The sequence below is a fragment of the Sphaerodactylus townsendi genome, linkage group LG06 (genome assembly GCF_021028975.2).
Source record: "Sphaerodactylus townsendi isolate TG3544 linkage group LG06, MPM_Stown_v2.3, whole genome shotgun sequence".
Lineage (NCBI taxonomy): Eukaryota > Metazoa > Chordata > Lepidosauria > Squamata > Sphaerodactylidae > Sphaerodactylus > Sphaerodactylus townsendi.
The window spans coordinates 26,811,235-27,387,950 of record NC_059430.1 but is presented as its reverse complement, the minus strand read 5'-3'; the positions used below and the strand labels follow the sequence as shown (position 1 = coordinate 27,387,950).

At 44.3% G+C, this 576,716-nt stretch overlaps 7 protein-coding genes across 25 annotated transcripts; 3 read left to right on the top strand and 4 right to left on the bottom strand.

The window, feature by feature from the left end:
• The first annotated feature begins 44,472 nt into the window (after positions 1-44,472).
• On the top strand, positions 44,473-122,225 carry PKP2 (plakophilin 2). Its single transcript, XM_048502235.1, has 13 exons — positions 44,473-44,959; positions 53,827-53,939; positions 58,534-59,216; positions 63,199-63,334; positions 74,505-74,712; positions 83,899-84,076; positions 107,502-107,619; positions 109,155-109,316; positions 112,923-113,096; positions 114,092-114,245; positions 115,623-115,812; positions 118,930-119,005; positions 121,181-122,225. Exons 1-13 carry the CDS (start codon positions 44,755-44,757, stop codon positions 121,247-121,249), a joined length of 2,466 nt encoding a protein of 821 aa, XP_048358192.1. The 5' UTR covers positions 44,473-44,754; the 3' UTR covers positions 121,250-122,225.
• A 35,279-nt stretch (positions 122,226-157,504) lies between these two features.
• Positions 157,505-166,060, top strand: YARS2 (tyrosyl-tRNA synthetase 2). Its single transcript, XM_048499504.1, has 5 exons — positions 157,505-158,321; positions 161,889-162,056; positions 162,860-163,015; positions 163,972-164,142; positions 165,543-166,060. Exons 1-5 carry the CDS (start codon positions 157,519-157,521, stop codon positions 165,718-165,720), a joined length of 1,476 nt encoding a protein of 491 aa, XP_048355461.1. The 5' UTR covers positions 157,505-157,518; the 3' UTR covers positions 165,721-166,060.
• A 348-nt stretch (positions 166,061-166,408) lies between these two features.
• On the bottom strand, positions 166,409-213,268 carry DNM1L (dynamin 1 like). Of its 7 annotated transcripts, XM_048499497.1 has the most exons (21): positions 213,043-213,268; positions 197,853-198,000; positions 190,130-190,168; positions 188,728-188,774; positions 187,175-187,246; positions 186,174-186,260; positions 185,608-185,770; positions 183,894-184,014; positions 182,581-182,712; positions 181,109-181,315; positions 180,452-180,572; positions 180,136-180,291; positions 178,513-178,602; positions 178,129-178,221; positions 176,863-176,919; positions 176,538-176,615; positions 175,490-175,564; positions 174,072-174,239; positions 173,687-173,796; positions 171,111-171,270; positions 166,409-168,915 (listed from the first exon to the last, which is right to left on the bottom strand). In XM_048499497.1, exons 1-21 carry the CDS (start codon positions 213,142-213,144, stop codon positions 168,859-168,861), a joined length of 2,283 nt encoding a protein of 760 aa, XP_048355454.1. In that variant the 5' UTR covers positions 213,145-213,268; the 3' UTR covers positions 166,409-168,858. The 7 variants fall into 7 exon arrangements, with proteins under 7 accessions (XP_048355454.1, XP_048355456.1, XP_048355457.1 ...); XM_048499499.1 differs by lacking the exon at positions 175,490-175,564 and having other exon boundaries at positions 213,043-213,267; XM_048499500.1 differs by lacking the exon at positions 176,538-176,615 and having other exon boundaries at positions 213,043-213,267.
• Positions 213,269-217,623: 4,355 nt separating this feature from the next.
• DHX58 (DExH-box helicase 58) lies at positions 217,624-232,618 on the top strand. Of its 2 annotated transcripts, none has more exons than XM_048500299.1 (13): positions 217,624-217,748; positions 218,481-218,688; positions 218,781-218,982; positions 220,932-221,122; positions 221,286-221,402; positions 221,944-222,070; positions 222,486-222,677; positions 223,705-223,961; positions 225,070-225,219; positions 225,438-225,599; positions 227,265-227,455; positions 230,291-230,387; positions 231,621-232,618. In XM_048500299.1, exons 2-13 carry the CDS (start codon positions 218,521-218,523, stop codon positions 231,798-231,800), a joined length of 2,034 nt encoding a protein of 677 aa, XP_048356256.1. In that variant the 5' UTR covers positions 217,624-217,748; positions 218,481-218,520; the 3' UTR covers positions 231,801-232,618. The 2 variants fall into 2 exon arrangements, with proteins under 2 accessions (XP_048356256.1, XP_048356255.1); XM_048500298.1 differs by lacking the exon at positions 217,624-217,748 and adding an exon at positions 218,073-218,125.
• A 10,039-nt stretch (positions 232,619-242,657) lies between these two features.
• On the bottom strand, positions 242,658-366,395 carry FGD4 (FYVE, RhoGEF and PH domain containing 4). 4 transcript variants are annotated; one of them, XM_048501020.1, is made up of 18 exons: positions 366,153-366,395; positions 288,824-288,997; positions 278,852-279,032; positions 273,038-273,521; positions 271,217-271,231; positions 269,857-269,946; positions 266,923-267,068; positions 263,168-263,324; positions 260,021-260,159; positions 257,788-257,846; positions 256,280-256,426; positions 253,487-253,659; positions 249,748-249,778; positions 248,823-248,918; positions 247,717-247,842; positions 245,484-245,624; positions 243,768-243,908; positions 242,658-243,242 (listed from the first exon to the last, which is right to left on the bottom strand). In XM_048501020.1, the coding sequence occupies exons 1-18, from the start codon at positions 366,316-366,318 to the stop codon at positions 242,979-242,981; spliced, it is 2,730 nt and encodes a 909-aa protein (XP_048356977.1). In that variant the 5' UTR covers positions 366,319-366,395; the 3' UTR covers positions 242,658-242,978. The 4 variants fall into 4 exon arrangements, with proteins under 4 accessions (XP_048356977.1, XP_048356980.1, XP_048356979.1 ...); XM_048501023.1 differs by lacking the exon at positions 366,153-366,395 and adding an exon at positions 328,455-328,615; XM_048501022.1 differs by lacking the exon at positions 366,153-366,395 and adding an exon at positions 301,867-301,997.
• A 4,149-nt stretch (positions 366,396-370,544) lies between these two features.
• Positions 370,545-476,273, bottom strand: BICD1 (BICD cargo adaptor 1). 9 transcript variants are annotated; one of them, XM_048499378.1, is made up of 8 exons: positions 475,424-476,273; positions 410,650-411,087; positions 407,613-408,704; positions 398,819-398,970; positions 395,750-396,061; positions 394,451-394,641; positions 381,452-381,527; positions 370,545-376,104 (listed from the first exon to the last, which is right to left on the bottom strand). In XM_048499378.1, the coding sequence occupies exons 1-8, from the start codon at positions 475,634-475,636 to the stop codon at positions 376,020-376,022; spliced, it is 2,559 nt and encodes an 852-aa protein (XP_048355335.1). In that variant the 5' UTR covers positions 475,637-476,273; the 3' UTR covers positions 370,545-376,019. The 9 variants fall into 9 exon arrangements, with proteins under 9 accessions (XP_048355335.1, XP_048355336.1, XP_048355342.1 ...); XM_048499379.1 differs by having other exon boundaries at positions 394,451-394,613; positions 395,854-396,061; XM_048499385.1 differs by lacking the exon at positions 475,424-476,273 and adding an exon at positions 411,841-411,959.
• Positions 476,274-539,713: 63,440 nt separating this feature from the next.
• Positions 539,714-565,804, bottom strand: RESF1 (retroelement silencing factor 1). The gene is made up of 5 exons (XM_048500145.1): positions 565,447-565,804; positions 561,765-561,872; positions 549,407-554,777; positions 542,334-542,411; positions 539,714-540,540 (listed from the first exon to the last, which is right to left on the bottom strand). The coding sequence occupies exons 3-5, from the start codon at positions 553,689-553,691 to the stop codon at positions 540,395-540,397; spliced, it is 4,509 nt and encodes a 1,502-aa protein (XP_048356102.1). The 5' UTR covers positions 553,692-554,777; positions 561,765-561,872; positions 565,447-565,804; the 3' UTR covers positions 539,714-540,394.
• Positions 565,805-576,716: the final 10,912 nt, after the last annotated feature.

Here is a 576,716-nt window from a genome sequence, read left to right as displayed (position 1 = left end):
TAAGCTTACTCTCAGAATGTGTCCAGAAGACACAAAGCACTGAAGATTTTCTGGTATTCAGGACACTTCTGCTTATGGTTTTGGAGTTTCTGCAAACTTACACAAAGTTTGGTTTCCTAAAGAGCTACTGTGATGAACTGCAGAAAAATGTGTAGTTTTAAAAGCGAAGGTCTGTCTGAAAGAAACATTGTTTGCATTCAGACTGAGGCATAAAGGCCTAGGAACAGGAGAAGTTACCCAATCAGACTGCATTCTGATTGGCCTGATTGCCAGATGATGCAGCGGGGGAGGAAGTTAACTCCCTCATAAAACATTTTGAGAGGCTTTTGGTCTTTAGAGTTCCTGGTGTTAAGAGCTATCGTGCCTTAACTGAGTTTTGAAGCAGAACATCTCGGAGAAGAGTAGTGACAGTCAGTGTGTTAAAATCTGGCTTGCTATACTAGTGGCAGCCCTGCAAGCTATGGTGAAAGCAATAACATACACAGACTGAGAGAACTGGTGGAGGGTTTATAAAGGGGCCAAGCTGAAGGGCCAGATAGATATAAACCAGTGAAAAATATCTTCTAGCGAGGGAAGAATTCCTGAGTACCAGTTAGTCTGGGATATTGGGTTTTGCTTTGTGTTTCCTCAGTAAAGTGTTTTATGTTTCAGTTGTGGGTGGAGTGAGGGTACTGACTATATGTACCAAGCCTGTTAGAATGCTGTGTGAATCTCTGTGCCAAGCTCTAGTGTGTATATATGTATTCCTTGCTTATTTGCCTCATCTATTCCATCTCTCCAGGTTAATTATCTCCCTTTTCCACCTCCTGTCTGTTAATAAACCTTTTCTTCTGTTTAAGTTTAAAATCTGCCTCAGTAATTTTGTGTGCGTTACTAAGGGATTTTCCTAGAAAGATTTTAGCGCACATCCTTCACCTGTTGGGTAAGTTACTGGGCTGAGGGAAAATGCTTTTATTATACCAAATGCTATCATTTCTGAAGTACCTTAGTCCCTGAAGGGAAGAGGTGGGAAAATCTGACAAGCAAAGTCAGAGAGTGGTTTCCCTGCCTTTAGAAGTTAAAAAAGGTAGGCAGTGCTGGGATACAAATTAAAACTTTAAATTCAGTATCCTTGACAATAATATAAAGAGTTTAATATTTTTTTGTGAAAAAACACACACAAATCCTTACAGAAATAGCACTCCCATGTAAAGTGCCCAAGGCACAAGGAAATGGGCAGACTCGGGAGTTTGAGACAGTAGTGACATCTCCTAGGGTAAATCCTAGTCAGGAAACATGAGATATCCAAGTTAGAAAAAGAAAGAGACATTCAATTAGCCGAACAAGAAGCTTAGTGGGCAAAGAAAGAAAGAGTAGCAAATTAAGATGGCACAATTAGAGAGTATGAAGCTAAGATGTTACAGTTAGAAGCTGAGAGAGTCCAACAAAAAAGGAAACATGAAACCAGGATGGAACATGAGAAAGAGATGGATAGTTTGAAGATGCATACATTTCAATTACAGGCAAAGTTACCACAAAGGGGTGGAGGATGTACCTCAGTGGAACGAAAGAGCTTTCCACAGTATCAAAAAAGAGATAACGTGGAGACTTTTCTTTTTAGTTGTGAGAGGGCCTGTAATGACTTGCCGGTATCTGGGAGAACAGAACGATTAATCTGCTCCAACATATGTGGTGGCCTCAATGAGGTTTAGGCTGAAATGTGAGATGAAGAACCTCTGACTATGAACTCTTCAAAGGAAGAGTGAAAGTACGTTTTCAGCTTATAGCTGAGCAGAGCAGAAAGACCTTTGGAAAAATCAGAAGAAAATATGAGGAAACTCAGCTGGTTGAAGGCTAGGCAGAGCCTTGAATAGATGCATAGAGGGAAGCAAAGAAGAGACATTTGAGGAACTGATGTAGCTGATAAGATTAGACTGTGACTGTAAATGAGTAGGAATTATTAGGTCTGAGGGAGATAAAAGCTGAGGTCACTCTGATCAAGCCACAACTAGTTCAAAGGGACCAATATTTGACAGGCCAGACGTTTAAGATCAAGGGCATCAGTGGCCCACCCTTTGAGGTAAAACTGGCAGAAGTTTCTAAAAAATACAAGGATTTCCAAGGAAATTGGATAGTGGGAGTCTCAGAGAACATTGATGTACCCATATTGTTGGGGAATTATTTATCTTCGCAAGCTAAAGCTGTCAGTGTGGTTACTAAAAGCTGAAATACTAGGTTGGAATCTCCAGAGGTTGCAATGGAGATAGACTGAGGCCATCTAGATAACAGTGTAGGAACTGAACTCAGTCTGATTGCTACACCTGCTAACATTGAGAAGTTTGTAGAGGAACAAAAACTCAATGTGTCTCTAAAAGATTTATGGAGTAAAGCTGAAACTTCCCAGCAAGATGTATTCAGCAACATGTACAATGCAGAATAATAGAACAAAGGCTACATAGAGTGTCTATGAGGCATAAACGTGCTGCCATCTGAGAGAACCAAAAACAGCAAATGATTCCCAGGAAGTACAGAATGCAACTGTTACAGTTAGCACACAAATCAACTATGTCAGCCCACTGGGGAATAAATAAGACTAGAGAGAGGCTGCAAGCTAGATTTTATTGGCCTAACATGGGGAAGGACATCCATGAGTTTTGTAAGTCCTGGCCTGCATATCAACTGGTGGGCAACGTAAATGACAAAGCAAACCATTTGCCAGAATTGGTGTGGACATTGTAGGTCCAATATCAAGAGCAACCAGAAGGGGGAACAATGATATAAATGACCATTGTGGACTATGCCATAAAGTCTCCAGAAGCTGTACCTTTGTGAGACATTGAAGCAAATACTGGTCGATTCCCACGGGGAAATTCTATCTAGAGCAAACCAAGATTGGAAATAAACTGCAGCTTTTAATCGAGGTTTCAGCCTCCCCACCGCAGCTGTTTCCAATTGAAGACATCTAGGCCTATATCGCATTCTGGAAATGTGTCACTCCCCATTAGCGCGCGATCGCAATGGCTGTCTTTCCTGATTGGCTGGAGTGCCGTTTTGGGGCAGGACTGGTTTTCCTATCAGAGACGTGATAACGTCATGACATGAACATGTGCCGCTTTCTGGTTGGTTAGCGTTTTCTCGTGTTCTCGTGTTCTCATGATCTCGTGATCGCATGTTCTCTTGAGATCTGCACCACATGTTTCCGTTAGCTGCAAGATTTTAAAAACTTTTCTGTAGAGCTAGGGGCAGACTCCTTATCTCTGCCTAGGTCCTGTGAAGGTTGATCAGAGGGCAACTCTGGTTCAGTGCACAGGTACCACAGGGTTCTACTCTCTGCCTCATAGACTTTGCCTCATTTTCTTCATTGACTTGGCTTTAGGTATGTTTGGCATGGAGGGAAAACCTCATTTAATAGTTTAATCATATAATCGTGTCACTGTCCTCCCATTCGAATGGTTCACCGGCTCACGTTCTCTCGCACACATGCACACAGACCCAAAAAGTTAAATGGAAACCTAGAGGAGGCTGCGCGCGCATCAAGCCAGCCCACCGCACGCCTATTGGCTGGAAGACAATTGTGTCATGCTCAACAGTGGGAATTTGGAAATCTGATTAGTCCCCTGATCCTCCCCACCAAACAGGTTCATTTTTGAAAAATTCCACTTGCAACCAGGTTCCGAAAAGACACGGAACAAGGGGGATTATGAGTGACAGAACCTGGAAGAAGACTTGTTAGTCGCTCAGGCAGTGGGGAGTTCATCCATAATCTGTGATATTTTGTGTATCACGTGATTAATCAACCATGGGGAATCGACCACTGTGGTAGATGCCTTGCTGAACAATGATAGTGGGTTAGATATTTTCCTGCCCTACCACTTGGTAGTGGAAATGCTGAATGGAAATGGAAATGCTGAATGCTGCTCCTGAGACTTTGAGATGAATGTCATTCTACCTCTGAATGGTAGAGTTTGGCTTTTGGGGAGGGGTAGCTGCTGAAGTGAGTGTCATCCCCTATACTTCAAGTTATATTTTACTCTGCAGTTTAGTTACATCTTCGTTCAGTTTGTTTATACCATCTTGACCACCCCTCGCAATACAAGGCCGGCAGACGCCAGGCGGCTCCACATGGAGCCGCCTCTTCCCCCCTTCCCTTTCCCATGTACCTCTCGTGTCGCGTCCTGCTGGCCTCCTCAGCCCCGCCCACGCTGCCCTCTGACCTCCAGGGGTCGGAGGACAGCGAGGGAGGGACTTAGGAGGCCAGCAGGACGGCGACACGAGAGGTACATGGGAAAGGGAAGGGGAAACAGTGTTCGCACTGCGCCGCCGGGAAGACGCTTTCCCCTCAACAACAACCCTTTAAAGGGTTGTTGTTTAGGGCAGCCTGACGCCGCCATGGGGGAGGGGGAGCGCAGTCAGCCTGTGCAAACGGCGGCCTGGGGGCGGCGTTTTTACCGCCCCCCAGGCCGTCGTTTTTGGCCCGTGCGGAAAGGGCCAGAGTGTTTCTAGCTATTCCTAGAGCGATGTGACATCACTTCAGGGTTTACCTAGAAATTACTTCATGTTTCATATGATACTGGTTCTCACCCATGTTCCTGCCCCCCTCCCCAGTTCCCAGCAATTTGGCAAACTACTTTTGAAAAGATGGTATTTTCAGAAGCAAAAGGCTCTCATGTGTGAAAGGGAGGTGGGCAAATATCTAAGTGTTTGCAGATGCGTAAAGGATCTCTTTGAATCACTGCTAGAGTCTGTGTCCATTGAGACACAATCATGCATCTCTTTTTGTAAAAAGCCTACAGCAAAATATTTATTTGTAAATGGCAACTGTTGTTTACACCAACAGATCCAAATGCTTATGAATGAAATGAAAAATGTATTTTACCCTATCCTGACATGTATTTTACAGTATCTTAAACGCTGTCTTTCAAAACTGCCATTCACGGTAAATCTTAAAAGATTGCATTTTATGTATTTATAATATCTTGGTCTTTGGAAAATATCCCCAGGCTGTCAAAAGTACTACAGAGCACCCAGAGAAGAGTTGATTATAAAAAGTATCTTAAACAGCATGAGAACAACCACTCTAGATGAATGCTAACTGGTCATAGACTCTATGTCAGATTACGATGGCTCAGGTTCCATCTTGGGTCTTTAAAGATTCTGAACAGTTTCAGAGGTTCTGGACAGTTTCAGACATGCCTAAAGCATGTCAATCATAGTGTATGGAAGAGCAAATGCTCTGTCTTTGTCCAATCCCTTGAGAACTCGAAAATTGTAATACCATTCCTCAGCACACAAGAGTTCATGTGTAATTATTCTATGGGCAGTTCTTGGTTTCTAGGAAAGAACACTGCAATACTAAGAAAACCATAACTACCTCGCTACTAAGTGGGCAATCCTTGATTCTGCTTTAAAACTTAATGGTTATGTGTGACCTATGTAGATAGAAACAAATATGAGAATTATGTATACACATTAGGAAGTTTATTTGTGCACTCCACTGCACTGCCGAAGAGGCAAGACACTTTTCAAGTAGAATTGTTAAGCTGAAAAGTGGGTTGCTTTTTCAGCCTCTGATGAAAGTTCAGTGAAACTGGCTAACATTTCTGCATTTTCTTTAGGGAAAATGCCTTGGAGACGACCTGTTACAGAAACAAAGAACACAAACAACAGCATGAGAACAACCAGTGAAATGAATGCCACTTTAGTCATGCCCAATCACTATGCCCTTCTGCCTTAGCAGATATATTATATGGGATATGTGCTCCCACTTTAAAGAAATCTAAGGAAATATGTCTGTTGACAACACTCAAATTGCAAATCTTGTTTCTTTATGAATACAGCTTCAATAGAGAGCTGCAAACGCCTTGTGCCTTAGCAACAGTTCCACTGCAAGCTGATTGCTAGTGGCAAGAATGAGATGGCTGGGGTTGCTAAAAAAAAATCTGAACAAGCTACAATTGATGAAAAGGCCACTTGACATGATGTGCTGAACACAGCTAGGAGGACACGCAGGGATCCTTTTTGCAGTAGGGTTACTAACCTCCAGGTAGGGCCTGCAGTTCTCCCAGAATTATAATTGTGTGGTGTAGTGGTTAGAGTGTCCGACTAGAATCTGGGAAATTCAGGGTAGAATTTCTGTTCTGTCATGGAAGTTTACTGGGTGGTATTGGGCCAGACATGCTTTCTGCCTCACACATGAAGGTCGGTATTATCTACTAAGACTGGCAGTGACTCTCCAGAGGTGTTTCCACATCTCCTACCTCCTGGTCCTTTTAACTGGAGATGGTGGAGATTGAACTTGAGACCTTTCACATGCCTCACAGAGGCTCTTCCACGGAGTCACAGCACCTCCCCTACCTCAAAGGGATATTGCGAGGACAGAATGGATAGCAGGTCTAAGTTGTTTTGAGACCCCGTCAAGGGGAAATGCATGGATAGATAAACTGATCTCCAGACTACAGAGATAAGTTTCCCTGGAGGTTCTTCAGTGGGCAGTCTGTCTGCCTTCACTTTCTCATTCAGCTCCCTCCTTTCCCCAAATTCTGCTCCTATATCTCCAGTAATGGGGTTGACAACCCTATTCCGCAGGACATGAAATGGCATCAAAACAATAAGCAAGCGATAGCCACTCAGGATTGTGGAGTGCAAATGAAGTTTTACATTTTAAATTGAGGTTTTAAACTGTAATGTAAATTTTATTATGCATCTTGTGGTAAGCTGCCCTGATCCTGGCCTGTCTGGGGGAGGGGAGGGCATTAATAAAAGAAGTTGTTGTTGTTGTTGTTGTTGTTGTTGTTGTTGTTGTTGTTGTTGTTGTTGTTGTTGTTGTTTGCTGTGTAATAAAATATCAATAGCCATGTATTCTTGGTCCACCTCTCTTTTTCTCATTTGGAGGTTTCTAAAAATCTGCCTGAACTGAATGAGTCCATAAAGCAAAACCACAGGAGTTTTTTTAGAGGTGAACTGTTATGTCTTCACAATAAGCCTCCAGACTTTGTAATCCAACTTTATTAAAGTTTGACCAAGCACACTATAAAGCACTCTAACAGCTGCATGCACTCCCCTTCCTTACATGCCCTTAAGTACTTATCTCTTAAAGGAACATACACACTATACAACATGAACCTTTCACAGAGCAAGAGTGGAGATTACCTATTCCATCTGACAAAGGGAGAACTGACTTTCAAAAACCTATACCCCAAAAATCTTATTGATCTCTAAGGTACCACTGGACTTGAGCGTAGCTATTCTATTACCAAAGTCTGTACCAGCAACTAATAGACAGGTGGTAAGAGGTTCTTAGACAATTGAAGTCACATATAAAATAACAGTTGGTTACTTTTTCTGCACTCCTTCACATGAGGCAGACAAACACTGAATTGGCCCCTTCGTCCATAACAACCTGTATTGCCTACTCAAACTGGCAACAGCTCTCTATGGTCTAAGGAAGAGGCCTTTAATATCCTCCATGATCTGGTTCTTGTAACTGGAGAAGTCTGGGATTGAACCTGGAACCTTCTGCAGATGTTCTGCCACTGAGCCACAACCACTCCTCATTAATTCCTGGTGTTAGGACCTGGATTTTTTTCCCCTCACATTCGTTGGCTGGCACCCTCACTAGTGTTCTTTCATACATGTCCTGCAGGGCTTGAAGAGCTTGGGAGTGGGATAGATCTTGTTAGCTCAGCCCTGCACATAAGATCTATATAATCTCTCCCCACCCCCCACAACTCTTCAATCCCTGGGGTCTTCTGACATTCGGGTTTACCAGATCACCAAGCCTATTGCAGACATCTTCAAACAGACTTTTAAACAGGAGAAGAACGAAAGAAGAGCCCTGGCAGATCAGACCTGCTTTCCATGTAATCCAGTATTCTTTTTTCTCACAGGGGCCAATCAGATGCCCAGAAGGACCAGCAAATAAGGTATACAGGCCAAGGCCTTCCCATGATGTCTTCTAGAACTGGTATGCAGAAACTTACAGCCTCTGTATACGGAGGGTGCCCTTAGCCTCCATGACTAGTAATCAAATTTGAACCTATCATCCATGAATCTTTCTAATCATCTTTTTAAAACATTTGAGGTCTGGCCACCACTACATCCACTCCAGTGAATTATACAACTGTACCTTCTTGCTGAGTGAAGAAGCATTTCTTTCTGTCAATCTCAAATCTGTTGCCCATGAACCCCCCCCCCCCCCCCCCCCCGATTTCTAGTATTACAATAGAGGGGAAAATAGTTCTCTGTTCCTGTCTTTATTTTAATTTTTTGTTTTTAAAAAAAGTTTCTGAAAAGCTGTTCTGAAAAGCTGGCCCTCATATATTGGGATGAATGCCAAAGAAAAATTACAGAGATTCATTCACATTTATAGAAACCTTACCTAGTGTTCTCAAAAGTGACAATTCATAGCTATTTTAAAAGTTCACTTTATTGTTTCACAAGAAAAGTTAACAGTTTGCATAAATAGCTTAGCTATGAATTAAGCCTATGTGATTGTTCTAAATATTACCTCTTTGACATTTGACCTTTGTTTTTGGTACAACCTGTTTGATTGTCAAAATCATTTTTGATTGGTTGGATGCCCCACCATTCTCTCAGCGGATTGTGAGTTTGCATCCATCTAACTGGTGCCACCTCCAGGATTAACCTGCAGGTTTGTGATTACACATTAGGTGACTGTGAAAGCCGGACCAGATCCTCACACCTGTAAAAGTCTGTTCCAGTGCCAGAATTAGTGGAAAGTATCTCAAGGCTGCATTCCCTGACTTTAGAAGTGATCGTTTGTCCACTGGTTTCTGAAGGGCTTGCTTAGCTGAATTCACTTTGTAATTTGTGTGAGGAACATTTGCATGGCCAGACTTAAGTGAGAACTTGTCAGACATTGAGGAGAGATGGTATTTGCCAGTTTATATCAAACACCTTTTTTTTTTTTGGCGGCAAGCATTGACAATAGCCCTGAGTGAGACAAGACACAATCCACAACACAGTTGCCTGAACTGAACTGGCTGATTCATGGTCATGAGGAGGGAGTCTCAGGCAGGACATAGGGACAAATCAAGATAGGCCATGCAGAAGTCAATTGGTAAACAGTGGCTGTGTATTTCAAGTATCTGCTATGGCCCAAAGACTCAGATGTGTGCATGTCAAGTGTCAAGTTGGTGACCCCAACAAAGGGCTTTCAAGGCAAGTGAGAAGCAGGGGTGATTTGCCATTGCCTTCCTCAGCAGAGACTTGCTTGTGATCTCCCTTCCTGCTTAGCTTCCAAGATCTGACAAAATCGGGTTATACCATGCTGCCTTCCCTCAGTGATAAGAGTCTTAGATAGCAATTGTTTTAACTGGCAATCAAAAGTACCATGGGAAGGAGAGAGAGAAGAAACTCAAGATGAGTTGGGGTTTTTTATATCCTTCTTTTCTCTATGCCGCTTACAATCTCCTTCCCTTCCCCTCCCCACAACAGGCACTTTGTGGGGTAGGTGGGGCTGAGAGAGTTCTGAGAGAACGATGACTAGCCCTAGGTCACCTAGCAGGCTTCATGTGGAGGAGTGAGGAATCTAATCTGCTTCTCCAGATCAGAGTCTACCACTCATGTGGAGGAGCAAGAAATCAAACCCAGTTCTCCAGATTAGAATCTACCACTGTTAACCACTCCACCGTGCTGGCTTCCTAGCCCCCTGCCACACTTCTTCCTCCCATCCAATGTCGAGGTGAGTCAAAGCAGGAGACCACTGCATGGACAGCACTGCTATCTATTGCTCTGGGAGCTGATCAAGAAAATCTTGTCAATTTTTTGTTAATGTAGTACGAGAGAAATACCTAAATTCTCTATAAAGTTTTTCAAGTATGATTTACCTGTGGCTCTTCCTCTGGTTTTTGCCAGATTCGTATTCCCTTAGACGTAAAATGTACAGCTTTTACATCTTCCTTCTGTAAAGCACAATTGAAGCCAAGCCCACTGGGAAGCCAGGAAATGATTTACCGAGGAACGCTCTACAATACACGTTGGAGCAAAAACAAGCTTCCCCACTAGGAGCACCATTCATTTCCAAATGGGATTCTCTTCAAAGCGGAGGGTGACTTCAGAGCCTGGCCTTGGGGGGGCGGGGGGGAGGCTGGGAGCCACCACAATTCAATGTCCTGTTAATTTGCCACTTAAACTGCTTGCAAGAGTCCCATTCATGGCCAGAGTAAGATTCAAAGAAATGTTCTAAGTGGGCAGTTCCTGAAGCACTTAACCTGTGGGAAATCAGATGCTGCATTTATTTTATTTTAATGCATTGCATTGCATTTATTTGGAAGTGCCACCAATGCGCTTATATTCAACGAACAGACAGCTCTTTGTTCAAAAAGCATTTAGACTCACCAGAGGAAGTAGACAGACCTACATTATTCGCTCAGGCGATGTTGTAGGGTGAGAGACTGTAGGGTAAGATTCAGAAGAGTGGTGGAAAAGTGGTGGGGAAGGAGACAGCAATCAATCAATGCCCTATTAAGCTGCTAATTATTAATTACTAAAATATAGACATATGGGCAGTCTTGACATTCAAACATCTGGTTATTCCTGGCTCAATTTATTTAGATCCTCTTTGAAGATATTCTTCTGTAGGGAGAATGGATGGGTCTTAAGACTGCCTGAATATTACGCCCCTTCTGCCCTTTGGCCTTCCATATTAAGATACTAGTTTTTTTCTAGTGAAATTTTCTGAAGTTTGAACCTTCCTGAACAATGGGCCTCTTTAGTTCTTTGGCCCCAATTTAATTTTGCTTATTTTGTGCAGGGAAGTGAGGTCAGGAACTTGATAATGATATTCATTGGTGAGCAAAGGCATTCTCCATATGTTCAAAAGGAATAAAGTCCATTACACAAGCAAGTTTGCAGGTAGGTCTCTTTCAACTGATGATTGAAACCAGTTACCAGGCTGATGGATTCAGGTGGGTGACTGTGTTGGTCTAAAGCAGCAGAAAAAAGTTGGAGACCAGTGGCACCTGTCAGACCAGCGAGGTTTCATTCTTAGTATAAGCTTTCGTGTGCATGCCTTTACCATGCAGAGGCCCCTTCCACACATGCAGAATAATGAACTTTCAGTCCACTTTCAATTCACTTTGCAGCTGTGCAAAATAGCAAAATCCACTTGCAAGCAATTGTGAAAGTGGATTGAAAGTGCATTATTCTGCATGTGCGGAAGGAGCCTAGGCATTCATTTTTCTGGTCATGCTCCGCTTCTCATGATCCCTGCTTACTACTGAGATATATTTCCCACTGCATATAGAAGTGCTCCAGTGTTCTGCACAAGCATCACAGTGGGTGTTAGACATCCCCCCTCCCATCTCTAGACTCTTTAGCCTTTCCTCATAGAAAAGTTGCTCCAACCCCTTAATCATCCTGATTGCCCTCTTCTGCTCTTCTTCTAGCTCTGCAGTATCGTCTCTTTGGGAGCTGTATGGTAGCATAAATAAATGCCAAGATACAGCTTGTGTGGCAAGGACATCGAATGATTAGTCTCTTTACCCCAAATAAACTTTCAGTTTGGTGTTTCTGAGCACGTACCGAGGGAGACAGGACATATTTGAATTCAGTAGAGCCCTCTGCTGGCAAGAAAATAAATTAAGTTTTGTTAACATGAAAGTTAGTAGCTACAAAAATTGCAACTGAATGTATGTAAATAAAGTATAGTTATCATTACGGAAATGCTACATGAAACAACTTGCATTCTTTGGAAACACACAATCAGGGATCCAAATTGATTTGCTAACCAGATAGTCCCTATCACCAACGTGTGATTGGTGTTTGGAATATGCTGCCACAGGAGGTGGTGATGGCCACTAACCTGGATAGCTTTAAAAAGGGCTTGGACAGATTTATGAAGGAGAAGTCGATCTATGGCTACCAATCTTGATCCTCCTTGATCTCAGATTGCAAATGCCTTAGCAGACCAGGTGCTCAGGAGCAGCAGCAGCAGAAGGCCATTGCTTTCACATCCTGCATGTGAGCTCCCAAAGGCACCTGGTGGGCCACTGCGAGTAGCAGAGTGCTGGACTAGATGGACTCTGGTCTGATCCAGCAGGCTAGTTCTTATGTTCTTATGTCCCTGAGACAAAGGCCCCTCCAACACGTGCAGAATAATGCACTTTCAATCAATTTTCAGAATTGTTTGCAAGTGGATTTTGCTATTCCACACAGTAAAATCCAGCTCCAAAGTGGATTGAAAGGGAATTGAAAGCGCATTATTCTGCATGTGCAGAAGAGGCCAAAGACTTAAAAGGATGTTCTCCCTATTTACGAAGGACAAATCTCTGGTAAATCTTGATCCTCAACCTTTGCGCTCTCTCTCTCTCTCTCTCTCTCTCTCTCTCTCTCTCTTGCAGATGCTGTATTAAAATGTTGTCAGTGTGTGTACTGCTGCTGTCATTCTGCAGAATGCAACTTCCTCCCTGCCGTCTCCAAGGAGTTAAATCTCTAAGTGGGTACTCCTTATCACTAATGGAGTTGATGGCCTGCATGAAAACCATGGGCCTGTCCCAGGTAATAACTGGTCCCCCACATAGCGTGGGGGTCATATTCATGATCTAGTATTTTGTTTTGGCAAGAAGAATGCGATCTGAGAACCAAGGAATTGTCGATTATCCATTTGTCATGTACTTCTCAGATTTAGGGATACCATAGTTCTGCAGGCATGTTGGATCTATTGATCTGCTCCAGGAGCCAAATGGAGACAAACAGCTTTCTGACTGCTCAAGGAGATTTTCCTGTTTATTTTGTTTATTTTATTAAATATATACCCCACCCAAGTCGGGCTCAGGGCATCTTACAGATGCAAATTAAAATCCAATACAATGTCAATTTACAGTTAAATTGTATAAATACAAATCAAACAGTTATATATTAGTTCACTTAATTAAAATGGCTGCCATTACTAAGTCTCAAGCCTAATATTGGTTCTTCTCCATTTCCTAGCATTTTATACTGAGGGGAGAAAAGGAAGTGGTGACAAAGGGGGTAGAGGCACCAGATGGAATTGTAAGTGGTGTTAATGGTAGATATGGCATCAGATGTAAGAGGAATGGGTATGGGAGACTGACTACTTCAGATGTAATATTCAACTCACAGAGGCCCTTCCGCACATGCAGAATAATGCACTTTCAGTTCACTTTCACTGTACTTTGTAGCTGGATTTTACTGTGTGAAATAGCCAAATCCACTTGCAAACAATTGTGAAAGTGGATTGGAAGTGTATTATTCTGTGTATGTGTAACCTCCTTCTGTGGGTTCTGTGGGGCAGAACCTGGAATGAGTTGCAAAGAACCAAATTTAAACAACAAAATGGTTTACTTTTCTTTACAATTAACACTTTTAGAACATCAACATTTAACGTTACAATTCAAGGTCCTGTTCAGGTTGCATTTCAAGTCCTTCTATTTACAGTCTACTGATATTGCCAAGTCCAAATCTTCTTTGCAAGTTGGCTGGCTCCTGAAGACTCCAAGGGCTTGATGAACAGGTTGCAACATGATGAAGGTCTCCAGGAGAACTCTCACCCATTACAACCACAAAAGAAACCCTGAAACAATAAACTCCAACATTTACAACACAGCAAAACAACAACTACCTTCCCAGTAGTTCCCAACAATATTGAAATTACCTTAACAAGGTGTTAAGGGCTTATAGAAATCAAGGTCCGAGTCTGGTAGCCTTGTTCTTCTGCAAAAGAGCTCTTTCAGCCTCTCTGCTGCTCCGAGTCTCCACCCCTTACTGGGTCAACCCATTCTGGGCCAACCCATTCTGGGCATGGGGGTTACATATGCAGAAGGGGTCAGAATAGCCTCAACCCAAAACCCAGTGGACCATATCCATCTTGCAAGCCCTGCAGAACTGATTAAGGTCCTCAGAACCATGATGTTAGCAGACAGAGAGTTCCACCAAGCTGGGGCCACGACTGAGAAGGTCCTGGCTCTTGTCAAGGCCAACAAGATATCCTTCCGCCTGAGGACCACCAGTAAATAACTTTCAGATGATTGAAGTGTCTTCTGTGGCTGATATGGTTTGAAGATATGAGGGTCTCAGACTGCTCGAGGCCTTAAAGGTTAAAAAAACAACTACCGTACTTTGAACACGATCTGGAATTTGACTTGTAACCAGTTCGTCTGCTTATTGGTGACAGCCCAGCCCAAAGCTCTGAACCAGCTGTGCCAGGCCTGCATGAAGATGTTGAATAACATTTTCTTTTTTAGCTTTAAACAAGACATCTTCAAAGCTATGACATCACGATATGAGAATCGACTGCCATTCTAAAATCGTGACGTCATGGCTTCAAAGTTAGCTCATTTGAAACAAAAAAGGAAATTCATGGGATTGCCAGGAAAAAACTAACTTTATTAATGAACTTTATATACTGAAATGATGCACAGATGAGCTGCAAGCAAAGGAAACTCCATGGGAACAGTCTGCAAACAGCAGCTGCACAGAGTCTCCTGAAGAGGGCAGAAAATGGCAAGCACAAGCTGCTCAATGGAAGCTGAAAGTAAGAGCTGGAAGAGGAGGCACTAAAAAGGACCGCTTTACCTGCCAATGCTTTATTTGTCCATGCTATGTAGACCAAAAAAAAAATTAAAATAAGAACATAAGAACTAGCCTGCTGGATCAGACCAGAGTCCATCTGGTGGCCATCACCACCTCCTGTGGCAGCATATTCCAAACACCAATCACACATTGTGTGAAGAAGTGTTTCCTTTTATTAGTCCTAATTCCCCCCCCCAGCATTTTCAATGAATGCCCCCTGGTTCTTTTTAAAACGTCTGCAAGATGTTTTGTTTGTGTCGTGCAGAAAGGACACCTGGCATCTCAAGCTAAAAGGATTCAGGTAGGAAGGAATGAGAAAGATCTCTACCTGATACCCAGAGAGCCACTGCCAGTCTGACTACATAATACTTCAGGTGATTTTGGGGGGATGTAATATTATTTTTTCTCCAGAAAACACCAATTCCACCTGGTTAATCCATACAGACACCCTTTAAAAATTGTCTATCCCTGTGTTTATAACAGAGGAAATGATGTTGAGAGGGAAAATATCTCACCCTCAGTAGTCTCCTTTCATAAAACACTAATTTTCTCTCTTCTTCTCATTCTCTTTAAAAAGCTTGAACTTTTTCAAGGAAACTAGATTCACATTTCCAGATCCAGATGTTCAGAGAAAGGGAGGGGTCCTATTCTGTTGAATTCCCTGAACACTTCCTTGAATTAGCTTAGGTCTTTAAGGATCTATTAAAACAAATAATTCTGAATGTTTGGTTTTTTAAAAAAAAATATTCTGTTCGAGTTGAAACTTCTCAACAAAGGAGCATCAACCCTTAATTTATCCATCTGGCATCAATCATGAAAAATAATGCTATTCCTTTTGAATGAGTACAAATCTGAGATGTTAGTTTAATACACTTGTTTACAATTGATTCTGAGATCACAATTAAAGGCAAGCTAATTGCCAAGTACTTCAAAGAACCATGCTGTGAAACTGTCAAAAACAGCTGGTGATATTTTTGCCTAGGCAAATAAAATGCCTTAAAACCAAGATTTTTTTGTTTAGCGCCTAACATGTCGTCTTTGTTATGGTATTGCGGTATTGCAATGAGCTTTGGGGTTCAAATGTTCCAAGCAATCACTTGTGTCATATTAGTTATTACAAGCGTAGATGGCTTTAAAAGAAGATTAGGTGGAAAGCTGAATCAGATGTAGGAAAGGGTTAGGGTCAGTGGTGGGATCCAAAAATTTTAGTAGCAGGTTCCCATGGTGGTGGGATTCAAACTGTGGTGTAGCACCAATGGGGCTGGGCGGGGCATAACAGGGGCATGGCCGGGCATTCTGGGGCGGGGCATTCCTGGGCGGGGCTCTGGCAAAGACGCAGCCGCTGCGCCAGTCCTTGGGCGGGAAACAAATGCACGCAGGCGCAGGCTGCCATGCACACCAGTGCACCTCCTGCTAGACTGCTTCAAGCTCTGCGCGCTACTGCTGAGAGGAGGGGCGTGACTAAGGCAAAAATCACGTGGCAAAATCACCAATTAGTAACTCCCTCATGGCACACACAAATAATTAGTAACCTACTCTCGGGAACCTGTGAGAACCTGCTGGATCCCACCACTGGTTAGGATTAGCGATGCACTGCAGAAAGAAGTCAAATGGCATTCTCTCTAATAGAAGTCAAATTGAATAGTATTTCCAACTGGCGTAAAGAAGAGTTCTTCAGCTGTTCACTGTTTTGTGACAATTGGGTTCTAATAAAATAAACCCCAGGTGTCAGATTGTGACGAGGCCCTTGGCAGGTGAATGCAACAGTTTCCTGCAATTCTGCCTATGAATGGAAGAAATGTTCTGCACCTCCAGAAATTCTATAGACATGATTAATAACTGTCTACACTTCCAAGGGACAATCAGCCTGTCAGCCATTTTCTTGAGGCACTCTATTAAACTTGTGATTTTCTATTGTGCAAAGTAAACATCATTGCTGTCCGCTAATGGTAGCAAAGATTTTACCACCACAACCCAACCCCACCCCCGTTCTCTCCCTTCAATTTGCCATGTTTCCCTTTTGCCTCCTCTTCTGTTGAAGGGTGGGAGGGGGAAGAGTGCTTTTTCCTTCTTTTTTTCCTCCCAATATAAACACACTGGTAACAATGGGAGGAAGAGCAAAGAGAGTGATTACTGCCCGTAGCAGTCAAATTTGCGGGAGCCCAATTATCTGGGGTGGTAATTCTCCTTCAAGGGAGCGTGAACACAATATGCATTATTACAGCAAACGGCACTGTCTCTTTCTCCCACTCCACATTGGCAAGCTGAAAGCAGATCTGGGGAGTCTGTAGTCAGTGGTGTGCAGGTGTTTGCTAGCAAGCTTTATAACTGTGTGCCCAACATAAAATACTGGTGGCAGGAAAAGAAGTTCAAGGGACAAAGAAAACAGATGTGCAACTATCTGGTAGGTGGTATCTGATGACAGAAATCTGCTATCTCTTTCCCGTTTGGGGGGTTGCAGAGGATGGATTCCTTCCCCAGGTTTGGGATGTCCTCTGAGAAGTGGTGGATAAGGGTCAGATCATCCTTCAGTTCTGCTCAAGAAGCAGCACATGGGAACCTCTAGTAGCTCCAAGAACAGGTCTCTTTTTTAACTTCCATACTTACAAATGAAGAACCCTAAGGGACACACTGGAAGACTAAAGTACAACACCCAAGTGAGGCCCCTCCCATACAAGGCTTGAGGGGAGAAACAGAAACTAGCTCGTGAGAGCTCACAAATCCATTCACTAAGGTTGCCAACTCCAAGGTGGCACCTGGAGATCTCATGCTATTACAATTTATCTCCAGGCAATAAAGATCAGTTCCAAGCTACACAGACTATACTCAAAACTCAAACGTACTGCTAAAAGCAAAGCTATCATTATTTATATATATATAATCTGCTATCTCTTTATTATTATTATTATTTATTCCTTCAGAGAGAGAGAGAGAGAGAGAGAGAGAGAGAGAGAGAGAGTGTATATATGTATATATGTATATATGTATATATACACACACACACACACATACATACATACATACACACACACACACACACACACACATACATACATACATACATACATACATACATACATATATATATACACACACACACACACACACACACATACATACATACATACATACATACATACATACATACATACATACATACATACATACATACATATATATACATACATATATATATATACATACATACATACATACATACATACATATATATATATGTATATATGTATATATATATATATATATATCCTTCAGATATCAGGAATGATAGCTCTGCTTTTAGCAGTACATTTGAGTTTTCTGTATAATCTGTGTAGCTTGATCTGACTGGGACCAGAAAATGGTCCTGTTGGGAAGAAGTTGGATTAGAAGGAATTGGGGTATCTTCTAGCAATAGGAGCTGGTTCACACATGTAGGAATATAATGTTATTACTGTACAGAAGTGACTGCAGCAAAATGTGAGAAACAGATGTTAATTTCATTGGTTTTTTATGCTTTGGGTATATGTGGGTCTACCTCCAGGGTGGAGCTGAGAGGGCTCCTGGAATTACAACAGATCTCCAAACTGCAGAGATCAATTCCTGTGGAGAAAATGTCTGCTTTGGTGTGTGAATTGTATGGCTTGTAGCCTGCTAAGCTCCCTTCTGCCCTCTCTACATATTTCATTCTTCCTAGTACATCAGACAGTGAAACCGATTAGAGGTTATCAAAGAAAAGTGTATACAGAACATTATTTCAGCCCATATTTTCATATCAGAGAACAGAAACTTAGCTACTTGTACAATGAATCTTTCATCAGCCCAGCTAATAAATTTTTAAGGGCCTTCTGCTCAGAAAACAGTCTCTTATCCACCAAAACAAGTTCCAGTAAATCCAGGAATGCTTGAGTAGACAATGTACAATGAAACAATACATGAGCCAGTGATCCGATCAAGTTATCAGATCTCATCTACAATTAGCTGGAATATTTTTACATCTTCCTGTCATCAGTGCGGACGGTGAACCATTACATCTGACCAGTGTAGTATTATTATTATTATTATTATTATTATTATTATTATTATTATTATTATTATTATTATTATTATTTATTCAATTTCTATACCGCCCGATCCCCAAAGGGCTCCTGATGATATCTTGCAACTGTTAATGTTGAGAAATAATGGACACATTGATATAAACTATTAAAAAGTGTCAGGAATGAGTCTCTACGTTTTGTCAATTCACATCTTCATCTCTTGATAAGCTTGCATGGGTGAATATGCATGTTTCATTTTATATTGTAGTCATGCACATAACCTGCATATGTGTTCAAATATGCCGTGCAGCCAATCTGCAGGGGGGCAAGGGAATTTGGCTTCCAGATGTGGCACAGGCCCATGTCAGTGGATTTGCCCTTCCCAGGGCACTTACTCCAGTGGAGGGTCAAAAACACTGGTGGGTGGACACCAGAATGCAATGCTGGGTGCCACATCAGATCTTCCGTGCTGCAGCCAGCCTGATCAGCACAGCAGGGACATGCTGGAGGCATTCCCAGGGGTGCAACCATCTGTAGTCAGCTTCCACCAGGCCTTTAGAACTGGGAATGCCACAGCCTTGGAGTTACCCCATCCAAAAGGGTGGCATAACTCCATTCAGCCCGATGGAAAGCTTTCAGGCAGCTGAGGGGTTTTTTGGTTCTTTTTGGCTGCACCTTAAAGCCCTCTGAGGGTGGCCCAGTGGCAGAGCAGCAGAGCCAACCCCTGCCACAATGCCATCTGGATTGGACTGCCCACGGCTTTTTTTTCTCCCTCTCTATCTTTCACGATGCTGATTTCTCTCTCCTTTTTCTTTCTCTCTATTTCTCTTCTCTTCCTTTTTATTTTTCTCTAGTTAAGATACATGAATGATAAACAATGTAATGTTATATCTATTATATGTTTATGGAACTCAAATAAAGCATTATAAATAAATAAAAATTTAAAAAAAGAATCCCAACGGGAAGGGAATGTACACTGAACACGAAGGCGTTCAAATGTGCATAATGGCCCTGTGTTTAAAAAGTGGTTTGGAATGTAGTTACTTAAGTTTATGTTGGGTGTTTAATTAAGATTTTTTGCCTTAGTGGAAATTTAGTTGCAATTGGTACTTAGAAGGATTTTACTACATTTTAATGTACTAAAGGCCTATGTGTCAGCAGGCAATTAAACGTGCTGTTTCTCTGCATTTCCCCCCACCCCCAGTCCCTTGAATTAGCACATGCTTAAACAGTTCTGAATGAAACCTTGACCAAGCTGGGCTGGGTAGTTTTATAGGCCTAGACTTTTTGCCATCTTGAGTTACAAATGAAATACTTATTTTAAATGAGATGTGTATTTATGTAATCTACATGTTTTTATGTATTAGAGCTGTTGTCTTAATTGTCTTTGTGTGCCGCCCTGTGCACAACTTCAGTCAGGGAGGGTAGGATACGTACTACTACTACTACTACTACTACTACTACTACTACTACTACTACTACTACTACTACTACTACTATCACAGCTGCCAGTTCTTTGGTTGTTGGCTGTTAATAATAATAAAAGGGAAATCAACAGAATTAAGACATATACAGCCAGTGATGGGATCCAAAATTTTTAGTAAAAGGTTCCCTTGCCAGCCCCCCCCCCCTCAGCAAAGGGGGCAGAGGTGTACCTAGGCAAACCTGAGCCCTGGGCAAAACCTGAGTTGGATCCCCCCCCATGGGCAGCCACCCCAACACCATCCCCAAAAAAAATTTTTTTGCACCAGGTCATTTCTAAATCATCATCACATTATAGAAAATGCCCCAACTCACAAATCTGAACACAGCAATGGTGAAACACACAGGTTCTTTGATAGAGACTGGTGAGATAAAAGGTATGAAAGGCTGAGAATCAATGAATTGCAGTACCTGAAAGGGATTAACCCAGTTCAGGGAAAGTTACATTATTAGTACTTGAATTGCTATATGGGTTAACTCTTCATCGTTCAAAGGCAGAATCGGGCCTCTCGGGAGGCTTGAGGGTGTGGAGATGGAAGCGGACCCAATTAGTAACCACCTCTCGGCACACACAAGAGTGAATTAGGTGAAAACTCCAAATTCTCTCGGGAACTGGTGAGGAACCTTGCTGGATCCCACCTCTGTATAACAGCTAAACACACACCTTTGCATGGATCCAAAATTTGGTGTGGAGGAGGAACCAGGAACTCTTCCCAAGATTGAAGCCAGTGTCACCTTTCAACTTTCTATCCAAAACTCATTATATGTTCAGGCTTGGATGCAAAAAGTTTTTAGCCAAGAACCATTTTGCTCTTTGTTTTTTTAATTTGTTGTTGCAAACTCATTCCAAGTTCTGCCTCACAGAACCCACAGATAGAGGTTACACTACCTCCCTGGAACTTTTTAGAATGTGAATGGATGTGGGGAGCATCAGATCCACCCCATCCCCTTTCTTCTATTTAGATAGATTTAATTTAAAGCAGACAAAACAGAGTTAGAACATAAGAACATAAGAACTAGCCTGCTGGATCAGACCAGAGTCCATCTAGTCCAGCATTCTGCTACTCGCAGTGGCCCACCAGGTGCCTTTGGGAGCTCACATGCAGGATGTGAAAGCAATGGCCTTCTGCTGCTGCTGCTCCTGAGCACCTGGTCTGCTAAGGCATTAGCAATCTGAGATCAAGGAGGATCAAGATTGGTAGCCATAGATTGACTTCTCCTCCATAAATCTGTCCAAGCCCTTTTTAAAGCTATCCAGGTTAGTGGCCATCACCACCTCCTGTGGCAGCATATTCCAAACACCAATCACACGTTGCGTGAAGAAGTGTTTCCTTTTATTAGTCCTAATTCTTCCCCCCAGCATTTTCAATGAATGCCCCCTGGTTCTAGTATTGTGAGAAAGAGAGAAAAATTTCTCTCTGTCAACATTTTCTACCCCATGCATAATTTTATAGACTTCAATCATATCCCCCCTCAGACGTCTCCTCTCCAAACTAAAGAGTCCCAAACGCTGCAGCCTCTCCTCATAAGGAAGGTGCTCCAATCCTTCAATCATCCTCGTTGCCCTTCTCTGCACTTTTTCTATCTCTTCGATATCCTTTTTGAGATGTGGCGACCAGAACTGAACACAGTACTCCAAGTGCGGTCGCACCACGGCTTTATATAAGGGCATGACAATCTTTGCAGTTTTATTCTCAATTCCTTTCCTAATTATCCCCAGCATAGAGTTTGCCTTTTCACAGCTGCCATGCATTGAGTTGACATTCCCATGGAACTATCAACTAAGACGCCCAAATCCCTTTCCTGGTCTGTGACTGATAGCACTGACCCCTGTAGCGTGTATGTGAAGTTTGGATTTTTGCCCCTACGTGCATCACTTTACATTTTGCTACATTGAACTGCATTTGCCATTTCTTAGCCCACTCACCTAATTTATCAAGGTCCGCTTGGAGCTCTTCGCAATCCTTTGTGGTTCTTACCACCCTACATAATTTGGTATCATCTGCAAACTTGGCCACCACACTACCCACCCCTACTTCCAGGTCATTTATGAATAAGTTAAAGAGCACTGGTCCCAAAACGGATCCTTGGGGGACACCACTCCCTACATCTCTCCATTGTGAGAACTTCCCATTTATACCCACCCTTTGTTTCCTGTTCCTCAACCAGTTTTTAATCCATAGGAGGACTTCCCCTCTTATTCCTTCATTGCTGAGTTTTCTCAACAGTCTCTGGTGAGGAACTTTGTCAAAAGCCTTTTGGAAATCCAAGTAGACAATGTCCACTGGTTCCCCCTTATCCACATGTCTGTTTACACCCTCAAAGAACTCTAGTAAGTTTGTAAGACAGGACTTGCCTCTACAAAAGCCATGCTGACTCTTCCTCAGCAGGTCTTGCTTTTCTACATGTTTAATAATTTTATCTTTAATGATAGATTCTACTAATTTACCAGGAACAGATGTCAAACTTACTACTACTACTACTACTACTACTACTACTACTACTACTACTACTACTACTATCACAGCTGCCAGTTCTTTGGTTGTTGGCTGTTAATAATAATAAAAGGGAAATTAACAGAATTAAGACATATACAGCCAGTGATGGGATCCAAAATTTTTAGTAAAAGGTTCCCTTGCCAGCCCCCCCCCCCTCAGCAAAGGGGGCAGAGGTGTACCTAGGCAAACCTGAGCCCTGGGCAAAACCTGAGTTGGATCCCCCCCATGGGCAGCCACCCCAACACCATCCCCAAAAAATTTTTTGCACCAGGTCATTTCTAAATCATCATCACATTATAGAAAATGCCCCAACTCACAAATCTGAACACAGCAATGGTGAAACACACAGGTTCTTTGATAGAGACTGGTGAGATAAAAGGTATGAAAGGCTGAGAATCAATGAATTGCAGTACCTGAAAGGGATTAACCCAGTTCAGGGAGTTACATTATTAGTCGCAATTGCTATATGGAACCTTCACGTTCAAAGGCAGAATGCCTCTCGGGGAGGCGAGGGTGTGGAGATGGAAAAGCGGACCCAATTAGTAACCACCTCTCGGCACACACAAATAATTAGTAACCCACTCTCGGGAACTGGTGAGAACCTGCTGGATCCCACCTCTGTATACAGCTAAACACACACCTTTGCATGATCCAAAATTTGTGGAGGAGGAACCAGGAACTCTTCCCAGATTGGCCAGTGTCACTTTTCAACTTTCTATCCAAACTCATTGTTCAGGCTTGGATGCAAAAAGTTTTTAGCCAAGAACCATTTTGTTTTGTTTTTTAATTTGTTGTTGCAAACTCATTCCAAGTTCTGCCTCACAGAACCCACAGATAGAGGTTACACTACCTCCCTGGAACTTTTTAGAATGTGAATGGATGTGGGGAGCATCAGATCCACCCCATCCCCTTTCTTCTATTTAGATAGATTTAATTTAAAGCAGACAAAACAGAGTTAGGATGTGCTAGCTGAGCTCTGCAAGGAGTGAGCTACAAGAGTATAGAAAACCCTTTGCAAGATTTCAGCTTCTCTGCAAGTTCACGATGTAAGTTAAAGCAAACAAGAAGAGCAATGGTAATGAAGTGGGAACCCCTTACCATCCACCCACACCCCAAAACTCTCTGGTTTACTTTTGTACCCTGAATCTAATGCCATGCGAGTCACTTCAGTTTTTACTAACAGAAGAATAGAGGATAGATGATTCCAAATATAAGCTGTACCACTTTCAGAAGAGTTTGGGAGCAAGTTGGCAGGAGCCTGGTGCCAAATCATTGACATTTTCAAATGTTTGCAGGTATGAACTCGAAGCAATATCTGGTGTCAGAATCAAATCTGCAAGAAATGTAGTCCAAGGAGAGTAATCCCAAATTTTAGCAGCCCTAAAAATGAAATAATGGGCAGTTTTGCAAAACAAACTTGGGGAGATGATGGTGGATACATATGGCAAAAGGTCAGTCTCATTAAGACACAGTTTCTTACATCAGTTTTGCTCCTTTGTCGTCATTGCTTGCTGTAAAGTGCAGATTTTCCCATTTTTCTACAAGGTACACAAATCCGTTTTTTATTGTCTGTCTCATTAGGGAATATTAATAGCTGATGTATATGAACTTCAGGGAGCAAGTAAAATAAATCTAGGCCCTTCCAATGCTAATTCAATTATTTCCTGATAATGAAAGAAGGATGAAGGATTAATCTCATGTGCAACATGGGACCCTGGCTGATGCCTTTCTTAATTAGCTGAGCAGAGAGCCATTTGCATGAGGCAGCTCTCTAACTGCTGAGAGAAAAGATTTAGCTGACAAAACAATGCATCAGTATAGCAGATGGAATCTGGCAACAGTCTTTTTCAGGAAACTGTCATGGATTTTGTTCAAATGGGCCCTGTTTGATTCACCAGACACAAAACCTGAACTGAAGAGTGAGGGGGGGGGGGTTAGAAAGTGGGTTTCAAAGCAAAAGACCCTCAGAGGTGTTTGTCCGTGGCCTGTTGCTGCATGTGTTGCCAGACCAATGTTTGGTGGGCTGAGGGAACCCAGTGTGAAGGACACTGGTGACTCTACCCATCTCTGCCAACCGTTGGGGTGCCTAGCAGTGTCAGAATGGGGAGCCCATTTTTTGCATTGGCTCAGTGTACCCACAAGGCCATACAGCAAGTAAAAACTTTGTCTGGACTTGTCCCTTCCAAATCACCCTTGCATAATATCTCTCTGACACCCTTTCTGACAGGATTAAGTGAACACAATGTCCTTGCCCTGGAAAGTGTTCTCATTTCCAACCCTGGACCATATACCCCTGTGAAGACAATGGATATGTTAATGTGCTAGCCTGCCCAGTGTTATCCTACCCCAATGCTTCTTTCTCTAATACCTTCAACAACTGCTTCATGTGCATTCCCATTGTTCTATAACTGTAATTTCATCAGCTAACGTCCCCTTTGGAGGCACTCCCAAGCTTGGAACATCAGCCCATTAGATCACAGGTGTCAAACTTGCGGCCCTCCAGATGTTATGGACTATAGTTCCCATCATCCCCTGCCAGCTGGTACAGGATGATGGGAACTGTAGTCCATAACATCTGGAGGGCCACGAGTTTGACTCCTATGCATTAGATCAACAACCGGCTGATGTCTGCCTCTTGTCTTTCCCCAGAGAGGCAGGACTTGATATTCAAGTCTTGATATTCAATAATTATAGAATATATAGTAATTACATCCTTTTCACAAAAATGTGCAAGTCACGTCCACAGTGCGCCTCACTTTAGAGTCCTTCAACCAATGAAACTATGACAACTTGGCCCATTAGGATCCATTTCATTGGCAGCACTCACATTGAGATACACCTGCCCTGGGAAGCCCAGCTTGTCTTCCCAAGGAACAATTGGAAAATGTTTTACAAAACTTTGGGGGAGGTCCTTTGGAGGCTGGGTTTACTATTGATGAATCATTGCAAGAACGAAGGGAGGCGCCTGCAAACTTGACAAACAACCTGTGCCTACTCTGGTCACCAAGGGAGGTTTGTGACCTCTGAGGGTGGTGAATGTGGACTTGGGGTTGTAAAAGAAGGAAAGAAACCAAAGAGAATGGCAGGCTTAGCTGACCAGCTGTTTTGAAAAGGGGAATAAAGAAGCACCGTGTGGCAGGAATCAGACTAAGTGAAAATATATTGCCAGAAGAAGAAACTCCAGAATCTACTGCTGGTACATGAGGAATATTTTAATAAGAATACCAGACTGTTTAAACATTATGTTAATCCAAAGCAACAAAAAAAAATCATGTTTATGTATGACAAATACCACTGATAGTGTGAATAAAACCTACTTATTTGGCAACACACATAAACATGTTCATCCAAACAAATAATTCTTCTAAGCCTCTAATTTTGTAGCATTATGTTGTCAGTGCCTACAAAAGTAGTTTAAATGCTTTCAATGTATCAGCTGTGTTTGGTTAATGACAATGAGCAAATAATGTTTTAAAAGGACAAATTGGCACTTGTTAAATTGGGGAAACAAATGAAGGACGCAATTAATTGGTTTTGACCTTTTATAATAATATTGTTCCTTGTGCATGGACATGTATTCAGGCCCTGTCCCCATGACTGGACCTGTTGAAGACCAGCTTGTGATGGCACTGCAAATGACATAATCTTGGGGCTCTTTTGTTATGTCAAAATGCAGGCACCAGCCCACATTTTTTTAAAATTCAACAAGAAATTGTTATGCTAACGTTCACATTCTAAAAAGTTCCAGGGAGGTAGTGTAACCTCTATCTGTGGGTTCTGTGAGGCAGAACTTGGAATGAGTTTGCAACAACAAATTAAAAGACAAAACAAAATGGTTTACTTTCTTAACATATAACATATAACATCAACATTTAACATCACACTTCAAGGTCCTGTTCAGGTTGCATTTTCAAGTCTACTGATATTGCCAAGTCCAATTCTTCTTTGCAAGTGGGTTGGCTCCTGAAGACTCCAAGGGCTTGACGAACAGGATTCAACATGATGAAGGTTTCCAGGAGAACTCTCACCCATTACAAACATAAAAAACCCTTAACAAGGTGTTAAGGGCTTATACAAACCAAAGTCCGAGTCTGGTAGCCTTGTCTCCTCCAAACTACATGAGCTCTGCAGCCTTCTGCTGCTTTGAGTCTCCATCCCTTTCTGGGTCAACCCATTCTGAGCATGGTGGTTACAGTAGTAGTGTTAGTCTACTACAAAAAAAAACATCATCTTTTGACAGTTAAAAACTAATAGGTTTACTGTGGTCTAAGCTTTTGTGAGGACTTATTTATGATGATCCAAAGCCGTTTACATAATTTTGCTCTCATTTTATCCGCACTTCAACCCTGTGAGGTAGGCTAGGATAAAAATGTGTGACTGGCCTGAGGCCCTGAGGATGCTTCCATGATAGAGTGGGGATTTGAATCTGGGTCTCCCAGATCCCAGTATGACATTCCAACTACTTCAAGCAATCTAACTAATTCAAGCAATTTAATCTGAGTTAGCAGGTATATGCGTACAGCCAAATATATAAATAGTAAGGTCAATTGTTATCCAAATGCAAAAGACACAGGCCTGAGTGCTATGAGAAAGAAGCCCTCCCATTTTTTGAAAGAGTTTTTGGCGTTTTCCCCACGGCCAAAATATCCTGGGGGGAAACCGGGATCATACATACCAGGATATTTCTATCTCGGTTTCTCCCTCCGCACGGCAGCTTGTTAGCACGTTCAGGTCAGGAGGAAGAACTTGCATAGCCCCGGTTTAGTTTCATTTTCCTCACCGACATTGCCACGAATGCACAAACTGTCCCGTTTTTATGCCTTTCTGATTGGCTGCAGCCGGCGAGGCAGGAAAAATAAACCGGTCAGTCTCCCGTGGTATTTGCACAAGAGCGGAAGCAGCACAGGTTTTTTTAAAAAGAACCCCCAATTTTATTGTTTTTTGAAAGGCGCAGGGTAAGGGAAATCTTGCGAGGCAGGCCCGAGTTAGACCCAGAACCCATGCGGAAATCTTGGCTGAACTGGGAAGATTCACCTCCTTATCCCAGGATATATTGGTCGTGGGGAAAACACCATAGTTCACTTTTTCCTCCAGAAAATGGGAACAGAGAAGATTACAGCTGCTATTGCTGTGATTAGGGTAAAATGCATCATGTGAATCCAGTTATGAATCTTCTGTCTCTCCATCAATGAACATTAAGCTGCAAGTATGCACAGATCACTTATGGACCAGTTAGATCTGGAGGGCTCTGAAATCTGAGCTCAGGCACAGGCTGTGTAGATGTTATTCCCCATAATTATCTTTTGCAACACAACGAGTTTCTATAGAAATGCTCTGGTGAGTGAAACTATTTCCAAAGACAAAAATGTACAGCCATAAAATTAAGGAAATAAGGCAGCAGAAAATGCTTACTGACCTCCGAAAAAGCCATAATTTATCCAATTAAGGATACTTCATCATTATGACATTGCCTGAAGGACCACCTTTAACATATTTTGATCCCATGCAATCAAAAAAAGTTCTCAACTTCCAGCTTAAAATAATAACTATACATATGAAGCTGCATCATACCGAGTCATACCTTTGGTTTCTCTAGAGCAGTATTGTCTACTGTGATCAGAAGTAGTTGGGTCTCAGGCAAAAAAAGTGTCTGAACCTAACACCTGAGATCCTTTAACTGGAGTTGCCCAGAAATAATCCAGTTGCCTGGATCTTCCACATGCAAAGTTTATGTTCCAATTTATCACTTTTCCTAGCCAAACAAAAAATAGAAGGAAAATCAAAACCCAACCTATATAATAAGCCTGGGACCAAAAAAAATTGAGAAAAGCAGAAGGAACAATTCAATAGAAATTTGGCAATCAATTTGATGTTCAGATGGTGTTGAAGGTGCAATCTTTTGATCCAAATTTCTATTGAATTATTATCATTTTAAGTGTGTAACATTTTTAGCATTATTTCTTTAAGCACTGTGCCATGAAGCCATATTGTATATATTACTAATTATTTCTTCCACTTTTCTCAGCCTTTTTTGGTTCCCTTTGGTTTTTCTGCCAAGTACAAAATGGTCAGATAGTAGAAGACTGACCAACAACAAGATATCTTAACCCTGGTTTTGAGGGATTGCTGGTATCACTGTGACAAACACCTTTTCTTAAATCCACTATTCAATTCTAATTCTAATAAATATGGAGAAAAGTTTGTCTAGCTTGGTCTGGAACTCGCTTGCCTGTCGTATTAACTTCTTTTCAAAGATGGGAGTATTTCGAGAGTTCCTGGCATTTCAAGAAAATAATGAAAAATAGTCAGTGTAAACGACATGACATTTCAATAATCAGCATCCAGTTTTTCACCTCTATGGCTTTGTGCTTCAGCCAGACATTTTAAGAATTTCCTTTAAGGATTATGTAGGCTACTAGATTTCAATTGGAGGTGAAATATGACCTTATAAAATATTATAGATGTCTGAAAGGATAGGAAATGTTCTCTAAATACCATACTCCATATACACACTCATGCATGCTTACACATAAAGAGCTTCGGGAAAGGTTAAAGATTAGGAAGTATGGAATGAACAAGAGTCCTATCAGTTTTTTTAATTAAGTCACACATTCAGAATTTCAAATCTAGAAACTGAGAATTAAAGCAAATATGGTTGTTTTGGAATATTTAAATTCTCGTTCTTGGAATAAAAACTGAAAGCAGAAAGGTAGCCATGGTATCTAAAATAAATCTTTGAAATACATGATAATATTTCTCTGAATATTCTGGAAGAAAGAGACCGTGGAAGGCTACCCTCTACATGTGAATGTCTTGCGTGTGAATGTCCAGAGGTATTCCACCTAGCAGCTGTCTGCCAGCCCAGCCTTGCCTTGCCCAAACTTCACAGAGCTTGAAAGATAAGCACAGTTGGCCACAGTTAGTACTGAGATGGAAAACTATCAAGGGAGACGGGGCAAACCAGCTCTGTTCATTTCTTGCTTTCTGCCAAATCTGGAGACTGGAGACATCAAGCAGACTTGTGATGGCTAATCAGAAGTCTTTATTGATCCCAGCAAGTACCTGGCTTTGGCAAAGACAGTTCTGCTGGGTTACCAGAATACAGAACATTTACCTGCTCAGGATTACCTCCATAAATTCCCCCCTCCCAAACTCACAGAGAATGCAAAAGGAATGAAACAGGAAGATAGTAGTTTGGGAGTATGAACATCTCAAGGACAGCACAGCGAGAGTTCTAGCCACCTGCCACCCTCTCCCACTGAGGAGACGCCAGGATTGGCCTACTTCACTAAAGTTGCTAGCATCAAAGGACAGAGAAAGCAAAGAGAATGTGAAAGGAATGAAACAGGAAGATAGTTTGGGAGTGAGAACCATTAACAGATCTGAGAGCAGAGCCACCACTCCCCCCTACCCAAGTGTGAATTCTCGCCCCTGCCTTAGCCCCTTTAATGCTGCTAGAACAGCAACCCTGGTGGCTTGGCTAGGTTTGTTTTTATTTATTTTGTTTTATTGTTGTAGTTGTAATGAACTGCCTCAAGCAGTTTCTGGAGAGGTGGCATACAGATTTTCTGCTCCAATGTATTTAATTCTCGATGTGACCATATCTGTGGATACAAAAATCCAAAGACTGGAACTGTGAATAGGCCCAACTGGTCTGTCTACGAACCTGAAAAGTGCCCCAGTTTTACAAGGGAAAAAATGACATTTTAAGAAAAAATATGTTGGAGGTTAACCCCTACCCAGAACAGGAGCAGTGCCTGTAACTTTAAGAGACTAATGTTCTCTGTGACCCCTACTAAGAAACCACAGAGCCTTCAAGCCTTGGTTTATATCAATAAAAGGCAGGGGCGTGTTATTTTGATATTCCCAATTAAAAATATTTGCTGGATATTTCCACAACAAATGTGATGAAATAATAAAAATACTCAAGCTGGGTTTTTTTCCATGATTCTCCATAAAAAATATAAAAAACCTTTCCTCACTTTTTAAAGAGACCGAGAATTATAGACGGATGTGGAAATGCAGCCTGACATTTTATCTTTGTGTTTGTCTCATTAGGGGAAAAAGAATTGGAGATTTTCACATACCCAGGCGTCTTTAATTTCTAATGAGACATTTTATGGCATTTGGAAATCAAACTCATTTATGTGGTGCTTTGGACAACTTCATTACCCTCTCCCTTCTTTGTATCAACAGTTTTCCTTTACCCGCTTGGTTTTTTACATTAACATTCACATGTAAATTACTGTACACAATGAACATGGCTCATGTTTTCCATGCGCTTCTGCTGGAGACGCACAAACAAAACCCCAGATCTAATAAACATCATTTTGTCTCCATGGCTTAATCTATACAGATCTTGAAACCATTTCCATTCTCATTTAAAAATAAATTCTTGCTCCAAATACTTAAGGCTGGTGCCCACTATACGCTATTCCACTGAAAGATTAAAGTACAGTTGTATAGTCACATGCTGGACCTTCTTTATTGTAGAATGCTATGCTTGGGTCCTAGTGCCTACCTAGTTCTACTCCCCCTACCTTCTGCCATCCCTCCTTCCCCTTTAAGAGGCTGGGCATGGGGCATTGCCTGGCTCTGCCATGGCAAGGGGCTATCTGTGGATGAATTCAGCCTTCTGTGGCAGCCTGTGCCCTCCTGCTTGTCCTCCTGCTCCCTGCACCTGCTGAGTCTCGCTGCCACCACCACCTCCCCCCTCGCCCACTCCTCTTGCCCACCAAGCCATGTTTAAATATGCACGGAATAATGGTTTTAACAAAGACAGTGCTTAAAAATAAATGGTAATTCTCATATTCATCCAGCACTATTTTCTAATGCGGAAGCCTACTATTTTCTCTTTTTCCACAGCACAACTGACTACACTTTAATCTTTCAGTGGAACAGAGTATAGAAGTCCTTTAGATGGCTTATATGGTGTGATGACCAAGCTTGACTTGACAAAGAACAGCTTTCCTGTACCATGAAACTTGTCACTAGGACCAGCCTTACCATGAAGCAATATTTAAGACCCAACATGAGATGGATTGGCTGTACAAAGAAAGCCATGGCCCTCAGTTTGCAAGACCTGGACAAGGCTGTTAACGATAGGACATTTTAGAGGACATTGATTCATAGGTTCGCCATGAGTCAGAAGCAACTTGATGGAATTTAACACACACACACACACAGCCTTTTCCTACATGACTTAAATTTCAATCTTGTATAGTGCTACTTCAGCCTAAGGGTTGAAGTAATGTTGTTTAACAAGTGATCATCACAGGCAGAAGCACTCAGGCAGCAGCTGTATCCCCTGGGGGAACTCAGTTCCCAAGCACTGCAGGGGCCCAATTCCCTTACACATACCATTTTTCCTGACACATAAAGGCCCTGAATATTCTCGGGGGAGTTACACATGTACATAAACATGCAATTAGCTTTCCCCTCCCCCGAGATGAGGCAAGAACGCACGAAGGTGCCTTAGACTGAGCCGGACACTCGGTCCATCAAGATCAGTATTACATACTGTTATTGTCAGTGGCTCTCCAGGATCTCAAATTGAGGTCTTTCGTATCATCGATTAGTAGATTTTCAAAAAAACTAGATACACCAGAGGTTGAGCCTGGGATCTTCTATCACCGAGCCACAGTCATTGCAGGCACTTTTTGGTGTCATCAAGTCACAACTGACTTATGGAGACCTTTTAGGGCAGTGGTGGCGAACCTATGGCACACGCGCCAGAGGTGGCACTCAGAGCCCTCTCTGTGGGCACGCACAAACAGAGTCCCTCCCCCCACACATACATCTAGGCTGGCCTGGGCTGCTGGGCTCGATTATTAGCATTAAACCTAAGAACTAATTTTGGGGAAGCAGTGTAAATAACCTGTTAAGCCCCACTGATTTTCATGCAAAGAACTAAAGTGCGATCCTTTACCTGGGAGTAAGCTCAATTGCTGGCAATGGGCCTTATTTCTGAGTAAACCCTTCTAGGGTCATGATTCACCTGTTGGAAGAGTTGCATGGTTGCTTCAAAGCAAAGTCACCGACCATCAACAAGCTTACTGCTGAGTAATGAACACCTTGGAGCCAACCGTTTTTTCTAAACGAAAACCTCAGTATTCAGGTTAAATTGCCATGTTGGCACTTTGCGATAAATAAGTGGGGTTTTGGGTTGCAATTTGGGCACTCGGTCTTGAAAAGGTTCGCCATCACTGCCTTAGGGTTTTCAAGGCAAGAGACATTCAGAGGTGGTTTGCCATTGCCTGCCTCCATGTCATGCCTCTGGTGTCTCTCAGATGTTGCCCATCCAAATATTAACCAGGCCCAACCCTACTTAGCTTCTGAGATCTGACAAGATCATGTTAGCAAGTAGACCAATCGCCCAGCAGAGTGCTGGTTACCGAGAGTAGGAGAAGCAGCCTTAGGACTTAGCTGCAACACCAGGAGAAACACCACAAGAAGCAGTTACTCTTCAGTGAAGTGTAGTTTATATACAGTGCAGCTAATCACAAGAAGATATATACAAGGTCATGGAACAGACTGACAGCATGCTTTGCCAACACAGCATGCTCAGAAGAGAGAGAACAGTTGCAGCTGCTCACACATATATACAGAAGCTGACCAATCAGCTCAAAGGTCACACACAAATTAGTAGCAGCTGGCCAGAACCAGTTTGAACTAGCTCATTGCATCAAGTAGCTGTCAGTGTACTGTCAGTTAGACCAGACTGATCTAGCAAGACACACAATATGCTCACAGAGGCACTTTGATACTCTGACAGATCAAGCTAGCCGGGCACAATCCAAACCAGTACACTTGCTCAATGTTTCAGGTACTGAGCAAAATCTGTATATGTAGGAATAACAATTTGCCTCTGGAAAAAGTGCCTTAGGTATCAGAAGTTTGGGAAGCGTTACTGTAATCATGTTTGACAAATGATTTCTGGACACCCATGACCTGTTATATCTAGGACAGTGGTGGTGAACCTATGGCACTCCAGATGTTCATGGACTATAATTCCCACAGCCCCTGCCAGCATGGCCAATTGAGGGGGCAGGGGCTGATGGGAATTGTATTCCATGTACATGAAAATACATAAGCATTCCACAGGCCTAAAAGCGGATTTCCTGATCAGGTGGCCACTGACTGTAAAATAGGAGACTTTTGAAAGCAGTTAGAAAAGTTTTAAAATATCCCTCTTAGGTACACCTAAAGCAGCTGTCTGTATCCTGGTCTATATTTGGAAATCACATTCAGTATCCAGAAATATTTTCTGTTATATTTAAATGTGAAACCAACAATTTAAATGTGAAAACAACAGCAATAAAAAACAACAACAATGAAGTGGCCAAATCAATGTCCAGTAAAATTATCTAAAAATAAAATGGTAACATTAGAATATTTTAAGCCCTTATTATTGTGTTAGTCATTGTGTGTGTGTGTGCATGAGCATGCCTGTGAGTGTGTGTCCCATTTCCTCTTTTTAACGAACCTCATTTTGGTCAGAGTATGCATGTTTATCTGAAAATATATTTAACTAAGATGCAAGAACAGTGACGAACATTCTGCAGTCCATACTGAGCAATGAACATTGGCAGGTATGAATCTGTGTAGAGCCAGCTCCAGTAACTCATTAAAAGATTTTGCAAGGACACGTCATGCCAAAGCAAATGAGGAAAATTCAGTAGGCACCATAGCCTACTTTGGGACCAGTGAATCACCATCATTATCCACGTTCCTGGAACTGCTTTATAGAATTTCATCAATTGTCAAGTGACAGTTATGAGAAAGAAGAAAGAAGAACTTTACCATTGTGAAGTCCAGATGGTCTCCTCATGACATGGTTTTTAAAATGAACCACAGGATGACTACTGATGAAGGAAAACTGGTTTGAAATCGGTCAACAGGGCAAATGTACCAAACAACTTCAGCTAGATGGCCTTAAACATTTGAGTTGACAGATGGTAAATTTAACATGCTTGATAAATAAGTGATGAAGCCACAGCCAGCAAAAGTTATTTGCGATTGGTTCTAGCCTATTCCTTCTTTTTCTGCTTCTCTAAAATTCCCCAGTGTGATCAGAAATGGCAAAACATCTGTGCCACTCAAGCACATTTACTTGGAAGTCAGATTCATTATATGTGGGAGAATGTTGAATAGCTAGAGTGGAGTACATTGCTACGTGTAAAGGATGCAATTTTCCATTATCTCCACATTTGTAACAAAACAAATCTGCAAGTTGAAAAAATGTAACTTGTCATGAAGAAAAGTTCTACCCAGGCCATTCCCTGCTGGGCTAGCTTTTCATAAGAAAGGGGGCATTCAAAAGTGAGATCCTGTTCAGAGGTAGTTTGCCATTGTCTGCCTGTGCATAACACCCCTGGACTTCCTTGTTGATCTTTCATCTAAGTATGAACCAGGGCTGACCTTGCTTAGCTTCAGAGATCTGTTGAAATCAGGCTTGCCGTGTAATCTAGGTATTGGAGCCATAACCACGTAGAATTGGATATTGATGCTATCATTACACTAGATAAATCATTCACTGCAAGCCAAGGCCTCACTGGAAAGTCCAGTTGTGAATTGTTATAAGGCAACATCCAATGAGGTATGAAGGCCACTATAACTAGTACCATGTTATAGTTGGAAGCATGTGATATAGAGCCCATGTGGTATAGTGGCTGGACTAAGATCTGAGAGACCCCAGTTTGAACCCCACTCTGGAACAGAAGCTTGCTGTGTAACCTTGGGTCAGTCACACAGTCTTAGCCTCAACCCACCTCACAGGGTTGTTTTATGGATAAAATAGATAAAAGGAGAATGGCATAGGTGGCTTCGAGTCCCCATTGGATAAACGCCATGAAGTCGAACAATTTATGGTGATCCTAGCAAGTGAAAAGCAGAGGTGGTTTGTCATTGCCTTCCTTTGCAGAGTCTTCCTTGGTGCTCTTCCATCCATATATCCACCCTAACTACTGAGATCTGAAAAGACTGGGCTGTACCTCACCACCTTCTCTCCCACCGTATAAATCTATAAAAACAAAATCTTGCCAAAGCTAAGCAGGTTTGAGAATAGTCAGGCCTGGAATGGATTCCACTTCTCAATCCCACATAAGCTTCCTCCATGAAACAAAGTGCGTGGAATAACAAAGCAATTATGATGTTTGAAGACTCAGTACTTTTCCTTGTTATTATTTTGACTAGGAACGATTATGTCAGGAATAAAAGAATTACTCTATTCTTTTATTCCCCCAGAATTGCATTTCAGTGGGGAGAAAATTGAGAGATCTGAACCATTTTTAACTGACCCTGGAACATATTTATTAGGAATCCCTATACATCAAATGCCCAGATAAATGACATTTCTAAGTACTGTTTTATCACGCTATAATGCTATATACCACTTATTTGCCTCTGAGCCTAATTATTTGGGACTTACTTCCAAGTAAACATGCACAGGACTGCTGGAAGTGTCCAAAATACTTTGTATCTATGGTATTATCTCATTATCTTACCACAGCCTGACACAGTAAGTCAGTTCCCACAGTAGGACTGTTCCCACAGTCCAGTTTGTGCTCAGAAGTCGAGTGGCCATCCATAGGTCATATCTGATTTAGAGGTGCGGGCAATGGATGTTAAAGAAATTATGAGGATGGTGGTCGTGGTGATGGTTAATATTATTATTGTCCTTAACTATAGCCTGAGGGTAGCACTTGCTCAGAAACACAAGTCCAGAATTAATTTAATAGGTGTTGTTCCTCAGATTAGCCACAGTGTGTCACTATGGCTTTACAGTAACTAACAATTTAGCCATTCTGGGCTGCTTCTCTGTAGCATGCGGATACTTTTTAACAGACTTTCTTTTTTGTTGACTGAAGGGCACAGTTGGGATTATAAGTACAAAGCAAGAAAGCAGCACTGTCACAAAAACAGTCAAATATAATCAATTAAGAAGCCATCTTCCCTCAAAAAAAACCCCCTATATTTCTTTGCTTAGCATTAATAGGGTTACAGATTCATGCATGCAAATTTGTGGCAGTTGGTGATCTACCATGTGTGCAAACTGTGCACCCAAATCATGATACAAAATGTTTCAAAAGAACAAGTAAAGATGAGGCTTCAAAGATGTTCCTTGACAAAAAGGCATTTGACCTAAGTCCGGTCTTTTCTGTACCTGAGACCCTGGATAACCACTGCCGGAGTGCACAGTATCTGACTTGGTATAAGTAAATGCATATGCTTATTCGGTGCCAGTGGCCGATGCCAGAAAGAGTGCCTATTGCCTGAAAAGTGAATTGTTTCTTTTCTTCCAAGTATAGGTGCCCAGTGCAGATCACTGACTCATCCACCCCATGCGCTTCAATGGATACAGAACACCCCATCCAGATCCTCTTCAATGTGTGGGGCTGCCCCTTCATTAAACCCGAGCCTCTCCCTAGTACCTGCAGGAATTCAGTGAGTATAATTAGAAAGTACAAAGAAATCAGGTGGGGTTATCAAAATTATTTTCCACCCCCACTCCCAAAATAGTAGCATGCTTTATCTGAATCAAAATTATATTTCCTTGGTTTGCTGTAAGTTGTTTTCAGTGGAGAGAGTAAAATGGGACCTTTATTTTAGCTGGAGGTTATTGTACTATTACTGTTTTGAAGTCAATGTCAGGGCTACACAATATTAAAAACTAGGAAAAAGTCATTATTAACAGATAAAAATATAGTAAATTTAATTATAATAATGAGGGAGAGGCATATTTTGATACTGTGCTAATTTTGACAGTATGCTACCCGGGTCTGTGACGGACAGCTAACTGCTGATGTGTTATTCCACTTTAGGGACCTTGATTGACAGGGGTTGAAAAAGACTTCTACTGTTGACCTGGGATAGTGGCACTTGAGTGTGACACTTAGAGATTGGCAACGAGAGTAAAAGAGAGAGAGGACGGTAGGGTGGAGGAGGATCCTGAGATAGTGAAGTGAAAACAGTAGTCCTTCCCTGCAGGAAATAGTGCCAAAGAAAAGGAGATGATCCCTATCAATTATTAAAGAAGGAAAATTGGAACCTGTGTGTATGTTCTGCCTCCACGGACTTTCGAAATGTTGTGTCCAATAAGATTAAATCACTTAATCTAAGGAGTGACAGCCAAGTGAACTCTCTCAACACAGACACCTGTGGGTAGAACAACACAGCTACATTCTTGTGATAAACTATCCATTGTGCATTGTTATTCAAAGTTTTTCTCATTCTTGTTGCCTTTTCACCTGCCAAGTTTAAACCTGAAATCTCCCTGACAGTCTGACTTGACCATTTTTAATTTAAATATTTATTTATTAATTCAGTTCATATGCCACCTTTCCCCGTTGTACAGGGGTGGCTCACACCAAGAAGTTTACCATTAAAATCAGCAGTTCAATATGCAACATTGCCCCTCAGTTTGATAGATTTCCCCATAAGAGTAAAATAAATCAGTTTAATGTTTTGTCGAAGGCTATCCTGGTCGGAATCACTGGGGTGTTGTGGGGTTTCTGGGCTGTATGGCCATATTCCGGTAGCATTTTATCCTGACGTTTTATCTGTGGCTGGAATCTTCAGAGGATCTGAAAATCAGTTTATGTGTTGGAAATTCATATCAGTCTCTTGTGTGCCATTTTCAGACATATACTTACAAAGGGTTTTTCAATTCCTCAGCTTCCTAGGCTGGATCAGAATACATCTTTATACATTCATACACCTGGGAAATTTGGGGAACCATCATAGGGTCTTGATAAAAAAACAGGCTACCAATTCAGTCTTTGGACTGCTTGAACAATAAGCATGCAAAGTGCTTTCCTGTGTGTCATCAGATGTGTTCTTGCTTGGGTAAGAAAATGCTGCTGCTGCATGTTTTCTTTCAACTATGCAGAGATCATATTGCTTTCCTCTGCCAACAGATCCTAACAAGAACAAAATTCTGTAAAATCCATTCAAAGTTCCACGGGCAGAAGTAGATTTCCCTTCTCCCTCACCTTATTCCTAGCGAAACATGAAAAGTAGTTTTCTGAGAAGACTGTACTGTTGCTGCAGTTCGAGATTACATTCCAGGGAAAGCTTATCCACAAAAGGTTTCTATGGTGACATCTAGCCAGGAATGCCAATCTGCTGACTTAGGTAGGGACTTTCCAATATTTATGGCAAAATACTTTCCCTGGACATTTCTTGTAGTTTTCCTTTCCCTGACAAATGCAAAGAAGCATCTTGCAGAAACAGCTGAGGCCTGTTGGCATCAAGCTGCATGTTAATGGAAGGCTACATCTCCAAACACACTTTTTAAACTTAAAAAGCAGCCAGGGAGAGGGAGCTGTTTCAATCCAGACCACAGCACCAAGAGATAAGGACTTTTAAACCTTGCTCTCGCACTATTTTCTCAGTATCTGTTGGGTCCTGGGGTTGCTATTAGTATGGCTGCCAGCTTCCAGGTGGCACCTGGAGATTGATCACTTACAATTAATTTGCAGACAATTTCCCTGGCAAAATTGTCTGCTTTGGAGGGTGGGTTCTATGGCAGTGGTGGCGAACCTATGGCACGGGTGCCAGAGGTGGCACTCAGAGCCCTCTCTGTGGGCACGCATGCACAGAGTTTGTCATGTGGGGGGAAATTGCGCCCCCACACACACACATCTAGGCTGGCCTGGGCCACTGGACTTGATGTGCGTGCACCACAGCGAGAGGGAGGCTGGCGGGCCTGGTGCCTGTGCTCCAGGTGGCTGCTGCCAGGGGGAGGGGCAGAGGTGGCAAAGATGCTAGAGAGGCGCAGAGCGGCGCATGTGGGACTTGCTAGAGGCTACAGCAGGCTGGCCCCTGCTCAAGGGGGTTATTCAGGTTAAATTGCCGCTTTGGCACATTGCGATAAATAAGTGGGTTTTGGGTTGCAATTTGGGCACTCAGTCTCGAAAAGGTTCGCCATCACTGTTCTATGGCATTACACCATGCTGACGCCCCTCCCCTCCCCAAACCAACCCTCGCCTAGGCTCCAACGCCCCTTTCCCACCAAATCTCCAGGTATTTCCCACCCCAGAGCTGGCATCCCTACCTTTTAGCTCTGGTGAGGGGGAAAAAGGGCAGCTACAATACCGAGTCCCATCTGTATCTATTCCGTAATAACAGCTTGGGAAGTAAAGTTGGGGATAGGAGTTGAAAAATCTTCCCAGGACAGTGAACCCTAATGGAAATTACTTGAAATTGAAATTACCATAATCCTGCCCACTCCCCTCCACTACCATGTGAGAGTTGATATCAATGGCTAAATGTATGTGAGCTGTGAATCATGAAGTCCTTTTGGAGGGAGTGTCCTTTGGAGGGAGTGTCCAGTGTAATTTCTGAATGCAGCACTAACTCACTCTGGCTAGTTGGAAGGTTACGGACCAGGTTTCATAGCCCAAGTTCATTCTGGCTTGTGAATTTTGGATTGCACTAACTCTGGTTAGTCATTACATCTGTAGCAGAAACCCTGATGCAATCCTAACTTGTTTGGTAGCATCATACTACACAGACATCAGCAAAGCCCCAAGGGAACTTTCTAGGCTGGTAATTGCTATATCATTGTAATGTTATAATGATGTATTGCCTTCTAAATTCCCAGCGTTCATTTTTTTTAAAGAGGGTGAATCTCTTGTCCTTTTTTGTTACATAGATATAAGGGGAAATAAAAATGAATTAAAGTCTCTGGCAGCAATGACATCTGAGGATTCAGAAATACTGCAATTAGTCACAGCAATAAATTATATTGTTAGCACAGCCTAGCTAACTGGGTTTTTTTAAAAATTTAAATAAAGACTGGAAAAGTGTCTTCAAGTATTCAACTCAAAGTGTCCTCTGTGTCTCAACTGCCTTCCAGGTGGTGGTTGTAAAGATTTCCCAGATATCTATATGAAGGGCATTGAACGTTCTGTATACAGGCAAAGCGTTACTAACCTTGTTTATCAACTTCTCTCTCATCTTAGCCCTGAGCTTCCCACTAGCCTCTGGAAACCTGATTGGCATCCCAAGGGACAGAATGATGAAAGGGAGGGATTTCCCTGGATCCAGCACTGCTATAAAACTGTCTGAATGTAAGTCAATGGGGCTGAAAGCAAGGGACACAAAGAAAACCTGGCTAAATGTTTTTTTTTTGGCCCTCAAGTCACAGCTGACTTATGGTGACGCTGTTGGGTTTTCAAGGCAAGAACCTTGGGAGGGGCTTTGGCATTGCTTGCCTCTGCATCCTTCCCCACCCACAGCCCCTCATCCTGTCTTGAGGTGTTTTGGAACTAAGATACTGCAAGGTCTTTCTTTACTCACATAAACTCAGTGAAAGGCCACCGCAGACTTTAAAAAGGGGTCTGTCAGCAAAGAATGTAGATTTGTGAACTTTGCTTATGGAAATTACTTTTCCACCTCTTTCTTTCTTTGCGCTGAATTATCCCAGCACAACTTCCTTACTGCTGTTTGCTAAAATGAAAATAGGCAAACGTAACAGCAAAACTTTCTGGAATTATTATGAGGCGGGTCCGCACCTGCCCTGGCAATGAGAAATCCCAGGAGCAATGGCAAGTTGGATTTCCTTTAAAGGAGACCTTATTGGAAACCTGGGTGTGTTTTTGTTTGTTTAGTAGAAAAGAAAGGAACGTTGCAAAACCTAGTAAAAGCCAACAGATGCTCCTAGATGGATTCTACGCAGGGCAAATATAACGGGTGTAGGACACAATACAAATTGTTGGGGGGGGGGCTTTGCACAGGTCCCATCTCTAAAATGAGTCTGCCCCATTTTATTTCCCTCAACCCAGGATTTTCAAACGTCACTAAACCAGCAATCCTTTTGCAAAATCATGGGTTGGAGCTGCTCCTGCCTGAAGAGTTTTATTTCCCTCCCTTCTCGTGTGCCATCCACAGTGAGAGAGAACCCACCTAGCCACTGCAATATGTCCATTATTGCCCTGCTGTTGCAGGGAGGCCCCTTTTTCTTCTTTTTAAAAAATGTTGTGGGTTGCACATGCGCAGCTACACAGGCGCAGCTGATCACATTGAGGGACAATCAGCATGACTGTGGTCATTCATTTTGGTATGCCTGCACAGCTACGCCTGTGTTCGGGAAATTTTTAAAAAGAGAAGTATCTCTGTGCAAAGATGCATAAGCACCCCGGATTGTTTCCATGGGCTCTAGTCGCGGCTTGCACGGCATGCACGTGAACAGGAAAAAGGAAAACAGGTTCCTTTATAATGACTGCAACCCATTATACATTTGCTGTACAGAACTGACCCTACAGCAGGCAGGAAATCTGCTGGCCCTGCACCCAAAGAGCTTTACCGTCAGCCTAACTCAGCTCACTTGCTTGCTCTCGCACAGAGCCAAAACAGTAAATCCAGCTTCAACCTGTCCCTCCTTCTAGCACTGAGGGGTGCCAACTTCTGGTGCACTGTTTCCAGGCCACTAGTGGGAAAATGCACAAACACTGGGTTAAAGTACACATTTGGTTGGAAGTCCAAGATCTCCCAACATGTTTTCTAACTAAAATGCAAGTATAGGGTGGGCTGATATATAAATCAAGTCTGTAGCATTGAGCGGGGGGAACTCTTTTCCTACACATATCTTTTCCCCTACTCAAACCAGCTGCTGAGAGCCACCTCAGTCCCTCAGAAAAACATGCATTCTGGGGCTCTACCAGTGGCGGGATCCAAAAATTTTAATAACAGGCTCCGATGGTGATGGGATTCAAACAGTGGCACCGCCGCACAAGCGCACCTCCAGTCCCTATTGGGCAGGGAGGTTGCTTTCGTAACCCCTTCTCGGCACTCAGAAAAAATTAGTAACCACTTCTAGAGAAGTGGTGAGAACTGGTTGGATCCCACCTCTGGGCTCTACTCACTTTCCTTTGACTCTCCCAAAACAGTCATATGATTTTGGAACTGCAGGGAGGCTACCATTTGGAAACAGCTGCCCTCATCATTGAAGGCTTGAAATGTCCTAATAGCTGGGGCTCTCCCAGTGTTTTGTGATTGGTTCCACTACCCTTCCATGTCCATCATTTTATTGTGATGCCCGCTACCTGTTCTTTGAAAGCCAATGTGCTGTAGTGGTTAAGAGCAGGTGGATTCTAATCTGGAGAACCGGGTTTAATTCCCCACTCCTCCACCTGAGTGGCGGAGGCTTATCTGGTGGACCAGATGTGTTTCTGCACTCTACATTCCTGCTGGGTGACCAAGGGGCTAGTCACAATTTTTCGGAACTCTCTCAGCCCCACCTACCTCACAAGGTGTCTGGTGTGGGGAGACAAGGGAAAAGGAGCTTGTAAGCCACCTTGAGTCTCCTTACAGGAGAGAAAGGTGGGGTATAAACCTAAACTCTTCTTCTTCAAAATTCCAGAAGAGCCCACAGGTTTCACAAGGCTGGAAACTTCTGACCAAAATGGTCTGGAACCAGAAAAACTGATGGATCATTTTTCTCCAGCTTCATATTCTCTTTTGTCTGCGATCATCATTGCAGCCCCTCCTTCTGGGTCCTCTATCTCTATAAATCAGTCCTGTGTTACAGGAGTTGGGGTCTTCTTGTGACTGAACCCCAACGATTGGAGCACTGCCTGAAAGACATTTGTCTGGCGCTGGTCTTTGTCATCTTTAAAACATCAGACAAGATCTGCCCTGTTTACTACCCTGAGCCTTCCGCGAAGACTACTTTGTTTTTCCTGCTCCAGGCAGTGTTGTGATATGGAGTTTTCAATGCTGCTGTTTTCATTGTTTTAAAAACTTTTTTTTCTCATTTTAAGCTACCTTAACAGCTCCTCAGGGCAAAAAGGCAGTACAAACATTGTTGAAAATATGGGGTGGGAGTACTGATGTTTTGTAATCTAGGAGTTTAAATCCGTTGGCATTTGGTGTGTTGATATAATAGCGCATTAGCATTTTGTTCCTTTTGGAGCATTGTTATATTGTGATTTTACAGTTCTTGGTGTGCTGATTTACCTGTATAAGCATTTCATTTGCTTGGGAAGTGCACTGAAGTAGCTTCTTATAGATTCATACATATTGTCATATTACTGTATTTCTTGTTCATTAGTGAAATAAAAATCATGTTATAGAGAAATGTTTTTTTAAGGGAGAGAGAGAAAGTTAAGAGGAAACTAACCTAACAGGTGTGTTCTCCAACGGCTGACTTGACATTCTAATCGACTTCCTAACTCTGCACCTTCACTTAGAAAGGGAGTGGAGGTGTGTGATATTATTTGGCTACTAGACCCATGCCTAGCCTGTTCTAGGACTGTATGCAGAAGACCACTCCGATCAGAATTGCTCCCATTTAACAGTGCAAACCTCTACAGACACAGTTACTCCAAAAGAAACCCACTAATGCAGGTAGACTGGATTACTGGTCACATGATTGCACCCTTTGATTGCTGGACCAGGCTAAAAAGATATATGGGAAGGGGTAAAATCAAGAACTGCCTGTCTGCCTTTTCCCAGCACTTTTATACGGACAGGTAAATTATATTCTCCCTTCTTGACTGAGCCTAGAAATCTGGTATTTGTTTTGGATTTGGAACAGGGACTATTCTGCTCATACTGGTGAAGGAAGAAGATGGGGGAGGGGGGGAGAGACGCCTTCCACGGAGTTAAGCAGTATTCAGCTAGAACCTGCCAAGTTCAGAACAGGTGAAAAACCACTTTAGCTGCAGGCAGGGATGAGAAGAAGGTGTTTCAGGTCAGCACAGGTTTCGTTCCAGGCTTGCTTCAGCCTTGTGGCCTCGATCTCCTTTTAAACTTCCTGGAGGAGGGAGGCGAGAGGGCAGAAGGTGCTCAATAGCAGGGCCGAGGGAGACGCATAGAAGGCTGCTCAGGTAGTCGCCGGGAGTTCCGCAGGACTCCTTCCCGCCCCCCTCCCCGAGCAGCCAGAAGCAGCCGTGCGAAAGTCGCTCGATTCCCTTTCGATCCCCTGTGCGAAGTAGTACTGACTCCAAAGTTTCCGAGCAGCCGCAGGGCGAGGGCCTCCAGGTAAGAAGCCGCGCCCCAACCTGGGGCGGAGCTGCAGAGCCGTTTGGCCCCGGGCGTGGCGGGCAGATCCGGGCGCCCGGGGCGAGGGCGTGGAGCCCGCAGGAGCTCGGCCAGCAGGCGCGGCTTGGCGACACTGTTGCAAGCCCCGGCCAGAGAATCGCCGCGCGTCCGGCCCCTCTCCGTGCCAGTCGGGCGCTAGTTCGGGCCCCTGGGCGACCATGGCGACCACCACGCTGGGCGGCTCGGAAGCCGGCTACATCCGCACCGTGTTGGGCCAGCAGATCCTGGGCGAGCTGGACAGCTCCAGCCTGGCGTTGCCCGCCACGCTGACCGGCGGCCGGGCCGAGGCTCAGAAGTCGATGCGAATCCAGCGGCAGGTTCAGCAGACCCTGGCCCGAAAGAGCAGGAGCGTCGCGGGCAACGGTGAGTGCCTGGAAGGGGCCCCTTCGCCGGCTTGGCCCCCCCCCCCCCCCCCCCGCATCCCCGCTCCCGCCGGGACCCACTTTGGGATCCACTTTGGGATCCACTTTGGTCATTCGAGGCTTTTCTGCCTGCTCTTCCGAACTGGAGCAGATCCGTTTGAGGTCCGCCTCGACTGCGCAGCCAGGAGGCTTCTGAATACGCGCGCACCGTCCCCCCGGGCCGTATTGGGGAGACGGCTCGTTTTAGCGGGGAATTGATCGCACCTTTGCAAGGGCCATGGAACTCACCCAGGCTCTTCTGCGGAGCGCTCCGGGTTCGAATCCCGCTTCCTGCCTACTCCTCTGCAATCAGCGGCACTTAAAAGTGTGAAAACTTGTTTGACTCCTTGTACCCGCACTTGCAAAGATATTCCTTGGCAGGTGTTTGCTTGCTTGCTTGCTTATTTTCGTTTTTAGGTAAGAGCGTTTCCCTGTTTTTAGGCAGCTGCCCCTTTATTCTTTTCCCTCCATTTCCAGGTGCTTTTCTGCTCTCGGCTTCATTCACTGACTGTGGCTTCCTCTAGCAAATTGTTGTTTGTTTTCCCGAGAGAGGGGGGAGGGGAGTCTACCTGTCTTTGCAGAGAAAGCCTGATTAAAGTTCTGAACTAGACTCTGAGAGTCCTGGGTTCAAATTCAAGACAAGTTTCGTCATGCCATTCCAAGTCCACATTCCTGATCTGTTGTGGAGCGGAAACTACCAAAGGCCTGCACTGATTCGTGTTTTTTGCTGATTATTTATTCTACGCTGCCTTCAAATAAGAAAGCTGGGTGGAACAGAGCGACATGATAGCAAAGTGTCTGAGATCCCAGGCGGCTGGTTCTGCTTCCCCTCCCCACTCCACACAGATTTAATAACAAGAGAACTGAGGCCATTCGGAAACCTGTTTGCTTCTCGCACCTTTGGCCAGCCCCAAGAAGAGGTGGGATCCAACCAGTTCTCTCCACTTCTCTAGAAGTGGTTACTGATTTTTTTCTGAGTGCCGAGAAGGGGTTACTAAAGCAACCTCCCTGCCCAATAGGGACTGGAGGTGTGTGTATGCGGTGGCACCACTGTTTGAATCCCACCACCATCGGAACCTGTTATTAAAATTTTTGGATCCCACCACTGGTCACACTGTTGTGAGAATGAAGTAGTGCATGAGATCCATGCATGCAGTCTGGTGTGGCCGTGCAGTCACATGGGAAGGGCATACCCTCCACATCTACTACTGGTGGACAGTGAGAACGGCCTTTGGCTGCTGCAGCAACCTGATTCCCAAATGGTTGTGTCCAAGTTATGGTTTGTGTCCTGCTATGTCGAAAATAGCGATTAGCTTCAATCCAGAGCTTAGTCCTCAGTGGTAAAACTGGTCCCTGTTTTGTTTGTTTGCTGCTCGAAGAAGCTTTGGTTGCGTATGAGAAAAGCACTTCATCCCATGCTGTGGATGTTTGTGATGTCAACAGCTGACTCAGACCGACTCGGTGGGTTTTCAAGGCAAGAGACGTTGCCATTGTCTGCCTCCTTGTCATGTCCTTGGTGTTTGCCGGAGGTCTTCCATCCAAATTCTAAACAGGACTGATCCCGCTTGGCTTCTGGGATCTGATAAGATCAGGCTGAACTGGGGTTATCCAGGTCAGGGCACCGTCCCTATTCACCAGCAGTTCCTTGATGTTTTGGATTCCGTAGCCCACATGATGCTGGCAGGGGAAGATGGGAACTGTAGTCCATAACATCTGGAGGGCCACGGGTTTGACACCTATGTGTTGCCTATTGAGGAGTTTGAATTCAGCTTCTTAAATTTGGCCATCTTGTTGAAGGATTTGCTGGGGGCTGTTGGAACTTGTTTGTTCCTAGATACAACACTGCTCTTCCCCACCCCACCCCCACCCCTGCTGAATCTTCTTACCAGGTATTCTGTGAATGACATTTGCGGCCCTTCACTTATCAGTAGAGATCTTAATGTATTTACGCTCTCTCTCCCAAGGCACATTCCCTAAATGGTTCTGCTCCTTCTATCCTATTGCCTGTTTGTCTAGGTCACAGGTAGCAAACAAAGGCCAGAGGCTGGAACCGGTCCATTGAGAGGGCTTATCAGACCCGCTAGCCAGCTGAGGCAACCCCACCCCCCACCCTTGCTTGGATTTGGTGCATGATTTTGAGTCTTTTATAGTCTGTGAGGAAGGGTGATCTGTCACGTGGCACTAACAGAAGATTGAATGTTGGCTCTTTTTGTGGTGAATATATTCTAGCCATGCATGCATTTGACAAAGATTGGGATCATGTGATTTGGGGGCATTTTCCAGGACGGCCACTTTGTCATCATACAATGGCTATAATTTTTGTGTGAACTCTTTTAACTACCAAAGGTTCCATTGGCTGGGGGGGGGGGGAGGTAAGAGGTCCTGAGATAAATAATCATTAATGCTTTTCAGAAATGCTCTACTGGATTTGCATGTATGACACATACATCCTGCCTCTGATGGAATAGGCGTGTGCTTTGCAAAAATCGTCCAGAGGCTGTTCAAGTTACAGTGAGTGATTTTCAGTTAGAAAAAGTGAGAGAATTTCTGGAGGTGGTTAGACAATCACTGAAAACGGAGCCCAGAGCCAGAGGTTTGTTTGCTGACAGTGTGGCAAAGATCCCTGAGAAATGCTTCTTTATCTGAAGCTGACCAATGAGACGGCAGGACAGGCTGGAACAATGCCTGTACATACACCTCTGCCAACATACACCAAGGAAAGAGAATCCTCCAGCATTTTTCTAACTTACCATATTTGCTCTAAAGAAAGGTAACCCTGCATATTAAAAGGACCTTCACCCTAAGAAAATGCCTGTTTTTGCCATCGAGTCACAGAGGACTTATGGTGATCCCATAGGGTTTTCAAGGCAAGAGATGTTCAGAGGTGGTTTGCCATTGCCTGCCTCTGAGTCATGATCCTGGTATTCCTTGGTGGTCCAAATACTCATCAGAATTGAGCTTGCTTAGCTTCTGAGGTCTACTAGGATCAGGCTGGCCTGGTCCAGAAAAAAATGTTGTGCACCAAAAAACAAACCAAAAATATAGACCTAACTGGAATTTGTATGCAAATGCAAAACAATACCTGCTTTTTCAATTGCATATTGGGAAAATAACCTACTCCTGAATTGGAATAAATACTGTAAAAGTATTGGCAGTTTACTGGTGGGTCAGTGGTTGGATTATGCTGTGGAAAGGTTTTGTGTTTGTGGGAGGGGGGTTTCTTCTAGCTGATTGAATTGTTCAGGTATTTGGGGCATTTTGCATTTTTGAAATACCAGCAGTTTTGAGAAAATAACGTCCTTAAGCAAGAATGCAAAGGAGTGATTCAGGAGCTGCATTCTCACTGGGGGCTTATTCAGAGGAGACTGACATTCTTTCTGAAATGCTTCCTTGGAGGAAATTCTATGGGTGTTTCTTTATACTAACTTCAGTCAAGAAGCCACACAGAGTGGTAGATGATAAATATACCTTAGGGAAGCAGATCCATCACCAGGTGGGACTGTTTAAAAAGAGGACTGTGATGAACACTTTCCTACATGGAATTGAATTTATGTGTGCAATGGGTCCCTCAGACAAATATGGACTTTGCTCCTGACAGTTCTTCCTGTGCTTGGCTTCCTGAATGTATAAAGGGCCTGCTGTAAAATTACAATTCTGTTTCATTTCCTTAGTGAGGTACAAGAAGGCCCTTTTGAACATTTCTGCTCAATACCAGGGTGGGCAAGAGGGGGTATTTAGGGAGACAACATTTCGAAGGTGCTAGTCATCCAAAGGGTCCTTAAAACTGACATGTTATGTGCTTTGTTTTCAATAAGATGTATAGGTTTATTTGCCTGTTTATTTTTGCACTCCACCTTTCTTCTCAGTTGGGATTAAAAGCATTTTACAATGTTCTCCACTCCTTCGTTTTACTCTCACAACAACCCTGTGACGTAGATTAGGCTGAGAATATATGACTTGGCCCAAGGTTATCCTAGCAAGCTTACATGGCAGAGTGGAGATTTGAACCTGGGTCTTCCATACCCTAGTAGTCAATCATCCACCACACTGAATCTCATGAGTTGCATGTTGTATAGCAAACTACAAGAGGTAGGTAAACCATGGCTGAACTTTTCTTGCCTTAAAAACCCTAACAGATTGCCATAAGTCATCTGTGACTATGGCAAATAAATAAATCTCATCCTATCAGTGATTCTGATAGGCTACTTGTATAGTCCTACTAGGAAAAAAATGTTTCAATCTTCTGTGAGTCCCTCATAACTTGCCTTAATCTATTTCTAGGTATTTCTCAGCATAAGCATAAGCATTTTATTGTCATTGTGCACGCACAATGAAATTTACAGCAGCATTCCTCGATGCACACAATTTCAGACTCATACATCATACTCATACAATTTCATACAATACATCATACTCATACAATTTCAGACTCATACCCCATCCTCACTTTCCCCAAGAATTACATCTATTTTCCTGTGGTGGTGACATCTCTAATGATCATAGTATTGCTCAAGGGTGATCAATGGGTGGCCAAAAGACCAGATTCGCCACTCAGTGACCCTATCAAATGTTCCTAGATTAGAACAACAGAATGTGAAGCATGTATTCTATAGCATAGCATAGCCTTGTGCTATATGTGTATAATGGGAAAGGCTTAATCCTTTCTGTGAATGTTACCAAGTTCCAAAACCAGTTCATAAATGAAGTTATCAGCTAACCAGGTCAGAGAAAAATCCTATGCAAGATAAACTTTTTTTTATAAAAATAAAGTCTAGAAATGATCTTTTGCAGACTGTTTATGGGTAGGGAATTTCCAACCTGCAGCAACAGTTTATAGACCCAGAACAGGGGAAACTGTGGATCTTGCAGGCTGATTCAGAACTGCAGAACTGTTAGAGACAGCTGGTTTAGAACTCCAGACGATTGATGTCCAGTATATTGTTGTATCTGTGAAAGCGAGCTGTGGTTTGCTGAAAACTCACACTGGAGTAAATATAGTTAGCCTTCAAAGTGTCCCTGGACTTTTCTTTGGTTACTATAAACTAACAAAGTTCTGGAGCTGTAGGCAATCCCTTTACATACAATCGCAATTGATTTAGGATGCTGCTTTCATGGGGGACATTTGCTTCTCAACAGACAGCGCTGAGTTCTTGCCATAAGAAAGTATAGTGGAACCTCGGTTTTTGTTGGTTTTGGTTTTCGTCAATTCTTTCCCCAAAAGTTTTGTCTTGTTTGCTTCGGTTTTTGTCAGATTTTGTCGGCACATGCACACTAATTTTGCAACAACAAACGGCGACCCATGCAGTTCCATGGATTATCAACAAAAACTGAGGTTCCACTGTAGTGGGTTTACCATTGTGGGGGCATTCCTTGAAAATGCTGGGGGGAAGAATTAGGACTAATAAAAGGAAACACTTCTTCACGCAACGTGTGATTGGTGTTTGGAATATGCTGCCACAGGAGGTGGTGATGGCCACTAACCTGGATAGCTTTAAAAGGGGCTTGGACAGATTTATGGAGGAGAAGTCGATTTATGGCGGTTTACCAATCTTAGATCCTAGCCCAGTCCTGAGATTGCAAATGCCTGCTGAATTCGAAACAGGTAAAGTTCAGGAGCAACAGCCGCAGAAGGCCATTGCTTTCCCATCCTGCATGTGAGCTCCCAATGGCACCTGGTGGGCCACTGCGAGTAGCAGAGAGCTGGACTAGATGGACTCTGGTCTGATCCAGCTGGCTTGTTCTTATGTTCTTATTGTGGTGAAGGTCATGAACACCTATGCTGGTAATGCTAGGAAAAGTTGAAGATAGCAGGAAAAGAGGAAGACCCCACATGAGATGGACTGACTCCATAAAGGAAGCCACAGCCCCTCAGTTTGCAAGCCCTGAGCAAGGCGGCAGTGTGTTGTTTCATGAGCTGGAATTGACTCAACACACACACACACTCCTATGCTGTGCAACTTTAAACTGAGATCCCAATTAGCAACGGGTCCTCCACAAAGCATTGAAAGGGTTATCCATTTTTTAATCAGACCCTGGCAGAGGCCCAAAAGTCTTTGCAACAAAAGCCCTGTTCTCAGCGAACAGTTGACCAGCAGGCTCAATTTGCTAATCATTTGCTAGTCAGGAATACCACGGGCAAGGTGTCAGGTGGATTCATTTGCAAAATGGTTCCCATCTGATAACAAACCGGTCTTCCTGTTTGTCATCCTCTAACTCGGGTGTTATTTTAATTTTTGCAACAAAGATCTTGGGAAAATTGAGCTTACTTTGCTTGTCCCGATGGCTCGCTGTTCTTCAGAAGTCCCGTGTGATCACATTCATTATCAGTATGCAGTTTCAAGTGAACAATATTTGAATTGTTTTGCATTTGGGCAGCCTGGCAACTGGTTGGTAGCTGCAGTCAGCACCTGCTTGCAATTTACTGTTTTCAATGTTGTCCCCAAGTTGCTACTAGCAGGTTGAGCCTCATTTTAAAAAAAAAAAACAGCTGTATTGTGAGTGTATGCAACTCTTTTACACCTGCGCAGGCATGGCTGTTCTTACGGCAAAAGAAAGAAGGATTCACTTTGTACAAACATACGTATTGCTGTTTGTTGCCTTTTCAGAGGATTGGAACAGCCTGCACTAGCATTGCATCGGTACCGTCAGAGGTGGGATCCAGCAGGTTCTCACCAGTTCCCAAGAGTGGGTTACTAATTGGGTCCGCTTTTCTGTTAGAAATTCTCTTAGGTTCAAAAATTATATGGTCCTGTTGTTTCCTATGTGGCTGATTAGCGAAGGTAGAAAACGGGATAATTATCCCTGTTGGGCTGTTTTAAAAACATGTTTTAGTAATATGGTAAAGTTCCTTGTTTAAGGAAAGTATCCTACTTTTGATTTCTAGAAACAAAATTAAGTATTTGAAAGTATTAAGTATTTGACAGGCAGTCAATTAGAGGAGAAGTAGTTGTTTCTGTTGGCAGTAGACGATAGTACTTGCTATAATGAGTTTAAATTATGGACAGAAAGATACCAGCTGGAAATTAGGAACTTTTTTTTAACAGTAAGAGTTTTTTACAGTAACAGAGAAATGATTAATGCCCCGCCCCCCGGAATGCCCGGTCACGCCCCCATTGTGCCCCGCCCAGCCCCATTGGCGCTACGCCACTGTTTGACTCCCACCACCATGGAACCTGTTACTAAAATTGTTGGATCCCACCACTGGGTACCGTCAATGTCTAAGCGTAGTGATGTGAATGGCAGTTTATTTTATTTGCTTAAAACATTTTAGTACCACCTTTCCACCCCATTAGTTGGTGATTTTAGGGGATGGTGGGCAGCAATTGCAGTGCGTGATGCAGCCCTGTTTCTCCTCCTTAGTTTGGTGGACAATGTCAATCAGCCCATGCTGCGAATTTCTTCCTTGCAGCTGCAGCTAGATGATAATAACTGTGTATTATAACAGGCTTGATTTAAAAAGCAATTGCTGGCTGTAGAACTATGCTGCTGGTTACCCCAGAAATAAGTAATAAGGGGAAAATTACTGCCACATTGCTAAGTCACCTCTTAACCAAGTCACCTCTTGAACCCTTTTGCTTCTACCGGTATCTAGGGCAGATGCTCCCAGCTTGGTGGTTTCACACACTTTCCGGATCCATTATTATATAGACAAATAATCCATTTTAATCAACAGGGGGCCTGATTTGCAGGGGACCGTATGTTGAAAGCCACAGGCAGCCTGGGAGAATTTTTAAATTGGAATGAAAAGCAGATTGTAACTAAGGAGATAAAACAACAGCTCTAACAACTTGACCTCCTGAGAACATCTGTGATAAAAAAAAATGTGCTCCATGCCTCTCCCATTTGATAGAGTTACTTAACTTCCCATGTATGGAGGAGGAGTTTCATTAACCACCAGCTTCCTCCACATGCTGTGTGCCTTAATCTACAGAATTAGATGCTGACTTTTAAAGTGGGCATCTTCTTAGTGGGGCTGGAGCGGGTGGATTAATGAAGTATTGTTTGCTCTGATTTCTTCCTGAAAGATTAAAGCCTGGGAAAAGAGCGGGGAGAATCAGCTGCCGAGATGCAGACAGATAAGTGGCGGTTTATCAAGGCAAGCATATCCCAGCTGTGCCAACTGCAGGAACGGGGCAATAATATTCCTACCTGAACAACGTCTGCAGTTCACCCTGTGGCTGGCACATTCGTGTATTCCAGTACATAAGTGAACATCCTGCCAACCATCTCTAGGATTTTTGTTCAGTGAACTGTTCTCGGGATTGCAGCTTTAAAAAAAAGTATTCTCCGTATTAATAACGTGACTCAATATTTTTTGCCCATCATTATCTCTGTTCTTACCACTGGGTAAACAGCAGCAGGGGTGTTTCATATTGGAAGCCTAGCCTGGGGAAAGTAAAATCCCATTCCTTGACTGCCAGGAGCCTGGAATCACAAAGGTCCATGCCCCTCAAGGAAAAGGCTGCTTTGGAGGGTGGGCTATCTGACATTATACCCCTCTGAGGACCCTGTCCTCATCAGACTCCACTCCTCCAATTCTCCAGGAATTTTCCGAGCCACAGTTGGCAACCTACTCTGCTTGGGTTCTAATTCAGTTCCTCCTCTGCAGGTGCTTCAGTCACTCCTCTGTGGGTCTAGTCAGTGTCCCTCAAGTCTAGCTGCTTGAGTTCTGAAGAAACTCTTCATATTTTCTCAATCGGTTAGTGTTGTGATGATTTCCAGAACCAGTACCTTGAGTGTGTTCTCTCTCCATTGTGGAAATCAATGGTTTGAACATTTCTGATCTAATTAAAACTTTGCTATAATTATGTTTCTTGTACCTTTGTACAGGGAGCCTGCATCGAACTGCTAGCGTTCCAGAATACGTGCACAATCTGGATACGATTGAAACGGATTTTGCCTCACGACCTGCTGTTAGGACTTTGTATTATCAGTCTCATCAGGTGAGGAATGATAAAGGAATATGCAGATGCCAGCAGAGGGGAGGGGAGTTCAAATAAGGGGCTTATTGCGTCTGAGGTTTAACAGAGGTTTTGTTTTGCGTTTTCAAAAAGGTTGCTTGTTTTTGCGTCTGTGCAATTCTACTTTTCTTTGTTTTTAATGGAAACCTCTCCATCTCCTCCTTGATCCTCACCCACTGTCCTCCTGCACTGCTTCCTGGGCTGTGCTGCTGCTCCATGCCATGGCTGGAAAAACAGGAGAGTTGCCAACAGTGGCGTAGTGCCTAGGGGATGGGGGGGGCGTCTTGCACCGGACTTGTGTGGGGGCGGGGCACAGGGCACACACGTTCCTGGGCACAGTTCCCCCTCACTAAGGCTCTGGTTGCCAGTCAATCAGTTAATGAGCAGCTGGTAGAATCTCTGTATTCTGCCTCTCTCTGGGGTACAATTTCTGATTCATCTCAGGCACCACACCTCGGTGTACCTTGGGACCAGTTTAACACTAGGCAGGCCTTCTGAGAATTTCATTCTCCAGTCTTCACCTAGGTGAGTTGCCTCAAACATATTGTGTCTGGGAGCTAGGATAAAGATGACAGGAGATTGGTGAATTCATCCACCATTTCCTGGACCGTTTTTTTTTTTTCTAGAATGCTCCGCTTGAGTTCTAGTGCCTTGGGGAAGGAACTAGGTAAGGAACTAGGAACTAGGTAGGCACCAGGGGAAGGAACTAGGAACTAGGTAGGCACCAGGACCCAAGCAGAGCATTCTAGAACAAAAATGGTCCAGTAAATAATGGATGAATTCACAAATCTGTCATTTTTATCCTGAACAGGGTGTGGTAGCCCCAGCCTACAATACAGTAAGGGAAGGTGTGAAGAGGACAGATGAAGGGGAAAGGATGGAAATTTCATGACAAGGAAACACACAAATGAATGGCATTCATTTGTACCTTGCTTCCCCTTTGTTCATTCCTAAGGCTAAAGAAATTGGTTTTCATTTTGTTTTTCTTAAGAAAAAAAATTAGGAAACAAACACACACTCTTGATGGTTAGTTAGGTTCCTTTCTGAGAAATTCCACTGAGTTTTATCATGTTTGGGATTTGATGACCAAACACAATGCAGTGTTATGACTCCAGGAACACAAGTAATCGCTGTTTTGTTTAACAACACAATTCCAACCAGAAACCAAATTTGTTCAAAAGAGCTAGCAATTGTTGCATACAACATCTGTACCAGAGAAAAACCCGATGCTTATTTCAGACACTAGATCTTTTGATTTTGTTTGAGCCAAGAGGAATTCTGCCTTTGTTTATATTCGTCAGACTCATTATGGGCTCTGTAGACTGAAGCCATCTTGTTTGGTTGAAGTTAAGTGCATGCTAGATTTTAATTACAGTGTCTGCACTTATCTAATTACTTGCTTGGCTTTGGCCCTTTTCTCCACTATCAATGGGATACCTTGCACCTGCCTAATGGTGCCCCTCTGTGTTTTCTTGCCACAGAATTAAAAAAACTGATTCAGGTAATTTTAATGCTAGGTTACAACGATGTGCAGGTACTCTGGGACAGTGTTAGAATGGAAAACTAATACAAGTTACTGATGAAAAATTAAGGCAAGATTTAAGAGAACTGAAATACTTTGCATGCTGCATGGCTGCTTGTAAAAAATGCAATCTTGTGAGAACTATTGACATTTTGGCAGCAGTGGCGTAGGAGGTTAAGAGCAGGTGCATTCTAATCTGGAGGAACCGGGTTTGATTCCCCTCTCTGCCTCCTGAGCTGTGGAGGTTTATCTGGGGAATTCAGATTAGCCTGTACACTCCCACACATTTATGCCAGGCTTGGCTGTTGAGCTCCTTGCAGGAAGTATGGCATGAAAATCTAATAAATAAATAGGGGCTATAAAATCATTGATATCTAGTGGAGCACATAAAACAGAAGGATGGTCAGTCTGTCAGAAGTGCTGGATTTCAAATCTCTTCTCATTCCTGACATTGATCTGGGTCCAGCCATGTAGCCCTCTTCAAGCTTTTGTGAAATCAGGCAGGATTTTGCCCATTTGTCCCAATCCTATCCTCTCTTCATTTCAAGTGGCAAAATGCAAACCCAGAAAAGGGAAAGAAAGGCACAGATCTCAGAAAGGCAGGAGGAAAATGTGAGGGTGCTAGAGGAGGAGAGCAGAATAAAGGCTCCAGTCCTAATTCTGGACTTTCAAATGCTCAGGGAGAGCCCTGCAGCCAACTCTCACAGATACACAAACCGGCTCAACCTGTGCTTGCCATAAGGCTGTGCTGGAGGTGCTGCCTGCTCTGAGGAGGTAGGAACATGTCCAGCAACTGTTGCATCTACTGTGCCCCTTTTAGCTCGTTCAGTTCAAATGACTGACCCAGCCCTTCAAAGCTTTCCACTGCATATGTTGGTCGAAACCCGTCTAGTTTTCTGCAGGCACAAAGAAGGATGACTTTTACTGATTGCTCCCTTCTGTGGCAGCGCAAGACAGACCCCAAAATGCTGCTCTAGGAGGACAGAGTACCACCACCACCCCCCGGAAATCTTGTGGGGGAAGGGTGGTAGGAGTTCTCCTGCAGGAAGGAAGAAGTCAGTGAAAATCACTCCCCGCTTTGCACATGTGGTCATCTAAGTAGGATCCAAGACAGATAAGGAGCATCTGTCATCCTGTATGATTGCTTTCACCTCTTAACAATGTCTGGCACTTTTTAGTTTACTCTTGTTAAAATGGGTGGAATTCAGTGGAAGAAAGCAGCACTTCTTTTGTTGTGGCCCAAACAGGGTTAAATTATGCTTCCCGCCAAAAATCTTAAATCATCATCGTTTGTCACTTGGGGTGGGTTGGGGATAAATGGTAACATTTGTGGGAAGCCTTCTAAAAGATTTAGGTTTGCATTTCTGTTTCTGTATAGATCATTAGTGTACAAATGTTGTAATTTATATAGTGTTGTGGGTTTTTTTGTAGTTGGCTGTTTTAATTATGCTTCCCGCCAAAAATCTTAAATCATCATCATTTGTCGCTTGTTGCAATGGAGAAGAATTTTACGAAACAACTAAGTGAAGAAACCAACCTAGTCAACTCAAAACTAGACATGCTAGATATCACATTCTTTTCTCTTTTTTGCAAATTCTGGTTGCCTTCTGATTTTGAATCTCCAAGAGAAGGGAATTCCATCCTTCTTGGCAGTCATTAGCACCCCTGTTTACTTGCTTTGAATGCTATTGCTTCTGCAGTTGGTCTAACTATGAGTTGGCTTTTGTCTTAAATGTGGATCATTGAATGCTTCAAGGTTAGGAGAATCTCACCTTGTAGTGAGTTTTCTGATTGTGACATGGGACATTGACTGATGTATCCTGACAAAGAAGAAAATAGCTGCGGTAACATTGAATAGAACCACTCCTCTCTGATTTCTGTGCACAGGACTGTCAAGAGAGTAGCCATTTTGGAGGAATTTCCCAGCCTGAACTGGTTTTTTGCCTCTTGCAGGTGCAGAGCGCACTCTCCAGTATCAGCCTTCCTTAAGGACAGATTCCCTCAAACTGAGACCCTCTCTTTAGAAGGGGCAGTTCACTCATTCCTTGGAAACTTCCATGGAGACAGCCCTATGATTGGTTGTGGTTGTCAGGAGATTAGAGTCAGCTTTCTCCATAAATGTAGCTTATGGAGACACTTGTACTAAGCACTGGAAAGACCCTTGTATTAAGCTCTGGAAACTTAATACCTTAAGAACCGACTCTGCTGAGCTAGCACCTCAGTAAGTAGATAGCAAGTTGGCTTTGTAGTTTTTCTATGCATCCTGCCAACACTAAACTGTAAGCCTTGTTTTAGTATCTTTTCCCACATTTTTTTTCTAGTAAACCTCCTTTTAGTTTTTAATTGTACGAGTTTTCTGGTACCAAACCCAGGTAAGTTTAGTTCAGCGATGGCGAACCTTTTTGAGACCGAGTGCCCAAACTGCAACCCAAAACCCACTTATTAATCACAAAGTGCCAACACGGCAATTTAACCTGAATACTGAGGTTTTAGTTAAGAAAAAATGGTTGGCTCTGAGGCATGCGTTACTTGGGAGTAAGCTTGGCGGTAGTTGTTGGCTTTGCTTTGAAGCAACCATGCAACTCTTCGGATGGGTGAATCATGACCCTGGGAGGGTTTACTCAGAAGCAAGTCCCATTGCCAGCAACCGAGCTTACTCCCAGGTAAAGGATAGCGCTTTAGTTCTTTGCATGAAAATCAGTGGGGTTTAACAGCACTTGACAGGGTTACCTATACTGCTTCCCCAAAACTAGGTCTTACGTTTAATGCTAATAATCGAGCCCAGCAGCCCAGGCCAGCCTAGATGTGGGGGGGGGGAGCGATTCCCCCCCCACATGATGAACTGTGCGTGCCCACAGAGAGGGCTCTGAGTGCCACCTCTGGCACCCGTGCCATAGGTTCGCCATCACTGGTTTAGTTGCATTACTACACAGTGGCTGACTTGCTGCTACAAGGACTAGACCAAATTGCAGGGTGTTGGGTTTTTTCATAGTTTACTTTCATACTATGACCATTCTGTTGACTTGTGTTCTTTCTGGATTTTTTTTTAAACAGAAAAGCTCCCCAATTACTTATGAAAATGGCTGGGGTCCTCGAAGTATGCAGTATAGTGCATATAAGTCTATAGAAGAGAGGTCTCAAAGGCAGCCACTGAAGAGGCTGGAGGTTTCTCCCGATGGTCCTGACAAGTTGGCTTATCTGCAGAACGGCCTGCAGTACAACAGAGGTCTAAGCCTAAGGCCTGGAGAAAGCTGGAGATCCAACATTATGCCACCAAGATATGCTCGCTCTGAGGCTGGTGGTTATGGTAGCTCTAGCCTCTTACATAGGGGGAGCAACATCCAGAGGCATTTCTATGTGGGGTCTGTCCAAGACACAATGGACAGTGTCCCTACCAGTCCAAGCATGCCGGTCTATCAGCAAATCAGGAATAGTCGGAGCATGACCAACCTTCTGGATAAAGAGAGTTTCCAGAATTCTGATGCGGCTATGGGACAAGTCAGGTTGCCTCTGACTTCCCAAATGGGATCTCAACACAGGCAGTCAATGAGGTCCAGCTGGCATCAGAGTAACTTCCGGACACAGAACACGAGGGAGTCCTCTCAACCAGCTTCAGTCACCAGTGCCACCGCTGAGACAGGTGGGAGGAAGATGGTAATGACAGCAGCTATGGCAGCTGCAGCAGGAAGTGGTCTCTTGGAGCAAGAAAGAGTAGCCACCACCAGGTCTCAACTTGGGTAAGTTTTAGCCATGTTCTTTGCTCATTTGTCTCTTTTTGTGTGCTTCTGTTATCACCATATAAGAGCATGCTGATAGTCATTATGGACACCTTGTACTGTAAGCACCATGTGCTGGTAAACACAAACATAACAAGAGTTCTGCTGGATCAGACCTTAGGCTGTATATCCTAATTCATACAATGTCCATACAATTGCCTTTGGTAGGCTAACCAATAGGGCATAGTAGCCAAAACCTTTCCATGATGCTTGCTGCCTCTTGAAGCTGGTATTCAGAGTTTAAGGCCTTTGGGTGTGAAAGTTCTTTTGTCATCTTGGATAGTAACCACGGATGGACTGCCCAAAGGTGTAGCTGGGCCAAACTGCCCGGTGCGTAGTGTGTTTTTTCTGCCCCCCCTCCCCCCGCAGCCCCTCCTTCCCACACTTACCTTAGTTCCTTTTCTTTTTCTAGTACTTTTTCAGGCTGAAAAAAGTGGCCTCTTCATAATTTAGGCTAAAAACTGCCTGAGGAACTATACTTCCCAGGAGACCTTGTGAGCCCCAAGGTCTCCTGGGAAGTATAGTTCCTCAGGCCGTTTTTGAGCATGAACTGTAAGTAGGCCACTTTTTTCAGCCTGAAAAAGTACTAGAAAAAGAAAAGGAACTAAGGTAAATGTGGGAAGGAAGCGGGGGGCTGCATAGGGGGCACGGGGGTTGCAAAGAAAAGGGGGAGGGAGCAGGGGCCAATTTTCCACCCCCTAGGTGTGTGCCCAGTGCACAACGCACCCCCCTTCCCCTTGCCGCTCCGCCACTGGGACCGCCCCTCCATGAATCTGTTGACCCCCCTTTTAAGGCTGTCTGTGCTGGTTGCCATCACTACATGCACTGGCAGTGAATCCCACAATCTATTTACTTCAGGATATGGAGTCCTTTTTTTACTCAACTAATTTTTTATTTACATTTACTTCCCACTTTTCCACCAGGGAGCTCCATGAGTTACTGATTCTTTTTTTTAAAAAAAATCAGAGCTGCACCTTGTAGCAAAACATTCCATTAATTAATTATGGGTCATATGAAGAAGTAATGTGAGAAACGCTAGCTTTGAGTCTATCTGAATTTGCTTTTCCTTTTGCCTCCGTGAATGTGGGAAGTCTAGAGATGAGGAGAGGAGGAAATGAGAACATAGCGTACCGTGGCACTGCAGCAAAAATTCACTCAAAGAAATAATTACTGGGTTGCAGCTCAGATCCTGCCTTTGGCTTCTGTTTGATAAATGTATTTGTTCCCTGCTTTTCTTCCCAAAGGAGACCCAAAGTGGCTTACATTATGCTCTTCTCCTCCATTTTAACCTCACAACAACCCTATGAGGCTAGATGAGACTGTTGTCCAAATGCAGGTCCTGAGCAAATTGGAATTGGTTTGACCTCCTTCACCCCATGATGCTGGTTTGAAATCCTGATTTGTAGCACACAAACTCCAATACATCCAGGAGGCTGTATTGAGACATCACAGGCAGTTGAGCTTGTTTTTGTACTCTGTGCAAGATGGAAGGAAAGGGAAGAGGACATGAAGGGCACATGAGTGTGAGGAACACCTGGTATCCTTGGGGCTGAATTGTTGCTTACCACGATATCTGAATGCAGCCTCAGAAATTTACACTGTAATACTAAGCAGAGTTATATCTTTGTAAGTCCACTGAATTTCATGGACCTAGAAGAGTATTGTCTGCTTAAGATGGCCCTGTTAGTGAATCACCTGATTGGATCACACTGTACAGCTAAGCAAGGCTAAGGAGCAGCAGTGGCGTAGGAGGAGCTCGTGTATCTAATCTGGAGGAACTAGGTTTGATTCCCAGCTCTGCCGCCTGAGCTGTGGAGGCTTATCTGGGGAATTCAGATTAGCCTGTGCACTCCCACACACGCCAGCTGGGTGACCTTGGGCTAGTCACAGCTTCTCAGAGCTCTCTCAGCCCCACCTACCTCACAGTGTGTTTGTTGTGAGGGGGGAAGGGCAAGGAGATTGTAAGCCCCTTTGAGTCTCCTACAGGAGAGAAAGGGGGGGGATATAAATCCAAACTCTTCTTCTTCTTCTTCTTCTACTCATACTCAAAGATTATTCTCTTTTAACATTTCTAGGTGGACAAGGAACTTTCAGTGCCTCTGGCTTACGTAACGTACTATCCCCAAGGGATGGAAATGACTTATTCTCTCAGCAGCGTTTTGTAAAGCTTCTTTCCCTGGAATTCCTGTTCTATTCCACTAAGTCCAAGGGCATGAATGTTTAAAAAATAATAACAATAATCTTTATTGGCATGTAGGCATGGTTTTTCATACAACAGGAATCTTGAAACTGTTAAGATACACCAATGGCAGGGGCTTATTCTTAACATGTCAGAACAAATCTGCATATTCTATTTAGAATAGAAGCTGCATTGGACATAGCTGCTGAATTCTTCAGGTGATGTTTGCTGAAGCAGAGTGAATTCTGGGATACTTACTGAAACAGGCAGCTGCCCTATTCTAATCTGGAGAACCGGGTTTGACTCCCCACTCCTCCACCTGTGGCAGAGGCTTATCTGGTGAACCAGATGTGTTTCCACGTTTCTGCATTCCTGCTGAGTGATCTTGGGCTAGTCACAGTTCTTCGGAACTCTGTCAGCCCCACCTACCTCACAAGGTCTCTGTTGTGGGGAGAGGAAGGGAAAGGAGTTTGTAAGCCACCTTGAGCCTCCTCACAGGAGAGAAAAATGGGGTATAATTCCAAACTACTACTACTACTCTTCTTCTTCTACATGTGAAATAGGGGAGGAAAAGCATGAGTTTTCCCCCCGTGTATTTTTACTCACAAAACTAGAGATCAGTTTTTCTCATCTACCGTGAAAAGGGCAACAGAACAAGCCTTGGAGTAAACGTTCAAAATCATTTTCCGATTGTACTAGAAGAGTTGCTGCAATACTATATTGCAACTTACCCTAATCCTTGCTGATAACCTCACTACAAATGAGGCCTTTCCATGGTCTTCATTGGATCAAAGTGATTAAATGTGTATTGTGAGATCTGTGCTGGAAATTTAATCTCAAGTAGGCCTGATTTAGATTGGGACCGCAGCACACAGGGAGTGGGGGCCCCATGCTGTTTTCATGACCTAAAGCATCCCAAAGGGAAGTGCTGTTTGCACTGTTGGGGAAACCTTGATGTACCACATTGGTGAACATGGAGCCCCCAATGGAGTAAATAGCACCCTCCGGGACTTTTCAGATAGGAAAAACAACACAAGGGGAAGGCTGAAGATCCCACCCCTCACCCCACCTGTACTCCTTGGTCCCAGTCCAAATTGGGTCCACAATTGCAGACATGCAGTATCACAGGAAAGACAGAACAAATTCCAAATGGAAAGACCAGTGACCCAGGGGGACATTAGTGATAACACGGTCTTCCAAGCTATGTTATGCTAATTTAACACCCATAATTAAGAATAAATCCACAGTCCTAGACCAACAATATCTCTTTTCATGCCCTTTTGAGCCCACTAGTGCACTCTCTCTCTCTCTCTCTCTCTCTCTCTCTCTGTGTGTGTGTGTGTGAAATCTGTCAACCCAGCTTTGACACATTATGCATCTGATAAATTGGGTTCTAGGGCACAAAATCTTATGGCATGATTAGGGTTGCCAGCTATGGGTTGGGAAATACCTGGCAATTTTGGGCATGGAACCTGGAGAGGGCAGAGTTTGGGGAAGGGACGGACTGCAATGGGGTATAATACTATGCGGTCTACCCTCCAAAGCAGCTATTTTCTCCAGTGGAACTGCTCTTTATCATCTGGAGATCAACTGTAATAGTGGGAGATTTCAGGTTGGCAATCCTGGTCACGATAAACCATTTTGTCTCTAAGGTGCCACAAGATGTTCTTCAAGGCAACAGAGTTATTTACAAACTGACAACCGCTGACTTTGTTGCTCACCTTTGCTGCCAGGACTTTCTAAGTTTTTATGTTAATCACTCAGGAGTCCAGAAGAGGAGATGACTCTGGAGCGTGCCGTACAAATACTGCAGACTGAGAAGGCCCCATCCCCTCGAGTCCTTGCAGCTATCATTTTTATTCAGCATGAGAGCTTCCAGAGAGCAGATGCCAGGCGGAAAGTGAGTGACATTTAACCTCTTGATAGACTTTCAGGGGATACACTTGCATGAGAATTATTGATATTGGAAAATACAAATATGGGAGCTAAAATAAACTTTAGCATCATGTCTTCTGTTACCAAAAAGTCCTCCACCTTTTCTGTGAAATGTCGGATATGGGCCAGGGAAAGCAGGGTTTAAATTCCTGTCTAGAAAAAAAACTCCTTGATTAATTTTGGACTAATAACAATCTCACTTTGGACTAGTAACACCACCTCACGTGGCTGTTGTGATGAGAGCATCATGGGGAGGGAGAAGCCAATGTGCACTGCCACAGGTTCCTTGGAAGAAAGGCATAAAAAATGAAGTGAGTTTCGTGAAGTTTCATCATTGAAGTTTGTCCTCTAGTAGGTTTTCACAAAGGATTTTACCTGCTATGGATGTGTGAAAGTGTTGCTGATGACCTGGAAATGGGGAATATCTGTTTTCTTGTTTGTTTGTTTCTCTCTGTGTGCATGTAGAACTCTGATTAGATTTGAGCTATTAATCTGGAAACTGAATGTGCTGAAGAACTGCCTGACAGGGTATCATAGTTTCTTTTCCCCTCCCAAAAAGAACCAATTCTAGACTATGCAAAAGAGTTGCTTTCTGGGCCCAAAGCATGCCATTTGTCCAGGCCTGAGTTCTAGGTTCTCTTATGCCTGGTCTGGCATAAGATCCCTTTCTGAGACAATGTACCATCTCTCATCATAAATCAGTGATACCATCTATTTCATGTTTGATCAAAATCACATGTGATACATAAAAGCATTTTTTTAAAAATAAGAGAAAGTATCCCAGTCCTAACATTAAAAGACAGCAAAACAAAGAAGCTGTAGAACTAGATTATTACTTTCCCATTTGCCAAAGCTTACAAATTGCCCAACATTTTTCTGCTGGGAGATTTAAAGAGTCCAGGATGTGGCAGGTTTAGTTTGGGTTTCCCACGCCTCCTGCAAATCCATGTGACTCCTAAATAGAATTCAGATGCAGGCAAAGAAACTCTCTAGCAGTTGTCCTTCCTCTTAAAGAAGAAGAAATGCTGAGATTCTGGGAAATCAATGATTGGATCTTCCTAGCATCTAAATTTTGGTTGTGCAGGCTCTGGTTCTGACTCGGGGTCATATGACAGGGTTGAACTCTTACATTCTGAAAAGGTTTTGCATAACAAAACTGCCCCCCAAGGGAAAAAAGACCGGAAGGCATCTTTTGCAGTAAGAGCTATATAGTACAATGTGCAAAACCTTACAGTAGTAGAAAGAATAATCCCCTCTCTCTTTATCTCACAGTTCTGATTTTTTTCATCCTACAATTACTGACCTTGGCAATCAGATTACTAAGGTAACCAGATGCAAAGGATGAAGAATTCCTCCATAGCAGAGTGCATCTTAGAGGGTACATTTTTATCACTCTGTGACCAAGTTGAACCAGTTGTCTTGGAGTTAGCTGTTAATACTGGACCCTGCTGTCCTTTACATGTGGTCATAGAAGCACATTTGTGCCCCGGTGCATAAGCCCATGGTGACGAACCTTTGGCGCTCCAGATGTTATGGACTACAATTCCCATCACCCCCTGCCAGCATGGCCAATTGGCAGGGGCTGATGGGAATTGTAGTCCATAACATCTGGAGTGCCAAAGGTTCGCCACCACTGGCATAAGCCATTAGACTTTTGTTAGAAGTGGGTTCAAATCTTGGTTGTGCCCTTGTTTATAACCATTCATAACTTCAGAGAGCTTTATAACCATTCCAATTCTTCAGAGTAGCTCAGCAGCAGTTTCTGCCGAAATCTGAGTCTCAAGGAAAGAAAAATTGAGGTACCGGTACTTTTGCCAAGTTTTTTGCTTATAAAGTATCAAGAATATGCTTTGATGTGGAAATTAGTTATAATGTAGGCACACGTGAAGAAAGGTCTAATTTTCCACCTGGCCTATTCATGGACCATTTTGACCCAGTTTCCATGATGGCTGTTGACAAGATCCTGGGATGGGTCTCTAAGCTGCCCTTTCTGGGCAAAGTATTTGAGAAAGCAGTAGTGGATAAACTCCAGGCCTTTTTGGATAATTTATCTCCTCTAGACTCTTTTCAGTCTGGTTTCAGACCAGGCTATGAGACAGAGATGGTTCTGCTAACTTCGTTGATGACCTCTGTTTGAGTATAGACAAAGGCTATTCCTTTCTGTTGCTGCTATTGGACTTACCTGTAGCCTTTGAGTCATATCAACTTGTTGAGATGCTTGGAGGCAGACGTAGATACCAGGGGATGCATGGTGAACTAGTTCAAATAATTCCTCATGGATTGGACTCAAAGGGTTGCTATTGTGAGTGTGGGGGACCAGTTCTGCCCTCAGAAGCCAGCTGTGATGATTTTGCAAAATATTTTCAGGTTTGCATGAAGTTGAACTCCATGATTTTGAATGATCCTGAGGTGATCTCCAGAGAACTGTCTGGTCAAGTTGTATGGGATCCATTTCATTTGTTGCGACCTGAGGCTTTGGGCAAGTTGCTTACAAGGTTGCGACCAGGTACCTGTTGATTAGATCCTTGTCCATCATGCCTAACTAAATCCAGCCAGGAAGGATTGACTGGGTGGGTCTTGGAGGTGGTGAATTCCTCCTTAGAGCATGGGAAGGTGCCTTGTGCCTTGAAGGGGGCAGTGGTATGCCCTCTTCTGAAGAAGTCATCCTTGCACCCAGAAGATCTTAACTATAGCTAATATCCCCATTTTGGGGAAGGTCTGGGTGTGGTGGTGGCGGCACAGTTGTAGGCACACTTGGAGGAAACTGATGGTCGTGTTTAAAGTGGTGTTTGTGTGTGTGTGCACCCATGCTGTCAAGCCATAGCTGACTTGTGGCAGACCACATGCATTACAACAACAAAGTCCTTAGCCTCATTCAAGTCTGATGGTTCTGTTGTTCTGTGAGGTTTTCTAACCAAGAACTCATCTCAAAGGACCTGGAGGAGAGGATGTAGCTTAATGTTTTATATACAGGAAGTTTCAAGTTCAGTCCTTAGTTCCTCTAGTTAAATATTGTGGGTAGCAGGTCCTGGGAAAGATGCCGCTGTTCCTGAGATCCAGGAGAGTCCCTACCAGGTGGACTAAAAAACTAGACTGAGTGGTCAATATAAAGCAGATACTTATCTTAGGACCCTACGCCCGTGAAGAAGATATCTAATGAAGTATGTTCTTGGCTCTACAACCTTCAGATATTAAGAAGTTTAATTGTGCCAGCAGTGTTCTTCTCTTCTTTCTTGCACTTTAATAGTAGTAGAGAGGTAATCAGATCTGAGGTGCAAAGATGGAAGCTCTTCTCCAAACATAGCATTTCATGAACTTCCTAGATAAAATAATATGTTCTTGTTGGAGCCATTAAGACTAGATAATCTTTGAGGCACTTTCCAATCCCATAGTTCAATCTATCCAAATTCTATATTTAGATTACCAGTGGTTGTGAAAAAGTGTTATGAGGCTGTTTATATAAGGGCTTAAAACTATTTAGACAACAGTTTCAAATATCTTTAGAATACAAAGGAGCATAATCTACCTCCATATCTGAGCTGGTTTTGATGCTGCTCAGTGTGGAGGATTGCTGACCAGAATGACCTGTTGAGCACAGGATCATAGAGTTAGGAACCATAGAGGCCATCTAATCCAACCTTATGCTCAATTGAGGAAAAGCTTAAAGCAAGGGTCTGCAACCTGCCGCTCTCCAGATGTTCATGAACATGCTGGCAAGGGCTGATGGGAATTGTATTTCATGAACATCTGGAGAGCCGCAGGTTGCAAACCCCTGGCTTAAAGCATTCCTTACAAATGTTTGTCCAGCTGCTGCTTGAAGACTGCCCGTGAGGGGCAGTGTCATGGGTCGGCCTGCTGAGATGTTGTCAGTGGGAGGGGAAATACATGTAGGTGTCACTGTAGAAGCAGAAGATCAGCAGTAGGCAAAAGGCAGTGTGAGAAGGCAGGAGCAGCCACAGTCAGGTGAGGCCTCACCATGTCTGCAGCCTTCCAGATTCCGCTATGCCTGAGGCCCAGCCACAGACAGCATCACTGAAGAACTTACCAAAGCTAATGGAACAGAGGAGAAGACAGCTCCGACTGGAAATACAAGACAGGCAATGGAGTGCTAGACTACAAGCCCATCATAGATCACTAACTGACATGAGTAATGAGGCTGATCCACTCCACCCGACCTGGACTGCTGAAATGGCCTAGTGATCCACAGCTGGTTCTGCTATTCCAACAAAGATAAGGACCTATTGAATGAGTGAAATGTTACCGTTGTGGGAACAAACTCATTCCAACCTTTCTGTGTATCCACTGTGTTCATGTTGTATTTTGGACTCCTGTTACCTTGACTTCTGGACCAAACCTGACTGTGGACTCGGATTGTCCCCTCTTATGACGATGCCTTGAACTTTGGCAAAATAGTACATGACCTTGGGCTGGTTTATTAACTACGCTTCCTTCCTCCAACTTTTCTGTCTGCCTGCTTCACTAGGCAGCTGATTCCACTGCTGAACTATTCTTACTGTAAAAAACACCCCCTAATATCCAGCCAGTACCTTTCAGCCTGTAATTTAAACCCATTATTGCAAGTCCTATCCTCTGCTGCCAACAGGAACAACTCCCTGCCCGCCTCTAAGTAACAGCCTTTCAAATATCTCTCAAAATAAGCTCTTCCAAAATAAGCTCTCTCAAACAAATCCTTTATCAGCACCTTTGCTGGGAACACTTTGTCCTAATCTGAAAAAGTTCTGCTGTGTTCTACCACCTGGTCTGTGCTACTTCTAAGCCAAGGTCTGGTTTGCCAAACATATTTTTCAACCCACACACATACAGGGTTCACTTAAGCCATCTACTGTTGTAAAAGGCTTCTGTGTAGCACTGCTAGAACTTGAAGAAGAAGAAGAAGAAGAGTTTGGATTTATATCCCCCCTTTCTCTCCTGCAGGAGACTCAAAGGGGCTTACAATCTCCTTGCCCTTTTCCCCTCACAACAAACACCCTGTGAGGTAGGTGGGGCTGAGAGAGCTCCGAAAAGCTGTGCCTAGGCCAAGGTCACCCAGCTGGCATGTGTGGGAGTGCACAGGCTAATCTGAATTCCCCAGATAAGCCTCCACAGCTCAGACGGCAGAGCTGGGAATCAAACCCGGTTCCTCCAGATTAAATACATGAGCTCTTAACCTCCTACGCCACTGCAGTAGCCTTCACCTCTTCTGTACTTAACCAATCTTCAATGTGAGCCAGGGTTGCCAACTTCCAGATGGGGATGGGAATTCTCCTGGACTCCAGACTACAGAGATCAGTTCTTCTGGGGAAAATGGCAGCTTTGAAGGGTGGACTGTGTGGCATCAGACCCTTCTGAGTCCCCCCCCCCTCCCCAGTCTGACTCCCCAATATCTCCAAAAAATTCCTAACCCAGAGTTGTTGATCCTAATGTCAGGCTAAAATATATGGGACCTATTTGTTTGTTTTACCTTTGTGTTTGTTCATGTTTTTCACATCTATTTGCTTCTGCCAGTTGGTTTCGACAAAAAGCAAAGCTGAGGCTTACTGAATCGATAGGAAGCTTGCAAAACCAGGATTTGGTCTGTTCAGATGTTGATACACCCTGACAGATTCTGATTTTTATCACAATTGCTCTTTCCCTCCTATAGACTGAGCTGACATCGGAGCTTGTTGTGGTGAGAACAGGACTGGGGGAGTGGGCGCTAGGATTAAGCCAGGATGCCTGTGTTTCTACATAGAATCATAGAGTTGGAAGAGATCACAAGGTCCACCAAGTCCAACCCACTTGCCATAGACAATCAAAGCCCTTGACAGATGGCCCCCCAGTCACTGTTTTAAAACCTCCAAAGAAGGAGACTCCCCCACCCTCCAAAGCAGTGTATTCCACTGTCAAACAGCCCTTACTGTCAGGAAGTTCTTCCTAATGTTTAGATAGAATCTCTTTTCCTTTATGTTAAATCCATTATTCCTAGTCCTAGTCTCTGGAGCAGCAGAAAATAAGCTTGCTTCATCTTCAACATGACGTCCCTTCTAATATTTAAACATGGCTATCATGACATCCCCTTAATTTTCTCTTCTCCCACTTAAACATACCTAGCTCTCTAAGCCGCTCCACATAGGCCATGGAATCCAGACCTTTTAACATTTTGGTCATCCTCCTCTGGACCCATTCCAGATTGTCAATATCCTTTTTGAATTTTGGCTCCCAGTACAGGACACAATATTCCAGATGATCAATGCAGAATAGAGTGGTACTATTACATCCCTGAGTCTAGACACTATACTTCTATTGATGCAGCCCAGAATTGCATTGGCTTTCTTGGCTGCTGCATTACACTGCAGACTCATCTTCAGTTTGTGGTGTAAGAAGACTCCCAGATCTCTTTCACATGTACTGTTGTCATGCCAGGTGTCAACCATCTTATATCTGTGTTATATCCTTTTTTCTGCCTGAATGTAGTATCTTAGGCCGTTTCCGCACGGGCATTAAATGGCGACCTGGAGACGGCAAAAACGCCGTCTCCAGGCCGCCATTTGCAAGGGGGGCGCAGCTGCAATGCAGCCGCGCCACCCTCGTGCCGCCCGCCCGGCCTGAAGTCGGCGTTTCCCCAGAGTGCTTGGAAGCGCTCTTTTTGGGGAAACGCCGCCGTGAAGCCGCTGCCGAGTGAACGGCAGCGGCTCCGTCGCCAAGGCCTGGGGACCATGCCCTGCGCTGGAGCAGGCGCTGCAGGGCCAGTGTCCCCAGGCCTCGGCGCCCGTTTCCAGGCTCGACCAGGCGCCGGCGCTCCGTGGCGCCGGCTGCCCAGCTGTTCCCAGGACTGTCCATGCAGACGGTCCCAGCGATGTCGGGTCGGTGTCGGAAACGCCGACCCGGCCGTTTCCGCCTTCGTGCGGAAACGGCCTTACATTTTTTTCTGATGAAATTAATTTTGTTAGTTTTGGTCCTGCTCTCTAATCTGTTCAGATCATTTTGAATTCTGGCCCTGTCCTCTGGGATATTAGCTACCTCTCCTAATTTGGTGTCATCTGAAAATTTGATTAGCATGCCCTCCATTCCATTACCCAAGTCATTGATAAAAATATTAAATAGCACTAACCCTAACCCTGTGGCACTCTACCAAACTTGTCACTCTAACAAAACAAAAGATAAGATTAGTCTGGCATGACTTGTTTTTGAGAAACCCATGTTGTCTTTTAGTGATCCCGGCATTTCCTTCTAAATGTTTACAGACTATCTGTTTAATTATCCCCTCTAGAATCTTTCCTGGTATTGATGTCAGACTGACAGGGCGGTAATTGTTCAGGTCCTCTTTCCCCCCCTTTTTGAAGATGGGAACAACATTAGCCCTCCTCCAGTTCTGCTGGGACTTCTCCTGTTCTCCAGGAGTTCTCAAAGATTATAGCAAGTGGTTCAGAGATTACTTCTGCCAGTTGTTTTAATACCCTGGGATGTAGTTCAACAGCCCCTGAAGATTTGAATTCATTTAAAGTAGCCAAGTATTCCTGTACTACCTCTTTATTCTGTGCTGAATTTCCTTGACTTCATCTTCTGTTCCATTTCCTCTTGGCTGAGCACTGTTTTCATTTTGGGAGAAGACGGAGGCAAAGAAGTTGAGTAGTTCTGCCTTTTCTCCTTAGAAAATGATTCTATTATTTTACTTTATAAGGGAAGGAACAGCCTCATCTCCACATCCACTGCCATGTCTTCTGGTTTAGCTGTTCTGGGACTGCAGACTACCAGCTATCTTTTCACCCTCTGGTTAGAAGATCAGAAAATTAGAGAGCAATCGTATGATGGTCCACTCAGAATCCTACTCAATTGGACTTACTCCCAGGAAGTTATCCTTGTGCTTGCACTGTTTTTGGACCAGTCTGAGGAATACCAACTATCTTGGACACACCAAAGATAGCACATAGACAGAATGTACAAAAACATCCTTCATTTCTCAGAGCAGGTGAGGCAAATTCATAAATGGCCTGGAAGTAGGGGTGGGTAGCGTGGTGGCCAAGTTTGCAGATGATACCAAATTATGTAGGGTGGTGAGAACCACAAAGGATTGCGAAGAGCTCCAAGCGGACCTTGATAAATTAGGTGAGTGGGCTCAAAAATGGCAAATGCAGTTCAATGTAGCAAAATGTAAAGTGATGCACATAGGGGCAAAAAATCCAAACTTCACATACACGCTACAGGGGTCAGTGCTATCAGTCACAGACCAGGAAAGGGATTTAGGCGTCTTAGTTGATAGTTCCATGGGAATGTCAAGTCAATGCATGGCAGCTGTAAAAAAGGCAAACTCTATGCTGGGGATAATTAGGAAAGGAATTGAGAATAAAACTGCAAAGATTGTCATACCCTTATATAAAGCAGTGGTGCGACCGCACTTGGAGTACTGTGTCCAGTTCTGGTCGCCGCATCTCAAAAAGGATATTGAGGAGATAGAAAAAGTGCAGAGTGCAGGCAACAGGATGATCGAGGTGCAGGCAACAAGGATGATCGAGGGACTGGAGCACCTTCCCTATGAGGAGAGGCTGCAGCATTTGGGACTCTTTAGTTTGGAGAGGAGGCGGCTGAGGGGGGATATGATTGAAGTCTACAAAATTATGCATGGGGTAGAAAATGTTGACAGAGAGAAATTTTTCTCTCTTTCTCACAATACTAGAACCAGGGGGCATTCATTGAAAATGCTGGGGGGAAGAATTAGGACTAATAAAAGGAAACACTTCTTCACGCAACGTGTGATTGGTGTTTGGAATATGCTGCCACAGGAGGTGGTGATGGCCACTAACCTGGATAGCTTTAAAAAGGGCTTGGACAGATTTATGGAGGAGAAGTCGATTTATGGCTACCAATCTTGATCCTCCTTGATCTGAGATTGCAAATGCCTTAACAGACCAGGTGGGATTAGGGAGCAACAGGCCGCCCAGAGAAAGGCCATTGCGTTCACATCCTACATGTGAGCTCCCAAAGGCACGTGGTGGGCCACTGCGAGTAGCAGAGAGCTGGACTAGATGGACTTTGGTCTGATCCAGCTGGCTTGTTCTTATGTTCTTATGTTCTTAAATCTGGAACTCATTCTGCCAGAACCTATGGATTTGAGAGGTGAGGGAAATGAGTAGAAAGTATATTTGAGTAAAAAAATAAAGGCTGGTGTTCTCAGAGTGCCTCTGGAACACTTAGAGGGTAAGAGGAGTCTTTGTCACATTTCACCTTTCCCCATTCTCAGCACCTGTCACTTAAATTCTTCATTCTTTAGCAAAGCTCCTCACCATTGCTAGGGGAGAGATCACATTTCCAGGTTTTTATGTTTGGCTTCTGGTTATACAAGAATCGGTTTGTCCACCAGAGAATCAGTACTGCATTACGTAAGTCTGCTTTGCAGCATCTCTCACTGTGTCTTTGTTTACTGTGAACCATTCTGCTTCTTTTGAAGAGAGTACTTGTAAAGTGACATTTCTGGGAATAGCTGTGTTGATCTGCAGTAGAACAGCTAGATCTGAGTCCAGTAGCACTTAGAGAGCAATGCAATTTAGGACAGTAGAAGCTTTTGAGATTCAAAGCTTTAACTTTCAAAAGCTCATCTCCCCCCCGCCCCCCTCCAATCTTATTATTAAGTGCTACTGAGCTCAAATCTAGCTGCAAAGCACAATATGCTATTTTTCAAAACTGGTTGGCTAATGGGGTAAATCTTCCTGGACTTAACAATAATTATATATTTTTTTAAAAAAAATAGAAGCAGTTTCACTACCCTATCTTTGTTCATATGTTTGTAAATTTATGTGAGCTAGATTTGCAGCCTCAACTTAGTCATGACATGGAGGGGCAGAAATCAGTTGAAATGATAATAGGCACATGCTCCATTTTTTAAAAAAATATCATTTTTGCAGTGATCTCAGCACTGCAGGTGTCCATGTTTGTGCAGATGTTTAGGATGATCACACTGGGGAAGGATTGGTGTCAGCTATTCACATGCATTGTGTTCTAGGTGCTCAGGTTTGACCACAACTGTGTAGTCCAAAGAGATTTGTCCAATCTTGTAAGGCTGGTTTTTTTAAAAAAAATATGGATAGTACAAGAAGTTCTTAGTTACAGATATTCATGCTTTAGTAACTTGATCCAAATTAGATAATAGGAATGAACTCTTCATTGGACTGCTTTTGTAGACCTCTTGGGAACTTCATTTCATCGAAAATGATGCTGAAGAATGGAGCATAGAGCTCTAGTACTATATCAATTTCACTGAGTACCAATCAAGGCCAATCCAATGCATTAGTATTCACACTTAAAGTCCTGAACAATTTGGGACCAACATATCTTGAAGACCATTTCCTCTCACATGTACTGGCCCAACAGATTTCATTGTGGTTTCGAATCCCAGTTCATTAGTTAGGAAGACCCACACACTTAGGCTGATTCTGCATGGGCCAAAAACAGCAGTGTGAAAACGGTGTGAAAACAGTATAAACCCTTTTACACCGTTTTAAGCCCTTTTACACCATTTTCACACCGTTTTCACACTGCTGTTTTTGGCCCATTCGGAATCAGCCATAATTAAAATGTCCCCAGTTCAGGTACTGCAACAAATGTAATTAGAGCAAAGGATTCCTAACATTCCATCTGTGCTTCATGTTCTAAAAAAGAGGGAAAGGAATACATGAGTCTCGGAAAAGGGCAGGTTTCATCTTGTCACAAACAAACAAGAATGAGTGTGTGACTTCTAAATACAATCTGAATACAATTCTGAATACAATCAGTTGATTCATGAATTGAATATGGTTCAGTGAAGAATGACCTAACTTAGAGGAAGTCTCCTTTGGCTGGAGAAGTTCAAACATTGCTCAGGGGCAAGGTCGGTTACATGCCAAGAACTTATACAATCACTAGTTGCCCCCTATTTCTAGCTCTGATATTTTCTAAACTTCATGTTTTGCCTGTGTCAGGTGACTGACTTTCACAAATATACTGATAACCCCCTGAAGTTTAAGCATTTGTGTATCAAAATTAATGGGCCTGGCTTAACAACTGTTGTTCCTACTGACTTCCAAACAGGAGACTTTTCAGCAGGTTTATCTGTTGTCTTCGTATCTGCTGTTTTTGCAAAATGCTTTGCTTAGCTTAACCACCTGCCTGGGTTTCCCCAACAGGTCTATTTGCTGCAAGGTATTCCCAAGCTCCTTGAAGTTCTGAATGTGCAAAATGAGGAGATTCAGAGGGCGGCCAGTGGTGCTTTGAGGAACCTGGTGTATGAAGACAATGACAACAAGCTGGAAGTATCAGAGCAGAAGGGAATCCCAATCCTGTTGAGGTTATTGCGGCAAACAGGAGATGTGGAGACAAAAAAGCAGATTACAGGTATTTTTTTTTAAAAAAATTGCTGCTTTGGAATTCTTCCTTCAGTGAACTTTTGCTGATGGTTGGCCTGGTTTATTGCAACTACTCAGTAAACCAGGACAATATGCTCTATTAGGGTCATTCTCCAATATTTTTGCATTTTAAAGAGAGCATTATTCCATAGTATGTACAGCATGTTTTGTCTTTCTTACTGGACAGTTCCCAACCGACTCAGTGTGGACTTGTACTCAACAGGTGCCGTTTGAAAGGCCATGGAGTTTCAGTGATAGTTACCTAGCTTTTGCTGCAACCACACCTGCTAGAAAAGAACTTTCCTTTAAACCAATCTTTTCCAAGATGTGTTTAGAATAAGGCCTGTTTAGAATAAGTCCTGTGAGGGAGGTTGAGCAAAATTTGCTCACAGAAATGTTAATTTTTGCTATTCTCATTAGCATTCACCCACTTAGCCCAAGACAACCCTTCACTTTATGACATCAGAGCAGTTAAGCCAATGGAAGGCAGACATCTGCTCGCCACAATCAGAGTGGGTCAGCCATTCTGTGGTCTATGAATATACAAGTCCTTCTATTTCATACTTTGACTTATATTATTTTTCTGGCTCCAATCTGATTCAGTTTTTTCTGCAGTAACTGCAAAAACACCAGTGATGACTGGACAACGGTGTTTAATTGTGTGATTTAATGGATTATTTGCATAGCTGGAAGTGCTGTTTGAGGTTCAGGGAGAAGGTCTGAGTTTGGAAATGTCTGCAGATTTTGCAGGGAATGAGGGACTTGATTCAGAGGATGGCATTACCATTAGATAGCTGTTGCTTAGTATGGTGTTAGAATGTTGTCTCACTGATTCTTCTACACTATTTTGCAGATTTTCTGTCTGCATTTTTTTAGCGCAAGACAGTAAGATAGCTTGGCATTGAATAGGTCAGAATGATTTGAAGAATGGTTTATATTCCTGAAGAACATTAAAGGGTGGATGCTGCCTGAAAAATGCGTTATAAATCCATGGTTGTAAAATTACCTGAGAGGAATATTTCTCATTAACCTTTCACAAAATAGATCACTGGGTTGATTGAAATGTAGAGGGTAAAGCAGAGGCTAATTGACAGAGGTCATAATTCAAAAAGGATATTGAAGAGATAGAAAAAGTGCAGAGAAAAGCAATAAGGATGATTGAGGGACTGGAGCACCTTCCTTATGAGGAGAGGCTGCAGCGTTTGGGACTCTTTAGTTTGGAGAGGAGACATCTGAGGGGGGATATGATTGAAGTCTATAAAATGGGGTAGAAAATGTTGACAGAGAGAAATTTTTCTCTCTTTCTCACAATACTAGAACCAGGGGGCATCCATTGAAAATGCTGGGGGGAAGAATTAGGACTAATCAAAGGAAACACTTCTTCACGCAACGTGTGATTGGTGTTTGGAATATGCTGCCACAGGAGGTGGTGATGGCCACTAACCTGGATAGCTTTAAAAGGGGCTTGGACAGATTTATGGAGGAGAAGTCGATTTATGGCTACCAATCTTGAACTTTTTCATCTGAGATTGCAAATGCCTTAACAGACCAGGTGATCGGGAGCAACAGCCGCAGAAGGCCATTGCTTTCACATCCTGCATGTGAGTTCCCAAAGGCACCTGGTGGGCCACTGCGAGTAGCAGAGAGCTGGACTAGATGGACTCTGGTCTGATCCAGCTGGCTTGTTCTTATGTTCTTATCATTCAAGCTGGTTTCAAGATGGTATATAATCAGCAAAATAAAGTATCAAAGCTTCTCCTGGGCTGTACCACCTTAGTCTTTCAATGGCATATCTAGGAGGGCAAGAAGGGCCATACAACCCAGGCACCATTCACCTGGGTCACATGGGGAGCACATTTTGGCAACTTGTCCCTCCCTCTCCCCACGCCACAGGCCAGGCCAGTGTACCCTCCCTGGCCTTTTCTTCACCTCCAGTGTGTTGTTGGCCACCACACCACTCACATGGAGGCAAATAAAGTGAATTTTAAAGGAACGGTGCCTTTAAAATTCACCTTACTTTCCTCTGTCTAAGTGATGCTGAGTCCAGGAACACCCTCAGGATAAAGACAATGCCAGGAAAGGAGCGTGCCCTCCTTATCCTTGTCCCCACGCTCACTGTGTTGCCGGCATCAACGCACTCAGCTTGAAGAAAGCTTTGTAGGTTTTTTGCAGGTTTGACTGGGGAAGCACAGCACCCGGGGCCAGCCCTGAGCACTGTTTTGTAAAGGTACACCATTGCAGTCTTCGGGCATGTGGGGAGTGGCGACGTGAAGGAGGAGAAAAATTAGGAAATTCTTATTGTGTGGGGAATGATAATAGTCTGCTACCCAACATGATGATTTTTAAAATGTTCAACAAGTGTTTCATGAACAAGCATCCAATACACAGCCAGCACCTTCAACCTGAAATGGTTCAGTCCAGAAAGAGATCTGCCATTCAGTCCTCCTCATTGTGTGGAAAAAAAGGAACACTATTAGTGCAAAGGGGTGACTCCAGGCAGTTTTGCTCTCTAATGGAAAGGGATCCCCTCGATGACCTAGTCTGGCTGTGCAGACAACCATGGGACCTGCATGGTCAGAAGACGCTTGGGGGCAGAGGCTGTAGTACAGGGGGACACTGGGTGGCACTGAGTGAAAAAGTTGGTTGGACCCAACCCAAATATATTAAGTGGCTCTTTATAGTGTTAGGATAGGATTGCTAAATGCTGCATGAGGTACAAACTTAACTTTCCCTGCACAACCTTCCATCAGGGCATCCATGAATAAGCAACAGACTGTGGTTTTGAAACCATATATTGTAGAAAATTCAATTGGCTGTCTATGGTCGATTCCGCACTTGCGTTATCGACCTAAGTTCGAGCTGCGTTCGACCTAAGTGCTCCGCACAACCACTGGGATCGATGTGGTTTTGTACCAGCTTCGCCCCGTGTAACGGTCAAATTTCCAACTCCAGTTGGGAACTACTACTTTTTCAGGGAAACACACTCGAACTCAGCTCGATTCCAGTAAAGTGCAGAATCTCTGGTGCCAGAAGTCCCCCATTCATCCAATCACAGCTGAGTGTTTCGGGCATGCGTACAGCTGGCCAATCAAAAAACGCCACCTTCGTCCCTCCATTCCTGTGGCAGGTTTTTTTATAACGTGTGTGGGGTTGACGGAACATGGCTGTAGAACAGTAGCCAATCGGAACGGAGCGGCAAAGAGGCACAGGGTGATTCTGCCCTCTGAGCTGGGATCAAGCTGGTTGCAGTGGGGAACAACAATGGCTTCAACTTAGGTTAGTACCCTTCTCAGGGAACTGGGTTGAACCTATTCTACTCGTGTGCAGAATCGCCCTATGACTGTTTTATGTGATAGCACTGCAATACAATGAGGCCAAAGAGAGAGAAGGAGCTGGCCTTTGAATAATCTCAAGCTGTATCTCCCACTGCCTGGAATGATGACAGCCCCACTCCCGTCTTATCACTGTAAATTAGGCAACTGGGTGGGGGGGGGGGGGATTCTATCAGAGGTTGATGACATTACTGTCTGGTAACACCTCCACAGATTGTGTAGCAAATATGTCATCATTCAGGAATGCTGGGGTCTGGCAGCGCCAGATACAGAACTCCTCTGAGAAGCTCCTATCTTGATACTTGGGATTTTCACTAATGATGTCAAAACCTCTGAGTAAAGTGAGTGGGAGGCAGGGATTCTGTTTTTAGTGCTTTTGTAGTCAACCATGCTCTCTAGAAGTTACTTAAAGAAACTTATAGGTGTTTTCAAAGAAATAAGTTTGCTGATGCTGACAAAGCAGACATAAATAAGTCTGGCATACTAGTTAGATTTTTGTTCTCCTGGTCAGATTTTTAGTCTAGTTCTGGCCACCCACGGTTTTGGAGTGCTGAGGTTTGCTTCCCTTATCAAGATGACAAGGAGGGTTTATCCCAGAGTTATCCTCTGGGATCACTAAACTGGGAACCCACTCAGTGGAGACAAACAATCCCTCTCTTGTTTACTAGTCTGATTACTTCTCCTGAGATCAAAGTGATGCAAGCTGAGGACCTGGGATCTTGTCAAGAACTCTTTACAGTCTTAACAACTTGCTTCCTCTGATTTGCTTTCCTGAGCGGGAGAAATGAAAATCCTGGCCATCTGTTGTGTGAAGAAGCACTCCTTCTATTTGCAGGCTCCTCCAATGTTTAAACAGGGACAATTGTACAAGGGTAACCATGGGGTCACGGCATTGTCAGACATAGACCTTCAAATGTCTTGCTAAATCAGGAGCAAGGCACACGCAAACCGTTTGCCGTGCCAGGTGAAGTAGGAAGCAGAGTACATGCCAGAAGACCTGGTTTGGCTCCAGGTCTGGAGAAAACTGTCCAGCCCCTTTAGTGTGTGGAAATAGACATGGAAGCAAGTAACATCTCCTGGTAAATAAGAGCCCCTGAATCTTCTATTAAAGGAGCCGGACATTTTTACTCCGGGTAGTTGGCATCCCTACAGAAGAGCTGTGGGTGCCTTGCCACCTGTTTCAAATGAGCAACACAAAGGCCCATGTGCAATATCTGAGTTACAAGATGTCTACTGTAGTGTCTAATTGTATGCAAGATAATAACTCTAAATAGTCTTGCTGCAAGGAAAAGATAGTCATTGTCTCTTCTCTTGACTCTTCTGGGCACTGATATTTTGGATTTGGCTGCTAGGATTTCAGGTCCACCTTGGCCACCAGCAGGAGATTGGGGTAGGATTGCCAGAACCAAGTTGGGAAACTACTGGAGATTTGGGAATGAATCCTGGGGAGGACATGGACTTTAGTGGGGTACCATGTCAAAGAGTCCATCCTCCAAAGTTTCTATTTTCTCCAGGGGAACTGTTCTCTGTAGTCTAGAGATCAGCTGCTGTTCCAGGGATCCCCAGGTTCCACCTGGAGGTTGGCATCCCTGGGAGCTGCTGTCAAGGATGCAAAAGTTACATGTTTTGGCTCTGCTTAGATAGCTGGGAGGGGTCAGCAGTGCAGGATATTTGATGGCTGAGAGCTGGCATTTCAGTGCTCTCTGTAGTTCTTTCCCCATAACTGGTGGAGGAATATATTCTATGAAATAAGCAAATACATGCAAATTTGCTGTGTATCACTGATTCTGGTAGCCTTTCTTGGTCACAGAATTCTGTTTTAAAAGAAAAAGGGAAAAAGAACAATTGTATAGCCCAAAGGCTGTTGTTTTCAAATACGGAAAAAGTGGAAGTAGCTTTCTCTTGGATATCTGATGGAACCTAGGTGTTTTTTTTCCTTAGAGTTGTACATTGTAGCTTCCTTTCCCAGAACTGGTTGAGTTTCCCATTCCATTAGCAGCAAATGGTTTCTAGGGGGGCATGAAAGGCACTTGGAGAGAAGCTGGATGAGTGAGAATGCCAAAGCTGAGAGCAATTGAAGCTTTCCTTTATTGCATAGTAAATTCTTTAGCAACAGAACACAGCAAGGCTGGGGCAGCCAAAACAAGATTTTATAGGCAAGTCAGCCAAGCCTTCAGTGAGTGTCTAACCTCTTGTCTGCAATAACCTCTGCAATATATATTTGAGCGATGGAAGAACATTCTTTCTGCAGGAAGAGAATTGTAGAGCAGACAAGCAGGCTTATTGTGAAAGGAAACATTCAAAAGGGTGCCACACCTCTCATGTACTGAGGCTGCCGTGCAAATATTCCAAAAAGAATGCAAGTGAAAACAGAACTGCATCTAAGCACCCAGTTCTCCCAGTATCTCTCAATGGGAAGGGTCCGTAAGTCATAAACCTGTGGGAATAAACAGGGGATGGGCCGACAAAATAAAGGTAGTGGTCCAATCCAGTTTACTCAGTTTCAGTATAATATTTAGCACTGATATTGTTCTTCAGGGTATCCAAAACATCTCCAACACCTTCGGCTTTTCAGCCAGTTACTATTGTTGGGTGTCTTATCAGCACTTTAAAGGGGACTTATCAGCACTTTAAAGGGGACTTATCAGCACTTTAATTTTCTGAAATGCAGAAAATTAGTTGTGGTAGTGGTTGCCAACTGCCTGGAGAGAAGAATCATGTCCCTTTAGCAGAGATATAAAGGGATATTCTTTACCAGACAATGTTATTCATCTCCATGCTGAGAAGAACATTTCAGTTGTCTCGTTAAACTTCTGTTCAAGGGCCAGGACATTTTTCTCCAGGTCTCTTGGCAACCATAGCTGATAATAGGATCTCTCTCTCTCTCTCCCTCTGTGTATGTGTGTGTCCCCTTTAAAGTGCTTCACCTGTACCTTTTAGCATAACAAAGCACCTGTACCTTTTAGCATAACAAAGCACCTGTACCTTTTAGCATAACAAGACACAGGTTGCAAAACAGGTTGAAAAGTTATCAAAGGCACCTCGGAGCATTTATGGCAGAATTGGGTTTTGAAACATGTTGCCACTATCCTTCCTGTCCAAATTTTGCCTGGTAGAATATTTGAACTCGTATTAACTAGCTTAGGTCTTCGTTATTCTCAAGTTTATCCATAGTAGTTTTTTACATGTACATGGTTAACTATCCTTGTCTCATTTAGGGTTGCCAAATTATTTCTTGGCATGACTTTCATGCCTTTAAATAGCTACCTAATGTGTGCAGGATTTTTTTTGGCTGACATTTTCTCCAGTATAGAAATAAAAAAATAAACAAAACAATCACCTGCTAAATTTCTGCACATCAGGTGACTTTTCAAAAGACACAGAAGACCTGCTAGAAAAATTGTTGATTTCCTCATTCATATTTATTCTTTAAGCTAACACTGACCTTCTTGATTTATGATTCGGTAGCAATTTTTCCATGCCATCCCCCAAATTCTGTAGCTTGCATTAGATTGGCACATTGCTTTTCCTCTTTTTTTTGCAAAGATAGTCCTTTTAAATTTCTTCTATCATATCCTAGTGAGGGAACGATGCCAAAATTAAAAAAAATGTTCTTTCCAACCAACACCCCTGTAACATGACAATGCAGCTACTACCAGTATATCTATTATGTTATGAAAAGATGGTTATCTATGAGCCAAGGGCCATCAGAAGTTTTGTTCCAAGATTTAAATGCCTTCTGTATTGAACTAAGAATGTGTTTTGGAATTCACATCAGTTAGGTGTGGAAACAATAATTCTCTTTGTAAGGCAGGCCACTGTGTATATAATATAATGCCAAATGATACAAAATCTCCTTCCAAAAAAACTAAATAAAGCACTGCCTTTAATTTCTTGAGCACAGGTCTTCTAAATTAAAACTTCTTTCTCTCAAACAAATCACCCAAGGTAAAGTGTCATTTTATTTTTGGAAAAGTTCTGAGAATCAAAATAGATCCATGACTAGATTTTCACATCAACACTTGAAAAAAATGGCATAGTGCCAGCATAGTGTCTGTCACCAAGAGCAACTTACATCTCACTCGCTGACTGCCTTTCTCAGTGTGAAGTTCACATTCTGCATTCAAGTAGAACTTCCTGAGGAGAAAATGCCCATGTAATTACCTGAGGGCACACTTTTAGCTGTGTTAGCTTGCAATGGATTTCACTGTGACTGACGTTTGGGACTCTTTAGTTTGGAGAGGAGACGTCTGAGGGGGGATATGATTGAAGTCTATAAAATTATGCATGGGGTAGAAAATGTTGACAGAGAGAAATTTTTCTCTCTTTCTCACAATACTAGAACCAGGGGGCATTCATTGAAAATGCTGGGGGGAAGAATTAGAACTAATAAAAGGAAACACTTCTTCACGCAACGTGTGATTGGTGTTTGGAATATGCTGCCACAGGAGGTGGTGATGGCCACTAACCTGGATAGCTTTAAAAGGGGCTTGGACAGATTTATGGAGGAGAAGTCAATTTATGGCTACCAATCTTGATCCTCTTTGATCTGAGATTGCAAATGCCTTAACAGTCCAGGTGCTCGGGAGCAACAGCCGCAGAAGGCCATTGCTTTCACATCCTACATGTGAGCTCCCAAAGGCACGTGGTGGGCCACTGCGAGTAGCAGAGAGCTGGACTAGATGGACTCTGGTCTGATCCAGCTGGCTTGTTCTTATGTTCTTATGTTCTTATGTCCTCTGTGCAGTGGTAAAAATTAAAATTTAGAGACATTTCCTTATGTTTGACAGTGTTAGAAAACAGATGGCTTGAGAATAAGCTGTGTTATCCTATGACCTTAGTTTGCTCTATAGAGGGATGTCAAGCATTCCATCTTGTTCTGGTGGGTTTTCTGGGCTGTGTGGGCGTAGTCTGATGGATCTTGTTCCTAACGTTTCACCTGCATCTGTGGCTGGCATCTTCAGAGGTGTATCACAGAGAGAAGTCTGTTACACACTGTGTCATACACTTCTCTCTGTGGTATACCTCTGAAGATGCCAGCCACAAATGCAGGCGAAACATTGGGAACACGATCCACCAGACCACGGCCACGCAGCCTGGAAAACCCACCAGAACCAGTTGAATCCAGTCGTGAAAGCCTTTGACAATACATTCCATCTTGTGCCCATCAGTGCTTGGATGCCAGAGGAAGGGAGGGAGGGGGGAAATGCGCATTGTTGTCATGCTCGCGTGCTCATTCCGTTTCTGGTAAAAACTAGCTGTGACACAGGGGATTCTTGCATTTCATAAAAATGTCATGCTAAAACCACATAAAAACTGAAGTGATTTAAGCATGCCGGCATGCCAAGCACTCTGCCCAATTTATCTCATGCCTGGCTCTGGAGCCTAGCAACTGTAACCCTTCACCATACCTTAGAGATTGCTGCGCAAGATGCCGCTCCAAACATCACTTAGGAACAGGGGATCCAGAGGCTGGCAGCACTATGATGCCGTCATGAGGGAAACTACAGTTATTATTTTTCTTGGTACGTTCAGTCACAGAAATCCTTGCAGAGAAAAACTGGAGTTCTAAGTGCAAAACATTCCTTGCCCCAAGTCTTGATCAGGGGGAAAAGAAATGGCATATGGAATATTCATAGAATTTCAGTGGTATCATAAGTACAGTTGAGCTGTCTAAACCATTGACTTCAGTGGATCTGAAAGAAATGACTCTCTTTAGGATTTCACTGTTGGGTTCATGGCTAAAAGTGCAATAGATCTGATTGACCATTTCACAGATGGTTGAATAAAACCCTGCAAACCCAGAGGCAGTTCTACCATTCGGATTTCTTTATTCCTTGAAGGCTTGTTATGGAACCTGTCCTCCAATGACCAGCTGAAGAACGTGTTGATCCGAGAGGCCCTGCAGCCTTTGACTGAGACTGTTCTCATCCCTCACTCGGGCTGGCCAGAAAGAGACTATCCCAAATCAAGTGTTGTGCCTGACCCTGATATTTTCTACAACGCTACAGGATGCCTGAGGTAAGAAGAGCATATCATCTGGTTTTGAACTTCTCACGGCCCAAACAAGTGCTTTCTTTCAGGTTGTATGAAAGTCATGTGTGTGGAGGATAACCGTGTCTGGCATTCGTTGCCCAGCAACATCGTTGAAATACAAAGGTCAAAGGAGTGGAGTTCAATGGTTTCTTTATGTGTATTATGAAACATATTTTAAAAGCCTTGATCCTGTGCCCTTATAGCAATCTGACACACACAGATCTTGTGGATAAAATGTTTCCCACTACTTATCTCCGAGGCAAGGAAAAGTTTATCTATGATATCTGGCTGCTGTTCAGTCACAAGCCTTTATTGGCATAAAATAAACATACAAAATCAGCATACAAAATTTGCCCATTATTGCTCACAATTATAGACACTGGTACTAAAATACTAAATACTAAAATATATACATGGTCCTTCTGTAACTATAGGACATTCCTTCAGCTAAGTTAACTCACTTAAACGTCATCGGATACTGACAGAAGCTAGAAAAATTACTGCTGGCTATATGTGGTCATAATACATAGACATTGGTTGGTATTCATCTAGACTTACGTCTATTATTGTTAGCAGAAATTTTGCTACATTCTCACACACTGTGGGATCCATGTTGTTCAAAAGCATAGGTATCTTAAGAGCATCAGTTAGATTGTTATACAGAAATGGGATAAGTGCAGATTGTGACATTCTGATTTTTGCAAACCTTACACAATGAAAGAGGGGTATGATCGAGTGTCTCCACCTGACCCATATTGCATGGACATAGCCCTCCTCTGTTTATCAATTTGTGATGATAATCTGCCATAGAGCAAGCATAGACAAGGCATTAGGATTGAATCCTGGCCAGTGTTAGAAGCTCCTTCTTAATTTAGGGTTGGTGGATCCACTGTAGAAGATAATTGGCCATGTGTCCTTTGTTCGAATTGGAAATAAAAGCTTTTGCGGTCAGGGGAGCAAACACGCTTCCTCGCAGCTGACTATCATATCCCTCGGATACTCTTGTTCTAATAGCTTAGTTTTCAAAGCAGCTATATACTTCTGATAGGGAAAAGAGGGACTAAATCGACTCTAATGAAAAGCCAAGAGTGTTGATTTTTTTCCCTCAACTAGTTTCAGCCACCTAGAATTTGCATTAGTCGGAAAGCATGAGGTGTAAAACAAACTGGAGTGGATCCTGCAAATATGGTGGATACGTGAGCCAGTATCTGGACGGTTCTCAGCCAGGCCATCGTGGCATATGATATTTGCCCGAAGTTCTAAACATAGGGCTGCATATGTAGCCACAATTTGGTAAGCCCATAATTTTGTGGAAGAAACGGGACTGGGCTGTGTTTAGATTTTTGTTTATAGCTCCGGATCCAAATAGGTGCTCCATAGAGGAGTTGAGAGCACGCATTTAAGCATTGAACACCTTCAATGCGGATGGGTATATACTGGTGGCCCACAGTGAAAAAGAAAGCGGCTTCGAATTGCTAGGGCACTGTTGCTAGCTGCAGCGAAAGTGCTAATTTCCTATGTACTGCCCACCATTAAGGTTGCTTTAAGTACAAGAGTTATGCCCAAATATTTGAACTGGTTAACTTGTTCTATGGGTCTGTTATTGATGGTCCATGTATGACTCAGGGGGTCTTCTAGCCAAGACCAATATTTTGGTTTTTTTCATAAGCAATTACCAGTTCGTTCCTCTTACAATATTCAGCACAGCAATTTATTTAAGAGACTGAGTGAGACCAACTTTAGTGTGGGAAAAGAAGAACAGCAAGTCGTCAGCATACAATGCAACGCGGGCACGTGTTTGGCAGTGCTTAGTTTGGGAACAAACATGCCCATTGGCCTTCTGGAGGGTTGGGCACTAGATCACTAAGGAATATATTGAACAAAAGTGGGGGCCAGTATGCTACAGCCTTGTTTGACCCCTCTGGTTGTGATGATAATCCTTTCTGTGAGCTGGTCAGCTTTTGTTGCGGCTCTTATTCTGCAGCTAGTGCAAGTGTGTAGCTGTTTTATAAGAAACAGTAGTCTGGGGTCCATGTGTAACGCCGTCAATTTTCTCCACAGTAGGGCTCTAGATATGGAGTCAAATGCCCCTTTTAAATCCAGGAAGGCTGCAAACAGTTTACGGTTATTATGAGTTATACTTTTGTTAGCTAAGTGTGCTAAAACTGTTACATGATCCAGTGTTGATTTATTTTTAGTGAATCCAATTTGCTCCGGTCCTATTACTTCTGCTTGCTTGACCCAATCTTCCACTCTCCTAAGGAGTAGTTTTGCATATAGTTTGCCAATTACAGATAATAGGCTTATAGGGCGATAGTTTGAAGGATTAGTAAAATCACCCTTTTTGTAGATTGGGACAACTATAGACGCCAGCCACATCTTTGGGATGCGGCCCGTGTTATTTACATGGGTAAATAAGGAAGATCTGGCTGCTGTTAAAGAGGCAGGCAGAAGCCCAGTTTACAGGCATTTGTGTGAAAAACTTAGGCTCTGGCTATCTGTCCTTGGTCAGGTTTCAGAATGATGTGTTATTAAAAATTTATCTGACTAATTAACAAGAAACAACCATAACAAAAGTAGACATAATTCTGTCAACTATGACCTACCAGTAGTTAAAAAAAATATTGTCCATCCATGCATAACAGGCAGAAGGTAGAGAGATTTGTTGCAGAGAGAGATAGCTTTTATGGATGAATGTTTACTTTAAAAAAAATCTTGCAGGAGGTGTGATTTTTAGTGCTGAGGGGGTATATGCATTCATTTACATAGATAAAATTAAAGAAATGTGCACCATTAGGTTTGCCAGTTCCAGGTTGGGAAATACCTGGATATTTTGAAGGTGGAACCTGAGGGGGAGGGTTGGGAAGAGGAGTGACTTCAGTAATAATGCCATAGAGTGGCCTTTTTCACCATGTCAACTGATCTCCACCGCCTGGAGATCAGTTGTAATCGTGGGAAATCTAGTGGGATATCTGCACCCACCACCTGGATTTGGCAACCCTGTGCATCGTATGGTTGGCGATGTCAGTGCAGGGGAGAAACGGTGGGTGTTTCCTGTCTTAAGTTAGCAAAGCTAATCTTTGCTATATATTGTCTTCTTTTAAATAGCCAATTGGACATTAAATTGTAGAGTGACAGGATTCTCATCCTTAAACAACAAAAATAACAGTCACAATAAAACCTCTTCAAAAAGTCCAAAAATCACAGAGGATTCGTTGCCTTACTTTTTGACTGTGTTGTTGCATGCAAGGTCCAAAGGTTTCCTGTGGTACTGACTCACTGTGCTATCTGACATTCCAAGCCTCGGCAAGCCTGCTAGCTCAAAAATGTGTCACATTTTGTTATCGACGCTATATTGAATCTTGAGAGCCAAGGGAATGTAGCACTCACTGTAGTACATGGAGCTGTGGATATTTTGTGATGGGAAAGGTCATCATATAAGCACAGAATTTTGACTCCCAGTATTCCCAAATATTAGGTCTTGTTGTAAGTGGAAAGTTGAGATTAGGGACAGGAGGGTGATATTTAGAAAGGGTTTGAGGCAGTTATGGAGTTTGGGCATCATTTCCAGTGCTAGTGGGGTAAAGGCTTCTACCCCACTAGCACTGGAGCAGTAGTGGCGTAGTGGCTAAGAGCAGTGGCTAAGAGCAGGTGCACTCTGATCTGGAAGAACCGGGTTTGATTCCCAGCTCTGCCGCTTGAGTTGTGGAGGCTTATCTGGGGAATTCAGATTAGCCTGTACACTCCCACACATGCCAGCTGGGTGACCTTGGGCTAGTCACAGCTTTTCCAAGCTCTCTCAGCCCCACCTACCTCACAGGGTGTTTGTTGTGAGGGGGGAAGGGCATGGAGATTGTAAGCCCCTTTGAGTCTCCTACAGGAGAGAAAGGGGGGATATAAATCCAAACTCTTCTTTTTCTTCTTCTACCCAAAGGGTGTGGGGGTGGGGGTGGGTGGCTGGGTGTGTGGGTGTGTGTGGGGGTGGGGGTGGGTGTCCACCTCTCTCCCTTCCTCCATGAGTGCACTTGAGCATAGGCAGGTTGAATGTGCAGGTTAGGTTAAGTTTGAATATCTGTGGGAGTGTTCCAATGCCACTGAAGTCAGTTCTGTAACGAATAATTAACCAGCACAAAGTGAGAACCTTGAGACTTGGCACTGATGAACCCAGATAGGACTAGAGGAAGGGTGTTTGTTGATGGGTGACTTTTGGCATTATGCCGGTTGTGAAGTTCTGTTTACTATGTCTTTCATTATAGTGAATTAATTGTAACTCCTAGTGTTGCCAACCTTCAGTGGCACCTGGAGATCTCCTGCCAGTACAGTGGATCTCCACATGACTAAGATCAGTTCCTTTGGAGAAAATGGCTGCTTTGGAGGGTAGTTTCTATGGTATTAAACCCTGCTGAGATCCAGACGTGTAGCGGCAATGGGGACATCGGGACTGCTTGTCCCAGGCGCTGCCATTGCCTTCATGTGTCAGGGACAGGAGATGGCAGGGGTGGGGGCGGTGGCATTTCGGGGGTATTTGGGGGCAGGAGGAGGCAGGGCAGGAGGAGGCGTGCAGGCAGCTCATTCCTCGGGCGCAGTTCCCCCTCCCTTCATCATTGCTGAGATCCCTTCCCAAATCACGCCCCACTTCAGGCTCCACCCACAAAATCTCCAGGTATTTCCCAACCCAGAGCTGGCAACTCCAGTGACACCTGTGAAGTTTGTCTCACTCAAGAAATGGCCATGTACCTGTTAGTTACATTTTAAAACAGTGGGAATCCTTATCTTTGAACACTCAAAGCATATCTTCTTGACTAAAGCCAGGCTCAGGCACGTGATCTGCCAAAAGAAGGATTTTCCATTACCTAGGAGCTTCTACTTAAATTGCCTTCTCATTTTCATTTGATGTTTTGATACTGCACAGATGGAGACATCCCCCAAGGATTTCAAGGCCCATGGCTAGACATAGAGGAGAGGACAGCCCTTCAGATATCTAGGATCTACAGGGTCAAAGCAGACACATTGTTAGAAGTCCCATGTGTGGAACACTCAAGGATTTTTAAAATGTTTTTTTAAATTGCTTTAAAGCATAAAACACACACAACTGTAATTCAGACCAGGACTACAGGATGGATAGTTTAAGTCCTTTACCATCGTGTTGTTTTTCCAGACTGAAACCGCCTGACAGATTTGCTGCTTGTTCCATGTGGGTAAATGTATATTTCTTCACTCAAGGGCAGATCTCAGCTCTGTGGAGCTGTTTTAAGGTTGAGAAAATGGCATGGGGGAAGGATTAACACCATCCTTCCTACAACTACATTCTCCCTATCCAAATCTAGGCCCTGCATACTAGCTGTTTTAAAACAGAAAACCACTCGGGAGTTTATACTTGTTTCTCCCAGCATCATTTCTCTTTTGATCCTAATTTGTCATTTGTCAAACACAGCGAAAAGGGATTTTTGATACCCGTGCTGGGTTGATCCATGGTCTCGCATGGATTATGATTGTACTGTGGCCTCAAAGACATACAATAGGTAATAAAAGAGACATTTGAAAATCAAAGGACGGTTGCTTCCCTTTCATGGGACATGCCCTAAAATATCTATGATGCCTCTGCTGTTTTCGGAATCTATTTTGATACTTTTAATATTGCTGTTTAAAAACAGAACTTAATAGAATGTAGTATAATCCTACATGCAGTTTTCCCTTCTAAGTTTAATAACTTCAGGAAATCTAGAAGGGTGCAACTAGGGTCGCCAACCTTCACATGAGGCCTGTCCTAGAATTATAATTGACCCTGGAGAACATGGCGGCTTCATAGGGCAGACTGTATGGTACACCAAAGAGTCCAGGTGAAATCCCTCTCCAAAGTCCCCCCCTTCCATAAGCTTCATCCCCAAATCTTCAGGAATCTCTCAGGCCAGAGTTGGCTACTCTGAATAGGATTGCACTGTTTGTAAACCACCTAATTAGGCATGGCCAGAGGCTGTCTAGCAGGGTGAGAAACAGTGGGAAGAACATCTTGGTCAGCTGTAATAGTACTGAGATCTTACTTCCCTTTCCTGTTTCAGGTATTATAAGACTTGGGTGTGGCCAGAAATGCATGATGAAAGAGCTATTGGCCTGTTGGCTTTTAGCCAGTGGCTTGCATTTGGAGTCTTTATATAAGCCTGCTCTTAAACCCCAGACAAGCCCAATGTAGATTGTGTTGTCTTGTTTGTTTGATTAGTTTATATTGTGTTTCTTTGTTTGTGGAGTTGTTGTTTAGCAAAAACAGGACATAGATATTTACATAACATTCTTTTCTAGTTGTGCACTGATTGCTGGAGCAATAAACAGCACCCTATTTTCAATGCCAAGTCTACAAAGTCCTGCTTATTTCTGTGCAGTTAGATTATTTTGTCATTGAGGCCCATGGTGAAAAGCTCAGCATGGAAGAGGAAATGTACTGACAAATAATTTGCCTAACTGCTTGCATATTTGCCAGATTACAAATCTCCAATTAGTCCTTCCTTTTTAATAGCTGACATGCTCATTGCTTGGGTTGTTAAAAGTCTGTAGCCTGCAGCATGGGTTGCAGAAAGAAACCTTCTGTTTGCATGCATGACTACCTGAGTGGTTCTTGATCCAGTTATTACATGTTGGGGAGGTAATGAATAAATTGCAGCAAAAGATAAATTATACCAAAAGCTGGGGGCTAAGCAAACATTTAAGCAAAAATGGATTTTGAGGCTCTCGGAAGGAAGCTGAAGGAACTGGATGCACAGGTTGTCATTTCATCTCTACTTCCAGTTGAAGGACATGGGCCCAGGCGGGAAAGAATAGTGGAGGTGAATAGCTGGCTTCACAGGTGGTGCCACCAGGAACGTTTTGGCTATTTGGACTATGGTCTGTGGTTTCATGAAGAGGAACTACTGACAAGGGATGGGTTTCACCTCACAGCTGTAGGGAAGAGCATTTTTGCTAGGAGACTGACAGACCTTATCAGGAGGGCTTCAAACTGAGTGAGGTGGGGGAGGGAGACAATATTCAAGTGGGAAGTTCACCTGGTACTAGAGAGAGTAGGCTGAAGGTTATAGAGAGAACTGAGCGATTAGTTCAAAAAACCAGCAGTGAGAAGGATGAAACCTTAAATAAACACCCACAGGGCAGAGCAAGATGAATCAAAGCCTTAGATGTCTCTACACCAGTGATTCTCAACCAGGGTTCCATGGTACCCTGGGGTACCATGAGCACGTCCCATGGGTACCCTGACAATGCTACCGCCTGCCCCCCCCCCACCGGAATCAAATGGATTTTGAAGGGGCGGGGGGTTTTGAAACCTCATGGGCTTCCTTTAAACAACATTTAAAACAGAATTGTTTTATTTGCCTAAATGCGGTGTGGATTGGGGGGGGGGTAGATTTAAAGGGAGCTTTCCCTTTAAATCCCCCCAAATCCATGTCGAATTTAGGCGAACAAACACCGTGGCTGTCAATGCTGCTTTCCCTCCCCTCCCCTCCCCTCCCCCTGTATGCCACTCCCCCCACCTACAGGCCAAAAAAGGGGGAAAAAACCCTTAAAAATGCAAAAAAACAATTCAAATGAACCTCAAGGGTACCTTGAGATATGAAGAGCAAGGTCAAGGGTACCGCGACGTCGAAAAGGTTGGGAAACACTGCTCTACACTAATGCACAAAGCATGGGTAATAAACATGATGAACTGGAACTCTTAACATGGCATAATAAATATGATATAATAGGCATCACTGAAACCTGGTGGGGTGAATCTCATGACTGGAATGTAATAATAGAGTGGTACAACCTATTCCAGAGAAATAGATCAACTGGGAAGGGCGGAGAAGTAGCACTATATGTCAGGGATGATTACATCTGTGAGCAGGTCCATGACTTAAATCCTGGGAACCAGGTTGAGATGGCAACCTAAGAAGCTGTTTCCAGATGGGTTCTCTTTGACACAAAGGTGGTGGAGTTTTCTGAAACACCTCCTATGAAATGAAGGCAAGCCAAGGTTGGCTCTTTGTTTTCGGGAGGAAATTCTTTGACTAACAAGCAAGTGGAAAACACATTGGTGGACCCTGTGGCAGCAATGGACATCACTGTCTTATATAACTGTTTCTGTCCAAGATCCAGCTATTTATACTTTGCCCTAGAATGCTAGATGATGTTCTGTAGTATCATCATGATTTGTGAGTCCTCGAGCAGCTGAACAACTCCTTTGATTATGAGTAATAGTTTCAGCAATAAAACAAGTGACACACTCCTAAAATGAACCAAAGGAACCAAAGGAATTGTGATCTTCAGCTTGCATCACTTCCTAACTGAATGGGATTTGATATTTCACAGTGATCTCATTCCCTGAAATGTTCTGGTACCAGGTACTTGGTTGTTATTTGGTCTTTGAATAGACTTGGTGGGTATTACAACATTGCTGGCATGACTTCCAACAAAAGCCTTTGTGTTACATTCTGAACAGTGATCTCCTCTTTGGCACAAAAAAATATTTTCTCCAGTGTTTTCCTCTTCTAAATATTCTGCCGTAGCTGTCAAACCAACAGATTTACACAAAGTACATCGTGGTTTTTCTCTCATGCTCAAATGTCAGATATTTATCTTTATGTTCTGTGACCAAAGAACCTTTAGGCCAGGAGAGGGTAGGAGCTACGTGTCATCTTCTAGCTGCTGAGATAAGATAGCAGATGTAACATTTTAAGGACACTCATAACGAGTTCTTTGCCACAAAAGAAGTTTAGCTTTATAACTTGTATGACATACAGATATATCAGCAGTTTCAACTAGTGGTCTTCCCCTCATACATCAGGAGAGTTATGTATCTTTAGTTTTATTATAAGTAACGTATATTTGCACATCTCACATATACACTTTTTTTTAAAAATTGCAGTCCTGTCACAGCTGATTTATAGCAAAGATGTTCGCAGGTGGTTTGCCATCGCTTGCCTCCATGGCACACTCCTTGGAGGTTGCCCATCCAAATACTTGCTAGAGTCAAGGCTGAGAGTGTGACTGACCCAAGATCACCCTGCAAGTTTCCACAGCAGAGTAGGGTTTCAAAGCTGGGTTTCCCAGATCTTAGTCAACACTTTTACCCCTACCCCACACTCGGTCTGATTTTTGATCTTATGCACCAGTTTATTTTCTAAAAGGAGAATTGAAGAAACTAGCTATTGTGGGGTTTCTGTGCTGTGTGGCCATGGTCTAGTATTGAGAAAATGTAAGATATCACAAATGCTAGCCAATAGGTGCTCTTCAGAAATGTGTTTCTCTCAATCAGTAAATCTGCATAAAACCTTTTTTTTTTATTAGAAGCTGTCCCCTGAGGGAAAAACACGTACTTTGCCAATTGGTGGCTCCACTGTCAGATGGCCTCTGTCCTTTTTAGAATATTGTAGCTTTCCCCAATCCTGGGCCACATCCATGGTGAAATAACTTGTAAATGAAATTGAACCAATAACTTTAATGATTAATCCAAATGGAGGATTTAAAGCCAGCCCACAAGGGAGCAGGTGTTGGGGAAGAGTGGAGTTCAGTTCAGTTCAGTAACCTTTATTAGGCATTTTCAAAAGAAGAAAAGACAAAGTGTCAAAACGTAATACAAGGCAAAACCTGAGGTATTTTTCTAACCCCACAAGACTTTCAAAAGAAATTTAGCTACAACTTCAGATAGCTCGGCTTCTGTACTGTTAAAGCAAATTAATCGTTTTAACATTGTCTGATAATGATATTTAAAATTTGATTCTGTGCCAAATAATAATAAACCAATATGGTTTAGTGTACTGGTATAATATATATAAATATGTATTTTTAAAATACAGTTAAAAGTAATAAAATGGGAATAAATTAGCACTTTAAAATGGTTGTCAGGTATAGAGCTACCATACGTGTTGTATGAGCATTGTAATCTCCAAGAAGAAAACGTATGGCAACAGTAGGGTTAGAAATTTTCCTCGCCACTAATAAAGGGTGGATTAGTCTGAGACGCACATCAGCATTTATTTGGCACTCTAGGAGGGGAAGAGTGGATTTGTTAAACCAGGCACTATGAATTTTGTACATCACAAAAACACAGATGTAGATTTCTGTTGCAAAAATGCTCCGTTTCTAAGGATCGTGTCTCCAGAGTCAATGACTGCTGAAAGCAGTCTTAGCAAGTGTTCCAGATGAGTTGCACAGTTCCTTACAGTTGTTCTGAAATATACTCCCAGCCCTACCTTTTCTCAAAAGAGTTGCCAGACCACAGGCTCGCCTTAGCTTTATTGTGAGAGGCGGTAGTGCTGTTATTATACACTAGCAAATTATAAGCCTGCTAAATAAATAACTACCCTGCCACACTGTGTTAATTGCACAGCATTAGCCTTAAACTGTTATTATTTTTTATTCTGCAATTATGTAATTTAATGACTCAGCATAACCCTCAGCACAGGTGCTTTTTGTATGTATTTACTTAAAACATTTCAGTGCCACCTTTCCACCAAATGGGTTCCCTGAGGCACTGAGATATTAAAACAGCATTTAAAATAAAGTACGTAGGTGTATAAATGTGTGTATGTGTGTATATATATATAAAACTGAACAATTCAATAAAACTCACAAACATGATGTTCTATGCATTCAGCATGCATGTCTATTAGATACAGACTGAGTAGATTTCTCAGCCTGAGGGCCATAATGAGGCTTCAGGTTTTGAAGGTGCTGAATTTGACCCTTCCTATTTCCAGAGGTGGTAGTGCTGGAAACAGGAAGCACCAATATTATGGATGCCGGCTGGTCTCTTGCTGTTGCAGGAGACTTCCTGGTGTCCTGATTCTTTGCCCACTTGCACCTGAGGCACCAGCAGGGGAAATGGGGAGAGGATGTGGAGCATCCCCTTCAGGGATGGGGCCAGTGGTGGGATCCAAAAATTTTAGTAACAGGTTCCCATGGTGGTGGGATTCAAACTGTGGAGTGGCGCCAGTGGGGCTGGGCGGGGCACGACAGGGGCGTGGCCGGGCATTCCGGGGGTGGGGCATTCCTGGGCGGGTCTGTGACAAGGACACAGTCGCTGTGCCGGTCCTTGGGCGGGAAACTAATGCACACAGGCGCAGGCTGCCACGCACGCCGGTGCACCTCCTGCTAGACTGCTTCAAGTTCTGCGCGCTACTGCTAAGAGGAGGGGCAACTAAGGCAAAAATCACGTGGCAAAATCAATTAGTAACCCCCTCTCGGCACACACAAATAATTAGTAACCTACTCTCAGGAACCTGTGAGAACCTGCTGGATCCCACCTCTGGATGGGGCGGTATACCAAATTGAATAAAATAAAAATAAAATAAAAATGTGTCAGCATCATCCTGGTGTGCTGATATTGACATCCAGACCTATAACAGGACCATAATTTGCAGGCTGACAATCTGGTGAAAAATCAAAGGAAGGAGGCAAAGTTGTTTATGGAGGAGGATCAAGCCAGAATATTGCAGCGGAAACTGTCATTCTTTTATCATTTCTCAAGTGCTGTAAGGAAAAAGGCCAAACATGTCACGAAGTTTGGGGATGGAGAGCAGATGAAAAGGGCAATAGCATGTGATGGAAGTGAGCATTCTAGGTTTGTGGAGGAGGCTGATGTAAGAAAAATGAAAACTGTAAAAGCAAGCTGGATAAAGACAGTCAGGAGACAGAGAATACAAACATTTCATATAGTAAGGGTGAGATTCCCCATGCTGTGAAGAAACCGTAAAAAATCCCTTCCGCCGGTAGTTTTAAATAATTTTTTATTCTAGCTTCCAAACTGAGATGAGGCAGGAAAGGCCAAGAGTCTTGGTGGACGTTTTGGGGGCATCTCTGTGAAGATATGGGGTAAATCCCCTATAGCAGAGTAGCGCAATATACTGGAACGCAGTAGGAAGTTAGACGCACACAGCAGCTCAGCTTCACAGAAGCGGTCCTACTTTATTAGTTCCCAAGTATAGCTCACTCAAGCAAAGTGCTTCGCAAGGCAAAGCGAAGACAAGTGTCTCATAGTCCTCAGTATATTGCAGCCTTATATCTGGTTTACTGGCCTATCACAGTCCATTGCCAATCAATCCCAGAATGAGGCTGTGTCAGGTGTTACCTGTCAGTTAGCTGTCAGATTTTGATGATCAGACACATGTTACATCAGTGCTCTGACAATCTCTCCTGCAGTTGCCCCCCACATTCATAGTTTGTGTGTGTGTAATGTGCCGTCAAGTCACAGCCAACTTGTGGTGACCCCATATGGTTTGCAAGCCCACAGATGTTCAGAGGTGGCTTGCAGTTGCTTTGCCTCCGTGTCATAATTCTGAAATTCTCTGGTGACCTCCCAGACAAATTATTAAACATGTAGAAAAGCAAGACCTGCTGAGGAAGAGTCAGCATGGCTTTTACAGAGGCAAGTCCTGTCTTACAAACTTACTAGAGTTCTTTGAAGGTGTAAACAGACATGTGGATAAGGGGGAACCAGTGGACATTGTCTACTTGGATTTCCAAAAGGCTTTTGACAAAGTTCCTTACCAGAGACTGTTGAGAAAACTCAGCAATCAAGGAATAAGAGGGGAAGTCCTCCTATGGATTAAAAACTGGTTGAGGAACAGGAAACAAAGGGTGGGTATAAATGGGAAGTTCTCACAATGGAGAGATGTCGGGAGTGGTGTCCCCCAAGGATCCGTATTGGAACCAGTGCTCTTTAACTTATTCATAAATGACCTGGAAGTAGGGGTGGGTAGCGTGGTGGCCAAGTTTGCAGATGATACCAAATTATGTAGAGTGGTGAGAACCACAAAGGATTGCGAAGAGCTCCAAGTGGACCTAGATAAATTAGGTGAGTGGGCTAAGAAATGGCAAATGCAGTTCAATGTAGCAAAATGTAAAGTGATGCACATAGGGGCAAAAAATCCAAACTTCACATACACGCTACAGGGGTCAGTGCTATCAGTCACAGACCAGGAAAGGGATTTGGGCATCTTAGTTGATAGTTCCATGGGAATGTCAACTCAATGCATGGCAGCTGTGAAAAAGGCAAACTCTATGCTGGGGATAATTAGGAAAGGAGTTGATAATAAAAAAACTGCAAGGATTTGTCATGCCCCTTATATAAAGCCGTGGTGCAACCGCACTTGGAGTACTGTGTTCTGGTCGCCACATCTCAAAAAGGATATTGAAGATATAGAAAAAGTGCAGAGAAGGGCAATGAGGATGATTGAAGGATTGGAGCATCTTCCTTATGAGGGAGAGACTGCAGCTGCTTTGGGACTCCTTTTTTTTAGTTTGGAGAGGAGAGGCTGTCTGAGGGGGGATATGATTGAAGTCTATAAAATTATGCATGGGGTAGAAAATGTTGACAGAGAGAAATTTTTCTCTTTCTCACAATACTAGAACCAGGGGGCATTCATTGAAAATGCTGGGGGGAAGAATTAAGACTAATAAAAGGAAACACTTCTTCACGCAACGTGTGATTGGTGTTTGGAATATGCTGCCACAGGAGGTGGTGATGGCCACTAACCTGGATAGCTTTAAAAAGGGCTTGGACAGATTTATGGAGGAGAAGTCAATCTATGGCTACCAATCTTGATCCTCCTTGATCTCAGATTGCAAATGCCTTAGGAAACCAGGTGCTCGGGAGCAGCAGCAGCAGAAGGCCATTGCTTTCACATCCTGCATGTGAGCTCCCAAAGGCACCTGGTGGGCCACTGCGAGTAGCAGAGTGCTGGACTAGATGGACTCTGGTCTGATCCAGCAGGCTAGTTCTTATGTTCTTATGTTCTTAAATATTAACCAGGGCTGAACTTGCTTGGCTTCGGAGAAGTGATGAGATTGGGCTAGCCTGGGCTATTCAGGTCAGAGCACAAAAATATATCAAAAGTTAAACATCCACCCAAAAACTCCCAGCACAGCACATTCACCTTCAACTTGTCAAACTTGGATTTGGGAAACAGGTTTGCCAAAATAATCCAGTTCCACCCAAAGAAACACTCCGTACTGGATGAAAAATGAAAAAGGAAGCCAGTGTAAAGAACAGAGAAAGGAAGTAGCATGTACAGGCAGGTGCACATACTTAAGATATGAGTTTTCCCTCCAAAAATAAAAAGCAAATTTATCTCTAAAAGCATCGAAGGGGAAATTATAGCTATGCTTCTCAGTCCATGCAGGTCCGCAGAAGGCTCAGGGTTCTCTACTCACAGCTCAAAGAGGAAGGCAACAGCCCAGTGTCAGTCACACAACGCTGGTTTTACTACAGCCACAGTTAAGTCTTATTTACTCCAGTCCAGTGAAGGCAGAGGTGGGATCCAACCAGTTCTCACCACTTCTCTAGAAGTGGTTACTCATTTTTTCTGAGTGCTGAGAAGGGGTTACTAAAGCAGCCTTCCTGCCCAATAGGGACTGGAGGTGCGTGTGTGCAGTGGCGCCACTGTTTGAATCCCACCACCATCGGAACCTGTTATTAAAATTTTTGGATTCCACCACTGAGTGAAGGGTGTCAAAAATGCCGTCCTTATCATCTTGTTTTATTTAGTTCCCACTGTCCTCACATCTACTTCTGTATGCACAAGAAAAAACATCGCAGACACTCTCTTGTCAACAATGCTTGCAATCTGCCAGGAGAGAGATTGTGTCCTCATGAGTGCATTCGTATCATGGAAAACCAAGCACAATAGTTTCCATGCTTTTAAAAGCCTACGGTACTAATGATATGGCAGTTTGTGCAGGGCAAGGACAAAAAAGTCTTTATGTTGTCTGAATCTAAACGTATTCTGTAAAAATATCAGAAAGCAGAGAGAAACAAAATGGAAGGTGATTTTTTGATCACTTCAATAAGACAGAACAATCAAGGTTAAGGAAGGATCAAATTCTTGCATTTCTGTAGAAGAGGAAAAGTTTGGATTTATACCCCACCTTTCTTTCCTGTAAACAGACTCAAAGGGGCTTGCAAACTCCTTTTCCTTCCTCTCCCTACAACAGACACCTTGTAAGGTAGGTGAGGCTGAGAAAGTTCCAAAGAACTGTGACTAGCCCAAGGTCACCCAGGAATGTAGGAGTAGAGAAACAAATCTGATTCACCAGATAAGACTCCACCACTCAGGTGGAGGAGTGGGAAATCAAACCCAGTTCTCCAGACTAGAGTTCACCTGCTCTTAACCACCACACCACTCTGGCTTTCAGAGTCTCTGTAGAGTCATATAATTAGGATGGTCAGGTAAAAGTCCTTTTTTGAGACTAGGGAGGGGAAAGAGGAGGTCTAGTACAAACACATGTGCTAGTGTGGGCTCTCTCTCTCTCTCTCTCTCTCTCACACACACACACACACACACACACACATACACACGGCTGTCCATACAGACATATGAACACCAAGGCACCCAAGTTTCTAGGTAGGGGCTAGAGATCTTCTAGAATTACAGCTGATTTCTAGACTACATCGATTGCTTATCTATTATTTATTATTTAAAACCTTTATTCAGCTCCTTCTGGAGAAAATGGCTGCTTTGGAAGGTGAGCTGCCTGACCCTATACCCTACTGAGATCCCTCCCCTCCCTCAACACTACTCTCCCAGGCTCCGCTGTTACCCAAAATGCTGGGGTCCTTTTAGAGTAGGGAATTAGGGTCAGACTTTGCTTAGCAAGGGTGGACAACTGAGACCTTTTCTGTCTGTTTACACTAGGTTTTTCTCTGTGGAAATCCACAGGTGGCAGGAATAAAGTTTAACAAACTTATTGAGAAAGCAAAATAATTAAATTAAACGCACAGAGATGATAAAATACAGACACACAGAGTAATGGCACAGTCCTAGGATTTAGAAAGTGTTGAGGGGAAAGACTGAGAGAAGCTTAAGTCATAGCCGCGAATAGGTTATAATAGCCATTTTAGAAAAGGAAAGATCCGGAGGCAGATTCCAAATGGCCAGCGTTCGGAGTCCAAGAGGTCAGGGTAAAAGGCAGCACTGATCACAATATATCTGAACAGAGTCTCAGCCCAGAAAATATTGTGCAAAGAGCTGGCATTTGAGCAGCCTGGATATAGGAAATTTCAGCCTTCTAGTGATGTCAAGAGAGCTTAATCTCCTAAAACAAAAGGGATTCCTGTACTGTACTCCCTCCTTTGTTTCTTAGATTCAAAAAGGGATATGCTCCTGACATCCCAGTTTTCATACCAGTGCCCATAACCTCGTCTGTTACTTTGACAGTTCTACTCTACCTGCTATATTCATTAAATTTGAAACATAGCTGATCCTCCACTGATTCAAAAGCCAAGGAGATGTTTGTAGAAATATGAGGAAAACTGTGATTGCCCTACAATAAATAATCAGCAGATCCAAATATACCTCAGCAAGCACCGTATTTGAAATGGTAGGCTGTTAGGGTTGCCAACTCCAAGTTCATAAATACCTGGAGATTTGAGGGTGGTGTTACAGATCCATGGTAAGATTTGGGGGGGGGGGGTTGTTGTTTCTCGGAAGCAGAGTTCTACCCGTCCCTCATAACAGTGCCCTGGCAATGCAACCTAAGATGGAAGCCAGCTACAGCCATTTTCTGTGTTACTTATAGGAGAGAAACCTGTCGAAGGCCGTTTCTGCACGGCCCCCCAGGCGCTTCCACGCCGGCAAGAATTCTGCGGTGGGCCGGGCTGTCGCATGCACAAGCATCGCGGGGCCGGCCTCTGAAAGAGCAGGCGGCAGGTGAGCTCCGCATAGACGCCCTCGTCCCCACCTCCCGTTCGACTCACCTTGTCCCTGTCGATGCGGCCTGCTGGCGTCGAAGCCCGCCACCTTTGCCCTCCGACCTCCAGGGGTGAGGAGGACAGAGAATGGCGGGCTTCCCGGCACGGTAGATATAATCAACGAAGGAAGAAGCTATGTTCCCGGCTGTGCTGTTAGCACGCGTCGCTGGAAGCTTTCACGCTGTTGAAGAGCTTAAAGGTTGTTTTCAGAAGCGACAGCGCCGCCCTACAGGAGGGCGCCGCTGGCGAATGGCTCCCCTGAGAGCGGCATTTTACGTTCCCAGGAAATACGCATAAAAAAACGCGAGGCTTGCCTAAGCAAGCCTCCATGGATATGTAGAGCAGATTACTGTGCCCTTCCTCTAGCCATTTGTCTTAGTCTGAGAACAGAATTGAGCTCAAGACAACACCTTCCTCCTGTTCACAAAGAATATGCATCTATCTGTCATCCTTGTGGACTGTGTTGTCAGTACAAGCAGAGCATGAAATTTACTTTTCCTCTGAAGGCAACTAAAAATGTTGATTCCCTCCTGTATTAAAATGATGCAATTTGTCCTGTGCTTTGGGTAAGTGCAAGATGCACCAGTCTTTTCAGAATGCATTTCAGTGGAAGATTTTTTTTTCTTCAACTCGAAAGCAAAGATTTAATTTGCAAAAACAGAAATGAAAAATACTTCTGCACAACTAACTTTAATGTGCAGAGTTTCGTGCACTTTGGTGGATGCTTCTGAAAGATGTGCCATCTTGTGGGCTTTGGGCTTCGGATGCTCACCTGGGCTTCTGGAAAATCACAGCCACAAGGTGGACATTTTATGATAAATATTTTATTAGCCAAAGAGAATTTGCAAGGGTTACAGCAAAATCTTTGTCAAGCAGAAACATAATGACTCTCACAACTATTTCAAGGACACTTGGTTTGTTTAGTCTTGTCTCTTTGTTTAGTCTGTGTGAGATCCAATGTAGTGTGAGAGTTAGAACAAGGACGGAGTCCCTGATTCGGATCCAAAGTTCACTCTCTCTCAACCTAAACCACCTCACAATTGCTGTTAGGAGAAAATGGTTGAAGGGAGAATAACGAAAGCCATCCTAAGCTCCTTGAAGGAAGAAAGGAATAAACAGGAAACACCTTGCTTTTATTTTGAGGCCCTCAATGCAAATAAAATTTCAGGAGATTTTGAAAAATCCCATTTAAAAAACACATTTGAACATAGGAACACATATTTTAAAATTTGGGTGTCTTTTAACATTTGATTAAAAAGGACTCACATTTGAAAGTGTTTTTAATTAAATCAACCAACATAAAATATTTGAATAAAACAAGCCACGCAATAAACTGGATTGCAGCCCAGAAAATGTGAACATTGCTGACCAGGAATCAAAATTGGCGAAAAGCTTATGAGAATACATAAATATTTTTTGAAAGGAGGAATGCCAGCCTTTGAGGATCCTAAGCAGACTTGTAAAGGATCAGGAACAAAAAATTGTAAGGGTCTGTCTGAATCTCGCTGCTTCTAGCATTATTTTCAAAGATGCATCAACACTCATGAGTTACAACTCTGTTGGAAGAGTAAAGAAAATCTGATGTCAGAAAAATGTTCCATGTGTAGAGTTCAAACTGAAATACAGAATTCCTTCTGGAATCTTGTCTCACTCATTTCTTTTCTTTGCAAGAGAAACTGGCAGCTCTGTCGTTACGTATTTCATGCATCTTCAAGCGCCTGTCTCTAAAATTCTAAACATAGCTTGAGTGAAATCAGAACAGATACTCTATTTTGAAATGGGCAAGGGTGATTTTTTTTAAAAAAAATCTTGCATTCTCTCTAACTTGGGCCATTATTTAACCCAGGGGTTCTGAACCTTTTTGAGCTTGTGGGCACATTAGGAATTGAGAGACGGAATATAGTGAGAACCACCCTAAAAATAGCTTCCATAGGAGGCTGAGCAAAACAGAATACTTCCCTCCCACCAGGAGGAAGGAAAGTCTGAAGGATGGTATCGAACACGTGAAGCTGCCTTAAAATGAATCAGACCCTTGATCTGTCCGTCAGTATTGTCTACTCAGATTGGCAGTTAGTCCCCAGGGTCTCAGGTAGAGGACTTTCACATCACCTACTACCCTATCCTTTTAGCTGGAGATGCCAAGGATTGAACCTGGGACCTTCTTTGTGCCATGTAGATGCTCTACCGCTGAGCCACGGCCTCTGCCCTGATTGCAGAGAGCAGGTACTTACCAGTTTTCCTAATCCTCCAGAGGAAAATCCTTTCAGCCAGTAACAAGCTGTAACGAACTTGCCCCACCCTGAAGGGCTGGCGTACAGCAGGCCAAAGGGAGAAGGCCTTAGCAACAGCCAGAAAAAGAAAAAAAGGCTCCACAAGGAGAGAACCGACCTGATTGGCTGAAAAAGGTCCAGTAACGTTTGGCAAGAGCTAGGGGGAGCCAGTGGGCCTAGAGCACTGAGAGGAGAGTTGAGTTCTGTCCGGGTCCGGTCAGGAGAGTGAAGCAGAGTCTGGCAGAGAGGAGTGTGTCAGCGCTGGAAGAAAAGGATTCGGTCTCATCAGATTTTGCAGTGAGAAGTCCAGTCCCTGTCTAAGCGGTGTATGGAAAAGCAGATGGAAAAGTTGTGCTTTATGATTCTGAAAATGGATGTGTTAGTGCAGATTTTAGCAAACTGCATGAATTGGCCCTTTATTGCTGTAGTTTTATAAGACTGTAATAAAGTTTATTAAGATCAGGCTCATTACAATGGAAGATGGAAAAACCACAGTGAATATATATGTGATTGATAAAATAGAAGCTGTTTTTTTGTGTGTCTTTGTGTGCACATAAACAACTAAATATTCCTCTTTTAAGCACACAAGTCAGTCAATTCTGGTAACTAAAATTTAAAAGTACAACTAAGGAGGAATATTTTTTTCCAGATGCTCAGAAAAAATATGGTCCATGGGGTGCTGTGTGGTTTCTGGGCTATATGGCCATGTTCTAGCAGCAACACGGCCATACAGCCTGGAAACCACACAGCACCCCAGTGATTCCAGCTATGAAAGACTTCGACAATATGGTCCATCTTTAGGTTACACCCATGAATCTTGTAAATCAGCACTGACATAGTTATTCACTGGATGCTGTCTTGCAAGTGAAAAATTTTCCCAAGCTACTATAATATTTATTATGAATCCACTTTCTGATTCTAGTCAAAGTTCCAAGGGTGGCTTACGTTACATTGGGCTGACAGCCCCGGCCCGGGATACGTGTAACATCTGAATCCAGTTCCAAACACGCAAAAGAAGACCCACTTTATTCTTTTTTCTGATTTTTGTGAGGAAAAACAGTGATATTTACCTCACACCATGGCACCACCTAAGACACAGGAAGCAGCTGGTGAGGGGAAAGTCACAGCAGATGATATTGAAGCATTTGAAGGAATTGGTCAGGAATTAGATATTTTGAAACCTAAACTGGCCAGTATAGATGCTGGGATTGAGAAAGCTAAGATGGCTTCTGGAGATGAAAAAGCAAAATTAGAGGCTAGAGTGATGGCCGAAATGAAATACTTAAAGGTAGAAGTTGAAATAGTTAAATTACGTGCTGAAAGGGCCAGAAAAGAAAGAGAGTTTAAAATGGCGGGAAATCGTGAGGCAAACATGAGCCATGAGAAGGACATGTTTGATTTGAGAGTGAGGGAAATGAAGCTCAGAGCAGAGCTGCCCATCCCCCACACTGTTGTGGAATTTCCCTCAGCAGATGAGAAAATGGAAACAGTTTCCAGGGTTGCCAGAGTACCAGATGAATTGGAGGGAAATCTTTTCCCAAATGCTTATGGGAAACCCTCAGAATGGCACCCAGAGCCCCCAGGGGATGGGGCGGTTTATAAATCGAAACAATAAATAAATAAATAAATAAATAAATAAATAAATAAATAAATAAATAAGATGCAGTTGGAAGTGACAACGCCAACCCTGCAAGGTGTGCCTTGCCAACGTTAAGAAGTCCAGGAGGCGCAGAAAACTCCTTAACGCCTGACTTTGTGAACCAGGCTGAGTCTGCAGCAGATCCAGAGTTGCAGATGGACGGTGTTCATGCTGACTGGTGCCAAGAAGACCAGAGGCAGGATGAGTTCCTGAAAGAACTAACAGAGACAGCTGAGCTTGCTGACCCCAAAGCTACCAAGGTGGTTCCAGTTCAGTGCCAGGCAGTTCCAGAGGTGGAGGCGAAGTCAGTTGCCAACGCCCTCCCAACGTCCCCAGCGGTGCAGCTGAACGACGTTCCTGTGGAGCAGTACCCAGGAGATCGCGAGACGGTTCCTGTGAGGGAAAAGGAGGCGGTTGCCAACGCCCTCCCAACGTGCCCAGGGGTGCAGCTGAACAACGTTCCTGCGGAGCGGTACCGGGAAGTTCGCAAGACGATTCCTGTGAGGGAAAAGGAGGCGAAGAAGACTGCCAATGTCTGCCTAACCAACTTTGCTCGGCAGGAGGTTCCAGTTCCTGAGACGGATCCAGTATGCAACAAGAGCCGGGACATTGTTGTGCAGGACTTGTGCGGGACAGTGCAGGTCTGGCGGAGACACCAAAATGAACTGAAAGCAGCAGCAGCCGCAGACCTCAACAGAGTGCTTCAGCAGCCAATGGAGAGGACTGTTGTGAAAGCCCAACATTGCTGCTGCCCAGCAGAAGACCGAGCTGAAGTTTGGCATACCAGACTCAAGAGGAAACTTGAGGGGACCGTGGGAGGTCAATCTGGTATAAAAATGAAACGGTCTGATAGGCATTATTTGATAAGTGTGTGTTCTGGTGGAGGGCACTGTAAGAACGTGCTTTATGATAAAATGACAAAGCCTTACCACAAAAGAGGCAAAGTGGTAAAGAAAGCCAGAGGTGTAAAACCTCAAGCTTTTGATTTGGCAGAAAGGGGTAAGTTTAGAAGGAAATTTACCTTGCCTAATGTGGTGACACCATCCAAATTCACCACTGCACTCAAAAGGCAACTTAACCTTGCCATGAGTGAGCATGAATGTCCAGCTAGGATTTGGATAACCACCAAGAGGAAGCCTTACTGGAGGGATAAAGGGAAAATTTACCCTGTGCTTAGAGCACCCACCAGTAAAGACATCTGAAGGAAAAGGTAACAGAGAATGTATCCTTATGTAAATAAAGTGCTGAGTTTAAAATATGCTTGTTGAAATGTAATGTGGATTACTGAAATGTTATTGATACTTATTAGGAATTCATGGTAAGTTTAACATGGTAAGAATGTTTATGGTAAGTGAACCTTAAGGTAAAAACTAAATGCATTTGAAAATGTGAAATTTTTTTTGAAAACTGTTTAGTTTTGGTTAACGTGTGTAATTTTTATTTACACACATTGCTGCAGCGAAGGCTTGTAGCCTGCCGTAGTCCCATAATGTTTTTTAGGGAAAGGGACATATGTAGCGAACTTGCCCCACCCTGAAGGGCTGGCGTGCAGCAGGCCAAAGGGAGAAGGCCTTAGCAACAGCCAGAAAAGAAAAAAGAGGCTCCACAAGGAGAGAGAACCGACCTGATTGGCTGAAAAGGTCCAGTAGCGTTTGGCAAAGAGCTAGGGAGCCAGTGGGCTTAGGAGCACTGAGAGGAGAGTTGAGTGGGGATGGACAGGAGTCTGGCAGAGAGGAGTCTGTCAGCTCTGGAAGAGAAGGATTCTGTCTCAGCAGAGTTGGCTGACAGAAGTCCAGTCCCTGTCTAACTGGTACTTATGCTTGACAGAGAGGAGGCCCTGACTGGAGTGCAGATTGAAGTGCCTTCAGGAGCTTGGCGGTTTTAAAAACTGCCCAGACCTATCTAGTCTGCCTTGCCCTGTGTGTATCACCAGAATCACCAGTCTGGGAGAAGCCAGTCCAGAGGCAGTGAAGCCATATTAGGACTAGTGGGGAGGCCAAGTGTGCCAGAATCTCCTGGGCTTGGACTGTGTGTTTGGGTGTGATCAGTGGGTATTGGAGCAGTGAGGAATAGTGTCTGTGTGCGTAAGGGAATTTATTAGTTCAAAGCTAAATCTTCCCTTAAGAGACACCTGCGTGTGTCGGGGTGCATATGAATCTGAAGTAACATCTTAAGACAAACTTATTCTGAAACCAACAAGCGTTAAACCTCTCCAGTTTACCTGAGAAGCCTTTGTGAAAGCCAGCAAATAAACGTTTCAGTTTTGTTCACCTTTTAAAACCTTTCCAGTCAGTATTTTTGTCTGTGTGTCTGTGTTCCCCAGTCAGGGTGGTGACCTTGTGGAAAATCAGTATTGAGTGGGCTATATAGAGGAAAATATATTATTGGTGGCAGCGCAGAAAGTAGAACTTATATATAAGTGGTTTTACGCTACACAAGCCATGCCTTACAATGACTCCACCCACTTTCTGAAAATCTCAGCAGGTGCCAAGGGAAGGACTGGTAGGCACCGTGGGGTTCAAAGGCACCATGTTGGGGAACCATGATTTAACCTTTGTCATTAGTCCTACAACAGCCCCAGGGTAGAGATCATAGCCCTGCATAAGAGCAAATATTTTGTGTGTACAAAATAGATTCTTTAATAATAGGGCTGGGAAAGACCTATGTCCTGATATTACTTTTGCAGGAATCAGTATCCTCTGCTTTAGAAGCAAGACTCCATGATGGAATTGGATATATAAAAGCAATACCTAATAGCCCTGTAATCAATTTTCTTTGTTTTAACAGAAACATGAGCTCTGCTGGACCTGAAGGAAGGAAAAAAATGAGAGAATGTAATGGGCTGATTGATTCGTTGGTGTATTACATACAAGGAACAACTGCAGACCATCAGCCTGATGACAAGGTACATCTTCCACATCTGTACCTAGGATGGGATACACTGATGATTTAGCCTAACTGAGCTATCCATAAGCAAGTTGTTGATTATCTGGCTTCATTATCCACACAGCAACCCTTTGATGTATCTCCTAAGGAGGACTCATGGGTTATAGGACCATGTATTTTGTGTTGGGAGTATTAGGTTAGCAGAGTGCTGAGGTTAGCTGAAGTCTGGGGTTAAGAGATGGCATAAAGTCAGTGGTGGGATCCAAAAAATTTAATAACAGGTTCCGATGGTGATGGGATTCAAACAGTGGGGCCACCGCACACACGCACCTCCAGTCCCTATTGGGCAGGGAGGTTGCTTTAGTAACCCCTTCTCGACACTCAGAAAAAGTTAGTAACCAGAACTGGTTGGATCCCACCTCTGCATAAAGTCCTTCACTTCCAACATTTTGAACACAGTCTCTGGCATCTTGACTTAATAGATCTCAAATAGCAATGCTAAGGCGGGGCCCTAACTGGTATCCTAGAGAGCAGTTGCTAGGACTAAATTAAAAGGATCTGATTTCATATGTGGCTTCATCTGTTCAAATGTTCAGCTGACATCAACTAGCCCAAACATGGTTCATAACTGGTTGGGATTTGGATGCAGGTTTCCTACAGACAACCTTAGTATTCTAGCCAGGATCCCAAAAGGCCTCATATGAACATATCCCCATGCATATCAAGTCTTGACTTCTTCTTTCTAGTACAGTATGTCAGTCTGAATTTCCGCAGTCCTCTGATTTTGAGAATCGGCATAACAGGCTATGTTTCCACATTATTTTCTACATATAAGCAGTTTCAGTGTGGAAAAAAGCAAGGTGCCTTGACCTGGATGGCTCAGGCTGGCTAGCCCAATCTTGTAAGATATATCAGAAGATAAGCACGTCCTAGTTTGTATTTGAATGGGAGACTTCCAAGGAAGTCCAGAGCTGTGACACAGAGGCAAGCAATGGCAAACCACCTCTTAAAAACCCCATGGGATTGCTATAAGCAAATGCCACTTGATGGTACTTTCTATCACCACCAAAGCAAGCTGAGGAAAAACATAGAAGAGATTTAAAAAATGTAATAATGCTGTGACAAGGTTTGTAGACTTCTGTGGTTTTGTGTGGCTGTTTTGGTGTTGTGGTTTGTGTTGGAGTACAAAATACATTGGCCTGAGCTTCCTGTGGTGAAGGGTACAACAAAAACATCATAAAAATTCTGTCAGTTTCAAAAATTTAAATTCAAATCCAAGGTGTCAATTGTGGTGAGTCTGAAAAAAAAATGTTTGTGATCACAGAGGAGAAACTTCCTGAAGACCTTTTGTTTCAGTATCGTCAAAGTTGATCATGAGGAGAGGCACAGTGATTCCCATAAAAGGAAATTAAGATAATAGACAATAATTCATGATCAACCAATAGCTCTAAACTGGGCCAAACAGCAGTGACTGAAACTGAAGTGTCATGTCAGGTTTTTTTCTTGTCTCCTATGATTATTTGCATAACCTTTTATGTTTGTTCATTCTTTCAGGCCACAGAGAATTGTGTATGCATTCTTCATAATCTCTCCTACCAATTAGAATCTGAGCTGCCAAGTAGTTATACCCAGAATATCTATACACAAAGAAGAGATGTTTCCCCCAACAACAATAGCATTGGATGTTTTGGATCAAGGAGCAGAAAAGCAAAGCAGGTAACAGTGCCTAGAAAAACAATGATTTATCAGCTCAGCTTTCAGGAATGAGTGGGACTACAGGTGGTGGTGGACAGTTCTCTGTTCTGTCAGTGAGATTAATCTAGGTGACATTTTTGTTCCCTTCTGAGATAGTGATTCTGTGCTAGTCACATAGACAAAATAGCAGCAGAAGCCTCCATAATATTAATGTTAAAATACTAGTTATTATGACTTTGGTGTGATTGGAAGAATGTGGTACAGAGAGATTACAAGATGAAGGTTTGGTGGAGAGGCCTCATGGGTGTAAAATTCCATTGACTCTGGTTCTTCTAATGCTAGATGTGATTGAATCTGAAGAACAGAGGCGGTGCTACCAGGGGACAGGGGGGTGAGCCACGCACTGGGCGCACAGTTTTGGGTCACATGGGGGCACAAAATTTCCCCCTTCCCCAGGCCCCTCCCCCTTCCCCCCCCCCGTGGTGCTCCTCTGCAGTGCCCCCTTGCGGCGCCCCACCCCCCACCCCCCTTCCCACACTTACCTTAGTTCCTATCCTTTTCCTGGAACTTTTTCAGGCTGAAAAAAAGCCCTGTTCACAGTAATCACAGTACAGGCTAAAAACAGCCTGAGGAACTACAGGTCTCTTGGGAAGTATAGTTCCCATCAGACTGTTTTTATGCCTGAACTGTGAATAGGCCTTTTTTTCAGCCTGAAAAAATTAATAGGAAAAGGAAAGGAACTAAGGTAAGTGTGGGAAGGGGGGCACTGTGGAGGGGGGGGAATATAGACTGCTCACCGGGCGCAGTTTGGCCCAGCTACGCTTCTGCTGAAGAATGATTGGTTATATTCAGTGATAGTGACAGATAGGCACTGGAATGGGTAATGAGGAAGAACATGGGCATGGGCCCAAAGAGATCATAGGAAAACTCTGTGGTGTGGTGTGGTGTGGTGTGGTGACTTCTCTCAGCCTCAAAGTTGTATGTGAAAGATGCCATTTGGGAGCTCAAATTATTGGCCAGAATGAAAATGATCTTAAAGACGTGAGGAAGTCCCAAATGTGAGGGAAATTGTAATCCCTTGCTCAAGAACTTGCCTCATAATGCCTCACTTCATGGCCACTCAGCAAGGGGTGCTGCCCCTCCCCAAAGCAAGCTGTGGCTGCCCGTTACTTCTCACTGCCTCTGGTACCGGGGAAGTAGATAGGGTTGCCAGGCAGTTTTGGCAGTTGGCAAGAAGTCTGAGGATGGTAATATGGGGCTGCAGTACTGGCTGTGGCATGATATCACTTCCAGTTAAAAAAAACAGTGATAAGGTGGTTCTAGGAATTGATGGAAGCTCTATTGGAAAACCATAGAATTGGAATAGCTGGAAACACTGCAGGAAAATCATGGAATTTTTAGCAATTCCTAGAGCTGATTTCTCTCTAATTCCTACAGCTGATAAATCTATAGTTTTATCATAGTATTTCCAGTGAGTCCTAATGCTACCCTGCATAACTTCCTTGTTTTTACCAGAAGTGCCATGATCACTACTGACACCATACCAGGTCCTACCTGTCTCCAACAGTTTATGTTCCTAGTGAAGAAGAGGGAAAGAGATAAAATGCTTGAATTCTGTTAGTTGTTTCTTGTCATATACTTGACCCACCAAACCCAAAACAACTTAGAACCAGAAATGTAAAAATGGCTACAAAATACAAAGGGCTTAAAAACAAAGGGAAATAAATAGTTCAAACATGAATATATTAGTTTAGCTGGTGGAGAAATAGATGACTCTGATGACTGCAGTACTGGACTCTGCTCACAACCTGAGTTCATACCCAACAGTACTGGACTCTGCTCACAACCTGAGTTCATACCCAACAGAAGTTGTGTTTAGGTAGCCAGCACAAGGTTAACTCAGCATTCCAACTTCTGAGATTGGTAAAATGAGTACCCAGCTTGTTGAGAGTAAAGTGGAGACAACTAAGGAAGGCAGTGGCAAACTACTCCATAAACTTAGTCTGACTAGTAAATGTCTTCATATGTGATCAGTAGTTACCTGGTTCTTGCACTGGGGGCTTACATTTACATTTTACCATCCGTCTGCTATGGTGGGGGTCATGAAGAGGTCAGTCTCTGCAGGGATTTACACCCAGAAATTTAATCTGATATCAGCTCTTTGTTTTAAGCTGGGCTGGCTATCCTTGGAGACAGTTAGGGTTAGGTTTATCTGCACAGTTCAGATCCATCTTACTTTGCCGATTCATCAGCAGTTGAGAGCTGTCCTCATCCACTCCCAGTGGAATGTTTGCTCTTCAGAGTGGATTTTGTTCTTATCTGCACGCTGCAATGTGCTGTCCTGGAACATGTCCTGGGAAACTAGTCCTACTGACCTTAGTAACAAATTCCTCTCCCCTTCTGCTGTTTATAGTTTTAGGTATAAATCTGTCTGCCAATTGATGAAATGGTCTCTGTCTTGGGATACCTTATGCCGCAATAAATTTGTTAATTTCTAAGACAGTACAAGACTTTTTGTTACATTGCAGACAATGATGGACTAGGCCTGCTTCTAAATGGGGACTTTTCTTTACATGCAACGCAGGAAGTACCTGTGTTGAAGGGGAATGTCAACATAGCACCAAGCTCAATTTGAGCATGATTTGTTGAATTCCTGAGGGTTTCTCATTTAAACTGGGAGATAAAATAAGTGGGAATCTGCAGTATCTGCAGGAGAGTGTTCGCTTGACTTTAAGTATAAAGCTATGTTTTCAAAATGGCGTGGGACAGTTTGCTATCTCTTGACCTTCTGTCTCACACTTATAGTCCTTTAAAGGGATTTTTCCCTTCACCATGCTGTAGCTGCCATATACTCTCTGGAGATCTACTACCCCCAGCAGCCATTGCCCACCAGCACTGTATCAGCCAATAGGAGTTGCTTAATGGTGTGACATCACTGCTAAGGAAAGCCCTGAAGTGATATCAGTCCTGACTAGGATTTGCTGGAAATTCTATAGTAGAACCATAGCATTTCTGGCAACTCATAGGCTCATTCCGCACATGCAGAATAATGCACTTTCAAACTGCTTTCAGTGCTCTTTGAAGCTGTGCAGAATGGCAAAATCCACTTGCAAACAGTTGTGAAAGTGGTTTGAAAACACATTATTTTGCATGTGCGGAAGGGGCCATAGAGAGGTGGGATGTCACTTCCAGGAGGAACTGGAAATGATATCAGGCCTCTCTGGGAATCACTAGAAACTATGTGCAGAATGAGCCTATGATTGTACCATATTTTTTCTGTCAGTTCCTAGAGAAGACTGACATCATTGATGGATTTCTGCTGGTTGCCATTCACAGCCTGGTAATCTTAACATTACAGCCAGCATGGCTTTGTAGGGAAAGGGACTTTCAGGGAAACAGGGTGTCCCAGCACAATTGCCATTTTGTCCGTGTTTTTGCATAGATGTGGCAGAGGAAGAAGAGGGGAGCAGAGGGTGGGGCAGTAGCATCAGCAAGTGGTGTGGGAATGGACAGCTGCTGCCATCCCTAATGTGTATGTTTAGCCCCCTGTGCAGCCCTTTGGTTTGATGTAAAAAAGACACCCTGTGATGCTTCTTTTCTGATAGTTTAATCTGCTTGCCTGTTCAGAAACAGCAGGACCTGCCATTGCCAGAGGAAAAGAGCAACCCCAGTGGCATTGAAAAACTCTGGCACTCCACACTGATAAGGATATATCTGTCCTTAATAGCAAAAAGCTCAAGGAACTTTACCTGGGAAGCATCATTGGGAGCACTTCAAAACCTCACAGCAGGCAACGGACCAGTAAGTAGCATCAGTTTTGTAGGACATCAGAAACCACATTGAAAGATTCTAAAGTGTTTCTGCTTCGGGCTTCACTGCTTAGTGAAAAAGAATCTAGAAATCCAGACTTATTCACTGTTGATCCAAGCAATTTGCAATCTTGGGTACATCCTTGAGGTTATATATTTATGGTTTTTTGTTGGGGGCGGTAATATTGCAAGCTGCTTTGAGTCCACTTGTAAATGGAGATAAGTGAGTTAAAAGTAGCCTAAATAAATGAACGAATAATAAAAGTATGCTACAGGGGAGATGGGAGGATTATGTGCTCTCCTGTTGTACATCTGGCACACTAGTTAAGAGAATAAACTACAATCTGGGAAATCCCCAGTTCAAATCTTTTTTCTGCCACACAACTTCTAGGTAGACTTAAGCAAACAACTCTTAGCCCTTTGTCCACAATAAGGGGATAATAAAACAAGTCTAACTAAAACAGTTGTTGTGAAAAAAATGCTAAATAATGTATGTGAAGTGCTATAGTATTAATAATCGTAAGTATTATTAGCAGTTTTACTGTCTCAGTGGGATCACTTCTCTAGTTATGATTTGGGCATTTTGTGTCTATACAGAGATGGTAAAAGTGATCTCCAGGCCTTTTCTGCACACCAGACTTGTCACCTGATTCTCTAATGTGGTTCAGGATCTAGGCTAAATCTCCCCAGGAAACGTGTTACAAAATTTATTTCAGATTTATGTCAGTGTTGTTGATGTGGCTTTCCTCAATGGATGCTCGGTGTTGTAATTCGGTGAGGTGCTGAAAATTCTGTATTAGAAATCCCTGGAGTCTCCCTCTTGCTGTACAGAAGTAGAGTACTCCTGTTTATGAATTAGCTTCAATAGTCTTAACAATAGCAATTGAAGGAGAATAATATTATTACTAATGCATCTGAGAGAAAAAGGATGAATCACTGTGCTGTTACGCTTCTCAGAGCCTGACAGTTATATGTGTTGTGTGACAGATGCCATTTGCGGTCGCCCAAATCATTGTCCAGAAAGCAAACGGCCTCCCGAGTATCCGAAACATGCTTCATGTGAGCAATCCAAACGTCAAGAAAACGGCAGTCTCCTTGATCAGGAATTTGTCTCGTAACACCTCGCTACGGAATGAGATAGGTAAATACGCAACAGCTGGCAAAAGTTCTGCCAGGGAATGTTAAGAGCATGCTGGTTACCAAGTGTCAAATACAAGAATTTTTTAGTTGGAATAAATGCCCTTGAACTTCTAACTATAAAATACTTTTCGTAAGTACACAGCCTTCCACTGTGGATTACAACCGCTTAAACATTTCACATTTGAGACTGCGTGAAGTGACATGAAAGCTCTTTGAGTTGCGTTTGATCTGAAATTGCTGTTTTCACTTATTCTGTGTTGGGGTTAAAATCCTTCCGTTAGAGAGCGTAAAGAATGCACTGACATGACACACTCTTCCCTCAGTCTCCCTTTCATGCTAGGGGTGCTGATTTGGTAAAGCAAGATCATCTTTAAAAAAAAACACACCCAAAGCCATTTTGGTTTTTGTGGGGGGTGGTAATTTACTGATTAAAAAACCCCAAGGCTATTCAGTAGAACTGAACAAGATTCAGCTTTTTCAGCGGGGGTGGGGGGGCAAGAGCTTCAACTGAACGCTGGAGTCCAGCATTTAGTTGAAGCTCTCTCTGCCACCATTTCCCAAGTCCATGGCAGGGAGACTGCGGTTGGGAGCACAGAACTTCAACTGAATGCTTGACTCCAATCTCCCCATCATGATTTTCCAGGTCTACATTGGGGAGTGCACCATTGGGAACTCGATCCCTCCTCCCTACCATTTCCCAGGTGCATGTGGACTTGGGAAACAGTGACCCGGGGGGGGGGGGGCATAATATTTTGTTGTTTGATAACATTTGATTTTAGAAACCTGAAAATTTTTGGTGAAAAACTGAATAAAGTTTATTCGGCTTTGCCAAAGATTTGCAGGTTTTTACAACCCGAATCTAACATTTACCGAAAAGATTATATGCTCACCCCTATTTCATGCCTGTCATCCCTTGGCCTTTGATTGTCATTTTGTCATTTACTCAGAGGACTATGTGAATTTCATGATAAATTTGCTCTAAAAGCATAGAGGGGCACTATTTCCCCTCAGTTTCTTCAGACCTTACTAGCCTTTCTACTACAGACCTATCCCCCAGTAGCACCATTTTGGGGGTCATTTCAGACTGCAGAGGGATAGGGGAGCAAAGAGGTCCCATTCCACTGATGGAAATGCCTTCTGTTAGTACAGCTTTGTCATGCCAAGGAGAACCCAATGTGTTTAGAAATCGTCTATGAGATCTATATGCCACAAAAGAAAGGAGAGCACACACATTCATAGACCTTTGTGCAAATGTTTCTAGGATGCACAGCTAAAAAATGTCAAGAATTTTGCAAATTGGAAGTTTTGTATAAATGCTGATTAGTATAGTGGTGGGGAATTGCAAATATAATAAGGATATTTCCCATTCGTCTTCTAGCAAGGGAAGTCTTGCCTGATTTGGTTGCCATACTTCCAGAATTTGTCTCACATTCTGACATTGCCAATGAAACCACTGCTTCAGCCTGCTATGCTTTACACAACTTAACTCAGAGCAGCTCCCAGAATGCTCGGCTTCTCCTCAACTCTGATGGCATCTCAAAGGTTATGAATATCAGCACAAGTGAGAGGTGAGCCACTATGACATTTCCTACCTAAAAAAAAAAAAAACCAGGCAGGCAGACATCCTATACATTTGTACTAGAATATAATCCTTGCAATGCTGAGGAAATATCTTGTTCCTTTACTTTACCGTGGAACAGTAGTTGACATTCCATATTCTAAGTGTTTAGGTCAGCAGTCACAAGTAATCAGCTTAGTGAGAGGTTTCAAGAGTGGAAGGATACTTTTCAGTACCTAAAAAGTACATATGAATCTAATCTGTGCTGATATACTCCTGTTGCTATTTATAATCGTGTGATGGAATGTCTCCTAGTTCACTGGTAGAATTGCTTATAATTCCCACTGTGCTGGTAAGCCTATATCTAGTTGTGGGAGTCCACAAGACAAGCTGCTCCTCAATTCTAAAAACAAAAATCCTTCCACAAGGTTAAACGACACGGAGGATACTTCAAGACATTCCGCTTTTCTATTATAGAAATGTCAGGAAGGCAGTGACAGGGACACCATTCTACCATGTGAACGCACAGCAATAAATTCTGCTACTACTTTGCTTTCTGCTACTTTATTAGCAGCACTCAAATATTTTGCTCCATTTCTTCTGCATCCTTATTGACCATTCCCTCCTCAGTCCTGTTTAATTCTTCTCCTATTCCTATTTACTATTTTTGCCCCTGTTCTCATGCTCCTGAGCAGAGGTGGGATCCAGCAGGTTCTCACAGGTTCCCGAGAGTAGGTTACTAATTACTAATTATCTTGTGTGTGCCAAGAGGGGGTTACTAATTGGTGATTTTGCCACGTGATTTTTGCCTTAGTTACGCCCCTCCTCTCAGCAGTAGTGCGCAGAACTTGAAGCAGACTAGCAGGAGGTCACCGGCGTGCGTGGCAGCCTGCGCCTGCGTGCATTCGTTTCCCGCCCAAGGACCAGCGCAGCGGCTGCTTCCTTGCCACAGCCCCGCCCAAGAATGCCCTGCCCTGGAATGCCCGGCCATGCCCCCGTTGTGCCCCACCCAGCCCCATTGGCGCTACGCCACAGTTTGAATCCCACCACTATGGGAACCTGTTACTAAAATTTTTGGATCCCACCTCTGCTCCTGAGCTTTAATTGTATATATTCTGCACTTTTTTTGATCTTATGCATTTTAGATTTTTTTCATTAGATTTTGTTTCTTCTTCTGTTAAACAAGGCTATTGCTTTTTGCTTCCCATTCTTCCTACTGCACCATTCCTTTACTTTTAATTCACATTTCTACTCTTTCTTGATCAGGCCTTCCCTCTCCTTTCAGACTGCTGGTCAGTCCTTTATGGATAAAATTCCTCTCATTCATACTTCTCTGCCACCTCCTTCCATTCAGTCGCCTACCTGCTGTTCATCCGTTTTGTCAGTTCAATGACCTTGTTCCCCATTTCTGTTTTTCAAAACAAATTGTATGCTGGTTCTACTTCCAGTCACTTTATTAAAATGTCTTGTCGTTGATAAGTTTCCTTTTCTGGTCCATGTTTTAACAATTTTCTTATTTAAAATATATATATTGTTGTGCTTAAAATTCTACAAGACTGCAGTGCTAAAAGAAGTTATACCCTTCTAAGCACATTGACTGCAATGGACTTCAGAAAGTGCAACGCTGTTTAGAATTGCGCTGCATCCACTAATTCCTAGTTAGATTCGTTTCAATCTTGTTTTCATTCTTGAAATTCCACTGAATGTGCTTTCTTGCATTTTCAGTAACCTCATACTTGTTAAATAATATGTTCTGCTCTTTTACTTATCTCCAGCTTTTGGTACCATCCCTCATTCTATTATCACTTTGCCATAAGTTTTATTGGTTTGGGGGGGGGGGGGGGTTGTCTTGTTTTGTTTTATTCTTATCTTTTTTCAGTTCTTATCTTTATTCAGTCTTTTTCCATACTTGTTAACAGTCATTCATCTTTGTTCCTGCATTGGACCTGGAGTTCCCCATTCTCAATCTTCTCTCTCTCTTTTTTTTGTATATCCTTCTCTTGGTCCTATTATTTGTTCTTTTAATAGTCAATATCACTTTGGTGCCAACAACCTCTAGTTCCTCTCTTTTTTCTTCTGACCTTTATTTGTCTGGTTTCTTTCTTACATCCCCCTTTGTCTTATTTTGACTTGGTGTCCTCAATATCTTAAGCTTTACTCATCTGAAATTGAGCAATTGTTATGTCCTCTTTCTTCTATAGTGATAACTTTTTTCCTTTTGTCTCATTCTTAGTAAATGCTTTTATTTCTTCTCAACATTGATGTCTTCTTTGACTCTTCTCTCTTTTTCAACTTTTATTCAAGCTACAGCAAAAAAACCTCCTTCCATTTCTAACTTAAATACACCTAAAATCGAAGGGGACAAGTCTGCTTAGGATGACACCACTAATTTATCAACCTGTTAGGGTCTTTCCGATCAGCCTTATGTTCTCTTTCTCTTTTGGTCTCCATCATCCCTACTCTGCTGATATTCTCCTCCTGTTTCAACCTCCTGTCATTTCTTGCGTTTCTTACTTCCAGCCTTTCTCTTTTGCTGTCTCTTTTCTTTGAAACTCATTCCCTCTCTGCCCAACTTAATATGTATCTCATTTATCTGTACTATCCGCCACTTCCTTCCCTTACCCTTCCTTTTGTGCCTTTATTTCCTAACAGTGATGGCCATTTAAATTACAAACCTGTGAGTGGAATTTGTTCTTTTTAACTTGGGCCCCTTCCACACACGCAAAATAATGCGTTTTCAAACCACTTTCACAACTGTTTGCAAGTGGATTGTGCCATTCCGCACAGCTTCAAAGAGCACTGAAAGCAGTTTGAAAGTGCATTATTCTGCATGTGCGGAATGAGCTCTAGTGTCATATAGTGACTACTGTTTGGACCCCCTGGGTGCCAGGTTCCAGGTGGAAGCTAGAGTTCTATTGGAATTATGACTGATCTATAAACCAGAGCAATCAGTTCCTCTGGAGGAAATGTTCGTTTTGGAGGGAGGCATCATATGCCCCATGGCATAATTTGCCCAATGAGCTCCCTCCCTTCCCCAGGCACCACACCCCCAATAGTTGACACCCCCATTTGAATGAGATGATGTTGTTGATAATGATGATGATGATGATGATATTACTTTCCTCAGCAAACCCGGTAGAGCTGCTTCCATCCTATTGTATTCTTTATGGTCTCATGTTGATCTCCACAATGCCTACAAAAAGGTAAGCTAGCAGCTTCTTGTTGGATTTCAATGTATTTTAGCTAGTTTTTTCCCCAAACAGTGTAGACAAAGTTCAGTAAACTGCACTATAAAAACAAACAAAACAGAAAGCAAACAAACAAACAGCATGAAAACAAACAAATCATCCTGGGCTGATTAGTCTATCAAGAGTTCTTTGGCTTCCCCCCCCCCCCCGCCCCCCCCCCCTTGGCTCACAGCTCTGGCGCCAACATGGCTTTGAATACCTGCAACAGGAGAGAAAGAAAAATTCTCACCCTGGATGTTACAAGGGGGCAACCATCTTTTCACAATCCCGTCCCTTCCACTGAAGTTCTGAAGTGATAACTTTCCTGTCAGTATATATCTTCTAGCTGTGCAGTTTTAAAATTGATTTTAAAGCCTAAAATCTGTATCTTCTCCGCTCAGCAAGAAGATATATATTGACAGGAAAGTTATCACTTCAGAGCTTCACATTGAGTTGATGGTACACAACAAATATATTTCAGTTAAAGCTGATAGCCATTACATCAAAGTTCTATGCATGTTGTAAGAAACTGAGACAGTTTATTCCTAGATCATTCTATACTTGTGGAAATTTATCTCTTTTCCCTTACTAAATTAAATCCAGCAAAAAAAAAATCCCAATATACACACACTTGATCTTAGCCAAAAGGCGGGAAGCGATAAATCCCAATATATTTGCATGTTACTTACATTTCTGGAGTGGCAAAAGTAAAAGGAGAATGATTCTTTCCAAATGAAGGTATTAAAATGCTGTCATTTTCAATAATAACACTGGAGGTTGTTGCTGGAGGACATGCTTAAATTAATGAGCATTTTCCAGTTGCAAATGAGCATGAAATGTAAATGAGCAACTGACAAAGAAAAGATGGTTTTTAAATTATTCTCTTCAACATTTCAGCTTCTACCTTTGTCAGTCAGCCTCTGTTTTGACAGTTATTTATTTACATGTCCATTTTTTGTAATTGACTGTATCCTCATAAGATCCAAACTTGACTTTAGTGCAGCTTAGCCAGTGTACAGAGTAACCTCCTATGAAGTTTTCCACTGGTTCCTTGTAGTTAAGATTATTGGCCAAACTGCATGATTGGGATTCCCAGCATGTTTTCTTCACACAGACAAACACCTGTAGATGGTGGGTCATATAGATTCGGGCTGCAGCATTGGAGAAGGCAGACAGTTAACTCTCCTTCTCTCTTATAATTACCTTGGAAAATACCCCATGAGGTAAAATGCACAATACTTCTTATTTAATCAGAGCTTAAAGCATTCTTTGTCATAAAAAAAGGTTCGGGGGAAGAGTTAAAATGCCTTCCCTAGAACCACATACGATACAGGCTGCCCCCTCCCAAGCGACACCCAAATACAAATGCTTCTTTGGCTGCTTCTTAGGGGCAAATGATATAGTCATAGTCATGGAACTCTAGCATAGACTGTCCCAGTGTGGCCTACACTATATATTACAAAATCCTGATGTTCGTTGGTGGACAACACAGAAATTTTGTATCAACATGCAGTGAGAATTCTGTGCCTGCCAGGTGCACAGTGTCCCTTTTTTTAGTCACAGCCGTGGCATTTGTAGAGGTGCAACTCCCGTCTTCCTCCTCATGCTGCTTTTCAGTCCTCAAGCGGTCTAGTGTTGTCAAGTCTCCCACTACGACACTGCACCCAAAAGTAACATCACCTCACTCTAGGAATTGCTGGAAACCCTGTGGTGTTACCATAGAATTTCTGGGCAATTCCTAGAGTGATGTCACTTCTGGTTTTCACCAGAAGTTATATCATGTTGCACTGAACATCACCACCACAAATGTTCCTCCCTCCCCTCCCCAACGCCTGGCAGTGGCCAGCCATTGGATTGGCTACTGGCTCTGCAGCAAAAATTACACGTAGCCATATAAATAATATAATTTTTGCAGCGAAGCCAGAACTATCTGAGGACATGAAAATTACATAAGGGGGGAGGCTGGAGCTTCATCTCCCAGTGTTCCACAGACACAAGGGAAAAAAGATGGGGATTGCAGCCTTAATACATACCTAAAAGACCACAGTGCTTTCGAACTCAGTTCACGTTTCTTTTTCTCTATAAATTAATCTGTTATTTTATTGCAGCATTCTTTACTATAAACTAATTTTTTTTGTTTTTGTTTAAAAGGCTGGCTTTAAAAAGACTGATTTTGTCAATAACCGGACACTGAGAGCCTACAATTCACTCAAAGACTGAAAGAGAGGAAAACCAATCCACAGGAGACCGACGAGACCATTTGGAAATTTGGGCAGCCATCTCTAGTGCACCAGCTCACCAGCAAGAATTTCGGAGCACCTTCCAGAGGAAGCGGATTTTATACTTCTAGTGGATGAAAAGGAGAAAATGTGCCTCCTCCAATGTTATCTGCCTTACGCCATGGCTTTGTAGCCAGTTTCAACTCAGGACTCTACAAATCCCAATTGCAACATAGTCAATATTTCTACTACAAAATCAGACATTGATACCAGTTGTCCAAGTTCAGAGAGTGACACTCAGCCATAGATTAGTTTTGATATTCTGTTTTACAACAAGTAGGGTTGCCAGCTCTGGGTTGAGAAACACCTGGAGATTTTGGAGGTAGAGCCTGTCCAGGATGAGGCTTGGGGCAGGGAGGGGCTTAAATGGAGTATAATGCCATAGAACCCCATCTTCCAAAGCTTCCATTTTCTCCAGGTGTACTGATCTCTGTCACCTGGAGATCACTTGTAATCCCAGAAGATCTCCAGCCTCCAGCTGGAGTTCAGTAATCCTGAGAACGAGCCAATCACCAAAAACAATTGGGATTGGGAGTTTCTGTTGCATCATTTTTGTTTGTTTGCGGGGATAGGTTGCTGCTCTTTTTACTAATCAGTGCTTTGTACAAAACTGCTTCAGGACTGGCAGGCATCTTTGCAGCTTGTTGAAAGGGCGAGCAGATAGACTGCTTTTGAAGCATGAAACTATCCTGGGTGTAATTTTCTGCTGTACTGCTCTGTTGGCTGCTGCCTCATGCACGTGTGTTTGCCAGAATTTCAGAGTTTTTAAAGAAATGTGGAATTGAAATAAGGAGCTGTTTTTTAAAAAAAATGCATATACATTTGGGACTGCCTTTCTGTATTCCTTGTAAACATCTGTACTCTTAACTTCTCACAGTTCTTTCTAGTTTGAAGACAAGATTAAAAATTTTATCTTATTATTTCTTACAAGGTTTGCCAGCTGACCAGGAAAAAAGTGTGCTTAACAGCTGCCTGATCATCAGCAATATATCTGTAAAGTTTCTTTAGAGATAGAGATTATAGTAGACATTATCATGGGCAGATTCCGCATGGACTAAAAACAGCAGTGTGAAAACGGTGTGAAAACAGTGTAAAAGGATTTAAAATTATTATTATTATTATTATTATTTATTCAATTTCTATACCGCCCGATCCCCAAAGGGCTCCGGGCGGTGAACAACATAATATATAAACAATAAAAAGGAGCAAATCCAGTAAAATACAAACATAGGCTCCATCAATAAAACATCTTAAAATACATAAAAACAGCGGCTAACAATTAGCAAATTAAACAAGAGGCGTCCAGGCTCAATTTAAAAACTCACCCCAAGAATGGGGGGACGGCAGGCCCCTCAATATGAGGAGCTCTGTTGTACCAGTGCCAAAGCAGTTTACACCGTTTTCACACCATTTTCATACCGCTGTTTTTGGCCCATGTGGAATCAGCCATGGATAATAGCTATACATAGCTGTTAAATGCACAGGAGCAGGGACCAATAAAAAAGCTGGCAACCTTTCTTTTTCACCCGTACCATTTATAACACTCATGTTGCCAACCTTTCAGCTAGGTTTTGCTGCTGTGCCTTTAATAGCAGCTTGATCGACTACTAATGTTGAGGGTATTTGTCTCAATGAAAAGCTTCAATTGCCAGTCATTGCCTGTGAAGCAAGAATAAAAAGATATCTGCAGAGAGCAGTTGACAACTTGGCAGCTCTACCAAAGCTCAACAAACACTTTGGAAAGAACAGCCCAATACAGAGCTGGCGGGTGGGCAGGGACAGCGCCACTTTACCTTCTCCACCTGCTCCAAAGGGCTTTCCTGCACCACAAAAAGCCCAAAAAAGTTTTGAAAAACCACTCACCTAAAACTCCCTCATAGGGGAGAATAGAGATATGCCATGACAATCTTGGCATATCTCTGCTGACGACTCTGCAGGTACATGGGGGGCCCACAGGGCTCTGGGGGCCAACTAAGATTGACCCCGCCCCCAGAGTGCTCCCCATGCAGACACAGCTGGAGGTGACACGCAAGCACTGATGCAAGGCCAGACACCACGGTCCGCCATTGCAGAGCATCACTGCAGCCAGGAACTTACTGATTTGCCACTGCTCCAAGATAAGTGCCCCAGGAAGGACATTCCCACCTGTGTAAACCCACGCTGCCTCCACAGGGGGATTCAGCCCTCCCCCTCCCCATTGGGCTGTAAGTCTTGCATTCAGTGAAAATAAAAAATAGGGTTTATTTGGGAGAATAATTCAAATATCTGGGCAGAGGAATAAGTGAATCTTGATGGTGGAAAGGGCCATCAAATCACAGCTGACTTACAAGGCCCTATTGTTTCTTCAAAGCAAGATATAAACAGAGGTGGTTTTATATTGCTTGCCTCTGTGTATCATGATCCCCTATCACCAGGGACAGCATGTCATGGCTGCAGGGAGGTGGCAGGAAAATTCAGTTCTGCCACTGGAAATTTTATCTGGATCCAACCCATTAAGTCCAAGGTTGTAGTTTTCCACCAGATACTTTCTTCCTCTCTTGGTAGCTGAGTTAGGATTTGCTTCTAGTGGAACAGAGCTGATCCAAGTATGGGTGGTTTGTTTTCTTTCTTTTCCCCTCCTTTATAAAATAACATACTTTGAGTTTTTTTACAGCTGTTTAAAGGATGATCTGTCTCTCCCCTGCAGTTTGATTGATTTCTAGCCACTCCAAGTATCAAAAATAGCTGTTTTCAGAATTATGTGCATGGGAGGTATTTATTTAACCTTCCTCGCGCGCGCCCTTCCTAAAAATGCATTCTTTCTGGAAGGAAAGTCACTAAAGGGTGTGACCTTCTGTATCACACTGTGAAATTCTGTGTGTTGTTGCCATCTTGCGCAATGCACATTTAAGAGCCAAATATCAAACGCATTCAAAGCCCACATTTATAGCTTCTAATACTTGGTTTAAGACGGAGCCCCTATTTGGTTAAACAGCTCTCTAAAACCCCTCGAGAAGATTCAGTCAAGCTTTTTACGCAAACTCCTAGGTGTCCCTAACTGTGTGTCTTACTATTCTTTATGCTCTGAAACAGGCTCGAATTTCCTTGAAACCCAGATTCACTTTCAGTTTCTATAGCCAAAACTTAGCTGTTGGGAGCAGGTATTAGCAGGAACCCTTCGACTCACGAATCATGTTTCTCACATGACTTGGAATCCTTCTAACCTGGCGCAGGTGGTTCAAAGACCCTTTCTAGGAAAGAAGAACTGAAGCACTGCTTAACAGACCTAGATCAAAACAGTTAAGTTTGGCTCAGATACTAAAGAAATCCTGCTCCATATTTGATCTAACAGGAAACTGGGCTGTGCGAGCTTTGATTTTGTGTGTGTGTACCATTGTTACAGCTGTCTTCTGGGGACCTCATAGGGTTTTCAAAGCAAGAGACGTTCAGTGGTGATTTGCCATTCCCTGCCTCTTCATGGGCTGAGAGAGTTCTGAGAGAACTGTGACTGGCTCAAGGTCACCCAGCAGGCTTCATCTGGAGGAGTGGGGAATCAAACCTGGTTCCCTGATTAGAGTCCACCGCTCCCGACCACTACACCAAGCTGGCTTGCTCTCATGTGTGTTTTGCTGTCAAGTCACAACTAACTTATGACACCCCCTAGGAGGGTTTTCAAGATCAAAGATGTTCAGAAGTGGTTTGCCATTGTCTGCTTCCATGTCATGACCTGGGCCTTCTCCCATTCAAATTCTTGTCAGGTTCAAGGCTGAGAGTGACTGGCCCAAGATTGCCCAGCAGGTATCCATGGTAGAGTGGGAATTCAAACTGGGGTTTCCCAGATCCTAATCCAATACTTTCACCACCACACCAAAAACATTTGGTTTTTTTATGTTGACCTTGTCCTCTGAACAATCAAGTAAACATTTAAAATTCAGCTGCAAATCCTTTTGTTTGAGACTCGGAAGTATCTGCTGTATTCACAGCTATTCAGTAATCTTCTCCCAGCATTGTTTTTTGCCAGTGTCAATTCTGTTCTTAAATACTGTTTATGTAACAAAAGTCATAAACAGACAGCCATCGTACACTAAAGGGGAAGCTTAACGAGTTGCTACCTGAGTTACGACATGATTCTACTACAACAGCCAAAAATTTAGTCACACAGGAAGTTGATTGTTTATCTTTATCTCTTAGTAACCAAAGAAATCCAGCCTCTAAGAGTCATGCTTACAGAAAGGAAAAATCAATTCAACTCTCAAATGTGACCATCCAGGGGAATCCCAAAGAATACTATCTATAGAGTCCAGTCAGTTAGTAGCATATCTACAGTCTATGACAGTGTGGAATATCGTTAAACCTTCCTAACAGCACCACCAATAGCAAGGTGTTCCAACGTGCAAGCATAAATTCCCTTCTATACTTTGGAAGAGATAATTCAAACAGGTATTTTAGCATTTTTGTGGGGGGAGGAATATCAACGGAAAAGAATGACTATCCTGGCAGCCTCGGGGGTTCCAAAAATGGCATTAATGTCATAATCTTACACAGTATTTTGTTATTAAGAAAATGTGTTTTGCTTTAGCTATACCAAATATTGTGTAGTATGCATTTGTACAAGAGCCACAGGTAGCTGTTGATTGGCACATGTGACATCACAGGTGAGCAATTTTTTCATGCCCATTATACCCTAGCAGTACATGGGCTAGCTTAAGGCAGTGCAGAACAGTCAACACCCAAATCCAAACATTTATTTTAAATTTTATTTTTTTAAATCTTATCCTTCCTTTCCTTACACAGTAGGTAACGTGAAGAAATTTTCAAACTACATCATAAAGAACCCTGGGGTTTCTTGGAATGCTGTTGCAAAGATTAGGCATGTCTTACAGGTTGTAAAATGGTATCATAAAGGAGTGCTCGGAACAATTTACTGTGAGAACAATTAGTCACAAGCTGTGCCCTGAATGACATATCCTGGAATGTCCCAGAAAAAACTCCATCGAGTTTCTGTTGCAAACAAGTGTGGACCATGTTCCTCAAACAAATGAAAAACCTCTGGTGTGATATGATTAACTGCCTTAAAACTATTAAGTGGGTTAAAATATAATTGAAATGAAACAGTATTTGATTGAAATCTAAGGCTCATTCTGCACATGCAGAATAATGCACTTTCAAACTGCTTTCAGTGCTCTTTGAAGCTGTGCAGAATAGCAAAATCCACTTGCAAACAGTTGTGAAAGTGGTTTGAAAATGCATTATTTTGCATGTGCGGAAGGGGCCTAAGTGTCAGGATCTTTGCTCGTTCAGGCATTCACTAGCCAGGACACTTGAGCAGTTTTACATCTTATTGAACAACTGGGAGACATATGGAACCAAGGTTAGTGCCTCAGAGGCACCCACATTTGTTGATATGGTTGCCAACTCTAGTTTGGGAAAATCCTGGAGATTTGGGGGTAGTGCCTGAGAATGGTAGAGCTTCTTGAGATGAGGGAACTCAGCAGAGATATCTTGTCACTCTAGGACTTCTGTTTCTGCTGATGCTGTGGTATTTCATAGAAGTTGCCCTCCAAAACGGTTTCCTCCTGGGAAACGAGTGTGGAGATCAATTGTAACTCTGGGAAAACTCTAGACCCCATTTGGTGATCGGCAACTCTCTCTATGGTTCACAGGCTGTCCGATTCACAAATAATGTTGGGGAAGGGATCTCATTTTTTGCCAGAAATGTGCATGTGGGCAAGAGGTGCCAATTCCTTCCTTCCCTTTGTACTTCCTTGTCTTCTCTCAGTGCAGACCTTTTTTCTCTCAGCCTGACTTCAATACAGGGAACATCCTAAACTGAGGAATATGCATGAGTTATGGCTGCCAAATTTAAGTTGGGAAATTCCTGGAGATTTGGGGGGGTGGAGCCTGGGGATGGTGAGATTTGGGAAGGGGAGGGACCATGAAGGCCACCAGTGGGGGAATGGGAGGATAGGGTTGCCAGATACAGGATTGGAGCACCTTCCTCATGAGGAGAGGCTGCAGCGTTTGGGACTCTTTAGTTTGGAGAGGAGTTGTCTGAGGGGGGGATATGATTGAAGTCTACAAAATTATGCATGGGGTAGAAAATGTTGACAGAGAGAAATGTTTCTTTCTCACAATACTAGAACCAGGGGGCATCCATTGAAAATGCTGGGGGGAAGAATTAGGACTAATAAAAGGAAACACTTCTTCACGCAACGTGTGATTGGTGTTTGGAATATCCTGCCATAGGAGGTGGTGATGGCCACTAACCTGGATGGCTTTAAAAGGGGCTTGGACAGATTTATGGAGGAGAAGTCGATTTATGGCTACCAATCTTGATCCTCTTTGATCTGAGATTGCAAATGCCTTAACAGTCCAGGTGCTCGGGAGCAACAGCCGCAGAAGGCCATTGCTTTCACATCCTACATGTGAGCTCCCAAAGGCACCTGGTGGGCCACTGCGAGTAGCAGAGTGCTGGACTAGATGGACTCTGGTCTGATCCAGCAGGTTTGTTCTTATGTTCTTAAAACTCTTGGAGATTTGGGGGTAGAGCCTAGAGGTGGCAAGGTTTTGGAACACAGGACCTCAGCAAGGTATAATGCTATAAAGTCATCCGCCAAACCACCCCTTTTTCCAAGGGAACTAATCTGTGCAGTCTGGACAATAGTGGTAATTCTGAGAGATCTTCAGGCTCCACCTAGAGAATGGCGACCCTCAGTCTTCACTACAAGGGGGGGGGACAGCCTCAAGGAGACGTGATGTCAAGTGAAAGGGTGAAGGGTAGCGTTCCTACTTGGGCATGCTGAACTTTTAATCGCACCACCTCCCTATTCTCCCAACTTTATAGTTAATTGGTTTTGTCAGGATGACATTGTGAACTCCTGGCTAGATATGCCCTAAAGAAAGAATAAGTTATTTTATTGGAGGAAGTCCTGACTCTGAGTTTGCTATACCCATGCCTAATAATACTGTTGTGTTTCAGTTTGATCCTGAGGCATACACCAACAGGTTGTTCCTGTCTTCAAACAATGCCTTTAATCTTCCCACGCCCGACAATAATCATTTTCAAACAGCTCTGCTTTCAAATTATCAGGAGCTTTTTGGCCTAAGTCAGATATAAATTTAGCCTAAGATAGTGAAACCATCATCACAGAGGAGGCAGAGGAGGAGGAGGAGGAGGAGGAGGAGGAGGAAGAAGAAGAAGAAGAAGAAGAAGAAGAAGAAGAAGAAGAAGAAGAAGAAGAAGAAGAAGAAGAAGAATTTGGATTTATATCCCCCCTTTCTCTCCTGTAGGAGACTCAAAGGAGCTTACAATCTCCTTCCCCCCTCACAACAAACACCCTGTGAGGTAGGTGGGGCTGAGAGAACTCAGAAAAGCTGTGACCCAGCTGGCATGTGTGGGAATGTACAGGCTAATCTGAATTCCCCAGATAAGCCTCCACAACTCAAGCAGCAGAGCTGCTATTATAGTGGCTATTATAGTGTAAAACAGTGGCTATTATAGTGGCTATTATAGTGTAAAACAGAAGCTATTATAGTGTAAAACATGCTAATTTGTTCAAATGTAATAAAATATGGCACACAAAAATTAACTCTGTGGTAGCTCTGTAATTAAGGCAATTCTATAATTTTTTTACCATCAAGACAGAGCTGTCGTGGCAACTCTGTGGAGCTTTCAAGAGAAGAAACATTCAGAGACAGTTTGCCATGGCCTGCCTCTGCAGGCCAACCCTGGACTTAGTCCCTTAGACCCTGCTTAGTTACCAAGAAGAAGAAGAAGAAGAAGAAGAGTTTGGATTTATATCCCACCTTTCCTGTAAGGAGACTCAAGGTGGCTTGCAAGCTCTTTCCCTTCCTCTCTCCACAACCTTGTGAGGTAGCTGGGGGTGAGAGAGTTCTGAAGAACTATGACTAGCCCAAGGTCACCCAGCAGGAATGTAGCAGTGTGAAAACACATCTGGTTCACCAGAAAAGCTGACCAGATCAGGGTAGCCTGGGCCATCCAGGTCAGGGCCAATAATAATTAATGTATATTAAACACGTAGCCACAAATGCTGGCCCCAATGTATATGCCTGGCCCTGGGCCAAAGGTTTTTCCATTCCTATGTAATGATAAATATGTTGTGTCAGGGACTGACTATCAATGCACTGACATGCTTTTCTGGTCTTAACAAAATGAAAGGTAACTCAGAAAGGTAACCTATCTATTTGGTTATAATTGGCTAACAAGATGAAAATCAAATTAAACTCAAATTCACAAGTAACTATATGCACCAGTGAGATCAAGGCAAGCAAGGAGTGGCTCATTGCTTTGGACACCATTTGTGGGCACCATGAGACAATGTGCTCTGGGGAGCACCATATCCCATCCTTTTATTGGACTATGGCTAGCTGCCCCTAGATCACTGTCTACACATGTTTGTATAGAGAATGGGGGAGCAAAAATCTCTTTTAATATATAGATTTATTTTGTGTTCATTTATATTTTCATCAGTGGGTTTCGATCTCCACTTCTCTCAGTTTTGTGAATCTGTTTGTACTGTGTATAGGTTTAATATGCAATTCATGTAGTGTTTATACAGTGTATACCACAAACATATAATATAAGTATAATTCTGATTTACTTATAAAATAGTTTTAAAATATACATACATTTTACTGGGAAATTTTGGTGCAAGGAAAACAGCTGATGCAAAAAATAAAAATGTATGGATTTTGAAGTTACAATAAGGAAACAAAACTGAAACAGGATTCCGGGGGGGAGGGGGCTCAGAACAGCAAATCTGAGAGATCTGGAAGGGCCCTAAATGGGATACAGTTTAAATATATGTGGGCAGATTGCTTTGCTAATACATGTAATGTAATCTTCACATGAAATTTTATAATAAGGCATACTTCTCTTCTGTAAGAATAATACAGACATCTCTCTCCTCATCATTTGCCACCATGACTGCTAGAGATCAGGAACACAGAAGTTTTCTTCAGGAAAAAGAGGAAGTCCTATAATTTATTTTGACAACCATTTATCATCTGTTCTTCTGTAGGGGGGGGGGGGAGGGAACCCTAGGGGCTATTTCCCAAGATATGAAATAGAAAGTTTCACAACATTTTCCCTCAGCCAAATATTTTAACATTCAAAATATGACGATCTTTCCACCCTCTGGGTCAGGAAACGGCTGTGTTTGAAATTCATTTTTTTCATCCAGTATCTGTAGAGACCACATATATTGCATACAGTAACACCCATCTTCATTTGATCGCATGGTTCTTATTCATCACTTGATTACAATACTGAAACATCCACAGCCCTTAAAAGGGTAGATTATGACTGAGTGAATTATTTAAAAAGTGGGTTAAATACGTAACGGAATTCATTCACTTGGTTGTTGCTTGTTGAGTTCAAATACTTCATAAGTGATTTCAACCTAGTGATTGTTAACATTTATCAACCTTGCTACATCTAATTGTAAAAGAAGTGGCTGAAGCTATAAAGGCTTTCTTTTTAGCGGAATCTTTGAGTATGCAGGGAAATGTAAATTACTATAAACATTGTAGGTAAGTACTGCCAAGTCACTACCAGTTTTATGCAACCCAGACAAGGGCTTTCAGGGAAAGTGAGAAACAGAAGTGGGTTACGTATGCATATGTAATGAATGTATTTATGAAAGAAAGTTATTATAAATGTCAACCGAGGTGGCATTTAAAGCCTTTGAGGCTGATATTTATTGAGAGTTTGGATTCAGCAGGCTGTTGTTAAGATTCTTTAAGAACTGCATTGGAGCTGATGATTGTGAACATGGAAATCAAAGAACCTGCCATTGATAAGCGACTGAATTAGAAGAATATATTAATCAAGGTGAAGGAAAGGATCTTCAATCAAATAAATTTGTGTGGGACTGGATATTTTTTTTACTGAGCAATGGAAAATTCTGAGACCACCATACAACCTTATATATAGTTTTCTGTACATAAATATTTTAATGCATCACAGTATGCAAGTCTATCTTCTAGTCAGGGTTCTTGATCAGTGCCATTCAGCCAGCCAACCAGGGTCATACCTGGTCCAAATCAAGACCTATGCTTTGATGCTGTTGGTGTGTTGATGTCACTTCTGAAAGTGGTGTCAACACATTGGCGGACATGGGGGACAAAACCCTATGATAAAAACAGCTTCTACTTTAGAGATTTTGTTCATATACCAAAGCATCTCCTATGTTGTTGGCGACATGATGAGGTCACTTCCAGAAGTGATGTCAACATTCCAACAGCATCAAGGCTTAAGCCTCAATTTGCAATTAGTAAGACCCCCACCCATCTGGCACCCCTAGGAGGAGAGTAGGACAATGTTGTAAACTACTTTGGGAGCCTATTGGGGAGAAAAGTCACACTTGCTGCCTGACCTACCTCACAGGGTTATTGTGAGGATAAAAGGGAGCAGAGAAGATAGTCATTCACGTATCTTGGATCTGAAACATTTAGGGATTTAAAGGTCAGAACAGCAACTTGGACTGAGCTAACCCTGTGTACAAGGCAAGTACATTCCCGAGCCCCTCGGGGATGGATGGGGTAAAAATAAAATAATAATAATATAAATAAATACGTTGGATTAGCTCCCAGTCTTGCTCCCCATCTCAAGCATCAGCCCAGATGTCTTCCTTTTTGAAAATAGTTTTCAAAAAAGTATATTTGGGTTTAAATATTTATAAACATTTCTAAAGTTAATGTTGGTAATTCTCTCTGGTAAGAGACACTTTTGAATTACAGACAGAGTGCAAAGAGGCAAAACACAGTGAAATTTACCCATATATGTGTGTGCTGGCAACAAAAGAATCTCAGAGCCAATTGATAGTTTCTAACTAATAAGAGTTGTTATTAGTGAACTCTATTCTAATCTATCTAGCTGGATAGTGAGAGATGCTATCGGTATCTCTCTGCACATATGAGTGTGTACAAGAATGATGGAGAGTGGAGGACAACCAGGAAGGAAGAAAATTCCCTAAAAGTAGCAATCTACACATCAAAGGGATAGTGTCAGGGCAGTAGAGAAAAGTTGCCCTGTGTCTTGACCCCCTCTAGCTATCTGACTCACTGATAAGTCCTCCTCTGTCATTGAGGCAGGAGACAGCACAAATTCCTTCACTTCTAACAATTAAAACGTATTAAGCTTTTCAATCAGCTGCAAAACTGCTTTGTAACTGGTGCGGGATAGAAGTTGGTGACCTCACTGTCACTTGCCAATAGGATATCATCACACCTGGCTTTTCCTGACCAACGGTACAATCAGTTCTTTCTCTCTGTTCAAAATTCACTCCAAGACAAGGGGGGAATTGTCCTTTTTTGCAACAACAAACGAGCATTCAAACAACATTAACATTTAAAATATTACATCAGACTTCTTTCTAGCTAGGGATGTTGCAGAAACTATGATTGGTTTATTCATTTTCAGAGCTGAAAGCATTTTCCATGTTAAATGCTGGCTTTTCTATTCTATACCTTCATGGACACTTGATCAGCAACTTTGCAGTGGGAAGTGCAATTGTAAAGAACAATCCATGTGTGTTTAATGAATAATAGCTGACTCCGGTTGTGCGTGAACCCTTGCCTAAGGGATTTCATTGTGACTGCTGGATTTCACACAAGAAAAGCCGCACCCATGGTCAGACTGAGTTTACACTGGAGCTGGCTGTTTTGCATCGAAATGGTGGCACAGAATTGGCTGTTGCCTTTTATTTACTCATTAGAACAAAGGAAAGACAGATTGAGATGAAAAGGAATATATTTCTTCAATGTGAAAGAGGGTGGGGAAAAGAGAGAAAGAGAACATACCTCCCACACTAAAACCCCAAAGTCCTGAATCTTCATGCTGAGGTTTTAAGTGACCCATGGGAGCAATCTGTTTATTTGAAGGAAATAAATTGGTGTTGTGCAGAACACAGAGAAGGGAAGGGCAAACGTTTCCCCCTTAGGATCACATCCCAGTTTCCTCCTGTTGGAGGAGAAGTTCTAAATAGGATGCCAGATTCACCTCACCTGTTCCTGGTATTGACAGCCCCTCACCACTTCCTGCACACCTGTATTTCCATTTGGGAGAGCAGATGGTGCCAAGAAACCATTGAATAGGCACTGGCTGCTGTGGGTGGAGTCATGGCCTTCTTTTTCCAGTCAGTGACTCCGATAAGGCTCAGCTCTCAAGCCACTAAACAACTTTTCAGGAGCAGCCACCTACTGGCTGATACTGCAATCAGAAGAAAGTAGACATATGCAGTTTGGTACCAAAATTCCCTGTTCTTCAGAGGTTTAGAATCAGGAGGCCCAGTTTCAGCTCAGCTAAAATACTCCAGGGTGATACTGGGAAAGAATGATCTTTTTGTCCTTGCCACAATTCTGTGAGATTGGTTAGACGAAGATTAAGAGTCATAAAAACAGAACCATTTTTAATAAAAAAAAATAAATCTTATGTCTTAAAGAATATCTTGAATACCCAAAAGCTTGTACTCAGTGGTGGGATTCAAATAATTTAACAACTGGTTCTGGTGGTGAGATTCAAATAATTTAACAACTGTTTGTTTACAAGCACCATTTTAACAACCGGTTCTGCCAAAGTGGTGTTACCGCCAGGAAAATATAAAAAATATTTTTCTAAGCCTATCACCAGACTGCACTGGCTAAGGACCAGAGTACAGAGACCAGTGTTACCCAGAAGTCTCCATAGGGTCTGGAAAGGACGTGTATATGTGGTTGTGACAATGTTTCACATGGTTTTCTTCCTGCTTTTATTTTTTTTAAGACTTGGGCCCTTTCCGCACGGGCCAAATACAGCATCCCAGGGACGTTAAAAACAGCGTCTGTGGGAGACCGTTCACATGGCTGGCACTCCTGCATTGCAGCAGCGCCAGCCTCGCAATTCCCGAGCTGCGCAAAGCCGCTGTTTCCGATATAACTCAAGGAAGCGACCCATCTCATAATCAGATGGCTGGGTGCGTTAACAGCCTCACCCAGTTTTATGAATGGACACTCTCCGCTCCCTGTTCCTGCGCTCTTGTAAAGTCTCGCGGGAAGATGCTTGACAGCGAGATCTCATGGTTCCATTCACAAAGTTGTAACTGTACCTTTCTTTTATGTGTTGATGTTTCTTTATTGTTGCAAGGTAAGGGGCCTGCCCCCTTACCTGCCCCCTTGCCCTCTTTTGATCTTTGTGTATAAAAGTTCCTGCGCTTGGCTATGGTAACGCGTTCCCCTGCCTGAGCTGTATCAATCACTTTCAAATAAAGATATTCTGTTTTCGAAGAACACCGGCTTCCTGTGCCTCACTACCCTGTTTCCCCGAAAATAAGACAGTGCCTTATATTAATTTTTGCTCCCAAAGATGCACTATGTCTTATTTTCAGAGAATGTCTTATTTTTCTGCTCCATAGCTGCATGCTCTGGTCGACGGGCATGCTTCCAAACAAAAACTTTGCTACGTCTTACTTTCGGGGGATGCTTTATATTTAGCACTTCAGCAAAACCTCTACTATGACTTATTTTCAGGGGATGTCTTATTTTCGGAGAAACAGGGTACGTTGCCTGAACTAAAATTGCTTAATGTTACCCGAGCAGTAGCGTTAACAGTGGTGCAAACATGCTGAATCCCACCACTGCTTGTACTCTTATGTTTCAATAAAAATGAGTCTAAATACATTTCATACAAAACACGCTTTTGTGCACTGTTGCTAACAATCACAGTAGAGTTTGAGATAGGGATGCCAGCTTCTGAACAGGACCTCAGGGTCCCCTGGAATTACAGCTCATCTCCAGACTACAGATATCAGTTCCCCTGGATAAAATGGATGCTTTGAAAGATGGAATTCATGGACCCCATCTTCCCCAGGCACCATCCTCCAGGAAGACCTGGCAACTTTAGCTTGAGACTTCACTTCAGATCTAAGGTACTACCAGAACCATAACACAGTAACAAAGAATCTCAGCACCACTCTAGCCAAAATTATGTGGATAACTATGTAAAGTTGGCTTAAATTTAGGCGTAATTTATTAGCTCTACCTGATGCTGTCAAATATTTCACAATATTCCTGTCCTACCAGAACAAGTAGAACTTTCATTAGGATGTTCTCAGTAGATCATTACGGAACGTATTCCTGAGCTACACAGCATCCTGGATTTCTGAACATTTCATCCAACTGGTCATCTTTGTGAACAGTCAGATTCATGAGAATACATTCAGGCATTGATTTAACATAGAATCATATAGTTGGAAGAGACACCAGGGGCCATCAAGTCCAACCCCCTGCAATGCAGGAACACATACTCAAAGCACTTCTGACAGATGGCAATCCAGCCAGGAGACTCCACCACACTCCAAGGTGGTGGTGGTGCATTCCACTGTCGAACAGCCCTTACTGTCAGGAAATTTTTTCTGATGTTTAGGTAAAATCGCTTTTTCTTCACCTTCAACCCATTACTCCTGGTCCTAGTCTCTGGAGCAGCAGAAAACAAGCTTGCTCCCTCGCCAACATGACATCCCTTCAAATATCTAAACATGGCTATCATGTCACCTCTTAACCTTCTCTTCACCAAACTAAACATACCCAGCTCCCTAAGTCTCTCCTCATAGGGCATGGATTCCAGACCTTTAACTATTTTGGTTTCCCTCCTCTGGACCCATTCCAGCATGTCAACATCCTTCTTGAATTGCAGTACCCAGAACTGTACATTATATTCCAGGTGAGGTCTAACCAATGCTGAATAGAGAGATACTATATTCCTATTGATACAGCCCAGATTGTAAATAAATCTGCATTTCTTACATAGATGCAATAAAAAAAGTTGCACAAGTAAATAATTCCAGAATTTCTAAACAATGTCAGGTCTCTAGCGACATATTCTATTCTACTGTTAGTGTTTTGGTCATCTTGATTAATAGAAATGGCACCAACAGAGTAATTCAAACAGCCATGAATTATGTCTGCCTTTGCTTCCATTTGTAACAGCAGGGTGTTACAAATACCTGGTAAAGTTACTTCATCAAGTTGTGAGCAACATAATTATACATTCAGAAATGGATCTTCATAGGATTCAGGGAAATAGAACAACAATTCAAGTGCATCTAAGAGTGCAGGACTGAAATCATAAATGTGTTGCCCACTAAAGGAAAGCAGATATGCAATTGTAAATCAGCACAGGGCCATCAAAAGATTTAGAATCCCTTATAAAACTGGGCTGAAAAGCACTGCTTGTCATGTGTGAGTTTGGTCTTGGACTCAAGTCTGAGTTTGGTCTTGGACTCAAGTCTTGGACTCAAGTCTGGAGCTATAAAATGGCTTACCTACGTTATAACCACTTTGATAAATAACTGTCCTGGGCTCAAATCATAGATTGAAGAAGGCTATGTCCTTCCTGTCCTTTTTACCATTTAGTTTGCAATTTATTTTTTATATATACTCTGTTCCACATAAAGATATTAGTTTGGTCAGTTGAGGTTCAGCAGTTGAGAAAATTGTATGCTTTCACATTACTATATAGTCTCGAATGAATATGAGAATTATAATTCATTTTTATGCACTGTCTTTGTCAAAAACATTATTTTGTACATTATTGAACATAGTACTTGTAACAAGTGCATTTATGCCAAAACATATTTTTACTTTCAAATGGATGGGGGCACCAGAGCTAGGTAGACACTATGACCCAGGCAGAGCATTCTATAACAATCTCCATGCCCTTCCCCCCTCACAACAAACACCCTGTGAGGTAGGTGAGGCTGAGAGAGCTCCGAGAAGCTGTGACTAGCCCAAGGTCACCCAGCTGGCGTGTGTGGGAGTGCACAGGCTAATCTGAATTCCCCAGATAAGCCTCCACAGCTCAAGGGGCAGAGCGGGGAATCAAACCCGGTTCCTCCAGATTAGATACACGAGCTCTTAACCTCCTACGCCACTGCTTTGTTCTGTGGCATGCTTTGTTCTGTGGCAGAGGAATATACAATCTACTAATATCTTTATGTGAAACAGAGCATAACTGTGGATGCTTATGCTTCTGTTGAAGTGAGATCTGATCTATGGGCATTTTCGCACATGCAAAATAATGCACTTTCAATCCACTTTCACAATTGGATTTTGCTATTTTGCACAGTAAAATCTAGCTGCAAAGTGCACTGAAATTGGATTGAAAGTGCATTATTCTGCTAGTGCGAAAGTGACCTGAGAGTCTAATCCATGAGAGATTATTAAAAAAAATTGTCATTATTTAAGGTGCCTCAAGATTCCTGTTTATTTTCACTCAGTTGTCCAACTGCTGCCAAGTCCTGTGACCCATGACAGTATTCCTCAGAACTAGGATACTTGCTGTGGTTTCAAACTCATCACGATTCTCAAATCTTTCTTCCAACATTACTCAATATTTCCTAGTTATTTTGAAACTCTGTGTCTGTAGAAATCCGGGACTGTCAAAAGAAGTTAGCTCAGTTCCTTTCAGCAAGTTCAAAATGGCTTCAAGTGACTAAGCAGGCAAGAAAAGTTAATTTTTAAATCAGTCTGAAGCTGTCTTTCAATGCCCATTATGTACGTCCAAAACCATTAACATGGGAATGTACCAGAAGAAGGCTTAATAAAAAATATTTGAATTGTAATTTCATTTGCCAAATTGTGTTAATCCTAATGTCAAGAATCTTTAACTTCCTCACTGAAATTTCCTGTCAGAGATGGCATCGTAACAAGTGGCATGCCAAAATAAATCCAACATCTGTTTTCATATGCCTCAGGTTCTCTAAAAGTTACACCTTTCGATTCCAGCACATCCTAAGCCTTGATTTGCACCAGTAACATGTATAAGTAAGTGCAGCCAGTCTTACTTTATCAAATGCTCTTGTGGGATCAGTCACACAATTTCTATTTACAAGGCCCCCATGAAAGGGGGTTGAGGTTGGTACAACATCCTATATGGCCAGGTTGCTCCGGTGAACTGAGCAACTACCAGTGGTGGCAAACCTTTTAACAAGTTCAAAATGGCTTCAAGTGACCAAGCAGGCAAGAAAAGTTAATTTTCTTGGCCATGCTGGCCATGGCCATGCTGGCAGGGGCTGATGGGAATTGTAGTCCATAACATCTGGAGTGCCAAAGGTTCGCCACCACGGAACTAGGCAGTCTACTTGCTTCATTTTGTTTTCATGTAAAAGCAAGTAAGAAGCCATACGCTGATTGTTGATCATCTTAAATCTCGTGGCTTCAGCAACAGCTCAAACCCTCTTTAGTATGATTGCCTACTGCCCAAAGTCCCTGGACCAAAAAATGCCCTGTCCCTTTAACAGACGCTTAGAGGGAGTATATTTACTAATGTTACTTTCCTCCATTCCATGAAAAGGATCCACTGCTTGTTTGGACAAAGGCTTTATTAAAGGCACAGGATTTCTCCAGGTAGCTGGAAACTTTACTCTCTAGAAATCTGAAATTGTTGATTCTGACCTTTCCTTGGCTTGAAATCATAGCAAAAGCTTATCTGCAGAAAAAGAACACTGGCTAGATTTTCTAATTAAGCACAAGGTTAAAAAGAGTGTGAACCAGACGTGGGATCCAGCAGGTTCTCACAGGTTCCCGAGAGTAGGTTATTAATTATTTGTGTGTGCCGAGAGGGGGTTACTAATTGGTGATTTTGCCTTAGTTACGCCCCTCCTCACAGCAGTAGCGCACAGAACTTGAAGCAGTCTAGCAGGAGGTGCACCGGCGTGCGTGGCAGCCTGCACCTGCGTGCATTCGTTTCCTGCCCAAGGACCCGCCCAGGAATGCCCCGCCCCAGAATGCCCGGCCACGCCCCTATTGTGCCCCACCCAGCCCCATTGGTGCTACGCCACAGTTTGAATCCCACCACCATGGGAACCTGTTACTACAATTTTTGGATCCCACCACTGGTGTAAACGGTTTCCTTCCAGGGGCATTTCCAGCTCCCTTCCTTAAAGATTGATGAGATAACTTGAAGAGGGGAAAGGGTTCTCATTATATGGATGTGATGATGTCAGTGTGGTTACTTTCACCTTATTTTTCTCTCCCTTTCCTTCTTAATTTTGTATTTCTTTATCTGAGAGGGGAGGGTGAATCTTGTCAGCCCTGTCCATTTATATAGTGACATTTGCATGGCAAGTACACAGCTTTTCCGGTGTCCAATGTAACTGTGCCATTAACCAAAAGTTGATGGCTACATCTTGGTATTTCTCTGTGGGGAAAAAAAACACATTTATTTTTCTGATTCCTGCTGATTACATTGTTGTTAAACGCCCACTAAGCTAGAGTGTTTATGTTTTGGTCACTTGTCAGCTCCATAGTAAGTAAGGCTAACTATGAAGGCTGGGAAATAAAATTAGCATGAATAAACTTTTAATTGCATTTTGTATCAGAAACCCTGCAAGCATTTGTGTGTAGGAGTTTTGTTATTCGGGAGATATCACATTAAGCTGTTTTGCTCCCTGTAGGAATGTCAACATAAACACAACAAAAGCAATGCACACTGAAGCCAAAAGGCTTTATGTCAGTCTATTTATGCTGAGAGAGATAAATAGAAGATAAATTTAATTCTATGTGCTTTTCATAGGTCCCATTAAGAAATGTGGATATAGATGACAGAATAGAGCCCAATTCTAAAACTGAGGGTGGAGAATCTGTGCCATTGCCAGGATGGGGGTCAGTGGGTGCAGCAGAGTCCCACCTAGAGCAAAAATTCACCCTACCCACGAATGTTCAAAAATAGCCATGTGTGACTGTCTCCAATTTCAAGCAGGAGATCTTGTTTTTAGAATGGGAAAACTTCTGATTCTAAAAAAAGAAAGAGTAATAGTTGATACTCCACACCCCAAAAATGTGGATTTTTAAAGAACTTTGCAATACGTAGGTGTGTCAGCTACTCAGCACAGCTATCCTTCACCACCAGTTGTCATGACAGGAGAAAAGGGAGCCAAGAAGGGTATTCTAGAAAGGTGACCTCTAGCAATCCTTCCAAATCTCTTAGGTTTTTACCATAGAGATGGGAGGGGGGAGTGTTTCCTTGATCATCGAACAGTAGAAGTCATTTCCAGAGGTCACTTCCCTGACCGGACTTCTCCTAGGTGCAGCAGTCACAGACCTGGCAACCCTAGTAATATGCTTAAATTGTACAGCTTTCACATACAGGTTCTGTTGCAGTTTTACATCTAACCTGTAGCAAGGTTTGTGTTGAGTATTTGTATGGGGTGAGGGGCTGTGAGTGGGTATATTATGGTTTCAAGATTGTCTCATGTAGATATTTACTGGTTTTTAATGGTGTTTTATTGTTATTTCTGGTTTTGTAAGCCGCCCTGGGACCCTCCATGTAGGGTGGGGTATAAATCTCAATCAATAAATAAGTATTGTCCACTTTCTGGCTATTTCCCTGCATTGATGAGATCCTTCCCAATCCTAGGCCCCTTCCGCACACGCAAAATAATGCGTTTTCAAACCACTTTCACAACTGTTTGCAAGTGGATTTTGCTATTCCGCACAGCTTCAAAGAGCACTGAAAGCAGTTTGAAAGTGCATTATTCTGCATGTGCGGAATGAGCCTCTAGTTTGGTGCAGCCCCACAGAGGAAGCCAATTGGCAGGTATTGCGAGAGGGCTCATGACCCCCCCCCCCAAGAGCTGGGCTTTGCAGGAGCAGCTCCTCCAGCCAGTGAGACCCCGCTTCTCGCTAGACCCACACACTGCCCCTCTTCCATGGCAAGGAAGCCCCATTCATCACTGAACTGCATGGCCAGAATGTGGAGCATGGAAACTGCAGGGAAGTTGAGCACCACCGAGGATGGAGAACCACAGCCAGGCGGGCTCCCCTGTCAAGCTGGCCGTGGAGGGATCTCCTTGGGAGCAAGTCCAGCTTCAATTTGGACACTCTTTCTAAGAAGGTGGAGGGAAGGGTTAGCCTGGGGTGGCTGGAGAAGACAGTGGCAGATCCATGTTCAGGAGCTAGCTTAGCAGCAACAGTGGGGCCCTACCTGGGAGTTGGAGGAGGCAGGCAGGGAGTCCACTGCTGCTAGGCTTGGCCAGGCTGGAGCTGCAAGGTGGAAGAAGAACCTGGCCTCAGGGGTGGGGCTTGAGCTGGAAGCGGGGGGGGCACCACTTCAAAAATGTGCTCAAGGGGTGTGGTTGCTCCCCTTGTGCCCCCATTAGCTACACTGTGGGTTATTGGACTGAAACACCTTTGGCCATACCGATAGATGATGTGTACCAGGAGATAGTCAGAGGGCGGGTACCACTGTTGATTATCTTGAACCTCTCAGTATTTTTCAGCCCACTGATCATTGTATCCTTCTGAACTATGTTTCTGATGTGGGATTGGAAGGCACTGTTTTGCAGTGGTTCCAGTCCCACCTGAAGCAGGGTCAGTTCCAGGTTTTCAGGGCCCCTGGACAGAATTTCCAGAGTTCCCTTCCTCACTCTTACCCACCACCTGGGTGAACTCGAGCTAGATAGGTAGATGCAAGAGCCTTCAATTCTATATGATTGGTCACATACAGTTTCCCAAACATTTGCTATTTTCGGAGCAATTGAGAACTGGGAACATGCTTTCCTTAGTTCAGAGTGACACCTAATGGAAATTTGCTTGCTTCTGTCATATGATGAGATAAGCAGTTGCCACTGGCTGTGTGGCGGCTGAAAAAGAACTGTTTGCTGAACCATATGCTGAAAAACAGGCTGCAGAGAGCCACATGGCAGCCAGATATATGCTAATATGGTCATGTGGCCTCGGCTCCAAATTCAAACCTCCTTCACTGTACCATTGCAAAGCTTCTGGAATAGGCTTGACTTGACAGCAACGAATTTTAGTTGAGTTCCCAATTGGGGCACACCAGCACATTCTGGGAAGCTTTTAAGGGATGGGATTTGTATAAGGGCTGGGATCTGAGCCCTGTTGGGAAGGGCGGGATATAAATGTAAAAATGTATAAATAAAAATAATTTCTCCTGCTATTTATTTACTCCAAATTTCTGGGAAACAAATCTGTATATACATAATTACTGCTTTCTAAATAGAACTGTCACCTAATTTAAAACTATGATTAGACATATAAGTGTTAGTTGATTAATCAATTGATTGATTTAATTGATTAAATGTGCATACATTTGCATATAAGAACAAATAGATGTCAAGAGAGAGATTTACTTGAAGATGAGCTACAAGTGTGTTGCAGTAGGAATCATCTTAGAGGAATCCCTCTTTTTCACCTTTTCTAAAATGATACTTTCCATTTGCAGTATTTTTTAAAAAAATACTTCTATTAAGAATAATTAATAATTTGCTGCTGGCGTGCACTTGGATTAATTGAGGTTACGTTTTAAGTTGATCAAAATGTTTTAATGTTGATCAACTTAATTTTTTGATAATTTTGATCAACAAAATGTTTTAATAACTGAATGTTGCAATTCTGATTCCAAAATGTTACCAGAGTATTATATGCAGAGGTGGGATCCAGCAGGTTCTCACCAGTTCCTGAGAGTGGGTCACTAATTATTTGTGTGTGCCGAGAGGGGGTTACTAATCGGGTCTGCTTTTCTGTTAGAAATTCCATTAGGTCCAAAAATCATAAAATCCTGTTGTTTCCTATGTGGCTGGTTAGTGAAGGTAGAAAACGGGATAATTCTCCGTTTTAAAAACATGTTTTAGAAATATGGTAAAGTTCCTTGTTTAAGGAAAGTATCCTTCTTTTGATTTCTAGAAACAAAATTAAGTATTTGACAGGCAGTCATTTAGAGGAGAAGTAGTTGTTTCTGTTGGCAGTAGATGGTAGGACTTTCTATAATGAGTTTAAATTATGGACAGAAAGATACCAGCTGGAAATTAGGAACTTTTTTTTACAGTAAGAATTTTTTACACTAACAGAGAAATTATGAATGCCCCGCCCCCGGAATGCCCGGCCACGCCCCCATTGTGCCCCACCCAGCCCCATTGGCGCTACTCCACTGTTTGAATCCCACCACCATGGGATCCTGTAACTAAAATTTTTGGATCCCACCACTGATTATATGCATAGCATGTGTTCTGCATGCTGAAACTTCCATGGCATCTCCTGATGAAAGAGCTCAAATACCAGGTATTGGTATTTTCTCCTGAAAGAGATTTTCTCCTGAAAGAGATTTCAGGTAGACAATGTTGAGTGACCTGGGCCAAAGACTTAAAACAGATTCATACATTCATATGTCAGTAATGTAGAACTCACTTGGTATTTCAAATACTTTGTGCAATGATCTGATATAAAATATAGAAATCTGGGGAACTTCCAGTTCCCAAGAACATGTAAAAAACGCAAGACAAACTGGGAAGGCATGCAACTGCGGACCAGGACAGAAAGTGGGCCTGATGAGGAGGAGCCAAGGACTGAAACAGTCCTCCTGTTTCCTCTCCAGCAGTTAATATCCACTTGAGTTGCTTATCAGGAAGCATATACACATATCCACCCACACTGGTTGCCTCCACTGGTGATGGTTAATCTCAGTCTAGACTGTAAAATGTCTTGATCATGTCCAAACACAGATACCGTTTGAAATATGCTTGGAAAGCAGCACGTCATCTCACTTCCTATTCTTAAGCACTGTGAGTTTGCTTACTTTGCAATGAACAAATATATTGTGATGAACAGATGGAAATACCAAGTAACTCAATGTTTCATGTTTGCTCAATGGCAAATATCCGGGAATGGGGAGGCAAATCACATTGTGGAAGTGGTGCATGCCCATGCTGGCAGATTCACTCCCCACAGGTTACTTACCCAAGTAAAGGGGCAGAAATGCCAGCAGGTGGCTATCATCATACCCCATGGTGCCTGTATGATATGCCCAGGGCTGTGACAGCACTCCCATGTCACTGCTAACAATGTTGGTGCAACAGGGGCATGGCGGGGCCTTGGAAGGGGCAGTCCCGGGGGCGGAGCCAAAATTAGTCCGTTCGTACTAGTTATGAACATGGCCCCGGTTCTCGGATTGATTCTCTAGTTCTTAGTATAACACGCTTGACTGATGCTAACGACAAGAGATAAGGAAACTTGCACATATTTCACAGTACTTCTATAATCCATTCAAAGTCTAGTCATCAAAGTAAACAGAAAGGAAAGGATAGGCTTGCCTTCTACACCTTGTGTTGTCTCAGTACGATACCTGTTCTCCATACATACTGTGAGAGCATCCAGGGATTTTTGGGTCTGGTGGAAATGTCCATTGGAAAATAACATCGCAAAGACCTATTTCCTTGGTTAAATATGGTATGTCAGCATCTTGCTGTGGTACAATTTTTTTTAAAAAAAAATCCTGCTGAAACCACTATGACGCCAAGGGAATAACTACTTTTTATGTCCCAAGGCCTGCAATAGAATTGTCACCGATTTAAAAAGAAAAATAGCTTTGGGAGGTGTGATTTTGAGTGAAGCGGTGGCTGTGTATTTAACCCTGCTCACTGAGGAAGGGCTGTGGATGACTGGAAGAGCCTCAGCTTTGCACCCAGAAGCTCCCAGGTTCTACTCCTGACATCTCCCATTAAAAAGACCAAATAATAGATGATGCGAAAGACCTCAGCCAGAAACCCTGGAGAGCCACTGCCCGTCGGAATAGACCGTTCTGATCTTGATGGGGCAAAGGTCTGGTTCAGGAAAAGGCAGCTTCATGTGTTCATGTGAGTTCACTAGGGTTGGTCAAAGGTTACCCTTTGAGGACTACACTACCCATGCCAAAGGTTGCCAGAATTAACCAAGAGAATGACTGTATTGGTAACAAATGTGTGCATTCAGCAAAGCTGAACTTAAAAACTATTGAAAAGTACCTTATGGGGTGGGGGGGGGATCCCAGAAAAAAATGGTGACAATTTAAAGGATTTCAGATGCCTAAAGAGCAAGATTCAGGGCTAGAAAGTACAGGGGAGAAATGAACCACAGCACCAGTAATCAGAGTGGACGAAGACCTTGCAACCATATTCTTCCAGTGTTCACACTCGTTTCTCTCTCCATATCCTATTTCCATCAGCTTTTCCACAAACGCTTTGTGGGGCTAAACGTGTACACCCTTACCCATTTTTGAAATTCTCAGGAAGGAGGTGAATCCCTTTGAGGCTTAAAGAAGATGTCTGGCAGGAAGAGTAAATTAACCCCCGCCATCACATCAGTCCTCACTCCCTGTGAACCCTTTTTGTCAGGACTGTTTCATGCTTTTGTGTGTGTAGGCATCATCAGTCCCTCAATATGTTTCAAACTTCTGATTTCATTCATATGTATTTCTAAACACAATAGCACAGCATACATTTTATTTTTCCAAATCCAGCTTTACAGTTTATCTTTAAAAAAACGCTATTTCTTTTCATCCCAGGGTCAAGATGATAAGTACTACCCTCATTAAGTATTAGATGTGTCTCTCGTGTCTCGCTCCCACCCCCCTTTCTTTTAAGAAGCCTGAATTGTTTTGTCTTCTTTCTGAAGTTACCTCGTGATTTCTTGTGTGTTTGGCCCTCAGATATTTTAAAGACCTTCTGAACATCAGCACAAAAAGATCTGGACATATTTTTTTTAAAAAAAGTTAACATCCACATGTGAATATCAAGTTGGGTTGCCTCACCCCATCAAAAACAAGCCTCCAAAGGTCAGGCATTTTTTTTCAGGAAACCACCTTTTCTCCCAAAGAAAGATCCATAGCATGTGAAGGGGGAAACTGGGGTATAAAATTCCTAGGGTCCACGTCGGCCTGACTGCCCATGCTTCTTTTGCACATAAATGTTTATATAGAAATATAAGCTGTATAAATATACAGGCTCATAAACTACTGAATGATGTGAAGGAAAATCTTATATTCTTCAATAATCCTAATCCTTTAATGTTTCCTACCTAATGCACAACAGAAAGCCGTGTTATTTGTTTCGTTGACATTTGTTTTGGATCAGGGTTATGATAAGGTGACTAGATGGTCACCTTTGTGAACCGGGACGGGCGGGTAGGCGGCCGCACGTGCGCACGCATGCGCAAGCAGCCGCAGGAGCGCACTGCCTTCTGGGGCGCTCCCGTTTCCCGCCCTGTCACAGGGCGGGAAACGGCAGTGCCCCAGAAGGCTGTGCTCCTGCGGCCGTGCGCCCGGGAGACTGCCGCACTGCTTTGCCCCCCAGAAGGCAGTGTGGCAGCCTTCCAAAAACCGGAACAATTGAAATAACCCATGGGACGCGGGACAAATTGTTTGAAGGTGGGGCTGTCCCGCCAAAAGCGGGACGTCTGGTCAGCCTAGGTTATGAGGGGGCTAAATTGAATTTTTATCCTGCCCCATAGCAGCTTTCAGCAGCCCTGTCTTCAGCCCTGTCTTTTCATTTAATTTTCACATCATTCCCACCATATTTTAAATGTCTGCTTCAGCACTTCCTCGGATGTGAACAGTACATTTTGAATCAATAATGAATGGTATCTTGGACTAATATTTTGGCAGCCTTGAAGTCACACCCAGAAGTAAATACTCACAAATGTGACTGGTCCTAATCTGCCAGTGTAAACTCTAGATAAGGGCAAGCCTGGCCCAGAAAGAGCGTGAGACAAATAGGAGCATACTTGGCACTCTCTTGTTCAGCTATCTCTGCTACACGGCCTTGGATTACTCAGCACTTTTGTAATTTTATCATAAACACTTCTTTATCTTTTCTTTTCCAGGTAGAGGCTGCATTCTAGCTATTATCCCATGTGTCTGTGTATGCCCCAGATCTGGACCACTCCTTTATGCTGTTTCCGGAAGACTTTCTTCATTCAAGGGTTAAATTTCAATATCAGTGCAAAGACAGACCAGTGGCTTTGTGAGCAAAGTAAAACGTTGTCTTATGAAAGTTCAGAAAGGGAAGGCCAAAGAGTACAGGGAGAGAGGAAGAAGTGTATGTGACAAGCAGAGGTGCATTTGTGGACGAGAAAGAGGAAGAGATGTACCTAGACTGTAGAGCAAGCACAGAAGGGACAGGGAACTACTCCCTAAAAATGCATTCCCAAAAGCAAATGCAAGGATCTTCTTTTCCCTTTTCAATTATTTGTGAGAGCTGCTTACAAAACATCCTGCAAGCTACTGATTGATCACAGTTTGTTATCTTTCTGGCATGCATCTGCAGAAAGCTCACCCTAAAACACTAACCAGGCTTCTCAATGCTTATCTTGCAAAATCTGCCAGGATCACAGGCTGAAGTCTGCATGGTTGCCTACAGCTGAAATAACGAATACGTGAGAAGGATAGTGAAGTCAGTAGAAGAGCCAGAACAGAGTTTGATAAAAGGTGTGCGTGGGGTGGGGTTGGGGTTTCACACAAGGAAACTTTTGTTGGTTTTGACACATTTTAAAACAAGGTATCTCAGTTGCCTAAACAAGCATCTAATAATGCATTTAACTGGGTTAAAACAAACAAACATCATGACATTATGATTCCCAAACAGGCGGCGGCAAAAGATCAGTTTGTTCCATAAAGTGGTCAGACATAAATAATGTACCTACCTCGCCTTAATTTTCAGTATGGTTTATTTCTAACTAGATGGTTATGGTTAATTTATTTTTTTATTTTTTTTACTTGGTATCCCATCCTTTCCTGGCCCAAGGTCAGGCTCAGGGTGGCTAAGCTATAGCACTGGACAAAGAATTTATTATATTTGTGTGTTTTTTTGAAGTTCAATAGTCTTTATTGTTTAAAAATATACATACAGTTGTTCATACATTATTTCTCTATTACAGCTAACAAAAAAAGGTCTAATCCAACCCTTTTACCAAACCATTTTCTTCATTGCTGTCCTTTATTCTGGTAAACAAGTAGTTTGGTTTGTTTCTTATCTTTACTACTTTTAGACTTCCTCATCGGTTTGGCTGAGTCTGAGAATTAAGTAAAAAAGCAAAATTCAATTTCATCAAATAAGAGTTGATATACAGTTAAATTTACAGATTCTTCTATTAATGTATATCATAATTTATATCATCATATCTTCTATACATATTATAGCTTAATATACCATTAAATTCAGTCTTCCTTTAGGATATTTATGTTATCTGTATTTTTCTTATCTTTTTCTAGGTACTGAAGATAATCATTCCACATCTTCTCAAATTTATTCCAGGGTAATTCTTTCACCTTAACTGATAATCTATCTAATTTCATGTAATCAGTTACTTTAAGTAGCCAGTCTTCCTTCGTTAAATGACCTTCTCCTCTCCAGTTTTTTGCTATCATCACTTTTGCTGCCGTGGTCATATATAAAAATAATTCTATATTTATTTTAGAAATCTTCCATATTCCTATATTCAATATATATATTTCCGGGGCAAAATCTATCTGTATTTTCAATATCTTTTTTATATTCTTGTGTATGACCATCCAAAAAATTTTAATTTTCTGGCAAAACCACCACATATGTATCATGGTACCCTCTTCTTTATGGCAATGCCAACATTTAGAGTTGTTATTTTTAGTTATTTTTGCAAGTTGTGTTGGCGTCAAGTACCATCGGTGGTATACTTTAAGGTAATTTTCTCTCAGCTCTAAGCTTGCTGAGAACTTAGTGTTAATTTGCCAGCTAAATTCCCAGTCTTCATATGCTATTGGTTTTTTAATATCCTGTGCCCACCTCACCATTACATCTGTAACATTTTCTTTTTCCGTCTGTAGAGTCAATAACAACTTATATAATTTGGAAAGCCTCTTATTTGGTTCTATTAGTAGGACTTTATCCAAGTCCGACAATTTTTTGTTAATTGTCCATTCTTCCATGTCTTTCCTAAATTGTGTTTGAATTTGTTGGTAGGTAAACCAGTGGCAAGTTTCTTGCCCAATTATTATGTCGTGTCTTTCTTTGAGTCGTGTTATTTCTTGTGTCCAAATTAATATATCAGAATACTTTAACCAAGGTTTATTACTATTGTTTTGGATATTTAAACAACTTTCTGTTCGTGACAGCCAGGACGGTATTTTACTATAATAAGAGTATTTATACTTTTCCCAAACCGTCAGTAATGCTCTTCTGATTATATGATTTATTATATTTGTTTATTTAGATCATTATAAGCGCAACTTTTTCCCAGGTAACTGAGACTGGACAATTAAAACGTGCCAAAAAATTACTTTCCTAAAAACATACAGAGAGAATTAAAACAGACTGAAGTAACTACAAATTGAATTTCACAGTAGGACATGGAGCACCTTGAGATACACATTTCCATTTCTATCTGCATTGCAAGATGGGTGATGGCATTATCCATATCCAGCAGCATAAATATAGAGCACAACAGAAACGTCCTGCTCTGATGACCATGTTAGATTTCGTTTAGAGTCATGGATATGCCCAGTAGTGTGTGTGACTGTAGTTTATAGAAACTTCTCCAGAGACATAAATGTAAAAGGTAAAACTTACATTTATTCAATCATCTTCAGTTCACAACTTTGTTCCAAGAAAAGGTAGATAGAAAGAACCCTAGTCTAAAGAGATTACTTTCCCTACAACAAGTGGGCACAACTAACGTGCCATCACGTGTGTGGAAGTGAGTGGATGCTGCAGTGGCAAAGGCCCCACTGAGCAGGCTGCCATTGACCATGCGCTCGGTTCAAAGGCTAGAGCAGAAGTGAGGCTAGCATGGGGAAGAAAGGAAGTTAGTGGGCGGTCTCCTGGCCCAGACAAGGAGGGCAAACAAGAGAGGCAACATTACAGTTAGAGTGAGATACACAGCACCCCCAGTGTCCAGGCATGCAGAAGTCGCTTATTCCAACACTCCCTCTTGACACTGCATGCTTTCCAGGTATACAACGTTCAGTTTGTCACGCAGGCTTCGGAACTTGTCTCTTGGCAGTGGTTTGGTCAAGATGTCTGCTGTCATCATATCAGTAGGACAGTAGCGAAGTTTCACAGTTCCTTCTGCCTGTAAGAGTCTTACATATTGATCCTTAATTCCAATGTGTTTAGTACGTACACTGTTATTTTCTGAAAGAGAAAGAGCTATACAACTCTGGTTATCTTCTAGCATTTGTACAGGTAAAGGTTAATCAATACCAAAATCTTCTAACAACATTAAAAGCCATTGTAATTCTCTACATGCCTCAGAAACTGATACTAATTCTGATTCAGTAGATGAGTGAGCAACAACACTTTGTTTACGGCTTGACCACCTTACAGCAACTTCCCCATAGAAAACACATTAGCCACTGGTAGATCTTAGATCTGTTCCTTCTCCAGCCCAATCTGCATCAGCATATCCCAATAGTGTGGGATCTTTAGTTGCTGGCAGTTTCAGTTTAAAGTCTAAAGTACCTCTTAAGTACCTCACCACTCGTTTAACAGCAGTCCAGTCTCTTGTGGTGGGTGTGCTAACCCTTCTGGACAATATACTCACAGCTGTAGCAATGTCAGGTCTGGTTGTCATTGCTAAGTACAAAAGCTTGCCTATCGCAGTCCTGTAATCATTGTTGTCAGGTAGCAAGTCATCAGGTAGTACTTGTCTGTAGAAATCAGAACTCATTGGGGTAGGCATTGGATTGACACCTTCCAGGTTCAGACTCTGTAGCAGTTCCAATATTTTCTGCTTCTGGCTAAGAAGATAGCTTTCCATCTGGTTCACGCTCGATTTGGATCCCCAAGTAGAAGCTGGCATCTCCCAGGTGCTTGACTTCTACTTCCTTGTTGAGTTGGGATATAATCTCAGCACAGTCAGTTTCATTTTCATGGCAAATAATCAAGTCATCAACATATGTCAGGATAAATGTCCATCTCCCATTTCTGTGCCTGCTATAAAGACAGGGGTCTGCATTGCCTTGTTTGAAGTCCTGACTTAGTAGCATCTTGGCTAGCTTATCTGACCAAGCTTTAGCTGCTTGTTTCAATCCATAAAGTCCTTTCTGAAGTTTACAGACTAAATGTTTATTCTTTTCATCTATGAACCCTGGTGGTTGCTTCATATATAGCTCCTGTTCAATTTCGCCATGCAAAAATGCGGTTTTAACGTCCAAATGCTCAGTTTTCATGTTTCTAGATGCAGCAATGCTTAAGAGCATTCTAATTGTAGAATATTTTACAACAGGTGCAAAAGTCTGATCATAATCTGTTCCATAGATCTGAGAGAATCCTTAGCAACAAGTCTGGCCTTATATCTCTCAATCTGACCTTCTGCATCTTGTTTAGCTTTAAAACCCATTTACAACCGATAACGTTCTTACCCTTAGGTAGTTCTGTGAGAGTCCATGTTTGGTTTTTATGTAGTGCAGCGATTTCTTCTTGTGCTGCCTCTTTCCACTTCTTTGCTTCTGGTTCAGGTATTCGCTGTAACTCAGACCATGAAGCTGGTTCATGCAGTGATGGCGCCCTTGCAAGGTAGGTAAGTTTCTCAGCTGGAACTCCCTTGTTAGGTCGCGATGAGCGCCTGAGGGTCAAAGGTCTGTCTGCCTCCATGGTAGTCTGTGACTCCTCTGCCTCACCTGTCAGGTCTGGGATTTCCACCGCTGCTCCCTCTTCAGGTTGAGTATTTGCTGGCATCTGCACGGTGATGTCATCCTGGGACTCTGGGCGATGTAGGATCAGCTGGTTGCTATCGCCATCTCCCTCTGAATGGTCATCCATCACAGCAGGCTTGCCATCTCTGGGTCGCTCGTCAAACTGCACAACTCTGCATATAGTAATTTGGTTAGTTTCTGGATCAAAAATCCTGTATCCTTTACTTTCTGGAGAATAGCCCCAAAATATACCTGCTTAGCATTAAGTAGGATCTAGCTTGGATCTCTTTTCTTTTGGTATATGAGCATAAGCTTTACATCCAAAAGCTCTGATGTGTTCTACATTTGGTTCCTGTTATGCCACAACTCATATGGAGTGACTTCTGTGGCTTTGGTTGGCAATCTATTTTGTAGGTAAACTGCAGTCATTGCTGCCTCTCCCCAGTGCTTATGGGGAATGCCTGAATCAATGAGCATGCACCTAATCATGTCCATTATATAACGATTTCTTCTTTCAGCAATTCCATTTTGTTCTGGCGAATGCGCCACAGTAAGTCTGTGTTGGATCCCATGTTCCCCAAGAAATTGTTTATAGATATGGAATTGTATTCACCTCCTCTGTCCGCTTGAAAACACTTGGGTTTCCTATTAAAACTTATTAGATACCATAGCAACATAGTCTCTTAATTTCTGTTCAGTCTGAGACTTTTCTTTTAGCAAATAACACACAGTGTATCTCGAGTAGTCATCAATAAAAGACAACAGATAGGTGTTATTACCAGTTGATGCTGGTTTGATTGGTCCACATAGATCAGAGTGAATTAAGTCAAGAGGCTGCTTAGAGCATCTTTGGCTTTGCTTTGGGAATGAAGGCCTAGTTCCCTTTCCTCTTAAACAACAATCACACAATTGGTTATCATTGGGACAGTCTTTTATGGAAATACCTGTTACCAAGTCCTTGCTTTCAGCTTCAGGATGGCCTCTTTATCACGGTGAGCAAACCTCCTATGCCAGAGCTCCAAAGACTGCTGGGTAGAAGTTACCTTGGCTGTGCAGGCTTGTGGTTCCTCACAGTCCAGTTCAAAGACTCCATTTCATAGGGTACCTGTGGAATATAGCTCACCATCGTGCGAGATAGTGCACACATTATTCTCAAAGTGAACAGCAAATCCTTTTTCTGATAGTGTGGGGACGCTGATCAGATTAGCCACAAGGTCTGCAATGTACAGGACATTTCTGCCACAATCTCAGTTCCATTACCATCCAGTTGGCAATGTAAAGTAACTTTGCCCTTTCCATTCACTGGAATCTGTTTTCCATTGGCTAAATACACATTGCATCCAGCATCTCTGTCTAATTCATTGAACAAAGCAACATCTGAAGCCATGTGCCTATGTAACCTCCTTCTGTGGGTTCTGTGGGGCAGAACCTGGAATGAGTTGCAAAGAACCAAATTTAAACAACAAAATGGTTTACTTTTCTTTACAATTAACACTTTTAAAACATCAACATTTAACGTTACAATTCAAGGTCCTGTTCAGGTTGCATTTCAAGTCCTTCTATTTACAGTCTACTGATATTGCCAAGTCCAAATCTTCTTTGCAAGTTGGCTGGCTCCTGAAGACTCCAAGGGCTTGATGAACAGGTTGCAACATGATGAAGGTCTCCAGGAGAACTCTCACCCATTACAACCACAACAGAAAACCCTGAAACAATAAATTCCAACATTTACAACATAGCAAAACAACAACTACCTTCCCAGTAGTTCCCAACAATATTGAAATTACCTTAACAAGGTGTTAAGGGCTTATAGAAATCAAGGTCCGAGTCTGGTAGCCTTGTTCTTCTGCAAAAGAGCTCTTTCAGCCTCTCTGCTGCTCCGAGTCTCCACCCCTTACTGGGTCAACCCATTCTGGGCCAACCCATTCTGGGCATGGGGGTTACACCTAGAAGCACCGCTATCAATAATCCAAGGCTTATATTTTTCATTAGTTTGTATCATGTGGGTTGTGCAAAAGTTGAACGAATTTTTAGGAGTAAAATCCCTTTGTCTGTGTGAATAAGCAGTGTGAGATGGCTTGCTGCCAGTCTCCAGCATTCTTATTGCGCCTCGTCGACACTCCTCTGGAGGTGACCAGGTTTATTACACTTGAAACAGATGGGTGGGCTCCTCCTTTCCCCTGTGGGATTGGATTTTCTGTATTCAAATGATTTAGTTCCCGCCCCCTTGCCTCTGGCTTCTTGGGCAATGTAACTTGAGCCATTCTTCCCTCTGCTCTCAGAGATACTCTTGCTGCTTACTTAAATCTCAGACCTAGTTAGTCCTAGAATTTCCTCAAATGTGCAGTCTTTGCCATTTACAGTAGAGACAAAAGCTGAATATTTCTCAGGCAATGAGCTTAAAAGCAGTCCAATTTTCAGTTCTTCCTCCAGAACTGTGCCAGTGGTTGCTAACTTATCAATCAGATTCAGCAGTTTCTCTATATGGCAATCAGCATCTCCATTTTCTTGTAATTTGATTGAAAATAGTTGTTTGAATAAACTCACTTTTGTATTTGTTTCTTTCTCTTCAAAGACCCTTTTAATGCTTCTAGCATGTCTTTGGCAGAATCTTTGTCCTTTAACATACACCAGTTGTGAGTTTGTGAGGGTACTCAACAATTACATTCATGGCCTTTTCATCCGCTCTTTGCGATCTAGTCTCTTCATTTCGACTGTTTGGTTTTGGTGTAGGGAAAACAAAACCTATGCCTTCTTCCTTTACTTCGGATTGAATCTTGTAGAGCCATGAGTTAAAATTCAGGCTTGTAAGCTTCAAGAATTGCCTTACGCTGAGCCATTTTAATGCAAAAGGCTTTCTCTGCAATCTCAATGAGTCACACACACAAGAAAGAGGAAGCAAGCCTTCAGGCTATGCAACCTTTTGTTACTCGCTGGCCTGTTAGAGCCAGGTGAGCAAGAAAACACAAGAACCAAGGCAATGGCTGCTAAGCCATGCAAGGAAAAAAAAATCTGCTCCAACTTTAAAACAACTTTAAAGCATCTGGGCTCCAAAAATAACCATCAATCTCTGCTACCATGTTAGATTTCGTTTAGAGTCATGAATATGCCCAGTAGTGTGTGTGATTGCAGTTTATAGAAACTTCTCCAGAGACATAAATGTAAAAGGTAAAACTTACATTTATTCAATCATCTTCAGTTCACAACTTTGTTCCAAGAAAAGGTAGATAGAAAGAACCCTAGTCTAAAGAGATTACTTTCCCTACAACAAGTGGGCACAACTAACGCGCCATCACGTGTGTGGAGGTGAGAGAATGCTGCAGTGGCAAAGGCCCCACTGAGCAGGCTGCCATTGACCATGCGCTCGGTTCAAAGGCTAGAGCAGAAGTGAGGCTAGCATGGGGAAGAAAGGAAGTTAGTGGGCGGTCTCCTGGCCCAGACAAGGAGGGCAAACAAGAGAGGCAACATCACAGTTAGAGTGAGATACACAGCACCCCCAGTGTCCAGGCATGCAGAAGTCGCTTATTCCAACAGACCACTGCTATGCAGATGTGATTCAGATTAATATCAACAAAAAGAACATGTAGATCCAGGATGACAAACATGCAGCTCACAGACCTGATAAGCCCTCTCAAGCAGCCACCCCACCCCCCTGCATGCTCATCAGCCCACGCACTTCCGCAAGTGTCATTCTGGGGCCAGCCAAGCAGCCTCCCTGCCCCTGGCCTAACCAAATCACATTTGTGTCACAACCAGCCCTGATTCCATGCAGAGCTTTCCCTTACAGAACAAGGGGTCTTTGGGTACAGTGGGACATTATAGGCTAAAAATGGGATAGCTAAGTTCCTACATTATGTGTGTATCCTTTGTATCTAATCCTTCTCATGTCAAAGGACATCAGCATTTATAGCTAACAAAATATCCTGAAAAAATGACTCATACCCATTTCCGCGACGGCGAACGGCTGGCCTGTGTTTATGACACCGACCGAGCGACACTGGGACCGTCCCGCGACGGGCGGTCCTTGAATGCAGCCGGGCAGCCAGCGAGGCGCCGCTAGCCGGCGCCCGGCGACTGGCTGCTGAATTTCGGGCCTCCGGCGTTGCCGCGCGAAGGTTCTGGACCGCTTCGCCCTGCTCCCTGCGCAGGGTAAGCGTATCCCCAGGCCTCGCGACGCAGCCGAGGCCCAGGGACAAGGTGAGTGCAGGGTAGGCGTGAAGCCTGCCGCCGTCAAGCCCGGCAGCGGTTCACTCGGCGCTTCCCCAAAAAGAGCGCTGGGAAGCTCTCTGGGGAAACGCTGGCTTCAGGCCGGGTGGGCGGCGCGAGGGCGGCGTGGCTGTGTTGCAGCTGCGTCCCCCGTGCAAATGGCGGCCTGGAGACGGCGTTTTTACCGTCTCCAGGTCGCCATTCATTGCCCGTGCGGAAACGGCCTAAGTTACCAAGTAAAACCCTGGTCCTAACAAGTTACTCTTGACAACTCTTTAGCTTCTGATTTAATTAGCCTTTAACTGAAAATTCAGCCTCAGGTGGACTCCGCATGGGCCAAAAACAGTGGTGTGAAAACGGTGTAAACCCTTTTACATCGTTTTAAACCATTTTACACCATTTTCACACAGCTGTTTTCGGCCCATGCAGAATTTGCCTTAGTTTCGTTCTTTAAAATCACACATTTCGTTTCTGAGCACTAGTCTCAGATATTTTCTCAGATTCTATGATGCCTTAAATATCATCATTTATCTTTGCATCAAGTCCAAAGCAAAAATTAGTCCATTCTCTCCTAATTGTGAAAGCGACTGCTAATATCTTCAAGAAATGAATCACCAGATGGTCATATTTTCACCAAAGTAAGACCCCCTCCCCATTGAGAAGCTGGAAGTGCTTTTAAACTGGCAACCTAGTAGAACATGATGAGTATGGTTTATGACCATCATCTCCCACTGGACCCATGCAAATGCCAACCAGGTTCAAGGCAAGACCTGAAGTGCTGGCAGTACCCAGGGCTTGCCATTCTCCCACTGTGTTGAACCAATTACAACCGTAATCTTCTCCACCCAGCTCTTTGTTTACTGGCACACCAACAGAAGTTGCCTTCCTCTGCAGAGCCTTCCTTGGTGGTCTCCCATCCAAGTACGAACCCTGCTTAGTTTTCAAGATCTGATATTGGCCTGTACCCATATCATTTCACATCCCAGCTCTTAGAGAATGCAGGCATTATTTTTGTAAAAGTTCCCTACTGCCACCTTCTGGGAAATACAAATGGTGCAGTGCAATGGGTGATTTAAAACAAGAATATTTCTGTTGTGCAATGAGTTTATGGCTTTGACCTTATATAATTAACAGGAACTTCTGATCAAGGGTCTTTGACTGTGAAATGGGGCTCGGTATGTGAATTGTGAACTTTACTGCACATTTACACAGCGGGCAACATGTAAAGGATGTGGTGAATAAAATGTTCTTGTGCACAGTGATGTTTATGATCTCCAGTGTGTGTAACAGGAAAAGGCAGACAGAGTTCAGGTAGTAGATGCTTGACTTTAAATCTATCTTTTTAAACTTTCTTCTACTGAATTTTTCTGCACTGCATATTATTTTGCACTGCATATTATTCTGCACTGCATATTATAGCGGACACTCTTATTGGACTCATGCCAAACTACAGCCCAGAGGCCAGATCAGATGTTAGTGCTGAGAGTTCTTCCACCACTAAACGGGTAGAACTCCCCAATTGGCTACCGCAGGCCGACCCCGCCTCAATCCCAGCATGCTCGGCGCGCCCACGGCTTTCCGTAGACAAGATGGCGGCGCCCGCCCTGCGAGCCGGGCATGGCCGGGCGGTCGCCTTGTGCGCCGGCTGGTCCCGGTTTGCGGCTTTTGAGCGGCGCCGGCGGAAGATCCATGACGAGCCGCCGGAGGCTCCGGCCCCCCGTGCAGGCTTGCTGGCCGCTCAGCACGAGCGGGGCCTTTTCCAGGAGATCTTCCCGCCGCAGGCCGCCGAGGACCAGCTGGTGGAGCTCCTCCAGCCGGGCCGCCCGCCGGTGACGGTCTACTGCGGCTTCGACCCGACGGCCGACTCCCTGCATGTGGGCCACCTGCTGACGGTGATGGGCCTGCTGCATTTCCAACGCGGGGGCCACAACGTCATCGCCCTGGTCGGGGGCGCCACCGCGCGCCTGGGAGACCCCAGTGGCCGGACCCAAGAGCGCGCGCCCCTGCCGGAGGAGATGGTCCGCGACCACGCGCGGGGGTTGCGCGAAGGGCTCGGGCGGCTCTTCGACCACCACCGCGATCTCTTCTGGGCCGGCGGGGCGCGCCTGGGCGAGATCACCTTGCTGGACAACGCCAGCTGGCTGGAGCGCGAGCCCCTGCTTGACTTCCTGGGGGCGGTGGGGGGCCACCTGCGCATGGGCACCTTGCTGAGCAGGCAGAGCTGCAAGGCGCGCTTGGTCAGCCCCGAAGGCATGGGCCTGGCCGAGTTCCTCTACCCGGCTCTGCAGGCCTACGACTTTCTGCATCTGCACCGCCACTACAGCTGCCAGGTCCAGCTGGGAGGAGCTGACCAGATGGGCAACATCATGTCTGGCTACGATCTCGTCTCCAAGTATGAGATCGTGGGGAACTGCTGGTTTTGTTTTGTTTTTTATGGCGAGACAGTCAAACAAGCAAGGGTGTATTAAAGTTATCCAGTCTATCCTGACCCTTCTAGGGTGATCTAAGGTCGATTCCATACTCAGAGGAATAACGGGTTGCAGTCATGATAAAGGAGGCTGTTTTCCTTTTTCCCATTCACATGCATGCCATGTGCATGTTGATGACATAGGTTGGCACCCAAACAGTTTCATCATTCTATTTAAGGGATTTGGGGGCATTTTTACCTTGAAGAGAACACACACACCCTTCTCATCATAAATGGCGGCCTGGAGACGGCGTTTTTACCGTCTCCAGGTCGCCATTCATTGCCCGTGCGGAAACGGCCTAAGTTACCAAGTAAAACCCTGGTCCTAACAAGTTACTCTTGACAACTCTTTAGCTTCTGATTTAATTAGCCTTTAACTTTGAAAAATTCAGCCTCGGGTGGACCTCCGCATGGGCCAAAACGATGGTGTGAAAGCGGTGTAAACCCTTTTACATGCGTTTTAAACCGACCCCCCACACCATTTTCACTTTGCTGTTTTCGGCCCATACGGAATTTTTTTGCCTTAGTTTCGCTCTTCTTTAAAATCACACATTTCGTTTCCTTGAGCACTGAGTCTCAGATATTTTCTCAGATTCTATAGATGCCTTAAATATCATCATTTATCTTTGCATCAAGTCCAAAGCAAAAATTGAGCCCATTCTCTCCTAATTGTGAAAGCGACTCGCTAATATCTTCAAGAAAATGAATCAACAGATGGGTCATATTTTTCTACCCAAAGTAAGACCCTCTCCCCATTGAGAAGCTGGAAGTGCTTTTAAACTGGCAACCTAGTAGAACATGATGAGTATGGTTTATGACCATCATCTCCCCACTGGACCCATGCAAATGCCAACCAGGTTCAAGGCAGAGACCTGAAGTGCTGGTGCGAATTTGCACCCAGGGCTTACCATTTCTCCCCACTGTGTTGAACCAATTACAACCGTAATCTTACTCCACCCAGCTCTTTGTTTACTGGCACACCAACAGACGTTGCCTTCCTCTGCAGAGCCTTCCTTGGTGGTCTCCCATCCAAGTACGAACCCTGCTTAGTTTTCAAGATCTGATATTGGCCTGTACCCATATCATTTCACATCCCAGCTCTTAGAGAATGCAGGCATTATTTTTGTAAAAGTTCCCTACTGCCACCTTCTAAAATACAAATGGTGCAGTGCAATGCGGTGATTTAAAACAAAGAATATTTTCTGTTGTGCAAATGAGTTTATGGCTTTTGACCTATATATAATTAACAGGAACTTCTGATCAAGGGTCTTTGACTGTGAAATGGGGCTCGGTATGTGAATTGTGAACTTTACTGCAACATTTACACAGCGGGCAAACATGTAAAGGGATGTGGTGAATAAAATGTTCTTGTGCACGAGTGATGTTTACATGATCTCCAGTGTGTGTAACAGGAAAAGGCACGATGAAGAGTTCCAGGTAGTAGATGCTTGACTTTAAATCTATCTTTTTAAACTTCTTCTTCTACTGGAATTTTTCTGCACTGTATATTATTTTGCACTGCATATTATTCTGCACTGCATATTATAGCTGGACACTCTTACGCTTGGAGAGCTCATGCCAAACTACAGCCCAGAGGCCAGATCAGATGTTAGTGCTGAGAGTTCTTCCACCACTAAACGGGTAGAACCCCCCAATTGGCTACCGGCAGGCCGACCTCCCGCCCTCAATCCCAGCATGCTCGGCGCGCCTCCACGGCTTTCCGTGCAGACAAGATTGGCGGCGCCCCGCCCTGCGAAGCCGGGCATGGCCGGGCGGTCGCCTTGTGCGCCGGCTGGTCCCCGGTTTGCGGCTTTGAGCGGCGCCGGCGGAAGAAGATCCCATGACGAGCCGCCGGAGGCTCCGGCCCCCCCGTGCAGGCTTGCTGGCCGCTCAGCACGAGCGGGGCCTTTTCCAGGAGATCTTCCCGCCGCAGGCCGCCGAGGACCAGCTGGTGGAGCTCCTCCAGCCGGGCCGCCCGCCGGTGACGGTCTACCTGCGGCTTCGACCCGGGACGGCCCGACTCCCCTGCGTATGTGGGCCACCTGGCTGACGGTGCATGGGCCTGCTGCATTTCCCAACGCAGGGGCCACAAACGTCATCGCGCTCCTGGTCGGGGAGCGCCACCGCGCGCCTGGGAGACCCCAGTGGCCGGACCTAAGCCCAGCGCGCCCCTGCCGGAGGAGATGGTCCGCGACCACGCGCGGGGGGTTGCGCGAAGGGCTTCGGGCGGCCTTCGACCACCACCACCTGCCAGATACTCTTTCCTGGAGCCGGCGGGGCGCGCTCTGGAGCGAGATCCACCTTGCTGGACAACGCCAGCTGGCTGGAGCGCGAGCCCCTGCTTGACTTCCTGGGGGCGGTGGGGGGCCACCTGCGCATGGGCACCTTGCTGAGCAGGCAGAGCTGCAAGGCGCGCTTGGTCAGCCCCGAAGGCATGGGCCTGGCCGAGTTCCTCTACCCGGCTCTGCAGGCCTACGACTTTCTGCATCTGCACCGCCACTACAGCTGCCAGGTCCAGCTGGGAGGAGCTGACCAGATGGGCAACATCATGTCTGGCTACGATCTCGTCTCCAAGTATGAGATCGTGGGGAACTGCTGGTTTTGTTTTGTTTTTTATGGCGAGACAGTCAAACAAGCAAGGGTGTATTAAAGTTATCCAGTCTATCCTGACCCTTCTAGGGTGATCTAAGGTCGATTCCATACTCAGAGGAATAACGGGTTGCAGTCATGATAAAGGAGGCTGTTTTCCTTTTTCCCATTCACATGCATGCCATGCCGGTAGCAATTGGATCGCATGGAAACCATCAGGGTTGCTTTGTGCCTTCATACAGAGATGTGTCATTTTTTTAAATTTCCTGCAACGTGTAGTCAGGCAGGCATCCAGAAATGAACCCCCAAAGTCATGCCAGTCATTGGTGGCACTGCGTAGCTGTGCGTGTGGAGCACTCAAAAGGGGGAAAAAAGAAAGAGGAGCCTATCTGCAATGACAGGCAGATTCTCCCTGGCTGTGGACGGCGCAGTGGAAGGGAGGGAAATAAAGCGCCTTCTGCCTGGCCGTTCTCGCAGGAGTAGCTCCAACCTGGGATTTTGCAAAAGTATCGCTGGTTTAGTGATTTTTGAAAATCCTGGGTTCAGGGAAAGAAAACAGAGCAGACTTGTTTTGCAGATGTGACCTGTGCAAAGTCCCTCCTCAAAACAGTTTATATAGCGTCCTACACCCATTGTATTTTCCCTGTGCGGAATCCACATATGCCAGAATCCTGAGGGAGGGGGAAGGTCTAGGAGGGAAATAAGAATGTGGGTAAGGCTAAAGCTAGTGCATGTTGATGACATAGGTTGGCACCCAAACAGTTTCATCATTCTATTTAAGGGATTTGGGGGCATTTTTACCTTGAAGAGAACACACACACCCTTCTCATCATAGTGATTTGAAAAGCGAATCTGTTGTCCATGAGGGTAACTTTTCGCATATCCCTATTTCTTCTTTGGCAGGGTGACAGGCGAAGATGTGTTTGGAATAACTGTGCCCCTTATTACAAGTACTACAGGAAACAAACTTGGAAAGTCTGCTGGAAATGCAGTTTGGCTTAATAGAAATAGGACTTCTCCCTTTGAACTGTATCAGTTTTTTGTCCGACAGCCAGATTCCATTGTGAAAAGGTAAGTATTTCTCTTAAGGGCCTTGCGTGTGATTCATTGCTCCAAAAACCTGTACATTAAGACTGAAATAATTTTTATTGAACTGGACACAAATCTGTCCAGTCCAGTATTCTGTCTCCAATGCAACATATCCCCAGTAAAATTCCTGAAATTTACTTACATACATACATACATACATACATACATACATACATACATACATAAATGAGTCTTATTTAGTTGTGGAAAAATAGCTTTTTTAATTCACTGGTGGGATTCCTTTAAAAAGTTGCACAAAATATGTTTTTGGGATTTCAGTAGTTCAGTAATCGCTCTGATGCTCAGAAGTCCATTTATATGCCTAGCTCCTGCTGAGTTTCCTACACAGTAGATATATGACATTACTAATTTTTGTTCATTTATATACCACTTTTCTTCCCAATAGAAACCCAAAGAGGCTTAAAACATATCTCCTCTATTTTATCCTGTGAAGTAGGTTTCATTGAGTGTGACTGACCCAAGGTCACCCGTCTATCTTCCATAGCAGAGTGGTGATTTGAACCTGGGTATTCCACATCATTGGTCATAACTGTTACACCACTCCGACTCTCACACACGGTATTGGCCCAGTGTCACATTCGACTTATTGCTAATGTAGCAAAACTTAAGTTGAGCATCTGCAGCAAGATGAAAAGGATCCATTTGCATGCTTTATTTTTATTATTAGTCACTCCTGACAAATTTATATTATTTAAAATGATTAATGTCTAAATGTGTATAGTCTAGGCCATTCACAAAATAAGTGTTCCACTGTTCCACTTAAGATACCTGCAGATTTTCACTTTCCTCCCACTTCCGGAAATCAATCACATCATGGAAATGCATGCCAAAGAACCTGAGAAGTGGGGACCTCAGAAGCGTCTTGCAGCTGAAGTAACTAAACTTGTTCATGGGAAGGAAGGTCTGGAGTCTGCTAAAAGGTAAAAAGATATTTATTTTATAATCTGATTTCTAGATTGGCCTTGGCCTTATAGGCTCAGGGCTGCTTACAGTGAAAATTAAACAGCTGAAATGTACAATCCATCTACTATAAAAGGTGCCACAAAGATCACTCCCTATTGTTGGTTAAGACATTGTCCTGATTAAGGTAGCGGGCAGCCCCATCCAAACCCCAAGGCGGCTGGGAATGGTGGTACCTCCACCTCCAGAGGTAGCGCAGCTATGCAACAAAAAACTCCGATCTGTCTGAAAGCCCTCCATGGGGCTAAATGGAGTTACCCCACCCTTTTGGTATAACAGCCCCAGCCACCTTGTTCCTGGCCCTGAAGCCCAGGTGGAAGCTGCATAACATCAGCTCAACTTTGGGAACACCCGGCTTGTTCCCCTCCCTGTGCTGGCATCCAGTTGGACTCCGGCGTAAATCTGTGGCGACCATTTCTGGGTTTCACTGCTGCAGAGCTGAAGGGCGGCTGGACGCCAGTGTCCTTTCCCTCTTTGATGGCAGGGTGCCTCTTACATTGGCTGTGGGGGGAAGATGCCAGCATGAGGCCGTGCTGCATCTGAGTGGCATTCCCCCTGCCCCGGATGGGGTTGATAACCTGCATGTGGAAACAAGTGTCTGCATGTGAATGAGCTGCACAAAAACCTGCTTGTCAGGGAGAGGATTGCAGACAGTCGCCCACTTATGTATGTATAGCTGAGCTCTGTCGTTCAGGAGAGTGGCCCACACAGTAGTCCTGCCATAGCCAGTCTGCAAGAGACACAGTAACACTGTGAGGAAAGTCCAACTTTTTGACCGTGACAATAGTGCATTGGTGTCATATTACAAAATGATTAATGTTGAGTAATCAGATACAAACTATCCCATTCCTCAGTAGTAGTTGATCAATTAGTTATGTTAGCAATGGTTGTAATGCAAATCATTTTTCCCCACTAGATGTACAAGAGCTCTTTATTACAGCAATGTAGATGCTCTGGAGTCTATGTCCGACTCAGAGTTACAGGAACTCTTCAGAGAAGCACCATATATTGAAAAGCTTTACGAACCTGGAACGACAGTACTAGATCTGTGTCGGAAAGCCAATGCTGTGGCAGATGGGCCAAGGGGGTAGGTTGCCATTTACTTTTCCGAACCAGTGGACTTGAATTGTCTCCCCATAGTTACCAGAACTTCTGCATATTCTTTGTAGGAGTTTCACAGAAAAAATATGGACCTGTGTGTTCACACCCGCCGTCTGAAATCCATACTATAAATCACTGTCAATTTGCAGAAAAGAGATGGAGAGCCAGGAAGTTAGGATAAAAAGGGTGAGACTACACAGATCGAGAGGAATTTAAGGAAAACATACAGAATTTGGCTCCCAGACAGTAGTTGGGATGCCAGGCTGTGGGGTTAATTAAGTAATTAAGGGACCAGGTATACGGTCCCTTGTTTTTGTAACATTTTAGCAGCTTTTCCAAATATTAGCTGAGATGTAGCATGCATTTGCGCTGAACGTGTAGACAGATACCCAGTGACCAGTTATTTTTAACTGGGGCAACGACCCCACAAATTTAGACCTTAATAAGATGGCCATCTGGATTTACAGCTATGGAGGACCTGCCAAACAGGGCATGCAGACTAGATAGTAAAGAATGAGATTTATGGCTAACTTGTTATTGTATAGATGGCTGTTACATGTTTGTAAACTTTTGTGCATTTTCATTTAAGTTGTAATGAAATATATACTGCATAAACTCGTGCATAAGCCGAGGCACCTAATTTTACTACCAAAACCTGGGGAAATGTATTGACTTGTGTATAAGCCGAAGGTGGGAAGCCGGGAGGCAGAGGGAGCTCCTTATTTGGGCAGTGACTCCCCCTGATGTCATTGCCCAAATAAGGAGCTCCCTCTGCCTGCTCCCTGGCTGGGCTTCCTCAAACCCAGGGGGAGGTGGAGGGAGCTCCTTATTTGGGCAATGACATCAGGGGGAGTCACTGCCCAAATAAGGAGTTCCCTCTGCCTCCCGGGTTTGAGGAAGCCCAGCCAGCCAGGGTTCCCCTTCACCCTGGGAGGAGTAGGGCAGCAACAAGCAGCTTGCGCAGCCGCAGGGAGGTGGTCCCGGCCACGCCTTCAACCTCGGTAGAGGCCCGAAGAGCTGGCTGGTAAGCAGTGACTCGTGTGTAAGCCGAGGGGGCATTTTTCAGCCTTAAAACAGGGCTGAAAAACTCAGCTTATACGCGAGTATATACAGTAAGTAAAAAGTCTGTTGTAATTGCATTTTAGTTGGAGTCTTATTTTGTCAGCATTAAGCTGGAGCCCTGTGGTACAACCTTGTTCTTTACTACCTTGTGGTTGTGCACCACCCCCTTTTGCTCATTATGCGGACTAGATGGCAGGAAAGTATTTCTGGTTGGAACTATGCTTGGCTGGTGCCTGTTCAGTGCTCCATTAGAAGCCGTACAGTTTGTGCCGGCATCTTTCTGCCTTCTCGCTTCAGTCTAATTTGTACACTTTCTCTTTCAAGGCATCGTGACATAACAAGCGGTGGAGTCCATATCAACCACATTCAGGTAACCAATCCTGACGCTGTTCTGATTCCCGGCCAACATATTCTCAATAATGGTTTATCGCTGCTCAGGGTTGGAAAGAGAAACTACTATATTATAAAATGGCTTCAGTTGTTACAAGAGGAGACGGGCTAGCACCTCGACAAAATCTGCCGCTTCGTCATATCCTGAAAATTGAAGTTGACTTTTCTGAATTGAAACTCATCGCATAACTGGCTCAGGAACAGCAGAGCGCTTGTGATGGAAATTGCCTTTTTCTCACTGTGTGAGACTGCCTTTGGGTCTGTCATTAAAAATGAGTGATCAGCTGTGTTTTATATTCAGTCATGTTAACTACTCATGTGTTAAGATAGATTTTTTTTTTACATTTAAATGTTACCAGTTACAGGATTTATTGTAAATGCTGGTAAAGAAAAGAATAAGTCCATAGACTTATGGAAAGTTCCTGTATATTAAATGCCGTTTCTGGTACTAATGCACGTAGTCACTTCATTTTCCAAGTTTTAGTTTTTAAGTTCGGATTCTCTTAACTTTCTGCATTAAATGTTATGGTGAGTGGGATCTCTCTTGGTTTAAGGAAAAAGTGTAAGATGGTTTTTGTAAAAACAAGGCTGAAGCATCAAAGCACAGACTAATGGCATAGAATGCTAGACTTTCCTAAACTTGATACAGCTCTAAATAGCCCCCGCCACATTTGTCACATGTGAACGCCTCTGCATACCTCGTAATAGCAGATGAAGTACATAGTTCAAACTGTTGGGGCACAGCTGTTGTGCATCTCCTTCAATAGCTACCTACTCCAGTGAGAGTTAAAACTAACCAGTCATTTCAAAGGTGGTTTATTAATGTAAAACGGTGCCGCTTTCACACATTGTTTTATTTACAATTGTAACTGCATACATACTCTGTTGTCAAATGTCTAAACTTCAGAATTTAGAGTCTTCAATATCCTTACCAGTATTTGCTTATTATAAATTGCACTGTATACAGGATGACCGGGGGTGGGGTGGGGAGTACAGCTACAAGGGAGAGTAGACATTTGTTCTCTTAGAATTGTAAATCCAACCGTAGTCAGACCCTGATGATCCAAAAGTGCATAACCAGACACAGCATGCCAGCTTCATAGAAACGGAGTGTCTTGTTCCCTCCGTACAAGCAATAGTAGAAGCAGCAGAGGCAGCCCATTATTTGGTACCATTTCAGAGATGTATGTATTTGTCCAGGACTACTTATAACTACTAACAGTAGTTGGAGGAAGACTAGGAGAGCTACCAGCGAATTCCAAAGCAGAAGTTTGGATTTTCGACCACAGCCCTCGAGAACTGGGTACTGCAGTAAAAATTGGCTCGCCTTTAAAACCCGAAGGATCAAGTAGATTAATTTTCCTTTAATGAAGTCCAATTTAGCCCTGTGACTATGGTTACTAAATGTTTGCCCTCTGAAGCACGTGCTTCAAATTCATGTTTAACAGACAGATGACATGAGACATGGGTAAGCTGCCTCCCACAGAGCTCCAATGCCTAGTTGCATCACCTAGTACATGGGAATGATGAAAACTTTTGGAACTGATCAGACAAGTCAAGTTGTTTCTATATTCAAAAGATTTCTACATTTTCTCTTTATGGCAGTCCTAACAGTGCCCTGTAGCAATTTGACATCCACATAGATCCTGCCGCATTCCCATTTGCCCCGCCACGTTTACCACTGTTGCTCTTTTAAGGACAAGCAGCTGCTAAAAAAGTGAATTTCCATCCGACTGATTAAAAAGTGGAAAGGTTTTCAACACTTCCATAAAAAGTCTTCCTTAAAAGCTTATTAACCTTTTATGCAAGGAATAAAGAAAACCAACTTTTTCAACAGCTCATAAGCACTAGTACCTCAAGAATGTGATTGCTGGTGAGAGACGACTGGTGGGTGCATACAACTGCTTTGGTCACATACAGTGTTAAATATTTCATTGGGGGAAGTAGGTAAGATAAGAGACCAAGAACAGCATAACAGCTTAAAGACGAGTTCAAAGCAGAAACCCACAAGTGGTGTTTGCAAGTCTCTGTGAACACCAAAAAGTGTCATTGAGGCGACATCAGAGGGACAAACTTTGCCACTCAGAACGCACTGCATTTGTTTCTACTAAGTTCAGAAAATGCAACCCACCTTGTCCCACATGTTTGCCAGACCCCCAAAAGTCAAGTCTACGTCAGCCCATCTCCCCTAATTTGCACAGCTCAGGACAAGCTAAGCAAAGGACATTACGTGTATTTCTGAAAAGAACCGCCCTTATTGTGTTCTACAAGGCTGTCCTGTCACAACTGCTTATGGTACATAATAATCCAGCACTGTAAATGCAACAGTCACAATGAAGTTAGCTAAGCAGGACCCCCTCCCCCAAAAATCTGACAGCATATGAAAGTGTTGTGAATTAAAGTGGTCTCTGATAGACAGCTGCCTTTAACTTCATTCTGGGCTAACATTCTTTACGTCTTCCTACAATTATGTGACAGCAATGATCAATCCCAGTCCTGCAGCTGTCCTTTTCGTATTCTGGAACTCTGGTTGATCCAGTGGTCTTGGTCCCAGTGGAAAGGGGGCGGGGGGGAGGGCAGCAGAAAAAAGGGACTTTTACACTTCACCTTTCTCCCTACCAGTAGCATGCCAGCTCCTTAACTGGCAGTATCTCTTGGTAAAATCTCTACTTGTGAAATGTTCCAGGCACATCTAACCTGTGGGGAGACATTAATGCGTCTGAACATTAGCCATATATTTTTGTTCTGAAACACAGGGGTATACAACACGTAGTTATAAGGCAGTGATTCTACTGTGCCACTTATCTGGATGAGACATGCAGTTCCACTTATAGGAAAGAAAATGGCTGTCGTGTCCTTTCTTCATGGTTTTAAAGCCTATATTGCAGAAGCAGCTGAAAGACACTATTATCACAATGCTACGCTGTTCATTCTACTCATGGCAACTCGTTTGACAAGCCAGGCACTGGAATTTTTCACATGGTTCTTTGCCCAAGTTTAGTTCAGTCCCCTTACAGGATAACAGACTTGTCTGCACCAGGAAACTGGTAAGAAAATGTGTTTCTGTGTATTACATGGGCCGTGTTTTGCACCGTCAAGCACACTTTTCCGTCCATAGGAAGCCAAACCAAACTGTGTCCTTACATGAGCAAACTGATATATATACTGCAGTACGTATAGGAGTTCATAAGAATGTAATGCCTAGCAATGTTCAAGTCATCAGCTTCTTCACTCAGACAGAGGGAACCTTTCACCAGAGGTGTGTCTCCCGAATCTCAGCTATAATTTGACTGGCTCGTTGCAAGGCCTGTGGGAAGGACAATAAGAAACAAATCAGTTCATAGTTATCTTTTCTGTTTTAAAAGGCAGACCCTATCAGACATGGTAGATTACATTACTTGGATAAAACGTTTTGTATTTTATTTGCAGTTTCTCCCAAAAGAACTCAAACCTTCACTAAATTCCAGCTTACTGACTCAGTCTTGGATTTTAGAAGTTCTGGATTATAGTAGAACATGCTGCTTGTCTGCAAGAAGCCTTTCCCTGACCCAAAACATCTTCCACTAGAAGAAAATGCGCTTGCACTGAAGCGACAGGGCCCAGAGCCACTCATTAAACCAAATGACCTGCCGTTTTTATTTTATGTTTTGCTCATCATGTACATGAGAACCAGTGTGGTGTAGCGGTTCAGAATAGTGAACTCTAATCTGGAGAACTGGGTTTCATTCCTCACTCCTCCACATGAGCAGCAGACTCTTATCTGGTGAACCAGATTTGTTTCCCTGCTCCTCCACATGAAACCTGCTGGGTGACCTTGGGCTAGTCACAGTTCTCTGAGAACTCTTTCAGCCCCACCTACCTCTCAAGGTGTCTGTTGTGGGGAGAGGAAGGGAAAGGAATTTGTAAGCCGCCTTGAGTCTCCTTACAGGAGAAAAAGGCAGGGTATAAATCCAAACTCTTCTTCTTCATTGCAACCAACAAAATTTAGGCTTTTTCCTTAATACATTGAACTTAAGATATTATAATATACCAGTGGTTCTCAACCTTCCTAATGCCGCGACCCTTTAATACAGCTCCTCATGTTGTGGTGACCCCCAACCATAAAATTGGTACATATAAAATATAAAAAGACCGTTTTCTGATGGTCTTAGGCGACCCCTATGAAAGGGTCGTTTGACCCCCAGGTTCAGAACCACTGTAATACACCATAATGAAGCTACAGAACCATAATCAACATATGGGACTATGTTTCTGCTGTGGATCAGATGCACAACAGCCTCCTTAATAGGAAAGGGATTGCAGACAAGTTCCCCACTAATGCATGGATGACCTAGCCCTGTGACTGGATTGCCTTTCTTTTAGGTACCAGGCCAAACTGTTTCTGTTCATCCAGACTTTTAATTAAGAACCTGACTTATAGCACTACTGCAGCCAGGAAACTGTGTTTTTTTAACTGTCACTGAATTTTAAGGTGGAATTGATTGATTGATTGATTGATTGATTGATTGATTGATTGATTGATTGATTGATTGTATTTATAAACCGCCCTCCCCCAGAGGGCTCAGGGCAGTGAACAAACAAATAGATAGAGCACAATAAAAACAAGTTATAGATAATCATTAAATATGGCTCTATATGTTAAGATCAACCCCCAATTTATTATCTTCTAATTTTTTTAGCTGTTTGGGTTTTCTGGGCTGTGGGGCCATGGTCTGGTAGTTTCACCCACATCAGTGGCTGGCATCGTCAGAAGGCAGAGGCATGTCACAGTAAGATGTGTATTCTCTCCATGGCACAGTCACTGCCAAAAGCTTCACGGTTACGGAGCACATATGACACAGTATGGCTGGGGCCTTCTAAGTAAAGTAAGTAAAACCCAAATGGGAAGTGAAATTTTAAATTACAGCTTATCTATCTCGGGTCCAGGAAAAGTTCATCTCTCACTTGTGTTTCCACAACTTAAGCAAGACAGCTATTTCAGAAACTGCTTGTGAGGAGGCCTTTCCATCAAGGACCAAGTTCTTCCTGCTGCTCAACCCCACCTCCTGCTTTTGTTTTATTATTGTATTGTGGCTTTTAGATTGTTGCTAATTTTTTGGTCTTTGTAAACCACTTTGAGTCCCGTTTTGCAGAGGAAAAGTGGGACAAAATATTCAAATAAATAAGGCCCTTAACTGAGGATAGATTCTGTTAGTGGAGGAAAGTGTCGGTTGGTCAGTAGTGTCTCCTGGATTTTAAGGTGTGCTCTATGTTGCATTTTAAATCTTTAATTGCAGTCTGCTGCCAGCCATTGAAAAGAGAAAGGCAGATTTACAAAATAACCTAAGGAGCCTCATATTCAGGTCACACTAGGTAATTTTTGCTTCATAAAGGGGCAGACATTTGAACGTCTCATGTGTTAGACCAATGCATGTTCCAGCAGCAGTACGTGACACTTTTACCATGTAAAACCTTCTCATTTTTCTGAACTTCTTTTCAGACAAGAGATCTGGACTACAATACCTGCAACATGTCAGCGGCCTCCTTTCGACGCTGAGCCATGTCCTCCGATTCGGTCAAGAGGTCATCCAGCAATAAGGCTTTGTACAGCTGTCCGACCAGCTCACTCTGGAGAGTGTCTTTCACATGATTAACCAGGAAATGCATCACTGCCTTTGGCACGCTGCAAAACAAGCAGGGATTTAGCTGTGCGAGCACCCAATGTTTGGGTGTGGCAAGGGTTTCACTTTCCTTTCAGAAGAGGGAAACAAATATTCCAGTGGTCCAGTAGATGCCAAGTAAGAACAACAGTGAGCTAATTTTCACAGACATGCAAACATTCCAGGAGATCTCTATTCTCCCCACTTGGTCGAAGCCTAGAATGCAAACAGGGTACAGTAGCCCGATATAGTGCAACCAGCTGGGAACGCAGGACTGGTAGCCTCAACCGCACGTGTTCAGGTTAATAACAGCCCAGAGCTGGTGAACGTACAAACACTGTAAATGAGGCTCCACAAAGCATCAAGAAATAGTGTGATTCCAGGTCATCTACTTTCATATATACAGTCTGCATGCATGTCAATCTTGCACTGATACGATGGGTAAGTGTAGAAGGGAGTTAGAACGTGTTGCCTCTAAACACATATGCAAATTAATAAATCCCCTTCAGTCTTGGGGCAGACCACAGTTTCGGGTAGATTCTGCATTTAATTACATAGCTCATGCATTGCTTTCCCTATTCAGCAAAGGAGAAGAAGAGAAGTACACTACCCAAGAATCTTACTGCCCACAAAGTACCACCAGGTTTCTGCCCACAAAGTACCACCAGGATAAGGGCTGCCAGTTAAAACTGGCATTATTGATATTGCCAAAAGAGGGATCATTTAAAGAGACTCTTTGCCCCAGAGATTCTCTGAGACAAACAAGATAACAAACCTCGGAAAGAACCTTCCCCGGTGTTTGGATTAGTTTCAAAAAAGTTGCACCACTACCAGATCTTGCCCACCTGCCAACTGGCTTTATTACTGGGGGCTGTTTCGAAAAGCCTTGTGGTTGAAAGATGGTGTACTAATGTTTAAAGACATAAAGCAACACAGCACCCTTGTGAACGTTTTCCAGCAACAGAACACTGCACTAACGCAGCAAAAACCATCCCCATTGTTTCAAGAAGACAAAGGGGAGGAAGAAAGGAGCCAATGTAATATTAAGATTAGCTTGGCAAGACTCAGGTTCAATCACCTCCGGGTTGCTTTGGGCTAACAATTCCCTCCCAGCCTCATGTAACCCCAAAAAGGGCCTCTATAATTTGTATTTAGATCAGGGAGGAGAGCCATGTTCACAATTACCAGCAACCAAAAGAACCACACAGCTGCTGTGTACCACCCTGCATCTCCCCTCTAGGGAAAAGAGGAAGAAGGCCGAAAGGATCTTCAGGCTCCCCCACTGGAGTGCCCTGCTTAGGTTACACCATGAGCACTTCAAAGGCGACTCCTGCAGTGCCCTTTGGCTCCATCTCTGCCTGCGCCACAGGTAAGAGTGAGGTTGCCAAGGCACCTGGGGGAGAGCAGAGAATTAAACCACCCCTACCACCCCAGTGCAGCCAACCTGTTCCTTTCATGGGTGGCTGTCATGGTGGTTTCACTCTCTTCTCTGTGGCCAGCTTGCTTGCCTCCCAGCAGCTGCCTGGGTGCTAGAATAAGAGCGCACGAGCTGCAGAGAAGGGTAGGGGTTGTTGGAGAGGATGGGCCCTTGAAGTCCATCCCTGGCAAGAGATGCGACCTTCAGGAATGCATGCAGCTTCCCCAACCTCCAGCTCCTCAGCAGCAGCTGTTTCAAGCTGGGAGCCACTTCTTAATGGCCTTGCCTATTTTCCTGGAACACGATGGGGTGGCTGCTACACTGGGGGACAGCCACAGGTACCTCCCAAGCCACTGAGTTTCACTGATTCAAATTTTGTATTGTAAAATACAGATGTGAGAATAAAAAAAGCAAGCGGGACATCGGCAGAAGATAGGACTCGCAATAATGGGTTTAAAGTACGGATGGAAAAATACTGGCTGAGTATTAGGGTTATTTAGTAAGAGTGGTTCAGAGGTGGAATTGGCAGCCTAGGGTGGTGGTGAGCTCCCCCTCACTGGTCTTCAAGCAGCAGCTGGACAAGCACTTGTCAGGGATGCTCTAGGCCAGGGGTAGGGAACCTGCGGCTCTCCAGATGTTCAGGAACTACAATTCCCATCAGCCTCTGTCAGCATGGCCAATTGGCCATGCTGGTAGGGGCTGATGGGAATTGTAGTTCCTGAACATCTGGAGAGCCGCAGGTTCCCTACCCCTGCTCTAGGCCAAGGGTCTCCAACCTATGGCCCTCCAGATGTTTATGGACTACAATTCCCATCAGCCCCTGCCAGCAATGGGCAATTGGCAGAGCTGATGGGAATCCATAACATCTGGAGACCCCCTGCTCTAGGCTGATCCTGCATTGAGCAGGGAGCTGGACTAGATGGCCTGTATGGCCTCTTCCAGAGTTATGATTCTATCACAATCGGTGAGAAAACATTAGACTGGGATGATATTTTTCTTTTAAAAGGTTTAACGCGGCTCACCTGTCTTGGATATTTTTCCTTACAATCAGGAAGTAGGATTTGATCAGGCGCTCGATCACCTCACAGTCTCGTTGCTCACGGGCCGAAAGTTTCCGTGCGACTGGGACGGGCTAGGTAAGGGAAGAGTTTTAAAAGTATATACATTCATGAGTCAACAGTTTGTCTGATTTTAAATAAATGTATGTTTACTGTGGAAAAGGCACCTACATGTGAGACACAGTTGGAGTCTGGTCAGCTAACTCAGTTGGAGTCTGGTCAGCTAACATATCAACAAGTGTTTACAGGTTATTGTAACATGAGGTTTTACAACCAAAACACTGGAGACAAATCAGAACTCCTACAGCTGACTTCAGCATAATTTGCACTGCTCCTTCGGATAACTCACCACGTCCAGCAAATTCACCGCATGCCCTTTCAGAGGGCTAGCTGGTAGGATGGGCAGCGGTTTGGATTTCTCCTCCGCTAATATCTCCTCTGCTTTGGAAGTTTTCAGCATTCCTCTCCAGTTCCCTGTTCCAGATTCTGGATTTCCGTCTCCCACAGAAGGGAGCATCTAATAAAAAACAGATAATACAAAATTTAAACTCAAATCAGAGAAGCTTGCGGTCCATCAGGGCTTGATGAGGTTGGTCATGGTTTGTTCCAAAACCCTGCATGACAAAACACACACACTCCTAGATATTGCGTGACAATCATCACAGATGAATTAGGTCTTCATTCAATTTTTAAAAAGGAAGAGTTGTTGATCACTATTTGTTGTGCACAAAGAATCCTGAGAGTCTAAGTTTTGTTCCAATGTTTATGACGGTGAACATCATATAAGAAGAGAATGCAAGCAAGTGCTGTCAAAGGCTCTAGGTTTTCAGGGAAATGGTACTTTTTTGCCCTGTAACAGCCTTCCCCTTCCTCACAGGCTCCATCCTGATCTTCCCGCTACTACACTTGCGAGGGGGGGAGGTGTTAGAATCATAGATTTGGAAGAGACCCCAAGGGCCATCAAGTCCAACCCCCTGCAATGCAGGAACACACAATCAAAGCACTCCTGACAGATGGCCGTGCAGTCTCTCTTTAGAAACCTCCAAAGGAGACACTGAGGTAGTGCATTCCCTTAGTGTCAGCCCTTGACAGTCAGGAAGTTTTTCCTGATGTTTAGGTGGAATGTCTTTTCCTTCACCTTGAACCCATTACTCCTGGTCCTAGTTTCCAGAGTAGCAGAAAACAAGCTTGCTCCCTCACCAACATGGCATCCCTTCAAACACCCTACATGGCTATCATGTCACTTTTAAACCTTCTCTTCACCAAACTAAACATACCCAGCTCCCTAAGTCTCTCCTCGTAGGGTATGGATTCCAGATCTTTTATCATTTTGTTGTGTTGTTTCCACTGTTCACAAATGCTATAGAAAAAAATTCAGTGCAGGAAGTTTGAGATAAAATATATACATTTAGAATATCCGTGCACAAAAAAGTCAAAATGCAGACGAGCACATTGTGTGTTAATTCACATAATCCACTTATCAAAAAATTCTGTGATGCATGTAACCCCGAGTCCTGCAGTGCTTGATTTTACTTGGGCCCAAGAGCCGAGAAAACATGGTACAGCAACCTTGCTAAAGCAGATCCAAGTCAGGTGAAATGCTTTAACGTATACCTCCAGGAAATCCTATGAGCTTTGGGGCTCAAAGTAAAGAAGCTGGTTTTCAAGTCTGACAAATCCTTTATAATATTTATCTGTTTAAAATATATCTAACCTTTCAAGGTAGCTAAAAATGTCTTAATATATAAATTTTTTATAAATACTCATCTTTAATTCATCATTAATATAGTACATTGTAATTTGGGGCACCAGCGTGCAGAATATCGGCTCACGGGGATCACCCTAAAAGAAAGAATTGAGACAACCAATGTCTGTGGGCAAGCAAAGCCAATTTCTTAAACATTTTTGCTTGCCAACACACAGAATCCTCAAGCAGCTGAAATAGTTTTAATGTAATTTCTTCTCAAAGGACTAGCAGCTCATATTTTTAGGAGAAAAACAACAACTAAGCTAGACTGTCAGGATTCTGAAACAGTGCAACAAGAAGAGACCTCTATGCCCCATGGAACTTCCAAGATGCCCATCCCTGCAAACATGCAAGGTGACATTTTAACAAGTTTATGTAGAGAACTGAACCAATAGAGAGAAAGGCTTTGAGTAAGCTTTTTGGATGGTTAGTATAATGTAAGCAAATATTTGGATACTCAGAAAAGTACATTTTAGGTGCCTTCATTCTCCTCTTTTTCCCTAGGACAATGGTTTTCAAACTTCCTTTCTTTCAGGCAATCCTTTCCACATGGACTCTCTTGCCTGTAGAATTCTGGAACGACTGACACAGAACTCCTGCACATAGCAGAGGATTTGGGGATATGTTGCGGGTGCCCAAGCAGTTCACACAGAACAAAAAATGCCGGCTGCAGGTCTACTGAACCATGCCAAGGTTCCATGCAACCTGAGTACACCACAGAATTCACCCACTCTGGGAGCTAGCTGTGTATAGGAGAAGGTGGAGAGCAGTTTCCAGCTTTTCATGCCCCCCAAGATCACTTGATTTGCTTCAAAGCACCCTCCACCCTCCTGGCGTTTTCCCAGAATACAACTTGAAAACCATTGTGGTAGGATGATTAACTGAATCGTTGTTTGATTGAGACAGAATACAACTTGAAAACCACTGTGGTAGAATGATTAGCTGAATTTTCGTTTGATTGAGACAGACTGAAAAAAAAAACACTTAGGAGAACATCTTCAGGCGTGGCGAGGGTATGCTACAAGAACGAGTGAGCATGCCGTGCATATAGAAGAATTAGCGACAGACCTTGCCATCAACCTCGGCAGGATCAGCAGCAGAGGTCTCCTGGGAGGATGGTGCCAAAACACCAGGAGGCTTAGTAGACTAAAGAAGGCAAGAAGGGCAAGAAAAGGTCATCAGGTTTGGTTTGCTGTTTTGCTTTTAGCCAGATCCGCTTTGATCCCCACTGACGTGCTTTTAGAAGACTGTTCTTTAAACTCCTCTGTTTACAAAAGTGTTCCTTTTAGGGACAATTACTGCAGCTCATACTAAGCCCTTCTTGGTTTTAAGTGATTAATTCCAGGTGCAATTTTAGTTTCGCTTAAAAGACTGCATTCAGCGCATCGCTCACCTTGTCTCGAGATGCGGCAGACGGCACCTCTCTGGCCAGCCTGTTCCGCCTTTGCTCCTTCAAACAAAAAAGAAGGCAACAATGGTCTTGATTATGAATCACTCCCTGACAAGATTTACTGCAGTGGAGACAATGATCTAAATTGCAAGGAATGACAGGCCTGAAGAATCTAAAATAACTGCAATACACTCATCCAGTTCTACTCCGACTCAACCACACCTCTGTTATGCACTATGTTTCATGCTCTACAAAAGGTTAACAAAAGGAGTCAGGTTTAAATACTATGCCTAAGTATCCTAAGGCAATCCTGGTGTGGTACAATATAGAACTGTTCAGGCTCAGCCTCGGCTAGGCCAAGATAATTTCATTGAATATCCAAGGAGACAACGTTAGTTTTCCCCAGCCCTGACTGAGAAGCCAAAGAACCTGTGATCCCCCCACCCCCTCTCCCACACACATAACAGTATGGAGGCTTGTAGTCAAAATCCAATTCTTAAGCATTTTAGAGCAACTCAGCTACCTTTCTGAGTCAATTAACAAAAGATAGGACCGTTTCTGGTCTCTGATTAGCACTGACCCCTGTGTGACTGCTCATGAAGTAGTTCCTACCCCTCTTCTCAAGACACATGATTAAAAAAAAATCAAGGAGGAGCGTTTAGGATATCAAGCAAAGTCCATTTCTCCCTGATGGGAGAATTCAGCAGGGAAGATCCAAAGGTGTCTCAACTGCCCAAGAAGTAGGCAATTCTTTCAAAAGAAAGCTCTGTTCTATAAAATGCACTGATTGATGAAGACAAGTACCTGAAAACTGGTTGAGATCTTCAGCACTGGAGGCATTCCAGATGCTAAGCATTGCAATTATAGGGTCTTTGTCATCATCAGTACAACAGATGTCCATTTACATACAACTATTGACCTTCTTCGCAACATCAGGGCTTAGATCTGGCTATGTAGATTATTTAAATGTTCTTCAGAAGCAGCCACCACCATAGCGCTAATATCTTCTCTATGTGACTGAAAGTAAGCTAGGGCAGCCATTTTGTGGCTAGCTGCATTTTCCTGCGGCAGCCATTTTGCAGCAGCCATTTTGCACCTGCGCCCACAGCATTGTTTTAAGATTCCAGTGGTGCCCATGGGCTCAAAAAGGCTGAGGGTCCATGAAATACAATGTGTCTGTGCACAAGATGACAGATCCTTTCGTAACTGACATTCAGAGTCCATTTTATGTAATTTAAAAAGGCACTTAGGATAGATTCCATTGCTTACCTCTATGTTGTTGTTCATTAGCCCGCAGGCATCAGCAAAGTCGGGGTGCTTAGTGTTGATGTAGGCCAGCTCAATCGCTACCAGATTGTGAACCTACAAGACAGACCAATCATTCCGGTGTTGGGGCAGTAATTTTAATGCTGTCTAATATACCTCAGAGACCTGGTGTGAGGATACCACAGAAGAGAGAAGAATTGAATGGGCCACCCTGAGCTCCTTGAGGAAAGGCAGGCTCAGGAGAAAAGGACGGGTATCAAGCAAAGACTTACAAATGCTTACAAACAGACTACAAGGTAGTCTGACTGCCTTTGGGCTGTAAATAATTTTACGCTGCGTTACAAGGAATGTACAACTGCAGGCAGCGTCTGCTCCCAATAAAATTACCATTTCATTTGTTATTGGTAGCCTCCGGCGCAGGAGACTGGTCACAACTTCAACAATGGCGTCGTGGAGTTTTGGGAACCTCAGCAACTCCTAAACACAAGCAAGACAAAGACAGACAGGGTTTTTTTCACTTAAAACTGAAAGACGAAACTAAGTAAGTTGATCAAACTAAATGAATAGACTTGCATCGCACCAAGAGGCAAGCAAGGCAGATGGCAAGGAAAGCTATCCTGCCTGGGTGTTCCATGATTTAGATTTTAAGAGCATAGAGTTCTTAAGAGCACAGAGAGCCACCATGGTGTAGTGGTTAAGAACAAGTGGATTCTAGTCAGGAGAACCGGGTTTGATTCCCCACTCCTCCAACTGAATGGCAGAGACTTATCTGGTATACCAGATGTGTTTCCACTCTCCTACATTCCTTGGGCTAGTCACAGTTCTTCGGGACTCTCTCAGCCCCACCTACCTTGTGGGGAGAGGAAAGAAAAGAAGCTTGTAAGAGACCTTGAGTCTCCTTACAGGACAGAAAGGTTGGGTATAAATCGAAACTCTTCTTCCTCTTCTAAACAGAGCACTGGTTGAGTGACGCTGCCATTCCCAGAGAGCTCAGAATTAGAAGAACTTTGGGTGGAAAAGCATCTATCACAGATGCTTTTATCTATCACAGATTTTAAATGTCTGTCTCAAAGTCAAGATCGCTTAGAGAAGCATTTGGTACTTGAGTGCCTTTCCCAACACTGGACAAATGTGGTGCAAGAACATATCCTGCCTGTATGGAACTACAATCAAAATGCAAGGGGGGGCTTCATTGGTCATGGAACCTCCGAAGGATCCTGTCCACTGCTCCCCTTTAAACTGCAAGCTGGAGTACCACAGGTACTCACACTTACAGGGTTCAGAATAGCTCAGCCATACAGTTTGGGGGTAGTGCCTTGGTGGGAACTCCACCCAGTGGGAACAGGAGGATCTTCTCTTCACAGGTCCCGGAAGGCTCCTTCCTATCACAAGTAACAGTATCACCATCAAGCAAGTCTTCACTCACAGGTCCAGGCTGTGTACTACACTATCAAGCGAGTTAGAAATAGCAACAATCTGGAGTCCTCATCACCTAGACTGGCGCCCCCATCCCTACGACTATATGATGGGAAATCAGGAGTACTCTCCCTACTTCCACATGTACTGCTGGGGGTCTGGTTCCAGAGATAAATGTGTGATTCTGAGAAGATTAAAAACTACAGCAAATGATGCCCTTTCTTTTCTTTTCAAACATCAATTTCTTTCATTGCTTTGCAAAGCTGTAAAAGAGAAGAAAAGAAGCTTGTGCGTGCACACACACGTCAGCCTGACAAAACAAATGTTTGCAATCCTATATATGTGAATGTTTATATGTGAGAAGACACCCACACCCCCAGCAACAATACACAAGGGTGTGGCTGGCCAATAAGATGGCTGCCAACTCTGAAGTTGTCACATTTGGCCTAAAAGAAGAAGAGGTTCTTATTGTGAGGATTAGGGGACGCAGTTAAGTATGAGAATGTTCTTTACGAACAATCCCAACTTGGGCTTCCTGTCTTCTGGCAGATTTTTGCAGCCTGCTGCAATTCTTTCAGTCGCTAGTTCTCTCACCTGTGTGCTGTAATTGCTACAATGCTGAATGATCCTCTGCATTTCTTCATGAACAAGCTCCACGCACCGCAAGCTGGGCTCTTCCAGGCGTTTGATTTGCCGTTTCACTAGCAGTTCGAACGAAACTTCAGGCACGAACAAGGCAGGACGCGGACCCTGGCCGAGCCAAGAGGAAACAGAGGAGTTTGTAAATTTCACTGCAGCAGGACCCACAGATAGAATATCCTCGTGCGGGCTGCAAGTAATGCAAGCCCACTACAGAGAACGGGCCGAAGAAGGGGTGTAGCATCGTAAGCCAAGGGGGGATAATACCTACAGTAGCATTTCTAATGGCTGTCAAGATGTCGATGGTATTAAGGCCCCCGAGCGGATCAACAGATTCTAAGGTGCGCCCAAAGGTCTCGTGAAAAATATAACAAATTCTAGCTCCGCCACACCTGGAGAAAGAAAAGGGGGAGAGGTATGATCAGGAGCACAGAGAGAAAGACATATTTATTTACTTCATATGTACCACTCTGCAATGAGGACAAAAGAGGCTTATGACATTGTTGTCCCCCTCCCTCATTTTGTCTTCATAGGAGCCCCATGAAGTAGGTTAGGCTGACAAAGAGTGACGAGCCCAAAGTCACCCAGCAAACTTCCATAGTAGAGCAGGGATTAAGCTCTGGGTTTTCCCAGATGTTAGCGCAACCCTCTAACCACTACACAACACTGTTTCTTGTCCTTATACGTATTACAGAAGATAGCAGATTTCAGTCTAATACTTTTTTATGACTGGGTTTTTAAATATCTACTTTTAGTGACTTTCACACAATTTCCATGATTTTATTATGGGGCGCGTTCTGTTCTGTTTCTTGGCAACTGCCTTGGGTTGATCTCTGAAGAGGCAGCAAATACACGTTCAGAATCCATGTGTACAATTAAACTTTCACCTCCTCCCAAAAGCGGACCCCGAAACACAACTCATACTTACAGTTCTGAAGTCTCAATGTATTTTGCCGTCCCTTCAATGGTGTTGCAATATTCGGTGGCAAATTTGGTAATAAGCTGCAGTAACGTGGCACTTTTGTCATCAACAGGCTCCCCATAGCTGTTGAGAAGAGATTGGTACTGAGCTGCTAAAACGTTGATTCTGGTCTTCAGTTCTGGCAAGCAATCCCGGATGTGATGCATGAGTAGCCTAGAAGCAGAATTTCAGGACAGATTGTTCATTCAGACAGCCAATGTAACCAGGGTGAACAAGCTACTTATTGTCACTTAAGCAAATGAAAATCAGAAGTACTGCACTATGGATTTAAAGGCTGTATGACATCATACTTGACAATATGAACAATTTACATATCCTATTTTAGAATGTCAGAGAGCTTGTTGGAGCTTGATGTTCAATTATGTTTGGAGACATTGGTTCTTTTCCTCTTGTTACTAATAATTTCCACTGTTGAGTTAGTCTGTATTTTTGCTCACTGAAAACACTGTAATTTGTGACATTTGGAATTTCGTGACACGTTGCAACAACATTCAACAACTAGTGGAGGGGGCATTTTAATCTCACTAGACATGCTATTAAAGACCCAAAAGTCACAGATCTACAAAAGAAAAAGGACACAGAACATGAAAGCAATGCATTAAGAACTCATCAAAACATTAAACATTACATGTCACCCTGACTTAGAGACTTAGATTTCCTCACTTATTGCCTTCTCCAGACATCCACGTGATTCTTTTTTTAAACATTTATTTGCTGTCCTCAAGCAATTATAATCTTGTGCTAATATTGGTCAATTTCTGCTTAAACTGACTGATCATCTGTTCGAACCTCTGAGTTCCCTCATCATTCAATATGTGTAACTGCTAATTCTGCTGATTTATGACAGGATTCACACTACCCTATCTGCTTCAACTCCTCCTTTTCCCCCCTTACACTGAGATCTACAGTTGAATGCCTCAAAGTGTAATTCACATCAAGTCTTGACTTCCTGCCCCCAGCCAGCCTCATAAAAATTCCCCAGCATGGTTCTCCATCTCTGTGACACAAAGGGCTGTGATCCATGAAAAGCTTACAGTGAAATAAAGATTAGCATCTTTAAGGAGCCACTAGATTTTGCTTTTATTTTACTATGATAGATGAACAGACGACTTCATTGCAGGCTCCAACTTAGACTCAACATTCAGTCAGGAGGTGGCCACACTCATCCGCCCCTTAAAACCCTTTGGAATCTCAGTAAAAATGGAAATGTAATAGTGTCGGGATTATCTCCCAGTGTTTTGCCAAAAAGAAAGGTATAACTGGGATGGCCATTTCCCCTGATTTTTTTCTAAAAATGAATCCATCACTAACAGGTACAAAGAATGGCATATAATTGGGGCAGGCGAGAAAATGACAGACGCAGCTGGAGAAAAGCCTGAACTTAAAGTTCAGGATCAAAGCAGTGCAACTATTCGTACCTATTAAGAGTCCTCGCAAGGTACTTTGTTCCATTCCGGTTGGCTAAGGAGGGATATTTCTTCTGGAGAAAAGCATATTCATCACGAATTGAATCAGCCACACTCTTCTTATTGTTAATATCTAATTGACTCCTGAAATTAGACAGAAACTTATCTAAATATTATGCAATTACAATTAAGCACTTTCTATTTTACTTTGCTTTCATTCTGTCTTCAGGCCTTGGCCATTATTAACCCCTTGAACTGTTGGAAATAAAGGTCTATGTGCTGTTTCCCGCCTCAATGAGAAAGAGGGACTGATCACTGAGTCAGATAGATAGAGGGGGTCAAGACACCGGGCACCTTTTCTCTATCACTCTGACACTATCCCTTTGATGTGTAGATTGCTAGTCTTGGGGAACTTCCTTCCTTCCTGCTTCTCTTTCATGCCTCCATTCTTGCAAACTCCTGCATCTTGCACCGTGTGTGCAGAGATGCAGACAGCATCCCTCGCCATTCAGCTAGTTAGGATTGAAGTAGAGAACCTCTCTCTTCACTTTTCTATCCAGAATGGAGTTCACTAATAAGTATTAGTTAGAGACTATGAGTTGACTCCCAGCTTCTTTTGTTTTCGGCACTCGTGAATGCCTGGGTAAGCTCCGCTGTGTTTTGCATGTGTGCACTCTGCTGTAATGAAAAGGCATCTCCTACCAGAAAGAAATACCAACATTAACTCCCCCTGCCTGTTCTAGCCCCACCACCCTCATGGGTAGCCGCAATCTGACCACGCCGTTCTGTTGAACGCACGGTGCCAGCAGCCTTCTACTGGATCAGATCACTGGTCTAAACAGGTCAAGATTAACCACTCCAGGGGTCTGCAACCTGCAACTCTCCAGATGTTCATGAACTACAATTCCCATCAGCCCTTGTCAGCATGGCCAATTGGCCATGCTGGCAGGGGCTGTTGGGAATTGTAGTTCATGAACATCTGGAGAGCCGCAGGTTGCAGACCCCTGCACTATACCGAGTGCCCCATCTGTCAGATCCTTTTTAAGTGGATACACTGGGAACTGAACCTGGGACCTTCTGCATTCAAAGCAGATGCTCCACCACTGAGATGTGGTCCACCACCTAACTCTATCAGCCCCAGACGAATACCAGTTAAGAGTCATCTAGGAATAGGCCCAAGTGTTTGGAAGCCAAAAGTTCCTATTAGGTAGCAACTGCAGTGCTTCCACTCACCTCTGCCAGACAACAGGAATGAATGATGAGCTGTCTTGCAGTGAAAGGAATGTTCTAAAACACATCCATCTCTGGCTGTCCCCCTTACTCACCTGTTCACCACGCCAATGATGCCAAGTTTCACAGGTATCACTCTCCCCATAAGCACATCCATAGCATCGGTACCAGCGTCCATGAGATCCAGCTTGGTGATAACAGCGAGGGTGCGCCGCCCTATCAGAGCGGCAGGAAAACTGTCATTTTAGGTTAAGCTGGTCATGCATTTACTTGTCAAGCCTATGGCGTAGCTACCCAAAAAGTAAAAAAAAAAAAAGAGGAAGGAAAACGGTGAAAAGTTGCCCACTGAATTAGGCCTTGCAAAAAAAGGAGGACTGGCCATTCTCTATTCTTAGGTGTGCAGTAGGTTATATACAGTGTTTGTCCAGTTTCTTCCCTCAGAGGGTGTTGTGATATTTTTCTGCAGATTATCATGTTCAAACACAAAGGAGTTTAATCCAATAAATCCATCTCATGGTCACAGAGTCACCTTCTGAAGCAAGGAAGATTGTGTCGGCCAACAAATATATGCTCTCCAAGAAAAAAGTTCCCTGCGCTAGAGGAAGGGGTTCAAAGGATCCAGTCTAAAGAGTTTTAGGGACCATCACTATCAGAAATCATTACTGTCCCAGAGGTCTCCTAACAAGGGCACAAAAATGCAAGACTCGCGGTCAGGGGAACCAGCAACTTGAGTTTCAAAGTATTTCCCTTCTGAACTAAGCTAGACAGCAAGGCCAGAAATTAGCAGCTGCAAGAACCCACCACTAGAGCGACAAGGAAAAACAAAGGAACACACACAACTAATTTAATTCTATTCTGCAGTTCTCTCCAATGGGAACCCAAAGCAGCTTACATCATTCTCCTCTCATCCATTTTATCCTCACAACAACCAAGGGAGGTAGGCAGAGGCGAATCTAGGGAAAATGCAGTCTGGTGCAAAATATGAGTTTTCCGTCCCCCTCCCCCCCAGTATGGGTGGTCGCCCTCCCCCACCACGACCAAACAACATTTTTTTGCACCAGATCTTGAAGTCAGTGTATGGACCCTCTGGGGGTAAGGAGGAGGGGTGGGGGGGACAATTTTCTGTCCCCCACGTGACTAAATGGCCACAGCCCAGGGACATTTGACTCCATATCTCCCCCTGAGCGGCACGCCGCTGGAGGAAGGCTAGGCTGAGAATATGTGACTGGCTCAAGGTAGTCCAGCATGAGGATATAAACATGGAGCAGCAGTGGTGTAGTGGTTAAGAGCAGGTGTATTCTAATCTGGAGGAACTGGGTTTGATTCCCCGCTCTGCCGCTTGAGTTGTGGAGGCTTATCTGGGGAACTCAGATTAGCCTGTACACTCCCACATACACCAGCTGGGTGACCTTGGGCTAGTCACAGCTTCTCGGAGCTCTCTCAGCCCCACCTACCCCACAGGGTGTTTGTTGTGAGGGGGGAAGGGCAAGGAGATTGTAAACCCCTTTGAGTCTCCTACAGAAGAGAAAGGGGGGATTAAATCCAAACTCCTCCTCCTCCCACTACATCACGCTGGCTCACAACAGCACATGGCTGGAGATCAGAATCGGGACACAACTCTGGCTTGAAAGCCTTCACTTAGATACCCACTACAATACCTTCTGATTTTAACAACAAAATATACTTCTTCAAATACAAAAGCTGCATTTCCTTAGAATGCATGTTTCTGCAATATTTACACAACAACTTTTGCTGCAACAGACAGACAAGACAGACATGCTGGAATCAGTTGTTCTTTTCCATACTTACCATCTGGATCCACCTCCCGTGCTATTTTAAGTGCCTCAGAAGTGGCCATGTCTGTATTGGCAGCAGTGACTGCTAAAATAATTGAATTGGGGTTACTAATGAATCTGAGGATCAATTCCCGGATTTGAAGTTCGATATCCTTTGGCTGGTCACCCACTGGTACCTAAGAGAAAATGGTCATAAACTGAGTGGGAGGCACTCAAAGACTTTCTGCTTTAAGCACTCCTTTTTAAGAACAGTCTACATCCAGCCACTGTTCCTTAGGAGCATAATTTGACAGGTTTTTCTCAGGAGGACAGGAAGCCAAGAAAGAAACCAGAGGGACAGACATCACATGAAGCTGCTTGGCTCTCCAGCCAGGTTTATGATGCTACAACTTAAGATGGAACAGTTAAATAAGGCGAAGAGCACTGGGATAGACCAAATAAATGTGATATGAAATCTTGGCAAAGGAACATCTGGGAGCTTAGCACAACTTAGCACAAATGGCTGTCTTGGTGCACGATTTGATCCACATCAAAACACATATTTTTTGTAAGTGCGTGACAATGTCCATTCTTTCTTACCTTTGTCATTCCTGGCAAATCTACCAGTGTCAAGTTGACGACGTTTGGCGAAAAAATCTTTAGGTGGATGGGCTCAGGGCTGATCCCCTGGAAATTCATGGAGGAAAAGAAGTTACCCTTCAGTTACCCTTCAGAAGAAAAGAAGTTAACCTTCAGAAGACAAACAGCTACTTCACTATTATATAAGGAATGGTCTGTGTGCCATTCCCTATATAAAGGTAGGATGGGGCCACCCCCGGGGGAAGTTTAGCTAGAGCAGTGGTGGCGAACCTATGGCACTCCAGATGTTCTTGGACTACAATTCCCATCAGCCCCAGCCAGCATGGCCAATTGGACTGATGGAAATTGTAGTCCATGAACTGATAGGAATTGTAGTCTGTGAACATCTGGAGTGCCATAGGTTCGCCACCACGGCGCTAGAGCTTGCCATCTGAGTTGTCTTAACTGTTTTTAACTTATTATGTTTTGATGTTTTATGATGTTTTATTGTGGTTTTTACACCACCCAGAGCCCTTATAACTGTGCTGTTAAATCTGAAAGCCTTGCCAGTGGTTTGCAGCGCTGCCCTTTTTCAACAACCTCATCCAATAAAGCTGTTCGTGAAAGTGGAACATTCAAATGTTCATGCCTCGTTCAGGATTCCACAGCGGATGCTGAGCGTGCGCCTGCATCTCAGCTACTTTATCTAAACACTGCAGGCAATCCTGGTCAATTTTTCCATCAAAACCAAACTGTACGGAACAAAGCAACACTCATGCACAGATGACACAAAGCCATTGTGGAAGATTCTCTCCAGCCTCAGGACACAATCTTGGACATCAAAAGCAGAATCATTCCTATCTGATATCACATGCCTATCTGACTGGGAGGAGTCTGGAACAGCTGGTTGTGCTTTAACTCAAACCTGGCAACAAAAGAACTACTTCTTAGGTTCTTAGTTCCAGTAATTATTCCTGTCTGAAGCAGGCAGCATTGCAGATACTTGTCTTATGAACACTCACCTTATTATTTCCTGAAATCCTTTCAGTTTCACTCTCTATTTCTTGCCTAATTTCATCAAAGTCAGTGTACAGCTGAAATTTAAAGAGAAAAGGCTTACTACCTGTGAAGAAAGTGCATATATTCCTTTAAATTTACTTACAGATCTTTTGTCTTGTAAATTGGGTCTTCGATGAGGTGACAATTTGGTTCCGCTAGGTCGTTTACAACGAGACCCTTTGGCCCTCATCAAAGTTGTAAACTCTGTTTGTGTTTAATTTAAGTAGTGTTATTCTTTAATTAACGGAATTGGCTTTTACAAAGCCACATCCTAAACCAGACAGATAGGTCTTAATTGCCAAGAATGCTCAGGTGGGGGTCATCTCCCTCTTCGACTCTCTTCCACACCTGATTGGTTAGATACTGATCAAAGGGACTGGATGAGCAAATTCTATAAGATCCCTGACATGATCCTAAAGAGGGGCATTCATTCATTCATCTGCCTTGGAATTGTCATACTTGGAATTGTCTAGACCTGAGAGGGAGCTGATTAGATTATTTCTTTTTTCTTTCTTTTCAATAAAATTTTAAAATCTCAGCTGTTTTGAGAGTTATTTGGAAAAAGAACCCTGGTTTCGGTATGTTACAGGAAAAATACTGGCAAGAAGATGGCCGTCGGGCTATTGCAGAAAGTGACAACAAACTCTTTCCTGCCTCCCTGTGAAGGACAGAGAAAAATCCCATACAAGATGTCCTCCACCTCCAGGAGAACAGCTGTTACCTGTGAAAATGCACATGCAGGGGAACAGAGGAGAATTATGGGAATTGTGGGCAAGTTGTTTGTAGGATGGTTGAGTGTGTGTGTCCCTTTCCTGTTGCAGGTACTTAAACCCTGGGCAAGACCAGAGGCACAAACCAAAGCGATCTTAACTTGTGGTTCGAAGCTTGTGCCACTGTTTGACCAATCCAATGGACATCAGGATTTTCTGGGTACTTTTTTGTTTTCTGCTTCTTTTTCTGCCCTGTATTTTATTTACATTAATCGATATGGTAATTTTTAAAGCTGCTCTGTTGGTCAGAAAAGCAGAGTAAGACATATTTTAAATAAGCAATGTCCAGAAGCACGAGTTTTGTGCACTCATTTCAGCAGTAGGACACAGATTTCAACATGCTGCAGAGATTCCCTAGATGTCTTGATGTTCTGCAAGCCGCTTCGGTTCAGAGGACGGCTGCTTAGCAGGCAGATTGGCTTTTGGTATCCATGGTACCTCTTGCTTCTGTACTCTTATAATGGGATCTTGTAATGGAGGCTGACTGAATTATGGGAGATACAGCCCAATCTAGATGGGGGGGGGGGGTTATGCTCATAGGGAGGGGGCAAAAGCGCCAGTGGCCGGCCCCTCCTCAGCTCCACGGCTACTCCTCAGCTCCACGGCAGTGGAAAAATGGGAACTGACATTAATTGGCTTCCACCAGCATTCCAGCCCAGGAATGCCAGTCCCCAGACCTTTGGAATTATGCCTCCCAAGCAACATTTGGAATCTCATACCCCTTCAGTTTTATGATGAAAACTTACCTTGTTTTTGGTGTGAAGAAATTTTCCCCATTCTTCAGCATCAACCCCTGGAAAGAGAGATGAAAGGTAAGGAAAATAAAGTCTCACCTTCAAATACAATTTTCTGACCGAGCTTTCATTCCACCCCGCCTCACCCCTTGCTCAATCTGCACGTTGAAAAACTAAAAACAAGGGTTTGTGTAACTTTAGTCGGATGAGCCTGGCAGTCACTTTCAGAACTTAAATAGTGCTTTGCTGTTCACATCTGCTTATAGCATTAATCCCTGACTTCTGAAACTGTGGCTCACATTGTTTTATTATGCTTATGAATTTTAATCCTGATTTTTGATCACTGGCTACATTTTGTCTGCAATGTACATAGGCTGACACCAATCCAGCCCAATTTAGTCACGATGAAGCCTCACTAAAACCAATGCTAACACTTTTACCATAATTAACTCTGGCTTTCAAAAGCGATTAAGCCATGGCTAATTTTAGCTAGATCAGGAGCATTGTAGCACACTGGCTTTATAATACATAAGCAAACGCACCATGTGCTTGTTTCCCAGAATGCTCTGTTCCTCCGTCACAAGTCACAGACACCTGGAGTACCACAACAGCTAGGAGACTGAACCACAAACCAGAAAGCTGCCATGAACTTACTAGCCAATCTCAGGCAAGCCTTTCCTCACCTGAAATATGGGGAGAATAACACACCTTTCATACACAAAACACTCTGAAGATAGTTTCAGGAGGTAGCTGTGTTGGTCTGCAGTAGAACAGCCCCTTAGAGACCAACCAGATCTTTGAGGGTATAAATTGTTGAGAGTTAAAAGCTCCCGTTGTCAGATAGGTGAACTGAATATGTAACTGTATTTTACAAGTGTTAAGATTTGGAGCCACCAAATCCTACACTTCTAACTGCAGGGCTCCTAATATTCCTTGCTTCAACTACATACATTCTTCAACCCCAGTGAGGACAGGGTCCATCATACTGCAATGTCATTTCAGTCCTACAGTTCAAATTACAATTTAAACAAGATAGCTCCCTTTGAAATCCACTGTTCTCTTCATTCTGTTATTTCCAAATGACTTGCACCGTCATTGATTCAGACGTAGAATTGAGTAACGAAAGAACAAAGAAAGCCATGATAAAGAGCTACAGCACAATAATGCAGAATTAAACAAAAGAAGGCCTAAATCTCCCCACTGCGTTCTAATCTGACACAAAAGCTAGGAGGTGGAGGAAGCTGCAAAGTAAGACGGCAGGGCCACCCAAACGACAGCTACTCAGCCTAGCAGCCAGTGTGTCAATTGTGCGCAGAAGCCAGCAGGCAGGAATAAAAGTGGCATGAAATGTTAATGGTGTGAATACCATGAACATGCAGATTCTGTGCAGGGAGAAAGGAAATGAATGGGAAACCTTTAGAAAGGTGCCTTGAATGTTTCCAGGTTGCAGGGTCTGCAGTTAAAAAGAAACAGCATCAAAGGTCATTAAAGCTCCATTATTAATCTACACACGATTTGCTTTTGTCCCATCTCATTTTCAGTATTTCTTTTGTTGTTACCACATCTACAAACATGCATCAAGATACACATGCTAGCCAATTGAGGAAAAGCAGATTATCAATAAAGCACCAATATTAGATTTCCCCCTTAGAACTCCATCTTTCGAAGTGCAGTGCAGACAACATACTCAGCCATGTAAGTCACTCCACACAGTCACTATTATAAATTTAGCTTCTTCTAATGATCTTAAGTGCTTGTGCTCTAATGCAAAAGGAAAGGTGTTAGGCAACAGATGACAAAACATTTCCTCTCAACCTGGAGAAAGGAACTGAGCAAATCAGAAGTTGTCCCAAGAATGGAGAGTTTAAAAAGGAATCAGATGCAGAGTGTAGAAAAATCAGAAAAGCCTTTGTAGACCCAGAAGCTATGGACAGTGGGAAAACAGACCTTAGGTGTGTATATGCAGACCCTAAGCTTGAACACCCATGTGGTGGGTGCTGCTGTCACATTCACCCTACACACACAAAATGCAGCATGAAAAGTCTCCATCATATGGTTGTTGATTGAAATGCAGTCTCAAAACCACATTAATTACCCTTTTATGTACGCAGTGAGCCCTGTGGGACGATCTCTCCTAGGACAACCCCTCCCCTCCTTACATCATCCTCTCAGAGTCTTCTGTAGGTGCCTGGACCACAAACTGCCCACTCGTCAACCAAGGGCATTTCAGTGGCTTCCCCCCTCTCTCTGGAAGTCCGTGCCCTGCTGTATATTTCAACGTTCCATGGGGCATGTAAGGCTGCTTTATTTCAGGCCGTGCCTTTGGCTAACGTTACAAACCAGGGAGCCAGCCAGGTTTTAATTCTCCAAGCAATCTGTTATGAAGCTGAAGTTTTAATTGGTTTTATTTATTGCTTTTGTATTGTTATATTTGCTGCATGTTGTAAGCTGCCCCAAGTCCTCTCTGTGGGGAGAGTGTGTGAGGTATAAATTAAATAAATGAGTAAATATTAATCCATGCTGTTCTCTCTTCGTACACTGCCCTGACACGGAGAAGCTCGTCCAAAGCAAGTGTTTGAGTCAAAAGAATTTGGGAGGCGGACAACCGATACAAATGAACTACCTTGTCTGTACGTGGTTCTCCTTTTCATCTTGTCGTTTCTTTGAAAAACAAAGATTTCTGTCTCACAGAAATTGGCTTTGCTTCCATATACACACACCAGAATGATTCAACCTAAAGGTGGCATGAAAATAATGACCAGGGCCCTCCCATGCTGTACTGCTTGTCAGCTTAAGTACAGCGAACAGCAGTGCCGTAAAAATGCATATTATGCTTTAGCTCACATTCAATTCTCAATTAAAGAGCCGCACTAAAAAAAACTTCTCCAGTTACTACTTTAAATAACCTCGTGTTCTGAACTAGCTGGGCCTCTCTCTGGCTTTGACATTATTCTTTTCCATTAAGAAAAGCCCATTTGCTCCAACTCCAAAAGCAAGAGGCAGGAAGAACATTACACTCTATTCCTCACAAAGATGTTAGCTCAGTCAGTTGAAGTGCAGCGGTTGAGAAAATTTATGCATCCACATTATCATATAGTCCCAAATGAATACAAGAACTATCATTCGTTTTTACGTACTGCCTTTGTCAAAACCGTTATTTTGTTCATCATTGAACACGGGACTATGATACAAGAGCATTTATGTATTTTTAATGCATTATGCATTTATGCATTTTCTCTTTCAAATGGATGAGGGAGGAGCAGGGTTAGGTAAGCACTAGGACCCAGAGCATTCTACAACAAAGAAGGTCCGGCATGCTTTGTTCTGGGGTGGAGGAATATACAATCTACTACCAACTTTATGTGAAACAGAGCATACAGCCTTCTGACAAGAGGCAAAACTTCAAAAAGAGATTCTTAAATGGCAGGCTTATTTCAAAATTAACGAAGTCAATAATTTGCCGTAAAATATTTGCTCTTAGACAGTAAAAGCAGATGAGTAACACAGAGCTCTTATCACAGAGGTGGAAAATGGCTCCTTGTGGGTAATCAAACCAACAGGGACATCTGTAAAGCTTTCCCTGTGACCTGCACAAGTCTCTTTGATAACAAAAGGCCTCCAAGTACTATGAACTGCACAGGTTAGTTGTAGCAACACACATTTTTTTAAAAAAGCAGCCTGCTACAACAACACACAAGGGGTTGCATAAGGGGTTGCAGTAAGTCAGTTCAGACTTGACAGCATTTAATTATTTGAGCCTTATGGGCTGTTTCAGAAGTCACTTCTTATCATCTCTCAAGATGCTCCCAGAAAGCAGGCCTGGGGGGCTCCTATGCTCCTTCCCCACCCAAATCTCCCCCCCACTTGTGAACAAACAAACCGGTCTTGTTCACTTCCTTTCACAAAAAGGACAGAGGATAAAGAGTGAACGTGATGAAGGGGAAACAGTGGCTTGTTCCAGATCTTTCTCCAGGACAAAAGGAAGAGACCACCCAAACATATGATTCAGAAGTCAGAAACTGGGAACACAGTTCACAAGTATCTCGGCATACACTTCATGCTTGAATTTTGTTCTTCTTTGCTCCCTCATCCCACCCGCCGAAGACACTGGTGGCTGAGCATAGAGGCCTGCTCCTTGCTGCCATTCCCAGGTCGACCTGAGAGCCCACGGCTGCAGAAGACACGGGCACAGTGCCAACAGCTTTATTCGGCTTTCAAGGGCCAGCAGCCCATAGCAGGCAGGGCAAGTCCTTGCTCGCTTGAACGGCCGCAGCTGTGTACTGTCAGGAGACAAAACGGGCCCTCAGAAAACCCCCAGGATAGCAAAAAAACCTGACCGAGCAGCAGGCAGTCGAAGAAAATGAGAGAAAAAGGGGATGTGCAGCCGCACCCTTAGGCGGTGTTTCCATCAACAGCCAGATACTGTCTTATCTTTACCAGGCCTCTTTGTTCGTCTTACAAGGGTAGTCATAGAGAGCTTGCCCAATCCATCCACAGCCCGCAGGGCAAAGAAACTTTGCGTACTTAAAAACAACCAGTACAGTCCGCTCAGTCAGCAGAACGAAATTCTTCAGAGTTTATACACATGCTAAACTCAAGAGAGCGAAATGCCCCCAAACACAACTGCATTTAAAATAAACAAATAAATACTACCCGTGTCCTTGAAAGCCACTGCCAAAGGACAAACTCTTTAACCCGAGACTTAGAAGAGCTGCGGTCTATCTAAGAACACAATGCTGCCCTTTGAGGGACCAAAGGTCTGAATTAGTTTAAGGCAGCTCTGTGTGTTCAAACTTTGGATCAGAAGAAGCAGTTTGTTCAGTGAGCGGCTCCAAATCGTGCCTTTTCTCAGGCAAGGTCCAGGCAATGGGTTGGACCCAGTGCAAAAATCCACAGAAGGAACTGGTGCAGTGGATCTGTTCCCACCTTCACCATCTTGAAGCAGCCAAAACTCCTCCTTGGGAAATCAGGAAAGGCAAGCAAAGTGCATCCCCGGATGCAGCGACAAGGGAAGAAACTAGGTAAAATTGCCTCTCCCCTGCACTTCTGCTCACAGTCTGCATCAGTGGAGGAGGGGAAGATAGGCAAGTTTACCCGATTCATGGCTAGAGCACCTGGATCTTCAGAAAACTTAGCTTGGAAGACTCTCTGCTCACCAGAGGGGAGTTTGGGGAGGCACAGCCATAGCGAGCTGCTTAAAATTGGGGAATGATCCACTCCACCAACTTGTTCTGTGAACTCTTCCACTTGAATCCAACCCACTATGAGCAAGCTCCTGCCATGTCATGACGGGACTCGATTGGGTTCACGCTCCCCACCTTCCTACTTTCAGAGGCAAGAGCGCAGCTGAGGACTTGCCAGTGCAGGCTGTCACCACAAACTGAACATGAGTCAACAGTGTGACATGGCAGCCAAGAAAGCCAATGCAATTCTGGGATGGATCATTCTATTATGCATTGGTCAGATCTCACCTAGAGTACTGTGTTCAGTTCTGGGCACCACAATTTAAGAAGGATATTGACAAGCTGGAACGTGTCCAGAGGAGGGCAACCAAAATCATAAAATCTATGCCCTATGAAGAGAGAGTTAGGGAGCTGAGGATGTTTAGTCTGGAGAAGCGAACATTAAGGGGGGACACAATAGCTATATTTAAATATTTGAAGGGATGCCATGTCGAAGAGGGAGCAAACTTGTTTTCTGCTGCCTCAGAGACTAGGACACGGAGTAATGGATTCAAGGTGCAGGAAAAGATATTCCACCTAAACATTAGGAAGAACTTTCTGACTGTCAGGGCTGTTCGACAGTGGAAATCACTGCCTTGAGTGTGGTGGAGTCTCCTTCTTTGGAGGTTTTTAAACAGAGGCTGGATGTCAGGAGTGCTTTGATTGTGTGTTCCTGCATGGCAGGCGGTTGGCTTGACGGCCCTTGTGGTCTCTTCCAACTCCATGATTCTATGATTCAACTAGCTTTTAGAAACTTTAATGAACTGGGTGTTTGTAGTCAGCCTGCAAATGGAGGTTATGAGCAACCAGAGTTTTAGCAACGTCTGAATCTAGTCCAAGAGTCATGACAGCAGCCTGGCATGGTGTACAGATGCCTCATTGCTGGTTAGATAAGGGCATCAGTTGGGCCAATGCACAAGCACAAAGACTTTTAAAAAATCTGTAGGATCAATGGCCAGTAGTTTCCCCAGAAAGCAGGAAAGCTTTCAAGTGGTACACATTTCCTCATCCTTCCTCATGGCCGTGTTCAAAACTAGATCTAAGCAAAATATTAAATATGCATAAAATGCATGAGAGCAGAATTCTTAGGGCAGATTCTAAGTGATCTTGGCATAGAACTTTTTTCAAGTACAAGATACACTCAGCTGGGGATTACTACCAATTGACAGTGGGGAAAACTATTCTTTTATTACTGCAGAAATGGAATCAATACCCTTTTCCTTTCATCTGCCATCAGTAACTGATCAATTAAAGCCATTATCCTCCACAGGCAGACTCAGCCCTTATTTATTCAGATTAGATCATGGCTGTCTCTGATGAGTAGACAGGTCCTTCCCTGCTTTTCCTCCTCTCAATCTGTGGCCTTTGCCCTTCTGAAAAAGCAACTGAAAAATCAAGAAGTAGAACTCTGATAAGGTTCCTTCAGGTTCTATGAAAGAGTTTGGAGAAACAATTTTTGTAGTGCTTGATTTAACTGCTACCTTCCCTTATTTCAGTATATAGCAGAAAGGGCAAGCCTACCAGCCGTGCTTGCAATTTTCCTGCCACTGCCATCCTGCCACCATGGGGTATTTTGTAACTGGCCACACTCATCTCCTGGGTGTGGCTGAATTCACAATCAGAGCGTGTACTCAGAACCTCTTCTCCGTTAAAGGTGCTTTCAAGTGCACTCATAGCCACTGAGAGCAAGTGTGTGATCTGAAGAGAAGGTGAAGAGGTAAAGAGAAGGTGAAGAGGTGACATGATAACCATGTTTTGATATTTGAAGGGATATCATATTGGTGACGGAGTAAACTTGTTTTTTGCTGCTCCAGAGACTAGGACCAGGAGTAATGGGTTGAAGGTGAAAAAAAAAGAGGTTCCACCTAAACATCAGGAAAAACTTCCTGACTGTTAGGGCCGTTTGACAGTGAAATGAACTACCTAGGAGTGTGGTGGAGTCTCCTTCTTTGGAGGTTTTGAAAGAGAGGATGGATGACCATCTGTCTGGAGTGCTTTGATTGTGTGTTCCTGCATTGCAGGGGGTTGGTCTTGATGACCCTTAGGGTCTCTTCCAACTCTATGATTCTATGAACACAAAGCAAATATTTACAATGGCACCAACCGTATCCGAGGATGTTTGGCAGACCTAGAAATATGTTCATAACATCTACACAGAGAGGTTTACATATGGAATTACATGAGTTCCAGTACAAGATGCCACACTGGAAAAGCCGCCTGACGTTTTATGTCACTTGAACAGGTAACCCCAACAGAGTTTAATGAATGTTTTCACTTTCACTGTGAACGATATTTATTTATTTATATACACACATATGCACACACACAGTGACTCTGAACAGGCTTAAATTAATATCAAAGCCATTTGCAAAGAGTAAAAAAATACGTTAATAAGATTCTAATTCTCCCTCAGTTGCAGAAAAGGAAACTTACTTTCAATCTTGCATCCTACTTCTTGTCCTGCTAATCACCAGAGGTGTTGCACCAAGATATTAAACAGAGTAGCCCAGACCACAGGTGCTTTCCTGATATTCAGGTAGCCAGAGAAAGAATTTCATTCAACTATATTTTCCTCTGTAATTGTTCCTGAAAAGTGGGAGGGGGAAGGGGAAACCTCGCACATCCAAGGAAAGCTCTACTGTCAAAAACAGACAAGTCCCCAAATCCCAGTTGTTATTGAAGGAGGTTCCAGCAGAGCATATTTAATAACTTTCCCTGTTAAAATAGCAGGGCCTATTGAATTATCTGTGAAAAATCTCTATTCAAATAATCCAAGGTAAATGCAACAAGCAGACTGAAACAGCCTCGGGTTTTAAAAAGGGATCCCACACTTTACATTTCAGATACTTCATTGTTCAGTGGTTCCTCTTGCAAGTCGACACAAATACAGCAATAAATCCAAATGGCGAAGATCTAAACCCTTCCATTCATTGTTATCGGATTTCAGCACTCAACTGCAGCATTAACATAGACAAACATAGACATACATATATTTAAATCAAAAGCAGTAACAGGGTTTAAGAGCAGGCACTTCAACTCTGTAGTCAAAAAGATGGGTTCTAGATAGCAAAAGAGAATGTTCTCCAGATCTCAAAGGACAAGGGTGGCTACCATCAGTATACTTCAGCAAGTGCCAATAAGTCTCCTTATTCCTTTGGAACTCATTACATTAATCTTCGTTTCAGCTGATCCACTGTAAAAGCTAGGAAAGCAAGATCTGGTACAGAAGATTTGCCACTGTTCTCTCCACTTTATCCTCTCATTTGCTGCAGTGATCAGTGACCTTTGAAAGAACTGAGATACTCCACGTAAAGCTCGCTGTATACTCAGACTGTTAAGATTTACTGGATCAAGTCTCACCACTGGATGATTAAAAAAAAAGAAGCCTCCAACAATCTAGTACATACAACATATTTTAGTGCTTAAGGCTACCAAATACAGTAAAAACACAGAATTAAATGCTACCCATGAAGGTCAGGGGCAAATGCTCTTCAGAAGATCTGCTTTACAGGTATGTCTTGTCACCAGGATGTACAGGGAGGAAAATGCCAGAAAGACATCACGTGTTAAATTAACACAAGCCATTTCTTCACGAGGCTTGACTTTACAAGAATGATACCTGACCAGTTACTCCCTCAAGGATTAAATCCCACAGAAAACAGAAAAACAGCTAACAAGCCAGATGAATTACATTATGCAAAAACACAGCAGCACATCCATTACCTAAATAAATTTAATGAAAATGTTTTTAAAAAATCTTCTCACCTTAGATACATTAAGTCAATTATGTTTCAACTTCAAAAGAATTAATTTTCAAAATCCAGGGTTCCAAAATTTGATATATTTTCATTCTGATATTCAGTGAGCCTGTTAAATTCAAAGAGACTTCACTTTATTCACCCAGTCCTCCCTTACCATTTTCATCTCCAGCTGTTTTCCGACGGTCCTCGGCTGACACATGCACCAGCTGCAGGATGAGAGGTCGCCGGGTGACAATTCCCGTTCCTCTTGGGAGTAGATCTCTTCCCACCAGGCTTTCCAGCACAGAACTTTTCCCACTGCTCTGAAAATTGAAACAAAGGTGATTGCCTTATACGCTTATTCAAAGGCAAGATGCTTACTCTTGCACTGTTTCAACAGCCACAAATGAGTCACCAACAAATCATAAAGTTCACTCATCACAGGCAGACGGATCTCCACTGGCCTCTCAAGTCCAGAATTCAGAAGCCTCTTGGAAGCCCAGATGCAGGGCATGAGGAAAGCCTCTGCTGGCCACCAGCAACTGAAGTTCAGGGGAGAACTGCCTCCCAACATCACTGCTGGTTGGTTTGTTTGTTTTGCCATCAAGTTGCAGGTGACTTATGATGACCCCGTAGGGATTTCAGGACAAGAGACATTCAGAGGTTGTTTGCCATTGCCTGCCTCTGCTTTGGTGATCTCCATCCAAATACTGACCAGGGGTGACCCTATTTAGCTTCTGAGATTGGACTAGCTGGGCTATCACTGTCAGGACATACCCGCACGGGCCAAAAACAGCGGCCCTGGAACAGTAAAAACACCATTTCAGGGACGCTGTTCGCACAGCTGCCACTCTGCAACGAAGCAGCGCAGTGCTTTTTCCCCGCAACCAGTGAGGAAATACAGTTTTCCAGCCTCGATCAATGAGCAAGGCTTTTGGGAAACAGCATTTCCCCGCCAGCACCATACAAATGGCACCAAGTTGGAGCCGCTGCTTCTAGGTGCCTGTTTTTCCCAAACTTGTTTTTTCTCCCTACGGAGCTCTGCACGGATGAGGAGACATACCCATGCTGCCCTCCACCGCCTGGTAAGTTTGGAAAAACAAAACCACCTCCATCACGGGACACGGCTGCTCTGGAGCCGCCTGCACGGGAGCGTGCGAATGGTCTCAGGGTCACACTGGAATTATATATGCTGGTGTGCAGCCACTGCAGTAGCCCGTGCACAGTGGGCCTTAAAGACATAAGACAGACACTTTAAAAAAATCTGTTGTGCTGTTTTGGCTCAGTTCAGCATTTAAAGCAAGAAAAAAATGGCAAGTCAAGCAACATTTGTACATCACAGATCTGCTGCCCACATGAACTCCTTACTACTTAAGAATTGAAAAAAATGTTTGTATTCTTATCAGTGAGATGAGTGCATGCGTTTATTTCCCCACTGGGCTGCAACAACAGTTTTACAAAGTGTACACACGATGAGAACAATAATGTTTAACGTGCACAATGTCATTCGCACGGCAATTGTACAAAAACTCAAAGGTACTTTCATGCCTACAGCCCACTGTAACCACAATACATAGCCCACTTTGTTCTGCCTTGTATATAACATGAGAGCGGGCATGTAAATGGCAGGGATTAGGAATACCGAAATAGGAAATTTAATCCTCTGAAATAAGGGCCATCCAGTCGGGCCTCCATTTTGCCCACTGCCATGGACTGAAAACGTGAAAAATAATCTACCCCTTTATCACTTGAAACCTTTCTACAGATTTTTCTCCATGCATTGGATCTTGACTCACAAAACTTGATGCCAGAATAAATTTTGTCTGTGAAGGGCCCCTGGACCCATGTTCAGTTTTTCAGCAACAGATGACCGCATCTCCCCCTAAGAACGTAAGAAGAGCCCTACTAGTTCAAACCAGTGATCCAAGTGTAGCATCCTGTGGCCAAGCAGTTCCTCTGAAGGTCCAAAAACAGGGCACAGAGGCTGAGGCCTTCCCCGATGTTGTTTCCTGGCCCTGGTAGTCAGTTTCACTGTCTCCGAAAGTGGCAGTCGCCATAGTGATTAGCCACTGATAGACCAGTCCTCCATGAATTTGTCCAATCCCCAGCATGGTGTAGTGGTAAAGAGCAAATGGACTCTAATTGGGAGAACCAAGTTTTATTCTCCACTCCTCCACACAAAGCCTGCTGAGTTGATTCCCCACTCCTTCACACAAAGGAGTGCTGAGTTGATTCCCCACGCCTCCACACAAAGCCTGCTGAAGAGCAGCAGTGGCGTAGTGGTTAAGAGCAGGGGCATTCTAATCTGGAGGAACTGGGTTTCATTTCCCGCTCTGCCGCTTGAGTTGTGGAGGCTTATCTGGGGAATTCAGATTAGCCTGTGCATTCCCACACATACCAGTTGGGTGACTTTGGGCTAGTCACAGCTTTTTGGAGCTCTCTCAGCCCCACCCACCTCACAGGGTGTTTGTTGTGAGGGGGGAAGGGCAAGGAGATTGTAAGCCCCTTTGAGTCTCCTACAGGAGAGAAAGGGGGGATATAAATCCAAACTACTCCTACTCCTCCTCTCCTCCTCCTCCTCCTCCTCCTCTCAGAACTCTCTTAGCCCCACCCATCCCATAAGGTTTCGGTTGTTAGGAGAGGAAGGGAAAGGAATTTGTAAGCCCCTTTGAGTCTTCTTACAGGAGAGAAAGGGGGTTGGTATAGATCCAAAACTCTTCTGCTTCTGCTTTAGAAGCCCTCAAATATTATCATCATGAAGCTTTTTGAGGGGTAAATAATCTTTAGTAAACACCCACAGATACCTAAGAAAAGACCAGACAGTGTTGCCAATTACAGTTCTTTGCAAAGCTTCTCGTGAGAAACCAACACCATCCTTCCTAAGATGTCAGATGAACTACTGCAGTAAAAAATTCTTCAGTTGGGATTCCAGGAGCCTGTCTTCTGCTGAATGAAGGCAAGAGGAAAAGGCCAAATAGACTCCGCCTTCTCAATGCCACATACTCCAAATGAAGAAACACCTGTGCCCAGTAACCTAACGGAGACTGATGGAAGGAGAAGGACATGACCTCTCTGGCATCTCGAGAAGTGCTCTACTGGATCCTTAGCAGACTCCTTTGTGCTGCCAAGAATTTACAGTATGAGCAGCTGATTAGCGTCAGCTTCCTTTGGCTGATCTTCCTCCATACACAGACCAGAACAGGAAAAACATTACCCTGCACGGAGGAATAGGAAAAAGAAGCTCAGATTCTCCCAAGACAACTCCAGGGAGATCCAGGATGACTGAATCAACAAACTATGATGACCTTTCAACTAGGGGGAAATGTAAAGTTATAAAGATTACTTGTTTCCATAAAGGTTGAACTGCTGTTAACATACCGGTACTTCAACTGTCTTGCTGTGTATTTTGTTATGGTTTTATTCTAGAGCGAATGCAGTGCTAGTTTGATGGGGATACAGTGGGTGTCATCAGAATCACACGAAGAGCCCTTGGGGCATCTTAAAGGACAATCCTAAGCGGAGTTACTGAAACCAACAGCCTTGGACTGTTGTAATTCTGCATAAGACTGCACTGTGAAGATTGATCCCCTCAACTCCTGTCTACTGACTTGGATATGACAACTTCCTTCACAACTTCCACTGACGAGGAAAAAATCCTTAATGAAAGGGAGTTGTAGAAGCCAGAGAGTCTTGGTATCGAGCACTGACAGATTTGTTGTAGCATACACTTCTCACATTTCATCAGATATGTGAGGTGTGTCCTCCATTGGCAGTCCTTCACAGTTATACAGACAACAACAATAGTGGAGTCATATGGAACTGTCTTTTATATCCTACCAGGCTATTGGTTAACACAGCTTAGCACAGTCTACGTTGACTGGCAGCACTTCTCAGAAGACCTGGACAGAGAAGAGTTTCCCCAGTGCCTACAAGACATCACTTAGGTCAGGGGCCTGCAACCTGCGGCTCTCCAGATGTTCATGAACTACAATTCCCATGCTGGCAGGGGGTGATGGGAATTGTAGTTCATGAACATCTGGAGAGCCGCAGGTTGCAGACCCCTGACTTAGGTGATGAGGACTGAATGTGAGACCTTAGCACTCAACACATATGCTCTTCCACTGAACCTCTTCAAAAAAAACCTCAGCAATGAAATATATGCCAACAGGTGAGTTTGTAGTTCCCCCACCATTAGGCTTAATTTTACTTTATTGCATCCAGAACAGGTAGTCTGCAACTAATTTGTGTCTGGCCACGGAGAGCTGCCAAGAAGATATGTGTCACACTGGGAAGACGAATCTTTTGATTACATAATCAGTATTAAATATAGATTTCTTTAAAGCATGCTCCAGGAAAAAATGGCTCAATATACAGTATGCACCCACACACATATGAGGCTTGACATTGCCTGTGTTTCTGCTTTGGGGAGTACAAAATTTAAAGACATTTTAACACCACGAGTGGTTCTAATATGGTTGCTAACCTGACGCCATCTTTTCCCCGCCCACCAATATGATAAAAGCCAAACACAAGGCAAGCCTGAAGCCATTTCCATAATATATTTGGAACCCACACAAAAGGATTGCCGATGCCTCACCCAAGGAAAAGTCAAACCACACTGGGCCTCCAAATCTTCCCTCTAATTAGCCTTTAGAAGATTAAAATCAACAATTAGATCTGATCTATCTATCTGCATGGAGACAGACACAGACATTACTTTCCTAGCAACAGAACAACATTCAGGAAGACCAACAGATCTTAAGATGAGGTCACCTATTAAGCATCAATCAGGATTGTCCTGAACAAACCAGCCACCTACAAAAATACAGCACATGCTTTCTAGTGCAGTTTTCAGACTGTCTTTGTTTTCCTGGCAATAATGCAATCTCATTTTGACTCACAATTAGTTGGCTTCCACACTTCAAAGAGTCCCCCTGGTTTCTGTATTGCTGCTACAGCTGCCAATTCAGAAACACAGCCAAAGGGCTTCAAAATGGCAGCCCCCCCCCCCCCAATCCAATTTTTCCTACCACAGCCTGGTATTATGAGGGAACAGTCATCACAGGGGACTGGGGAGGGGGAAATGGCACCAGTGTGGGCTGGACTAGGAAAAATCTGGACTTGCCTGTTGCCATTGCAGCCTCCGTGTCTTTTCTGTGATTGTTCCAAAAAGCTCACAATAAAACAGGTTTAGAAAAGATCACAGGGAAGATGGAGGAAAGCCAGAAGATGTACAGGTCAAACACAGCGCTGCGTGGAAGAAACCCCAATCCTGCTTTCTATCAGCAGCAAAACCAGATGAAACCACCTGGTGGGGAAACAATTTTAGCATGCCACTGATGTGTTAGATAGTGAACAACACAGTGACTCCCATATAGGACTAGAATAAACTTGCTTGTACTTAATTCCTGACTGATCACTCCGTGCACCTTTGCAACAATATTTGAGAATGACACTCTAACTACATTACATCATCCACATTATTAGGTCTCGTTAGGTACCATTTTTCTTTGAAGGACTTCAAAGATTTAAAATTTTAAAAATGTAATAAGTCTCAACAGAAATGTCTTTCACTGAAAGGAAGTTTTATTTCAAGATTCGTTCACTCCAGTGGTTATGCAAACCACAGATGATTGGAGAGCCTATGAATTTTATTTATTTATTTATCCTTACAGGCATAAAAACATAATAAAAACATAAAGTATAAAAGTTAGTACAGTAGTAAAAGAGATACATAAAAACAGAAATACAGTTTAAAATATTGAGCATGTAGCAGCCTACAAATTAAGCCAGCAGCAGTATTAATATTATTTTAGAACTAGCGGGGCCCGGCCACATGTTGCTGTGGCTTAGGTGGTGAAATGGAAAAGGAACAGTAGCAGCAAATCAATTGCAGAGGCCAGCAGTACGTGCTCATGCAAACACGCAGCCTGATACTGTGCAATGTCATTGATGTGTGTGCCCGCATTCCTTGGGGAGGCGGGATAGAAAGGCACACCTCCCACACATCTAGGCTGGCTGGTCATGATCCTTTACCTGGAGTAAGTTTGGTTGATGGCAATGGGTGTCGCTTCTGAGGAAACCCTCTGAGGGGCGCGACGCAGCCATTCAAAGTATGTCACGGTTGCTGTACCGAGCTTACTCCTGAGTAATGCGTGCCTGGTTTTCTTAACTGTAACCGCAGTATTCAGGGAATCTAGGGTGCCTGGCCCCTCCCTCCCCGGCCCTCCTTGCATGCTGCCCCTCACTCTCTTCCCTCCCTCACTTCTCTTCCCTTGCATGCCACCCCTCCCCCTCCTTCCCTTCCCTTTTTCTCCGCTAGGGTGGGTGGGTCACATCAACATGCTGGGCCCCTGCCTCCCTCCCTTTGCATGCCACCGGGCCACTCTCTCTCCCCCCCTCTCTCTCACTCTCTCTTCCCTTGCATGCCTCCCCCCCTCTGTCCCTTTCTCTCTCCTCCTCCCTCCCTCTCTCCCTTGCATGCCACCCCTCCCTCTCCTCCCTCCCTCTCCCCTCCTCCCTGCAAGTGTATGTGTGTGCATGTATGTGTTCTTCACTTCCACTCCCTGAAAGTGACTGCCTCCATGTACTGTATTCACACTGCTCCTATCTGGCCATCTGAGTGAACATTCTAAGCAGCACGAACATTCTAAGGGTGACAGTTACACACAGGCAGCTGCACGTCCTTCACCAGGGAGCGCCAGGAAAAAGGCAGGTGGTTTACCTTGGCCAGGTGTGAAATTTCAGGAATGTGAACATCTAAAAACACTCTCGTCTGGCTGACTATAGTGGCTGGGAATTTTCAGAGGAATTGGCCCAGCAGTTACTGAAGTATACTGTCATCAACAAAAACATTGTTAGCTTTTCATATATATAGATTGTCCATAAAATTGCAGATACATTATATTCTCCTGTTTCCCTCCAAAGCAGTTACATCTCATTTTTAAAACGGAGAAAGCCACATCAGCAACAGACTTCAGCAGCTACAGTATATACTGGAAAAGTACTAGATCATTCTACCACAAAACAGAATTTCCTCAACTTAAAAAAACAACAACATTAATTCTCATCTGCATGGAAAACAGATTAAAAAGTAAAGCATAAGGACATCTTGAGTGCTTCAACACTAGCCAGAAACATACTCTAAACAGGACTACGCCACATCCCCAGATAATCAAAAACTAGGTCACTCAAGTTTAACAGACCGTATTTCCAAAGGAAAGTCAGATAGGCAAAGCAAGGACAACAGTGGGACAGGAAAGGCACCCAAGGAAAAATTGAAACATTAATTTTTAAGGTTACCTAATGTACAAAGACGATGTACCAATTTACGCTAGAAATGCATGAGAATAAGAGCCCCATGCTCCAGAGCTGCAGCTCCACAAAGGCCCACAGAGCTTGGGAGTAACGTCCAGCTAACAAAGCCGTTGGAATGGCTTGAAACCGGACTGAGGTGAAAGCTATTCTGATATTGTGGGAGGGGATACTGACCAGATATGAAGCTTTGACACAATCCCTTTTAAACAATTTAAATAAGGGGGAAATTTTGGACTGGGAAATTGATTACCTGGCTGATGCAGTGTCACACCCAATCACGAATCTTGGTACCTGCCATGGGGATGCAGTGGGTGTCATCAGACATACTGAACAAATCAGTTACGGAGAAAACCACATCAGCAACAGACTTCAGCCTCCACAGTATATACTGGAAAGGTACTGTAACTAGATCATTCTACCACAAACAGAATTTCCTCAATTTTTAACAAGCCAACATTAATTCTCATCTGCATGGAAAACAGATTAAAAAGTAAAGCATAAGGACATCTTGAGTGCTTCAGTACTAGCCAGAAACATACTCTAAGCAGGACTACAGAAGGCTTACATTTATGATTTGACTTCATATGACAGATTGCAATGGCCAGTGGCCGCAAACAATAAGCTTTATTGAAAGCCAGCGTGGTATAGTGGTTAAGAACAGGTGGATTCTAATCTGGAGAAATCGGGTTGATTCCCCACTCCTCCACCTGAGGCAGAGGCAGAGGCTTATCTGGTGAACTAGATGTGTTTCCACACTCCTACATTTCTGCTGGGTGACCGTGGGCTAGTCACAGTTCTCTCAGAGCTCACTCAGCCCCACCTACCTCACAAGGTGTCTGTTGTGGGGAGAGGAAGGGAAAAGAACGTGTAAGCAACCTTGAGTCTCCTTATAGGAGAGAAAGGGGGGTATAAATCCAACCTCTTCTTCTTCTGTCGTAACACCCTGCTACCACAAAGCAGTAAAAGACAAGTCCTCATCAAAATGCCAGAGAAGCTGAGGCCACTGTGCTATTGCTCATCTTGGCTTTAAAACAAGAGTGCACCTTTAGGAGCCCTGCAGTTCAAACAAATTAAAGAAGGTCATAGAAACAAAGGAGATCAAGCTAAAAGTCCAATCTAGTTCCTTCAGCAGCTAACCTGTTCCTCTTGATAAGCCCGAAGGTAAGATATGGAGGCCAAAGGCTCCCTTTACTGCTACCCTCCAGCAAGCAACAGATGTATCACTGGATGGAGAGCATGACAGGTGTTTACAAAATCACACATGGAGTGGAGAAAGAGTGGATAAGAGACAACTTTTTTCCTCTCATAATACTTAAACTCAGGGGCAACCGATGATGTTGACAAGCAATAGATTCAGGGTAGACAAAAGGCGCTCCTTTACTCAACCAATAATTAAACTGTGGAATTAATTACCAGTGGAGGCAGTGATGGCCACAAGCAATGAATTCCACACAATTAATTGTGCATCATATATAGGTATGCTTGTTTCCTTTTGTTTCTGTCCTGTATCTACTGCTCCATTTTCACTAGGTGCCTTCAACTTCTGAAAAGAGAGGAAAAGTTCTAGATAAAACGCATAATTATATAAACTGTCATTATGAACTGAAAAGTTCAGACATATTCTGATGTCTGTTTTGGCTTTCCTGTATTATCTTCAGTTCCATATTATCATTTTTCAGACAGAGAGGCCAAACCTGGCTTCACTATCAATGTGTTTTCCTGATGAGCCACAGACACTGAAGCCAATCTAATAAGAACAATACTAATATGTTATTGACTATTAGTGTATTTTGCAAGGGTTTTTTTTCAAAAAGGGGAGACCTAGTTTCATGCACATGAAAGCATGCTGTGACTTCTCAACATATTAATGGAGCACTACAGACTTCACTTGATCTGAAGAACTAATGTTTAAGATACATTTTCACAACCTTTATCTCATAACAGTTATAATTCTAACAATAGCACAGAGAGGGTGTAGAACTGCAAGCAGCCCCCTTTCCCTCTGACTGCCCTACAAAACTGCATATTACAGCTGCATTTCTCAAAGAGAGAGAATTTATCAGATTAGTCTGTGATGGACTAATTCTCTAATTAGTTCTCTAATTCTAAACCAAACTACATTCTCATAGGTACACCAAACAAAAATTATTCATGTCCTGATAATCCTCCCTGGAACCCAGGAGACCCCATTACATCAAGTGTCCAACGTGCTCTGTTTTCTTGCTCAAATTCCAAATCAGTGCCCTCTGGCAAGTTCACTTTTCAATCTTAGTTTACTAAATTTAAACACAATTTATAAAGATTTTACTTTCTTCTTTCTCTCTGTTTTTAAAAGGTGCATCCAGGTATTAACCATAGTGCTCTTCATGAAACATTATCCACTTACAAAGCCTATTACTTGCTAGGACTGCAGTTCAGATCCCTCAGCTGACATTTCGAGCTCAAGAGGTTTGCAGCATTTGAGAAGTACACAAATCACCAGGTAAGGTCATTAAAGACAAAGGACAAAGAGTCATTTTGTAGAAGGATAACATGGACGAGACGATAAATCTGCTTATTACTCTCTTGCCTCTCATCCCTTATTACACTCTTACCTGTTATCCCTTTATAGGAGCCCTGTGGCTCAGGATGTTAAGTTGCAGGACTGCAGTCAAGAGCTCTGCTCATGACCTGAGTTTGATCCCGACAGAAGTCAGGTTCAGGTGGTCACTCAAGGTTCTCAGCCTTCCATCCTTCTTAGGTCAGTAAAATGAGTACCCAACTTGCTGGAGATACACTTTAGATGACTGGAGAAGGCAATGGCCCCAAAAACATAGCGTGCCTAGTAAAATTTGTGATATGGTGTCACCCCATAGGTCCGTAATGAGTCGGTGCTTGTACATGGGACAATCCACACCTTTTATTTTTTCCTTCCCAAAGAGTTCGTAGGGAAAGGAGGAACGGTGTAAAAGGTCAGCATCCCAATATGACAGAAGCCAAGACTAAGAGAGGCTGAAGTTGTGTTACACCCCCCTATCCTGATGTTGAGTAACTGGAGTGAATGAACTGCAGGGAAACGTGGTGGGTCTCCCATCCCTTGAACAGCAAATACAAGCAGCTCAAGGAAGGCTTGAATTTTCCAGCAGATGACTATTCAGAAACAAGTCCCTCTGAACTCAACAGGACCTGCATCTTAGCTGCATCTTAGTATTGCATTTACCCTCTGTGCAGCAAATCAGACATGAATGCTACTTCTTCATTCATACTGCTTCTCCATTCACAGAGTTACATGTTTTTGCTATGTAATCAATAGGGCATATTCACCTTAGTATCCTATGAATTTCATACTTTTTTAAAAAAAATCTTAGATGCAATATTAGAGAGGAATGCAATACCTGGCTGAACCCAAGTCTTTCCTCTTATTACGTTTTATGACCTTGTTAGCGCGGATAGGTAAGGTTTGAGTAGCCTTGATAACTAACTTCCAGCTTTGGGAGTAAGCAAATTAACTGGAATCGTTAGTTTACTGCACAGGTGTCAAACTCGCGGCCCTCCAGATGTTATGGACTACAGTTCCCATCATCCCCTGCCAGCATGATGCTGGCAGGGGATGATGGGAACTGTAGTCCATAACATCTGGAGGGCCGCGAGTTTGACACCTATGGTTTACCGGATCTATCATCACAATTTAGATAAGAGTAAAGAGAGGCCAGAAGAATCCCAAGATTATAAGCCTCCTTCTTTCTACAAATTTATTTAAAAATAAAGTTAATCTGGGTTTTTTAAAATCAGAATCATGTAGACTGTTTGTCAAAAGGGGGTTGTTGTTTTTACTAAGACTCTTGTGCACTGGACACTGAGTAATACAAAAGAGACTGAGTCTTTTGCAATGCTTATCTGCTAAAGGGATTTTTAGCATGTTTCAGAGGGAGATATAAAGCGTTAGTTCCTATTTTCTTCATATGATTTGTAGTCACTGTTTTTGTGGACCTAATTTTCTTGTTAATACGTTTACAAGTTTCTTGCATCATAAAGAGCATGAAAAACTTTCAATAAAGTTAGTTTAACTCAAAAACTTGTTCAGAGTTTTAAAAGCCAGCTTCCCAAGATGCAAAAAAACCCACTATAAACAGCAGATTCTTCTTAGAGTTTCGTTCACCACTGTTGATAAAGAGTTGACTGTCACATCTTAAAGAAGTTAAAGTTTCCATGCACCTGAGCACTAAAATAAGTATGAAATAAGGATTTCATTACAATAATACATATAAGCAAGGCCATGAACTTTTCCTTCCCTCTCCAATCATTAAAAAGTATACACGGTAAGCATATTTGTAAGAGGCATCAGAAATGCAAGCATTTTGTACTCTGATATCTGTTTTTCTTTAATATGTATATGAACTCTTTCAAAATACCCATGAATTGGGCCAACTGGTCTTCCTCTTGCGCTATTTGCTGCAAAAATGAATGGTACTGCATTAATCAAAGTCAGTTGCTGAAGTTGCCATCCAACAGCCAACACAATGATCCCTTCCACACATGCAGAATCATTCACTTTCAATCCACTTTGCAGCTGTGCAGGATAGCAAAATCCACTTGCGAAAGTGGATTGAAAGTGCATTATTCTGCAGATGAGGAAGGGGCCAATGAGTAGGAAACTAACTGAATTGGACTGTTCATCTCCAAAGACAAACTGAAACATTTTCTGACCCTGAAAATTCTGTGTGTCCGCCCCCTCACTACACTGCAGACCGAACCATTTCACTCGTTCAGTCATATATTTTCAGGTGGCCTTAGAAACTGCTATCTGTCATACATGCTATCTTTTCTTGTTTAGGCTGGTATAAGAGGGGTATAAATATTTTTAAATAAAAATATATTAAATAATAAAACACACAAAAGTCAGGGTTATGTAGAAGCAGAAAAATAGGCAGAATGGTGCACTGGACTGAGGCTTTAGCTTCCTGACTATCTCAACTTTTATTCCATTGCTTTTTTAAATTGTAGTTTCTAGCTCCAGCTACAACTGCTGCAATCTAAGAAGCCAGAAAATGGTGAAACCAGATGAACAGCAGCAGCAGGTTTCACTGTTCTTGCCATGAAGAGCAAAATCTCAACAAATTATGCAGAACAACTAAAACAGGAAAACAGGTCAATTTGTTCAGTCATTTACATAGCAGAATTCATGGGAATTCAGCACAGAATTTAACCTTAGCATGGTTGTCCACTCAGGTTTGACAAGTCTATCAATGAAGCATCTCTCCTTCGACTGTTAACACTCATACCTCCATTGACGGTAACCTCCTCTTGTGGATTCCCAACTTTCTCATCCTTCACAGTAGCTCTACTCCAGCTCTTATCCAATAGGCTTGGCCCAACTGCCCACCCATCCCAATTCTCAGCGTTTTCATACTTACATCCCTAATGCCAAATGACACTTACCATTTATGTGGCTCTGAAAAGAAGACATGAAGCCCCCTGAAATGCACCAGAGCGACAGTACCCGGGGAAGGGTAATTTCACAGACACCTGTGCCATTCCCCTACAGATACTCTTCCCCGTGACTGCATGAAGTCCAATTAAGGGTAAAAGACAGGTACCCATAACGGTATTCACTGATCTTTCCATCCCCTTCAGAGATCAGGGAGGCTTTTGTATGGCCCTCAGAGTACCTCCCACCTAGCCAGTTTACAGAACAACGATGGTTTAGATTTAGCAGTGAAACTTTCAACAGGCCCTTTCCCATGCCCCTGCTCTCTGCACACCTCATTCAGAGAGGTGCTATCCATCAGAGAAAACATTTCATGGCAGACGGACCAATGCTCTGACACAGTATCAGGCAGCTTCAGATGTTCTCATTCTTGCCCATGAATCCTCCATTTACTCCACGTAGGCTCTGACCCAGGAAGCCGACTCGGCAAAATTCCACTCGCTCAGCTTTCTTTCTCCAACTTGTAAAAACGGTGGCTCAGTAACCTACTTCTACAGGGGTGTTGTAAGGACACGGTTCACCCACATTATTTAGGCTAATCGCACTCAGAGCAAAACTGACTCTGAAATTGCAGGATTTATGCCACCTTCTTTTCTTTGTCTTTACATCTGTGCACCAGAGAATATCCTGCTGCCTACCAAGGTCCATTATGTTAAGCCTTCTATCCACCAGCCCGCCCAGTGCCCTGGTGAAGCTCATAACTGAGGCTTGACAGTGACAGCCATCCTCCTGTGTTTTTAGTCTCCATTATCAAATTCTATGGGCAGCCAGGACAGCTTATTCCAATAAAAATAAAAAGAATCATGTGGCACCCAGAGACCAACAACCCTAACTAGAGCCTCCTTCCCCATTCACAATACATCTTCTTTAAAGAGTTGCCTGTTTTTTTGCCATTCCCCAGCTTGATTTGTTTTTGCAAAACAAAAAACAAAACCTGCTTGTCATGCCCTCGTCCATAATAAAATTAGGCTGGGATCTGGACATTGTATTATTTTAGCCTCAGCTGTGCAGTTTGTTGGTTGCTCAATTCATCATTGCGGTGTACCAAAGAAAAGCTATACAAAGTGCTCCAAAAATTGTGATTATGTTTATCAATAACCCTTATTAACTACTAGCCTCCCAGAGACTGCATATGAATCCATCTCCTCACCCCCAAAGTCAGTTCCTATTGCCCCTGTTATCCTTCCATTTCCCATATATCACTACCCGTTTCCCGAAAAACAAGACATACCCTGAAAATAAGACGTAGTAGCGGTTTTGCTGAAGTGCTAAATATAAAGCATCCCCCGAAAGTAAGATGTAGCAAAGTTTTTCTTTGGAAGCATGCCCGTCGACCAGATTTATGGACAGATTTATGGAGGAGAAGTCAATCTATGGCTACCAATCTTGATCCTCCTTGATCTCAGATTGCAAATGCCTTAGCAGACCAGGTGCTCGGGAGCAGCAGCAGCAGCAGGCGGCCATTGCTTTCACATCCTGCATGTGAGCTCCCAAAGGCACCTGGTGGGCCACTGAGAGTAGCAGAATGCTGGACTAGATGGACTCTGGTCTGATCCAGCAGGTTAGTTCTTATGTTCTTATGTTCTTATGACCAGAGCATGCAACTGTGGAGCGGAAAAATAAGACATCCCCTGAAAATAAGACATAGTGCATCTTTGGGAGCAAAAATTAATATAAGACACTGTCTTATTTTTGGGGAAACAGGGTATATATATTACTATTCCCCACTAAGGCCACAATGCACCTTCTTCCACATATATTCCTACTGTCTTTGCCTACCACGGCCTCTATTTACATGAATGCCAAGAGGAAGAGAAGGGGGACAGGATTGGACAAGGCACACAATTTGTTTTAAAGCAAGTTCTTCTGTGGCAGAAGAGACCAGGGAGGATCTTTTTGAAGATGGGATGGTGGCTGTCAGCAGCCCCACCTATTTTCTCACACATGTCCCCACTATGTCACTTTTTTCCTCTTTATGCTCTTGGGGCTCTTTCCATTAACATTTTTAGCACTACCTGCTAGACTTGCTATTCATCACCTCCTCCCAAGAACTGAAGTCTTGGAAATGGGTCAGAGATGCACGTCAACGCATGAGCATAGGCGCCAAAGCACCACACAGGGCACAGCCCGCCAATCTCACCAGATGTGGCTGCAGAGGTGTACAGCGAGCTGCGGATAACCCCTTTCACGATAATTCTGTGGCATGCACCTTTTAAAGTTACCTTTAAAAAAAAAAAACCTTTTCCACTCTTCAAACAGGAGAGAGCAGAGAAGAATTAAAACAGAAGGCACAGCCATAATTTGAAGGAGGGGGCGAAATAATGTGTAACTGGTGTCATGCACTCATCTTGGGGTAGCAAAACTGGCATCTTGCAAACAGAAATGTGTAATAATTGATGGAAGGTGTCAAGCAATCATCCTTGGGTAGCAAAACTGGGATTCAGGAAACATGGTTCTGCTGGGTTGGGGAGAGTCCCCTTTCCTTTCACCCCCTTCCCCCTGAGAGGGGGTCACCAACGGCACCGCCTCTCCCCGGCTACCTGGGGGTCACCCTGGCTAAAGCCACGCCCTTCGGTCTCACCTGCGTCCCGACCACCACGATCTGCGGCAACTGGATGATGTCGGCGCCCACCGTGTTGAAGACGTCCTGCAGCTTGTTGATGACCGGGATCAGCGCCTCCATGGCGGCGGCCGCAATGAATGGACGAGGACGAGGCGGCAGGGAAGGGCGCTCACTCGGCCGCCCTCCCCGCCCTGCCGCGGACGACCATTGGCACCGGCCCGCTCCCAGCAGGCCACGCGCAGCCACCTCCTCACGCGCCGCGGCGGGGAAACCGGCGCCGCAAGGCACGGCGGGAATTGTAGTGCAGGGAGTTGAAGGACGGATATGCGCGGCCACTCCCCCTAGAGGATGCTTGGGGAACATCCATACCCCTGAACGGCATGACCAGAATCCACCTGATTCTTTTTATAAGGACCAGTCAATGCAAGCTTTCCAGTTCACCATATCTCTTCATCAGTTACAAACTCTGAAAACCATAGAGGAGCGCCATAGGAAGCAGACATCCTCTGGGGGAAAGTAGGCAGGCGAGTTTAGAGAATAATCCTAAACAGGCCTAATCAGACTCCTACTCAGGTCTATTCAAGGGTTATGCCTAGAAATGTGTTTTTAGGATTACCCTGCTTCTAACCCACTAGGGGATCACTCCTGTCATTCTTTTTTTTTCTCTTTTCTTTTTTTTTGCCAGCTTATGTAACCTCTATATGTGGGTTCTGTGGGGCAGAACTTGAAAGGAATTGCAAAGAACTAAATTTAAAACAAAATGGTTTACTTCCTTAACAAATAACACTTTTAACATTAACATTTAACATTAACAATTTACAGTCCTTTTAGGTTGCATTTCAAGTCCTTTTATTTACAATCTACTGATAATGCCAAGTCCAGTTCTTCCTGCTGGTGGTTGGCTTATGAAGACTTCAGAGGCTTGGTGAATGGGTTCCAAGATGATGAAGGTCCTCCAAAGAACTCCCATCAACTACATACATAGCAAGCCCTTAAACAAGGTGTAAAGCGCGTATAAAGAATTAAATCAAGGTCCCAGCCTGGTAGCCTTGCTTCCTCCAACTTCAGTTTTTGCAACCTTCTGCTGCTTTGAGTCTCCACCCCTTTCTGGGTCAACCCATTATGGACATAGGGGTTACACTTACTCATGGTGTAGGGTTTTCAAGGCAAGAGACACTCAGAGGTGGTTTGCCATTGCCTGTCTCTGCTAAGGAATCATGGACTTCCTTGGAAATCAAGCTGACCTTGCCTAGCTTCTAAGATCTGGTGAAATTTCACTGCCATAATTAAAACTCAAGAATGGAAACTTTTCCGTTGCTCTTTGGGCTATTCTGCAGTAGTTAATTCAGGATAATAATTTCCACCTCATGTTTCCCTTTCCTTTGGTTACCACTTCCTCTATATTGATTTTAATTTGAATATATTTGTTGTTCTTCACAAGTAATGAAGGCAGTTAACACAGTAGGGCAGGAGCAGAGCAAGACAACATCAAAATGGTCGTCAGGGTTGCCAATTCTGACTTGGGAAATTCCTGGAAACTTGGAGGCAATGCTGGAGAAGGTGAAAGGGAAAGAGGGAAGGAGGCAGATCACCTGTAGGGTGGTAATCTTCAGGACCATATAAGGCCAAAATTAAATGGAAGCTTGTACACTCAAATTCTCATGTGCACTGGGAATATATGTGGTTCAAGAAGAGGGGTACTTGTCTAAATTTATCCCAGGGCAGCTCCCTAGAGCAATTTCAAGCTGGAAAAATGGTATAGAGGAAGGGTCAAACTAGGGTTACAACTTCAGATTGGGAAACTCCTAGAAATTTGGGTAAAGCCTGGGAAGAGTGGGGACCTCAGTAGGGAATAAAGCCATAAAGTCCACCCTCCCAAGCAGCCCTTTTCTCCAGGGCAACTAACCTCTCTAATCTGAAGATCAGATGAGATCTCCAGGCCCCACTTGGAGGTTGGCAATCTGAATAAGTACCCTTTGAACACCAAACTTTAAAACTAATCTAGTCCACACACACCTGAGAACTGAATGTACCAAAACACGTGGAGTTTCTGACAGAGGACTCCCCACACATAACATCAACTGTGATAGAGATGGTTTCCATCCAGGCTAGGCAAGTGACTGCTTGGGCTGCTCAGTTAAAACACCACTGTACTATAGAAGTTTAGCTCATTCCCAGCCATTGGCAGTATGGATGGCGGAAGGCACGGCCACTTGGATCCATGCTGCCACCGGTCACGACTAAATTGAGTGGTTTGGCTCAGACTGGGCCAGCAGCAGTGTGGGAGGAAGCAATACATTAGCCTTACCAGGTTACCTAGCTACCTCCCACACATTGTCTGCTACCCTGGAACAGCAAGAGAGAAGAACTCGGGGATTGGCATGATGTAATTTCCAGTTCAGCAAGTGGAAGTGATATCATAACATCAGCAACACTCTAGGAATGTCCTAAATTGCTATAGTTTTTACCATAGATATTGGGGGGAGTCCAAGATTGTCACTGAAGTTGTGACATCACTTTCATTCACTCCACCAGAAGTGATGTCAAGCATCTACACCAAGGTCATCTGCTAGGCTCTGTCTCATAGTTTTTAAAGGTTCCAAGCCCAGGGATGGTAACCTTACAATGTATGTACCTTGGTGCAGGGGGGAAGTGACAAAATAACTTCAACAGCCCCTGACTTGGGAAAAGGCAGCACTGCTTTACAGTGGTTCCTTCATATCCATTGTGTAGGAATTGTGAGTGATGGCACTCCTTGTCTGGTAGTTTTTTCTGGGGTGTCAAAAGGTTCCGGTCCCTGTGCTTTGCAAGCTCTACATGAAGCTGCTGGGAGAGGGCAGCAGAGGATATATCCTGATAACGACCTTGCCTTTCCTCAAATCCTGTTGCTGCCTTTTAGCTTTAAAAGGGCCCAGCTATTGGCCACAGTGTTGTGGATGCCCAATTTAAAACCAGAATTGCCCTTAAACAAACGTCTTTAATTTAATAGCAGGTAAAACAAAGTCTCCAGAGCTGGAAGTTTTAAACAAAACAGCATCAATAATGAATTACATTTAATAATAATGAAGTCAGGGTGAAAGGAGAAGCAAATATCCTCAATCTCTGGGATCTCTCTGCTCATTCACTCAGGAAGGGCTGGGTACTTGACAAGGCCTCTCTTTTTTATAGATTCTGAAAAACATTTTTCCCTCATGACAGCAGAAGCCTTATAAACAGTGCAAAGCAAAAGACCTGTGATAGAAAATGGCCTTCTCACAGCCTCACAGGGTATCTTCTTGGGAACTCCCTCTGCCACAGAAATTCTCCACCCCCTCAGAAAAATAAAAACCTTAGCTTCTTCCTTTTTTCTTGGATGAATCACCTTCCTTTTGTCCTGTTATCAGGCAACTACCCACCCAGCTGCTGCTGCTGCTGCTGTTTCTTCTTCTTGCCATCAAAACACATCTAATTTATGAAACTTCATAGGGTTTGGAGGTGTTTTGCCATTGCCTGCCTCCATGTCACAATCACTTGCCAGGGTTGACCCTGCTTAGCTTCTGAGCTCTGATAAGATCAGGTTAGTCTTGGACTATCCCTCACTTGGGACAGGAGGACTCTTCTGAAATGCCTTCTATTTCAGTGAGGTGGGGGAAAGCTGGGAGAGGATTCTTTGCTGTTGGGCAGAAGCAAGTGGGTGCCCAGAAAACATACTACCGGTAGCAGGTACCATGGCACCCATAGGCATCGCCGCCTTAGTGGACTAGAACCCACTTCATCAGGTGCATTTAGTGTTATCTGCCTGCAGATACACATACAGTGGCAAAGTGCAAAAATGTCAACAGTGGAATCAAAAGAGAAAAGACTACTGACAGCAGAAGCCCCAGGTGATTAACTGAATCTTCCTAAACTTGCTATTCTAATTTAACCCCTCTAGTGTGAGAGGAAATAATTGTCTTGACTGGGGTTCCATGCAATGGTGTCCACGTCTTCGGTGACTTCTGATGCAGCAGTTTTTGTCTGGTGGCAGTACTGATGGCTAGAGTCACTGCTGGGCTTGCCAACATTTGGGGTCTAGGGGTCGCTTGGAATTAGAACTAATGTCCAGACTCCAGAGATCAGCCCCCTGGAGAGAATGGCAGTTTTGGAGGCTGAGAGGCTCTATTATATTATATTCCGCTGAGTTTCTTTCCTCGCCCCAAGCCCCACCGGCCCCAGGTTCCACCCCTGCCCCCCCCCACCGCCCCCAGGAATATCACAGATCCGAGAAGCCACCATCAACCTTAGAATAAACTACCAGCTGAGAGGGGGCTTTATATTGCAATAGAAATAATGATCTGTACCCAGCGTGAAACCATACAGAGGTCCAGAATTAGGCGGTTGGGATCTGATGAGTCTGAGAAAGCTGAGGGAGGGGGACAGAGTTTTGGACATTTTACCTACATCAGCACTTTCTCATTCGGGACTCCAGGAAACACTGGCAACATTCAGCGGGCTGCTAAACCCGGGCTGGCTCTCCTGCAGGCAGTCTGCAAACCTTTCGTTGGTGGCCGTCGAAATCCCCCTTGGTTGGGGCTCCTATATGCATAGCGGAGACACTTTTAGGTTTCATTTTCATTTACGTTTCATTTTCCGGGAGGAGGGAATGGAAACTCTCCGGAGCCTGGGGTCTTCCCCCGGCTGGGTTAGAGAGGACAGAAGCAGCTGCGCTTTTGCTTGGAAGAGCTGCTGGGTGTATAGAGAAACAGGTACGGGGGTGGGAGGGCAGGATTTGTAGGGTCCTAAGCAGTGGTGGGATTCAAATAATTTAATAACCCGTTCCAGTGGTGGGATTCAAATAATTTAACAGCTGGTTGTTTACAAGCACCATTTTAACAACCGGTTTCTGCCGAAGTGGTGCGAACCTGCTGAATCTCACCACTGGTCCTAAGCCTATCCAGGCAGACACTGAATGCTTTGTGGGTGTGCCCAGGATTTACCCAGCCTGCAAAGCACCAGGTTATAAAGAGGAACAAGGGTGATCTACTTAACTTCGTTCCTTATCTCTCATTCTAAGAATCTGAGATTACCGGGCATGAATGGAAGGAACCATTCGAAGAAACCAGGTTAGCCTATGGCTGTCCAGGTCAGGACTTAATGGGCTTAGAAGGGTGTACTTCTGTTTTGGACTGCAAAACTAGATTTTGGATCCCAGCTGCTGTTGACAACAGCTTATCACCAATGCAACCACAATGGCCCCATATTTCCTTGTTCTTTCTCCACCATTTTCTTTCATTTTGTCCTGGCTACCCTGCTTTGTTCTTCAGGGTTTCTCAATGTGATGCCTTCTCTTTAACTCCACCCTTGCCCCAAAGTTGGTTTGCTTTCTGTGCTGTACACCATGTGACTCCCAAAGAACTCCCAAAGAGTTTGCAAAGCTTGTAATTGGAATGTGGCCAATTGCAGATGTGGTGCTGACTTGTCTCTTGCTTGCCTTTCAGGCTTTCCTGTTGATCAGTGGGCCCTCCAAACACTGCCCAGATGGAGCTGAGAGATTATCAGTGGGAAGTCATTGAGCCTGCCCTAGAGGGCAAGAATATAATTATTTGGCTGCCAACAGGGGCTGGGAAGACCAGGGCAGCTGCATACATCTGTAAGAGGCACTTGGAGAACCAAGAAAAGAGCAAAGTCATTGTGTTAGTCAACACGGTAAGGACAAAGAAATGTGGGTTGACAAGAATCCCATTCCAAGAGACAAGCCTTTGGTGTTACTACTTCTGCATTATTCCTTGCCCTGCTAGGTTCCTCTTGTGGATCAACACCTGAAGAATGAGTTCAGCTCCCTAAAGAACCTTTTCCAGGTTACTGCTATCAGTGGAGAGAGCAGCCAAAGACTGTGCTTCTCAGAAGTAGTGGAGATGAATGATTTGATCATCTGCACAGCCCAAATCCTACAAAATGCCTTCCAGAGCCAAGAGGAGGAAATGCATGTGGAGCTGACAGGTGAGTGTGTAGTTGGTGTGTGTGTGTGTGTGTGTGTGTATGTGCTTGTGTGAAGATGTTTAACTCACCCCATTGGGAGAGATTTGTGATGGCAGAACATTTGCCTCAATAGTCCTTTGTGAATTCAGGAGAATGTTGCCTGGGTCATCCTAGCTCTTGCATTATCATCCACAACGTATTCAGCCACTAATATATCACAGGCCTTTTGCACACTTTTGACCTCCTCAATAAAGTGTACATTATCTTTGGCTCAGATTCTCTGTTGCACGTGTTTCCCCCTCTTCAGAAATCACCATGCCACAGGTCAGAGAAGCTCCACAAGAGTGGGCAAAGCATGATTTCCCCCCCCCCCCCCGCCTCTGCATGGAAAGTGGAGCAGAGAGGTATGCGTTTTGTTTCCTTCAGCCTTTCTGCTCCTCCTTGCCTTCTCTGCCCACCCAGGAGCAGTTTCACTGACATATCTGGAGTATCAATAGGGCCCCCTTTTTAATGCTTTTATAATTTTTTGTATAATACCCTTACCTTTTTAGGTTCAGGGCACTTTCAGGACCCAGGAGCGATCAATCAAAGGGATGGCTATTTTTTTAAATAAGTAACAGGCAGCAAATAGCCACCCAAACCCAGAAGCATTCTCCTCAAGAAGCAGGGAAAATAGCAGCTGGGCATGGGGGAAGCATCGGGGCAGCTCCTCACCTGTAAACGATGAAGCACAGGGAGATCCTATTGCAATGCACACAGCTGTGCCAAAAAAGTAAGTGCACAAAGGGCCACAGTTGTACAAAAGGAAGACAACTCTGCATGTAAAACAACTCCCCTAAAAATATTATGCATTAAAAAAAAGATTTTTGGTATTGGACATAACTGCAATACTTTTGTAAATTTAAGACAACGTCCTACTCTTTTTTTCCTGATATCACTCCTGTGTTTAGTGTTTGAGTAAATATTGTCTTGTGATTGAGTAAATATTATATACTTGGGCTTTTCACAGCCACCAACTTTGTTATTACTATGTAAGCAGAATCCTGTGTCATAGTGACTTGCACAATACATGCTTCTTCCACAAAGACTCATCTTCCTTAGAAGGTATTTGAAAAACTTTGAAAAACCTGGCCCTCAGCCTTTGAAAAGTGTCTGCTGCTGACCAAAATTCACCTGGCCATCCCTTGCCCTACAAAACGTATCACAAAGAATGCAAAGAATGTAGCATTCTACAACAGAACTTGCCCACCTTCATTCTAAAAAAAACTCAGGTCTAGTCTTTGGAGCAACAGAAAACAAGCTTGCTCCCTCTTTAATATGACATCTGTGATGGATTACACGTCTCTAAGGTAAGTGTGTAACCAACAAGAGCCAACATGACTGGAAAGAGTTAAGTAGCAAGAGCTAACTTCTAATTGGCTGGAGGAGAAAGTGGGGTGCTGAAAAAAATGGTGGGAATGATTAGCTTTGGAGGCAGAGGCTGAGAGGGCCTCTCTGAACTCTGAGGGTGCTAATCTTACTGAGGAAACGCGTCAGACAGACAAATGGCTGCTCTGGTATAGACTGCTGTTCCCTAGATGTAGTCAAAACCCAGACACACACAGGGATTGTGATTTTCTTTGATGGGAAGGGAACTTTGAAGTGAAGAGGCAGTGAGGCTTCTCAGGCAGAGCCCAAAGAGGGAAGGATTATTCTTCCGAGAGTCAGAAATGTCAGTGCAGTGTTTTGCACTCATTCCCTAGTTCAGTGCTTATCACACACCTTCCAGGCCTCTGCCCCTCCTCATCAGACCCTTGCTCTGTCCAGAGAAGAAATTAAAAATCAGTTGGGGCTGCTATTATATGGATTCCACAGAGGGAGGTCTGTTACATACTGTGCAGTGAGAAGGGAATGTTTAGTGGGGCATATGGAGCATGGACAAGTTCCCCAGTTGTGTGTCTGGGTTTCTACCTTTCGTCATCACCTTGCAGATTTCTCCTTGCTGGTGATTGACGAGTGCCATCATACCCACAAGGACAGCACCTACAACAAGATCATGCAGAACTACCTGGAGCGCAAGCTGAAAGGCCAGCGGAACCTGCCGCAAATCGTTGGGCTCACAGCCTCGTTGGGCACTGGAGGTGCCAACTCGTTGAAGGAAGCCCAAGAGCATATCCTACAGGTGAGGCCAGTAGAAGATATTTGGTGCAGATGTTGCAGACACCTCCTCTTTTCACCACTTCCCCTTCTTAGGGAATTCCTTTTAGTGATATGAGGATGCCAAGTCTTATTTTAGCCACGGTCTGTGTCTCAAATGCTCATGTATTTGGCACTACCCTTTCCAGATTTGTGCCAACCTGGACACTGAAAAAATCATGTCCTCTGATAAATATAAGTTCTACCTTAACGATCGTGTCCAGCAACCCAAGAAGCAGTATGATCTGACTGAAGAACGGCCCCTGGTAAGTGCTTCCTAAAACTGCATGGTGAGTGCGCTATAAGAGAGGACTCTGTCCTTGTTGAGTCTGTAGCCATATTTGGAATCTGGAAGAGGTGTAGTAGGAGCCACAACAAAATGGCAGATGCGGGTTGGGACCTGTCACAAAATGGTTGCCCTGAAGACTGTCTAATCACAACGTCCTGGGAGGTTCAGCACACTATTAGGTGGTTCCAAGCCAAGCATCCTCTCACAATGGAGGCAGCTGATTCCAAGCAGGTGTTCCCTTCAGACACAAAGTAGATGCTTCCTCGGCTCTTCTGAAGCCTTGCGTATTCTGGAAAAGTGAAAGAACGCCTCGTTGCTTAGGGGGTGAAGCAATGGGCACTAGGAACTACACTAGGGGGTGACCTGGTACTACAGACACCATTTTAAGTATCATTAGGTTAGGAGATTAAAGGAATAGAGACATCATGATGGGAAGGTGACATGGGAACTCTTAAGCAACATACCATGTGCCCATGTGATGTTGTAGAAAAGGACTTGCCCTGATTTCTCCTCCCCAGGATCCCTTTGGTGCAAAGATCAAGGAGATCATGTCAGAGATCCATACTTACCTGAATGTGCCTGACTTAACTACATATTTTGGCTCTCAGATATATGAGCAACGCATTGTGGAGCTTCAGAAAGAAGGTAATATTAAAATGAAAGCTTTGCAGAACATTGATGCCAGGGGGTTATCTTTAGTTTTGCATGTGCTAGAAGTGGGTTATGTGTTTTAAAAATAAATGAACAGCTTTCCCCCTAATTGGGTAGATATAAGGTCCCCTCCTCATTGTGCTCTTTGAGGAAACCAGTTGCTGACCTTTAGTAAACATGTGAAAATCAGTCCAAGAGGTGTTTGTTTTTACCTGAAAACCATTTTTTCTGCACAAGGTCATATCTCCAAGTGATCTTCAGAACCATGCATAAGGAACTTTTGCTTATGTATGCATACTTTACCTCAGGAAAATAACTGTCCATTTATAAGAGAGGATCATTAAGGATCAATGGAAAAGCTAATCTGATTGATAGCAGGGATGACCTCTTGTTTCTGCTCTGTTGGCAGGAGCGGAAGGATTCTGCCGAAAGACCCGAGTATGTGCCTTGCACCTGCGTAAATACAATGATGCCTTGCTGATCAATGACACTGTGCGTGTGATTGATGCCTTCCGAACTCTGGAGGAGTTTTACCAGCTGGAGAGAGCTATGAAGGAGCTACAGGATCCAACTGAGCGCTACCTGGTTGATATCTTTGACCGTAAGCTGGACTATATTAAGAATGGCAACAGGACTTTTTGATCTTTTGGTTGCGATCAAAGGTGGGAATGTTGGCAAGGGAGAAGAGGTCTCCAACAATGGTTGGCACATGAATGGAATACTTTGAGGAAATGCTCTCATGCTACCTGGTGTACTCCACTTAGTGGCTTAAATATTGATTTATTTATGCCTGCTCTCCAGATTCCTATGCGTGCTCTCCAGATTCCTGCTTAAGGCAGCTTGCTGTTAAAATAAGAATAAATTATCAGGATAAAAATAAAGAAGCTAAGGCCAGGGATATAAAACTATCCATAAAATGAACCTCAGACCCATAAAACAGCTGGAAAAATAAAATGCCTTATTAAAAGCCTGGGTAAAAGAGAAATGTTTTGATGGCATTGAAAAGACCACATTCGAAAGGAAAGGTGCCATCACAAAAATGTCCTGTCTCTAGACACCACCTGTCTCACCTATGAAAGTGGGAGGCACAGAAGGCAGGTCTTGCGGGGCAGATCATTGGTGGGCTAGGCAGTACAGGAGAAGATGGTCCTTCAAACATTTTGATGTAAAGTCTCTTACGGCCTTGGTGATAAGAACCAGCATGTTGAATTGTGCCTAGAAACAAATGAGTTGCCACTCCGTATGACTTGATTTCTGTGTACTTGATTAAGAGCAATGAAATAACGAAGTTAACTAGGCTGATCTGTCAGAGCTGATGCGAAGTCTTGTCGGTGGTGTTGTGTCGATGATGGCCTGTTTACACATGCCTATGACCGCTTGATGTGATAGTTGTCAAGTGATGAAAACACACGCACAAAACAGCTCAGAAAGCATTTCAATTTGTGATGAGCAAATTCACTGCTCTTGTTATTTTTACAGTTGTGTGTGAATACATGGAAAGTCAGCTGCTCTCAACATAATTGCACTTGCTCCAAAGACCCCCCAGGCACTGGGGATGGGAACTGACATGAGAAAGGGGCAGTGGCATCTCCTCCCACCACAGTTCCCCACTGTATCTTGTCTTTCAGGGAACAAGGAACACCTCTTGGCCGTAGCTGAAGATGCACGCTATGAGAATCCTAAACTTGGTAAATTGCAACAAGTCCTCCAGGACCGGTTCCAAGCGGACAGCGACTCACGGGGCATTGTGTTTGTCCGGACACGCCAGGGTGCTCATGCCCTATACCAGTGGGTAAAGGATAATGTTGATCTGCAACAAAAGGCGATCAAGGCTGGTGTCCTGACTGGGGCTGGGTACAGCAACCAGACCAAACACATGACCCAGGTAAGGGTTAGTACCTCGAATCGTACCTGGAAACTACTTGGTAAACAGTGCAGTGACTGCAGAATAGATTCAGTATACATACTCCACCTAGCTTTCTCCCTAGTGCTCTAGAAATGTTTGGCTGTTTTTGCACAGCTCAATAACAGTTAAACTGTTAAAACACCATCCCTAGGGTGCTGTTCGCACAGCAGGTACTACTGCATCACAGCAGCATTGTGCTTGTGCTGCCCAAGCAGCACGAAAACGCCGCTTTTGAACCTCACTTGGGGAGCGAGGTTTTTCAAAAACGGCATCTTCCACCCGCTGCTGTGCGAACAGCGGGTGGAAGGCGGTGTTTTCCCAGCGGTGGCAGTCCCAAACGCCTCCATACCTCCTTCTGACTTCCATCGCTCTGTGGAGGCCAGGGGACACGCCTCCTGGCCTCCATCCCCGCAGTCATTGCTCTGGCCATGGGGGCTTGTCCCCTGGCACCCACAGAGCAATGGAAGCCAGGAGGAGGTAAGGAGCCATTTGGGATGATGTGCGGCCATGCGGAGCCTGCTCTGGCATGAACCATGCTGATGCAGCCCCGCTGCTCTGGCTGTGCAGAAACAGCCTAAGTCTTTACCTGTTTTCCATGTCTTTGCCTAAACCCTACATGAATTTCAAGATACTCTCAGTTGATCTTGGACATCACAGGAGATTATAGGGTAAAGGTCTGTTCACTATTCATTTATTTTAATGTTTCTACCCTTCCTTTTCTTCCACTGGGGTCGGGGGGAATCCTCAAGATGGATCTCCATATAAAATTTTAAAAACTTGGAACAGTAAACCTTAAAGTAATACAATCACATAAAAAGAACCCAGTTCCCCCCAAAAAATTGGTAATGCAAATCCATACGGAAGTCAACCTGAAGACTCTCAATGCTTGGTAAAACTGATTTTGTCTTCTGAAAGTCCCAATAGAATTGTAGACCTTTCTGGGGAGAGAATTCCATGAGGAATGGCCCACCCTAAAGACCTTTCAATCACAAGCCTTGTGTTTGGGGATAAGAGAGGGAGAAATGCTTTCACCCCAAGATCTCAACAAGCTTTTATACCTAGACCTCACCACGGGTGTTTCTTCCAGCATGAGCAGCAAGATGTCCTCCATAAGTTCCGCAAGGGGCAGCTCAATCTGCTGTTCTCCACCAGTGTAGCCGAAGAGGGACTGGACATTCCTGAATGTAACATCGTTGTCCGTTACGGACTGATGACCAACGAGATTGCCATGATGCAGGTCAGTCAGCTCTGTTCTCTGAAGGACCTGACTTTGTTGGATTTCACTTTACCTGCTGTCATAAAAAGACAGGTAGTGATTAATAGATCTTTGGAGGAAATGCCATTGGACTTTTGAGTTCCCAAGGGCAAGGTGGAAGGTTACTAGGACTGGTGAGGGTGAAGATGGGCTGGAATGTCTAGGGATAGACTCAGATGATCCTGTTTGCACCTGTTTAGGCTAGAGGCCGTGCCCGTGCCTCCAACAGCATCTGCTCCGTCTTGGCCAAGGCCAACAGCAAGGAAGTAGCCCGTGAACAGCTCAATGAGAACCTGGAAGTCTTGATGGAGAGAGCTATTGAGAGGGTGCAGAAGATGCCCTTGTGGGAATACAGTCAGACGGTAAGAGGATCTCCTGGAAAAAGAACACTTCAGGAGGTGATAGAAGATACACAGAAGAGTGGCAGAGGTCCTTAGGGAGCTAATATTGCTTACCGCTGGAAAGGTCACAAACAACATAGGGAAAAACACAACTGCTATGAACTCCACATGGTTGGGTTGTGTCATTTTACAGAACGTAGGAAGAGTCACAGTTTTGAACTTTCTCTGCATTCAGGAATGGAGCAAATTAGGGGGGTAAGCTAGGAAATCTGTCCATGAAATATTAACTTTCTGCATACAGGATTTTTAAAAAAACCAAATGAGACAACATGTAAGCGACCTTCCTACTTTTATCCTGAAGTTGCACCTTTAAGTCTATAATGCTTTATTTATTCAGTTATTAGACTACTCTGCCCTGTTTGCACAGGCTCAGAGCAGTTTACAACAGAATTCCTCATAGAGATACAACAAAATGAAATATTCATATAAAATAACATATAGTATTCCATCATGGCACCTTTAAAAAAATAAAATCCATTGAAGGATGGGATGGTCCACTTTAATTTATGCATGTTTCATTGATTTTAAACATCAGAAAGCATGAAAGGAAGGGGGAGGGGAGGGCAGCTAAAAATAAATAGATACCAATCACTGTCCCCAACTGTAGGCCTGGTGTAGCTCTGTCTTGCAGACTCTGAGACTAGGACCAGGGGTAATGGGTTCAAGGTGAAGGAAAAGAGATTCCACCTAAACATCAGGAAAAAAAACTTCCTGACAATAAGGGCTGTTCGAGAATGGAATGCACTATTGTGGAGTATGGTAGAGTCTCCTTTGGAAGTTTTCAAACAGAGGCTGGATGACCATCTGTCAGGAGTGCTTTGACTGTGTGTTCCTACGTTGCAGAGGGTTGGACTTGATGGCCCTGGGGGTCTCTTCCAACTCTATCATTCTATGATTCTGTGACTGTGAAGGATCCTGCAGGTGAGCTGCTATTATTCCTACTTCATAGTTGGAGAACGGTGGCTGAGAGTGACTTGCTCCAGAGGCTGATAGCAATTGAAGTAAGAGTTAAAACGTATTTCCTGGGTAGTGCTGCTTATCAACACTGAAAACAGTTGTCAGAGAATGGAAGCTGCAATTTAATAGATGACTTCACATGAAACTGCTTTTTCCTGTGGGTGGGATAGAAGAAGGAGAAGTGGGAGGTGTTGATCTAGTAATGTTGAGCAGAGAAAAGCATGGATGCTTTAAAAACAATCCATGTTTCCTGGAAATGCAAAATACACTCGTCCCACCCCCACCCCATACTTGCCCTGTCTTAGGCCCCTTCCGCACACGCAAAATAATGCGTTTTCAAACCACTTTCACTACTGTTTGCAAGTGGATTTTGCTATTCCGCACAGCTTCAAAGAGGACTGAAAGCAGTTTGAAAGTGCATTATTCTGCATGTGCGGAAGGAGATTTCGATTGCTCAGGCTAGCCTAATCTTGTCAGATCCCAGAAGCAAACTACAGTCAGCTCTGGTTAGGGTGTGAATGGGAGACCACCAGAAGAAACCAAGGTTGCTACATGGAGACAGGCAATGACAAACTACCTCTTGTCGTGTGCCTTGAAAACGGTACAAGGTGACCATAAGTCAGTTGTAACTTGACAGCACTTTCCACCACAACTTCTTCCTTCCAACAGATTGCAAAGCTTCAGCATGAGGCTGTGGTGATGCGCAAGATGCGAGAACTTCAATGTGAGGAGCGACGCCAGCAACACGATCCAGACCTCATGCGTCTCTACTGCATCAACTGCAACGAGGCAGTCTGCCATGGCTCTGACCTGCGCACAATAGAGAAAACTCACCGTGTAAATATCAACCCCAACTTCAGGTGAGGAAAGATGAAACGTCCGGAAATGTCATGCTATTGGGCTCTCCAGTTTGCTTCCCAATGGCTTGCAAGGAGGCAGAGAGGGAGATCCTATTGGAAAAGAGGAGTTTGGATTTATACCCTGCTTTTCTCAGCTGGAAGAAGTCTCAAAGCAGCTTACAAACTCCTTTCCCTTCCTCTTGCCACAACAGACACCTTGTGAGGCAGGTGGGGCTGAGAGAGTTCTGAGAAAAACTGTGTCCAGCCCAAGGTCACCCAGCAGCCTTCATGTGAACGAGAGGGGAAACAAATCCAGTTCACCAGATGAGAGTCTGCCGCTCATGTGGAGGAGTGGGAATCAAACCTGGTTCTCCACATTAGAATTCACCACTCTAAACCACCACACTACGCTGGTGCATGATGTGTGCGCCTGTGGCCATGTGGAGCTTCACAACATACAACACAAAGCGGCAGGAAAGGCACTTTGCTTTAGCACCTCCTCTCTATCACTTTTGAATAAAGGGAATATTTCAATAGATCACTAATCTCAGTGCATTTTGAGTCCTTAGATGCTTTAGCAATACCCAATACAGTTCAAAGTTGCCTTATGGATCAATGGAAAGTTCATGGAGTCCAGCAGTGCACAGATAGCCTGATGTCTTTGGGAAGCTTAGAAGATGAATAGGGAAGTGGCTTTTCTACTTTCCCCTCATCATCTGATTTCAAGGGCACAAAACAGCAATTTTATGCAAAGGTTTGATCTACCGTATATACTCGAGTATAAGCCGACCCGAATATAAGCCGAGGCACCTAATTTTACCACAAAAAATGGGAAAGCTTATTGACTCAAGTATAAGCCTAGGGTGGGAAATGCAGCAGCTACTGGTAAATTTCAAAAATAAAAATAGATACCAATAAAATTACATTAATTGAGGCATCAGTAGGTTAAATATTTTTGAATATTTATTTCAAAGAAAAACAGTAAACTAGCTCTGTAAGCCCACCTGGAATAATGGCCAAAGTAACTTGAGAAGACTTTGCCAATATATACTCGAGTATAAACCAACACGAGTATAAGCTGAGGGGGGATTTTTCAGCATAAAAAATGTGCTGAAAAAGTCGGCGTATATATGGTAATTGTAATCGCTAACAGCCATTTTGTGGAAGTGTCCACCATGAACTTGCCTGTCCCATTGTAAGATTATTTATTTTATTCCATTTATATGCCACAAATACCCTTGTGGGATGCCATTAAGCCAGTGGTGGCAAACCTATGGCACGGGTGCCAAGGGTGGCACTCAGAGCCCTCTCTGTGGGCATGCACAGAGTGCCCCCCCCCCCCCACATCTAGGCTGACTTGGGCCGCTGGGCTTGATTATTAGCATTAAACCTAAGACCCAGTTTTGGGGAAGCAGTGTAGGTAACCCTGTTAAGCTCTGTTAAACCCAACTGATTTTCATGCAAAGAACCTGGGAGTAAGCTCGGTTGCTGGCAATGGGGCTTGCTCCTGAGTAAACCCTCCTAGGGTTGTGATTCACCCGTTGGAAGAGTTGCACGGTTGCTTCAAAGCAAAGCCACCGACTACCACCAAGCTTACTCCCAAGCACACACGCCTCGGAGCCAACTGTTTTTTCTGAACTAAAACCTCAGTATTCAAGTTAAATTGCCATGTTGGCACTTTGCGATAACTGGGTTTTGGGTTGTAGTTTGGGCACTCGGCCTTGAAAAGGTTCGCCATCACTGCATTAAGCTGATGCCCATCGGACTATTCTGACAATGAATTTCCTATATGAAATGTACATGGCCTAAAGGATGCCTGCCTTAGACCTGAACTTAAAAGTATTTATACGTACAACAGGGGAGCCACGAGGACAAACCTCCTCTCTTCTTGCTTATCCTACCCACTGCTCTGTCCTCCTTCCCCAAATCTCCCCTCCAAACCTCCTATCACTTTTGCTTTATCCACAACCCCTCCCTCCATTGCTTCTTTTTAAAAAATGCCTGTGTATGGAGTTACTAGATAACCTCATAATGCCAAACATGATCATAAAGATCCCAGTCATCATTTCTGGTGACATTCTTCTCTAGTCCTTTGGGAGTTCTTCTGCAGAAACCAAAAAGCTTCCAAGTTTGGGTTCTTAAAATAAACTCTTTTTTAAAAGTTTGCCAAACTTAAAACCCCAGGTTTATAGAAATATGCCCCCTTTTCTGTATCTGCCCTCATTGTGTGGATTCTTTAAAAAATGCACTCTGGGGGCCCATTTAGAATGTAATATATGGTGTATGTATGAGTGTCCTGGGCAGTAGGAGTCTGGGATGTAATGTGTACAGCAAGCGTGTCCAACTCTGGCCTTCCAGATGTTCATGGACTATGATTCTCATCAGCCCCTGCCAGCATTCTGATGGGCTGATGAGAATTGCAGTCCATGAACATCTGGGGGGCCAGAGTTGGACACCCCTGATCTAGAGTGTAGGATTCTCAGAAGAAAAAGATCCCATGCAGGGCTGGCTATGTAGCTAAGCTATCCAAGCAACTGCTTACAATAGTGCATGGGGGCAGAAATCAATTCCCTCCCACCTGTTAGCAGCCTAGGAAGCAACTGGCATTGCCTCTACTTCCAGTTTAGTCCAAGTCAGGCATTTGCACCAAAATACCTTAGAACCATGTGACATCACACTTTTCTCCACCTACACTTATGAACCCACCCCCAACCTGGATGTCCACTGAGCAAGTGGTGACCTAGCTGGATTGAGCATTTGGGCCATATTCATCTTGGGAGTTACAGGGATGTCAGGAATAAGACTATGGTTTCTGGTCCTGTGCCAAATAAGGTGTTGCTATTCATCTTCAAACAGACTCTACTACAGAAAGTCACTTGACCGTGTGGAGATTCCTCGTAACTTCAGGGACTGGGAACCAGGCTGCTCCATCAGCTGCAATAAATGTGGGCAGGTAAGCACCCCCAGATTTAAGGCCAGATTTAAGGTTCACCAGCTTTATTTGAGAGAGAAATGTTGGGCGGAGAGGAAGAACAGATTGGGAATGCTGGGGGTAGTGGGATTAGGATCAAGGATGGGGGAGTCAGCCTCACATCCAATTGACCTCTTCTCATTTCACTTGTTCCTTTGGAACAAACTTCCCCCATTTTTTTGACACTAAAGTCTAGAATTTTGGGCCACTCAGCATTTTCCAAGAATCACCAGATCCCAAGATCCCCACAGGCATAGTTTCTAAAGTGGGCCCTGATGGAAGACCTTTCCCATGCTCTTCTCCATTGATAGAACTGTTTTAGGCCAATGGATTTGGAGGACAGGACATGGAGCATATTGCATTATCACCAGAATACGTGAAGGAGGACACAGTAGCAGATATGCCACACCGTGAATCATGAGTTCCAGCCCCAAATAAATGGTCTGAACTCTTAAAGGGAAGTATTCTACTACTGGTCACATTGTGACTGGGGTAAGTTCATTCATGTAGCCAGGGGAGCCCAGGATGCATGAACGGAACCGTTTGCTGCTGCTACTTGCTCTGGATTCTTGGAGTCATGATATAAGACAGAACTTGTACAAAAGGGGAAGTGAGGGAAGAGAACACAGATTCAGACTGCACAGCTGAAAATGTTTTGATAACACTGAAAGGAAGGTGCCAGATGTTAGATCATACACAACTGTGTATCCAAGCACACCTTTTTGTGTCAGGTTTGGACACAATTTGTTCCATAATTGTAGCCTGCGATCCAGTAGTTAAGCATTCTCAAGTCCCTTAATTTCGGCAGACTTAAACACATTTAATGTTATGAGAATGATCAGATAAGTCAATTGTTGCTCCTTCCTCCTTACCTTGTTCCAAGTCCCTGCAGGAGAATCATTAGTAATTTGGGGAAAATACGGGGTTATCCCCGAGGAAATAACCTTTAAAAATCCTGGGTTGTTCTTCTGAAGAACCTTTGGTGGTCACCTCTACCATCTGAGAAGGCTTTATGGATGTCCCATTAGATGTAACTCTCAGTCAGGGACACAGTTGCATCATGTGAGGGTTGTCTTTGTGCCATTTACATAAATACATTTAAAAAAACCCCTTAAAAACTGTTGACTTATCCATTGTTGACATGACTAAATGTGATTCTGTATTCAGATCAAGGTGAGTTCCGATAATCTAAACTCACTGGCTCTGTCCACACAGGCTTGGGGAATGGAAATGATCTACCGAGCAGTCACCCTGCCAATGCTCTCAGTTAAAAATTTCGTGGTGGAAAGCCCAGATGGCAGAAGAACCTACAAGCAATGGAGCAAAGTCACTTTTGCCATTGAGGAGTTTGACTATGTCCAATATTGTGAAACAGTCTTCGAGCTGGACATTTAATGCTCAGAGAAGAAAAGGAAAAACAAGTGTGGAAGAGGCCTAAGATAGCACTGCTGGAGCCGGCCACTTTAAAGGCAGAAAAACTAGACACAAGCTGTGTCAAGGCGTGGCAAGATTAACCAGACAAGGGCCACCATCCTCGGCTTGCCTTCCTTATTTTAGGGTCACTCGCACTGGAATCTGTCTCTGGCTTTGTGACGTAAGTAGGATGAAATCTCAGAAGGAATTTTTCTTCTCTTTAAATTTTTGATAGTTAAACTTTTTAAGGTAGTTGCCATTTCTTTGCTTAAATGTCTGAAGAATGTATTTGTAAATAAGTCTGAGGACTTGTTAAATTGGTTAATTCAAGCAAAGAGAAATTGGTTCCTAGCTGACTGATGTTTCCCAGTTGATGTAACAGTAAAGTCAACTGTGAGAGCGAGGGTTAGAAGTCCATGTCGTATTAACTCGTTAGAAAATGTAAGAAATGACCCGTTTGTTTATTGAGATTGATGAAATTATGTCTTCACGATTTTGCTTTGTAATGTAATAATTTCATATAGCTTAATGAAGCTTAAAACCTGTTACAAAGAACAGAAGTGGACAACAGAACTAAGGCCACAGAGGACAGTCACTGATTTAATGCTGCTTTTATTTTACAGGGTACAAATTTTTAAAGTTTTCAACAATAATTAAAGTGCGTAATTTTACAGTATTCCAGCTCTGACTTGTATGGATCAAATATACATATGTTACAGAAAATATATACAAATATTTTCAAATATTTTACATTCATGTACATATTAAATGAGGGAAAAAAAACCTAACTCCTTTCACAATCTTTAATGTTGCTTTTGTTTCTTTTTTACATTTTTCAATTTGTTGCGAAGCAAAAAATTACAGATTTGAAAAAAAGGACGACAAATGGAACTGAAAAATCAAATTCAATTGTCAAATGAAACACACATTTAAAGTAATATACTAAAGCACTGTATAAGGCTCTGACACTATTAGTTAGGCTTTACCCTGGTTCCACACAAGTATCAATTAAGCATCCAATCCCATAACTTTCAAGTGTGTCAATGAAATTCGTAATATGTTCGGAATGTATTTGTCCATGCAGTTCGATTCTCTTTTCCATATCCTACCTGCTCATAACAGCTCTCACTACCGCAGCTTGTTAGGACTGAGAGAAGGAACATTTATTTGTGGGCAACACCACTGGGGACATTGCATGTGCTTTAAGCAGGGGAAGGGGAGCTTCCAGCTACAACACGTTATAGTAATAATCGGAAGAGACTTGACAAAATTCACACCTTTCCCTCACTTATTTCACCATAAATATTTTATGCATTTTGCAAGGCTTCTCTGTACTCAAGTAAGGTTAGTATTAGCAATTTGATTCTTACCCTCCCCAATAACCTCATTTTAAACAAAACTCCCCTAATTCCTCTGATTCAACAAGAAAAATAAAATTATTTTCATTTGAGAAAGGAAAACTGTCACAATACGAAAGAACAAAGAACTGCAAATCAAGGAACACAAGGTTTGAATTCCCCTTTAGTGAAATTAAGTTATTTCAAAAGTGTTGCAATTACCTTAAAAATTCTGTTCAAACCAAACAATTTCTGAACTAAAGGACAGAAATTCAAAATTGGAGTACATTTTTATTTCAAATGGAAGGGATGACGGAAGCAGTGAGCACACAGACTTCCAATCGGGCGCATCCTGGGAAATTTTAAAGAATCTGCCCACCTTGTTAGTTGTTCTGCCAAGAAGGAAAAAGAAAAGATGAAATCTAAAAATTGTCTTCTTTTGAATACATTGCTCAGATTTTTTCGGGGGGGGGGGGGGGTTAGTTCAGTTTGAAAAAATATGTCATTCTCATAATTTGTGCTTAAGAAACTGGATTGTCTCTGTTCCTATTTAATTTTGCCAAGGTTGCTTATAGGAATGTTGGCCGCTTATGTGCAAGTATATCATTAGTCACTAAGTCTATGTCTGCAGTTTACACTTACTGAAGACCAAGATATCGTCCCTCTGCCACACCCACACAAAAGTTGTCTTGGAAACATAAGTTAGGCTGGTCACAGCACATTGTGCTATTTCAGGTATAACCAGAAGATAGTACGCTACTTATTTCCTACTGAGTTCATCATAAATTGAAGCAGCCTTTTACATTGAAAGTCTACAAAGGGCTTCTTCACACATTCATAGGAGGAGTGAGTATCAAGGGATATGTCTCTATGGGGCAGAGGCTGTGAGTTTCTTGCCTTTGCTTTTCATGTCTATGCATCAATTAAAAAATGATGGTCTTCCACCAAGGGTGTCACTTAGATACCTTCAAAACTGGAATGAGAAGTCTAAGGCTGGATATATATTATAATATTTGGCATATTAGTTCTCAACTAATTGGCTGAAACTTATAGCCCACAGAAAGATGCTCCAAGGAGCTGGCCGTGACTCACTGGCATGCATTTCCCCCTTATATACATGTTGCAGAGGTCAGGAAGAGAATGACAGCATAGTGCTGTTCTCCAAGTTACGGCATCAAAATGAGTAAATTCTGAATCTGCACGCACACCGCCTCTAGTACACGTGAAGTGATCACCAGCAATTGAATAATGAATGGATGACATCCTAATGATGTTTGGGATCCAAGGCCCTCTGGGTGTAGGCAGCTCCTAAAGCTGGGTGCTGTAGGGAGAATTGTGCAAGCACAGGGGATGTTTTCTTTGCCACTCACATAAAGCTGCATCCAAAGCTCTCTATGTGTCACAATATATAAATGAAACTCCTGTTCAGGCAGGCTTTATTGGACATTCCCGTGTGCACTGCACTTGGCAAAGCAACTGCTGGAGAGGTTTTACTTTGATTCCGGTTATAGGTTGCGGCAGGTATAGATGGATGTAAGCAGGAGTCCTCACACATTTTCCTCCTGCCTTGGACAGATTCCCATAGGATCCGTCCACCACCACACACTCCACCCCCTTCCCTTGGGTGGGATATCTTAAGAAAGTAGTTCATTCATTACCTTACCAAGAAAGAAAAATGCCAAAATCTAATGAATGGAATCTGTTTGGAGAGATGATGGCGGAGTCAGAAGTGTCAAGAACACTCTGGTACCGCGCCCACTTGATTTTGGAGAAACAATTTGATTAGCCTCAGTCCTGCAGAAGACTGTGATCAAAGGCCTGCTAGAGAACAGAGACTGCTTTCGGGCTTCAGTGCTGTATGACAAACCTGGATTTCTCTACTCATGAAAGCAAAGTTTTGCAAAATCAAACAACTGCTTTTGTAAAGGCATCAGACTTGCACAAAAGCTTTGATCACCGGGACAACTAATGCAGTTAAAATATATATACTTGAAGGGTAAGTGTTAAGTCAAAAGAACTAAAGCGATTAACTTGGCAGTGCTCTTTCTTTCATCATTCAAGTATACTTAATTCTGCAACAATGAAATAATCAGCAAACAGCATTTTAACAGTTTGGTTAAAATGCAAACAATAATTTCATTGGGTAATCCTGTGTGCTTTGTTGAACTGCATAAAATCTCCAAAGTAATTTTCCAACGGGTATGATCCAATTAAAGTTACCTTTCACTGAAAATAATGAGACTTAAAATGTGTTGAATGTTGACTAGATTTTTCTTTACCAGGATGTTAAAATTAATCTGATCGCCAGGGGTAACACAGGAAGAAGGTTAAATATTAATTTCTCCAATTCTTTTGCACTTGAGCAATAGAAGTTATACTATTGCATTAAAAAAATGAATGCACAGACACTATTCTATACTGCATGTAAGTTTCCCTGTTATTTCACTTACTTGCATTTAGTAGCAATTAATTAAAATGAAAAAAAAAATTCTAATCAAATTATTTCTTTCTTTGATAACAAAAGTCATGTTGTTTTTCAGATTGAAAGTTATTTTTCATTTTTGGCTGTTCAGTTGTTCGAAGGCTTCAGTACTTTGGCATTGTTCACAGTGCATCTATTCACTGAAGTCATACCATATGATGTGGCAGGCTTTTCATTTATCCAGGAGAAGTACTTACTCTCAATACCAGAATAATCTCTGGGTCTGCAGTGTTGATTGGCTTAGAAGGTTGAATGCCACACTGGGATCTGTTGGCATGATACATCTTGCCTGACTGTAGAAGGAGAGGTGGATTCTTATTAACCATGCTTTGAAAACCTAAAGCCAGCCTCAAGGATAAAACCCCTGATTGCTTACCTGTAACAGATGTTCTTTGAGTGAAGTGTTGTGTTGGCAGTTAGGCTGTGTGGCTGTGGTTTGTTAGTTTTGTTAGTTTTTGCACCTAACATTTTGCCCGCATCTATGACTAGCATCTGTAGAGGCACGAAGAGAAATACATATGACAATGCCTCTGAAAATGCCAGCCATACATGCAGGCAAAATATTAAGAGCAAAAACTACCAGATCACAGCCCAAAAAACGCACAACAGCCAGTTGATTCGGGCCATGAAAGCCTTTGACAATAAATTGAACAACTGTGTGTTTACTCTCCAAGGCTTCACACCTGCACGGAACCTTGATTCAGAAACATGTAAAAGACAGCTCTAGAAATTTCCAAACCAATGCTCTGTACAGACAAAACCATCAGGGTGATGCCCAGAAACCATAAAGTAGTAATCAAGCGTTCCTCTCCATAGCTCCTATCCTTTCTGAAGCAAATTCTTACTACTGCTAATTCTACTCCTAAACTCTTTCCGCACATATAGAATAATGCACTTTCAATCCACTTTCACAATTGTTTACAAGCAGATTTTGCTATTTCGCACAGTAAAATTCCACTGCAAAGTGGATTGAAAGTGGATTGAAAGTGCATTATTCTGCATGTGCGGAAAGGGCCCTAGTTTCCCCTTAATTTACAATGTTACCACCTGTATTGCTGGGTTTCACATCATGAATTAAAAGGTCATTGACCATTTCAGATTCTGGGTTAAGGGATAATCTTGTTAATTTTTTGCGGTTAATGCCCCAAATAATGAAATACAAGGACAGTGAGAAGGAGTGCCCGTTTCTTGAATCCTAGTTTGCTTTGCATGATTCACAGCTAATGTTCCATTTGTACCTGCCCAGTATGATTTAATATTGATTGTTTGGTTTAAATACCACACACAAAACTGCACAGAATTCATTTACGAGAACTGCACAAAAGAAGAACACACTGAGATCTGAACATCCAAACCTGGTTCACAGAAACTGAATAGCTATTTTTAGTATTTAATAGCAGCTTCAGGCAAGCTTCTTAAAAAAGTTTTTAATAAGGTCTCCAAACTCCAAAGCTGGAGAGAGCAGGGTGAGGAAAAAGGAAGTCATTCACATGTTTTTTAAGTCAAGACAGTCTAACAGCAATATCTACTGAATGTAATCACCTTTTCTAAAGCCTTTTCTCTATTCACAGGGAACTTCTTTTTTACAACAGGGAATTTTTGACTTTGCTATTTAAAGCCAACATACCAACTTGCCAGGACACAGGTATTATTTCATTTCGAAAAGATGCCATTTTAAATGGTATGGAAAATGTATACCCATTACATAGCCTTTTTGCATTATTGGGTATTTTTCCATAATAAAATGGAATCCCAATCAACTAAAAGGAAGCTGAATAATTTATTAGAGAAAGGCCAATATGTCATAAAAAGAAACAGGACAATTGTCCTGTTACTCCCAGTGAGCCGAAAAAACTTTGCATGGAATGAGCAAGAACTGGGAATGTTAAAACCTCAGATCTAGGCTATAAATATTTCATTTGTGAAATAGTCTGGGGAAAAGTTATTTAAAGACTTCCTTCCTCCTTTGCATCCTCTGGGAATAAAAACAGAGTATAACAGATGACCTCTGGCTGGGAGTTCAAATTATAAACTTCATATCTGTCTAATGGCATGCGAGATGCAACGCCCCAGCCGCTCAACAAGGCTTCTGCATTTCCCTGTTATTGCTACCATGAAAGCAGAGGCATTCATACAGGCACCAGAGCATCCAATGTGGGAAGTCTGGTAGACATTTTCCCTTTGTCCGTTGCTAATTTCTCTGCATTCTTTCTTTACTGTGCCCCCAGCGGGTGCTTTGAAGACTTTAAAAAATTGTTGTAGTGCTAAAGCACAATAGATACACTAGATTCCTTTGAATTCCCGGCTGGCTTTCTTAAAAAGAGTCTCCAGCACTTTTTGATGAGGATCGTTTCAGTAATGATTTTCTTTAAAGCTCTCAAGTCCCTCTGGGGGCACGGTGTGGAAAATGGCAACCTTGTGGGCTAACATGGGCAGGGCAGTCAAAAATACTCACTTCCCATCCAGATGGTTTGCTAACTCTCTTGAACAGTATTCCTTCTGGAAAGACTATACCAAATGGAAGTTTCAGAAAGACCGGGGAAATGGCTGATTAGAGGATGATATTGTGTGGCTCCTCCAAATACACATACGCTTGTGCAGTTTAGAAGAAGAGGAAGAGGAAGAACAGGTTTTTATACCCTGCTTTTCTCAACCTTTCAGGAGTCTCAAATTGCTTTGAAGCAGGGGTCTTCAAACTATGGCCCTCCAGATGTTCATGGACTACAATTCCCATCAGCCCCTGCCAGCATGGCCAAGTGGTAGGGCTCGTGGGAATTGTAGTCTATGAACATCTGGAGGGCCATAGTTTGAAGACCCCTGCTTTGAAGGAATCTAACGATTGCCTTCCCTTCCCCTTCCCACAACAGGCACCTTGTGAGGTAGGTGGGCCTGAGAGAGTCCTGAGAGAACTGTGAGTGGCTCTCCAGCATGGTGTGGTGGCCAAGAAGCTAAGATGGAGAGAAAAAAAATATCCTTGCAAACGCAGTTTCAGTCTCATTAACGCCTGTGGATTTTGCCTCTACACAGAAATGTGCTGTCACTTATTATGAGTTGTCTCTCACACATAGACACAAGGGAAGGGATAACAAGAAAAAAATTGAGTTACTGTTGTGCTTGACCTCCCTGGTGAAATACAGTCCATTCTACAACAGCCAACCTAAAATAAGTGAGATCGATATGGTGGGGGAGGTGTGCTTTCAAACAAAGTTCCGAGAACTGACAATCCCTAAATTCCATTCCCGTTCAACAGAAAAGGAAAACAGAGCTGTGCATCCTTCGACCAACACTGCCGAAGAGTCAGCCTTCAGTTTTCCTTCTGGGAAAAGGGTAAATTTATGTACAGCCAAAATATAATGAACAGGTTTTCGCACAGTGTTGCCTGCCACCTGGTCTTCGGTTTACAAGTGAGTGGTCAGCGATTAGCTCTGAAGGGCCACATCAAAAATATAAAACAAATACAAATACTTGAGCCTAGCTTGCTTGTAGTGAGCTGTGTGCTTACTGGGGGCTGTTTTCCATATTATTCTTTTCCTCCAAGGAAAGCACAACACACAAGGGGGACGTACATATTTTTCCTTGTACAGATTTCATTGAGAAAAGAATGTAACACATAAAGATGCCCTTGGCTGTGTTGTTTTAAAGGGCATAAACCAAACCATACCTACTGGCACCTATTTTACAGTAGTCATTTCTACATTTAAGAATAATTACAACCCAAACCAAAGGGGGGGGGGATGTGAAGCAGCAGGGGATGGTGCTACCCTGTTGCCTCCAAAGAGGCTTTCAGCAGTGCAGCCAGAAGAAAAACAAAGGAAAATCCTTGCCAGCTGCAAAAAGCCACATTGGCTTACACTATCCTTTTGGGTGGCATACGTCTGCACCAGGAAATGGGAGTTTTTAGGAAACCGATTTACATCTGCCTCATCCTGGAAATGCCCCTGGAACATCCTATTCATGCTGGCGCAGCTTCCTGCAGTGGAGGACAGCCATGGAGGACAGCCATGCTCGGTACCCCACCAGCCTCTGTGTCTGCGTCCATGCCCGTTTGGCCAGTGCAAGGGCTAATGACACCGTTACAAGGGTCACAGTGCTTCCAATGTGGCTTCGGACCCCCTTTTGGGATTGCATTGTTAGTCTTGATAATGGGCCACCCGCTATCAACTTCAAACACTACCAGTACAATTGAGAGCCTGATGCACAAGTCAAATGTGCACAAGGGGACTCACTCAAACACATTAAGGGGAACAGCAAAGGGACACTTCAATTGTTGAAAAGAGAAAGGAAGCTCATACATACAGGAGCTCCACAAGGACATCACAGGGCTCTGCTTGTGTACAGTTACCAGAGGAACTCTTGGCCCATTTTTAACTCATTTGCTAGCCACCCTGAGGATTCAGCGGGTGGAAGGAAAAGCTATAAAGTTTCTCTAATCAAATTTGTGTGTACAGGGAGCAATTTTTGGGTGAAAGATGACTGGGAAGCTCCTGCTCATGGAAGGTTTGGGATGGCACCCAGAGGGTCAGGAATCACAAATACTGATTCCACCCCCACCCAAAACATTGGGCTTTAACATGCTTTGAAAATCACCTGTAAGCTGTTTTTTAAATGCCCATTTTCTCATGATCCTAATGTCCCTCAAGGGCTACAGAGAAATTCCAACTTCAGTGTATGGCATATGATGGGACCAAGAGTCATTCTTGCTCCAGTAAAGATTGGTCCAAACCAAAACAGTCATTTATATGTACCCCGTACTTCCAATTTTTCCCTCCTTAAAAAAATAGTTTTAATCCGGGACGAGTCTGTTTTTGCGCTGCTTACATGAAAGTTTTTGCATGAAAAGCAAAAACTTGGTATCTTGCTTGGTGTTATCAGAGAGAAACAGATGAGTGCGGTGTTTTATAGGTTGTGGTGTTTTGTAGGTAAAAGCCAGTCTCTGTAAGCAAAATTCTTGATTTAATTTGCTGCAACATCATAAATCTGGAATAGAATGAGAATCTGGTTGGTTGGCTTAAACATAATTTCTGTGCAGCACCTGTTCTTGTTGGTCTACTGGTTTATTCAGAAGCAAGCCTGCTTAGAAAGCAATGGGTGAATACTAGAACCTAGATACCATGAGTAATTTGGAAAGAGAATTTTGCCTGCTGAATGTTTTGCCAAAATGAGAACTGGCTTAAATCTAAAGCTTGTGGAAATAGATTTACTCTTTAAAATGGGGGAAGGGGCTACATATTTTGAACATATCGCCAAATGAACTTGTGACAATAGCTCTCATTTGGTTCCTCTGACTGGTAGCAGAAACGCTCTACCCCCACCCCCATCCTGTTTGTGGAAGCCAGATTCCATGTACTCAGTTTGGATTTGTTTTTGCCAAAAGCTATGGTATTATAAGTTATTGCACACATTCCAGCCCAAAGATGCTAGATAAATGCTTTGAATACGTAGTAATTTACAATAAGGCTGTTACTATTATTGGCTCAATACCGCAAAACTTGTATATACTTCCAAGACTCCTTGTAAAACCATTAAGAGCTAATTTTTCAGGTTTTGCAAGGAATGATACTTGCATACACAGACACCAAGAGTTTATGTAAATTACACTATGATGTATACAATCCATGCAGATACTGAGTGCTATATACCACAGAAATTAATGCAAAATTGCCACCCGTTCAAAGGATGTGGATCACATAATACAGTAGTGTTAACTGTTGAATGTGTTGATGGTTTTGTGAAGGTCAGAAAGGGCCTTTTTTGTGGGGGTGGTGATACTCACCAGTACTGAGTATTGGCACCTTGTGGGGGGCCCTCCCAAGTCCTGAGGGGGAGAATCGGTAGAAATCGGTACAACATTATATATGAGTACCAGCACTTTAAAAAACACATACAAAAAGAACTGACAAAAACACAAATCAGTCATTAATCCAAACTCTGGTTTGGGCTAACCACAGCTTAGAATTCAAACCAAGACGTCAAAATCTAAACCATACAGGTAAGCCATGGTTTACATAGAACAACTTGCCTGGTTTATGTTGTCGCCTGCTCAGCTGACGTAGCTTCTAGATGCAGTGGCCCTGTTGCCAGAACACTAGCTGTAATTATGATGTGTCAGTTTTCAGCCACTGCAACCATACTATAGTTTGCGCAAACCAAGGGTTCTGATTTCAGCTTGGCAGTCGTTCACAAACCACGGTTTATCAACTAAGGTATCACACTGAACCATAGCCAATCTGCCTTAACCATGATTTGGCATGTTTGCATTGAGCCATAACGTTAAGGTCTGGGTGTTACAGTGACTGACCATAAAGGCAAAGTACAGGATCACAAGCGATCATTTAAGACCAGGCTATTAATTACTGAAGCACTTGCTGTAATTTTAAAAGGTAGCACCACCATACCTTACAAAAGGTAAAACAGGCACAGGACTGAGAAGAATTATTATGCTTTTGAAAACACAGCCAGAATTCACATATCTATTACATGCCACTTAACGTTACTTCTATTTTTAAGCTCTATATTAAATGTATAAAAATATCATCACCATTAGATATAATTAAAACAAATCACTAGATTTTTTTTTAAATTTAGAATCCCCCGCTTAAGTTTTTAAGAGGATACATGCTTCATTTTAAATAAATCATAGGTTAGCATGAATGTATCATGAAGTCAAATCAAAATTAAGTATAGTACATTTTTTTTCTAATAGCATACACAGCTATTATATATTGTATTTATACTGTTCAATAAAATTTAGGAGAATGTGTTTTTAAATAAGATTATTTGTAATTTTAGACACCAATACTCTCTCTGTGTATTTTTCATTTCCCAAACACCAAACAGAACTTATGTACAAGTCAGTGTAACAAGAGCCTCAATTTCAATACAAGAGACCAAACTGCCTTTAAATTCTACTACACACGTATTTTGGCAATGTAGGGGGTATATATCCTTTGAACAAGCAGCAAGAAGTCCTAGAGAGTAACCGAACTGTACCAATACTGGCATCATTACAAAGGGAGTCACTTCCTACTCAATAGTTTTCAGTTTATATGACGTACTTTCCTTGGAAAGAGTAAAATTGGTACATTTTTGATGCAGACATTCATTTGATTAAGAAAAGAACTATGGAATGGCACTATTTATTAATTTTATTGACAACATAAATATAAGAAAAAGGATCGCTAAAATAATTAGCATTTTTTTTCTTTCTTCTCCAACATAAAGTGCTAAGAAACATGGCAGAGTTATGAAGGCCTGCGGCTTCTTTCTGCTTTTTCCAAAAGTAGTGTCAACCCAAGTCTGATTGGAAAAAATATATATATATCTTACAGACCTTCTGCTGTTTCAAGCATCAGAATCTAATTTCACAGAGTTTTCATGCTGATCTCCCAAGGACAGCCGTAAATCATTTGGACAGTCTGGGGTTTCACCTTTGACAGCCAAAAGTATGACTTTCAACCACTTCTGCTTCAGTTCCTCATTGTCTGCAGCGAAACTGTGGACAGACTTTGACTGGGTGAGTTTGAAACTGTGGGGGAGGTCAGCGCTTCTTGGAGTATCATCTACCACGTAACCCAACAATGGAATAGTAGCCAGTGCTTTGACATCCTAAACAAATAGAGAGAAAAATCTTGAAACAAAATTCCAGCTTTAAATAAAGTTCCTTTATTAATTTAAATCTCAACAAGGACATTTTGAAGTACATCATACTGCAAGATTTCAATGATATGCCCATCCAGCAACCAGGAACTACAGAGGGAAAAGGCTCTATTGAACTGGGTTTGTGGCAAGAGGGCAGACTCATGCATGCATACAGGACGAGGAATGAGGAAGAAGTAGAAAAGGCCTTCTCCTACCAGTTCACCTGAACAATCAAGGTCAGTAAAATGAGGAACCAGGTTGCAAACCACTCTGTAAACATAGTCTGCCTAATAAATGTCATAATGTGCACTTCAATGGGTCAGCAAGGACCTGGTGCTTGCACCTTTATCTTTTAATGAAGGAGGAAGAAGAGATGGAACTTGAAGCACATGGACATGCATGGTAGTTCACTTATGCTTATCTTTTGCATTAACCATTACCCTGATAAAACTAGAGGATTCTGTATATTCTGATTTTGTCCTCTCTACATACCTGTGGTGCACCATACATGTATAACACAAGGGCTTCCTGTTTAGGTATCACACACCAAGCCTTTTGCCACGTCTTTGATTTTTCCATGTATTGGAGAAAACTGCATATCACGCTGTTCCCAGATACCTCTGCTGATTCAATCTGCCAAGGTGCAGAAAAAATGCTAGATTATTACCAGCATTGCGAGAATGAAGTACATAAATATGTGATCCATACCCAGTGGTGAGATTTAGCAGGTTTGCACCACTTCAGCAGAACCGGTTGTTAAAATGGTGCTTGTGAACAACCTGTTGTTAAATCATTTGAATCCCACCACCGGAACTGGTTGTTAAATTATTTTAATCCCAACACTGGTCATACCACAGCAAATGGTTAAGCCAAATCAGAGAAAATTCCTCCATGATGCTATTATTGATAAAACTGAAAAAGCACTGAGCAGAACGATGCTTGTCCTGTCCTTTGATTCATTTAATAAAGACACTAACTTCATCCGCTCTCAAGTTACAAATACCCAAAAACTCCAATAGAGCCATACAATCAAAAGAACCATATAAAACACAACAAAAAGCAGAATAACCTTCTGAATAACCAGATGCCAGCCACAGATGCAGGTGAAACATCAGGAGAAAATGCTACTAGAACACGGCCATACACCCCAGAAACCACACAACACCCCAGAATAACCTTGCCTGGTCAGCATGTACATTGGGTGTGGTTTTTGTAGTCTCCAGGGAAAAAGTACCAATTTGTACAATATTTTAAATGTTGTTCTAGAATTTTATGAACTTTGTCCTCCTCAGATAAAGAAAAATCACTTCTTTAGACCTTTTTCATTTATTTCCTTAAGCGGAAGAGACAATTGTACTTGAATCAGCATAGTCTTTGCGCATGGTCTTTATGCGCGCACACACAGCACCCAAACCAGTGGCACATTTTGCTTGGAAAGCTCTCCCAAGCCTCAGCGAGAATTCTTAAGACAAACAACAAGCTGCTTGAGGAAGGGGAAGTTGGGGAAAGATACTCCCCCACGACCTCTGTAATCTCTTCCTGTGGGTCAGTGACACTGAAACACTGTACATGGGATGTTCTTCAGTTTTCTGCAGATGACTATTAATGTCAGAGGCTAGGCTAGCTGAAAACTGAAGCAAGATGGTATATTGAACAACTAATTGAAAAAAACAAAACAAAACGAAGCAACATTGGGAGCTTCTGATGAATATAAGGACAAGAGGTAAACTTCTAAACCAATAAAGTAATACTTAGGAGTAAACACCCAGTCTCTGTCACCAATCTTTTTCCATTTTTTGCAAGTTTTCAGTAACCCAGTAATCAGGAGCTATGGGTGAGGGACCATGAACTAATCATGCCTTCTCACTTATGGCTACCAGATAAAGGCTGCTGAAAACTGCATTTGTGTTGTGACAACTTCCTCTTATTCAGTTCTCTCCTTACCACCTCACACCATCCACAGAAATGCTGCATGGAGCCACATGACATGGTGCCAACCACTATTCATGAGTGATTCATTGCCGGCACATAGATGCCATTTCAACCAGCCACGAGAAATCGATTTTAAGCTGTGTCCCAAGACGCAGCTCCAAATCCAAATGCAACCAGACAGAAATACAGTTCCGAGAAATACACAGCAATGCCACACAATAAGCACAACACACAACACAATAAGCACAACACACAACACACATTGAATGCCATTACCTCCAAGATTCCTCTTTTTTTCTTTTCTTCGCTGTCTGTGCATCCTGTTATTATGTGGTAGCAGTCTTTACAAACCTTGTTTTGTTTACCTCCATCATACTCAAGATGAGCTTTATAGTCCGAGCATTTCCAACAAACCACCTAAAGAAGAAAAAAATAAAAAGAATATTATTCTGGAATCATTAAGGCTTTTATTCACTTGTTTGATACGTTGATCTTTCAAAATGGGTATGTCTATTTCAGTGATGGTGAACCTTTTCAAGACCAAGTGCCCAAATTGCAACCCAAAACCCACTTATTTATCGCAAAGTGCCAACGTGGCAATTTAACCTAAATACTGAGGTTTTAGTTTAGAAAAAGCGGTTGGCTCCGAGGTGGACGTTACTCGGGAGTAAGCTTGGCGGTAGTCGGTGGCTTTGCTTTGAAGCAACCATGCAACTCTTCCAACTGGTGAATCATGACTCTAGGAGGGTTTACTCAGAAGCAAGCCCCATTGCCAGCAACTGAGCTTACTCCCAGGTAAAGGATCGCGCTTAAGTTCTTCGCATGAAAATCACTGGGGTTTAACAGCGCTTAACGGGGTTACCTACACTGCTTCCCCAAAACTAGGTCTTTAGTTTAATGCTAATAATTGAGCCCAGTGGCCCAGGCCAGCCTAGATGTGTGTGGGGTGGGGTGGGGGGCACTCTGTTTGCGTGTGCCCACAGAAAGTGCTCTGAGAGCCACCTCTGGCACCCGTGCCATAGGTTCGCTACCACTGGTCTATTTCATACCCTGACCCGGATGGCCCAGGGTAGCCTGACCTCATCTGATCTCAGAAGCTAAGCAGGGTTTTAACCCACTAACCAGGGTTAAAAATTATAGGTAGAATAATGACAGCCCTTCTTTTCATGCAAATCAATCTGCCCCTCCCTAAGCAGCTGTACATGTGCATATGAAAAGAGAGACTGCACATGGTCCCATTGGCCAATTCACTTTAATAATTAAGGCACAACATAACATTGACTTAAGTCCAGATAATGAGACTAGGAATAAACAAATTGTACTATACATCAAGGTACTTACACACGGCTCAAGTAAGCCAGCCAAAAAAATATGACTTAGAGGAGCGATCTCCAGCCTTTTCATACACACACTTAAAACCCAGGTGATAGCGTAGGGACCGCTGAACTGAAATCATGTGACTAAAAGTCAAGTGACATTGGGAGGGTGAGCCAGGGAGAGGGGACTGTGCATCAAGTGTAATGCCTCTGCAGGCTGTTGTGACTGCTGGCCCCTTTCGCCTTGCCACAGGCCCTCCAGCGCAGAGAGGCCAGCTAGAAATTGTCCTGCTGAGATTAATGGCCAGTGTCATCTCTGCGTACAAGTCTTGTAATCCAGCACTTTAAGATCTGGAAAGCTGTGTTAACTGGCATCTGTTTTGGTACTCTTGGCTTGAAAAGTTAGTGGGTCGGGAGAAGAGATATGAATTATAGCCATAAGGGAGGGCACTGAAGATCTGAAAGGGAGGTGGGGGGAACGTGACTAGAGGAATTCTCAAAACAAAATGTACACGGTGTGAAGCTCAGGAAACAGGTATGTCTGATTGGCTGAATGCCAGGCAACAAACTTTGCACTGTATTACAATCAGTTGTTAAAGGGAAGAATGTTATGCACAATTTCCCTTATTCACAAGGCAACCCTGGGTTCACACCATGGAGCTTCTGACCATGTTCTGACCTCTTGTGCTATGCAAGCTGCAATATGCAGACACAGCCGCTAGATGGAGTTTCTGTTTCAGCATCTGCTAACCTACTATACTCCATTCAACACAAAGATCTAAGTTTGGTCGTGCTTGCTGCGGCTGAAGTTGCTATTAGCAAAATTCACCTTCTTGTAAAGTTGTGCCTGCCATTTTCTTTCCTGTTCCTGCCGCAGGAAAGAAAATGGACAGGCACAGCTTTTCAAAAAGGTAAGTTATGCTAATAGCCACCTGGAGCAATATTAATGCTATATTTCCAAAGTTCTATGTTTCCCAGTGCAGGGCATACTGGTTTATTTTTACAAAAGCAGTGCTTAAATAAGGATCTCTGACAGAAAAAAAATTTTGGAGGGTGGGGTGGAGCTGGTAGGCACTAGGACCTGACGGAGCATTCCACATAAAGAAAATCCAAGAAGATGTGGAGAGCTAATTCCCACATCCCCTTGGTTCTTTATGTTGAAAGGAATATAGCGGAGGGGGCTTTGTGCTTACATGCCCACATGCTCGGCAGTGGTGTCTCCTCCTGGTCAGTGCATTGAAGGGCTCCTTGCATTTCATACACATGGTCACTTCATTGTCTCGAATCCACCTTGGGGCTCTCTTCCCAAGCTCGGCATTCTTAAAGGGGAGGGAAAGAGAGAGGGAATTAATTGCAAGTACAGAGAGCAAACCACCCTTACTTCAGCAGAGAAAGAGCAACACACAAGCTGTTTCGAAACCTCAATGACACAGTGCCAAAGCAGCTTTTACACCAAAATATAGATGCTACCCAAAGTGACATATTTCTGAATGTCATTCGGAACAGATGTGTCAAAAATAGCTGTTGGGGGATGGCAGACCACCCCAACACTCAGATGCTCTGCAGGGAACTCCTGCAGGGGACAGGTTGGCCCAGATGCTGCTGAGTCAGGTTGCTGACCAAGAGCTGTGGAGAAAGAAGCAAGGGTTAAGCCAAACCTGGAAATGTGCCAGCCATGCCCTCAGAGCCCAGCTACAAAGATAGCTCCTTAATTAATTTTTTTAAAAGGCAAACTATATGCTGCCGGAATCAGCAGGACCAGCTGAGTATAGCTATGGACTTTTTGGGCTGAAAAGGTGTCCAGGGTCAGAGCCTGCAGAGCAAACATCCTGGGGCAACCTTCAGTAAATGGTGGCAGGGAGAATCCCTTCAGCTGCACACAAAAGGTCTGGCGCAAGCTGAGGGTGGAACTGACCAGAGCCAAAATGGTTGGGAGGGAAAAATAAGACACCTCCCGAGCTCTGCATTCCACACAGCCAGGCAGGAGATGTCTTGCAGACAGCTTAGAAGGAAAAGGTGGACTGTGAAGCATTTTTGTAAAAAGTACATCTTGGGAAAAAGGCTGGACTCCTTTTAGTGTCCTCAGGATGTTTTATTTCAGCTGTGTGGAACGGACCTCTTATTCTACATTTGATTTAATGGATGTTGTGCTCATGTTTATGACAACACATGGAGTGAATTGGCACTAAGACTACTGGGACAAAATGTGGTGTAAGATGTGGATCACATATACTACTGGGACAAATTCCAAGAGCCTGAACTGATGCAGACACATTCTTATCAACCACCTCACACTTACAGACACTTCAATAGGCATGTCGTCATACTCTTTTGCAATAGCGTTCCTGAATGTTTCATTTCTCTGCTGGAAAGCATCTATGGTACTCTGAAGAGCCTGCAATGCATTAAACAGAAAATAAATCTCAAACCTAGGATTCAACAGAACCAAATAAATTAAAAAAAAACAAATGTCACCTATTTTCGGTAGAAGCACACCTAATTCTACTATATTGTTATTTTAAAAACACACCACCAGTAATAGAAGAGTATGAGCACCCCCTGACTTCTCTAGGAACACGTACAAATTTTACTGTTTAAAAGGCAAGCTCTGCTTGTTCCTGTTTCTCTCGGCTACTAACACATGGGTCTGGCTTTGACACTAACAGAGACTGTCCCCCACCCCACAATGCTTCAGACTAGCTTAGCTTTTTTTTTAAAAAAAAAAACAAAACTATTTTCCTAGGCACTTGGCAATTTTGGCTACTTAAAGCTACAACACCTTGAAACACTGCTGTAGTGGTAGGGGAAGAAGTGGCATTTTTATGATTGCCGCAACTGCCAGCCAATCAGCCCTCTGCACAGGAGAGTTGTACTTCAAACTGCAAGTTGAGAAATAATGATCTTTTTATTGTATTTGAAATTCTTGGCACTGGTTTTATGCCTAATAAAGGTTTTTGGATTTGGATTTGGTACTTCAAACTGGAAGAACTGCTCCTATGCTCTGCTCAGCTAAGATGCTTATTTATCAGTCTAATGAAAAGCAACTGAGGATCTGCTGCAAATTCACAACTCAAGCAACATACGTCACTCTTCACCTGAAGCTAACTTTGTAACAATCACATATAAGGCAAATTCCAAAAGGATATTTAATCCCAAGCCTTATGACACCTCAAGAACTACCAAGTATATTGTGGCATACGCCTGAATAGGTCAGGAAGATTTACCTTTATCCATTCTTCTTTGTCTTGTTCAGAACTAAAAAGAAGGACACAGTTGGAGATAATCATTAAAAACAGGTTAATTAACTACAGTTATTACATTTTAACTGACTTGAGTCACCTGGATTCCAACACAAAATCCAAAGTCTAATGACGATAATGAAACACAGGAGTCCAATTAAAAGAAACGGGGAGCCTGTGTTCAAAAGCTGGTGAACTTTAAGTGCGCATAATTGAGGTTATATTACAGATGATCTGAATTGAACTCAAAGAAGAACATGGCCTTTCCATTACTAGGCTGGTTGAGTATATATAAATATGGAAACATAAATGATTATAACTGCAATAGGAACAATATCCTAACAGGCTCAATGGCACTTCAAATAGCAGCTACTCTACAGGCTACACTGTTTAAGTATTACAATAAATCTACATGGGAAAATCACCGCTGTCAATAACAGTTCCAAAGTGAAGACAGAGTTGGCATTCCTAAGGGCATTCTATCCTCAACCCACCCAGTCTCTCCAGCCAAGGATAATTTAGCTTGGCAACAGCCCTTCCTCCTTAGGTGCCTTCAAGTGATTGTCAATCCTTCCCAAATTCCCAATTTAGTCACCAATTGGCACCAAACTAATCAGCCAGTGTGATGTGGTGGTTAAGAGGAGCAGACTCTTAATCAGGAGAACCAGGATGGGGAGAGAAGGTGATTGTAAGCGGCTTTGGGACCCCTTTAAGATAAAGAAAAGCAGGGTATAAAAAACAACAACTCCTCTTCTTCTATACCCGTGGTGGCGAACCTTTGGCACTCCAGATGTTCAGGAACTACAATTCCCATCAGCCTCTGTCAGCATGGCCAATTGGCCATGCTGGTAGGGGCTGATGGGAATTGTAGTTCCTGAACATCTGGAGAGCCGCAGGTTCCCTACCCCTGTTCTATACTGTCCAGCCTGCTAGTTAAGATCCTCTGCAAAAACTGTCACCTGTACATGTGTTATGCACCTTGCAATCAGAGGAGGGGCCATTTCAGGGAGGGACCTCACTGCCAAAATGTTCACCTGACAGGTTTGCCCATCTTACTGTCTGTTATATGCCGGCCTGAACAATGTCTTTTTACACCCTTTAACTCTTTTTTTTAAAGTCTGCTTCAAGTTTGAGGACTGATTTATACATATAATTCTAAGGGGCTAGAAGTTTTTTTATGCTGTTTCTATATCTTGGGTTTATTTTTATGTAGCTATTATATTCTTTATTGTACTGCTTTATTTTATTAACTGTCTTGTTAAAGGCACTCTCGGTTAATAAATACTGTAGGTTAATGCCTTTTACTGGACCTTTTGAGGGCTGTTTTCCAGATAGAAGCTGAATGATTAGTCTGATCGAGGTAATCGAACAGAAACCCGGTCCCTCAACAGAGCTGAAGGGAACCCCACATGACAGGAACAGGAAGAAGGCTTCTATATAACGAAAGGCACCATGAAAACCACAATCATTAATGTGCACTCTAGTGGTCTGTGGAAAGTAAACAAATGCACACTCTTCTGGTAAAGGAAATCCTTCGGGCAAACTAAACTTTAACATCAGATCTAATGCAATTTTTATAGGCTGCAGAAGATATATCTTTCAAATATAAAGACTATACACCTCATGGCTACATGTTTTTGGGAGCAGTAGGTTAGGCTCGCAAAAGTGGTCACAATGATGTTGAACTTTAATGCACACTCACTAAAAATTGGAATGATCTACTGATGCCACTCAGAAAAATATAGGTAAACTTCCAGCAGCCTATCATGCTAAGAAGAACTTAGAAAGCATTATAGAACCGTTATTGTCACAAAATGACAACTGATCACGAACGGTACAAAATCTCTCATTACCTGAACTCAGTTCATTATTCAATCTACACGTTAAAAAATTTACTACATTACTATACCTTCATGAACTCGTTACTCAAAGCTGGTTACAAAGAAAGTAAACAGGTAAAAAACCGAGAAACGCAACATAAAGACACTGGCAGCCCCATCCAAGAGGCTAGGCAGCTGGTAGCTGTGCCCCCCCTCCCGCCACTCCCATAGAGATTTCCTGATGGCAAGGAGAGGCATGCAAAGCAAAAAAGCCTCCCCACCACTGAGAAGCCCTCATTGGGCTTAATAGACTTACAGCACTTTTTAAGGTACTGTAAGTCCAAAGTTCTGGCCACTGGCATAAGGTGGCAAATTCCCAGGAGCAGTGACAGAGGTGCCACAATGCTTGTACCATGTCGGGAGCTGCATCCTAGTGCCAAGGAGGGCCGTGCAGAGGCGTAGCTGGACCAAACTGCACCCGGTGTGCAGTCTATATTTTCCGCCCCCCATGCCCCCCCTGCAGCGCCCCCACACCCCCTTCCCAAATTTACCTTAGTTCCTTTCCTTTTCCAAGAACTTTTTCAGGTTGCTAAAAGGCCTGTTCACAGTAAAAACAGCCTGAGGAACTACAGTTCCCAGAAGACCTTGGGGCTCACAAGATCTCCTGGGAAGTAAGTTCCCATCAGGATGTTTTTACAGTGAACAGGCCTTTTTGCAGCCTGAAAAAGTTTTCAGAAAAGGAAAGGAACTAAGGTAAGTTTGAGAAGGGTGTGTGGGGGAACTGCGGGGGGCGGGGGAAAGAGGGAGGGGCCTGGGGCGATTTTCCACACCTCCAGGCATGCACCCGGTGCACCCCCCCATCCCTTTGTAGCTCCGCCACTGGGGCCGTGGTACCTGCATGCCGACAGAATCACCTTTCTGCTGGGACAAGTGCCTTTGATTCTCTAAATCAAAGAGTTTTATTTGAATGCTTGCTCTGATAGTTATTCCGAGGCATCACATTATTCTAGGATTTCTCTCTGCCTTTAATCTTGTCTCAGCATTGCAAACTTAAAAGAATTCCTACCTTTGTCAGCACTCACTCCAATGCACACTCCACCACAAGTTAGACTTGAGAGTCACATGAAATACTGAATTCTGACATCTATGTAGCTAACATACAAAGTATCGCCAAGAGCTTATACGTGGCAGTTCATTTAATACAAGTGCATTTTCCTGTCTGCCCAAGGTTCACCAGAGCTCGAGTGATAATAATTAGATCAAACAGTTTTTTGACCTTTTACCCAACAACAAGGTTCAATCCAATGAAACAGCTACGTGTACATCTATAATCAGCACCGAGAAGGCACAGTATCCATGCATTTCATATGCAAAATTGATATATCCCTATTGTTCCTTTATGTCAGTGTAACCCCATGCTCAGAAGGAGTTGACCCAGAAAGGGGTGGAGACTCAAAGCAGCAGGAGGCTGCAGAGCTCATGTAGTTTGGAGGAGACAAGGCTACCAGACTCGGACCTTGATTTGTATAAGCCCTTAACACCTTGTTAACGGGGTTTTTTTGTGGTTGTAATGGGTGAGAGTTCTCCTGGAAACCTTCATCATGTTGAATCCTGTTCACCAAGCCCTTGGAGTCTTCAGGAGCCAACCCACTTGCAGGGAGAAATGGACTTGGCATTACAAGACTGTAACTAGAAGGACTTGAAATGAAACCTGAACAGGACCTTGAAGTGTGATGTTAAATGTTGATGTTTGATGTTATATGTTAAGAAAGTAAACCATTTTGTTTTTAAAATTTGTTGCGGCAAACTCATTCCACGTTCTGCCCCACAGAACCCACAGATAGAGGTTACATCAGCGCCATGTTAGTACTATACTCTAAATCTCACACTCTGATGTCCCTTACCTGGCCTGTAATTCCAAAGTCCGTTCTTTTCCAGACACCTGAAATGTGTGTGGGTATTCTTCATTATGAGTTTCCACAATCTTCATGCCATCAATGCCAACTCTTGTTCGAACTGTGAACTTAGATCCTACCAAACTGAATTTGGGGACACAGTATAGCAAAATGTTGTTGAACTGCAAAAAAACACAAGATATGCTCTCTGACATTAGTTATCACAAAAACAACGCATGGTTACCAGTGAGTTGTCTGTTGATGAATTACTGATGACCATCTTATAAAACATCACTGGGATATGTATACTGTGAGAAAAAACATCCCACAGTATTTACCGAACCATGAGTAAGTATGCCTCACTTTCCTTTCAACTACCCTTCTCAAAATTGCTTATTATATTAAAAAAGAGAGATTGAGAGATTATATTAAAAAAGAGAGATTCATTTATGTGCAACATATTAGGTAGAACTTCTGAGTGCAGGGAACATGCCAATAACCATAGGGGAGCAGCCTTGAGGAAAGGCATGAGTACATGTTTCAAGTTACCCTCTACCTGCTTTGTCTAAATCAGGGGTCTAATTGCAGATGTCTGGGATTGAACCTGGGACATTTTGAATGCAAGCAGATGTTCTACCATATAATCACACCCTCTATGCATCTCAGTGCACAGGTACCATTATTCAGGACTGTGATTCAAAAAACTTTTAAGGCACATGAATTGTATCAAGTATTGGCAGAAATGTTTAGGCTCCTTGGTAACTCTAGGCATCTCCCCATAGCTACAGGAAGATACATGGTACTACCTGTCGTATAGCTGTAAGGGGGGGGGTGCTGCACACACCATTGGGGTCATGTGGGAAAATCGCCCCCCACATCCCCACCCCAGGGAGGCCTCTGCAGAATCGAGGCTCGCAAGGTCTCCTGGGAAATGTAGTTCCCACCCGCACACCAACACGCAGCCCCCACCAGCCAGGCTCTGCTTTTTCAGCTCGCTGCTCTTTGCAGCCGGCTGAAATGAGGTTAAGTGAGGGGAGCGGGAGGGGGGGGGTTGCTGCAGGGGCGGGGTGCCACGGGGATGGGGTATGGACACCATTTCCCCCCCACACACACACCTCTGGGAACTACTATCACTATGGCTTTGCCAACAGTCCCTGTTCTACACAATGGTCCAACTCCGCTTCATTTTAAAAATGGCAGCAAACATCAATCCATGGTAAAAGAACACAGCCAGAGCAGCACGCCTGGCAGAGTGAACTTTTTATACACAGCAGTTGCAGTAAATCCTTGTGAAAAAATACTGACTACAAAACCAGATTCAATCTATTTAAATTTCACAATGTTTTCCCTGTGGAACTGAAATACCTGATAACAAAATCTACCGATTTCTAAGAATGCAAAAGACAAATCAGAGCTAAATCATCTATAGCTAGTTACTGTGTACAGTTAGACTTTATGCTGCTATGCTGCATAGTAGAAACTGAACGTGTCAATGGACTACAGCAGCCGGCAGTTAGTGTAAGGGAATTATTTGTCCTTTTCAATGAAAGTACCCATAAAGCAGTGGCTCTCAACTTTCCTAAAGCCGCAACCCTTTAATACAGTTCCTCGTGTTGTGGTGACCCCCAACCCTAACATTTATCCATTTTCCAGATGGAGAACACTGATGCAGAGAGTCTTAGGCGACCCCTGTGAAAGGGTCGTTTGACCCCCAAAGGGGTCCCGACCCACAAGTTGAGAACCACTGCCTTAAAGGTATATTTACAATATATATATCCACACACACAGCGCTATAAAATAATGTACTGGGGAAGTTATTTGAGAACATTTATTTTGTATGGATTAACTTAAAAAGCAGGTTTTCATCAATTCTTGCCAGAACTGAAACTGTTAACAGCTTCAGTTATTCTTAACACCAAATGCAATTCATTTAAATGCTGTTTCATAGATACATATATTAACCCAGTAAGGTTATTTAAGAGTCTTGTGATTTAGCTGTCATATTGACTGTGGTTCTGCTTTTTATCTCTTGGGCATACTATAAAACGGCTTCCAAAGAAGGAATCATGGATTACGCTGAGAGTGCAGATTAAGTACATACAAGGATTTCAAAGGATCAGTTTGATGGTTTAAGCTACATCTGTGTCCTCTAAAGCTTATAGGGGCACAAATGACTTTTTTTTTGCTGTGGTTTTAAATATGCACAATTCTGCTGCTTGTAATGGGAGAAGGAAGAGAAAGAACAGGAGCAAAACGTAGATATATACTCCCTTGTTCACTCAGGCAAAAACAAAACCCTACCATTAAGAAGTCATTTCTGTGCCTTCTTAATGAAGTCTGCATCCATTCAGCAACCCAGACAGTACTTAATCAATCCTTTTGAGTCTCATGTCATTTAGAGGAAAGGAAGATCAACTGAGGAAAACGTGAAAACAAGATCAGTGGCACAGGAAGTCGAGCAGAGTCTGTCTTGAATCCCTGGTCTTTTGCAAAGAAGCCATTTTTTAACCTACTAAGTCACAACGGCCAAATTGGAAGCCAGCCTAGAAAATTGGAACCTTGGTTAGCATTGACCAGTGTCAGTACAAGTGCAGTACTAAATCATGATATCACCCAATGCTGATTCCATGATTCAGTGCTGCACTTGTACTGACACTGGTCAATGCTAACCAAGGTTCCAAGGTTCAGAGTTTAAAGTAGATTTGCAAACCCTGGTTAAAGGGGAGATTGGTGTTCCACTGATGCAAATGTATTGCTGTTTAAGACACAGCTAGGATAAATGACGGCAGAGACAATGCTTACTAAGAAGAGGTATCTTTCTTGGGCAGATGTATTACGGGCAGCGAGTTTAAGGATCTGTCCTTCTTTTATGAGTTCATTTGAAGGATTGACAATATCTTCCTCTTCTCCTAGCATTTCATAAACTTCCAACATCTTCTTTAAATTTTCCTGTTTTACCAAAACAAAACAAAAAAAAAATCAACAAGGCTACTTGCAATTATTTTTACGAAGTGATGGGCAGCCCCATCCAGAGCCTGAAGTGCTGGGATGCAGCGCTGCTACTGCATCACCCTGCCACGTGCAGAGGGCTTTTGGGCAGCTCAGGGAGGCAGGAAACCTCCCTGGCCAGCCAGACGCCCTCTGTGGAGCTGAATGGACTCACGCCACCAAAAGGGCTCCAGCCAGCCTTGGAATCACCCTCCGCCCCCCATTGTTGCCCAATCAAAAGCCAACCCAGCCCAGAATGGCCAGCCTTTCTTCTGGGTCAGGTGCCGGGCAGGAGAGCCAGCCATCCTTCCGGGTCAGTAGCATCCACCCACCTCCCAATTTGCCTGCACTGCCAGCACATTGGCCAAATGCGCTGGTGGGGAGGACAAGCACTCCAGCATGAGCTTGCGCCATGTCCACTTCAGTGTTTTCTCCATCCTTGAATGAGGCTACACACCAGGAAGAATAAAACTGTGTCTGGAGATGGTGTCTTCCACCACCCCAGACTACTCCAATCTTCCCCCAAAGCTGCCCCAGGAAAGCCCAGCTGCTCACTGAGCTGCTGACCCCACCCCACACACAGGCATCAGAGTGGCTGGAGAGAGCAATGCCAGGCTGGGGCATGCTGCCGCGGCTGGCCAACATCCGCTGAAAGCTGGACGGTGTGGGAGAAGCCAGCAAGAGCCAGAAATGGGTGGTCACCAGAGAGAAGGAGGAGGAGAGACATAGGGAAAGAGGAATACAGCTATATTAAGTTAGGTAGCCAGAAAGAGAAGTCAGGAGAGGAGAGGAAGAGAGCAATGCAGGGTGAGCCAGGCCCTCCTCACACCAGCATCCGCAGGGCCCTGCCCAAGCAGGCCCCCAACAGTAAGGCCGATTGCCAATGAGAGACCAGTGCACCCAACCAGTCCACAGGGTCCAACCATGTGGTTCTGTAGGCTTACCAGCCGTGCCAGCTGTACCCAAACAACAAGGGCAAGGACAGGCCAAAGACCACCCAGGAAGGGGAGGGAGAGATGGCCTATTTGGCTATCCCTGGCCAGGAGGAGGAGGAGGAGCTCTACAAACAGCAACTTAAAAAAAAATACTCAGACACTATGAAAAATCATTGACAGCACTACCACAACCCACTGTGCACTTGGTTCAGTCAGTGCTAGACAACTTACTAATAACTGGGTGTTCATGTTGGGAAAAAGACATGAAAAAATATTTGCAAACCATCATCTTCATTGAGGTACTGGCATATTTTATTCAGTCAGTGATAACAAGCCTTCTTTAGCAGAGATTATGCAAAGGAGAAAATCTCCCCCAAAGCTATTTACCATTTTTCGGATGGCACTGTTGGAGTGACTTGCTGCTGTGGATATTATTTCCAAGGATTCTGTAGGAGAAAAACCCCCAACAAAGATGAGTAGCAAGCCTTACAATATGTAAATTGCATTACATATTACATTGGCTGTTGTGTGTTTTTTGGCCTGTGCAGCCATCGTCTGGTAGTTTTTGCTCCTAATGTATCATGCCTCCTAATGTAACATGCCAGCCATAGATGTGGGTGAAACATTAGGAGCAAAAACTACCAGGCAATGGCCACAAAGCCCAAAAACACACAACAGCCAAATGATACCATGTAAAAGTTTTTTTTAATGACATTAAAGGAAGAATGTGTGAGTGAAACCAATGAGTTCTATTTAATTCTTTAAATCTGACAGAAAAGTCAAAGCAAAATCATCTTGGCATAGTTGATCTGGGCATGTTAGTTCCTCAGTACAAAGCAGAAGCAGGTCAGATAATATCTTCTATTGAGTCAAAGTTAAAAAAAAAACACCCTATCAACAGAACTCTTTGCTAGGACTGAAAATAGGATTTGTCCACTACAGCCTTTTCAAATGAAATCCATATAAAAACTGCAGTTCAGCCAACAGAGAAATAAAGACGAATACAAAAGGTATTGTACAAGCAAAAATGATTTTATCAGGTTAAGAGGTATGAAGCTTTTAGGAAAATAAGAAGGCTTTAACTGAATTCAGGGAACAATTCCACAGTAAAATAGCTATATACCATTGAGAGTTCCATTTTAACAGGTCACCTCAACATCTAAGTATAAATTATGGTTAATTATAGTGACCACCAATTTAAATAGCTTTAAATGGAAATTTGACCAGTCCATGGAACACAAGTCTAATAATAGCTGTTAGCCAGAGGCGTAGCTAGGGAAAATGGAGCCTGGTGCAAAATCTGAGTTTTGCGCGTTCCCCCCGCCCCCCAATGGGCAGTTGCTGTGATGCTGGAATCCACCCCCAAACACCATCACTTTCAATGGTGTTTAAACTAGGGAGCCCTGATTCTCCTTTTAAATCCACCTTAAAGGGAGAATCTAAGGTCCCCAGTATAAACATTGAAAGTGATGCTGTTTTGGGGTGGATTATCCCCCACCCTGAAAAAGCCTCACTTGCAATATTTAAACTGAAGACCTCAGATTCTCCCTTTATATCCATGCCGAAGGGGGTGGATTTAAAAGGAGAATCTGGGGAAATTTGGGGGGTGCCTGCTGTCAGGGGTGAAATTGTTAAGCTAGCAGCACCAAAATTTCAGGGTATATTTAGGAGACTCTCTTGATGATACCACCCAGGTTTGGTGAAGTTTGGTTCAGGGGGTCCAAAGTTATGGACCCTCAAACATGTAGCCCCCATCTCATATTAGCTCCCATTGGAAACAATGGGGGATGGGGGCACCCCCTTTGGGAGTCCATAACTTTGGACCACCTGAACCAAACCTCACCTAACTTGGGTGGTATCATCAGGAGAGTCTCCCAAAAAAACCCCTGAAATTTTGGTGCTGCTAGCCTAAAAACTGCACCCCCTGCAGGCCATAAACTGAAAAAACACTAAAAAAATACAAAATAACCACAAATGAGCCTGAATTTTTTGTGCCCCCTCAGGCGTGCGCCCAGTGCAATGCGCACCCCCTGGCCCCCGGTAGCTACGCCTCTGCTGTTAGCCATGATGGCTAATGGAACCTCCATGGCACGAGGCTGTATATCTTTGAATGCCAGTTACTACAGAGCCATATTGGGGATCAGGCTGTTGCCACTCTGTTCTGCAAGGGGCTATCTGGATTGCAGCTGGCTGGCTACTAGATGCATCTTTGATCTGTTCTTAAGTGTTAAGAAATGAGAAATAATTCCTCCGTCCTAAACCATGCTCAAGGATTTTTTAAGATAATGTTTCTAAAGAGATATTTTCCAATGCCAAGCAGGAACAAAGCAAAGAGGATACAAGATATTTCTAATTATGTGATTTGTGTTCAGAATCTGCAACTCCGCAAAAAACCAAGACTGAAAATACCACTTATTTCTGTTTGCCCAGAAAACTCTCAAAAAAGGAACATTTTTCTGAGATATTTAACTACTGCACGGAATGGAATATTAAACAGGTAACTTCAGTGAAATATAGGTCTCCCCACTCCTCCCTACCCTTAGATCTGAAAAGGTAATGGCTCCTCTGTTACAGTTCACTTGCAGTACTGAACGTATAAACCACACAAACATGTATTTACTTTCAGCATCCTTCCAGTCTGGAGAATCTGAAGGCAATTTTCTTAGATAGTCCTTCAAGAGCATCTCATATCGGGGAATGCGTTGCACTGGTTCCAGCATATGATGCTGCAAGGTCAGGTTTCCACAGACTTTTTGTTTCTAATGGAGGCAAAAAAAAGCTTAATGATACTAAAAATATTTTATGCAATCTCTTGGCTAACGCTGTATGCTGATTCTATTTCATTTTTAAAAACCTAAGCTTAAATACATCTAAATTTAAGCTCTGCAGTAATACTAACAAATGAAACTTTTTAATTAAATAAAATCCCCAATTGAAACATGATGCTTTATTAAATCATTAAAAACCTTTTATATTAGCAATAAATATAGATTAATGTACTGTTTATAGTTCCCATTCATAAACAATGGTAATCCCAGAGGAATGCAAAAAGGAACAATGTGCAGTAATTTAATTAAAGCTGAACTCTCAAGTATCATTTTGATTATACATGCTATGGTGAGGATCTCTTAATAAGCTACTGTGTCATCTTCCCCACAGAAATCATAGAATCATATAGTTGGAAGAGACCCCAAGGGTCATCAAGTCCAACCCCCCGCAAGGCAGGAACACACAATCAAAGCACTCCTGACAGATGGCCATCCAGCCTCTCTTTAAAAACCTCCAAAGTAGGTTGCATTCTACCATTACTCTTAAGTGTGAGTGTAGAAGGGTGTGTGTGTGATAGGCTCAATATGTGTGTTTGTCTTTTTTCCCTTACTGAGACTAATAGAGGCTTGAATGAAGGGCAGTTCCTATTGAAAAACTTTATTTTTATTTAAGACTCAATGTAGCTTAGAAAATATAGAAAACAATTCAACTAGACAGCATAAAACATACAATAAACAAGGCAATAGGATTACAACACAAGCAAAAAGCTACCTAAAGCATGACATGCCATAAATCAGAAAGTGAATTTTTTGGATTAATGCAGTAAAAGCAAGATGACACACACAGGAAACACTGCAATAGACGACAGTCCTGTCCCCATATAAAAGTAACCTCCTGAGCTGTTCTATTGCTTTCATAAAAGCAGTTCTAATGAGGGCTCCCATCCTCCAGGTGGGAATCAACCATCAAACAACAGGGTAGGTGCACGTAAAAGTTAAACCAATGCCTCTCTGCACCAAACATTAAAGATATAACACCTGTAAATCTTAATCTCACACAATCTCTCAAATAACTATTTCTCTTTCTATTTTTTCTACATAATAACCCAAGAAAACACAGCTGAGAAGACTGTACAAATGTTTTTCAATAAACAAAATGAACAGGATATTCTTTGTTTTTGTCTTATTAACAAAATATATGCAGTAGAACGCCTCTTCCAAAGTCTGGGCTTCTCCTGTAACAGCATCAACTACATACATATATTCTCAATGTACATTCAGTATAATGTAGGGCAATATAACCTTCAGATAGCCTTATTATTTCAGACCTCCTTCTTCAAGCCCAATTTCTGAAAATAATTAGAACATGTTTGAAAAATAGACCCCTTCTTTTCACTGCAATACTATGTAAACTAAACTCTCAAAAACCCTTAATCTATTTAGCTATTCCTAAGTTCATATATGTATGCTAACCTGCAAAGGTTTCCCCAGGAATAAACTGAATGATTTATCTGAAATAACAATAAATAAAATTAACTACATGTACAGGCAAACTATTAATGAAACACATTATGCTGAAAATTATTACTTGGAGAGACTTACAATATAGCTCAATGTAGAAAAGTAAATCTGCCCATATGCCTCTCCAACATTCTCACAAGCTGTATTGCTCCCCTAAGAAATCAATAATAATACAATTATTATCAAACATACAATGCAATCATAACTTAATACAAATGGTATACAGCCATACCGAGACCCCAACACAGCCGCTCTTCCCTTTCTTCTGGTCTTCAATGAGGAGTGCTTGAAGAAGAAGACCCCAAATAATAATCATAGCACCCTACATTATACTGAACATACATTGAGAATATATGTATGTAGTTGATGCTGTTCCAGTAGAACCCCAGGCTTTGTAAGAGGTTTCTACTGCATATATTTTGTTAATACAACAAAAACAGAGAATATACTGTTCATTTTGTTTACCGAAAAACATTTGTACAGTCTTCTCCGCTGTGTTTTCTTGGGTTATTTATCTAGAAAAAGAGAAAGAGAAAGATATTTGAGAGATTGTGTGAGATTAAGATTTATAGGTGTTATACCTTTACGCGTTTGGTGCCCAGAGGCATTGGTTTAACCTCCAGGTGGGGCCAGGAAATTACAACTGATCTCCAGACTACAGACAAAGTAAAGAAAATGCAGAAATGGTTGCCATGGGTGGAAAGGGGCGTGGAGTCTACAGCATTATATCCTGCTAAGGTGCCTCCCTATGCACCGTCTTTCCAAATTTCCAGTGGTGCCTTTCAAACTAAATTTATTCAAGCATAACCATTCATGGATCAGATCTCACTTCACCAGAATCATAGATCTGTCCGGATTTTCCTTCTGTATTGTCCACTCTGAGTTTTTTTGTTTGTTTAGGCAAGTATGTACTATGAATCTTCCAAGTCCAATTGGCGCACACTTCCATTTTATTCTGACCACCTTTATATCCACTTTGTAACCAACAAATGTAAAAAAAAAAGTTTGCTGACAAGGACCATTTCGAAAACATTACTGAATTTACCAGTTGTGTTTCACTCAACCAATGCTTTTAGCTACTTCTGAACGATGATGTGGTTGGATCCATCATGATCAGTCTGCTAATTGTGGTTGGATCAGATGTGGTTGGATCCACCATGATCAGTCTGTTAATTGTGAAAATTTCCCCAGAAAAAGCCTACCTTGTCAGGGGAAATGCAGCTTGTGGCATGAGAAAATGCTGCTGTCATTGAAATGAATCTGTGAAATTCACCATTTCACAGATGGACAGACCCTCAATCCACATAAGCAACCCTCCCCTATGGAGAATTTAAATGTACTGCCAAAACTTAGATTTGCTAGCTGAAATCACTGTACCAAGACAAAGAACTAAAACTTTAAAAAATAAAGTACCTACAATTTCTTAGATTCTTGATGGTTAAAAAACCTAGTAAATGACACACACATATTCAACCTACCTGGATATCTTGAATAATAGATTTGAAGAGAGGTGATCGCTCTGTCCATGTTTTTACCAGTTCCATTGCATTGTCAAAATTCTTCACATATTCCCCATACATCTTGAGAAAAGGGGCTAATTTCTGTAAGATATCACCAATCCTAGGGCTAGTGACCCTACAAAGGCAAAGCAAGCAGTGCTATAAATACACGCTAATTTAGAGAACAGTGCTACAAGTGGGGAGCCTGCGTGGACTCGTGGGGGGAGGGGGGTAACTCATTTCTTTCCCCTCACTATTTCTTCTTTTCTTTCCTTGAAAGCCTTGTATGGTATTTGAAATTATAAGATAATGGGTTAGCCAAGAATGTGTGCCCTTATTAAGTGGGAGAACTGTTGTTAGAAGATGATGCTAAAACCCTATAAATATGGGAAATTGAATTGACTGAGAGCTCTCCTCTTAGAAGGGGTTTCTTGACTGTGAACGGCTTAGTTTTGGGGAAAGTAATTTTATGGGCTCATGTAATTTCTCTCCTTAAATTCTCTATGTAACAGTGATGAATAGTTTAATGTTTCTCTGTTTAACTATTGCATTCTTGATGTTGACTAAGTTACACTTTAATAAAAGGTTAAATGGAAGCAGATCCTCCAACAGCAGTTGCTTGTGCACTATACCCTCAACAAGCCTGAGAATTATTGAGGCGTATCTCAGGCCAGGAATTAAATGATCTGATATGGGAAAGCTAACTTGATGTCTAAGGCCCCTTCCGCACACATAAAATAATGCGTTTTCAAACCACTTTTGCAACTGTTTGCAAGTGGATTTTGCCATTCTGCACAGCTTCAAAGAGCACTGAAAGCAGTTTGAAAGTGCATTATTCTGCATGTGCGGAATGAGCCTAACTTGATGTTACGAGCATGACTATATCTGAATCAGGCCTCTCCTAAATCATCCAGAACAGTCACTGCAAGTTATCCAGTGGCTGCTGTTGGCCCTGGCCCTGATGAGTCCTCCCTTAAAGGCGCAGTCCCTCCCCCTGCACAGAAACCTAGATTTGAATGCTGGCAGTACTGTTGTGGTGCCTAGAAATGGGCACTCAGGGCACTTGTTTCTTAAAGCTACAGGTGCTGCTTCTATTATTTAAAGTTTTTTTAAAAAAACAATCCCCCAAGAACACATATTCATTTTTATATTTCTGATTTTGGTGAATTTTTCAGGTTTGTAGAATTTTTTTAAAAAATTTCATGGCTGCATTCTGTGGTTGTGAGTATTTACACATTTGGACATGCTCAGAATTAGATCTATTGATTGTTCTCTCAATGCTGGCTGCTATTTATATTTTCGTTTACTCTGCTTCCCTCTTATACACACACTACAATCAATTATGAGCCTTATTACCACACATGGCCAATTGAAGGTTTATTATAGAAAGACCTTTCCACCAGGGTAATGATACATGAAGTGTCTAGCAGAAAGTGATCAAAATTAAAAGACTACAAGAAAATACTTCAAGTCCAAAAGACATACAAAGGAAATAAATGCTTTGGATGAAATGTTAAGCTTTACCACAGATCATGGCCTGATTCTAACAGTGTAATCCTGGGGGCAGGGGGGAGGGGCGTGAAAGGGCTCAGTATGTGGTGTCACCCCTGTGTCAGCAATAGATGCCACACAACATGATGAAGCATGTCGGTGCTGGGGAGCCACACTGTCAAGCAACACCCAGACACCAACACTGCCACTATGTCACCACTCCTCTGGTGTAGGAGCTGGTGGAAGCACCAGTTGGGGCATTCCTGGGGGCAGAGTCCACTTCAGTCAGATTCCTGAAGCCTTTCAGCCAGAGGTGGGATCCAGCAGGTTCTCACCAGTTCCCGAGAGTGGGTTACTAATTATTTGTGTGTGCCGAGAGGGGGTTACTAATTGGGTCCGCTTTTCCATCTCCATGCCCTCGCCTCCCCGAGAGGCATACTGCCTTTGAACGTGAAGGTTCCATATAGCAACTGCGACTAATAATGTAACTCCCTGAACTGGGTTAATCCCTTTCAGGTACTGCAATTCATTGATTCTCAGCCTTTTGTACCTTTTATCTCACCAGTCTCCATCAAAGAACCTGTGTGTTTCACCATTGCTGTGTTCAGATTTGTGAGTTGGGGCATTTTCTATAATGTGATGATGATTTAGAAATGACCTGGTGGGAAAAAAATTGGGAGGTGGTCGTGGTGGGGTGTAGCTGCCCATGAGGGGGGGGGAACCAGGTTTTGCCCAGGGGGGTCAAGGGTTAGGCCTAGGGTATGCAGCCTCTGCCCCCTTTGCTGAGGGGGGGCTGGTGAGGGAACCTGTTACTAAAATTTTTGGATCCCACCACTGTTTCAGCCCAGAAACACCCACTTTTGCTGGATCAGACTTATGCTAGCAGAACAGGTGGAGCAGCACATTGGGCTGCATAGGGTGTAGTGGAGGAATTTAGCTGCTGTTTTGCTCCTCACAGTCTTCTTGGGAGGCAGCAGGGCTTAAGCCATGGTCGGCCACCACCCACCTACCCCCCTTCAGAAAGGGGCTATCCACATCCTACATTTGCTAATCTGCTTTAGAAAAAAATATATATAGTGGTTAGGGATGTGTATTTTTTTTTTTGCAGGTAAATCTTCAAACCTGTACTGAACATTACAATAATTTTACACTGTGAACAGGATAAGAACACAATGATGTGCAGAAAGATAACATTGCCGCTGTTCCGTTAATACATTCAGGGAACAGATGCTGCTGTTCCTTGGTGGCCATGTCAAGTCCATCTACCCCAGCTATCCTTTCAAAGCAACATTTTTTTCCCTCTATGAAATCTTGCCTTTGAATTTTGCTCAGCATTGTAACCATTTCAAAGGCAGCTCAACAACCTCAAAGCCATTTGACATGTACTGGTAACAGATGACTGCTTCAAGATAATGCATTTTAAAAACAGCAGGCTTCCTGCAATTATAAGGCTTTTTTTCCCCCTTTTGACAAATCATTTTTGGAGAGTATGCTTTACAAATGAGCTATGAGTCAGGAAAGTCTGAAATAAAACGAACATTTCATTCAGATACCACTGCCACCCTACATTCTAGTCTGTATAACAGATGCTGGACTTGAACGCAGATAAAATGTCCCTTTGGGAAGAATCAATGGGTGGGTTTTCACTATGCTTAGTATCTATCTAATTTGGGAAGAAACCCAAAGAGAAAAGATCATTAAGCAAGGCAGTCAACTGACCAACTCATTTTTAATTAATCATCTGCCTCTTGAACAAATCAACTGTAGTAATCAGACTGTAGCAGCTGGATTTCTTTGTCTAAGTCATCTGTGGCTATCTATTCTACAATCACCCAGATTATATGGCTGCTAAATTAAATCCTATGTCATCCTGGTGCTTTTCAGACAACCAGTACTGTGCTCTAAGAGGAAACAAGAGGACCGCAGGCATGTTCTCACTTACCAGTACTGAAACAATCTAGAAAGATTTTGGAGTTGCACATGTCTTGGAATTGGAGACTTCTACGTTCCTGCCTATGGTTTGTTTGCTTCCTGAGAAACCAGAGCCCCACATCATACACAAAGGCAGATAAAATAACAAACTGTGATCTGCTGCAAACTAGGATGCATTGTTCCCATACTGACCAACTCATTCAATGTGATTGTAGCCACCACATCACAAGACTTTCCCAAAAGCATGTCAGATGATATTCAAACTGCCTCGCATGAACTGCTACCCTCCAATAATCCACAACAATACTTACCATTCTTGCATTCTTTTCTCCAGCTCTGGCAACAAAAATTGGCCATGGAATTGATTTATGGATGAAATGTTGGAAAACATTTTATTAACAACTTCAGCAGGGAATGAACCCCTGTTAGCTTCATCCATCAATCTGCTGTAGAACACCTGCAATGGACAAAAAGGAGAGTCAGATCAAAAACGTGCAATCCTGCTGTCCTTAAACATATGACAACTTAGGATTTGGGGGAGTTGTATGATATGTACACAATGTTCTAGGGCTGAAACTATTGGAGGGATGTTTGCAAACAGTCTAACTTCTCAAAGGAGATAAGTGAAAGGGGGGGGGGGTTGGGGGACATCCCGGAACTTGAGGATGGAAAAACAAAGGAAACAATAAATTAATGGCAGGAGGGTAATGGGAGTGTATTTCTACCTGTCAGCTGTTCTCTATGTAAACCTTGTGGCTGTTGTGAAGGCAGTGAAAAGTATGCCCTCCCAGCGCCAGTGAAATTCTGCCCTCTAGCATCCTGCCTCCTGCCCACCCTGCTCCACGCTCCACAGCGCCCCCTCACTTCTCTCCAGCAGCTTGTGCGTGTGAGCCACGCAGAGCTTCTCTTGGAAGAGCACCCATCATTCTGCTTGCTCTGGCTTTCAGCCAGCCAGATCCAGCACCACCACAATGTGTGCAGGGGTCCTCAGTTCTCCCCAACTTGGCGCAGGCTGGACAGCGCGTAGCTGTTCCTTCTGACTTGGGGCATGTCTAATTAAGAGCCCTCCAGTGTTGCGAGGCCCTGGGGAGTTTTCCAAGCAGCAGCGGTGAGCAGGCAGTGAACTGGGGAAGGGCAGGTGGGTGTGCTGCACAGGAAAAAGGATGGCAGTGGGTTGGGGAAAGGTGCACACATGCAGGAAAAAGTAGCAGTGGCAAGCAAGCAGCAAGTTGGGGGAGGGCACGTGAGCACTGGAAAAGTGGTGGCAGCGAGCGGAGAAGGTGTGTGAGGCCAAAAAGCGCCCCCAATGGTGCCCAGGTCAAATGACCCCCTCGCCCCACTAGATACGCTGCCGCTTAGTGGCAAGCTTGTTCAATCAGAGAGAGATTACTTCCTTTGAACTATGCTGAATGTATAACCTGATTACCTAGACAGCAGGCAAATTAATCATGCTGAGAGGGAGTAAAGGGGGGAGGGGACAATCTCAGTGAACAGGAAAATGCAGGAAGAAAAATGAACAGGCTCTGGGGACGGAGATGTTTTATCAAAAAGAATTCTTTTAAAACCAGGATTCTGAGTCAGGGAGAAAATGCAGAGCCTGTGGGTTGTGTGCATTTAAATGGCAAAACCCATAAGGGCCCCATCACTCTGGCAGAGGATGTGAGTAACTCCTATTCATGTTAACGAGTTAGTCACCATCTGGAGGTTAAAATGAAAGATTCTTCATCTCTAAATTGCCCGTTCAAGGCTGCGTGAACAATCAGCGATGACCAAGCACCTTTATGCTTTTATTGATTGAACTGCAGGGAGTCAGAGCAGGGGAACAGTCCCTGATTCAGGCATGGGAAGCAATATTTGCATGTAGCAGTAGTTTATAAAACAGCAACAGGCCAAGGTTTTCTATAAATGTTGGTCACAGCCCTACTGGGATTGCTGATTTGTTTTTATTTGGTTTATATACTGCCCCTCCCTATAAAGGCTTGGGGCAGTTTCCAACATTTAAACAATCCATATAACAATTAAAATATAATTTAATGTACATAGTTGAAACCTATTATAATTTAAAACTTAATCCAGCCCTTCACCTCGAGATGGTATTTGAGATGGCGTTCAGATGGCATGTGGCTCCTTACCCCTAACTGGAGAAAGGAGGAAAAGGGAGGGGAGGGGAGGGAAAAGAAGAAAGGGGGAGGAAAAGAGGAAGACAAGGTAAAGAGAAAAGGAAAAAAGAAGGAAAGGAGAAGTTGAGGGGAAAGCCTAGATGTACAACCATAGCTGCCTCAACCATATGCCTGGTGGAACAGCTCTGTCTTACAGTTCCTGTGAAACTGTACTACATCCCACAGGGCCCGGGTCTCATTAGACAAAGAATTCCACCAGGTTGGAGCCAGAGCAGAAAAGGCCCTGGCACTGGTTGAGGCTAGCCGGATCTCTTTAGGGCCAGGGATCTCCAGTAGATTTCCATTTGCTAACCACAGCGACCAATGGGAGACATATCAGGAAAGATGGTCTCATAGACACGCTGGTCCCAGACCATTGTGGGCCTTAAAGGTTAGCAACAGAACCTTAAACCTGATCTGGTACTCTACCCGGAGTCAATGCAGCTGGTGGAGAACTGGTCGAATATGCTCATGCCACAAGGGCTCTGTAAGGACTCCAGCTGCTGCATTTTGGGCCAATTGGAGCCTCCTGAGCAGGCCTAAGGGTAGGCCTGAATAGAGCGAATGGCAGAACTCTAATATAGAGGTGGTTTCTGCATGGATCACTGTGACTAGATCAGGTTGGGACAGGGAGGGGGCCAGCTGTCTCACTTGGTGAAGATGAAAGAACGGCCAACATATACATAGGTTCCTTGTGTTGTAACCTTGGGCTGACACTGAGGGAAGGGTTACATAGGAAATAAAGATGTAGACAGTGTGAAAGGAAGTGACCTTCACACAACTTATTTTAATGTAAGGTGGGACTATGTATTAATATTAGCATTAATAATTGCAAATACTGAACTATGAACAGGTAATTGTAAATGTGTAAGCATAGTTCTCTCATGCTGTCTGCCTCAACTAATTAAAAATTTCACATCACTTGTCTCTTAAGAAACCTTCTTTTAAATACCAGGGTCACTATGCAAAGAAGGCAGTGTGGCAAACCACCTCTGTAAGTCTCTTGCCTTGAAAACCCCACAGGATTGCCATATGTCGACTGGCACTTAACACATACATGAGCACACTATAAAAAAGAAAACTCACCTGGTCCAAGAGTTCAAGTCGGCAGACATAGGCTTTTTCTGTGTGCAAAAGCTCACTAGCGATTTTGTAACATTTCTGCTCATCTGTCTCCTAAAAACACATAACATTTTAATGAAAAAAAATCATAAAGTATCAAGCCTGAACTGTCCCTAGAAGGTAAAATGACTAAACTGAGGATATCATGCTTTGGTCACATTATGAGAAAACAAGGCTCACTGGAAAAGACAATAATGCTAAGAAAAGTTGAAGGAGACAGGAAACAAAAGAGAAAGACCCAATGTAAGATGAATTGACTCTATAAAGGAAGCCACAGTCCTCATTTTGCAAGACTGAGAGCATTTTGGAGGACACTGATGCAAAGGGTTGCTATGAGTTTGAAGCAACTTGACTACACTTCTCACACTCACACACACACACACACACACTTTATGAACAGCTCTCATCTTCCTATGTAAGCAAAAATCACTGGAAAAAGCAAGAGCAGAAGACCCTCCCCTCCTCCATTGACAGGCTGTTCCAAAAGAGCAAACTGAAAATGTTGTAAAAATCTTAAGGTATACCAGATATCCCAGGTCCCCGGGCACACACCATTTTGTCATGTGGGTGGGGGGGTTGCCACGTTCCAGGGCACCGCTTCCTGGCTGAGTTATTTGCCACGGCCACAGGACAGCTCCTGCCTCCCCCCTGGGTGGCCAGTGAGGGCAGGAGCTGGTCTACCGCTACATCCTCTGCCCGAGCCGCCAAGCCCCATCCCCCGGCCTCCCTGCAGGCCAGCTCGTGCGCAGGAAGCTGGTCATGCCCCCAGGCGCCATTTAGGTCTGGTACACCACTGAGGTATACCTTTGTTAATATAGCAGGCAAACTGCAAACCTCATTCTAGATCAAACAATGTGGAGAGCAGGGCTGGGAAGAGAGCAATGTGCTGCAAAAGTTCCTTGACTCCCAAGTGACTAAGGAATTTGGGGAAATTTTAAAAGACCACTAAAGGCCCCAAAACCCAAAATGAATGCCAGCTATATCGCCCCCCAACATCGTGAAGCACTTTGTCCCTACAGCCACACTCGTAAGCTCAGCTGTGCACTCCCCTCCAAATCAGGATAGCGAACAAACCAGTTTCAAACTGTGGATTGCAATCTTATTTTGGAAGGGAAACAACTCACCGTGGTTTGCCAGTTAGGATGCAAGCAAAGTATAGTCATTAACTGAATCGAGAGCATGAGGGAAGAAGCATGTGGGCACAGGGATTTATTTACAGGATGCCGGTGTTTTAGATGAACCAATCCACAGCTTAAAAAAAAGCTTTGGTGCTTGCAGCAACATACCACACACCAAGCATGCAAGGTTATCATGCCACACCTACCCTTCGTAGGTTTTCCTTTTTTTAGTGGAAGTTGTGTAATGCAAGATGAAGCATAAGAAAAAAAATGTTTTTAGTATCAGTGACGAGATCAGCATGGACTACTGCAGGGACGTATTTTGATGATAAGCCCAGTAATGGACAAATGTTTTAAAACAAGCTATTCCTGCCAAGACAAACACTATGCCAATTACCACACGTCTGCAGGCTCAGAGGACTGAGTGTTAAATAGCTTCTTTTTACTCCATCAGAGCCCTTTAAAATGAGTTCCAAGGAAGGGATATATGCAGAAAATGCTGCTTTGGGTTGAAAAAGCTATTTGTCAGGAAATACTGGCAAGGAGTTTCTGAATCTCTCCTTAAAGATGCATACAAAGTTTGCACTGCAGCATAACCACCACAGCTATTCTGAAATGATACCCAAGTGCCCCCACAGGAAAAAAAGACTTTGCATGAAAAGCATCTCCAAATCCAAACACAAGTTTTCCCTCTCCTGCTCTTGATATATACTTTCCTCAGTTTAATTAAGTCCAAATGTCCTTGCCCAGCTCCACCTTGCAGTCAAGTCACGTTGCTGTTCTTTCCCAAGTACGCACTCCCATCCATTATAAAACCTGGGACTAATTAGGTTGAAGTGACACAATTTCCCGAATTCTTGCTAGAATTAGGGAATTGATCTGTCTTGGACACAGCACCTAATGAAAGAAGCTGCCCTTAGCATTACTGTTTACAAAAACGCATATTCTTCTTTTTTTTTTTTGCCTTACAAGGGCTGCCAAAGTGGCTAATGATTTAAAACATGAAAGATTATTTATCTTCTGTCAATTCTAGTAAGGTTATCATGGTGAGGGGAAAAACATCTCCATGTTTCTTTGCAGAATGTACCACTCGCCCTAATTCTAGGCCCTGTTAGGTGCCTTTTGTTAGTTACAGGTCCGCTGCAAAAGGTACTTTATCACACAGAGGGGATGTAAAGTTCAAGCAACCTGGATTTTATGGGACCGGCATCTTCCCAAGATTAGGAAGCTGATCTTGGAGGAAGTGCTGAGGAAGTCGGCCCGGCCCAGATAGTTTCAGGCTATTAAAAATTACAGCTACACCCTGGGATGAACCTGTGTGAAAGAGGGTTTTCAAGGTGTCGAGAGCACCTTGACTCTTTCTTTGTGACAGGCCACGTATGAGAACATTAGTTCACCAACCAGAAGGTGCAGGGCTCAGTTAGATCAGCTGCCTTCTGTCATCGTCTCCAGGTGTTTGCCAATTTCCTTCCTACATATTACTGTACTAACACCCTGCTGTCTCTGCCTTTTCCTGTACGTTACTGCCAACATGTTGCATCATCTGGACATCTTTTCCTGTGTAGGTTGGCATTCAGTACAACACACTGATGTGGGTGGTCCCTGCCATTCAGCTGGATAAGGAAACCCTTCAGTATAGAGTAGTGGTGAAGATATAGTGGAAACGTGCATAAGAAGCCACTGGGTTAGATTCCCTTTCTAGGAAATCTAAGATCTCCTTGACTGCTGCTATGATTGGGTCAAGAGTGGCAGGGCTCTCACGCCTCTGCCTACCCAGATATAATCACTCCATCACAGCTCTTCATCCTGTAAAAACAGAATGTGAACTTTAAAAGTCAATACAAAGTGTACGTAGCTACAATGAGAAATGAGGCCACGCCTCAAATACTTTGATAATTAAACTGCTACAATGCCCTATAAATAAGGTCTAATGAATGTCTTGGTTCAGCCTGTAGAATAATCTGAGAGAAGCTCAGGGATCAGCTTCACAGGCTTATTTGAAAATAGTAGAAAATATATTGCCTTACCTTCAATTCCAGTTGTTGGTCTTGCTTAATGTGCTCTTCAACCTGTTTATCCTTTGCATTAGCAATCATTTCTGCAGTATTTGTTCCAGATGGGAACAATGTGTTCACATCTGAACTAGTCCGGCTACAGCTATTGATCGCTTGCCCTTTGCAGGCAGCTGTAGTTTGTAATGAGTCTGTACTTGTGCTCTCTCTCTCTCCATTTACCCAGCTACTTCCAGATGAAGCATCTTCATGTTGAACAGCCGTACTGTCATCACGAACTGGCAACCTGCTGTCCCTGCATTCCAACCGGTTCTGTGCTACTACTCCATTGGTCGTGCAATTCTGTACGTCCTGAGATTGATCTGTATTATTTCCCTGCTTTTGTGGTGGTTGCTGGGTGAGGAATTTTGGCTGAGGTGATGTCGACCCATGCTTTCCTTGAGATCTAACAACACTGATGACACAGGGCTCTGGTTTCAGCTCACTAAGATTGGATGAGCTAAGGAGAATAAAAAAAGAATGAAAATGAAGGTGGGTTACATACCCTGTTTCTCCAAAAATAAGACATCCCCTGAGAATAAGACATAGTAGAGGTTTTGCTGAAGTGCTAAATATAAAGCATCCCCCGAAAGTAAGACGTAGCAAAGTTTTTGTTTGGAAGCATGCCCGTCAAACAGAACACCAGAGCATGCAGCTGTGGAGCGGAAAAATAAGGCATCCCCTGAAAATAAGACATAGTGCATCTTTGGGAGCAAAAATTAATATAAGACACTGTCTTATTTTTGGAGAACACAGTAAATGGACATTTGCATAGCATGTAAAGCATACTCTTCTTATCCCTCTTGGCTAAAACCAGCCATGACAACAGAGTTTAATGGAACAAAAATGTTAGCCACAGAAGCACACGGTGAGGGGTTAAGTTCTACTAACAATAGCTACAATCATTCAAATGGACCATCAGTTGGCAGTAAGCCCACTGAAGTCAAAGTACTGCAACGGCATCTCTTGCAGCTCACTGTGGCTTAAAATGGATGAGACAGCAGCCATCTAGGACTGCCACAATCATGGATAACAAAAGAGGAGGAGCTAAGCTGAGCCCTTCTTGAATTCACTGTTCACCCTCTATCCACTTCCTTCAGGCACTGTTCAAGCTCCACGAGCTTGGCTGGGGGAATAGGTGTTGGTGAGGTGGCTGCAGGATGCTAGATGACCAGCAGGGGGCAGTATTTAGTATTGCCCACTTGAATACTCTTTTTGCTACCATAATTGGATCCCCCAACCCATTTTATACATTTTGTAGATCATGGGATTTAAAAAATACATCTGCAAGGAGTGATCCTCTTTGATCTGAGATTGCAAATGCCTTAACAGTCCAGGTGCTCGGGAGCAAAAGCCGCAGAAGGCCATTGCTCTCACATCCTGCATGTGCGCTCCCAAAGGCACCTGGTGGGCCACTGCGAGTAGAAGAGCTGGACTAGATGGACTCTGGTCTGATCCAGCTGGCTTGTTCTTATGTTAGTGATAAGAAAAACTGAACTCACTCTCTTTTCCTCACTGTCTCATAAGAGGTTAACAAACCTAGAGACTTGTGAAAATTTCACAGTTTTTTGCTCCTGTTTTGTTACATGTTAAATCGCTGTTGAACTTTGAACGTATGTTCTATCTTCCCTTCTTTTTCGTGCATTTTAAGTTCCTTCTTGTTTTCTATGTTTATTTAAAACCACTTCTCCTTCAAGGTTACTCTTTTTCCTTGGAATACCCTTATGAGCTATTGCTACTAATTTTGCATTGCTGTGCTACACTTTCATTCTTGAGTGTCAGGAACTGGTCTCTGATTCAAACAGGCAGCCGAATCTCCACAGCAAAGGATAGTCATGCTTGACCAGTTGAAGTTTTTCAGATTTATATCCGTATCAAACCATCAGTGGTCCCACCAAACAATATTTTCTTACAGATTTGTCCAAACCTCCTACCATCATTTTTCTTTCTAGAGCTGTCCCCTCGGTTTTTTTTGTTTTCTATTCCCCACAACATTTTCTTTGTGTATACCCCTATGCTGGTTTGGAAATGCAAGCATGTGCTTACGAGTTCTGCTAGTCACCCTCTTCATATGTGAGCTATTTAAGTAATATTATGAAAATACAATATGGCTTGCACAAAATATGGTTTAAAGGATTGAATGAGTATAATGATCACCTCCGTTGCATTCTGCTCAGCTGTTTTCCCTCCCACCTCTGCTCCTTCTCTCTTTGCACTTGAACACAATCCTTAACTGCTCTCCATTGTCCTCAGAATCTTCCAGTTGCACTTGTGCGAGCTGAGATTCCCATCAGACCTCATTTACCCGCATCTTTGCTCTGCACCTCAGGCATTGTGTCTGTTCCCAATCACATGGGGCCCACACCTGCTTTCTCTAAAGTAGCCCAACATCTGAGACACCCTGTCAGAAAAATCCTGGGGGAGTGATTCATCGTTTCCTCTTCTACACCATCCTTAATATTCTCCAAACACAGCTCCATCTGATCTCCCTGGTTAATCAATAAGACAATAGTCACCTTTGCAGAAAGCCATCTTGTCCCCTTGCTTATACTATTCTTAATCCTTGTCACTGAAAGCCTTCTAAGTTAAGGCCAAGAACATAGGTAAGAGGGGGGGGGGTTTCTCGGGTTCAGACCCCCACATTCATGTCCGAAGCTCCGCCCCCCCGTTTGTGGATTTAAAAAACATTTTTAGTGTTTTTCGGTTTTTGGCCTGCAGAGGGCACATTGTTTGAGCTAGCTGCACCAAACTTTCAGGGACTGTTTGGGGGACTCTCTTGATGATACTACCCGGGTTTGGTGAGGCTTGGTTCAGGGGTCCAAAGCTATAGACTCCCAAAGGGGGTGCCCCCATCCTCCATTGTTTCCAATGGGAGCTAATAGAAGATGGGGACTACACATTTGAGGGTCCATAACTTTGGACACCCTGAACCAAACTTCACCAAACCTGGGATGTATTATCACGAGAGTCTCTTATTGATACCACCCAGGTTTTGTGACGTTTGGCCCAGGGGGACCAAAGCTATAGACTCCCAAAGGGGGTGCCCCCATCCCCCATTGTTTCCAATGGGAGCTAATAGGAGATGGGGCTACACCTTTGAGGGTCCATAACTTTGGACCCCCTGAACCAAACTTCACCAAACTCGGGTGGAATCATTAGGAGAGTCTCCTAAAGATATCCTGAAAGTTTGGTGCTTCTAGCTTAACAATTGCACCCCAATTTTCCCCAGATTCTCCTTTTAAATCCACCCCCTTCGGCATGGATGTAAAGAGAGAATCTGAGGTCCTCAGTTTAGAAGAAGAAGAAGAGTTTGGATTTATATCCCTCCTTTCTCTCCTGTAGGAGACTCAAAGGAGTTTACAATCTCCTTGCCCTCCCTCCCTCCCTCCCTCACAACAAACACTCTGTGAGGTGGGTGGGGCTGAGAGAGCTCCGAAAAACTGTGACTAGCCCAAGGTCACCCAGCTGGAGTGAGTAGGAGTGCACAGGCTAATCTGAATTCCCCAGATAAGCCTCCACAGCTCAGGCAGCAGAGCAGGGAATCAAACCCGGTTCCTCCAGATTAGAATGCACCTGCTCTTAACCACTATGCCACATTGAAAGTGATGCTGTTTCAGAGTGGGGGATAATCCACCCCAAAACAGCATCGCTTTCAATGTTGCTTAACTAGGGACCCCAGATTCTCCCTTTAAGGTGGATTTAAAAGGAGAATTTGGGCTCTCTAGTTCAGGGGTAGGGAACCTGCGGCTCTCCAGATGTTCAGGAACTACAATTCCCATCAGCCCCATGGCCAATTCCCATTGGCCATGCTGACAGAGGCTGATGGGAATTGTAGTTCCTGAACATCTGGAGAGCCGCAGGTTCCCTAGCCCTGCTCTAGTTTAAACACCATTGAAAGTGATGCTGTTTGGGAGTGGATTCCAGCATCACAGCAGCTGCCCCGGGGGAGGGGGGGCGCAAAACTCAGATTTTGCACTGGGCTCCATTTTCCCTCTATGCCTCTGCCCAGAGGGGGGGCAGAAGGAACTACCGGCTACCGGCATTTTGGGAGCCCAGCTGGCCGAGAGAGGCTTGAGGGGAGAGAGCAGGGGCAGGGGAGTCTGCCCGTTTCGAACTGCTTTTTATAGCTAGGCCAGAAGGCGGGGAGCTTGGGGAGAGGCATCATGGCCATGCCCTAGGGGCGGATGGCGGTGTGGTCCCCCCGAACCCTCCCCCATAAAAATCTATACCTACATCCCTGGTTTAGGCTACCATCTTGTGCTTTTTTTTTCTTTCACTGGAAAAGGAGCAATCACGGTATTCTGCATGCCAGTCCAGGGAGGAAGACTGCAAGAGCAGCTATGGGAGAACACATGCTTTCCATGCAAAATGTGCCAGGGTTTAATTCCTGATATCCTGGAGAAAAGACCGCAGGTCGTAGATGCTGGGAAAGTCTTCTCTCTGCCTGAGACCCTGAAGAACCAGTACCAATCACAATAGACAATTCTGAGCTAGATTAACCAATCCTCTGACTCGATACAAAGCAGCTCCGTGCACAGCAGACAACTAAGGAGGAAATCAATTGCAAGCCACCTTCCACTCATCCCACTACTAGTAACACCAGAAAGTGCTGAGAAATGCTGCTACATGCTTGCATAGTGTTTCCAGATGACTGCTTATTGGGGGAATGGATACTGTACTGCTGCTAGGAAGTGTTTAAAATCAATAAGTGGAACTGGATGACAACCAGGAACTAGTTTTGAGTGAACAGAACCTGCAACGTCAGGAAAGCAGTATGACACATTCAAAATTTCAGGTAATTGGTTTTTTTAAAAAACATAAGAGGGTAGTGCAAAGGGACATAATAAACTAATCTGAGCCATACAACCAGGAGAGATGAATGACAAACACTTTAAAATTAAAGTCTTGGTTACAAACCAGTTAATGTCCCATTTTGAATCGAATAAGGTCTGTACTGAGCTTTGGATTTCTTTTACAATAGGATGACAACTACAAAATGCGTTCGCCACTGTAGCACTTGAACGGAGCATTCCAGCAAGACTTTAAGATTGTAATACACTACATGATAAGCGCTGAGGCAAACAAGCTGGAGGATTTTTTCCAGCAAGTAAGCCAGGCCTGCATGTATTTATCCTCCCTGATGAAGCTATTTCTGTGAAACTGTGTAAACATTTGAAGCGACTGTTTTACTTATACACTATTTGATAGCATTTAAGTCTATTGTACTGGTGTTTGTTCTTTTATATTTTCCCAATTGTAAAGGCACTATGAATTGCAAGAGGCTCCGTCTCCAATTCTAACAAGTGCATTGCAAGAAACCTGTTCCCCAAGTAAGTTTTATACATGCCTATAATTAAGGCTTTGTTTTCCTCCCAACTCTGTGTGGAGTCCTCATTAGTTGCAAGTTATTTATAGTATGGTGTACTATATATGCAGGTTGCTTTTCTGCTTGCCGTCTTATGGTTTATAGCTGAAGCCCAGTGAGGGTTTATAGTTTATAATTGAAGCCCAGTGAGGCATTTGCTATGTTACATTAAATTTGTTATTTACTACGTCTTTCTGATAATTTAATTTTGACCAAGGTCACCATGGTTATATTTGTATTTATATACTTTTACCAGCACATTCTTACAGCTTCCCCTTCTTGTATCTCCAACACACGAGAACCAACACACAGCTACTGCCTATGCTAAGGCTATAGAAAAGGAATGCATAGCATTTCCTTGTTCATTATGAGTTATGCTGCATTGGTACTGTACCATTTGAAGAAAAACAGAAAAACATGTTTACCTGCCTCCTTCAAAATGACTGATGAGATCAGACACTTTACTAGTTTTCTCTTTTGATATACAAGAAGAGGTAGATGTAACTTCCTCCATTCTTTCCTTCGCAGTATATAAAACTTTCTGTCTAGGGGTTTGGCGGGGAATAGATGGCCGTGAATTCTGCAGATGTAATGGCTTTGGAGGCACTGTAAGAAAACAAAAAAAAAGGAACACACACTAAACTATAAACATTGGTAAGCATTTCACAAGTTGTTCGAACACATGACTCCCAAAAACTCCATGGGATCATTCAAGCCCTCTTCAAGACAGTTATATTCCTTTTTTGACCTTCAGCTTCACTAGCTATCATCTTCTTCGTCATTTAGGACAGATGAAAAAACCACACTGTCCCACCTACAAAACTGCAACATCACAAGCAATAGTAATGAACAAAAGAGTACTAAGCACCCATGTAAGATGCTTTCCTGGGCCTTTCTACTGCTCAAAGAGTGGGATGCATGAGGAAAGACTTGGCAAGCCAACAAAAGGAAGGCCTGTCAGCCCTACACAGTAAACTCTAAGCAGACAACTGTGAATCCAGACAACTTGGTAATTTTTGCTCAAAAATTATACTATATTAGCATACACAAACTACTGGGAATCAACACTCAACCAACTTAATAAGTCCAGAAAGCAGCAGTGTGAACAAAGCAGGATCTATTTTAGCTGTATTCTAGTCGGATCAGAACTGATATTTCTCCAGTAATTTAAAATACAAGTGAGACCATCAACTTTTATTTAGTCTGTGCATTAACAAAGACCATCAACTTGTATTTAGTCTGTGCATTAACAAAGCTCTTCTAAAATGTGACAGATAATGAAAGCTGCACAAAGGAATTATTGGAAAGACCTCTACCATTTTACTCTGTTTTTAAAGAGACTGTCACAATTGCTCATTATAGATCTATTATCTCCTCTGAGGTTTTTGAGATGGGTTTTATTCTCTACCTGCCAGCAGCTGCTAGAAACTGAGAGGTTTCCAATTCTGATTTCTCCCTGGAACTGACAGGCAGATCTAGGCCAGTGAACATGAGATAACTGACACAAAATTGAACGGCCAGCTAACTAAAAGAGATGATAAAACTACTAGGGGGGAGGGGAGAAAGGGAGAGAGGAAGAGGCCATAGAATTGCCCTAGGAAAGAAGACTGGATGGAAGAAGGATTCATGTCTACAATTAAAGCTGTATTCCATGATGACAGCAGTAAGTTTGCTAAGTTATGGAATGTACCTTCACTAGAATAAGGAACACCAAAATCAATGACATGCAAGACATGCTAGACAAGCAGAATTTGACACACATCATGCTAAATAAGTAAAATGTGCACGTGTTTAGAGATGTGCATGCTCTCTGGTCCTAAGAAATGTGCAGAGTTGCAGCCAGAGTTTCTGCCACACAGAAAGCTGCCAAACAATTCAGGCAAAGGTGAAAAGAAAGGAAGTACAAGAAATTTTTTGGAGAAGAGGAACACTATTTCCTGAATCAAAATTAGAGAACTTGCATCTCAAAAAAGTTGCACTTTTAGAACAGCTCCAAACAAGAACCATCTGCCTCCAATGATGCCCATCTGTCATCAATTTGGAATGTCAATTATTCAGAGTATACTTCTTGACTGCTTGCCCAGAACCTGACTCATACAGAGATGCAATAGACAGCTTCCTGTGTGGAGGGCCGATTCTACAGCATAACTGTAGTAAGTAGAGCTGTACAGACCCATAAAAATTCCTTCCCCCATTTTTTCCTTTATTTTCCTAATGGAAAAATTTGGATGCAGTAAAAAAGGTACAGTTTCCCCTTCAGTTGTGTCTGACCCTGGGGTACCACTGCAAGCAGTGATTTCATAGGCAAGCCTCTTTTGTGGGGTAGTTTGCCATTGCTTTCCCCGGCTATTCTTTACCCCCTAGCTATGAGTTAGGTACTCATTTACCGACCAAGAAATGGATGGATGACTGAGTTGACCATGAGCCAGTTGCCAGGATATCTGACCCACAGGGGGCTCAAACTCCTGACCATGTGAGTGGCAGGGCAAGCACTTAACCACTACGCCACGCAGCTCCTATTGGAAAAACTTGGAGACAGTAGGGAACACCAAAAAAAAATCTACAAAATATTTTTCTTTTGTAATGAGTGAAAGACAGAACTTTACTCACTCCAAATATATAGCATGATATGTACAAAATATAGTATTAATTACAGTTCTTGTACTGTACACATATACAAACCTATATTTGTTTAAATGTGACTAATTTTTCCATAATTAATATGCTATGCATATGATAATGCACTATTGAATATTTCAGTGTTCTCATGTTCTAAAGTGTAACTAGATATCCAAATATTTAGATATTTAGATATATTAGATTAGATATTTAGATTATGACTGTAAGACTGTATCTGCCTACATCAGGGTGCAAACATTACCCGGATCTCATGGAATGGATTAGTAAACTCATAAAATATTAAATAATGACAAAACTAACATATTTAGTACACAGCAGACCCACTATAGAGTATGAGAAAAGACTGAAAGTTTTCTTGGACTGTACAAGAACAAGAAATTATCTTATAAACCATGATCTGGGCAACTAAAGACATTAAGGGAAACATAGACAAGAAAGTATTTAACTTTATATTAATTATCAGATATTTTAAAAATTGAGCTAGAATGTAATGATGTTGGAAAACTTAGACTACTAGAAGATACGAGTTTTACAAAATTGTTATTTTTGACTTTGCTACAATACAATAAGAAGGTTTTAAAAAGAGATTGTTATCTGTCCTTATTCATTACGACAAAATTTATGCTTTTTGTTTTCAATATAATTTTTTGCAATCTGAGGGATAAGCAAAAAGATACAGGCACCAAAGTGGTGTAGGCTACAGCAACATGCTGCAATCCCACCCTCAGTAATGTTTGAATTTGCAATTTTTCTTGTAGAAATTCATCTATTCCATCAGAGGTTGACTGGGAAGTGACAAGGCAATTTCAGGCAGAAATACTGCAACCACCACTGTAGAGGGAGGTTCTGGGCTTTCCAGAACCTTTAATTCACATCTCATGGAAGAACAGCAGATCTCTCTCAAGACACATCTTGGAAATTGGACTAAACTGTATAAGTTGATGGGCTACTGGTTTGACGTCTGTATGTCTCCATTATTTTGATCCCTTGTATTCCAAAAGACCTAATGAGTGACTTTACTTACTAAGGAGTCACAGTATGAAGGTCTACCCTATGGTTTCTGTACTTGTTTATATGTATTCTGAATAATACATACCACATTTTGTAAACCAAATATTTGGGTTTAGAACTGAATCATAAGGCATCATTATTTCTTTTAAGACACAGTGAGGTATATACACTTCTGGTTCTGGTGGGTTTTCCTGGCTGTGTGGCCCGGAAAACCCACCAGAACCAGTTGAATCCGGCCGTGAAAGCCTTTGACAGTACATATATACACTTCGTTCAGCTCTGTAAACCCAGCAAATACCGATTTTATGTTTGATTTTAACATAAGACGTTAAGGTCATTCTCTCCAATCACATGACTGAAACACCAGGAAATTTTGCCTCAGAATTCTTATGCCTCTTGCTCCTCTATTAACATCAACAATAATTGAATTGTTTCACCCGAAACTTATATAATTTGTTGTCATAAATTGTAGCAAGGTAACATTTTAAAGGTCAATACACACCCAACTGTTACACTTGATTGTTCTCCGTAGAATATATTTACTATGCCTGTAATGCTGTACTACAATGATGCAATTGGTTTCCTAAGATGTAAGCAGCTTTTCAGAAAGAAACTACCAAACACCCCTCTACAAAACCAGGTCAGAGACCATTATTAGTTTCCAGTACAAATCCTGAATACCAAAGACAGACTTTGAATATTTTCCACTCCATTAAAGACATGTCTTTGAATGAATAGCCACACAAAAATATCCCAGAGAAAACATTTCAAGCTTTCCTTACTTTGCAGGTCAGAGGGATGTTTTTGCTAGGAAGCAGCTATCTAGTACATAAACAAGATCTGTGATCCTGTTTCTTATCCTGTCAAGTAACACAACTGGCAAACTGAGAACCAAATTCACAAACCCTTTGAAAAACATTTGTTGCATCATTCACTGAAAGGTGTGCGTGGCAATTGTGACAAATCAACACGAATAATCTAAACTCTACAGTATTCTGGCTTTGACATTGCTTCAGTAACTGAGGGGCACCTGCTTCCTTTTTCCTGCATTCCACCAGCACAAGAAAACCATCCTTTTTCATCCTTCAATTAAGGATCATTCAGTATTTTAAAATTTGGTTGCTGCTCGATCAAACGGCTAATTTTAGATGAACTTTTAATATTTGCTAATTTGGGTACTGAGATTTGCTCACTTAATCCTTGTTTTTGCACTGGTATTATTTATATTAAAGGAAACCTTATCAACTTCATTGTGGCTTGGTGAATAAGATAAAATGTTTGTTAAAAATGAACTTTGGTTTAAGAGCATTTAAAGGGCACTTAATTCACTGACGTAATAAAATGCATGCATTATAAGGTAGAAGCGCTCTGCTTAATGTCCATACCATGGCAACAGTGACCACGCTACGTGCGCACTTAACATGCCATTGGGCTTTCAAACCCAATCTCTTGACACTGAAGAATGGAAAGATATGGAAACACTGGTCAGCTAGCTGGACACAGACCCTTATTTCCCTATTTCATTTCAGCTAGAGGCAACGACAGGGTACATAAGAAGAAACAAGAGGAATCCGAACAGCAAACCCAGACTGTGTACATAAGGCCACTGTAGCAAAAGTCTGTATCAAGAAGTTACACACAAGTCAGCAGGGGGAAAAAAAGGAAAGGAATTACAGGTCACAATTGTGAACATACACACACCTTGGCAAGATGGATTCCATTTTTAAATGAGCAGAACTCCAACTAAGAAGATAAATTTATTGACTGATTGACTGGTTGACTGATTGATTGGATTTTATAGGCCGCCTCACCCCTGAAGGACTCGAGGTGGCTCACAGTCATAACTATACTTAACAACAGTTACATAAAAACATAAATATAAGTTAACCTGATAAGATCACACAATTACAGCAGCAATAAATCTTTCAGCAGCAACAGATATATCAGAATTAAAGAAAACAAGAAAATAAAATCAGGCGCCCGATCTAAAAGCCGGGAGGCGAAGGGCCAAACCCAAGATGGAAGTCATGGCCCTGCCAAGATGGAATATGGCAGCCTCATTGGGGGGCAGTGGATCCGTGGCCAGTCCTGCCAAAAGCTTGGTGGAACAATTCCGTCTTACAGGCCCTGCAGAACTCACCAAGGTCCTGCAGGGCCCGAATAGCTGGAGGAAGGACATTCCACCAGGCAGGGGCCAGAGCCGTAAAGGCCCTGGCCCGGGTCAAGGCCAGCCGCATCTTTGAGGGACCGGGGGTCTCCAGCAGTTCTGCCGCCGCCAATGAAGCCGCCTATTTGGGACAAAAGGGGTGATGCAGTCCCACAGGTATGAGGGCCTCATACTACACATGGCCTTAAAGGTCAATACCAACACCTTGAACATGATCTGGAACTCCACTAAAAGCCAGTGCAGGCGGCGCAGTACGGTGGTGATATGACTGAAATAATCACCACCCGTCAAAAACCAAGCCACCGCGTTCTGGACCAGTTACAGCTTCCGGATCAAGCGCAAGGGAAGGCCTGCATAGAGCGAGTTACAGTAGTCCAACCTCGAGGTGACCGTCGCATGGATCACAGTGGCCAGGTCGGACTGGGAGAGAAGGGAGCCAGCAGTTGAGCCCGGCAAAGATGGAAAAACGCAACCTGGGTAACATGGGCCACTTGACCCTCCATAGATAGCAAAGAGTCCAGGTGGACCCCCAGGCTGCGGACCAGGGACGTCGGGGCCAATGCGACCCCTTCCAAAACAGGCACCCTCGGTCTCTCCCCCCTGGCCTAGCCAAAGGACATCCATCTTCATTGGATTAAGTTTTAACCTGCTCTGACTCAAGCAACCAGCAACCGACTCCAAACAATGCTGTAGAGCTGAAGGGACAGAGGCCGCTCCCCCCTCCATCAAAAGAATGAGTTGGGTGTCATCCGCATATTGGTGACAGACCAGCCCAAAACTCCGCACCAGCTGAGCAAGGGGTCGCATGTAGATGTTAAATAAGAGCAGGGAGAGCAAGGCCCCCTGCGGGATTCCGAAGTTAAACGAGGCCCTATGAGAGGCCTGATCCCCGCACCATACCTGCTGACCCCGAACCTGGAGAAATGAGGCAATCCACTGAAGGACAATGCCCTGCACTCCAGAGGCAGCGAGGTGGTGGATCAAAAGGTCGTGATCGACCATATCAAACGCTGCAGTGAGATCAAGTAACACTAGCAGCGCCGATCCGCCTCGGTCAAGCTGCATGCGGAGTGTGTCTGTGACGGCGATGAGGACAGTCTCCGTCCCATGCCCAGCATGGAAGCTGGACTGGAAAGGATCGAGCACCGATGTGTCCTCCAGGAAGCCCTGAAGCTGCTCCAATACCACTCTCTCAATTACCTTCCCCAGAAACGAAAGATTCGAAATGGGGCAGTAATTGGCCAGATCACCAGGATCTAAGGATGGTCTTTTCAAGAGTGGGCAGACCACCGCCTCCTTCAACCCACCCGGAAACACTCCTTGCTCAAGGGAGCCATTAATTATATTCAACAGGTGGGGTCATAACTCCTCCCTGCAAGCTTTTATCAGCCAGGAAGGGCATGGATCCAGAAGACAGGTAGTAGGTCTAACAGCAGCCAGGACCCTGTCAACATCGGACTTGCAGAGCAGGGAGAACCGGTCCAAAGTTGGACCCGAAGGCGGCGAAGGAGCTTCAAGTTCCCTAACTGTACCAAGTGTGGCTGGAAGGTCCCAGCGGAGTAGCGTGACTTTAACTGCAAAAAAGCTCTGGAATGCCTCACAGTCAATAGCCAATTGAGAATTTGTGGAACCCTCAACTAACAAAGAGAGGGACCGAACAATCCGAAATAGTTGTGCCGGGCGAGAGCTGGCAGATGCAAGAGAGGACGAGAAATAGGCTCTCTTTGCCCTCTTCATCGCCAACTCATAGGCCTTCATAAATGCCCTATAAGTTGTTCACACTATTTCGTCGCGAGACTTCCTCCACGCTCGCTCTAGCTGTCTGAGTTCCTGCTTCATTTGGTGCAGCTCCATGGTGTACCAGGGAGCTTGCCATGAGCGGGGGCGCAGAGGACGCTTGGGAGCAATCACCTCGATGGTGTCGGAAAGCCTAGAGTTCCAGTCTGTCACCTGCTCATCGAGGGTGCCAGGGGGCTCAGGGTCCCGCAGAGCATTCAGGAAACCATTCGGTTCCATAAGTCTCCGTGGGCGGACATAAATTGGTCCACTGCCTAGACAGGGTTGGCGCAGCAGATCCACCCGGATCTTCAAGGCAAAATGGTCAGACCATGGCACTCTGCTAACAGAGGATACAACCATATCCACACCTGCCCCAAAGATCAAATCCAGCGTGTGACTGGCCTCATGAGTGGCACCAGAATTTAACAAGGAGAGTCCTAGTGTCGCCATGGATGAAACTAGGTTCACCGCTGCTGAACATGAGGCGGCGTCGACATAGACGTTGAAGACTCCCAAGACAATAAGCCGAGGGAAATGCAACGCCCACTCGGCCACCGCCTCCAGTAGCCGTGGCAGTCCATCCCCGGGTGCGCTAGGTGACCGGTACACCAGAAAGACGGCCAACTTCTCCTGGGCCAGCCACTCCAGGCCGGCACACTCCAAGTCAGAGATCTGGGAGACAGGGATTGCCCTGAAGGCGATCGAATCCCGGATGAACATCACCACACCTCCCCCAGGCCCTGTGTTCGAGGCTAGTGGACACACGCGAAACCTTGCCTAAGTGATTATGTTTGTGGCTCCCACATATTAAAAAATGTATTTATATATGAAATATCCCAGAGGGAACTAATCCAGCTATGGCATTTTCAATCTGTGATGATAATTTTTGTTACCTACAACAAGTGGAATTACTTAGCAATAGTGCAGATCAGAACTCACAGAACTCTAAATGAACAAGGACTCCAGAAGTGGGGAGATCTAGTTACCAGTGGAGACTGTTCGTTTCTCAAAGAGAACTGTCTGCATCTCAAAGAGATACTAGTAGTATTTGAACCCTCTCTTTCTAGTAGACTCTACCTACTGACTGCTTAAATTGCCAGGATCTGGATAAAATTTTGAGCACAGTCTTAATATTCACACCTATTCACTGAATATTCACTGGGAATGAAGCTGCTGGTCACCTGTAGTGCAGCGAAGCAACAGCCCAAGGCTTATATGGGAGCTGCCTTTGCATCCATACAGCAGAGAGCGGGTGCAGAAAAACACTCTCAGACACTCCAGGTTTGCAGTATCAAGCTTGTGCAGGGGGGACAGTTTGCATGGGTCTGACCACTCCCCCTTTCCCTATTTGTTTAGGCTGCACAGGGACCTCACACTCAGCCACTGCAAGTTATTCCCTCTACCCTTCCTTGCATTCTGGTTGTTATGGATTGCATCCGGATTACTGGGTGTTACACTATCTGTATTTGACACAGATGGCTGGCAAGTTGAGCGCTGGGACAGATCCATTTAGGGGGAGAGAGTGGCTGAATGCCCATCTGTTTGGGGACTCCCTTAAGGAGTCTTGGGGGTAAAGTCGCATGTCTCAGGGGTGTTGGATGGCTCTCTCCAGCAGGTGGCAAGGGAACCATGCAGTGATGTGTACCCCTGAGGGATCCTGGGTTTGCCATTCCACGGGCTTCCCTTTCTCAAAAAGTGGGATGGGGTAGGTGGGTATACCAGTTGCCAGGCAGGTCACCATATGCTGGATTCAGCCCCACACCATGCCATCACTCCTTTGGCAGTATTCAGTTAAAGCTGTGGGCTAATTTTTCCCCAAACCTGGTGCGGTTGTTTTCAAATGGAGCGAAGTAACACATAACTTTACGAGTTACCTTGACCTATGGATAAAGCCATAAATCTGACTTTCTGTCTGCATTTCAATATTCTCAAAGACCTTCACTCTCTTCTAATTCTCTACTGCTACAGGATGCGATATCACAGTCTAGGATCATTATCTTATAGCTTAGAAAAGCAAGATGACTTTGAGAGCTAAATTTTAGAGTTTTTTTAAACAAAATAAATTATCTGAAAGACTTCAGTTTATTAATCCCAGGGGCGTATCTGCCACGGGAACATAGGGAGTCAAATATCCCTGGAAGCCCCCATTTGGTCACGTGGGGGCACAAAAATTCAGGTTTGTTTGTGTGTGTTTTTAATGTTTAGTGTTTTTTGGTTTTTGGCCTGCAGGTGGCGCAGTTTTTAGGCTAGCAGCACCAAAATTTCAGGGATTTTTCAGGAGACTCATCTGATGGTACCACCCAGGTTTGGTGAGATCTGGTTCTGGGGGTCCAAAGTTATGGACTCCCAAAGGGGGTAGCCCATCCCCCATTGTTTCCAATGGGAGCTAGTAGGAGATGGGGCTACACCTTTGAGGGGGCAAGCGTAGGGGTGGGGCTACAAGACCCATGGGGGCATGCGCCCAGAGGACATTTTGTCCCCGGGTGCCACTTCCTCCCCACACACCTCTGATTAATCCCTACCCCTGATCACTTCAGAATCCAATGACGCAACGTTCTTTATAATTTTCAGACTTTACTGATTTATGAAGTTACATGCAGTTTCACAAAATACACATTTTGGTTTTGTCAGTACAAGCAAGCGATATGTTAAGGTGGTATTCAACAAAACTTCAATAAAAATTTGCTCCTGCAAACCACTTGAACAAATTTATTTGGGCCACAAATGATGAATATTTGGCTAAAGCAATTTGTTCCCTCTAAGGGTCTGGACTTGGCAAGTATTTGGAATCACTACTGACCTTGTGGCTTTGGATTTGAAGGTGGGCGGAGGGCGTGCTTAACTGGCACGTTTCCATTTATTCCCTGAGCCACTTCATTGCAGATGTTCGGCTCAAATAGCTCAGTCGTGCTGCTTCCCACACTGTTTGCAGAGCAAGGCACAGCTATGAAGATCTTTGGGCATGCACTGCCACCTGAAAGAGAAACAAAACAAACATTCAACGATGTTCACATCTGGGATTTCATTCTCAACCTTTTAAAACAGCAATGGACTAAAAGGGAATTTTCCCCCTGATCAGATGAGCTGCTGAAGCTGGATGGTTTACTTTTCCATCACAGCCTCCTGAAGCAGGAAGCACCGGCTTGAAACATCTGGATAAGCCTTATCCTATAGGGCAGGCAGTTTTCATTGGGAGCACTTTAACACAAACTGAACTTAGCATAAGAGACAGAAAAAAATCCAAGTCTGAAATATAACCTCCAAGATAGAATTTTGGAATGATACCGAGTCACTTCACTGGAGAGAAAGCAAGGGTTTAACTCTAATTCTCTTCTCTAATCCAGCCCCATAAAATTTTATTTTATTATTATATTATATTTGTATAACCAGAAATCGGTATGAATTCTTTTTTTCACAGCGCAAACCCCCATTGTACTGATCATAAATAGGGCAACCCCCAAAGAGCCTCGAGTTACAGTTATTATAAGTTTCACTCACAAACCTCTAACCAATGTTAATTTCAGCTGAAATGTATAATGAGCAAACCTCAATGAAAATTTTTAATAGCAACAGTGGGATTCAGCCTATTTGCACCTATTCGGTAGAACTGGTAGCTAATGTTTTGTCTAGTTCAGGGAATGGTTGTAATACCACCACTGAGTCCTTTTGGAACTGGTTGTTAAATTATTTGAATCCTACCCCTGTTTAATAGGATGTTTATATGAGTGTACAGCTCACAGGACTGTCTTTGGAAATTACTCTCTCACACACACATACTGCAACTGTAAAACAATACCCTAGAAAAAGTTTATTTTGTCATTTTAGAATCAGGAACTTTGAACTACTTATCTTTCATCACCACCATTACCCTCAAAATCATGTTATTTGCTCCTGTTGTAAATTAAAATTGCTTTTTATTTCACTTTGCTTTGGGTAATTTACTGTGAAAAATGAAATAAGTGAAATGCACATTTTGGGAGTTAGGAGCACAAGAAAATTCATTCAAAAATGAAAAACATTATGTACTACATTTCAGTTGAATATTTAGTCTTTTTTTGCCTGTATTCTGCAGGAAGGAAAGATATCCCATCTGTTCAAAATTAGAAAGAACTCTTTCAGAAAGAAAATTTCTGAATTTAAAAGTGACAACAAGTGACAACTGCAAGTTGCTTTGGCATAGAGAACAGAACATTCATTTGTAGTTTCATTTCCCCATAGTTCCAATCTTAAAAATATCAGCGCTCCTGTCAATCTTCTCAGTTTTAACACACTTTCAGGGGCTTAATACATTCCACCAATTTAATTCTGTACTATCCAATGACTGTGAAATAAAGAAAAAGTGTATGTGATACATAATACAAATAGCAGCAAAAATGCATGGGGCAGCACTTTAAAAATAGTAGAATGCATGATATTACAGCTATCAGTAATTACAACAGGCCTTCTAGGTCACAATTAGTATTTCTATGTCTCTACCCGTGTGGGGATGCATTTCACATCAAGGCAAACTAGATAATAATTCTGGAAATTTAGCATAATTCCTTTGAAAACATTTATCCATATTTATGTTCCTATCCATTCGAATGAGACATTGGTTCAGTGATCAACTAATTAAGCCAAAAACTAACCATTCTTCCTCCTTTCTCCACCCCAAAGCTCCACATGCCAATTCCACAAAGTTTGAAACTACAGAACAGAAAACAATTACATCAGTTCAACCAAGGGAATGTCTTTGGCAGTGTGAACAGTATTAAGTTGGAGAACTTTTTTTTTGAAAAAAATGATATCCAAATGGCTATCTAGTTTTAGGAAAAATGACAAGAATGCAGCTGTAAACACAAAGATGGGCATGTGTCATGTCATAAATGAGAGGACAGCTGCAGCATTTGGCTACCTGTACTCACAAGAGGCCAGCACAACGTGTACACCAAGTTTCGTAACAGTAACACCAGGAAATGTGGCAGATGATTGTAGAGGACATGGTCCAGGAACTTTAATTCAGGTTAGAAGGAAGCTCCTACTAAACTTAAAGGTTTGGTCTGGTTTTCTAGTTTATGAAGACATACTCATCAAACAATAATGAAGGGCAATCAAATCACAACTGATTGTGGCACAACTTAGAACGATCCCATGAAGTTCCCACGTTACATGATTTTCAATGCAAGAGATGAGCAGAGGTGGTTTTGCCATTTCCTCCCTCTGTATAGCAACTCTTGGCCTTCCTTAGTGGTCTCCATAACTGACTGCTCAGCTTCCAAGCTCTAATGACCTTGGGCTAGTCTGGACTAACTAGGCTGTTACATGAAGACATACTAGACACTATTAAAACCATAAGGGTTTATCTCTTTAAGGGTAGATTGCACTAACAAAACCATTAGCAGTCATCAACTTAAACAGATGTTAGAGAAGAGAAAGGAATGAGGTGGCAACATGCTCATGAAAAAGAGACCCTCAGATTCAATGCTATCCTTATAATTAATGCCTTCACTTACTATGTGAGTTTTGTAGTTCCGTTTTGAGTTAAATCCATAAACACAAGAAGTTCAAAAAGTGTTACACTGTCCAACTGATAAAATGCACTCAGCAACCACCTGGTGAAGCAAACATTAATTCAAGAACTCTTTATTCCATGCATAAATCTTCCTAGCACAAGTTTCTGGTCATTCCATTTTCTAGCAGTAACTAAACAGCTGCTTCACATACTGTGTTTTTAAGAACACACCTAAAAATATTAATCTGTATCATACAGGAACGCTCAGAGAGCTAAGATTCCTTTTAGTTCCCCATTGAGTAACAAAATGTGGTCTTGCATAATATGCGACAGGACTGAAAGGTATTTGGTTTCAGTTTTTTTAATGAACAAGCTACATGAGAACAAATAAAATGTCTTAGATATTAAAGTTTTACTTGTTCTATGTCTTATTCTTAAAAATAGAAAATAAATTAAGGGAAACCACCACCACCATCACACCACCTATGGATGCCTACTGGCTTTCACAACAACTTTTAACATGATTTGAGAAACCTGGGAAAAACTGGTTTGTTTTCTGCTGTTTCAGAGTCTAGGACAGGGGTAGGGAACCTGCGGCTCTCCAGATGTTCAGGAACTACAATTCCCATCAGCCCCTTTCAGCATGGCCGATTGGCCATGCTGAAAGGGGCTGATGGGAATTGTAGTTCCTGAACATCTGGAAAGCCGCAGGTTCCCTACCCCTGGTCTAGGACATGGAGTAATGCACAGGTGTCAAACTCGTGGCCCTCCAGATGTTATGGACTACAGTTCCCATCATCCCTGCCAGCTTGATGCTGGCAGGGGGTGATGGGAACTGTAGTCCATAACATCTGGAGGGCTGCAAGTTTGACACCTATGGAGTAATGGATTCAAACTATGGGAAAAGAGATTCCACCTAAACACTAGGATGAACTTCCTGATGGTAATGGCTGTTCAACAGTGGAATACACTACCTCAGAGGGTGGTGGGGTCTCCTTCTCTAGAGATTTTTAAACAGAGGCTGTATGACCATCTGTCAGACGTGCTTTGATTATGTGCATGGCAGGGGCTTGAACTGAATGGCCCTTGTGGTCTCTTCCAACTCTATGATTTTATAGTATCCCCTTAAGGCTGAGAAAAGGACAGTATACCCAAACTGTTCTTCATTTGTGCTCCTCTTGGATTTTCCCTGGATTTTCCTTGTTGTGAAGATTTGGGAAAGATGACAGCAAATTTGGTAGTGATTTTCCTTGCCCTTGTCCCTCTGGTGGCCATTTCCGTTCCCCAGCACTGTGGGGGTGCTTTTTGGTTTTTCTAATCTGAAATTGAGTACCATTACAACATTACAACAATATGTGTGAATCAGGTTCCCAGCCTTCATTTACAGTTTATTACAACGATATAATAATAGTCCATTATGCATTTCAAGGAGAAGAAGAGTTTGGATTTATATCCCACCCGGTTCTCCAGATTAGACTCTTAATCACTATACCACGCTGGCTCTCAAAAATAAAAGAGCTCTGGCATTGGGGGGGGGGGGGGGGGGGCAATGCCAGGAGACTAGACCAGGAATATCTGCCATGTGGACGACGAACTGCTGCTGTGCTGTATTGGCAGCTGAAGCAACAACAGAAAAGCAGACAGGCCTAATCCCATGCAGAAAACATCAATAAAAGACTGGATTAATAAACTAGAACACCGGGGAAAAACTCAGAGGCTACAATCAGGGGAGACATGCCTAAGGAAGGATATAAACATGGATGCTCCTCACACTGCCAGTTTTGATCCTGGCCTAAAACACGATCGTTACACACATTTTCCATCTGAAATTCTTGTTTTTCTTGCTCAATTAGGGCAACAAAATACAAAAACATTACCTGCAACATAGTCTACATTTGTCTGTTTCTGTGTAGTAACTTTCCATCAACTAAGACTCAAGTTAAAGTTGACTTCTTCACAGCACAGATGTGCACAATACTGTTCACAGAATGTCCAGTGCTCAGTGACTGATGTGCTGCAGTTTACAGTGGGAGTTTGATAGGCAGAAGAATCACAGACTCTGTATATTATTGACTTAGTCACTCTGATGACATCAACTGTTTGGTAGGCTGATGAGCACAAAAAGGGACTTGGGAGATTTTAAAATTGAAATTCCCCAGACCACGACAAACTTTTGCTAAATTACCCCATCCAAGTATGGCCTATGCCCCATAGACTTTTTAGTGATCCCTCGTTTCAGCTACGCAGATAAGATCTGAGCAAGTAAGATTTGCTCATTACAGTTCACACTGTTCAATTTCTGTCTCCCGCTGGAGAAATGGCAATCTTATAGTCCATACTGTAAACAGTTCAGGCTTGTAAAGTGTTTCTAATTTTCAACACAAAATTACAACCCATTCAACATCTTACTTAACTTTCCCAGAAACCCATGTGTATAATCAAATAATTTTTGAAGAAAAATGCCTGTTTAAAAAGACATCCAAAAATAGCCAATGTTCTTTACGGTTCGGAAACTCAAGGGTAGTATTAAACTGGTGTTTTTTTAGAAACAGGATGTTGAAATATGTTTCAGCTCACACTACACAGGAAGTTTAAGAACGGACCATCTTACCCATAAGGATGACATGTATGAATCAAAATGATTTCTGAACTGTACAGGTAATAGTGTCATAAGTGACATCATGGGAGGGGAGTGTTTCCCAATACACCATCTCAAAATTTCCCTACCATCCCCCCAAAAGGTTTACACTTCTTAAGAACAAGAACATAAGAACAAGCCAGCTGGATCAGACCAGAGTCCATCTAGTCCAGCTCTCTGCTACTCGCAGTGGCCCACCAGGTGCCTTTGGGAGCTCACATGTAGGATGTGAAAGCAATGGCCTTCTGCGGCTGTTGCTCCCGAGCACCTGGACTGTTAAGGCATTTGCAATCTCAGATCAAAGAGGATCAAGATTGGTAGCCATAAATCGACTTCTCCTCCATAAATCTGTCCAAGCCCCTTTTAAAGCTATCCAGGTTAGTGGCCATCACCACCTCCTGTGGCAGCATATTCCAAACACCAATCACACGTTGCGTGAAGAAGTGTTTCCTTTTATTAGTTCTAATTCTTCCCCCCAGCATTTTCAATGAATGCCCCCTGGTTCTAGTATTGTGAGAAAGAGAGAAAAATTTCTCTCTGTCAACATTTTCTACCCCATGCATAATTTTATAGACTTCAATCATATCCCCCCTCAGACGTCTCCTCTCCAAACTAAAGAGTCCCAAACGCTGCAGCCTTTCCTCATAAGGAAGGTGCTCCAGTCCCTCAATCATCCTCGTTGCCCTTCTCTGCACTTTTTCAATCTCTTCGATATCCTTTTTGAGATGTGGTGACCAGAACTGAACTCAGTACTCCAAGTGCGGTCGCACCACGGTTTTATATAAGGGCATGACAATCTTTGCAGTTTTATTATCAATTCCTTTCCTAATTATACCCAGCATAGAGTTTGCCTTTTTCACAGCTGTCATACATTGAGTTGACATTCCCATGGAACTATCAACTAAGACGCCCAAATCCCTTTCCTGGTCTGTGACTGATAGCACTGACCCCTGTAGCGTGTATGTGAAATTTGGATTTTTTGCCCCTATGTGCATCACTTTACATTTTGCTACATTGAACTGCATTTGCCATTTCTTAGCCCACTCACCTAATTTATCAAGGTCCGCTTGGAGCTCCTCGCAATCCTTTGTGGTTCTCACCACCCTACATAATTTGGTATCATCTGCAAACTTGGCCACCACGCTACCCACCCCTACTTCCAGGTCATTTATGAATAGGTTAAAGAGCACTGGTCCCAATACGGATCCTTGGGGGACACCACTCCCCACATCTCTCCATTGTGAGAATTTCCCATTTACACCCACTCTTTGCTTCCTGTTTCTCAACCAGTTTTTAATCCATAGGAGGACTTCCCCTCTTATTCCTTCATTGATGAGTTTTATCTCTTCTTCCTGAAGACAGCAAGCAGGCACAGTGGATTGCAAAACGTTTCTTGTCCTGCATTTAAACAGCACAGTTATGAAAATCCACTGGTTTTAAGAATTCTCCCTAGAAGCTAAAATTACTAAACTGAAGCGTTCATACTTTGGTCACATTACCAGGAGACAAGAGTAATTGGAAAAGACAATAATGGTAGGAAAAGTTGAAGGCAGCAGGAAAAGCAGAAAACCCCACATGAGATGGACTGACTCTATAAAAGAAGTCAAGGCCCTCAGCTGAGCAAGGCTGCTAACAATAAGATGTTTTGGAGGATACTGTTTCATAGGGCCACCATGAGCTGGAAGCAACTTGGTGGCAACGCACACACACCAGCTTTCTCAAGGCTTGTAGGTTAAGTATTTCCATTCCATTTTTTTTATTCTTTGTGCAAACTGAACTTAAGTTTTTTTTTAATTTGCTACTTTGTATTTTGTTTCCTAGAGCCTATTTTTGCCTTAAAGGATTTTTTTCAGTGTTTCTTGTCCATCAGTAAATCAGCAGTTTACATCATGAGCTAAGGGAATGGAGGGACCTTTGAGAAGGAAACATTCCACACCATCCGAAGCCTCCTCCCTCCTGAGGTCTATAAACAGACGGCTCAGCAGTCTATTCCCCACCCTTTCTGTTCGATCTGACTCTCAGCTGCTCTCAATATTCTGGCTTTCTAGAACACATGCAGTCCTGAAATTGCCTTTCTTTTTTCTTTAGGCTGTTATTAAGTGCCTATAACCCCACCTTGCCACTTGATTCCAAACCCTGAAATTGCAGTTCCTGCTAAGTGGGTAGAGCAGACAGACCCAAGCTGCAAACTAGGAAATACTGCTAGGAAATTTAGGTCACTACTAGAATTGGAACTTTTCTTTACAATGTTGGCAGCGAAATTTAATTTTGGTTTTAGTACTAAAGAAGCATAGCTGAAAAGCAAGGTTCAGACGTGCTCCAGTAAAATTGAGATAGTGCTTCATTCTCGTTCTGTGACAACCCAGTAAGGGTGCATCATTTCTTTCACAGCGAACTTTCACTGCTTCAAGTTTACAAAGCAGAAAAAACAAAAAGGCACAGCTGATCCCCTGCTGAACTCTTTAATACAAAGAGTGCAGCCTGGATGCTTCATGAGCACTCCAGCACTTCCTGTTTCTGACCTGATTAGAAATTCTTAAGGTCTGGCCTCAGGGGACAAGTTCTGGCCAGAATAGAGCTCTCTGTGTAAAGTCATCCATCTGCAACTTTCTCATTCTCTGCTAAACCTACCAGGCCAGGTCTTGGAATTATTGTTCCTCAAAACACTCTGAGAGGAAACTGATGGGAAAAGAGATTAACCAAATGCAACCTGTGAATAGCCATTAACAAAGTGAGATCAACCAGGCAAGATTACTTATAGTCTAGAACTCCAAACAACTGAAATTCACAGAAGGCAAATGTAAAACACTACTCAAGCGGAAAATGTGACATTCCATATTGTGATTATTGTATACATTGTAAGATTGGGATTCCTTTCATGTTTAGTTTGTTTTAACCGCTTTCCTGAAGAAAACATATTAAGCTCAGAACTTTGCAAACCACTGGACATTGGGCAGAAATAATATTGATTAGTGCCTAACCACAGAAATTTGGAACAGTTTGACAATTGCCCCTTTGGCTTCTGATCATTAGCAGGACGAAGTTGGTCGAATAATTTCAGTGTTGACTTAGAGGATGCCCTGGTTGAGACCCTTTCTGAAATAGATGCTGGTATCCAACATCTGTTCTGTCCTACAACTGCAGCACTACCTTCCCATACAAACAAAAAAGATAATTTCCAAGATAGACAATTCTGCAGTCTCCTAGTGCACTTAAGAAAAGATTTCCCCAGATTGAAGTCCTGGTAGGTTTGGGGGATTTTTAAAAATTTCAATATCTGCCTCTTTAAAAAATCTTTAGCGTTGCTTATAAGATGTGCTTTTATTGAGCTTGCCAATATTTATATCTGTGAAATCCCATGAACAGCATTTGATGAGGGGGACTACATGAGCTTAATTGTATATCACTGTTACCCAGGAAACAAGGGGTAGTATATATCTGCAGCTTTAACATGCACACACACCTGACTCAGTTTTCTAGATCTGGCATATATTAAAGGGCAATATTAGAAGAACATGTGGGGGAAGAGAGCGTTCTTAATCAAGTAAATCAACTTTTGTTGGATACAACAGTAGGCAAAAGCAAGAAGGAGAGGTAATTTTCATTAATACATGTATCTGCTAGATCAGGCAGAGCCCATTCATGATTAGTATCCTGGGGCAAGTAAAGGCGTAGGAAAGAGTTGTTAATTGCCAGGGCAAACATCAAATTGGCCAGACTGGGATCGGGAAGAGGAACAACCACTCCTGGAGCAAAAGAGAGAGAACATTTGGGAGAGTGGAAGGAGTTGGCTGGGGGCTAAATAAGATGAGAAGATCACAGAGTCCCACAAGCAGCACCTAATAGAAGGGTGTGTGAACTTGAGTGTTTCACCACAAGATGTCAATTTATTACACTTAATGCCTATCACAGGTTCTTGGTTTGACCAAAGACAGAATCTGCCCACAACTTTAACTTCACTGGCAACAGGAGTTTAAGGGTTCTAGGTCAACATTTCCCTTCTTGACCAACAGAGCAACAATCAGTTCTTCCTTCTCCCCTTGAAATCCTCTAAGGAAATTTGGAAACTGACGAAATATCCCCTTTCCTCACTTTCAAGCTACTGTTTCTGCAGGCCAAAAGTCTTATTATAATCCCTCCCAGCTTATCAACCATCTTTTTTCAAATACAATATCCAGAATTATCATTACTGCAGCCCTATGCTTAGAACTCGGGCAAATATCCCATGTCACAATGGCCTGGCTGAGAACTGTCAAATATTGGCTCCGCATCCAATTTTCACAAGATCATTCTAGTTTAATTCACTTGATGCTCTCTAATTCGGTAATACCCAGATTGATGACGTTGGTGGAAGAAAAAATTAGCACCATCGGCCTCCCATTAGAGTCACTACACTCTTTCACTCTATTGGAGGCCTATAATTGCCTGAAAATCAAGCTGCTAGAACATGAGTACCGCAACATGATAGTTGAAGCGAGGAAAACGTGTTCTCCTCTAAACCTGTTTATTCCTCTTGAACGAGGAGTTTCAATTTAATGCCCTCTATGCTCCTTAAAGGTAGATACCAACGTATAGATAAACAAAAGAGGCTATGTCCATGCAACTCGGGCTTAGTTGAGACACTGCAGCACACTTTGTTTCATTGTGCAAGATTCGCCAAGATCAGAATGACCCAACCCACCATTACTCCACTTCTATACAATCATTTAACCGATGCCCTTAGCATTCCCTTAATCTTAGATAATCTTGACCCTCATCTTTGCGAAAGTGTAGCAAAATACCTCTTAAAGATTATAGATGTACCCCTAGATGGGTAGTAAGCATTAGATTGCTAGCATCATAACAACAATAATGTTGGTTACACTAACCATTTGCTACTGATATACAGTGCCTACCTCTGCCAGTAAACTATAGGTTCACAGTCATCCAAAGCCAAACAACCTGTGGGTGACTTATAGAAAGATGTCCTAGTTCTACTACTGGTTGCCAGATGGTATAACAATTGAATTCAGTGGCAACCTACTAGAGTCAGACCAATTATCCATCCATCTCCCTGTCCCCTTTCCTTTACCTTTTACCTGATGTCACCCCAACAAACCCTGTGTCTTACAGTAAAACTTTTAATATTGTATGTTATTATGATATTTAGGCTCTGCCGATAAATCTTCAGTCTGGTCTGCAAAGAAGTATGTAGGAATGGCAGTTTTGATGAGTCCGTTTGGACTACACTATTGATAAGAGTCTGAACTACAAATATTATACACGGGACTATCACTATGTGTACATGTTTGACGTATTTATCTGTTTTATATGGACAATTGTTTTATTGTAATACGGAATGCCAATAAAGGCCTGAATTAATTAATTAAAAAAAGAATTATCATTACTGTCTACTGCAGAACCCCAAGGCTTGCATTAACCATGTATCTTGTCTACTGGTAATGAATCTTGGAATCCCTTCACTTCTACAAAACCAAAATACTTATCACTGTATTACACAGGTACTAAAATTTAAGCACTTAATCAAGAACCCTTGAAATGTCCTATTTTATTTATTTTATTAAAATGTTTAAACCTAACCTTTCCTCTTGGTTCAAAGTGACTTTCTCATCTGTGGTTTTAGCTTAGCTCAGCACTTAGTACTAAAATCTTTGTTTATGAAATGACATAGATCGGGACAAGTCAAGGTGTTATATTAGGGCACACAAAATAAGGGAAGAAAGAATTTACAGAACAGACCTAGGGTCACAAGTGGACCCCAATCTAGGCTTTCGGGTAGGACTGGAAGAATCCCAGTAGAAACGGACACTGATGCCTAAGAACTCCAAACATACTTGCCATAGCATTGTTATATTACTAAAGCTAGAGAAACTGTTCACTTCCAACTGCTGGGTGACATATATTCTCTTCCTTCCATTATCTCCTTCCTCGGCAAGTCATTTGTCTCTTTTCAGCCGGTCTTAGTGGCACAGTTGATTTAGTAGCTGCAACCATCCAAGGCTGGTTTCAATACAATTCATTCTACTGTTCAGTGATAGAATGGCATGATCCTAGATGGCCCTGTGAACCTCTTCCAGATAAAGTTTGTTCTGTAAAAAAAAAAGGCACTTATCTGTCAGAGTTAGTGCAAAATAGGATACCTGTCAAGTCTGACAAGCTATGGTTGAGTGCACCAAATCTTCAATCTATAGTGTGACTCATGGTAAAAAACATTTTCTTTCTTCAGCTTTACATTAGTGGGACCTCTTTATGCTGACTTCAGCAGCAACCGGAAGCACTGAACATTCACTTATTTTTGAAAGGGTTTTCAGTATCTTGTTTTGTGACTAATAGCCTGCCCCAGGGTTTTCAATATCTTGTTTTGTGACTAATAACCTGCCCCATTTGATGTATAGTTTTAGGAAAGGTTATAAATAATAATCTAGAATAACATTGTGCCCACTCCCCAGACACCAGAATTGCAAGAAGCAGTTCAAAACCATTTCAGATAACTGGGGATTATATTTTAAGTATCTTCTCCTGCTGCCACAAAACAGTGTTTTCTTTGAACCGTGTTCTACAACCTGACATATTTTCCCTCTCAGTCTCTACTGGTTCAGATCCCATCAGCATATATTTAGAGTTAGGATTCTTTTGTTCCGACGCGCATTATCTTACATTGACTGACACTGAACTTGACTGGCCACATGGTTGCTCACTGATCCATGTGTACATGCATGTATAGGCAAAGAAAAATAAAGACATGTGATCTTTTTAAAATTTCACAATATGCAAATCTGTATTCAAAGTTATATGTATCTACTTACTTTTCAATCCACTTAATGTATGACTAGATGTGGATCTAGAATACAGCTAATATAAAAGCTGGATAAAAGCATTTGTTAAAATACCTTTAAAGGCTGAGAAACTCCTTTTCATTAGCATGGGCTTCCTCTTCCAAAAACATTGATCTGAAAACTTGCTTTAAACACTATTCCAAAAAGTATACTAACAGAGAAACGGACCTTCATTACACCCTTTTCAACAAGAAGAAGTAAGTAGAGTTGTAACTTCATCTGCCACATGCTGGACTGTCTTTGTTTTAGAATGCTCTGCTTGGGTCCTAGTGCCTACCTAACTAGGTAGTCGCTAGGATCCAAGCGAATCGTTCTAAAACAAAGACAGTATAACAAATGGCAAATGAAATTACTATTTTGCATAGTTCTTTTTGTTGAAAAGGATATAACAGAGGAAATAAGAGTTCTTAGAACTACCACTAATGGTTTATCAAAACAGGGATTAGGAAAGATTCAACTACAAACAGAGAAAACCCACGCTGTCAGCTGAACAGCTAACTCGGAAACAGAAATCACTTAGCATACCAATCAACTCAACTGCTGAGAAAAACTTCTGAAAGCAATAGAAGAACCGCAATTGGAGAGCCACAGTATTTTTGTATAGCACATTAAATAGACATCCTGCTTTTCAAATTAACACCACCAGTTTCAAAACAAAGAGAAAACAAAAGCCCATAGCATTCCAGCACTATTATGCAGGCAACAGAAAACTGGTAATATTGAAGAAATTTAAAGTTAGACATACAACTATGCCTTTCATTTATTTTGAGAAATTCAAAAACACTGAAAAGACACAGAGAGTGGGAGTCTGAACAAAGTCAACTTCGGCAACTCAGGCTAAAACACCAAACAAAAGGAAGACTAAATTCTTGCCTTACCTAGATTTGACGACATGGTAGTCAGGCACATAGATCAATCTGATGCTGTTGTGTGTACAAGGAATCAAGTGCACAGTTATAAAGATCACAAATCACAGGCTCGCATACTTCTCAGCTGCAAGCTCTCTTCGACAAGCAAGAGGAATTCTAATCAGTACACACAGAAAGTTAACAGTCCAAGAACTCATAAGCAGACCGCCCAGTCTCCCTGGAGACATGCCTGTTTTTGTACACCAGAATGTGGAACAGTGCGTAAGCAAGAAGGCTGAGGAAAAACACAGAAATTAATTCTGGTTAAAAAGTTACAGGAAGTGTGGGAAATCAACATGTAATTTTCAAACTGCGGGATAAAGAATCACAGAAAACTTCCAAGTTCTTCCAACTGTTTTCAAATCTTTCAATTCCTCAGCAGCAGAAACCTAAATAGCTCTAAAAAGATCCACAATTGGTTGTTGTTGGTTTTCTGGGTTGTGTGGCTGTGGTCTGGTAGTTTTAGACCCTAACAGTCTGCCTGTTAATTGGAAGGTATAACCATCAGACTTTGGCCACATAGCCTAGAAAATCCACAACACCCAACTGATTCCAGTTGTGAAAGCCTTCGACAATACAATGATCCACAATTACTTTCCAGTTACTCCTAAATTTGTCATACTATCAGTTTCATACAGTGTCCCTCGATTTTCAATTTACAGAAAAGATGGCGATGAGGAGGCATGATAAAAGATTTATAAAACAACATAGGATGTGGAGGAAATGGATAGAGGGACTTTTTCTTGCTGTCCCACGATACTAGAACTTGGGGGCACCCAATAAAGTTAGTGGGCAATAGCTACAGGATGGACAGAAGTTGAAGTACTTCAATGAATGAGCCATTAAATGCCAATTGGTATAGTGCAGGGGTAGGGAACCTGCGGCTCTCCAGATGTTCAGGAACTACAATTCCCATCAGCCCCTACCAGCATGGCCAATTGGCCATGCGGTATAAACTGATGGGAGTATGGTCCTAATTTATCTGGAAAACATAGTTCTAAGTGATATCAACTTGCACGCATGGATTTAAAGGGGGATTACAGAATGTTAATCAAAGGCTACCACCCATAAAGACTGAAGTGGAATACCAGTGTACAAATAAGTACCACAAACAAATCCCATACATCATAACATGCAAACTGCCAGAAAAAGATCTCCATCAAGCACTGTTTCCTTCCGTTTAAGAATACATGCCAACATACAGCACATACATAATGCTCTTAGTTCTTTGTATGCAGTGTCTAAAATGAAAAGCCAACACTACAGCATTGGGGTGGCATTACAGTTCCAGCAGGAGACTGGGAAGTGGCGACATGGAGGGGCCTCCATGAGTTTCTATTTATTTCTAGAGACGACTAACAACATTTCCAGGTTTTCCCAGGGGGGAAAAGATCCCCCACCAGTTGCTAAAGCACCAGCAGGCAAAACTGGATGGGCGTGAGACATCTCCTGTACCCTTTGGCTACATGGGAACCAAAAACAATTAAGAGGCATAGCGATATCAATAACCATATTTTCAAATGGCTGTGTTTCTTTAAAATTCCATTACATTTCAACTATTATTCCACATTATCTCATGCTATGCATTTGCACCTTTTTAAGCTTCAGTAAATCTTGTAGGAAGCAGAAGATATTCCCAAATTCTGAAATCAAAGGACAACTCTTTCAAATAAAAGACACCCTGTGTGTTGTTTTTCTCAGAAAAGGAACTGACAAAATCAAAGGTAAACTCTTGCATCTATTCAATGCCACATGAAAAAGATCATTAGCGTATGTCTTTATAATACTGTGAAACAGCTACAGAGAGATGAAGTCCTCAGTATAAGAGATGATAACTGCTTAACCAGTGATGAAAACTACTCAACTTTCAACTAAAAGCTTGCCATTCCTCGAAAGTTCGGCTTCCTGAAAAGTGAGCAAGAGATCAGCTGCTTTATCTGTGGTAGACTAAAAAGATAAGTGGATAGGAAAGCGATTAAGAGAGCGTGCTGGCCATCTCATTAATCCAATACAAACTAGCCTACGATTTTTTATTCAGCCATGCTGACTAAGGGAGAGCTATTTATTGTACAGCTAATCATGAATCTACAACTAAACAAGAAACTACAGTGATCCCGCTTCATAGCAACAAAATTAAGATTATGAACATACCAAGTCCCAAGCATGGGATTTGCAGTTAGATTCTTGTATTGAGCTAGAGCAGTGGGTTCTCAACCTGTGGGTCGCGACCCCTTTGGGGGTCGAATGACCCTTTCACAGGGGTCGCCTAAGGCTCTCTGCATCAGTGTTCTCCATTTGTAAAATGGATAAATGTTAGGGTTGGTGGGTCACCACAACCTGAGGAACTGTATTAAAGGGTCGCGGCATTAGGAAGGTTGAGAACCACTGAGCTAGAGGAAAGCCAGCACGGTGTAGTGGTTAAAAGCAGCAAACTCTAATCCACCTGAAGTCTACTGGGTGGCCTTGGGCCAGTCACAATTCTCTCACAACTCTCAGCTTACACAGAGGCAGGCAATGGCAAATCACCTCAAAACATCTCTTGCATTGAAAACCCTATGGGATTGCCATAAGTTGGATGTGACTTAACAGCACTTCTCAACACCATCCATGAATTAGAGACTAACCCAAGTTCTCCCTGCAAGGGATGTCATGCTATCATCTGATGTTGCTTTTCTTTCTACCAGCTGCAAGACAGGCAGTGGGAAATGGGAGCAAGGGATCCCCTGTCCCAGGAAGGAACATGGTAAGCCAAGTTGAACAGTCATTTTTTGCTGATTCCACACCACACCCTCAGCATTGTATCCTATGCTGTTCCCAAAGACTCTCTCTCTTCCGCACACGCAAAATAATGCGTTTTCAAACCACTTTCACAACTGTTTGCAAGTGGATTTTGCTATTCCGCACAGCTTCAAAGAGCACTGAAAGCAGTTTGAAAATGCATTATTCTGCATGTGCAGAAGGAGCCTCTGTGATAAAGACGTCTTGCATTAACTCTGTTCTGACCATTATTCAAAAGATATGAGCCAAAAACTCAAAAATAGCTCATGGACCAAAGATGCCAGCTGTGCTCCTTGATCCCCACCAATACTCAGTAGAGCTGTGGTGAAAACATCCCCACACTGAATGATACTCCAGGAATTTCCCAGTCTTTATGACCTTCACACAAACATGACTGTGCTGCTTAATGTATTTTCCCACATGCACCAGGCCCCCAAAAACTCAGGGGTTCCAATCATGAACAGATAAATCATCTTCCACTTTTGATCTTTTACTTCACTTATAGATATCCTTTCTTGCCGACATACAAGGCAGATTAACATAACGTAAAAAACTATTCAGGCAACATATGACATTCAACAAAGAATGCTATAGAGCAGGGATTACAAAAATCTGCCTACGGCATAACATATAGTAATGTAAAAGGAATATTATAAAGGTAGAAAACAATGTGGTAAAAGCAAGGTGATAACATACAAACACTGAAACAGGCTACAGTCCTAGTCTCTTACAAATGAATCTGCCTGAGACGTTATACTACAGTTCCAATCCCTTTATAAAAATGCCCGCCTGGCATATCTGCTTTTCCCATTCAGCAAAATGATTTATATGTGGAAGATTTCAGGTATCCTCAAGGACCCCATTCCACACGATAGGAATGAGATGGTGTGGAACATTGTGGTAGGAATGTTGTGGTAGGTGTCACAACAAAGAATGCCCACTTGCCAGGTGACACCTTCAGAAGGTTTTTCTCAGAACAGCACGGCACAGCACACGCAGCGGAACAACTGACGCTGTTATTATTGTTTTGACTGCTGTTTAAATGGTTTTTAATGGATTTTAGTAAATATGATCACTATTGTGACCCTTGTTACATATTGTATACAGATAGTGTTGTGCACCGCCCAGAGCCCCTCGGGGATGGGGCGGTCTATAAATTTAAATAATAAATAAAATAAATAAATAAATTTTACTATATTTCTTAATTTCAAATCAGCAAGACCAATGCATTGGATTCCAGAAAGGGAACCAAGTTAGATTATATGGCTCAAACAGAAAGTAAAATTCAGCACCTACATCTAAGAATTTCCTTATAATTGCCAGGAGCCACATGTAGATTTTAAACACTGGGGAGTGGATAGCCCCTATGACAGACCACAGATAAGTGGGTACCTCGGGGATGTCCCTACCTATTTGTTACCTGCTGTACTTGGTCCTGGAGAAACGAGGCTAACCATTTTAAAGATCTACCTCGAATCCCAGCATGAGTGAGGAGATGGGCCAAAAGATCATAATCAATCACATCAAATGCTACGGTGAGATCTAATAACACTTCCTCTTTTAACCTCCCCAGGAAGACTCCCTGCAATAGGGAGCAGTTGACAATTTCCAGCATGGGGGTCTCACAGCTGACCTTCACCATGCCATGAAGGGCATGGGTCCAGAAAGCAAGTGATAGATCTTACTGCTGAAAGCACTCTGCCAAAGTGGTCCAGCATAAGACCAGAAGTTTTGTTATTTTTGGTCCAGCTCTCTAACCTGTCCAGATTATTTTGAATTTTGACCCTGTCCTCTGGGATATTAGCTACCCCCCCTTGTTTGATGTCATCTGCAAATTTGATTAGCATGCCCTCTATTCCATCATCCAAGTCATTGATAAAAATATTGAATAGCTCTGGGCCCAGGACAGAACTCTGTGGCACCCCATTTAGGCACTTCTCTCCAGGATGAAGATGAGCCATTGGTGAGCACCCTTTGGGTTTGGTCAGTCAACCAATTACAAAGTCACTTATCAGTACCAATGTCTAGCTCACATTTGACTAGCTTTTTTGTAAGAATATCATAGGGAATTTGTCAGAGGCCTTACTGAAATCAAGGTATGCTACATCCACATCATTCCCTTCATCTATCAAACTTGTCAGTCTATCAAAAAAAATAATAAGATTTGTCTAGCATGACTTGTTTTTGAGAAACCCATGTTGACTTTAGTGATTATGGCATTCCTTTCTAAGTGCATACAGACTGTCTATTTAATGATCTGCTCTAGAATTTTTCCTGGTATTGATGTCAAGCTAACTGGGCAGTAATTGTTTGAATCTTCTTTTCCCCCCTTTTTTGAAGATGGGGGACCACATTAGCCCTCCTCCAGACTGCCGGGACTTCTCCTGTTCTCCAGGATTTCTCAAAGATTATTGCAAGTGGTTCGGAGATTACTTTTGCCAGGAAGTAATTTCAGTGGAATGCAGCTTGAGTTGTTTTCTCCTCTTTCCCCAAAGACCAGTGACGTTCACATAGGGCTGAAAAATATGCCTGGCTACTGACAGAGCCGCTCTGTCCCTCCATATTACTTCAGCATCCGCGTTTTCCTATAGGCCAGTGGTGGCGAACCTTTGGAACTCCAGATGGTATGGACTACAATTCCCCTCAGCCCCTGCCAGCATGGCCAATTGTAGCCCCTCAGCCCCTGCCAGCATGGCCAATTGTAGGGGAATTGTAGTCCATAACATCTGGAGTTCCAAAGGTTCGCCACCACGGCTATAGGCCCTTGATGCACTTAAATGTGCCAGGGCTCTGAAGAAATGAAAGGAAGGGCAAAGATTTGAAGATAAGAGGAGTCAAAATATTCAAGGGGATGTATGGGAAGGAACCAGTCTTGGCAAACAGAAATAGAAAATTAAAACCTAGGGCAGCTGTCATTTTGAGATCTGTTGTATTAACTGTTGTTGCTGTTGTTGTTTGCTGCCAAGTCATAGTCAGCCTAGGGTCATGGTGGAGAACCTTTGGCACTCCAGATGTTATGGACTACAATTCCCATCAGCCCCTGTCAGCATGGCCACCACTGGGCTAGGGCAACTCCATGGAGTTTTCAAGAAAAGATAATTTCAGAGGTGGTTTGCCATTATCTGCCTCTGTGTAGTGACACTGGTTTTCCTTTGTGGTTTCCCATCAATATGCTGATCACGGCCAATTCTGCTTAGCTTCTAGGATCTGACACCTGAGCTATCAAAGTATTAAAATGACATTTGTTCCACACTTCAGCCTCATGTGGCATCATTTTGTGAAGTCTGCGGCAGCAAATGTTACAGGAGCTGCTTAATGTAGGCACTGGATTTGTGGAAAGCCTTCCTGAAAAAAAGAAGTGCCAGGGACTGGCTACGGTGTGCTTGACACTAATCAATTTGTCACTAAACAGTGACAAATGGGGAAGAAAGCACTCTCTTATGCCCTCCTATATGCAGAGAATGAGCTGTGTGTGTTACAGGGAACATACAATGTTCTTTTATGCTACATTTTCTTGTTGTTTTCTTAAACCTTCATTTGAAAAGCACATCGAAATGCAGTCTACTTGTACTTCATGCAAGAATTACTTAATACTTAATCTCTGGGTTAAACAGCAATGATTTTTTTTCCAGTTTATGCCTGCAGTAATTAAGAGCCTCGTCTTCCTACACACCTGGCACCCCTGTGCCATTTTCCGATGCTGCCTCATTTTGAGTTGCAACACTAAGTATCCGGGCATGAAGATAGCATACGGATGGGGCAAATTCCAATGTGTGCAGGCTTCACATACGCCAGCTGATTCCTGGACTTTATCAAGCAAAACTGAATTGAACGTAGAGCACTTTGATTTGAAACTGTTTACACATTACTCCAAACAGCTGGTGTTGTCAAAGGGGAGGTGGGAAGGATGCTGGAAGGGATAAAGTGTTTTTTAAAAACATGCTGGCCACCAGAACTGAGTAATCACAGTTGTATTTGTGAGCCCCAGTAGATACAGAATCGAGCCCTTCGGGGGTGAGGAGGCTTATAAATCTCATAATAAATAAATAATAAATAAATAAATGCTGAGAAGTCCACAAATGTGCTTGCGACACTTTCACTGGCGATCGTACGGATTGATCTGGTGAGAGAGCACAAGTACAGGAGAAGATTGAGGACTCACGATGAACAGTGAGAATCTTTCCTGTATGACTGAAAATGATGAGCATGGCATCTTCTAATGGTTCTCAACCTGGGGGTCGCAACCCTTTTGGGGGGTCGAACAACTCTTTCACAAGGGTCGCCTAAGACCCTCTGCATCAGTGTTCTCCATCTGTAAAATGGATAAATGTTGGAGTTGGGGGTCACCACAACATGAGGAACTGTATTAAAGGGTTGCCGCATTAGGAAGGTTGAGAACCACTAACAGAATAAAGGTGTTAACGTTTGTACATGCAAAATATGGATTGGTGTGACCCAAGCCACAAAAAATGGTTTCAGAAATAAACTTCTGCGTTAAAAGCTGTCCCGACGAAGCTGACAGCTAACGCACCAAAGGTACGCTTCTGCTAACTGTTTTACCTGCATTTCAAGATCTGTTCTCAGTTAAAGCAGCGACTATCATCACCTTCGTTAGGTGTTATTTATGAACTACACTTCAGTTTGTAGCAGTCAGACATCACCACTTGATTGGAGATTACTGACATCTGCATTTCTACCTTAAAAACTATTGTAGCTATAAACCAATTGGTACAGGATGCCACAGTGATTAAAATTTTATTTCAGCACTATAATGAATGAGCCCAGAAGATTGCTGTAAAAAAGCCTCTCTAGAGGCAGACATGACTGTCATTACCACAGGAATGAATGTGAAGCAATAATCAATAAACATTAAACTTCAGAATGTATGTAATCCCCATGGGCTAGTTGGTTCAGCCCAACAGAGTCAGTGAATGGAACGGTAGGACAGGGAGAGTCCAGTATACAATTCTGGGCTGTTATTACTTAGCATTTATGTAAAATGTTAGCTGGAAAGGGGATAATTGAGTATGATTAACATTATTATTGGAATCATATTGTTACTGTAGCGCAGTATTTTTCAAGCTGAAGCCTGAATCCCGGTTTCTATGATGTCCAGTTTGTTCCTCTCAGCAAAGGGACTGCATTTGAAGATTCCAGCACTTGGCAGACAAGAAAAGTTGGACTTTGGTCACCGAGGTGACGCGAGCATCTTACAGGACGTTTATGAAAGCCTATGAGATGGCGATGAAGGAGGCGAAGAGGGCTTTCTTCTCCTCCTCTCTCGCATCTGCTAGCCCTCGCCCGGCACAATTGTTCCGTGTGATTCAGTCCTTGACCTCCTTGTCGGAGGGTTCTGCAAATTCTCAATTGACTATCAGCTGTGAGGCATTTATGAGCTTTTTTGAAGATAAAATCGCATCACTCCGCCAGGACCTTCCCCACTCTTTATCTACAATTAGTGAACTGGAGGCTCCCTTGCCGTCTTCAGGCCCATGTTTTGCCCAGTTTTCCCTGCTCTCCGAAGCCGCTGTTGACAGGGCCTTGGCTGCTGTTAGACCTACTACCTGTCCTCTAGCTTGTTAAGCTTTGCTGGGAGGAGCTACTGAAGATCATCAATGGCTCCCTTGAGCAAGGAGTCTTTCCGGGTGGGTTGAAGGAGGCAGTGGTCCACCCACTCTTAAAAAGACCATCTTTAGATCCTGGCGATCTGGCCAATTACCGCCCCGTCTCGAATCTTTCGTTTCTGGGGAAGGTAATTGAGAGAGTGGTGTTGGAGCAGCTTCAGGGCTTCCTGGATGACGCATCGGCGTTCGATCCCTTCCAGTCCGGTTTCCGTGCTGGGCACGGGACGGAGACCGTTCTCATCGCCGTCACAGATACGCTCCGTATGCAGCTTGACCGAGGCGGATCGGCGCTGTTGGTATTGTTAGATCTTACCGCAGCGTTTGACATGGTCTATCATCCACGCATCTCTTTGACCCGCACCGCTTGGCCCACTTCGCGGAGTGCGGGGCACTGTCCTTCAATGGATTGCCCTCATTCCTCCGGGATGCGGAGTCAGCAAGTGTGGTAGTGGGGACCGAAGCCTACCGGCGACAGTGCCCACTTCATTTGTGGAATTACCTCGGGAAGCTGTTGACCCCGCTGTTATTTAATATCTACATGCGACCCCTTGCTCAGCTGGTACGGAGCTTTGGGCTGATTTGTCATCAGTATGTTGATGATACTCAGCTCATTCTGTTGATGGAGGGGGGGAGTGGTCATCGCCCCTGCAGCTCTCCAGCACTGTTTGGAGGCATTCGCTGGTTGGTTGCAACAGAGCAGGTTAAAACTTAATCCATCGAAGACGGAGATCCTCTGGCTTGGTCGTGGGGGGGAGGGTGGGAATTTTCAGCCGCCGGTGTGGGAGGGGGCCTTATTGGTGCCGGCCCCCTCGGTCCGCAGCCTGTGGGTCCACCTGGATTCGTCTCTTTCAATGGAGACCCAGGTGGCCCATATAACCTGGGCTGCGTTTTTCCATCTTTGACAGGCCCGGCAGCTGATTCCCTTCCTCTCCCGCGCAGACCTGGCCACGGTGATCCATGTAACGGTCACCTCCAGGCTGGACTATTGTAACTCGCTCTACACGGGCCTACCCTTGCGGTTGCTCTGGAGGTTACAACTGGTCCAAAATGCGGCGGCCCGACTGCTCACGGGGAATGCCTTCCGTGACCACATCCAACCAATACTGCGTCGTCTGCATTGGCTCCCAGTTGAATTCCGGATCATCTTCAAGGTTTGGGTACTTGCAGCGCTGGGCCTTACAGCGGCCTGGGACCTCTAAGGCACCTTCTTCGGGACCAACTGCATTATACTCCATAGGGTCCCCTACTAAGCCTCTGCGCTCAGCGGAGGCCAATTTGCTGGTAGTCCCTGGCCCCTCAATGATGCGGCTGGTCTCCACGCGGGCCAGGACTTTTACAGCCCTGGCCCCTGCCTGGTGGAACACTCTTCCTCCAGCTGTCCGGGCTCCTCGCGTGGATCTTGGGCGAAGTCTCCAGAGGGGCCTGTGTAAAGACGGAGTTGTTCCGCCGGGCTTTTGGAGTGTCCAGCCACTGATATGAGTGCCCCCCGTCCCCTCCTATATTCCGGGCCCATTACCATCTATGGGTCCATTCTCTTTCTCCCTTTTTGGGAGAGTCTAATAGGATGTTGTGGGCATTGTGTTTATTAATTTGCTGCAATTTAACCTAAATTGTTTATAGCTTATTATGTTATTGTTATTTTATGTTGTTCACCGCCCAGAGCCCTTCGGGGGTTGGGCGGTCTATAAGTTTAAAAATAAATAAAAAATAAATAAAATGAGTTGTATTAAGCAAAACAGTCACTTAACTGAATTCAAAGACATTATCCTCAGCAAGTTTCTATGCTCTGTTACACCTACATGTTTAGCTATACAGATCATTTTGTACTATTTTGAATAATGGAAGATTCTAACTTGCATTCTCTTGCAAGCTGTATTCTTAATTCAGCCCTATAGAACTGACCAGGCAGAAGTTATACATGGATCAAACAAATTTCACAACATGAAACCACCTATGAAAAGAAGAGACCCTGGTTAGTAAACTCAAGAGGTTGTTCTAGTTTGCAACAAAAGCCTCCACAAGTAAATGTCCAGCACAAGAGATTGTGGACAGTTTTGACACTGAACAATTTTTAAAAGGAAAACAAAGCAACTTCAGACAATCAACGAGTAAAATACTATTAAAAAATTAAAAAGTTGGTTCACTGGCCTCCAGCACTCTCAGTGTCATACAAGATTTACGGAGGGGTGTGTGTGTGTTTGAGTCCAGTGGCACCTTTAAGATCAACCAAGTTTTATTCTTGGTATAAGCTTACGTGTGCATATTTCTTCAGATACACTTGAGTTGGGAATGAATCAGGATGGTACCTCACTTGTCAGCCCAATTAATGGAAATGGCTTAGCAGTCTGAGATGGTAGATAGCACAAAATAGACCAGTAAATAGGAAGGTTTAAAAACAACAACAACAGCCTTTCAAACCATAATATAAGATATCAGGTAAGAAAAACAGGAAGCCTGATCTGTAAAATGTTGTAGCACAATGCTTAAAGTATATCCAGTTTGCAAAACTAAACATCTCTAGGCAGATAAACGAGATCTTCTGGAAAGATTCCAGCCTTTCACACCAAATGAGGCCAACACATTGCTCACTCCACAAAAGCAGGCAGTCTGAAAGGGAAATAGGCTCACAAGACAGGCAACTGCTCTATTCCAGACCAAAACAAAAGAGCATTTAATAAGAAGCAACAAACCATGGCTTTAAAAGGACAGACAGAAAGTCTGAATAAAACCACTGACCACCACGATAGGCAGGAAAGTCTCATTCTGACCACAATTTTCAAACTTTTAGATTTATGTGCTGTAGTAACTTCTGGGATAATGAAGCCTCTGTCCAAACTAGCTTCCAGTTTTCCACCACAAATGTCTCTTGAAGAGGCTGATCAGCCTTGTATTTTACAATATTGCTACAGTTTGCCAAGTGAAGCCTCCAGGAAGTACACAGAACGTCTGTCATAAAACAGAGGAGGTGGCTAAACACCTTATTTCAAACATATCTCCCGAACATTCCTACAACCCCTAACCTTTTAAAGCCTGAAAATGACTTCAGAATTCTGAAGAGAAATGGTAAGAGCCACCCAAAATGGCTGCCAGAAGAGGTGGAGCCAAATCTAAAATGGCTGCCACAGGAGGATGAACCAAGCACAATACCTCCCTCCTTGCTTTGCAAAACAATTTCATGGCAGTCATGCTGAACATATGAAACTGCCTTATGCAGAGTACAGTAACTGATCTCTCAAGGCTAATATTATTTCAACTTTGTTTGGAAGCATGATCCAGAACAGCAAGTCTGGAGAAGGAAGAAGAGTTTGAATTTATACACCACCTTTCTCTCCTGTAAACTGACTCAAGATGGCTTACAAGCTCCTTTCCCTTCCTCTCCCCACAACAGACACCTTGTGAGGTAGGTGGGAAAGAGATAATTCTAAAGAACTGTGACCCACCCAGCAGGAATGTAGGAGTGCGGAAACACATCTGATTCACCAGATTAGCCTCTGCCACTCAGGAATTAAACCCGGTTCTCCAGATTAGAATCCACCTGCTCTTAACCACTACACCACATTGGAGTGGGTATGCTGCTACTCCTGAACGCTTATGTCCCCTCATATAGCAGCCTACCTCTTTGAGCTCTAAAATAGAACAAAACGCCCTCTTTGCTTTGCAAAAGAAGCTCAGGGGAACACAGGCCTGCAATTGGAAAGGGGCTTCACATTAGAGAAAATCCAGGTGTTTACCAGTCCTCTTGATCTTCAAATGGCTGCAGCTGTTATTGCAGCTGTGGAACGCCCTTTCATTTGAATAAGCCAATAACAAACCCTGATTTACAATGGCCCTGCCCATTTTCTGAAAAGCTCTGCTAGTGTCAGGCAAGTAGTGGTGGATGGCACACTGGCGAATTTGGACTTAAATGAACAAAAGCTATGCCTAGAATAAAGTGAGCTAACATTTTTAGCAGGGCTACTCAGCCATTTTTAGCAGGGCTACTCAGCGGGACTTACTCTTAGTAAAGTGTTCTTAGGATTGTACCTTGGCCAGAGGACTTATTTTCACACTTTATCTTGGAAGGTAAAGTATTCAGTGATCACACAACACAAAGAGCACTCTCTGAGATGCAAACATGATTAAGCGTACTTCATGTATATATTCAACATGTTCTCTACCACTGCAGAAAGGCCCAAAGCTGTACTTTGCTGTGCTTTCTGATGTGTTCTGATGATATCATTTCAGAAGGGATAACCAGAATTGTACACAGGTGGCTGCATCATAGATTTACATAACAGCAAATATCCTAATATTATTATAGTCAATCACAATCCCGTTCCAGTAATTACTAATAACAAATTAAAATGAATTACCCTGTCACTTCTTTAGTACACTGAATGAGCAGTTCTGTTAAGCTTCCCACTTCGATGCCAAGATCTCGTTCACCGCATAATTAGTGCCACTTTAGACTCTCTAGCCAATCACTGCCTAAGTGGTTAGATATTTTTGTCCTTTGTCAGTCATTCACTTTGTGATTACTTAGCCCCTGATTGCACAATATATTTACCAAGTCGGCGGCAACAGGACTCAGATCTCTGCAGGCTTCCTCCAGTAGTCAAGGAAAGCTTGGAGGGGCTTGAATCCAGAGTTGGTTTTTACATTCCACTCTTCTCAACCATAAGGGGTCTCAAAACTGCTTTCAATTGCCTTCCCTTCCTCACACACATACAACAGGCACCTAGCAAGGTAGGTGGGGCTCAGAGAGTCCTGAGAGTACTGTGATCACCCAGCCCAAGGTCACCCAGCAGGCTTCATGTGGAGGAGTGGGGAATCACACCTGGTTCTCCAGCTGAAGAGTCTCACTGCTCTTAACTACTACACCACGATGGAAAGCAAATGGGCTTCCTCCCAGGTGCTAAGGGGGATTATCTGATCCAAATAACTAGACAGATGATGTCACTAGACTCCTGTTTATTAGTGGGGGGAGGGGTGGTTCAAGGCAAACTATGTCCACCTTTCCTAAACTGCCAGAAAAAGGAATGCAAAACTCTAACCAGTTGGAACTAGTCTGCTTTTTCCACAGCAAATCTAACATTCAAGCCAGGCTCCACTTTCCTATTGGCAAAGTTGAAATGAGACTTTTGAAAACATTTCACAATCAGCCTGGGCTCTTCTGCAGCCTGGATCCACTTTGCCAAATCATTACCCCTTGGGAATGGTCTATATCACTCTATCTTGACATTTTATTCTAATTTTTACTCTTAAATGTAACATTCTTATCCCTTGCTGCCTGGGCTTTGTTACCTTACTTTGCAATAATAGATCTGTGTGCATACTGGAGTATGCATTAATCCCAATACAAATACCTTGAGACTCCACTGTTAATTTCCATCCATTGTGAAAACTGTTGATTCTTGCTCTTGTGCTTCCTGTTTTTTAACCAACTGTGGTGGAAGACAGGTTAATATCACAAAAAGAAGTGACAGAAACACTTGTCACCTAGTTAAATTTAATTTCTGAAGTCCACATTAAGGAATGGTTTCTTCACCCAAGCTTAAAAGGTTTCAAGAAAATATCTGGCAAATTTATGGAGGACAGGTCAGTGAAACATCCTTATCTGAAATAATAATTTTTGTGTTGTCAGGTCATTGTTGACTTATAGCAGTGGTGGCGAACCTATGGAACGGGTGCCAGAGGTGGCACTCAGCCCTCTCTGTGGGCACATGTGCACAGAGTTCGTCATGTGGGGGGAAACTGCCCCCCCATCTAGGCTGGCCTGGGCCGCTGGACTTGATGTGCATGCACCTCAGCGAGCAGGGAGGACTCGGCTGGTGGGCCTGGTGCCTGTGCTCCTGGTGGCTGCCGCCCGGGGCGGGGGGGAGGACAGCGAGGCGGCAGAAATGCTAGAGTGATGCATGTGAGACTTGCTGGAGGCTACAGCAGGCTGGCCCCTGCTCGAGGGGGTTATTCAGATTAAATTGCTGCGTTGGCACTTTGCAATAAATAAGTGGGTTTTGAGTTGCAATTTGGGCACTCGGTCTCGAAAAGGTTCGCCATCACAGATTTATAGCAACCCCACAGGGTTTTCAAGGTAATAAGATATGTTTGGAGGTGGCTTGCCATTGCCTGCCTCTGTGGCATGACCACAGTGTTCCTTGGAGATTGTTCATCCAAATACTAACCCGGGTCAACTTTACTTACCTTCTGAGATATGAAAAGATCAGGCTAGCCCAGGGCTATCCAGGTCAGGGCAGAGGCAACATACCAGCTGACAAATGTGGGGACAATAACAAAAGATGGTTGTAAAACAGAGAGACATCAACAGGATGGGGAAAGCTTGAGAAAGACTTCTTATACCAGGTAGAGAAAGACTGCTAACCAATTTGTCCTCAATTTGACTATACACTGTGCATCATCTCAAATTTATCTCAAATATTGTTCAGACTACCAACTGGTTCCTTCTACGCTCAACCTTCAAAGGGAACAGTGTCTCTCACATGGGTTTTGAGTGAGGTACATGATCTTCTTTTTTGTTAGGATTTTGCAGGGGCCAATACAACTTTCATCTCTGTCATGCCCTGCCTATGAACTTTCCAGGCATATTTGCCAGGCCACTGATGGAGAAAAGACAGATCAATATCATATTCTACTTGGCAACAACAGAAACAGTCATGCTCAAAATCAGCATGCAAAACCTAATAAAGCTCCAAACCACAAGTCTTTGGGGGGTTTTCCCCTTAAGCATATCACCTGAGATTATAAACATTGGCTGAGAAATTACTGCACGTTTGAGATAGCAAAGAGAATACACAGAAGAAACAAAAGTCATGAAAATAGTGTCTTTTTAAAAAGGTTTCTCTTGAAAATGAGATATAGGAATTTACAGACATGTTACATTTATTTCTAAAGTGTAAAAAGATATTGGCTGTTTGGCTGTTGTGGTTGTTTTGGGCTTTGTGGCCAAGGTCTGGTAATTTTTGCTCCTAATGTCATGTCTGAATTTATGGCTGGCATCTTTAGAAGTGTGTAGCAGTAACATGTGGAAACACATCCACGGAAATGCATCTTACCGTGACATGCCTCTCAGGATGCTAGCCATACATGCAGGTGAAATGTTAGGAGCAAAAACCACAGCCACACAGCTCAGAAAACCCACAACAGCCATTTGATTCCAGTCATGAAAGCCTTCAACTATACATTGTAAAATGATATATTTTTAAAAGAACCTGTAGGATAAGGAAGCTATTCAAGGGTTTAGTAGAATGCATACTTGCTGTATTTCAAGGTTGGAAATGTTTTTATTAACTGCAAAACATAAAAGCTTGGGAATGGCAACCCACCAAAAGAAGAGGCAGGTGAATAGATAGGAAAGCCACATGCAAAGGAAGACTGAAATAGGAAGGTCAGGAAGATGTATTCAGTGGTGTTCTAGAGCTGGCAGAACAAAGTATTCTTGTACTCATTCAATCACAACTTAGAATCTACATCAATGAATGAATGTTATATTTCTATTAGCCGAACACACAAAGCCAAGAGACTGAGGAGATTTTTTTTTTTAATTTCAGGGGGTGATTATGTTGTTCTTCTGTATAACTGCTAGATTGGAGTCTGCTGCTCCTGGACTGAAATTGAGATTTTTAATAACACACTAAGTTTCAAATTTATCTCACCAAGATGGAAAGGAGACCCAGTAATCACAATGTGGAATTCAACCCTGATAAATATAAAGGAGTGTCCACTGGAAATGAACTAGCAAGGGTGGTGGGGGCAGGAGAGGAAACCGCTGATGCAGCAACACTTCTGGTGCCTGGAATACGAGTCAATAATCTAACAGCACAGAAGCACAACGCTATTTTAGGTGATGTTATTTTTTTAATAATATTATTCCCAGGAGTTAGAAGAAACAATCTTGGAACTTTAACCAAGAATTGGAATACCTCTTTGTGAGTAAAGTATTCTGCATAGTACAGTCAAAGATGTGGACTGACAACAACCTGGAATAGATTCAGATCAATATGCAGACAATAGAGGACACGAGACTTTTTAAGGACAGCTGAAGGGCCTTTGGAAAAAAAAAGAATAAAACTCTATATTTATCCAGATGCAGCATCATGTTTGGAAGAATATCTTTACTTCCAAGTTATGGGAGAGGAAAGAGCAATCATTTCCCCAAGTTCTCGCATCAACGTGAATGAGTTACCTAAATTTATCTAATACAATATCATCATGTAAAGCATCTACCCTCCCAAAGTGAAAGATGACTCTTTTAAAAAAGGTTTCAAAACAGTATAAGTATCCAGGGTGAAAATTAATTGTTCATCCCATAACATAAGAACATAATTGTTCATCCCATAAGAACATAAGAACCTACTTCCAGGTCTTTTATGAATAGGTTAAAGAGCACTGGTCCCAAAACGGATCCTTGGGGGACCCCACTCCTTACATCTCTCCATTGTGAGAATTTCCCATTTACACCCACTCTTTGCTTCCTGTTTCTCAACCAGTTTTTAATCCATAGGAGGACTTCCCCTCTTATTCCTTCATTGATGAGTTTTCTCAATAGTCTCTGGTGAGGAACATTGTCAAAAGCCTTTTGGAAATCCAAGTAGACAATGTCCACTGGTTCCCCCTTATCCACATACCTGTTTACACTCTCAAAGAACTCTAGTAAGTTTGTAAGACAGGATTTGCCTCTGCAAAAGCCATGCTGACTCTTTCTCAGCAGGTCTGGCTTTTCTATATGTTTTATAATTTTATCTTTAATGATAGATTCTACTAATTTACCAGGAACAGATGTCAACTGACTGGCCTGTAATTTCCCGGGTCCCCCCTAGATCCTTTCTTAAAGATTGGTGTGACATTGGCCATCTTCCAGTATTCAGGGACGGAGCCTGATTTCAGGTATAAGTTGCATATTAAAGTGAGAAGATCAGCAATTTCATGCTTGAGCTCTTTAAGAACTCTTGGGTGAATGCAATCTGGGCCTGGGGATTTGGTAGCATTTAGTTTATCAATGGCTGCCAGAACTTCTTCCTTGTCTACCACTATCTTCGCTAGTTCCTCGGATTCGCCTTCCATGTGATGACAGAATTAGAACTGGTAGCTATAAAGCACAGGTGTCAAACTCGTGGCCCTCCAGATGTTATGGACTATAGTTCCCATCATGCTGGCAGGGGATTTTGGTTTTTGGGTAAGAAAATACATGCATGTTCCTTGTGGCGTATTTCAGGCACGAGAAATTTTATGAGGCAAACTGAGCCCTTTCCAATCATGACTAATTTAACATTATATACAATTGATGCCTGTTTGTGTAATAAGCAAAAAAAGCACAAAAACTGTAATGCAACACAGGTAGACAACAGAAAAAGAGGTGGCCTGATGCAAGGGACACAACGCGAATTTGTGTTATTACAAGCCAACAAGCTGCATTTACCTGCCAAAACAGGCAGATAAATGATCAATTTTAATAAAGCCTATAATACAGATATTTAGTGGACAACGATCTGAGTTATGCACAATTTATTTAAGCCATCCAACTTCAGCTTAATGATTTATATTCCATACCTCCCCATCTGAGTTAGATTTACAGTAATTTCTACAGAATACACATCAAACTTGAAAATTACCACCGGTAAATTGAGAGCAGAACAACTATCTGTAGCGTTTACTCCAAGCTTTAATCAATAGATGTTTTGAATTCACAAGGCTGTATGATCAAGAAAGGGATGTGAGAATGGTTAATGTTGAAACTAACAAAATGGTTCAACAGAGATAAATGTAAGAGACTGCACTTAGGCAGAAAAAATGAAATGCACAGATATAAGACGGGTGACACCTGGCTTGACTGGGATCAATAGGAGTACAGTGCCTAGATCGAGGGACGTAATAGTGCCACTCTATTCTGCATTGGTCAGACCTCTCCTGTGTCCAGTTCTGGGTGCCACAATTCAAGCATATTAAAAAGCTAGAACGGGTCCAGAGGAGGGTAACCAAAATGGTAAACGGTCTGGATTCCATGTTCTATGAGGAGCAGCTTAGGGAGCTAGTTATGTTTAGTCTGGAGAAGAGAAGGTTAAGGGCTGACATGGTAGCCATGTTTAAATATTTGATGAGATGTCATGTTGAAGAGGGAGCAATCTTGCTTTCTGCTGCTCCAGAGACGAGGACAGGAGTAATGGGTTCAAGATACAGTAAAAGAGATTTCACCTAAACCTTCGGAAGAACTTTCTAAAGGTAAAGGCTGTGGAATACACTGCTTTGAAGGGTGGTGGAGATTTTTAAACAGAGGCTGGATGGCCATCTGTCAGGAGTGCTTTGATTGTGCATTCCTGCGTGGCAGAGGGTTGGACTTGATGGCCCTTGGGGTTTCTTCCAACTTTATGACTAAAAAAGATCAGTGCGCTGTGTATTTAGTCAGGGCCAGATTCTGTGGACTCTATTCAGGGCATACTTTGTTAAATCGCTAAATTTGATAGACAAAGATGATAAATTACAGAGAAAATTCTACTTTTGATTCATAGTACATTTTGACCATGTCCAATTTCAATTTAAACGGACACTTGCACACCAAACAAAGCAAGCAGCTGCTGTTACCGCTCCCATCTGCTCACATGTAAATGTGTTTTAAAAACAAACACAAATCTTTGTTATCAACTGAAAAGTTGACTTTAATCTGTGTAACCTTATGACACAATAAAGCACTGCAAACATTTAAGGAGCAACAAGATTTCTCTTTTGTTTGTTTCTATTATGTTTGTTGCTATTATGCTTCAGCAACATAATAAGAAGAAAGTATTCTGCTAGCTGACATTAAAAACGATAATATGTATGGATATACTATCCATGATTCAGTCCCCTTTTCGTGTCTTGGTCCTCCTGTTAGTAGTAGTAAATCAACAGACACGTTTTAATGCGTCCAGAATAAAATCTGTAACAGAAGATTCAATATACATACACTCATACTATCACACAGTGGTTTTAAAGAGCACAACACAGAGAAGAATGACAAAAGTAATATTAAATTGTTAAAAATCTGAAAGCCACTGCTTAATATAAAGTAAACTGGCAACTTGAATTGTGATGGATAAACCCCTCTGAAAACATCACACACTTCCCCTCACTAATTTACAGGCAATATTATTCCTTTTGTCTACCCTCCTCTGACACGCTACATCCACATGGGTCAAGTCCCCATTTTGCTCTCATTGCCACAGTGAATACAATCAATTTGTGATGGAAATGTAGCCTGAACACAGGGATTTTCTCCATGCTTTCATGTGTTTATGAACACCTACAGTGGCGTAACTAGGCAAATGGGAGCCCTGGGCAAAACCTGAGTTTGATGCCCCCCAGGCGCGTGCCCAATGCAACGCGCACCCCCCTTGTAGCTACGCCCAGTGGCGTATCCAGGCAAACTGGAGTTTGGCACCCCCAGGGGCAGCCACCCTCCCCCACTGTGACCAAGCAATGATTTTTTACACCAGGTTGTTTCAAAGTCACCATCACATTATAGAACATGCCCCAACTCACAAATCTGAACACAGCAATAAGCTATGCCACACAGCAGAAATAATTTTTGAAAACATTTTCAAAATGCTTTCAAAATGTTTTATTACTGCTATGAAAACATTTTATGGTGTTGTATCCAGTCCCCCCAATTGGGGGAAACAGCATCACTTTCAATGTTTCAAAGGAGAATCTGGGCTCCCAGTTTAAACAAGTGATGCTGGAATCCACCCCCAAACAGCATCATTTTCAATGGTGTTTAAACTAGGGAACCCAGATTCTCCTTTTAAATCCACCTTAAAGGGAGAATCTGGGGTTCCCAGTTTAAACAACATTGAAAGTGATGCTATTTTGGGGTTGATTCTCCCCCACCCTGAAACAGCATCACTTTCAATGTTTAAACTGGGGGCCTCAGATTCTCTCTTTAAATCCATGTCAAAGGCGGGGGGATTTAAAAGGAAAATCTGGGGAAATTTGGGAGGTGCCTGCGGTCAGGGGTGCAATTGTTAAGCTAGCAGCACCAAACTTTCAGGGTATCTTTAGGAGACTCTCCTAATGATACCACCCAGGTTTGGTGAAGTTTGGTTCAGGGGGTCCAAAGTTATGGACCCTCAAAGGTGTAGCCCCCATCTTCTGTTAGCTCCCATTGGAAACAATGGATGATGCAGCACCCCCTTTGGGAGTCCGTAGCTTTGGACCCCCGGACCAAACTTCACAAAACCTGGGTGGTATCAGAAAGAGACTTTCCTGATGATGCCTCCCAGGTTTGGTGAGGTTTGGTTCTGGGAGTCCAAAGTTATGGACTCCCAAAGGGAGTGCCCCCATCCCCCATTGTTTCCAATGGGAGCTAATAGGAAATGGGGGCTACACCTTTGAGGGTCCATAACTTTGGACTCCCAGAACCAAACCTCACCAAACCTGGGTGATAGCATCAGGAGAGTCTCCTGAGATATCCCTGAAATTTTGGTGCTGCTAGCCTAAAAACTGCGCCCTCTGCAGGCCAAAAATGGAAAAACACTGAAATACAAAAAATCCCAAACGAACCTGCAGTTTTTGCGCCCCACACAGGGCTGCGCCCAGGGCAACTGCCCACTTTGCCCAACGGGAGGAACACCTCTGAACACCTATACTCACCTCTGGCAGGCTTTTTGCCAGGTGTTATCATCACTGGTTGTTAACACTATAATGGTATTCCTACAACCAATAATTTAAAATCTTGACAAAAAGCCCACCAGTAGTGGGGGGTAGGGATGTAGGTGAGAGGAGAAATGGCTGCAGAAACAGATTGGGAGGTGGAGAAATGCACACTTTGCTGTTCACTATTTCCCCATGCTCCCTTTCGGTACGATCTTCCAGTGAGGCTGAGGAAAATCCAGAAGGTGAGCACACCCACAATGATGCCATGCAAAAGCCAAATAAAAAAATGGCTGCCACTGGAGGGGGAGCAAAAGCTCCATGCAGAAGAAGATGTAACAGTGTACTCAGCAATGTATGGATGTAGCCTATTGCTACTGTAGCAATCATTTACAACTTGATTGTCATATTCAACCACAGTGGATGCAGCCATAGTCCCAAATGTATACAATGGTCTAATTTTAGGGATGTTTTGCACTTATTTTATTTCAGTTGGTATGTAGAAGGGTTTGCTATGTTACATGTTCTAAATGTTACATGCTAAAATTCTCTCCCTCCTTACTTTATCCCCCCACCCTTCCGCTGGAAATTAGCCATTGTTATCTGACATTTTAGAAAGCAACTGCTTTCTAAAACTTGTAAGAGTACAATCAGTTTTAGATCCCAGAGATTTACAGATTTTCCAGTAACAGCAAACACCACCTCAATAGCTTTGCCCTCCGATATCCTTCACACACCGTTATCACTCGGTTTGACTTAACAGCTCCTGAACGAAGGGCACCACTCCTTTTCAAAACAGTGGTTTAGCTGACTTCCAACTCTAACCTTGAGGCACAGAAGATCCCATGACCAAGATCTCACAGGCTTTTAATGATGAGTACTGCATTAAGACCTTGAAAATGCAACAAAAAAAATCTGCAAGCAACCGTCTGGGAGCAATGGACAAATCTGAGTCAAAGCTGACAGCATTCCAGAATAATGTGTCAAAGGAAAAAGTAGAAAGCCTTGTCTGTTTGTGGGAAACAATTGTGTCCGTTTACTTGCCATTCATGTTGGCTTCTATACATTGAGTCAAACTCAGTTACTCACTGTCAGACTTCATTTCAGCCATTAACTCTTCCATACACGACACAGCATCTGTACACATTTATTGTTTACATTTACCAAAAAAAGACAGCATTCCCTTATGTTCAGAAAATAAACTAAGATTAGTGTCAATATTAATCTTAGTTTATTTTCTGAACATAGGCCTAGATTCACAGCATTAATAGATTCACAGAATTAATGAAATCTACTTGGATCAAAACTGGATTTGTTCAGTCAAAATTCACAGGGTCAGAAAGACATACACATCAACAACCGTTCATTGTTCAGTGTGCCTAGAACAATGCAACATGTAACTCCATGAATATTTTTTAAAAAAAACTTTTTCAGCAAGAGCGTAGTGCTATGCTGTGTTCATCCCTGGTTCACATTAGTGGGTCGGCCCCACCCCCAGTAAAAATCTTGGAAACACTGAGATCAGGCACCAGGTTTGTTGCTGGGATCACATGGGGGCAATATTTGTTATAAATGGACACCTGTACCTGGGAGCTGAACATAGAACCATTGTGATTTACTCAGACACAGTGGCTTAAAAGGGGGTTTCATAATCATAGAAATCAACGCAGATGTTGTGTACAGCTATCTGGGAAGGTGGTAGTTCAGAAGAAGAAGAAGAGTTTGGATTTATATCCCCCCTTTCTCTCCTGTAGGAGACTCAAAGGGACTTACAATCTCCTTGCCCTTCCCCCCTCACAACAAATGCCCTGTGAGGTAGGTGGGGCTGAGAGAGCTCCAAAAAGCTGTAACTAGCACACAGTCACCCAGCTGGCATGTGTGGGAGTGCACAGGCTAATCTGAATTCCCTAGATAAGCTTCGACAGATCAGGCGGCAGAGTGGGGAATCAAACCCGGTTCCTCCAGATTAGAATGCACCTGCTCTTAACCACTACGCCAATGCTGCTCCCTGGAGAGAATTGTCTCTCCATGTGAACGTCTTCCCTCTGAAGGCTCAAAAGCAGCCCTGCAGACTTGGAACTATCAACTATCGTAAAACAGCCCCTGTTGGCATACTGCTTCAACAGTGATGAAATAACACGCAGGTTTTATGAGGCAGGAACTTTGTTATGTGCTGGTGTCTTAAACTAAAAAGGCCCACTACAACAAAAACTACAGGACTTCCATGTAAAGGAAACTTGATTCTTGAAAGCTTATACCCTGAAAATCTTGCTGGTCTCCAAGGTGCTACTGGACCCAAATCTAGCTGTTCTAGCATAGGCCAACATGGCTATCCACTGAAAATATCTGACCTTGACGCTCACCATTCAGTTCCTGAGCCCACTGTAATGCAGTAAAAAGAATATTTGAATTTACAGAGAGCAAAAAAAAACAGTTATGTGAAAATGCACCCCAAATTTATCTATTCACTTTTATTGGAAAGCCCCTGAAGGCAAGACTAACATCCATACATTAACACATCCTTCTATATTCTTCATGCTCTCTGGGATTCCAAATAAAGAGGAAGTGGAATGGATTAATATATAAACACAGCTAGCTTGTCCTCATTAATTAAGCGCTGACTGGCCTTAAACCCTTTCATGTGCAGATCAAGGCCAACTTAATGATCTCTAAAGAATATAAGAACTGCACATTCCACAGTATTTTATTTCTTTTCCTATTTAGTGAAATATACTATTGATCTTAAATTGCATGTTTAAATACTTTTGCAAGGATCACCTGATGCAGTGATTAAACACCAAGTTGGTTTTCTCTTAACCAAGAAACAATAAGATTTGGAGCTCTTCAATGCAGAAGAGGAACTCCTAAACTTCAACCACACATACAAACTGCTATTTACGAAAGCAGAACAGAAAAGGGAAGGCATAGCTTTAAAAAAAATAAACCTGACCTCTCTATTCAGTTACCTCAAAAACTTCCCATGTTCTCATTTTTTATTTCATCCCTGTGTTTGATTCTAGCTTTAGTAATGTAGGAGATTCAGTCAAATGAAACATCACAAGCACTTCTTAAATCCCCATCTTCTCCATATTTCTGTACCTCATTTCCACAGGTGAAGGTGTGGATTAGAGTTCTCCCAGAGTTACAACTAATTTCTGGTCTACAGAGATCAGTTCTCCTTGGAGAAAATGGCAGCTTTGGAGACTGGACTTCATGGCATATATACCCTTGCTGAACTCCTTCCCCTACCAAAACTCCACCTTTCCCAAGCTCCAGCCTCATATTTCTAGGAAGTTCACGACTTGGAGTGGGCAGCCCTAGGCTCCATGCCGCCCACCTGTTCTCTGAGCATGTCAAAATAGCCCTCGTTTAACAGCAACTAAACAAACTTCAGCCTTGACCTAGACCAGTGGTTCTCAACCTTCCTAATGCCGCAACCCTTTAATACAGTTCCTCATGTTGTGGTGACCCCCAGCCCTAACATTTATTTATTTTACAGATGAAGAACACTGATGCAGAGAGTCTTATGAATGGGTCGTTCGACCCCCAAAGGGGTCGCGACCCCCAGGTTGAGAACCACTGACCTAGATAGCCCAGACTAGGATGAGCTCTTCAAATCTCAGAAGCTAAGCAGGGTCATGTCTGGCAAGTATTTGGATGGAAGACCTCCAAGGAAGACCAGGGTTGTGAAATGGAGGCAGGTTGCAGCAAACCACCTCTGAACGTCTCTTGCCCTGAAAACCCCAGCAAGGGTCACCATTAAGTCAGATGGGACTTGACGCCCCCTGCCCCACAAATACCTCCATCTTATCAGATCCCTGAAGCCAAGCATGTTCAGCCCTGGTTAATACTTGGATGGGAGACCACCAAGGAAGTATATGGCTGCTACACATACGCAGGGAATGCCAAACCATTTTTCAATGTCTTCTGCCTCGAAAACCTTATAGAGTCATCATAAATTGGCTACAACTTGAAGGCAAAATAAAAAAGCTTTTTTAAAAAAAGTCTGCCACAATGGTGAAGCAAATAACAACATTTAAGAACCGAGATTAAGGTATTAAATATATGAAATGATACACTTTGAAAAATACAACTCTCTAAAGCAGGACATCTCCTCCCTCCTTGGCCATTGTACATGTATTTCCTTCTCAACATGCAATCAGAGAACAAAACCAAAAGTTTCTGCAGAGTCCCTGGAGGATCTGGCTTTGTTGGATCCCTCAGGGAAGAAGAGTTCCACAGCTAAGGAATAGCCAGCAGATGCCCTTGCCATTCATGCTTGCTGCACAGAGGACTCCTTGAGAAAAAGCCACCCTCAGCTAACCACAGAGAGATTGTAGAAGGGCCTATGTGAAGGGTATTCTCTAGCATTAGAGCTCTCATCAAATCACTTTCATATTGCAACAGATTTAAAGGCATACACGGCTGCGATCAATTAACTTGGATGGGGGAAAAAATCTGTTGGTTTGTATCTGATACTTCCAAATATTGTTTCCCAGACTCGTGATCCATTTTCCCAGTTTCCTCCCATTCTCTGACCAGCTTAATACCTGAAGCACTGTAGCAGACTCGGTAGGATTGCTGGAATTAAGAGCCTGGCGGAGCTTAATTAAACGGTGCCTGAGGCATGCTTTCTCCCCTCAACAAAATAATAACGGTAGCCTTAACAAAATGAATGCTGCATAAAAGTCTGCACAGGGGGTGGGGGGAGAGATGCATATGGAAAGGAACCCTTGAAGTGACGCTGTTCCATAATGAATTGTTTTGGTACAATAATGCTTTAAGGAAAAAAGCAAGCCTCCTGATCCAGCTTATAGTATATTATCTGTTCATAAAAACACTCATCATGCATCATCCACTAACCACCATATACAAACACACACACACCATTTATAAAGGCAGTGTCAGCAAAGCACCATGAAAATCAGTTACCTTTGTGGCTCTATTTTTTAAAAACAATTTTACCATGAAAAGCATGTCACAGTGTTCCCACGTTCCCCAAAACTTGAGCAGAGCCACTGCCCTATAGCAGAGCAATTCAGAGATGTTTCAGAGAGAAACAAGCCTCATACCCAGTCACCACCGTTCTCTGCAACATCCACACCTCCCACACAAAGTACCCAATGGAAACCACCTATCTATTGTGCTCCTGGTACCTATGAATAAGCTACCCCAAATAAATATTTTTAACACAACAGTCTCATTGCTATCACTACCCCATAAAATGCAGGTACACCAAATCCTTCAGGGTGGAAATTCAAGTACACAAGGGGTATTTTAAAACCAGCTAGAGCCGGCTTTTTGTGACTTTCTCCTTACAAAGGTAGAGAATTAAGCTGCTGAAGACAAAAGAAGCCGTTCCTCACCCCTACCCTAGCAAACACTGTCACTCTTATCTAGAAGTGCACCCACCCTCTGGCTGATAGCATCTACAGAAAGAATGGCCGACTATAAAGCTCATTGACAAATATCGATATCCCCATCCTTGTTGTCATTAATGAAGCAAACTACAGAATATTTTGTGCATTTAATGCTTACCTTATACCAGCCGCACTCTCTCCTCTCGCACAGGAACTGCTAATGGTTTTGGCTGGGGGGGAAAAGCACCTTTCTTGCTTCCTCAGCAAGCTAATCCAAGCCTTCCATTAACACACTCCATTGCAGATAATTGCAGGCAGCACACACTCCCCCCTGCTTTTCCCAGTTCCCAACACAGCACGGATAATCACATTCCAGTGGGGAGTGAACAGATGGCGGATTCCATGGTAACCAACCCTTCTAAGGCTATTGGTAGAAGAGTGTGACTACTGCTTATTTGGTAACAATCACTCTTTGTGCTTCAGTTTTGCAAATCCTTAACGACGGGGACATACAGTGTTTAGCACTTAACAGGCAGGGCTAGCAGGTGCTCTGCCATGTCAAACAACGCTGCAGAATAAACAAAAATCAGGTTTAACCTTGGCGGTGTGCTCCTGCCCAGAAAGGCACTGTTTTCCAATATAACGATCGTTGATCTGATTTCAGTCTCTTTCCTGTCCCACCGTAAAGGCTCCAGGCAGTTAGCAGAAACGTACAAGCACATCTAAACATCATACCCTCATAATGAGATTCGACTTCAAATAACTACAGTGCAAAGCTTTATCTAAAAGTGAGCTGTCGACAGCTCCTACGGAGTCCCAATCCTGCAGCAGAATTTATTATTTAGGTTAGAGACTTCCAGATGGGCAAGAACTATGTTCACTCAACCATACTTTCTGATTAATTAATTTCACTGCCGTGCATGCAATTGTACAGTGCTAGAAGCAAACCAAACAAGATTATGATAAATCACATTAAAATATGGGAACAATAGTCAGATACTCAAGGTACTTTTAAAGTATATAGGAATATGCTGGATGAAAGGGAGGGAAACCCAAGTCAATTAGCTAGGAAAAATGGTTTGGGCTACTCAGTGAACTTGGTTCTTTGCATATCTTCTGTGTGCATATGGTACTCTGAAATTGCATTTTAAAATACTCATCTTCTGATTTTAGGATTTATTCAGCACCATAATTGCTTGCTTTCAGTCTGACACCCCCTACTGGATTAATCTGCCTCTGCACCTGCCAAATCTAAAATGGGCTCAGCAGCCAAAAGTCACCTCCTTTCTCAATTACAAATATTAAGATCTGGTCAAATAGGAAGTCTGGAAAAGCCTCTATGGATCAGTGTTGAAGCTCATCACACCTTCTCCTTTTCTTCTTTCTGCTGTCAAGTCACAGCTGATTTATGGTGACGCCCCGATGGAATTTTCAAGCCAAGAGACATTCCAAGGTGGTTTGCCATTGCCTGCCTCCATATCCCAACCCCGGTCTTCCTTGGAGGTCTCCCATCCAAATGCTTGCCTGGGTCAAGCCTGCTTAGCTTCTGAGTTCTGGTGAGATTGGGCGATCCTGGGCTATCCATGCCAGACCACATCTCACCTAACCACATCTGATACAGCAAGGAAGCTTACAATAAAACAACAGAATAGCCTACTGAAAAAGGCTCAACAAAACCTCCACTGACTGTGATTAGTTCAAAAGAATGGAAGTCACAGAAGCTATTTTTCTGCCCGTCTGAAAGGGGAGGGGGAACTTTTAGATGACAACATACCGGTGTTGGTAAACTTTTTAAAAACAAATAAAGCTATGCAACAAAAGAGCAGGCTTTGTCCTTTTAAGCACATTTGGAGGAAGGAGTATATAGATTAGATAATCTTGATCCATCCAATCACGCCGCACAGCAGTGAATGGCAATTAGAAGCTCAAGCTAAAACAAGCCTGCAGCTAAATGCAGCCCCATATTGCAGGCATCTAGGGAAATTCCAAATTCTTGCAATTCTCTCTTAGCTCATTACAGAAGCACTTTCCTTTCTGATGCAGGCAATATGGGAACCTTCATAATGAAGCTCCTTCTTATACCTATCACAGGTATAATGAGACAAAAAATCATGTTGCACACTAGCATTATCCTTAGCTTCCAAAGAGGGAAACAGCAGCATTGTTAGAAGCCACAGAAACAGCATGGAATTCTCCTCCTTCACAGATCACAGCTTCTATCATTAGCCAAGGGATACAGTAAAGATCTGTACCCTTCCATGCTACTGGTGTAACATAAGTGTCAGAGAGCAGCCATTCCGGTCTGCAAAAGAAAAGTTAGATTTGAGTCCAGTCACACTTGGCTAGCCCAGGCTAGCCCAATCTTGTTGAATCACTGATAAGCAGGATCAGCCCTGGTCAGTATTTTTGGGAGGGAGACCAGGCAATGGCAAATCACCTCTGAATGTCTCTTGCCTTAAAACCCCCATGGAGTCACCATGTCAGCTATAATTTCGAACAAAGGGGGGTTGGGGACCTGATGCCATTGTACTGTACTTGGTTTATAGGTTATGCTGCTGCTGTTTTAAAGGGATTTATCTGTGATTTATTGAATTTTAATCTGTATTTTGGATTTGATGTATTTTACTTGTTGGTGGTTGTTTATTGTACACTGCCCAGAGCGAGCCTTCGGGGATTGGGCAGTATACCAAATCCCATCATCATCATCATCATCATCATCATCATCAGCATCATCATCATCATCAGCATCAGCATCATCAATAATAATAATAATAATAATAATAATAATAATAATAATACACCAATACATTACAACTTCCTAGGGCTCTGGGTGAGGCTTGAATTGTAATGAAGGCCAACAACCAGCTAGAGATCTGGCAGCTGTGAAATCTACCATAACAACAACAACAACAACAACAACAACAACAACAACAACAACAACAACAACAACAACAACAACAAGATAATGATGATGATGATGATGCAAAATGTAGATTGTGCAAAGAAGCTGACGAAACTGTATATCATGTCCTCAGCTGCTGCAAAAAGATTGCCCAGACTGAGTACAAACAGAGACACAACTAAGTGGCCAAGATGATCCACTGGAATTTATGCAAGAATTACAACATAAGAACAGCTAAGAACTGGTGGGAACATTGTTCAGAGAAAGTAAGGGAAAATGAGAAGGTCAAGATCCTGTGGGACTTTCGAATCCAAATGGACAAAGTGTTGAAACACAATACACCAGACATCATCGTGATCGAGGACAAGAAAGTGACCATCATCGACATAGCAGTCCCCGGTGACAGCAGGGTCATTGAAAAAGAACACAAGAAGGTCACTAGATACCGCGATTTGAAAATCAAGCTTCAGCATCTATGACAAACCAGCTGAGGTGGTCCCAGTGGTAATCGGTACGCAGGGAGCCATCCCAAAAACACTAGGGCAGCACTTGAAACATCTTCGAATTGACAAAATTAACATCTGTTAAATTCAGAAGGCAGCCCTGCTAGGATCCATACGAATACTACGCCAATACATTACAACTTCCTAGGCTTCAGGGTGAGGCTCTAATTGTAATGAAGGCCAACAACCAGCTAAAGATCTGGCAGCTGTGAAATCTATAATAATGATAATAATAACAGGGTGGCAAAAAAGAAAGAATGAAATGAAGAGAAGTAAAAACCACCTTACACACCAACAAGAGTTTCAGAGTATACGCTGTCAAGAGTCAAAACTCCCTTCATCAGACATACATAGAAACTGAGATATGAGTCCTTTTATCCTGGTCAGAGAGAGAGATGGGTGTTGTAAAGAATGCTTGTAAAGGACTCAAAGGTACAACATTCATTGTAATCAGCTTGGTTATATTAGAGGGAAAATGCTTGGAGACAGAAAATTAATATCTGCAATGAAATAAGAATCCTGTGCTCCCATTCAGCCCCAGGGGATCTACTGTTCTGAACCTGTGAATCATGGGTAACATAAGAGTGCCAGTTGAGGGTGAATGATTGCCTGTGTCTTTGTTGCATAGCTTATACACTGGTTTGATTCAGAGGCACCCAGTGGTCCTGCCACCAGTTTTCAAACATACTGCAGCCAGCAAGTCATGATGCATGATCCTCCTACATCAGATCCTGTCTCACAGAATTGCCACTGAATGAATAAGGAATAGAAATTGCATGGGGAAGAGGAACAAGCAGAGCAAAAGACTAAAGAAAATGCAGAAAGGGGACAGCATGACACAGAACAATGAATTCATGCTAAACAGGATGGGAAGATTAAAAGGGTAAGATGTGGAGATATGATGGGTAAAAAGAGAAGAAAGGCAACAGGGGTTGGGGGGAGGGGTAGAGATATGCTGACCAGAAAATAAAAAGGTGGCTAAACCTGCAGTAGTACAACTAGAGAGGAAGGAAATGTATACAAACTGGTGCTGTAAAGTTCAGAGGCAAGAGCATGCCCTATGAAACAGAAAGAAAAGAGAAGTAGGGATGGGGATAAGAAGAAGAAATAGGAGCCAAAGTGAGTGGGCTGTGAATTGCAGTGACAGTGCTCACAAAATGTAAGACACTGCCCTTCTGAATAGAATGCAAAGAAAGAACCTCATAATTATTTGGAGTTCTAAACTCCAGCTTAGAATAGAGTTTGGGGTTGAGAGGATGTCAAAGAGCTCAGCCACCCCCCACGTGAAGACTTATGGCAAACTTTGGCAGGGTTTTCAAGGAAAGAGATGTCCAGAGGCACTTGGCCATTGCCTGTCTCCACATCATGACTCCTGTATTCCCTGGAGGTCTCCCATCCAAATACTTGTCAGAACCAACCCTGCTTAGCTTCTGAGATCTGACAAGATCAAGCTAACCTAGACTATCCAGGTCAGGACAATAACCCTTGCACCAGCCTTGACACAGTAGAACACTGTGATCACATATTAGGAGAAGAGGGACCCGAGCTGGGAGATGCTCAAGGCATTGTAAGGGACTTCCAGCTCATAACTTTTTTATCTGTATTGTACTAACCTAGGTAGAGGTCCACTCCACACGGGCCTCAAGAGCACTGGTGTACCAGCATACTTGATGCCGCTGCACCCCCGGGGCCGTTCGCACGCTTCTGTGCATGCGGTCCCAGAGCCACTCCGCTTTTTTCTTTACTTACCTCCTCTTCCCCGTGTAGCTCTGCAGAGACGAGGGGACACGCCCCCGTGGCCATGGCCTCAGGAGTCAGGGGTCAGGAGGTGTGTCCCCTCATCTCCATGGAACTACGCAGGGAAGAGGAGGTAAGTAAAAAAAGTGGTGCATCAAAAAATGGTACCTTCCACCTGGTGCCATTCACTCGGCACCAGGGGGCTGCCACTGTTTTTGAAAAGATTTGCTCGCTGAGCGAGTCTCAAAAACAGCAGCTCGTGGGGAGGGGAAGCACGGCACTGCCTTGCTCAGGAGGTGGCAGCCGTGCGAACAGTGCCCCCCAGATGGTATTTTTGCCATTCCGGGGGCGCTGTTTATGGCCTGTGTGGAATCCACCAGTCTCAAAGGCTAAGGGTATATCTCCTTTTCTTCAGTAAGTCATTATACTCGACCACATGTATGAGAAGGTGGTCAATGCAATCTCTCTAAAATACACCATCATATTGCATGAAAGAGACAGTATGCATGTATTACAACTTCCATACACACATACCAGAACCCTGATTTTCCAAAGCGGACCTCCTAGCTATCTGAGGATGTGGGGGAGGCAGGAAAATTGCCCTATATACACAGAAACCCTTGCACCTGCCAAACCATCTAGTAAGAATTCAAGCCAGAGAGATCAAATTATATGCTCATATAAAAGCCCACTCCTTGGCTGACTGGGTGAACTTTGTCAAGTTATTCTCTCTTGGCCTAACTTATGCGTCATAGAAAAAAACCCTCCCACAGTTCTAATAGCTTTTAGTGCTCAGTCTTCTATACTGAACAGGTTCCTAGTTCTGGATATTTCAAGTTCTGCCCAGTTCTTCATTCACTGAGCAAATGTTTATTAGTCTTTGAAGAAAGTAAGTGATCTGTGTAGATTAGTTCACAAGTAAATGTCTTTACTTGGAGCCCTGCCTTTCCTAGCACAAGCAATTATAATTTACATAACTCACAGAGCCCCCAGGGGATGGGGCGGTTTATAAATCGAAACAATAAATAAATAAATAAATAAATAAATAAATAAATAAATAAATAAATAAATAAATAAATGTTTACATGCCTTCTACTACAATAAGGGGTCTGCAACCTGCAGCTCTCCAGATGTTCATTGACTACAATTCCCATCAGCCACTGCCAGCATGGCCAATTGGCTGTGCTGGCAGGGGCTGATGGGATTTGTAGTCCATGAACATCTGGAGAGCCGCAGGTTGCAGACATCAAACTGATCCAACCAAATGGGATGGATTTTCCAAGTACATTGCCAACACTGCCAATAAGCACTCCTTGACTGAACTCCAAATTCTTAGAGACTTTAATGCATAGATGCGTAGGGGAGCATAATATGATGCTTAGCAAGATTATGGACTTTGATACAGATTCTCCACATTTTCCCCTATCTTTATCTTGATTTTCAAAAGACAAAATAATGAACAAGGCTGGACTATTTCTAATGGAACTCTGCACAACTTTTAACCCCCTATGAGTGCTATGAAACTAGCATGAAAAGCACTAATCAATTAATGCTCAGGCCCAGCAGGATACATCCCAATCACTTTTTTTGGTGCTTCTCCTTCTAGAACAGTGATTCTCAACCTGTGGGTTGTGACCCCTTTGAGGGTCGAATGACCCTTTCACAGGGGTTGCCTAAGACTCTCTGCATCAGTGTTCTCCATCTGTAAAATGGATAAATGTTAGGATTGGGGGTCACCACAACATGAGGAACTGTATTAAAGGGTCACGGCATTAGGAAGGTTGAGAACCACTGTTCTAGAAAATATATTTACCACAGAAAGCAAAAGATCTGTGGTCCCAAGCAATCACCACACAGATATGTTTACCTTAAACAAACATTCCTGTTTACAACTGTTACAGATGTAAATTAATTACTATCAATCCTCATGCAAGCAGCTCTAATGTTTCCCTACCAGGAATGGCGGGAAGTAGAAATGTTTATTGTTTGAATTGACAAGGGAATAGATCTCAATCTGACATCCAGATATTACACCAAAGCAAATTTTTGGCAGCTCAGTTGTCTTCAACTTTAATTAGAGGTGTCATTTTAAAAAACAAAGTAGTTTAATATCTGCTGAATTACTTCTCGTATGCATGTTAATTACCTGCTGAGAAATAAATGCTCATTCTTCATGAATGTACTGCTCGAAAAAAGAACATTAGAAAGACATGCACCACTTGTCCTATGGCAGTTAATAATGAGAGAGCCTTTGGGGGATACGTCATTCTATTTTGTCTCAATGAGTCCTGGGGTTACTGGCCAAGCACAGGGGCTCTATTGGACATCCTGGGCAAATTACAGGAAGTAGAACATGGTGGTTATAGGTAGTCAACAGCAGTGGAAGAAAGTTATGGAAAGAGAGATGGCATTAGAGAGGGAGAGGAGAGTCAGTCAGTGGTCAGTTACCAAACCTGCCAAGATCAATGACATCCTCTCAAAGAGCAGCAGATAATTTGACTCCGTGAGGTAGAGCTAAACTCTATCAAACATCAGGCCCAGTTAACTTTTCTTCAAACCCTTCTTCTCAGAGCATGGGGAAAGGACTTAAAGGACTGTTCTTTGTATTTTCTCTTAAGGACTCAGAGCTAGCAAATGGATTTCCCAAAGGGCACAGGTTGATCACTCAGCGATATGCATTACATAAATGTAAGGTCTATGTGCAGGCAGACTGCTTCCTCATGAATGCGCATTATCTGCTCTTCAGATGATCTTTTTACTTTCAGATTCTGCTACCAAACTTCCTGAAACTGTGGTTCAGTGAAATGAGACGTATTTCCCAATCTCGGAACCAAAGAAATCAGGAGAACCCCCTCACATGAGCACGTTTCTTCCTACTCAGACTTCCCTTCCCTCCAACCTAGCTTGTAAAAGATCTGCCTAGCTGCTGGGCAGATCTTCAGGGGTGTCAAACTCACGCCCTCCAGATGATCATGAACTATTAGCTCTTCAATTTTGTAAAATTACACTGTCTTATGGTATCACAAGTTTTCAATCTATACTTATATTTGTTTATTTACTTTACTGAATGACACTGAAGGCAGATTATCCATTGTAAACTGGTTCAAACCTTAGAAGGAGACAGCTAATGAACAACTGGATTGGAATTATAGAAATCTGAAGCAAAACATAAAGTATCAGACATGAAGTTCAGAACAGCCTACACAGCTTTCCCCTTTTACCCAGTAAAGGAGATTAAACTGAGAAAACATGATTGGTCCAAATTAGCTCAGTGATTTCTATGGCAGCATGGGGATTTGAATCTGTCTGTCCCTTATTCTAGTCTGTCATTGTGACCACTATAACACACTGGCTCTATTCCAGAGGTTTCACTTGTCTTCTTTCCATAAACTACATCTCAAGATATATACCAAGCATACCATCATTAAGTGTTTATGGAATAACAGCATCCTCAGTTCAGCAATTAGGCGTTTATAGTTACTGAGCATTCATGGAATATGATAGAACCAGTTCCAAGAATATCACAATCCTAGAAGAAACAGCTGGTAAACATATGAGATTTGATATCCCATTACAGGGATATGCAACATGCCTAGCAATTATCTGTAATAAACGACACTTTAAAGTGCATCCAACTTTTTAAGTGATTTATCACTCCTAGTCTCTTTTCTGCAACTGGAATTTAACACAACAAATGTTTGCTATCTGCTGTGAAGAATTAAAAATTCATCTGTTAGGTTACCACACCATTTTTCTTCTAATATTTAGGAAGGCCTCACATGTTGATTTTCTCAAAAGATGGCAGAAGATTCTTTCATCTCACATGCAACCACATGAACGTCCTCCAATGGATGCTAGTTTGAAGCAGCAGTTCAGCTGACGAATGTGTCAGATTTTGCTATCTGACTGCACAGTTGCAGAATCTGACCCATCTGGGGCCACAGGTATCGGCATACCCTTCTCCCAGGATAGCAGAATTGGGGGCGGGGTAACAATTTAAGTTATGACCCATTCAACATATTTGATTTACTATAATGTTTACCATCTATTAAAGCATGAGTTAGTAAAACAACAATCAACATGCTTTGGGAATTTTTTAAATATGAAATTTGGTGGTTTAAAGTTCCTTCCTCTATATCAACTTCTATCAACTATACTATGAAAGAGGAAGAACAAAACAGTTCCCAATCTGGAGGGGGGCAGAATCAACGGCCTCAAAGCCATGCACCAGACTTCACCAAGAAATGTGAATATAGTAATACTGAATTGAGTATGAATCCTAAAGAAAACTGAAAACAGCATTTATGCAACTCTTGACCAATGCACAACTTGGACTAAAACACAATTCTTGGTTTTGATCACAGTGACTGGAGAATCTTGCTGCCACACCCAGCCTGCCAAACTGCCAATGCAGCAAAATCAAGGAAACAGAAAGAGGATAGCAGCATGCCTTTGCAGATAGACCTTGCTGTCTGACCTTAATGCAGAAGGCACAAAATAAAAATCTCTCCCTCTCTTGCAGCTGTCTTGTCAAATATAGAAGGCACAGTCAAAATCTCAAGACTTCAACACAAGGCTCCAAGAAAGTGGTATCAAAAGAAGTTTAAAACTCCAGATGTAATCACTTAACATTCTAGACCATTTGCATTACATAAACAGAGGAGAAAATGAACTCTGAGAAAGCTAAAACTACTAAATACTATTCTGCATAAGGCAAATATGGCCCCCTTCCTAATGTACAAATAAATGGATTTTTAAAAAACTTACATTGTTCTCTTCAGCCTGTGGTTTCAAATTCTCTTCTAATGCACTCAACCTCGAACTTCAGTTTAGCAATAATGCAAAAAGGAAAGGGTATGCAACATTCACTGTAGTATCAGTAGGAAGTTTTGACAACAGTGTACACCAGTAAGATATAAAATATTTACTTACAGGCCCCCATTGAACATACTTCAGGTCCATCCAAAAAGATGCTGATTTCACTTTTGAGCAGTTAATACGTTTTCTTCAAACAGCTCAATTTAGTTTTCGTTCCCATTAGGCAATGGAGCCCTCACCACATTTTGAAAGAAGGAAGTACTGAATTTCATAATTAATTACCATTTCTGATGTGTGTAAGGAAGAAGAACTTCAATCTAAACTAACAAACGATCCTTTGTGACTGTTTAATGGCTCGGTTCAACATTGTATTTCTACAGTCCAGATACAATGCCATTGCAGTTAAAACTATGAATTATGTATACAGAGGCAGCATAACTCAAAACAAGAGTTGCTGGAATCAAAAGCAGGGGACTTCCTGCCTGCTTGTCACTGACTAATGTGAGAAACGTAATGTTAGATCAAACAGACCCACGGTCTAACCCAAAAAGACTCTTTGTGCATGAGGTAGTTATTGTCTAGGGCAGGGGTCTGCAACCTGCGGCTCTCCAGATGTTCATGGACTACAACTCCCATCAGCCCCTGCCACCATGGCCGATTGGCCATGGTGGTGGTGGCTGATGGGAATTGTAGTCCATGAACATCTGGAGAGCCACAGGTTGCAGACCGCTGGTCTAGGGAGCCCCAGGGTGCAGAGTGGTAAGCTGCAGCACTGCAGTCAAAAGTACTGCTCAGGACCTGAGTTTAATCCTGACAGAAATCAGTTCAGGGTTGACTCAGCCTTCCATCCTTCTGAGGTTGGTAAAATTTGTTGGGGGTAAAGTATAGACGGCTGGAAAAGACAATGGCAAACCACATAGTCTGCTTAGTAAACATTGTGAGGTGACATCAGTCCATGGGTCAGTAATGAAGCAGTGCTTACACAAGTGACCACCTTTACTTGTTATTTTCTTATAAACTAAAGGTTAACCTTGAATCTACATGTAATATGTTGCCATATAACTCCAGAGCCACTTTCAAACACAGGGGACTTTGCGTATGACTGGATACTTCCATTATTTTTAGTGGAGCAAGAAAAAAATGCAGTAAAAGACAAGAGCAGCGCAGCAGATGGGTGGTCATTCTCTTTGGACTATTTTGATACATGCACTACTAGTCTGGATTGCGCGTTATGTACAGAAAGCAGAAGGAGGGAGGCAATGAAGAGTGAGTGAATAAAATCCAGAGACATTTACTTCCAAGGTCAATATTATCATTTAGAAATGGATAATTTTCCATGAAAAAAATGCAGTTTTGTGGGACAATCATGTCAGCATATTCTAACTACATTAAATGAAACATACATTCTATGAAATAATGGAATCGCATAGCCCAAATAAATTATTTTTTTTTACTACTGACTAGGAACCATCTACTGAAAAACCTCAAAGAACTGTTTCAAGGACAAAAATTCTAAGTAATGGAGAAACAATAAAAGATAAGAGCAGTCCCTCTTTTTATTCATGTTCCTGCCCTGTTTATGTATAAAGCTGAGGGTGGAGGTCTTTTCTTTTAGAACAAAGAGGAGCATGGAAGTATAAGGAGCTGACCCCAGTTGCTCTTCAGCTAACCCCAACCTTTCCCATACTTTTCTCCTTAGCCCAGTTTATAGAAATTAGCCCCCACTTCACACTCCCACAGTGTGAACATGACCCAGTAAGTGTGACCACCTCCATCATGCCTAGCTTGGCTTTTTGCTAGAAGCACTAATACAAAAGGCACAAGTAGAGCTAGTCCAGGGTTTGTAAAACAAAGTTCTGTCAATGCAAAATCGGAACTGCAAAAATTATATTTCAAGAGAATGGCCACGCATCAGCTACACCTGCAAAACATTCCTGATTCAAACTGATAGGCACTGAAGGAACTGGTATCACTAAGAATATCAAACAGTAGGATTTTATCAAAACACAGCATTTCTTTGTTATTTTTCTACATTATCCGTGAGTGATTTAACTGTCTTATGTGGTGCAGTTATGTAGCAAGAGCAGGGGGTGATAGAATTCAATCTAGCTATGTGAGAATACGCATGCATAAACAGTTAATTGTGTTGTACTGTATGGCTAGGAAAGTTATACAGTGAAGCAAACTGCCAAACATTCATAAACCAGTCGAACCACTCATAGAAAAATCAGCTCTCTGTTTGCCACTAGCGAACGGGATGTGAGCCAGACTGGTGGGTGTTCAAAGCATTAGGATTGCCAACCTCCATGTAAGGCCTGGAGATCTTCCAAAACTCAACAGCTCTCCAGACTACAGAATTCACTTCCTCTGAAGAAAATGGCAGCTTTGGAAGATGGATTCTATGGCATTAGACCCCACTGAGGGTCTATGGCACAGGTGTCAAACTCACGGCCCTCCAGATGTTATGGGCTACAGTTCCCATCACCCCCTGCCAGCATGATGATGGCAGGGGATGATGGGAACTGTAGTCCATAACATCTGGAGGGCCGCGAGTTTGACACCTATGGCTATGGCATTAGACCCCTCTCCAAGCCCCACCCTTTTCTGGTTCCACCACCAGATCTCCAGGAATTTCCCAACTCAGATTTGGCAATCCCTATCAAGAATCCCTGCACAGCAACTCGATAAGTGTCTAGTAACATTATTTCCCAACTCGAAAAAAGAGGGGACAGGACAAAGACATGTTATGACACTACAGTCAACAACCAATTCAACGACTTCCATTTTTGTTTCTTCCAAGTATACCAAGGGTGCAATCAGATACCTGCTAGCTGCAATCTTTGGGTAATAAAGTCAGCTAACCATTCAACAAAGGGGACTTAAAAACATGGCCCTGCTCCACCGTTTTATTTTTTTCTAACATGCAGGTTGAGGAATAGTTCTGGAGATGTTGAACACTTGCACAAAGCGCCATATTATGTTGTCAGGTTGTACTAAAAGCTATTCAATGGTTTGGGGATTTTGCTGGGGACCAACGCATTTACGTGCTTGTTTTTGTCCGTATGAACTACCAGCTTGGGGAAGTTATAACATTCCACTGAGAGTCTAGAGAACAGTTACAAAAACAGGATTTCATTCTAAAAATACAGAAGTCAGAAATGTTGATGTGAAAAGAAAAAGTTTCTGAAATCCACATCAGAAACTCGCCAACTTTTCATATATTATTTCCAGTTCTGTTACAAAGATTAACTGCTGCAATGAGTGTGCCAGTTATTCTGTGTATGAGCTATGCAAGAGGACAGCTGGTGCCATAGCACATTGAAAGGGTACTACAGTAAAAAAAAGTTTTTCTTTCAAGAAGAGGATCACAAACATTTGCCTACTTTATCCCTTGTGAGTTTCAGTTTTGCCACTGCATCTCAGAGTATTAGTCAACTTGCCCTGGAGCGAGGATTTGCTCTTTTTAAACTTCAGAGCTGGCACACCCACAGCTGCGCAGCGACCACATGAAATACAGCCATATGGGAGCTGTTCCTCACTGCAAGATCTTTGTGTGCAATGACTAGCCACCAAGAAATCTGATACACAGTCTCTCGTATTTTGTGATGGCATAAAAAAAGCCTCACTTCAGGCCTTCCAGCAGCTGAAGTTCACATGAATCAAGCCATTGCCCCACTGAGTCTTCGTCTTCAATCACGATCGCACTTTCAAGGCTAAAATAAAAAAAAACAGCTTTCACTCCTACACTTGACACGATTGTAAGCAAACAATTAATTACTGTAAATAAATGCTCAGGTTTGTTTACTTTGCTGCAATGTAAGTTCTCACATGGCTGAAAGCTTGTGTTTAATGGTACTCCTCTATAAAAGCTATGGTGCAGCACTTAGCTCAGGCACACATTTAATTAGCAGAGAAAAATCAATGGGCACTGAAAAGCAAATCAGTCAGCCTGTTTTATGTGCTATGTTTTAACATACATTTTTACCATACATGCTAAAAATGGCACACTGAAGGTGTCTTTAATATGCAAACATGCATTCCACTTGGATCTCTCAGTTGGTCAAACCATACTGAAGAACCTATACCTGTAAGGGAAAAGAAATCACCTTGAACATTGTAAAACAGTTTTTTAGGAAGGAAACCTTTGTTGTTGTTTTAATGTTGCTTATTGCTGGCCTTTATATTTTGTATTGATGGGCTTAATAGTTTTTTATCTCTGTACACTGCTTCCAGACTGGCAGGTGTTGTGTACTAGTAACAAGAAAATAGGTCTACCATTACTTCTTAACTATGCCACAAATTGATTTTGCCACAAGCACACAGGTAAAAAAGAAGAGCTGCATTCGTAAAAACCCACACAGACTCAAAATGAAGGAACATTTTGTACAGTACTTCTTTTTCCTACACGAAGATCATTTCCATGCAGCAAACTTAGGGTATAATCTTTTTATCCACACTCTAAACACATTACCTGTAATCAGTTGGACTTGTTTTCAAAAGGAACTTGCTTCCAATTAATGTGTTTTACACTGGAGAATTAATACTGAATTTAAACCTGGATTTTATGCTCAGAGGTAGTTTCAGTAGTCAGATCACCTTAAAGTGCTTCTTGCAGAGTTATGAACCATGCAATTTACCCGCTTTCCTTCTTTAGTTTTCAAAGCTGCAAAGACAACATTTGCAAGTAAAATGGCTAGTCCAAGTAAAATGGCTAGCTTTAAGAGTCAATAGTTGAAAGTTAGGGATTTAAAGATCTTTGCCTAATAAAGGTAATAAATTAAACTCACCAGTGAAGCCAACATGAGAATTTGCTTAGAAAGAGATATATTCATTTTATGGTGTTCAGCCTCAACTGGTTTCCCCTTTGCTGACTACATTTCCTGCTTGCATCCTGAACTCTGACACATCTCGGTCAGAGCACGCAACGCCGATACACTGAAGACCCAGCAGAACCTCACTTCCTTTGTGGCTTTTAAGGCTCAAGACAAATTAGCAGCCCCGCTACCAATAATCTTTTGTAACCAAAATGGTGTTAGACTATATGGGCATAACTCTGCACGTTACGGTAGCAAACAGGTATAGATTCAACATTTATTCGCCTAAAAGGATTTTATTCAGATAAAAGGATTTAAAGTACAACATACAGTCACAACCTCACAACCACTTCCCAGCAACTTTTCCCTGCCAAAAGAATGAATAAGCAATTCAAGCATATCACTTACTATCAGATCTTTTCACTGGAGATACTAGGGGTTGAACCCAGGAACTCCTCTGTGCTAAGTAGTTTCTCCCTAGTCCCATCATTATCATGTTTAACACATCCCTCACACACACAAAACCTCCCCAGGATGTTCCACAATACATTTTAATGTGAAGGTACTCTATTGCATTTAAAATATAAAACAGTAATTCATTAAGGTAATATGACTGTTCTATCTTCAGTCTTCAATCATTCTTTATATATTTATCACTTTAATTTGCCAGTAGCCAAGCTCAGACATTTATGTGCACAGGTGTCAAACTCGCAGCCCTCCAGATTTGATGGACTACAGTTCCCATCATCCCCTGCCAGCATCATGCTGGCAGGGGATGATGGGAACTGTAGTCCATGACATCTGGAGAGCTGCGAGTCTGACACGTCTGTTTATGTGTATCTAAACTGCATTCCAGTCAATGTCGCTCTTCCTTAGCACCACAAATGGTGTTAAGGGCCACTTCTAACATTACATTATGCTTTTTGTATATTGCATGTTACAAATATGTAGGGAAGTGGTCAGAGAACAGATGCAGAAGTATGCCTTTGAAACAGAAGAAGTCAGCTGTGGGCAGAACTTGGACAGTTACTGTCCATACGTGATCATTTCAAATGCAGGCAGAAAGGACCGATCAACATAAACAAAATCATAGTTCCCATTGCTCACCTAACAATCAAACATTTGTATGGTGATAGTGGAGTCACATGTGGCCCTTAAGGCAAAACAGGCTTCTTGTTTGTATCCGTATCCATCAGAGGACACCCATTTCTCCGGGCGCACACCTCTGGGTCATGTGGGAGGGGGCGCCAGGTGGCTTCCCCCATGCCTGGGCACGTAGCCGGGATGCCTCTCCCCCGCTGGGGGAGCCGGGCCCTGGGGATAGCAGAAGCTGGCCTGCAGGAAGGCCAGGGGTGGGGCTTGGCGCCCTGAGCCTTGCCCCAAGTCACATCCCAAGCACAGGGGGCGCCCAGAGAAGGTGTTGTTTCCAGGTGCCATCCCCCTCCCCCCGATATGACTCTGATATCCATCAATGGCTTTCCCTCAACAAATGGGAAATACAGCAGAGATCTGGATGCTTCCTTATCTGTGGAGGCCAAGATCATGAATGTGGTGCATCAGGCGTTTTACCATCTTCACCAAGCTGCTGTCTGGTGCCCAGCCCCAACACCTGGTCCCAACTCAACCCGATCCATGCAAATAGCCACCTCCTAGGACTGGATGATTGCAACTTCATTTCTAACGCCAGTCCCTGTGGAGGACTGCTGCAGAAACTTCAGCTGGTACAAAATGCAGCTGCCCAAGTCTTTATGAGGACTCCATGGCATGCTCACATCCAGCCAGCTGTACTGGCTCCAGGAGGAGTACCAGATCAGGTTTTGATATTAACCGACAAAGCCCTAAATAGTCAGGAACCATCATACTTGTGTGATGGCCTCTCCCCATATGATCCCCAGAGAGTGTTGAGCTCATCAAATAACATTTTGCTGGTGGTCCCTGGCCCTAAAACAGTTTGTTTGTCCTCAACCAGGACCAGGTTTTTTCAGTCCTGGTCTTAGCCTGGTGGAACGCTCTATCAAGTAAGACAAGATTCAGCACAGTTTTGCAGGGCCTGTAAGATAGACCTGTTCTGCCAGGCTCATGGCTGAGGACAGCAATGGTTTTCCATCTTGCTGGCCTCCCTTCTCCTCTTCCCTCTCCTCCCCCTTGCAACATGACTGATAAGAGATGTTGGGTGGGAGATATCAGGTTGTTTGTTTTAGCCTTGTTTTAAATGGTGCACAAGTTGTCATTTCATCAACATTGATAAACAAGTGCAATTTCACATCATGGTAAAGAATGGACCACCATCAAATTGAACCAGCTTGTCCCAGATCCGAAACTGGATGCCCCAGATTAAGAGTCTGAAAAATTATATATTACCATTCTGTTGGATTTGCAAATTTCATTTAACACTGAGCAGGTCAGCCATGTTACTTGAACATCCTGGCCCAACACACCTGAAACTGCTGCAGCTGCAATTCTGAGTGAAGCCTCTCATAATTCCAGTCTGTTACAGGAATGAAGCAGGGACATTGGAAAGAAGGTGCCTTAGCTAATTTTATGATAGGCAAAGCCATCTTATTTTCAAGACAGACAGACGGATGGACGGAAGCAAGCAAGCAAGCAAGCAAGCAAAGAAAGAAGCAAAGAAAGAAGCAAAGAAGCAAAGAAAGAAGCAAAGGAAGGAAGGAAGGAAGGAAGGAAGGAAGGAAGGAAGGAAGGAAGGAAGGAAGGAAGGAAGGAAGGAAGGAAGGAAGGAAGGAAGGAAGGAAGGAAGGAAGGAAGGAAGGAAGGAAGGAAGGAAGGAAGGAAGGAAGGAAGGAAGGAAGGAAGGAAGGAAGGAAGGAAGGAAGGAAGGAAGGAAGGAAGGAAGGAAGGAAGGAAGGAAGGGAAAGCTGGGCAACTGTTTTTATTGTTCTGTGAGATATGGCTACTGCCTCAGCTATATTTTGGAGAGGAGTACGCAAAAACCCTAAAGTAAAAGCACATACTAACTACACTGAAGTGCATGTATGTTTACTGCCTTGTTAAAACAGCAGGCTCCTAATTTTTCTTTGGGCCACATAGGCATAATGAGAGCTTTTAAAACTCTGTACTACCTCACTTACTAAATCTTACTTGCCTATCACAATCACTACTACATGGCACCAGATATTGTAGTATCTATACAGGAGAAAATACAGAAGGGCTTTTGACTCTTAATAATTTCACACTGGAGAAGCAGACCAGCCACCAATGACCTTCCAATATACTTCCTCCATTGACCTCTACTGGTTGAAATGAAGCACTACAAGAAAGGATGACTCACAGTATAATACTGAACAGCAAAAGGTAAAGTACAAAGCAATACTAAAAAAAATATGAAAGGATGTTGCCAGCATCTTTACTGCTGCTTTCTCTAGCAGTGGCTGCAGTATCTGTTAGAATTCTCATCGTGGTTGCTGCCGACCCAATGGCTCCACACTGCCTCTATCAGATAACATTCAACAATCGCCACATCCCATTAAACAGGAATAGCAGATTTTGGAATGACATTATTGCACAGCCACATGCTACACGATTTGTGATTCAAAATGACCATCGGCTAGTAACATTTTAGCCCTACCCGCAATGTATTCTAGAAACAAAGGAGGAATTGATATGCAGTGGGCCTTAACAGGATTAATTTCAGAATTATTGCAGAAGAGAAGCATATTATCACACAAATTAAAGCACTGCTGCATAACAGCATCTGACAAATCCAATGTCGTGTAAGTGCAGTTTCAAGGCAGGCATCTGCAAGGACAAGAGACTTACGTGTCACGACCCCAGTCAATGTAGCCTGGGCCCTGTTATGCTGTTTGTAAGAGTTTCTTCGCACGCTTTCAGCCTGAGAAAGAACGTTATCAAGTCACAAATGTTATCGGCCTTGTATGTGTATGTCTCTTGCTGATCTCCTTCCTTTCCTTTCCTCTCCCCTCCCCCCCCCCTTATATTTCAGTTCCTGGCAGCTTCCTTGAGGTAGGAGGGGGAGGGAAAAAGTGAAACTGCTGGGAGCATATCATTGATGTCTAGGGAAAAGCTGAGCAGCTTGGACAATTTTTCTAAGTTACATACCTATGCTTGCTATCAATAAAACAAGGATTCCCTTACCAAAGTATTGGTTCCTGTTATTCGAGCAAGACTAGGAACATGACATTAGGAACACATTGAGCTTTAGACACTTCTTTGGAAATAAATTGTTTGACTGATAGTCGATCCTTACATTATAGGAATGGTAGATTTGATGGTCCCCCGTGATTCCATCCCATGCTGCATTGTGAATGCAAATGTAGAAACCATCTGAGATGCTCAACACTGTATGGGAAGATGCAATCATCCCCAAAATATCCCTATGATTTCCAATATACTTCTTCCCTTCCCTTTTGGTTTCTGCATTTTTACGTCACTGAATCAACATAGGGTGAAGCCACAAAACACTGGACCCAGCCTCCACGATCCAAGAGTAATCTTTTACTTTCCCATGGAATGTTCATCATCACAACTCAAACGTCTTAAGATTATGTTGATCACTACCCTTGTCATTTAGACCTTCAGACCTGAAGGAGAAGTAGAATTCCTCTTTTGTGTATTCTTAAAATGCATTCACAGGGGCCAAGGACATGCCACCTGATTACTCTGAATGAGTTTGTTACTATGGGCTTGGTTGGCCTATTATTTGGTGGGAGCCAAGAAGAGAAGAAGTGTTTGGATTTATATCCCCCTTTTCTCTCCTGTAGGAGACTCAAAGGGGCTTTACAATCTCCTTGCCCTTCCCCCCTCACAACAAACACCCTGTGAGGTAGGTGGGGCTGAGAGAGCTCCGAAAAACTGTGACTAGCCCAAGGTCACCCAGCTGGCGTGTGTGGGAGTGCACAGGCTAACCTGAATTCCCCAGATAAGCCTCCACAACTCAGGCGGCAGAGCAGGGAATCAAACCCGGTTCCTCCAGATTAGAATGCATCTGCTCTCAACCACTATGCCACTGCTGCTACAAGGTCTCCAACAAACAAATGCTGCTGTCCCTCAGTGGGTGTGTAACCCCTGTGTCAGAATGGGATGACCCAGAAAGGGGTGGAGTCTGAAATGAAGTTGAATGCTGCAGAACTCATGAGGTTGGAGGAAGCGAGACTACCAGGCTGGGACCTTGATTGATTTTATTAAGCCCTTAACACCTTGTTTAAGGTAACTGCAAATAAAGGTGGGGAAATCCAGGAAGGGAGTTGATTTTTCTAAGCATTTGTAAATATGGAATTGTTTGTGGGTTTTGTGTATGTAAATGGTGTGATAAGCCGTGAACCTTCTACTATCTTGAAGCTTCCATCATTCACTCAAGCTCTAAAGTCTTCTAAAACCAAATTAAAAGAAGAACAGAATTTGGGTAAATAATTAATAGTAGGACTGTAATAAGGACTTGAAAAAAATGCAAACCACAGGGACTGCAAAGTGCAATAAGTAGTCAAGGTTTTAATAGTAAGTATTAAGTAACTGGTTTGTTTGGCTCTTTGCAAATTCCTCTTCCGGCACTGCCCTGTACAGAAACTCCAAGAAGCAAGCTGGATACCAAACCAGCTGGGCTGATTGTAAAATATAAAATTATTGCAGCCGGAAGTGTGTGCAAAAAGTTGGGGCTTGGATCCCCTATAAACTATTCTCGGTTATGTATTATATAAGTCTAAGGGATGGAGGGATATTCAAATATAATTGTGGAAAACCAGTGGGTGCAATTCAAGCAAAATGCAACAGGATAAAGGGTAGAGGGAAAAGAGATACATAGTGAAATTAAAGTTCATACGAATTTGTCGTTGATAACAACCAAACAAACCAGGGAAAGGACAATCCCTATTGATGCAGAGTTCAACAGTTATTGAAGAAGCAAAACCTGTGCAATAGGAGAGAAAAAAAGGAACACTGTTTGGCAGTAAAGTTACATGAATGAAGGGGATTCCAGAAGAAACTCTACCCCTTTTGGTAAATCCCATCCTTGACGGCAAAGAAGCTGCTGGAAAAGAGTTTGCAAAAGGTCAGTACATCTAAGTTTCCAGCAGTAGACCTATTGCTGTAATTAAAAGACTTGCATTACCCAAACCAGTAGGGAAGAGAAGTCCATATTAACGCATGAAAGAATGGTAGATGTGACAGGTTCTGAAAATATTGGGTAAAAGAAGGAAAATTAGAGCTTATGCCTCCTGCATCGCATAGCTTTAGATCATGACCTGTCAAATGTTTTGCTATTTTGTGGAAATTCGTATGGCAATATTTGGTTCTGGGTGCCTCTGGAACTGGAAAGCAGCTTTTATGGAGAGACATATCAGTAATTAATGGAACCCCACGACAACTCGGGTTGCATGCCTCCAAGGGCTGGGTAAAACATTTATGGGATCATTGATGAAGAGCTGAAAAGCTCCTGTTGTTCAGAACACCAGGTATTTAAAAGGAATATTGGTTAGCCCTCTAAGGGAAACAGGAGGTAGTAGTGGAACTAAAATATACACAGGTTGCTCCTTCAAGTGTGCAGTGAGACTCTTAGAGAGAAATCTAGTAAACAGGAAAAGAACTGTAGGCCAAAGAGACGAGGGAAAAGGGAAAGCCCTCAAATAAAAACTTCAGGGACTATCGATAAAAAGCCACAGAAAAGACTAAAAAGAGGGAAACAACAAAGCAGATAATTGGAAATCTAAATAATTTGCTAATTCCAGATAAAATAAAATTCAGTGACTCAACTTCCATCAAGCAAGGGATTTTGTGTAATTCAAATTTTTCCCAGTTCTCCCAGGGCCCAGAACGGTAGCCTCTAAAGCATCCCAGATATACATGAACTGTGGATTTTTACCGTCGAAACGGAATGTGTCAACTTCAAATAAATCCAGAATTGGTCTAATCAAATGCAATGGGCAGAAGTGAAACGGAAACCTCGGTCGACGAATCACCCAAAAACAGTATAGCAAGTCAATGCATCTGGTGCTAGACTATAGGTATAAGGGAAAAGAAACCATTAAATTTGATATTAGGACCCAGGCGTTTGTGACCAAGTGGAGTATTTTACGGAGTGAAATAGTTAAGTTGTTTATTAGATGGAAGCCTGCCATTCAGACCATGCCCGTGTTCATTCCAACGGAATCGCTCCATTAGGATTGTATTGGATATAGAAGGAGCAGGAGGTCAGATGAGGCCCCATTGGATTTAGAGATTTAGAATTGTACATTCCACCCACACTAAAGGTATAAGAGGAAGGCGAATGAATGAAGCTTCTGCCCAGACCAACGGACATGAATCAAAATAAAGCCATCATTGTTAGCCAGATGTGTGACTGGCAGCCACATTGATCTAGATGGACTAAGCTTCGAGTAAACTACCAAAGACTTGGCGCATTGCTGGTAGCTGCAGCTATTATCGCCTTCAGAGCATCATCAAAGCGAAACAGGCTGCGAAGTGGAAGAGGGAAGTAAAGCGACAGCAGGGTGGAAGGCCCGTTATTCCAGCAGGAAGTGCAGAATTGCGACAGGTGTGTTGCAAACTTTCACCATTGTTCAACAGTCCCTAGGGCGACCTAGAAGCGGCAGCTGGACCAGGAGGCTTATCCATCTTTCCACAACAAAGTAAGTAAAAACCCATGGTATCAAATATGAGAATAGGGGTCTGTGTCAAGAATCTCCATACAAAAGGATATTGTATTGAAGCTTCCATACAGTTAAGCAAAGTTTCCTAGTTAGAAATGGACAGTGAGCTCTAGCCCCACAGGGTTTGGACCTCAAGCAAATATAAATGGAAACAATTCCTAGTTTCTTGTTCATTTGCATTTTAAGTCAAATAGAAATAAGGGAAAAGAATTTCTACAAATCGATAGTGAAACAGAAACAAGGGTCTTTGGTAAAAGGATTGGGACCTGAGAGTCGTAAGGTCAGCAAAATTTATTTAAAAAGGAGGCCCTTAGAGAGAGAACCAGGGCTAGTTTCACTCTGATTTGGGAAGACCTCCAATGCAACATTTGAGTGGGAGTTGGCTACACTAGGTGCAATTGGGTATGAACCAGTTCAGTCCATATGCATCCTTCACCAAGCAGCCCATAAAGAGTTGGGGCTCTCTTTAGGATAGAAAATTATAGGAAGCCCAGTTAATGAATAGAAAAGGATGCTGCAATCTCTGCCAAGAATAGAAGAAATTTTTTGCTTTTAATTTATGTAATCTAAAGAAATTTCGTCTAGATTTAAAAAAGTGGATATTAATAGGTGCCAATGGACCCAGTAGATTTCCGTTAGGTGCTATTGCATTTACCACCCCATTTGGTAATTGGGTAGTTCAAGATAATGTCTGCCCCTTCAACCTTTCTGTGGTGGTAGAACGAATGATGGAAAATGCAGACAAGGCTTAAAACCTTAATTAAAACCATTGCCTTTTTTGGACGATTTGGACGGTTCTGCACCAGCATAGATACCAGCAACGCTCTGTAAAGACTTCTATATATGGGATTAAAGTTACCCCTTCTAAATGTAAAACTATTTCTACTAGTGAAATATTTAGGTCAGCATTACATTTCAGCCTCTGGAAGTAGAGCCAGACAAGGAAAAGATAGATGCTACTACTCACTTAAGCCGCTTCCACAAACCTCAGTGAACTTCGAGGATTTTGGGTTTGCTGGATAATATAGGAGCGGTTTGTGTCAGGATATTCAGATATTGCCAAGTCCAATTCTTTCCTATTGGTTGGCTTTTTTTTTCCTTTTGGAATATCCTCTGAGGCTTGGTGAATGGGCTTCCAAGACGATTTAGAAGGTTCCTGCAAAGTCCGCCACCATTTCACACAAGCAATAACAAAAAACCTCGAAACACAAATTTTAACATTTGACAATATTATAGTAGAAAAATAAACCACCAGCTCCCAACATTGCAGTTCAGCAGGGCTGGCTAACCAATCAAGGTCCCAGCTCTCTGGTAGTCTCTGCCTCTCCAACTCTGTTGAGTTCTGGGTGTTCAACTTCTATTTCAGAGACTCCACCCCTTTCTAATAATCCCATTCTATTATTAGGTTAAGTAGGTGCTCTTACTCACTAAGAGGGTCCAGGTAACCCATCAAAGTTCCAGTAAAGTTAACATGAGAACTAAAGTGGATGCAAACATTCAGCTCTGTACAGCAATGGAAATCATAGCTGAGCAAAACTCATAAATAAGAGTATAGGGGATCTACAAGCTCTCTAAAACAGTTGTTTCTATGAAAAAATCAAATGAACCTGATTTGTGATGCCCATTCATCCTTGACTTTAAAGCATTTGTACGCATCATTGCCTTAATTTTCTGGTTTCTGCAATTCAAAAAACAATCCGGGGTGAGTGGCTATTCAGCACTGGCTGAATAGCCACTGTTGACACATTCTCAGAGTCTGATGGTATAACGTGCGCACGTGTGTCGTCATGGACAAGTCAGGCTTCATTAACAACCATTGCTGTTAGTATATATGTATTGCTTTTGCAACTATGCGGCAAATAGCATTAATCAGTCAGAGGCATTCATCATACTTGTGTATCACTGGTACTTGGGCAGAGAGTTGAACCACACAGTCGGTAAAGGTACAGTAAGCAAGAGCAGCTATAAAACATTTCAGTAACCAATTATACCTAACACTTGATAAATACGTTCTTGCAAAATAAGCAAGTCTGGAATTTAGAAGCAAGCAGCTTCCCAAGTCATGTGCCACCATTGAGACAGCCAGTTAATTTCTTCTCTATCAGGTACCTTTTATGCATGCAGTGTAGCATAGCCAACTACATGATAAAGCAGTACAAAATGTGTGCAAGTGGAGTGGTCTGAAATCAAATCGCGTAAATATTTCTATGGACAAATAACAAGCAAACGAAGTGTGGCATGGTTGGAGAGATAAACAAAACAGCTCCTCCAGATACAGACCCCAGGAGATCAAAGTCTCTTTATTATTTGTCAACATGCTGCAACCACAGCATAACAAAGCAACAGATGTGGGCAATTGACTGGATATGTCGCCCGCCATTCTCAGTAGGTAGTGTGTAGTTACGAAGGTGTGTGATCTTCACTACTCCGCCAAACTCCCTCCCCCAAGCTATTCTTGGGCATCCCCTATACCCCTGGAGCAGGATTTCAGGAGGCAGCAGAAGAGGAAGTCACAGATGGAAATTCTTCACAGGTGGAAATTTTTCTTCCACAGAAACTTTAGGCAGGATCAAGCCACTACACCTATGCAAATTATTTACAGTCCAATTCCAACCAATGGGTTGGATCCAGACTAAAATTTTCCATTAGTAGAACCAAACTTTCTTGTTTCCCCCAACCACTGATTTCCAAAAAAATGCCATTCATGTGCCGTAGGGAACCCTGAGGATCATCATGAAGTGGCTCTCCAGAAGGGAGAATCAGTAGAAACTGCCAATGTAGTCTGGATACAAGACAATTTCGGATCTGAAATAAATGAGCCAAATTCTCTCAAAACTTTTTCTCTCAAAACTTTTTAAAAGTTTTTTTAAAGACATGGAATAATGGATTCAAGGTGCAGGAAAAGCGATTCCACCTAAACATTAGGAAGAACTACTGACAGTAAGGGCTGTTAGACAGTGGAATTTACTGCCTCAGAGAGTGGTGGAGTCTCCTTCTTTAGCAGCTTTTAAAGAGAGGCTGGAAGATCATATGTCGGGAGTGCTTTAATTGTGCGTTCATGCATGGCAGGGGGTTAATGGCGTGGCAGGAGCAGCAGTGGCGTAGGAGGTTGGGTGTTTCGCACCGTGTATCAAACCGGGAGGGAACTGGCTCTGATTCCCAGCTCTTGCTGCCCTGAGCTTCGTGGAGGCTTGACATCTGGGGAATTCAGATTAGCCTGTACACTCCCCCACACACCAGCTGGGCAACCTTGGGCTAGTCACAGCTTTTGGAGCCTTCAGTCTGCAATTCCTACCTACACAGGGTGTTGTTTGTTGCCAGAGGGGGGGAAGGGCGGAGGATTAATGGGGCCCTTTGAGTCTCCTGCAGGAGAGAAAGGGAGATGGCAATCCAAACTCCCTCTTCTTCTTCTAATCTTGATAGGACTTTTGGGGGTCCCTTCCAACTCTCCTCTTATGGGAAACCATCGATATTGGCTATATTATAAACAAATGTAAAAAACTTGAAGTATTTAAACAAATCTTGGAAGTGGGAAGGGATGAGGGTATGCGTGGGAGTGGGAGGCAGCGGGAAGATGTCCTGGCAAAACCCTTTATGCTCACTGGTAAATCTCCCCATACTCACTAGTAATGCCGGCCAAAAAAATTAAAGTCTCTACTTAAAGTGGTGTCACTTTAGGCGCTTGGGGCTATGAGGAAATACATCCATATAAGAAATCTTGCTGCATCTGAGTGTTTCATCCCTGCCCGCGGTATAGACCTTGCCCTTGCAGCATAATCTTGTCGATGCCATTTATCCCTTCTATTAACATTTTAACCTTCCTCTTCCTACAAAGAGTTCCACCAAGGCTATTCCGCTTATTCATTTATTTTCCTCTTGCTTATCACTGAATAAGGATTGTTTGTTCTCATTTTTGTCTTCATTTTAATATAACAAAAATCTTAAACATCCTCTACAGCTACTCACTTATTGGCTATTTAGAACATCCAATTGCAGCTCACCATAGTCCCTAGTGATAAGTAAGATCAACTTTTAGTTATCTGCCAGAATTGAATATTGTTCCCTTCCTGCCATTCAGATAGATAAGCATTTGTGCTGACATTGTGGGAGGAGGCTGCATTTCTCTACTTCTGTGTTAAGGCTTTCATTCCATCCTCCTGCTCTTTCTGGTTCTTCTCTCCAGTCTAAGCAACCCCTGAAATCTTGAAACCTCCGCTACAAAGTCCCTAAGAGCAAAGAAGGCAGTGGTGTGCAGGTGATCTGGATAGGGCTATTTTGAGGGGGGACATGAAGCAGATCGTTCAAGTTTCATCGTAGCAATCGCAAAAAACCCCGCGATGGCTTTTTACTACTTCAGTAACTGTACACAGCTAAGCTATGAAACTGAGAATGCAGTTCAATAAAACTGGTAAGAGACGGAAAAATAACTAGTCTGGCAGTATATTCAAGATGGGTTACAAGATGAGGGACTTCTAAGCTACCCTACCAGTCTAACAAACTTCCTCAAAGCCGTTTTAGATCAAACCCTGGATTTGTGGTTTTGAAGCGATTATCAGTCTTGACAAAACAGCATCCACAGCCAGACTCTTCTAAGACGGTGGAACAATGTAGTCAAGATGTTCGAAATAATCTGGAGAATCCCATATAGGGAAGGGCCAGTCATAGGCCCTTTCCCAAGACAGCCAAAAGCTTGACCGCCTGGGGGTGGTAAAACAGCCCCAGGTCAGTTGCTTCGCAGACAGGCGCTTGCTGCCAGTTTTGAATGCAGCATGCCGAATTCGATCGTTCTCCTCTTCCCCAGCAGGCGGCGCCAGGTTTCAAACAACAACCCTTAAAGGGTTGCTGCTGTGGAAGCGCTTTCTCCCGCGTAGTGGGTGCGCATCGTTAGTCGCTTGCCTGCCCACGTCCACTCACCTTGTGTCCCATTAAATTAGCCGCCGCTGGGCCAAGTGGGCGGAGCTTCGACGGCGATAGCAGGCTGACTCTTATCGGGACAAGGTGAGCGGGACGTAGAAGAGGGCGGCCTCGTGCGGCGATTTCTGCCGCTTTGTCGGGTTACCGACCTCTGTTGAGCCGGCCCCGCATGCGATGCATGCGTATCTGCCTTTCGCTCTCCACGCCGGCGAATTCTCACCGCATGGAGGGTGACAGGGAGGCCGCGTCGAAAGCGGCCGCGGAGTGTTTGCCTTCAACTGGGAATAGAAAATTGCATTGAAGAAGATTAAGATTCCCAGCTGTTTAGATTCCTGTGCAGCTGCTCTGTCTTTGAAAGCAATATTATCCATGTATTATGTCTTGGTATAGGCAAGGAAATGCAGAGAACATTGTGCTGGATACTCTGCACCAAACCCAAAATCACTTCTTCTCAAGAACTAACACACACAGCTAGGGAATTAAGCTGGGCTTAGGTATTCTCATTCTCTCTCATTCTCATTCACCGCCTCCTCCACACACCCAGTTATTTCCAGCGGCTTAAGTGACAATGGGGATAACATGTTCTGAAGATTATGACAATAATGTGTGATAACATTAAATCCCCGGAACTTTACTCAATAAACATCTGAAGTGCCTAGAATTCTATGTACTATGCCTGGCACCAAAGATCAGCCCTTAGCTTTATACACCATTACAACCACCCACTGGTCCAAGTCCACCCGACAAGATAACAATACCAATTATTTCCCCTGGGTCATTTCACGCTTCAGGTGAGGTCACTTCTTTTAACAAGAGAGTAGCAAGTTTGGCAAAATTTAGGTCGGTTGAAAGAATGCATAGATGGCAGTGATACATATGTCAAGCTGGTTACATATATCAAGCAGGTTACAGATATCAAAGGTTTTTCAGGTTACATTTGGCTCAGATCCTGACAGATAAGTCCCCACTGAAAATGCATAAATGTATAAGTGTAACATGAAATATTTTAACCCAGCAACTCTGTGAGTTTTAAATATATATTTAACTTAAGCTGACCTTGATTTTTACATTGTAGGAACCTATTTACAATTTATTGTTTCCTGTTCTCTCGTTAAGCTGTCTGCTTCTTTATTTATGCTCACAGGCCAATTGGTCATAAGCAATTATAATAGAAAATGAAATATATAATTATAAATTATGTAGTTACTAGAAAAATAGGTATACTAGAAAAATTAATGAACTGCCTTTGAAAACTCTGAACTGTTTTTGTCCCTTACACAAAAAAAGAGAGAGCTGGAAGTAGCATGCATTCCATTTTACATACATATGGACAGCTGTTAATCTGCACTGGAATGTGTTTTGGCATGCCAGGTAGCCCAGTAGCAGCTTTGCCAGGCTCTCTAATGGAATAATCTCTACCCACTTTCAATCGTATCACAACTGATTTACTAGGGTATATTTAAACGAAAGTCGAACTCGCCAAATCAGACATTCAAGGGAAAGTTCTTTCCTTTTTTTTAAAAGCACTGGAAATATAGCACAGTTCTATCTAAAACTGGGTTTGGCCTTCATAACAAGGAACTGGCAGAAAAGGGAAATGAGAACTGGCTGAAAAAATTAAATTGGAAAACTAAGTATAGCAAGATCAGGAACAATTTGTTACAATACTTGTATGTAGGCTGCTTTAAACTGCTTCAGTAAATTAAAATAACTGTCCCAATCCAGCTCTACTCACCAGCAATAAGTTCTGTATAAGTTCATGGCTGGAGTTACATTTAAAGATGCACTTTGTCAATGCATAGAATGTATATCCCTTGCAGTAATAGGGCATAGTCCTCGAAATCATATATTACCAGGTGCCTCAATTAAAAATTGAGAGCACAATTCAAACCAATTAAGCACTTCTAGATGTCAGTGGTTTCAGTGGGTCAGACAAGTGTTCAATGTTGTCTGAATCACACCCTATTAATACATCCAATCAACAGCAATCAGACTTAAGAGCTTATTCAAAATTCTCACTGAACATCCACTTTTAGCTTCACAGAGTATTTTGCAAATTCATGGATTACTAAGAAAATTCTGTTATATCACCCTGGATTCTATAACTGTCTGAGGAAGCAATCATTATAAGCAAAACTTATATGTCACAGATTTGAGTTTTCTTTTTCTGGCAAGAGCATGCTTAAAAATGTTAATTTGGTACTAGATACAACTAGCTACCTGTAAAACTGTGAAGAAATTTAGATAGCACTTCAAGAAATCCTCATAAATCAGCTTCTTAGGAACTAACATTATAGAAACAGAAAGCCTCTATGCTACAAAAAAATCAGAAAATAAAATAGAGAGCTTATACTACATGTATGCTAATTATTATATGAAATTTTACTCATTCTTAATGTTCTTATGCTATAGACTCATTGTATAATTGCCCTTCAGTCACAGCCACATAAACAACTGATTTGATTTGACTGCACTACTGCAGCTAACCACTATGCACCACGGGCCTTCTTGTAAACATGACAGGGTAATTTTTTAGTTTTATATTTTTTCTTCCTTATCTTTTATGTGTGCTATTGTAGAATATCTATGCATTGTACAATGCTTTGTGTAACAAAATATTTCCTTACGAAGATTCCCTGGAATTGCACATCTGCATGCCACATATCTAAAGGGTGACAGTCCTTAGTTAATACAATACTTTGTAATTATCTGAAATATTATTGCCTGCATTAATGAATCTTCATAAATTTCTCCACAACATATTCAGCATAAAATTATTCATTAGCGTGTTTCAGTCAAGTACAATGCAGTTGGGTGGCAATTAATTCCAGAAGGACAGTTTGTGCCTAAAGGTATTATTTTATTGACATCATCTTATTGCAAAAGCAAAAATCAAATGAAGGTAGGAACAATTCATTAAGTTCCAAAGCATCTTAGCCTCTTTAAATCCTGCAAAACATTGCTCACAGTGTTTTAAAACAAGTATTACTGAAGTAAATCTATTTGATCTTCACAAACTCCCTAGGAAGTGTACACAGCAACAATACAAAGGTCGAAGCTTTTCCCAGAAGCTAGAAGTAGGAAAAGACTCTAGTCTATTTCCTTTTAAAAGTAGAAGATATTCCCATACCCTTGCAGGAAACATCTGAACAGAATAACAGATTATTCTTTGTATCTCTCCTGGACTGAGGGAAACTTTAATAGAAGGCACTTTTAGCAGATGTTGCAGAAAAATTATAATGGTGAGGAATTGCACAAACATATACCTCAAAATGTGATTAATGTGTGCAGTAATGACTCACCTGAGGAAAAGGTGTTGTTGTTTAACATAAAATCTTGTTCCTTTACAAACAACAGAAAAAAAAAAAAGACTATATGCTTTTTGTTATACCCTCTACTTTTCTCCCAATTGGAATCTCAAAGCAGCATACATTTCTTCTCTCCACTTATTGTAGAGTAAATTAGGGTGGCATTGTGAGGGTAGAACAGGGGCTGAGAATGACTGGCCCAAGGTCACCTAGTAAGCTTCTATAACAGAATGAGGATTCAAACCTAGATGGTGTCCTAGATCCTAATCCAATACTCTAACTATTATGCAACACTACCACTGTCACCAGTGGAAAGGGAGGCAGTTTTCACATATTCTTTCCACTCAGTGCAGCCTCCCTTGTGCTGACCTCCCTCCCGCACAGGACACAGCAAGCTATAGTGAGAGGATGGAGAGTGAAAAGTTTCCTTCCCTGATCTCTTCTCCACTTATACTAGATAGAACCTAAGTCAGAGTAGTTACTAAGTCACTTGAAATGTGCACTTTGAAGCTGATTTTTGAACACTCTTCATTAGCACTAGTAATTATCCAAAATACTTAGAAGTCTACACCACTGCATTTGCAGTAGGCTTCCCCATCTCCTTCAAATCAGATCAGGTATCAAACTAGGGCCCATGAATCGATAACCATGGTTTAGGAGGCAGCAGCAAACAAGGGGATTACGAAGTCTATCCCTCCATTCCCAGGCCCTCTATAAATAAATACTTCATATCCTCCCCCACCCTAATTCAGCATCATGTGAGAGAAAGCTATCCCAGCTAACACTGATATCAAATCCCACAACTGCTTCTGCCCTAGGTTGCATGCACTCCAGTCTTCTTCTGTTCCCTGTTTTACAGGAAGGGGAAAGAAGTGGTGAGGACTTTCTTTTCTACTACTCAGCTGCTTGAGAAAGTAACTACCATGAGGGATGTAGAGGGCAAGCAGTTGCAGGTGCTTGAAAAACTAGTTAAATAAGTCTTTGGAATCTGTAATGGGAAGCAAGGACATACAGGACGTGAAAAAGCCTTAGAACAGTAATGGCAAACCTATGGCACGGGTGCCAGAGGTGGCACTCAGAGCCCTCTCTGTGGGCATGTGTGCACAGAGTTCATCATGTGATAATAGGTGTAATTATTTCTGTGGAGATTTATTAGAATTAAACCTGAGACCTAGTTTTGGGGAAACAGTGTAGGTAACTCCTGTTAAGCTGTTAAACCCTTGCTACTGATTTTCAAGTGGGAAGAAAGCATGATCCTTTACTCTGCGAGTAAAGCTTGATTGCTGGCAATGGGGTTTGCTTCTGAGTAAAACCCTCCCTAGAAATCGCGGATTCACTCGCTTGAAGTGTTGCACAGTTGTTTCGCTGCATTAAATCACCGACTACTTTCAAGCTTACTCCTGAGTAACGCACTCCTCGGAGCCAACCGTTTTCTCTATACTAAAACCTCACTATTCAGGTTAAATTGCCATGTTGGCACTTTACGATAAATAAGTGGGTTTTGGGTTGCAGTTTGGGCACTCGGTTTCAAAAAGGTTCGCCATCGCTGCCTTAGAACCTGACAGTATGTGGATATCTTGCTAGATAGGCAAATAGTACTCATTTGTGAGGTTATGCTGAATCCCAGGTAACCTGTATAGACATGCCAAATGTACCATCATATCTTGTGGGACATATGAAGGAACAAATCTGCAAGACCTTCCTGCTCGGATACCAGGGGGTTGGGGAAAAAACATGGTTTCTCCATTGTGATGTCATCCCTTTCTGTCATTCCCTAGAGTCCCAAAAATAAACTGTTGTGATCAATGACTGAGAATATCTGTCAGGGGGATGTTATCTAGGTAATTGAGATACATTCCAGGAATCCTGTAACTGCTTGAAACAACAAATTACTGCTGCTAGAAATATGTAAGTAACCAGCCTTCTATATGTATCCACTGCCATCTGTGCATTCTTTTCTTTGATCTCTACTTTGTGGCTTCACATGCTTTGTAGACAACTAGGCTTCACCTGGTACCTCTGTTTCATGAGAACTGTATTACAATCTGAAAATTTTAAAATACACTGAGGGATTTAAATCCATCCCCCACCCCAAAAAATAAGAGTGCTGTCTGTGCTTGAACAGATAATGCCTTCATCTTGATTCTAGAGAGGTGGCTGCGGTGGATATCAGGAGATGCTTTGAACCTAACCATGGTGGGGCCTGTAGATGTTGTACTCAGCTATGGGAAGGAGATGGGATTCCCACCCACAAATCTCATGAGCCCCCATTTCTCACCTCCTAAACAGAGTCTAGCACTCTGTTGGCAAGTACAACCAACTTCTGCATAATTCTTACTCCACCTTCTAACCTCCTAAGAGTAAGAGCAAGGACAATCATCCGCAACTTGGAGCTACTATGTTTGAGGTATGATTACTTAAGTGCCACCATGCACCTCACTTTGAAAGCAAGATGCCATAGGCATGGTGTTTTTCCAGAGAATGGGTATGTTCTGATCTAGCACTCAGGCTGAGCAAGGGAACAAAGGAAGGTGAAAACCCACAGTCACGTTTCCCTACGCTCAGAACTTAGTAGAAGCAATGTTTAATAAGGACAGGCGAGCTTTATTAGAAGATGCAGTCGTTTACAGTTCAACATTATCTTCATTCTAATTGTTTGGACATATCCCCATGGTTCCTTGCCATGTGGACAAGATGGGAGTCCTTACATAGCAGCTTCATTCTACACCAGGGGTAGGGAACCTGCGGCTCTCCAGATGTTCAGGAACTACAATTCCCATCAGCCTCTGTCAGCATGGCCAATTGGCCATGCTGGTAGGGGCTGATGGGAATTGTAGTTCCTGAACATCTGGAGAGCCGCAGGTTCCCTACCCTGTTCTACACTGACTGTGATTCCCAGAAGCTGTAGAACTGAGCTTCTTCCTCATATCTTGAGTTTAAAAAATCTTTCTCCCTCCACTTTGGGATGACCTTACTGTCTCTTCCTGTCCCAAAGGAAAACCTTACATTTTATCAATTTGGCTGTTTCCTTCTCTGTCCCTGTTGGTTGTGACATACTAGCAGGATGCAGGGTGATACACCAGTGTCCTGTTACAGCCAGAATTATCTGAATAACCAAGAGCTTGAGTGCTCTGTGCTTGAAACCTGATGGCAATTCCTTCAATCTCTCCTTTATGACATCTACTGGTTTGCAGGTGGGCTCCTGAGAACATACTTGAAATAAATAAGTAAATTCTTGGGTGGAATGCATTTCTCCACAGTACACACTAGGTCTTAATATAATCAGCTACCCAGAAGTACCAGCTGCTTTTTGTCTTCCTGGCCAGTATGAAGTGATGCATGAATGATTTGCTTTTGTGACAAAGCTTCTTAATTCCTCATGCTGGCCTGAGCAGAATTCCATCATTACAAATGCTAAGCAAATTTTTACAGTGGCCCAAAGTAAGGGGGGTTCCTTGGAGACTGCTACATGGTATGGCTATTTTTACATAAGTAACTGGACCTGGTATAGGCCTCCTATGTCAGTATGAAACCAGTTCTGATTTTTTTTCCATAGCAATTTATATCCTTCCCCACATTTATGGGGTAATCCTTTCTGTGATGCAGTACTTTAAAATTCTCTCCCAATGACAGTCATAGCTATTCCCTACTTTTGCACAAACAGAACAGCAGCTGGGAAAGACATTCCTATAGATAGATACTGTAACTAAAATCCAAAAATCAGCACTAATATCTGTTTCGACAGATTACAGAACACCCATGAGAATAATATTTAGAGCCCATCAAGCTGTTTAGCACTCTAGATTCAGTATTGCTGCAGTTGAGAAAATTCTCCAGCCTCTGACAATAACCTAAATAACTGACATATTTTCAAACGCCTTACACAAGACAAATATTTGCAATTACTCATGTTATGCTTATACTCAACCAAACTGGGTGACTTCTCAAGGTCTGATTGGCCTATCCCAAACAGAAAAAAAAAGAACTGTATAGAATAGACCTTGGCAACCATTCTATCTCACTCAAACCAAACCTTAACTGGGTTAGCATAACTGCTCTAAGCTATATAAAAAAAAATTGTTTGCAGAACAAAGTTCAGTAACTTCCTTTGCTCCAACCTGAACATTTTATTTACTCAGTGGATTCATATCATATTTTACTTTTCTTGGGGCATAACTGAGAGCTTTATCCTATAGCTAACTCCAAAGCTTCTGCCAATATTGTACTGATCTTTAGCCATCTGGAGTGAAATCACCTTTCCCAGGAAAACAAAAAGACAATGGCTGTCTTGCTGGAGCATACATGATATTTTATAGGCATGTTGGAAATTGGTAATCCAATGATTAAAAGAGCAAGCACACAGTTTCAGAAGAAAGAGAAGGAGAGAAGCCAGGAAAACTGCTTTTCCTGTTGGATTTCCAAAACAGCACAAGAACAAAAGGAAGGGGTTTGAGATGCATTTCCTGTTGACATCACAGCCACAACCTAACATGAGGGCTGTTACACTAACAGCTAGTTCAACCAAAGCATCACAATAGCCACAGTAGAAATTACTATCTGATCAGAGTTCCTGATTAATAGGTTGCTGTGGCACACAGTTTTGCACTATTTAATGTGTTATATTAACTCCTATGCTTCAGTTTGGTTTTTTAGACTTCTAGTAGGTTCTACAACCCAAATCTTTGTTTATTGACTGCCCTTCCTGTTGATTTTATTGAATCATGCTGTATAATCTGCCTTTAGTCCCAGTGAGAAAGGAGGACTATAAAATAATGTAAATAAGTGAATAAACTGTTCCTTACAGGGGCAATAGGCTTTGGTGCACTATTTACTATTGGAAGATATCCATGGTTTTGAACAGCACATTTTAATATCCAGAAGATGCTTATACCAAATTGGCTTCCAAATTTTTACTGGTTAAATATACCTTGTGGTCATACAGAACCCTAAGTTCACTTGCCTCTGTGTTTTAATAAGCAGGTCCAACACTCTAAAACAGTTTTACCGGTAGATAAAAATTAGGAACTCAAAACACAGTCTATGGCTATTTTCCAACTCCAGAAATAGAAGCTTCCTTTATTAAACAAAACCTAGAGGGACACCTGTGCAGCCCTGTTGAGTTTGCAACACAAGCAAAGCATTTGGAAGTTTGGTAAACAATCCTGTTAATGAAGCATGAGATCGAAAGACAATCTGTTCGTTTCATAAGGAGCCCCATGGCGCAGAGTGGTAAGCTGCAGTACTGCAGTCAAAGCTCTAACGACCTGAGTTTGATCCCAACAGAAATCAGTTTCAGGTAGCCAGCTCAAGATTGACTCAGCCTTCTGACATTCCAAGGTCAGTAAAATTAGTGCCTAGCAGTGGGAGAGACTATGGAAAAGTCATCTGAAGTTTACAGCATGTTATAATCATTATAAAATCATTATACAATTATGTATAAATGGTATCTGACGCCCCCAAAAATAGCAAAAATGTATAAAGTTATATTTAATAGAAGTTTGGAAATGCCAAAAACAAGAGGGATTTTTTTTTCATATGTGGTTGTTATATACAGAGGCTAAATCCTTTTGGGACATGATACTCAAAGAAATACAGAAAATTCTGAAAATAACAATGAAGCCTGAAGTTTTTCTACCAAGACTAATGGGAGATTATATCCCAAATCAATCTAGGTTGCTTTTCATGTGTATGTGTATTGCTGCAAGGACATTGTACATGCAGAAATGGGGAAAGGAAAAAATACCAACCAAGGAAGATTGGATACAGAAGATCACAGAATATTCAGAAATAGCAAAATTAACAACCTTATTAAAGGACAGTAATGCAGATAAGCTTATAGAAAACTGGAAACCTTTTACGGACTACCTATTGAAAAAATATGGTAGAAGTCTGCCTAGTAAATGTTGTGATGTGGCATCATCCCAGGGGTCAGTAATGACATGATGCTTGCACAAGGGACCACCTTTACTACCAGGCTAGCAAGGGAAAAAGCACCATTTTAAGTAATGAGAGAGACCACACTGCATCCATGTTGCTCATTTGCCTGGCATGAAGGAAGTTTTACCTCCTCAGTCCTCCTTGATTCTAAAAAGGTTGCTCACTGGAGCAAAGAGGGAGATCACATTTGACTTGAAGGTTATAATCTTAAACAGCTTTGTTTAGCAGAAGGCAAACTTTGTGGAACAGAGCAAAAGTTACTCCAAACAAACACTGAACTCCTCTTTCCTGTGAGGAAAAACAGTCAGGCACAGTCTTAAGTGAAGCACTTGAGTTCAGTTTCATGTGACAGAGAATTAGACATCCACTTCAGTAGCTCCCATTGACACTTACGGGACTTGGCATCTGATGAATCGCACCAGTGTTCTGAAATATGCCTCTGCAGGACTTTTCCAGCACAAGACATTTCAGCTGTTTACAAGATCCAAAGAAAAGAAATCAAAGCAACAGCAAATCTGCCCTCCTTTCCCTGTTCCCAAAGCGAATAGAAGAGAAATCATAAATGTGAGTCTGCAACCCACAACAGATTGATTCCAGTAAGTTCTCAACCCTAAATTTCCACAGGCACCCTTAGTTCTTGCTTTCAAGTGGCTAGGGTTTTTGTTGTCAAAGCAAAAGCAAATCCTCCCTCCTTTCCCTGCTTCCAAAGCTAAAAGAAGAGAAAGAGTAAACAAAATACAAAGGCGAGTCCACAACCCACAACAGACAGATTCCAGTGAGTTCTCAACCCTAAACATCCACGGGCATCCTTAATGTGTTGCTTTAAGGGGTGTGTGTGTGTGTGGGGGGGGGGGTTGTTATTGCTGCTGCTGTTTGCAGTATCGCCCTCAGAGATGTATAACAATATGCACTCATCGCTTTGCAAGAAGCTGCCAAAGTCCAAGCAGCATCTTAGGTGGGGCTGATATCAGACACTTAATAGAAAGTGGGGATCTTGAAGCAGTACTTTCTCTCCCTCCCCTTCACTTTTAGCAACCTTTTTAGAATCAAGGAGGAGTGAGGGCTGAGAAGGTAAAACCCCCTTCATGCTAGGCAAATGAGCAACATGGATGCAGTGGCCTCCCTAATTACTTTAAATGTAAACATCTGGTGCTTTCCCCCCCAGCTAGACTGGCAATAAAAGTGCAACTACCGGATTATTACTGACCTCACCCTGCAAGAGGTGCGCATCTGTTCCCCCTTGCTGCATTTCGCTTTTCCCTCCAAGCGACCTTGGAGAAGGAGTTGATCGGGACAAGAAGGACAAGGAAAGCCAGATTTGTACCTGCCGCCTCCCTCGCAGCGTCTCTCCTCCATTGCGGGAGACCCCCAGGGGAAGAGGCTGCGCCTCCCTTGGCGGTGGCGAAGACCAAAGCAGAGCTGTGCAGGCTGGAATTGCACTTCCTCCGGACGGCCATCCGCCTGAAGTTGACGCTCTCCGGCCCGCTCATTGTCTTTCCCCAAACTGGGACTTCTCAGGACTTCTCGCTCAGTCGTCCGGCTGCCCTGAGCGACGGCGCCGCATCCTGTGGTGACTCTACCGGCCCGCTTGAGGCGCCATCTGAGGCGAGGCCCCGCCCTCCTCCAGAGGCGACCAATGGCTGACTGGAAGCTCCTGCTCGCGCTGAAAGGGCGACTTACCTGGCCCTTCAGCGCGGCTTTGCGCATGCGCTGAGTCGGCCTCACCTGGCAGGTGTGAGGCCAGTTTTTTTTTCTGGGTTGCTGCTCCTGTGTGGGTGGGTGTGTGGCTGTTCTCAGCTTCTGCTTGACAAAGGCGCTTCAGTTGTCTTATACTGAGTCAGAGAGGCCATAGCTCCAGGTAGAACCGAGTCCAGTAGCGTCTTATCTTCTGTCTGCACTGCAGAGGAGATGCTCTGAAGTGGAAGGTGACGTCCTCCCCCTCAGTTTGGTGAGAGGGAACTTACTGTGGTGGTAGATGGGATTAGTTCAGACTACAGATAGATGACCAGGTTTTGGAATATGTGTCTTCTTTCGAACTCCTTAGGAAAAGCCAGTAAAAAAAATCGAGGTAGAGCCTTTATTCCTTTCTCGCTTATACTGATTTTGTTTTTCTTAAAAATAGCAAGGCTGGACTACATGATGCACCACCAGTCAGTCAAAAAATGTGGAGTGGCCGTCTATTTAAAAAAAAACAATTGTACAACAGTTTTAGAAGAAAGTAAAGATACTGCAGCAAGATATGTTGAAAATTAAACTTCCAGATAATAAGAACTGCCTTTCCAGGCTTTGAATGGAAGACCATTTTGCAGCACTTCCGGACCTACCTGGAGGGTAGGTTTCAGAAAATGGAGGTGGGGGGTTGCTGCTCAGCCTCTTGGACCTGCAAGGCATCATCTTGTTCCCTGTGCTTTCCCACATTTAAGTGAAACCACTAGGTTGGCAGCAATATGTTGGTTGCACAGCTCTGCCTTGCACTTTCAGCTGATCCCAGGAATGCTGTAGAAATCATGAATTAGTGCATGGATACAGCTTTGGAATCGATGCAGGCTATTAAAGTCTGACCCAGTCACCCAGGACTTAAAGTGTCACCAATTCTGGAATGGGGCTGCACTCCCCATTGAAGGAACAGGTTTGTAGGGTGACCTTAGGCTCAAGCCTATGGTTGGAAAAGCAGGTACCAGCTGTGGTTAGGTGTGCTTTTTACTAGTTTCAACTGCTTAGCCAGCTGTGGCCTTTTCTGCACTGAAAAGGTCTGGCCACTGTGGTGCATGACTTGATTACATCTAGATTACTGCAGTACATTCTACAAAGTGTTCTGAACTGTCAGTTGGTGCTGAATACTGCAACCAGGGACTATATCGCTCTGGTCTTGGCCCATCTACACCAGCTCCTAGTCTGTTTCTGGGCACAATTCATGGTGCTGCTGTTGATCTTTACATCCCTACATGAATAAGTACCAGCAGCATGCCTGAAGAATTGCCGTCTCTTTTGCAAACCTACGATACCGATGAGGTCACCTTCCAAAGGCTTGTTTCAGGTGTCTCTGCCTTGGTCACCACACTGGAACTTTGGAACTTTCTCTGCAAATAGTCCCCTGACCCCTTCTGTTGCTTCCTTCCACCCACAGATGAAGACTTTTTTTTTGTAGTGTGCATGTAGTTCCTTCACTGATCCCTTCTTCCTGCCCTGTTGTTGTTGTTTTTATGTTTCTGTAGTTATTGTGTTGTATGTGTATTTTAACTTGGTCTTAACTGTTTAAGTGATGTATTTTTGTTTGGTAGTAAACGTTTTTTTAAGATGTGGTTTTACTGCGTATGTTTTCAAATGGTCCTGATGAGGGCAGAAAGGCAGAGTGTAAATCTTGTAATCTTGTAAATAATAAAGTAAAACCGAGTATCTGTGGCTCAGAATCTACACAGAGCTTTTTTTTACAGGTATTTTTAAAATCTAAGTTTGCCCAAAGGTATGAGCATTTGCCAAAAGTCAAAGGGTTATTAGCCTGTGACTCATAGCCTGCAGTGCAGCTGGAGAAGAGTTGGAATGATATCAGATTGTCATCAGTTTGAGCCTTGCCAAACTTTAGTGAGGAAAAAAGAGAGCCTTTGATCATATTGTTCCCCAGTTCTTTTCTCTTTGCCTGAGGGTCCTAGTTTTGGGCAGCTGTGCTACAACCGACCTTCTCAGATTGCCCAGGAAAGGGCTCCAGAGACCCTCAACCTTGACCAATATGGCTACTTTTCTGATTTTTTTCCTTAAAGGAAAAAGTTGCCTTCTGTTGGGGTGTGGTTTGCCTGTTTGAATTGCATTTTGCTTATTTAGACTGTTTTTTGTAATTTGCTTCAGGGGCACTAGGGATGAAAGCTGATTTAAAATGCTATGAAACAAAGCCCAAAATTCTGCATGTGACTATCACTGATAGTCATCCTTTACTATTCTCACCTCTCTCTTACCTTCCACTAACACATATACATTTTGCTTAGTCTTTGATTATGTGTCTCTGTGAGTGTCACAACCATCGACCTCCTCCCAATAACTAGACTCGAGTTCAAACGAAATTAGTTTATTGAATCAGATTAACGAACAGGCTGCATTCAAGCGTTGCTGTAGCTGAAATTCAAATGTCCTTGCCAGTAGCTAAAAAAACACTTTTTGCCCCCTTCCATAGCACCCCATCCAGCAGAAGCAGTATCCTTTCCCAGGTCATGTCTCTTCTCCAAGGTCACAGTCCAATAAGGAGCCAGGTGCTGGTTGGCTCAGTGAAATCAACCATTACTGTAAACAGCAAGCAAAGCCTAAAGCAAAGCAATCAGAAGGAATGCATATACATCAGATGTCACATTCTCCTGGCCTCTCCTGGACATGAATATATGGCAAGGCCCCATGTGGAATCTGACACTGAGGCACCAAAAAAAGGGAAGGGAATTGTCTAGGAACATCTTGTCAGCTGAGCAGCAACTCTGCTGTATTTTGGGGCTTTTCACGTTCTCCTTTTCCTTGCTTCTTAATTCCTGCTTTGGGGGGGGGGGGAGTGGGGTCCATTCTACCTATGTTTTGCTCCTTCCACTGGTCAATATGGCATCAAGCAGCTTTCATTCCAGCATAACTCCCTGCAGATTAAACTGCAGGGTTTTATGATGGATTTTAAACTGTTTGATGTCAAATGGACCACTAGACAGAGGGAGCAAAACACATGCAAAATTGACTTCCCCTTTAAAAAAAAAACAACCTTAGAAGCAAGAAAAATGAGAATGCAGAAAATGTGTCCTTCCTAGCTGTAGAAGGGCAGGCTGTGATTGGCTCTTGGTCCTTCCTTACTGCTGGGGGACTGTGACAGCCAGTTTGTTTTATTCAAATCACATTGTTCAATTTAGCTTATATATTTCTGTGAGCTACTTCTGGATCCCTAAGGAGAAAAACAGCATGCAAATACCTTAATAGATAAATTTAGTACAAGTTACTGCAGTCAATTTGATGGTAGTAAATACTCTGGGTTTGAGTTTTCATGTCATGATTTATATCTAGTACTAATGTCATCCTTGGAAACTTTTTCTGGCAACGTTCCTAGAACTTTGACAGCTGTGTGACACAATGAAAGATTTACAGATATTCTCTGTATAGAGATGTTATTTCACCAAGAGTATAGAATCATAGAGTTGAAAGGGCCTGTACAGGCCATTTAGTCCACTACTGTGTTCAGTGTAGGATCAGCCTAGCATCCCTGACAAATATTTGTCCAATCGCTGCCTAATTATTGCCAGTGAGAGGGGATTTCAGCACCTTCCTAGGCAGCTGACTCTACTGCTGAACAACTCTTACTGGATTTTTTTTTCAAATATCCAGGCAGTTCCTTTCTGACTATAATTTAAATACACTATTGCAAGTTCTATCCTCTGCTGCCAAAAGGAACATCTTCCTCCCCTCCTCTCAGTGACAGCCCTTCAAGTACTTAAATAAAGCAATCATATCTCCCCTCAACCACCTCTCCTCCAGCCTGTCTTCTTGGGCTTGGTCTCCAGACCGCTAATCAACTTCGCTGCTCTTCTCTGCAGCCACTCCATTCTGTTCACATCCTTATTAAAGTGAGACCACCACCACCACCCCCCAGAACTGCACACGGTACTCTGTGTGATACATTCTTTTTCTTCTTCAGTAGAGGGAGACGTGTGTGCCACAGTAGTATGCAGTGAGACATCAAAACATAACAGCCAGCACCAAGTTCATTGAACAAAAGATGGCCAGTTTATTTATTGGGACAGTTATGCATTACACCGTAATTTTAATTAGAACATAATGATGTAAAAATCAGTACATTTGCCTTTTCTTCAAATCTGGAGTGTCTTAATAATGGAAGTGACTATGCAGAGTGACTTCAGTCCAAGGCCTTTGAAATCAAAGGGCTGAGGCAGAGAAACTCTGCATAAGACTGCACTGATTAACTTTCCAGCCATTTGATCTGCATTATCATACCACACATGCACAAGAACATGATTCCCTCACAAAGCAACTCACCTAAGATTGTCTAAAGAATAGGATGGTAGTGGGCTTAATATCGCAATTATTAGAGAATTTTCAGAGCAAATGCTTTTGAGTCCAGAATTAGCCAATATTCTTGTCTTAAAATCAGAGATGCAACACAAGAATAATTTTTTTTCTAACATTCAACCTTAAGTCAATGAGCACATCTATCCCTATTCTCCGCCATCTAGAAATATTCCATTCAACCTCAAAAAAAAGGCATTACCACAGAACTTCAATTCAGTCTAAGAATAGCCGTATGGAAAGAATACATTTTTTAAAAAAATTGCAAACCGCACCAGTATTCAAAACCATTGGAATATAACACAATACGTCTTTCTGTGTGGTTGATTAGATAAGGATACTCATGCAAGGGGTAACATTCATAGATTACAAAAGTCACAAAACGCCATGATTTTGAGTGTCTTCTCTTTTTTTGTATTTTACAAAGGAGCAATATTATCAACCCCATTGACAGTCAAGCCATAGGGTTTGAAGTACTAGGGCTAAACTAGTAAAGTTTACTTCAGTTCATTCAGAGATATGGTGCACAAAGCCATACCTATGAATCGTTTTAAAAACTAGATTATTCTTTTTTTTCCCCGTACCCTGACTGGCTGGCTAACATTTGTACCAAATACTTTTGACAAATCTTTAAAACATTTTTTTCCTAATAAAGTTGAGTTTGTTTAAATAAAAGCAAGTTTTGATGCTGAAAAAAAACCAAAATTAAATCACTATTTTATTAGTACATAATAATGAGCAAAGCACATACATCTTGCAATCAATATACTAACTGAAACATAAGACCTTCATCCCCTCCTGTCCCAGCAACATATGGTTTCTCCTTTGTGTCCCATCAGTGCATTTGTTTCCTTAAGATTTAATAGAAGGAATTTTCAAAGAGTTCTGCAGGAGAGAGATTAAAATGCAATGAGGATTTAAGCCGTGCATCTCTTGATGAAAGTTATATCAGACATGCGTTTCTAATAGGCAGTGAAGGAGACAGAATAATCTCATGAAATAAGAATTCTCTAGCTTCATTATCGGGATTTTGGGAAAAGGTACATGAAATAACATCATGCATTTTTTTGTATATTGCATATTTAGATGCATTTCTGCTGTAAGGCAAAAATGCAGTTAATTGCTTTTCTTCTTTAATTTGTGCAGAACATTAACAAAAAGATTTCAATGGAGGAAAATTTTTGATACTAAATACCCCTTTGGGATGTGGGAGATGTTTAGTGGGAGAGACCCCGAATGGCTGTTTGTAAAGCAACATATGAACAAGGAAATGACTGTGCTTTTAATGTGAGACATCAGCGTCTGGAAGTTTGATATAAAGAATTCCTTTCTCTATCAAAGGAAACAACATTATTTAAAATGAAATAGCTGTACAGCAGTAACTAGATAACTGTAACCAACCCATAAAAGGACAATTTGTAACTTCATTAAGAATTTATCAGGCCCTCAACTCTCCTCTGTTGTATAATATTGCTGAATAGTTAGTGAAATTATGGCCCATGCCTGTTTTACATTGGAATCAATAGTAGGTACGAGTCCTTTGTCACTCATTACAGTTAAGTTAGCAAAATGATGCCTTATCTCAAAACAATTCTGACCCTCAAGATTAGTTTTCTGGTAATTAATACAAGTGCCTCTTTTGGTTATGAAATTAGTTGGAGGGCTACACTGGGGTCTTCTGAATAACATTAGTTTCTTTGTAGCATTCAGAAACTTTTCCCACTTTTGGGGGGGTCTTCTTGAGTTCCCAACAATTAGCCACGCCACAGTAACCCCAGTCCAGCCACTGGTTTAGGTATGTGGTAAGGGCATTGCATGTGCAGAACTTCTGGAGTGCACACTTTCACTGGATTTTGCTTCACAGGGGAAAGGAGAAACACATCCAGAGGTTTACTTTCCACGCACAAAGCTTGGTCCTGAGTGATTCTCAGCTACCCTAAGCTCCCTAAATGGATGTGTGTGTAAATCTGCAGCACAGTTCCCCACTTCCCTTCAGCGTGGATGAAGATGCACACAACATCTGTCCCTCAATGTAAATGGGAATGTGTAACCTCATTTCTTTGCTTAACATTCTTGACTATCCCTGGATCATGGCAATATTATGTTGCTGAGCAAATTTTATTAAGAACTCTTCCGTAAAATGTACAAAATAAAAGTTCAGCGTGTACTACTGTGTGACTTATTTATCATTTCCAGTACTCTGGAAGTAGCAATTTCAAAAGAATAATCCTCTACCTACTGCAAATTACAATCCAGTTTTTAAAAGAAATTGACATTTTTTGACACATTTCTTGGAAGTAAGCCCCCCTGAGCTCAACAGAACTTACCTCAAAGAGAGGATGCATAGATCTGAAGCTTAAAAATGTGCATTGTTGGTATTACTTCTACCAGAGAAATATTTTTATGATTCCAGAAGACGTTTGGTAATAAATGGAAGCAGCTGTAGATCTTGGGCGGGACTACTCATGTTTTCTTATCGGAATGATCCAAAGTTAAGCCATTTTAAGGCTCATTATTTCAATAGCCAGGATTTAAGCAGAGACATTGCCTCTGAAATCAGTGTTCATAACGTAGGCTGGATCTTACTCATTTATAACCACAGGGGTTAATCTCAGTGTATGTCAACATTATGCTGAGAAGATGCTATCTCTGTCCCTGCGAATTTAATCAGAATATCAGGGGTTTGCCAGGTGGTGGTGGGGATGCCTCTAGAGTTCACATTTTAATCCTTAGCAGCCCGGTAGGAATCAAAAATTCAACCAGACACACCTGCTTAACTACAGATTTCAAGACAGAAGGGGCCTCATCTGAAGGTGGCAACCCTGGGTGGTGTTGAACTTTTTTAAAAAGGACATTCTCTTGTTACATAAGAATATGAGCATAAGACGGTGCTCAGTTGTTAACTGTACCATAAGACAAGCAGCATGGAGATACATAAAAGAGTGCAAAGGGCTGTTATGTATGTAACAGCAGTGTTCCATGTGGTTTTGACTGTCACAAATCATTTAAAGTCAATGAATTTCTACTTAATTAGGTTCTAGTGCTGCTTATTTGCCCTGAAGAGCAAATGAGGTTGTTTTAAGGTGTTTTGATGCTTCCACTGGTTTGCCTCTCTGAATCTTTAAAAGCTCAACTGCTCTATGAATTGCTGATTAGGATTATCCCATTTTTAGCACCTTAGTTACTGGTATTGTGTTAATGGTTGTTTAGGCACAAGGACTGGCCATCTACATTTCCTTGGCTGATGTGGTCTATTTCTTTCTCTATCCCTTTCCTTTCAGTAAGTAACTGTGATGTTTTCTTCCCCTCAGATTCAGATGAATTCAGTCAATCCTAGCTGCCCTTTTTTTAGCAGTTCCTTTCCATACTGTTGCACAATTCCAGCAATGTTACATCTTCATCCTTTGGATCGTAACATTACATGAGTGGAAAAGACAAAAAGAGATCCGGCTCTGCCCTTGGCTTCCTGGTTTAAATATATTAAGGCCACCTGACCGAGAACAAGAAGTCTTCTACATTAGCTGTAATAGACAGCATTCCACCTGGGAACACATAGTTATTATGACTCCAGACCCAGTCAGCCATCTGACTTGCTGCCAGCTGTTGTGCAAAATAAATGTGGCTATCCTTCGTTTTTCTGTATATCCCATCATTCTTCAACAAAGCTGTTACTAGAGAGATTCTTACAGCAGGAATGCTGTGTAGCAGGAGAACAAAATCTACACTGTATTCACCTGAGTAGCTGTCATTTAACTGACAATGAGCTAGATCTCTATAGTTGATGGGAATTTTTGGCAAGAAATAATGCAACAGAGCAAAAACCCCATTCTGTGACCTTCAGTCTTAAAACATCCATCTTAGCTGTACAGTGAAATTCACAACCAGATCCTACTGAAAATATTATATTTTATCATACCTGTTAGTTTTTTTTTCTTTTGCCAAGGTAAGGCCTTAACCTGGTAACACTGAATTTGGGAGCAGCAATTGAAAACATTTCAATTATAATAAAACACAACATGTTATATCAAGTTCAGGGTTTTTTTGTCCAAATCCAAACAGAAAAAAAAACCCAGCACCAAGTCATCCACTTGTCTGAAATGCAATAAAAATGAAAAAGTCCATCCCGCCACAAAAGAAAAACTCCATACAAAACACCAAAACACAAAAAGTTAACCAGAATAAAACAATTAACAACATATTGATCTATCAAACCCCTCTTAGGCTTAATCAGATTCCAGTGAAGTTGTAAAACAAAACTCAGCAGCTAATATCACATTAGTTATAAAACAAGTGTGTAAACAATACCAGTGCATAAAAAAAGTACAAGTTAGTGGGCACAATCCATAGAAAGTTAGGCACACCTGAATTCCATTGAAACCAGTGGGATTTAAGTGTTTAATTGTATGCTTTTCAATGGGACTCAAGCACAGCCAACTTTCACTGTAAACCCCCCTAAATGAACATTCCAATTCAACTTACTTTTAACATTTTTGTGCAATTGAAAAACAAAAGAAGAAACCAGGCCATATCCTTTGGCCAAGTAAACATTCCTCAATTACAAACAAAAACCCTGAAAAAAATCATTCTCAACGTACCTTATTTCCGCGCCACTTTAAAAAAAATAAAATTAATAGAATAAAAACTCTCACACAAAAATGGACTGGATTTTTAATAAACATAAATTAATGGTGCAAATACTTTTTTTTTAAAGGACATAATACCTTTTAACCACAGAAAGGAAAACTCAAACTGGTTGTTGTGGCTGAACTGTCAAAACAAGGTTTCGCGATATACTTCTTTTGTTTCAGGAGTAGTTTTAAGTTCACAGCACATTAGCAGTACAAGCCATCTGGCTAGAGGAATATGTTCAGACTTCCAAACTGTAATCATGATTGCGGGATCTGAATAAAACCAGAGGAACCATAAATGCTCTTCGTCAACAGTTTGGGCTCTGTGCTTTTTTGCTCTTCATTCAACACACAGTCAGTTGCTAAGACTGTACATGGGCGTCCGAACTCATCAATGCAGCAGAAACAAGGCAGTATTGCCTACTGGTTCCTTTGGAGCAAACTGCACTTTTGCTGTGAGACCTCCATTCAGTTTGTTGTTTGGGGTTGCCCCCTGCCTCTTAGGTTGCATATGAAGATAAAGGTTAAGGAGGAGGTTTAGGTAGACAGCTGAGAGGGGCACACTGAGAGCTGGAATGTGGCTGTTCTTCTGGAAGAGCTACATCAGGACTGAAAATCAGAAAAAGCAAGAAAATGTTTAAAATATGCAACCAAATCCATCAACAAACAAATGTGCACAGAGAACATTTATATTTTAAAGAGTGGTATACTTCTTTTCACTGAAAGATAAAAGTAGTATTGTATATTAACCCACCCCATGCTGGACCATCTTTGTTCCAGAATGTTCCACTTGGATCCTAGGGGTCAGAACTAGGTAGGCACCAGGACCCAAACACAGTCAGCCCAGCATGTGGTGGATTAATATACAATTCTACTTTTATCTTTTGGTGGAAAAGAGTATAGCCTTTTCTCTGGTTGCACCCTTGCTATGGTAATTGCACACACATGGGCAGTTCCAAAAAGAGTCCTTGTAGCCCAGCGGTTCTCAACCTGTGGGTCGCGACCCCTTTGGGGGTTGAACGACCCTTTCACAGGGGTCGCCTAAGACCATTGGAAAACACATATTTCTGATGGTCTAAGGCAGGGGTAGGGAACCTGCGGCTCTCCAGATGTTCAGGAACTACAATTCCCATCAGCCCCTACCAGCATGGCCAATTGGCCATGCTGGTAGGGGCTGATGGGAATTGTAGTTCCTGAACATCTGGGAGAGCCGCAGGTTCCCTACCCCTGGTCTAAGGAAATATTTTATGGTTGGGGGTCACCACAACATGAGGAACTGTATTAAAGGGTCGTGGCATTAGGAAGGTTGAGAACCACTGTTGTAGCCAGAATGGTTCATGGGTTCACAGCAGTTTTTTTGAAGCCATGGCACAGTATCATCAAGAATGAGAATAAGGTCAATATAAAGCGATCCCACAGGACCAAAGAACTATAATTCTAGAACAGACTGATCTGGGACATTTTCAAAGTCAGATTTCTAAAACTCAAGTTGATTTTAAAAATAGAAAGCTAGAGATCATTAAAGTGAAATGCACAAGAATATGGTTACATTAATACTTAGAAGCAAATTTATACAACTTTGATTATTAGACTTAGGCTGATTCCGCACGGGCCAAAAACAGTGAAAATGGTGTGAAAACAGTACAAACCCTTTTACACCGTTTTAAACCCTTTTACACCATCTTCACACTGTTTTCACACTGCTGCTTTTGGCCCATGCGGAATCAGCCTTACTCATCCAGATGCCCTTGTGGGTATGGCAAATTAAAGCCAAAGATACAAAAATAAATTCGAAAAAGACTTCCTATAAAAACAGCACAACCCAATATCAACATTACAATAAAAATGGCAGCATAGAATGCTGCAATCCCATTTTCTATTGTGTATGTAAGTTGACTGCAAACTGATGGTGCTTGTTTATATATATATATATATATATATATAAAATTTGCCATATATTCAGCATGTGCACCTTTTCCCACATCAAGGAGAATTAACCTCATGCATCTACACAGAGTCCTTTACGGTAAAAATGTGGATGGTAAAAATGTTTAGAACAGCAAAACAACTCCCCTTATAGGAATTTCAGGAGTGCACATGTTGAGAACCTGATAGCAATGTGCATCAGATAGTAAAGTCCGCCCCCCTAAAAATGCAAATCTTAACATCACCACAGCATCATCAATACTTATAAAACACTCACAGCCCAATCCTTGTGGAGGGGGGAGCTCCATGGCGGCCAGGAATGATGATCTGAAGCAGTGCCACACTGCCTCCAAAAGGATTGTGAGAGGCACAAGGAAGGAGGGAAATTCAAAAGCCCTCCTCTGCCCAAATAGTACCATAAGCCAAACAGGTTTACACCATGCAGTTTGGTGGAGTAAGTCAGGTGGTGTAAGTCTACAGCATTCCCAGGCTGGAAGCAAACTAAAGTCGGCTCCACCCCTGGGAACCCCTGGCCCACCTCCCACTGTACCAGTGTGATCTCCCACACCAGCAGGGCTGCATGGCTGCATGGCTGCAGGCTCTTGTGGGTCTGGGTGCCACAAAGCTGTGTAGCGCCACCCACCAGCATCTTTGCCCTCTCCATCAGTGTAACTGCCATTTATGCCTGCAGGGTAGGCAAACACACCACTCCCAGAACACCTTACGCCACCACTGCCCCTCCCCGGATTGGGCAAACACATACATGTTTGATTTATTTGTAAACAGAATTAAAGAGGAAAACCTCCTCTGCAGAACTGCAGTGTCCTTGTAGGGATGGTAGTGTTGAAACTGCTTCCATGTCCTGCTGCAGGCATTGGAAGAGCTTATGTAGTTCATGTACCTATACTTTCAGGAATGTAAGCAATGATAGAAACTTTTGAACTCTCTCAGCCCCACCTGCCTCACAAGGTGTCTGTTGTGGAGAGAGGAAGGGAAAGGAGTTTGTGAGCCCCTTGGAGTTTCCTGACAGAAGTGAAAGGCGGGATATAACTCCAAACTCTTCTTTTTCTTCTTCAATCTAATCTTGGAAATATCAGTCTTTTCTGCCCTTAGCAAAGTGGATTTTGAGACACGATTGATGCCGTTGAACTTAGTGTTGAAATACAATGGCCACTGTAAAGTAGCAATTAAGGTGAGCCATGGGATATTACTGGAGCTTATGAGATAAGGCCTGGTATCCCTGGGAAAGAGCCACAACTGAGTGGCACAACTCATGCTTTGAATACAAAAGGTCCCTGGTTTAATCCCTGGTGTCCATCTGCAATAGAAAGTAATACAAAAGATCCACTGGAGGAAGGCTTCTAACTTTGGCTTTTCTAGGCTGCGTAGCTGTGGTCTAGTAGTTTTTGCTCCTAGCATCTCACCCCCATCTATGGCTAGTGCCATGGCTAGTGAGGCATGCCACAATAAGATTTGTTTCTCTCTGTGGCACAGTGCAGAGTGCAGAGTGATTGTGTGCTAGGGTATCTAGTTTGCCCACCTCACAGGTGGAAGGGGGAGTGAGGCCCATTTGTTTACTTCCTCAGCTGTTTCCAGAGCTTCTGGCATTCATTTATTTCACTTCTGTGTCCTTCTCCATGGGCATAGTCTGCTTAAAAGCAGGGTCGGAGCGAGGGGGCACTGCACCTGGGGCATGCGTGCGTCCTGCACCCCTGCCACCCCCCTCCACCCCCTGGCCAAGCCCCTGCACTGGCCCGCACCTGGGGAAAGACCCTGCCCCGCCCCCTGGGCGCTACATGTCTGCTTAGATGGCTGACTCATGACAGCTATGTTTTCCCATTTAATTGGTGATTCCCTTGTTGTACGGTAGAAACATCTCCTCTGTGGCGGTTTGTTTTCCTCAAGTCCTGTGTGTTTTTCGCTTAGTTTTATAGCTCTTCTGATTTCCATTGTGAAAACATTTCTCCAGGCCTGCTGACAACCTTGTTTATGACACATGCATACATAATCTAAAATCAACTGATTTTTGAAAATTTCCAGGCTATTTTACATGGAAATGTATGCAGATTTAATAAATTAAAGCCCATAAAATGTAATTAACTATGGTTTCTTTAATAGAGAAACTGCTCTTGAGTTTGGGCAAAAATACATCCCCTCCCTTGCATAATTTCCAGTCACTTCATTTCTCAACGAATCCCAATCTGTTATTTTAGTTTATCGAGTTGAAGGCTGACCCCAGTGCTAAGACAGTTTTGCTTTTTAGCAGGCAGATGAGATGAATTTCCCGGTTTTTCTCTCTTTCCTTCAAGTACCTTTTTGGGAAAATCTACACAGATGCATTGTGGGGCAATGCAGCTGGGTAGTTGGACTAACCAGATGGTTGTCCTGTAATAAACCATAACATGTTTATGCATGTTTACAGAACTTGCCACAGTTAGCTTATTTCTTTATATGTATATTGACCCTTGACAATTTAAGATGTCTGCTTCATTACCCAAAGGAAAACACCACGTTTTTCTCCCACTTCGTAACACTTGGGAGTACTAGCCCGCTAATATATGCTGGATGATTTATGCATGCTAGCATTAACTTATCCCATAGTTTTATTGCTAATGTTATCGCTAAAAAAAATATAGCCCAGTAAATGGCAGGAAGGGTGGGAGGGCTACAATAACAATAACAGCAACATTAATCTGGGCTGGGAGAAAGGCTGGCTCCTCTTCCATCTCCTCCTCAGTGCTGAAAGCACATAGAGGGGGGAGAGAGTGAGAGAGCTGCTGAAGCAAGTCCCTCAAGTCTTCTTCAACTTCTTTCTGCCGTGCCACAGCCGCCATCTTAATTTGTTCCACCATCCCACCAAAGAGGGGAGGGAGAAAAGGAAGCCAAAGAAGCAAATGAAGGGGGAAGGAGGAAGACAAGCAGAGGAGCTGTGGAAGAGAAGGGGGCACTCAACTACCATGGTTTGTTCCTTCTCTGCTGTCACCTCCTCCTCTTGGGCTAGGAGGTGATACTATACTGGGATAGAGAAGGTATAAAAGGGAGAGGGAAGAAAGGAGGGGGGAGAGCAGAAAGGAAAGAGGGGGAAAGCCTATGTGATTGTTGTGTGTCAGTCTCACTCCCCCAAAGACCAAAACCAAAAACGGGGGTGTTGACAAGGGTCAGCCATTTGGTTAAAGTGCTCAAAGAAAAGACAGAGGAAAAAATTCGTGGTTAAAGTGCTCAAAGAAAAGACAGAGGAAAAAAACTCGTGGTTAAAGTGCTCAAAGAAAAGACAGAGGAAAAAAACTCATGGTTAAAGGAAGAGAAAATGTTTTGAAAAACCAAGCAGAGGAAAATGTGTGGAAATAAAAAAAATAACACACAGCATTTAATAGCATGAAATAATGTAAACTGCTCTTGTGGAAAAGGCCAAAGGCTTTGTGTGACATTCAGTGGAAACAGGTAAGATACATTATGTTTAAGATATAGAACATAAAAATCAATTCCAGTTCTTTTTTTAAAAATCTTTTATTGCTCCTAGAGAAATCTAGATAGACATTTCAACTACTTTCAAGTGGAACTCTTTAAATTAGTTGTCAGTGGCTGCTTGAGAAATCACATTTTTATATTTAGAAAACTGCATAAATATACTTGGATTTGCTTATAGTGGCATACTACAGACCGGAACTTGGAGTTCTTGCCTCCCATTCATTTCCCTCCACCTCAGGATAATCACACTCATCCCCATGACACTAGCACATCCTTACCATTTCCACCATTCAAATCCATAACCATATCATATATAATGTGGACACATGGCTTTGCAGTCCATTACTAAGCAACATCTGGCTGCAATATTCATACTAGCTGCAAGCTTATATTCAATATTCCCTTCTTGCACAAACTAGAATAGTGGGAAGCAGAGAGATGTGGGGGAAGGAGTGAGATTTGCATAGAAAAGCAAAAGCAACAGCTGTTGCTCTGTGGCAGATTGACTACAGCGTGCATTAAAGTGAAAGAGGAAAAGAAGCAAGAGTTAGTAGAGCTTTACCTGACAGTTGGGTAGTCTCGCCTCCTGGCTAGTTGTGAGCCGTGTGGCGGTATGGAGGCAGCAGGCTGCTGACAATCTACAAGAAACTGATAAATTAGACATATATACAAAGAGATGACACTGGGGGGAGGGGTTAGTAAGTAAACAACACACAAGGCAGGGGATGGGCAGATTTAGTGAGGAATGTGTGCTCTGTTCGCACATGGTTAGGAATAAACCATGAAAATATTGCAAATACTAATGGAACATATTTGATCTTTTCAGGTAAGAGAACCAGCGAGGTCCAGACAAGGGCAGAAATCTCATCTCCGTTCACAGAATCACTGCTTGGAGGCCTGTGTCTCCTAGATTCAAATTTCCATCTGTGAAACAACTTACTTCACAGGGTGGTTGTGAGGAAAAACAAGAATGATGGGGGCAAATTTAAACAAATTAAACATGCCTGTCTTACTGAAAACAATGGTCCTTGTATGTACAAATTATGTGCTCTAGTCCCATTGGTTTCAATTGGATTTAAGCACAACTGACATTCGTTGGGTGGCACCCAGGAAGCATTTAGCACATTAAAAGCTCAGTTTAAATAATAATGACAGCTACAGTAAACATTAAGGTATTTGAGGACAAACAGAAATAAAAGTGTGGGTTTTTTTCTTCCATTTCAATAACAGGTTGACTAAATTTTTTAAAAAGCTATTTATGAACAGAATAAATACTCCTGGCTTTTCCTTTACACCCTATGTTCTAAAAGCTTCTTTGAAATTACACTCACACATGCACAAAATTCCAACTTCCATTTAAGGAATGCCACAGTTGCAACGTATTTGGCAAAAGCTTTAAAAGTAAAGTCCCTCAAGCCTACCGAAATCTGTAAACTGTTATAACTAACAATTATAATTTTAATCTCTTTTAATACTAATTTAATTATTTATTCATTTTATATATTTAAATATAATATGAGTTCATGATGCTATAATACACATGCCAATAAAGGTTATTGCTATTATATAAAGGGCACAAAACACTGAAGGGGGTTGCTATTAAAGAATCCAAAATGCATCAGGGTCACTTGTTTAGAGCAGGGATCCCTAACTTTTTGAGAAGGGGTCCTCAACTTTGTGGGTACGTTTGAAATTCTGACACAGCCCAGTGGGTGCAGCAACAAAATGGCTGTCACAAAATGGAGAATTTAACTTCTTTCCTGTTTTCCCAGAATTCCAAGCAGTTTCTAAAGTGTAAAGATTTTCTCTATCACTGAGCCAGGTGATACAGAAAACAGATTCATTGAGATTAAACAGGCACACTTGGGGTAAGTCACCACTTGGTAAATGGTTGCCTGCATCTACCTAACGTGTGCAGGGAATGCCAGTGTTCATTCCCAGCATGCCTTTGAATATCAACATTAATTTTTAAAAAGCTCTTTACATCACCAACTATCATGTTAAATTGTGTATGAACATTTCATGCCTATCAAAACTTGTATACAATAGGAATTGTCATGCATGTGTGTGTGTGTGTGTGTGTGTGTGTGTGTGTGTACTTTCACTTACAAATCAGGTAGATAGACTATAGTTCAATAGCTTACTGGGGTATGTTACAGAAACAAATCTATATGCACATTGTCATAGATGTATTACTTTAAATATGTGTTTTGGTTGCAGATCTCCATGTACAAAAATAACCCAGTTCATAGTGTCTGATAATTCACAGATGAACTTTTTAAATCCTTGAGAAAGAATTCATATTCCTCCCCTCCCTCTCAAAAAAGTAGTGTTTCAGTGTGGTCCTTGGAGGACTCTTGGAAATAATTTTTTTTCTTTTCCTTACAGAAAATGGTCCTTTAGAATCTATTAAAATATCATTCAGGCTCAGAAGACACTCAAAGTTTTCCCCCCCAGGCAGAGTCACCAACAAGGGCCAATTCATGCCACCCTTAAAAGTGCATTGATGATCATTTTCCTTTCTTGTCTCAGAAAAAAGTAAGAATGCCAAACTGCCGCCTGGGAAATTCCTGGAGATTTGGGAGGCTGGAGTTTGGCTGTTAGGTTTTTTTTCACCTGTCAAGTCATAGAGAGATCACAAGCACACTTTCTCATTCTTCTATGAAGATCTGCACTGCCCTCTCATGGTTGCTTTGAGTGCATGCATGCAAGAAAGATTTGCAAGCCAGCTTTTTAAGATCACGAATATATGTCTTTGAGAGTGAACTTTGGCAAGAAGGGACATCACAAGCCATAATGTAGGATGTGATCTTGCTGAAAAACGTTAAATGGAAAACTGTTTGTAAAAGCTGTTTGATATTTTGAACACTGTCGCTTCTCCTACAGGAACATTCATTTAGGAATATCTTGTGCTTAGAGCACAATTGGAGTTCATAGAGGGAAGATTTTTTTTTCCAAAATAAGTTTTGTTTGATTACTGAAAAAAATTTGTTTGTGCACTGTGTGAATTGGGGTTTCTCCTATGGGTAGAACTGTGACGACAATGTGAGATACAAAGGAAATCTGGCCTGCAGACCTTGTTACTAGACGATGCTGTACAACTGAGACTGTAATCTTTCATCAAGAAACCTTTCAGCACTGTACAGATTAGATTGCATACAGAGTTGCCTGAAAGTGATATTTGGCAGCTCTAAACCACCCTGCGAAAACATACTTTGCCTAGTAAATGTTGTGATGGGACATCACCCCATGGATCAGTAATGACTGGGTGCTTGCACCTTTTAAAACTCATTAGCGATAGAGTGAAGTCAGGAATTATGTAGATGAACTGTACAGCCTAAACAGAATTATATCCTTCTAAGAGGAGATTGATGAATATAAGCCTACTTAGAGTTGCACTGTAAAAGTACTAGAAACGTCACAAATAACTTTATTCATTTAAAATGAAATGTAAAATGAAATGCAAAATGCACAGTGATTAAAATGTAGATGGCTTGGCATTATTAAAGAATACTGAAGGTGAAGAGTAATAGAAATCCTACATGCATGAAATTAGCAGGATTATGAATAGTATCCCAAATATTATTCATTCCTACATGCTAGATTCCTCCATTTAGATATTTTCAATATGGAATCAAAGAGCTCATTTCATAACTCTGGTGAACGTTGTTTATTTGCATTATTTATATTTCGCCTTTCTCACTTGGATTCAAGGCGGATTGCACAGTTAGTTAATACAATTGACGAATGTGACATTCAGTAAACAATCCAATTAGGGTTGTAGAACAAATCAGAAGTCTAAAAACAGAACTGAAGCAAAGCTTATGTATTAACATGACACATTTAAATGATGCAAAAATTACATATTACCGGTAGGATCCTAGTTTCAGAAAGCTATACACAGTACCATAGATAACAATCCATGATAATTTATCCAAGTAACTTTGTGAATCGTTTACTACAGTGCAACTCTATTGCCTGGGTAGACGAGCCCTCTTGCATCAGTGTTGTGTAGTTTGCAGAAAGCCGGGATAGTGGGAACACTGAGCTCTCCTCTGAATTTTATTGTCCTGCACTACATAGCTTTGGGTCTAGTATAGTAACAGAAAGCAACTGAGCAAAAATGTACCAATTAAATGTACCAAAGCTGCTTTGAATTGTATGTACCAATTAAATGCAAAAATGTACCAATTAAAAGCAAAACTGCCTTGAAGTGGGTAGGCAGGGGATGAAGAAACAACAGGAAAGCCCTATTGCCACTGTGCTGTATTGACAGTCACAGTAGCAGTGAGGAAACTACATACGCCACTCTCTGCATGGAAACACCAGGTAGAGGGCACACAGGAGGCACCTGAGAGCAGACTGAATTAGTGGGGCACCGCCGCCTTCATCCTAATGCTGTTTCCTAACCAGTAGGTCATGAAACTTGCTCAAGTTAGTCCAAAGCTTCTGTGGTTTTATTGATTTGTGCATACTCCTTTTTAAGTTGGTCACCAGACCAAGTAAATTTAGGCAGTGGGAACCACTGCTGTAATGAATTGGCCTACAATGACTTGTGCTGTAAACTCCACATAAGGACCCATTCGTATTCCCAGGGAGTTTTATCTAGTAGTCCATCATTTACTAGGCATATAAAGGAAAAGGTATTTACATCTGTGGTGTCCCCGCCATCTGGAAATCTTTAGGTCACTGGCCTCTGATAATTAGGCAAATATCAATATTTTCTTTCATGTTTGCTTTTGGGTAAAGATTTGAACCCTTCAGCTTTGGGAGTGGGGGCTGATGTTAGGAAGGAAGCAATCAGCCGGTGTTTATTAGCTATCTTCTCCAAGGACTGGCATCAGCACCACACCCCTGCTGGATTCATTAGCCAAATGCGAGAAGGACCTGACTTTTTGACCTTGGGATTTGGCTTTAATTTGCGCTTATGTTTATCTTACACATTGTTAAGGCAGAGATTATTGTTGTCAGGTTGCAAGGCAACTGCATGTCTTCTTTTCCATTTGAGACAATTTTTGGAAGATTTGGGATCACTTACGTATTTAAAAGAAAGAACGAAGAATGGTTGACATGAACTGAATACAGGTTTCCAACTAAAGTGCTGTAAAGTGACACTGCACCAGCAACAAAGGTGAAGCTAACTGCCTCCTCCCACCCGACAGAGGATGCAAGCAAGATTAGACCTTGATACCACAGCCAGGCGCCACCATGCCCCCCCCCGGCACTCGGGGGTGTGGCTCTAAGGGGAGCCGAGCCCCGCCCACTGCCCTGCCCCTGGGCTCTGTGGAGGCTGACAGGGTCTGCGGAGGCCGCCTACTGCCAAGCCCCCTCCCCCCACCTTCTTGCAGGCCAGTTCCTCAGCTGGCCTACAGGGAGGCGGGGAGGGCTTGGTGGTGGGCAGATGGGGCGCACACTTTTTGGTCACGTGGAGGAACCCAGCACCCCCCCCAGGTGACCAAAAGGTGACCCCATGTCCCTATAGGCCATACCCAGCCTACAGGATCTGCTTTCTATCTTAAAAAAAAATTAACATCCAGTCTGATGAAAAGTTTTGGTGAGCTCAAAAGCTTGCATAATGTTTTGTCCCAATTTGGCCATTCCTAATAAAAGATATCACCCTGACTGGATAGCCCCAGGTCTGCTTCATCTCACCATATCTCGAAAGGAAAGCTGGGTCAATTACAGCAACTATTTGGGTGGGATACTTCCAAGGAAGACCAGGGTTGTGAAATTGAGGCAGGCAATGACAAACCACCTCTGAACATCTCTTGCCTTGAAAAACCCACCAGGGGTCACTGTGATTTGAAAGCAACCTGGATATTTTTCCAACCTGGAAAAGACAAAATGGGGGTCTGTGTGTTTTTTCTAAGACTAGAAAGGAACAACACAAGCTGGCATGTGTGGGAATGCACAGGCTAATCTGAATTCCCCAGATAAGCCTCCACACAGTGGCGTTCCTGCCTAGGGACAGGGGGTACCCTATGTCCCCGGGCGCCCCCATTTGGTCACGTGGGGGGGCGCCAACATTTCAGGGTCGTTTGTATGTTTTAAAAAGTTTTAAGTGTTTTTTCACATTTTTGGTGTCACTAGCTTTAAAAGTACACCCCTTCCAGGCACCCCAAGAAATTTGCCCAAGATTCTTTGTTTTGCAGTGACTTTGCTCCATTGTAGCCAATGGGGAATTTCTGAGTGTGTAGGCAGGCTGCACATTTTTGAAGATAGAGGCACCAGACTTTCAGGGTGGCTCCAGGAGGGCCTCCTGGTAATAGCATCCAGGTTTGGAGACCTTTGCTTCTGGGGGTTCAATTTTATGGGCCCCCAAAAGGCTTATTTTGTTTCCCCGCTCCTGCACATGAAAGCCTGTGGGCTGAGTTCTCTCAGAACTCTCTCAACTCCCCCCCCCAAAACAAAGATCACCAGGATTGGATGCTATTACTCAAGGCCTCTTGGAGCCACCTTGAAAGTCTGGCGCCTCTATCTTCAAAAATGTGCAGCCTGCCTCAGAAATTCCTCATTAGCTACAATGGAGCAAAGTCACTGCAAAACAAAGAATCTTGGGCAAATTTCTTGGGGTGCCTGGAAGGGATGTATTTTTAAAGCTAGTGACACCAAAATTTCAGGGTATCATCTGTTAACTATTCTTATAATGCCACCCAAGTTTGGTGAAGTTATGTTCAGGGGGACCAAAGTTATGGTCCCTCAAATGGGTAGCCCCCATCTCAGGTTAGCTCCCATTGAAAACAGTGGGGATGGGGGCATTCCATTTGGGCATCCATAACTTTGCTGCCCCTGAACCAAACATCGCCAAACTCGGGTGGTATCATCAGGGCAGTCTCTGGATGATGCCCTGAAATCATGGTGCCGCTAGCTTTAAAAATGCACTCCCTGCAGGCCGAAAAAACACCAAAAATACCCCCCCCAAAACCCAAATACCTTGCATTCGCATTTGTTCATTTTTGGGCAGGACATAATCGGACAATTTTTGTCTGAATGTGCCCAAATTTGCCCAGATTCCAACCGAATCTACTATTTGTTTCATCTGAATCACCAACCCTCAAAAGTGATGGTGCTGAATTTTGTTTTAACTGGGGACCCCAGATTCTCCCTTTAAGGTAGATTTAAAAGAAGAATCTGAGCTCCCTAGTTTAAACACCATTGAAAGTGATGCTGTTTGGGGGTGGATTCCACTGGAGGTGTTTTGTGAGAGATGGTGCTGACATTTGTTTGGTAAATGTTTTGCTGGGGGTGATTTGTGAGAGATTTACATGCTTAATACCCACTTGCACTGGCTTGGAGTTGTTTCTCAGGCTAACAACCTACCTCATAGGGTTGTTGTGATTAGGAAATTAGGAAGAGTTGGTGAGTAGAGAGCCATGTATGTTTTGATGGGAGTGGGAGGTGTTTTGTGAGCTGGTACAAAAAATAATTGTTTGGTCATGGTGGGGGAGGGTGGCCGCCCATACGCCGGGGGGGGGGGGGCGCGCCAAACTCAGGTTTTGTCCCCGGGCGCCAGTTTGCCTAGGTACGCCCCTGCCTCTACAACTCAAGCGGCAGAGCTGGGAATCAAGCCCGGTTCCTCCAGATCAGAGTGCACATGCTGTTAGCCACTACGCCACTGCTGCTCAGAGACTGGAAGGAACAGAGACTGGAACAGCCACAAATGGGGCTTGGGTGAGGATCACCCCAGAGCAAAGCTGTCCATTGGAGATGGATGGATTAATAATTGATATGTAAGTAACCCATTTTGGACACCACTCTGCATCGAAAAGCATGTATCCAGACATGGCCTTGCATCCAGACTGAACCCTCCTCCCTACTGAGGCCCCAGAGCAGGGATACTTCGTGGTCTGTGGCCATTGGAGGGAAAGGAAAGGTGCCAGGGAACTGGCTGGTGGTCTAAGGCAGATGAGGGAAGCTACAGTAGTCAGCCATCAAAGGACTAAAGAGGAACTCCTGGATTGGGAAAACAGGTGAGGCCTGGCCAGACTCAGGTGTGGGGTGTATTGGTGAATGAGGAGGGGTGGATGATTGGCTCCTCAAGGAGACTGGAGGCGGGAGTAAGAGCAGGAAGGGAAATAAAAGGCAAGGTTCACAAACAGGCCATGGAGGAAGGAAGCTGAACGATATCAGAAAGGGAGACAGAACAAAGCTACAGGGGAGAAAAGGAGGTCCCTGTGGTGCTCAGCTGGTATCTCACCTTCTCCGATTCTTAATCCTAAGGAGCCCTAACACAGAAGGCATAATAACTGGGAGGGAGAAGGAGAGCAAACTCGCTGATGGGGACACTCACATACAGCAGCAGTTCTGCTAAACAAACAAAACATCTTACAGCACCTCAAAGTGAAATAAATGTATTATGACAGAAACTTTTCAAGGCCAGAACCCCCTTTCTACATCAGAGTATGTGGGACCTGGTTCATGAAAGCACATGCTACCATGAATTTGTTATTCTCAAGTGCCACAAGTAGTCCTGCTGATTTGGCCACCTCTCTGGGATTTAAGAAGAAGTTCTAAGTTTCCTCTCAGAATAATTAGTAGTGCAAACAATCCACAAAAGATAAGAACTACTTTCCAATCCAATAGAAGACCTGACCATCAACTTATATCTTCATCTACAGCATATTCCTGCCTTCCTATCAGAGATGCACACTGATAATAATCAAATTAAAAATATGTTGACATATTCTCTTACCAAGGTCATGTTATTCAGCACTTCAAATAATTTTTTTCAGGATACTGAATGATTTTTTGAAGCTTATAATTTTTAACCATTCCTCAGTAAATCAATTGAAAATTTAGACAACAGGTTAATGAAACGGTAAATACAGCAAACAGATACAGGGAACATTTAAAGTTTTGTTTCATTTCCTTATATAGCCCACAGAAGTAACATTTAACACACAGCATGCAAGCTGATATACTCAGTTCACACAGGGGTATGGTTGTTCCCAATAGACAATACCAATTCCCCAAGAGGAATGAGGGTCAAATTACATATGACCCAGAAGACATCTTGTGGTTATTCAAAGGGTAGGCAGAGGCTGGTTTTAGATCAGTCATTAGAGGCAAGGCGGCAAACTACTTGAACTGTTTGCCCTGTGTGAATCCTCCACTCCAAGGGAGAAATCACAGAGGCACACAGGGGCCACTTTGTATTGGGCAAATGGTACATGAAAACAGATTTCTACAAGCCTACCCACAGTGCCTGGGACCATTTGGGCCTTTTTAAGCCCACATGAGATACTAAGCATTGCTCTTTCCAGTCTGATGTAGTTTGGTCATAAAAAGTACACCCAGGAAAACAGGTCAGAATATTCTACAACACCAAGCATTTCTAAACAAACAGATCTATGCAGAAAGTGTTCCTTGGGTGTAGGAAGTTTAAATCCTACTGATTCACACCACAAGATTGTTACATGTACTACACAATCAAGAATGTTTTTAAAAGGATCTTGTGAAGCAGAAGCCAGATGGAAGATGTGATTTGGTCAACAGGTCAACATTCCTAACAGATACGTGTATTCTTACAACAAAGATGAAACAAAACAGGCAATGGACATTATTAATCTCTCATTAAACTATTCCAGCAAAATAAATCCTCAGGTTTGTAGTGAACCACAATCTCCTAAAAGGTTTTCAGTGTGTTTTTAGATACGATTGTTCACACAACACATTAAAAATCATGCAAAATGATCTATAAAGACATGCCAACTGATACAATTGACACTGCCACAAACATGTAGAGAGCTGCTTCACATAGCTTGCCATATGCGCTAAACCCACAGTGTTGTTTTCAAGTGGCAACCACACCTTAAAAACCTATAAAGGGCCACGTAAAAAAATGCATTCTAACTGTGAACCCTATTTGTTAGTGAGATAATGTTTGGCACTAACTGGTAAAAACAATGACACTGTATCCATTTATCCTACTTCAATATTTCCAAGTTATTTTATTTAACATGGTTTGGTAGAAAGTATATATATAGTTTGCTCACAAACAAAATAAATGGGTTCTTAATAAGGAGATGTAGTTGTATAAAATCCAAGTGAAAGTATGGATCTAAATTAGTATGTAAGGCTTAGCAGTGAATAGATGTTATTGCAATTATTAAAAACTTATTGCTTGGCATGAAATGCATGCTCTCAGTCTTGTACACAATGTTTGGAAACCTAACCTTACCTGAGGGTGGGGAAAGCACAAAGCAGTGGCACCAAGAGGTAAAAGTAAGTTCAGTGAGCTGATTTCTTAACCAGTTAAAACCAAGTAAAGCCCTTAGCGAAGGTTTCTTTTGTAGTTTAGAAATAGCTTTCACAAGGACTTGTACCACAGCTAGAATGGTCATATGTGCATGGAGTACTCACTGATTTTATTCAAAGAGCATATCAAAATGGTAGATCAAAATGATGGATCTAATACAAAGAGACAAATATAGGCCTATACATGGCATGTGAAGACAAAAATAAGCAATTTGCGGGAGGGGGAAGAGAATAAAATGGACATTAGCCCCTATAAGAAGCACCAGTTTTCATTTTTTTAGCAGGGTAAAATAATTGGTTAGACACTGAATACTAGAGTCTTGCAGTTTGCCCATTTATTATTCCATCCTTTTTGATGCAGTCATGTATCAAACTCCTAGAAAGCAGGGGCTACTCTATGTCTCTGAATATTTCTGTGCATGTACTGGGAAGTTCAATTCAAAATATTCCACCATCACCCCTCTAGATGAATGGGTCAGCTACAACTCACACAGACCTTTGTGGATGCATCAGAGCCAAAGATAAACACTGACTGGACAATGTGCAGAAGATCAGCAATCTAGTTGGAATGCTGGAATTCAGACTACAAAGATCAAATTAAGTTTTGTGCAGTAGAATATACTGTGCAGAAAACTATGGCCTGGCCATGTTTTGGCCATTGTTGCTTTCATAAATGCGAAAGATTTGAAAAATCCATATAAAAGAATTGGGATTTACTCTTTGTCAGAATGAAAGACGCACAGACTTCATTGATGCCACACACTCTCTTCTTAGGTTCCAAGAGAAACGAACAGTGCAGAAGATATTCATCTTGTAACAGAAAGCTCCTAAGGAAGAGCTCCATCTACGTTGTCGGGACCTTGGGACCGAGGCAGGAAGGGGAGGTGTGGCGTTTACATCAGAATGACTGATCCATTTCTATTTCATATTGGACCATCTTGACATCTCAGCAAATTGGAGTCTTTTTGCTCCTCACAAACTGAGATCTTAACCGTGCATCCTATGTAGAATCACTCCAGTCTTCTCAACCCAAATCAGCATTAAGTCCTTCTCCCCCAAATTTGGGTTACTGGATGGGAACAAGAGTTCCATAAAATCAAGCAGAAGAAATAATGATTGCAACAGAGGACACAAAAGTACCAAAGGTTTAAAATTCATAAGCAAAGGCTGTTGAAACACATCCTGCTCGCCAACACAATAGTACCAACCATTGTTCCACAGCAGATGGGTATATGATTATTTCATCCCCGTGGGCTTGAGATTTGTCAGGGAAGGAGAGGAGACCATTAACACAATAACCCTGCAGTGTTGTGTGGCTCTTGCAACTCCAGTTTCCAGATGAATGAACAAGGACTCAGATCCACCAGGAATTTCTCTAATGTGAGAGCCACTGGACAACACACTGTGACTCCTGTGCAGATCCAGTTCATTCCCAAAGGGCACAGGCAGGAGAATTCATTAGAGGACTGTAGCCTAAACTCTATGAGAAGGGTCAGATTTAATCTGTATTCAGAACAGCTCTATATGATCCCACAGGGCTTGGTCTTACAATTCTTCACTAAAATTGTCATATTTTGCAATCTACCAAGAATTTGTAGATAGAATGTAAAATCACATTACTTCTACATTTTGCTCAGATGTACCACCACTCCCCCCACAGACATGCATTTAACAAAGAATGTATAGCTGTATACCCAGGGTGGGGTGGGGGTGGGGGTGGGGGTGTTGTGTTAATATGCTTCTTTTGGGAGGGTCTTGAATCTAATTCAATGACAAGAATTACAGTCTATAAGGAAAGACTGGGAGTTGTACCTATGAAAGCCACTCCTAAAAATGCTTTGGTTTCCTAAATTTTTAGCAGAAGTGATCTGTATTTCAATGTATTTCCTGCAATTTCCTTTTTCTAAAACTGAGGCTTTCTGGACATGTTTTTCAGATAGTGGTAACACATGGGTATCACAGATACTTCTGCCAATTTCTCTCCAGGAACAATTTTTTCAACTCCTACCAAAAAAAAAAAAAGAAGGCTTCTAGTTCACATTCTTGGCTATGAGCCAGGTCACACAGTATTTCAAGACCCCCTTTCTGAATGAGACACCATAGGTTTTAAAAGTTTCAGAAGTTCTGCAGCAGCTATAGATTCCAACTGTTGCTGTGGTTGGAGAGACTCTTCCAGATCTTTCCTTGCCCTGAGTGTTATGCACAGAGTACTAGTGCCAGTAAAACTTGAAGAAGCAGGGTTTGGGATGGGAAAGGATCCCGAGTGAGCCACATTCCCATAAAGTTCATCCTGCAAAGTTGCCATTTTCTCCAGGGGAATGGATCTTTTGTTGCCTGGGCAACTTTAGTTTCCAACATCTTCCAAAAGTCGCTGTGCATCCAATAGGGTTTTGTTTCCTTAGCCCTATCTGACATATTGCACTTTTCCTTATAACTGAGTTTTTAAAAAATCACAATTGGGATATAGGAAAAAAAAGGTGTAAAAATACCGACTAAGAGGAAAAACTTCTTCAAATGTTTTATGTAACTAAATTACGTGGATGTTCACACACTGCATTTCTCCTGTCACCAATCTATTAGTTTGTCAAATGGGCTCAAATGAGAAGCAGAACTGAAGTCAGCCTTAAGGGAAGCAGACATAACTTCTTTTGAAATTGGCAATGGTGGCTACGTTTACAGAAAGACAATACACTATGAAAAATTTGCATTTTGTGGGCAGTTAGTATACAAGAAAAATGGTTTTTATTATGCATAAATTGTTTATATAATAACAATAATGTCATACACACAATAAATAACAAGGGAAGGGCAGGATATAAATATAATAAATAAATACAATAAAATTGTTACAATAAACAGCGATTTATGCATATTAAAAACCTATTGTTTTATGTATTCTAACTGACCACAAATTGTGATTTTTTTTCATAGTGTATTGTCTTTCTGTGATTGTTTTGTATACTATGATCCCTTGTTTTTTCCAATAGTGGCTACTGTGACATGGGACTCACTTAATATGAAATAGGATTCAATTTTTAAAAAAATGTATATATATTAGAGAATACTTTGGCTGAAATCCTCAAACTGCACCCTCCAGATTAGCCTCACTGACTTCAGTTGAATTAGTCTGAGACAGTCTAAGAACGCTGATCTATTACATTGAAAGTGAGGAAGTCAGAACGCTGATCTATTACATTAAAAGGTGAATGTGCCCAAATTAAAAACTGGATGTGCAGTGTTTGGAAAGGATTTAATACTCAGCTAATCACTTTGCACTACATGCACCCAAGGAAAAAATGTTTACCTGGGATGGCCACGGTTAACCTTTTTTCCTTGCTGAGACGGTGCCCATGGAAGAATTCTCTCATGGAAGGGGGGTCCCTCAGAAGAAATGATTCTTTGGAGGTGTGATCAGGGGGGGTTCTTAATAAAGGCAGTAGATAGGTCCCTGAAGTCCTGGGATGGCTCTGATCACAAGGGGAAGGTGAGAATAGTCTTGCAGGAGATCCAAGAAAAAAATACATACGGAAACAAAAGAGTTTTTACTTTAATTACTGCGCAATGGCCCCATGAATGACAATATCATATATTATTTCTCCTCTTTTAAAAAAAACATAGTTAACATTTGCGAATGAGATAAGGCAAGTCTGCACAAGTTGTGACCTCTGACGTCAAGCACAGATCACCTGCCACATGGGACAGCCCACCATAACTTTGATAAAATCTTCACTGCCTGTGAAGGACTACCATAAGAAGAATGTTATTGGACACCTGCCAAATCTCAATACGTGGCAGGTAAGCTTCACATGGCCAAGGTGAGCCACAAATTGTGTCAGCCTGAGATAAACCCTCAGTTTCCTTCTCCCCCTGTCCTGATCTCACAATTTAGATCTTTAATAATTATTTCGTATTTACGCTCAATGAACATTTTCTTTAATCATTTACAGTACTTTCATTTAACATTTACACCAAAACAAACAGTACAGTGGCAGCACATGGCCCCAAGCCCTCCAAATGGGGGGAAATCTTGTTCTGATTCTGTTGCTGGTGGTTATTCTCCAAAATAGTGAGCATTCTCCTCACAGGTTTCTCTTCCCCTCCTTCCCCAATTGACAGGGTGAAACCATATGAGTTTCTGCAAAACACTATCATTTGCTTCTGAACATTTGCTCCTTTTAACACAGGAATCGAGAAAACACAATGGAGCATACACACTCCTATCCTCATTTCCATATTGAAGAGAAAGAGGCCAGTTAATCAGAACCATAGTTTATCAGAGGGAGATCAACTGGTTATGCTTCTTGGACAGCCCTTTCCACGCAGAGGGACATTTTGCAGAATGTAAAATAGACACATTCGAGACATACAAGATATGCTGAAATGCCAACAGGAGATGATCGACAGCCATAGTTAAAAGGAGAATAAAATATATGGGGCAGGTGAGGTTAGAAGCACCCTTTGCCATGGTTTTAATTTTGAGAAGCCTCTCCCATCCCCAGACTCTTGCCCCCAACCCAAATATATTATGTATTTGCAATTCAGTGGATGGCCTTAATTCAAGCCAGGCCACTGCACTGTACTATAAAGATGACTGCATGCATACCTTTTCCTCTGAGTGCCACTGCTGACCAGTATGTTTGGTGGGCCCTGCCTATGCAGGAGGAAAGTGTCTATGGTTGGCACGGTGGCTGATGCCTCCTCACTTACTTTAGGGCTGCCGATCTTGCTCTTTCCAAGTTTGCCTTTGCTCCGCCGGGACTGCTCGTGATCAAACTCTAAATCTTCCAGACGTTGCGTGAGGGCGAGTTTTTGCTGGATAGCCATCCGCAGCAAAGAGTTCAGGGTCTTCTTCTCATCCTCTGCAGCAGCCAATTGCCTCTGCATCTCATCCAGTTGTGTGACATATTCATCACACCTGGGGAAAATAGGAGAAGAGGAACATTATCAGGATGGGGGGAGCAACTGTGAAAATATCAGCCTACTCCATCCCTTCAAACTACCAAGCGGATCTCATTAAGAGATCATATCCCTAAACAAGATACTTTCTTTTCTCATACCACTTTGCTTTTGAACATGCCATACATGGAAATATCAGCACAAACTATTTCAACCTGCTTTGATCACAGGAATTTCCACTGGAAGGGTTTGCCTGTCCCCACCGCCAATTTCTGACATCACAGTGCTAAGCCAATAGCAGATGTTGCTTTTACTAGTCATTTGCCCTAACTTGGTGCACTTGTACTATTCTGATGCTTTTCCATGCCACCCAATGGAAGGAGAAAGTTCTCCATTTACTACTGTGACCAATTGATCATTACTTCTATCAAACCAATAGGTTCTTTCCTCAAAAGCATTAAAGAAAAATTCACCTTGGAGAGGTGAATCCACAACATTTTTAAAAAGTTACCCCCTAAGAAACCACAGAAGACCCACTTAGCTATGGATGTCACCAACAGCTGTCACTTGTGTAAAAGATATTATCAAGTTAAAGATATTATCAAGTTAAGATATTATCTTAACATTTCTACTTATGGAAGACATACTATACTGAGATGAGAGCAACAGGCAGGTAAATGTTAAGAGTTTGTTTGTTTGTTTATACTTTCGATTTATTGGCCGCCCTCCCCCAAAGGGCTCAGGGCGGCTTACAACACGATAAAACTCAACAATATAAATATTATTTAAAATCAACCACAATACAGTCTAAAAACCAGAGTTCCTGAATGCAAGCAAGCTTTCAATATTGTTTACATCTTGATGTTATGAACCACCTTGGTTTTTATTTCTCCTGTAGTCAGAATGTTTTCAATTTGAAAAAAGGCTACTTCTGATGAAAATGTATGCCCCACCCCCCAGTTAGCCAGAAAGGCAATGCCACAGTGTCCCCTCATGGGATGTAACTCTATGCAGTTCATCTGATTGATCCTACAGCTTCCTTGATGTAAGGCCGTGGTGGCGAACCTTTGGCACTCCAGATGTTATGGATTGTAGTCCATAACATCTGGAGTGCCAAAGGTTCGCCACCACTGATGTAAGGCATACAAGAAAATTGCTTCTTCAGTTATGCATTTGGAAACTTTGACCTGTCCTACCATGATTTACACTTCACATTTGAAAAGACGGGATGTGTGGCTTATTTCCTTAAGCCAATTAACTTAATGTAATAATGCAAATAAATTTTACACATTAAAAGCAGACATGGCCAGTTTTAAACTAAAACGTTTTAAGGGAGCCAAGACATGATGTCATTGTATTAGTCATCCGCTGGAGAGAAACATATTTAATTATACTAAAAGCATTATTTTGGTGATGAGTTTTTAATTTTTGTAATTTTTTGTAATCGTTGTATGAGTAGCAAATAATGTAACAAAGTTGTAATAACAACTGATACCATGCTATGCTACATATTTATGATGTAGGTCCTTTCAAATGACACCTAACAAGCTGAGAAAAGAAACATCCAGTACCACTGATGAAGCAATGAAAACCGCGCATTACCATGGATAGGGTTTGGGACTGGAATATTGTCATATACTGATATCTTTTCATGTAGTTTGAAGCTGGTCTGGAACACTGTTATATACTTAGTCATTCTCTTAGACTGTGATGCATATAGGACTTAAATTCCTAAGAAAGGGTGTGTGCATTACAATAATAGGATGCACATTAACAGCAATCAGCGTTTGTAGTCTCTGCAGTTTGTCTTAAAGATGATGATGATGATTTTGGATTTATATACCACCTTTCTCTCTTGTAAGGAGCCTCAAATTGGCCTACAAGCTCCTTTCCCTTCCTCTCCCCACAACAGACACCTTGTGAGGTAGGTGAGGCTGAGAGAGCTCCGAAGAACTGTGACTAGCTCACCCAGCAGAAATGTAGGAGTGCGGAAACACATCTGGTTCACCAGATAAGCTTCTGTCACTCAGGTGGAGGAGTGGGGGAATCAAACCTGGTTCTCCAGATTAGGATTAGAAGTGGACATGGCCAGTTTTAAACTAACACATTTTAAGGGAGCCAAGACGTTATGTCATTGTATTAGTCATCTACTGGAGAGAAACATATTTAATTATACTGAAAGCAGAGACTGCTGGCTCACAGGAACTCTCATAACAATTCCAAGCCAATACTCAGAAAGTCAAAGTGTTCTGCTCTTAAGTGGGCTTTGATGATATTGCTTATCAAGAACTGTGCAAATACCTTATTAATGGCTAACTTTCTTAAGGCATCGTACAATAATTCAAGTACGGGTAATACCAGGTCCTATTAGAAACTACACATGAAATGAGAGAGCGAGATTGTGACCACTGACTCGATCAGCTGATCTCTACATGCCGGTCTGAGGAGCTGAACACAACCTATAAACAGTAGAGGGAATTCAACCATCCCCCAAGGAGACTGCCCCCAATTTACATGACTTTTCCTCCAACAGCACAGGTGCCCAACAGGGAGAAAGGTTCCTTAGGCTGAAGAAAAGCTTCAAAGCTTTTCAGTAGAGTGGTCTGGTGGGGTAGAATCTACCACCTCCATAAGTGCAGATCAATGCATGGAGGTCAGGAGGCAGTATCAATGGAAACAATCATATGATTGGCCCAACCCACAGATTTCCAGCATTACAAGGCATCACAGCAACCCAAGAGAAATCAAAATAGTGAGCTACGATAGCTTTAATTACCTGGTTGCAAACATAGCTCTCAAGGATGAGAAGGTTGCTGCATCTTCTTTCAAGGCTTTTAACTCATTGCGCAATTTTGTCATAGTCTCTGTCACCATGGCCTTCTCGTTCTCATACTTATTCTTCAGATTAGCCAGGGCCACTTCAGCTGTCTGAAATCAAGGCACAGGCAGTATTTATTTGTAAGGAAAAGACAGAAAAACAACAATAATAGTCTAAGACGCCAGCAAAGCAATGCTAAGAGTCACACCCTTTTAAATCCCATTGACTAATGGATTTAGAAGGGTGTAACTCTGTTTAAGATTGCTTTGTAGGTTTAGCTCTGCTATGATGGTGTCTATAAATGTCTCATTGTCTAATGCTATGAGCTACTGGGAGAAACAATAAATGGGAAGGATGTGTCACAAGTCAGCTGCTGTTGTAACTTGTAATATTGTGCTAGCAGTGGAAACTGATCCAGATTGTTGTGATATCTCAGGCCAGAACTAATAATTAATTATTACTGCATGTATTTAACCATTTAAAAATATTCATCAAAAGGAAAACTTCAGAGGATGATTTTTCAGTTTTCAGTCCTTTCTCTACCTGATGTTTTCCATTGCAAACCCCCGCCCCCCATCTAATTTTCACCACCTGTGGGGTTCCAGATATGTAATTTCCTTGAGAAGATATCTGGAATCTCACACAAGGAATAAAACAGCTTAGCAGGAGGTAGGAAAATAGTGTGGGAAAATTGCTACTTCACTGCCCCATTCTAAAATTACTTCTCATTGGAAAAAAAACAGCCATTGGGGTTCAACTAATGTATTTCTGTAAAATATTTATTGGTCCTCAGAAGTACGGATCATAGTTGCAAAACCCCACAGCATAGCAGTAATGTGAAAAGTTGTAACTCTGAAAGAAACATGGATAAACGTGTACCAGAAAAGGAACTGAGCAGGACAGGTGTGTACTTACTTTGCCTTTTGGCTACCGTTGGCTACCATGACACAACCCTATTTGCCTGATACATGGTATTAATTTGCTACAATAATTGGAGAGCAGCTGAAAAGCTATATTTCCACGAACTTTGCACGGGATGCTTTCGTAGCTATACAGCATGTGCCACTCTGTGAAGCTATGACCATGTATAGAATCAAAGCATTAGTTTGGCCATTCTGGCAGGGGCTGATGGGAATTGTAGTCCATAACATCTGGAGTGCCAAAGGTTCGCCACCACTGCACTAGGCCATTTCCGATATAGATTAAAGCTGTTCAGCTGTTCAGCTCAAACGATGAGATTATTTGAAGAATTCTTCTCAAAATGTGCCTTGAATTAACAGAAATGCAACACAGCATACAGAATATATTTTACTTCCCTATTATCTGTTTTTCTCTTATTTATTTAAAATATCTGGGTATCACTTTTCCTGTCAGTTTGCAGCAAAAGCTTAGAATCAGCATCATAAGTGCCTTTCCTTCAACTCTTCTTTAATCCTTCAGATCCCAACTTTGATCCTATAGAATTATGTTCTCAACTGTTCTAAGCTTTCCTTGCCAAACTTATAGTTATTTGGATATGTGTGAAGGAAAAGGGGGGTTGCCCTGAACTGGGCGCCCTCTTCCCTGTAACGTACCCAAGAAACAGGGTCCTCTATTCAGTAACACTCAAACAGCTGAGGTTTTTTTAGGGTTTATTAAAAAGTTAGAAAATAAAAAAGATACACAAAGGTTTCTCTCAGCTCTAGACAGTTCCAAGCATATAAAAGCAAATAGAAAATCTTAGAATGAATCTTGGAATGTCTCCGAAGTCTCTTGTCAGGGTTTTTTATGGCATCTTTCCCCCTATTCCAGGAAGAGGGAGAGTTAATTAAGCCCTATCTGTCAGGTCCTAGGATACCGCCTTGTGACATTCAATTTCCATTCATGTAAACACAAACACAGTTTACAGCTTTAATGAGGGCCAAAAGATTGTGTTGTTTATGACTTAGCCATGGCAAGAAGAACCAAATGTTTGCCCTGCTGGATGTATAATTTCTAAGTAAATTTAAAGGAAAGAATACACTTTCTTCACAATATGCTCTACAGTTCAACATTGCACATACAGTGAATACACCAACCAGTATCAAGTAGACGAAAGAACTATATGCATGCTAAGGGTTAGTACTGAGAAGGAGATGGGTTAAGAAGCTCTACCCAAAGCTCAGGATGTCTTTCCTTGAGAACTAAATAGGTCTTATCTTGTCTTTTCACCACACAGAATATTCTGTTCATGCTGAGATTATAATACCTGAGCATGAAACTGAGCCAATTTTGCAAGGTATTATAAATGAAGTTCTGTTGACCCTGGAAAAGCAGAGACTTATGGTCTCTATGATCATTTACTAAGCACACATTTACAAAGAACCAAGCCCCTGAGCATTGCTGTAAAAGGGCATTTTGAAATGTAAAAATTGTGGCAAATTAGAGAAATATTAATTTTATGGCTCTAAGAAGTTGCGAAATATGACCAAATATATACAGTCCACAAAGGAAAAAAACTACAGAAAAATAGTTGAAAGGTGGTCTTGAAAGGTGGATGTATGGGTGGGGAAAGGGGCTTTGAAAAGAAAATATTGTATCATAGAGGCAGAATTGATCAGGGAGCCTTCAAAGCATGATCAAATATTTGGGCATCAGGCACTGGAAAATCAGTTCCCTCAGAAAAAAACATTACTTGTTTCTCCCTTACTCTCAAAGCCATCTGTGCCTTCAGTATGTAAGTGAACAAAATGGTTCCAAAATAAAAAGGATGCAGCAAAAATACAATTTGCAACTCAGCAAAAGAACAGAAAAAAACCCCTCCTTTCTCAGTAAAATGCGAAGTGAGTCACCGCAGTGCTGATGCCAGTTTCCCTCTTGCAAAAAACTTAACAATGGGCAGTCTACATTTTTTCTTATTTGCAGTTCAGCATCCCCAAATTTGTAGCATTTTAATTCTGAAGACATGGCTTAAATAATACATTACTATAATCATGCATTAATGGGGAATTAATGTACATTACCGGTACTTAAAAAAAACAACCATGAAGTGAATTGAAGGAAGTAAGGCATGCAGTGGGAACTGTCCCTCCATGCTCAGAGGAGATTGTACATTGGAGGAACTGAAGAGAAATCACACCGTCAGGCAATGAACGACTGTCAAGAGGGAGAAGTCAAGGAGGTGAATAAAGATGCCATTCCAACCTTTCCTTTTCCCTTCTCTCATTAGTCACTCCTCGCTCACCAGTCTCTAGCCCTTCATGCTAAGAGCCACTATGTCAAGCCCTCTATTTACTGATAGACTGGATCCTGATCATTTTGTTTAACTGTTGTTCAAATCAGGGGTGTATCTACAAGAAGAAAAGAAAAGACACCCAGGGCAAGAACTCAAATTGCACCCCCTTCCCCAATCAGGTATTCACCATCTTGGAAGACCAGATCTCCAGTGGCCAGGTCTACCCATTCTTGCAACCACAGGTAACCAGCTTCCCAAAGAACTGGTCTACCTGCTTTTAAGAAGAACTGGTATACCTAGCCTCCATGGAGGCTAGTCTTCCCATTACTTTCAACTGTGGGTAGACCAGGTCTGGCCTTTTCAGAAAAAGATGAATGTGGTGGAGAAAGTGTGTGGAGGGAGTTTTGTCTCCTCTCCCACAATACTAGAACTTGGGGCATCCAATTAAATTGTTAGGAAATAGGTTTAGGATAGAAAAAAGGAAATACTTCTTTACTTAACAAATAATGAAACTGGAATTCACTGGCAGTGTAAGCAGTGATGACCACAAGCACAGAGATAGCTTTAAAAGGGTGCCAGACATATTCATGCAGTAGAGATTCATCAATGGCTACTAGTCATGGTAACTGAAAGGTCTCCATCTACAGAGGCAATACAGGTGATGAAAGGCAGTAGCATGGAATGGCCACAGTCTTTTGCCGTATTCGTTTGGCTCTCTAGGGCAACTAGTTGGCTGCTGCATGAAACAGTATGCAGGATGGACCACTGGTCTGATCCAGTGGACTCTTCTCATGTTCTGAAATAGCCTTCTGAGCTTTTTCTATTGGGCCGGGGGGCGGGAGGGATTCAAACACACAGATCTTCACCTAAAATGATACAGTTCAGACAAAGCTTTATTACCCGATTCTTATGACTGTATAAATTGGTCCTAAAGCAGCAGTGGCGTAGGAGCAGCAGTGGGGTAGGAGGTTAAGAGCTCATGTAGCTAATCTGGAGGAACCGGGTTTGATTCCCAGCTCTGCCGCCTGAGCTGTGGAGGCTTATCTGAGGAATTCAGATTAGCCTGTACACTCCCCCACACACGCCAGCTGGGTGACCTTGGGCTAGTCACAGCTTCTCGGAGCTCTCTCAGCCCCACCTACCTCACAGGGTGTTTGTTGTGAGGGGGGAAGGGCAAGGAGATTATAAGCCCCTTTGAGTCTCCTGCAGGAGAGAAAGGGGGGAATACAAATCCAAACTCTTCTTCTTCTTCTAAAATATACTGTGCTGCTACATAAATGATACTTAAAAAATAATACAAAAAGATTGCAATGTTGCAGATTATAGCCGTAATGTTATACATTTGTTTAGAATATTTCTATCCTGCCTCTCCAAAAATCTAATACAAGGAAGCATATGGGAGTGGGAGAAAACACATACTTATGTTTTTACTGCAGGCAGTTACCCAGCTGAAGTTACAAACCGGTTTAAATGGAAAATTAGTTTTCTCCTCCATGCGTATAGCTGTGAGAGCAGAGCCAAATACGATAAATTTGACTTTAAGTGGATAAATGCAGAGTAAAGGTTTCAATCCACTTAAATCCCACTGCTTTACCTTAACGAGCTTATGGATAGGATTAGTACTTTGGATAAACAATGGCTCTGTACACACTAGTACTCCTAAGATTCTGTGACCTACAATATCCACGATCAAAGTCACTATCTATATAATGATTTCATTACACACCATGCAATTGTGAACATTCAGCAAAACTATAAATTTGCCATGCGTATTTGCTATACAATAGCATGAATTCTTAAGAGTCCGTGTAAATAATTAATAATATGTTTGTTGAATAATATAGGCTACTGTTGCCAACCACCAGGTGGCAGTTGGAGATTTCCTGGGATTACAATGGATCTCTAGGCAACAGAGATCAGTCCACCTGGACAAAATGGCAGCTTTGGGAGGTGGACTGTATGGGAGCTGAAGGCCCACTGAGGCGATTTTGGGAGGTGGACTGTATGGGAGATGAAGGCCCACTGAAGCCTCTTCTCTCCCCAAACGTACCCTCCTCAAGTTCCACCCCCCAAATCGCCAGTCATTTTCCAACCCAGAGCTGGCAACCCTGAAGCAAGTTGATATTGAACTTTAAACAAAGAGAATTAAGCACAAAAAATAGATGAGAGGAAATGATATTGTTTTAATATCTGCATCGCAGAACCAGTTATTTTCACAAGAGGGTAACAACAAACAAGGTGCAAAGAATTTTGCAGTCCTGTTTCTTTTAGACATGGAAGTTCCTTTAGCTAGCCACTAGGTAGCATCCATACATTCTATATTCATTATGAGGTCTTCTTATGTCCCCTTCAACAGTGCATGTGAAAACTGACTTTTTTCATCCGAATCACAAAACTGTAGACCGGGACATACGTCCAGTTCTTCGTACTAAAAGACTGACTTTTCAGTTTTAAAAAAAAAATGTGAATCAGACTTTTCAGATTGGACATGAACCCCCAAGAATGGTGGTGGAAATACTTCAATGGGTGTCCAGAGCGTAGTTTCAAAATCATGAACACAGAATCAAAATAGACAAATACTGAGAGTTCCATGTTTAAAGTTCTGAAGTCTTTGTTAATGGCTACCATGTTGGAGCCCAATTTAGACTGCTTCCACGCAGGGACGTAACAAGGATGGGGCAAGCTGGGGCTCTTACCTTGGAGGCCAGTTGGTGCCCTGCTTTGCTCCCCCACCACCGCCGAAACCAAGGCCTGAAAACTACTTTAATTGCCTTTAACCTAGTGCCAGGTGAGTGCCAGGAAGACAGTGGTGGGATTCAGCAGGTTCTCACCACTTTGGCAGAACCAGTTATTAAAATGGTGCTTGTAAACAACCAGTTGTTAAATTAATTGAATCCCACCACTGCAGGAAGAGCCTCTCCCACAGTCTCCTTCCAGCCACTTGGCTTGCTGTGCTAGCTCCACCCCCATCTTATCTAGCACTATGTTAAAGATAGTTAAAGCAATCTTCAGGCTTTGCTTTCAGTGGAGGGGAGGGGGAACGTGCGCCATGTCCCCCACACCACTACCTGAAGATTGCCTTAATTATCTTTAACTTAGTGCCAGGTGAGTGGCACTCCTCCCTCAGGCACCTCCTGGGGTGGGGAGGATCGAGGCCACCGCTGAGAAAGCCGATCCGTGGCAGAGAAGAAAAGTTGCAGCTCAGCCCCTAAGAGCCACCTGCCTTTGGGGCTTTTTGCTTCATAGGCTGAAATTGCTCCCCTCTGCCGATCCCTTTTTTCTTGGGGCAGCAGCAATCAAGGGGAGGAAGCAGCTGTGTGCCAACCTGGGCAAAGGTGACCAGGAATAAATACTTTTGATCTGCTAGTGCCATCACGGAGTGCTTAAAAGCCTACGCAACTAATGAAAGAGGCAAGAATGAACAGTTGCAAGTGTCAGAGGGATAAGGCACTGCTTAGAGAGAACAATCCCTGTTATAATAATTGCTGAGACAAAATGGAAATCGGCAGCCAAGAAATTTTGCTGGGAGTTCATCTGAATACAAGTGTAAAGAGTGACGGCAGATTAATGTTGCGTGGTGTGAGACCATCTGGTAACAGCAGCAAATGAGTGGGAGGGGGGGGGATTCCAGTTGAGATCTGGATTTTGTTTCACTGCTTAAAGCAGGAAACATGCAAGTCTGTGCCTCTATCACCCCATCCTCCTCAGTCTACATCACCTCCTGTAGTTCCAGGAGCTGCAAACAAAATGGGGTGCTGGTGAAAAAGGAAGAGAAGGTTCCCTTTGATCACCAAAAAAGGTGTGCAAGGTATGCAATGGCAGATCGCATCTTCCAACAGCTTTCTCCCCCAAACCTTTTTCTGGTGTTTCAACACTCTGATTTTCATGATGTCAGTTTCATCCTCCATTTCAGGCAATTCTGTTTTCAAACCATAAATAGCATTCTAATTATAAGCGACACTCCAAGTCTGCAGTTTCAAGTCTGTATTCATTGAGATGCGACCCCTTCTTTCATGATGTTCTCCAAAACATTTGTGCTCCATTGACCAAACACTGAGCAATTTTGGACATGGTTTACAGGCTGGGTGGCAAGAGGCTTCCTTTTGCCACACTTTTCTGTCATGTCCAACATGTAGTATTCATATCTCTCCCAATGGCAAGAACTGTAAACTCCTGATATAAAAACACACAGGTGTCCATCTCGGATATGGCACAGGAGGGAAAGTAAGCTGCTACTGCAAGTATGGAGTACCAGTAAGAAAGTGACTGTGGTGGCATTTTTTGGTAAAAGGAGAAGCCATTCTTAATATTAAATTTTCCTATCCTATTACAATGGTGCCCAAAACCAAAATACCTTAAAATAACCAGGAGAGTCCTTAATTTGCAGTCCCACCTATTCAAAATTGGCCCAAATGAATCAATCAATGCATTCATAGCTAAAGTTTAGCTTGTCACCTTCCCGTTTAAACCAAAAGCAGAGTATGGAAAGCTGTGTTTGTTTCTCAGAAGACAAACGTTTTGTTGACTCTCAACTGGCATGTGGCAACATTAATCATGAGATGTTCCAGGCAGGAGGTGAGCAGAGGTGGTTTGCCATTGCTTTCCTCTGCACGGCAACCCCAGTCTTTCTTGATGGTCTCCCATCCAAATAATACCCATGGCTAACCCTGTTCAGCTCCCGAGCCCTGATAAGCTTGGGCTTGATGAACTCAGAGTTTCTTGGGTGGGTTGTCTACAGCAGAAGAATCTTACACTCTTTTCCAGCAAATGCTCAACAGATGAAGCCTCCCATTTGCTGAGTCTCTTTGTTGTGCTTGTTGAATTCCTGCCTGCCATGTAGAAGTGTGCGTGCATGTGTGGGGAAGGCAAGTTATCCTTCTGTAGGAAGCACAAGATTGCTTGGAAATGAACCTTCTTTCTTTCTAGTAAACATTTCTTTTCCAAAAAACACTGGCCCACCTAATCTAGTACAGGCTGCCCTGCAGATGGAAGCATTGCTGAGAGGGTGCACAGAGGTGTCAGATGTCTGCGAGAGGGAGTATGATTTCCGTGCTTGTCCTGGGCATCATTCTCCATAGATACATCTCAGCTTCCACAGGGGACTTTTTCCCTGAATGGAAAGCCTTGCTGGGGCTGTTATAAGGTTTGCAACTTAATGGCACATGTGTACATACATACTATGGTTCTCATTGTGTCATTTTGAGGATGAGAAAGGATACAGCATGTATGGTTCTTTGTATATTTCTTCAAAAGGGGCCATGGAATGGGTGGCAGGAGCCATCAAGGGAGGAGAGGGCTTGGCGATTTGTAAATCACACTTTGTCACACTATGGGAACCTCCACGTGATGTTGTATTCACATGGAATGTAACTCATGGGGTTCTCAAGGCTTCCATTTTTAAACTGGATCAAACAAAAGAAAAACATACAACATTTTCACAGGAAGCATAGATTTCTGGTACTATAAACATGCTTCAGAATAACAGAACCTTTAAAGCGGTTTATTAAAACATACCAGTCAGTGATTTAACTGCAGAGACGCAATTAATAGCCAGTTTACCTGTTTGTTAGCTTTCAGCACTGCCCTGAGAGTTGCTATCTGCTCTCGTTTTGTACTCAACAGGGATTTCAGTTTCAGGATTTCTTCCATTAAGGCCTCCTTGTCCTTATCAATCATGGGTGCCAGTTCACGGGCTGCAGCACGCTGCCGGGATAACTGCACCGACCGGTCCACAGCCTTCTGCAAGTGCTTGATTTGGTCCCTTATAATGGCATTCAGGTTGTAAATATTCATTGGCTCTTTGCGAATGTCACTAGTGTCAGAAACTGGGGAGGAAGGCGGGGCTGTGATGACGGGAGAAATGGTGGGTGTCTTTGTTGGACTTTGCTCTTTGTTGGCTTCTAAGCTCTCTTTCGATATATGTTCAGTCGGTGTCCTGGCTTCCATGGGGGACGCCATTCCTCTCCTGGCCAGCCGTGGAGACAGCAGCCCTCTCGGATCATCAGGTCCCTTCAGGCTTCCACTCCTAGTGACTCTACTTTGCCTGTAATAATCCAGCATTACCCTATTAGGAGTTTCATTGTTACATAGACATACATGGTGATAGAGCTGAGCCAGCTCCTCACTAAAAGTCACCAGCTCATCCTGGGCTGTGTTGAGAGTATTATGGTTCTCGTTTGCCACCCCTGTAATCCTCTGCAACTCCTTTTCCATCAGCATCATTTTCTCGTGGCTTTCCTTTGTTGACTTCTCCAGGTTTGTCACCTGTTCGTCATATATCTGGATCCTGCCCTCATATTTTGCCTTTTCTTCAGTGTAGTTTTCAACGTATTTGTTGTATTTCTCTTTTAAGGACTTTATTTCAGCTTTCAGGTCAATCACCTCTGTAACAGCTACTTTGTATTTGCACTCTAGAATTTCTAAACCATTGATATCCACTTCGTAATCATGTGTTTCTTCTCCAGAGTCTCGGCCTTTCTCAAAGTCCATCTCCTTCAGCTCTTTATTGTTCTGCAGACCCCGCATAGCATTGACGTGTTCAGTGAGCCTGTGGACCCGTTCATGCTGTTCAGTGAGTGCCCCCTTTGTGTGTTCCAGCTGGGTTTGGGATTCCTGAAGATTAGCCAGGAGAATAGCTTTCTCACGTTCCACCTGCAGTAATCCAAGAAAGAGATATACATTTCATTATCAGGGTTTCTAAAATCGAAGCATCTTTAAAAATTGAGAATGATAGATGGCACCAGATTTTGCTACAAACGTAAAAAACCATTTTTCCTCCTTTCTGGCACCACAGAAACTATTCTGTCTCCAACATTTTTCAAAATGTTCTACACTTCTAGTTAACATTATTTCAAATCAGTTAATGTTTCACTAGGGCCCCTTCTGCACATGCAGAATAATGCACTTTCAATCCACTTTCAATGCACTTTTCAGCTGGATTTTACTGTGCGGATTGGCCAAATCCACTTGCAAACAATTGTGAAAGTGGATTGAAAGTGAATTATTCTGCATGTGCGGAAGGGGCCTAGGAGCTACAAAATTTAAAGAATCAAGAAATAAAACAAAAACCCTATTTTAAACTATAAAATCACAAAGATTTTGCTACAAAATATTATCAGCAATTTATTTAATATTTTCTAAAATCTTGTCCTAGATATGCTTCAGTGCAAGATCTTTAAAAATTGCCATTAGTTCAGCTGTGTAAAAAAATTAAAATGAATGAAATATATAATGCGTTAATAATACAACTTGTTTCATGGAAGGAAACAGAATCAAGCTGAATTGGTTTGCTAGGTGCTGGATTTTATTTTAAAAAACCCAATACATAAAGGATGTTAATTTATGCAAAATTAGACAGAGATATAATTAGGAGCGATGTCTCTTGCCCGAGGCATTAATTTTTTTCCCCTTCAACATTTGCATTACTTTAGTCATATTCAAGCTACTTAGAGAGTCTTGGTACTGACAAACCACCAGCAATAAACAGTAATCTGTACAGTGAGAAAGTTTAGACTTATGTAATTTCATGCAATCATTCAAATTGTGTGCAAAAAGCAAGCTTTATTTCAATGGTATAGATATATGGAGTGACAAACATTGCACACAGAGTACTTGAAATGGCTGTAGCTATCAGAAGGGTCACATTCACAGGAAAGTGGAGAGACTGGAGGGGTAAAATGGTTGTTTAATATCCAGGGTAGTTGCTTGAGAGTCAGGACAACTGGGTGGTAGAGTACAGAATTAAAGAATGGGCAGTCTAGTCATTTCAAACCATTGAGCCCTCAGGGGGAGGGCGGTATATAAAACTAATAAATAAATAAAATAAATAAAATTGGTTGCCTGGTTAATGTATTTTAGCTTATTCTTAAATTAGAAAAAATACAGGTTTTCTTAATGACGTGTAATATATTTAAGCAGCTGTTTATGAGACTTCTCCAGCAAGTCAGTATGGTGTAGTAGTTAAGAGTGTCTGTCTAGTATCTGGAAGACGCATCTTCAAATTCCCACTTGTGCCAAGGAAGTTTGGTGGATGACTGAGGTGCAATTGTACCCTTATTCCACCTAGGGATTAACCTGAAATTAGAAGGCTCAGTCAGGCTGAGCCAGGCACCTATCTTGGGAATCATAGGTTCTTATCTCTCCAAAGGTTGGGCAGTGGAATGTATTAATTAGGAGTCATTTCTTCAAAATAGACCCAGCTGTGGGGGTAAGGTAGGAAGGAGGGAGGGAGAAAGAAGGATTTGTTGCAAGGGATTTTGGGAAGAAAGCAGGTGGGTATTCCCTGCATGACCACCAGACCCAAATCCCTCCTCCAAAATTGATTTTCCTTCGGGACAGTATTTACCACTGGGCTTTCACTATAAGAATTTGTGCAGAGGCGTAGCAAGGGGGGAAAGCGGCTGGTGCACTGGTGCGTCCTCCGCCCCCGTCCCACCCCAGAATGCCCCCACCACACCCCACAACACCCACACAGGGGTGCGCACCTGATGCATTGCGCCCCCCCCCCGCCCCCTTGGAGCTATGTAACATCATTAAACTCCAAGTTCCATATACTGTACAGAACTTCCTTTTATAACAATCAGAATCAGTCCCTTACTTGCATAAGCTGCTGCTTCAGTTTCTGCATTTCGGAGATATTGAGTTCACTGAAGAGATCAGAGACTGGATGCAAAGATTCCCCTTTCCTAACTGTGGGAGTCCGATAATCACCGTTCAGTTTCACGTGGGGTCCATGAATGTGCCCATTCATTTTGTCATCGTTGTTGGGTTCATTTCCATCTTCTCCAAACTTTAATCCATCTACTGAGATATTAATGTGGTTATTATACATACTATCATTGAGATTGATAAACTGGGAAAGTTCCTTCCTTAGATTGTTCTTTTGCTCCCTTTCATTCTTTAATGTTTCCAAGGCTTCCTCTAACTGATGATCAGCAATCTCCTTTAACCGAATGGCATCTTCTAGCTGGCTATTAAGCAACACGGTCTCCTCTTCAAATCGTTTTATCTCGTGCTTCAGCCCTTCATATTCAACCTGAATTAGATAAGACAAAGAACATTCAACATACTAAAATTTGGATTAACTAACAACCTGCCATTTGCTGCATCTGCTGCACTAAAACACCAAAGGAAGGGTTTACGCATGCACAGAATTACCAGGTGAGAAAATTGTCTGTATTAGACTGTACTGTCTAATTACACAAATTGATCCTTAAGAGAAACTACACCCACATCTTTTCTGTTCTTTATCTTCGGTCTTTACTAATAAATAATATGTAGTGATCACTAAGCAGGTTAACATATTTTTCTGGAATAAAGCAGTCATATGTCACAAAGCTAATCAGTTAACAAAAATGTATTCATCCTGAAGTGATTATGGGGGATATAGTATAATAAAAGATAGAATGTAAACTACAGACATTTTCACCTGCTTATACATGTCTGTTAGACCAAAAGTAAAAGATGCAATCTTTATGATTTTAAATGAAAGAAATGCCCCTTCATAACACAGTAGATGCACACATTCATAGGGTTTTGTTAGATCCCCAGATCTAACCAGTAACCAAACTCTGGTATACTGCTCAGAAGTCTTCATTACGGGTAACAGACCAGGTATACAGTTAGAAAGCCAGTTAGAAAGAACATGGCTTCTTGACATACATTTATCCTCAATCACAAAACGCGCTGCATCCACCACTTTTTATGTGCTTAAAAGGTGCATAAACAATAAAGTGCATATATACAAATCAAACCAAGTGCAACATGAATGGAATGCGCTTATTCTAACCGTTTTCGAGTAGTCTTCATCAGATTAGACTTTCATTTTAGCAGCCATAATTTGGGGTATACATTTTAGGTGAAACCTTCACATCCATGCACATCCCCATCAAGCTTTCCATTCCGTTGCACAGACGGATCTGGTTGATTCTCTGGCGCTCCGTTGAATGAGCTGCTACAAGATAACGATGTTTCGTCAAGTTTAAAGAACAGCACGTCAACGCAGATAACGAACTGGTAGTGCTGCGTATGAACGCAGATACTTTTACAGCTGAGACTTGTTGCAGCTGGGAACTGTGCCTCGGAAGCTGTTGAGTGTGTAGAGCCTTGCTGTATAACATTGTTGCACTTGGTTTGATTTGTATATATGCACTTTATTGTTTATGCACCTTTTAAGCACATAAAAAGCGGTGGATGCAACGCGTTTTGTGATTGTGTATTAGCATTAGCTTTAACGTTGCATCAGTTGACTTTCTTATACATTTATCCTCACCAAATCCCCCCTCCCATTTTCTTAGGCATCTGGTCGCCATTACTTTTAGTTTTACTCAACACCAAGGTCAGTCGCAGATAACACGTAGGAGCCACTTGGCTACCCACTTGAGACAAGTTAACAACTATAATTCTTTCTCATGAGACCAGCATGGCAGGGGAGGCCTAGTTGTCTACAAAGAAAAACAGAAGATATAACCTCAGGTCAAGATAGAATGCATAAAATACATTTCAGACAGCATTGATTGCATATATCAAAGTACAGAAAGCACAACCCTGACAGGTTTAGAGGAAAAAAATCCCAGAAAAATGCATTTATTTTATGATTGTAAAAAAACCAGTGCAGCAGAAGGATTGAAATGTCTGACCAGAGTTGGGTTCAAATCCTTGCTTACCATGAAGCTTACAGGATTACCTTGGGCTAGTTACTGTCACTTAGGTTAACCTATTTCACAGGGTTGTTGTGAGAACCACATAAGACATCCTGAGCTGGGAGAAATAGCAGGATAAAAATATATTAACACATCCATGAACAACGAAAAAAATGTCATGAACAAACCTATGTGTGTGAATTTTATTTTGTCAATATCCTTTATGTGTATTTTATGTACAGTGTCTTATATTAATTTTTGCTCCCAAAGATGTGCCATGTCTTATTTTCAGGGGATGTCTTATTTTTCCTGTGTTCTGTTCGTCGGGCATGCTTCCAAACAAAAACTTTGCTATGTCTTACTTTCGGGGGATGCCTTATATTTCGCACTTCAGCAAAACCTCTACTATGTCTTATTTTTCGGGGATGTCTTATATTAGGGGAAACAGGGTAGCTGCTCCTTTACACATTCTGTTCCAACAAGATTATAGGGAAATCAGTAAAACTATAAAATTAAATTAAAATTTAAAAAACAAGCAAGAGGTCAAAGCAGCAGATTAAAAGCAGCAAACTATATATAAAATAGCATTTAAAATGTTCTGTAAAAGATGTTCTGCAAGAAAGCTCTTATCACTAAGGAATGTGGAACATCACGGTTCAGGGCCAAAGACGTGACAGAGAGTATATCTTATAGGCCTTTAAGGCATACCCAGCTAGATAAGATGGGTTACGTGAAGAAACACAGAAATGAAGAGGTCAAAGGTTAGAGGAGAGATGAATCTGATGAGATAATGGAAAATGTGTTTTTCTATATTTTAATGAACTCTGAAATGTATGTGAAATCTTTTTACTCTGGAGATGTCTCTCCCTGGGCATAACCATCCCTCAGGAATTTTGGGAACTGTTTATCTTGATAGAAGCCAGAAATACTGAGTTCAGTTTATTGCCCCTTTGCCGACGGGAGGGGACATGCAGCTTTTGTGTAAGGAGGGTCAGACTAGCCCAGGGGTAGGGAACCTTTAACACTCAAAGAGCCATTTGGACCCATTTTCCATGGGAAAAGAAACACTTGGAGCCGCAAATAATTTTTGACATTTAAAATAAAGATAACACTGTATATATTGGGGGGGGGGGGGTTACCTTTTACTCCGCTCATTCTGAGCAGCGCATGGATGCATCCGCCCTGCTGCCTGCAGGGCGGGCAAGGATGGGGCCAGCGGCTCGGCCTCACCAGCCGCCGGAAAACCACCCGCCCCGCTACAACGGGGCAGGCAAGAGGGGAAGCCTGTGGCGCGGCCCAGCCGGCTGCAAGCAGTTGGTGCACCCGCCCTGCTGCCTGCAGGGTGGGCAAGGATGGGGCCCAGCAGCTGGCTCGGCTCACATGGAGCAACATGGATGCACAAGAGCAGAAAGAACGCATATCTGGCTCTCAAGCCGCAGGTTCCCTACCCCTGGACTAGCCAATTTGATTTTAAGGTAAAGGAATGAAGTCATATCTGGGAGAAATATGATCATAGAGGGTATGTATGCATGCAACTTGGGGATAGGTTTGAATAGTGACATATGTATTCTTTGTATCTATAAAAAGAGAGGTCTTTGTGATAACCCTGCCCCTTGGGAATCAGTCACAAGTCCACACGAGATGCAGTCAGCAACGAGGCAAGTGGTTGGAAAAGTCAGTGAAAGTTTATTACTAGAGCTCTTACAGATAGATCTATCTGGGTCCAAGACAAAGACTTCAAAGCATCACATCTGATTATATAATAGGATGTCAACAAGAAGCATTGTGTTCATGATTGGTCCATTAACATTATACCTCCTTCTTTTTCCTGCCTATGTCTTGGTGGCGTTTCCGTAATACGTGCTGACAACCAGCTTTTGGCTTAGGTTATACTGAGATGGTTATATGTCAGAGATAGCCATGAAGCTAGACCACCTAAGGTGGGAGGCAGGAAATGAGAGGTGCAGGTGGTTTTTCTTAGAACAGCAAGGACAGAACAACAGTCTTGTTTCTCAGAGATAACTGGGTAGTTAATGGCTAGTTCTCTTTGTACAGGATATGGCTTATCTTGCTCCCTACGGGGCCATCAGTCTGCGGCTTTAGATACATGTATCTTTTGCAAGAAGATACTTCACAGAAAAAATGCTTCAAACTTCTAAACTCTGTAGGTTTTAGCTAAGCAGGAGATGCCTTTAAAATCAGTTTTTTGGGGTTCACCTTACATTTGTCTGGTTGGGTGTGACTCTCTCTTAGAGAGACCACCCCATGAGAGATACAATTCTACACAGCAAAATAACTTTCTTCTTAAAGCCTGAGTCTTTGGTATTATTTTCTTGATCAGTCTTTCAAAACGTAACTGAGCTGGACTATGAAGGGGTTATAGTCCAACAGCTGCAATATTTTGCATTCGCTGAAGTTTCTGAAAAGTCTCCAAGATGTAAATGGAGATATAGACATAAAATGGGCAGGGAGGAAACACAGGGGGAAAAGTTAGTTTTATAGATGGGAAAGGATCAATGATAGACATAAATAGAGAGGACATAGTGAGATTTTGCATTATACCAGGGTTTACAAAAGTTTAAATAGGTTGAGAAAGTTAGAAGTTAACTAAATTAAAATGAGATTATTGGTGTTTAGATTTTATGGACAGGTAGTGATATAAATGTGGTTAGTATTAAAAGGAAGGGGAAAATAATAATAAGAGCTGGTATAAGAATAGATATGATTAGGATTTAGAAATGCCATGTATAGGGGGGAGGCAAGACGGGGAGCCACTTAGTTTTTCTTTTCTCGTCATGATTCTGATCTGTTGGAAGCGTAGCTGGTTCACCATCTTTGCAGTAATATAATATTTTTTAAATTTAAAAAATATTTTTAAAAAGAAAAGTCTTAAAGACAGTGTGGAGATGGAGATGATACATGAAAATTATATTATATTTGATATTAAGGAATTATTTAGAAATATTTGATATTAAGGAATTATTATTAAGGTATTCAATATAAGATGGTTCCTTTTGTATGCCAGCAGTGGAAAGATGAACTCAGCTAGAAAGTACGGGGGGACACAGCCTGGTGCGAGGTCAAAAGTTAAAAGCTTGGTGAAGGTATGCAAAAGGAGGATTTTAGAGAAATTGATATTTTATCTCTTCAAATGCATAGTTTTAGCTCTCACCTATTATAAATCATTACATTTGTATATGTCTCATGTCTGTCTCATCTAGAAAAATGAGCTATGAAGTAATTCATGTGTACGAAGAAAGGTTAGAGGGGAATATCAGGTTATGATACATTTTATAATCACTAAGAATGCTTCTATATTTTAATTAACACTGGAACAATTACCTAAGAATATATAGACCACTCACATTAAATGTATCTTTGTATAATCACAAAAGAAGTATAATTACTTTGTAAATTAGATATTTTTATTGAATAAGCTTCTATGTAACTTTTACTATCCTTGATAAGGGGGGTGTCTCTCTGTGATTGAGGAATGCGATAACTGTCAGCTTTAGAGGCAACACAGATGTCTGCGCAAGTGGTGCTTTGATGAGAGGACTCTTTAGTTTGGGACTCCTTAGTTTGGAGAGAAGACGTCTGAGGGGGGATATGATTGAAGTCTATAAAATTATGCATGGGGTAGAAAATGTTGACAGAGAGAAATGTTTCTCTCTTTCTCACAATACTAGAACCAGGGGGCATACTTTGAAAATGCTGGGGGGAAGAATAAGGACTAATAAAAGGAAACATTTTTTCACACAACATGTGATTGGTGTTTGGAATATGCTGCCACAGGAGGTGGTGATGGCCACTAACCTGGATAGCTTTAAAAAGGGCTTGGACAGATTTATGGAGGAGAAGACGATCTATGGCTACCAATCTTGATTCTCCTTAGTCTGAGATTGCAAATGCCTTAGCAGACCAGGTGCTCGGGAGCAGCAGCAGCAGCAGCAGCAGCAGAAGCCATTGGTTTCACAAGTCTGCATGTGAGCTCCGAAAAGGCACCTGGTGGGCCACTGCAAGTAGCAGAGTGCTGGACTAGATGGACTCTGGTCTGATCCAGCAGGCTCTTTCTTATGTTCTTATGAGAGGGAGAGAACAGTTAGGTTTTAAAAGCACTGTGAGGATTATACTGTCTCTTGAGAAAGACTGTTATTTCAAAATGAATAATGAAGGAATATTAAAACATTTGGCAGGGGTAAGTTTTAAAATGTAATATATTAATTTTTTTTCTAATTTTTGCCTATGAAAGGGATGGATGTAATACATAATGTTTCATGATGCTATGATGTAACTGGGCATCACCCTGTGTAGAAAATCATTTATTGTTCTGCACAGTAAAAGATCGCATTCCTGAAAAACCTGATTCTGTGTTTGTTTCAGCAGTCTATTTCAAGTTAACTGGAAGAGCTTGTATGTTCTTGCTCCACAACAGTCCTACAGAAAACACACTCCAGTAATTTAACGAGGCTGGGATCTGAACAGGAGTAATAACTGCCAAAACTTGCTTCTCAAGAAAAAGCTGCAACTCCAACTGACACAGGAAAAAAACCTCTGCATTACACAAAGGAGATCCACGCCTCCATATGTAGATGTATTCACAAGCTGCTGAGATTTCTCTGTAAAAGTTTTTTTAAATAAAGAAACAAATACACCACAAGGGAACTATAAAAAGGGAAAGGTTTTAAATATTGTATTCAAACATTGCTGGAAACATCTCAGCTACAACCTCAACAAATGTCTCCAGTAAAATTTAGCAATATCCATGTATAAATGAGAGTTGGCCCTTTACTCCTAGTCGAAGCTCAAATTATTTCTTGAGTGGCAGTGGTATAAAATATGCTGTAACTATTTAAGGAATAGAATTACAGTGCAATGAGTAATCACTCTCTTTTGTGTGTGGTCATTAGTGATAAAAATTTCATAGTGAAAATTAGAACGATTTGCTGAGTATCAAGAAAATTAAAATGTCACAAAAATATCTCTTTTATTAAAAAAAATAGAAAGCCAAACACATCCTAGGCTTACAATCAGTTGCTTATGTTGCTTAGGCTCATTCCACACATGCAGAATAATGCACTCAGTGCTCTTTGAAGAAGTGCGGAATAGCAAAATCCACTTTCAAACAGTTGTGAAAGCATTTGGGTACTGTGTGGTTTCCGGGCTGTATGGCCGTGTTCTAGCAGCATTCTCTCCCCCCCCCCCCTCCCCCCCCCCCCCCCCCCCCCCCCCCCCACACCCCCCCCCCCCCCCCCCCCCCCCCCCCCACCCCCCCCCCCCCCCACCCCCCCCCCCCCCCCCCCCCACCCCCCCCCACCCCCCCCCCCCCCCACCCCCCCCCCCCCCCCCCCCCCCCCCCCCACCCCCCCCCCCCCCCACCCGCCCCCCCCCCCACCCCCCCCCCCCCCCCCCCCCCCCCCCCCCCCCCCCCCCCCCCCCCCCCCCCCCCCCCCCCCCACCCCCCCCCCCCCCCACCCCCCCCCCCCCCCACCCCCCCCCCCCCCCACCCCCCCCCCCCCCCACCCCCCCCCCCCCCCACCCCCCCCCCCCCCCACCCCCCCCCCCCCCCACCCCCCCCCCCCCCCACCCCCCCCCCCCCCCACCCCCCCCCCCCCCCACCCCCCCCCCCCCCCACCCCCCCCCCCCCCCACCCCCCCCCCCCCCCACCCCCCCCCCCCCCCACCCCCCCCCCCCCCCACCCCCCCCCCCCCCCACCCCCCCCCCCCCCCACCCCCCCCCCCCCCCACCCCCCCCCCCCCCCACCCCCCCCCCCCCCCACCCCCCCCCCCCCCCACCCCCCCCCCCCCCCACCCCCCCCCCCCCCCACCCCCCCCCCCCCCCACCCCCCCCCCCCCCCACCCCCCCCCCCCCCCACCCCCCCCCCCCCCCACCCCCCCCCCCCCCCACCCCCCCCCCCCCCCACCCCCCCCCCCCCCCACCCCCCCCCCCCCCCACCCCCCCCCCCCCCCACCCCCCCCCCCCCCCACCCCCCCCCCCCCCCACCCCCCCCCCCCCCCACCCCCCCCCCCCCCCACCCCCCCCCCCCCCCACCCCCCCCCCCCCCCACCCCCCCCCCCCCCCACCCCCCCCCCCCCCCACCCCCCCCCCCCCCCACCCCCCCCCCCCCCCACCCCCCCCCCCCCCCACCCCCCCCCCCCCCCACCCCCCCCCCCCCCCACCCCCCCCCCCCCCCACCCCCCCCCCCCCCCACCCCCCCCCCCCCCCACCCCCCCCCCCCCCCACCCCCCCCCCCCCCCACCCCCCCCCCCCCCCACCCCCCCCCCCCCCCACCCCCCCCCCCCCCCACCCCCCCCCCCCCCCACCCCCCCCCCCCCCCACCCCCCCCCCCCCCCACCCCCCCCCCCCCCCACCCCCCCCCCCCCCCACCCCCCCCCCCCCCCACCCCCCCCCCCCCCCACCCCCCCCCCCCCCCACCCCCCCCCCCCCCCACCCCCCCCCCCCCCCACCCCCCCCCCCCCCCACCCCCCCCCCCCCCCACCCCCCCCCCCCCCCACCCCCCCCCCCCCCCACCCCCCCCCCCCCCCACCCCCCCCCCCCCCCACCCCCCCCCCCCCCCACCCCCCCCCCCCCCCACCCCCCCCCCCCCCCACCCCCCCCCCCCCCCACCCCCCCCCCCCCCCACCCCCCCCCCCCCCCACCCCCCCCCCCCCCCACCCCCCCCCCCCCCCACCCCCCCCCCCCCCCACCCCCCCCCCCCCCCACCCCCCCCCCCCCCCACCCCCCCCCCCCCCCACCCCCCCCCCCCCCCACCCCCCCCCCCCCCCACCCCCCCCCCCCCCCACCCCCCCCCCCCCCCACCCCCCCCCCCCCCCACCCCCCCCCCCCCCCACCCCCCCCCCCCCCCACCCCCCCCCCCCCCCACCCCCCCCCCCCCCCACCCCCCCCCCCCCCCACCCCCCCCCCCCCCCACCCCCCCCCCCCCCCACCCCCCCCCCCCCCCACCCCCCCCCCCCCCCACCCCCCCCCCCCCCCACCCCCCCCCCCCCCCACCCCCCCCCCCCCCCACCCCCCCCCCCCCCCACCCCCCCCCCCCCCCACCCCCCCCCCCCCCCACCCCCCCCCCCCCCCACCCCCCCCCCCCCCCACCCCCCCCCCCCCCCACCCCCCCCCCCCCCCACCCCCCCCCCCCCCCACCCCCCCCCCCCCCCACCCCCCCCCCCCCCCACCCCCCCCCCCCCCCACCCCCCCCCCCCCCCACCCCCCCCCCCCCCCACCCCCCCCCCCCCCCACCCCCCCCCCCCCCCACCCCCCCCCCCCCCCACCCCCCCCCCCCCCCACCCCCCCCCCCCCCCACCCCCCCCCCCCCCCACCCCCCCCCCCCCCCACCCCCCCCCCCCCCCACCCCCCCCCCCCCCCACCCCCCCCCCCCCCCACCCCCCCCCCCCCCCACCCCCCCCCCCCCCCACCCCCCCCCCCCCCCACCCCCCCCCCCCCCCACCCCCCCCCCCCCCCACCCCCCCCCCCCCCCACCCCCCCCCCCCCCCACCCCCCCCCCCCCCCACCCCCCCCCCCCCCCACCCCCCCCCCCCCCCACCCCCCCCCCCCCCCACCCCCCCCCCCCCCCACCCCCCCCCCCCCCCACCCCCCCCCCCCCCCACCCCCCCCCCCCCCCACCCCCCCCCCCCCCCACCCCCCCCCCCCCCCACCCCCCCCCCCCCCCACCCCCCCCCCCCCCCACCCCCCCCCCCCCCCACCCCCCCCCCCCCCCACCCCCCCCCCCCCCCACCCCCCCCCCCCCCCACCCCCCCCCCCCCCCACCCCCCCCCCCCCCCACCCCCCCCCCCCCCCACCCCCCCCCCCCCCCACCCCCCCCCCCCCCCACCCCCCCCCCCCCCCACCCCCCCCCCCCCCCACCCCCCCCCCCCCCCACCCCCCCCCCCCCCCACCCCCCCCCCCCCCCACCCCCCCCCCCCCCCACCCCCCCCCCCCCCCACCCCCCCCCCCCCCCACCCCCCCCCCCCCCCACCCCCCCCCCCCCCCACCCCCCCCCCCCCCCACCCCCCCCCCCCCCCACCCCCCCCCCCCCCCACCCCCCCCCCCCCCCACCCCCCCCCCCCCCCACCCCCCCCCCCCCCCACCCCCCCCCCCCCCCACCCCCCCCCCCCCCCACCCCCCCCCCCCCCCACCCCCCCCCCCCCCCACCCCCCCCCCCCCCCACCCCCCCCCCCCCCCACCCCCCCCCCCCCCCACCCCCCCCCCCCCCCACCCCCCCCCCCCCCCACCCCCCCCCCCCCCCACCCCCCCCCCCCCCCACCCCCCCCCCCCCCCACCCCCCCCCCCCCCCACCCCCCCCCCCCCCCACCCCCCCCCCCCCCCACCCCCCCCCCCCCCCACCCCCCCCCCCCCCCACCCCCCCCCCCCCCCACCCCCCCCCCCCCCCACCCCCCCCCCCCCCCACCCCCCCCCCCCCCCACCCCCCCCCCCCCCCACCCCCCCCCCCCCCCACCCCCCCCCCCCCCCACCCCCCCCCCCCCCCACCCCCCCCCCCCCCCACCCCCCCCCCCCCCCACCCCCCCCCCCCCCCACCCCCCCCCCCCCCCACCCCCCCCCCCCCCCACCCCCCCCCCCCCCCACCCCCCCCCCCCCCCACCCCCCCCCCCCCCCACCCCCCCCCCCCCCCACCCCCCCCCCCCCCCACCCCCCCCCCCCCCCACCCCCCCCCCCCCCCACCCCCCCCCCCCCCCACCCCCCCCCCCCCCCACCCCCCCCCCCCCCCACCCCCCCCCCCCCCCACCCCCCCCCCCCCCCACCCCCCCCCCCCCCCACCCCCCCCCCCCCCCACCCCCCCCCCCCCCCACCCCCCCCCCCCCCCACCCCCCCCCCCCCCCACCCCCCCCCCCCCCCACCCCCCCCCCCCCCCACCCCCCCCCCCCCCCACCCCCCCCCCCCCCCACCCCCCCCCCCCCCCACCCCCCCCCCCCCCCACCCCCCCCCCCCCCCACCCCCCCCCCCCCCCACCCCCCCCCCCCCCCACCCCCCCCCCCCCCCACCCCCCCCCCCCCCCACCCCCCCCCCCCCCCACCCCCCCCCCCCCCCACCCCCCCCCCCCCCCACCCCCCCCCCCCCCCACCCCCCCCCCCCCCCACCCCCCCCCCCCCCCACCCCCCCCCCCCCCCACCCCCCCCCCCCCCCACCCCCCCCCCCCCCCACCCCCCCCCCCCCCCACCCCCCCCCCCCCCCACCCCCCCCCCCCCCCACCCCCCCCCCCCCCCACCCCCCCCCCCCCCCACCCCCCCCCCCCCCCACCCCCCCCCCCCCCCACCCCCCCCCCCCCCCACCCCCCCCCCCCCCCACCCCCCCCCCCCCCCACCCCCCCCCCCCCCCACCCCCCCCCCCCCCCACCCCCCCCCCCCCCCACCCCCCCCCCCCCCCACCCCCCCCCCCCCCCACCCCCCCCCCCCCCCACCCCCCCCCCCCCCCACCCCCCCCCCCCCCCACCCCCCCCCCCCCCCACCCCCCCCCCCCCCCACCCCCCCCCCCCCCCACCCCCCCCCCCCCCCACCCCCCCCCCCCCCCACCCCCCCCCCCCCCCACCCCCCCCCCCCCCCACCCCCCCCCCCCCCCACCCCCCCCCCCCCCCACCCCCCCCCCCCCCCACCCCCCCCCCCCCCCACCCCCCCCCCCCCCCACCCCCCCCCCCCCCCACCCCCCCCCCCCCCCACCCCCCCCCCCCCCCACCCCCCCCCCCCCCCACCCCCCCCCCCCCCCACCCCCCCCCCCCCCCACCCCCCCCCCCCCCCACCCCCCCCCCCCCCCACCCCCCCCCCCCCCCACCCCCCCCCCCCCCCACCCCCCCCCCCCCCCACCCCCCCCCCCCCCCACCCCCCCCCCCCCCCACCCCCCCCCCCCCCCACCCCCCCCCCCCCCCACCCCCCCCCCCCCCCACCCCCCCCCCCCCCCACCCCCCCCCCCCCCCACCCCCCCCCCCCCCCACCCCCCCCCCCCCCCACCCCCCCCCCCCCCCACCCCCCCCCCCCCCCACCCCCCCCCCCCCCCACCCCCCCCCCCCCCCACCCCCCCCCCCCCCCACCCCCCCCCCCCCCCACCCCCCCCCCCCCCCACCCCCCCCCCCCCCCACCCCCCCCCCCCCCCACCCCCCCCCCCCCCCACCCCCCCCCCCCCCCACCCCCCCCCCCCCCCACCCCCCCCCCCCCCCACCCCCCCCCCCCCCCACCCCCCCCCCCCCCCACCCCCCCCCCCCCCCACCCCCCCCCCCCCCCACCCCCCCCCCCCCCCACCCCCCCCCCCCCCCACCCCCCCCCCCCCCCACCCCCCCCCCCCCCCACCCCCCCCCCCCCCCACCCCCCCCCCCCCCCACCCCCCCCCCCCCCCACCCCCCCCCCCCCCCACCCCCCCCCCCCCCCACCCCCCCCCCCCCCCACCCCCCCCCCCCCCCACCCCCCCCCCCCCCCACCCCCCCCCCCCCCCACCCCCCCCCCCCCCCACCCCCCCCCCCCCCCACCCCCCCCCCCCCCCACCCCCCCCCCCCCCCACCCCCCCCCCCCCCCACCCCCCCCCCCCCCCACCCCCCCCCCCCCCCACCCCCCCCCCCCCCCACCCCCCCCCCCCCCCACCCCCCCCCCCCCCCACCCCCCCCCCCCCCCACCCCCCCCCCCCCCCACCCCCCCCCCCCCCCACCCCCCCCCCCCCCCACCCCCCCCCCCCCCCACCCCCCCCCCCCCCCACCCCCCCCCCCCCCCACCCCCCCCCCCCCCCACCCCCCCCCCCCCCCACCCCCCCCCCCCCCCACCCCCCCCCCCCCCCACCCCCCCCCCCCCCCACCCCCCCCCCCCCCCACCCCCCCCCCCCCCCACCCCCCCCCCCCCCCACCCCCCCCCCCCCCCACCCCCCCCCCCCCCCACCCCCCCCCCCCCCCACCCCCCCCCCCCCCCACCCCCCCCCCCCCCCACCCCCCCCCCCCCCCACCCCCCCCCCCCCCCACCCCCCCCCCCCCCCACCCCCCCCCCCCCCCACCCCCCCCCCCCCCCACCCCCCCCCCCCCCCACCCCCCCCCCCCCCCACCCCCCCCCCCCCCCACCCCCCCCCCCCCCCACCCCCCCCCCCCCCCACCCCCCCCCCCCCCCACCCCCCCCCCCCCCCACCCCCCCCCCCCCCCACCCCCCCCCCCCCCCACCCCCCCCCCCCCCCACCCCCCCCCCCCCCCACCCCCCCCCCCCCCCACCCCCCCCCCCCCCCACCCCCCCCCCCCCCCACCCCCCCCCCCCCCCACCCCCCCCCCCCCCCACCCCCCCCCCCCCCCACCCCCCCCCCCCCCCACCCCCCCCCCCCCCCACCCCCCCCCCCCCCCACCCCCCCCCCCCCCCACCCCCCCCCCCCCCCACCCCCCCCCCCCCCCACCCCCCCCCCCCCCCACCCCCCCCCCCCCCCACCCCCCCCCCCCCCCACCCCCCCCCCCCCCCACCCCCCCCCCCCCCCACCCCCCCCCCCCCCCACCCCCCCCCCCCCCCACCCCCCCCCCCCCCCACCCCCCCCCCCCCCCACCCCCCCCCCCCCCCACCCCCCCCCCCCCCCACCCCCCCCCCCCCCCACCCCCCCCCCCCCCCACCCCCCCCCCCCCCCACCCCCCCCCCCCCCCACCCCCCCCCCCCCCCACCCCCCCCCCCCCCCACCCCCCCCCCCCCCCACCCCCCCCCCCCCCCACCCCCCCCCCCCCCCACCCCCCCCCCCCCCCACCCCCCCCCCCCCCCACCCCCCCCCCCCCCCACCCCCCCCCCCCCCCACCCCCCCCCCCCCCCACCCCCCCCCCCCCCCACCCCCCCCCCCCCCCACCCCCCCCCCCCCCCACCCCCCCCCCCCCCCACCCCCCCCCCCCCCCACCCCCCCCCCCCCCCACCCCCCCCCCCCCCCACCCCCCCCCCCCCCCACCCCCCCCCCCCCCCACCCCCCCCCCCCCCCACCCCCCCCCCCCCCCACCCCCCCCCCCCCCCACCCCCCCCCCCCCCCACCCCCCCCCCCCCCCACCCCCCCCCCCCCCCACCCCCCCCCCCCCCCACCCCCCCCCCCCCCCACCCCCCCCCCCCCCCACCCCCCCCCCCCCCCACCCCCCCCCCCCCCCACCCCCCCCCCCCCCCACCCCCCCCCCCCCCCACCCCCCCCCCCCCCCACCCCCCCCCCCCCCCACCCCCCCCCCCCCCCACCCCCCCCCCCCCCCACCCCCCCCCCCCCCCACCCCCCCCCCCCCCCACCCCCCCCCCCCCCCACCCCCCCCCCCCCCCACCCCCCCCCCCCCCCACCCCCCCCCCCCCCCACCCCCCCCCCCCCCCACCCCCCCCCCCCCCCACCCCCCCCCCCCCCCACCCCCCCCCCCCCCCACCCCCCCCCCCCCCCACCCCCCCCCCCCCCCACCCCCCCCCCCCCCCACCCCCCCCCCCCCCCACCCCCCCCCCCCCCCACCCCCCCCCCCCCCCACCCCCCCCCCCCCCCACCCCCCCCCCCCCCCACCCCCCCCCCCCCCCACCCCCCCCCCCCCCCACCCCCCCCCCCCCCCACCCCCCCCCCCCCCCACCCCCCCCCCCCCCCACCCCCCCCCCCCCCCACCCCCCCCCCCCCCCACCCCCCCCCCCCCCCACCCCCCCCCCCCCCCACCCCCCCCCCCCCCCACCCCCCCCCCCCCCCACCCCCCCCCCCCCCCACCCCCCCCCCCCCCCACCCCCCCCCCCCCCCACCCCCCCCCCCCCCCACCCCCCCCCCCCCCCACCCCCCCCCCCCCCCACCCCCCCCCCCCCCCACCCCCCCCCCCCCCCACCCCCCCCCCCCCCCACCCCCCCCCCCCCCCACCCCCCCCCCCCCCCACCCCCCCCCCCCCCCACCCCCCCCCCCCCCCACCCCCCCCCCCCCCCACCCCCCCCCCCCCCCACCCCCCCCCCCCCCCACCCCCCCCCCCCCCCACCCCCCCCCCCCCCCACCCCCCCCCCCCCCCACCCCCCCCCCCCCCCACCCCCCCCCCCCCCCACCCCCCCCCCCCCCCACCCCCCCCCCCCCCCACCCCCCCCCCCCCCCACCCCCCCCCCCCCCCACCCCCCCCCCCCCCCACCCCCCCCCCCCCCCACCCCCCCCCCCCCCCACCCCCCCCCCCCCCCACCCCCCCCCCCCCCCACCCCCCCCCCCCCCCACCCCCCCCCCCCCCCACCCCCCCCCCCCCCCACCCCCCCCCCCCCCCACCCCCCCCCCCCCCCACCCCCCCCCCCCCCCACCCCCCCCCCCCCCCACCCCCCCCCCCCCCCACCCCCCCCCCCCCCCACCCCCCCCCCCCCCCACCCCCCCCCCCCCCCACCCCCCCCCCCCCCCACCCCCCCCCCCCCCCACCCCCCCCCCCCCCCACCCCCCCCCCCCCCCACCCCCCCCCCCCCCCACCCCCCCCCCCCCCCACCCCCCCCCCCCCCCACCCCCCCCCCCCCCCACCCCCCCCCCCCCCCACCCCCCCCCCCCCCCACCCCCCCCCCCCCCCACCCCCCCCCCCCCCCACCCCCCCCCCCCCCCACCCCCCCCCCCCCCCACCCCCCCCCCCCCCCACCCCCCCCCCCCCCCACCCCCCCCCCCCCCCACCCCCCCCCCCCCCCACCCCCCCCCCCCCCCACCCCCCCCCCCCCCCACCCCCCCCCCCCCCCACCCCCCCCCCCCCCCACCCCCCCCCCCCCCCACCCCCCCCCCCCCCCACCCCCCCCCCCCCCCACCCCCCCCCCCCCCCACCCCCCCCCCCCCCCACCCCCCCCCCCCCCCACCCCCCCCCCCCCCCACCCCCCCCCCCCCCCACCCCCCCCCCCCCCCACCCCCCCCCCCCCCCACCCCCCCCCCCCCCCACCCCCCCCCCCCCCCACCCCCCCCCCCCCCCACCCCCCCCCCCCCCCACCCCCCCCCCCCCCCACCCCCCCCCCCCCCCACCCCCCCCCCCCCCCACCCCCCCCCCCCCCCACCCCCCCCCCCCCCCACCCCCCCCCCCCCCCACCCCCCCCCCCCCCCACCCCCCCCCCCCCCCACCCCCCCCCCCCCCCACCCCCCCCCCCCCCCACCCCCCCCCCCCCCCACCCCCCCCCCCCCCCACCCCCCCCCCCCCCCACCCCCCCCCCCCCCCACCCCCCCCCCCCCCCACCCCCCCCCCCCCCCACCCCCCCCCCCCCCCACCCCCCCCCCCCCCCACCCCCCCCCCCCCCCACCCCCCCCCCCCCCCACCCCCCCCCCCCCCCACCCCCCCCCCCCCCCACCCCCCCCCCCCCCCACCCCCCCCCCCCCCCACCCCCCCCCCCCCCCACCCCCCCCCCCCCCCACCCCCCCCCCCCCCCACCCCCCCCCCCCCCCACCCCCCCCCCCCCCCACCCCCCCCCCCCCCCACCCCCCCCCCCCCCCACCCCCCCCCCCCCCCACCCCCCCCCCCCCCCACCCCCCCCCCCCCCCACCCCCCCCCCCCCCCACCCCCCCCCCCCCCCACCCCCCCCCCCCCCCACCCCCCCCCCCCCCCACCCCCCCCCCCCCCCACCCCCCCCCCCCCCCACCCCCCCCCCCCCCCACCCCCCCCCCCCCCCACCCCCCCCCCCCCCCACCCCCCCCCCCCCCCACCCCCCCCCCCCCCCACCCCCCCCCCCCCCCACCCCCCCCCCCCCCCACCCCCCCCCCCCCCCACCCCCCCCCCCCCCCACCCCCCCCCCCCCCCACCCCCCCCCCCCCCCACCCCCCCCCCCCCCCACCCCCCCCCCCCCCCACCCCCCCCCCCCCCCACCCCCCCCCCCCCCCACCCCCCCCCCCCCCCACCCCCCCCCCCCCCCACCCCCCCCCCCCCCCACCCCCCCCCCCCCCCACCCCCCCCCCCCCCCACCCCCCCCCCCCCCCACCCCCCCCCCCCCCCACCCCCCCCCCCCCCCACCCCCCCCCCCCCCCACCCCCCCCCCCCCCCACCCCCCCCCCCCCCCACCCCCCCCCCCCCCCACCCCCCCCCCCCCCCACCCCCCCCCCCCCCCACCCCCCCCCCCCCCCACCCCCCCCCCCCCCCACCCCCCCCCCCCCCCACCCCCCCCCCCCCCCACCCCCCCCCCCCCCCACCCCCCCCCCCCCCCACCCCCCCCCCCCCCCACCCCCCCCCCCCCCCACCCCCCCCCCCCCCCACCCCCCCCCCCCCCCACCCCCCCCCCCCCCCACCCCCCCCCCCCCCCACCCCCCCCCCCCCCCACCCCCCCCCCCCCCCACCCCCCCCCCCCCCCACCCCCCCCCCCCCCCACCCCCCCCCCCCCCCACCCCCCCCCCCCCCCACCCCCCCCCCCCCCCACCCCCCCCCCCCCCCACCCCCCCCCCCCCCCACCCCCCCCCCCCCCCACCCCCCCCCCCCCCCACCCCCCCCCCCCCCCACCCCCCCCCCCCCCCACCCCCCCCCCCCCCCACCCCCCCCCCCCCCCACCCCCCCCCCCCCCCACCCCCCCCCCCCCCCACCCCCCCCCCCCCCCACCCCCCCCCCCCCCCACCCCCCCCCCCCCCCACCCCCCCCCCCCCCCACCCCCCCCCCCCCCCACCCCCCCCCCCCCCCACCCCCCCCCCCCCCCACCCCCCCCCCCCCCCACCCCCCCCCCCCCCCACCCCCCCCCCCCCCCACCCCCCCCCCCCCCCACCCCCCCCCCCCCCCACCCCCCCCCCCCCCCACCCCCCCCCCCCCCCACCCCCCCCCCCCCCCACCCCCCCCCCCCCCCACCCCCCCCCCCCCCCACCCCCCCCCCCCCCCACCCCCCCCCCCCCCCACCCCCCCCCCCCCCCACCCCCCCCCCCCCCCACCCCCCCCCCCCCCCACCCCCCCCCCCCCCCACCCCCCCCCCCCCCCACCCCCCCCCCCCCCCACCCCCCCCCCCCCCCACCCCCCCCCCCCCCCACCCCCCCCCCCCCCCACCCCCCCCCCCCCCCACCCCCCCCCCCCCCCACCCCCCCCCCCCCCCACCCCCCCCCCCCCCCACCCCCCCCCCCCCCCACCCCCCCCCCCCCCCACCCCCCCCCCCCCCCACCCCCCCCCCCCCCCACCCCCCCCCCCCCCCACCCCCCCCCCCCCCCACCCCCCCCCCCCCCCACCCCCCCCCCCCCCCACCCCCCCCCCCCCCCACCCCCCCCCCCCCCCACCCCCCCCCCCCCCCACCCCCCCCCCCCCCCACCCCCCCCCCCCCCCACCCCCCCCCCCCCCCACCCCCCCCCCCCCCCACCCCCCCCCCCCCCCACCCCCCCCCCCCCCCACCCCCCCCCCCCCCCACCCCCCCCCCCCCCCACCCCCCCCCCCCCCCACCCCCCCCCCCCCCCACCCCCCCCCCCCCCCACCCCCCCCCCCCCCCACCCCCCCCCCCCCCCACCCCCCCCCCCCCCCACCCCCCCCCCCCCCCACCCCCCCCCCCCCCCACCCCCCCCCCCCCCCACCCCCCCCCCCCCCCACCCCCCCCCCCCCCCACCCCCCCCCCCCCCCACCCCCCCCCCCCCCCACCCCCCCCCCCCCCCACCCCCCCCCCCCCCCACCCCCCCCCCCCCCCACCCCCCCCCCCCCCCACCCCCCCCCCCCCCCACCCCCCCCCCCCCCCACCCCCCCCCCCCCCCACCCCCCCCCCCCCCCACCCCCCCCCCCCCCCACCCCCCCCCCCCCCCACCCCCCCCCCCCCCCACCCCCCCCCCCCCCCACCCCCCCCCCCCCCCACCCCCCCCCCCCCCCACCCCCCCCCCCCCCCACCCCCCCCCCCCCCCACCCCCCCCCCCCCCCACCCCCCCCCCCCCCCACCCCCCCCCCCCCCCACCCCCCCCCCCCCCCACCCCCCCCCCCCCCCACCCCCCCCCCCCCCCACCCCCCCCCCCCCCCACCCCCCCCCCCCCCCACCCCCCCCCCCCCCCACCCCCCCCCCCCCCCACCCCCCCCCCCCCCCACCCCCCCCCCCCCCCACCCCCCCCCCCCCCCACCCCCCCCCCCCCCCACCCCCCCCCCCCCCCACCCCCCCCCCCCCCCACCCCCCCCCCCCCCCACCCCCCCCCCCCCCCACCCCCCCCCCCCCCCACCCCCCCCCCCCCCCACCCCCCCCCCCCCCCACCCCCCCCCCCCCCCACCCCCCCCCCCCCCCACCCCCCCCCCCCCCCACCCCCCCCCCCCCCCACCCCCCCCCCCCCCCACCCCCCCCCCCCCCCACCCCCCCCCCCCCCCACCCCCCCCCCCCCCCACCCCCCCCCCCCCCCACCCCCCCCCCCCCCCACCCCCCCCCCCCCCCACCCCCCCCCCCCCCCACCCCCCCCCCCCCCCACCCCCCCCCCCCCCCACCCCCCCCCCCCCCCACCCCCCCCCCCCCCCACCCCCCCCCCCCCCCACCCCCCCCCCCCCCCACCCCCCCCCCCCCCCACCCCCCCCCCCCCCCACCCCCCCCCCCCCCCACCCCCCCCCCCCCCCACCCCCCCCCCCCCCCACCCCCCCCCCCCCCCACCCCCCCCCCCCCCCACCCCCCCCCCCCCCCACCCCCCCCCCCCCCCACCCCCCCCCCCCCCCACCCCCCCCCCCCCCCACCCCCCCCCCCCCCCACCCCCCCCCCCCCCCACCCCCCCCCCCCCCCACCCCCCCCCCCCCCCACCCCCCCCCCCCCCCACCCCCCCCCCCCCCCACCCCCCCCCCCCCCCACCCCCCCCCCCCCCCACCCCCCCCCCCCCCCACCCCCCCCCCCCCCCACCCCCCCCCCCCCCCACCCCCCCCCCCCCCCACCCCCCCCCCCCCCCACCCCCCCCCCCCCCCACCCCCCCCCCCCCCCACCCCCCCCCCCCCCCACCCCCCCCCCCCCCCACCCCCCCCCCCCCCCACCCCCCCCCCCCCCCACCCCCCCCCCCCCCCACCCCCCCCCCCCCCCACCCCCCCCCCCCCCCACCCCCCCCCCCCCCCACCCCCCCCCCCCCCCACCCCCCCCCCCCCCCACCCCCCCCCCCCCCCACCCCCCCCCCCCCCCACCCCCCCCCCCCCCCACCCCCCCCCCCCCCCACCCCCCCCCCCCCCCACCCCCCCCCCCCCCCACCCCCCCCCCCCCCCACCCCCCCCCCCCCCCACCCCCCCCCCCCCCCACCCCCCCCCCCCCCCACCCCCCCCCCCCCCCACCCCCCCCCCCCCCCACCCCCCCCCCCCCCCACCCCCCCCCCCCCCCACCCCCCCCCCCCCCCACCCCCCCCCCCCCCCACCCCCCCCCCCCCCCACCCCCCCCCCCCCCCACCCCCCCCCCCCCCCACCCCCCCCCCCCCCCACCCCCCCCCCCCCCCACCCCCCCCCCCCCCCACCCCCCCCCCCCCCCACCCCCCCCCCCCCCCACCCCCCCCCCCCCCCACCCCCCCCCCCCCCCACCCCCCCCCCCCCCCACCCCCCCCCCCCCCCACCCCCCCCCCCCCCCACCCCCCCCCCCCCCCACCCCCCCCCCCCCCCACCCCCCCCCCCCCCCACCCCCCCCCCCCCCCACCCCCCCCCCCCCCCACCCCCCCCCCCCCCCACCCCCCCCCCCCCCCACCCCCCCCCCCCCCCACCCCCCCCCCCCCCCACCCCCCCCCCCCCCCACCCCCCCCCCCCCCCACCCCCCCCCCCCCCCACCCCCCCCCCCCCCCACCCCCCCCCCCCCCCACCCCCCCCCCCCCCCACCCCCCCCCCCCCCCACCCCCCCCCCCCCCCACCCCCCCCCCCCCCCACCCCCCCCCCCCCCCACCCCCCCCCCCCCCCACCCCCCCCCCCCCCCACCCCCCCCCCCCCCCACCCCCCCCCCCCCCCACCCCCCCCCCCCCCCACCCCCCCCCCCCCCCACCCCCCCCCCCCCCCACCCCCCCCCCCCCCCACCCCCCCCCCCCCCCACCCCCCCCCCCCCCCACCCCCCCCCCCCCCCACCCCCCCCCCCCCCCACCCCCCCCCCCCCCCACCCCCCCCCCCCCCCACCCCCCCCCCCCCCCACCCCCCCCCCCCCCCACCCCCCCCCCCCCCCACCCCCCCCCCCCCCCACCCCCCCCCCCCCCCACCCCCCCCCCCCCCCACCCCCCCCCCCCCCCACCCCCCCCCCCCCCCACCCCCCCCCCCCCCCACCCCCCCCCCCCCCCACCCCCCCCCCCCCCCACCCCCCCCCCCCCCCACCCCCCCCCCCCCCCACCCCCCCCCCCCCCCACCCCCCCCCCCCCCCACCCCCCCCCCCCCCCACCCCCCCCCCCCCCCACCCCCCCCCCCCCCCACCCCCCCCCCCCCCCACCCCCCCCCCCCCCCACCCCCCCCCCCCCCCACCCCCCCCCCCCCCCACCCCCCCCCCCCCCCACCCCCCCCCCCCCCCACCCCCCCCCCCCCCCACCCCCCCCCCCCCCCACCCCCCCCCCCCCCCACCCCCCCCCCCCCCCACCCCCCCCCCCCCCCACCCCCCCCCCCCCCCACCCCCCCCCCCCCCCACCCCCCCCCCCCCCCACCCCCCCCCCCCCCCACCCCCCCCCCCCCCCACCCCCCCCCCCCCCCACCCCCCCCCCCCCCCACCCCCCCCCCCCCCCACCCCCCCCCCCCCCCACCCCCCCCCCCCCCCACCCCCCCCCCCCCCCACCCCCCCCCCCCCCCACCCCCCCCCCCCCCCACCCCCCCCCCCCCCCACCCCCCCCCCCCCCCACCCCCCCCCCCCCCCACCCCCCCCCCCCCCCACCCCCCCCCCCCCCCACCCCCCCCCCCCCCCACCCCCCCCCCCCCCCACCCCCCCCCCCCCCCACCCCCCCCCCCCCCCACCCCCCCCCCCCCCCACCCCCCCCCCCCCCCACCCCCCCCCCCCCCCACCCCCCCCCCCCCCCACCCCCCCCCCCCCCCACCCCCCCCCCCCCCCACCCCCCCCCCCCCCCACCCCCCCCCCCCCCCACCCCCCCCCCCCCCCACCCCCCCCCCCCCCCACCCCCCCCCCCCCCCACCCCCCCCCCGCCCCACCCCCCACCCCCCCCACACCCCCCCCCCCCCACCCCCCCCCCCCCCCACCCCCCCGGCCCAAGACCCCCACCACCCCCAACCCCCACCACCCCCCCCACCCACCCCCCCCCACCCCCCCCCCCCCCCCCCCACCCCACCCCCACCCCCCCCTCCCCCCCACCCCCCCCCCCCCCCACCCCCCCCCCCCCCTCCCCCCCCCCCCCCCCTTCAACCCCCCCTCCCCCCCACCCCCCCCCCCCCCCACCCCCCCCCCCACCAGCGTGGCCAATTGGCCACGCTGGAAGGGGCTGATGGGAATTGTAGTCCATAACATCTGGAGTGCCAAAGGTTCGCCACCACTGATCTAGCACATAGTCCCCTTCTTCAGCAGCATGTGGTCCATGGAACGACTTTGCCTCATTCTTTTGGGGGAGGTTATGTTGGGAAAGGAACTACGATATCAATATCCTTGCTATCTCAGGTATATCGATATAAATGCAATTTAAAGGGCTTTAACAAAGCCCCTTAACTTGCAGCTATGGGTGTGATTAGATTTGTGCCTATGAGAGAAATTGATGGGTGGAATTAAGAGAACCAAGAAAAGGTACAGAGGCCCACTGAGACCAGCAAGCTAGCTTCGGGTCAGGCAGAGAATGGCTCCTCACATATAAACAGAAAAACACAAGGAGGCCCCTCTGCAAGCCCTCTGCACACTGAAGATCCCCTGAACAGCCCCAAGGTAAATGTTCTATGTGTAATGAGCCCATGACAGGCTCCTTTGTCTCCACACAATATAGATAGATAGTTTGACATCATCAGTACATTAACAAAGGAGGACCAGTTACTTCCCATCAGTGTATCACAGTCCAATTGTTGTACCTATTCTCCCAACAGTACTGTCTCCCAGTTGTCAGCAACCAACGGCTAGCTTATCTATAAGACTTATTCCTAACTATGTTTTAGGACTACTATGATGCTTAACTTTAAGTAAGGGATCTTCAACATATAGGCACTGAAGGCTAGAACAAAGAGACACAGGAAATGGGAGGAAGAGTATACATGCCATAAAGGTCAGAAGGCAGACTAGCTGTCTCTTATAAGTAGATAAAGGGAGAGTTGAAATCAACTAGGGCAGCTTGTCTTTTATACCAGGCAAAGGGGAAAGAGAGAAATCTATAATGCTGAATGTTGAATCCATTTATATTCCCCTTCAGAGCTGTTACAAAAATAGTTACAGAAAATGAACTTATGTTTTGTAAACAACTTTCAGTCATGTTTTAAAAAGAAAATGAAATTGCCACATGCTAGAGAGTTTCTGTCTGTAAATAAATCATCATGCTTCTTTATACACATGACCATCAAAAGTCACAAAGCATTTTAGAGCCGAAGGCTTTCACGGCCGGAATCACTGGGGTGCTGTCTGGTTTCCGGGCTGTATGGCCGTGTTCTAGCAGCATTCTCTCCTGATGTTTCGCCTGGATCTGTGGCTGGCAGATTCTCTGAAGATGCCAGCCACAGATGCAGGCGAAACGTCAGGAGAGAATGCTGCTAGAACACAGCCAGACAGCCCGGAAACCAGACAGCACCCCATTTTAGACCCTCTTCCTTCATTTTCAAATTAGGATGAAAATGTTTTGTATTAATTTAACGTGCAAACACCAGGTCAATACTAACCAATGTGGTGACATCAAATCACAATGTTTGCTAGGCAGACTTCGTTTAGCCATTGCCTTCCCCAGTCATCTACATTTTACACGCAGCAAGCCTGATACTCATTTTACCAATCTTGGAAGGATGGAAAACTGAGTCAACCTAACCCTAACCCTACCTGAAACTGACTTCCATCAGGATCTAACTCAGGTCATGAGCAGAGCTTTGACTGCAGGACTGCAGCTTACTGTTCCACACTACAGGGGTCTTACTGTCAGGAATGACCCACCCAAACGCTAAAATTTTACTACATACATTATTCAACATTATTATTATTATTATTATTATTATTATTATTATTATTATTATTATTATTATTATTATTATTATTATTATTATTATTAATTTATAACCCGCCCTTCCCCTAAGGGCTCAGAATTCAGAAGAAGATACACTCTACATTGCTGAGTACCACTTATACATCTCTTCATGGACTTCACTCCTGCTGTGAAACAAATGTGAAACTAAGCTAAAAGCCATCAGTTGTACTGAGATGACCGGTTGGGCCAGAACCCCTTTTTGGCCCAGATCACTCACATTTAAAATACAAAAAGAAAATTTCCAAAAACTTCAGTTTTAAAGAGTATTTTTACTGTTCAGATTTAATCTCTGTACAGGATGCTCTATGCTAGAGTCACAATTTACCAGACACAGATCTTGGTTCTTATACCTTCAAAAATGCACATGTCATAATTTTCTTACATATATACCCTACACCTTAAAATCAAATTTTGCTAGTCTAACAGTTTAACACAAACACAAATTTCGCTATGCTAGTTTGTTTGCCCCTTCCATAGGTCAGGCAATAAAACTATTTTCAACCTTTTAATCAAGTGAACCAGTTTCCAACATTCCTGAAGAGGGCTACGGTCCAAAGTAACCTCTTCCAGGATTAAATGATTTCACATACTTCTTATCCACTAAAAACAGTTAAAATGATTATAGCCATTCTTATACTATGTGATTCAAATATAATACATGTTATATATACTTTTCATATATTTCATTATCATTTCAGAGTTCATTAAAATATAGAAAAACAGATTTTAATTATCTCATTAGATTTTACCTGTCTTCTAACCTTTAAACATTTGTATTTGACACCTGTATTTATTAACTACGTTTCTCTATCTCACTGAAGATGTATTTTGGACTCTGAGAGATGCTGTTTTTAGTCCTTAGTCCTGTTTCAGGATGTTATAAATTCCTTAGTGATATGATAAGATCTTCCTACTTTGTACCTTGCTACCCTAGCTTTGACAGAAAGAAAGAATTCTCTTGAATCTTCAGTTAAATAGATTCTTTTTATATCAAATATAATATTCAGGCTATTTTCTGTTCCCATAGACCAGGGGTAGGGAACCTGCGGCTCGAGAGCCGCATGCGGCTCTTCTGCCCTTGCACTGTGGCTCCACAAGCTGAGCCGCCGGCCCCATCCTTGCCCGCCCTGCAGGCAGCAGGGCGGGCACACCAACTGCCCACGGTCACCTGGGCTGCGCCGTGGGCTTCCCCTCTCGCCCGCCCCGCTGGAGCGGGGCGGGCGCTTTCCCAGTGGCTGGTGAGGCCGAGCCGCCGGCTTCATCATTGCCCGCCCTGCAGGCAGCAGGGCGGGCGCATCAATGCACTTCTCAGAATGAGCGGAGTAAAAGGTTTTTAAAAAACCCTATATATATAGTGTTATCTTTATTTTAAATGTCAAAAATTATTTGTGGCTCCAAGTGTTTTCTTTTCCTGTGGAAAACGGGCCCAAATGGCTCTTTGAGTGTTAAAGGTTCCCTACCCCTGCCATAGACCAATTTTGTTTTGTCCAAGAATTAGATTTATAAGTCCTTTCATTGTTGTACATTTCCCCCCTTCCCTCTAGTCCTCTCATGCCAGACTGAGATTGTTACAATACAATTTGTTTAAATGCCTGCTTCATATATCACAACCACTTATGTGGCAAATTAGAAAGTCTTCAATGTTGGAGTGCAAGAGGAACAGGCTGCAGGCAAAGAATGTTGGAGCCTGAAATTTGTTTCCTTCACAAATACCCCTTGTTTGGGTTCAGTTTGTTTCTGAGATCTGAATTCAGTCATGTACAATCATGAAAAGTAAACTGTGAGCTATCTAAACTGAAAGCTCTTCAGGTAAAACAGGGGGCACTACTTAACACATGCATACAAACATTAGCTGGTTAACCAGAAGGGGGAATTATGGACTTTAACAGAAATCAAGCAAGTTTATAGGTTTTTGTTCTATTCTTGATTAACCAGTGGCAGGTCAGTTAAAAGCTTTTTTTCATTCAAAGTTATTTCAGACCTACAGGATCATTTGTGAATTAGTTTGTTTTGCTCATAAAGATGAAACATTTAACCCAGGCCGATATGTTTATTAGCATACCAAAAAAAACGAGGAAAAACAAAGAAAACAGCGCACATCATGTGAACACTTTCCCAGCAGATCCTGTCCCATCCTCTGATGTGTATCAGGACTCAGTATCTGTCACATGTTCCATATGGCTGTACAATATGACCAATACGCCTCTGCAGCTTTTTCATACTTCAAGGATGACTACATTCAGCAAAGAAATAGAGGGGATTGATGGTAGAATGAAAACAGATCTGGGTTAAAAACTGTGTTTTCAAAGCAAGGCAATACCACCTTGTTTTCTTTGACTCTATTATTTTAGACGACACTACAAATTTATCTCACACCTTCCCAATATAGATATTGTAAATTACTATTTATTGATCTCAGCCTGCAAGGGAATTGTGTTTCCCTTTTGGCATTTGAGAAGATCTGGATGGATTTGGGATGAGTGCCGTATTTCAATGAAAGTGCAAAGAATGAACAACATGGTGTGAATGCAGCTTCCCATAAAACAGGCTGTAACTCAAGACCCCAGCAGTAAAGTTAGCTAATTGTCAATTTGTGTCTCACAGAAGACACAGCTTGAAAAAGCCCTTCTGTCTTTTAAAATGGTATAACATAACTGTATAACATCTAGCCTGGTGAAGAGTTCTTGTAACCCTGCAAGCATGCCCAATGTTTTCTGTCAATCTGGTTGCTCCTAATAAAAGATATTGTACATGGATTTCATCCTTTTTTTTTTTTAAACTCCATACTCAGGCATCCAGCTTACTTCTCTCTATTCTATCTGCCTGTTTCTATTCTATTTTCTGTCTCGCCATGGAACAAACACGTAGAACTGATGCTAAACAAAACGAGGATATACATAACCAAGAAAACAGACAAATATTATTTTAAAAGCTAGAAAAAACAGCCCAAGTGATCAAACCCCTCAAAACAAACACGCCAGGAAATATAATCAGGGTGGTCGTGTACCAGAAGCGTGAGAAAGTAGAATCATCTCCACCTGACACCAAATTAATAGAATAGTTTACATTTCTTCATGTTTGAGAGTCATCCCTGTTTTCTATTGATAGTTACAGTGTGGACCTTTCAACAGGGCACTGTTTTGTAAAGTACTAGATACTAGGTAAGAATATTTAGCATAATTTCCTTTTCTTTAAAAAAACAAAGAAGCCAAAAGCCCTACAGGGAAACAATAATAGATGATGACTTGCTCAACGTTGCCTAGCATTTTCGAACAGCTTAATTAGATATGGCAATTTACTGCTAGTGCTACTTTTAAGAAATATATGCAATTTTTTTATATTCACCCTTTGTCCCTAGCAATTGTTATTTGCATAAATTTTGCTTGGTCTATCTTGGCTTGAATGAGATATGCAAGGACACTCTCACCTTCTGCCATGTCTGCTGTTCACCTAGACACAGTTAAGATACCTTTCCCCAGCCTTCTGTGTGGATTCAGTCTATTAATTCACCCAATTTCTGTGGATGTGCTTTGTTAATAAAACAAGTGATAGGTCATTTCAGACCCCTGTGCTCTACCATGGCTATCATCAAATTCCTCCCTCAGGACTGCTCAGTCTATAGCCCAGATCCCACATTTCCCCGGAGAGCAATTGCCTTTTCCTTTACATCACACAGCAGTAGCCTGGCACCAGTTTCAGCAAATCAGCAAAATAGTCTTAACCCTTTCCTAACTGAATTAGCTTTGCTTTTCAATAGCTTATGATTCATGACAAGTTATGAAAATAGCACTTCAGATCTTTGGCCTGCTTTAGAGTCTTATGTTGTTCTCATGACAATAATTAAGATGTTTTTAAAAATCTTTGTATGTGACCTTTATTATGTTTATAAGAAGTTATTCCTTCTAGCTCCTTGTGAGACTCTTAGATTTTATACTTTCTTCTTGTTGAATTCCCACATCAAATATCAACAATCTATTTTTTTTGTTATTTATATTATCTCCTCCAAGCTTTCTTTGATCTCTTTATGAAAATACCAGGTTATAACCTTGCAGATTGTTTCAGTGTTCTGGAGCAATGAATGAGAATGTAGCTGTTGTACCTCCCAACCCAACATTTTCCATACCATTTCTCTACTTCAAATGCTGAAGTACTCACATTTTACTCCAAAGCAGGCCAGGGAAGGGGTAAGGAAGAATGGTTCTGGAAAAGCAAGATATGAAGGTTTGTCTGCATAATTTCATATTGCCTAGGAACATTAAAAGGTATAGGCATAATCTCTGTATTAAAAACTGTCAACAGTACCTAGAGAATACATGTATTTGCTTATTTACAACAGTAACTTGAAAATGGACAAGATCAGGGTTGACGTTTAATCCAGGGAAATCTAGTTAATGCAGCCCAATATTACATTAATTGTGGGGAGGAATATCTTCCCCTAGAAAACATACCCCATCAAAAGTGAGAAACTATATTGCAGTTGATTTTTTGTTCTACGCACCGTGCTTTGTTTTTCTAAAGACTTCTACATCTTTGATTAATTTGATAAGACATCTCACCCTACGGATTACAGCAATGCTTCTGTAATATTTTTAACTACCGAGAGCTCAACTGTGTCTATAAGTCGTAATATGCAGTGAGAAATGATGTAGAAATAATCCGGGATCGAGGACCAGAGCAAGTCAAGTTTACACACATGAATACCTCACTCTAAGACACCACCATGACAAAGATCAAAGTGAGTAGAACAGCTATCTCATGGAGATCCAGGAAAACATACACACAAGTGTGATGTCAGCACTGATGGAAAACAATCTGTCACATTGATGTATAGTTAATGGAGTCTGTATCTCTAATGGAATATTGATTTCACTAATGTCCTTTCACACTGTCATCTGAGAGTATAATATCCTTGTTTGTTATACAGTACTACAGTTCACACAAGGTAACATCCAACTCTTCATTGTAATCCAGTAAGAAAATTTGTTCTGAATTCTGTATGCAAAAATACTTACTAATACATACTAATAGTGTGAAAGGTATATATCCCAGAAGGGGAAATAAATCCATATCCAGTGTAAGCAACTACAGTCCCTAGCACAATCACACCCTTCTAAACCCATTGTATGTCTATTTAGGTTGTATTTCTATTTACGAATGCACTGTTAAGCAAGAAATGATACTACCACTGTTTCCATCACTACTGGCTTTAGTATTGCACTCATGTATATGACATTTACAGGAAGTGGGGAGAATGACAGAGGCAAAAATGATAAAGAATATGAACAGTTAAGAACATAAGAACTAGCCTGCTGGATCAGACCAGAGTCCATCTAGTCCAGCACTCTGCTACTCGCAGTGGCCCACCAGGTGCCTTTGGGAGCTCACGTGCAGGATATGAAAGCAATGGCCTTCTGCTGCTGCTGCTGCTCCTGAGCACCTGGTCTGCTAAGGCATTCACAATCAGAGATCAAGGAGGATCAAGATTGGTAGCCATAGATCGACTTCTCCTCCATAAATCTGTCCAAGCCCTTTTTAAAGCTATCCAGGTTAGTGGCCATCACCACCTCCTGTGGCAGCATATTCCAAACACCAATCACACATTGTGTGAAGAAGTCCTAATTTATTAGTCCTAATTCTCCCCAGTATTTTCAATGAATGCCCCCTGGTTCTAGTTCAGTTTCACATGTCCAGAGTGAATTTCAGTACAACATGATGACCACGACCCAGAGGCTCTATGGAAAACGTGAGGTGGAAGTAAAAGAAACAAATGATGTCCCAAAAGTGTTGGGGAGGGGGCATTGCAGGCATATGGGCCAGTAAATGAGAATTATCATCATTTAAGCTATCAGGAGGCCTTCAGGCAGGAGAATGAAAAGAGGGAAGCCAAGAAGTTTAGTCTGACCCAGTAGGATTAAGTATCTTGATTCAAGATGCACTGATGCTGGGACTAAAAGAGTCTTCCAGTGAGAACCCCCAAACTACAAATCTTATCCTTCAACCCAATTTGCCTCTTAAGATCTTTGACTCTACGTATGAATAAATGTTACTAAAGGTGATCCCAAGAAAGTCTTCCTTGTCAAACAGCAAGACATGCAAAGGTAGAACCAACAGGAGGAGAGAGAAGAGGGCGTTCCCAAGACAGGTGGCTGATGAGATTACCAGAGCCATGCTTAGGCAAGGCAATGCTGGGAAAAATTAATGTCTGCCAAGGATAAGAAGAAGTGGTTAGAAGGGGGAGTATAGGCAGCCCCAATAGAAGGTGGCAGTGAATTGTAAGAGGAAGAGATGAGTGGGTTTTTAAAAAACAGGGGGAAGAGGAAGGAGAAATAACAGAAAATAATTTGCTCGGTGGGTGGGTGGGTTGGTTTTAGGGTGTAGGGCCCTGGTCAGGTGCAAATGTGTAGAGTTAGTGTTTTGGGTGGGGCTGTCAGGCTTACCAGGTGCCCTCAATGACAGGCAAACTCCTGATAACTCTTTCCAATGCTTGAGGATGCTCATCTGGTTGGCAGACAGAAACACCCCAGCAAAATGGGGATAGGGCAGCAGTGAGAAAGGTGGACTACAAATGACATAAACAAAATCACTACAATCAGGATATAAGTCTTGATCCAAATCTCCAGAAGGTAACTTCTGCTTGCAAACGGGGGCATTTCTTCCTTTCTCCTTCCCCAAGGGTCCCTGTACCTCAAAAACAGAACAGGAGGCTACAGAAAGAAGGAAATAGCAAAGATCCATTCTGTGAAGTTAGCTCTCTGGGTCAAAACAAGCATCCCACTAAATAAATGGCAAGCCATATTGGCAACAACTCACTACTTTTAGGAGTTTGCGAGATATAGTTCAGAGAATGCCAGTTCTCCCACACAGAGGGCCAGTGGTACTACAACCATTGCAGGGGAGGGCTCCAGAGGTCAGGATACAAGGTGGAGGCAGCACTGCTCCCTGGCCAAGCAGGGAAGTGCAAGGGGTGGGAGCTCGGATGGGGTAGCAATGGATTTGGATGGGGTAGCCACAGTCCCTATGAGGAGGCGGCAACAGCTCGGCAGCCATGGCCTTGCTGAGCAGATGGGTGTTGAGGGAGCAGGTGGGAGCCCCACGTGGAAGGGAGGCAGCAACTGTGGCTGTAAGGGGAGAAGGCTATGGCAGGAACAGGGGGAGCAATGACAGGGCAGCCTAGAGGAAGTGGGGTGGCCCTGGCAAAGGAACAGGAAACAGCGGTAGCAACCAGGAGGGGGGGGGGATGGCTGCTTAACTCCCCAGAAAATATGGAATGAATAAGGGCAGAAAAGGCAGATGTGTGAGGGAACATTGGGGCAGTTGCCAGATGCCCTGTGGAAAGTCCATAAGCAGCCCATAAAAGGAAGCAATCACTCACATGTAGTTTCTCCTCTCCCACCATTGAGTTCCACTGCCTTGGGGGACCTGATTAGGTAGAAAGATGGACCCTAGCTTTGTGGAGGAAAAAGCTTGTGTCGAGGGCTGACTGTCAACAGATTGTAGTGAGGGAGCTGCTCTGCTTGATGAGATCGTTCCTGAAGTGACCAATTTGAGCATGTGAAAATATTTCACTGGAATAATTTGCCCCGGTACTGTGCATCTAGAAAATGCTGCATCCTAAAGTTATCCAAAAATTAGTTTTCAGCACACAGTATCACCTGTGAGTAAATTGTGTGGTTGTGTCTTTTCACAAGCATACACACACGGGAGTCATTCAATCATTTCCAGTTACTTACTTGGAAACAAACCTCATCGAAATCAGTGGGAAATGAGAAAATATGTTTCATATTGTGCGGCGTATTGTGCAAGTTCCTTTGCAGGCTTTATTTCAATCATCCTCACAACATTTGCCCTTCATTATGGCAACAACAAGTCCATGGGTTTTTCCCATGGTGAATCCAGTCCTTTGGAATGGCCTACCAGAGTGGGTGTGGAGAGGGCACTTTTGGCAGCTACCTGTAAGAAGGCATGTAAAACTATTGTATTCCAGAGAGCATTTGATAGAAAGTTAACTTTCAGTAGATCTGTCTACTTTAAAAAAACAACAAAACTCTGTTGATTTCTGAGCTTTTGTGGTATGCATTGCTAACCACCATGAGTTTCAGCAGATACGGAAGAATATAAATGTTTGAGTAAACGAGAGACTTGCATAGATAAAACAGAAGCTACTGCAACTAGCAAGTTTCTCAGATTTTGTTCCAGCTCTTTGTATTCCGAACTACAAGGACTCTCCTCAAATTCTACAGGAGCCAGTATATGTGCCAGTGTGTTGTCCAAAAATAAACCATGAAATCCCTCATATAAGGAACTGTCACTATTGAGAACAAACATTAAACGCACACGGTGCAAGAATCAGGATGACAAAGGGTGGCCTCCAGAGAGAAGAATTATCTCATGCAGCACAACCATTCCACCAGTTAATTAAGAAGTGCTGGTAAACTAAGGTTTTCTGGAAGGATGGAGATAAAGCTTTATCAGCTTTTCTGCAATACTACAAACCAGGCTGAAAATGCATGATGTAGTAGCAACAGAGGAAGCACAGAATCCCTCCAAATCTGCTCTCCCAGATAAAAGATAGGGTTTCACTCCCTCCCTCTACTAAATCCTCTGCAATGCACTGTGAAGGGGGCAGGGCCTGATCTTGCATCATTCCTTTCTTTGGCCATTTCTGCACAGTGGTAGGAAATGGCTCTCCACCTGTGAAGCTTCGGGACCACTCACATGGTAACGTGTGGGCAGCCCTGAAGCTGCTGCAACCCACAGAGGCGGCTCCACACGGAGGCGGCTCCACCTCTCCTCCCTACACAGCTCTAGATGGCTGTGGCGACACGCCCACGCTGCCCTCCGACCCTCCAGCCATCTAGAGTTGTTCAGGGAGGAGAGATAAGTAAATGGGAAGCCGGAGGGGCCAAAAGCGGCGCCCTCACACCGGCGCGCTTCGCACCGCGCTGGCAGGAAGACACCGCTTTTGAAAAAGCTCACTCAGGGAGCAAGGTTCAAAAGCGGCGTCTTCGTGCCAGTTGGGGGGGGGCGAGCATGGCACTGCTGCAATACAGCCGCACCAGCTGTGTGAACAGCACCCCAGAGACGGTGTTTTTACCGTCCCTAGGGCGCTGTTTTTAGGCTGTGCAGAAACAGCCTTTATTGTAAGTTCAGCAACATTAGAAAAGGCATGTGTTTACTTTCACTCATTAGTCCGGCCCTGTTGCTATCACAGCTGCCAGTTCTTTAGTTGTTGGCCTTTCATTACAATTCGAGCTTTACCAGAGGCCTAGGGCATTGTAAAGTGTCGATGTAACGTTTGTGTGGATCCCAGGAGGGCTGCCTACTGAATATGACTGATGTTGATTTTGTCAATTTGAGGATGTTTCAAGTGTTGTCCTAGAGTTTTTGGAATGGCGCCCAGGGTGCTGATTACCGCTGGGACAATCTCAGCTTGTTTGTGCCATAGTCACTAAATCTTGATGCTCAAATTGTGGTATTTAGTGACCTTCTTGTGTTCTTTTTCAATGAGATCTTGCTTCTGAGCCCAGACTTGCTCCACACACAAGCAGCCACTTTCAATCCTGCCCAGGATCCCTTGCAGTTAACAGAGGAAAGGAGGGAGCACAGTTACTCACTAGCAAGGACTGTGGTCTCTAAGCCAGCAAGCAAAGGCAAAAGCAAACATGGGCAGGCCACGGAAGCAACTGCAGCCTCACCATGGCCAGAAGGACCAGGAGATGTCTTCAACTGACCAGGAAGCAATGTTGGAAGGGGAAGGACCCCGGAGCGGGGGCTGGCTACAAAGATGCAGCCAGGACAGGCGGCAGCACCCTCATTCACCACCAGCATTCAACAGAGACCTCTGGGAGCCAGCGTAGTGTAGTGGTTAAGAGCAGGTGGATTCTAATCTGGAGAACCAGGTGTGATTCCCCACTCCTCCACCTGAGTGGCAGAGGCTTATCTGGTGAACCAGATGTGTTTTCGCACTCCTACATTCCTGCTGAGTGACCTTGGGATAGTCACAGTTCTTCGGAACTCTCTCAGCCCCACCTACCTGACAAGGTGTCTGTTGTGGGGAGAGGAACGGAAAGGAGCTTGTAAGCCACTTTGAGTCTCTTTACAGGAGAGAAAAGTGAGGTATAAATCCAAACTACTACTACTAGTTCTTCTTCTGGTGGTAGGAGGTAGGGCAAGAAGGATGTTGGGGTGTATCAGGAGGCAAGTATTGATGCGTTCAGGGCTGGCAAAACCAATAGGGAAAGGGAAAGGCTGGAAGGCAGCTCAGGCATCTTACTGGAATTGGCAGGGATAGATGGGAGGAGGGAATGAATGAATGAATGAATGAATGAATGAATGAATGAATGAATGAATGAATGAATGAATGAATGAATGAATGAATGAATGAATGAATAGGAGACTTCAGAAATAGGCTTGAGAGGAAGCAGTTGTCTATATTTCAAGTTGCTGTGGGGTATATCCATCATGGAGGTGGAGGAACCAAATGAAGCAACCCCTGAAGGCTTCCCTCCAAGGGTGGTTGCAAGACAGTGGAGCAAAGGCCAGCTCCCACAGAGCAGGAGGAGCCTTGCATCAATATTTATTCTCAAGCCACAATGCAACACACTGCAAAGAAAAAGATCTATTTTCTGCACTGAGTCTCCCTAGCCTAGAACAACAGCACCAGTAAGAACTTTTCACCCCGACAAGATTATACTGTTAAGAAAATTGGTATACTCAAAAAGAGCCACTTCTCTCAGAAACAAAGTTGCTTGTTAACGTGCTTAACGACTGTTAAAGTGCGAGATGCTTATTTAGATAATTATCTGTGCATGCAACTATCTCAGTAACTGGTAAATTGCTCCCCAAGGAAAACAAATACCTGCCATATTCCAGCAGGAGAAGTAAAAGTCATATGGAGCAAGCTATTTGAACTTAAAATCATACTATGGCACCTCCACTTCACTCATATAAAATTATACCATGGAAATATATGGGGGTGAGTAGTTAAGAGCAGGTGGATTCTAAACTGGAGAACCGGGTTTTATTCGTCACTCCTCCACCTGAGTGGCAGAGGCATATCTGGTGAACCAGATGTGGTTCTGCACTCATACATTCCTGCTGGGTGATCTTGGGCTAGTCATAGTTCTTTTGAACTCTCTCAGCCCCACCTACCTCACACATTATCTGTTGTGGGGAGAGGAAGGGAAAAGAGCTTGTAAGCCACCTTGAGTCTCCTTACAGGAGAGAAGGGTATAAATCCAAACACTTCTTCTTCTTCTCTACTTCCTGCTTCACTTGAATTTTGCACATTATCCTTGCAGCCTGGAGTCTGACCTGTCTGCTTTTCTCTTCTTAGGTGGACTTGGAATCATCAATATATCGGTATCAGGCTGGCAAACTAGCTGTGTCAGCAAGAGAGATTGCCATCTACATTCCTAATACAGATGAGACTAGGAAAAACCTTTTTGTGTCAAGAAGGGCCAACATATAAGGAAATGAATTGGTGATGGAGACAGTCAAGCTTGGAAAACCTCATAACTCCTGGGCCCCTTCCGCACACGCAGAATAATGCATTTTCAAACCACTTTCACAACTGTTTGCAAGTGGATTTTGCTATTCCGCACAGCTTCAAAGAGCCTTGAAAGCAGTTTGAAAGTGCATTATTCTGCATGTGCGGAATGAGCCCTGGATACGTTTTCGTATCTTAATAGAGAAGGTGAAATCCCTCTTGACTGCTACTGCATTCTGGTGGGCTCCTGCAGTCCGGAATTCCAGAACAGAGATTGGCCTGGAGCAAAAACTACCAGACCACAGCCACACAGCCTGGAACACAACTGCATGTAGTTTTTAAAGTTAGAAATCTCTCCTTTTACATTTTCTTTCACCTGCACCCTAATTTCTGAAGCTGGCATACTTTCTAGAGATGTTTATAGTGGAATGAACCTCTGTGCTTGTTTAAGAGATAAAGAGACTGACTTGATTTCTATTTGCAAGTCATCCCACAATGAGTTCCATTTGATAGTTTTCCTGATATCAAACTGGTGAGATGGATGAATTCCATGAGGTCATGGTGGCTAGTTAAGGAAAAAAACCCAAAAAACCTATTGAGAGGGTTGGGGAGGAAAAGGTTAAATTTTCCCCATGGCTTCTTGTCAGGGTTCTACCTTTCTCACTGGTTGCTCGCTCCTTGTACAAGTCAGGCAAAAGAGTAACCTGTCAAGATACCAGAGTGGAAAGTGTTATAGACACTATGCTAACACAACTGCAAGACTTACAATGCCATCAAATGTATACAGGACAGAGAAAATGGTTCATATGAAAGTGTCGCTATTTTTGTATCATACCACGTTCAAAAATAACATGCTCTCCCCACATCCGAATAAAACGTTCATGGAATGTGCACATCATAAGGGGTGCTTTAAGTCAGAATTTTATTGCTATGCTCTTGTGACTAGTCCTACTACCAAGTCAGGGCTCTGCCGTTTGGACTCTCTGACCTTGCGGGCCTTCTCCAAGCTGTTAGTAAACCTGATGGTGAAACTCAGGGGAGGGAGAACATTCCTATCTAGATGATCTTGTGAGATGACGGTCCTTCCAGCAATTCCAGAAGGACCTATAGACAGTCTTGCCTTGTCTTCAACAGCATTGATTTCTGATAAACATTAAAAAGTCCTTTCAAACCAATCCAAAGGCTGGAACACCTAGGAATGGTTATCGACACCAAGAAAAACAAGTTCTTTGATAACAGGCAAAGGCAAGAAAATCAAGGACCAAGTGCTGGCGGTCATAAATCAAAATCCTCCCCACTCATGACTCTCATCTCTCCTGGGTCACCTGTTATACAACACAGATGCATCCAGCAAGGGGAGATTTCTTTGCTACTCCAACTACTACTGTGGCCTGCAAAGAGATCTCTCAGAGACCCGGTCTTTCCCTACCAGTTCCAATTTAGATGAAACTTGGCTTGCCCTGGTGGACCAAATCCTACTGGATGATGACCACCTATGAGATATTTAGAGATACCAGGCTATCAGGCTATGAAGCGATGCTAGAGGAAGTACTAGCCAAAGGCAAAGGTCCATCAAGGAGCCCTTTCTCCCCTTCATCAGGTTGGAAATGAGAGTAGCTCATCATGCCTGTTGGCGTTCAGTTCACAGGGCAACCTTCCCATGGACTACTGAGGACCAACAATATTGTCACCAAGTCCACCTGAATCATCAAGGGGGATCTCAGCTCTCAATGCTACACATGACAGGTATCACAAGTGCTCATCTGGGCAGAGAGTGTCAATGCTACACCTGGCAGGCATCACAAGTGCTTACCTGGGCAGAGAGGAACCTCCTCTCCATATGTGCGGAACACATACAGGGCACCAACAACACTCAAGCAGATTGGCTCAGTTGCCAAGACATACAAGAAGTGGAATGGAGCCTGAAGAAATACCTCCACATGTGGATAACTCAACTGGGCCACCCCAGTGTGGATCCCTTTTCATCCCCTGTCAATTCCCAAACTCTCTGGTTTATCATGCTATACTATCATGGCCATTGCCACTGATGCCATGGCATCACCTTGGCCATGGAGATTCTACTTGCCTCTCCTCCCATGCCAGTTTTTCCCAGGCTGTTATGCAAATCTGTGTGAGAGAAAGCCAAGTGATAGTAATTGTGATATACCTTTGAAGCAGAGTTGGGTCTCCTGCAGCTGTGATCCTTAGCATGCATCTATTTTAGGAGTAGAATGCAGACTGAAAGAGCTGCCAACCCAGTGAAAGACAAATGGCTCTTCCTGCTTCAAAAGCTTTTTTCCCCTTTAAGAATAAACAATGTAACCTTTCTTTCCTATATACAGGAGCAATAAAGAAAGCTTGAAGGATACTGGAAACTCAAATTAGTTTTCTTCTGTCATTTAGGTGCTCTGGAAAATGTTAACTTTTGCTTTTGAATTGCTTTAATGTACCTTGAATGGCATTCACTGTTTAGCACAATAATGTTACAGAGAGAGATGCAGGTTCCCAGGAAGGGAGAAGTGTGAAATTTAACAACTTCAAAGATGCCTAGAGACTCCCTGTCTACCCACCCCTCCCTCCCTTCCAATAATGCTGCCAAAGGTCTTCTGATTCTCATTAAAGGATGCACATAGTTTATTTTAAGGTTTGACAGCTTCCTTGCCAGATGCCAACAATAAATTCTTGGTGCAAGGGTGACCCTAGGTTGACCAAAGTCCTCATTTTGATCCTAATTGACCCGCCTACAGGTGCTAGAAGCCCACCTTCTTTAGGTTACGCAGTGCATGAAAGAGGTTTCACATGTTTGATATGTTCTGGGATGATCCTTTTCTGAAGTCACCAATGATGTTACCTTTATAACCTGTAAACTGCTATACATTCTGCAACCTTGTGCAAGCTGACTGCTTCTGCCTCCTGCATTACTGAGGTTCAGAGCTTCTGGCTGCAGCTAAAATAAACCCTATTTATTTCACCATACCTCTCACTTCCACTGTTGTATTAGCTTGAAAACTTAGGGGTTCAATACTATCTATGGTATCAGGAAGATGGAAAGCCTTAAAGTGGAATGGAACCACATACTGACCACGGAAATATCAAGGGCTCACCAGTCCTCCTGATCCTCCCGTGGAAAGCCCTTTCATTTGAATGGGGGCAGCCAATAAGAACCCTTGCCTTAGAATGGCCCCGGTGACTTATAAGGCTGGCAGGCATCACAAGAAGTACAGGCCAGAGCCATGGTACACACAGACAGGGACGTAGGTATAGATTTTTTATGGGGGTTCGGGGGTGGGGCCATACCCCCATCCACCCCTAGGGCATGGCCATGCCTCCCCAAGCCCCACCCCCGGCCTAGCGCTTATAAAAGCAGCTCTCCAAGGCCGGGGACGGCAGACTCCCCCGCCCTGCCCCCCACCAGCTGGGCTCCCAGCCGGCAACTGGCAGTTCCTTCTGCCCTCCCCTCTGGGCAGAGGCATAGAAGGAAAATAGAGCCCGGTGCAAAATCTGAGGGCAAGGAGATTGTAAGCCTCTTTGAGTTTCCTACAGGAGAGAAAGGGGGGATATAAATCCAAACTCTTCTTCTTCTTCTTAAGTTATTTTTAACATCTCAGTTCCAGAATGTAGAAGGTAGCACTGATATCGAAGCACTCCACAAAGGAAATATTGAACATCAAATAGGCTCAAGTGAAAGAAATATAAACATGGAACAAGCCTGGAGAAACATGAGTATTTGAAAGATACCAGATGAGAGGTGATTTCAATTAGAAATCATCACATGAAAATGGACCTCAGCTAGTACTCCTCCATACAAATGCATTTATCTCCTGCTTTTTTAGCCAGCTAGGCTGGCTCCCAAAGTAGTCTACAGTTAAGATCTAGCACTTTTATAATTTCAAGACAACTGCAGACATGGTTTATTTGAATTCTTCCCCCTTGCATCAGTGAACGTCAAACTGAGGGTTGGAAATTTTACATAGATGGCTTGAAAGGCCAAGGGGGAGGAAGAGGAATAACAATAGCACAGGGGAAAATAACCGACAATAATCTGTGTCTCAGACTGAAGGTCGAAGAGAACTGTGGATAAAAAGCAAGTTTATTGGTTTGGGCAGCAGGAGAGTCACATAGAGCCCTTTTGATTCTGGGTGAACCTCTCAGAGCATATTACACTTCATGCTCATAAATCTTTGTGAGCCTGTATCCCCATATGGCCCACAGAGGGCTCTTTACTCCTCCAGTAGAAACCTCCTGGTGGTCCCCCGCCTAAGGACATCTGATTAGCCTCAACTGGAGCTTTTTCTGCCCTGGCTCCAGCCTAGTGGAACTCTGTCAACGGAGCCCTAAGAACACAAGAACAAGCCTGCTGGATCAAACCAGAGTCAATCTAGTCCCGCACTCTGCTACTCACAGTGGCCCACCAGGTGCCTTTGGGAGCTCACATGCAGGATGTGAAAGCAATAGCCTTCTGCTGCTGCTGCTGCTCCCGAGCACCTGGTCTGCTAAGGCATTTGCAATCTCAGATCAAGGAGGATCAAGATTGGTAGCCATAGATTGACTTCTCCTCCATAAATCTGTCCAAGCCCTTTTTAAAGCTAACCAGGTTAGTGGCCATCACCACCTCCTGTGGCAGCATATTCCAAAACACCAATCACACGTTACGTGAAAAAAATGTTTCCTTTTATTAGTCCTAATTCCTGAGCCCTTCAGGACCTTATCCAGTTCTGTAGGACCTGTAAGACCTGTAAGACAGACATGTTCCACCAGGCTTGAAGCAACCCATATGTTCAATCCACCTCACTGGCCTCCCAAACTCTCCTGACCTTTCTTCGCCTTTTCAAGGTCCTTGTACACTCCCTTTCCCCATCCTGATTGTTAATTGGCGTTTTATGGGACATTGGGGTGAGGGATTTAGGCTTTGGTATTTCACCAGTCGTCATCTTATTGATAGATATGCTTAGTTTATTGCAGGGGTCTGCAACCTGCGGCTCTCCAGATGTTCATGAACTACAATTCCCATCAGACCCTGTCAGCATGGCCAGTTGGCCATGCTGGCAGGGGCTGATGGGAATTGTAGTTCATGAACATCTGGAGAGCCGCAGGTTGCAGACCCCTGTATTAGGGCAATGTAGGAAGGAAAAATACTAGCTTTTGCAATAGTTTTGCCATCACTGATATGGCCAGGTGGGATTTGCAAGCCTTTTCGCTGCAGTGGCACAGTGGTTAAGAGCAGGTGTATTCTAATCTGGAAGAACCGGGTTTGATTCCCCACTCTGCCACTTGAGCTGTGGAGGCTTACCTGGGGAAGTCAGGTTAGCCAAGTGCACTCCCACACACGCCAGCTGGGTGACCTTGGGCAAGTCACAGCTTCTGGGAGCTCTCTCAGCCCCACCCACCTCACAGGGTGTTTGTTGTGAGGGGGGGAAGGACAAGGAGATTTCAAGTCCCTTTGAGTCTCCTACAGGAGAGAAAGGGGGGATACAAATCCAAACACTTATCTTCTTCTTCATCTCCAGCCACTGAACTCTTACTGCAAGGCCAAGCCCCAAGGAAGCCAAACCACGAATATTATAGTAATATGCCATATTCCTGGCCAAAAACACTGCCTCCCGGGCTCCATAAAAAAAATCTGATCCCTTCAGACAACCCAGCCTCCCCCTAGCCCAGGGGTAGGGAACCTGCGGCTCTCCAGATGTTCAGGAACTACAATTCCCATCAGCCCCTACCAGCATGGCCAATTGGCCATGCTGGTAGGGGCTGATGGGAATTGTAGTTCCTGAACATCTGGAGAGCCGCAGGTTCCCTACCCCTGCCCTAGCCCCAAAACCTTGCTGGCTGTTCAGCTTCCTACCCAAACCAACCACCTGAATGCTCTCCCTCTTCTATCTGCAAGGACCTTTTATCTGCCTGCTTCTGGTTATTCCCAGTTCCCTCCTTCTAGTTATTTCCAGTTCCCAGCTCATTCCTAAGGAGGCCCTGTCCCCCAAGGAAACCTTTGGGACCTTTGATGAGCTGCAGAGATGTAAGGAGCTTTGAAGCACATCAGGGAGTTCCTGGTGTTGGAAAAATTTCAATAGTCTCTCAGTAATACAGAGACACGTGGATTGGTTCCATGAAGCTGATAAGCTTTTATTGCAACAATGGTGGGACAATGTGCTGTAATCAGCCAAAACAATGTCCAAAGAATACTCTTCAAAAAGCAATTTTTATACAGTTTTCCAAGCAAGCAGTTAACTTTGCACAAACCTAATTGGTTACATTTTGCCACCACCCAGTTGTCTGCTGGAGATTGATCTGATGTCACCATTGACCACCGCCCAAGCCAACTGCAGGGTGGAAACCCCTATCTCCTAGAGAGCAAAGGGTCTGTCTGCAGCTAGTTATCAGTGGACCCAGGTATGATGCAGCAGAGCCTGTAGCAGGGCAGAACACCAGAATCATGTCACACACTCCATGTTTTCTCAGATAGTACGTTCGTCAGAGACGTAGCTCCAAGAGGACCGGGGGGGGGGGGGGGGGCGATGCACCAGATGCACGCCCAGTGGTGGGATTCAGCAGGTTCGCACCACTTTGGCAGAACCAGTTGTTAAAATGGTGCTTGTAAACAACCAGTTGTTAAAATATTTGAATCCCACCACCGGAACCGGTTGTTAAATTATTTGAATTCTACCACTGTGCGCGAGGTCATTCCGGGGGTGTGGTTCCAGGGTAGGGGCATTCTGGGGCGGGACAGGGGCAGAGGACACACCAGTGCACCGGGAACTCCAACAACATTGCAGTTACCTTAAACAAGGTGTAAAGAGCTTAGAATAATATATCCATGTCCCAGCCTGATAACCTTGCTTCCTCCAACCTCATAAGTTCTGCAGCCTTCTGCTTCTTTCAGACTCTGCCCCTTTCTGGGTCATCCCATTCTTAACATAGGGGTTACACACACAGTCTCAGGACAGGTTTATGACAGTCTTTACTTCAGAAGAGGGCAGAGCTGCCTCTCATTCGTTTTGCCTGCTCTTTCCCTTGGGAGCCTGCATTCCTCTTCCTTCTGATCCTTAGACGTGTCACTGCCCTTCTTGGGACAGTGTTTTTTTGGTACAAGTATTTTGTATGCATATTTCTTTGTGAAAGATTCAGAAATTAGGGCAGTGAAAAAAGAAGGATTGGTCCCCTTTAACCATAAAAAAGGTTATGGTAGGGTTATGATGTGACCTTCATGCAGAAAAGTCATGTGCTACTTGGCTGTAGATGGGAGGGAACCGGCGACTGGATCAAACCCTTGCTGTCATTTTGTAAGGAACATTCAACAGTATCTGGCAGGACCATTCTAACATGTTATACTTGCCCTACTAATATTGGAGTGTTGGGCTCAATGCTGCAAAATCGTTTAATACAGGTTAGGTCAGAAAAGTGATACTTTTAAAAACATATCTTTTCATTTTCCCTATTCGGCCATACTTCAACTCTTCTGTAAACATTAGGAAGAACTTCCTGACCATCAGGGCTGTTCGACAGTGGGATTCACTGCCTCAGAGAGTGGTGGAATCTCCTTCTTTGGAGGTTTTTAAACAAAGGCTGGATCAGCATATGTCGGGAATGATTGTGTGTTCCTGCATTGCAGGGGGTTGGACTGGATGGCCCTTGTGGTCTCTTCCAACTCTATGATTCTAAGATTCCTATATTTATACCCCACTTTTCTCTCCTGTAAGGAGACTCAAGGTGGCTTACAAACTCTTTTCCCTTTCTTCTCCCCACAACAGACACCTTGTGAGGTAGGTGGGTATCATGAAAGCAAGCCTGGGAGAGCCACGCTTGTTTCAGTAAAACCTGGGTTCTTTTCTCCAATAACTCCAGCCAGCTGAGGTCTCAACGATTTTTTATTGAAAAACAGAAATAAAAGAAATAAAACTTAAATGCACGGAGGTTGCTCAACTGGTTACATTACTTTTGGTTCCTTGTCCCCATTCCGGGAACCCATGGCCCAGAGATGCTTCTCTGTCCACATCTCAAGATGGAATTTTAAAACCTTTGTTTTCCCCTTCTCGGGAAAACTCTGTTCAGGCCATGAGGTAACTTAGGCCTTTGAAGTTTCATCCTAGCACCTCTGCATAGTTTCCTGTCCTCCCTCCAGGAGATCAAAAGGCAAAGATGCTTTTCACAGTCATATGTGACTTTGCTAGTTTTACAGTACTATTCCATCACAGTGGGGCTGAGAGAGTTCAGAGAGAACTGTGACTAGCCCAAGGTCACCCAGCAGGAATGTAGGAGTGCGTAAACACATCTGGGTCACCAGATAAACCTCTGCCACTTAGGTGGAGTAGTGGAAAAACCAAACCTGGTTCTCCAGATTAGAATTCATCTGCTCTTAACCACTACACCATGCTGGCTCTTTATCTTTAGGACTTACTTTATTTTCACAAGTTCAGTATCTGAAGGGGGGATATATATAAGTCTTCATTGGAAAATATTTCACATACAGGGAACAGGCTGAGGACAAAGTTAATCTTTCGCCAAGGGTATAATATAGGAAGTCTGGCTTAGTGCAGTTAATCATGACAGACTCAGCATGCCACTCAATCCAAAGCAGTACAGGGAAAAGGGTCTTACAGAAGGAACTGCAAGAGGTGTGTAAGCCAAGGCACATTTTCTGCTCCTATGCCCTTCCTCCCTAATTTGTTCTCTCCTCTTACCCCTTAATTGGGTCAGCCAATCAAGAGCCCTGTTGCATCATTTTTGTCCACAGTGCACAGAATCCAATCCAATCTTTACACTCACGCAAAATATTTTTCCACCACTTTTTCTCCTCAGTCGTCAGGCCTAATTATGAAGATAGAGGCTTCATTTTTTTATACTTCCGTGTGACAGTAAATGTTCATAATAACATCTTATGATGCAATCCTAAGGGGGGAAGAACAAGTATCCAGGAAGCCAACTAGTTACTACACCACGTATCTCTGAGCTGTGCTGATGGGTTAAGCAGGATTTGCACCAGCTCTATCACCATGGTGTTGCTATGCCAGTCCCAGCTGCCAGCAAAGCCCTCCAGCAGTCGCTCAGGGGTCCCTGGTGTAGCCCCCGGTCCTGGTAGAGGGGACTGGCATAGCAACACTATGGTTATATATAGTCATTAAAGGGCAAAGTCAGTAACCGTTATATAGGCAATATATATAATCATTGGTTAGCCTACAAGCACAAGCAAAGCACAGTCATTAGCTGTGTAGGAAATATTAGGCTGTAAGGCGAAATTGCCAGGGTGTAAGCATCAGTGTCTACAAGGAACAGAGACAAGATTCAAGTGAAAGCTGTCACGTTCATACTGTTGATATGATCATGTATTGAACTAATGAATGCACTATCTGAGAAAACATGGAGTGTGTGACATGATTCTGATGTTCTGCCCTGCTACAGGCTCTGCTGCATCATACCTGGGTCCACTGATAACTAGCTGCAGACAGACCCGTTGCTCTCTAGGAGATAGGGGGTTCCACCCTGCCGTTGGCTTGGGCGGTGGTCAATGGTGACATCAGATCAGTCTCCAGCAGACAACTGGGTGGTGGCAAAATGTAACCAATTAGGTTTGTGAAAAGTTAACTGCTTGTGTAACCTCAGCTTGTGGGTTCTGTGGGGCAGTACTTGGAATGAGCTGCAACAACAATTTTTAAACAACAAAATGGTTTACTTTTCTTTACAATTAACACTTTTAAAACATCAACATTTAACGTTACAATTCAAGGTCCTGTTCAGGTTGCATTTCAAGTCCTTCTATTTACAGTCTACTGATATTGCCAAGTCCAAATCTTCTTTGCAAGTTGCCTGGCTCCTGAAGACTCCAAGGGCTTGATGAACAGGTTGCAACATGATGAAGGTCTCCAGGAGAACTCTCACCCATTACAACCACAAAAGAAACCCTGAAACAATAAACTCCAACATTTACAACACAGCAAAACAAACAAACAACTACCTTCCCAGTAGTTCCCAACAATATTGAAATTACCTTAACAAGGTGTTAAGGGCTTATAGAAATCAAGGTCCGAGTCTGGTAGCCTTGTTCTTCTGCAAAAGAGCTCTTTCAGCCTCTCTGCTGCTCCAAGTCTCCACCCCTTACTGGGTCAACCCATTCTGGGCATGGGGGTTACACTTGCTTGGAAAACTGTATAAAAATTGCTCTTTGAAAAGTATTCTTTGGACATTGTTTGGCTGATTACAGCACATTGTCCCACCATTGTTGCAATAAAAGCTTATCAGCTTCATGGAACCAATCCACATGTCTCTGTATTACTGAGAGACTATTGCATTTTTTTACAACAGCTGTGGCTAACATATCTCACTGTCCATACTCTTGTGGCTAACATATCTCACTATCCACACTCTGTGGGTAACAACAGCAGACCCTAAATTAGGTACCCCATGTCCAGAGGCTTACTTCAAAGGGGCAAACATAGAAGATGGAAATCCTGCTGCCCTGGTATCACCATCTGCCTTTCCCTTTCTCCTCGCACAAGGCCAGGCACCACTTCCACAACACCAGCCTTCACAGACAAAGCCAGAAGTGTGAATATGGGGCAGTCTGAGCCCCTCCCAGCACCATGGCCAATGGGGAATACTCCCAGGAAAGAGTACACAGGAGAGCTGCGTATATGGGAGTGGGGGAGATGCCAGCAGCCCTGCACTGGGCGTATAGCACACTGCCTTGTTACGGTATTCAACAACTTGGTCCCTATCCATTTGTTTGTGACTGACCATGCCCCTTCCTGCCCCACCTCCCCCGACTCCACCTCTACCCACCCACCTGCAACTTTGCCTAAAGGCTGCTCCTTCACACGATCATGAGAATATTTATTTATTTGAATTTATTCCCCACCCTTTACCGCAGTTTTTCAGGGGAAGAGAATATATGTTTTAGAGCAGGAGAGTTTCATGCAGGCAGAACATTTGCAGCTGATCAGCCTTTGATGGGAAACAGGTTTGCAGCCTGTCTGGTGGGGAGGAACTGTCAAATCACATGCCTCTGTTGGGGAAAGGTTGCTGGGTCTTCCTTCCTTCCCTGCCTGCTTGTTTTCCAGGGGAAGGTGGTGGTGTCAAGGGTCTTAATCGACTGCATCTCTATGCGCCACTCACAGAGGCAACACTGGATGCCATTTCATGATTGGTGGGTTGCTATGGTTGCTATGGACTTCAGCACATTTCACTATGCTATCTGTGCTTTGTTGAGGGCCACCTGCAGAATGTCCATAGGAAACAGACCAGTGCCGCCACAATTGGGCCAGTGCTGGCTAACTCCACCTCTGTGACCCCTTGAATTGCTGTGCCCCAAATTTCTGCAGCCCCAACCTTTCTAGACTACCCCATCAAAGGAATACAAAATTGAAGGAATACCAAATAGTCAGGAAAGGATGGGATATAAATCTAATAAAACAAAATAATTTCAAGAAAAAAAACAACAGGCAAGATTTAGAATTAATTAGATTCAGATTAAATACTGCTTGAAAATAACTTATCTAATTCTCTTGATTTTCCAACCTTAGCTGAGCTAGTTTAGAGCAACTTCATTTCTGTTGCACATAGAAGTTAAATTCATACTTCTCTATACACCAAAAGCTGAAATCCTATAGCCCTTTGGTCACTATTATCTGTAGCAAAAACCTTCTTAATATGCAGTTTTGTTAAATGATGTGTGCGAACTTTCCCTAAAGGAAAGTGCTTGAAAGCTTCCTACAGAAGATCTTGGCATATATATGTGTACAAAGAGCAATCCTGCATGCATTTGAAACAGGTGTTCGCATATTTTAAACAGCATGTCTTCTGCAACAAACTGTGACAGACTGACCGGCACATGCTCTCTCCAGTGCTGTAACTTACAGTGCATTTTCTTTTTATAAATCAGCGATTACTCTGGTGTGTTTTATCACCATAAGCCCTTCCTGTTTGAGATCCCTATTGATGTCAGCCATTGTTCAGGCTTCCTGCATTAGGCATTGCTTCGGCAACAGCCATGACGGTGCTGACTCACTCCCTCTGGCTCTCCCCCATCCTCTGCTGCTGCTGCTCCCCCTCCCAGCTTCTGAGATGCTCTCAAATTCATAATCCACCCCGAACTTGCAAATCTGCATTTTCTCTTCACAAAGGCCACAGGAGACGGGGGGGGGGGGCGCAATCAGCTGAAATTCTTTAAAGCATTCTGAGCTCTCACATTTCTGATTTTTGCATGCAGTGCAGATGAACCAGCAGGGGCGTAACGAGGCAGCCCTGGGCAAACTGTAGCCCTGGGCAAAACCTGAGTTGGATGCCCCTCCCCCCCCATGGGCAGCCACTCCACCACAACCAAAAACATTTTTGCACCAGGACATTGGTGTCTGCAGGGGGCGCAGTTTTTAGGCTAGTGGCACCAAAATTTCAGCATATCATCAGGAGACTGTCCTTATGCTACCCCCCAAGTTTGGTGAGGTTTGGTTCAGGGAGTCCAAAGTTATGGATGGGGGCTACAGTTTTGAGGGGCCATAACTTTGGCCCCCCTGAACCAAACTGCACCAAACCTTGGGGGGTGCCATCATCTCCAGATGATACCCTGAAATTTTGGTGCCAATATATCCAAAAATGCACCCCTTGCAGGAGCATCCTAGAAATTTGCCCAAGAATCTTTGTTCTGCATTGATTTTTCTGCATTGCTGTCAATGGGGGTTGCAGGCTGTGGGGGGCACATTTCTGAAGGCACAGTCTCAAAACTTTCAGGGTCTCATCAGGAGACTGCCCTAATGATACCCGCCAAGTTTGGTGCAGTTTGGTTCAGGGGGGCCAAAGTTATGGACCCTCAAAACTGTAGCCCCATCTCCTATTAGCTCCCATTGGAAACAATGGGGATAGGGGCATCCCCTTTGGGAGTCCATAACTTTGGTGCCACTAGCCTAAAAACTGCACCCCCTGCAGGCCAAAAATGGAAAACCACTAAAATACCCAAAAACGAACCCAGCATTTTGATGCCCCCCCCCCAGGTGATGCCCTGGGCAGCTGCCCACCTTGCCCAATGGGCATTACGCCAGTGTGAACCAGCAATGATTCTAAACATCCAAAGGAGCATATGTGCTTTTGATGCAGCTATTATATCCCACTGCTATCCCCCTCAAAAATGTTTTACTGGGATACAAGATCCTGAGAGCGGGGGGGGGGGGGGAGAGAACAAAACTAAGACATTTTATATAGGTCCCTCTACTTTTTATTAATTAATTAATTTATTATTATTATTATTATTAATTTTATTATTATTATTATTAATTTATTTATTATTATTATTAATTTGATTTAATAAACCGCCCTACCCCCAGAGGGCTTTAAACATATATTGACTGCATAGTTTGGTAATTTTTTAAAAAAGTAAAGAATAAGCATGTCCTCAGACAATCACACCAAAAAGCAAAATAGGAAACACACAAAGATATGATGCTCCTATAAATAAATGCATAAGCCTCCTTAGGGCCTGAATACACTCTCATACTCATGAACCTATCCCCATTGGCCTCCAAATGTTGATGCTAGATCGTTTTTCTCACAATGGATGTTTTATAAAAAGAGACATTTTGATAAAATAATTTATGTAATATCTCCCAAATCTGTTGTCTACTACAAAGAAATCATATAAAAGCAGACCTGTTATCTGAATCTATCATACAATGTCTCTGTTGAACTCAACTAGGATAGGATAGGATGAGAAGATTTGCAGAGCTGAAACAATTTGTCAGTGTTATACCAGCATGCAAGTGATGGATCCAGGGCAGAGGTGGAGCTTCCACAGGGACATATGGGGTCATATGTCCCCCGGGCGGCTGGTGTTCAGTCACATGGGGTGGAAAATCGCCCCCCACACTTGTCTGGGCCTGGCTGGCTTCCTGGCTTTCCTTTTAGCAGTGGGCTTGCTGCGTGTGCCACGTGGGGCCCAGCTGGCCTCTTTGTTGGAGGCAGGGCCGGTGCCAGGCTCAATGGTGTGCTACAGAGGGAGAGAGCAGGAAGTAAAACATTGGTTGATAGGGTGTTTCCCTGACAAGAGGGGGGTGAAGTGGGACAAGGTTACAATGTTATCACACAGGGGCAAAACTGAAGAGTGCCCCCCATTTTCTCCTCACTGGCCGGTCAAACAGTGGCAGACGCCTGGAAGAGGCAGGCCAGGAGGTCTCTCACTAGAGTGAGAGACCTGCCCCTCATAAGGATATTTCACATGAAATTTAACTCATTTTTATGTATTTGTCCAAAAGTTCCTGAGGAAACAGGTGTGTGTGTGCGTGTGCGCCACAGTTGACTAATGGAAACCTCAGCAAGACAAGTGAGAAGCAGAGATTGTTCGTCAGGTTTGTCATTGTGCCATTGCCTTCCTCTGCAGAGTCTTCCTTGGTGGTCTCCCATCCAATTACTGACTGCTTCACTTTCAAGATCTGATAAAATTTGACTATATCATGCCACCTTTCCTCCCCCTAAAGTAACATACAATGCTAAAAAATCTATAATTGAATCTAATCTAATGGCATGTATCCTACCAGTCTACTCAGCAAAGCTGGAAACTTTCCTCAAAAGGCACTTAAGTAGGAGGAGATCTTCTTTGTTTGGTGGAAAACTTCAAGCTTTGTTGAGCAGGGTGGTGGAATACAAGCCCCATTGCCACTGTAGTATACAAATCAGTCCCCATGAGGCAAAACACCTTATTTTATCCATGCAAATGCTCAATTATGTAATTCTGAAGTGAAACACTGATCTTTCTACTGCTCTTGAAACAGACTCTTTTTGCTTCCTTTTATGCAACACAGTTTAAGATAACTTGAAAATATCACTCAGAGAAGGTTCACAATGGAGGAATTTCTTGTGATTGAAGCTAGCTGCATAGTGCATATTTTCATTCTTAGATGCACATCTCACAGAGGCGTAGTGCCAACAGGGCTGGGTGAGGCGCAATGCTCCGGGCGTGTGGCTGTTCCAGGGGTGTGGTGTTCCAGGGGCATTCCAGGGCGAGGCAGGGGCAGACAGCGCTGTGGCAGGGACACAGGGCGCACGCCCCAGGTGGAGTTCCCCCTTGCTCCGCCCCTTGGAACCACTGACAAAAGTCTGACAATAAGAACTGTATTGCCTCAGCCACTCAGAAGACAAACTACAAGGAAGGACAAAATACTTGCATTTATACAGATTTCATGACCTAGATAAGAGTTTGTAGGCCACTTTTCTCAACCATAAGGAGTCTCAATGCAGCTTACAAACTCCTTCCCTTCCTGTCTCAACAACAGACATCTTGTGAGGAAAAGAGGCTGAGAGAGTTCTGAGAGAACTGTGACTGACCCAAGTTCAGCCTGTATGTGTAGGAGTGGGGGAACAAATCTGGTTCACAAGACTGGAGTCTGCTGCTCATATGGAAGAGTGGGGAATCAACCCCAATTCTCCAGATTACAGTCCACTGTTCTTAGCCACTATGGGGTAGGGAACCTTTAACACTCAAAGAGCCATTTGGACCCGTTTTCCACGGGAAAAGAAAACACTTGGAGCCGCAAATAATTTTTGACATTTAAAATAAAGATAACACTATATATATTGGGGGTTTTTTTACCTTTTACTCCGCTCATTCTGAGAAGCGCATGGATGCGCCCGCCCTGCTGCCTGCAGGGCGGGCAAGGATGGGGCTGGCGGCTCGGCTCATGGAGCCACATTGCAAGGGCAGAAGAGCCGCATGCGGCTCTCGAGCCGCAGGTTCCCTACCCCTGCACTATACCATGCTGGCTCTCTAAAAGAACTGGCCTCAATCACAACAGGATCTTTTCCATTAACTCTGGTGTGGAAGACAGTTCCTCACATGGATCCCCTACTGTACGTTTTTCTACAGGATTTTGTTCCATTTTTGTTGTTTAGAAGAATTTAATAATGTTTAATCTAAATCTTCATCTGAAAACATCAGGGAACCTCTTGCATACATAGGAATTCCATAAACTGCTCTGGATTGGGCTACTAAGGTTTATAACCATGCCACTTATAACCATGCCATGCCACTAGGCATTTGTTCCTTGGCCAGGTATAACTGCATAGACGAGACATAAAATAAACCAGGAAGGCTTTTGCATTTTAAAAAATTGTCAGGAAAAAGAAAAGTCAGTATGGGTGGTATTTCTTTCAGTCAGATCCTAAAGTCTGCTGCACAAGGCAAAAAGTAGATAGAAAGCAGTATCCTGGACAGCACAAGGGCAATATTCCAAGTAATAAAATCATAAATTGTTTCACCCAGGGTACAAGTGCAGTTAAGTTAAATGTGGGTGGAAATGCACAAAATAATGGAGAAAATGGCAACAGTAACCACAGAGAATATTCTTTGCACTGAGGCAAAGCAGGAAACAAATTCAAAAGCATGAGAAGGAAGTCCTCAAAGAGCCCTTTGCATAAGTGAAAATAATTTCTGCACAAGTGAGTCCTCAACTTCCACAGATTCCTCCTTCTAGCTACTGCCTGCTGCACCACATTCCATAGCATTTTGGGGCCTCTCCAACCTCAGGATTGTCTTTTCAGGGGACAGAAAGGGTAAAAGCAGGAAGAAAATTTAAAATATGTATATACAGTATAGTAAAGCAGCAGTGGCGTAGTGGCTAAGAGCAGTGGCTAAGAGCAGGTGCACTCTGATCTGGAGGAACCGGGTTTGATTCCCTGCTCTGCCACTTGAGTTGCGGAGGCTTATCTGGGAAATTCAGATTAGCCTGTACACTCCCACACACGCCAGCTGGGTGACCTTGGGCAAGTCACAGCTTCTCGGAGCTCTCTCAGCCCCACCTACCTCACAGGGTGTTTGTTGTGAGGGGGGAAGGGAAAGGAGATTGTAAGCCCCTTTGAGTCTCCTGCAGGAGAGAAAGGGGGGATATAAATCCAAACTCTTCTTCTTCTTCTTAAACAGTTTAGAATAAAATTATACATAAAGTTACTCAAATATAATACAATAGTACAGAGTTACACCCTTCTATTGAAATCAATGGGCTTAGAAAGGTTTAGGATTGCAAGGTAAATTTGTTTAGGATTGCAAGGTAAATTTGTTAGCTAATCCTTTGATTTTCTTTGCTTGTTATGCAAGCTTGTTTAAATCCCCCCCTTCATGCTGTCATGTAGCCTCTCTCCTGCACTATCGTCTTCCATATATAATCAGGTACACAAAACCTGGCTCCAGTTAAGAATGTATTGAGGCATGACATCCCCTTGCTCTGGATTACTCACTCTCGCTTCAACCTTTTTTTGACCTTGTCAGGTTGCAGTTTTCACTGATATGTCAGCAGGCCTGGAAAAAAATGTCCTTTTTAATAGAGGCTTAATGCATGGAAAGGGCAGATAAAGCTTTCCATGGCATGGCGGTAAATTACCTGATAAATAACATTCCAGCAAGCTTCTATTGAAGGGACAGGACATTTCTTTTGCAGGCGGTTGGCATCAGTAGAAACCACACATGAAATGATGGGTGTTAAAGTACACTCAGGTTAGGTAGACTGTACTTATTAAAGTATACTTTCCAATGCCCTATTGTAGTGAATACTACACAAATATCTACAGAAGGACAATCACATTGATCGAACCTATTTAGAATCAGCTTGTTTTAAAAGGGTTTTTCTAATCCAAGTTTTTTCCCCCCACAGTACATTTTAAATACTGAGGATTAGAGCCATGTTTGCAAAGATGGTAACCTCAATGACGCGGCTGGCCTCCACGCGGGCCAGGACTTTTACAGCCCCGGCCCCTGCCTGGTGGAACACTCTTCCTCCAGCTGTCCGGGCCCTGGGGGATCTTGGTGAGTTCCGCAGGGCCTGCAAGACGGAGTTGTTCCGCCAGGCTTTCGGAGTCTCCAGCCGCTGATATGAGTGCCCCTTTCACCCTCCTGTTTTTCGGGCCATTACCACCTATGGGCCCCACTCTTTTTCTCCCCTCTGGGAGTATCTATTAGGAATTGTTGCAGGCATTGTTGTTATTATCTGCTGCATTTTAACTTAACTTATTTAAAATCTATATGTAATTATAATTTTTGTTGTTCACCGCCCAGAGCCCTTCGGGGGTTGGGCGGTATATAAGATTAAAAAATAAATAAATAATAAATAAATAATAAGCTGTTAATGACTATTCCACAAACTGGAGTTTCAAAACTCTTTAAAAATAGCTCTTCAATTGATAGGTATCTATCTATCTAATGTAGGTGACTTCTTGGAACAGATTCAGCTTATGTGTAAGACCAAACTATAGTCTGGCAGTACAGGAACCTGCCCTGGATTCAGAGGCCAATTATTCACTGCTGTTCTGCCCTGCAGCAAAGGAATGTTTCCTTCATGGCAGAGATTTCTGTACAGACATGCTTACACTTACGGTGCCACTGATCCCAGAAGCCCCGCAGTTAGCAAGAGCGGGAAAACCCCAATGTTTCTTCACACTTCAGGGTTTTGCTCCTTCCCAGTCGTTCCCCCATCCAAGCCAAGAATGAAGATTGCCATTTTTGTTTTGTTTTTCAACCCATCTCCCCCATCACACACGCACATACACTTCTTGCAGAGATCAACAGTTAGCATTTCCCTTAAAAAACAAATAGAAAGGCAACAGCCTGTATAATACTGATGTAAGGAATACTGAGTATTTATGTTTAAAGGGCTAAAAAAAACCCCACCAATCTTCATTCTTAGCTTGGATGGGGGAGTGACCCAGAAGTGGGGGCAATGGAGCCCCTTCTTGTGTGTCAACAAGGAAACAGGAAGCGCTCCATGCATAATGGGCCAGTCACTTCCTCTTTCCTTCCCCTTCTTCTTTATCTCACAGATTCAAAAGACAATCAGTATCTTCCAAAATAGCACAGTCATAACTTGTTGCTATATCTGAACCAGAAATCTATGGTTTGAAGTCTCCTCTCCAGCCAAACTGAGAACCATAAATTAAAGTTAAAATAACTACTTAAATTGCAGCTTGCACTATGTGCTAAGTGATCCATTGTGACTTGTGCAGCATAATGTGACTGTAATTTTTAGGGTAAAAAAAATTAAAGGGAGGGAGGAGATACGAAGCTGCTCATTACACAAAGACTTCATCCAGACTTACACTTTTTTTTAAAAAAACTGAGATACCAGTAACCATGATTTGTCACTGGGGCCCATTTGCACATAGTCCTTTCCTGACACATGGTGATGAGGTAATTAGCTTTTTGCCCACTTCTGTTGATTTCTGTTATATTAAAACCAGAAATTATTTCTGTTATATCAAAACTAGAAAAAATATGGTTCAAATCTTTGTTTGGAATCCTAGTCTGCTTGCTTGGATGAAATAGCAAACTATGTTTTTTCGCAAAAGTGGGAGTAGATAATTAGGCTGCTATGCATATATGGAAGAAGGGAATACAAGGGATCTTTCAAATGAGCCTGAAATTTCTCAAAGATCCATTCATGTAGCTGCAAACGACAATTGCTGAACTGCAGAAAAATCTGCAGGAAAGTGCAGGTTGTGCCATAGTGTATACAGCCTCTTAATCCTCAAAAAATCATGAAAGACAAAACTACATGGAACTGAAACAACTAACCACTCTTCCAGCTATTTGTCAAACTTCAGCTTCAAACTTCAATAACTGATAATGCTACAAGTTAATCTTGCATTTATCCTTGACCTCTATGTTCGTGTGCTTCATTCATTATTAATTACAATATTTACAAAAACAGGGTCTTCTGGAATTTTCATTATTTAATATGAAATTATGATTACAAGGTTTCCAAGCAGTTTCCCTGCCCCACTTCCACAGCAGCAACCATGCCTTCTCCCTTTTTCAATTAAAGAAAAATGGGAAGCTATTCAAAAACCAGCATTAAAAAACAAATAAAACAATGGCAGGGCTAGGAAATGACCACACATGGAAAGGGTAAAGGGAAATGGCTGGTCTGTCTGTCAGTCGGAAAACTCAAATTTCCTCCCCCACCCATCCCCACACAGCAGCCATCCAATTTTAATTTGATCCTTCCCAAAACTTCTCAGCAAAACATATCTGAGAAAAGCTGGAGAACCACTAGGACAGTGGTGGCGAACCTATGGCACTCCAGATGCTCATGGACTGCAATTCCCATCAGCCCCTGCGAGCATGTCCAATTGGCCATGCTGGCAGGGTCTAATGGGAATTGTAGTCTATGACATCTGGAGTGCCAAAGGTTCGCCACCACTGGGTAGTGCCTTACCTGCACTCTTAACATCGGCTGCCTCCTTTCCCTTTCCCTTTCAATATTAGAATGAAACTGCAAGTTTTATTTAAGTCTCTGATTATTTTAAAAGATTTGTTTCTTAACCAAAATGCAGCTACCTGGAGTGTGGGTTTTTTTTTAAGAAACAGAGCTGGGAAAGAAGAGTTCTTTAACCACTTTTACCTTTGCTGGGGAGGGTATCACCAAGTTTTCCTCAGTAGAGGTAAAGGCAGCCCAGGGTAGCTTTCTTTCGGTATGAAAATGGGGTGTGTGTGTGTGTGTGGGGGGGTTTCCAAACCCTTCTCTCCCTACTCCATTTTCTTTCTCTCAGTAGGAGAAAGCTGGAAAACAAAAAATGTTTTTAAATGATCACTAAACAAATGTAATATATACTTTCACCGTTAAATTGGAACGAAGTTGACCTTCTTCTAAACCAAGGTACAGGCAACCCCAATATGAATGGAAACAGCAGTACGCCAAGCCAGCTGCAGGTCATCCAGAGCCAGATCTCTGCCCAAGGTACTGACAGCACTGCTGGGGTCAACAGTGTGGAAGAATGCAACAGGCATGGCTTATGCCAGTGGTGGCGAACCTTTGGCACTCCAGATGTTATGACTACAATCTCCATCAGCCCCTGCCAGCATGGCCAATTGGCCATGCTGGCAGGGGCTGATGGGAATTGTAGTCCATAACATCTGGAGTGCCAAAGGTTCGCCACCATGGGCTTATGCCCATTGTCTCCCAGGCTGGCACAGCCACCAGTCAAACCCAACACAAAGCCCCGAGATACCAGCAGTGTTGCTGGACTTTGACTTGCTCCAAGCATGTCTGACCCAATATGACGTTGTCGCCTTCCCCATTTTGTTTGCTGGCACAGTAACACCTGCAAAGCTAGAGATCCCATTAATTTTCAGTACTTGGGCCAAAAAGATTGCCTCTCCCTGTCCTGGAGGCTGTGGCTCAGTGGAAGAGCCTCTGCTCTGCATGCAGAAGGTCCCAGGTTCAGTCCTGACACCTGAAGTGGCAGGAAGTCTCTCCCTTTTAGTGTGGGGAAATTAGCTGGAGCAGACTCTTGACTTGCAAAAGGCCAGGCAACATGGGCTCTTGAATGCCTATTTATACAAGAGTCAGCTTTTGTTTAGAAACACGCAGGATAGTGGATAACATTTCAACTATTTTTGTTAAGGAATAAAAATGAGGATACGCAAGCACACAATAAAGCAGCAGAGCACACCCACAGTCCTAGGATATAGATCTAGAATATAAGGTATAAGGAATATAGGGCGGGGCAATAGAAGTTATAGTCACCTGATCCTGGAGCGGAATGGTCCGATGAACAGAACTGAGCAGCCCATGCTTAGCTCTGTGGAACAGTATCACAGACAGGATACTGAACACTGTCTATTGGGAAAGTGGGCTTCTTGTAGGAAAAAATTGACCCTCAGGGTTACGCAGAGTGCTCCTAAATCTCCCTGGACAAAAGGGATTCCCTGCCCTTCCCAGGCAGGACAGGAGACAAACATCAACCTTAATGGTGGGTCATCAATCTAATGGTTTTAGACATCAGCCTGATGTGCTCCAGGGAGTCAGCTGAAAAGATTACAGCTGTGAAACAATGATAATGTAAAGTAAGGTGGTCGTTGAAGTGTTAATCAGAGGAAGAAACATTAGATAGTACAATATGGGGCACATTAATACATCCTTTGTCTTCTCCGGTGCGTGTGGCCCAGGGCTGGAGATGGGAACTCTCTCCATACAAGATCTTTTGTGTAGACTTAATCCTGTCAGAAAGGTTGTGAGAGGGCACTATGCAAGTTGCTTTGGAGAGAGACAAGTCCAGACCAAGTTCTTTTTCCTTGTGGTCTGCCCAAAACAAGCTTCTCTATTTTGGCATGGCTGCTGGGCATCCCAAGGTTCGCTGAGGTGGTAGAGGTGCCACTGTCTGTCGTAAAACAGGGGCCTTTGGTCCACCATAAGTCAGTCTGGCAACAGTCCCCAGCATTTTCACTTAAATGGACCAGGCAGTAAGTAATGTGAAAGACCTCTGCCAGAGACCCTAAAGCAGTGATGGCAAACCTATGGCACGGGTGCCAGAGGTGGCACTCGGAGCCCTCTCTGTGGGCACGCGCACAAAAAATTCATCATGTGGGGTGCGGAAAATCACCCCCCCACACACACACACACACATCTAGGCTGGCCTGGACCACTGAGCATGACATGCGCGCACCATGGTGAGCAGGGAGGACTCGGCTGGCGGGCCTGGTGCCTGTGCTCCGGGTGGCTGCTGCCCGAGGGGGGCAGCACAGAAGAGGCAGAGATGCTAGAGAGGCACAGAGTGGTACACGCAGGACTTGCTGGAGGCTAGAGCAGGCTGGCCCCTGCTCAAGCGGGTGGGGCAAAGGAAGAGGGAGCCAACCAGTTTTTTCTAAACTAAAACTTCAGCATTCAGGTTAAACTGCCGGATTGGCACTTTGCGATAAATAAGTGGGTTTTGGGTTGCAATTTGGGCACTTGGTCTCAAAAAGGTTCGCCATCACTGCCCTAAAGAGCCACTGACAGACTGAGTAGACAATACTGACCTTGATAGACCAGTGGTCTAATTAAGTATAAAACAGCTTCATGAGTTCATGTGCTCTAAGACTTTGAAAATGTGTTTCTGGTACCCCCATTACTGCACTATCACTCATTCATGTTCCAATCAGCACTGTGGCTCACCTCTATCTTTCCCACAATCTTTCGTGGCCATTTACTTCCATTCCTAATCAACCCAGAAGTTTGACATAAGTGTTATAGTGAAGTTCAGTGATTACTTGGCATGCTGGGGTGGAGTGATTGCCATGATGAATGTTACTATCCCAAAAGCACTAACATCTCCCATAAGCAGGATGAAGTGTCATTTCACTATACATTCCACAAAAAGAAGTTGAATGGTAGAGTCCTTCCCAGGGGAAAAGTTGTGGGTTCCCTAAGGACAGTTTCTTACCATCTTCCCCTCTCCATTTTCAGATAGATCAGCAATTCATACAAGCAACATAATTCAGGCCAAGAAATTAGACAAAATCTCTGAGATCTGGGACTCTATTATATAAAATTCCTTTTGAGAGATATTTTCTGCCATATATTATTAATTGTTGAAGAACCTACATTCATTTTAACATGTTAACCCTTCCCAATGCTACAAATTTCTATTGCACATTACAAGCTATAAGATCATTATAACAGTATCCGTCTTTTCACCTTCCTCCAAATTGGTCCAGTTCTTTGAAAACATAAATGTAATAAAATGGTTCCTCACTTCTTCCCAGAGAATGCTCTTAAACTGAGGTGGCAGACACAATGCTTTTCCTACTTACTGGCAGCCAGGTTCTTTATTTGGCCACTGCTTACCATATCTATTTTTCTGTAACAGACACCACGTCAGCATCATAAAACACCAAATGACAACCAACCAAAAATCAGCACCAAAACGAACGCCAATACGATATACATAAAAAAGACTGTTGGTACAAGGCACATTTAATACATAATAGTACAAAATGACAAATTAAGAAATAAATAGGGTTATTGTCATAGATTACTACATCCTATTTATGCCTTCCTTTTCACTATTGTTTATATTTTAATGCACTACAGTTTTGGGAGGTGGTGAAGCCTTTGATGATAATTAATCGAACCGCTCTACTACAATAGACAGATGGAACAAGAAATAAAAATATCTGAGGTACTATAGGGTAGATTGCGCTGAGCCTAAGGTATTTTAGTTGCCAGCACAGCGACAGAGATGGCAGAAAAGCTTATGAAAGAGACACAGCAGCAGCAGAGACTTAGAAAAAGAGAAGAGGTGATAGAAGTATAGGAAGGGGAATGCTTGAGACCGAAGAATGGAGCACCCAAAGTGAAGTAGTGGATGGGAGAGGAGCTTAATCTAGATCAGGGGTAGGGAACCTGCGGCTCTCCAGATGTTCAGGAACTACAATTCCCATCAGCCCCTACCAGCATGGCCAATTGGCCATGCTGACAGAGGCTGATGGGAATTGTAGTTCCTGAACATCTGGAGAGCCGCAGGTTCCCTACCCCTGATCTAGATCAATGTATTGTCGAAGATTGTCAATGTATTAATCTAGATCAATGAGGGTAAAAGATAAGATTGGGCGAGGAGGGAAAAGAAAACTGAGCAAAAAACAGACAGAAATAAGAACCTATTGCAAAGAGTTAGTGCAGATTATCTCTTCTGGTTTGGAGGAAGAACACTTTTTTGTGCCATCAAGTTGCAGCCAACTTATAAAGTTTTCAAGACAAGATAAATTCAGAGGTGGTTGACCATGACTACATAACAACCCCTACTTCCTGGTGGTGTCCCAAACAAATTCTGACTAGGGCCAACTCTATTTAACTTCCAAGATTTGACAAAATCAGGTTAGCCTAGAATACGCAGATTTTGTTTGGGTTTATGGGCATTACTGCTATGAACCCAGGTAGCCAGAATATAAATCCAGTTCATGTGTGCAAAGCTCAGATAATGTCCATTAGCAAAAATGTTTGACCATCTTTACAGATAAAGATGTGTCGAAAGATCTGAAATAACTAGATTAAACTAGGGATTTCCAAAGCAAAAATCTGAATTCGCGGGAGGATACAGGAAGCCAGAGAGGATACATCAGGACCTGCTGCCTAGATTTCCCTCATATCCTCTAAAAGTGTATGAGACAAATAGGTAACAAAAATGTTGGAATGAAATAAGACCTTACTGCATTTTTTTTCTGTGGAGTGGGGCAATGGATTTCCACACACCCATCATATGGTAGATGGGGTCACAAGTAATATACAACTTCGACTTAATATAGTTTCAGAAGTATTTGGGATACCTGGATTAGACTGCTATGCTTTCATAAAGATTAACTATATTGGGAACATGAGGAGTGGGGGAAAGCTACACCTAAACTCCAGACATATGTTTTAATTAGCAGTGTACCACAAATGTGTGTACATCTGTGTACCTCTGATAAGCCTCTCCATCATGGAAGTTTAGGAAGGTGAGAATAAACAACTCTGAAGAATAATGTTTTCAATCTTACACTTGTACAATGAATGGAACTGACACATTTGGGGGCAGGACTTCTCTATAGAAGGAGGAGGAGTTTGCATTTATACCCCGCCTTTCTCTCCTCTAAGGAGACTCAAAGTGGCTAACAAGCTCCTTTCCCTTCCTCTCCCCACACAGACACCTTGTGAGATAGGTGGGGCTAAGAGAGTTCCGAAGAACTGTGACTAGCCATTGTGTCTATGTGGTGGGATTATTTCTTTGTTCATCTTTTCTACCATTATTATTATGATAGAACGATTGTGCCTAAAGGGGCTGAAGAAGACATATTTGTCGAAAGTATTGTTCTTTCCCTGGGTCAATACTCCCACTTTCCATTGACCATCAGCCAAGGATTTTATCAACATCCTGTTCATCTTTATATACATGAAACCTAGCAACGGAAGTTGAGTTTTTAAAAACATCAGACATTGGTATCCTTCTGCGTCATTAGTGGATCTCTTACTCCATTACAGAGACTTAATATTATATTATTATATTATTATATTTGGGATCCTCTGTGTGTATATTGTTCATTGAGTTGTTGCTGTTGTTGTGTATAATATGTTGTTGATTAAGAGTTATTGTTCTGGTATGTAGATGTTTGAATTATTTTCATTAAAATAGATTAAAATAGATTTGTATATTTCGCACTAGAGCCAGACAGGTTCTTTTCCTTTCTTTTAACAAGATACTGTCTCTGGCTCACTATATATATTTTCACTAACCCAAGGACACCCAGGAGGAATGTAGGAATGTGGAAACACATCTGGTTCACCAGATAAGCCTCAGCTACTCAGGTGGAGGCATGGGGAATCAAACCCAGTTCTCCAGATTAGAATCCACATATAGAAATTCCACAGGTGAAAGTTTATCCACAATTGTAGCTCCTTGCTTAGGAAATCATTTGAATCTCAGGTTGGCATACATGAGTTAAAGTTACAGAAATGGCTGGAGGAAGTGGCAATTCTAATACTGGTGACCAACAAAATCCCTCCCTCGCAAATTTACAGGTCCCTGCTCAAAAGCAGAATAACATTTCTCCATAGCATTTTCTGATAAAGCTCTATTTTAAATTAATCACATCCCAATCCAATCTTGCTCTCTGCATGATAAATTATGTCAATAGCAATGGCACAAAACCAGTTTCTAGTTATATGTTTAACTATTCCTACAGTTGTTAATGGGCTAAATAAATCTCAATTGATTAATCACATGAGCTTTAATTAAATCAATGAAAACCACATACATTTGCATACAATGAAGAAATTGTTTCAAAGGAAAAATATATTTTATCTGATTTTATCACATTCACAGCTGGAAAGATCTTAGAAGAGCCATTCTCAGCTGTAAACAAAAAAGGGACTGTCTCATCCACCATGGTACTTGCATTCCAAATCTTTACATTTGAGATTTCAGACAGAAAACCTTAATAGATCATGTATTGCTAGAATACCTATAGTAGCTAAGTGGAAATCTCAGCTAAGGCTATAATTGATGAATTGGCAAGAATAAATAAGGTTTCAATTAATTAAAGGGAACAATTACATGTCAGAACATTGATATGAAATATATAGGAAATGCTTTAGGAAACAGTATACTACGCTTACAACATAGAATGTTGCTAGAATATCAATGTACATATAAGGTATGTAATGTGTCTTGGTTTGGCTGGAATAAATTGTGATACTGATTATTTCTCTTTGATGATTTACCTAGTTGTTTGTTAGTAATAGTACTGTTTTTAGGTATCAACATTTATTTCATTAATTGTAACTTAGTTGTTATTTGTTTGTATGTTTCGGTTTCTTTATGGAACAACTGTGAATTTGTTAAGAATTTATAAAATGTATATCTTTACATTTTAAAAAATCCGGCCTAATAATTGGAGACACTTTTGAATACATCTGAAAGATGTTTACTGATTAATCTAACCAACTGGCTGATTAAACATAGCAAACACAACTCCAACTGAAATCGGTTTTCAGATGATTTAATTGTCATTTAAATCTTTCCCAAAAAGCACTAGAAATTGCAATGAAAGCACAGGGTAAAAATACTAAGAATTATCTGTGATTCCTCGCAAAAATTACAGCTCCCAAAGTTCCTTTGAAGGAAAACATCAGTGTAATGAAAACATCCTGAGAAGGTCATTGATTCTCAGCTGTATGCTAGCCTTTGGGGATTCAATCTCTATCAAACTTATTGGTATTTATATCTTCTCCCAGCAAAACAGACATACATTTTCCAGCTTCTGTGCATTTCCATGTTCAGGTTGTAATATCTCGGTTCCTAAATTAGCTCTTTCCTCACTTCCCTGTTCATGCCCAAGGTCACCCCATCATTAAGGCACACCTACCAAATGGTCTTTCCTGCTCTTAGTATAGGTCAAGCCTCTGAACAGTGCCTTGCTTTTCACCTCTTTGTCCAATGACTGCACTCCTTTAATCACATCCTACAATACAAGCCTTTGCAACTCTTGTCTTGGCCTGATTCTACTATTTTTGTCTAACAACCCTTTATTTTATAATAACAGCTTACATATTTAATGGTTGTAGCTCAGCATTATTATCCTCCCATTGCCCGGCCATATACCTTCGTCTGCAGTTGCTGTCCACAGAAATTCACCACTTATCTCAAATACTAAGTTTTGAGGGAAAAGACCAAGTCAAGCTTTAATTAAAGCTAACAAAATCAGATCAACACTGAAAAAAACTAAACTATTCTGTTACCACATGCTTTTCACAAAGCTGATGTTTTCTAAGGAGACAAGTCCTATTTTCCTATTTATGTTCATAGGTGCAACACAGTTAATAATAATACCCAGGTGTCCCAAAGCAAATACAAACAGCACTTATGACATTTTATTCAAAAGTGAATGGCACTCTCAGGAAGTAAAAAAAGTAAAAGCAGGCTTAAGATGGGTTTATATTAAGTTTGATTGGGGCAAAGATGTTTTATAAAGCAAGAGAAACAATGAAGCTTCACATCTAGAAAATGTATCTTAAGAATGATCCAGCAAAAATCTAGACATCTTGAAGTCACATTGATTTCAGTGGAAGACCTTTAAGGTGTCAAGATCAATGGATCTGTAAAATGCTTACATTCAGCTAGAGTCTGTGCTTTATATTTCACCAATTCCTCTTTAAGATACATTTTGCTAATTTATTTAACTATGACATCATGAACAAAACACAAAACATATTTTGGAATGCTGAAGTTGATTTGATTGGATAATGTAGTATACAAACACATCCTTACACAAAGTGATAGGCATAACCAGACTGTAAATCTTTGTATTCATCAAAAAATAAACAAGGCAGTGTCAAGGAAAGGTTAGATATAAAAAGAACCTGTGAGTGGTTGAAAAAATATATATAAATACATTTCTCATGTCAGACAAACTTGGTAGCCAAAATCACATCTTTCAGGGTCGGTGATAAAAGGACAGTGGATGCCACTAATAGGTTAATTTAAAAAAAAACCATCATGCAAATAACCTCAACCTCTTTCACCATATTCAACATAGCTGCTTACTAAGATTTACACTATTATTTAAAAAGTGACATTTTTGAAAGGGTTCCGTTTCCACGGTGCCGCTTTTGAAATATTCCTTTCTGACTGAGAGCCAATGTGTGCAATCATAATTGCAATAAATATCTCCATTTGCATGTGAAAGGCAGAAGTTATGCCTCAACATTATACACGCCAAGCCTGTAGGTTGCTAGGATTTCAATCAGCAGCAGGTTTACAAGATCCCATCCATAATCCAGTCTTAAGCATCTTCTCTAATCAGCGCTGATCCTTAAGCCCTGGGATAAATCACACCTCACCATTACAGCGTCATGCATAGCACATCTGCAGGATGCTACGCTCGGCCTACCCCCATGTATTCCCCTTATCGGTCAAGTTCACCACTCCAAAGACCCAACTAAAGAGGTGCTCTCCCCCATTTGTAATTTTACATGCAGAGGGCCTGCAAGGAGAAATAAGGCAACGCAAGGGCTGGAGGGGAGGACAGATGGAAACTGTCCACTCACCTCTCTCAGCTGCTCCAGTTCCTGTTTCAGGACATCATATTCCACCTCCAGCTCATCATACTGCTGCTTGAGGGTGAGCTTCTCCTCCAAGACCACCAGCCCATACTCCGCCGCCTGGATCTTTTCGTGGGTGGTTTCCGTCAGCTCTTTGGTCAGCCTCTCGATCTCGGTCTTATAGCGATCCACAGTCTCCAAGACCTCTTCTGCGGCCATAGCCCTGGGTGGGGGTGGGGAGGCAATGGCAGAGAAAAAAACAAGGGAGAGATGGCCAGGAGGGGAGGGATGCAGGGATGCAGGCACCGGGGCGGGGGGGTGCCAGCCCTCCCTGGGATGCTCCTGAGAAGCCGCCAAGCTTAAGGCCAGAGGAGAGGCTGCGATGCACCCCGAAGAAGAGGCGAGGCGGGGAGGGAGGCAGGAGAAACCCTCGCAGGCTGATGCACCATTTCTCCCTCGGTCGGCTTCTTGCTGGCTCAACCCGGCATTGCTGGTGCTGGGGACGGGGGGGAGGACGAGGAGGAGGAGGAGAAAGAAGAGGGCTTTCCCCCCCTTTTTTTGCTTATTCAGAGGTCCGCCATGTCTCCAGGGCAGTTGCACTGCAGTCTTTCAACTCTCCACCTGCAGCCTCTGTGTGCGCGGGGCTGGAGGGGGATGAAAACAAGGCGGCCCGCCTGTCTCCTTGGTCCCCAAGAAAAAAGATGCGAGGGAGGGATGGCCGAAGGGAGAAGAAGGGCGCCGAGAGCATCACCGCAGCGGGAAAGGCTGGCGACGACGGACACCTCCGGAGGCAGCTTTCTCCTGCCTCGGTCGCTCTCGCTCTCCCTCCCGCTCCCGCCTCTCCCTCCACACCCCTCCCAGCGGCTGGGAAGGAGGACAGATGGGGGAGATGGTGGCAGCGGCGGCAGCAGCGCCTCCTCCTCTTCCTCCTCCCCATTTCTCTCCCCCCCCCCCCGCGTACTCCGAGGGCGGCAAGAGAGGTGGCGGGTCCCACAGAGGTGGTGGGGAGAGAGAACAAGGGGTTCATATTAAGTGCCAAAGAAAGGGCTTCTGCTTCCAGTGAGTGATTAGGCTGTGGGATTCAGTGCCACTGGATGTAGCCACCCAGGGGTCACGGTTGAGCTGCTGAGACAGGATAGTTACCAGCTAGGGTGGCCAGCTCTGGTTTGGGAAATACCTGGAGATTTGGGAGTGAAACCTGAAGAGGGTGAGGTTTGGGGAGGAGAGAGACATCCATGGAGTATAGAGTCCACCTCCAAAGTGAGCTGATTTCTGTAGCCTGGAGAATCGATCAGTAGTAATAGCTGCAACCCGGAGATCAGCCACCCCCACCCCCAGAAAGCGGCTGCTTGTGAACTACAATTCCCATAAGCCCTTGCCAGTATAGCCAATGCTCACGTTGGGAGGGACTGATGGGAACTGTCGTTCATGAACATCTGGAGGGCCGTGAGTTTGGCACACCTGCTTTACAGAGTGGCGTCTATGGCATTGTGCCCTACTGAGGTCCCTAGGCTCCATCCCCAAATGTGTAGGAATATCTCAAGCTGGATCTGGCAGCCTTACCCTCCACCCCTTCCCCACCACTGTCCACAAGGGAGCTGGCAATCCTAGACCAAGGGGAAGGAACATCCAGCTAGATACTATCACATATGCCTCCAGTGATGGCGAACCTTTGGCATTCCAGATGTTATGAACTACAATGTTATGGACTACAGCCAATTGGCCATGCTGGCAGGGGATGATGGGAATTGAAGTCCATAACATCTGGAGTGCCAAAGGTTTGCCACCACGGGCCTAGACCCACTTTTACTTTTAGCACACACACATGTGCGCGCGCACACACACACACACACACACATCCCATTATGATCTTTTGTTTCTGATTGTGCCTTGAGTTGCCATAAGGTGCTTTGAGGTAAAATTTTGGGTCAAAAAGCAGGATAAAAAGACAGATGCAGACATCTCTGATGGTATTCATACACACATTTCTCTTGGACCACTGCTGTCTCTGGTCATACCGTTTGTGTTGTTGTTGTTTTCAGTTTTCTGAAGTAATATAAAAACTCTAAAAAATGAAGTAGACTGTAGAGGTGTAAGTCCAAACACCATAAGCATATTTTCAAACTGTCTTTACCTCAGAAAAAAAATCATCTTCAGCCTCTGATAACATCAAAAGCTATGTGTTTATGTCAATGTCTCTCGTTACATATTCAGTTTCTCCCCTGACAGTGAGGTGAGGCTGAAAATTCATGATGCTGCTTTGTTTTCCAGGCATGTTTCAGCAGAGGATATGGAACTGACTGTACAGTTAAAAATAGAAGCTGAGATTCGTCCCAACGGTTTGCTCAGCAGCATGGATAGGAACACAGCCTACATAGTTCACCTGCTATTTCCACAGTCTGGTTCTTATAGATTAGCAAATCTGCAGGCTCTAGATGCAGAGGTAATATGTTAATCACTCCAATTTTTTTATAAAATCAGAATGGAAAACTAAGAAGTCTAACGTTGAAATAAAGTGGAATTCTTTGTCACTAGTACAAATATCCTTGCGTTTTTGTCTTCTTTATAAATCTTCTGCTATACACATGTATAAAGTGTACAGTACAAGGCTCAGAATGTTAGGACTGCTTCAAATTAAAAATAGTTATTTATAGCATATCCATGTAGCAAACACCCGGGCTACTGCTACTATGCCCTAGAGTCTAACATGTATAAAGTGATTTCCTTTGGCCTGGAATGGAGAGGTGAGGGTTAAGCACCCTCTAAATGATAGAAATTTATATATATATTTACTCCTATAATATGTGTTTTGAAATCTAACTGATTATGTTAATTAAACACAACGCAATCAAGTGTGCATATCATTGACATTTTGGAGGTCAGCAATCACAACTAAATTGATCACAATGTTGTTTAGCATCTATATGCAGCCCCTGGTGCAGCTTGTCCAGACCTTTGAGCAGGATCATCGTCAATATGCTGATGACACGGAGCTTGTTGTGCTGATGCCGCCCCAGTTGTTCTGGTACAGTGTCTGGAAGCTGTGGCTGGATGGTTGAAGAACAGCAGACTGAAATTAAACCCATCAATGACAGAGGTCCTGTAGCTGGGTCAGCGTGGTGGGTGGTGGAGGGTTTCCAACTGCTACAATTTGACGGTGTAGTACTGCAGCCGGCCACATCTGTCAAAAGCCTGGGTGTGACTCTAGAGGCCTCTCTATGTTTTTATTTTATTTTCATATTTATACCCCACCCTTCCCATAAGAGCTCAGGTGGCGAACAACCACGGAATAAGGCCCAGGTCACACAGATGGCAAGCATGGTCTTTTTTTAAATCTCTGACAGACCACGCAGCTGGCTCCTCACCTATCCTGCTCTGACCTGGCTACAGTGATCCATGCAACAGTCACCCCCAGGTTACATTGCTGTGACCAATGATGCACAGTAGAGAGTTTGTTTTATTTTTCAGGGTTTTACCTGAAACTTTCACAGTGAAAAAGTACCAAGCCAGTGTTAGGACCCTGTATGTGAATAGTCATAAGCCAGAACATCGAAGCAAAGGAACTGTACAAATGGTGAACCATCTATGAAACTAATATCTAAGCTAAACTGAACAAAGTAATCTTAAGTGGTGTGCTGAAGAAACCAAAAACTATAAGTTTCTGTACCAAACTTATGAAGTGTGTGTGTGTGTGTGTGTGTATCCTGCCTAGCTTACCTCATCCTTATCTATCTCCAAGTTGTTATTCTCCCTTTACCATCTCCTGCCTGTTAAATAAATATGAGTTACTGTTTAAGTTTAAATCTGTCTCAAGTATTTATTTCTACCTTTGTGGAGGAGTGCCTGGAAAGGAATAAAAGTCAACAGGCATCCTTAACCTTCAGGGTGTGGACAGGGCTGAGGGAAAGTTCTTCTTGTCACCAAACACCACCATTTCTGAAGCAGCTCAGTCCTTGAAGGGAAAAAGGCAGGAAAATCTGACAAGCCTAGTCAATGAAGTTTCCCAGCCTGAAGAATTATAGAAAGTGTAGGTGTGCTTGTCGCACTAATCATTACAGTTTCCATTGCAGCTGTGAGAGATCATTCAAAAGCTAAAACTAATGCTTTAGTATCTGAGAACCTCCACGGGTCAAGGCAAACTTTGTGATCTCGTTCTGCTGAGTGTAGAAAGAGAAGAAACAGAAAAAGACTGATGTTGGTCACATCATAGACCAATTTGCATCAATGAAAGCAGGGAAGGTGCCGTTATAGAAAGGAATGCTTTCCTGTGTAGAATGAGAATGAGTGTGCATACTTGTTTTATTGGGTTCCCCAGCAGCATGGGGAAGAGGTAAACTGCAAAATCCTCCTGCCCCTGGAAAACCCCACAGGGAAGAGGAACTTGCACCATGAAAATCATGGTGCATGTTCGGGGCTGGCCATGGCATTGTCCAGAGGCTGAAAGCTCAGTGCAAGCTGCCTGTGTAACCTCAGCTTGTGGGTTCTGTGGGGCAGTACTTGGAATGAGTTGCAACAACAATTTTTAAACAACAAAATGGTTTACTTTTCTTTACAATTAACACTTTTAAAACATCAACATTTAACGTTACAATTCAAGGTCCTGTTCAGGTTGCGTTTCAAGTCCTTCTATTTACAGTCTACTGATATTGCCAAGTCCAAATTCTTCTTTGCAAGTTGGCTGGCTCCTGAAGACTCCTAGGGCTTGATGAACGGGTTGCAACATGATGAAGGTCTCCAGGAGAACTCTCACCCATGACAACCACAAAAGAAAACCCTGAAACAATAAACTCCAACATTTACAACATAGCAAAAACAACAACTACCTTCCCAGTAGTTCCCAACAATATTGCAATTACCTTAACAAGGTGTTAAGGGCTTATAGAAATCAAGGTCCGAGTCTGGTACCCTTGTCTTCTCCAAAGAGTTCTCTTGCAGCCTTTCTGCTGCTCCTGAGTCTCCACCCCCTTACTGGGTCAACCCATTCTGGGCCAACCCATTCTGGGCATGGGGGTTACACCTGCAGTCAGCTCAACCACCTGGATCTGCCCCTGGAACATCCCCTCCCCAATCGGTGCACAATTCCATGCCAGACAGGGCACTACAGCTCCCTGACCTTCTTGGTGCTGGTGCCGTAGAGTTCTGCAGTGCCCCTCTGGTGGTGGGGGCACCCCTTGTACCAGTAGAGTGCACACCCCCATCAGCACAAGCCCACTCCACCTCCAGTGGGGGATTTGCCTCCCCCCCTCTAGATTGGTCTCTCAGTTGAATCTTCTTTCCAAACTGGTATCTCGCATGTGCAGGGTCAGTTTTGTAACTGTCTCTTCCAAAGATCACGATTTGGAGTGTCTTCTGGGGTAAGGTTCTTTGCCTGCAGGTCTTCATGGATTGTGTCCATCCACCGTTTTTTGGGTCTGTCACGTGGGCGGCATAGAAAAACTTTTCTAGACCATCAAAAGTCTGATGACGAGATAGGGATTAAAAATCAATACACACACACCTCCCCCCCAACAACAACAATTTAAAACAACCAATATTTATAATCTTCCTTTGTTCTATATTTTGTCATATAATCATTAAAGGTGAAGTTGTAGTGATAGAAGGTTCAACTTAGAGAGAGTCCTTTATATTTTAAAAAGGTAAGGTACTGCCTTGAGCTAGATAGCTTAGGCTAGCCCGATCTTGTCAGATCTGGACTGCTAAGTAGGATCAGTCAAGGTTGTGATGCAGAGGTAGGCAATGACAAACCACCTCTGAATGTCTCTTGCCTTGAAAACCCCACAAGGTCGTCGTAAATTGAGGGCAAAAAACAAACAAATACACAAAGGTAATTTGTGAACTTAGTCTAAACTTGTGAACATTGTTCCCCATGGGGATTTTTCCTGGTGGCCATAATGGCCAATCCACCTTGTTTGTCAGTTTGAAGGACTGGCCCCTTTTCCAAGCAAACGTGGGTCCCTTGTGCCAAGTGAATGAGGAATGACTGAGAAGGCTCAAATGAAAAGCTTTGTCTGAGGATATTAAAGAAAAACAATAAAGCCAAGTCATTTTGTGCTATATGACTGCTCCTCTGTTCTTTGTAGAACGATTTTAGAATGAATAATTTAAACATCTCTTTTGGGGACAGCACTGGGGGAAAATGTCAGATTTATGGCAACTTTGCCTATACTTCATTTTAATTAGATTCATTTTAACATCCTGTACAGAACAGCTGGTATTTACTTAAATGTGTGACATAAAACAAAGACTTACAGAGAAGCCATATGGATTGTCATGGAACTTGTTTCTATTCAGTATGGAGAAGGCAGCAGAAATTCATAGAATATTAAGGCATGGATCTTGAATGTGTTTAGACATTTAGAAACACAAGGACCTTAGTTCTTGTAGTATTTTACTTCTAGGAGCCTTACTGGAGGATACAAAACAGGATAAGCTGGAGAATTATACTGGGTGTCATCAAACGTTTAAATTGAAGGAGGCTCTTCTAAGTTTTTGTAGTTTCGCATTGTTAGGGTATCATCTTCACCCACCTGCCAGTAATTTATCATAAACCTTGCAGTTCATATAAATGCATGCATGAGTCTGGATGGGTAATAAACCTTGGATCTTAATGCAAGACACTCTTTTTGTCAGCTAAGAGCTGGGAAAGCAGCTGGCAATTTGTTTTAATTTATTCATCCATCTGTCTCGACTGGTTCTCCCAACTCAAACTCTTATTTGCTGGAAGCAGCCATTGTTTAGAACTCCATGGAAGCATTTCACAGTAGAAACCATTTTGGTGCCCATCCGTAAACAACTGTGATTGATCTTACAAGACACTGAATTAAATTGCATATTCATGAATGACAATGGAATATTTTCTATGTACCCCCATGTAAACAACAGTGCTGTTTACCCAAATGTATTGTATGTTGCTCAGGCTATCTTCCTAAGCAAATATACAATTCATTCAAGCAGGCCTTAGAAACAGTATAAACAGATAATGGTGGGATGAGAGGGTGAAGTTTTGTTTACTCAAGGACAGTGTCCAATCATTAATTCAGAAATGTTATATTAAATGTTCTAATTTGGCTTTGGTCATATGTATAGGCCTGGAAATCATGAGCACATAGACATTTATTCAACATATATCCACTTCTATTGTACTGCTTCTACAAATTATATGATACCAACCCACTTTACTCAGTCTCACTGGACTAGGACAAAAAGGGAAGAGATGTATTGGTGTAAACAGCAGGAACTCCTATGTGTTCTAGAAAAAATGTTAGCACCAAAGAGAATAGGTGGTGGGTGGGAAGAGGAGAGTTGATGGGAGGAAGTTGCAAAAACAGCATTAGTTGAAGTAGCAGCAACCCCACTGCACAGCTCCATGTAAAGGAGGCACTTTTCTTCCAGCCAGAGCTCAGCATAGATGAAGTGATGCTGGCAGCTCCTTAGCAGAGAAACCAGAACTCTGAGCTATTCCATGGTTTCGTTTCTTCTAGCAGCACTGTAGTTTTCAAGAAACAGCCACAATGTGAGTGGCTGTGAAGGATAGTGCAATGGAGTCCTTTACCTTCCTAACATTCTGAGGCAGAGTAAACACTCTCTGACCAGGGTGGTCAGATTTTTTTTGCCTTTTCTAGCATGGTATGCTAAGAAAAGAGTATGAGAGTACGAGAGCCAGCGTTGGGCAGTGGTTAAGAGCAGATGGATTCTAATCTGGAGAACCGGGTTCTATTCCCCACTCCTCCACCTGAATGGCAGAGGCTTATCTGGTGAACCAGATGTGTTTCCTCACTCCTGCATTCCTGTCACAGGGCTAGTCACAGTTCATTCAGACCTCTCTCAGCCCCACCTACCTCATAAGATGTCTGTTGTAGGGAGAGGAAGGGAAAGGAGCTTGTAAGTCACCTTGAGTCTTCTTACAGGAGTGATAGGTGGGATATAAATTCAAACTACTACTACTACGCTTCTTCTTCTTCTTCTTCTTCTTCTTCTTCTTCTTCTTCTTCTTCTTCTTCTTCTTCTTCTTCTTCTTCTTCTTCTTCTTCTTCTTCTTCTTCTATGGTAGTGTGAGGTGAAAGAAGTCCGTTATTTAACTTTTGGCAAATTCCCTTATCGAAGCACCAAAGAATTTTTAAACAGGTTCAACAAACAGAATTAAAATGTATTAACAGATGAGAAGGGATAGGCAAAAGGTGGAAGAAAAGAAGGCAGGAGTTAAATATATACTACTTTAGCTTAAGTTTCAGAATTCAGTTTTTTTATAATGATTTTATTATTTTTATCCGTGACAACTAAGATAATTCAAGAAAAAACAAAATAGTGAACCAGTTCCTCCAAATTCTAAACTACATAAACAACAAAGGATACACATTATATATAACTACTTGACTTCCCACCACAAAATGCATTGCTATATTTATCCTTAATGTTATATTATTGTTTCCAGTAATTTCTAGACCAACCATTTTTCTTTAAAAAGCTATTCTGATTAGTATTTGATTTCATATAAAATACAAACATACTGTAACGTTATCTCTCCAACTCAGTTCTCAGATTTGAAAGCAATTATATAAAATTCCCTGATCCCTCCTTAATCTTCTATTTCACAAATTGAATACTTAAGCCTGTTTTCTGACATTCCTCTTATATTAATATCTAGCATTCTGATCTGTTTTACAGACTTCCTCTACAGTTTAACTGATCCAGCAGCTAGATGTTATTAGGTAAATTCCTTAGTGTTTTTCTTTAAAAAAATTCTTTGGCACTTGTTGCAAAAGTGATTCTCTGTTGTGGTCCTTTATAAGTGAAGAGGAGTCCTTCCCATTTAAACTATGTAAATTTCATCTGTTTCTTCTTTAGCACATACATTAGGAAAGCATAGTCCTTACAATTCTGCACGACTCTTAAGGGAATCCCTTTCACAAAGATGATATCTTTCTCTTCCATCTTAAATGTTGATTTTTGATGAGCCTCCACAATTTGATCTGCAGTCTTTTGCACAAAATATAACAATGTCTCTACACAGTTCCTGTGATTTTTTTTAGTTTACTCTGTATACTTTTTCAATTTTTGAATCCATTTCTTCTTTCATCTTCATAAATTCGGCCAAAGCTGAGAAGATTTTCTTTTTAATATTCTCTTGTGAGAGTCGTGTTTCTCTGCTACTCTCCTCAGACTTAAGGCCTTCTATCTAATCTGTTATTCAAGTTGAAGAATAGCTTGATTGTGTGTTTTAATTTCCATGTATACTAACTCCTTTTTTCAAATTTTTAACTTCTCCCCTTGTTGCTTTCAGGTTTTCTTCTATCTCACCAATTTTCTTGAGATCATTCTTCATTGCCTTGAATTCCTTCAATAATTCAGCCATAGTTGTTAGTATATTCTTTCAATACTTTTTTTATCGAGTCCATTTCCAATGGTAAACTTTGTATATTTTTAGCCATCACTTTTACATTGTTCATTAATTCCACCGTCTCCAGGGACACCGATTCTTTTCTTGTTGTTGCCATCATCTCATCTCCAACAACCACTAGATCAACTTTGTTTTATTTTAGCCACAAAGCAGCTAACTCTCTAACACCTTCAGTTCTGAGAATCTCCCTTTGTCCAGTTTCATTTTTATTTTTTGTAAATGTCTGTTTTTCACCGTTCGTCCATACCTTTTGGAGAGATCTTTAGATTTTTGCTGTGCTCATCTGCAACAGGTTTTGGACTTCTCTTTTTATCCTCTTTTTTTGTCTTCAGTCCTTCAATGAGAGATGCTTGGCTTGGATATAATCTTTCCTAAGGAAGGCAAAGACTCTGGCAGGGAAATGGTGGTGGTACTGCAGACTCGGACTTCTCTACCCATCATTTCACTACAGTAAGCATTTCCGTGTGATCTCTTCCAGAGGAAATTGATTTGGGAGTCTAGGCGGCTTCCTCTGACTCTTCCCTTAATCTGGGAAGGCCAGAATTCAGCTTTCAGATACTGGCACAGATCTTAATTAGATTTTATAAGTTTCAATTGTTTAGATGCTCTAGAGGTTTTTATTCAGATGGTACAATTTCTGATATTTCTGGCTAATAGCTTATTACAGACCTTGGGTCTGTACTTTTTACAGTACACACTCACACAGCCTTGCTTCTCTTTTGAGGTAAAACATAAAGCAAAACCCAAATGCACCAGGCAGGATCTACCTAGAGTGTACAAACCTGCACTAACTAGTTCAGGAATTCTTCCACAGAAGATCTATTTCCATCCTTGTTTATATTTATGGCCACTTGTGGAAACTCTCTGTTCTTCCTCTTCTGCCTTGGCTTCTCAATAAACAACCAGTTCTCCTCATCTGGGTATTAATTTGCTTTCTCAGCTCAGGCTGACTCTGTATAACCAGTTAGATTTACATTCACTGACTGAGACACTCCCTCAGGGAAGACGTTTTGACACACAGTTAAGGCAATTAACTTATAGGAATCAGAATCCAAAACCATATTATAACTTTTCCTGTCAGAGAGATATCCCCCTCTCTCTGAGTCATCCAGTTGCTAGAGTGCAAGTTAGCATATCCAATCAGAGTGCTTCCCTGTTCCAAAGGTGTTTATTCCCTACTCTGACTTGTAAACTTTCCGCCTCTGGACAGACATGCCCTTAATGACTCTTCTTTTACTGTGCACATAGATGAAGATACGCTGGCAGCTTCCCAACAGAGAAACTAGAGCTCTGGGCTACTCCATGGTTTCATTTCTTCCAGCAGCATTGTAGTCCCCAAAGAAACAGCCACAATGTGAGTACCTGTGAAGGATAGTGCTAAGTCGGTTGCATTCGTATGAATCTGCCAATTCCCTTTCAATTCTGTTTGTGTATTGGAGATGCCAGAAGCAGCAAGTTAGAGCTCTCAGAACCCTCAGAGGGAGATGAGAAGCAAAGTTGGAAGAATAAAATGGAGTGGGTTAATGGCCATTTCTTCAGATAGAGTTTAGAAGTCTAACAGGCAAGTTAGGGAAAGCTCTGTGTCCACAAAGAAACAGACTGGTTTCATGTGATTGCCAGGAGGGGCACACACTGGTTGTTAAGTTCCAGAACTTAGCCTTCTTATACAGTAGGAAGCCAAGGGGCAAATAAAGGCATGTGTGTAATTAGCTTCTGTAATTATAAAGTTTTTGTTACCTCTGGTTACCTTATTGGTTCTCCCAAGTGGAGAAGAATTTTCCATCTTAATTGCCAAGGCAGCAGAGATGTAAAGTATATCTCCACAGCTCGCTTGGAGAAGGTGTGAGTGTACTTATACAGATTAGTATAATTTACCTCACAGGTGGTTAGCCTACAGAGAATTTATGAAGTAAACACTTAAGTTGCTTCTGCAAAAAAAAAAAAAACCCTTCTGTCACTGTGACTATCTCTATCCTACCCCTTTTACATCCAGAGGGCACCATAATGAAGGAAGGAAATTTTGGGGCACTGGGGGATCAGGGTTGAAACAGACCAGGATTGTGATCTTTATGCATTAAACCTTGTAAGGGGATGGAATGGCATGGGACCTTGAATATCTTATAATTTGGGGGTTCTAGTAGGACCCACAAAGAATTTTATGACATCATCCCATTACATCAGTTCCTACATGAGAGCCAAAAAGCCCTGCAAGTAGTTTCATTTATGTCCACTACAATGCATGAAGTCCGTTCATTTTACCTCAGCCCTGTTTTAATGAAAAGTTGCTTCCAAAAGTTAGGAGGTGCTCATATGGTATCAATGTATAGGTAACTGAGAGAGTTACTTGACTTTCTCTAGGCACCATAGACACTAACAATCATCAGGGGGAAATGTCTTTGGTTTCATAAAACAGATTAAAACTTGGGTAGGTTTAAATTCAAGTGAGTATATGGAGTTTTTAGAAACTGCTTGTTTGTTTAAAATCTGTACATAGTTTTTGTTGCTAACATTATCAAAGGAAAGATATACCAATATATGTGGAACTGAGAGTTAGGTAGACAGGGAAGATAATCCAAGGATACAGGAAAGAGTGAGGGAACAGTTATGGGAAGAGACTCAGCAGAAAAGTACTGTCCAGGAAACACCTTTCCAAATTACTCTTGCCTGACACTCAACTAATTACTAACCCCATTTGAAACAGTATGTACAAACAAAACACCGCTCTGGACTGGTTCCTTTCTTAATTGCCTCTGCTTTCTTCTTATTCCAGTAAACATGACTGAACATGAAATGCATTTACTAGCCTTAGAAATATTCTCTGATTGCCATTTCTAATGCTGTAAACTTCTGGGGCAATTTTAGTTCATACCACAGCTTCCACAGCACTTCCTCGGATACTTACAATCCCTTCTTCATGTTACTCATAAGATTCACTAGACAGTATGTCAAAAGCTCATGTGAACCTGAACTTTGTCCCTGAAAGAACTGAAGCTCAAAACATCCTCTCTTTAGCATCCTTGCTCAGGTCTTACAGGTCTTACAGACTGAGGGCCATGGCTTCCTTGATTGAGTCAATCCATTTCATATTGGGTCTTCCTCTTTTCCTGCTACCTTCAACTTTTCCTAGCATTATTGCCTTTTCTGGTGATTTTTGTCTTCTCATAATATCACCAAAGTACAATAGCCTCCGTTAAGAGTAGTAGTAGTAGTAGCAGTAGCAGTAGCAGTAGCAGTAGCAGTAGTAGTAGTTATTGTTTTGGATTTATACCCCACCTTTCTCTCCTGTGAGGAGGCTCAAGGTGGCTTATAAGCTCTTTTCCCTTCCTCTCCCCCACAACAGAAACCCTGTGAGGTTGATGGGGCTGAGAGAGTTCCGAAGGACTGTAACTTTGGCCGTTTCCGCACGGCCCATTAATGACGGTCTGGGGGCGCTAAAAACGCCGCCCCCAGGCCGCCGTTCGCACAGGCGCCGCTGCTGCAACGCAGCAGCGGCGACCTGACTCCGCTTCCCTCCCCCCAGGGCGGCCTCAGGCAGGGGTTGTTGTTGGGAAAGCGTCTTCCTAGCGGCCTTGGTCGCGAACCGTTACGCCCGAGCGCTGTCTCCAACTTCTAAGCCTCCGCGATGTCCTCGTCCCTGCGTCTGCTGGGCGCAGCCCGCCCACACACTGTCCTCCGACCTCAGGGGTGGGAGGGCAGCGTGGCCCGAGGCTTCAACCAACGAGCAGGCAGCAGAACATGCGATAGGCGCAGGAAGAAGAGCGACTCCGTGCAGAGCAGCTACCACCCGTCTGTCGACCTCTGTAGCCCGTTAGCATGCTTGCATGCGAGCGAGCTCCACTACGCCGCCAGAACTCTTGGCCGGCGTGAAGACGAAATGGAGGCGTCTTGAAACGCTTGACCCTGTCAGGTCTCCTTAGGAATGTAGGAGTGTGGAAACACATCTGGTTCACCAGATAAGCCTCTGTCACTCAGGTGGAGGATTGGGGAATCAAACCCGGTTCTCCAGATTAAAATCCACCTGCTCTTAACTACTACACCACACTGGTTTAGTCATTTTAGCATCTAGGGAAAATCCATGCTTGATGTGATCTAGAACCCATTTATTTGCCTGTTTGATCCATTGTATCCAAAAACCTCTCCTCCAATACCACATTTCAATGAGACAGCTTTCTTCCTGTCAGCTCTCTTCATTATTTATTTATTTGTTTGTTTGTTTAGTTTTCTATACCGCCCTATCCCCGGAGGGCTCTGGGCGGAGTACAATAGAAGATTCAACAAGGAAATTATAATAACATAAGCATTATCTATTCAGTAAACTACTAAAACGCTTTAAAAACAGCGGTTAATACAGTAGATTAAAGTAAAGTGCCCAGTGGAACCCAAATTAAAAAACCTCTCCAAAAGGGGAAACGGTGGGTCCCATCAATAAAGAGGGACCCCGATATAAAAGAGCAGTAGCAGGAGGGGGGGCACCACTCAGCGGCTGGCCACTCCAAAGGCCCGGTGGAACAACTCAGTCTTACAGGCCTTGCGGAACTCACCCAAATCCCGCAGGACCCAGACAGCTGGAGGGAGAGTGTTCCACCAGGCAGGGGCCAGAGCCGTAAAGGCCCTGGCCCATGTGGAGGCCAGCCACATCATTGAGGGGCTGGGGACCACCAGAAAATTGGTCTCTGTTGAGCGTAGAGGCTGAGCAGACCCCCTCACGTTAAAGAGTGCATCTAAGAGGGGGACTGCAATTTACATCATTACAATTTACACTTATAACTTTTATTATAATTTATGTATCTTTAGTATAACAGCTAAAATAACCAATCTGAGGCTATTGTACTTTGGACACATCGTGAGAAGACAAGATACACCGGAAAAGACAAACAATACTAGGAAAAGATGAAGGCAGCAGGAAAAGAGGGAGACCCAACATGAGATTAGTTGTCTCAGTCAAGGAAGCCACAGCCTTCAGCCTAGAACAGTGGTGGCGAACCTTTGGCACTCCAGATGTTATGGACTACAATTCCCATCAGCCCTTGCCAGCATGGTCAATTGACCATGCTGGCAGAGAATGAAATGGGAAATGCTGTCCATAACATCTAAATTACTAAAGAGTCCTCCTATTAGAAGAACTGAGCAAGGTTGTAGATGATTGGATGTTTTAGAGGTCATTAATTCATTGGGTTGCCATAATTTGGAGGTGACTTGATGGTACATAAGACATGGTATATACACTAATACAGACACCTCTGGAATTTGCTACAATGAAGTTTTCCTTTCATATCAATAGTTTACATCATTTTTCTCGGAGCCATATACCTGCATTGGATGGGGAGACCCATGCACAACTGCAAGCAGCTGAATTGGATGGCACAATTAGAACTCCTTTTTTGGTGGTGGTAATGGTGACAATTGCTGCTGCTCCTCACCAATGCAACTGGACACAGAAGGAGAGAGAGAGAGAGCATAGAGGGAAGAACTGAAAAGCAGTAATGAGGCCAACAGCAGCAAGAAGGAACAACTGCTACCCTTTAATCTGTGCCAGAGGGAGATACAAAGAGTGGGTGGTACCAGTCTGAATATAATTCAAGGTACAAGACCAGAAAGAAACAGAGCTGAAATCAAGCTGAGAGTCCAAGTGATAGCGGAGCCAGGAGAGAATCCCGCTCCTGGACTGTGTCTGAACTAAAAACGTTTGAAAGATTTATTCTGTTTTGTATTTATTAGGTAGAAACTAGTTTGTATTAGATAAGAATAGGATTTGTAAGTTTCCCTGTACTTGTGTTTGTATGGAACCTCCTTGGCCCAAGGCAGAGAGCCATCTCTGCCTCACCCCGGACCCATCCCATTCACGTGTAAAGTTTCTTGATGCACGCGGACAAGGAAACCTCCGTCGAGCCTTGCCCTGCCTAATCCCATCAGCAGGCAGATGGGGGGGTGCGATCGCCGCTCTCTGCCACCTGACCCTGGACACCTGGAGAAAACCTTTGTGTTTCCCGTCCAGTGAACTCACGTCCTTCGCCTCGCCCTGCTCTGGCACGAAACTTGAGAAGGGGATGCCTATCGGACACTGATTGGTTCCTGCATGTTGCAATGTATGATTGGTTGTTTTGAATTTTGTTAATGAATGGTGGTGGGCTGTCTTTGGTTCTCCGGTCCCGACGGAGTGTACTGGGGTTGCAAAGCTGCTAGGCTGACAGAGCTGTTAATGCGGAAGGGAGGTGCTGACACCTAGGTCAGCATCTCAATAAATCTCTTTTATTTATCTGAGCCTTGTCGGGTCTTGCTTGGGTTCCTAGAAGCTGCGAGAAGCGGGATACCTCTGAGTAAGAAGAAGTGTTATCCTGAGCAGCGCGGTAACAGTTAGGGGCTCGTCCGGGATTTTCTGAACCCCATGGAGAACCGGTATTGCTCGAGCGGAAAACCGACTGGCGGAGTGCAGTTCAAGAACGGCAGTGGTTGCAGTGCTTAGATCGGAGGTCTCGTTTGGTGGGAGGTTGTGGGCGCCCTCTGCAGGACAGGTGAGACGGACCTGCGAGAGACGGAGATCCCAGAGAGAGAGAGAGAGAGAGAGAGAGAGAGAGAGAATTTTCGATGGGAGCCATAAAGAAGGAGCGGAGGGCCTCGGCGTTAGGGTTAGATCCGGAAGGACAAGAAAGAACCCAGGCCAGGTTTAAACCCAGCGTGTCCTTAGGCCCAGGAATTTTGTAAGCCGGGTTTTGGTCCGGGAAGGACGGGAACAGAAGCCCAGGTCAGAAATTAGCGAGCAAGAGTTGGTTAGAAATGGGAGCCTGTGGGTCTAAGGATGGAAGCCCCAAGTCTCTCCCAGAATCCACTACGTTGGCTTCAGGTCCTGTATAACTGGAATAAGCTCAGTCGCATGAAGCCCGGTGTCTAAGAGAAAGTTGGAGTGCGTGGTGCAGAGGGGCGAATGGACCAATTACAATTTGTCTGCCGGCTCCTGGGCGATAACGGGCTCGTTAGCTGGCCAGTCCTCCAGAATTTGTATCAGGTCCCTAAGGAGCACTGGGTTAAAGAAGCAGGCTAAGACACTGGAGAGGACCTTTATGGAGGTCTATAGAAATCCCCAGAGTTATGCCTGGTTCAGGGAACCAAAATCATGCTAGTGGTGGAGCCAGTAGTCCACCGGAGTCAGTAGTTTTAGGGCAGCCCCATGGAGATCCTGCCCCTCCCCCAGATGATCTATTAGATTTCCCAGTAAGCGCAATGGCCTCAGCCCCCACCGAGTGTGGCTAGAAGCGGAAACCCTCCAGCATTTGGACAGCAGGCTGTCGTTTCCCACTTGTCAGGCTGATAGCGGACCGAGAGTGGTGCCCCTCCGCCCTCCTCCAGATGGGGATGGCCCCTCCTCTTCTGGCTCCCACACAGCTCACGTGACTCAGCCTTCCCCCAGAGAGGTCTGGCCCCTCATCCCAATTGGAATTCAGGCTCCTCGGGACTTCCTCCCAAGGACCCCAGTACACCGCATTTGGCTCAGATGCTGGGCCGAGTGGCCTCCCAAGTTCATAGTATGCAGTCTGCCCTCAGGAGTTCCCGGGTTTGGCTCCAACCTGGTCTTCCCCACGGTCGAGGGCCTCCCTCTCCACCGAGATAGGTTGAGACCCCATCTTTCCCATCCGCCGTCCCAGAAGCTCAGAAGATGGCAGCCGCTACCGGCTCGGACGCCACGCCCCTCCGACCGCCTCAAGTGGGGTTGGAGTCAAAGGTGCAAGCGTGATGTGAGCATGTTCCCATCCGTTACTCAGTGGAATGACCCGACTTCAGTGAGCCCGTTCTCTTTATGTCCATGTTCCCTTACTGCCTCGGACCTGGCATAATTTGGAAGGAGGTGCGTGCACGCTGATCCCTTGGCCCCTGACCCAACTGGTAGAATCCATTTTAGCGACCCGCCCTTGCGCGGATATCCAGCAGCTGTTGACTCCTTTTGACCCGGGAGGAGAGGGTTTTGGTCATCTGGCGGCTAGAATCGAAGCCACCAATATGTAGGCGACCATCAGGAAAGGCGCACCCGCCACATTGGCTGAGGTGTTCCCGAAGTTAGACCCAGGGTGGGATGTGAACAAGGAGGCAGACCGGGTAAATTGGGGAATTATCGGTAGCTTTATGATTTCGGGTCTCGAAATGGCTCACCATACCGCCATGATCTGTCCAAACTTCACCAGCTAGCTCAGAACAAGGATGGAGTCACCGCCCGCCTTTATGGAGCGCGTTCATTCGAGTGTCGCCAAATGGACGCGGGTGGATCCCCACCGACCAGTCTACCGCCCCTAATCAGCCGTGTTCCTTCGGGTGGGAGTGCCGGATATTAGGAAGAAGTTGAATCGGATCCCGGATAACACCCTTAAGGATCCGGCTGATCTCCTAAAAGCGGCCAATACTGTATATTTTTTGGGGAGGAGATGGCACAGGATGCGAAGGAGAAGCGAAGGAGAACCGCCACCGCCAGCTAGTAGGAGCCTTACAAGCAGCTGTGAGCACTGGCGAGGGCCCTGGTTTGAACCATCCTATAGGAATGTTCCCAGGACTCCCCATGCCCCAACTGACCTTAGAGGCAGATTCAGAATTCATTGCAGGGAGGTGGTAAAAAAAAGAGCCTTACGGGCCGCCTTGGTGGGAACCCGGATTTTTTTTGGTGGGAGCCGGGTTGCAAGGGCTCCCGGTAGCCGCCGTCGGCTCCACGCAATGCCCTTTGGATAGAGATCCCAGTGCAGTTGTACGCCAACATGGCCACTGGCCAAAGAGTGTGCTGCCAAGTTGGCATGGAGTGCGTCAACCCCAGCCATGTGGCAACAGTTACCCGGCAACCCCTCAGCTCCGGTTTCAGGCCCCAGTCTCGCCGCGAACCCCAGTGTAATCTCCCCAAACCTCGCTGGGACAGCCGGGTCCCTTTTCCAGGCGGGAACCCCGTTTTTGGAGTGGGTGCCGGACCTGGAGACCCGAGCAACAGGCAGAGCTCTGGGATCTTTGGGCGCAGAGCGAACTGCGGCTCTCCCCGCACCGGGTTGGCAAGCTCGCACACCTGGCGTTCCCCCTACGAAGGAGGATCAGCAGCCGAGGCGGCTCAAGCAGGGAGTCTTTGCGCCTCCGCAAATCTTTACCCGGCCTGGCGCTGGGGTGTCGCCAGCCATCCCTGAAGTCCCTGTTCCCGGCTCCTGGAGCCACTGGGGTGAGTCGTTGGGATCATTCAGCCCCTCACCAACCTCGGAGGCCGCCCGGTTTCTGCCACCTCTCTCCCACCGGGGTGTTCCCGCGTCCATGGAATTAGCCCCGTGTTTGGCGCCCCTCCATAAGGCTGCCTGGCCTCCCCAATGCCTCTGACCATGTGCAAGATGTTTTCTTCCCTGAGCCTGTTTCTCCCCTTGTCCCTGGAGGATTCACCCGCCCGGTAGACCTGGCCGCAGAATTTCGATGCCTGTAGCCGGGTTTGATGCTAGACCCTTTGCGGCCGCCGATGGGAGGGCGATTGCCTTGTAAAGCCCTGATGGCCCCTCGTTCCCCTATCCCCCTCTGACCCGATTTTCCCCTGTTTTGGTGGGGGCCTCTCTATTCCCATGTTGGTTGATACACAGGGCCTCCTGCTCTGTTCTAGATTCACCGTGCCGTTCCCCATGCGAGTCGTGTCATGGGTGCTAGTGGCGAGCTGCAGCTTGTTCCCATACCAGCTCCGACCCGTCTCCAGCCGGCCCGGTTAGCTGATTAGACATTCCCTTCCTCAACATGGAGGATTGCCCGGTCTCCTTTTGGACGCGACCTACTCAGTGAGCGCCTCCTTTCATTTTCCCACTCTGGCTGCTCGTTTGACTTTGGGACCTGGGTGGAGGCCGACCCTCATTGACCCGCTCTGATGGCCCCTATCACTGGAATCGGTCCTTCGGGCTGCAGACCCGACTCCCAGCCCGATGTGCCCCCCCTGCCAGCGTTTGTCCAAGTGCCGCCTGCCAAGCGGTACGGACTGCGTTCCTCGACTCAAGCGGTCTTGGCGGGGAGTTTGCTGGCCTGACCTCGCTTCAAGCCCTTTGGGTTCGGGAATGATGTTGTATCCACCTCCTTCTTAAGCCCGTTTACCGTCCCACTGCAGAGGCGATGGCTGCCAGCTATTGTGCTTACAGCATGTAGAAGCGGGGGTGGCTGACTGTGTGCGATAGGATTCCGACCCGTTTGACCACAACTCTGTCCCTCGCTGCAGGCTGGCCAGTCCCAGCTGTTACTGCTGGTCCCCTCTCTGACTCCACACCTGGGGCGCCATGCCTCCTGCTCTGCCGGTGCCAGGGCCCGTCTTCGATGTGAGCTGGGCAGCTAAAATTTTTAGAAGCGGGACCCGGCTATTTGCCCCGGCCCCGCTGCCCTCATTCTGGACATGCACTCGAGGCCCTGCCCCTGCGGCCCGGCGGCAGTTTTCCTTTCACCCTCATGGTTTGGGCGATTTGCCGCCCTCTCGGTCTGGTGTGCGGGCGGGAATTTGGCCTGGTTTTACGTTTCCTTTGTTGCCTCCCGCCCGTGCCCCTTAAGCCTCCCCTAATTTTGTTGGGTCTCCTGGCTTTTGCAGGTTTTGCGTCTTGGTTTGATTGGGTCTGGGTTTTGGTGTTTGTTTCTGAGACATTGCCTCCAAAGGGGGGTGAGAGAATCAGACCACGCTTAAAATGGATCTGTCTCCAGATCCAACCAGCGACTTTCAACCAGCCAGCTTTTCTTCTTCGACCTTTAAGCAGCTGCAGTCTCAGAGCACCTGCATGGGAATTTTCGTCCTGAGGCTCCAGCCAATTCTGTAGACAAAGGAGTTAGTAACAGCGGAGTCCCCTTTGGAGGCGATTTTCAGGCTGACCGCGTTACTTTCGGTTCGTCAAACCCGGCACCTCAGCTCTTTGCCATGAGGTGAAGCCTCCTTCCCAAAGCGCGGTTAGAACAGATCGGAGCGAGCTTTGCATGTCCACAAAGCGCTAGGAATAGTGCCACAACTGCTGCCAAAGCTGTATAAAGGAAGGCGGGGCTGGTTTCGGTATCACTAGGATGAAAGGGGAGGGAGTTCACGTTTATGCTGCTTCTTTTGTTTGGGTGTATCCTTCTGTTTAAAACTGTGTCAGCACTGGACCCATTTTGCCACATGAAGCATGGGTTTCTTTGTTCTGTTTCTGGCTACTCTGTTTTAGCTCCAGTTCTACAAGCCCTGGTGGGTTGGGTTGGCCGTTTTTTTGGTTCAGACCAATTACCTGGTGGGGAGTTTTCTCTGGTTTTCATTCTGTCTTTTCACCACAAAGCGGGAGGGACCTTAATGAGGTCACTCCTAAAACCGTACAGTTATTTTATTTTACATATCAACATATTTTGATTTAAGAAATAGTCCTACTGTGCAGTAGTAATGCTGTCGCGAGAGGGCCTTACGCCAGGACAATAGCGGTTCCCCAAGAAGACTGCATATGTCTAGCTTGGGAACTCGAGTCTTACCCCCCCTCCCTGCGAGCATATTCACAGTCATGGTGGACACCATTAAAACCACAATTGGAGCCGGTTCACGACATAGCCACTGGACACCCTCCGGCCCATGCCACCTCCGGTGAGTGACGGTCTGGGATCGGGAACCCTGTATTGAATTCATCTTTTACGTCTGTGATTAGCTATGCATACCCATGATTCCTATAGCCCAGCCCTTGGTTGGTAGGCGGGGTCAGACCACATGGAGCCTGTTTACGCTATGTCGTGGCTGCTCACACCATGGGCTTGCTCTCTTGCCTAAGGGTTTCAGCCCCGTTCGGCCACCCCTCCTTCTCGGCTTACTTGCGGCTTACCCTATACCGTATGTTCTCACCCGAATGTTTAGTGTTTTCCTATACAGCGGTTGTTTAGCAGAGTTACATGGGGAGGTGTCCAGGCACTTTTCATACATTATGGACTTTTGGCGGCCCGGTGCTGGGACCAACCCGGTCTAGGCAATAGATCTGGATAAGCGAGTTAGCGTTCATGCCCGGCGCTGGGATGTCCTCGAAGGAGATCAGCGACCTGGGATCGATGCCATTTCGCCTCTGGTGACAAAGGAGCCTGGCGGAAGATGCCATTGACCTACCGTTGCCAAGATGTGAAGGAAGCGGTGCCATATGGCTGACAGCCACTTGGCGTCAGAGGTACCAAAGGGTGATCCCGTTGCCCTGAGCCGGCCTCGGAGATGCAAAGGATTCTGCAGAAGCGTAAGCGGATTCCCTGGACTGGAAGCGTGTGTGTGGCATTTGGGTTTCAATGCGGAACTGCTTGATCACCAACTGTCTCTTCGCGAGACCGGCTGTGCTCGAAGCGGACCCTCATTTCTACTGGTCCCTCATCATCAGGCGTCCATCGCCCAGGCCCGGCGTTTCTGCCTTCCGTGTTGTCTCAACTCAGCCCTGCAGGTCTCTCCGGTTGCGGGAATACCTCCATGCGTCCCGCCTGCTAATTGGAACGTTTCAGAAAGTGCCTGGACTACCCCTGTTGTTCCTTCTTTGGTTGGGTTTACTTGGGAGATCTCCCTGATTTATGGGTGTACTTTGATGTTCTGTTGTATATGTATGATATGTTCTTAAAGGTCCCAATGCTCCCGCTGTCTGCCAAGAGCCTGTCATGCTCCTCGCATCCCTGGACTACCCAGTGCATGGGGCCCCTTCCGGTACTCTGGCCGAATTGTCTGGGCATTCCATACATGATTGCAAATGGCGTGAAGCCCAGAAATGATAAGCGAACCAGGAGAGAATCCAGCTCCTGGACTGTGTCTGAACTAAAAGCGTTTGAAAGATTTATTCTGTTTTGTATTTATTAGGTAGAAACTAGTTTGTATTAGATAAGAATAGGATTTGTAAGTTTCCCTGTACTTGTGTTTGTATGGAACCTCCTTGGCCCCAAGGCGAGAGCCATCTCTGCCTCCGCGGTTATCATTTCCGCGTGTAAGTTTCTTGATGCAGCGGACAAAGGAAACCTCCGATGTCTTACCTACTAATCCCATCAACAGGCAGATAAAGGGGAACCGTCATGCCATCTCTGCCACCTGACCCTGGACACCTGGAGAAAACCTTTGTGTTTCCCCGTCCCAGTGAACGTCATCGCCTAAGCCCTGCTCTGGCTGAAACTTGAGAAGGGGATGCCTATCGGACACTGATTGGTTCCTGCATGTTGCAATGTATGATTGGATTTGTTTTGAATTTTGTTAATGAATGGTGGTGGGCTGTCTTTGGTTCTCGGTCCCCGGCGGAAAGTGTATAAGGGGTTGCAAAGCTGCTGAAGGCGGGAGCTGTTGTCGCGAAGGGAGGTGCTGACACCTGGGTCAGCATCTCAATAAATCTCTTTATTTATCTGAGCCTTGTCGGGTCTTGCTTGGGTTCCTGAAGCTGCAGGCGGGATACCTCTGAGTAAGAGAAAGTGTTATCCTGAGCAGCGTGGTAACAGTTAGAGGGCTTCGTCCGGGATTTTCTAGACCTACGGAGAGCCGGTATTGCTCGAGCTGACCCGACTGGCGGAGTGCAGTTCCAGAAACGGCGAGTGGTTGCAGTGCCGGTCGGTCGTTTGGTGAGGGTTGTTTAGGGCGCCCTCTGGGACAGGTGGGGCCGGACCTGCGAGAGAGGAAGGGGACGGGAGATCCCAGAGAGGAATTTTCCGTGGGAGCCATAAAAGAGGAGCGGAGACCTCGGCGTTAAGAGGGTTAGTCGGGAAGGGACAAGAAAGAGAACGAATTGAGTTTAAACCCAGCGTGTCCTTAGGCCCAGGAATTTGGCAAGCGGGTTTTGGTCCGGGAAGGGCGGGAACAGAAGCTTAGGGTCAGAAATTAGCGAGCAGAATTGGTTAGAAAATGGAGCCTGTGGGTCTAAGGATGGAAGCCCCAAGTCTCTCCCAGAATCCCACCCGTTGGCTTTAGTCCTGTATAACTGGAATAAGCAGTCATGACTAGGTGTCTAAGAGAAGTTGGAATTAGAGTGGTGCAGGCGAATGGATAATTGTTTATACGGCTCCTGGGACAGTAGAGGCAGATTTAGCTGCATTACGTCCTCCAGAGAATTTGTATCCAAGGTCTAAGGAGCACTGGGTTAAAGAAGCAGGCTAAGACACTGGAGAGGACCTTTATGGAGGTCTATAGAAATCCCAAGAGTTATGCACCTGCGTTCAGGACCAAAATCATGCTAGTGGTGGAGCCAAAGTCCACCGGGGAGTCAGTAGTTTTAGGGGCAGCCCCATGGAGATCACCCCCCTCCCCAGATGATCTATTAGATTTCCCAGTAGCGCCAAGCATGGCCTCCAGCCCACCCGAGGTGTGGCTAGAAGCGGAAACCCTCCAGCATTTGGACAGCAGGCTGTCGTTTCCCCACTTGTCGGCTGATGGCGGGCCAGCAGAGAGTGGTGCCCTCCGCCCTCCTCAGATGGGGGATGGCCCCTCCTCTTCTGGCTCCACAGCTCACGTGACTCAGCCTTCCCCCGGGAGGGAGTCTGGCCCCTCATCCCCAATTGAATTTCAGGCTCCTCGGGACTTTATCCACGGGACCCCAGTACACGCATTTGGCTCAGATGCTGGGCAGTGGCCTCCCAAGTTCATAGTATGCAGTCTGCCCTCAGGAGTTCCCGGGTTTGGCTCCAACCTGGGTCTTCCCCTACATTGAGGCCTCCCTCTCCACCGAGATGGTTGAGACCCATCTTTCCCATCCACGCCCGTCCCGAGCTCAGAGAATGGCGGCGCTACCGGCTCGGACGCCGCCCCTCCCGACCGCCTCAGAAGTGGGGAGTTGAGTCAAAGGTGCAGGCGAAGAATGGCGGGCATGTTCCATCCATTACTCAGATGGGAATGACCAATGACGAGCCCACGTTCTCTTTATGTCCATGTTCCCTTTACTGCCTCGGACCTGTATAATGGTGGAAGGAGAGGAGTGGCTCCCATTACCGCTGATCCCTTGGCCCCTAACCCAACTGGTAGAATCCATTTTAGCTGACCCACTTGCCCACTTCCGGATATCCAGCAGCTGTTCCTGACTCCTTTGACCGGGAGGAGAGGGTTTTGGTCATGGTGGCTAGAATGAAACCACCCAATATGTAGAGCGACCATCAGGAAGGAGGCACCCCGCCACATTGGCTGAGGTGTTTCCCAGAACAGGGTGGGATGTGAACAAGGAGCGGGCGGGATAAATTGGGGAATTATCGGTGCTTTATGATTTGGTCTCGAAATGCGCTCTGCCCGCCATGATCTGTCCAAACTTCACCAGCTAGCTCAGAACAAGGATGGAGTCACCGCGCCTTTATGGAGCAGCATTCATTCGAGTGTTGCAAATGGACCACAGAATAGATCCCACCGAATCTACATAATCAATAGCGTGTTCATCGGTGGGAGTGCCGGATATTAGGAAGAAGTTGAATCGGATCCCGGATAACACCCTTAAGGATCCGGCTGATCTCTAAAAAGCGGCCAATACTGTATATTTTGGCGGGAGAGATGGCACAGGATCACGAAGGAGAAGGCCCGAGAACCGCCACCGCCAGCTAGTAGAAGCCTTACAAGCAGCTGTGAGCACTGGCGAGAACCCTGGTTTGAGCCATCCCTATAGAATGTTCCCAGGACTCACATGCCCCAACGGCAGCGCTTAGAGCAGATTCCAAATTCATTGCAGGAGGTAGGTGGGAGCCCTTACGAACGCCCAGCGAGGTGGAACCGGGATTTTAGTGGGAGCCCGGGTTACCAAGAGCTCTCCCGTATCGCCGTCGGCTCCACGCAATGCCCTTTGGATAGAGATCCAGTGCCAGTTATTGCGCCAACATAGCCACTGGCGCCCGGTGTGCTGCCAAGTTGGCATGGAGAATCGTCAACCCCAGCCATGTGGCAACAGTTGCAGCAACCCTCAGCTCGGTTTCAGGCCCCAGTCTCCCCTTGCCGAACCCCGTCGCAATCTCCCCCCAAACCTCCCATGGAGACAGCCGGGTCCCTTTTCCAGGCAGGAACCCCGTTTAGAGTGGGTGCCCGGACCTGGAACCCGAGGAAACAACAGGCAGGCTCTGGGATCTTTGGGCTCGAGCGAACTGCGGCTCTCCCCTTTGGTTGACAGGCGCTCCCGCACCTCGGCGTTCCCCTCTGAAGGATCAGCAGCGAGGCGGCTCAAGCAGAGGAATGCCCCGCCTCACGCCAAATCTTTACCCGGCCTGGCGCTGGGGGTGATAAGCCAGCCCATCCCTGGGGTCCCTGTTCCGGCTCCTGGAGCCACTGAGGTGGTCGTTAGGATCATTCAGCCCTCACCAACCTCGGAGGCCGCCCGGTTTCGCCTCTCTCCCACCGGGGTGTTCCCATGCGTCCATGGAATTAGCCCGTGTTTGGCCCCTCGCCAAGCTGCCTGGCCCTCCCCAATGCCTCTGACCATGTGCAGGAGGGTGTTCTTCCTGAGCCTGTTTCTCCCCTTGTCCCTGCGGAGGATTCACCCGCCCGTAGACCTGGCATGGGCTTCGATGCCTGTATGGGAGTTGATGCTAGACCCTTCGCGACCCCGCCGGCGGCGATGCCTTGTAAGCCCCTGATTAGCCTGGATTCCCCTATCCCCTCTGACCCGATTTTCCTGTTTTGGTGGGGGGCCTCTCTATTCCCATGTTGGTTGATACACAGGGGCCTCCTGCTCTGTTCTGAATTCTACCGTACCCGTTCCCCCTTGCGGAGATGCGTGTCATGAGTGCTAGTGGCGAGCTGCAGCTTGTTCCCATACCGCTCCGACCCCGTCTCCATCGGCCCGGTTGCGGTGCGAGCATTCCTTCCCTCAACATGGAGGATTGCCGGTCTCCCTTTTGGGCGCGACCTACTCTCGAAAGTGAGCGCCTCCCACCATTTTTCCCACTCTGGCTGCTCGTTGACTTTGGGACCTGAATTGGAGGACCCTCGTCGGCCCGCTCTGATGGCCCCTATCACTGAATCAGTCCGCCGGACTGCGGGCCGCTCCCAGCCCGATGTGCCCCTGCTCGCGTTTGTCCAAGTGCCTGCCAGCGGCTTGCGGACTGCGTTCTCGACTCAAGCGGTGGGAGTTTGCGGCCTGACCTGCGCTTCGCCCTTTGGGTTGGGAATGATGTGTATCCCTCCCCTTCTTGCGCCCGTTTGCGTCCACTGCAGAGGCGATAGCTGCCAGCTTTGTGTGCCCACAGCATGTAGAGCGGTGGCGGCTGTGTGCTGATGTGGGATTCCCGACCGTTTTGACCACAACTCTGTCCCTCTGGCTGCCTTGGGCTGGCCGGTCCCGCTGTTACTGCTGGTCCCCTCTCTGACTCCACACTAGGGCCGCCATGCCTCCCTGCTCTGCCCGGTGCTCCGGGCCCGTCTTCGATGAGCTGCCGGGCAGCTAAGGGAAATTTTAGAAGCGGGACCGCGTGGCCCCATTGCCCCGGCCCGCTGCCCTCATTCTGGACATGCCTCGAGCCTGCCCCCCTACCCGGCCCGGCGGCAGTTTCCTTTCACCCCTCATGGTTTGGGCGATTTACGCCCTCCTCGGTCTGGCGTTAATGGCGGGTGTAGCCTGGATTTTAGTTCCTTTGTGCCTCCGCCGTTGCCCTTCGCCTCCCTAATTTTGTTGGGTCTCCTGGCTTTTTTTGGGGATTTTTTTGCACGTCTTGGTTCGGTGGGTCTGGGTTTGGTGTTGTTTCTGAGACATTTGCCACTTGCCTCCAAAGGGGCCCAGAGAATCCAGACCACACTTAAAATGGATGCAATGTCTCAGATCCAACCAGCCGAGCTTTCAACCAGCCAGCTTTTTCTTCTTTTAGAGGCCCTTTAGAAGCGCTGCGAGTCTCAGAGCACACGCGGGAATTTCAGTCCTGAGGCTCCAGCCAATTCCTGTAGACGAAGGATTAGTGGCTGTAGGTCCCCAGCTGGGCGATTTTCCAGGCTGACGTGCTTTCCGGACTCGTCAAACCCGGCACCTCAGCTCTTTGCCATAGAGTGAAACCTCCCTTCTAGCGCGGTTGGAAACAACAGATCGGAACGGAGCTTTGCATGTCCACTGAAAGCTAGGAATAGTGCCACAACTGCTGCCAAAAGCTGTATAGGCGGGGCTGGTTTCAGGGGTATCACTAGGATGAAGGGGAGGGAGTTCCGTTTATGCTGCTTCTTTTGTTTGGGTGTATCCTTCTGTTTAAAACTGTGTCAGCACTGGACCCATTTTGCCACATGGCCCAGGTTTCTTTGTTCTGTTTCTGGCTACTCTGTTTTAGCTCAGTTCTACAAGCCTGGTGGGTTGGGTTGGCCCGTTTTTTTTGGTTCAGACCAATGCCTGGTGGGGAGTTTCTCTGGTTTTCATTCTGTCTTTTCACCACCAAAGGCGGGAGGGACCTTAGCCCGGTCACTCCCTAAAACTATGTACAGTTGGCCTATTTACACATATCAACATATTTACAGTTAAAACCAGTCCACCTACTGTTACAGTAATAGCAATGCGAGGGCAGCACGCGGACAATGTGGTTCAAAGAGACTGCATATGTCTAGCTTGGGAACTCAGTCTTGCTGCCCCCCCTCCTGCGAGCATATTCACAGTCATGGTGGACACCATTAAAACCACAATTGGAAACCGGTTACGACGCCAGCCACTGGACACCCTCACGACATGCCACCCTCGGTAGGAAGCGGTCTGGGATCCGGAAACCCTGTTGTGAATTCATCTTTTCGTCTGTGATTAGCTATGCATACCCATGATTCCTATAGCCCAGCCCTTGGTTGGTAGGCGGTCCAGACACCATGGAGCCTGTTTGCGCTATGTCGTGGCAGCTGCTCACCTCATGGGCTTGCTCTCTCTTGCCCTAAGGGTTTCAGCCCGTTCCCAGCACCCCCCCCTCCCTTCTCGGCTTACTTGCCGGCACTATACCCGTATGTTTCTCACGAATGTTTAAGTGTTTTTCCTATGCAGCGGTTGTTTAGCAAGTTACATGGGAGGGTGTCCAGGCACTTTTCATAAAATTATGGACTTTTGGCCGGTACTGGGACCGGTCTAGGCAATAGATCTGGACAAGCGAGTTGGCGTTCATGCCCAGCTGCGTGGGATGTCCTCGAAGGAGATCGCGACCTGGGATGCGATGCCGCTTCGCCTCTGGTGACAAGGAGCCTGGCGAAGATGCCATTGACCTGCGCCGTTGCCAAGATGTGAAGAAGCGGTTGCCATGCCAGCTGACAGCCACCCGGCGTCCAGAAGTACCAAGGGGTGATCGTGCCCTGAGCGGCCTCCCGGAGATGCCAAGGATTCTGCAGAAGCGTAAGCGGATTCCCTGGACTGGGCGTGTGTGTGTGTGTGCATTTGGGTTTCAATGCGAACTGTGATCACCAACTGTCTCTTGAGACCGGCTGTGCTCGAAGCGGACCCGTTTCTACTGGTCCTCACATCAAGGCGTCCATCGCGGGCCCGGCCGTTTCTGCCTTCGATGTTGTCTCAACTCAGCCCTTTGGGTCTCTCGGTTGCCGGGAATACCTCCATCGTCCATACCTGCTAATTGAACGTTTCAGAAAGTGCCTGGACTACCCCTGTTGTTTCCTTCTTTGGTTGGGTTTTACTTGGGAGATCTCCCTGATTTATGGGTGTGCTTTGATGTTGGGTGGTATATGTATGATATGTGCTGAAAGGGCCCAATGCTCGCCGCTGTCGGCGAAGATCCTGTCATGTACCCTCGCATCCCTGGACTACCAGATTACAGCCAGAACCTTCAGTACTCACAAAGCGAAATTGTCTGGGCATTCAACGCCATGATTGCAAATGGCGTGAAAGCTAATGATAGGCAGCCAGAGAGAATCCAGCTCCCTGGACTGTAGTCCTGAACTAAAAGCGTTTGAAAGATTGTTGTTTTGTATTTACTAGGTAGAATATAGTTTGTATTAGATAAGAATAGGATTTGTACGTTTCACTGTAATTGTGTTTGTATGGAACCTCCTTGGCCCAAGGAAGAGAGCCATCTATGCCTCACCGGACCATCCCATTCCGTGTAAAGTTTCTTGATGCGGACAAAGGGAAACCTCCGTCCAGCCTTGCCCTGCCTAAATCCCATCAGCAGGCAGATAAGGGAACAACGTCCATCGCTCTCTGCCACCTGACCCTGGACACCTGGAGAAAACCTTTGTGTTTCCACGTCGAAAGTGAAGACCGTCAGCCATCTCGCCCTGCTCTGGTGAGCTTGAGAGGATGCCTATCGGACACTGAGTGGTTCCTGCAGGTTGCAATGTATGATTGGTTGTTTTGAATTTTGTTAATGAATGGTGGTGGGCTGTCTTTGGTTCTCGGTCCCCGGCGGAGAAAGTGTATAAGGGTTGCAAAGCTGCTAGGCGGCAGAGCTGTTGTGCGGAGGGAGGTGCTGACACCTAGGTCAGCATCTCAATAAATCTCTTTTATTTATCTGAGCCTTGTCGGGTCTTGCTTGGGTTCCTGGGCGCTGCCGAGAGCGGGATACCTCTGAGTAAGGAAAGTGTTATCCTGAGCAGCGCGGTAACACAAGCAATCAACCCCACAAGCAAAGGACAGAATTACAATCCAGTACAAGTGAGGTAAACTTCCCAAAAGTCAGCTAAGGAAGCAGTCGTTTAGTTTGAGACAGGTCCCAACAACTGACAAACTGAGCAGATTAAAGAGTCAGACCAGAAGCCAAGCCTTCATAGGACCCAAATACTGGTGACTGGTCCCTTGACTCATGTGACTCAATCAGGTAATAGCACAAAAGAGCAACTGATCTCAGGGAGGTGCAGTCATTGTAACAGGCTGCAGCCACAGGCTCTGTAGCATAGTTTGTAAAGATCTGGGCTTGTTCTGAGAGAAGTCCTGGTTCAAATGCTACCTTGGGGCTTTATAGCAGGTAGGTGAGAATGTGTCTGAGCCAGCCAGTGGCAATAGCAGATGCTCTGCTCCTTTTCCAGGCTGGGACCCAAGGAAGACAGATGCAAAAAGAAAGAGAGCAGGACATGAGACTGATAGTAATACCAAAGGAGGGGAGGAGTGGGAGGGAGAAGGAAGAGCAGTTGCCACAGTGTGATGGCAAATCAAGCACAGCCCCAAAGAAGGTGCATAACAGGAACCCTGATGCAGAGATAAATCAGCCATTGGGAGATTCATCTAGTTCCACTGCACAAGCTGCTTAGTCTGGGAATAACCAGGCTGACTCTGGCTCCTCTAGGGTGAGTAGCTACATGTTTGTATCCCTCTGAAGGCCTGCTTCACAAGCTGTGATTACTTGGCTGTGATTATCAGAGATGGATTCACCAAGAGATTTCTGAGCACAGAGCTACAAGTGTAGACACCAGAGGCATATCTAGGAAAAATGGAGCCCAGAGACAAACATCTGAAGTTTCCGCCCCACCCCGCCCCCGCCACAGGCACCCAGGTCTACCACCCAGAGCCCAGGTCTACCACCTGGAGCCTGTGCTGGCATCCAGGTCTACTGCCTGGAGTTCGCGCCAGTATCCAGGTCTACTGCCTGGAGCTCACGCCAGCATCCAGGTCTACTGCCTGGAGTTCGTGCCAACATCCAGGTCTACTGCTCAGAGCCACTGCCAGTGTAACCTCAGCTTGTGGGTTCTGTGGGGCAGTACTTGGAAGGAGTTGCAAAGAACCAAATTTAAACAAAACAGTTTACTTTACTTAACAAATAACACTATTAAAACATTTAACATTTACACTTTGCAGTCCTGTTAAGTTTGCATTTTCAAGTCCTTATTTACAGTCTACTGATATTGCCAAGTCCAATTCTTCTTTGCTGGTGGTTGGTTTTGAAGACTTCTGAGGCTTGGTGAATGGGCTTCAAGATGATGAAGGTTCCCAGAAAACTCTCACCATTTACATACACAAAAACCCTGAAACAATAAATTCTAACATTTACAATATAGCAAAAAAATAAACTCCCTTCCCACTAGTTCCCCACAACATTGCAGTTACCTTAAACAAGGTTGGGGCTTAATAAAATCAATCAAGGTCCCAGCCTGGTAGTCTACGCTTCCTCCAACCTCATGAGTTCTGCAGCATTCTACTTCATTTCAGACTCCACCCTTTCTGGGTCATCCCATTTCTGACACAGGGGTTACATTCTCCCCACTAAAATTCTGTCGTCTCGACAGGTATTTTACAATTTAACTCTTGAAATGATTGAACAATGACATATAACAGTAGGAGTGTTGAATCCAATTAACCTCATTGAAAAATTCAGAACATAATCCAGCTAACTTAGTAGGCTGGGTTCTAACTCTTCTTGGTCCTAAGGGGTAGGTTACTAATTTCCCCAGAGATCCCTGTACTGGTAGGGACCACATTTGGTGAATCTGACAGCACAACCTTGTCTTTCCTTGTCTTTTCTTACAAAGAGTTTCCGACTGCAGTAACCTCATTGGAGGGAGCTTGGTGTAGATTCCCTTGCAATGGGATTGAGGTCTGAAAGAGAGTTAGATGTGGATGCACAATCTTCTCCTACTGAGTTCACATCAGCTAACTTTTGTCTCGTCCTACCACTAATAGGACTCTCTGGACTGTCCAAATCACTCATATCCTCAGAGGAGGAAATAAAACCACATGGTCTCAGCATATCCGGTGCAGAGTTCGAACAACACCTTGCCATCTTCTGATTGGACTCTGTAAACAGGAAGGGTTTCATCAGGTTGCTCCAGAACTATATGCACAACAACTTCCCATCGGGTCAGCTAATTTCTGCATTCCACGGGGGGCTTAGAGATTCACGAACTAGCACTCTGTCTCCTGTTGGAAATGGTTGATTTGATGACTTTCCTATCCCATCTTAGTTTGTTGGCTTGCTGGCGCTTTTCACTTTCCTGAGTATTGTGAGATCCTTATGCATACTTGAAGCCTGCGTTTTAAAGTCTCTTTACATATTCTTGATGAGTTACTTCTGTTTTGCTCCTTGACTTTATCCCGAGAAACACAAATCAATTGAGGAAGTAGTAATGGTTGTCTTCCAAACATTTAAAAAATAAGGAGAGATTCTCCAGTAGTATCATTTTTTGGGTACAATTATAAGCATGAACTAATGGTTTTATGTACTTTCTCCAATTAGATGTCGTATTTACCTCTACTGTGCCCGACATGTCTAAATGGGTACGATTGAAGCTCTCAACAGGGTTTCATATTGGGTGATACGGTGTTGTCTGGGACTGAGTTCATGCCATTTTACTCAGTTCTGTAACCAGTTCTGACTCAAAGGCTGCTCCTTGATCACTGTGGAATCTTCTAGAATCCATAATGGCATATAAAATTTTCCCAGAGAGTTGTAGCTACTGTTCTTGCAGTCTGATCTCGAGTGGGGGTATGCTTATGCATGTTGGTAAAATGATCAGTAACTACTAAAAGTATTTTGGTGCCATTTACATCAGGTTCAAGAGTTAAAAAAAATCTATACAGACTAACTCTAAAAGGAGCATATGTTTTATGTTAACTAATTCAGCTGCTCTTTCTACTCTAAGCTTTCCTCTTTACACAAGCGTTCACAATTGCGGCACTTCTGTTCTATAGCTTGTGCCATTTTTTTAGGCCAGAAGAATCTATCCTAGCCAATTCCAAAGTTCTTTCCAATTCCAAAATGACCCATTTCATCATGAATGCTTTCCAGAGCTCTCTTCCGATGAGTGTAAGGGATCTAAGTTGCTCTACATCTTCTCCTTTTTCGTTGAACCTTCGATATAGAACTCCATTTGACAGAAAAGGATTGGGGCCACTCTCTCAGAGTACAGTCTAGTTTCATACTCCTCTTTTCTTTCTTCATCCCAGGTGGGTTTATGCCTTCTCTCCAAAAGTGTATTATTCTAGCTATATATTTTGTCCCTTCTTTGCAACTTCTTCCAGTCAGAACTTCGTCATTTTGATCAGAAGGGGATTTAATATGACATCCTTCATTTTGCAAATTCTTCTGGAATACTGTCCTCAGGAGCAGGTAAGGATCTCAATATAACTGTGGTCCACTTCATTTACATCTTGGCACTACTGGATGTTTGGGGCATACACTATGAACTTGGATAACTGCCTTACAGACTTCAGCATCCCATGACTTTAGTGCATTAGGATCATGTTGAATCTTTAGGAGCATTTTAGAAATTCTTTCTAGTTGTTTATCTCCTTCCTCATCCTCAGTGAGCTCTTCATGTCATTAGAAGGTGAGTCAGCATCTATATTAGCTTTTCAGATCTGTAGACTATTTCAAAATTATATAAAGATAATGCTGACACCCACCTCTGCCCTGCAGCATCTAATTTGGCAGAGGTTAGAACATAGAGTCAGTGGGTTGTTATCAGTCATTACCTTGAACTCTGATCCATACAAAAATCATGGAACTTGTGCTGCCCATTTAATGCCAAAGCTCCAATTTGTGCACTGGATAATTCGTTCCTCACGGCTTAAACCTCTACTGGCATATCACGATGACACGGAGACAGTTATTTTGCACTTGGTATGGGGCTGCACCTAATCCTGTGAGACTAGCATCCATTATGCAATATATATGGCAACTTCAGTCTGCAAATCCCAATACTGGTGCTGTGGTCAACTTTAACTTTAAAGTCTCAAAGGCCTCTTGACAGCCTACATCCCATTTTGTCTTTGAGACTGGTTTCCTTTATTTTACTTCCTCTAGAACTACCTGCTAGCAATGAATTTAATGGCTTAGCAATGACCGAATATCCTGACACAAACCTCCTATAATATCCAGCAAACCCAAGAAATCTCGAAGTTCACTGGGGTTTGTAGAGTACCGGCCAGGTGGTAATGGCATCTGTCTTTTCCTTGTCTGGCTCTATTCAGAGGCTGATATGATGTGACCTAAATATTTCACTGATGATTGGGGAAATAGTTTACATTTAGAAGGGCCAACTTTAATCCATATGTCTGAAGTCTTTGCAAAACCTTGAGGAGGCGTTCTTAGGTGCTCTTCTTTAGTTGCAGAGAATATGATCAAATCATCCAAAAAAGGCAATAGTTTCAGTAAGGTTTAAGCCTTGCATCACATTTCCATCATTCATTGAAAGGTTGAAGGGGCATTTGTTGGCAACAGGGCATCATCTTGAACTGCCAATTACCAAATGGGGTGGTAAATGCTGTCTTTTGGAAATCTGCTGGGTCCATTGGCACCTGATAATATCCACTTTTAAATCTAAGACAGAGAACCACTGTGATCCCATAAGTAAAGCAAAAATTTCTTCTATTCTTGGCAGAGGGGTGAAAGCATCCCTTTTCTGTTAAATTATTTAATTTCCTATAGTCCACTACCATCCTAAGAGCCCCATTTTTCTTCCTTACCAATACTATTGGTGATGCATATGGACTGTTGGTTCCTTCAATTACACCTAGTGTAGCCAACTCCACTCAAATGTTGCCGTGGTCTTCAAAATCTGGTGAAACTAGCCTAGTTCTCTCTCTAAAAGGGCACATCACTTTTTTAAATAGAATTTTGTGGGCAACACCTGAAACTCTCCCAAGGTCTAAATCATGCATTGCAAGAGACCCTTGGTGTTTCTGTTGCTATCGTTGTGAAATTCTTTCCTGTTCTGACTGACTTAATGCTGAAGCTTCAAAATTTAAAACTGGGAATTCATTTCCATTTATATTTGTGAGGTCCAAACCTGACAGGGCTAGAGCTCTTGTCCATTCTACTTCAGAAGCTTTAGCAACTACTGTATGAGGCTTCAATACAATATCCTTTGTGTCAAATTCTTGACACAGACCCCTATTCTCATATTTGATACCATAGGTTTTACTATTTGTGGAAAGATGGATAACCCTCCTGGTCCAGCTGCCACTTCTGGGTCTTCTAAAAGGACTGTTGTTCCTATTTTTTTTTCTGTGTTGAAGTTTGCCTTACACCTGTCACTAATGCATGCACTTCCTGCTGGGACATGTACAGGCCTTCCACCCTGCAGCCATACTTCACTTCCCTCTTCCACTTCACCTTCTTCCTTTGTGTCTCTAAATAGCTGGCTGCAGAAGCTTCTTTCCTTGATATGGCAGAGTCTTAGCTAGTTACCAAAACTGATCCCATCTGAATCCAATATTGGCATAAGTCACACATCTTAATACATTGGTACCAATAATGGCTGAAACTTGCTGATTCATGCGTTGGTCTGGGCAAACTAGAGCTAAAATTTCATATTTCTCTTCTATACCTTCAGTATTAATTGGAATGTGCAATTCTAGAAATATAAATCCCAAATAGGGCACTGTCTGACCTCCTGCTCCTTCTATATCAATAAATCCCTAATAGGCTGCAGTTCCACGATGAGATAAGAGTGGGCTTTTATATAAAGGTCTCACAAATGCATGTCACTTGTGAACCTGTATCTATTAAACAACAGCATTTCACTCCATCCAAATATCGCAGTCATAGCATACAGGTCTATCAAACCTTGCAATAGTTTCTTTCCATATTACCTATAGTCTGCTTTTCCAGATGCCCACTGACTTGCTATGCTGTGTTTTTAGATGGTCCATCTAAACAAGTTTTCTTGGTACCAACTGTATTTAGTAATATTTGATGAACCAATTCTGGATTTGGCTGATTGACACATTCCGTTTAACATGACCCTTTAATCCACAGTTAAAGCACCATATCTTACTGGGGTCTTTAGAGGGCTACCATTCTCCTTTCTCTCAGACCCTGGGAGAACTGAGGCTGGTGCTACAATCCCTTGCTTGATGGAAGGTGGTCTTCAGATTAGCCACCTCCCCTCTCAGATTGTAAGTATTTAGATTTCCAGTCTATCTCTTTGTTGGTACCACTCTTTTCAGTCTTTTCTGTATTTTTTTATCAAATAGTCCCACAATGAATTTTATTTGAAGGCTTTCCCTTTTCCCTCATCTCTTGCTTCAGTTTTTCTTTCCTGTTTACTAGAGATTTCTTTCTCTAAGGATCTCACTGCATGGAGAGCAACATATTGAACTTCTTTTTAGTTCACTACTGCACTCTATGTTCCTTATTTTGAGGGCTGTTAACAATGCTTCATGCCAGCATCCCTAAAGAATTGTTCCTGAACATAGAACTTAAGCTCTTCATCAGCAATCCCCCCTTCTTCTAATATTTCCATAGCCAGAGCATGCAACCCGATTTAAAATATGCTGATGGGGGTTCATTAATGTGCTGATATGTCTCATAAAACTTAGCTTTCAATTCAGAAACTGAGACAATATTGCCATATGCAATTTCAAAATAGCAAAACATTGTTTTGCAGGCAGCATCCTTTCCCGCTCCCAAAGCTATGGGCAATGCAGGAGGCAGCAAGCTCTCTATAATTTTTCCTTCTTTTAATATTTTCAGGAACAGTCATCTGCAATTAATTCTCTTGCATGAACTTCATGAAGCCTGAATATTCTATTTCCCCTGCTGGTTTAGGTAAAATACCAGAATATGTTTTTAATTGCAACTTCAGGTCTACTGCTGGAAACTTAGATGTACTGGCCTTTTGCAAAACTCTTTCCAGCTGTTGCAATCAGAGGATGAGTTTGCAAAGGGGTAGAGGTTTAGCTAGGAATCCCTTCATTCATGTAACTGCCAAACAGTGTTCCTTTTCTCCCTGTGCACAGGTTTTTTGCTTCTTCCCAACTAACTGTTGCAAACTCTGAATCAATAGGAGTTACAACCCATTTCCCTTACAGTTTACAGTTTTATACATTGGTTGACTATCTTGCAAACAGAATTGTAGTGTTTCAAATTAACACAGCAACATCTCTTTCCCTCTGCCCTTTATCCTGTGCATTTTAGCAATTGCACCATAAGTTTCCACAGTATGTTGAATATCCTCATTAACATCCCTTGAACTTATGTCACATAACAAGACAGTTTTATGGGGATCAAACCCAACTTTTGCACACTTCATTTGCAAGCAATTTATATTTGCAATCTCACTTTAAACTACGCTGGTTGGGCGTAATTTGTAACCTCAGCTTGTGGGTTCTGTGGGGCAGTACTTGGAAGGAGTTGCAAAGAACCAATTAAAACAAAACAGTTTACTTTGCCAACAAATAACACTATTAAAACATTTAACATTTACACTTTGCAGTCCTGGTAAGTTTGCATTTTCAAGTCCTTATTTACAGTCTACTGATATTGCCAAGTCCAATTCTTCTTTGCTGGTGGTTGGTTTTGAAGACTTCTGAGGCTTGGTGAATGGGCTTCAAGATGATGAAGGTTCCCAGAAAACTCTGACCATTTACATACACAAAAACCCTGAAACAATAAATTCTAACATTTACAAGATAGCAAAAAAATAAACTCCCTTCCCACTAGTTCCCCACAACATGGCAGTTACCTTAAACAAGGGGTGAATGGCTGAATAAAAGCAAACAAGGTCCCAGCGTGGGAGCCATGCTTCCTCCAACCTCCATGAGTTCTGCAGCATTCTACTTCATTTCAGACTCCACCCCTTTCTGGGTCATCCCATTCTGACACAGGGGTTACACCAGCATCCACATCTACTGCCCGGACCTGGTGCCAGTGTAACCCCCATGCCCAGAATGGGTTGGCCCAGAATAGATTGACTTAATAAGGGGTGGAGATTCCAGACAGCAGAGAGGCTGCAAGAGCTCTTTTGCAGAAGAAGCAAGGCTACCAGACTTGGACCTTGATTTCTATAAGCCCTTAACACCTTGTTAAGGTAATTTCAATATTATTTGGGAACTACTGAAAGAGTAGTTGTTGTTTGTTTTGCTATCAGCCAAATGTTGAGTTGTGTTTCAGGAATTTCTTTAATGATTGTAATGGGTGAGAGTTCTCCTGGAACCTTCATCATGTTACAACCTGTTCATCAAGCCCTTGGAATCTTCAGGAGCCGTACAACTTACCGTTGTATCAATGAAAGGACTTGAAATGCAACTCCTGAACAAGGACCTTGAATGTAACGTTAAATGTTGTTTAAAGTGTTAATTTGGCAAGAAAAGTAAACCATTTTATTGTTTAAAATTGGTTCTTGCAGCTCCTTCAAGTACTAGATTACACCAGCACCCAGGTCTATGTGTGCCTGGGAACATGGGTCACCCCATGTCCCCATAGGCAGTATGCCCCTGGTAGACACAATTCGCATCCTTAGAAAATGGAGCTTGGCTGGATATCAGGTCATGTGGTACAGAAGAGCTGCCTGTTCTGACTTAATTTGGAGTTCATGCACCTTGTTCCCCGTCAACCGGCAACTGGGTCCCTTGTACTTATTTCTACCTGCCTGGTGGACCGCTCCCTAATACTCTCCAATAATTTCACTGGGACTTGTGGGTCCTGGCTGGGAACGAAGACAGGATGCCATGCAGCAATTTCAGAAGGCTCTGGTGAAGTGGTGGGCTTCTGCTAAGATTTAGGGAAGGCTGTACAATGCCAATTGCTGATAGTAGGCCGGAATGTGGAGTTTGATTCAAGAAGGAAAGTGCTGTGTGGAGTCTGCATGAATGAAGTTAGGAATCAGTTGCTGAAGAGACCAGGGGACATAGATGCTTGCTTAGCAACCATAGAAAATCTAATTACCTCTTCAGAAAACGGCCTAAACTTAATGTAATTAAATCAATTGCAAATAGACTTGCATATTTCTGCATATTTCTACTCTGTGGTCACAATCTGCAGCAAAGTGGGATATTTTACAACCGCCGTGGGCACAAATTCTTTGACTGTGTATGGGGACAGATATTCTTTGGATAGGAACACTTTCTCGGCTGTTCTTCTGCCTATCCAACCTCTTCTTGATAACACAAAAGAGCCATTTGTGAGTTTTTGAAAGGCCTTCTTTTTTTCCCATCTCGTTTGGGCAAATGACATCATGCGCAAAACTCTTGGCCTGTGTTCTCTTACCAAGTTTCTTTTGCTGTCCTCATTTGTGTATCCTGTTGGGGTTTATTTTAGCTTCCTTCCCATTTGCCAGGCTGAATTCAAAATTCAGCTTTTGAAGTTGTTCCCAGCAGAGACTGAATGAATCCAGTGGTATTCCTCTCTGATAGCTTCTCATCGTTGCTGTATTTTTGTCTTTATCTTTGCATTGCGGTTGCACAGAGTCTAATTGTGCAGAAGTGAGCTGCTTTGCCTGCCGGTGGCATTTCCCCCCTGGGCCTCAGCTTTGAAAAGAGAAGGTTTATAGCACCTCCTCCACTACTCTCTGGACTCATTCTGCATGTGCTCTCAATACCAGCCAAGAGTGACCCAAGAAGACCTCCTCAGCCTGGAGCTACCAGGGCTTACATACTTCAAGTCATAGAGTTGGAAAGGGCCATACAGGCCATCTATTCAATGCAGGATCAGCCTAAGCATCTTCTGCAGCAACTCTGGGATTTTCCCTCTTTCCCATTAAACTTGTGGAACTTTGCTTCCCTTTTAGGTGCTATTTGTTGCCTGTTGGAGAGATTCCCCATACACAGTCAAAGTGTCCAGGGAATCCCTTTTGGGATCTTCCCTGCCCTGACCCAAGGATTCACCTCTTTCAAGGTAATCACTGGCCCACTATGTGGTTCTCCAGTCTGCTTTTTGCTTTCTGTTGCTTTGCTGCCTCAAAGAATAGCACCAGTGCTGCTGTGCCCTGGCGCCTGTCTCCCTGGCTGATGGGCAGGGTCATTTTTCCAGCATCTTGAAGAAGGTTACATTGCTGCCATTTGTTGGATACCTACGCTCATTTGGGTCAGAGATTGGGTTACCAACCTCCAGATAATAGCTGGAGATATCTTGCTGTTACAACTGATCTCCAGGCAACAGAGATCAGTTTACCTGTGGAAAATGGCCACTTTGGACAGTGGACTCTATGACATTATACCCTGTTGAATTCCCTCTCCTCCCTAAACCCTTTCTCTGGGCTCCATCCCCCAAATCTCCAGCATTTCCCAACAAAGAGCTGATAACCCCAGTTAACCTTCAGTTAATTGGTTCTGGACAAGAAAGCAACAGTCATTAAGGCTTTTCTGAAATATAATTGCATGGGTCAAGTGACGTCAAGTCACAGCTTATGGTGACCCCAGAAAGGGGCTTTCAAGGTGAGAAGCAGAGTTGGTTTCCCTTTCCCATTACCTTCCTGCACTTCCTTGGAGATTCCTTTTCAAAGTACTGACACTGCTTATACCCCTTTCCCTGCCCTGAAGATCATTGACAGTTGATATTTATATCCTTTACCCCTGTTCAGATGTTCAGATGCCAGGCCCCCTCCTGCTCCCTTGCATGCCACCCTCCCTCACTCCGTTGCATGCCACCCCTCCCTCACTCCCCTCCCTTGCATGCCACCCTTCCCTCACTCCCCTCCCCCTCACTCCCCTCCTTTGCATGCCACCCCTCACTCCCCTTGCATGCCACCCCTTCTGTCAGTCCATCTCTCATCCAGGCTGAGATTACGGGGTAGACAGAAAGCCAGCGCTTCTTCCCTGCCAAGTCGCTGCATAGTTTGGCAAGATACAGAAAAAAAATGTAGATAAATAAATGCAGATAACTGAAACCAAGGTACTGTAAAGGCACAATCATTCATACATTATGTGTGAAAATAAGGCAGATTTTCTATTAAAATCTAGAGGAAGTATGGTGGCATTAGGTTTACAGACATCCTAAGCTAGAGCCTGGGAATGCCGAATTGGCATTTCAGAGTATTTCCAGTACAGATATCAACCTGATGAATTTCTTGTAATCAACTCAGTACCCGACACTGTAATACAAATTACATGACTATAAAGTGAAATCCACCTGTTTGTTAACTAGACAATCCAGAAAACCTGATAAGGATCTCTAGTACAGAAAGCGAGATGTCATGACTTGCAGCAGCATAATGATAGTGCACAATGTAACAATCCATGCTCAGAAAGCTGTCCAGTGTTGCAGATGCAAATAGTTACAAGCACAAAGACTATTTAAAGACATATACCTCCTGCCCTTGCATATAATAGCATGTCTGTGTTATAAGTACAAACAGGACTTTTGAGAAACTTGATAGCTCAGTGGTTCTCAACCTTCCTAATGCCGCGACCCTTTAATGCAGTTCCTCATGTTGTGGTGACCTCCAACATAAAATCAGTTGTGTCTCAGTTCCTAAGACCATCGGAAATATGTGTTTTCCAATGGTCTTAGGCGACCCTGTGAAAGGGTCATTTGACCCCCAAAGGGGTCGCGACCCACAGGTTGAGAACGATAGCTCATGGCTAATATTAAATCCATGAGGGATAGAGAATTAAGAAGGTAAATAAAATTAGCTTCCTGCTTTCACAGAATCCTGCCTACATTAGCATAGTCAAACTGGTGGCTATTAAATTTTCATATCACACAAAATCTCCTACCTTGTTCTGTGCATCCAGAAGAAACATAGTGCTCAACCACTGGTGCATCTAATACTTTATGGTTCAATCTCAAATAATGGTCACAGATGTGGGTCTTAATCATTCTGCCCTACATATACAAAACGACAAGGGCAGAAAATTGAACAGATGACATTCTATTAGAGGAGCAATTACTGAAATGTCTAATGAAATTTGATGTTCCTTTATGAATATTCTAAATATTTATTCTGCAAGGAAAGATGACATAGAGAGCACCATGAAGTTTGTCATTTTGTTCTGCGCTGTGAAGATAAATTGGAGCAAAGGAGAGCTATGTAAGCCAAAGGAGAACTATGTAAACCACAGGGAGAAAAGTGGGGTATAAATGAATGAAATAAATGAAATGAAATTTGAAGAACCTAGGCAGGGCAGCAACAGTCCAGGCATCAGGAAAAACCCTTGATGCTCATCAGAGACTAACTGCACCAGCTGCATGTTTGTTTGCCCCAGGTGTTTGCTTGACAGCTAAATGCTGAAGAGTGAAGACATAACTTGACCTTTTCCCAGTTTGTTGGCTGTCCACTAGAAAGTGCACCCCATATCTGCTTTCCAAGCTGTGGAGGAAAACATAGACTCAGAACAAATTATTGAGGGACAGAAGTGCATAATAGTGTGTAATACATTGTTTGGCCTAGTGTTTTTTTGGCTATGCCTAAGATTCTTATCACCTCCCTAGCCTACACTGCCTCCATTTTGCTACTATCTCCTATGTATCCTACATGGAGACCGCATCTCAGCACTTCTCTTACCCCAATCCTGACAAATGCTAGAATATTCCACATTTGCCGTGAGTCCCACCAACACTTTATGTTTTCGCTAGGTCCTTGCTGGGTGCATACAATTTGACATCTGTGGCAAGTTCTGTGCTAGGAGCTTAGTTCACAGGCGCACATGGGTGTAGTTTTGAAAAGAGGTCCCATTTCTCTCTCCACACCATTTCCCTAACCCACAGGTGTCAAACTCATGGCCCTCCAGATGTTATGGACTACAATTCCCATCATCCCCTGCCAGAACCATGCTGGTAGGGGATGATGGGAACTGTAGTCCATAACATCTGGAGGGCCACAAGTTTGACACCTGTGCCCTAACCTGAAATAGCCCAGACGGACAGTATTAGTTTCATTGGGGAAACCTAGGTATAATCCAATGGGGCAAACAGCTGCCCCTCAGCTCCATTTTGGGTGAATAGAGTGTATAGAAGAAGGCATAAACACCCCCTCAATGGATGCTGAGGTCCAACCTGAGCTAAGCCCTGTGCAACAATCCTCTGATTATGTAGACCCAAGGAGAGCTCAGAGAAAAATATAGTATATATTTTCTGTTTTCTGATGGCAGCTGAGATCTACCTCAGACGTAATCCTTGTACTTTGATATAAAAGAGTTTTGTACTAGTGTGTGAAAGGGTCTGCTCATTACTTTTTCCTCGGAAAAAATTATGACATCATTTCAGTAGCCCTAACACAAGAGCGCAGAGCAAGCCATATCTCACACAGAACATTCTGGAAACAAAGAGGCAAAAAAAGTGAAGAGGCAGTTCTGAGGATCACATAGTACATAACTAAAAGAGGGAGCACCTCCCTTCAATTAAGAGTAGCATGTGAATCGATCACTGCATCTCATGTGTGTGTGTGTGTGTGTGTGTGTGTGTGTGTGTGTGTGTGTGTGTGTGTGTGTGTGTATATATATATATATATATATTTATTTAATATAGTGGATTTTTAACAGCATCATATTTATTTACGGACTTGATTTATACCCTACCTTTATCCCCAGTGGGGACACAAAGTAGCTTACATCATTCACCTCTCATACATTTTATCCTCACAAGAAGTAGGCCAGACTGAATGCGTGTGACTGGCCCAAAGTCACCCAGCAAGCCTCCACAGCTCTACAGGCTCTCAGGAGCACCATCAGAGAGCAATGGAGGCCAGTCACTTGTTATAGGATCCCTGGCCAGCTCACAAATGCCTACTAGGTACTTTTGCCACCCATGGCTGGTAAACCAATGAAATCAATGGAGGGGCAGGGACAATCTCCTTAATGTCCTGCCGATACATAATTTCACTTAAAATGAAAATTTTAGGCTTAAAAATTGCGTAGAAGTTCAGCTCAGCAATTTGGCCCCATCTGTGCTCACGAGCCTCTCTTCTTGATAACTTCTTTAATTTAATTTGGATGGGACTAATGCATAAGGACTCAATAAAGAAAATAAGATATGGAGATGAGGAAAAATATATGCAGGGCAAGTATAAATCTGGGAGAAAGGGGGAAATGGGAAGCCAAGGAGAGGGGAAGGAAGGGGGACTTGTCAATGGTATAACTGTAGCTGCCTCAATTACATGTCTGGTGGAACAGCTCCATCTTGCAGGCCCTGCTGAATAGCACCAGATCCCACAAGGTCCTGGTTTCCCCAGACAGAGTGTTCCACCAGATATGCCCTGGCCCTGGTTGAGGCTAGCCTGATCTCTCTTGGGCTGACTCACACATCCCCACATTGGCAAGGCAACTGGCCATGATGTCATGATTAACCAAGTTGAACACTGCTGTCAGAACTAAAAGGAGTAGCAGTTCTGACCAGTTTTGCTCTAGGTGTCTCCAGGGTGGTCAGAGCCATCTCCATCCCATGGCCATAGTAGAAGATGGATTGGAATGGGTCCAAGAGAGAAGATTCTTCCAGATAAGCCTGGAGCTGCTCTGCAACCACTCTCTCAACTACCTTTCCCAGAAAAGACAGGCGGGATACCAGGTCATAATTGGCCAGATCCTGAGGATCTAGAAATGGGTTTTTAAAAGAGCAGTTTCACCACTGCCTCTTTCAGTTCCTCAGGGAAAGTCCCTCTACACAGGGACAAGTTTGATTGTACTCCCTAAGGGAATCTGAATACCATCCCCACTGGCCCTCCCAAGCCAGGATGGACAAGGGACCTCTAGTACATTTACTGCATCAAATTTGGCCAGAAGGTCTTGGTGGAGTGATAGGAACTTATCTACAAAAAGGCTCGCAAATGCCTCACAGCTGAGAATCAAATTTCTACCATTTTGAGGTCCATCCAAAATGGCCATCAATTGCCAAATTACACTAAACAATTGCACTAGGTATGAGCTTGCAGATATAATGCTTACTACAAAATAATCCTTTTTTGCAGTCTTCACCGCCATCTCATAGGCTTTCATAAGCATCCTATAAGATGTACCCAACACTTCGCCATGAGTCCTCCACCAACTTCACTCTAGCTGTCTTAGTTCCTGTTTCCTCCTCCTCAGCTCCAGATTATACCACGGGGCCAATTGGGTACAGGAATGAAGAGGGCGGCAAGAGTGATCTCATTAATGGCTGTCGAGAGCCAGTTATTCCAGTCCTCTAGTTGCTCATCTACTGAGTCACTGGTAGGCATCAGATCCCGCCTTGATTCATAAACATCACAACTCACAATAGCCATACATAAGGCGAAAATCATTGACAGATCAGCCACAGCCACTCATCCAGGGATGGCCCCTGACTTCTGCTTGCTATGGCAGCATAATATCTCAATTGCTGTACAGATAAGGGAGCCAAATCAAACTTATCACAAACCATTAGAGAACTTTATCTTGCTCAGTTTGCAAGCAATACTCCAGTAAACTAATGCTTGAAGTATATCAGATCGTCTCTCTTCTCTTTTTGATACTTTGAAATTCCCTTCAATTAACAATTTATTCTGGTTAGCTTAAATGGGCTCATTTTCCTTAATTTTTTCCCCCTGAAAGTTGCTTTCTATGCTAATGGTTGAAGTAAATGTTAACATTCATGTTTTCCTTTAACTGATCAAATATGCCTAAATGTCAACATTCCCTTCAGTGTCTGCATGTTGCAAACCACTCTGCATGAGTTCATTCTTTCAACATTAATGCTTTAGTTGAAAACTCTTGTAAAATACCATTACCGGTCTCTGATGTAGATGTTTCACTTTGATACAGATAAAGCAATTAGCTATAGTTACAAGCTTGTGCACTCTGAAGCATGTTTATGGCACAGGCATTATCATCAGTTTCATAAAACTGGGATCAATTCAAAACCTCTTGGGTTTCAAAGCGTCTGCCATTTGTTGGCTGACAGGCATCAATCATCTGAAAAGATGTAACTGTAAAAGCCTGTTGTGTGTCAGAAAACTCCCACTCTCTGACCAAATGACCAGCATTGATATCCACAATTAATATTGCATCAAGTTGCCCTTGTTCTCTATCTGAGAGTGGGGTTTTTATCTGTTCCTTGAGGCCTGGAGTCTCTTGCTGATTTGTTGATGGTCAAATCTCTATACCTGCTGCTTCCTACTAGATCCAACAGATGGTGCTAACATTCCCCAGCTCCAAATATTGTCAAAGAATTCTCTTGGACATATATTCAAAATATTCCACCTTATTATTAATTAGTAGGTCAACAGCATCTTCTGTTTTCTGCGCCGTCCCACACTGGGACTGTGGATGAGTTAGGGAATTCTGACCCAGTGGGGACAGGGCTCACTGCTAGGGACTCGATCAAATGGACATTGAGATTGTCGTTTAAAAGTTTATTGTAGACCAGTATACAAGAAGAGTCTATCTCATACAAAGACTGGACCAGTCTTTCTCTGAACAAACACCATTGCTAAGCCTTTATAGTCCCATACAAACAGGTATGCACTGTGCAGTTGTGCAGAAACATTACAAAACATGCTGAGAAAGATCGTTTAAAGCTTACATATTCTCTATCAGCTTAGACTTTGGGTCTTTTCCATCTTGCTTGCTCATGCACTCAGAAAGCAGCTGTGTGATTTGTTCATCATTAACAGTGTTCTTGTCATGATACATAAAAAAGGAAAGGTTCACAAAAGGTTCATCTTCTAATCAGCAGAAGTTTGCCAACAACACAGAGGCCGGAGACAGTCAGTCTAGGGACAAGAAGTAGCAACAGTTGACCTTTAACATGATTGGTGAGTTCAACTGTGACTCTAGACCAATGAGACGCTGTTGCCGGGGCGGGGAGGGGGGGGGAAGGATCCTTGTTGGAGGTATAAGCAATGAATTGTATATGCTAAGTTCACAGAGAGTGAGTCTAAGTTGAGTCTAAGTTCAGTTTGTTCTTGCTGAAGAGTTCTGTATAGTCTTATATAGCATAGACTTGTGTAACCTTGCAACTGCTAAAGTAAAACCTTCCTAAGGAAAGAACATCTTGCATGGAGAGTATTCTTTTCCAAGAGTTGTGGGAGGCTGCAGTGAGTACAAGAGGACTATAGACCTTCTCATCTTATTAGAGTGACTCCGCTTTAAACTCTGCTGATAGTTCTGACAGGGATCAGAGGTGTATCGGGGAAAATGGCACCCGGGGACACCTCCAGGTGCCTTTTGTGCCTGGGATTGGTCATAATGGATGATATGCCAGCAGTTCACTCCTACAGTATGCAGAGACAGGGCCTCAAGTTTGAAGACTGTTCTGTCGGAGAAGGCACTCTCAGTGGTCGAAATCCACAAGGCTACTTCTTATTCTAGCCCCAGTTGAGATTGTCTTTGGTTTGTTCAGTTCCAGCAGTTCCTACCTTAGAACCTAGAGGGCAGCACTCCCAATCACCAACGGCCTCTGCTGTACCACAAAGTTTGCTGGAGCCACCTGCTGAAAAATACAAAACAAAAAAGCCAAGAGCAATAAGAGGCCCAAGTCAATTGTCAAGGAGCATAGACCTCCTCCTCCCAAATCTGTTCTGACTCAAGAGTCTGATGTGATTTTGGTATTCCCACTACACACACGCGCGTGCACGCACACACACACGCACACACACACGAGTCCCTGAATTCTGACTTACTGAGGCGATCCAGTAGTTTGGACTTTGTGGCCTCAGCTCTTTCCGCCTACACTGTGGAATCCCTATTTTGTGTCACTGGTTCATGCTGCTGAATGGAGTGAATATTACAGCCCTAAAATGGTCCCTAGCCCAGAACAGCAGCAAACCTGTCATCTTTCACTGGACCTGAGACATCCTGAACCATTACCTCACTTCTCCCAGGATCTTACAGTTGAACCAGAGGCTGAAGAGGAAAGTGCTGTGGGTTCCATCTATGGTTCCAATTCACCTTCTGAACCATCTCCTGACAAGAGAGCAAGGGACCCAACACCAATCTCTGCAAATGAGGATCTTTAGCTAAAACTGATGTTCAGGATGGTCAAGTCCTTGGAAATTGATGTGACCACCATGGATAATAAACCCAAGAGTAAGATCCTGAATGTGAGGGATGGTAAAATGTTGCTTTTCCATATATCAAAGAGGTGTTACTTTTATAAACACAAATATACAAAGGGACAATGACAATAATTATCCTTTTAAGTTATAAAGGAGGTATCTTAAAATGTTTTCAAAAGATGTAAGATTTTCACTCATAAACATATTTTAGTGCACAAATATAGAATTTAGAAGTCACAAAGAATATAGCTTTCACAGAATTGTTGAACATTGAATATAATCTAGTTTTATAAAGTTCATGTATAGTCTTTATACTTTAATATTAGAGGATTTTAAAATACATTTTTATATTCCTAATATACTTTTATAAGATGTTAAGTAAAAGTATGTGGAATGGCTTAGTTCCAAGACTAAGGAAAGTTAATTGGAGATGAATCTGTTGCTTATCATTTGAAGTTGGTCTGAATTAATTGAGATAGCAGAAGCAAGAGGGGTTATGATGACCTGTAAGGAACACCTGCTCTGATAGAAGAAATAGGAGTATTCCTTATCACAACCTATTTGAAGTTAAGAGCGGTGAAAAAGAAAGATGGGTGTATGGTACTTACCAATAAATCATGTAAAGTTTGTTGACTAATTGGGATACAAGATAAAGCACACCTGCTCTGAGATCATATCCCATTTAAAAGCTGGTAATGAGCAAGACAGAAGAAGAGGTCAAAAGTTTAGAAGAAAATAGTTTGTAATCAAGTTTTTATATTTGAATGCTTTTATATTGTAGCTAAATAATGAAACTTAAAGAATATGTTAATCACTCATGTTCAATATATGTATCCTAATGCTGCATGTGTAAAATAGCTAAAACAGCTTGCTTCTCTAGACCCTAATCAGTAGGTGCTATTAAGCAGAAACTCCATTCAGAAGCTTCTTAAGGCCTCTAGCTAAAGTCTTTTTCTAAGATGCTTCAGAAGCCTGGTTTCAATAGTCATAAACAGTAATGGAACATGGGTTCTTGTGCCAAGCAGACACCTGCTGATAAGAAGGCCCCTAACAGGCTTGTGAAGGTATCTTCAAAGCAGGAGAGTGGGTCGACGAGACCTGGGTTCTTGTGCCAAACGGGCACCTGTTGATAAGAAGGCCCTTAGATGAACCTAACAAGCTTGTTAACTGGTGATGGTGTCTTCATAGTAAGATATATCTCATGAAGGGTTGACAACTAAGAAGACCTAAAAATTAATTACAGGAAATGACCAGTTGGCAACTTTCCATAGGAGGAGGGGTGCCTCCAAGCCTGAATCAGGGTCTCAGCCTTATATACCCAAAGAATCACCCCAACCTCCTCAAAAATTCTGGCTGTGTGTCCCACAGAGGGCGCCCTGCATTTTTAAGGACCTTTCCTATCTCAGTGGCAGAAAGTTTGTTCAGACTCTTGGATTCTATCCCTAATTTATAGGGTTATCCCTATAACCCCTAATTTATAAGTTATAGTTTAAATCACTGCCACCATGCCAATCTTCCTATCAGACAGCCCTTTTCCTGAGTTATGTTTGCAGTTGCATGAGTTATGATAAAGCATGCTGTTGAGTCCGTACAGGCTGGTTCCAAATAATAAGGGTTCTATTCTAGATTCTTCCTAGTAGACAAGAAGAACGGTGGCTCTAGATCAATCCTTGACAACTGCTGATTGAATAATCTTTTGCATTTGAGCAAGTTCAGAATGATTATGTCATGAGTTATTGAGCAAATAAATATGTATGTTGTCTTAGATTTAAAAGATATCTATGGAGCTCCATATTGGCACCATTTAAAAAAATTAACAAAACTAGTATAATCCTATGTGTGTGGAGACAAGTGACTACAGTGCAAATGTATAAAAAGGTAATAAGATGAATCCATCTAATTACTGTCCAATTAGTCTCTTGTCTTCATTAGGAAACTCTATGCTTCTTTGTTATTACAGAGATTATTGAACTGGGTGATCCCTGAATACATTCTAGGTCCTGAACAACCAACCTTTGTTACTGGTAGGTCTACAATAGATAGTTGCTTAGTTTTATATAACTTAGCCAGGAAATACACATCAACCCTGAGAAACAATTTACATGTGGCTTTTATGGACTCCAGGTAGCTTTTGAATCAATTCTAAGGGATCATCTGTGGGACAAATTAGGGAACACCTTGATGGACAAAAGCTTAATCTTGAAGGTCTATGATTCTTCTTGGGCTTGGGTTCACTGAAGTTTGGAAGGCCATTTGTCCATTCTTTTTCTTTACAGATGGACATTCAGCAAGAATGCCTGCTAGCTCCCTTACTCTTTAATTTGTGTATAAATGATATGGCATCTTCTTTGAGAAGTCCAGAATTCAATTTTCCAGTCTTGGTTAATGTCCCAATAGCAGTACTGTTATATGTAAATGATACACTTTTGTTAGCTAAATCTCCTGTGGGCCACAGTCAATTGATGAAGTCCTTTGTGGAATATTGTAATGCAGAGAGGCAATGACAATTAATCAAGGGATATCTAAAGTAATGGTGCTCTCTAAATCTAATCACCCAAAGAAGTATAACTGGCAAATTAATTGGAAACCCATAGAGCAAATTACTCAGTTTTGTTATTTAAGAGTTTACTTCCAAGCTAATTTGGCCTGGAGGGTTCATCTTCAGAATGTTTAAAACAGGACCTTAGTTGCAATGAAGGCCATAAAACAGTTTGTTTACAGGTTTCCAGTTTGTTCCTGTTACTATTCCAGTTTTTCAGCAATTTCAGCAAAATTAGGTGGCTCACAGCTTCTCTGTGAAGCTCTGCTATGAATCCAGACCTTCAGAGAGATACTAGGTTACCTTCTGGCATTATTTCTGCAGGCTATCATGGGGGTCAAATTGAGAGGCCAATGGCTCTTTAAAGACTGGATTAGGCTTACAATCTCTGGAAACACAGGCATAGGCAAGGACCTTTGGCCTTTGGTGGAAAATTTTATTTGCCACAGAAGCTTAATGGGTATCTCCACTTATTAAAATCTGACTCCAGTGTCATCATGTGGAGGAAATTAACGGAGAAGAGACTCCAACTGTGGGATTTTAGCAGTAATGAGTTAGGAGACATTGGAAACATCAGCAGCATGCTCTGCAGTGAATGACTGTCTGTATATTTTAGACTTTATAAGAACTATGAAGAGAGCCTAAAACGTATGTTCCCCTTTATAGGAACATAAGAAAGAGCCTGCTGGATCAGACCAGAGTCCATCTAGTCCAGCACTCTGCTACTCGCAGTGGCCCACCAGGTGCCTTTGGGAGCTCACATGCAGACAGTGAAAGTAGTGGCCTGCTGCTGCTGCTGCTGCTGCTGCTCCTGAGCACCTGGTCTGCTAAGGCATTTGCAATCTCAGATCAAGGAGGATCAAGATTGGTAGCCATAGATCGACTTCTCCTCCATAAATCTGTCCAAGCCCTTTTTAAAGCTATCCAAGTTAGTGGCCATCACCACCCCCTGTAGCAGCATATTCCAAACACCAATCACACGTTGCGTCACTTATGGAGTTGGTTCTGTAGCTGAGGGGCACCAAACAGAGAAATCTTCGGTGGGGTGCTGTGTGGTTTCCGGGCTGTCTGACCGTGTTCTAGCAGCATTCTCTCCTGATGTTTTGCCTGCATCTGTGGCTGGCATCTTCAGAGGATCTGATAGAACATGGCCATACAGCCCGGAAACCACACAGCACCCCAGTGATTCCGGCCATGAAAGCCTTCGGCAATACAGAGAAATCTTCATTTCAGAAGGAAACTGTTACCGCGCTACCTGGGTAACTTTAATGCTTTCAGTGTGATTTCAGCTCTCGGTAGCGTGGAGGAACAGAAATCCAGACCCAACACAGCAAGTATAGTAAATAAAGAAAGATTCTTTATTGCGATGCTGACCTAAGTGTCAGCACCTTCGTTCCACAGCAACTGCGCTGCCTAGCAGCTTTACAAGGCATTTTAAGCACTTTCTCCCGCCAGGAAAACCGGGAGACCCTGGTACAACCCACCACAATTCATTAACAAAAAGAAGAACCAATCACATTCCAGAGGGCAGTCCCTTCTTGAATTTCATGGTGATTTAGAGCGAGGCGCTGACGTAGGCGTGGTCAAGTCCAAGGCGGGGAAAACACAAAGGATTTACTGGGTGATGAGATCAGGAAATGAAACCTAAGGGTGCAGCACCTCTTATCTGCTGGGTGATGAGATTAAGGCAGGCTGATGTCCGTCTTCCGGGGGTTTCCTTTGTTACAAGCCTGGTCTCCGTTTTGTAAATGAAAAGGACATATCAAGGTGGGGCAGGGCTGGGCTGTCACCAGCATTTCTGCCTTGAGGAGAGGAGAATTTATACAAACACAGAACAAATCCTATTTTCTATCTAATACAGCAACTATTTCTATCTAAACTACAGAAAAATAAAATAAAGTTTTATTTTATTTGGAAACAAAGATCAGAAATGGATTTCTTTATTTCTGACACTGCTATCATTAAGAAAAAAGGATAAAAGAAACCTTGCAAACTTCGAGTTTTGACATAAACTTTCATGGCCTATAAACTGCTTGCATCTGAAGAGGTCCATGAAAATTGCATTAATATTTAAGGAGCCCCAAGATTCTGTTTGCTTTTAAAGTCACATTCCTAAGTAAATTCCTCAGATACGATTTGCCATGTCATAGCAGAAACTCATTAAATTGTTTCACATTGAGGTTATCAAACCTACAGGCTTATCTCAAGCATGCCAGCACATCAAAACAAAAAGTCTTTCCCAATGTCTACAATAAATTCCAGATAACTTATCAGTACAAAAACAGAGAGTTCTGGGACATCAGAAAGAGTGTTCGCTAGCCAGAAAAATGTTTCATGTTACAAGTGTTGTTCACTGTTTATACGGAATTGCTGGTATCAAGAATGTAGCACATCCCTTGGCTGAATTTTTGTTCAAAGTATCTGTGCCAACTTTCCTAGACTTTATCTTAATCTCTTGATAAAAATTAAAAATGGTTGTTTCAAAAAAGAGCCCTCTCCATATCACCAAAACTTGATTTTTTTCCAAAGGACGTTTTTCAGACATGGGAATAAAGATCATGCAGCAAATCCTGAAAAGAAAATCTAATAACAGAAAGATTCCGTGCAAGTATCAAGTTATGCTTTGTCTGTAATAATTATCAGAACTGGAACATGGAGGCTTTGTCTCTACCTTGACAATTGTTCAAAATGCATGACGTGATAGAAACATGTAGGAAATATTATACTCGGAGACCTTGCGATTTCTGAGCTTTTGGGGCACTGATCCTTTCCCCTGAGAACATGCTCAGACTTTTCACTAAACACAGAAATGGGAGAACCAGTGGGCTGATGCTGCTACTGCGCCACTGCACTACCGCGTGGCCTCTAGAGGTCTTCCAGGTAGTGCAGGGGGACGGAAAACACCAGAAACTCCCCAGCTGCCTGTAAGCCCTCCATAGTCCAAAATGCACTTATGCCAACAGGGTGGGCAAACATGCCAGCACAGTCGTGTGCTGACTCCAAGAGTCCATTTGGGGCCTTTCCGTAGGATTTGGTTCTCCATCTACCAGGACATTCCATTGCTGATCTAAAAGTTGCAGTCATCAAATAGAAAAGCTTCAATGGGGCACTGCAATGTGAGGTTGCTGAACTTGAGTTCCTTTACAGATTCAGAACAGTTGCACAGGGGCACAAGATTCTTATCTTACTACAGATGCTAATTTTCTGCCCCTAAGCATTTCTCCCTCACTGTAATCAAGTTGATGACGTTTTGCATCCCTTCTTTGCAACATCCCACCCACCTTCTCCATTTTTGTCTTGTATCTAATGAATGGAAGTTTTAACTCTTGAGAGGTCACACTCCAAAACCTTATTGGCCTCTAAGATACTACTGGACTCAAATCTAGTTCTCCTACAGCAGACCAACATGGCTGCCCTGTAAAACCTATCTTTGTGGGAAGAGGGGGAGAAGAGGACCTCACTGATCTCATTACTCTAAGACAGTGATGGCGAACCTTTTAGAGACCAAGTGCCAGGGGCGGAGCAAGGGGAACTGCATCTGGGGCATGCGTGCACCCTGTGCCCCTGCCATGCCCCCAGTCCGCCCCTGCCCTGCCCTGGAATGCTCCTGAAATGCTCTGAAACACCCCCGCCATGCCCCCAGAACGCTCTCACCATGCCCCTGCAGGGGCACGTGTCCAGTGTGTTGCACACCCCTTGTCCCCTTGGTGCTATGCCACTGCCGAGTGCCCAAACTGGGACGATGGCGCACATACCCACAAAGAGGGCTCTGAGTGCCACCTCTGGCACGCATGCCATAGGTTCGCCATCACTGCTCTAAGAGATGTGAAAAATCAATAGTGTATCAGTAATAACTAGGGTTTTACTTTACAGATGGTACTCTGAGGATTATAGCTCATCAAACATAGGAGTCTTTGGCATCTCATTGGAACTTTATCAAAATCTTTGCAATTTACACTGGTACTAGAGGTTTGTGGTCAGTAACGAGTTGAAAGGAAGACAAATCAAAGAGATATTTGGAAAAACGTTCACTAGTCTAGACTGCTGCTAAACATTTTTTCCTCAATCTCAGCATATTAAGTTTCTGCGTCAGTGAGAGTTCTGGAACGAAAGGCAGCTGGTTTCATTTCACCATCATGCTCCTGAAGAAGTACACCACCAAGGCCATGGCTACTTGCATCAACACAGACAACTGACATCATAACATGGTAGTGCAATTGTGTTAGCCAGCAGTTGTTTTACTTTTGCAAATGATTATACTTGGGGCAAACCTCGATGCCAGGCTACACCAGACTTTAGCATGTCATTTAAAGGATGTAGGACTTCTGCTAAGTTTGGCAAGAACCTGCCTAGGAAGTTTCCAAGCCTAAAAAGTGTTAATTTCTGTAGTATTAGTGGGAGAATCCATTTGTAGGATTGCTTTTATTTTCTTCAAGTCAGGCTTAACACCATGTTCATCGATGTGATGTCCTAGAGATAGGTGAGAGACTTCTGGCATAGAAGACATTTAGCTTTGTTCATCTGTAAACCTATAAGATGTGAAGGAGTTCATTTAGTTGAGCATTGTGCTCATCTGTACGGTCAGACCAAAATGTCATCCACATAAATAGATATGCCTTCTAGGTGCTGCAATGGGTGAGTCATCTTTCCCTAGAATAACTCTGGAGTGCTGGAAATTCCAAATAGCAATCTGCAGAAGAAATATCGGCCAAAGGGAATAATGAAAGTGGCAAGTTTTGCACTTTCAAGTTCCAAGTGAATCTGCCCAAATCCACTTGCAGCATCCAGCAATGAAAACTGACTAATCTTGAAAAGATGTTGTAATGTATACAAGCACTTTGGCTTATACAGTCCATTGAATGTCCAGAGCCCAAAGGGATTGGCTGTGAGAGCTGTACAGCATTATAAAGCCTGAGGACAGGGAGTTCTGAAAAAAAGAAACAGTTCTGTTCTGAGAGCTGGAGTGAATTTTAGCTCTGAGGTAGTGCTGTTCTCTGGAAGCTGAGGGCCACGTCAGAGGGGGCTGTGTTTATCTGAATTAAATGCCAGGAAGGGCAGAGGTCAGTAAAATAATCTGTACCAGAGTTCCTGAAGTTAAATATTACACAGTAACACTGATTAATCACATTAGTGGCTTGGGTATTTTCTGAGGAGAGCTTCACTCAGATATGAAGCAGTAAAGCTTCTGACAGAAGAGGAGTGGAGCTTTCTCAAGGAGAGTGTTCATCCTTCTGTGATAAGCACCATGTGAGAGACAGTATGTCTTTGTGTTAAGTGTCCAAAGAACTGTGTGCGTTTAGTTCTTACCTGAGGGTAAAAAGTAAGATTTTAAGAAAAGGGGCAAGATAGCCAAACAGAACTCTGTTAACAACTGCATTGAAGTAACATTTATTTTGAAGTAACATTTGAAGTAACATTTATTATTATTATTATTATTATTATTATTATTATTATTATTATTATTATTATTAATTAACATTTAGTAACACTATATTTATTTTGTCGTGTCAAAATGACAGTATCATCAGGAAGGCACACAGATAGTGTCCTGTCTGTAATTTGTATCAACTAAAAAAGTTACTAAACAAAATGTTGTACATAGTAGCCTCTCTAAAACTAGCTTCCTTTGTATCTATATATATTTTCTCCTTAATCCTTTGCTAGTTTAGCTCTTTTAAACTTGTTCCTGTAAATAAAACCTTTCAATTTCTGGTTTCAACTTTACTTTACAAGCCTCTGGTGCCATTTCTTTATTTAGTTCATGACAAAAACAACAGGTTATTTTAATTTTCTTGCAGAGAAACTGCCCTGCCTAACAGAGAAGTGCCCTGGAAGAGCAGCTAAAGACTATTTAGCTGGCTTTTAGAAAAAATGTATGTGGGAAAACTGAAAGAGAAATATTACAGCTTCATATGTTTGTATATTTGTGCCACATGGCTTGGGGTTAGACCTGATCTTTGCATATGCAGTGGGCACAAGATGGTAGAACTAGGCAGCAGTGCAAGTGAAAGGGAATGGTCTCTCTCTCCTAACCTAAAAAGCAACCCCTTTTCCTATCATCCTTCCCATGGCTACACCTTCTTCTTTTCTGGTTTGGTTTTGCAGTATAGTCAGATGCTTTCCAAACTCAGCTCTCTCCAACTGAGCAGAGACTGGAGGAGTTGATGAAACTGGCAGTTTTCTTTGATCTAACACCTGCTCTCATATATTGTGCCAATGAAAACTTGGAAGACTGCAATTAATTTAAACAGGGTATCGAGGAAGATGCTGTAATTTGCATATCACACAGCCATAGTTGCGCCCTCTGTAGCACTTGGATCCTATTCATTTCTTCTTGAAGACAGCTATGGTAATAAAATTGCTGTCTGACCATACCAGGTTCCGTACAGTTGTGACATGCTTCAAAGTCCACATTAAAAACAGAAAAGGCAGCTTGGTCATAAAAACAGCCTGGCAGACATTGGCATAGCTGAGACTGAAATGGCCATACTGTCATCTAGTGGAACTGACAGTTATATTCTGAAATCGTTTCTTCAAGGGATCTATATTTTTTAGCAGCCAGTACTTTTTTCCCTCTGCACTATATGCTGTTTCGGGGAGTAGGAAGAACCATTTGTGGAGTTCTCCCAGCCAGGAAATATTAGGTCAGGGGGTTGTTAGTGCTTTATTGTACAGAGATCCTTAACATAAGTAAATTGACAAAAGACACTTTAATAACATTAACATGAGAGATGATGCTACAAATGAGTCTTAGCAATGTTTGCAGTACTACTTACTTGGCAAACTAATTTACATATTAATTTCATATTGTGTCATATGTAATAGTTCAATTGCATGATAATCATCTTCTTTCCATGCTGAAGTATGGGAAACAGCCCTCTGAAAACATACCTGCAGAGGACCGTGTCACTAACCACCCTCCACACAGGAGGTGATGTGATATTATGTAGTTATTGTCAGCAGGATCTTAGCCAGCTGCTATTCCCAAAAAATTAAAAGACAGAAAAACACCATGAGGAAGACAAGTAACATAATAATTAGATGAATCGTTTTAAAAGGTTTCTGGTTGATGACCCCACAGCCTACAAGAATTGTAAAACCTACACCAGGCTGTATAAAATACTGTACTATTTGTGTGTTGATGTTATAAATGAAATAAAATATTCATAGTTTCACTCCGAAAGCCGTATTAAGCTGATATATACACAGCAAAGCCACACACAATAGGAAATGAACCATCATCTGGTCAGGGTTCTTAAAATATATTATTATAATATATACTATTGAGATGGGGGTTTTAAGTTCATATATTGGTGTCAGGGGGATGTTATTTATGTGACTGAGATGTGTTCCCAACTCAATGTAACTGCTATGACAACAAATCAATGCTGCTAGAAAGATATATGTAACCAGCCTGCTATATGCAACCACTGCCATCTTTACATTATTTCCTTGAGCTTTACTTTATGGTTTCACATGCTTTGTAGACAACTAGGCTTCCCCTGGTACCTCTGTCCCACGAGAAAAGAATTACATCCATTATCTCATGGGGCAGGAAGCCAGGTGGCTTTCTCTTGCTATTTGCCACCAACCTTGGGGTGCCTCAGCTCCAAAGACTGTTTTTCACAAACTCTTGGGAGAATGGGAGGAGGGATTCCAGTGGGGAATAAAGGGGACTGTGAATGCCAGTTTCATCAGAACTGCCTTTGCGAGTATGGTGCTTTGGTACCTCATCAATAAACGCTACTGATCAATACTTCAGAGTCTGTTTATTGACTTAAGATTCCAAGACCTAATAATTGGTAACCACTGAAGAAGGCACAAGTGGCCCAGATACATCTGGTCTTTTGTGATTTATTGAGTAATTTATGTTTCATCATCTTTGTATGATATGCTTTTTTACCTCAGCAAGATTTTGAGTATGCAGTTATTTTAATGAAGCCTTTCAGGCCCTTTGTCATTAATCATGAATCGGTGCACACTGAATAAATATTTCATTTTCATTTTCTAATTTTGTCTTTAGTTCAACTTCTTAGGTTTTACATCATGGTTTTTTAATGTCCCAGTTACTTGAGCTAGCGTCTGCCCACTCAAGTGAATAAGGGTGAAAAGTTTAAAATGAATCTTAACAAGATAGAAGTGAATAAGGGTGAAAAGTTTAAAATGAGTCTTAACAAAACATAAGTGAATGATTCTGAGTTCTTGGAGGGCATTTTGTTCCCCACATTTAATGAGCCAGAGCGGACTCTTGCTTACATGGTCAGGATTCTGGGTTCTACTTGATCCAGCACTGAAAAACCAGGTGAGGGGCAGGCCAATCCAGATGAGGAGCTGAATCCTTCTCTGGAAGCGGTGCAGGCTTACACCATTGGGAGTGCCCTCCCTGGGGGACTTACACCACTGGAGTGGCACGTATGCCAGCACCTGGCCACTGTGGAGCCCTGGGACGCCCACCGCAGCACCCAGGTCTCCACCAGCACTTCCCTACCTGCCCAAGCTGCGTCAACCTGGCAGGGGTGCAGCAGGGGTGTTCCCGGAGATGGAGTTGACCATGATTTCCTTGGCGTATTTCTTCTTCCCCCTATAGGGGAGTTAAAGGTAAGGTAAGGCTTTTTAACTTTTTGGGCTTTCCAATTATGGGAAAGCACTTTTGGAGCAGGCGGGGCAGCGCCAGAGTGGCACCATCCCTGCCCACATGACAACTCTGGATTGTGCTATTAAGCTTCAAAAAAATGCATTTCTCCTACTCCATCCAGGACAGAAGTTGGCTCCCTATCCTGACCTAGCTGATCCATCCTCTAGTCATTGGCAATCAAGGGCTGACTTATCTATCTTTTTCCCAAGATATATTCTCTTACTACTATGCTTATCTTTAAGTAAGGCACTTTCAGCATGTAAGCACTGGAGGCTAGAAACAAACAAAGACAGGAAATGGGGGAAGGGTATCCATGTCACAATCAGAATGCAGATTAGCTGTCTCCTACAAGTAGATAAGGGTAGAAGTTAAATCAAGTCAGCTTGTTTTCAATATGGAGAAAAGGGGAAGGAGACTCCTATGATTCTGAGAATTTAAATTCATTAATTTCCCCTTTACTATCACAAAATGTATTTGAGACCAATTTTATATTCAGACCACACAAGGAGTAGAAGGCATGTCCATTCTATTTTTCCCTGTTTACTCAGAGGAGGGGACTTTAAATGGATTATAGATGTTCAGTAAAACTTGTGCAGGTTTACACATCTCTTGAAGTTACTATTAATCAAGCATGTTGAAACTAAGAACTGGACAGTCAATTGAATGGATATTTTCCACTAGCAATAAAGCCCATTGTACGAATAAATACAACAGCCTCTAGAAAGCTGTTGGTGAATTAATGGCACCCACTGAGGGAGCCAACCCCTCCTGCCTTTCCTCCCCACTTGGCCTATTTACCAATTACAATTTACACTTGGTCTATTTACCAATTACAATTACACTTGGCCTATTTACCAATTACAATTTACCACAGATAACCAAAACCTAGCCTAATCATTCAATAGGAAAAAAGGCTTACTTACATATTCCCCCACCCCCATTTCTGTCCTGGACTTAGTTGCTTGCCATCCCAATGTGGTGCATTACTTGCTCTACTCCAGGGGTCTTCAAACTATGCCCCCCCAGATGTTCATGAACTACAATTCCCATCAGCCCTGCCACTTGGCCATGCTGGCAGAGGCTGATGGGAATTGTAGTCCATGAACATCTGGAGGGCCATAGTTTGAAGACCCCTGTTCTACTCGGTCATTGAAGCTAATTTATATTCACTCCAGAAGTTCCTGAGAAGGACACGATGTCTCCTCTCCAACAGCCTGTTCCTATTCTCTTAAAACCAGCAGACCACGGCCATTGGGAGTTGAGGCTAAAAAATGCAATGCAAGACTGGAAGCTCAGAGACACCCCAGAGAGCACCCTGAGTTTTTCCAGGATACTGACTAGGCAGACGGAAAACATCACAAAAGGCAGGTGTGAAAAAGCCAGCCTTGCAGAAGCAAACATTGTGTATAGCCTGTGCTTTGTGATGTTGCCACTCCCGGAGTATTACTTTTGGACTCTCAAAACCTGGACAGGACTGACTGTCCTGAACTATGCTATGACTCTGAACTTCTGAACCAAACTGGTCCAGTCACGCTCAGACTTTTCTGAATATTCTTCAAGACAAAATGGCAAATGAAGCCGAGCTCTCTGTGTGCCCAACAGAAACCTGGATTGTAGAGTAAGAGCCATAAGAATCCTAGGATTACGGGAAAACGAGGTGATCATATTGCATTGAAGTTGCGTTTCTCATGGTGATGCTGGATTTCAAAACCCAATGGGAAGGTTTCTTGTGTGACCAGACTTGACACTAGAAGCCAAACATCTTTGGTCTCCACCAAGACTGGAGTTGCTTTAGACATCAGGGCTGGTGCCCAAAGGAGGAGTCCATGAAACAGCTAGGAGCATCAGATTCAATTAGTGTACTGGTGCATAAAGAGCACTGCTTTGGTAGATGTCATGTCACATGCTTGAACAGATGTTCTTGCTGCTGTCCAGGGATAATCGGGATTCCCATTTTCTGTGTTTGACTGTACAAAAAGAACTCAAACCATCTCAGAATTACTCCTCCATTTCATCCTCACAAAAACCCGGCAAGGGAGGTTAGGCTGAGAATATGTGACTAACCCAAGGTCACCCAGTGACCATTGGTGGTGGAGTGGATTCAAAACTGCATTTCTCAAGTCTTAGTCCAACACTTTAACCACTATGTGGCTAAAGTTACATCTCTCCTATGAGACCTTGCAGTACCTCTAGTCAGCACAACAATGCCTTTTAGTCAGTGTGATTCATGTGAGGGCACATTCCACTACAACGGTTCTCAGGTTTTTTTCTGTGGCTGCTACAATATTATAAATTGGCCTTCCAGAGGAAAGTAGATATTCTGCATTGTCTTTGTAAGTCACTTGGAGTTTCCACTAGGGAGAAATGTGGGATATATATAAAGTAAATAGATGTGTAGTCCCAGGTCAAGGATTTTGAAAGGTAAGCACTAGTTTAGAAACCAACAGGCAACCAATGCAAAAGTCACAATACGGTTGCAATATATTAAAAGAACGTAGAAGTAATCTCAGGATATAAAAAAAGAACTGGCAGAAGTAATCGCGGAATCACTTGCTGTAATCTTTGAGAACTCCTGGAGAACAGAAGTCCCAGCAGGCTGGAGAAGGGCTAATGTTATCCCCATCTTCAAAAAGGGGGAAAAGGACCCTAATAATTACTGTCCAGTCAGCCTGACATCAATACCAGGGAAGATTCTGGAGCAGATCATTAGACAGTCTGCCAGCACTTGGAAGAGAATACTGTGATCACAAAAAGTCAGCATGGCTTTCTGAAAAACAAATCATGCCAGACTAATCTCATCTCTTTTTTTTTGATAGAGTGACAAGATTGGTAGATGAATGGAATGATGTGGGCGTAGCATACCTTGATCTTAGTAAAGCTTTTGACAAGGTGCCTGTATGAGCCTGTGATGTCGTTCTGGCCCCTTAGTAGCGTTGCATGCCAGATAACAAACAGCTTGCTGACTTCTCCAGCAAGCTTTCTCCCAGGCTTCCAAAGAAATAACCTCCTGTGTAGGAGTTTCCTCCTCCAGACAGAATAATACAACACAAGAAAGCTCCTGGCTGCAAGATGATAAGAAAGTCCAATAGCCTTTTTATTCAGGAACCAGAGGAAATCTCTTTAGATAATCTGAGCCCTTCGGGGGAGGGCGGTTTATAAATAAAAGAAAAGAAAAGAAAAGAAAGAGAGAGAGGATGGATACTAATTCTTAATAAGCCAAACCTCTGAGAACATTTTAGAAAAGATTCCCCAGCCTCGTTGTCCTCATCAGTTATCGGACTTTCTTAGCCCGCAGGTGGTTCTTGTTATATCGGCCATTGCCATTAATCAACCCTCAGATGTTTTCATTCAAGAAATGACCTCCTTTCCTACAGGCACCACCCCAACTGGTAGTGCTCGAGGGTACCATACAACTCCTACATACAGTGCCCCATAATATTCTTGCAAGTAAGCTAGTGAAATGTGGACTAGACAATGCTACTACCGGTATTAGATAGGTTTGTAATTGGTTGACTGACCAAATCAAAGGGTGCTCATTAATGGCTCATCTTCATCCCGGAGAGAAGTGACTAGTGGGGTGCCACAGGGTTCTGTCCTGGGCCCAGTGCTATTCAATATTTTGATCAACAACTTGGATGATGGAATAGAAGGCATGCTAATCAAATTTGCAGGTGACACAAAATTGGGATGGGTAGCTAATAGCCCAGAGGACAGAGTCAGAACTCCAAATGACCTGGACAGATTAGAGAACTGGGCCAAAAGAAACAAAATGAATTTCAACAGAGATAAATGTAAGATTCCACACTTAGGCAGAAAAAATGAAATGCAGATATCAGATGGGTGACACCTGGCTTGACAACACTACATGCGAAAGGGATCTGGGAGTCTTAGTAGACTACAAACTGAACATGAGTTAGCCGTGTGATGCGGCAGTGTAGGGGAAACCTGGAGAAGACTAATTGTATCGAGTTTAGTGGTGTACACAACTGGTTCCACTGAACCAGAGAGGGGTTAATTTTACTTCACTTGTTCTCCTCACCTTGCAATAGTATATCTCCAAGGTTGAGTGATCATAGTATGGGTTAGGAATGAGAGAGTATGTTTTCAAGAGTACAGGCTGACCTTGCCTCATTAAAACCACCTCGAGAAGATTAATGGTGGCGCTGGGCAGCACCCAGCACTTTGTCTGAGGGTTCCCGCAACTGATTGAGGAAACTTTCTTGGTATTGTATCTTTTTTCATGTGATCCTTTCATCTATGCCTGCTTCAATAAATTTCCTTTTTGAATCATAAACCACCAGCGTGCTTATTCAAAAAGAACCTTTTGCCTTTGGCAAAACAGGTGGCCAAGAAAGCCAATGTGATTTTGGACTGTATCAATAGGTGTATGGTGTCTAGATCGAGGGATGATGATGATGATCTATTAAACGTTGTAATTGTACCTCTCTATTCTGCATTGGTTAGACCTCACCTGGAATATTGTGTACAGTTCTGGGCTCTGCAATTCAAGGAGGATATTGACAAGCTGGAAAGGGTCCAGAATGGTCAAAAAGGAGATCAAAATGGTCAAAGGTTTGGAATCCATGCCCTACGAGGATTGACTTAGGGAGCTGGGTATGTTTAATTTGGTGAAGAGAAGGTTAAGAGGTGACATGATAGTCATGTTTAGATATTTGAAGGGATGTCATGTTGGTGAGGGAGCAAGCTTGTTTTCTGCTGCTCCAGAGACTAGGAATAGGCGTAATGGGTTCAAGGTGAAGGAAAGGAGATTCCACCTAAACAACTGGAAAAACTTCTAGACAGTAAGGGCTGTTTGACAGTGGAATGCACTACCTCAGAGTGTGGTGGAGTCTTCTTCTTTGGAGGTCTTTTAACTGAGGCTCAATGGCCATGTGTCAGGAGTGCTTTGATTGTGTGTTCCTGTATTGCAGGGGGTTGGACTTTATGGCCCTTGGGGGCTCTTCCAACTCTATGATTCTAGGATCCAAGCACCCCACCTTGATAATCTGCCAGTTTGCACCAATTGCTGATTCCAAACAAAAACAGCCTTACATAGAGCATGTTGCAGTTCTCACGTCTTGAAGTTATAGTCGCTCACATCAATGTGATTACATTAACAGCAATCAAATAGGTGGAAGGCTTACGCGCCAAATGTAGTTGGTAAAATGCCCCTTTACCCATCGCAGCAACCTGTTTCTCAACTACTAAACTAGGTCCAGCAGGACTCCAAAGCTCTTCACAGTGTCTGCCAAAGAAAAGTTGGATCCCCAAAGTAAAACATTATACACAACTTGTCAAAATTCAATTTTAATATGAAAAGCATTAAAAATACCACTGAGTGTAACAGGTTTCAAACAATCTCCACACATCTTTAAAGGCACAAAAGAGTATGCAACAGTACAACAGGCTGTAGAGCATGAGGTTCAAAACATCAGCTAATATAGCTTACAGTATGGTTTGTTTGTTTATTTACAGTAACTAGCTGAAGAATCCAAATGAGATCTTAGCCCTAGTGAGTCAAAATACAGTCTTGTTCTTAAATCATTATCATTGCAATCCCAATCTAACAGTAGTCATTTAAATACAGTACAGACTCCCATTTCATAAACTCGCCTTAATTGAAACTACAAAGGAAGTTAACTTACACATGTCTGTAATGTTTCATCTAACCAGACAGCAGCATCTCTAGCATACAGGGTTCACTGATAAATATGGTAATGCTTACCTACCTCTGTTGCATGTTTCTCCTCAAAGTTAAGTTTACCAGCAGAAATAGCATTGCTCCTTTATTTAATCAGACACAAGGACAAAGCTATTTTATGAACTTTAGTGGACAATATGCACACGCAGTGTACAGTTACCAATATTGCCAGTATCCATCAAAATATTATTGTCTGGCCAAAGCAATCATAAGTTCACACAGTCCAGCCAGGCAAAGTAGACCATAATAAATATTCAAAACTTATTGATGCCTAGTTTAGAGGGCTGCTATCTAGACTTCGGCTTCTTCTTTTTTCCAGGTGCATTTTCCTATAGGTCTCAAATGTGGCATTGGATTTCTTAGATGCTTCATCCTTGTCCAATAATTCAACCGCAGTACCAAGTGGAATACCATCAACTGCAGAATAGCAACAAAAAACACCCAATTGTTTTAATAATTTTAGATATTTATATCTCACTCATCAAGACTAACCACCAATTCAACCATTTAATCTATCCGTCCCTAAGTCTGCAAATTGGGAGAAGCAGAATCAATCTTGGACTTTGCATTTCAGATACTTCCAATCCCTCAAATGTTTGGAGGGGGTGGGTTGGTGGAGGGAGAGAAGGATAATTTTCACTGTGACCAAATCTGTGGATTCTTGCCGACCACCAAAAAGATTTGTTGAACGTATCCTCATGCATGTGAAAATCAGATACAATACAGAGTCTCTCCTCTACATTCTTAGGTGTACAGTCACACAGAAAATCGACACTTCAGATCAATTGCTAGTTGTAATTTGGGTTGAATTAGACAAAGTTTAACATTATTTTAATATTATTTCTTTTTAAGTTGCCACAGATGATAAAAAGGGAGGAAGGGGTGCCATCAGCGGCCGGCATCTCCAAAGGCCCGGTGGAACAGCTTGGTCTTACAGGCCCTGCGGAACGCTCCAAGATCCCGCAGGGCCCGGACAGTTGGAGGAAGAGCGTTCCACGAGGCAGGGGCCAGGGCTGTAAAGAGCAATTGGCCTGAGTGGAGGCCAACGCGCATCATTGAGGGGCAGGGGACTACCAGAAGATTGGCCTCCAGCTGAGCATGCAGAGGCGGAGAACTGGGAACATGTGGGGAGTGGTCAGATGAAATTCCCGAAGGTACAAGGAGGGTCCCAGAGCCGCGTAAGGCCTTAAAGGTTAAGGACCAACACCTTGAAGATGATTGAACTCAACTGGGGAGCCAATGCAGGCTGACTTAGCTTACTGGCAAAGGCCATGTGATCTCTAGCGGCACCACCAGGTGAGCAGCTGAGCTGCCACATTCTGGACCAGTTTCAACTTCCGAATCAGACGCAAGGACAGGCCCGTGTAAGGGAAGGCAGAGAGATTACAATAGTCTAACCTGGAGGTGACCGTTGAATGGATCACAGTGGCTAGGTGTGCTTGGGAGAGGTAGGGGGCCAGCCACCGGGCCTGACACAGATGGAAAAACGCAACCCGGGCTACATGGGCCACCTGGGTCTCCATTGAAAGAGACAAATTCAGGTGGACCCCCAGGCTGCGGGTGGAGGAGGCCGGTGCCAATTGGGCCCCCTCCCACACCGGCAGCTGGAAATCCCCAGCCCCCCCTTCGCGGCCCAGCCAGAGGATCTCCGTCTTCGATGGATTCAGCTTCGACCTGTTCTGCTGCAACCAACCAGCGACTGCCTCCAAACATTGCTGTAGAGCTGCAGGGGCAGCGACTGTTCCCCCCTCCATCAGCAGAATGAGCTGAGTGTCATCAGCATATTGATGGCAGATCAGCCCAAAGCTCCGTATCCACTGAGCAAGGGGTCACATATAGATATTAAATAACAGCGGGGATAGCAGTGCCCCCTGGGGCACACCGTAATAAAGTGGGCACTTCTGGGAGGATTGGTCCCCATACCACACTTGCTGATTCCGGTCCCGGAGAAACAAGACAATCCACTGAAGGACAATGCCCCGTACCCCGGAAGCGGCCAGGTGGTGGGTCAAAAGATCGTGGTTGACCACATCAAACGCTGCAGGAAGATCTAGCAGTACCAGCAGTGCCGATCCACCCTGGTCAAGCTGCATACGGAGTGTATCAGTGACGGCTAGGTTAGTTGTGCAGGTTCTGCCTGGATGTTGTTTTTGTCTTAAACTACACCTCCAACGCACAAATTTTTTATTTTATTCTAAAAACTGAGTTACCTTGGGTTTCCTTTTCCCAGATTTTTCTTTTCTTCAGGGGAATGTAATTTAACCAGTCTTCTCTTGTACTTTTGACAGCTGAAAGCAATAAATAAAAAACTTTACAATCTTCTAGTACAGCAGTTGATCGACTACAAATGTTAAGTTTAAAATGAATCAGCTCTTCATAGCCAAGGTGTGAGAACGTGGTCTATGTACTATGATGATCTCCTAAATCACCTGAATTGCCATCTCTATATTGAGTAGGCATACATTCAGTAAATGTTTTAAGTATGGCTTTAAAAATACAGCCTATTCTCTCCAGGAACCTATATTCTCTTAAGAAGATTGCCAGTGAGTTCATGCTTGATACCCTTCAGCGACACTGCACAATTTGATTCCATATCATTTGTAGGAAAGTGAAAAAGATTACACAGGGGTCACCACCTGGCCAGTAATACGCTACTGGAATCTTGCCAGCTTCCAAAGAGTACCTCATGCAGAGGGGAAGAGCTTTTACACAGGTAGCCCAAAGGACCTAGTTTGTGCTATCTAGGATATCAGAATGCCAAATGGCAACTGGAAGTGGCAGCTAGTATTGTGATCTCCTGCTGTAACTTCTCACCATACTTATGGGAACTCAGTGTTGTGATGTCCATCAACCCTTGGAGGAAGTCATTCAATAGTCCCAGAGCTGCAGTAAGATGGATGAGAACATCTATTTCTCATGTGCGGGAGCGGGGAGTTGCAAAGCCCTGGGACTTAAAGGAGAACGGAACCTTGGGAACTTACTGTGATGGTTTCTTCTGCTCTGAGGTGAGGAGAGCATCTTGTAACTAGGGTGTTCCCCACTGGCTGTGGAGGGAGGCAGGACTAAAACTTTCCACTTCCTGTCTCCCAGGTGGGAACTCATTGTTCAGTTTAAATACTTTCTGAGCTAGTAAGCAGGAAGAAAAAAATGAGGAATACAGGATAGTAAAGGATCAGGTTAAACAATGCTGCCATAGCAATAAGGATGTTACAACAGTAGCAAGTGAACAAGTGCTGAGGAAGGAGGCAGACACAGTCTTTTTTTGTTTTTATAATTTCCAAATGTCAATCTATTCTTGTTCTCATTTCTGCAACAGGTCAGTCTTATCCCACCCAACTCTTTTTCACACTTCAGTTGGAGCGAGATGCCCTCCTTACCTCAAAGCCGAAGGAACCTTTATGGTAAGTTTCCAAGATTTATTCTCACTCAGAGGAGGAAGGCATCTTGTAACTAGGCACTTCCAATACCACCATCCCTCCATCTTCAGGTGGAAATTACAAATCATATACCACATGCTGAAGAACGTGACAACCAAAGGCTGTGTCAGCTAAGGAAAAATAATTTATCTTGTAGTGCCTAATGAAAGTTGATATGGAAGACCACCTTGTTTATCTCAACTGATGCTTTATGATCAAGGGCAGTGTTGGTGTCTGCACTTCTTACAGAATGAGATGTGATACCTGTAGGGGCAGGAATGTTACTGGATTCTGAGGCCTGAGAAACGTACTGCCTTGACATTTTCTTTCCCTTGTTTGGGGCTGTTAATGAAATGAACAGAAAAACTGTTTTCCCAATGGGCTATGTAGGCCAGATTTATATTCTAAGAGCCCTTCTCAAATCTAGTGTGTTCCTGGATTTCTCTTTTCCATAGTTTGGTTATAGACTGAAGGATTCTGGGGGAATCTCTTGCTTTCTTTAGAACTAGTTGACCTTTGGGATAAAGATAGGGTCCACTCAGAGTACCCGTTTGTCTTTGTGGAAGACAAAGGGACCTTTCCTGGCTATCAGGGCTCCCAACTTTGAGACCCTTTATGTGGAAGTCAGCACAATTCTGAACAAGATCAGTGTAAAACCACTTAAGAGAACCTCTCTTAGTAGCTCAAAGGGAGTCTTGTAGGAGTGAACAGAACCATGTGTAATCCACACGTAGGTAATCAATGGACAACAGGGGTGGTGGTGGTTTGTAGACAACCTGCATCCCACTTGCTTGTTAATGAGAGCCTTGGCTGATATAGTCGGTTCGGATGAGGACATGCTGGTCCTGGATTGATGACTGGAAGTGCAGAAGTGCCCTGCGTTCCAGGACATTGATATGCAGTCTCTTTTCTTCCCATATCCAGAAACCCTAGGCTGGTTGATCTTGTAGGGATGCTACAGAACAAATCAGACTGGCATCTGTGAAAATCTGAATTCAATTCATTTGAATGTACAATTGTTTCCAAGGCAAATGGATGTTTGACCCACTATATCATGCTTTGTCTGACCACAAGTTGTTACGTTCAATGTCTTGTCCCTTTTTTGTATGATCGCTAACTGGTGTGGTTGAAGGAACCACTACAGAGGTCTAAAGTACAGACAAGCCTACAGGACCAATCTTTTGCCTGAAATCATAACTCCCTGAAATCGGGTTACCTATTAACTATTCCAACCTGGCTTTGGAGAAGTTCTTGGCCAAGCTTATTAATATGTTGGCTTTCTCCTTAGGAAGAAATAACATGTACTTTTGGTTGATTATGATGATCCCTTGATCCTGTACTCTGTCAGAAGGAGGTTGTTTTTGTCTCTGTTCAAAAGATAACCATCCTTGAAGGTTTGTTCTTCAGATTATCAAAAATCAGGTATGGATGAATCTGGACTTCCTGCTTTCAGGCAAGGAAACACTCAAGGAACTAAAATCAGTCTAAAGGGAACAGCTTTGAACTGTGAATGCTGATTTTGGTAAGAAAATCTTGCAATGCCCCATCAGGATTTGTAGATATGGTTCCATGAGACTGGTGGAAGACATAAAGGCTCCTGGAATTAGAACTTCGATGACTGAACACAAGGTTTCCATACAAAAGTGCTTGAGTCATAAGCCTGTTGCCATTTTATCTTTCCGGTCTATTTTTGTTGAGGGCCGTGAAGAATATGGAGCAGACTCCTGTTGGTCTCTAGTAGAGAGGTACTAATTCTGTGGCCCTTATTGTAAACAGATGTTCTATGGTGGATATGGTCCTTATGTGTTTTTCCCCTCTTGAGAGATGTAAGAAAACTGTCTGAGCAGGAGATCGGAGAACTCAATGGCATAACTGAATTGAATGATTTATTGCACCCAATGGTCTGGGAGAAATCATCTGACTGGGAGTAGTAGTGACGTAATTGGTTATGGCTGGGGGGGGGAGGGTGATTCATTGGGTCACCTGGGATTCATGTCACCATCTTGCAGTGAGGCCTGGACTTTCTGCTGTGGCGTGCTACGTTTGCTGTTGAAATTGAAAGAAGTACTGTCTAAGCTGTAAGTCAGTATTAGGGAGACCTAGTTAGCTTTAGTCTAATTCATTCTCATTTTCCTACTGTATTGAGATTACACTTGCTTAATCTTATTTCTGTTCTTTCCAAGTGCTTTAATAAATCTTTATCTTTTTAAGGAATCTTTTACTCAGGCACTCAGACACGTAGGACTTCATAATACAGGTATTCCAATAGGGATCTTGAGAAGGAGCAACTGAATCCCCCTATATGATTCTGGGACAGAAGGTATCTGGAGGCTTGCAGCTGCTCTCTTAGGACCCTCTTGACTATCTCCATGATTTTACTGGAGAAAGATAACTGCCCTCCCACAACATTGAATGGGGCAGGGTTGTAGATACATTACTCTAGGAAGCTTCTAACTCCAACATCTGGATTGAGTAATCCCTTTCCAAGAGTGCCATTGTTGCCACTCTGGGCCACACTGGCGACCACTAGACCAATTTTTGCAGCAGAAGCCCTTTTTGAGCCTTTTTCTGATGGCACATTCAGTCGCTTCCATTTTAAGCCTGAAACTCTGGGTCCCTTTCCTTTTCCCCTCCAGTGCCTGCTGAGTTGCTTCATGCTGTCTTCAGGAGATCAGATTAATGTCTGCATCCTTGTTAGAGAGGAAATAAGCACTGATTGTTTTTTGCCACACCCTGGCATTCTCCACAGTGGGAAAGGGAGACGGGAAGGCACGCAAAAAAGGCAAAAGGCAGAAGCAACAAAGAAAGAAGGTTCTCACTATTACAGCAGAGAACATCAGGCAAGGTCCAGGAGAAACAGCAGAAAAGGGGGAAGAGGATAGCTGCTGAAGAGGGCTATCTCAACTGCTCTCCCCCTGCGAGGAATAAAAACTGGGCCACAAGTTCCCACCTGGGAGGCAGGAAGTGGCAAGTTTTAGCCCTGCTTCCACGAGCAGCCAGTGGAAAACACCCCAGTTACAAGATGCCCTCTTCCTCAGAGCAAGATTTTCCTTGGAGTGAGAATGAATACAAACAGAGATAATTTCTTCATAGGGTCACAGCTCTCCATCCCTGAAATAGGCTAAACAGCAGTACAAGGGTGGAGAAGATGTCACTGGTTTGCAGTGTAGAAGGAACACTTGCTGTGCATGCTTGTGGCTTACATATGGGTGGGATTATGCAAGATGATCACTGAATGAGGGAATCTTCAAATGCTGTTTATAGGCATTCAGTGGCCCATAAAAATAACATTTACATTGCACACCTCACGTGCTCAAAATGGTTCACACATTGCTACCATAGCTTCAAGCTGTTATCAACTCCCAAGCATGGGTGTTTACTTGGTAGGTGATGTGAGGCTTAAATCTGTGACTCTTTGGCTTATGCTCATTGCTAGTCTTTCCATTATGCTAGACAACAGTACTTTCTAGGAAATTAGTCATTCTGAAGTTGGAAAAAGATGAATAAATCCATTAATGAAATCATTAATGAAATATATGCCAAACTACTAAAAAGTTTGGCCAAAACTAACATGGTGTGTGGAAGTAGACAGGATGCTGTATTTGGCCATGAAAATATTTTTTTTTGGGGGGGGGGGTTCTGCCCTGGGAGGAGACAATTATTGTAACTTCCTTCTTGCTTCCGAAAGATCAGGAAATGTTGAAACGTGCATCATCAATTCCAGACAAGAACATGTAAGTTAAAATGCAGATATGTGGAAAACTTACATAGAAAAGGAACACTCAGGACAAGCATTCAGAATCTGGAATATTTTCACATAACTTATACCACGCTATTTGTTAAAAAATACTTACCGTATATACTCGAGTATAAGCCGACTTTTTCAGCACATTTTAATGCTGAAAAGGCCCCCTTCGGCTTATACTTGAGTATATATGGTAATTCCAAGACGGCAGCTGGAGCTGGGGCTGCTGTAGGGATCTAGTAAGCATGTTGCTGCTTTTTTTCTAACTCACCAGAGAGCCGTAAAAACAAGCTGTAAGGACAGCCTGCATAGCATTACAACTAGGTTGTGTGTGTGTGTGTGTATTATTGTGTATTGTATTATTGTGTGTGTGTTAAAGAAACGAGGCAGAGGACATTTCTCTCCTAAGGGAGTTGCATTACCAATTGGTGCATTGCATTCTAGATGAATACAATTCCTCATCCAGTAGTTTACTGCCAAATACTGATGTTGCTGAAGACAAAGACTTTCTTTGGAGCAAAGTTTAGGCTGGCATGGCTATGAATCCCAGAATTATTTTACATTTGGAGGAAAACAGTGGTTCATTTGTGTTCCTAGAGTGCTGGAAAGCTGCTCATCCCTAATGCAAACTCTGTTAAGCAACTCTATCTCATCTTGCTCCCAAATCTTCTGTTTTTAACTGCTACTGAGTCAAGTTCGAAGGCTTATACTCAAGTCAATAAAGTGGATTCCCAGTTTTTTTTTGTGGTAAAAATTAGGTTTTACCTCGAAGCATATTATTCGAGATTAGAAACATACGCCGCTGAGAGTATATACAGCATATTCAAACTTTTAATTTAATGAATCAACCACAGTTCTTAAAAATCACAGTACAAATAAAAACCATCCCCACCTAAACAAATATACACAAAAAGTAACAAATGCAACAGAAGCATAATAAAATTAACAACAATAAAGCACCAGCAGAATATTTGGTTACAAATTAGACAGAACACCAAAGGCTTTCCAGAAGAATTGAACTGACAGAATTGAACTGTTAGATAATCACTAGCACAGATGGAGTTGCACCGCCCTTGGGAAGGTGCCAGTGTCCCCAATGGAAAAAGTCATGTCCCAATTACCAGCTGCCATACCTCACATAGTGAAGTCTCTGCGATTTAATTATTATATATTCAGAGGCTCATATAGAAAGACAATAGACTTTAAGGGATCCTCAATTGAGCATTTAATGCTCTTGAAGACTAGGACTGGCACTCTGACCAAAGATCAAGAGACAACTGGGAGCCAATCAGCATTCAATGTTTCACACATTGTGTTCCAATCAGTACTCTCCAGCCTCTGGCTCAGCTATTGCTCCTGGACACTTTCTAAACAAAGCGCACATGTTATGCATAATACTAGAATAGTCTCAGAGGAATAAATAGCCAAGTATTTTCCAGGAGATGGCATAGATGGCAGATCAGCCCCAGATGAAAAAAATGCCAGGATCACCACCTGGCATCTGAATACAGTGCTAGATTCAACAATGCTCCTACACTGTAAGCCACCACCTTAAACCAGAAATGCAACCTCCCCCAACACATGATAGAGTCAAAAGTTGTATTCATGCCATCATGCCACCACTGGTTTGTCACTGCAGCAATGCTGAAGATGAAGAGTTGGATTTATATCCCCCCTTTCTCTCCTGTGACTCAAAGGGGCTTACAAACTCCTTTCCCTTCCCCCCTCACAACAAATACCTTGTGAGGTAGGTGGGGCTGAGAGAGCTCAGAAGAACTGTGACTAGCCCAAGGTCACCCAGCTGGCGTGTGTTGGAGTTCCCCAGATAAGCCTCCACAGGTCAGGCGGCAGAGAAGGAAATCAAACCTGCTTCCTCCAGATTAGAGTGCACCTGCTCTTAACCACTATGCCACTGCTGCTCCTTAACCACTACCCCATTGCTGTTAAAAAGGATCCTGTTTACTTGAATACACTTTCTCATCTCATACAATTCATACTTGCACTGTAAAGCCAGAAGTTTACAAAAATCGATAGCAAAATAATTTCCATTCTGCATCTAGCCTTATGAGTTTAATTGATTCCAGTACAGATGGGTTTCATCTATTAAAAATATATACAGTACCTGCAACAGGAGTTGTCTCTTTTTCCGAAAGCTTCTTTGCATCTGGAACTTCTTCAGAGACCAATTTTTTAAATACTATTTCTGGACACATCTTGAATTCAAGCATTTGGGGTTTGATCACTTCAGATTGCTGGGAACACCGAGTATAGTTTTTCTTATCTTCAGACTGTTCTGACGCACTGCTTGATTTCACATGCCAGACGGATTTGGAAGGTGACTGTACTAATTTTGTCAAACAAATGCTTCGTTCAGTCTGCCTGAATCCAACTTTATTCAAATAATTTTTATTTTGCTCCCGCTGAAGTGTAAGTGTATTACTTTTTTTATCATAAGGTGATTTTTTGTCAGAATGGGTTTTCGGAAAGCCCTTGTCTCTCTTATGAGAACCCCGTACCGCCTCTTTGCCTGAAGAATAAGATTTGTATGTATTGAGATGCTGCCTTCTAAATATTTGCAGTTTAGAAGTTTTGATATTGCCTGAAAGCGATCTTCTGTTTTGCCACACCTTTCCTCTCTCTTCTGGATATACAAATTTCTTCAGATTTGTCCACACCAAGCTTCCTTTGTTCTGTTGAACAGCCTCTGAACTACTGGATTCATTATGATCTGTTCTCACAGCTGTGTTATTCTCCAAACCTTGGTCAATTTTGCATTTCTGCCTGTTTAAATGTTCTTGTGAACGCTGAGCATTATTATACGTTTTGGAAACCAAATCAACACTACTTAAGCTCGAAGATGGTGTCACCATACTAAATGGCCTTTTTGAAGTTTTTTGTTTTCCTTCAATTGAGGTGTGTTTCTTCAGCCTCCTTTTAAAGAGGTGAATTGGTCCCTTGATTATGTGGGTTTCACTTGATTCTTGTTTAATTTTATACTGTTCTTTTTTTTTACTGTGTTTGTTCTCCATACTTTGCCTGAGGGTATCTAACTTTGATCTGCTCCCGACTGTCTCTCTTGGAGTCCTCTCTTTGCCAGACAATTCCCTTTTACAAGCAGGTCTTACATACTGGCCTTTTGAACAATCTCTTTCTGAATGCAACAGTTCTTTACGTTTTGAAACCAATGTTGTACATTTTTGGTTGTACATTTCAGTCTGAACTTTTTTGGGCGATTTTTCTATCTTCTGCTGTTTATTTTCAGGTTTCAGAGATTCTGATTTTTCTAATGAAAGAGATGGAATAAGTCCTTCATCTTCTTTTAATGGCTTATTCTCCTTTTGTTGAAGGTTATTTTCTCTGTGTATGCTTTTACTCCATATTCTGTTACTTGCATCTTTTGAAGAAAGGTTGTTGTTAACAGGATCTATAGTCTGCGGTAGATTGTTTAATTGACAAGACATATTAGAAGTCTCATGAGTTTCTGGTTCCTCTTTAATTATAATTTCAGATGGCAAATAGTGACCCAGCTGCTGCTTTGAAGAAGTCTCTTGCAACCTACAATCACAAGGATCCACATTATATTCTACACTTATCCAACCCTTTAAACAACAATATGACTGACTTGCTGGTTCCTGGACTGTTTCTGCTGAGCTATTTGTGCTGTCAACAATATGTTTTTCAATTGCACCTTCCGACATTATCGAGACCTTATCATTCTCTCTATTTTCCAGTCTGTTAAACGACTGACCACTGCTGTCTGGAAACAATTCTTTCATTTGTTGCGGGTTTAATATGTTGACTGTTATTTGGTCCAGAGAATGATTTGCATCAGAGTTCTGTCCAAAAGTTTGATTCTCTTGTCCCTCCTTTATCTCAATTAATTTAGTTGCAGAATCTTCATTTTCCGTTTTATTTAATACCTTGGAATCATAAATTCCATATGGAAATTCTTTTAAGAGTTCAGACAACTGATCATTTGGCGATGTCGGAGCGATGTCAATATTGTTCACAGAATGGGTTTGAGTCTCATCGCTTGGTACATGCTCTTGGACACTATGTGCGCTACCCTCATCAACAATACTGTTTCCAGGTACCTCTCGATTACCACTGGCAGAATCTGTACTGTGAATATCACTGCAAAATCTATTTTGCGGAGGATCCTTTTCAGAATTAGGATTACACAATTCAGTGATTTTCCTCCCCTTGGAATTGCTTTCATTCACCTCATCTGAAACCTTACCACGTTGGGATATCTTTGCCCCTGGTAAGTTTAACAGTTTTTCTGCAATGGCTTTTGACAGGGTAGTTAGTGATCGTAACGAGGCATCTCCCACAGATGCTCTCTCATTTATTTCACAGTCTCTTTCCACTAGGCTCAAGGGTCGTTCTTTATGAAATGAATCAGGCCTCTGGTCTTCTGAAGAGGTGTTATTTTCTGCTTTGGATTTCAAAGGACTATTAAAGATACTAGCTATTTGTGAATTATAAAATGCATCTCCTTGAACTAAAGTACACACACTGGATATCTGAAAAATATTTTTATTTAGCACAGTATCTTCTGGTTTGACCAAATCTGGACTGGTTTTAAGAGAACATTTTTGAGAAACTGGACTTGAGCTATCATCAGTTTCTGGGGGGAAACCATCGCCAGGTGTATTTTTTCCCGATTGTAAAGGACCAGTTATTCTCTGGTTTGGATCACAAGAACAGTCTGCTTCAGTTTCAGCTGTCTGCATTCCATTTTCTCCGGTAGATTTGGTAATCTTCTGGTGAATATCTGGACATACTTCCTTTACAGTAACCCAGGAATCTGATGGAGAACAAGCAGTTCTTTTTACTGGCTTATCAATATCTGACATTTTGTCAACAAATTCATTTAAACTGTGTATACTGCCTACTGCAATAACTGGATACATAGTTTCCAACACAGAAGATAAATTCTTTTCCTGCACTTCATTTTGAATTCCATCTTTAGTCAAGATTAAGGGGGAAACAATAGCTACCTGAGGCTCAGAACTCTTCAATGAATTAGAATTTATGGCATCAAGCTTTTGGCCAAGAGATGAAGGAAAAGACGACAGAGTTGTTTCATTCTTTACAACTGCAATACTAGATTTCCCACAGTTACTTAATTCATCTGGGATGTTTCTCTCGGCACTTTCACCAAAATGATCATTTAGAGATGCAGAAGGGCCCTTCTTCCACAAAGCAAGACTTGTTTCTAGCTCCTCCAAAGAACAAGCTCTTCCCACAGTACAAGAATTCCCAGTAACAAAGGACCTCTGAAGTAGTCCTGCTTCTGGAACAGCAAGAGAGGATGAGCTAGAGATATTATTTCCTTTGTTCCAATCTGTAATGTTCTTATCAGGTGTACAAAGACAATCTTTACTCTGCTGAGTAACTTCAGATCTAACATTCCAGAATTTTTCACCCCCTTCTTTTGCTAATTTTTCACTTAACGGTGAAGATTCACTTGATGCAGTTGGATTTTGAACTGAAATTATACTGTGAGGGTCAGTCAGTATTTTAGAGACAGTGTTTCCTGTTTTAACCTTCTTCAAGACAAAGTGGTTAAACAAGTTTCCCCCAGACATTGTGGACATGTCTGTTAACTGGGCCTTGTCCAATGCAGAAGTTTGTTTGGCATCTGTGGATGTCAAAGACCTTTGGATAGAAGCAGTGCGTGATGTCTCAAGGCTCAGCCTAGGAGCTCTCTCCATATCATTCATACTAGTTTCAGACTTAGCACCAGTGGAATCTAAGACAGCACCAGAGGAACACTTCTCAAGGACCGATTGTTTATTTCGATTTCCATCAGATCTTGGAAAATGAGACTTAAGAAGCATTTCTTTATCGCAAGTACCTTGAAGTAAATCGTGAAGAATTGGATGTAAGTAACTTTTTGCCGTCAGTAGCACTGAAGAATTGTCTTGGCTCTGATGGGAGCTACAGGCAGGAAGTGAAGGTGGTTGATTTTGAGTGTTGTCATGCGGAAGCAAGGAGGCAGGTTTTTGAGTTGTGTCATGAGAAGGAAGTGAAAATGTCTGCTGAGTGGCCTGTGGGAATGGAATAGGTTGCTGACTGGTATTTGATGAAGGAGGTGAAACAGCAGGATTGTGAACAGAGGGATTGGAAGTCTTTGACGTCTGTGCTTTATATATCTTATGTTTTAACTTAAAACAGTTTTGTAGAATTTCTAATTTATCTCTTATTGCAAATATTGTTCGCATATCCAGTTCCAGACTTTCTCTTGTTATAGTTTTAGACTTAATGCCACTTATCTGTGGTGTTGTTTTATCAGGAGGAACTGTTTCAGGCATTTGAAGACTGTTACACATACTGTTTAAGTTTTCAACTGACTTTTTCACCTGGTCAGAAGGCTGATCTTCAGTGCTATGTCTATGCATGCTTTCTGAAGTGCCTCCTACTTTATTGGGTTCTCTAGAGATTGGTGCAGGCCCAAGTGTCTGAACATACTGAACAGAATACAAACCACTACTCTGATCCAACTCAAGATTTTGAGGGTTTTGAACATTTTCAGTAGACCTATTCAGAACTGGCTGTGATTGTACCGAAGAATCTCTCCTGATCTGTATTATTAATTAATAAGGAGGCGCACTGTGTATGGTGGTGGAAGGTTTGTATTAGTAGCTTGAGGAATGGCCTGGGCTGCATAGTGAGTAGGTATGGCGTTAGCCGCTATGGTGAATATACATAGTTAGAAGCATACTGCTGTGATTGCATAGCTGTAGCGGAGCCTGGATTCATGTAATTTATTTGATTATTAATATTTTGCCCAGATGAAAAAGTGAGGCACGAAGAATTAGGCTGAGAATTTAGGAAATTGTTCGATACTTGATTAGGGTGCACCGTAGCATGTGTTTGAGGATCAGCAGGCTGATATGCAGGTGCTAACGTTCGCAGCCTTTTTGAATGTGAGTTATTGTTCTTACCCTGAAAAACTGAAGCTTGTACAGAATTGGAACAATTTTTTTGTGGGCGATTATTGTACATATTTGAGGTTATATACATATTTGGTGATCTCTGCACATTATTTCCTGGCCCAGGTTGTGATGTTTCAGGGGAGATAATATTAGAATTTGGCCAAGTGTTCTTAGGTATCGTTTGGACAGTCACATTGGAAAGTTGTATTCGTTGAGGTAGCCCAACAAAATGCTGAGTTGACCCAAAGCCTATAACAGGTACCGATGCCTTTAGGAGAGTTGGCTGAAAGTTGTTCGATCCCACCTTATTTGGAAGAGTAACTTGATTTGCCTCCAGGTTCTGAGGAATAGAAGGCATTTTTATAGCTTGATCTTTTCCAGTGTAAACGGAGGAATTTCCAGTTGTTGCACTTGCTTGAGAAAACCCAGATGCAGCCTGCTGTGACTGATACATTCCCTGAACTTGAAAATTCCTTGTCTGGAAGTTGGTCCCATGAAGTGGGTTTACAGTCCAATCCATTGTGCTGCTTGCAGTTTGTGCTCCAAAATCTACAGGAAAGATGAAGATATTTATTTAAATAAGGTTGAATCTAATTTACAATATTGCTCTATCAGAGAAAAAAGAGCAACCTTGTTTGCTGCATAAATTCTTGTCAATCCCCAATACAACATGGCAATAACATTTGTTTAATAGTTTTGATATATACCTACTGTATTGACTATAATCAGTATTTCAAGCCCATAAACCTATCAGTAATATTATTTATTTGATACTCCATCTGCTGAAGTAGGCTCAGAGAGGCTCACAACATACTTATACAATTTCTTAAAATATCTAAAAATAATATAAAAATAGATGATCTAATAAGCAAAATACAGATGGCGCTATAAAGCTTAATCAAGGGTAGAATAATGTATCCCCCCCCCCAATTTAATAAGATAGAAGGAAAAAACGGGAGGGGAAGAAGGGAGGCCAACCAAGATGGACCTTATTACTTCCCACTGTTGCCCTCAACTACAGACCTGGCAGAATAGCTCCATATTATAGGCCTGCAGAATTGAGATAACCCCTGCAACACCCTGATCTTGTTTGACAGAGCATTCCACTAGTCCACAGCTGAGGACAGAGCAGTACAGACTGTGCTCTCAAAATACCTGGTTCCATGCATACAAAATATGAGTAAAAATTCCTTTTAAAAGTAGTTTGCCTAGAGAGATTCTCTAGCAGTAAACTGTGGAGTTTGCAGAAGGGAACTGCACATCTGTCAATCAGAATACAACTACAGTGAATGTTATCTCATTTACACTATGGCCCTTTCTGAAACCAAGTACAAACAAGAAGCAAGTAGTAGAGGTAGTACTGGTACATGAAGGGGAGAGAAGCAAGTGCTGAAACATATACCCTAATGCAGTGGTGGCGAACCTTTTCGAGACCGAGTGCCCAAATTGCAACCCAAAACCCACATATATCGCAAAGTGCCAACACGGCAATTTAACCTGAATACTGAGGTTTTAATTGAGAAAAAACAGTTGGCTCTGAGGCGTGCGTTACTCGGGAGTAAGCTTGGTGGTAGTCGGTGGCTTTGCTTTGAAGCAACCGTGCAACTCTTCCAATGGGTGAATCACGACCCAAGGAGGGTTTACTCTGAAGCAAGCCCCATTGCCAGCAACCAAGCTTGCTCCCAGGTAAAGGATTGCGCTGTAGTTCTTCGCGTGAAAATCAGTGGGGTTTAACAGTGCTTAACAGGGTTACCTGCACTGCTTCCCCAAAACTAGGTCTTAGGTTTAATGCTGATACTCGAGCCCAGTGCCCCAGGCCAGCCTAGATGTGTGTGTGTGGGGGGGGGGGGCACTCTGTTTGTAAGTGCCCACAGAGAGGGCTCTGAGTGCCATCTCTGGCACCCGTGCCATAGGTTCGCCATCACTGCCCTAATGAATATATCAACCAGAACACAAACTTATCTTTGAGGTAGCACTCAAAGCATTGCTGAATGGTACCTTGCCCTATCCCAAACTCAAAAGGCAGTGCAGAAGGATACCATGATTGATGGTATCAAAAAGGTGCTGAGAGGTCCAAGAGAAAGAACAGGGTTGATTTCCCCGATCTATCTCCCCACCCGGCAACCAAGGCTTTTTCAGTCCTATAACAATCTACTTCACCCAAGAATTCATTAATTTTCCCAGCCACGACTGATCCTTTCTCCTTGTGCAAGAATAGTGCCTTTGAGACTGTACGCTTGACAGTCAGCTTTCCTGGGTCCACAACATGTTTCTTTTAAAATGGACACCTCACTGCAAAATGATGTTATTAGGTGCTGTATCTTTTTTATAGTACACTTTATGTTGCGTTCTTGGTTTGTTTTTGTTATTTTGTTTTGCAGAGTTATTTTGTTAACAAGAAAACTTTAATAAAAATAATTCAAAAAAATGGACACCTCACTGCCTGCTTCAAGACACACCCACACAACCTGGGCTGATTTAAGAAACCAGGAGGAGCAAAAATGGTAAAAGCAGTGTTAGGTCTCAAATTTCCAAGATTCATGTCCGCAGGCTCAGATTCAACAATATCAAATGCCCATACAGTGCCTATTCAACTGCTCAAGGTGGAACCCTAGGTCCATCAAAACCTGTCAGTGCTAATGTACTGTCCATGTTGGAATGGACCTCAAAGATTTTATCTGCAAAGTGATGAGCAAAACAGTCACAGAACTATGGATCGGTCTACCTCTTCTACTAAGTCAAAACCCAATAGGCCCCTGAGAAAACATCTACAGCGTGCACATGTCATGACCTGAAAGTGTCTAGGACAGATTGTGTCACCTACCCCAAGTCATTTTCTCATTACAGAGGCTGCTAGGGCACTGACAGGAATACTGACCATATCAATAGGAAAATCCCCTAATGATGTCTGAAAACCTTCTGGATCCATCAGGCTTCAGTGATAGGGAATTTAATCAATTCCCTATCACTGCGGAATCTTGGTATCGCTGTAGTTTAAACCTTAGCAGGTTGTGATCTGTCCATTACAAAGGGACTGTCTTTAATTCTGACCTGCTATTATGGCATCTTTGTCACTATCTGCTGGCAGGGGCTGATCAAAATCATAGTCCATGAACATCTGGAGGGCTAGATTTGGATACCTTGCCTTAACATTTAAAAGCAGCCATCTGGGCCTCAATTTACAAACAACTCTTATTGGGGAATGATGACATTTAACTTTTTAAAAAATGTAACTAAAATCTAACTTATTATTAAGCAAGTTTGTTATAAATGTAAGCCATTCCATTTACAGTTCTTCAACCCCCCCCCCCCCCCTGCAAAATCTGGAACATCAGAATTAACACAGAAAAATCAAGGCACAAACACCTATTAACAATAAGACAATTTAAAAAGTAGTTACTAAAAAAATGACATACAATAAAACCAAAAAGAAAGATGCAACCTACATTGGTGCATTCTTGGATTCACTTATTATTTGACCAGTTAGTTGACCAGCTGACATGGAGGTAAGCGATGGAAAGCCACCTTTGAACATCTCTTGTCTTGAAAACCCCACTAGGAGTCACCATAATAGTCAGATGTGACTTGATGGCCAGTAAAATGCAAGGTATGTGACATTGTTAGCAGAACATGCCAAATTTATTAGTGAAAAGAAAAAGATGTTTTAAATCTAGTCAATATAGTGCTGGGCTTTGAAGGGAAATGATAAGCAAGGGCATTTTGTCGTTTGCTTTCTCTGCACAGACTGGTGCCCCATCCAGTATGGACCACACTTAGCTTTCAAGATACGACAAACTTGACTATACTGTGCCACCTTCACTATATTTGTATAGCTTTGAGTTTATCTTCCTTTACTAAAGTCTGATCTGAACTGGCTGTCCTAACCTTTATTTAAAACACAAGTTTCTAGCTCTGCCCATCAGAAAGAATGCCAGTCAGTGTCATGATAAATAAAGTAAACAAAAGGTTCATCTTCTAGTCAGCAGAAGTTTGCCTAACAAAGAGGCCGGAGACAGTCAGTCTAGGGACAAGTAGCTACAGTTAACCTTTAACATGACTGGTGAGTTCAACTGTGACTCTAGACCAATGAGAGACTGTTGCTGGGGCGGGGGAAAATTATCCTGCTGCTTGAATGTATAAGAACCAATGAGCTGTATATGCTAAGTTGAGTGTGAGTTCAAAATGTCTTAAGTTCAGTGTGTGTGTTCACTGTGTTCTTGCTGAAGAGTTCTGTATAGCTTCATAGTCTTGTATAGCATAGACTTGTGTAACCTTGCAACTGCTAAAGTAAAACCTTCCTATTGGAAAGAACATCTTGCGTGGAGAGTATTCTTTTCCAAAAGTGCTAGGAGGCTGCAGTGAGTGAAAGAAGACTATATACCTTTTCATCTTACCAGAGTAACTCTGCTTTAAACTCTGCTGATAGTCAGCAGAAAACATGGAAAGCCATAGTCCTTTTCAAGTTTTTAATAGGGAGTATACTAACAAAGTATCTAAGAGAAGACAGCCATCAGACATCTCTCACGCACCCAAATGCCTCACTGTACCACTTGGAACCATCAGCTCCACCCAGAGATCATGTCTGGACAGTTTATCTAATTTCTGGCATAGTTCAGTTGATTTGTGTTCTTAAACCCACTTTAATAAAACAAGAGCTACCTTTTATCTGTAAAACAGAATTCAAATATAATTTTTTCCACTCACAGCACACTGAATGAAATAATTTGTGTAAGCAACTGTTTCTTCTCAAGCTTCTGGTGATTAGTCTTAAGATACAGTTTCAAACATTTGCATCATTTTCTTTACCGTTGTGGTTAGGGTTTCATAAACCTCAGTATCCTGTCAGTTACTGAACTAGCTATAAATATTTCAACACTTGCAGGTTAGCAGAACTGTCAATTAGCCCAGCTCTAATGGTAGAAAAACATGTTTCTATGTAGAACATCGACTGGCACATACAACACAAAGCATCTAGGCATAGTACATAAACTTGTTTTCACTTCTGTGATAACCCTGCCCCTAGGAAATCAGTCATGGTCCTCGCAAGAAACAGTCAGCAAACTTAGCAGTCGCTTATGGTCAGCAAAAGTTTATTTAACCTATGTAGCTTTTATAGGTGGCCACCTAGGTACCGAAGAAAAGGTTCAGGACAAAGAAACTGGGGAACAAGCAAAGGATTTTATAGTTGTTCTCAGCAGGAAGCAATGAGTTTTTGATCGGGCCAATCACAAGTCACCTTTCTCCTCCAGTCTAACGCTTGTCTAAATTTGATGAAGCTGTTTACAGAAACTAAAACAAAAGTGGTTAGTAATAAGTTCTGCATAGCTGCAAACTTGTTATTCAGTAATCAATGATGGATGTGGTGTCTGGTATTTTTCTAAGAGCTTGTCAAGAAACAGCTGTTTGCGGTTGTTATGGTCGGGACAGGGAAACTAGACCAATACATTTTCTCAGAAGCAGCCATGTAATTATATAATTTGCACACACTTTTGTGCACTTAACAGCTAAACACGGTGAGCGGTTAGTCCTTATCACTTGATTAAATCAGCTGGTGGCCAGCTACATGTTTTCCAGAGTTTAGCACACCAGGTTTATTTATTTATTTTATTTATTTGTTACATTTATATACCGCCCTCCCCGAAGGCTCAGGGCGGTTTCCAACAAGAATAAAAGTTTAAAACATCGTATATATAATTTAACTGCTGGAAAAGGTTATAGCAGAAACTCTGAACTTTTGACTTTATGGGTTCTGCTTTAAGCAAGCAGTTTTTATTTTAAAGCAAAAAGCTTTTCTCTAAGCAAGGAGGCTTTCCCTCTAAGTGAGAAGCAAGAATTTTCCATTTTAGCCTCTGGGGTTCACCTTACATCTGCTGAAAGAAAAACATGCCTTGCTCAGTACAAATGCACACAATATAAGTTAACTTCAGATCTTTCAGTGAATTCTTCGAGACTATAACATGGAAGAACTTAAATACCAAAACAGTAAGGAAAACCTGAGCCTGTGGACAAGGGAAAGCCAGCCAAACACAGATGGAGCACATTCTTTAGTTGAACATATATTTAAAGTAGGGATTTTTTTTAGCAAAGTATACAATCTAGTCGATTTGGGAATTATTTCATTTAGGTTACTGCAACGGATGTTGACAGGATCCTGGGATCTCTCAAGGCTACCACTTCATCCACCATAGCTACTGAAATCGTAAGGATCGAATCTACGAATATCTGATGTCCATCACAAATCAATCACTGAAGAATGGAGATGATGAAACATCTTGGCAGAAGAACTCCATGTCTGCCTGTATGTCTCATTTGATTTACATACGTAAATTATGGGTTCAGCCTGGACTATGGATTAGCGACATCAAAAAATACTTATGTTTGAATGTAGACAATAGTGCTTCTTTGTTGTTCTTACTAGAATTATCAACAGCCTTTGTGTCAGGCACGGCTCCTACTTTGCCTGGCATCGGTTGGCCAAGGTCCAAGGACTTATCTGGGCCTCCTGCTATCTGTATGTTAATGGGCCTTTCTACTCTTTATCTCTGTGCTTTGCAGCTAGTAAGCCTTGCCTCGGGCCTGGATTTAACTACAAATTTTGGCAACCAGTACTGAAAAAAACTAGAATCAAGACAATGGTTAGTGAACACCACCCAGATACAGGATGTCTCTCTACAGGAGGCAATTAAATGGATTAAAAATGCCAGGCAACTGCTCTGCAGATGCCCTCACTAATTGATTGTGCAACTTCAGTGTTACATACATATGCTAAAATGGGTGGATTCCACTTAACACATGCGAATTACACTTGCAAATGGCACCCTTAATACTTTTAACCAATGCAAATGGTTCTTTCTCCCACACTGGACATTGTACAAGTATATATACTCCATTTGCATTACTACCATCAGATCCTGTGAAGATGCCAGCCACAGATGCAGGCAAAACATTAGGAGAAAATACTACTGGAACACGGCCATACAACCTGGAAAACCCACAACACCCTAATAATTGTGATTGGTTTTCTTATGCAGTTACAGAAAAGATTCAAACTAGATCAGAAATGTATAGTTTTGAAGAAACTAAGACAGAATTTGAAAGAAATGTGAAAGGGAATTATGTTCAAATGATGCAAGGTGTACAAACTTTTGAGACTGGAAACAAAAGGGGAGCAGATTAAAGAATGCATGATAAAATGGGCTACTAATTTTGGATATAATATCCAATTTGAACAATGGGAAAATATGACATCGAAGGGGCTTATACACATTAAGTTCTAATTTGAAGGAAAACTTTTCCAAAATGATCTATCATGATACATGCCAAGAATGTATCCAATAACTGCTAAAAATGTGAACATCAAGAGGGGACTTTTTATCAACTATACTGGACTTGTGGAAAAGCTAAAGAATTCTGGAGGTAATATATACGATAATATTGTTGGGACTTTGGGACAGATCTCTGGAAAGACAACATGTTTTTATATATGACAACAGCAGTAAGAATACGATGCACAGAAAAAAATTCAATTATACCTACAATTGAAGAGTGGAGATGGAAGTGTTAGAGCTGACCAAGATAGCCAAGTTAACTTCGTCACTTAAAGAACTTAAGTTCTTGGACAATTGGAAACCCTTGATAGCATCGCTAGACAAAATAGAAAAAAAAATTGATTATTAGTTTTCAAGGAAAAGGACTGTTAAGTGTGTCAGATCAGGATCTAGGAAAATCCAGACTCAAATCCGCTCTCTGCCATGGTTTACATGAAGTAAGTAAACTGACAGCAAGCGTGACGTAGTGGTTAAGAGCAGGTTAACTCTAATCTGGAGAACCGCATTCGATTTCCCCATCCTTCACATGTGCAGCAGATTCTAATCATAGGATGTTTTCCAACTCCTACACATGAAGCCCGCTGGGTGATCTTGGGCTACTCACAGTTCTCTCAGAACTCTCTAAGTCATGCCTATTCAAAGAAAATGTATTGGATTTATATCCCACTCTTTCCCATCCAAAGATGGGCTCAGGGTGGCTCACAACGTAAAAATAGAAACATACACCACTTCTTATATACCAATGAAAAAACCCACCAATTAAAATAAAACCCGCAGCACAAGGTGTCTGTTGTGAGGAGAAGAAGGGAAGGAGTTTGTAACTGTTTGGTGGATTCCAAATGGGCCAAAAACAGCAGAGTGAAAATGGTGTAAACCCTTTTACACTGTTTTCACAGCACTGTTTTTGGCCCATGCAGAATCAGTCTTTGAGACGCTTTACAGGAGAGAAAAGTGGGGTATAAATCCAAACTCCTCTTCTGCTTTTTCTTCTTCTACTACACCATCTTACCTTACAAACCTTACTGCAAATCTCACCACTCCAACAGTTAGACGTGATCAGTCTTTGAGATTCAACCAGGAAAGTGAACAAGGTTGGAAGACACCCCCAGGACCACTTCTAAGATTTCCACAAGACCCTGATGAACCCAAATTAGAATTTTTTCATGAACTTATTTTGATATCCAAAGATGTTGGAAACCCTTTGGGATCCATTATGTAATGATTAATTAATACAGTTTTGGGAAGATATCTTCTCTGTTCTGTTCCTATCTATTTTATAGTATCCTTTCTAATTCTATTCTGTCAAATACATTGTGAAATTTAATAAATAGTTATTTTAAAAAATCAAAGATGTTGGCAACCGATACCTTTCCCGTTCAAATAATACACTCTCTCCTTCACCCCAGAATCTGTTTTCTAATTTCAATGTTTATCTTTTCCTACTTCACATTTACCAAAAATAAGCTGAGCTAGCACATGATAATGTTGTTGTTAGGACTTGACAGTTAGATCACCAAAATCTACTTGACAGCTTGGCTGATGCAATACTCTACCTTTCACCTAGTTTCAGTGGGTGATGCAACCATGACTAAGCACATCATGTGTGATTGCATCACTGCTCCCTGATTGGTTGTATGTCTCTATGTATATGCACAGAACAGTTTGGTCTATGCGTGCTTTGGTTATACAGTTGCTGCGCTGCACTCTGTCAGACTGTTTTGTGACTTTGGAAACAAGGAATAAACCCTTCTGTTCTTTGAAGTGAACAACGCCTGGGTTCCTGTGTTTTCTTTTCCTTAACTGCTTCTGCTGTTACCACGACCGCTGCTGGGTGGCTCCTTCTCAGTTGTTTGAACTTCACTCTCAAGTATTAGGTATATTTGTATCATGCTTGCAGAAAAATAGCGTTTAAATTTCTAAAATTCCTTACATTACAATTTTACACGCTAACTGTAGTTAAAGCAATGCGTTTAGATTTGCCAGGGAAGTATGCATTGCACACCTTATAAATTTTTCCTAGGGTTCCATCCCTCAATTTTTTTCCATGGCTTCCAAAATTTCCAGAAATTTTACACCTTAGCATGTATGAAAGGATGCAATAAGGCACTAGGCCTGGAATCTTATACTGATATACTTGCTTAGAAACAAGCTCCACTGAACACTGGAGGCCATATATTTTACTTTGGAATTATGTGTTTTTGCTATTTTAGCCACACAACTCTGTAAAACAGGTAAGGCTGGTCCTGAAAAATATAGTGGTTAGAGTGTCAGATCAAGATATCTTGGGTTCAAATTTCCACTGAGCTACCTCACAGGCCAAAATAGAGGAAAGTACTATATATGCTTCCCTGAGCTCCCTGAAGAAAGAGTAGAATAATAGAACAAAAAAATGTAAGACATATGTGATTCCATTATTTTTCAAAATTCTTGCAGCTAGCACTTTTCTATGTCTAATAAAACAACATGTAGAGATAATAACTGCACTGAAATTTGTTTTTAACCTCAACTGTCAGGAATCGGCAAAATCCACTGAACAGATTAAAAGGCAAAATGCAACTCAGTCCTTCCAGCTTTTTAACACATGCACTTCCTTTAAAAAAGCTAACAAATACCTTACACATAGAAGCCTTAGTCCTCTTTTGCTTATGAAGTCATACTACGAATTAATAAAAGGCATTTGTAATTCCAAAATGAATCCCTGCTAAAATTATCAAGGAGCCACATCTGTGGGGGAGGGATACACTCAGATCTCTGGAGAAACACCAGCAATAACTCGACACAAGCTGGAAAACTTGTGTTCGGGTATTTTTTATAAAAAAAACTGCAAGCCTCTGAACCTCACCAGTGATTTTGTTTGATGCCTCTCAGAAAAAGGATCTCAGAACGATTTTTGAAGAAAATACGAAATGAGGGGAAAGGCACTAATGAAGATTTCCACACTTTACTCGCAAACTGCTTAACTAGAAGGCTCAGGAGATGCTCTACAGTAAATACACACCCGTCAAAGAGCAGATCCATTAGCTTAGCAGGAAGTCAATGCCAGAAACCTTCCATCCTGTTCCCTCCATGGGTTTTCTGAACAGTGGTGCGCAGCAAAGTGGCATTCCCCACCAATCCTGGCGCCAATTCAGTTCTTTGCGCAGCTCGAGGCCCCTTCCGCACATGCAGGATAAAGCACTTTCAGTCCACTTTCACAATTGTGCAAGTGGATTTTGCTATTCTGCACTGTAAAATTCAGCTGCAAAGTGCACTGAAAGTGGATTGAGAGTGCTTTATCCTGCATGTGCGGAAGGGGCCTAACTCCTGAGGTGCATGCAAAGAATGAGCAAAGGGGAAGCAAACATACAAATTGGAGAGCGTGGGTAGCACCGCGCCTTTAAAGAGGGGAATTCAGAGAAAAGATAATAGCCGAGGAGGAAACAAATCCAATACAAAATCAGGAAGCCTTTTAAAAACATTACTGAATTTCTAAGCATAAACATGGAATGTCTAAAGCCCAGCTGTGTTGACAGCAGCCAAAAAAAAAAAAAAATCAACGCAAAAGTCCATGAGGCAACTGCAACCCTAAAGGGAAAAGCAGCAAAAGAAAGATTCAAAAGTTCGGCATTTCTTTCCACACGCAAAGAGAAAGCACACAGGAGAGGAGCGCCGCGCTGGGAGGTGCATCCAGAGGGCTCGGGGAGTAGGAAGAAGTTAAGGGGAGGGGAAAACCAGGGCTCCGTCCCTCGTCCCCACCCGCCTCTCGCCGCAACTAAAAAGAAACCAAAATAAGAGCCAGAAGCGGAGCGTCTTCGCCGCCCGCCATTTTGAACCTTTGCTTCCCCGTTCCCCGCCGCCCCCCCCCCCCCCCCCCCCCCCCCCCATTGTAGCGCCCTTCGTCCCAGCATTACCTGGCACCGCTGGGAAACCCCAGCGACATGGAAAAGGAGCCAGCAGCAGAAGCCGTGGTTTTCCGGGAAACGAAGGCCGAGGCTCTTCCCCACAGAAGGGCGGGGGGACACACACAAAACCCTGCAGGGAGATGTTTCCAGCGCCTCTACGCCATTCCGAGTTCCTTTCCTGCGCGACGCGAAGCGGGCGGCTGCGCCCCAAAAGCGTTGCGGAAGGGTGGAAAGGGCGGCCAGGCGCTTCTTTGGGGGGGCTCCCTGCCTGCCCTTAGCGCGACTGCCTCCACTTTGCTCTCGCTGCTCGTACAGTAACGCGCCATGAGTGCCCTCCCTCGCCTCTGGACGGCTCCTCCTCCTCCCTGCGCCGCCCACAAGGATGGAGACAACGTGTCAGAAGCTCACCTTGCTCCCTAAGGAGACGCGGCGGCTCCTGCTGACAGGGCCGGGGACAAAGCGGCTCTCAGCAGCAAACTGTGCTCGGGGCGCTCCCTGCTGTTGTTGTTTTTGCAATCTCTATGCTGCACAGGCTCCCTCGGGTGGGACGCTCTGCCTGCAAACCTCAGCGCAGCGCTGATGTCCAGGATGGCCCCGGCTAGCCTGACCTAGTTCGGTCTTGAGAACCTAGCAGTGGTGGTTAGAAGCAGTCCAGGGTTTCTACGCTACCCTTAGACACTCTGGAACATGGACAGTATACCCCACTAAACTTTCCCTTCTCACTTAGACACAGTGCGAAACAGACTTTTCTCTGTGAGGCACCTCTGAAGATGCCAGCCACAGTTGCAGGTGAAACGTTAGGAACAAGATCCACCAGACCACGGCCACACAGCCCGGAAAACCCACCAGAACCAGCAAACCATCTTGTTTTGTCCCTTGCTTCCTAACCCGGCTGGATGGCATTTTGGCACCACCAAATTAAGTGCAAATAAGCATTAACCAGCAAGCCCACCTTCTCTCAGGGGGACCGGGTGGGTTTGAGAACATGGAAAGATGCCCTAAACGTGCCTCGTTTTTTTCCTTTAATACGTTAAACCGGGTTTATTTTAAATTTCAGCTAGAATACTATATGCAAGAAGAGTTTCTAATTTAAACAATTATAAATATACAGCTCAGAATTTCTTCCCTCATATTTTCACCAGGCTTAATTCTTCAGGTATGTTCCTCTGCCCATCTCATAATTTTTACGCCGGATGTTTTGATTTGTTACGATCAGAAATCAAATCATCCAGCTTAAACATTATGAGATGATACATGAAGAATTTGTTGGAATGGGGGTGCCATGCATTGTCTATTGGAACAAAATTAAGTGTCAACCCGCATAGGTCTGTTAAAATCAATACTGTCTTGCAGAGGCTGTCTAGAGTCCCGTCTGACTATTTTCATTACAGAGGTGGATTCCATGGTACAAATATAACGGGTTGACGAAGGGAAATATCCTGAGTTTGGGGAAGAACCTGAAATATTTCACTAAACCCCAGGTTTTTTTTAAAAAAATGCCAATCTTGTGATTAAAAAATCACAATCTTTTTGAAAAATCCCGGGTTGAACCCACTACCAAGGAAATGCCATGGACACCCAACCACTTTATTTTTTCCAACCTGCCCCAGTTTTCCTGTCTTACATCATGTCACTTTCATTTCTACTGAGCTGCCAACAGGTGCGATAGCCTGCCATTTCAGAAACATCTCCCAAATGTTTTCTCACTTTGGCAGCACCTGTGAGCACCATTTCACCCAAACGTGTACAGCAACAGATTCACAACAAATGGGGCCATTGTGTTTCCTTCTTGTTTTATTTTTTGGGTGCTCAGAGCACATAGCTAGGCAGATGCACACCTTTGGATGTGGATAAGGCATGCTGGTTTGCAAAAGTTGTGTTGTGGTTAGTTTCAGAACAGGATCTTGGAAACCCAGGTTTAAATCCCCACTCTTACTATGGAAGCTCATTGAGTTACTTTAGGCCAGTCACATGTTCTCAGCTTAACCTACCACACAGGGTTGTTGTGAGGATAAAATGAAGGAGAGGTGAATGCTGTGAGCTCTCTTGATCCCTCATTTTGGTGAAAGGCAGAGTATAAATTAAATCAATATCAATATAAGGGGGGCAGATTAAAGATAGATTAGTTGTTAGGGAAAAGAGAAAGAAACAGGGAAAGATGAAAATATAGGCATTGCCAGATAGAAGGGAAAATGAAAAGGTACACAGAAGTAGATTAGGGGAACTGAAGGTGATTCTACAAGCCCCCCACTATGCAACTGGGTTCAGTTTTGTTAGAATATTTGGCATTCTTAGTTATTTCTTCAGTAAGTTGTTGCAGGAGTAAGATAGCTGCATTTACTTGGTTGCTTCTGTTAATGAGGGCAGCTGAGCTGCTAATAGGTTAATTGGGGGTCACCTTCATTTTTGCATATAATGGTGTAGTTTTGTATGTTTCTTACTCCTCTCTCTTTTTTTAGAAGAAGAAGAGTTGGTTGGAAGCTTTCACAGCCGGATTCAACTGGTTCTGGTGGGTTTTCAGGGCTGTGTGGCCATGGTCTGGTAGATCTTGTTCCTAACGTTTCGCCTGCATCTGTGGCAGGCATCTTCAGAGGTGCATCACAGAGGGAAGTCACCAGCCACCAGAGCCACAAGAAGAGTTGGATTTATACACACACACACACACCCATTTCTCCTGTAAGGAGACTTTCAAAGGGGCTTACAACTCCTTTCCCTTCCCCCCTCACAATAAACCCTGTGAAGTAGGTGGGGATGAGAGAGCTCAGAAGAACTGTGACTAGCCCAAGGTCAGCCAGCTGGCGTGTGTTGGAGTGCACAGGCTAATCAGAATTCCCCAGATAAGCCTCAACAGCTCAAGTGGCAGAGTGGGGGCTCAAACCCGGTTCCTCCAGATTAGAGTACACCTGCTCTTAACCAGTACGCTGCTGCTTCTCCCTTTATTTTACCCCTTTATTTTATTCTCCTACTGTTCTTTTCTCCTTATGCTGCATTGTTGATGCTGTTTTGCTGTTTGTTACTATGTAAGCTCACTTTTGCTTGCTTGTATATTTTTGCATGTGATTATTTTTTGTGTTCCTCTTTTTGTTGTATATATTTTGTAGCCTAATTTTTGTATAACTAGAATCCTAATAAAGGATAATTCCTTCCTGAAAACTCTGTTGCGTTTTTACTCAGTTAAGAACTGAGTAATTTCAGTTCTTCTATCAAGTTTCCCAAGAAGAGGCTGCAAGGGAGAGGGAAGGAGGGAAAGTGGAAGGGGGAAGTACAGCAAGGTTGGCTGGTGACTGGGAAGGGAAGCAACAAAAGGGGAGATGCTATGGGGGATTTCATGCAAAGGAAAGAGGAAATGGTGGGGTGTGTGTGTTAAACTAGACATTTTAATATCTGCCACTTTGGATGGGAAGGCGGTATAAAAATCTTTTAAATAAACAGACAATGTACACTGCCCCCAAACTCTTTGCAGGAAAGATGGGATAAAAGTGGAATTGATATACAGACCACAACCACACAGCCCAGAAAACCCACCAGAACCAGATTTCAACAAAGGTTTCTGGGCCCATATACAGAGGTGTAGCTCCAACGGGGGGCACGATGCATCAGGCGCGTACCTCTGTGGGAGTGTGGTGAGGGCGTGGCAGGGGCGGGGGTGTTCCAGGGCGGGATGTGGTGGAGGACGCACCGGTGCATCGGGCGCTTTCCCCCCTTACTATGCCTCTGCCCATATAGACACCAGAATGACAGCCCCTGGGAACATAATCTGTGCTCTGGGACTGGAATGACAGGTTGCAGACTGGAATGACAGCCCTTAAGAACAGAATCTGTGCTCAATGACTAGGATGGTAGTATCAGCAGAGTTTAAAGCGGAGTCACTCTGGTAAGATGAGAAGGTCTATAGCAGGGGTCTGCAACCTGTGGCTCTCCAGATGTTCATGGACTACAATTCCCATCAGCCCCTGCCAGTATGGCCAATTGGCCGCAGGTTGCAGACCCCTGTTCTATAGTCTTCTTGCACTCACTGCAGCCTTCTAGCACTCATGGAAAAGAATACTCTCCACACAAGATGTTCTTTCCATAGGAAGGTTTTACTTTGGCAGTTGCAAGGTTACATAAGTCTATTCTATACAAGACTATCAGACTATACAGAACTCTTCAGCTAGAACAAAGTTCAACACACACAACTCAACTCTCTGTCTCAACTTAGCATATACAATACATATACAATACATACATCAAACAGGATACTTTTCCCCACCCAGGCGTCAGCCTCTCATTGGTTACAGTTGAACTCACCAATCAAGTTAAAGATCAATCATTGCTACTCCTTGCCCCTAGACTGACTGTCTCTGGCCTCTGGGGTTGGCAAACTTCTGCTAACTTGAAATGACTCTTTTGTGAACTTTTACTTTTTTATATATCATGACAGATAGTTCTCATAGTAGAGTAGTAACCCCCGGAAACAGATTGTGTGCTCTGTGACAGGCAGGATAATGATTAAAGTAGAGCTGTTTCAGAGATAACCACACACTTCCCTGAGATATTAAAATGATTGTACAGTATTGCATTCCAGTCTATGATCTGTCATTCCCGTCCCAGAGCAGAGATTCTGTTTCCCCGGGCTGTCATTCCGGTATGCAACCGGACATTCCAGTTGCAGAGTACAGATTCTGTTCCCTGGTGTCAAAGACCTAACCTGGCCTTTGGGGTGGTAGCAACAGTGAGCCATACGTTCTGAAGCAGAACTTCAGACCCCAAAGTATATTTTAAAATTTTTATTAAAGGTAGTAAAACACAGGATTTTAAAAATAACAGTGAAACACAAATCAAGATGCAATTTGATTACACAAAGAAAATAACAGAAGGCTAAATTCTACACACCACAAAGAAATAGTTGCAGGCAAAAGGTATTAGATATCTTCAGTACATGTGCAGGTTCTCTTTCCTGGCGCTGTCATTACAGTGTGTGACCTGCCATTCCAGTCCAAGAGCACAGTTTCTGATCCTTGGGGTAGTCGTTCCAGTCCACTACCTCAGGGGCTGATGGAATTTGCAGTCCATGAACATCTGGAGAGCCGCAGGTTGCAGACCTGCTCTCAACCAAGACTCAAAATCCTTTTTGTGAGGAGAGATTAGAAATCCTTTGGAATTCACTGTATTAAGACATAAAATTTAAGGTGTTGCTCCAGGTCCTGAGACAATTGAAACCAGATTAGGAAGTGTTACTTCCTGTTCCATTCTTACTTGTAGCCTTTCATATGCAGAAGTGGGGAAGATAATGTAGATGGCCTTTCTATATTGTTGTAAGAATTGCCGAGTTAGCATAAAACAGTTTGAAAAGAAGCTTTATAGAAATGCAAAGTATTATCATAGCAACTAGATAGTTGAGTTAGATTTATCAGTTGGCCTGGAGACAAATGTACTCTTCCTTTAACAAAGTCTTAATAGGTGGAAATGGGTATATAGTTGAAGCTTTCTGTGGCATGGAGATGAACAACATTTCATTCAGACTCAGTTAAAGGAAGAGGACATTTTTCTCTAGGCCAGTTGGCAACCCTGTTGCTTGTATCTAATTGAACAGATCCAAGTCCTGGTTGTTGTGGTTTTTGTGAGCTGTGTGGCCACGGTCTGGTAGATCTTGTTCCTAACGTTTCGCCTGCATCTGTGGCTGGCATGTTCAGAGGTGTCTCTCTCTGTGATACACCTCTGAAGATGCCAGCCACAGATGCAGGCGAAATGTTAGGAACAAGATCTACCAGACCACAGCCACACAGCCCACAAAACCCACAACAACCAGTTGAATCTGGCCGTGAAAGCCTTCAAAAATACATACTTAGATCCAAGTTCATTCATGCCTTGAGCTAAACCTGGGGATGTATTCAAATGAATGACAGGATTGCCCACTGTAAACAGTGGAGGAGACTGGAAGCAAGGATGTAGGTAAGGGGGTTCTCAGGTTCAACCCCCCATTACATGTCGGCCACCTGGGAGGTGTGTCCGGCCACCTGGGAGGTGTGTCCGGCCACCTGGGAGGTGTGTCCGGCCACCTGGGAGGTGTTTCTGGACACCTGGGAGGTGTCTGAAGCTCTGTCCCCCGTCGATCCCCCCGTTTGTGTTTTTTGTATTTTAAGTGTGTTTTTTGTTTTTGGACTGCAGGGGCGCAGTTTTTAGGAGAGCAGCACCAAAATTTCAACGATTTGTTGGAAGACTCTCCTGATGATACCACCCAGCTTTGGTGAGGTTTGGTTCAGGGGGTCCAAAGCTATGGACTCCCACAGGGGTGCCCCCATTGTTTCCAATGGGAGTTTGATCCATTCCAGATAGAAGTTGGTTTCAAGTTGCCAGTTCAAGCCTCCCTTTAGAGGTCAGCGGGATGAGTACCCAGCTTGCTGGGGTTAAAGTGTAGATGACTGGGGAAGACATTGCCCTGGAGAAGACATTAAAGGGTAGGTGACTGAGGAAGACATTTCCAAAGCCCTTCGGGGATGGGACAGTATATGAAATTTGAGCAATAAATTAAATAAATAAATAAAAACATTGGCAAACCACCCCATAAATATAAAATGCCTTGTAAATATCATAATGTCAGCCTAAGGCAGTGATGGTGAACCTTTTGGAGACCGAGTGCCCAAATTGCAACCCAAACCCCACTTATCTATCGCAAAGTGCCAACCTGGCAATTTAACCTGAATGCTGAGGTTTTAGTTTAGAAAAAACCGCTTGGCTCCGTCTTCCTCCGCCCCACCCGCTCGAGAAGGGGCTAGCCCGCTGTAGCCTCCAGCAAGTCCCACGCGCACCGCTCTGTGGCTCTCTAGCATCTCTGCCTCCTCTGCATCCACCCCCCCCCCCCTCGGGCAGCAGCCACCTGGAACACAGGCACCAGGCCCGCCAACCAAGTCCTCCCTACTCACCACGGTGCGTACACATCATGCTCAGTGGGCCAGACCAGCCTAGATGTGTGTGTGTGTGTGGGGGGGTGATTCCCCCCCCCATATGACGAACCCTGTGTGTGCATGCCCACAGAGAGGGCTCCAAGTGCCACCTCTGGCACCCGTGCCACAGGTTCGCCATCAGTGGCCTAAGGGTTAGTAATGTGGGATAAAGGGATGGCAGTGTCTGGTTTAGATTTTAAGGCAAAAGGCCAGGGTCAGAGGCCAGAGATCAGAGGCCAGGGTCAGTCATAAGCTGAAAACCGTTACACAGGAAACATCTGGTTTCCGTCAGATAAGCTTTCAGCTTTGGCAGGTTCTTTCTATATTTAGTGTTCTTTCTATATTTAGACCAATTATTGCCTAATATGGAGCAACCAATCAGTATAAGCCACAGTTTTTGATTTGTAGGAAAATGTGTTTTTAAAAGTGTCTTTCTTCTCTTTCTTGAGACACATGCTTTGGTCATTGCCCCTTGTGTTTCCACCTTACTGCAATAAAGCCCTTTCGGAGATTAACTGAATCTGGACAGCCTTCATTTGTCCTACAATCGTGATCCAGTGCTTACATAAGGGACTACTTTCACTTTTACCTATGATAACAGAACACCCGTAATTTAAAATAACAGTTTCCTGACTAGAATAGTATTAAAATTTCAGCCCCTTACTAAAAAGCTGAATTAAAAGAAATGTTTTGGCCTAGCCTCTAAAAAGGAAGGAAATTTCAAAACCAAGGTGCCTTTACTGAAAAAGTGAGAGGTTTTGTAAGTCCGAGCTTGCTATGGAAGGAAATGATTTTTCATTTTTAATAAGGAAAAATCACAGCAGGCGGGAGGAATTGGAGCAGAGAGTTGCTTGGTGTTTATGCTTTCATAAATCTTCCGGGTATGTTACTTTATGTAAGGGACTGCAGCTTTAATTGTTACACATAATGGAGCTTGAAAGAGGTCAGTCTCCCCTGGAGTACAAATAAACAAAGTGTAATGAAATAGAATAAATGCAACTAATCAGCCAACAAAATAGTCTGATGCTATTGTTAAAAACTACTATCCATTAAAGGTATAGTACACAACATTAAGAAGATCCAAGTTCAATTAAATGGAATTTTCTCCTCAATTCAATATGCCTGCAAAAGCTAATAGAGGTAAATAACAAAGTTTAAGACTTTATTTTTCCCTTTAAATTGCATATGTTTCCCATACTTCTGTGCTCTCCTATATTGGGACAAAACAGGAAATGGCAACTATTGCAAATAAATGACTGGGGTCCTTTAATGAGGAGTCTTAAGGAATTAAGAAAGTCTGAACTCACAAAGATGTGTCTATATATATGTATTTGTATTTGCAGCATGAGTTTTAGAAGACGATTCAGCTAAATCTAATGCTTTGTTTATGCCATATCAGGAAAGGAAATGGTTTTAAGATTGTGATAGGGGATGTCCACAGCAGTTGAGAAATGGGGAAGTGGGCCAGGGGAAGTGAAAGCATATAGAAAACAAGTGTAAAGGTCGAGATGAAACAGCAATAAGTACATGCTGACAACTAAAAATAATATACCATATATAGAAACATTGGGGTGCTGTGTGGTTTCCGGGCTGTATGGCCGTGTTCTACCAGCATTCTCTCCTGTCGTTTCGCCTGCATCTGTGGCTGGCGTCTTCAGAGGATCTGATAGTAGGAAAGCAATATGGAGTGTCCAGGGTGCAGGAAAGAACCATTGTTTGTTAACAAATAAAGGACACTCCAACAGGTATATATACTCCACTTGCTTTCCTACTATCAGATCCTCTGAAGATGCCAGCCACAGATGCAGGCAAAACGTCAGGAGAGAATGCTGCTAGAACACGGCCATACAGCCCGGAAACCACACAGAACCCAAGTGATTCCGGCCGTGAAAGCCTTCGACAATATATAGAAACATTGTTAAAGAAATCAGGGGATTGGAGATTGTGAGCCTTCCATATCAGCTAGGACTGGATGGGTGGACAGGAGAGGGAGGGGGGAATAAGGTGTAAGAGGAACTGTGTTGGAGAGCTGAAGTTGTGCCCCCGAGGTCACAAGGAAGAGACAAGACGCGGAGATATCATCTGGTGGAGAGAGCCAGCAGCAGGAAGCGCGGGATCCCGTGATCCTGGCAACTCTGCCGTGTGCTCGTCCCTTGCACCTTTTATTGGGGTTTCATTGGGGGCGTGTAAAGGGGTCGGACAGGTGGGAGAGCAGGAGGTCGGGAGAGCGGGAGAACGGGAGATCACCATGTGATGCATGATCTCATCAGGCTGCTACATGCAGGAGGAAGCATCCGCGTCTGGGTCTAATCCTCACCTGAGGGCAAGAGCCCTTTTGTCCCTTTGTATGGGACACCTGGTGACTGCGAGTCAGGCAGTTCATGACCCGTGACGAACGGGGGAACGGGGGTTGGGGGAGCGTGTGCGCCCAGAAGGCCGTAGCCAGCACCGGCATTCCGAGCGCTCTTTCTACGGTTCTGCTGGGTTCGCGGGCTCACCCCTTCAGAGAGCCCCTCCAGAGACCACACCCCAGGTGCCTTCTATCCACACCTGTAGCCGTGTATACAATAAACTGCTTACTGCTGACCACCTTGTTTGGAGACTCTCTTGAGAACAATTTCCATAACAGGAGCAAAAGAGTGTCCATTTAGGTGCCAAGAGGTTTTTGAACAGCCAGAAGGGAGCTGCTGCAGTATCATAACCAAGGCACCTTTTACTGTTCTTTAATCCGCTGGTTTACTTCGGCTGCTATGTCACCAACTTTGTTTAAAGGAAGTTGCTTTTCTACAGAGAATGCATACTAGCAAATCGCACTTCCTAGGCCTTTCTGAACAAAGACACACAATGAAGTTACCAAAGTTATCTCTGAGAGTAACAAGAATGTTTTATTCACATAAGCAAATACAGATTCTGGACAAAATAGTAGACTTAACAGTGCATCCTAAAGAGAGTTACTCCAGGCTAAATCATTTCATTTCAGTGGGCTTACACTGTAGTAATTCTGCATAGGATTGCACTGTTAATCGGTTGAACCACTTAGGCGGATTCCGCATGGGCCAAAAACAGTGGTGTGAAAACAGAGTAAAATTGGTGCAAAATGGTTTAAAATGGTGTTAGAGGATTTACACCATTTTCACACTGCTGTTTTTGGCCCATGCGGAATCTGCCATAGGCCCCTTCCACATGGGCAGAATAATGCACTTTCAATCCACTTTCAATACACTTTGAAGAAGGATTATACTGTGCAGAATAGCAAAATCCACTTTCAAACAATTGTGAAAGTGGATTGAAAGTGCATTATTCTGCATGTGCGGAAGGAAGGGCCTTAGCTTCCGCTATTTCCAGAATCTATCTGATAAAAAGTTATCTGACAACCATTAATTTCTGATTGTACAAATTAATTAATTGTGAATTCTTTCTTTGAACTAAGACCAGCAAACCTTCAGAGAACTCAACTTTCATGGAAAAAAGAAGTAGTTCTCTTTAGTAAGCAAAATTTTCAAAAATACAAGCAAATGAAAATTAAACCCACAGCTACCGGTAGGGACGCCAGAATCCAATTACAGCTCATCTCTACAGAGCTCAGTTCCCCTGGAGACAATGAATAATGTGGAGTATGGACGCTAATGGTATTGTATTCCACTGAGGTCCCTCCCCAGGCTCCATCCTCAAATATCCAGGACTTTGCCAACCTGGAGTTGGCAACCCTGCCCCCATCCCTATTGGTGACTGTGAGGGGCGGGGGGAGACTTAGCAACCCTACTTAAAGCTATTGCAAAAACAAGTGCCAAATTTATCAAAGCTCCTAACATTTCTCAACCATACTATAGTAACTAAAATGTAAATCAAAACAGCTTTCAGGTTACTGTCTTAAACTGTTTTTAGGAATAGCTCAGTAAACCCAAATCACATACACAGAGAAAGGACTAGAAATTCTAGGTAATCTCTTCTGAGAGTTCCATCCAGAGCAATCGGATTTGCTTGTCACCAGAATGCTTACTTCTAGAAAACTGTCCATCTTATCTTTCTCTAAATTTGATTCATCACAATCATGTGATTTTTCTAGATATCTGATTGGTTACTACTAAAAAAGAGATATGCAACATAAATGCAAATAGCCGATCAGTGGCTAATAGCCATCTGATATAGCAAGATAAGGACCAATCACAACTCTTAGAAAGCAATAAGTGTTTTTCTATAACTGTTCTAACTGACCAAGATAAAGGCAGATCTAAGCAACAGGTGTGTTTTTTCTTAGTCAACTTGAAAATTCTACAGGAAAAAGGATGTGATATAATTGCAACCACAACAGATACATCTAACAATATATCTGACATGTGCTCATTATCTTTT

Excerpts from the sequence above, each read along its gene's own strand:
- PKP2 (XM_048502235.1), top strand. The coding sequence starts at position 44,755 with ATGGCGACCACCACGCTGGGCGGCTCGGAAGCCGGCTACATCCGCACC. Across the intron at positions 44,960-53,826 it reads CAGGAGCGTCGCGGGCAACG|GGAGCCTGCATCGAACTGCT; the intron begins GTGAGTGCCTGG and ends ACCTTTGTACAG. Across the intron at positions 59,217-63,198 it reads ACCACCAGGTCTCAACTTGG|GAGTCCAGAAGAGGAGATGA; the intron begins GTAAGTTTTAGC and ends TTAATCACTCAG.
- YARS2 (XM_048499504.1), top strand. The coding sequence starts at position 157,519 with ATGGCGGCGCCCGCCCTGCGAGCCGGGCATGGCCGGGCGGTCGCCTTG. Across the intron at positions 162,057-162,859 it reads CCAGATTCCATTGTGAAAAG|ATACCTGCAGATTTTCACTT; the intron begins GTAAGTATTTCT and ends GTTCCACTTAAG. Across the intron at positions 164,143-165,542 it reads GTGGCAGATGGGCCAAGGGG|GCATCGTGACATAACAAGCG; the intron begins GTAGGTTGCCAT and ends TTCTCTTTCAAG.
- DNM1L (XM_048499497.1), bottom strand. The coding sequence starts at position 213,144 with ATGGAGGCGCTGATCCCGGTCATCAACAAGCTGCAGGACGTCTTCAAC. Across the intron at positions 198,001-213,042 it reads TCGTGGTGGTCGGGACGCAG|AGCAGTGGGAAAAGTTCTGT; the intron begins GTGAGACCGAAG and ends TTCAATTTTCAG. Across the intron at positions 171,271-173,686 it reads AGGAAAAATATCCAAGACAG|CGTGCCAAAGGCAGTGATGC; the intron begins GTGAGCCGCGTT and ends CTTGTTTTGCAG.
- DHX58 (XM_048500299.1), top strand. The coding sequence starts at position 218,521 with ATGGAGCTGAGAGATTATCAGTGGGAAGTCATTGAGCCTGCCCTAGAG. Across the intron at positions 225,220-225,437 it reads ACGAGATTGCCATGATGCAG|GCTAGAGGCCGTGCCCGTGC; the intron begins GTCAGTCAGCTC and ends GCACCTGTTTAG. Across the intron at positions 230,388-231,620 it reads GCTGCAATAAATGTGGGCAG|GCTTGGGGAATGGAAATGAT; the intron begins GTAAGCACCCCC and ends CTGTCCACACAG.
- FGD4 (XM_048501020.1), bottom strand. The coding sequence starts at position 366,318 with ATGAGCGGGCCGGAGAGCGTCAACTTCAGGCGGATGGCCGTCCGGAGG. Across the intron at positions 273,522-278,851 it reads AGTCATTTTGAAGGAGGCAG|CTCATCCAATCTTAGTGAGC; the intron begins GTAAACATGTTT and ends TATTCTCCTTAG. Across the intron at positions 253,660-256,279 it reads AAGAAAGATACCTCTTCTTA|TTCAACAACATTTTGCTATA; the intron begins GTAAGCATTGTC and ends GTTTTTTTGCAG.
- BICD1 (XM_048499378.1), bottom strand. The coding sequence starts at position 475,636 with ATGGCCGCAGAAGAGGTCTTGGAGACTGTGGATCGCTATAAGACCGAG. Across the intron at positions 398,971-407,612 it reads TGCTGAAAGCTAACAAACAG|ACAGCTGAAGTGGCCCTGGC; the intron begins GTAAACTGGCTA and ends CCTTGATTTCAG. Across the intron at positions 376,105-381,451 it reads CGAGACTACCCAACTGTCAG|TCCTGATGTAGCTCTTCCAG; the intron begins GTAAAGCTCTAC and ends TCTGATTTTCAG.
- RESF1 (XM_048500145.1), bottom strand. The coding sequence starts at position 553,691 with ATGCATAGACATAGCACTGAAGATCAGCCTTCTGACCAGGTGAAAAAG. Across the intron at positions 542,412-549,406 it reads AGAGACAACTCCTGTTGCAG|CTGTCAAAAGTACAAGAGAA; the intron begins GTACTGTATATA and ends TATTGCTTTCAG. Across the intron at positions 540,541-542,333 it reads CTGGGAAAAGGAAACCCAAG|TTGATGGTATTCCACTTGGT; the intron begins GTAACTCAGTTT and ends GCTATTCTGCAG.